We start from the raw sequence: 541,937 nt of genomic DNA on the forward strand, positions 1-541,937 counted from the left end.
GCAGAGCACTCTGCCACTAATGAATGACTGGATATGTATCTTTTTTAGATCTAGTCTAGACATAGCTTTATTTTTTTAGACAGCATTATATATTTTTTAACTTGGTAAGAATACGTATACACTTACAATGAAGGACTTTGATTCAGCCTTGGTTATCCAGTGCTTTGATATTGTTCACATTGGTTTAGCCACGTCAGCCAGCTCTTGCACTAACAGTGAAAGCATTTTTTTTCTGATTACATGTCACATCTGCTTAAAAAAGAACTGCACTTTAGTGTCAGGGCTGATTGACCACTACTTTACTTTATTAACGCTTCTCTCCATTCTTGTTTATTGTTTTACTCATCACTGTGTGTTTGAACTATGCCTACAGGTTACAATAATTCAAAACCAATAGTACATTTTGTGTGCGCCACTTAGTCATATTTAAGTACACCTACCTGATAGGTAACTTTATTATATTAACATTATTTATAATTGTAATATTTTTTAAATGTAATATCTTTTTTTTATTAAACAGCAGCATTTTTTTATTTTTGTAGCACATCCTTACAGTAAAAAAAAAAATATCCATCATGCCAGTCTGTCAGGTCCAGATCTATTGCCATTGCTACTGCTTGTTATTCAAGTAGCAATAAGGCATGATCTTTTAGGTAGAGCCTACCAGACAGCACAAGCTGTCTGGTGCAAAATACATATTGTCAGCTTACCAAAATCTTAGTGGCCTGAAAGCCAAGCTTTTGCTTAACATTGGTTGGCTTTATTGTCACTCTCTTGCTTGTTTCTTATTTGATGGCTTTACTTGTCCATCTTGTGTTTGTCCCTCCCCTGGAGCATAGCCTTTTTACTTGTGTCCTTTCACTGTCACTTTTAGGGAACTCCGTTTTTAGGTCTCGCCTGATCCAGCGCATGCGTTCCTCTGGCTGAGACATTTAGTCAGTGGCAATTTGGAAGTGCTACCAAAGGCTTTTCAAGGCCACCAGCTTGCGATTACGCGCACAAGCGCGCGCCTCGCTCCACCTCTCTAATGCAGAGCGCCTCGCTCCACCCCTCCCCGACCACAGAGCGCGTCCCCGCGATCGTGATTGCTTTGACAGACACGTCGCGTTGTTTAGCTGTCTTCCTTCCAACCCTGAGGCTTGCATGTTACTGGTAAGTTCTCTGGCAGAGCCTTAAAACACCCAGAAGCTGTAACTCAGAGGCAGCGTCAAGCGTCTTTGGTGTGACAGTCGCCTCCACCGCAAAGGTTCGAGTCCCACCACCGGCTCCAGAATGTCAGCTTGTTTTTCTTCTGTGCAGCGCTTTTCGCTGTAGATAATTAGTAATATAACCCAAATCAGTGTTAATTTTGTCGGCTGTGGAAAGACTGGGTTAACTTGACCCGGAGGGTCCGCGTCAACCAAACCGGAGGAGGCATCGCCATCCGCATCCCGACCAACTCCGACGACACCCTCACCGCCGCCGAGCACCTTCACTTCCAGATACACACCGACCCTAAGACCACTCTCAGAGGCACTCTCATCTACAGACCCCCGGGACCACGCACACAATTCAGCGAAGCCATCGCAGACTTCGTCAGCCACACGCCCTCACCTCCACAGACTACATCCTCCTAGGGGACCTCAACTTCCACCTAGAGAACAACAAGGACTGCAACACCGCCGCCCTGCTGGACAACCTCACCAACCTCGGCTCAAGCAACTGGTGAATACCCCCACCCACTACGCCGGCCACACGCTTGACCCCATCTTCTCCATCAGCAAGCACATCTCAGTCAGCCACTCCACCGGACTACACTGGACGGATCACAGCTGCGTCCACTTCAACTTCAGGAGAACCACGACCCACCACCACCCGCAACAGGTTCCCCGCAGAAACTGGAGCAAGATCACCGCCGTCCAGCTCACCACCGCCCTCAGCCAGAACCCGCCCACCAACACGACGGACCCCAACGAAGCAGCCCGCCACCTCACACAGTGGCTCACCAACTGCGCCGACGAACTCGCACCACTGAAGAAACCTCCCAGCAGACCAGGCAGCAGGAAAGCCTCGTGGTTTACCAACGACCTCAAAAACTCCAAAAAAACCTGCCGCACCCTTGAGAAAGCCTGGCGCCACGACCAGACAGCAGAACACATGACCGCCCTCAAGAAAGCCACCCGCAAACACCACCAGCTGATCCACACTGCCAAGATGACAACATTCAAAGAACGACTGGACAAAAACACCCACAACAGCAAGGAACTCTTCAGCATCCTTAAAGAGCTCTCCAACCCCAGCGCCTGCAACAACGACATCACACCCTCGCAAGACCTCTGGGACTCACTCGCCTCATTCTTCCACCGCAAGATCGCCGACATACACAACAGCTTCGGCGCGCTGACCACGCACCCAACCACGGAACCAGCGCCCCCCACCAACATCCTGTGCACCTGGACCCCTGTCAGCACCGAAGACACCACCCGCCTGATGAACACCATCCACTCCGGCTCACCAACCGACCCCTGCCCACACCACATCTTCAACAAAGGCGACTCCATCATCGCAGCCCAACTCCGGAACATCATCAACAGCTCCTTCGCATCTGCCACCATCCCGGAGAGCTGGAAACATGCCGAGCTGAGCGTCCTCCTGAAGAAACCCACCGCGGACCCCACAGAACTCAAGAACTTCCGCCCCATCTCGCTCCTCCCCTTTCCAGCCAAAGTCATCGAGAAATCCGTCAACAGACAACTCTCCGCCTTCCTCGAGACCAACGGATCCCTCGACCCCTCACAGTCCGGCTTCCGAGCAAACCACAACACTGAGACCGCCCTTATAGCAGCCACCAATGACATCAGGTACCTGCTCGACAATGGGGAAACTGCTGCCCTCATCCTCCTGGACCTCTCAGCAGCCTTTGACACCGTATGCCACCGCACCCTGATACAGCGCCTCAGCAACAACGGAACCCAAGGAGCGGCCCTGGATTGGATCATCTCGTTCCTCACTGGAAGAACCCAGAGAGTCCGCCTCCCCCGTTCCGATCCGCGGCCACCGAAGTCATCTGCGGCGTTCCGCAAGGATCCTCACTCAGCCCCACCCTCTTCAACGTCTACATGAGCCCTCTCGCAGCCATCGCACGCCAACACAACCTCAACATCATCTCCTACGCAGACGACACCCAGCTGATCCTCTCCCTCACCAACGACCCCGCCACCGCCAAAGCCAACCTCCAGGAAGGAATGAAACACGTCGCAGAATGGATGAAGATCAGCCGTCTGAAATTGAACTCAGACAAGACGGAAGTCCTCATCCTCGGACCATCTCCCTCCGCCTGGGACGACTCCTGGTGGCCCAGTGCCCTGGGCACCGCACCCAAGCCAACAGACCATGCACGCAACCTGGGCTTCATCCTGGACTCCTCCCTCAGGATGACCAAGCAAGTCAACGCCGTCTCGTCATCCTGCTTCAACACCCTGCGCATGCTCCGAAAGATCTTCCGATGGATACCCACCGAAACCAGAAAGACGGTCACCCAGGCCCTCGTCACCAGCCATCTGGATTACGGGAACACCCTCTACGCTGGAACCACAGCCAAACTCCAGAAAAGACTCCAGCGCATTCAGAACGCCTCAGCACGACTCATCCTGGACATCCCTCGCCATAGCCACATCTCTGCCAACCTGAAAGACCTGCACCTGCTCCCCGTCAACAAGAGGATCACGTTCAGACTCCTCACCCACGCACACAAGGCCCTCCACGACAAGGGTCCGAAGTACCTCAACAGCCGCCTCACATTCTACACACCCACCCGCCAGCTCCGATCCGCCAGCCTCGCCCTCGCCTCCGTCCCACGAATTCGCAAATCCACCGTCGGAGGAAGATCCTTCTCCTACCTGGCAGCCAAGACATGGAACTCCCTCCCCACTCACCTACGGCTGACCCTGGACCATCTCTCCTTCAGGAAACAACTCAAGACCTGGCTGTTCGAGCAGTAGCACCCCCCCTCCCCCCACCAGCGCCTTGAGACCCTACGGGTGAGTAGCGCGCTATACAAATTCTGTTGATTGATTGATTGACTTTACGAAGAATTGCATAATTTGTATCGCATATTAACGCAAACTTTTGGGGAAATTGCAAAATTATGAGGAATTCTACAAAACCGACACTTGGTGCTATATTGTTTGCTAAAAAAACAGCGCATTCAACAAGTGCCGCATTTTGGACATTCCTGTTGTTCACATGCACTCGTACTAAATAAATGTTTGCCACTCACTGCCAATAATTATGCAACACTGCTTAACTGCGTGATCATAATTAACAAGCGAAAAACGAAATTACCACCAACCAAATTAGAGCCAGCAGTAAGCAGGTTGCACATGGAGGACACAAAGGTGTGTTTAATAGGTTCCCTTTTTGGCTCCATATTCCACTCAATTATTGCGTATTATAACATGTTTTTAATGAGTATTTTCGATATGGAATTCTTCCGATTCTCAATAAAACCTGTAGTACATCTCGAATACACGTTTACTATTACACGGAATACAAAGCAACAGAAAATCCATTAAAATAGGTACTATAATGTTCTCAGACTTGGCGTTCCAACTGCAACCATCACATCTCCCAGGTATAAAATAAGCAGATAGAGAAAAACAAAACTGTTTTCGAATTTGGTGAGAAGGAGCAGCAGTATTAGTACGATAATTACTATCGTAACATGGTCTTTATGTGAGCCCTCGTAAAGGCACTCTAGCTTACTTTCACTCTATCTACAATACCCATTCCCATAGAAACATTGCACTCATTAATCCTTTAATTCATTAAATAATTCACGCATTAAAAATGCTCGTGTGCTCAATCCAACCCCCCTCCCACACGTCCCCTAAACATGCGCACACGCCTATCCAACGCTCTCCCCGTGCAGTCCAATTCTTAAATGCTAAAGCAAAATGATTGCAGGATGCCCGAGGTCCCTGCAGGGGACCCCGTAGGAGGGCAGCCCCCGTAGTACCTTTGAGGGAGCTGGGCAGCAAGACCCTGGGGGCGGCGCAGGCAAGCCACCGGTAAAGGTATAAGGGGCTCCCCCTCCTCCCCCGCGACCTCTTTGCTGCTGGTCCCCTACCAGACAGGACGCGACAAGGCAGGTAGCTCCCAGGCCACTACTTTTGCCTGGGCCCATAGGTAGCTCCCCCCCCTTCTCCCATCAGGACTAGGATCACCCCCCTTACAACGAATTCGTGGATATCAGTCGGCGGGCAAGGCGTGAAGTCGTGTGCGAGGTAAGGGTGACTATCTTCACCTCCCCCCGGGCCCCGTCCTTGGGTTAAGCCTAGGTTGCACAGGGGCCCCGTGGTCGGATACCACGGGGAGGTGCAGTGGTCCAGATGGGGGGCGATTTTAAAGGCGTTAGGGGAGCGGTAAAAATAGCAGTACAGAGGTCGCGGGCCCGCAGCGGCGTCAAGCCAGGAGCTGGGGAGAGGGGAGAAATGGCAGCGGAGCATGCGGTGGTCACGCTGGCGGGACGGATCGAGTCCGGAACAGGCCTTCAATGGACCGTGTGTTGTCAGCATTTGAGGTGGACTAGATTGCCTGATGTTGGTAGGGAAATTGGTGCAAATGATAGAGCGCTCGCTTAGCATGCTGGAGGTAGCGGGATCGATGCTCGCGGGATCGATGCTCGCATTCTCTTCGTTGTGTAGGCGGTCTGTCATGGCCGCCGCGTGGCTGGGAGGCCGGGGGGCGGGGGACCTGCCCTCGTTCTTTTATTGAAGCAGCTCTCGTTGTTACGAGCAGCTGCGGAGGGGGGTTGCAGGCAGTGATTTATCCTGAATGTGTAGCGACAATTACCCAGGTCCGAGGTGCAGCACCATAGCCGTTAGGCCACCTCCTGGCCCCTTGAAGCCCACGAGCAACCCTTGGCCTGCCCCCCCGGGTTGCTCCGGTTGAAGGGTGGGGGCGGGTCCCCTGCCCCTGGGCCGCCCGGCAGCGTGGCGGCCATTGCTGGAGACGCCGAAGTCCCGGGGGGGAGGTAGCAAAACCGCTTCATTCCCGCACGGTCTAGTGCCCAATAGATCTTCTATACAGTTCGACCCACCCTGGATTGGATTAACCCTGTTATTTGCAGAGCGCAACTTGACCCGAAAAAAAAACGGGTATCAGAGTGCTTTACATAGCACCAGTGACAGTACAGGAAGATACACATTCATTACGAATGGCTGCGCAGGGTGGCGGCAGACGCCGGGGGCGCCTTAGGCCGCAGTAGTCCTGGGCAGTATTATTCATGGCCTCCGCGTGGCCGGGCGGCCCAGGGGTGGCCCAATGTCATGCCCGCATTATTTATTAACAGCAGATCGGGGGCAGGCCTCCAAGGGTTTTACAGTAGGGGGTGCCATGCGAGTACTGATGAAGCCGGGGTACTGTAGGGCCCCACCTTGATGCGGCGGTACACGAGGAGATTAATTGATTTGCCCAGGGTCTCGGAATGTTCAGCTGTGCCCAGACTCGAACCTAGTTTTTCAGCTACGAAATCGGCAGCGCTAGCCGTACATCACAATACAGTGATAACCAGGGGAAAGTATACTGCTTTTAGACTCCAAGGGGCGGTGGTTAGCGGAAACGGCAGCTGCGCGCCCCTGCCAAGACTGCTGGGACTCGCGGAGGCTGCCTCGTGCGCCATGCGCATGCGCCCGGTTTAAAAATGGAAGCCGGTGAGCGCAGTGGGTTAGAGCGTGGTGCTAATAACGGCAAGGGCGCGGGTCGATCCTTGTATTAAACAATAGGTGCATTGGTTGGAGCTATTGTATTATTATCATCTGGATGTTGAATCAGACAAAATTACTTAGCGGTAGTCAAACTGTGCAAAATACATCAACTGGTAATTGAAAAGAGGCATACTCATGGGAGCTTTCGGTAGGAATTAATTCGTTCAGATACGCATTTCCTACTCGCAGCTTTTGCGCGCTTGAACAACCCTCCCCTACCAATCCGCAAAACACAAGGTGCTAGTAACAGTAGCAGCCTGGCATCATTAGCCTGGCCCCATAACCCATGGGCCCTATTGCCCACATGCTCATCCGATCGTGTCCGGCGCCAGTGAATAATTAAGTTACACTTGATAGATAAAAAACAGCTTTCAGCAGAGCGCTTGAGAGGAAGTATACAGGGGTAAATGTACGATACGATTGGAAGTATACATGCATATTAAAGTGTATTACGCAGTTTATGTCCCCGCTCAAGTAAGGAGTGAGCGCATGTGGTAATCAGTGTTCCTTATTACAGGCAGGGATGAACTAGCGACCAACAGGACCACGGGAACAAGGGTGACTCACACAGTTAAGAAGGTAAGTGTGAGAGGGGAACTACGGGGGTGCTTTGACACCCAATAAAGGGCGATGGAACGAACGACACAAGGGGGGATCGGCGAACAAGGTCACAGTCCTCTCGGCCAGCCCCATCGCCACTGGGGCAGGGAAGAGCGAATTTTAATTTTGCCTTTTTCACGGTAGAGGCAGAGTGAAGGACGACAGGCTGAAATACCGTTCGCTAATAGCAAAGGAAAGGCCGGCGGGGCACACTTTTGACGCTCAGGAACAAGAAGTAAGTATAACTAGGGCACGGGAACGGCGCACAGAAAAGAGGGGGTAGTCCCCCAACACAACTCGCCCCCCCCACAACCCCGCCACCACCACCATCCCCGTCGTCCAAGCTTTCCTTGAACCTGGAAAAAGCTCGAGGAAGGATAGTCAATTTACGTTTATCTTGCAGATAGAGGCGGAACGGGTCAGGATGTCTGAACAAAGATCTCCATCGCTTTTCTCCACGTACCAAGACGAGCGCCCAGATTCAGGAATGTCCGTAGAGGCGCAGGCAGCGACTTTTCTCCAGCTCGTAAAGACCAATAGTATGGCATGGGCAACATAGCTGCTCAATGCCAGCAACACTGGCTCGGGGTGTCACAGTGACATTATAGCTATAGAGGAGGATGATACGGAAGGGTCAGGACACCCCAGGGCGTCCAAGAGGGTGAAAATTGCCACAAACAAGGAATTCCCTCCACCGGCGAAAAGCAAAGGCGGGGCCAAGTCGACGGTCCCCCTGATACACGGCGTGCCCGAAAAGTCAGGCAATCGAAAAAATTCACAACCCACAGTGGAATACGCCACAAAAAGCGATCTGGGTAAGATCATGTCCACCTTGCAAACTTTAATGATTGAAATGAAAGAGAGTGTTTCTGGCTTGGGAGGGGGGGGAGGGACGGCTAAAGTCTGGGGTAAGGGGGGGTCAGACCCTAGACTACCCGCGCTGACCACTCCGGGCACAGTGCCCCCCCTCCGCCGGTCCCGCTGGCTCCCGTGATACCGGTTCCAGATAACAGTTCCACACTAGATTTTACAGGGCCGGTACCCCCGCTGGCTCCATCGGTACCTGATACTCCGGTACCCACGCCCTCACCTATACCAACCCCAGGGCAGGGTATGCTCAGACGTGAGTCCCTTGCTCACTTGGCCACTGGATTCAAGATAGCCTGGCTGATGAGGATTATGAATCCGAAACCGGTCCCAGGATGCTTGTTTCCGGTCCAGGGAAGACATGGCTTGGCAGTTCGGGCTGGACTGTTCCCATGAGGCACAGGGTCAGACTGATTTGCATATGGCCATGTCTGAACTGGGGTGGCTGAGTGAGCTAAAGAATGGTGATGGATTAAACCCAGATCATTTGACTGGGGGTGAGTGTTTGATTTGCTCAAACGCTCCGTCCATCATCCCCTTTTGTATCGCTTTGTTCGCCCTAAGTGTGGCAGGGTATGCTCAGACGTGAGTCCCTTGCTCACTTGGCCACTGGATTCAAGATAGCCTGGCTGATGAGGATTATGAATCCGAAACCGGTCCCAGGATGCTTGTTTTTGGTCCAGGGAAGACATGGTTTGGCAGTTCGGGCTGGACTGTTCCCATGAGGCACAGGGTCAAACTGATTTGCATATGGCCATGTCTGAACTGGGGTGGCTGAGTGAGCTAAAGAATGGTGATGGATTAAACCCAGATCAGTTGACTGGGGGTGAGTGTTTGATTTGCTCAAACGCTCCGTCCATCATCCCCTTTTGTATCGCTTTGTTCGCCCTAAGTGTGGCAGGGTATGCTCAGACGTGAGTCCCTTGCTCACTTGGCCACTGGATTCAAGATAGCCTGGCTGATGAGGATTATGAATCCGAAACCGGTCCCAAAATGCTTGTTTCCGGTCCAGGGAAGACATGGCTTGGCAGGTCGGGCTGGACTGTTGCCATGAGGCACAGGGTCAGACTGATTTGCATATGGCCATGTCTGAACTGGGGTGGCTGAGTGAGCTAAAGAATGGTGATGGATTAAACCCAGATCAGTTGACTGGGGGTGAATGTTTGATTTGCTCAAACGCTCCGTCCATCATCCCCTTTTGTATCGCTTTGTTCGCCCTAAGTGTGGCAGGGTATGCTCAGACGTGAGTCCCTTGCTCACTTGGCCACTGGATTCAAGATAGCCTGGCTGATGAGGATTATGAATCCGAAACCGGTCCCAGGATGCTTGTTTCCGGTCGAGGGAAGACATGGCTTGGCAGTTCGGGGTTGGACTGTTCCCATGAGGCACAAGGTCAGACTGATTTGCATATGGCCATGTCTGAACTGGGGTGGCTGAGTGAGCTAAAGAATGGTGATGGTTTAAACCCAGATCAGTTGACTGGGGGTGAGTGTTTGATTTGCTCAAACGCTCCGTCCATCATCCCCTTTTGTATCAACAGAGCTGCTCAATGCCAGCAACACTGGCTCGGGGTGTCACAGTGACATTTAGCTATAGAGGAGGATGATACGGAAGGGCCAGGACACCCCAGGGCGTCCAAGAGGGTGAAAATTGCCACAAACAAGGAATTCCCTCCACCGGCGAAAAGCAAAGGCGGGGCCAAGTCGACGGTCCCCCTGATACACGACGCGCCCGGAACGTCAGGCAATCGAAAAAATTCACAACCCACAGTGGAATACGCCACAAAAAGCGATCTGGGTAAGATCATGTCCACCTTGCAAACTTTTATGACTGAAATGAAAGAGAGTGTTTCAGGCTTGGGAGGGGGGGAAGGGCCGGCCAAAGTCTGGGGGAAGGGGGGTCAGCCCCTAGACTACCCGCGCTGACCACTCCGGGCACAGTGCCCCCCCCCTCCGCCGGTCCCGCTGGCTCCCGTGGTACCGGTTCCAGATAACAATCCCACACCAGATTTAACAGGGCCGGTACCCCCGCTGGCTCCATGGGTACCTGATACTCCGGTACCCACGCCCTCACCTATACCAACCCCACCAAGTCCTATTCCCCTCCTCGCCACACCCCCTCTAACACCCCTCCCGACAGCCCCTCCACCACCCACGACACCGATACCAGTGCCTACCCCGGCAACGCCAACAGTCGAGGAGGAGGTGGTGTTGGATGCCCCCTTGCTGTCAGGGCGCTCATGCTTGTCCTGGGAAGTCCCCCTGGCTGCAAAAGAACTGATCTGGAAGAGGGAGTTCATCGATATGTTTTCCCTACTCATGCTGGGACAACAGGGCACAGATCTGCGCAGGGCAGGGCTAAAGGAGGACGAGAAAAAGGTGAAGTTCCAACAATGGCCCGCGAAATCAATTGACACATTGTTAGAGGCTTTTGCGATTTTATCTTCTGTAATAATGGAAAATTTTTCGGATCAAGGCCCTGCTCTGGTGCAATATGGCAGACTAATTCACAATGAGGCCAAGAAGTGGGGGGGTGTGGGATGGTTACATTACGATAGAGAGTTCAGAAAGAAGATGTCCAAATGCCCCAAAATGCATTGGGATCACAAGGAGGTGCAACTTTGGATGGACCACATGGGGTCCAGGGCGCTGCAGGGAGCAGGGTCAAGTGGCAAGGGGCAGTACACGCAGGCAGCGACAACAGAAAAGAGTCACACGCAACAACAACAGCACAATGAGCAAGGGAACACAACATTTCGGGGTGGACACCGGGGGAGTGGGCAGAAAATGGGGGCGGGTGAACACAGTCCGGGACATGCAGGTTATTCAACAACGGACATTGCCACTGGGGGAGAACCTGCAAGTTCACACATGCATGCAGTAATTGCGGGGGGCAGCATCAGGCTGGAACATGCAGGACCAACAAGGGACAGAAACAGAGAGGGCAATTCGGGGAGAGGGGGGGCGCTGGGCAGGGCAATTAACACAGACGCGCGTCTCTGCCCTTAATTCCCTCACCCCCCCCCGGACCTGGCTCTCGGCGCCCCCCATCAAACACTGCGCGACCTGATCCAGGCACACACCACCCCACACTCCCCTCTGCCACCTGCTACACAGGCTAAAGCAGTGAAAGGGCCCTCACCAATTAGATTGGACAACTTCATCGCCCTGCTGAACAAATATCGCAACGGAGTTGATGGGAGGCTGCTCCTGGGGGGTTTTGCTGAAGGCTTTGTAATACCTTATATAGGGATCCCACAAGCACGAGATGCGGATAACCTGAAATCCGCTAAAGAAAAAACGGAAGTGGTAAGAGCAAAGGTTTACAAGGAGATTCAATTGGTGAGAGTAGCGGGCCCCTTCCCTCACCCCCCCTCGCGCATTTTGTAGTCTCTCCTCTGGGGATAGTTCCTAAAAAAGAAGCTGGGGCATTCAGACTGATACATCACCTGTCCTACCCCGAGGGCGATTCGGTCAACCACAACTTGGCAGAAGGAGTTTGTTCAGGGTCATACTGCTCATTTGATGTGGCCATGGACTTGGTAAGGCGGGCTGGCAAGGGGGCATGGTTAGCCAAAGCAGACATAGAATAGGCCTTCCGCCTACTGCCGGTGCACCCCAGCAGCCAGCACCTATTGGGCTTCAGGTTAGGACAGGAGTACTACTATGACAGGTGCATGCCAATGGGGTGCTCCATATCTTGTGCATTTTTTGAGGCATTTCGCACCTTCCTGTAGTGGGTACTGCAAGCCACAGAAGGGGTGGTAAGCATGACTCACTATTTAGACGATTTCTTGTTTGTAGGGAGCAAAGACTCGCAAGACTGCGCGAATGCATTAGCTAAATTCCAAAAGGTTACCAGGCATCTAGGTGTGCCACTGGCCCCGGAGAAGACGGTAGGGCCAGCGCAAGTCTTAACTTTCCTGGCAGTGGAGATAGACACCAGGGCAGGTGAAGCCAGGCTCCCATCGAACAAGGTCAGTGAGCTGGCGTCACTAATACGGACAATGCTGGGACAGGAAAAAGTGTCACTAGAGGACATACAGAGCTTGCATGGCAGACTAAGTTTTGCTACTAAAGTGATCCCCGCTGGCAGGGCGTTTGCACGCAGGTTAGCCAGGGCAGCTGCCAAGATAAAACGAAGACATCACAAGGTGAAGCTCAGAAATGGGGTGAAAGATGACCTACGAACAATTTAACGGCTCTGTAATATGGAGAGACCCCTGGACTAGCAGCCAGGAACTGACACTGTTTACAGATGCATCAGGCAGGGAGGGATTTGGCGTAATTTTGGACAGGGAGTGGTGCGCAGAGAAATGGCCGAACGCATGGAGGAAGAAAAGGATAACGGCCAACATAACAGTCTTAGAACTATTCCCCATTGTGGTGGCTTTCCACCTCTGGCCGGCAATGCTAACAGCTAAGAGGGTGGTCTTGTGGTCCGATAACCTGGCCGTAGTACAAGCAATCAACACACAGTCCACTAGCTGCGCGCTCGTATTATGCCTGCTCAGGGAGCTAGTGAGGGTATGCCTATACAACAATGTAGAGTGTAGAGCTAGACACATTCCAGGGTCACTAAACACAGCTGCTGACGCTCTCTCCCGTTTCCATTGGCAGCGTTTCCGGGAGGCATGGCCGAGAGCGAGGGAGGAGATGACCCCTTTCCCGGCGCGGCTCTGGCACCTGCTGCGGTGGCGCAGCGCATTAGAGAGCTAGGCGAGCTGTCACTGGCACCCCGGACAATGAGGAGGTACCAGTCTTGCGTGGAGAAATTCTGTGAAATCATGGGCCCTTGGGAGCAAGCGACGTACAATAGGGGCGACAGGGTGCAGGCGTTTATGATCTAGGCCAAAGATGGAGGGAGGAGCCATTCATGGATGGCGGGGCACCTGTCGGCCATCGGGCACCATGCCAGGTTATTAGGACAGGAAGACCCCACCGCTTCATTCACAACGAGGGCGGCACTCAAAGGTTGGGCCAGAATAGTGCCCAAGTCTCCGGACCCTCGGGCCCCCATTGACTATGAGACATTGCAAGGAATGCTAGAGGCCCTCCCATCGGTCGCCCAGTCCGGGTACGAAGCAACACTCTTTGCCGCCACTTTTAGTCTAGCGTTTTTTGGGGTTTTCAGGATAGGAGAAATTGTAGCAAGGTCCAAGACGTAGACCACTTCCAAGGCTCTGCAGATGCGGGACGTGCGCCAGTCCGCAGAATCTGTGGAGATACTCCTACAATGTTCAAAAACGGATCAGGGGGGCAGGGGTAGAGGGATCTCACTACACCGCTTGGGGAACGACAGGTATTGCCCGGTGGCACTGCTGGCCGCCTTCTTGGCCATACGCCCACCAACAGAAGGTCTATTGTTTTTACACCTGGATGGCTCCCCGTCACTAAATACCAGGTGGAACACATGATGCAGGGCTGCCTTTTCCTGGCGGGGTACACGAAAGAGGGGGCTAAGTACAGCTCTCACTCATTTAGGATTGGGGCAGCCACAACAGCATTCAAGGAAAGGTTGCCCGCAGAAGTGATCAAGTGTGATTCATCCCTCTACCAGGAGTACTTCAGGGATTAGTTTGGCAGGGCAAGAAGTTGATGTGAATATGCGCCGCCACGAAGGTGGCTTCTGAAAATTGTGTGAAGTGTGGAATAAACTAAAATTTGCCAATCACTGTGTTTTATTTCAGGAACAAATGTTTGGGTGATTGGGCACTCCTATGTCGCAAGAATTGCAAGATGGGTGAAAGCAGTTCCTTGGAAACATGGTTTCAGCAACACCATTATATCCTGGTTTGGAATTCCCGGAATGCACTGGGCAGATCTAATAGGAACACTGCACAGGACTTTGAAGGCCACAGCCGGACCTCATAGTGGTGCATCTGGGGGAAATGACCTGGCGGCTGAGGGAAAGAGGCGACTGTTGCAAGCAATGAGAAAGGACCTAAGTACCTTAAGCAGTGAGCTGGGATCCTGCAGCCTCTGGTGGTCAGAGATGACACCTAGACCCATATGGCATGGAGCTAGATCCCAAGAAGCGGTGGAAGTAGCCCGCAGGCAAGTAAATGCAGCCATGCAGAAATTCACGGAGATGCGGGGATTGGGATTCATTAGGCACGGCTTGCTGCAAGCGAAATCTATAGGCTGCTGGGAATCGGACGGGGTCCACTGGTCCAAAGTAGGCATGGCGATATTCTTGCTAGACCTAGGGGAATCGCTAGAAGCAGCAGGATGTAAGTAGATGAGTGGTGGGGGCTCTGGGTGCAGCGGCGGCCACACCCAGGGCTGTGGAGGAGTTACAGGGCAATCCCACAACAGGAAAGGCGCAGGAACAGGACCTGAAGCCTCCAGTATAAAGCTCACGTGTGCATAAGTCATACATGCTCTAAGGGGTCCTTCTTGGGAACTTGGAGTACGACGGCGCCCCGTTAGTCCTTAGGGCGGTTGTAAACCTGAGCAACCGGGGGCTTGCCACATGAAGCTCCGCCAGGCTGGAGAAGGTGTGAGTCACTCTCCCTTGTTCAATGGGCGTGAGTTATGGTGGACAATAGGTTCACCGGTGGGAGTGTAAGTGCTCCCAGGGTACAACACCGGGCTATGGCCGCTGGTGTATTTTCGCTAAACTTCAGGTGCCCAGCAACTAGGGGTTGTGGGGCGGCTAGGGATCGCCTGTAAGTTAACCCGCCTTTTTATTTGTGTAACAAATAAACCTGCAGCTCCTTTTCCAAACAACACTGTGTCTGTAGTCATTGGATGAAAGTTGTGGGGTGCTGTGGCTGGCGGCGTAACAATAAAAGTACTACGGGGGTCTGCGCCACGCGTCCTTCCACTTGTTCCAAACAAGAGAGCCTTCTCTGATCGAGCCACAAAGCCTTGATTACAGCAGCCACCTACAGTATGGCAATCAAGTCCAGGCCACCTTACACTAGATAAGTACCAAAGCGTGCAGGGAACACTACTCGAACTCCGACACCTCTGTGCTCCCAGAAGTCAGAAATGGGACGGCAGACACCTGAACTGGTGCCAACTCCTGAGGAAGAAGTATCAGTCAGGGAGCCGTAATACACGCCGCACCACCACCCCTGCTCTTTTTAACAGTCAGCCTAACTTCCCTTTTGCTTCTTTTGTTCTAACCTTTTTAGAGCACACTAGAAGCGTAACAAATGGTTTACAATTGCGAGTCTCTAAACTACAAATGTCACCAGCATGTTTAACACAGAAGCATTCAATTAGTAAACGCGCAATATAATTGAACACCTTTCTGCTATACAATAACCAGCTGCCTGGGTACACACAAGGGTACCCATTGCGCAACGCAACACTTTTCAATCGAACTTATAAGTATCCCATCTAAAAAAGAGGGCTAAAGTCAGACCAAGGCACCCTTGTCCACAACATAGCATTAACGCCCTATAGTTGGCAAAACCAAGCCATCTCAGCAAGCCTACCCTGTAGCGCACTGCCAACACAGATCTCCAAACCATTCAGACACCACTAACCATTGCTCAACCAGGCTATTAACAAATCCCTTAGAACAAGCATTGGCATAGCCAATAGGTCTCGCCTTTGGGACCTTGTAAGTATTTAGCCATGTAATAGTTGATGATGTTGTACCAAGGATATTGTGCTGCATAACTAAATACTTATAAGGTCCCAAAAGCGAGAATTATTGGCTATATCAATGCTTGTTCCTTTGGCTTAAGCCCTCCACAAGACTGCATGTCTTTTCTAGCCACCTCTTGCCACTCCTCGGCACAGTTATGTCATCCCCCTTCTTCCTCTTCCTTATAATGCAAAGGAATCAGAAGAAGCTCATTTTACTTTTGAAAAAAGAGCACACCAAACATGCTATTAACAATCTTTGGCAGTGTTCACAAATGCATAAAAGGAAATTAAAATTACAAACCAGTGCATGAATAAACATCATAGGTGGAGGAGGGCACAACACTATCGACTCTTGTTACAAGACTGTAAAGTTTCAGCAAAGGCATACAGAAATAGCCTTTTTCCAGAGTGTTTATCAGAAGCTCAAGCATTTCTATACAGTACATCTTTAAATGGATGTACGACATTACAACGCATGCTTTTACATCGCATGCTTTTACAACGCGAGTTTTACAACGCATACCTTTACAACGCATAATGCTTTTAGGCGCTGGATAGTGAATTGTTTAATTTACTATTCCAGCTCCAGTCCCCGTGGATAGTAGGGAAGGTGTTGGATAGTACATTAAACACATTCCCTATCCTAGAGCGCCCCCCAGCACATTTCGTTGTAATGGTTTGAGTTGTAAAAGTTGCGTCGTAAAGGCACTGCGTGGTAAAAGTTGCATTGTAAGTGATGTTCCCCTCTTTAAATGCATGTTTAGCTATATAATGGGCAGTTTCAGCTCATCACAGTGCTAAACAGATGCTTGGAGGCGGTTCTGGGTGACTACGGAGGTTGAGAGGGCAGAGAGGAGTGAGAAGCAAGGAACGAGGAGCATCTGGCATCGTAAGTAAGGGGTGTGCATCCATGAGGAAGTCAGCAGGTTGCTTAGAATCTCTGACCCGAGCTGCTGCCCCCCTCTCTCCGGCTGCAAAATAAGGGGTCCACACACGAGCCAGGGCTGAGATGGGGGTTACCGAGAGAGTGCACCTGGTTGCTGGTCCTGCTCTAAGATTCAAGTCTTCAAGCCCCTGGAGTGGTGGTGGTGTAGCGGTACAGGGGTCCTGTCAAGGCTTTCTGACACACAAGAATCCCTCGCTACAGCTTCAACAGGTCAATGTTTTTTTTTTAGTTTTATATAGCGGTAACTCAACCCGACGATATCAGGTATCAGAGCGCTTTACATGAGCACCAGTTACGTTATACATGGACACACTCATTTTTGTTAGGCAAGGTGAGATTAAGTGATTTGTCCAGAATCACAGGATGTTGAGCGTCGTTGCCGAGACGCGAACCCGGTTCCCCAGCTTCGAAGTCGACCACTCTAGCCGTAAGGCCACACCCTCTCCCGAGTTGCCAGCAGTTGCTCCACAGCGGGTCAACAAGGCACACCAGCCAGAAAGGGAACACCCTATGTACTTTACTGTATAGCCCCATCACAGCGTGGAAGTAGTTGGCTTAGTAGTCAGTGTTGCTTGTGTCCGGGTGGTCATAAGTCTTTCCCTTTCCTGGCTCAGTATAGGTGCATGATCCATGCATGGTCTGGAGCCCTACAGCCTCACTTCATTTGCTCCTCACCACTGCACACATTTCATCTGCCCTTACTTTTTCCTTCGGTCCTTAGCCAGCCTTCTGCTTACAGCAATAGCCTCATGGGAACGTATGCTCAGAGAGTACCCATTCCTTATCTGCCTCCCATCTGCATGTCAAGCCTGTTTATACCCCTCAGGCCAAGGCCAACCTAGCTGCAGCTAAAATCATCCACTGAACATAGGGGCACAGATACAGCTCAGCAGCTAAAACCTTCAATTACCACCCCTTGGCTAAACAATATCAAGAGGTACCCGGCAAATTGAATAAAACTACTCTGTGATACTGCTGACAGTGTGGCTATCATAGTTTGGACAAGTGAATAATGAGATCAGGGAAAGTTAGAGCATCCCCTAAGCAGTGCTCGTGCAGGTGCATGAAACATTATATCACCTCAATCCACAAAAACAAAAACTGCTCAGGAAGCCCAGTGCAATAGCCCCCCCCCCAAATCACCTTGCCAGGTTGTTCATAAAGAGTACCAAAAATTATTTAAAGTTCTCTTTCCCTAAAGACCCATGTACTGCAATTTTCTCAGCAAACGATGGGGTGGTAAGCCTCTTCACCCCAATCAATCCAAGTATAGGTAATTCGAAGAATCCATAGACTGCGTTGTTTGATTACAAACGTGCTGGTACTAAAATTCTCTCCATAGGGTTCCTAGCTTAATTTAAACTCCACCAATTCAGAGCAGTACTTACATCCACTACCAGTACACCTCCTGGGTTCAGTTCCAACAACATTTCCCACAAAAACAGGGGCAGGACGTGCATACAAATTACCAGCCATTTTTGTAGACATTTCACCTCCCCTCACACGGTAGAATATGTAGGCAGTGAAACTAGGCAAAGTAGCATATATCTCAGACTCCTTCTACCTCAATAACGGACGCCCACCCTGTCATAACCCACAGAAGATAGATAGCAAGTACCTTCTCAGACACTTGGGATGTCCTGCAAAAAACTTTCCAGTCTTCAATAGACGCCTTGAATTATGAATCCAAAAAAATGGACTTACAAATTGACCTCTTGAGTACATTAGCAGTATTTGCCTCTGGTATAGACACGAAGCTCTAAATAATCTAACTTGTGTTTAGTCTGTCAATGCTGTACACTAGATACCGTGTTCATTCTCATCATTAATTGATAAGCTAAGCATGTTACCGCTTGAACTAGACACCTTAACCAAAAAGATTAAAATGAACTTGAGCATCCCATGCCAGACCTTTAACACGAAGCATCTAGACCAACGTCTTTAAGGGGCCAGCTTTGTAAACACCGATCATAATCAGTTCCAAATAACTCCTGAAAGTGCTGCTCTTGCAAGGGATGGGAATAGACATCCCCATGTACCATCTAAGGAGCTGGCCATTGCGACACCCCCAAGGGTACACAGGACACAGTCAAAGTGGAAGCCATGCACAATAACATCCAATAATCATCCCCTACATATAAAGTGGACATCTGCCCATCTATGTCTATGCAGTTCATGTGGGGCCACTTGGGAGGACATGGTCCACTTAGTATGCATCTGTCTAGCACTGCTTCAGAATAGAAGAGAACTCTTATGTCTGATATTCAACTGAAGAGGCATCCGCTCCTGTCGCCAAAAACTCCCCACTTGTTTTAACCCAACTGACACAATCTTAAATTGTTGTTTTGTAAATTTTTTATCCAGGGTTGAACACCAACTGACGAGTTTGCAACACACAGTCTAGGGGTTAGGCCATTCTTTCACTCTCTAATTATTGTTTCTTAATCATGATCTATTTTATCTTTTGTATGCTATGATTTTAAATGATACATAAATAAACGTACTTACTAGTAATGGGCTCTTTGTGTGTTTCTGCCCCGCCCACAACATTCCACTTCTGCCCCATCCCTCCCATCCTATTTTTTTCTGCTTCATTTTTAAACCCCATTCCCCTACTCAACACTATTTTGCCACAATATGAATTTTGAAAAGAAAGACCTTGAGTCTCTGTTCAGATAAAAATAAACACATGCTCTCCCTTTGTTTAAAAGTTGCAACACTGTGTTATGTTATGTTATGTTAATATAGACTTATAGAGCGCATTATCACCCAGGGGTATCTAAGCGCTAAGTGATGTGGTGGTCTGTAAACACTGCATGATGATTAAGAGAGGCGGTTAGCCTAAACCATTTGCTCTAAGCTTTTGTAAAGTGAGATGGGCACCTTTAAGGCAGCTTATAGAAAACGTTACATTCATTCAAATTTTGAAAATGTGCAGAGGGTGTGATTCAGTGGTTAATTTGTGCTGGTGTTCGACACTAAGACTTCATTCATAACAACAGCACTTACCACAGTCTATCATGTGGTGGCACTGTCTGCCTATTTTCAGCAGAACGCATCAGTTTACCAATTTAATACATAGTAAAAAATAATAATTGCAGTGCCTCCAGGCCATTGGTAATGGTGTTTAAGCACTGTCAGGGGCAATGGGTGGTGAAAGGAGCAGCTGCATTTTAAGCAATACCTTGGGTCTGGCACTTATTTTTTTTCAAAATAAAACACTATGTGTGTGGAGAATTTGGAGCATTATCTGCTTACGATTATTGGTTTAAATGCAATATTTTTCAAGAAAAGAAACACAAATAAGGGAGATATATGGAACATCAGACAGAAAACAATATTTTTTATAAAGGGGCAGCAAGCTGTGATGCGGTGGCAGTGCACTTTTTTCCAGTGATACATGTGTTACAACAGAGGTTGGAGTGATATTAGATGCTGCTGGTATCTTGAAATTTGAGAAGTGGGGCGGATGACAATAATTTGAAACTGGCAATGAGCAACCAAGGGCTAGTGTTTGGCATTCTTCCTTGTCTGATTCCCAGGAGGCATTGCCTTCCCAACCTTTGTTCTTGCTTTTGATAGCTAACAGCAACCTCTAATTTGTTCAGCAAATTAATGCCTCTACTGCAGGGATCCTACTGCAGCCGGTATCACCAGCCAAATCTCAGTATAACTGCTTAATAAATTACTGCACCTTGCCCATATCCCGTCAACTGTAGTTTTTATTCCTAACAACATAATTTAGTGTATTAATGCACCTCCTGTGGTTCGTCCTAGGGTTCAACTCTATTGCGGTTAAATCGGCCTACAGTCTTTCAGAGATTGAAAACTTGAGGACCAGGGGCTAATGGTAGGAAGCAACTACGTTGATAGTGAGTGCTCCAGACAAAAATAAAAGTCACTGTGTCTTATGTTAACCTGCTGGTTGGCAAGAGTCAACAATGACTACAAATGAATGCTATCCCTCTTGACCTATATTACTTTACATAAGGCTTATATTAAGCTCATACCTGGGGCACAAAGAATTACTCTGCTACACATAGGAATCATGTTATTATTTTTCCCATTTTATTTTATTTATTACTATTCGGATCATTCAACTGTTATATTTCTTTTTTGCACAATATGTTACATTATTATCATTTGTACATCCATCTGCAATTTCGTCATATGTAGAACTGGAAAATATATGAACATTGATCAGTTCTTACACAAAGATATATATACATATGCAAATCTTTTTCAGAGACTCAATCTGTACAAAAATATATAATATCTTTAGAATACAAAACTAATTAGAAGGTCCAAATTCTCAGTCCCCATACTCATTCATACCTCTTCTCACTCTACATCCACATCACTTAATGAAACAAAACCAAAAAAATAACATGATAAGAAAAAGATCAAACAGTAACATAATCCTGCAGATACAAAGTAGGTCTGCAAACTCTAACTACAGGATCCACCTGGTTCCCTGAAGTGACATCATGACTATCTACTTGATCTCCATGGTTGACATCCTGATTGACATCATCATGAACCACCCTCACTCTCTGTGTAAGAGGAACAAGAGATGAATTGAGATCATGCGGGCAATGATTAGAAAGATCATCAGGCAAAAATATAGCACCAGAACATCCTTCATTATCACAAGCTTGCTTTACCTCTGGTAAAGAGCCACTCTTCGCAAGTTCCATTTTTGCCCACCTTCAACAACAAAGTATTTAGCAACACTGACGACGCAACAAGGTCCCTTAAATTTGCCCAAACCAGCTTTCACTCTACCACATTTCTATTTGACCCAATCGCCAACCAAAAATTTGGAGGAGACAAAATCGTGAACACGTTCACCTCCAGAAAACAACCCAATCCTTGAACCACGTAGGGACAAGACGAGAACCAGGAAGACGTCCTCTCATAACCTGAAAAGGTGAAAAATGGGTAACACTATGCACAGTTGCGCGATAAGCCCATAGCATTTCTTCAACAAGACGTCTGGGAGCTTGTCCATTAGCCAAAGCTAATTGAATGGTGCCTTTTACTAACCTGTTGGCCGTCTCCACCATTCCATTGCCCATGGGATTGTAAAGAGAGATGCAAGAATGTTTACATCCACACCTTTCAAAAAAACACCGCATTTCACCTGAAGTTAATTGCGTGCCATTGTCAGTCAACAACATATGCGGCGCACCCTCTTCCAAAAATAATTCTTCTAACACCTCAATAGTGGACTTTGTTGTGACGTCCCTCAAGAGCTTAACAACAAGCCATCTTGATTGAACATCTGTAATAACAGCTGCAAAGCGCATGTCTAAAGATAATTCAGAAAGAGGACCAATAAAATCTAAACAAATCGTGTACCATGCCTTCCCCGGATCAGAGATGTGACTCATGAGACTGATTGCTGACCTTGAGTCTTTTCTCACTCTCCTTGCACAAATTGCAAAATTCAACCCACCTACGAATCTGGTCATCCATTCCAGGCCACCAAAACTCCTGTTTAATCATCCTGATGGTCATGCCCTGACCCAGATGTCCTTCATAAGCTAATTTGAAAATGTGTAAACGAAGTCCACAAGGAGGCACAAACCTAGCGCCTCTCATGACGACATCAGAACCACTTACTGATAACTCATCTAACTCATCCTCGTCACCAAAATTGCTGAGATGAACTCCGGATAAACCACAGGACCACCAAGTGGGTTTAAATAGAAGATTTACTCCAGAGCACAACCTGGCATCCAACCACCTCAACGATTCAGCAGCAACTGACAACCATCGAGTGCTGTCAGCCTCACATTCTAAAGAACACAAGAACATGAACGCTCCATACTAAGGTAAGGCAAAATTATAAAGAGGACAAGCTGCAATAACAACAACAGGTAAGTTACATCAGAACAATGTCATTGTGCTACGGGCTATCGTTTACCTTAGAAATAGCAAAAATGTGACTACATTTTCAGACAAAAGCAGAATGTTATTTCAAAGTTCCTAAGACAACCATTTACCACTGCTCACTTTATGTGATACGATTCCTAGAGTCAAAAGGTCCTGGGCAAATGGAAATAGTGGCAGCAGTGCATATGATGTGACAAATGGAAAAGTGGGAAATTACATGCTCAGCATTATCCGGTATACAACGTTTACAACGCAATTTTTACAACGCACTACCATTACAACAAAACTTTTACAACGCAACATCCATTACAACGCATACATTTACAACGCAGTCATTACAACGCATGACACTACAACGCACACCACTACAACGCATACCATTATAACGCAGTCATTACAACGCATACTATTACAACGCAAAACTTACCATCCAACACTTACCCTACTGTTGCACCCCTGGAGTTATAATAGTAATTTTAACCCCTACACTATCCAAAACTTTCCCTACTGTTGCACCCCCTGGAGTTAGAATAGTAATTTTAACCCCTACACTATCCAACACTTACCTTATATGCAATGTAATGTAATGCGTTGTAATGGTATGCGTTGTAAATGTAGTATGCGTTGTAGTGGAATGCGTTGTAAAGGTATTTTTTAAGAATTCGTTGTAATAGTATGCGTTGTAATGGTGTGCGTTGTAATGGATGTTGCGGTGTAAAAAATGCGTTGTAAAGGTATGCGTTGTAAAAGTGTGCGTTGTAACGTCATACATCCGCATTATCCCTATCTTCTGCAGGGTGTTACTTGTACATTTTACTGTCACCGTTTAGCTGTTTGTCGTTAAAGACCTGTTCTGAACAATACTGATGTTTACAGTGGGCTTTGTGTTAGCCTACTACTTAACATTGATTTATTTTCCTGTCTAATCTCATTTGCTAGCTTCTTAATCAATGGTTTGTCTTCATCTTTTTATGTCTGTCCTCCTGGTAGATCATAGCCTCTTTACCAACCCTTTATGTTGCATTTTGTTTTTTGAAGGGCACGGCAGCTACAATTTTCTGCCAGTCCACTCCCTTCTTTAAGGGGAAAAAACGCTTATGTGCACATTATTTATTTATTTTTTACTTACCACTCCTGGATGAGCGTCTGACATCTTGGGAAAGTACATTTAAGACAAAATAACTGCAGTGTTATGGCATGTGCATGCTGTTGATGCATGCATGCACAAAAACGATGATTGAAGGCCTCTGCTGTAACATAACACATAGGTTCACGACTGAACATGATCAGAATTATTTTGCAGACGCTGTTCGGCACTGCACTAATCATTTTGCGCCTTTTTCTGATGCTGAACACCGTGACTAAACTCACTGGCAAAGCCAAGAGGTTGTCAATGACAAAGCCAAAAGGAGAGACCTGTTGGTCTTGCCATTGCTGGTTGCTAATGCTGGAAATTACCGTTCTCTTAGCTTTACTTTTTTGAAAGATGTACAAATAACAATGAATACTGATTTGTAAAAAGTGAGTACACACAGCAAAGAAATAGTAGAGTAGACGTTGGGGGAGAGTGTGTGGTGTTAAGGTTAGAACTGCGACTTTGGAAAGGGTAACATTCACAAGATGGCCGACTGCTAAGGAGCTCCTGTTGGTGTAAATCCCAGCAAAGCCCCTCAATTCTAGCCACTGCATATCTGGAATTGAAAGAAACGATAGCTTGATCTTTCATATCTGACAATAGAACCCAAAATCGTGAAACAGGGCGACACAACGAGGACCACACAACAACAAAGAAGGGAAATGCGGGAGACAACCATCTTGGCGGTGAAGCCCACTCCAGCAGTACCCTCTCCTTCCACAGACCCTAGTCATAAACTGCTCCCGAAGAAGGCAATATGCCCTTTCAGCGCACTTACCAAGCGACTGACCCGAATGGAGCAGAAAAAATAGTCCTTAGCGGCAGATATCCTACACCTACAACAAGACCTTCCCAACTGGATTAAGCCACCTTGTTCACACACTCCGGGTAGCTACACACCTTCCCCCCACACAGCTTCTTCCATGGCTTCTTCCATGGCCCCACTTGGCCCACCAATCCTATGAGGAATCAGGCACATTGGTCTAGCCAAACTCTCCGCCCCATTTCAGAACGAGAAGCAGATGATATCAACAACTCTTATCTCGCAATAAGCCAGAACACAGCCCCTTTTGCAATACCAGTTTTAGTGGTCAGTAGGGGAATCCCTAGACCTGACCTCTCGCCCAGACCCCCTGCTCAATACACTTCTATACATATAGTACACACCAACACTGAGGCTCCCGTCCTCTATTGTGAATGCTTCTCAACTGTAGATCAGCAGTACAACACACCACAGATATAGCTGAAGTTAAACTTGCCGAAGAAATAGACATCACATTCCTCACAGAATCCTGGCTCAATGACTATTCTATCCCAATCCTAAACCTTCTCACCCCTCTAGGCTACAACATCATCAGACACGACAGACTGATCAAAACAGGTGGCGACCTAGCTATCATTCACAAAGAAGGAATACAGCTTACCAGATTTAAATCCACAGAATACCTGACTCTTGAGTACGTAGGTGTTGCAATTACAGTCAAAGGCACCATGCCCATCAAATTTCACACCATCTACCATCCTCCTTGGTGAACGTACCCTCTTCGCTGAAGAACTAACCGACCTAATAACTTGTTTCTCCCTAACAGACACGGAAGACGTGTTCCTGGGGACTTCAATATCCGCTGGAACAAACCCAGAAGACAGTACAGCCCAGAACCTCTCCAACCTGCTTGAAATTACCAACCTCAATCAACTCTGCAATGAACCAACACACATCAAAGGAGCAACACTGGATACGATCATCATCAAAAATGAGCTGGTCTCTTTGAGATCGATTTCTCCCATTACTGTTTAATATTGACTCACTTGTCAGAAACCAACCGATACGACCTGACAAACCTAAGTACTGGGCCAGGAAAATCAAAGGAGTCCCTATAACCGAACTGGAATCCAGGATTCATGCCCATCTACAACCCCAGCCTTCCACTATGACAGCCTATGACCTCATAGCCCATTTTAGTTCCACAATGACAGAGGTGTTAGATCAAGTAGCACCACTCAAACTCAAACATTTGAGATTTTTCAAATCTAAATCTTGGTTCAATGTGGATCTTAATAACGAAAGATGACATCTCAAGCAATCGGAAAGGACTTGGAGACTAAACCCTTTGACTCTTCACCTAGGGCAACTTAGATCAACCCGGTTGGCATATAAAATACACATTTTTATAGAAAAGGCCTATTTCTTCCGCACCATTACACATCCAATGTCGTAGTTTTAACGGCGATTCTCAATTCTTGATCTGTAGGCAAAAACTGGGTACACTGCAAGTGTTTCCAGGAAAACTCTAACCTTTAGAGATTTATCAAAATTGTCTCAGTCTAACGCCTTTATAAAATATAGCCCCTCTCTGATCCATCTACATTGAAACAGCACATGACCCACACACATTTAACACACATAAAAAATGTGGGGAAGGCAAGATGGCACCTCACGGGCGCACCACCAATGGGACCCCTGGCTGGTACTCACCAGGATGGCCCTGTTCTCATCATTGGTGCCATCAAGCCTTAACGAAAACGTACCTAAACCCAGGGTGGGGTATTTCTTCCGCAGCCAACTAGACCAGGCGAAGAATAGACCTAGAGAACTCGTCAACATTGTTAAAAGTCAAACAAACGGCACACCCCCACAAGAAATAAAAGCCACCAAGGATCGATGCAAAGAAATCTCCAGCCTCTTCACAGATAGTCACAAAAATTGAGCAATCCTTCATCAAAACCTCAAATTCTCCCTCCCTCGCAACCTGCCCCCCTTTAACCACCGCTGACCAAACAGATCGAAATCATACCACAGACAACCAGGCCCGCTTCCAACTGAAAAATGACGCTAATTGGTCGAACTTTGAACTCATGTCGGAAATGGAAGTCTTCAATATAATTGCAAGCTTAAAGCCTACTTCCCACACTATGGACCCCCTCCCATCCAGAATAGTAAAAAAACGTAACCACATCATTGCCCCTTTCTGGACAAAAATCCTCAACTCCTCTCTCACATCAGGTTGGTTGTGTCCCAGACTCCCTTCAGCTTGGACAAATCACACCTATATACTCAAGAATCCAGGGGCCGACCCCAACAAGCTCAACAACCTCAGACCTATCTCCAACCTTCCGTTCCTAGCTAAAATTTTGGAGAAGTGCGTTCTCCAACAACTTAACAAACATATTGCTGACTTCAAACTCCTCTACACCTTTCAATCAGGTTTCAGGAAAGGTTGTAGCACCGAAACAGCGATGCTCAATATTGCAGATGATATCCACAGAGCCTTAGATGAAGGTGAAGCATGTTTTCTCATCCTTATTGACTTATAAGCGGCATTCGACAGAATAAACCATCTAGCTTTACTTGAGACTCTGAAGAGGTGCTCTGGCATTAATGGCACAGTACTAGAATGGTTCACTTCCTTCCTTCAGCACCGTTCGCAACAAATGAAAATCAACTCCTGCCTCTCTGTACCAACACGAGTCAAACTTGGAACCCGGCAAGGATCGATCCTCTCACCATCCCTCTTCAATCTCTTCATGGAACCCCTTGCAAATATTCTGAAACAAGCAGGGGTTCAATACCACCTATATGCAGGTGACACACAAATATACTACTGAATAAAATCACCCAGTGAGGTCCGACACCTCAATGTCAGGCTAACCAAGATCCAAACCTGGTTTAACGCAAACCACTTAAAACTGAACCCGCACAAAACGGTATTATTACTGTTCTCTCCGAAAAGTAACCACAGACCAATTCAAGACTGGCTCAAGGAGCTTGACACTCTAAACTGCTCCCTTATCCTATCCGACTCTGTAAAGTCACTAGGCATTACCCTGGATAAGAACTTGTTAATGAAGGACCATATCAAGAACGCTGCAAAAGGTGCGCCTTACTCTCAAAAAACACCTCAAGCAAATTAAACCTTTCATTACCCAAGATGATCTAAAGACAATAGTACAATCCCTAGTCCTTCCTAAACTGGACTATTGGGACGCCATCCTAACAGGGTCACCAAAAGCTCAACTAGCCCCACTAAGGTTATTCCTTAACATAGCAGCTTGACTTATGACTGGAGTAAAAAGATTTGAAGACATCACACCAACCTTCAACGCACTCAACTGGGTTCCCATGGAAGGTAGATGTATTTACACACAGGCCTAGATCACACACAAGGCCTTCACGCCCAATCCCCCAACTACCTCCCAAACTGGTAAAAACAGGAAAATCCAGATATCTGAAAAGTGGATCACTGACATAATATAGAATGACAAAATATAGACTTACCAAAATATAGTCACCAAAATATAGAATTCCAAAATATCGAATTCCTATCTACAAACAGGTAAGTACAAAAATATCGAATCCAAAATATAGTCTGTAAAAAATATAGTCAGTCAAAATATTGATTTCTTTTTAAATGTCTTAAAAGTAATTTAAAATTAATGAAATAATAAATATAATTAACTAAAACATACTTAAAAATACTCAAATAACCTTAAAATTAAGATATTATTAATTTAAGTTATTAATAAAAAAAATGTACAATATTTTACCGTAGGATAGCAGGAGGGTAACATTTAATATTACCATCCAGTGAGTGCAAGAGTAGGGAAAGCGTTGGATAGCGTAGGGGTAAAAAATACTATTCCCACTCCAGTGAGTGCAACAGTAGGGAAAGCGTTGGATAGCGTAGGGGTAAAAAATACTATTCCCACTCCAGAGAGTGCAACAGTAGGGAAAGCTTTGGATAGCATAGGAGTAAAAATTACTATTCCCACTCCAGAGAGTGCAACAGTAGGGAAAGCGTTGGATAGCGTAGGGGTAAAAATACTATTCCCACTCCAGTGAGTGCAACAGTAGGGAAAGCGTTGGATAGCGTAAGGGTAAAAATTACTATTCCCACTCCAGAGAGTGCAACAGTAGGGAAAGCGTTGGATAGCGGGAGGGTAAAAATATTATTCCCACTCCAGTGAGTGTAACAGTAGGGAAAGCGTTGGATAGCGTAGGGGTAAAAAATACTATTCCCACTCCAGAGAGTGCAACAGTAGGGAAAGCGTTGGATAGCGTAGGGGTAAAAATTACTATTCCCACTCCAGAGAGTGCAACAGTAGGGAAAGTGTTGGATAGCGTAGGGGTAAAAAATACTATTCCCACTCCAGTGAGTGCAACAGTAGGGAAAGCGTTGGATAGCATAAGGGTAAAAATTACTATTCCCACTCCAGAGAGTGCAACAGTAGGGAAAGCGTTGGATAGCGGTAGGGTACAAATTATTATTCCAACTCCAGAGCGTGCAACAGTAGGGAAAGCGTTGGATACCGTAGGGGTAAAAAATACTATTCCCACTCCAGAGAGTGCAACAGTAGGGAAAGCTTTGGATAGCGTAGGGGTAAAAATTACTATTCCCACTCCAGAGAGTGCAACAGTAGGGAAAGCGTTGGATAGCGTAGGGGTAAAAAATACTATTCCCACTCCAGTGAGTACAACAGTAGGGAAAGCGTTGGATAGCATAACGGTAAAAATTACTATTCCCACTCCAGAGAGTGCAACAGTAGGGAAAGCGTTGGATAGCGGGAGGGTAAAAAATACTATTCCAACTCCAGAGCGTGCAACAGTAGGGAAAGCGTTGGATAGCGTAGGGGTAAAAATTACTAATCCCACTCGAAAGAGTGCAACAGTAGGGAAAGTGTTGGATAGCGTAGGGGTAAAAAATACTATTCCCACTCCAGTGAGTGCAACAGTAGGGAAAGCGTTGGATAGCATAAGGGTAAAAATTACTATTCCCACTCCAGAGAGTGCAACAGTAGGGAAAGCGTTGGATATTGGAAGGGTAAAAATTACTATTTCCACTCCAGAGAGTACAACAGTAGGGAAAGCATTGGATAGCCTAGGGGTAAAAATTACTATTCCCACTCCAGAGAGTGCAACAGTAGGGAAAGCGTTGGAAAGCGTAGGGGTAAATAATACTATTCCCACTCCAGAGAGTGCAACAGTAGGGAAAGCGTTGGATAGCGGGAGTGTGAAAATTACTATTCCCACTCCAGATAGTGCAACAGTAGGGAAAGCTTTGGATAGCGTAGGGGTAAAAATTACTATTCCCACTCCAGAGAGTGCAACAGTAGGGAAAGCGTTGGATAGCGTAGGGGTAAAAAATACTATTCCCACTCCAGAGAGTGCAACAGTAGGGAAAGCGTTGGATAGCGGGAGGGTGAAAATTACTATTCACACTCCAGTGAGTTTAACAGTAGGGAAAGTAATGATTTAATATATTATTAAAAATAAATTAAATATGAATACCAATAAAACTTTAATTGAAATTAATAACCAATTTAATATTATGTAATAATTAATTAGAAATACAACTACATATTAGTTATTAAAAATTAATAACCTATTCATAATTATTTAACAACTAATTAATTTTCAATAACAAAAACTAATTAATAATAAAAATAAATACCATTTAAAATTTAACAATTTACAACAAGGGGTGGTGATGGACAGAGTCTCTGAATTAAGCAGAATACTCTCACCCAGTCAAGAGATCAGGGCTAGATCCAACACCGTTTTTTAGCTCATTGCACCATCCCAGTTTCAGAACCTGGCTGTATGCAAATTAGTCTGTCCCTGGCCCAGTGCATCATGGGAACAGGGCAGACCAGACTACAAAAGCCAATTCTTACACTGGGAAGGAAACAAGCTTCCGGGGACCGGTTTCTGGCATTTCAGCCGTCTTCGGCCCGGCTTGCTTGAATCCTGATGGTGCAATGAGCAAGGGACTCACATCTGAGTATACCCTTCCACGCTTAGGGTGGACAAAATAATTTACAACAAGGGGTGGTGATGGACAGAGTCTCTGAGTTAAGCAGAATACTCTCACCCAGTCAAGAGATCAGGGCTAGATCCAACATTTAACAGTAAATGAATTATCAATACACAAAAAGTATTTTTAATATGTAATTAATTACAATTACATTACTTCCCACCCTATTCCCCTATAAACCCACATCCCACTACAGAAAATACATTAAAACAATTATCATAATTATCAAATATTTAATTAATACAAAATAATTACCAATTAATAAAAATTAATTGCCAATTAATAGAAATTATTTACCAAATAAAAATTAATTAACAATAAATTTAAAATCAATACCAATAAATGAAAAAAATTATTTACTTAATTACAATTAAATTACTTCCCACCCTATTCCCCTATAAACTCACAACCCACTACAGAAAATAAATTTAGAAAATTAACATAATTAACAATTAATCAATTAATACAAATTAATTGGCAATTAATAAAAATTAATTACCAATTAAAAAATAACAATAAATTCAAAATGAATACCAATAAATAAATAAAAATATTTAATTAATTACAATTAAATTACTTCCCACCCTATTCCCCTATAAACCCACAACCCGCTACAGAACTAGAAAGCAAAATTCAATTAAAAATTAATAATAATTGCAAAAAATTAATATTTAATGTAATATAATTAAATTACTTCCCACCCTATTCCCCTATAAACCCACAACCCGCTACAGAATTAAATTACGCAAAAATTAAATAACATAAAATTCATTACTTAAAATACATTAAACATACATTAAAAAAATAATATACACTTTTCACACATATACTAACATACAAAACACTTTAAAAAAATTGATATTATTAAAAAATCGATATATTTAATGCCTATATTATATACTTCGATATTTTGACTTCTATATTTTGAAAATCGATATTACTTACCTTAAATTCGATATTTTTAACCAGTATATTGTGTCCATTCGATATTTTGTCCATTCTATATTTTTACTTCGATATTATGTCGATTCTATATTTTGGAATCGATATTATGACTGTTTACCCTGAAAAGCACCAACTCACTTCTTCTCATCCCTCCGAAACTGAAAAGGAAAACGACCCAGTGCCAATCCTTTTCTGGCAACGTACCCAGGATGTGGAACACACTCCCTATTGATCTCAGATGCAACACCTCCTTCTCTTGCTTCAAAAAGGACCTGAAACTCCTTCTCCTCAACCAATACTTTAACGACCAAGTAAACCAACCTATGCATCAATAACATAAAGGACTCCCACCTCTCTTTCACCTTCAAGGATGGTGATTATCTGACTGTTTCAACCACGTGCGTTTTTCTCCCCTCACTGTATACATAAGTATTATGTCTGTGCTTATATCTTTATGCCCCTTTCTATCCTGCGATGTTATGCAGCTTTTGTTTTCCTTTGTGTATGTAAAGCACTGTGATACCCACGGTTCTAGCTTGCGCTATATAAAACTTTATAAATAAAAAAATAAAAAAAGCAGGAGGGTGGTATGCTTTGTGGCCTGGCCCAGGCACGCCTGACGTGGGTTCCCGGGTCCGCCGATGTGCTCTGCATTGCCCAGTGACCGGTGGTCGGGAGACTATCATGCACCATCTGTCATGGGCTGTCCAGGTGGATAGCTGGGGTGTCAGGGGTTACAGGTTGATGCCGGAGAATACCACTTTGGCGACAAAGTGTGTTTTGGGGAGGGCTATGTGCACTCTGTGGCCCAACCCTGTCTTATCCAACGTGTTGGTCCTGGGTCCGTTGCGGGTACTACTCAGCTTTGTACAGACTACCACTAATCTTCTGTTGTGCCCGGCTGTGTCCAACCGACAGGGAGCTGGGAGACTACAGCGACTGACATGGAAGCACCGACTCTGCACCAAAGATAAGCCCTCCGTCCCCACCACTCCCATCTCGACCCCAGTCCGTGTGCTTGGTTGAGCAACACAAAAGCGAACTCCTGTACCCCCATTGACACTCTACCAGCTCCCGAGGATCTCTGATGCTGCCTTGGAGATGTTGAGGCAACCAGGACAACAAGCATGGAGGGCATATGGCTATCACCAGCTTGAGGATCCCTCCAGGTCCAAGATCATTGCCTGTGAGTGCAACAACCTCCTGAAGGCATGGCTGAGCGAGCACCGCAAGAACCCAGCAATGGCGAGATCATGCCCTGTAAATATGTAACATATATTTGTCAAACCATAATCGCTTAAACTTTTCTTAAAAGGTAATCTTGAGTGAACTTGCAACTTTTATATATGTAACTCTAACCGCTAGTATCTGTAGTAGACATATGTACTTACTACCATTCTTTGTAAGTTTAGAGTTTATCTGTTTCGAATCTTTTATGTAATTTATAATCCTTTATGGGTTCCAGAGTAGCGTGCTACTTTCAGAAAAAAAGCGCTTCAACAACTCATTAGGGGTAGCAAGCACTATAAAAAATGCAAACCTTTTTTCCTTCTTCTATCCCTCCGCTATCCTTCTCAATCCAAATAACTGACTAATATCCACCACTCAAATGACTTTCATATTTCACTATAATAATTCACCACTAATCCTTTATAGGTTTTGGTGTATCGTGCTATCGCCAAAAAAGCGCTTCAACACCCAGGGGTAACAAGCGCAATATATATATAAACGTGACATATACGGCTGATCCGGCAGGGGGCGCACCCCTGCTAATTTGGGCGGTTCCAGTGCTGGTTTGATCGGTGCTGAGGAACAGTATGGCGCTGCCTGGAGAGGGGGAGTAACATGATGGCGCACCCGTGATTGAACTTTATTTTCCTTATGTGATGCCACCAGCCTACTGAGGTTTTAATATTACGGACTACCAGTCCCATAATTCTTTGCCATGATGTCATGCACTTGTGAGTGATTGAGGCTACAATAAAATGGGACATACGACTGGTTAATGTGTTTGCTGGCATTTTTCATTCGGAGCAGAGAAGCCTTTGAAGAAGGGAGGATTCCCGAAACGTGTCAGGCTCTGCTAACGCCGGTGGCCCTTAGTTCTCCCCCAGAATTTGTATGCGCCTACTGTGAGTGAGCACCGCACCTTGGGTGAACTGTGAAACGTGACATATAAGGCTGATCCGGCCGGGGGCGCACCGCTGCTAATTTGGGCGGTTCCAGTGCTGGTTTGATCGGCGCTGAGGAACAGTATGGCGTTGCCTGGAGAGGGGGAGTAACATGATGGTGCACCCGTGATTGAACTTTATTTTCCTTATGTGATGCCACCAGCCTACTGAGGTTTTAATATTACGGACTACCAGTCCCATAATTCTTTGCCATGATGTCATGCACTTGTGAGTGATTGAGGCTACAATAAAAGGGGAGATACGACTGGTTAATGTCTGTTTGCTGGCATTTTTCATTCAGAGCAGAGAAGCCTTTGAAGAAGGGAGGATTCCCGAAACACGTCAGGCTCTGCTGACGCCGGTGGCGCTTGGTTCTCCCCCAGAATTTGTATGCGCCTACTGTGAGTGAGCCCCGCACCTTGGGTGAACTGTGAAACGTGATATATATATATATATATATATATATATATATATATATATATATATATATATATATATATATATATGCCAGAAGGGGTTCCCCGCACAGTGAAGCCACAGGAAAACACAAACGACTCGCACTCCAGGGTCCGTGTTCAACAATCGTTTATTGGCGACGCGTTTCGACCAGGCGGTCTTTTTCGTTAGCCAGCCACATAAACACACAGTCACCATTTTAAAGTGCACTAAAGGGGTAGTGGAAAGTGACATAGGAACATCACCCAGTTCGAACTACAGTAGTTACAAAAACTACAACTGATATAGAAGACAGACTCAGTGGTGCCTGAAGAAATGTGTAGTATAGTGTTTAGAAAACAATTTGCAAAAATCGTTCTATTGTTTAAACAAATAAATAATCAATATATAATGCATATTTGCATTATACCCGTGAAATCAGTTTAATTATGGCCAAGTGGCCTATAACTCTAAACACTGAGCAAATATTTACATTTGTGCACCACATTGAGTCTTAAATATAAAACAACATCAGGACATAAAGGCCAAGTGGCCATGTCTTGTCTCTCGGCATTTACTTCTTAATCACATAACTGACATCCGGTCAGTACATTCAATTCGGAGAAAGTTGGGGAAAGGAAAAGGAGATTAGGTTTAGACAACAGGCAGACTTTGCCGTACTGGCCCTGTGGCCAAGTTCGGAGTTGTAAATACAAAGCAACTATATAACTCTCCATGTGTGCGACAGCAATTGCCGAGAGAATATCCAAATTTGTGAGTCCTATTGGAAAGGGCAAGGTTCTGGGTAGTGGGGGGATTACCCGGGTTAGAAAGCCGATCCGAAGGATGGGCGAAACTAGAAAGAGGTGCTAAAATCAATCTTTTAGCCCTGTGAGTAGTGCATGAAGTGAACCCTATACTATCTGTGGAGAACCTAACAGGACCTACAACAGAGGTATAAATCTGGGTGTGATTGTGCAGTTAAAAAAGTGGGATAGGGTAGTGTGCTAGGGAGGGAATGAGGGAAATTATAACCAAAGTGATATGGTGAAGGGTTGTCCTCAAAGGAGAGACAGCCCATGTGCCCGACCAGGCGGAACTTGGCAAGGTCATCTAATCAAAGCTCTTAGGTGAAGCTCCTAATCCCACACTGCGACAGAGAGAGCCCTCTCTGAAGGAAGGTGGGAGTCGGATTCGTGCGAACACAACAGCAGGGAAAAGGGGGTGAGGGGGGAAAAAGATGAGGATCAGGTGCAAAGGTTCAGGTGGGTACAGTCACGGCCTTCACATAAGGATCTTAGCCAATATGCACATGTAACTCCTCATCCTCATTAAGGCCAAAGGGGCTTCTTGGATCCAGACGAATGATGTACTGGGATTCCAGGACACGTAGTTGTTTTAGTCTGTTGCCCCCTCTTGGGTTCGCTGGAATTCTGTCAATACCAAAGAAGGAAAATTGGTTAACATCGCTGTCATGAAAACGTAACCAGTGGCGCGCAGTTGCGTAGCTCATGTCAGCATTCTTTATTGCCCTCATGTGCTCCAAAACACGTTTCTTTATTGGGAAGATGGTGCTCCCAATATAGAACTTCGCACATGGGCAGACAATTACATATACACAATAGTCAGTATTGCAATTCATAAATTTGCTAATTCCTTCGCTTTTACCAGTGGGAAGAGGATAGGACTTGACATTCTTGCTACTGGCACAGGCCTTGCACTTGCCACATTTATAGAAGCCTTTCTGCTCTGTGAGCCAATTCTTCTTCTTCTTAGGTGTCTCAAAGTAGCTTCTCTCTAGCATATCCTTCAAAGAGCGTGCCTTTCTGTATGTCAGCTGAGGTTGTCTATTGATCATTTTACCAATGACCGGATCACTCTTTACAATATGCCAGTGTTTTCTCAGTATCTCACGTACCCTGCCTGCCTCTGTGCTGTATGTTGTTATCATCCTGACATTACTCGACCCCAGGATCTCTTTAGTTTTAATTTTCTTTTGGGTCAAGAGGGTCTCCCTATTCCTTGCTCTGGCTTTTTCTTTGGCCACCAGTAGTACCTGGTCCAAATATCCCCTGGCTTTGAATCTCTGTGTCATGTTAGTCTGCTCTTTCAAGAAAGCAGCTTCTGAGCTGCAATTACGCTTAGCCCTTAGGAACTCTCCATATGGGACACTGTCCTTAAGATTGTTGGGGTGGTGGCTTCTAGCATGCAGGATGCTATTGCCTGAGGTCGGTTTTCTGTATAGGCTGGTTTCGAAAGCTCCCTCCACAACTTTTACCTTAACATCCAGAAAGTCCATTTCTGTTTGGTCAACCTTGTTGGTGAATTTCAGATTAATCTTATTCCTATTTATACTCGCAAGGAATTTATTCAATTCAAGTTTGGGACCATCCCAGATCAAGAAAATATTGTCGATGTACCTGGTGTAAAAGGCAATGTGACGTGTGAGATTGGTGTTGTCCTCAGACCAAAAAACCTGTTCTTCCCACCACCCCATCAGCATGCAGGCAAAGCTAGGAGCAAAGCAACTTCCCATCGCTGTTCCCACCTCTTGCTTATACCACATGTTGTCGAACATAAAGAAATTATTTGTTAGACAAAATTCCAACATTTCAATCAGCATCTCAGTTTGTTGAAGGAAGAAAACAGACCTATCCCTCAAGAAATGTCTACATGCTTTTAAGCCATCACTGTGTTTGATACACGTGTAGAGTTAAACCACATCTACTGTTACCAACCAGAAACTCTCCTCCCATCTGATCCCCTCTACTTTGGTGATAAAATCCGTACTGTCCCTGCAGTAAGAGGGGAGGTCGAGGACATACGGGAAAAGGAAGGTATCAAGAAAGATAGAAGTGCTTTCAAGGAGACTGCCATTGGCAGATACGATGGGCCTACCAGGAGAATTTCTATCGTCCTTGTGAACCTTTGGAAGCATATCGCCGCTCCCCTAGCCCCGGTCCGGCACGGCTGAGTGCCGCTTGATCCGGAGGGCTGACGGGGCTGCGGCCGCCATCTTCAGGGGGCAGACCAGTTCCCAGGGCAGCGCTCTAGCTTCCGCGCTCCTAGGCTTCATAAGCGAAGCCCCATGCGCACGCGCAGCGGACGCGCCAAAGGCAAGCCCGTCTGCACCCGTCCGCGCGGGCCGGGGCAAGGGGCACCTTGCTATGCCCAATTTTTAACCTACTCTTCAGACAAGCTCCATGCCCATCAAAGCTACGGCGCTCTTAGTGCCACCTCAGTGTCCACCATTTTTAACCTTGGCCTTGCTCGACCCCAGGTGATTCCTTCCATGGCCCCCACCTGTTCTTCCACCATGCCCCCGTCCCACCGTTCTCTGGAACCTGCCCAGACTTCTAGCCCAGGAGCCACCATCTCGGCTTGTCTTTTAAACACCAGATCAGCGGTGAAGCACCAACTGGAACTTTATGACCTTTTAGACAGCCACAAACCTGATCTGCTATTCCTGACTGAAACCTGGTTCTGCCCCGATTCCCTCCCCAATATTCTTGCACTACTCCCCTCCACTTACTACGCATTACGGGCGGATCGACCGCCGGGCAGGGTAGGTGGAGGAGTTGCTTTGATCGTCCGGTCGGACTTTCATTTCCAAACCCTTTCCTGCCCGGCCATCAAGGGAACTGAGAGCCTGGTGATGCGCTCAGCGTCTTTTCAAACCCCCGTGACTTGCGTTCTTGTCTACCGCCCCCCCGGTTCTGCCCCTCATTTTTTAGTTGAGTTTGAAGAGCTACTGGCCACATTAATAGTCAATAATTCTTCTGTTTTAGTCCTCGGCTACTTCAATTTTTGGCCTTCTGACCCTGCAGAAGACACAGCATCTAGGAATTTCACAGATTCCCTTCTTAGCCTTAATTGTATTCCTCATGTATCCACTCCCACTCACTGTAAGGGCCATACCTTAGATCAAATCTGGTCTTTGAATACTCCAGTCTCTCCCCCCACTATCACTCCTTGTCTGTGGTCCGATCATTTTTTAATTTAGTTCACTCTAAACCTGCACCGATCCAAACGCCCAGCCCTCCCCAGGAACATCTGGGCCCGCAACTGGAACAAGGCAGATATTCCTGCCTTTTGCTCCACTCTTCAAAATTCCTACCCATCCCTGGAGGAACTTCCCCCATCATCGCAAGTTGCCACTATCAATGATTGGCTATCCAGGTCCTGTAACCAGGTTGCTCCCCTGAAACGCGTCGCTGTGAAACGCGCCCACAATGTAAATAAATGGTTTTCTGATGAACTCAAGGGTAAGAAGCTTGCTGCTCGCCAGGCCGAACGTGCATGGAGGCATTCGTATTGCCCTATCCTAAAAACCCAGTATTCACTTCTGCTCAATGCATATAAAAAGGCAATCCTCTCAGCCAAGACTGACTATTTCTCCGACAAAATACTTTCAGCAGAAAACCAGTCCAGGGAAATGTTTTCCACAGTACATGAGCTGGCTCTGTCAGACAGAGCCACCTTAAAACCTCTGCCCTCCCAAGCTCTCTGCGACTCCCTGAACAACTTTTTTGTGGAGAAAATCAAAGCCATCAAAGCCAACATAACCCCACCTCCCCCACTCCCCCCGGCCCCTGATCCCCCCCTAATAGGTTTTATCTTGACCACATCCCTCTGCTGACTGGAGAGACGCTGTCTTCTCTGGCGGTGAAAGTTAAATCTGGCTCTCCTTTAGACATCTGTCCAGCGCCCATCCTGAGAGAAATCTTTCGGGCATGCCCTGCTCCCCCTTTGACATTCTTGAATGACTCGTTAGAGATTGGTGTAGTCCCAAAGCTTCACAAATCAGCAATAATTATCCCTCTCCTAAAAAAACCTGGTGCTGACCCCGCTTCCCTTACGAACTACCGTCCTATATCCCTTCTCCCTTACCTGGGAAAAATCTTGGAGTGCCACGTCGCCACTGCCCTCAGTTCTTTTATGGAGGATAGCGGCTACCTGGCCTCCTGCCAGGCCGGATTCCGCCCCCGCCACTCCACCGAGAAGGTTGTGGTTTCGGTCCTGGACAGTCTGAGGGAGGGAATGGACAGGGGCCAACCTCAGGCCTTGGTCCTCCTTGATTTGTCCGCTGCTTTTGACACGGTTGACCACTCCATCCTTCTCACCCGTGTCAGAGCAGCGGGCATCAGGGGGCCCCCCCTGACTTGGCTAACCTCCTTCCTGAGGGATCACACCCAGGCCGTCCATCTAGATGGGTTTTCTTCTCCTCCACTCAAGGTGCACTGTGGTGTTCCCCAAGGTTCTTCCCTGTCTCCTCTTCTATTCAATCTTTATATTCTCCCTCTTATCTCTGCTCTCCAACAGCTGGAGGTCACCGTCTTTAATTATGCGGATGACCTTCAGTTGATCTTTAACCTTTCGCACTCGTCCAAATCCATTTCCAACTTCCAATCAATCATGATTCTCATCAGGGACTGGATGAACTTTAACCACCTCAAACTCAACCCAGACAAAACTGAGCTGGTTTTGACCGGTGGAGCATCCAGTCCCTGGTCCCCACGTTTTGGCCCCCTGCACTTGGTCCCCCTCCTTCACCTTCTTATTCTGTTAAGACACTCGGGATCACGTTAAATCAAAACTTAACTTTGCACTCCCAGATTAGTACAGTGGTGTCCTCTTGTTTTTTCACCCTCCGCACTATTAGGAAAATCTCAAGATTGTTTTCTGTTTCTGCTCTCAAACTCATCATGATGGCTATGGTTCTGTCCCGGCTGGACTACGGTAACATCCTGTACAATGGCGCCCCAGCCTATGCTCTCCGACGCCTACAGCTGGTACAGAACCAAGCGGCACGCCTTATTTTTGGCCTCCCTAAGTTCCACCATGCCACCGCTGTACTTAAGAACTTGCACTGGCTGCCCATCAGGGAGCGGGCTCTTTTCAAACTGGGTTGTACTGCGTTCCAGGCCCGAGCTGGCACCGCCCCAGCCTTCATAAACTCGGCAATTTCCAGCTACACACCCGCCAGAGAGCTTCGCTCCTCTTCTCAATCCCTCCTCTCTGTACCACGTTTCAGGAAGATGAGGATGGGGGGGGCGAAGTTTGCGGTTCTCGGCCCCATATTCTGGAGCTCTCTCCCCCCCAACGTTCGCTCCATCTCACTTTATCATGATTTCCGCAAGACCTTAAAAACGTATCTCTTCCTGCAAGCCTTCCCCGCCTAGTCTCCTCTTAGCTGCTATCTGGTGTTCAACAGTCCTAGCACCAAGAAACCGCCAGGTAAAAGTGCGCTTTATAAGTGTTTTTAAATTCAAATTCAAATATAAAAACACGGAGAGACTGGCTGTTTCACACACAAGAATCTAAATTCTGACTCTGCTAGTAGGTTCTTTTCTCACCAACCCTTGAGTTTCTCATGGTACATGGTAATGCTGGCTGTGTATTCCTCTCTATTCGATTTCCTGTAGTCGCCTGACAGTTCTAGCTGTCTGCTAGCCTCCTGTTTGTACAAATTTACATCCCACAAGACAACATTTCCACCTTTGTCTGATGGCTTAATTATACAGCAGGGGTCAGCATTAAGCGTGCCGAGGGCATTTCGCTGGTCAGTAGAGAGATTATGCGCATGTCTATTCTTACTGCTCTCCCATAAAGAGAGGAGATCTCTCGTGACCACATCATGAAATGTCTCTAGGTTATCATGTGGTGTTATTGGATTAAAGGTGGATTTGGGTCTATGGTTTGTTGCATTCCGTCCTCCTAAACACAAGCCCATCCTGTCCAGTATTTCAGAGTCACTCAAACCACTCACATCTTCACCACACAATTCCAGTGCGCTTGCCAAACTCTCAACATCCTGTATCTGCAAGACATTTGACACCTGTGTGCTCCCATCTGTATCATAGCTCCTTTGCTCTAAAGCACGTTTTTTCTTTAATGTAAACATTTTCATTAGCTTTAGTTTGCGGACAAAAAGAAATGCATCGATTCTAGTTTGGCTGTAGTCGAAATTGGCCATTGGGCAAAAACTCAGGCCCAACTCCAATATCGATCTTTCAGCCATAGTCAAGATGTGGGGGAAATGTTAATGATAGTCAAATTGGGCTCACCCATCATTGCTGCTTGGTCTGTCGTGTTGTTCTCCCATGCGACAATGTTGTTCCTTTTGTGCTTCTTTCCTCCGAGCCTTGTGACCTTCCTCTTATGTTTCCGCCTCTTCCTCTTCCGTATGTCCTCTCTGGTGGTCTTGCCCTGAGTGTCATTGCCGATTTTAAAAAATCATACTCCTCCAAAGGTTTGAAAGAAAGCAGACTCCTCCCGCCTGTGTCCAATACTTCATCCATGTATATATATATGCAAATATTTGTCCCTCTTCTAATCCCTCTTCTACCCTTCTCAATCCAAATAACTGACTAACATATCCACCACTCAAATTACTTTCATACGTCACTATACTACTTCACCACTAATCCTTTCAGGGTTCCAGAGTAGCGTGCTACTCGCCGAAAAAGCACTTCAACGACTCATCATGGGTAGTAAGCGCTATATAAATGCAATTACAATACAATACAACAATATACTCTGAAGTCCTTATGTAATGTAACTGGTTCTATTGTAAAGCGCTCTGACTCTTTTGAGTAAAGTTCGTGCTATATAAAAAAATATTACCGGGGTTCGAGTCTCGGCGCCGGCTCAGCTTCCGGTGATTCTAGGCAAATCACAATTTCCTCGTGTCTAAAAAAATGAATGTGAAACTCTGCAATACCTTCGGTTCGAGTTCGCGCTTAAACAACAAAAAAATCACAAACACTATCACCGAAAAAGTTTACTCCTAAATATAAATGAAAAGCACGATCAAATACACGCAATGATAGGTTTGTCAGAGATTGAACAAAACCCTCTGTTTCGGCCTGGGAGCCGGTGCACATCTTTTGTCTTACGCATTCTTTTTTCACTGTTTTGTATGGAGCAGTTTCCGCTCCTTTCAGAGCCATGTGCTTAGGGTCAGCTCTCAGCCCCCTCTGGCTCCAAGCACAACACAACCCCCTTTGTTCCCCAGGCTCGGAATGTGGCAAATGACTCACAGGCATGGCAAGCCTCCAATAGCAACCTTTCCAGGGAACCACGTGACCCCAGGGTCTGCCATGGCACCGTGTAAACTGTTTGGTTTCTAAGATGATGTCATCTTCTGGGAAAGTTGATGTTCACGGGAACTCGTCTCTACCAATAAGACATATTCATAAACAATGCATAAATTCACAAAACCCATAAGATCAAGGGGTTGCCTGACCTGGAAAGAAAGGGCTGTACTATATTAATTCAAGAACATCGGAAATTCTGTGAAAAAGCGTTATGTATAAGCGGTGTTAAGCTCGCAATGCAATACCGCAAAAATCCTCAAAATTAACTAATTGGTGAGTTTCCATACATGCCATCATTTTCAAACTGAAAGGGGAGAATTTGGAAAAAATGGGGAGAATGTATTTTCCCCATTGGCTTATATTTTAGGCAGGAGACAACTAATAAAGCAATTTATGAAGTCAAAATCGGGATTCTCTCGCCTTAATCGGGTCTATTGGCATGTATGATTTACTGATTATATAAATTACGACTTCCTCGTATAATATCAAGATTGCTAGGTCAAAGAGTCAGAGAAACTTATAAAGGTGGGTGTTAAAAAGTTTATGTTTCAACCCAAAAAATATAATCCCTACTTGTTAAGCTTCAAGTAGGTGGCCACAGAGCAAGGCTGAAACTGAGATTGTTCCATGGCTGTAGATAAAACAAGAGCTGTTGACCAGAGAGAACCTCAGCGGAAAAAAACATGGCCTCTACCACAGTGAATCATTTGGTGTTCTCAACTCTAGAAAAGTGTGTGTGTGTGGCAATGGGAGGAAAGGAGGGATACGAGAATGGAGAGCCACGACAATGTCTATAGACAGGATGCCGGCTACAGAAACAGTAATCAAATGTGCATTTCTTGGGAGCCAGTTCGGAGAGAGACTGCTGCCTGATCTGTATACAAATAGCTGAGCACGCCTCCCAAATATCTGTGACGCAACTTACCTGTTGTGTTGCATTCTTTCGCCTTCCCACTCCAATTACATTTTAGGCTTCCGTCCCCCTTCCTCCCGCGTCCCTGTCCTCGAGCTTGCACTGTTAGGTCATTTGCTGTAATTTGTTATCACAAGTTGTACGTTCTAAATGTGACGGTTTGCATTTGACAGTTATGCTTTGACAGTTGTCATTGAGGTCGTGCTGGTGTGTTGTTACTCTAACTTAAATAAATCCTCTCATAATTCTATGTCAGGACCGGAGGCTCCGATTATGCTTTCTCATTTCTTTATTAGAAATGCTCAGCAGCCAATTATAAAACAGAAGGAAAAAATAACACTACAATACCCATGAACACCCACGGTATCACATGATAAACCATAGAGTAACCAGTATAAAACGCCCCATAGAGAATACCATATCCTCTTTCTTTGCTGCTCCACAGTCAGTTAAGTGCTTCATACATTTTATGTCTTGCGCTTGTTATTTGCTGCATTGCTGTTTTGCTCCATTCGGATTGCCTGTTGCATTGCTTTGTCCACTGCCTGTCTCTGCGCTCTGTTTGTGCTGTTTATAGGCAGTTTCTCGTTGCCGGTTGTGCTTTGCATGCACGCGGCGGTGACTCGCGGGTGTCTTTTGTTCTGCGCGCTCTTCGTTCTGCGGGGAGCGCACGCTCGCCTCCCCGGTTCGGGCGCCTAGCGCCTGCGCCTGTTTTGGTGGAGAGGGAGTTTTGGGGACAGTGGAAGGCTACGCGATTACATCGCATAGTCCTTTCTTTGTGTTTCTTTCGGCAGGGGGCCGTTCCGCGCATGCGCTGCGGCCATTTTGAATGTTTACATCCATTTTTCTACACGTAGATTAGCGTTGGAGCACCGCAAATTTGTGCTCTTTGCCCACAAGCCTGCTTCTGCGTCCCCAGTTACACCCAAATATTGGAAATTACTCATTTGGGCTGTACAATTGGCATAGGCTCTGCCTAGAGTGGCAGTTTACGGCAAGCCCTCCCTCCACTTTTTAATTTGTTCATTTCAATCAGGTTCTCACTGTTCATTTGGCTTGCTGTAGGGGTTTTAGCCACTCCCCCAGATTTTGCCTTTGGCATTACATTGTTCCTTCCTCTTGTGGGCTTTATACTTTACACTTTGTGTAGTAATGGAGGAATATTATGAGGAAGATGACCATTACGACAAGGATGCTTCAGGTTCAATGGAGCATGGCTTAGTTGAAGCCTTGGACCAGGGCGTTTAGCATTCTGTCAATAAAGCGCTAGTTCGCGCTATTGCACCCTTGAAGCGCCATCTTTCTAATTACGCCTTGCAGCAGGGCTGGTTACCTTCCACTTCAGGGCGTGCTTCTTCTTCTTCTTCTAAGTCTGCCCACAATCCTCATAAGTCTGATTTTCTAAAGCTGGCTAAGGTTTGATCCAGTGAGCATTCTGGTAGTAAATCCTCCAATGAGGCGTTGGCCTCGCACGTTTCGCAGACAGACAATGATGACACCACCTCTACCTCCTCTTCAGATCGGGATGGTCCTCCACCTTCCAAGAAAGCTCGTAAGGAACATTTTGTAGATGCGCCAACGCATCCTCGCCTTCTTACCTTTGAGCCTACGGATATTGTACATCCCAACACTTCCCCTTGGCTTCCGTCTCCAGAAGTGACAGAATATGTTCAGGCGCATATTCGTCAACCATTAGAGAAAGATGTAAGGGCCCCCGTTAGGTCTGAATGTCCGCGTCCTGACTTGGCAGACAAATTAGCTGACACGCCCGAAGTAGACCCTACTATGGTCACATTTCTTAAAAAATATGCTAAGGACCCGAAAAAGGGTATTGACAGGGCATGGCGTTCCTGCCAAGATAAATTATTGGATTTATTGGGCCCTCTAACGAAGATTTTAGATTCGGGCTATCGGGCCAAAGAATCGTCAGCTGTGGTGGATCCTGACGAATTGATTGAGTGGTCCCAGAGGGCTATTTGTCAGCTAGGGAATGCCAATTGCGCAATGTCCTGTGAGCGTCTGCTCTCCATCTTACTTAAATTAGATCCCAAATTGGCTGAATTATCCTCATCCGAATCCGGCCCGTTGGCTCAGAGCCTGTTATTTGGTCAGCCATTCCTTAAGGAATTAACAACATTTGTGGCTACCTTTAGTGGGCTGGATAAAGCTCAGGCATCCCTTCGGAGGGCATTTCGCCCAGTTTTTGCAAGGGCCGGATGATACAGGGGACGATCGTTCGACCGCGGGTCCAACCAGAATACCCAACGTGGATTCCAGTCCCAGCGTGGTGGAGGACACGACTCCGGCTACAATAACAGAACCTCCTTCTATTCCTCTCGTAAAGGAGAGGTCAATACAAAAAAAGGACGCTACAGTGGTACCCAAGGAGGACATCATGATTCCAACACTTCAGGTGAGATTGATCCCAGCCTCGGAGTTTGTTTTTTGGGGGCAGGATTACATTTTTTGTACCACATTGGCGTCTGATCTCCAGTGATGCTTGGGTGTTGGAGACTGTCCAGGGTTACAGGATAGAGTTCTACGATTCCCACCTTCAGTCCAATCCGCCTACTCCCCTGGTTTTTTCCCTTCAAGAACAAGAGCTCATTTCAGCGGAAATCGATTCCCTTCTGGAAAAAGGGGCCATTCTTCGCACTTCCTGCCATCCTCAGGGTTTCGCAAGTACAGTTTTCCTGGTTCAGAAAAAAGGGGGTGGGACCCGGTTGGTACTCAATCTCAAAGATTTCAATGGAGGGGTGGTTTATCGCCACTTCAAGTTGGAAGGCATCCATCTTTTGAGGGATCTTCTTCGGGAAGGGGACTGGATGGTCCGTCTCGATCTGAAGGATGCTTACTTATCGATCCCCATTTACGGTCCTCATCGGCGGTTCCTGCAATTCCAATGGCAGGAGAGTTGGTTCGAGTACAAGGTTCTCCCGTTCGGCCTCTCTCGGCACCTTGGGGCTTCACGAAGCTTCTGAGGCCCATCGTGGAATCTCTGCGAGCCCGGGGTGTTCATCTAATTATCTATCTGGACGACATTCTAATCATTGCAGATTGCCCTTGAACGTTGATGACACACTTGAAATGGTCCATCACTCTTTTGCAATCTCTGGGTTTTCTGGTAAATCCTCAGAAATCGGTCTTCCTTCCCTCTCAATGGATAGAATTTCTGAGTTTCCAGGTCAATTCCCTCTCTTGCCACATCAGAAGATTTGTTCCATCAAGAGGGAGTTGAATTTAGTTTTATCCAAACAGAATGTGTCGTTGAGATCTATAGCTCGGATTGTCGGTCTGTTAGCTTCTTCGATTCAGGCAATTTTCCCGGGCCCTCTTCATTACCGGGCACTTCAGCGTCTAAACATCCGTCATCTCCAGAAAGGCCTTCGCTATTCAGATCTGGTCCCTCTTTCAGAGGAAGCGAGGTGGGAGATGCTATGGTGGTTGGAGCACATGGAATCCTGGAATGAGCGAGCCCTGTTCGGAGCATCACCGGAGGGGGTGATAGAATCCGATGCCAGTCTGTGGGGCTGGGGAGTCCGTTGCGGTCCGCTGTCGACGGGAGGTCGGTGGTCTCAGGAGGAGTTGTCTCTCCATATAAATTGCCTGGAACTACTAGCGGGGTCTTTTGCAATCCGTTGTCTATCTCCAAGCCAGACCAACTGTTGCATACTCCTCCGCATGGACAATGTTTCGGTGGTTCGGTATGTCAACAAGTTGGGGGGGACGAAGTCCAGGATTTTGGCAGAAATCGCCAATGATTTTTGGCACTTTTGTCTTCAGAGGAAGATCACGTTTTCCCCCGGTCACAACAATCTGATTGCGGACTGGAATTCGCGACATCTTCGGGATTTCAACGATTGGAGGCTTCACCCTTGAGTGTTCCGCTCTCTCTCCCGTGTTTGGGGTCGGTGCCAGATCGATCTGTTTGCATCCCGTCTCAACACTCAACTTCCCCTGTTTTCCAGCTGGCATCCGGATCCAGAAGCACTGGCCACAGATGCATTTCTGCAAACCTGGATGTCGCGCCTGTGTTACACCTTTACCCCGTTTATGATAATTCCCAGGGTCCTGGCTCGCACAAAGCATTATCAGTCGGAGCTGCTTCTGATCACTCCGCTGTGGAGAGCTCAAGCTTGGTTCCCAGTCCTCCTGGAAATGAGTTGTGCAGTGCCGATCCTTCTTCCCCAGCGGTTGAACCTCTTGCTGGACCCTCTCGGCAATCCGCATCCCCTGACCGGGTCGGGCCATCTTCTCCTAGTGGCATGGCGTGTTTCGGGGACCGCTGGCAAGTCCCAGGCCTTTGGCGAGACGCTACCAGATTTATCAGCCAGGCTTGGTCCCCCAACACACACAAACGTTATGCAGGGGCTTGGAAATAATGGTGTGGTTGGTGTGCTCAGCGGGAGGTGGATCCCGCTTCAGCGGATGTCTCTCTGATCGTTAATTTTCTGGCCTCTATCGCCTCGTCCGGTCTTGGTTATAGAACGTTTAATAATTTTCGTTCTGCCATTTCTGCAGGTCATATCACTATTGATGGCAAGCCTGCTGGAGAACATCCTTTGATTTCTAAATTGCTTAAGGGTATTCGGCTGGTGAAGCCACCTTGTCCAAAATATGTTGACTTATGGGATGTCTCTATTGTTTTGCGATTCTTGGAGGCCTGGCCGTCCAATTCTTCTTTATCCTGTAAGCAGCTTTTAGCGAAATTGACTATGTTATTGTGTCTTGTGTCGCAGGGTTACTGACACTCCCACTAGGGCCTACAACACTAGTATGCAAAAGCCTAACATGGCCCAGTACACTGATCGACTAAGCTCCAAACCCAGGCTGCAAAACCAATCAGATGTAATCGCCCTCACCCCTTCGGCTCCTTGTCCACATGATCATCCCTCTCATGGGGACGCTGAACGTCCACGTAAACCCACCTCTAGGCCACCAGCACATACTATCAGAACCGTCCCCCTGCTTGCCAGAACATACCTCTCTAAGAGATATTGATAATCTGCACAGCAGATCCTCCGAATTAACACGGAGCATCCACAAATCGATTCTGGACCAAAAGCACCTCCTTCACATAACCGAACTCTCCTTTTCGAATCTCAGGCTCTCACAGAATACGACCCACATTCTCTTCATGAAGCCCATCCTTCACCCTCTACCCCTATCCCTGAGACACCTGCGCCCACGCAAACACCCTTGTCACCTCTCGGAGAAGGAAAATCTTGCTCTCCTCCACGCCTACAAACCCACCCCTGGCACTACAAATCCCTCTGAACTCACGGAGGAAGAAGTGGCTGACCTCCTCACTAGTTACGACTCTGCCTTGACAACCCCACACCCCTTACACCTGAGGGAAGAACACCCTATTTGTACGGTTGCAACCAACCCTAACAGATCTGCTACCATCCGCACCAGAGGGGTGGTCAACAGCAACCCAGCTAAAATTCCCACCGCCGCTGCTACCCCTGACAATCACTCCTATCCCTCCCGAGCCGGCCTCCTAATAAACTGCCGATCAGCTGTAAAGCATGCATCTGATGTAGCCGACCTCATTCTGAGTCAAAAGTCGGACCTGGCGATCTTGACTGAATCCTGGCTCAAGGATTCCTCATCGTCCTACCTAGACCTCTTAGTCCCGCCCAACTATAACATCGTAAGTTTGGATAGGCACCCAAAGAAAAAAGGGGGTGGCATTGCCTGTATCCACTGCTCCAACCTCATTGTTACGGAACTGCCAGTGGACCCCACAAACTCCTGCGAATACCTCGCACTCTCCATCTCCAACAACAAGTTTCAGCTGTGCAAACTTCACATCTTTTACCACCCCCTAGGCAAGAACGACTCCTTTACGGACCTCGTCATGGAAATCATCACAGCCAAGGTTTCTCCAAACTCTTATGACATTTTCCTTGGCGACTTTAACCTACATTGGAACGATCCTAAGGACCCTCAGGTCAATGCCATCAGAGACTTCTTGGCCGATCAAGCCCTTTCCAAGCCTTCTCCCTCCCTACTAATTCAAATGGCGCCACTCTAGACTGGTTCATAGCTAAGGAATCAGCGGTCAAACTTCTCTCTATTGACCCCTGCGATTGGTCTGACCACCACACCATCACCTTCCTCCTGCCCAGCACCCACAAAACATGGAGCCCTCAACCCGTGATTCCCAAAAGATGGGTTAGAGACACTAAGAACCTTTATCATGAGAAACTGGCAGCGCGTTGTGTGTCTGACCTCTCCCCGCCCCCTCAGTGCATCTCGGTTGACAACCTAGCGACTCATTACTCCTCAACCATATCCGACATTCTCGATGAGCTGGCACCACTAAAACTAAAAAGAACCCAGGTCAAAGACCGAAACCCCTGGTTCAGCGGATCCCTCAACAAGAAGAGGAGATCCCTTCGACAGACTGAACGGAACTGGAAACAACACCCTTCAGCAGCACATCTAAAACTTCTCCGCCAGGCCAAAAATGCCTACAATAAGAAAATCCTCAACACTAAAAAAGAATTCTGCAGATCTGAACTAGGGAGTACCAAAAATCGACCTCGCAAGCTGTTCGACTTGGTCAAACACCAATCCAACAAACTAGGGAAAACCACCAAAGAAACACCCAAACCCCTAAATCAAGAAAGGAATTCTCTTCCTTCATCTGCGACAAAATCACTGCCCTTGGAAATGAACTTAAATCCGCGACTCACAACCAAAACCAAAATGCGCTTGCTCAACCTTCTCTCTCCGCGCTGTCCTCCCAAACCACACCCAAAAACCTAGCGCACTGGTCCAAATTTGAAACCTATGATGAACATTCTATCTCGAAAACTCTTGTCTCCTTAAAACCGAACAATCACTTCAATGATCCTCTCCCCTCTAACTGCCTAGCTGCCGCCTGTCAGGCCATCATCCCTTCCTGGACCTCAATAATCAAGGCCTCTCTCCTACAGGGCTCAATTCCTGACTCGCTCAAAACTGGCCAAGTTATCCCCATCCTAAAAAAACAACACTGGACCCTACCTCTGCCGAGAACTATAGGCCCATATCCAATATCCCTCTACTTGCCAAAGTTCTGGAAAAATGTGTACAACAACATCTAAGCCTGCACATCAACAACTTTCACCTGCTTGATGACTATCAATCAGGGTTCAGACCTGGTCACAGCACGGAAACCACCCTCCTCCACATAGTGGATGACGCCCTACAAGCCCTCGACCTAGGCAAAACTTGTCTCCTAATCCTCCTAGACCTGTCCTCTGCCTTTGATACGGTTGACCACGAAATTCTCTTAGAACGCCTCAACCTTAGGATGGGGTTGGATGGAACGGTCCTTGAATGGTTTAGATCCTTCCTCCAGAACCGCTCACAGAGAGTCCTCATCAACGGTAATCTATCCGCCCCCTCGCCGGTTACGGTTGGAGTCCCCCAAGGATCAACCCTCTCCCCTACCCTCTTCAACCTTTACCTTGAACCTCTCACGAGGTGCTACGTGCCGCCAACATCTCGTACCTGATGTACTCTGACGATACTCAGATCTACATAACAATCTCTTCCCCTGAGGACATTCTCTCCCTGAACGAGGCCCTGAAGCTGACAGTCCACTGGCTCACCGACAACCAGCTAAAACTCAATGCAAGTAAAACGGAATTTCTCCTGATCTCCCCACCCAAACCCAACCCAGACATCCAGGAATGGATAAAGACCATAACAGCGCTAAACTGCCATCCTACTATTGTTGACTCAGCGAAATCTCTTGGAAAAACCCTTGACGGCAGCCTAAACATGCGCAGCCATAACAACTCGATTACCAAAACAGCCAGATTCCATCTGAGTTACGTAAGAAACCTAAAACCCTTCCTCGATGTGGCCGACCTTAAAACAGCAACTCAGGAACTAGTAATTTCCAGACTAGAATATGGATGCTCTACTCTTGCAGGGCTATCCAAGAACTCCCCGGCCCCTTTGAAAGCATGCCTCAACACTGCAGCCAGACTCCTTACTGGCTGAAGGAAATTCGACCACATCTCCCCCCACCTCAAAGCCCTCTACTGGCTTCCCCTAGAGGCCAGAATCCAATTTAAACTGGCTTGCATTACTCACAAAGCCCTTTTCTCCAATTCCCCTTTATTTCTTGCACAAAAACTTGTGTTATCCGGAGGAGCTAGAAACTCTCGATCTGCCAAAGACCTGCTGCTGCAACCAGCACGCTTCCGGAAGAACAAAACCTACAATCGGGCCTTTTCTGGGGCCGCCCCAAGAATCTGGAACTCTCTCCCACCCACCATCAGAAGACTTCCGTCCTTGGCACACTTTAAGAAGGAAACCAAAACCTTCTTAATGGGAAAATACCTCGCCTAACAAATACTTTACAATTACCGCATTGACTTACCCAACTCTCCACCTCAGCAATATCCCGGGATTAGACGGAGGATACCTTTCTGGACATCCCACCTAGACTTAAGACTGCATGCCTTCTTGTATATTGTATCGACTTGTATTAATTTTTATATCATATGTATCCTGGACTTTAAACGTGCAGTGTGCTTTTCTTGTATAATGCACCACCTACCTTTCCCAATTTATCCCCCCGTCCCTACGCTTGTATAATACCCCTTAATCCTGTAAAGTGCTCTGATACTCTCACGGGTCTGGTTCGCGCTCTATAAAACTATAAAATAAATAAAAATGCAAACGCGTTTCTGATGTTTGTGCACTGGACCTAGCAGGTCGTAGTTTCTAACCTGAAAGTGTTACTTTTGCTATCTCCAGATGCACTAAGTGTAATACGTCTTCAGTTACCTATCCATCTTTTCCCAATATTCCAAAACTCTGTGTGGTTCAATGTGTTAAGGATTATGAGGTGAGTACTGCTCCTTTTCGTCAAGATATGCAGGGTCAATTGTTGATTGCTCTACAGAAACCTTTTCGCCTTGTGACCCCAGCTACGTTGGCCCGTTGGGTGAAATGGCTCATGAATGAGGCTGGTAATGATGTTTCCAAATTTGGTACGCATTCAGCCCATGGGGCTATGGCTTCTAAAGCTTTTTCTATGGGGATGACTTTACTTGACATCATGAAAGCCGCTGATTGGACATCTGATTCTATGTTCAAAACTTTTTATTATAAGCCTATTGCAAATATTGCTTCTGTTGTGGTGGATCAGCTTTAAACAAGCAGAATCGGAGCCTCCGGTCCTGACATAGAATTCAAAATTTGCGAACATACGTGACAAGAATTTTCAATTCTATTAAGGACACGGAGGTGAGCATTATCCCACCCATATTTCTGCATTTCGCAAATGTTGCCATTGTTATTGATTTTTGCAAATTGCATATTGTACTTTGTTTCTTACTGTTCCTTGTCCCCCCCCCCCTGTTTCTTGCTGTCTTTTCTACACAAAAGAATTTGTATTACGGTTCTCTGTCTCTTTTCAGGTTCTGATCCTAAATAAAGGCTTCTGTCCAGCTCGGTTTGGCCTACCTGCCAGTTATCTTCAGTTTCCAGTTTGTCTACGGCTGCAAGCATCCGGCCTTTTCCTCTCCAGTGGATTTCTGTTTGCTGTTGGTTTAATCCTTCTACGACCTTCATATTGGACTGACCATTTTTTAACTGTTTTTAGGCGCCAAAGAAAGAGGATATGGTATTCTCTATGGGGCGTTTTATACTGGTTACTCTATGGTTTATCATGTGATACCCTGGGTGTTCATAGGTATTGTAGTGTTATTTTTTCCTACTGTTTTCTAATTGGCTGCTGAGCATTTCTAATAAAGAAATGAGAAAGCATATTCCTCGCCTTCGTGTCCTTAATAGAATTGAAAATTCTTGTCACGTATGTTCGCAAATTTTGAATTCTATTCTGGTTCCTGCCTCTACTTAATATTTAAGGCGACGAGGTTAACACAATGACACACCTACGAACCCGTGTGCAAGAAAAAAAAATTAAGGACATTTTAAAGTCTATGGGGCTAGCAGTTTTCTGCTATCGGATTGCTCCTAATTTATGGACGGACACAGCAACGCACATCACAACGGCGAGCACAGAAATAGTTAAGGCAAGTCTAGAGGATGTGCTCATGAAAAGTTACAAGGAAAGGAGTGAATCATTGGTCTGTTTGTGTCTGCTTGAGAGGAGCTGAAGGTGTGGAAATGCTTGCCCCGCATTAAAATGAAAACGACAGGAGAACATTTAATAAGTAAGGAATACTAACTTCATCTGAATTCTGGGAATAATCTGGCTGAGAGTATTCTTAGGAGAGCGATGCTGACGTGTATTCGAACATTCTCCTCAGGAGTTGGTGGCGCACTTGCTTGCCATGCATCGTGCTGAGGTTGCATGCTCCCAGTGCCATCTTATAAAAGAACAATTTTGCCTTTCTTCTTTGTATATTTATTTACATATGCTTGATGTTAAACGCTACGAGAGAAACACAGGAGCAGCTTTCTTCTCGTCAGTTGTACGCATTAAAAGGAAGGCTGCGCAAGACTGATGTGTACAGATCTGTGCAACAAGTGAGAAGTGTTTACACATCTTATGTATTAATAAATCATTTTAGTGCTAATATTCCTTTTTGAAACTCTACGTTAAGCACTAAAAAGAAAGGGAACTGTGTTATGAATCTCTCTATCCCTATGACTGTTTGACTAAATACATACAAAAGCAGTTTTGGGCTTGTAATTTTAGCGGATTGTTACACCTCCTGTGCACCGGATATAAGTTTAGAACAATATGGCTTCAGGGAACAAGTACAATTTACAGCCTCCACAAGCGTTTTTAGCAGGTGCAGGAGTACCGCAAAAAAATGGGAAGAATGGCGAGAGTACTTTTGTAACTATATCTCTACCTTTGATAAGGCAAATGAACCACTTTCACCAGAGGAGAAGAAAAAAATACTACTACATTGCTTGGGGGCTGGAGGATTAAAAGTGTACAATAGCATTAGCAAGAAGGTGCATGAATCAGAACAGAGTGTGAGAAGTTAGCCTGGCATATGATGCCCATTAGTTCTAGTGGGCACCTTGTACCAGTCTAATTGACCCTTATTGATGGTGGTTGTAAAGTCAACCTTATAGAAAGCTATCCTATGGTAGCATGAACCAGCAGTCTTCAGGCTAAGACTTCAGTTGGCGAGTTAAGCAAGTTGTTTTACCATATATAATCCCTTGAATACCAAATGAAAGGACACCACACAAGGTATATATATCAAATATATATATATGTATTTAATCTAAACACAACCCCTCTGCACTCTTTATGAGGTCAGAGGTAAAAATACAATACAAGTCACACAGTTAATATACGATAAGTTGCACAGTATACGTTATGCCCTAGGGGCCTCACAAACTATATACTAAGAAAGTGGTATAAGTACCACGTAAGAGTTAGAAAGCAGGCCTAGGGCCTGTAGAATCGCTGGGGCTACACTAAGCAACCAAAGGTTAAGAAGTAGGAGACCCACGGGAGCCGCGTGCATTGTCTAAACACAGGCGCGGGTTGCCATTGACTTTCTATGGAGTTTGTAAAAGTTACAAAGTTACAGTTAAGGACACTTCCGGATGGACTAGGACGGAACCCTTTTAGACTTAGACACTAGGAGGGCCAATACCCTCGAGACTACCAGAGTACTCGTGTTACCTCACCCACGGAAGCCGGGTGCATAGGTGTCTTTTGATGTCGGGTTTCGTCGTCGTTTTCTATGGAGAGCTGCAAAGAAGTGCTGCAGGCAACCAGAGGAAAAGTGTCCGGGTGGTTCCAAGGGTGGATCGGAGATGTGAAGAACCTGAAAGCAGAGGGGACAGAGTCTGAGTCACTAGCCAGTGACCAGGAAGGAACCAGGCGATGTCAGGTGCTTTAAGGTGAAGAAGGTGAGTTTGTCTCTTCAGCCACGAGGTCCAGGAAGCATCGACGATGACCAGGAGCTGGATTCGAGCTGTCCCATGCCTTGGCAACCGCAACCCATGCAGGATGTCGAGATTGGGTCTGTTGCAGACCAGCAAGGTCTGTGGCGCTTCTCCTTTTTAGAGAAGCTGGAGCAAGCCTGGAGCAACCAGGATAGCAAGTTAGATTCAAGATGGCGTCTTCAGGGGGCTCACTAGCCAACGGGCAAGGAAGCGGGAAGACGCGTCAAGCACAAATGTAAAGGCGGGACCCACGGGACACTCGGGGAGTGTGCGGGCCTGAGCTTCAGTTCAAATTATGCTCAGGGCGGGGGCTTCTCGTACTCCAATGCACAACTTACTGAGGTCTTCAGAAAAGGAGTACAGGTAGCAAAATGCAGGATGTCCAATATGTCCGGTCCCACGTTTCTCCGCCACGGTTCTCAGCTTTGCTGTGAATGTGGGTCGGGGTCAGAGAAGTCTGGAAGTCCAGTTCTTGAGTCGCAGAGTCTTCGGGTTCCGGCAGGAGCCTTGAAACTGCAGACCGGCAAAGTTGCTGATGATGCCTGTTTGAACAGGGTGGTCACTCCTTGATCACAAGGGAGATGTCTTCTGTCTTCTAGTCAGAATAGAATGTCGAAGGTCCAAGAGTTCTGTATCAAAGTTTCTTTCCAGGATAATCTGAAGTCCTGGGGACACAGCTCCTATACTTATACTAAGGATGGGGGCTGGATTACCTGACTAGGTCCATCCTATGGGTGGACCTGAGAAGGGGGTGGTTACACCCCTTTCCCTTTGTCCAGTTTCGCGCCAGAGCTGGGGCTGGAGTGCCCCAGCAACTGGTTTGAACCGGGCTATGGATGGAGCACCTTGTGTGCCCCATGCAGTGTCTAGATGCATTCACTGTATGCAGCCTTCCCTGCCCCAATACACAAAACCCCTATCTGGGGAGGTGGACAGGAAACCTATTGTCCAGGCCGCCCTTGCTGGAGTTTCCTCCAGCAACAGGAGGTCAGACTCGTGTCTGTGGGAGCAGCATCCATTTTGTGATGCTGAGGCTCTGTTTAACTTTAACTGGGTAAAGCAGTAACACACATGTCTTTTCCCTCTAGAAGAGTGGAATGCTACCACCGCCGCCAGAAGTGGCGGGGGGGGGGGGAGGTAGTTTTCCAAAGTGTTTGACACCTTACACGACATGTTTTGATAAAGCCAAACCAAAGTTAGCATTAACCTCGAGGATTATAATGCACTTATGAGTATATGGTATGGCTTTATCATAGAACAGCTATAAGGAGATGGTTCCGAAAGCTGCAGAGGGGCTCAGCTCATGCTAGGGCACCCTCTCACATAAAAACAAGCACTCTGCCTCCAGGATTGTCGAGGCCTACCATAGGAGTAGCTTATAGGTGTATATGTGTCTATATATAAAGGTAGATATAGGTATACTATATCTATGTAAGGGGTGATTACACCACCTTACCCAGGCTGTGTGAACAGACCTGTGGTGTCAGTTTGGAAGGCAAACCAGGGGTGCCACAATACATGCTGCAGTCCCTGGTAGGCCTAGGGTGCACCTCTGCCCTGGGTACCTATGGTACACTATACAGGGGCTCACAAGGGTGACCCAGTAACCAATTTTGTATGTACCTAAAGTACATGGAGTACATTTTATAGAGAAAGCAGATAGTCTGGGGCCCATAATAGCAGGGTCCCAGGCCAACTAAGTCGAAAACCAGAAAAACACCAGGAAAAAAGTGGGGGTAACCATTTAGTCAGATTCAACCGTTCCTACACAGAGGAATGTTTTTACTGATGCAATGGAGGACTTGGATGGGTATTATAAACCCAATGTCTGTGTTGCAGTAAATAGATAGAATTATTACATAAGGAAACAGGGGAAAGAGGAGAGTATAGAGGACTACGTTTCTGCACTTAAGAATTTAGCACTAACATGCAAAGTTGAAAACATAATCAATGATTTCATTAGAGATCAGATAGTAATGTGTGCTGCAAATCCCAACATACAGGATGCACTGTGGGCCAAAGGTGAGAAACCCCTCCAAGAAGTAATAGAAATAGTAAAAAGAGCTGAAATGACAGGAAGATGTGTCAAAGCCGTACTCTGAGAATAAAACTAAAACTGATGAAAAAAGTGTAGTGGCTAAAATAAGCAGAAGCAAGAAGAAGCACATGGTTAATAAGAGCAGAGTTACAGAAGAGTCTGGATTTAAAGGAGGGGTAAAAACTTTTGCACAAGTTAAGTGTTATCGTTGTGGCAGCAACAGGCATTTGGCGAATGTCTGGAAATGTCCAGCTCGCAACAGTAAGTGTACACAATGCGGACTTGTGGGGTATTTTCAAAAAGCTTGTCAAAGAAAAATGAGAGCGAAAGTAAAATTGGTAGAGGATTATGATGAAAAAAAACACAGAAAAGAGGGCTAAAGGGATTAATTAAAGACTCCCGGGCTCAATCCCCTGCTTCAATTTGTCAAACACCAAGAAGTCCGAAGTCTATAAAAAGGAGTGTTCCTAAATGTGTTGCACTCTAAATCTCAAGAACTCGAAAACTAGAGTACAACAGATCAACAAAAAGGTTTAGATAGAAATCAGATTCGAAATGCAGAATGGACGGCCAACACTTGGATGACCTCAAAAAGAAAAAAAGAAAGAAAAAAACCAGGAAAAAACTCCGCTGGGGATCATTGGTGTCCCATCATTACACATTACGTGTCCAGTGTCATCATCTGGAATGCCAACCAACTATACTTCACCTTACCTCCAACCAGGAGGAGGATAGAAGAAAATAGTTGTATCCTCTTTGTAGAGTTCTATACAAGAGAATCGTGTAAGAGGACAAGACTCACTTAAGTGGATAGTGCAGTGCAAAAAAGAACAGAATGTGAGTTAAAACAGGATACACAACGGAGACACGGAGTGTCAATGACTCTAGCAAGTATAACCTCACAGATGTACTCCTATCTAAAAATAGTGAAAGGAATAAATCAAGAGCAGTTGAAATATGGCACTGCTCTTATGGTCGACATGTTTCAGCTTATGGGGCAAAAACTCCCTAGCTTTCTTCAGGACCTTGATGCTTCGGAGAAGCTTTGTCACTGCCACCAAATCATACTTTATACATACTGTTTGTTAAATTCACAAATTGAGTGACACATTTTCAAATCCTCCATGTGGACATGATGTATCTGACATCAATGCACCACGAGGACTAGGCCTCACCTCTCTTGGCACCAGCGTATGTCAAAGAGGCCCCGCTCTGTCTGTCGTTGCCTCCAGCATTGTCTCTGCTGTATTGAGGGACAAATTCCAATAAACTTTAGGTAGGGACATGGAAACACCTGATATTACCCTCAAAACATTCACGGGGGAACCTATTGAGCTTTTGGGTTGCAGGGAACTTACGTTCGCCTTTAAAGACAGAGAAACCATCAGCAAATTATACATCTCTGCCACAGGTCCTTCTGTGCTAGGATGGAAGGACCAGAGAAAATTGGGAATTACGCTAAATCCCAACAGTTCGGAACCCGTACTGGTCATGCACCAGGACATGTTATGGGAGTCCAACATTTCTGACAGGTTCCCAAAAGTCTTCAACGGCACCATAGGAAAATTGAAGGGATTTCAACACAGAATAAAGCTAAAGGACAATGCTGTCAGGTGCTTACACAAAGTAAGACACATTCTGTTCACACTCAGGGAGGAGGTAAAAAAGGAAATTAACAAATTACTTGAGGCGGGCATCATACAACCAATGGAATCTTCAGAGTGGGTCACACCCTTGGTTGTCGCACGGAAACCCAACGGCAAGTTGAGGTTATGCATGGACTTGCGCAACCTCAACAAAAATATCCTGATAGACCAATACCCCTTCCCAAAATTAACGCGATGCTCTCCCTTACAAAAGATATGAAAGTTTTCTCTACTATTGACCTAGCTGCAGCTTACCACCAGGTACCTCTGCACCCCGAAAGCAGGCACCTCACCACCTTCATTTTGCCATTCGGGTGTTACAGGTTCAAAAGTGTACCATTTGGGTTAGCTTCGGCAGCGGCATTATTACAGAGACTCATGCAAGAAAATTTTAAGGGAGTCAAAAAGGTGCTCATATTTCAGGATGACATTCTCGTAATGGGCAAAGACCAGGCGGACCACGACCAAAGGTTGGTACAGGTGCTACAAAATCTTGGAAAGGTGTGGTATGACATCGGAGTACAGGAAATGCAGGTTTGGTGAACAAACTGTCACCTACCTGGGACATGAAATAACACCTGAGGGCATAAAACCCAAGAAAGAGTTGCTCCGGTTCCAAAGAACAAAGAGGAACTAAGAGCATTTTTAGGACTGGTGGAGTACTATTCAAAATTTGCGAGAAACTTTTCAACTAAAACATATAACATAAGAACACTTTTGAAATCTAGGAACAAGTTTGAGTGGTCACAGTGTTGCAATGAAAGTTTCAAGGACCTAAAGCAGGAAATTTGTGAAGCACCGCCCCGGCAACTAATCTCAAATGTGTGGTCCCAACAAATGCGAGAGGAAGGGTAATAGGAGCAGTCCTCACACAAGTTGAAAGCACCGGAAAGGAGGTCACTATCGCATTTGTATCTCGCTCACTAACTCCCACTGAGGAAAGATACTCAGTCATCGAGCGCGAGGCATTAGCTTGTGTGTGGGGACTGGAACACTTCCGCCAGTACATTTGCGGAAAATGGTTCACATTGCGTTGTGACAACAAACCACTTACAAAACTACTCATTGTGAAAGGATTATAAAATGCGTCACCTAGACTGGCACGTTTGTCGGTAAGACTTTTGGACTACAATTACGATGTGCAATACTTGCCTGGTGCCAAAAATGTGGTTGCGGACTTCCTGAGTAAGCTACCCTTACCAAACTGTGAAGACATAGGGGGAAGGGAAGAAAAACTAGGCGTGTCAAGCATCAACGAGGAGTTCCCCAACATACACAGAGAGGTTTGGCTGAGTGAGTATCTAAAAGATGAAACCTTACAAGAAGTCCTTAAACTCATCGAAGACGGCTGGCCCAGCAAGAAAAGTATATAAAAAAGAGTTAAGACCATTCTGGGAACATAAAAATGAGTTGTCAGTAGAAGGTAACCTCATTTTGAGGCAGGGCAAGGTCATACCACCTGTTACACTTAGGAACAGAATCCTGAACATTTGCCATGAGGGACACCTAGGCATCAACAAAACAAAACAAAGGATTAAGTGCTGGTATTGGTGGCCAGGCTGTGATATAGAAATAGAAAGAACAATAAGAAGCTGTGTACAATGTGACAATTCTGACAAAACTCAGGTCACACTTAAACCCCCTCTGCAACCGATGAACTGTCCTGACATGCCCTGGGAGAGAGTGGGCATAGACATTATGGGACCTATATGGTACGATAATTTGATGCAGGGCGCGCAACGAAATTTGTTTTTTAAATGTAATTGTTTACTTACCTGCAATCATCCATATTCCGGTGTTTACCACCTCCCACCCTGCCCCTCCCCCGCCCGCCTGCCTGCGCCACGAACTCCCTCCACGGGCCGCGGCTGGCTACCCCCCTTACACACCCTCCAACGGATTCCGCTGGCCATGAGCTATCAATTATTGTTTGGCAAGTCCTTTATGGTGGTTTGGTACATAGTTAGTGCCTGTATCATAGCACCTCAAGAGATCAAGTCATTTGCCAGATTTTCGTCCCTGCAATACGCCTCTTGGCTAATATTAGATCGAATATCATGACCTTCCTGCTCAATTTCTTCTTTTGCTTGCCAGAGAATACCAGCAGGCATGGTTTGATCGTGAGCAGGACAGCCCAAACTGTAACCTCGTTGAGCTGGGTTACGACCTCGTTTAAGAATTTCGAAATAACACAGAATCTCTACACCATGTGAAAGAAATCATCCATCACACACAATGTACAAATCCTAGGTCCATTGATGGATATTTATTATGTAGTCGCTTGGGGAGAGGTAAACAATATGGATGAAATTATACTGCACCAACTTAAACTGTGCATTGGTCGACACCTCATGCACTCCACTATGCATTTTAAGCCATTCCTTAGTAGTAATTGGGTTGTCACTAACTGTCTACCAGGCATCCTCGACCTTCAGAGGTGTCGCCCATTTATCCACCGAAGGGCCAAAAATAGTTTGATTCTAACTCATATGGATCAAAAGTTACTAATAAAGCAGCAATATTTGCTGCCACACAGTGGACAGCCTTTTGCAAGGTTGACTCATCAATTTTTTGTAGCTTATTGCTATATTTGTGTGTTAAAGTGGTACTAATGCGGTGAAACCTTTGTTAAGACAGTGTTAACATGGGTAACTAGCATTGGCAAACCCAACAGGTCTTGTCTATGCAAGAACAAATTGGATTTGCCAACATGTTTTAATCGTGTTGTACACCAGTGTGGCTGCTGTTCAGCATGGTTAAAAGTAGAGAGGCATAAAGGAGAGTCGTGTAGAGTGGAGTGTTGTAAAGTGCAGTGTTGTGGAGTGTTATGGGGCTGGCGTATAGAGTTGTGGAGTGACATAGAGTGGGTTAGAGTAGAGGTGAGTGGAGTGGAGATTAATGGAGTAGCATGCAGTGGCGTATGGCATTGTGGAGTGTCCTGGAGGGAGTAGAGTGTTGTAGAGTTGAGTGGAGCAGAGTGGAGTGGAATAGAGTGTTTAGAGTAGAGTATAGTGTCGAGGAGTGGAGTGTTGTGTCATGGAGTGTCATAGAGTAGAGTGGCCTAGCTTGTTGTGGAGTGGTGTAGGGCAGAGTGGAGTGGCATAGCGGATGTTGCATAAAGTGGAGTAAATTGGTGTAGAGTAGAGTGGCATAGAGCGGAGTAGATTGACGTACAGTGGAGTGGCATAGAGTGGAGTAGTGTAGTAGAGTGGAACAGCACAAAGTGGATTAGAGTATTGTAGAGTGAAGGAGCTTAGAGTAAAGCATAGTATCATAGAGTGGAGTGGTGTGGACTGGCATAGAGTGGCATGGAGTAGACTGCTGTAGAGTGGAATAGTGGAGTGAAGTAGAGTGGAGTAGCTTGTTGTATAATAGAGTGGAGTAAAATGGCAAAGAGTGGCATAGAGGGAATTGCGTAGAATGTCGTAGAGTGGCACAAAGTGGAGTAGAGTGCTGTAGAGTGGAGTAGATTGTCAGAGTGGACTAGAGTTTAATGAAGTCTACTTTATTAAACTCTAGTCCATAGAGTGGAGAATCGTGGAGTGGAGTGTTGTAGATTGGAGTAGAGTGGCCAAGAGTGGAGTGGGGTTTAGTGCAGTGGCATAGAGGGCATTGGTTTTGAGTAAAGGGGTGTAGAGTGCAGTGACAGAGAGTAGAGTAGCATAGATTGCAGTGGTGTAGACAGTCACAGCTCGCGGTGGGAGGGTCACGCGGGGTAAGCGCGGTGGGGGAATTTTAATAAAAAAGAAAACTTACCTTACTGGGTCCTGCGCTGGCTCAGCTCCTGGCCGGGTCCCACGCCCACGTTTTCCTGCTGCTTTCCTGCTGTCCTGCCTCCGACAGGAACAGGAAGCAGCCATCCTCCCTCCCCTCCCGTAAGCCAATCACTATGCTGCAATGGCAGCGTTGTGATTGGTGCGGAAGGAGCCCAGCCGGGTGCCTGTAGGAAGGCCTGCAGGCAGCCTTCATAGAGAAGATGCAGAGTGCGCATGACTGGTTTGGTTGGCCCCCGAGAGCTGACCAAACAGTCAGGGCCCACAGCATTGGGAATCCACTCCTCCCCGACCCGCCCGCCCCCAACCAGGCATACCATTCTGCTTTCTCACAATGCGAGAAGCAGAAACATAAAATGGTATTTAAAATACCATTTTATGTTTCTGCTTCTCGCACTGCGAGAAAGCAGTGGGGCGACGCCCCTCTGCCCTAATGGATGAGCCGCCCATGGGTGTAGAGTGAAGCGGTGCAGAACAGATTGCAGCACCGTAGAGTGCAATGGTGTAGAGTAGAGTGGCGTAGGGTGTAGTGGAGTAGAATGCAATGGCGTAGAGTGCAGTGGCATAGAGTAGATTGTTTCAGAATAGATTGAAGTGGTGTAGAGTGGAGGGGTGCAGGGTAGAGTGGCATAGAGTAGAGTGGCGTAGAGTTATGTGGTGCAGGGTAGATTGCAGTAGCGTACAGTAGAGTGGAATGTCACAGAGTGGAATAGAGTAACATAGAGTGCACTGGCGTAGAGCAGATTGCTTAAGAGTAGAGTGCAGTGACATAGAGTAGAGTGTTGTTGAGTGCAGTGGAGCACCCTAGATTAGAGTGCTTGTAGTGGACTGGTATAGCGTGGAGCGATGCAGACTAGAGTGGTGTAGAATGTAGTGGCATACAGTGCATTGCCATAGAGAGCAGTAGAGTGATGTAGAGTAGAGCGCAGTGGCATAGATTGCAATGGTGCAGAGTACAGTGGCATAGAGTTCAATGGTGGAGAGTGCATTGTTATACAGTAGAAGTGGCGTAGAGTGGAATGGTACAGAGTGGAGTAGTGCAAGGTATAGTGCAGTGGCGTAGAGTGAAGTGATGCAGAATAGAGTGTCATAGAGTGTAGTAGCATAGAGTGCATTGGTGTAGAGTGGTGCAGTGACAGAGTGCATTGGCATGGAGTGCAGTGGGGTAGAGGTCAGTGGCAGTGATTGCAGCGTTGCAGAATAGACTCTCATAGAGTGCAGTGCAGTATAGTAGAGGGGCTAGAGTGCAGTGCCATAGAGTAGAGTGGCGTAAAGAGGAGTGGCATAGAGTACAATGGTGCAGAGTAGAACAGAGTTGCATAGAGTACAGTGACGCAGATTATAATGGTGTAGAGTGCAGTGGCGTAGTGTGTTGCAGAGTATGCAATAGTGGCATAGAGTGCAGTGCTGCAGATGTGGAATATAGTGGCGTAGAGTTCATTGGTTTTACGTACAGTGGGTGTTTAGTGCATTGGCAGAGTGCAGTGGTTAGAGTAGAGTTTAGTGATGCACAGTAGAGTAGCACAGATTGGAGTGGTGAAGCAGTAGCGTAGAGTGGAGTGAAGTGGAGCAGAGTGTAGTTTTCGTAGAGTAATTTTGTTTCAAAGTAGAGTGAAGTGGTGGAGAATGGAATGGTGCACGGTATAGTGAAGTGGTGCACGGTGGGGTGGAGTGGTGCAAGGTAGATTGCACTGATATGGAGTGGAGTGGCTTAGGCTATAGTGGTGTACAGTGCAGAGTAGGGAGTAGAGAGTAGCGAATAGTGGTTTGGCATAGAGTTCTCTGGCATAGAGTTGAGTGGTATAGAGTAGAGCGCATTGGTATAGAGTGCAGTGGGGTAGAGTGCAGTGGTTTAGAGTAAAGTAGAGGTGTAAAGTGGAGTTGTACAGAGCAGAGTGGAGTGGTGAGAGTAAAGGTTAGTAGGATAATGTAGAGTATGGATGGTGTGGTAGCGTACTGCTATTACAGACAACACATCTTCAATTGAAATGACCATTACATTTTCACAAACATACAGTTTTACTGATAAAATATGCAGCGCACAAACGATAATGTGTGGAAATGTCATCACTTAGTGTATTCATTTGTTTGTTTTGTTTTAAAATATTCGTTTCCACCGCACTCCACAGCCTTACTCCAGCACACCCTTAGAAGCCTGCATGATCAGGCGCGCAACACCCATTGGACTCACCGGGCTTCAGCCCCCTTTCCCGCTCCCCCCCCCCCCCCCGTCGTGTGTGGCAGCCCGGGATGAGACAGATCCCGGGCACACATACAGCCACACCCGAACGTTTCACAGGTCTTTAAAAGACCATTTGAATGTTAATTAGGCCTTGCTGTTGTTTAACCCCTTGTTGGAGGCCCTGCAGCTCCACTCTGCCTACTGATTAAAAGTTCAGCCCCCCCCGAAATTTTTTCTTAGCCCCCCCCGAAATTTGGTTCTAGTTGCGCCTCTGTGCATGATAGTCAAATAAATCCTCAAGTCAGAGGAAGAAAAGTGAATAACAAGCTCCGTGGAAGATAGCCTAACATTTGACCTATGTCTTTGAACGCACAACAAATGTATCAAGCTAAGACAAAGACTTAAAGGACTGTTTACAGAAATAAAACATTGATGGAAGGATACAGTAAATACATAGGGTTTGGGCAAGGGAAGGGATGAACTCAAGCAGGACAGCTTTAAACAAAAATTTTGTCAGAAAATAGAAAGTAAGCAAATGTGAGTTACAAACCCTAAAGTCAAAGGTAAGTAAAGGGTGGAATGCATTCCCAGGGGAGAGGATGTAGCCTTACGGCTAGAGCAGTCGACCTCGAAGCTAGGGAACCGGGTTCGGGTCTCGGCAACGATGCTCAACATCCTGTGATTGTGGGCAAATCACTTAATCTCCCCATACCTAAAATAACGAACATGTCCTCTTGTAACGAAACTGATGCTCATGTAAAGGGCTCTGATACCCGTTGTCTCGGGTCTAGTTCGCGCTATATAAAACTCTAAAAAACATTTTTTTTAAAAGCTTTCTTAACGTCCCCTAGATATTGTTAGCAAACTAGACAGCTGTGCTCTCTAGTAGGTTTCAACCTAAAAATGGCAAAATATTTAGGTAATACCATCAGAAAATGTTCTGCATCGTGACACTTAATTTGCCTTTTCTTGCTTTATAATTTAGTCGACCCAGCTGTATGATTTGGTCTTTTCACTGCTGCATAATTCCACTGGCCTTCTTATACCTGGGCAAAGTAGGCAATAGTGGTGTAAGAGAAAAAAAAAGGAAAATAAATATAGAATTGCAAATTTACCCTAACCCTGTTTTTGCATATTTTGCATTGGAGGGTGGTACACGTTGGGACTTTTACAGTGAAAAGTGCAGAAGAAGAGGGATAGGGTGGTTTTCGAGTTGACAGGAGTACTCCCAGGAAAGTATTAAAAAAACATAGGGCCAGATGTAGGTAATTCGTATTTACCGATTCATAAATACCGAATTTTACCGATTCGGTATTTATGAATCGGTAAATATGAAGGTGTGACATGTAGGTAAAATCGGTAATTGAATTACCGATTCTGCAAAAATCGGTATTTAGCATTGAAGCCCATAGGAATCAATGGCCATTACCGAATCGGTATTTACTGATTCGGTAAATACCGATTCCAGCAAGGGTGCAGGGGGTGTCACTTTGACACCCTCTAGCACCCCAAATACTGGCATGTGTGCCATGTGGCAGACAGACATGCCCTAAGGGCATGTCTGTCTGCCACATGGCATAGGTGTGCATGCACACATGTGCATGCACACCTGGATTCGGTATTTTAACACCCAATTGGATTGGGTGGTAAAATACCGAATCTGTAAGGCCTTAGGGACTCTGAAGAGTCCCACCTACATCCCAAAGTTACCGAATCGGTAAAATTACTGATTCGGTATTTTACCGATTCGGTAAATTTACCGATTCGGTAAATTTACCGAATTGGTAAATTTAGCCCCCTACATACCAAAAACCCATTTACCGGTCGGTAACGGCCGAAATCGGCCGTTACCGGTCGGTAAATGGCCTCCTACATCTGGCCCCATAGATTCCTCTTGAACAAGAAGGAAAGAGTTTCACTGTATTGTCTTAAACTGATTCTTTCCACATACACAAATAATTTTGCATTCTTTATTAAAGAAATTTGAAACACCTTTGGAATGTATCAGTCACTGAAGTATTCTAGAACAAGAAAAAAGCAAATTAACAGTGAAATAGATTATTAAACACACATTTATTACTCAAAGCATTCACACACATATTTCATTTACTATTACGAACAAACCAGTAATCTGAAATACTGCTCTTCCGTTCTATACTCCAACTGTCTGTCAGCAAACACACAGCTCAAGAACATAAAAGCGCCAGCAATCCTTGTTAAAAAGAGGGAAATAGACCATGGCGAAGATCAACACTCACTAAACCATATAAGTGTTAAAAATATATAGTAATTGTTAAATCACACAAATTCATATATAAAAACAACTGCACTTATATATATTCAGATGAGCAGGGTACAGATAAAAATACACACACCAAATATTCACAAACTGAAATATAAAAAGTCAAAACAAATACTTCAAGTTAAAACAATGCCATAGAGTGTAAACCACACATGCGATCTGTATTGAGACTACATTAGCATAAAAACACATCACGAAATGTAACACATACTGACATACTGATAACACCCTGAAAAAAGCATTTGCAATGCAATAGGTCTCGCACTTATGAGAGTTTGAGCTGTTGTCATTGACAATGCATTTTATTTATGTGTTGTTTTTAAAACTAATAAATAAAAAGCATTGTCATTTACAATGCCAATAGCTTAAACTCTCGAAAATGCAAGTACTATTGCATTGCAAAGGCGTTCGGCTCTCGTGCTATAAACATTTTTTTTAAACGTTAGGAGAGAGTGTGTCCTGTCTGCAACAGTAGGCAGGACTAATCTATTTGAGAAAATAGTACTCGGAGGCTGTAATTAAAGCGTACCGACATCTAACTGGGAGTGTCACCATGGGAGGTTAAAAAATGAGACAATGGGGTACTAAGGAGGGACTACTAAGCCTAAAGACCAATGAATAGCCACAGTTTACAGTTTACAGTGGACAGTGACACAAGCCAATGAAAAATATGAAGGAGAGTGAATGGAGCTTTAAGTCCCTACCTGAATACAGAATGCCTCGCAGAGCAGTGTATGCACTGCCCAGGCTCGACCTAAAAAGAAAGTCATGTAAGCAAGGCATGGTAAAATAGCAGCATGTCTGAAAGTTGGGGTCTCATTCAAAGTTTGGCAGATGATGTATATCCTGTCCGCCTAATTACAAGCGTACTATATCCTATGGCTGTTGTTATTATAAGTCATGAATTTAGGGTCTAATGGAAGGAAGATTCCCAGGATTGCATTCAGTTGTCTAGTTATCGCCTGCCAGTAAGCCCCTCTATGTGGGTAAGCCCAAACCATGTGAAGGAAGTTTCCGAGCGCGGCCTCCCAATCTATATCTTCCATTTCCCCCAGGTCTCCCTCCCATGTCTCCCTCAATTTGCCCAGGGTATCAGGTATGTTGTTTTTTTATTGTTTTATAAGTGGCAGAGACTGCCTTGGTTGTTAGCTATTCCTGGAGTATTCTCCCTTCAAGTGGTGCGTATTATGGGATAAGGTGTCCTCTATTCCTTCTGCACACCATGCGTGTTGCAGTTGGGCATATTTGAAAATTTTAGAAGTGTGGAGCTGAAATTCTGCTTGAAGGGCGGAAAAAGGTTTAAGTTTACCCCCAGCTGTGATATCTCCCACTGTAGAGATCCCGAACAGGTCCCATGTCTCAAATCCCAAGAGCCTGTTCAGTTCTTTGAACCGGGTTCCCTTCCACAGAGGGTTAGTCTCGGTTATTTTGTGGGCCCAGCCCAGCATCTTGGTAGTTCTATCCCATACCTCAATGGTGACTCTAGTTGCAGGAAGCAGCCTGTGGGTCTACCTCCCTCCATACAGATAATGCATAAATGTTTTTGATGTGAGTGTCTCCCTTTCCAGTCTGTAAGTGGGATGATCCCCAAGTGCATGTATCCAATTGTTTATGGGTGTAAGGTGGGCTGCCCAATAGTATGCCTCAATGTCCGGAAGTGCTAGTCACCCATTGTATGGATTATGTTGTAGTGACTTTAGTGCAATTCTTGGGTGTCATTTCAGCCAGAGTAGTGCACAGAGTTCAGATTCGATTTCCCTAAATATCATTCTGGGAGGGGGTGGTATGTGTTTTGTAGTGCATACATGATTTGGGGCAGGGAGATCATTTTAAACGTGGCTGCCTGCCCCATTATGGTAAGAGGTAGGTCTTTCCATCTGTCTGCATCTTGTTTAAAGTTTGATAGGAACTTCTGTATGTTGTGTGTGCAACAGATCATTGGGTTGGGGGTAAGAAAGATCCCAAGATATTGGAATCCCTTTGTAGCAATATGCAGATCCCTAGGTAGCGGTGGCCAGTCCGCGTCTTGCTATGGGCTGTATAGTATGGATTTATGATAGTTAACCTTGTATCCAGAGAACCAGCCGTATTCCTCCAGGATGTGGAACACTGTGGGGATTGTTGTATCTGGGCTTGTGATGAATAGAAGGATATCATCTGCGTGTAGTGAGATTATTTCCTCCCCATGGTCATCAGGTGTAATGCAAAAGTCCCCTTCCCCGAATGTTGTCTGATTATGCATGCTAGAGGTTCAATCACCAATGCGAACAGCAGTGGAGAGGGGGGACATCCCTGTCTGGTCCCACGAAGGATCGGAAATGTGGGAGAGAGCCTGCTGTTAACTCGTACCGCCGCTCTCGGTTCTGTATATAAAAGGGCAACTCACTTCTGGAATTTAGGGCTGAAGCCAAATTTAACTAGGACGGCATCCAGGAAAGGCCAGTGTACCGCACCCATGGCCTTCTCTGCATCTAATGCAATAAAGGCGTGCAGAGTGGTACGGTTCCTAAAGGCCTTCACTCAATTATGCGCTCTTCGGAGGTTCCATCTAGTCGCCCGCCTGGCATAAAGCCAGACTGGTCACAGTGGATGAGGATAGTTACAACTTTCAGGAGTCGCGTATCCAGGAAGGTCACAAGGATTTTGACATTTGTATTCAACAGGGAGATTGGGCGGTACGAGTCACAACTATCCCTAGGTTTACCCTTCTTATGAATGACCCCCAACGTGGCGGGTCAGAGATCTGTTGGGAGAATTCCTTCGGTGTAGGCGTCTCGGTAGAGATCCAGGAGGCGGGGACCAAGGAGATCGTTGCATGTTTTAAAGAATTCAGTGGGGAGTCCATTTGGGCCAGGAGTTCTACCTGGTCTTAACCTGTCCACGGCCTCCCCACCTCTTCCAATGTTAGATCCTCTTCAAATGTCTTCATGTCATCCTCATCTATTCTGGGGGTAGAGCTACCTGCAAGATATTAGTTGATTTCGTAAATGGTAATGTTGGTAATGTTTTTCTGTTGTAGAAGTCTGTGTAGTGTTGGGCAAATGCTGGTAGTATTTGTGTGTCGTGGTGTGCGTCTCCCCCCGACCATCCACAATAGAGACAATCCATCTGGCGTCAGCTTCCTTTTTGCTAAGCCAGGCCAATAGTTTCCAGGCCTTGTCTCCTACCTTGTATAGGCAATGCAGTGTCACCAGTCTCTGTTTCTTTGTGTTTTCCTGAGCCAATTCATAATATTCTGTCCTTAGGCCCTCTAGTTGTTGCAAGGTCAATGGGTCTGACCTATCAAGCACATTCCTCTCTACGGTAAGTAATTGGCACTCCATCTGGTCAATTTGTTCCCGCTCCTTCTCCTTTTCCCATGATATTCGGTTCTGTGCCCTGTCTCGCTGTACAGTTTTGTATGCCTCCTAGAATGTGACCCCAGAGTTCACAGAGCCCAGGTTTTCCTGAAAGAAGATTTCAGTGTCAGTCCAGAAACCTTTTATAATTACATCTTTGTGCAAATCCCACACGTTGCGTTTCCAGGTGGGTCGGGAGTCTCTGGTCCTAGGCACTAGTAAAACCAGTAGCGGTGAGTGGTCCGATATGCCTCTAGCGAGGTAGTCCGTCCGGCCGACCACCCCCAATTCTCTAGTGGGGACAAATACATAGTCCAGTCTGGAGTATACCCCGTGAGCCCCTGTCCCACCTTCCTGAGCAACCCAAAATTAATTATTAATCCATTTTTATTTATTTTATTTAAAAAAACACAAACCCAATCCCTAAATAAACTCAACATCCTGAAATTAAAAGGCACCAAATAATTAAATTAGTTATATATGAAACAAATAAATAACAATAAAATGTTAATGTGTTAATGAACATTAATTGGGGAGAGGATGTAGCCTTATGGCTAGAGTGGTCGACCTCGAAGATGGGGAACTGGGTTCGAGTTTTGGCAGGGATGCTCAACATCCCGTGATTCTGGGCAAATCACTTAACCTCCTTGCGCCTAACAAAAATGAATGTTTCCATCTGTAAAGAAACCGGTGCTCATGTAAGGCGCTCTGATACCTGATATCTTCGGATCGAGTTTGTGCTATATAAAACTCTACCAACAAAAAAAAAGAATTAATATATAATTAAACCAAGCATTGGCGTATCCGGTAGGTCTCGCCTATGCAAATTCTATTGGGTTTGTCAATTTTTGTAGACCTATTGCACAGCTGCACAAGCTGTTGTAAAAAATGGCTTAAAGTCAAGAAAATAAGCGCTATGGTGCAGCCAGCATTGACTGCGCCATAGCACATGTTGCACAGCAGCCTGTGCTTCTGTGCAATATGTTAAGAAAGCTTTAGGGGGACAAACCACTCGAGGGAGGTGCAGGGAGGAGGAAGAGAACAGCAACCATGGACAGGCACGGAGCGGAGTGTGGGAGCAGCAGCAACTGGAGGGGGAAAAGCAACACAAGAGACATGTGGGAGAGGCAGCAACAATAACGGGCAGCGAGAGGCTAGGGTATGGGGAAAGCAAAATGAGGGAGATGTGGGAGAGGGAGCACCAAACAGGCAGGCAGCAACATCGAGAAGGGGTGGGTGGAAAGGGAAAGAAGCACCACACCAGAGGGAGAGTGAGAAGGGCAGACAAATAGTACCTTAGATCTCAGTGTGAACAGCGGATGGGAACTAATTAAGGTGAATGACTCAGTGCTTGGTCCATGCTCCACAGCCAGGAAAGGAAGGGACGCTTGGCATGCGCTGGTGAATTAGGAGTCAATCAATCAATCAATCAATAGTTAGCTTTATTCGACCATGAAAATTACAGTCATAAATGCACAATACACATTCAATAAATATTAGAATGACAGTTAATAATTAAAAAAGAGAGGTAAAATACCAAAAACAGATAGCTTTAAAAATCTAGGTCATTAAAATCCAAGAACATTTCTAATCCCATTACATCACCTAAGAAACGGTCTCCCACGACTCGAAAGACATACTTTTCCTCTGCCACAGCACATTTTTCAACTATTTGGATACCCTCTAAACCACGTGTTCGTTCTCTAAAAGTTGTAAACGGACGAGCGCTGGACGGCATTGCCTAAGGCCCTGCTGTTTTAGGATGGAAAGTAGCCAAATGTTCCTTAATTCTGAAAACAACTTACAAAAGAAAACTAGGTGAATGGTAGACTGTTCTAAGTTGGAGTCACACAGAGGAGTCAGCAAAGAATAGGGACAATTAAGTCAATGTATGGTAAGCAATGGCAGGCTACAAATCCTTTATTGTAAACAACACGTCTCACAAGTGAGAGATCTTGCAGCACATAGGCTGACATAGGCGTGACCTAGAAACTACCCACCCAATCTCCCAATAAACCCCATAACACCTAAATAAAATATATTCAATAATTATACACTTTATAGGTGATGCAAATGAATTAATAACATATAAACACATAAAAATAATCAGTAAAAATTCATTATAATTTAAAGAGCTGTACCCACCAAATCCCCCAATAAATCCAACAGCCCAAAGGAAAATTATACATAACCATAATAGTATTTTAAAATAATTAATAGTTAATTTTACCACAGTGTAAATAATGAAATAAACCCATATTATACGAGAATGAAGCACTGTAAAAAGAAATATTAAAGTCAACTATATTTTAAATGTTGATGTATGAAATCCACCTTTTCTGCATAGTCACCCCAGATTTTTCACCTTTGCTGGATAATATTTGTGTTTGCTGGCTTTAGAACTCTGTTAATTGTATCACTGCTAACCAGTAGTAAAGTTCCTGTGCTCCCCCTTTAAATATGGCTGAATTGGCTTATCCCTACCTGGCATATTTAACTTGCCTGTAAGTCCCTAGTATATAGTGTACAAAGTGTACTCAGGCTTGGAAGTTAAGTATCACTAGTGAACTGCAGCACCTATTGTGCCAACCACTATAAGTGCAAGGACATCATGACTTCAGGCCTGCTCTGTGAAACCTGACTGCTGCAGTTCAACCTATTAAAAGAATCCTTTTTTTGATAGGTAAAACAATTCCTTTTAAATATTTGTAAGTTACTTCTATGTGAGCATTGTAGCACACAAAGTAGCATGCATGGCATTTACAAGTAGGACATGTAGACAATTAATATTACTATGTCACTACAGTGGCAAGTCCCTAAAATCTATTTTCACTGAGTAAGGCCTAGTTGTCCCATGTAGATATCCAGAGTACAGATTAAAATACTAATACTGTATCTTTGGAATGGGACCAGGTAGAAACATGATTAAATAACTATTTTAAAATGTTATTAAATCCAATTGAATGGTCAAGCCAGAGTTGTAATAAATATTAAAGAAAAGTAATTTTTAGAAAGTTAATTTTCCCCTGCCTAAAATTCCAGAAGGCTCATTTGCATTAAGTTTCCAGTACCTCCTAGTATGTGCTCAGCCCAAGAAGAGGTATAAACTTTCTCACACAATAAGCTGACCTAAATGGGCAGAGATTACATTTCTAAGCTGGATAGGATAGGCAGGGTGGGTGCAGTCGGGATTATGTTAGCACCACAGTGTGAAATCTTGCCTGACAGGTCTGTTGTGCCACACGTAACACTGTGGCAAACTTGAAAGGTAGGGAACTATATGCCAGGACATTTCTGGTGTATCCTGTCTGGTCGCTGAAGGATCCTTCTTTTGTCCTAACAGGCGTCTGACTCTGGGAATGTTGTGGTACAGTGCCTGCTAGGTTTTGGATTTCATGGAACAGTTAACAGATCTTTTAAGGGTGGAGGGCATGAAGTTAAGGTCCCTAAATGACTCCATTCCGTAAGTTTGTAGAGCAGTGTCAAAGTAAGCCCTATCTGGTATAATAGGGCTGTTGGCTATCATAGACCTTAAGGCAGTATTGATTGATTTGACGGATGTAAATTTAAACTTATAGCAACATTTAATGTAAGCACCCTGCCTTACAATGAATTGTTTCTTTATCACAAGTTTCAATCGTGCCTGTGCTGGTGATGCATTTGTCAGTAAATTAAAGATGTACCTGTACAATACGGGTATAGCTGTGTTCAGTAATGCTGCGTCACAACCTTGTAGAGCCTCACTACCATAGGTCAGGGAGCTGTACAGGGTGTGGAAGACCAGAATCAGAAGTTACCTTTTTGACCGATTTGTAATTTGCAAAGCTGTAATGTACCTTTCGCATCAAACAGGACTCTGAGATAATTGTACTCATCGACCACATCCAGAGGTTGGGCTGCAGGTACCAATTGTTGTTCCCCCTGATTCACTTGCTGACTATTATAACTTTAGATTACTTCTGATTGATGACCATCCCATTAGTAGTGGAGTAAAAATGTAATGCATCAAGTAGGCACAGGAGGTTCATTTTGGTTTGGCTTAAAAGGATTACCTCATCAGCATATAATGGGTTAAAAAGATGATGGTCACCAAGTGTAGGTGGATGACAGTTGACCAGGTCCAAGTCTGTGGTCATATCTGCCACAAATAGATTGAAAAGCCGAGGTGCCAAGACATATCCCAGTTTTAGCCCAGTTGTGTAGCTATCCTTCTTGTAAGATGATTGCTGATCTTAATATGGAGCTAAGTGTTTGCATATAGCAGTTGAGTTGCTCGTAGAAGGTATTGTGGAATCCTCAAGTTAGACAGAGTGTTACTTCCATTGACTTTTTGTCCTTGTGTGAATGATGTTTGCATTACCATCTGTCTGCTGCTGTTTGGGAGACTCCTGCTTCTTGGAGTCCTGAGGATGAGTATGGTATCTGAGTCAACATCTAGTCTCATTCCCATCTTCCCTGCCTTGGCTCAGGTAGGCCATTTGTCAGCATAATGGACACCTCACTGCACAAATTATTTCTTTATATTTCCTGTTTATTTACCTCTTAATATTTAACAAACTTATGTAGAACTTACTTCACATCCAGCTTAATAACCAGTCAGCACACCAGTCCACAAGCAGATACTAGTCAATTCAGTGTGTATTATCCAATGGCGCCCCACACAATTGCCTCTTTGTCTTCTTTTCCCCTCCACAGCACTTGCCTCTTTGTCTTCTTTTCCCCTCCATATGTAAAGAGATTGTAGTACATAGCAAAGCACAAACAGATAGGTTTATTCCAAAGTAAGGAGCCCACACACACACGAGAAACACAGGAGGAAGCTTGACACCAAGCATGAGAATCCATACGAATGCTCAGTTTACCACATAGTGCATGGGAAGAACTCCAGGCAGAACTTAAATACAAACACAAAGTAAAATGTGGAACAACAGAGTTCTGTGTAATTCGACTTAACAGAATCTTTTTTCCAATTCTGAGATATTTAAGTTCTCACTAGCCCCAGAGAGACTTGGTGACCACTTAGGTGAAACTTGACCACCTTTTGAAATAACCATTCACCCCTTCCCAACACAAAAGACCGTACAATAATAATACACCAACACTCACCCCCAACGCAACAAATCACAAGACACAAATAGGGGAGAGGATGTAGCCTTACGGCTAGAGCAGTCGACCTCGAAGCTAGGGAACCGGGTTCGGGTCTCGGCAACGATGCTCAACATCCTGTGATTGTGGGCAAATCACTTAATCTCCCCATACCTAAAATAACGAACATGTCCTCTTGTAACGAAACTGATGCTCATGTAAAGGGCTCTGATACCCGTTGTCTCGGGTCTAGTTCGCGCTATATAAAACTCTAAAAAACATTTTTTTTAAAAGCTTTCTTAACGTCCCCTAGATATTGTTAGCAAACTAGACAGCTGTGCTCTCTAGTAGGTTTCAACCTAAAAATGGCAAAATATTTAGGTAATACCATCAGAAAATGTTCTGCATCGTGACACTTAATTTGCCTTTTCTTGCTTTATAATTTAGTCGACCCAGCTGTATGATTTGGTCTTTTCACTGCTGCATAATTCCACTGGCCTTCTTATACCTGGGCAAAGTAGGCAATAGTGGTGTAAGAGAAAAAAAAAGGAAAATAAATATAGAATTGCAAATTTACCCTAACCCTGTTTTTGCATATTTTGCATTGGAGGGTGGTACACGTTGGGACTTTTACAGTGAAAAGTGCAGAAGAAGAGGGATAGGGTGGTTTTCGAGTTGACAGGAGTACTCCCAGGAAAGTATTAAAAAAACATAGGGCCAGATGTAGGTAATTCGTATTTACCGATTCATAAATACCGAATTTTACCGATTCGGTATTTATGAATCGGTAAATATGAAGGTGTGACATGTAGGTAAAATCGGTAATTGAATTACCGATTCTGTAAAAATCGGTATTTAGCATTGAAGCCCATAGGAATCAATGGCCATTACCGAATCGGTATTTACTGATTCGGTAAATACCGATTCCAGCAAGGGTGCAGGGGGTGTCACTTTGACACCCTCTAGCACCCCAAATACTGGCATGTGTGCCATGTGGCAGACAGACATGCCCTAAGGGCATGTCTGTCTGCCACATGGCATAGGTGTGCATGCACACATGTGCATGCACACCTGGATTCGGTATTTTAACACCCAATTGGATTGGGTGGTAAAATACCGAATCTGTAAGGCCTTAGGGACTCTGAAGAGTCCCACCTACATCCCAAAGTTACCGAATCGGTAAAATTACTGATTCGGTATTTTACCGATTCGGTAAATTTACCGATTCGGTAAATTTACCGAATTGGTAAATTTAGCCCCCTACATACCAAAAACCCATTTACCGGTCGGTAACGGCCGAAATCGGCCGTTACCGGTCGGTAAATGGCCTCCTACATCTGGCCCCATAGATTCCTCTTGAACAAGAAGGAAAGAGTTTCACTGTATTGTCTTAAACTGATTCTTTCCACATACACAAATAATTTTGCATTCTTTATTAAAGAAATTTGAAACACCTTTGGAATGTATCAGTCACTGAAGTATTCTAGAACAAGAAAAAAGCAAATTAACAGTGAAATAGATTATTAAACACACATTTATTACTCAAAGCATTCACACACATATTTCATTTACTATTACGAACAAACCAGTAATCTGAAATACTGCTCTTCCGTTCTATACTCCAACTGTCTGTCAGCAAACACACAGCTCAAGAACATAAAAGCGCCAGCAATCCTTGTTAAAAAGAGGGAAATAGACCATGGCGAAGATCAACACTCACTAAACCATATAAGTGTTAAAAATATATAGTAATTGTTAAATCACACAAATTCATATATAAAAACAACTGCACTTATATATATTCAGATGAGCAGGGTACAGATAAAAATACACACACCAAATATTCACAAACTGAAATATAAAAAGTCAAAACAAATACTTCAAGTTAAAACAATGCCATAGAGTGTAAACCACACATGCGATCTGTATTGAGACTACATTAGCATAAAAACACATCACGAAATGTAACACATACTGACATACTGATAACACCCTGAAAAAAGCATTTGCAATGCAATAGGTCTCGCACTTATGAGAGTTTGAGCTGTTGTCATTGACAATGCATTTTATTTATGTGTTGTTTTTAAAACTAATAAATAAAAAGCATTGTCATTTACAATGCCAATAGCTTAAACTCTCGAAAATGCAAGTACTATTGCATTGCAAAGGCGTTCGGCTCTCGTGCTATAAACATTTTTTTTAAACGTTAGGAGAGAGTGTGTCCTGTCTGCAACAGTAGGCAGGACTAATCTATTTGAGAAAATAGTACTCGGAGGCTGTAATTAAAGCGTACCGACATCTAACTGGGAGTGTCACCATGGGAGGTTAAAAAATGAGACAATGGGGTACTAAGGAGGGACTACTAAGCCTAAAGACCAATGAATAGCCACAGTTTACAGTTTACAGTGGACAGTGACACAAGCCAATGAAAAATATGAAGGAGAGTGAATGGAGCTTTAAGTCCCTACCTGAATACAGAATGCCTCGCAGAGCAGTGTATGCACTGCCCAGGCTCGACCTAAAAAGAAAGTCATGTAAGCAAGGCATGGTAAAATAGCAGCATGTCTGAAAGTTGGGGTCTCATTCAAAGTTTGGCAGATGATGTATATCCTGTCCGCCTAATTACAAGCGTACTATATCCTATGGCTGTTGTTATTATAAGTCATGAATTTAGGGTCTAATGGAAGGAAGATTCCCAGGATTGCATTCAGTTGTCTAGTTATCGCCTGCCAGTAAGCCCCTCTATGTGGGTAAGCCCAAACCATGTGAAGGAAGTTTCCGAGCGCGGCCTCCCAATCTATATCTTCCATTTCCCCCAGGTCTCCCTCCCATGTCTCCCTCAATTTGCCCAGGGTATCAGGTATGTTGTTTTTTTATTGTTTTATAAGTGGCAGAGACTGCCTTGGTTGTTAGCTATTCCTGGAGTATTCTCCCTTCAAGTGGTGCGTATTATGGGATAAGGTGTCCTCTATTCCTTCTGCACACCATGCGTGTTGCAGTTGGGCATATTTGAAAATTTGAGAAGTGTGGAGCTGAAATTCTGCTTGAAGGGCGGAAAAAGGTTTAAGTTTACCCCCAGCTGTGATATCTCCCACTGTAGAGATCCCGAACAGGTCCCATGTCTCAAATCCCAAGAGCCTGTTCAGTTCTTTGAACCGGGTTCCCTTCCACAGAGGGTTAGTCTCGGTTATTTTGTGGGCCCAGCCCAGCATCTTGGTAGTTCTATCCCATACCTCAATGGTGACTCTAGTTGCAGGAAGCAGCCTGTGGGTCTACCTCCCTCCATACAGATAATGCATAAATGTTTTTAATGTGAGTGTCTCCCTTTCCAGTCTGTAAGTGGGATGATCCCCAAGTGCATGTATCCAATTGTTTATGGGTGTAAGGTGGGCTGCCCAATAGTATGCCTCAATGTCCGGAAGTGCTAGTCACCCATTGTATGGATTATGTTGTAGTGACTTTAGTGCAATTCTTGGGTGTCATTTCAGCCAGAGTAGTGCACAGAGTTCAGATTCGATTTCCCTAAATATCATTCTGGGAGGGGGTGGTATGTGTTTTGTAGTGCATACATGATTTGGGGCAGGGAGATCATTTTAAACGTGGCTGCCTGCCCCATTATGGTAAGAGGTAGGTCTTTCCATCTGTCTGCATCTTGTTTAAAGTTTGATAGGAACTTCTGTATGTTGTGTGTGCAACAGATCATTGGGTTGGGGGTAAGAAAGATCCCAAGATATTGGAATCCCTTTGTAGCAATATGCAGATCCCTAGGTAGCGGTGGCCAGTCCGCGTCTTGCTATGGGCTGTATAGTATGGATTTATGATAGTTAACCTTGTATCCAGAGAACCAGCCGTATTCCTCCAGGATGTGGAACACTGTGGGGATTGTTGTATCTGGGCTTGTGATGAATAGAAGGATATCATCTGCGTGTAGTGAGATTATTTCCTCCCCATGGTCATCAGGTGTAATGCAAAAGTCCCCTTCCCCGAATGTTGTCTGATTATGCATGCTAGAGGTTCAATCACCAATGCGAACAGCAGTGGAGAGGGGGGACATCCCTGTCTGGTCCCACGAAGGATCGGAAATGTGGGAGAGAGCCTGCTGTTAACTCGTACCGCCGCTCTCGGTTCTGTATATAAAAGGGCAACTCACTTCTGGAATTTAGGGCTGAAGCCAAATTTAACTAGGACGGCATCCAGGAAAGGCCAGTGTACCGCACCCATGGCCTTCTCTGCATCTAATGCAATAAAGGCGTGCAGAGTGGTACGGTTCCTAAAGGCCTTCACTCAATTATGCGCTCTTCGGAGGTTCCATCTAGTCGCCCGCCTGGCATAAAGCCAGACTGGTCACAGTGGATGAGGATAGTTACAACTTTCAGGAGTCGCGTATCCAGGAAGGTCACAAGGATTTTGACATTTGTATTCAACAGGGAGATTGGGCGGTACGAGTCACAACTATCCCTAGGTTTACCCTTCTTATGAATGACCCCCAACGTGGCGGGTCAGAGATCTGTTGGGAGAATTCCTTCGGTGTAGGCGTCTCGGTAGAGATCCAGGAGGCGGGGACCAAGGAGATCGTTGCATGTTTTAAAGAATTCAGTGGGGAGTCCATTTGGGCCAGGAGTTCTACCTGGTCTTAACCTGTCCACGGCCTCCCCACCTCTTCCAATGTTAGATCCTCTTCAAATGTCTTCATGTCATCCTCATCTATTCTGGGGGTAGAGCTACCTGCAAGATATTAGTTGATTTCGTAAATGGTAATGTTGGTAATGTTTTTCTGTTGTAGAAGTCTGTGTAGTGTTGGGCAAATGCTGGTAGTATTTGTGTGTCGTGGTGTGCGTCTCCCCCCGACCATCCACAATAGAGACAATCCATCTGGCGTCAGCTTCCTTTTTGCTAAGCCAGGCCAATAGTTTCCAGGCCTTGTCTCCTACCTTGTATAGGCAATGCAGTGTCACCAGTCTCTGTTTCTTTGTGTTTTCCTGAGCCAATTCATAATATTCTGTCCTTAGGCCCTCTAGTTGTTGCAAGGTCAATGGGTCTGACCTATCAAGCACATTCCTCTCTACGGTAAGTAATTGGCACTCCATCTGGTCAATTTGTTCCCGCTCCTTCTCCTTTTCCCATGATATTCGGTTCTGTGCCCTGTCTCGCTGTACAGTTTTGTATGCCTCCTAGAATGTGACCCCAGAGTTCACAGAGCCCAGGTTTTCCTGAAAGAAGATTTCAGTGTCAGTCCAGAAACCTTTTATAATTACATCTTTGTGCAAATCCCACACGTTGCGTTTCCAGGTGGGTCGGGAGTCTCTGGTCCTAGGCACTAGTAAAACCAGTAGCGGTGAGTGGTCCGATATGCCTCTAGCGAGGTAGTCCGTCCGGCCGACCACCCCCAATTCTCTAGTGGGGACAAATACATAGTCCAGTCTGGAGTATACCCCGTGAGCCCCTGTCCCACCTTCCTGAGCAACCCAAAATTAATTATTAATCCATTTTTATTTATTTTATTTAAAAAAACACAAACCCAATCCCTAAATAAACTCAACATCCTGAAATTAAAAGGCACCAAATAATTAAATTAGTTATATATGAAACAAATAAATAACAATAAAATGTTAATGTGTTAATGAACATTAATTGGGGAGAGGATGTAGCCTTATGGCTAGAGTGGTCGACCTCGAAGATGGGGAACTGGGTTCGAGTTTTGGCAGGGATGCTCAACATCCCGTGATTCTGGGCAAATCACTTAACCTCCTTGCGCCTAACAAAAATGAATGTTTCCATCTGTAAAGAAACCGGTGCTCATGTAAGGCGCTCTGATACCTGATATCTTCGGATCGAGTTTGTGCTATATAAAACTCTACCAACAAAAAAAAAGAATTAATATATAATTAAACCAAGCATTGGCGTATCCGGTAGGTCTCGCCTATGCAAATTCTATTGGGTTTGTCAATTTTTGTAGACCTATTGCACAGCTGCACAAGCTGTTGTAAAAAATGGCTTAAAGTCAAGAAAATAAGCGCTATGGTGCAGCCAGCATTGACTGCGCCATAGCACATGTTGCACAGCAGCCTGTGCTTCTGTGCAATATGTTAAGAAAGCTTTAGGGGGACAAACCACTCGAGGGAGGTGCAGGGAGGAGGAAGAGAACAGCAACCATGGACAGGCACGGAGCGGAGTGTGGGAGCAGCAGCAACTGGAGGGGGAAAAGCAACACAAGAGACATGTGGGAGAGGCAGCAACAATAACGGGCAGCGAGAGGCTAGGGTATGGGGAAAGCAAAATGAGGGAGATGTGGGAGAGGGAGCACCAAACAGGCAGGCAGCAACATCGAGAAGGGGTGGGTGGAAAGGGAAAGAAGCACCACACCAGAGGGAGAGTGAGAAGGGCAGACAAATAGTACCTTAGATCTCAGTGTGAACAGCGGATGGGAACTAATTAAGGTGAATGACTCAGTGCTTGGTCCATGCTCCACAGCCAGGAAAGGAAGGGACGCTTGGCATGCGCTGGTGAATTAGGAGTCAATCAATCAATCAATCAATAGTTAGCTTTATTCGACCATGAAAATTACAGTCATAAATGCACAATACACATTCAATAAATATTAGAATGACAGTTAATAATTAAAAAAGAGAGGTAAAATACCAAAAACAGATAGCTTTAAAAATCTAGGTCATTAAAATCCAAGAACATTTCTAATCCCATTACATCACCTAAGAAACGGTCTCCCACGACTCGAAAGACATACTTTTCCTCTGCCACAGCACATTTTTCAACTATTTGGATACCCTCTAAACCACGTGTTCGTTCTCTAAAAGTTGTAAACGGACGAGCGCTGGACGGCATTGCCTAAGGCCCTGCTGTTTTAGGATGGAAAGTAGCCAAATGTTCCTTAATTCTGAAAACAACTTACAAAAGAAAACTAGGTGAATGGTAGACTGTTCTAAGTTGGAGTCACACAGAGGAGTCAGCAAAGAATAGGGACAATTAAGTCAATGTATGGTAAGCAATGGCAGGCTACAAATCCTTTATTGTAAACAACACGTCTCACAAGTGAGAGATCTTGCAGCACATAGGCTGACATAGGCGTGACCTAGAAACTACCCACCCAATCTCCCAATAAACCCCATAACACCTAAATAAAATATATTCAATAATTATACACTTTATAGGTGATGCAAATGAATTAATAACATATAAACACATAAAAATAATCAGTAAAAATTCATTATAATTTAAAGAGCTGTACCCACCAAATCCCCCAATAAATCCAACAGCCCAAAGGAAAATTATACATAACCATAATAGTATTTTAAAATAATTAATAGTTAATTTTACCACAGTGTAAATAATGAAATAAACCCATATTATACGAGAATGAAGCACTGTAAAAAGAAATATTAAAGTCAACTATATTTTAAATGTTGATGTATGAAATCCACCTTTTCTGCATAGTCACCCCAGATTTTTCACCTTTGCTGGATAATATTTGTGTTTGCTGGCTTTAGAACTCTGTTAATTGTATCACTGCTAACCAGTAGTAAAGTTCCTGTGCTCCCCCTTTAAATATGGCTGAATTGGCTTATCCCTACCTGGCATATTTAACTTGCCTGTAAGTCCCTAGTATATAGTGTACAAAGTGTACTCAGGCTTGGAAGTTAAGTATCACTAGTGAACTGCAGCACCTATTGTGCCAACCACTATAAGTGCAAGGACATCATGACTTCAGGCCTGCTCTGTGAAACCTGACTGCTGCAGTTCAACCTATTAAAAGAATCCTTTTTTTGATAGGTAAAACAATTCCTTTTAAATATTTGTAAGTTACTTCTATGTGAGCATTGTAGCACACAAAGTAGCATGCATGGCATTTACAAGTAGGACATGTAGACAATTAATATTACTATGTCACTACAGTGGCAAGTCCCTAAAATCTATTTTCACTGAGTAAGGCCTAGTTGTCCCATGTAGATATCCAGAGTACAGATTAAAATACTAATACTGTATCTTTGGAATGGGACCAGGTAGAAACATGATTAAATAACTATTTTAAAATGTTATTAAATCCAATTGAATGGTCAAGCCAGAGTTGTAATAAATATTAAAGAAAAGTAATTTTTAGAAAGTTAATTTTCCCCTGCCTAAAATTCCAGAAGGCTCATTTGCATTAAGTTTCCAGTACCTCCTAGTATGTGCTCAGCCCAAGAAGAGGTATAAACTTTCTCACACAATAAGCTGACCTAAATGGGCAGAGATTACATTTCTAAGCTGGATAGGATAGGCAGGGTGGGTGCAGTCGGGATTATGTTAGCACCACAGTGTGAAATCTTGCCTGACAGGTCTGTTGTGCCACACGTAACACTGTGGCAAACTTGAAAGGTAGGGAACTATATGCCAGGACATTTCTGGTGTATCCTGTCTGGTCGCTGAAGGATCCTTCTTTTGTCCTAACAGGCGTCTGACTCTGGGAATGTTGTGGTACAGTGCCTGCTAGGTTTTGGATTTCATGGAACAGTTAACAGATCTTTTAAGGGTGGAGGGCATGAAGTTAAGGTCCCTAAATGACTCCATTCCGTAAGTTTGTAGAGCAGTGTCAAAGTAAGCCCTATCTGGTATAATAGGGCTGTTGGCTATCATAGACCTTAAGGCAGTATTGATTGATTTGACGGATGTAAATTTAAACTTATAGCAACATTTAATGTAAGCACCCTGCCTTACAATGAATTGTTTCTTTATCACAAGTTTCAATCGTGCCTGTGCTGGTGATGCATTTGTCAGTAAATTAAAGATGTACCTGTACAATACGGGTATAGCTGTGTTCAGTAATGCTGCGTCACAACCTTGTAGAGCCTCACTACCATAGGTCAGGGAGCTGTACAGGGTGTGGAAGACCAGAATCAGAAGTTACCTTTTTGACCGATTTGTAATTTGCAAAGCTGTAATGTACCTTTCGCATCAAACAGGACTCTGAGATAATTGTACTCATCGACCACATCCAGAGGTTGGGCTGCAGGTACCAATTGTTGTTCCCCCTGATTCACTTGCTGACTATTATAACTTTAGATTACTTCTGATTGATGACCATCCCATTAGTAGTGGAGTAAAAATGTAATGCATCAAGTAGGCACAGGAGGTTCATTTTGGTTTGGCTTAAAAGGATTACCTCATCAGCATATAATGGGTTAAAAAGATGATGGTCACCAAGTGTAGGTGGATGACAGTTGACCAGGTCCAAGTCTGTGGTCATATCTGCCACAAATAGATTGAAAAGCCGAGGTGCCAAGACATATCCCAGTTTTAGCCCAGTTGTGTAGCTATCCTTCTTGTAAGATGATTGCTGATCTTAATATGGAGCTAAGTGTTTGCATATAGCAGTTGAGTTGCTCGTAGAAGGTATTGTGGAATCCTCAAGTTAGACAGAGTGTTACTTCCATTGACTTTTTGTCCTTGTGTGAATGATGTTTGCATTACCATCTGTCTGCTGCTGTTTGGGAGACTCCTGCTTCTTGGAGTCCTGAGGATGAGTATGGTATCTGAGTCAACATCTAGTCTCATTCCCATCTTCCCTGCCTTGGCTCAGGTAGGCCATTTGTCAGCATAATGGACACCTCACTGCACAAATTATTTCTTTATATTTCCTGTTTATTTACCTCTTAATATTTAACAAACTTATGTAGAACTTACTTCACATCCAGCTTAATAACCAGTCAGCACACCAGTCCACAAGCAGATACTAGTCAATTCAGTGTGTATTATCCAATGGCGCCCCACACAATTGCCTCTTTGTCTTCTTTTCCCCTCCACAGCACTTGCCTCTTTGTCTTCTTTTCCCCTCCATATGTAAAGAGATTGTAGTACATAGCAAAGCACAAACAGATAGGTTTATTCCAAAGTAAGGAGCCCACACACACACGAGAAACACAGGAGGAAGCTTGACACCAAGCATGAGAATCCATACGAATGCTCAGTTTACCACATAGTGCATGGGAAGAACTCCAGGCAGAACTTAAATACAAACACAAAGTAAAATGTGGAACAACAGAGTTCTGTGTAATTCGACTTAACAGAATCTTTTTTCCAATTCTGAGATATTTAAGTTCTCACTAGCCCCAGAGAGACTTGGTGACCACTTAGGTGAAACTTGACCACCTTTTGAAATAACCATTCACCCCTTCCCAACACAAAAGACCGTACAATAATAATACACCAACACTCACCCCCAACGCAACAAATCACAAGACACAAATAGGGGAGAGGATGTAGCCTTACGGCTAGAGCAGTCGACCTCGAAGCTAGGGAACCGGGTTCGGGTCTCGGCAACGATGCTCAACATCCTGTGATTGTGGGCAAATCACTTAATCTCCCCATACCTAAAATAACGAACATGTCCTCTTGTAACGAAACTGATGCTCATGTAAAGGGCTCTGATACCCGTTGTCTCGGGTCTAGTTCGCGCTATATAAAACTCTAAAAAACATTTTTTTTAAAAGCTTTCTTAACGTCCCCTAGATATTGTTAGCAAACTAGACAGCTGTGCTCTCTAGTAGGTTTCAACCTAAAAATGGCAAAATATTTAGGTAATACCATCAGAAAATGTTCTGCATCGTGACACTTAATTTGCCTTTTCTTGCTTTATAATTTAGTCGACCCAGCTGTATGATTTGGTCTTTTCACTGCTGCATAATTCCACTGGCCTTCTTATACCTGGGCAAAGTAGGCAATAGTGGTGTAAGAGAAAAAAAAAGGAAAATAAATATAGAATTGCAAATTTACCCTAACCCTGTTTTTGCATATTTTGCATTGGAGGGTGGTACACGTTGGGACTTTTACAGTGAAAAGTGCAGAAGAAGAGGGATAGGGTGGTTTTCGAGTTGACAGGAGTACTCCCAGGAAAGTATTAAAAAAACATAGGGCCAGATGTAGGTAATTCGTATTTACCGATTCATAAATACCGAATTTTACCGATTCGGTATTTATGAATCGGTAAATATGAAGGTGTGACATGTAGGTAAAATCGGTAATTGAATTACCGATTCTGTAAAAATCGGTATTTAGCATTGAAGCCCATAGGAATCAATGGCCATTACCGAATCGGTATTTACTGATTCGGTAAATACCGATTCCAGCAAGGGTGCAGGGGGTGTCACTTTGACACCCTCTAGCACCCCAAATACTGGCATGTGTGCCATGTGGCAGACAGACATGCCCTAAGGGCATGTCTGTCTGCCACATGGCATAGGTGTGCATGCACACATGTGCATGCACACCTGGATTCGGTATTTTAACACCCAATTGGATTGGGTGGTAAAATACCGAATCTGTAAGGCCTTAGGGACTCTGAAGAGTCCCACCTACATCCCAAAGTTACCGAATCGGTAAAATTACTGATTCGGTATTTTACCGATTCGGTAAATTTACCGATTCGGTAAATTTACCGAATTGGTAAATTTAGCCCCCTACATACCAAAAACCCATTTACCGGTCGGTAACGGCCGAAATCGGCCGTTACCGGTCGGTAAATGGCCTCCTACATCTGGCCCCATAGATTCCTCTTGAACAAGAAGGAAAGAGTTTCACTGTATTGTCTTAAACTGATTCTTTCCACATACACAAATAATTTTGCATTCTTTATTAAAGAAATTTGAAACACCTTTGGAATGTATCAGTCACTGAAGTATTCTAGAACAAGAAAAAAGCAAATTAACAGTGAAATAGATTATTAAACACACATTTATTACTCAAAGCATTCACACACATATTTCATTTACTATTACGAACAAACCAGTAATCTGAAATACTGCTCTTCCGTTCTATACTCCAACTGTCTGTCAGCAAACACACAGCTCAAGAACATAAAAGCGCCAGCAATCCTTGTTAAAAAGAGGGAAATAGACCATGGCGAAGATCAACACTCACTAAACCATATAAGTGTTAAAAATATATAGTAATTGTTAAATCACACAAATTCATATATAAAAACAACTGCACTTATATATATTCAGATGAGCAGGGTACAGATAAAAATACACACACCAAATATTCACAAACTGAAATATAAAAAGTCAAAACAAATACTTCAAGTTAAAACAATGCCATAGAGTGTAAACCACACATGCGATCTGTATTGAGACTACATTAGCATAAAAACACATCACGAAATGTAACACATACTGACATACTGATAACACCCTGAAAAAAGCATTTGCAATGCAATAGGTCTCGCACTTATGAGAGTTTGAGCTGTTGTCATTGACAATGCATTTTATTTATGTGTTGTTTTTAAAACTAATAAATAAAAAGCATTGTCATTTACAATGCCAATAGCTTAAACTCTCGAAAATGCAAGTACTATTGCATTGCAAAGGCGTTCGGCTCTCGTGCTATAAACATTTTTTTTAAACGTTAGGAGAGAGTGTGTCCTGTCTGCAACAGTAGGCAGGACTAATCTATTTGAGAAAATAGTACTCGGAGGCTGTAATTAAAGCGTACCGACATCTAACTGGGAGTGTCACCATGGGAGGTTAAAAAATGAGACAATGGGGTACTAAGGAGGGACTACTAAGCCTAAAGACCAATGAATAGCCACAGTTTACAGTTTACAGTGGACAGTGACACAAGCCAATGAAAAATATGAAGGAGAGTGAATGGAGCTTTAAGTCCCTACCTGAATACAGAATGCCTCGCAGAGCAGTGTATGCACTGCCCAGGCTCGACCTAAAAAGAAAGTCATGTAAGCAAGGCATGGTAAAATAGCAGCATGTCTGAAAGTTGGGGTCTCATTCAAAGTTTGGCAGATGATGTATATCCTGTCCGCCTAATTACAAGCGTACTATATCCTATGGCTGTTGTTATTATAAGTCATGAATTTAGGGTCTAATGGAAGGAAGATTCCCAGGATTGCATTCAGTTGTCTAGTTATCGCCTGCCAGTAAGCCCCTCTATGTGGGTAAGCCCAAACCATGTGAAGGAAGTTTCCGAGCGCGGCCTCCCAATCTATATCTTCCATTTCCCCCAGGTCTCCCTCCCATGTCTCCCTCAATTTGCCCAGGGTATCAGGTATGTTGTTTTTTTATTGTTTTATAAGTGGCAGAGACTGCCTTGGTTGTTAGCTATTCCTGGAGTATTCTCCCTTCAAGTGGTGCGTATTATGGGATAAGGTGTCCTCTATTCCTTCTGCACACCATGCGTGTTGCAGTTGGGCATATTTGAAAATTTGAGAAGTGTGGAGCTGAAATTCTGCTTGAAGGGCGGAAAAAGGTTTAAGTTTACCCCCAGCTGTGATATCTCCCACTGTAGAGATCCCGAACAGGTCCCATGTCTCAAATCCCAAGAGCCTGTTCAGTTCTTTGAACCGGGTTCCCTTCCACAGAGGGTTAGTCTCGGTTATTTTGTGGGCCCAGCCCAGCATCTTGGTAGTTCTATCCCATACCTCAATGGTGACTCTAGTTGCAGGAAGCAGCCTGTGGGTCTACCTCCCTCCATACAGATAATGCATAAATGTTTTTAATGTGAGTGTCTCCCTTTCCAGTCTGTAAGTGGGATGATCCCCAAGTGCATGTATCCAATTGTTTATGGGTGTAAGGTGGGCTGCCCAATAGTATGCCTCAATGTCCGGAAGTGCTAGTCACCCATTGTATGGATTATGTTGTAGTGACTTTAGTGCAATTCTTGGGTGTCATTTCAGCCAGAGTAGTGCACAGAGTTCAGATTCGATTTCCCTAAATATCATTCTGGGAGGGGGTGGTATGTGTTTTGTAGTGCATACATGATTTGGGGCAGGGAGATCATTTTAAACGTGGCTGCCTGCCCCATTATGGTAAGAGGTAGGTCTTTCCATCTGTCTGCATCTTGTTTAAAGTTTGATAGGAACTTCTGTATGTTGTGTGTGCAACAGATCATTGGGTTGGGGGTAAGAAAGATCCCAAGATATTGGAATCCCTTTGTAGCAATATGCAGATCCCTAGGTAGCGGTGGCCAGTCCGCGTCTTGCTATGGGCTGTATAGTATGGATTTATGATAGTTAACCTTGTATCCAGAGAACCAGCCGTATTCCTCCAGGATGTGGAACACTGTGGGGATTGTTGTATCTGGGCTTGTGATGAATAGAAGGATATCATCTGCGTGTAGTGAGATTATTTCCTCCCCATGGTCATCAGGTGTAATGCAAAAGTCCCCTTCCCCGAATGTTGTCTGATTATGCATGCTAGAGGTTCAATCACCAATGCGAACAGCAGTGGAGAGGGGGGACATCCCTGTCTGGTCCCACGAAGGATCGGAAATGTGGGAGAGAGCCTGCTGTTAACTCGTACCGCCGCTCTCGGTTCTGTATATAAAAGGGCAACTCACTTCTGGAATTTAGGGCTGAAGCCAAATTTAACTAGGACGGCATCCAGGAAAGGCCAGTGTACCGCACCCATGGCCTTCTCTGCATCTAATGCAATAAAGGCGTGCAGAGTGGTACGGTTCCTAAAGGCCTTCACTCAATTATGCGCTCTTCGGAGGTTCCATCTAGTCGCCCGCCTGGCATAAAGCCAGACTGGTCACAGTGGATGAGGATAGTTACAACTTTCAGGAGTCGCGTATCCAGGAAGGTCACAAGGATTTTGACATTTGTATTCAACAGGGAGATTGGGCGGTACGAGTCACAACTATCCCTAGGTTTACCCTTCTTATGAATGACCCCCAACGTGGCGGGTCAGAGATCTGTTGGGAGAATTCCTTCGGTGTAGGCGTCTCGGTAGAGATCCAGGAGGCGGGGACCAAGGAGATCGTTGCATGTTTTAAAGAATTCAGTGGGGAGTCCATTTGGGCCAGGAGTTCTACCTGGTCTTAACCTGTCCACGGCCTCCCCACCTCTTCCAATGTTAGATCCTCTTCAAATGTCTTCATGTCATCCTCATCTATTCTGGGGGTAGAGCTACCTGCAAGATATTAGTTGATTTCGTAAATGGTAATGTTGGTAATGTTTTTCTGTTGTAGAAGTCTGTGTAGTGTTGGGCAAATGCTGGTAGTATTTGTGTGTCGTGGTGTGCGTCTCCCCCCGACCATCCACAATAGAGACAATCCATCTGGCGTCAGCTTCCTTTTTGCTAAGCCAGGCCAATAGTTTCCAGGCCTTGTCTCCTACCTTGTATAGGCAATGCAGTGTCACCAGTCTCTGTTTCTTTGTGTTTTCCTGAGCCAATTCATAATATTCTGTCCTTAGGCCCTCTAGTTGTTGCAAGGTCAATGGGTCTGACCTATCAAGCACATTCCTCTCTACGGTAAGTAATTGGCACTCCATCTGGTCAATTTGTTCCCGCTCCTTCTCCTTTTCCCATGATATTCGGTTCTGTGCCCTGTCTCGCTGTACAGTTTTGTATGCCTCCTAGAATGTGACCCCAGAGTTCACAGAGCCCAGGTTTTCCTGAAAGAAGATTTCAGTGTCAGTCCAGAAACCTTTTATAATTACATCTTTGTGCAAATCCCACACGTTGCGTTTCCAGGTGGGTCGGGAGTCTCTGGTCCTAGGCACTAGTAAAACCAGTAGCGGTGAGTGGTCCGATATGCCTCTAGCGAGGTAGTCCGTCCGGCCGACCACCCCCAATTCTCTAGTGGGGACAAATACATAGTCCAGTCTGGAGTATACCCCGTGAGCCCCTGTCCCACCTTCCTGAGCAACCCAAAATTAATTATTAATCCATTTTTATTTATTTTATTTAAAAAAACACAAACCCAATCCCTAAATAAACTCAACATCCTGAAATTAAAAGGCACCAAATAATTAAATTAGTTATATATGAAACAAATAAATAACAATAAAATGTTAATGTGTTAATGAACATTAATTGGGGAGAGGATGTAGCCTTATGGCTAGAGTGGTCGACCTCGAAGATGGGGAACTGGGTTCGAGTTTTGGCAGGGATGCTCAACATCCCGTGATTCTGGGCAAATCACTTAACCTCCTTGCGCCTAACAAAAATGAATGTTTCCATCTGTAAAGAAACCGGTGCTCATGTAAGGCGCTCTGATACCTGATATCTTCGGATCGAGTTTGTGCTATATAAAACTCTACCAACAAAAAAAAAGAATTAATATATAATTAAACCAAGCATTGGCGTATCCGGTAGGTCTCGCCTATGCAAATTCTATTGGGTTTGTCAATTTTTGTAGACCTATTGCACAGCTGCACAAGCTGTTGTAAAAAATGGCTTAAAGTCAAGAAAATAAGCGCTATGGTGCAGCCAGCATTGACTGCGCCATAGCACATGTTGCACAGCAGCCTGTGCTTCTGTGCAATATGTTAAGAAAGCTTTAGGGGGACAAACCACTCGAGGGAGGTGCAGGGAGGAGGAAGAGAACAGCAACCATGGACAGGCACGGAGCGGAGTGTGGGAGCAGCAGCAACTGGAGGGGGAAAAGCAACACAAGAGACATGTGGGAGAGGCAGCAACAATAACGGGCAGCGAGAGGCTAGGGTATGGGGAAAGCAAAATGAGGGAGATGTGGGAGAGGGAGCACCAAACAGGCAGGCAGCAACATCGAGAAGGGGTGGGTGGAAAGGGAAAGAAGCACCACACCAGAGGGAGAGTGAGAAGGGCAGACAAATAGTACCTTAGATCTCAGTGTGAACAGCGGATGGGAACTAATTAAGGTGAACGACTCAGTGCTTGGTCCATGCTCCACAGCCAGGAAAGGAAGGGACGCTTGGCATGCGCTGGTGAATTAGGAGTCAATCAATCAATCAATCAATAGTTAGCTTTATTCGACCATGAAAATTACAGTCATAAATGCACAATACACATTCAATAAATATTAGAATGACAGTTAATAATTAAAAAAGAGAGGTAAAATACCAAAAACAGATAGCTTTAAAAATCTAGGTCATTAAAATCCAAGAACATTTCTAATCCCATTACATCACCTAAGAAACGGTCTCCCACGACTCGAAAGACATACTTTTCCTCTGCCACAGCACATTTTTCAACTATTTGGATACCCTCTAAACCACGTGTTCGTTCTCTAAAAGTTGTAAACGGACGAGCGCTGGACGGCATTGCCTAAGGCCCTGCTGTTTTAGGATGGAAAGTAGCCAAATGTTCCTTAATTCTGAAAACAACTTACAAAAGAAAACTAGGTGAATGGTAGACTGTTCTAAGTTGGAGTCACACAGAGGAGTCAGCAAAGAATAGGGACAATTAAGTCAATGTATGGTAAGCAATGGCAGGCTACAAATCCTTTATTGTAAACAACACGTCTCACAAGTGAGAGATCTTGCAGCACATAGGCTGACATAGGCGTGACCTAGAAACTACCCACCCAATCTCCCAATAAACCCCATAACACCTAAATAAAATATATTCAATAATTATACACTTTATAGGTGATGCAAATGAATTAATAACATATAAACACATAAAAATAATCAGTAAAAATTCATTATAATTTAAAGAGCTGTACCCACCAAATCCCCCAATAAATCCAACAGCCCAAAGGAAAATTATACATAACCATAATAGTATTTTAAAATAATTAATAGTTAATTTTACCACAGTGTAAATAATGAAATAAACCCATATTATACGAGAATGAAGCACTGTAAAAAGAAATATTAAAGTCAACTATATTTTAAATGTTGATGTATGAAATCCACCTTTTCTGCATAGTCACCCCAGATTTTTCACCTTTGCTGGATAATATTTGTGTTTGCTGGCTTTAGAACTCTGTTAATTGTATCACTGCTAACCAGTAGTAAAGTTCCTGTGCTCCCCCTTTAAATATGGCTGAATTGGCTTATCCCTACCTGGCATATTTAACTTGCCTGTAAGTCCCTAGTATATAGTGTACAAAGTGTACTCAGGCTTGGAAGTTAAGTATCACTAGTGAACTGCAGCACCTATTGTGCCAACCACTATAAGTGCAAGGACATCATGACTTCAGGCCTGCTCTGTGAAACCTGACTGCTGCAGTTCAACCTATTAAAAGAATCCTTTTTTTGATAGGTAAAACAATTCCTTTTAAATATTTGTAAGTTACTTCTATGTGAGCATTGTAGCACACAAAGTAGCATGCATGGCATTTACAAGTAGGACATGTAGACAATTAATATTACTATGTCACTACAGTGGCAAGTCCCTAAAATCTATTTTCACTGAGTAAGGCCTAGTTGTCCCATGTAGATATCCAGAGTACAGATTAAAATACTAATACTGTATCTTTGGAATGGGACCAGGTAGAAACATGATTAAATAACTATTTTAAAATGTTATTAAATCCAATTGAATGGTCAAGCCAGAGTTGTAATAAATATTAAAGAAAAGTAATTTTTAGAAAGTTAATTTTCCCCTGCCTAAAATTCCAGAAGGCTCATTTGCATTAAGTTTCCAGTACCTCCTAGTATGTGCTCAGCCCAAGAAGAGGTATAAACTTTCTCACACAATAAGCTGACCTAAATGGGCAGAGATTACATTTCTAAGCTGGATAGGATAGGCAGGGTGGGTGCAGTCGGGATTATGTTAGCACCACAGTGTGAAATCTTGCCTGACAGGTCTGTTGTGCCACACGTAACACTGTGGCAAACTTGAAAGGTAGGGAACTATATGCCAGGACATTTCTGGTGTATCCTGTCTGGTCGCTGAAGGATCCTTCTTTTGTCCTAACAGGCGTCTGACTCTGGGAATGTTGTGGTACAGTGCCTGCTAGGTTTTGGATTTCATGGAACAGTTAACAGATCTTTTAAGGGTGGAGGGCATGAAGTTAAGGTCCCTAAATGACTCCATTCCGTAAGTTTGTAGAGCAGTGTCAAAGTAAGCCCTATCTGGTATAATAGGGCTGTTGGCTATCATAGACCTTAAGGCAGTATTGATTGATTTGACGGATGTAAATTTAAACTTATAGCAACATTTAATGTAAGCACCCTGCCTTACAATGAATTGTTTCTTTATCACAAGTTTCAATCGTGCCTGTGCTGGTGATGCATTTGTCAGTAAATTAAAGATGTACCTGTACAATACGGGTATAGCTGTGTTCAGTAATGCTGCGTCACAACCTTGTAGAGCCTCACTACCATAGGTCAGGGAGCTGTACAGGGTGTGGAAGACCAGAATCAGAAGTTACCTTTTTGACCGATTTGTAATTTGCAAAGCTGTAATGTACCTTTCGCATCAAACAGGACTCTGAGATAATTGTACTCATCGACCACATCCAGAGGTTGGGCTGCAGGTACCAATTGTTGTTCCCCCTGATTCACTTGCTGACTATTATAACTTTAGATTACTTCTGATTGATGACCATCCCATTAGTAGTGGAGTAAAAATGTAATGCATCAAGTAGGCACAGGAGGTTCATTTTGGTTTGGCTTAAAAGGATTACCTCATCAGCATATAATGGGTTAAAAAGATGATGGTCACCAAGTGTAGGTGGATGACAGTTGACCAGGTCCAAGTCTGTGGTCATATCTGCCACAAATAGATTGAAAAGCCGAGGTGCCAAGACATATCCCAGTTTTAGCCCAGTTGTGTAGCTATCCTTCTTGTAAGATGATTGCTGATCTTAATATGGAGCTAAGTGTTTGCATATAGCAGTTGAGTTGCTCGTAGAAGGTATTGTGGAATCCTCAAGTTAGACAGAGTGTTACTTCCATTGACTTTTTGTCCTTGTGTGAATGATGTTTGCATTACCATCTGTCTGCTGCTGTTTGGGAGACTCCTGCTTCTTGGAGTCCTGAGGATGAGTATGGTATCTGAGTCAACATCTAGTCTCATTCCCATCTTCCCTGCCTTGGCTCAGGTAGGCCATTTGTCAGCATAATGGACACCTCACTGCACAAATTATTTCTTTATATTTCCTGTTTATTTACCTCTTAATATTTAACAAACTTATGTAGAACTTACTTCACATCCAGCTTAATAACCAGTCAGCACACCAGTCCACAAGCAGATACTAGTCAATTCAGTGTGTATTATCCAATGGCGCCCCACACAATTGCCTCTTTGTCTTCTTTTCCCCTCCACAGCACTTGCCTCTTTGTCTTCTTTTCCCCTCCATATGTAAAGAGATTGTAGTACATAGCAAAGCACAAACAGATAGGTTTATTCCAAAGTAAGGAGCCCACACACACACGAGAAACACAGGAGGAAGCTTGACACCAAGCATGAGAATCCATACGAATGCTCAGTTTACCACATAGTGCATGGGAAGAACTCCAGGCAGAACTTAAATACAAACACAAAGTAAAATGTGGAACAACAGAGTTCTGTGTAATTCGACTTAACAGAATCTTTTTTCCAATTCTGAGATATTTAAGTTCTCACTAGCCCCAGAGAGACTTGGTGACCACTTAGGTGAAACTTGACCACCTTTTGAAATAACCATTCACCCCTTCCCAACACAAAAGACCGTACAATAATAATACACCAACACTCACCCCCAACGCAACAAATCACAAGACACAAATAGCAAGCAAGAACCAGAATAAGACTCATGTGAGAAACTTAATAGGTTTAATGGCCTTGTGTGAACTCCTACGCAGAGGAGGTACAGCCTTCTCACCCTTATAGTCACTGGCAGTCCACAGAAAAGCACACCCAACACAACCAAAATAGCAAACGAGACCAGAATAAGATTCATGAGAAACCTGATAGGTTTAGTGGCCTTGTGTGAACTCCTACGTAGAGGAGGAACAGCCATCTCACCCATATTGTCACTGGCATCACCACCAGTAGAGCCCGGGGAATTGAATTCACCATCAGATTGGTCACATACCTTATTTCCAACTTTCACCACCCTATAGAGATTATCCACCAGTGAGCCCCAGCAACTCTGACAGCATTTACACAAATCTTCTCAATTTTTACAGGATCACCAAACCTGTTTCTTCCTTTTTGTACATGAACAGCTGATTTAACATGTACCAAATCCCCAACCTGTATTACCCCATCTTTCACTGCTTTTTTCTGATCATGCCAGCATTTCTGTTTGTTCTGAGCAAGACTAACATTCTTTCTGACCAACAGCATCAGATTCTCAAAAGTCAGACTCACTCTTCAACCATTTGGACATCCAAGCAGGACTAAAAGTGGTATTTGTTTTTCTATCCCTCAACTGGTGAAAACTTGGTTTAAGAATGAGGCGTAGCTCTATAAAACCACAACATTCTCCTCACAGATTTAACAGTGTCATGATTCCCACTTTTTGTCTATCTAATACATTCCTCAACAACATGGTTAATAGTATCAATGAGACCGTTGGTCTGGGGATGATATCAGGAGCTCTTGATATGTTTAACTCCACATGATTCAAAGAAACTCTGAAATTTCTCGCTAACAAATTGGGTACCATTGTCAGAAATGAGAATTTCTGGAAATCCCTACGTCAAAAAAATCTCTCTGAGGAGCTTCACCACAGAGCTTGCTCCATGCTCTTTTACTAATTTAAGCTCTGGCCACTTGGACAAGTAATCCAGCAGGACAAGAATGAACTCAGTACCCCCAGGTAAAAATTCATCAAGACCTGATAACATCAATCCCTAACATTATCTGAGGTTTTGACGGAACTTCAATAGATGCCAAAGGAGGGGTTGCAACCATCAAACTTTTGTCTGCTGAAGAACATACACCACAACTAACCACCACCTCTTCAATGTCCGCATCCATCCTGAGTAGCCAGAAAGAATCATGAATGCGCTGTATGGTGAGAGTTGAACCCAGGTCCCCCCTCATGGGCATCATTAATTATACCACATCTCAACTTATGTGGAGGAACCAATTTGTCAAACCGAATTAAACATCCCATCTTCCATAGAAAGTTCATCACAAACTTTATAGTATGGCTGAAGCATGGGAGATAAAAATGTTGTTTCCCTGCCAATCATTTTTGATGAAATCCAACACTTGCTATTACACCTGGTCCTCAGTTAGAGAAACTCTATGTTCATCCTCAGAACACACAACCAGTAAGGGTACTTCGAAGAAGCCACCAAACAATCCTCAAAATCTTCATCCATGAGTTCAGACAATACAGGTTCACCTTCATCATAGCTTTTACTTGTGAAACGGGAAAGAAAGTTGGCTGTGACATTCTTACCACAAGCAATGTGTACAACATCAAACTGGAACAGAGTAGTAGATAACCTCAGAATCTGCGGCGTTTACCTCCACCAAGATAGTTACAAGAGGTTTGTGGACAGTCTGTAAACAGAACCGCTAACCCAAGACATAGCAGCGGAATTCTCAATTGCCCACCAACACTCAAGCAACTCCTTCTCAATAACCGAGTATTGCAATTCAGCATCACGCAGACCCTCAAGGCAAACACAATGGTAAACTCCACTTCCCCCTTCTTTTGTGTGAGCACAGTCCCCAAACCCACCTTACTAGCATCAACTGTGATGTAACACGGTAAAGAAGGATCGAATGGTTTAAGAGCTTTTCTCTCACCCAACTGAGAATTAATCCAAGTAAAGGTTTCAGAACATGACCCATCCCTTTTAAATTTAGAACCTTTCCTGAGCAGACTACTGATGGGTCTTACCTTGGATGGGTACTCAGGAATGAACTGTGAGCAAACTTCACACAGACCTAAAAAAGCCTTAAACCCACACTTATCAACAAGAGGAGGTGCTTCCACAATAGACTTTATCAACATCACCCTGGGGTTCAGCCTTCTTTGGAAATCACATGTCCCAAATACTCAACCTCACTGCGTAAAAATGTACATTTCGCCCTCTTGAGAACAACCCATGATTCTTGAAAATGTTGAGAATGACGTGTGCAACTACATTTTTCTCAAAAATCAGCACATTGTCATGGAAAACCAAGACATTGTGCACCTCTTTCAACAAGTTGTACATAATTCTCAATCCAAATAATTTAATAATATCTACCATTCAAATTACTTTCACATTTCACTATACTAATTCAACACTAATCCTTTATGGGTTCCGGAGTAGAGCTTTGACGCCTCGTCAGGGGTAGTAAGTGCTATATAAATGCAATTACAATACAATACAATAATTCTTTGAAATAACAATGCAGCGGAGGTGAGCCCAAATTGCGTACAGTGATACTGGAATGTACCTGTTGGGGAGACAAAATCCGTAACAGTTCTTGACTCTGGATGCAAATCTATTTGGTGATATGCAGAGGCAAAATCGAGGTTAGAAAATGACCTTGCCCCTGTGGGCGTGTGAGCAAACATGTCATTAGTTTTAGGTAACGGGTGTGAGTCTACCCAAATTTCCTTGTTTACTGACCTTAGATCAAGACAAACATGCAACTGGCCACTACACTTGCATGCTACAACCACTCACGGACAGCCACAAGGATGACTCAGTAGGTTCAATGATCCATTGCTCACAAAATGTTTTGAGCTCTTTCTCAAGATCATCTCTAACACTGAATGGAACCCGATGTAGAATGTGCTTGACAGGGACTGCTCCCCCTTTGACCTTGATCTTGTGCTTAAAAGCCTTTGATTTTACCAAGGGTATCTATAAAGACTTCAGGAAACTTGCGGGTGTGGAGAAGCACGACATCATCATACTCCATCACCAGAACTTGTTCTTTATCACTTGGACTGAGAACCATACCGAATAAACACTGGTGAAACCACCCCAGGATTTTCAACTCATTTACTGCAACATAAATTGTTACTTCGCTTGAATTCAAGTACATCCTCTATGTATACTAAGAGCTCAATCTTTTGTCCGTCATAGGAAACAGGAGAACTGTCAGGTGGAATCAAACTTCTGTTGCCCCATTTGTCCTTGAATAATCTTTGGGTGACCATTGTAATTCTGGCTACAGAATCATCTAATTGTTAACATTTTTTATCACCCACACAAATGTCCACAATAAGATCAACATATGACGAAGGATCTCCCGAAATGTGACTGTCCTTTCTATGGCTACGAGTGTCATCAGAACAGGAATCTTCGTCCCCCACAATGAGTACAAGGTGATTCAACCCTTCAATATCAGACTCAGAATCATTCTCACAATCAGATTCTGGCACACATGCTACAGACTTAAAGGTATTATTTTTTTTCTTCTGGCAAGCCTGAGAAAAATTACCTAACTTTTTGCAGTAATTACAGGTGACATTTTTAGCCGGATAAGCTTTACCATTTGTGCCATGCGTAGAATTCCCACAATGGAAACATATATTAGATGAGGGCGATTATACTTTGGAACCAGAAGGTCTGTCAAAACAATTTTTTGTGTGAATCTCCAAAATATTTTGAGACAATTTGCCAGATTTAACTATATTTAATGACTAAAAGTTTCTCCTCTAGTTCTTTCACTGAAATTTGAAACATCTCTATAATCTTTGCAGTTTTTAGGGCTTCATCCAGGGATGGGTTTCCCATGGACAATAGTTTTTGACAGATCTGTGATCCTTACACAGGCAAATAGATTGGTCTCTTATCAACAAATCCATGAAATTTGCTAACTGACATTCAGAAATAAGTTCATGAAGTACTGTGATGTAGTTGTCCACATCTTCATCAATCTTCGGTTAACGTTTAAAAAGCGTATGCCTGAGAACTATCAAGCTGGGTTGTTTATCAAGTATCATTTGGAGTTTTATGACCGCTACTTGATACTCATCAAGCACTTCACCTTCATCCAACGCCAATTAAGGCAAATGCTTGAATGTGTATCTCCCCTCAAATCCTAGAACTTGTAAAAGCAGACACTTTTTTCTTCCTGCTCTGAACCTGGAGACACTCATTGCTCCAAAATATGTCTGAAATGCATCGGATCAAACAGACCACCTGACCGGTGGATCTGCAGGACAGTCTTGAAACAATAGATTCAGCGCAACTGACTGCATAGTTGATAGAAGAAACTAGAAGTGAATATGCTACTGGTTGCATACTACAGTGCTGTCAGATGAATAGTTACTACCAAGCAGTATTATTGTCCCTTTAGATGAACAAAATAGTATAAATAGACAAAATAAGAAAATATTACATATGAGTATGCTTAACACTGTAGAGCAGTGGTCTTCAAACTTTTTTATGCCGCACCGCCCCAGTGGAAAAAAACCCAAATCTGGCCCACTCACATTTTTTCACAATTGTTCTATTAAATTGGCAATGTTTAAATATGAGATTTTCTCAGAAACTACAAGAGGCCTGACCGTAGTGCTCACAAGCAGAGACCTCGACTTCATTTGGTCAAGGGAATACAGAAAAGTATGCTTGATTTGTCCACAAGGGAGTAATGTATCTCGTCTTCAAGGGGAGCTCGCCTCGTTGGTCACAGTCTGCTTAGTATTGACGCATAACCCTTGTATGTTATCCGTGCATGAGGATGACTGGTTGTTTCTAAAAAATGATATGAAGTCTCTGATAACTGAATCGTCCCTACCCACCTGTGAATCTTGTTGTTCTGACTTTAAGGTATGGTTGTGATTTCAGCTTCAGGGATATATATCCTGCGATATTATGGTTCTATGATAGAGGGACAACCTTCATAGTTCACCCTCTTTTCCTTGTTGCAAATATACACATTGTTCTTGCGGTGATAAATATTTTGGGCAGCAATGCACATTGAAAATAAATTAAATTATATTTTAAAGGTCAGCTATTGTCCAGAGAGTGTTCTGGCTCTAAATGACTCAAACTTTGTCACAGAAGATTATGATTTTTTTGAACAGTCAGCTTGTAAGGGTTTTCCTAAGCAGATTGAATCTGGTAGTGCTTTTAATATGCATCAGAAGATTGCTCATCGTTAAGCAAACTGAAAAGGAAAGAATCTGCCTCCCTGTATGCAGGGTCAGAGCCAAAGGCCAAGAATTTGAAGTTTGGAGGCAGAGTGAAAGGTGCTCGATTGAAGATATCAATATTTTTTTTTCTGAAGTAAGTAGATCCCCTGTTATTCAAAGCTTTGTGAGCAAAGCACATACATTAGATTAGGTTAAAGTTTATAAAGCGCCTGGTTACTCCAATGGAGTTTCCCGCACATCTCAGTCCATGACAACAGAACCCTCCCCCCTCCCCCCCCACCCCCAAGGGAACCACTGGCTCTAGAATAAGCGATAAATTGGCGAACCGGAGTGCTTAACACCAATCACCGGGGGATGACTGACAACACCAGCTATTAATATTGAGTGTTTCCATACTGGCAACCAGCCAAGTGCCTCCAAGTGTTTCCTGATGGAATCATGATGAGAGGTGTTAAGAAAAAGTCTAGCTACAGAGATATTGCTTGTTTCCAAGATTCAAGAGGTCCCATAGTCCAGGCGTGAAGAGATAAGAGCCTGCAATACAGTTTTCCCAGAGGACACTGGCAGAATTGTAAGGGGCTTACAGAGCATTCGCAGGATACGAAAACATACAGCACCCACCTGACAGATTTGGTCCGAGAAGGAAAGCATGCTGTACAAAATGATGACCAGATCTTTTGAAGCATTTACTGGCACAGGGCCAGACCCTAACTCTCTCTGGCTGGCTGGCCTTCCAAACCGACAAGTTTCCTCAAGAGAGCCCACAAGAAGCTTAGCACCCATCTTCTAACTTTCGAACTTGTTTCAGCCTAACACCTGACCCCCCCACCCCCATCGAACTGAATAAATACTGTATCGTGCCTTACATTCTTGTGAATAACAAGCTGCTACAAAGCTCTTCTCCTAGCCGCTGGCCTGAAATGCCTGCCTAACATTAGTGCTTTCCAGTGACCTAAAATTTTCCCCAGGAAGACATAGCCTCAAACTAGGACCAATCTGTCACATCTCCTGAGACCACAGAGTTGTCTTTAGACCAGAGCTGTACCACGACTAAACCGAAAAAGGACTTTGCAAGCATACTTCCCCTAAACCAATGACTCCTGAAAGCCACTGCCAGCAACAAATGCCTTGGCTCGTTCTGTTATGAAGCTAGGCCAGTGACCTGCCCCACCTCCCCGTTCTTCGAGTGCAGCATGAGCCTTTGAGATGCAGGTGAGTTTCTCCTTTGACTTCAACCGAGTGGGGTTGTGGCTCAGTCTGTAATAGACCTTATAGCAAATCCACATATGCAAAAATAGTGGGCGTGCTATATTGTGAATTGTGCATTTTGCCCACCCCACCTAGTCGCTGTCCCTCCTTGACCACGTTGTGAGGATGAAGAGATAGGGAAGATCTGCAGATGTAAGAAAAAACTGCTCATTAGTGACCAGAGTGAGCTATTGGCCCCCAACTCTGAACGCAAAGGATCAGTGTCAACATTAATTCGAATTTTGAGATATACGCCATATTTGGTGCAAAGTGCCCGGAAATCTGCTAGTGTGGTGTGAGGGTGAGGAGGCATCAGGGCTCCAAAAACTATAGCATGATCATTAGCAATGGCAACATGAGCCAGTTTCAGTTTAGAGGTACCCGTAGCCCTAACCACAGTGTACCAAAGCCGTTGATGCCACTGGTGCTCCAAAACGTCCTGAGTGGTTCGAATGGTGATAGGGGCCACCTTTAAGATGACTCTAGCCCTGACCACAAGTTATGAGAATATATGGTCATATAGCATCAACTCCAATTAATGCAACTTGATCAGACTTTTAAAGAAGCATTGTTTCCTCATTGGTTCTGCATGGGAACATTGTTGCAACCAGTGCTAAATGTCAAATAAGTCTTGTTTAATTACTTTGTATATTGTTAATGAGTTTGTGTGCCCCCTTTTCGATATTAAAAGTACTATATTTATTGCAACAAGCTGCACGTTTTGCAAAGTGTGCCAATAGTTTAACATTACCACCATTAATTTAATAGGTAGAAGTTGCCAGTCATCTTTGTTATATTACTTCTGTACTTTTTAAAATGACTATGTTGAAGACCTCTAGTTTTCACTAGAGGTCACTACTTTAATTACTCTCTTAATCTAAGAAGAACATAAATATGTGTGCTTCTAAAAGTAATGCTGTTAGCTGGACATTGACCTTTATAAGTTGTGACAAATTTGTGGTACACTTTTACTAATAGCAGCAGTCCTTGACTGCTCGACCACAGTTAATACTAGAGTGTTAAGGAATCTGCATATTCCTGTCCCCATTTGAAACCTGCACTTTGAACCCTGGGTCATTAAGAACATGTACTATCACATTTGAAACTGTAGGGTACTCCATACAACAAATAACAATGAGAGAAAGGCTGACACAATGCAATCAGTCGTGAGTTTTTTGGAAGATTTGAATGGTTCTCTCCAGCACCGAGCACAAAGTCAAAGGATCTGGAAAATCCAAACCTTCCCAGCTCCATGTTCCTGTCCCTCATCTTTAAAGTCAAGTAATTTTCCCAATTAAACATTAGATAGACTGTTAGAGTATGAACATTTTTGCACAGCTATCCCAACAATCTGGTATGGATGTGTCAGTCCTGGAACTACATTTTGCCAGCCCTATGATACATCATGTAGTCATTTGTAAGACACAGCCCTTATTTGTATTGTATTGTATTGTAATTGCATTTATATAGTGCTTACTGCCCATGAAAAGGCACTGAAGCATCTTGCGCTGGGCAGCACGCTGCCCCAGAACCCAAGATTAGTGGTTAATCCAGTGGTTATTGTTAGTTATTTGGATAAGTCTTGGGCTCTGAAGGAGACCATTCTATGCATTTACTCCAGTGTTTTTTGTGGATTAAATTAGTAGGAATTAGGTGTGATCATTAGTATGGGGGGGACGGTGGATTGAGATCATTGTATATGGATGCTGATAATTATTGTCGAAAGTACGATGTAAGCTCTAGACCCCCATGGTATTGCTATTGAATGCTTGGATGCTACTGAATAAAATGTGTTTACAAAAATATATATATATATTGTGGGGGGAGTGTGTGGGGATTGTGAAATCATACAGATGGGTTAGTGGGATTGGTAGGTGAGCTAGAGGAGATTAGGTATTGCTAGGTTGCAAGCATGACTTTCAAAGGAGGACAGGGTATGATCTTTGAGATGAGGTGTGGGCAATTTGCATAAATATAATAATAATAATAGAGATTAATGCAAACATGTACATGACAAAGTAAGCTGTACTGAGAGAGAGGAGCCATCCAGTGAATGGAAAGTAATCAGAGGGCCATCAAAAACACAGGACATACTTTACATGTGTATGGTGTGTACCTTGTAAGAATAGTGCTCTAAGTTTCACTTACAGATGCAAACACCTTGATGAATAGGGTCCAGAAACTGTTAGGGTGGTGCAGTGCCAGACTGCGTGTTGTATAGATATAACAGATGATTTCAATGTCAGCTTTGGTAATCATCTGCCAGGCACACCTAAATTATTGTAGCCGGTGCCAGGCTCCTCCAGCTGGACAGCCAGAAGCATCAGTCTAGCTTCTTTCATGTTCTCAGAGATCTCACTTGACATATCCTTGTAATGCCTATAACTGCCTGTGAGCGGCGAGACGCTGGTCACAAGGAGAGCAACAGCATGTATGTAATGGTCACAGCGAAGCATTGGGTGGCTGTCTGCGCTGGCTCTGACCTAGTGCACGGAAGTGCATGATAGTGCATGAAAGTGTGTGAAAGCTCCGATCGGAGGGGGTTAAATCGTCGAGAAGAAAGATCAACTGCATCGGAGCACGAGGACCAGCGGACCCTCTTAGGAAAAGAGAAAGTGACAGCGACTCCGCCATACTCGGCTGAAAACCGAAATAGCGTCTTTGGGTCCAGCCTGACTTGACTCCCATATAAACACAGAGTGCGGGTCCAGCCTGTGGCTCCCATAACATCACAGAGTGCGAGGCCCCGTATGGCTCCCACAAGGCGGCACATTCTTGTTGAAGGGTCCAGAGGGGCCCGTGTTGTCCCCAGCTTTGTTTTTAGAGCATAGGTGGCTCCAACGCTTGGGCATAATTATTTTAGAGGCCTGTGTGGCTCCAAAAGGGGCAATATTGTTTTAAAAGCCCCAGCAAGGTCCCAGAGGGCACAATTGTGCCAGGGCCCATTTGTTGTATTTCCAGCTGCCCTGCACCAGCGCGGGCAGCTGCAACGTTTCTACCTATCTATTCTAAGGGCACATTGAGTGCCCGGGCCTTTCCCTCATTTACAGCTGTGCAGCAAGTAGTGCCAACTGCACCGTTTAGGCCATTTAATCCTTTGGGGCAGTTCTGATTGAGTTAGGAGTGAGATGCACTCCTTTGCCCCATCCCTTCACAGCTGCGCACCACTTAGTGCCAGCTGCAACGATTAGGTTTGCGCAAGTGCGCACCCTGGACTTTCGCTGCATTGGCAGCAGCCCTGACATTCTGGATACAGGGCATTTGAGCCTGCTTTGAGATGGCCAGTTGGCCAGGGGGACTGGTAGGTTTGTTGGGCGCCAGGCCCTAATGTGATTATGTGGTGCTAGGAAATGTATTTCATGTAGTATGATTTACGCACCCTGTTCTGGTTACCTCTAAATGTGTTTTTCATGATTATGAGGTTGTCTTGCATATTATGGTTTATGCTAGTGAGATTTTGTTCCACCCTGTGCCTCATGCCCCTAATGTTAGTTAGTTAGGAGGTTAGGGTCCAATATTAGACTGTTGAGATTATGGGCGTACAATGCGTTTGGCGCCTAATGTGGTTTATGTTACAGGCTGATGCTAAGTACAGTGATTATCAGTGGTTACTGGTTGTACGTTTATGATCTGTTTTACTTTTACTAAGTTCGCTTTGTGATGGTTCTGACAGTGGTCCAGTTGACCCTGTCATGTGTAAACAATTCCCTTGTAAATATGATCTAGTGCCAGGTGGCACCATGTATATTATGTGATTACCTAGATGAAGGGATCATCAAATACCAGCGGAATCATAGAGACTCACAAGCAGTAAAGCTTTCTCAACTACTGGAATCTGTGCCCCCATCTTCTCATGCTCTGAAGTAACAACCTGTTCCTAATCGCCTCACTGCCCGGACTGCACATTAGTTCAGATATCTTCACCCGATGTCTGAAATATGTGCCCCCTTTTTGTCCTTATACTTCTCCTCACCACCGCTTTCCCAGTAACACCCTTCTCATATCCCCTCAACACTCCTCCTCCTCATTTTCCCAACATGGCCACCACTCGAGTTAAGTCTGGAATTTATTGCTACAAAATAATTTATCATCCCAACCTGACTAAAGCTGCAGCAAAACGATTCAAGCATAACACTATTGAATGTTTCCCTGATTCTCTTTTTGTTGATCAATTTTACAATGGTGGTTATGGGAGGCTCAAAAACGATTTCACGACGATTTCATAGCATCTCCTCTTGGTCCACCAGCTTATATAATTCCCTTAACGTCACCTCCTCCTCCTCTATCCCTCATGGGAAACAGCTAAAAATGTCCCCCTCTGTGTATTTCAACGGCTCCCTCACGATCTCACTCGATAAGAAATGGTACTGTCATGATCCAAGCCAAAGACACTTGTCTCTCTCTCTTTGATCACCTCTTCCCTTCCCTACTCCCTTCCTCTGCGACTGGGTTATCCCTTGACTCTTCATCTAGCTCCACCTATTACTCCCTTTCTCCTCCCCTGACCCCCCTACACTCCAATAGGCTGCACCCTCGGGAGGCACAGGTCGAACCTCTTCCCTCCCCTGTGCCCTCCTCTCCCATTCTTCCCCCTCACAGTATGCCCCCCCTTCATCACTTCTGCCTTACCTCTAGCTAATACGCTCCTCGTCCAATCTGCACTGTCCCGGTACTCCAATCTCATTTCCTCCCCCTATCCCTACCTGCCACCCCCCTTTTTAGTCCACCTCTCCTTCAATCTTCTCCCCTAGTTAACTTTACTTACATTCTCCTTATTCCCTCTTCTTCTCCTCTTCTCTACCCCCTCCTCCCCTCACTATATACCCCGGTTTTCCACAAACCCATTGCATCTCTCTCCTTCCCCCTACTCCTCCAGCAATGCTGTGCTACCCCCTTTCCCGCCTTGGTAACCCTTTCCCTTTCCCTCCCCCGGGCCTAGCAGAACCACTTCCTTTCTTCAACTTCCCTATCTCCCAACCCCCCTCACCCTGCCAGATGCCCGTTTCCTCATAGCCACTTCACCTAGCAGACAGGACCTCTCCAACCACCTCCCCTCTTTTCCTCCCAAACCTCCAACATTCCTATGACTCCACACATTTCTCCCCTCTCCTTCCGCCCCACCGCCTCGCTCCCCACCTATCTCCCCCTAATTATGTCCTTAATTCCTATCCTTCTTGCAACGACAACAAAGACAACTGTCCTTTCACCTCTGATGCACCAACGCTCGCTCTCAACCACCACCTTTCCCCACCTATGAACCCTATACCCCAACTCCCCTCCCGTCCCCCAACCTCTCCCTGCCTTCCACCGCCAATTGCACCCCCTCCTGTTTCCATCAAGCCACCCAACATTCCGTGCTCTGCCCTACTCTCTCTGGAAAATAAACTAGGCTCTCATATCACCTCCATCTCCCAACTTGAAGCTACCATTTAACTTTTAAGCTCCAAGATTTCCACTTTTCCATGCATCTCAATTCCTGTGGAAAACACTCACCTTCCCACATGATGCACCTCGCCCCCACACCCCATTATAGCCAAGCACAACCTGTTGTCTGCAAACCTCGCAAACTCACACAAGCCCTAGAACGCCACCCTTCTTCCACTTTCATCTCCAAGTAACCCTACTATCTACACCAGTGTTTCCCAAACTGTGGTCCGCGGACCCCCAGGGGTCCGTGACACATTCCCAGGGGGTCCGCAGGCAACAGTTTTAAAAGCACAGAAAAGTTTCTTGTATAATTAGCAGCTTTCCAGCAACAATAAAAGTGTCACGGTAAAGCCAGTGATTAATGTACCTGCTGGAGCATGAGGTGAGTTTTGTTTAGTGGCAGCTTTGACTTAACTAATATAGCACAGAGGGTTAATGTGCCTAATGCACAGAACGTGTAACATGCATTTTAAAAAGCAGCATTTTATGTGCATAGGTTTGTGGTTACTGCTTTTGTCACAGAGATTCTTTTGTTACTGTGCACTGCTTCATAAGTGACAATCGTAATGTAGCAGAGGGACCTATACACTGTCAAAGAGCTGCTTGCAAACTGCATGGTACCAGTTAGTAACTTTAGTTTTTTCCCAGTTATTCATTATCCTGATGCTGCTAAAAAGATTTATTTGGGTGGAAATACATTTTTAATGTTAAAGTCAGTGCTAGCCACTGTGTTATGTTCTGAATCCTGAGTTTGTGCTTTTCCAGACCAAGCACTCTTTAAACATTTTATATACACACTGATTTACATGTATGATTCAATGTCTCTATATGTGTGTGATGTGAAGTGCTCTGACATCCTACAATGGTATGAGAGATGCTATAAAACAAATGAAATACATGTGACAGAGGGGCTATTACTTCAATATAAAATACTACGGGCCAGATGTACGATCCGTTTTTATATGAGCGAACGGGTTAGTGAACCCGCTTTCACATGCAAAAACGTATTGGGTCATGTACATTGCCTATTTCGCGAAGTCGCAATTTGTTTGCGACTCGCTAAATAGGTTTTGCAACTTGCTATTTGGAAGGGGCATTCCCATCCAAATAGCGAGTCTTAAAACCATGTACAAATGTTTTGCGGTCGCAAAACACTCACAATTACCACCTACTTCAAGTAGATGGTAATGCATTCGCAAATGGGAAGGGGTCCCCTTTGCAAATGCATGCAACATTATTTTTTAAGAGCAGGCAGTGGTCCCAGGGACCTCCGCCTGCCCTTAGAAAATGAAACGAAAACGTTTCATTTTCTTTTCTTTTTTTAAATGCACGGTAAATGGGCTGCATTTTTTTTTAAACTGCTTTATTTAAAAGCAGTCCCAGACATGGTGGCCTGCAGAGCCCAGCAGGCCACCATACCTAGGAGGGCTGGCATTCCCAATAGGCTCGCAAATTGCGAGAGGCTCATTAATATAAATGAACCTCGCAATTTGCGACCCCATTGGGAATCCGAAACAGTGTTAAACACACTGTTGTACATTTCATTTTAGTGACTCGCAATGTGCCACTCGCAATGTGTCGCCAATTGTGAGGCGCTAAATGAAATGTTCGTACATCTGGCCCCAAAATCCTTAGGGGCAGATTTACAAGCCTCTTGCGCCTCTTTTAAGCCGCTGTTGCGTCACTTTCGTGATGCGGCGGCGCAAAAGACGCGCCATGTGGCAGGGTATTTACAACATGACGCATATGGGAGAAGTGCCACGTTGTAAAGCCCTGCGCCAGAAGGAGGCGTTCGGGTGCAGGAACGCCTCGCCTCCTAAGAGTGGCTGAGTGAAATCTACAAGATTTCACTCAGTCACTTTGGGGCCCATGCTGCGTCAAAACCCTGCGCCTGCTTGAAGCAGGCGTAAGGATTGACGCAGCATTAACAAGATAGGGCCCCCCAGAGCATTGCTGGTGCTGTGTCGCGCTTGCGGCGCAACTCCAGCAATGCGTCACCTTTACGGCACAGATGCGTCATGCATCTGTACTTTTTTGCCCCATGAGGCGCAGCATTGTAAATGCGGCGCATCAATGGTGGCGGAGGCATGGTGCACAATAAGTGGCGCATCCCTGCTGAAATGCATGGATGAGTCACTTATTGTAAATCTGCGCCTAAGTACTTTGAGTATTTGTTTTGTGTGCACACGTGTGTATTTTTTTCGAATTAATGTTTTAATATTTGCAATTTAACTCGTACAAATTGCTTGGGGGTCCCCGGCTTCCTGTGGTGACTCAATGGGGGTCCTCAGGAGTCAAAAGTTTGGGAACCACTGATCTACACTATTCCGACCATCTCCTCTGTCAGAACCCCTCATCCACCTAAACCCTCCCGAGCACCCTCGTATAAATACAATATCCCTATCACCCTTCACAGCTCAAGAGGCCCGTCACCGTAACAGTCTCGACAGAGCTGCGCTGTCTGCTCCACAACTGCAGATCTGCAATAAAACACAAACTTGAAATCTCCAATACCATCATCCTTCACAATATTGACATGCTCTTCCTCAGAGACCTAGTTCAACGATACCTCTCACTCTATGTTTGATCTCCTATTACCCACAGGCTATTCTATATTTAGAAATTACAGAATTGACAAAGTTGGGGGAGGTGTTGCAATCATCTTTAGAAACTCCCTTCAACTTAAGGCTTTTCCTAACAGCTCATTCCGCACTTTTGAATGCCTATCTCTTGAGCTTCAATTGCACCACCGCTCACCCCTCAGATTCCATGCCATTTACCGCCCGCCTTGTAGCGGCCCTTCGTTTATGGAGGAACTCACTGACTTCATCAGCGACCAATACTCGCAAAGTGACAATCAGATTTTCGTGGGTGACTTCAACCTCCACTGGGGCTCGCCTCAAGACTCTTCTGCGAATTTGCTGGTCACCGTCCTCTCTGCAAACGATCTTATCCAACACTGCACAGAAACAACACACTCTAAGGGCTCAATCCTGGACCTTGGTATTTCTAAAGCAGGCATGCTTACTATCGCTACCCCTATTCATGTAGACTGGTCTGACCACCTCCTCATCCCATTCTCTCTTCACCTATCACACTCCATAACTCTCGGCCAACCTAAGAGGGCTACCTCCTGGTTCCGTGACACTAAAAATATTGACGTCTGTACCCTCTGTGAATCAGCTTTGCTATACCTTCCAAGGCTAGACCCAAACCTAGATGTTAAAAAACTCACCTCTCAATGCCTCACAGTCCTTGCAGTCGAAATCAATAACGTCGCTCCTCTCCAAAGCAAAAAGAAAAGGCCTACTCCCTCAGAACCTTGGTTCAACAAATCTCTCTATGAAGAAAGGAAGTACCTAGATTCCTGGAGAAACAATGGAGACAAGCGCCCTCCACCGATAATTTGACCGCGCTTCGGTCAGCAAGATCCAAGTACCACAAGCACATCTTCCTTGGAAAAGCGTCGCACTTCAGAGCCCTCCTCGAATCAGCCAAAAATAGACCCAAAAAACTATTCGATCTCATCAAGAATCCAAACTGCTCTCCCCCAACCCTCAAGTTGGAGGATTCTACAAAGAAAGCAGTGGAATTCGCTATATTCTTTGATGAAAAAGTGAAATCACTTGTGGGTCAGATCATTCATCCTACCCCTCCAGAGGAGCGCAAATCCTTAGCCATTTGGCAGAACTTTGACCCCATCTCTGAAGATGCCCTCCTCAAATGCATCCTCGAAACAAAGCCCTCCAACCATTCTGTTGACCCCATCCCTAGTGGCATTGCCATTGACTTCTATACCCATTCTCTTTCCTATTGGACCACTCTGGTTAACTTCTCCCTCTGTCAAGGCTCCCTTCCTTTTTCCTTTAAAACTGGGCAGGCCACCCCTCTGCTTAAAAAACCCACTGCTGATGCGAACGACCTCAACAACTTCCGCCCCATCACTAACCTACCTTTTCTTGCGAAAATCACAGAAAGATGTGTAGCGAAACAACTCTCTTTTCATATCAAGGACAAATGATCAAAATAGCGAACAGTCTTTTATCTCCTTTGGCGGTAGGTCAAGGTGTTCCTCAAGGCCCTATACTTGCACCCACATTGTTCAATCTCTATTTAGAACCATTGGGAAATCCCCTAAGTAAATGCGGGATCCACTATCATCTCTATGCAGCCGACACTCAAATCTATCTTAAGGTGGGCTCCACTCACTATCTCTCCATCCTAAGCTCTACTCTCGACTCCATTCAAAACTGGATGTTAACTCATCAACTGATTCTGAATCCCTCAAAAACTGAATTCCTCCTCCTCTCCTCTTCACTTTCTCCTTCCCCGGTTTAATCACGGATGGATCAGATGAATCTACTTAACAATAAACCCATCATTGTCGACAGCGCAAAATCCCTTGGTGTCATACTCAACAAAAAACTCAATCTACTCTCCCACATCAATTCCACTGCAAAGTCTGCTCGATACCAACTGCACCTTCTTTGGGGGATTTGTCGCTTCTTCCCGGAGTAAATCCTTAAAACCATGGTCCAATCGCTGGTTCTCTCCAGGCTGGACTACTGCAATTCTCTTCTTACTGGCCTCCCCAAATCCCACCTGCCACTCCTTAATCCCATGACTATAGAAGTGCCTTCCCAGTGTGTTCTTGTGGTTTAAGTGTCTGCCATTTATTGCAGTATTATACTATTACCTGTATTTTGTGCTCTTTCTTAACATGCACACGCCACTTTTCCTCTTGTAACGTATTGTTTGCTACCTCTTGTATTTTGTTTGCTCTTGATACATGCACAATTGTCACTATTGCCTCATGTAACGTAATGTTTGCTTTTGTAACATGCTTTTGTAATTTTCTCCTCATGTATCATTACTGTTCCTATTGTGAAGCGCTCTGACACCTTCGGGAAAAGTCTGCGATGTATAAAAACGCATAAAATAAAATCTAAACGTAATCTTCATTTGCAGTTGTTTTCAACCCATGTCCTTCCCCTATCTCACCACAAGGAAGTAGGAGGCTGTTGAGTAGCCAAGGGTTGGACAATGAGCCAACCATGTAATGTTATTGAAGGTCAGCAGGGGTGTGATGTCAGTTTGCTACCAGTAGCACTTCAGTGTTTTGAATCTGTGCCGTAGCTCTTCACTTTAGGACGGGTGCATCAATATATGCCAACATTTTAGAAGTAAAGAGTGGGAGGTTTTTTGTTCTTTTTTTAAATAATCAGGAGCATGTTTTCCCCTATTGAAGCAGGGGAAGTTTCATGCGGGAGACAGCCAAAAAAAGCCATTTTGGCTTGACACATCGGGAGTTTCCCGCCGGACTCGGGTCCATTGGCATGTATGAGCAATGAGCATCATTTGAAGTTTGCCAGGCAGTCTGCCAACGACGCCATTGGAAACTGTCTAGTAGCGCCATGAACCAGAGCTCACCCTATCTATCCACGGAACTGGTCAACCCTGACCGTTTCCATTTAAAATGCACTAAACTAGGTTTTCGAGTCTTATTGCTGTAACTAACTTCAACGTAAATGAGGTATGAGCGGCGAAATGAGGAGAAATGAGACGAAATCACGTGACTTGCCAAGAAACGGACCTCTCTCCCGCCTTAAAGAGGCAGTTTAAGATGATGGGTGTACAGCGCGCGCTGGAACCGTCACTCAGCACCAGCTGCAGAAGGAAGTGTCTCCTACGAGTTCCAATCCGCCTGATGCGGCTTGCACACTTCCGCCTGCTGGGGACCTGTTTTATCAATGGCTGCTGGACTCGCTTCCCTACAGACGCGCCCCGCCAACCCGTTTCACAAGCTGTCATTGCTGCAGTTTACCAGACGTGCGTGGGCTGTGGAAAGAGGAGTATTTCAAGGCGAAGAAAAGGCGGGTATTTCCAGTCAGCCTGGTTCAGTCCCGTTTCCTCATTCTCTGTAAAGAGAAGTAACTGCGTAGCTCCTTCTTAGTTTCAGTATATTGGAGCTGTCAACATCCGTTGTAGTGGTTAGTGCTGCCACCTTTACCAGCGAAAAATACCGGCCGTTTGTTTACGATTCAAGATTCCGCAAAAACTCGGATATGAAACTTAAAAGAAACTTTATATAACAACTGTTTTCATTTTTCACATGACCTTTCTGTCTTTGTTTATGTCACTTTTCAATCAGGGATCGTTAAGCCAGCTCTGGAACACGTTTTAAAGTGCATTCTTATGTTTACTGTATTATGGATGTACTGATCAGGAGGCTTTGGCTGATTTTCCTAATTTGTGTTCCGGCTGGGACAGAAAAATAAATACTAGTCATGTCGATGAACAAAACAGGCAGGTGGCAGCTCTATTAAGTAGAAGTGGGCACGCCAGGGTATTCATAGAGTTGAGCCAGAGTTCCAGTTCCAAGTCCCAAAATAGGTGCCGAGCCAAAAACATGATCAAGCCTATTCCGATTAAAAATAAGTGAATGCATGAGAGTCTGATTCACTTTACTAGATCAGACGATCTCTGCTCTGGCATCTGTTAAAAAGTAATGGTTTTTAAACAAACTTGTCCCCACCTCCCATGCCTTGAGAACACTGCCATGAAGGAATCCAAAAGATGGCAATTTATTATGTGCAATAAATATATATATATATATATATATATATATATATATATATATATATATATATAAAATATTATTATACAATGAGCAGTATTATTGCCTATGAAAGTGTTTTTTGTGCAGCACACAACCTAAACAGAAAAAAGACAATGAAAATGTGACCCCAGCTTTTACACCAAGTAAAAATGTCAGAATATACATAGGAGTTTAAGAAGAAAACTGAAAATCTCCTTTGAACTCCGCCTTATTGAAAGAGGCCAGAGCTTTAAGAAATGAGTAAAACACAGCAGGCCTGTCAGGACCTAGGGCCCACATTGAGACCCAGTGTGTAAGAATAACGGACTTATGCAGATCTGGACGTCCTAAAAATGTTGTCAATCTATAAACAACCGTGGCTCCTTACACTAAAATGAGCTGGGTAACTCAATCCCCAAGGAAAGCTGGGTTACCCCCATTGAAGCGTTACAAGGAGACAATTCAGTTGGGTGGGCATCCCCTTTTGTTCCAACTTACGCTGAAATTGCATTTTTCTTCAGGTCACTTTTGAGCTTTATTAAATCATCTAAATCAGATGGAGCTCCAGGCCCTAACAGCCTTCCTAATATCCTTTTCAAATCCAACACTGACTTTTGGGCCTCTAGCCTTTTGTTCCTCTGTCGTAGTGTTTTTGATACCCACATTTTCTTCACATCTAGGCACGACTATATACTCAAGGCACTATTTAAAAGAGTGATCTGATGTAAATTACAAAGTACAGAATGATCACACTACTGATCATAGAGGCCAAGTATGCACAAATGTTACTAAGGGATCTTGAGACTTGGGCTGAATTACAAACAAAACCGAATACCTGTGATGCAAACAGGGTATAGAGGGAATAGTAACATGTCTGACAACACCTTTACATTATCTATGCTAACTCACACTACTGTGAAAGTCATAAATTGTAATCCTTTTGTCTGCTTTATTGATTACTATATGGCTTTTGACTAAGTAGTGCTGACTACTGGTCAAAATGAGCTAGATGGGCATTCCTCCACTGATACTTAGGGCAATCAAGTCTTTATAGTTGAACACAAAGGTAAAGGTCAAACTGATGCATTATGGCCACATTTCAAGAACAATTACAAACAGGGGACTAGCATCACTGCTATTTAGTCTGTATAGCCGATTTACCAGACACAAATGAAGTGCAGGGAAGCTACCCCACCAAGTTTAGACACTCTTACTATTCAGTCTCTGCAAAATGCGGATGAGACAATTATTTTAGATTACAAAGCATCAGGCCTGCCATCCACAAATTCAACAAAGAAAACAAACTAGCAGTTAAGGCAGGTAAATCTATTGTTTTGGTCTTTAGCAATAAACAGTGCAAAATGAAATGCTGGAAAATATGCGATACATTCATTCACAAGCTAAGGAAATATTGCTATCTAGTGGTTTGACTCGATGATCATGACTTCTCAAGTAAACACAGGGCTTATATGAAAAGTAAATCTGCTTCCATGCCTTAGGCCATATGTAGCCTCCAGAACAACATGGAAGCTTCATCGGTCAATACCCTACTTTCTGTAATAAATAGTGTTTCTTCCACCTATCGAGTAAGTCATGGCAGCCTTTCCTGGGATGTTAGACCTCTTGATAAATCAATCACAGTGTAACTTGCTCAGGCAAATCTTTCATCTACTTAACTCTCCTTGCCAATCACAAATCAGGTTGGAATTTAACCAACAGCAACCATCTCTGAAACGTACGTCTCATTTTCTGACCACCTGTTATCGAATATGACAAGCCAAAGATCATACCTTTGGCAACACTATCTAGAGTACACTTTCAACGGGCCCGTCAGATATTTGCCCTGGTATAATTATATATATAATGCACTCTGCACAATGCACCTTTAAGTAGTATGGAAGATACTTACTTCACAAACTTAAACAGTTGGCCCTATAACAGTTGAAAGTTTGAACACACAAAAAAAAGAAATCAGATTACATTATAGGTAGCTTCTCAGAAAAGAAATTATGAAATAATTTTTTTCTGCCCTTTAGCTAAAACAGTGAGACAACGTTTTGTTGACATTCAATTTTTTACTTCCCCCTCTAGTGGAGTTTAGACACGCAAGAGCGGCTTACAAAGACCATATTAAATTTGGTTGGCCTTGTAGTTACTGAACAATGAGAATGGTTTAGGCCACTCTTTATCAAAAGTGGGTGCCTTCGGGCAATGTGGCTTTGACATTTGCATTGTCTGGTGAAGTCTTCCAAATTTCATCACACAAAAAATGGGAGAGAGGTACTACTCCTTTTCCATTGTCCCAATCATGAACTTCAGTACCCACAAAAAAGGAAAATGAGGAAGACAGGTGTGATGAAAATATACCCCCTCAGGAAAATGCAAGGTTTGTTTAAAACTGCCCTCACCCACTCAATAGTGGTATGCTTCATCATAGGGCGGCTACATCATCCCCTTGCAGACTAACGCCAGGGATGGAGCAGAGGGAGGAGGAGGACAACACAAAGAAATATGTAGGGATACCCGCAGTAAACTACTTATAACAGACAACCAAGGTGAAGATATAAAACTACTTCAGGAATACCCTTCATAGTCTTTAATCATGGGTTTCCTGGATAGAATAAAAAAATTGTAAAATGTGGAGGCGGTCTATGGGGTAATTAGGACCCCTTTGTCTCTCCACTGCTTTTAGAATCAACATGTTTCAGCCATTTTTACCACCCACTCAGGGTCATCTGGTTTTCTTCAGGACTGGGGTGAGGCTGCTGGCCCCACCCCGATTTGCAACGAGGTGTCAGTGATTGACACTTGGCCCAGGGCACCAAAGAGCTTCGAACTAAAGCACCCAGGTACAAGGCAATCAATGACGTTCCCCCTCATCACGAGGAGGAAGGCCTCGAGGTGCTTTGCCAGGCTGAAGATATCACACCCACAGGAGCTGCTCAGGCAGCGAAGAGCCTCTGCATTTAGTGCATGTCTAGGTCCTGGCTGCCTGACCTAAAGATAAAGAGTGTCTGTCAGGGTTACCTTTGTTCAGCCTGACAGACATTCTTTATAGTGGCCAAAAGGTGAGGGGGTGTGGCCCCTCAGCCCATTAGGACGGGCTCAGCTTGTGAAAGAACAGCAAAAGAAAAAGAAGAATGTCATTTGGTGCTTCTAACATGGCCCCAGGTGTACAATTTGGAACCTTGATTGGAGCAAAATTACTTTACACTGAAAGTTGAGGCTTACTGGCACTATGTCAAGTTCAGTTGTTTGTGTGTGTGTGTGTGTATTTATCCACACACACACACATTACCCAGTGGTGGTTGCCACTGGGTAGTTATAGTTAGGATCGTTTTTCCATAAGAAATGCATCTCTTGTGTTACTATTTACTTTGGCGCTGTTGAAGTGCTCTGTTTTGCCTAGTTTGCTCATGGAAAATTTCAGGGTGATCTGTCAAGCGGAAGCCGAGGAAAAAAGGGTGAGTCCCAAAACGCATTTTCCCATTAATTTTCCTACAGGAACTTTAAACACAGCTACAGCCTAAAATGTTGAACGGATTTACACCAAATGTGGCAGAAAACTAGATCTAGGTCCAGAAAGAGTGCATTTTGTGTTGGAGATCTGATTGGTTGCCACCACCTCACCCAGTGGTGGCAGCCATCTTAGGACTCGTGATTCGGTCCTGAGTCCTAAAAAAAAGATATATGTGGGCAGGGTAAGAATACCATGGCCCCCTAGGCCTGGGGTCAAAAAAGTTTAAAATAAAATGTTTTGCCATGTATTCACGGAGGAACTGTGGTCTCCTGTGCTTGTTTTGTTTTACCCCACCCCTCTCCCAGGGTCGACCAAGTCACACATTTGGAGTTTGTTTTTGTAGATGAAAAAAATTGCTGAGCAGCTGAATGATATCTGGCAGTCACCCAGCAGCAAAATTTTGGCTGGTTGAGAGTAGCTATGGCCTAAAACTCCTCTGAAGGTACAGAGATCTCTACCAGGCATATAGCGCTCTCTAAACATGGAAGACTGTATGTCCACCACAGCAGGGGAGTACATCCCTCCGCTGCCCAGAAGGCAGTACAGATCGTCAGAGCCTGAACGACCTCCTGAGTTTAAATTAACTCTTGGCTAAGACCATTCCAGTGATTGAATGGGCCAGGAAACCAGCACTCAAATATCCCAATGGACACCAGTACTGAGTGCACCCAAGCTCTGCATATGAAGAGAATAGAATTTTCAATCTCATTGCTACAGTTTGCGCTTTACTTGTTATATGATATGGGTTATTGGACTATCCTGTGTGTGGAAAATGTATTTAAGTTTCAGTGAAGCATGCCCTTCAGCTTCCATAATGCATCTGTTCTCTGTCAGAAATAGAAGCTTGCACACTATAGACTGTGCTACACCTGTTCTTTGTGTGATGGAGAAAGTGTCTAACGTCCAGATTCATGAAACGAAAATCGGCTCGCAAAGGGCCAGATTGTCAGAATCTGGCCCTTTGCGAGCGCAATTTTTGCATTTGGGATTCATCATCCCAAATGCAAAATTTGCTATTACAGAATTCGCATTTTAGCGAGGAATTGCATTTAAGGAATCTCTATTTGAGATTCCTTAAATGCAATTCATTAACCAATTTTAAATTGCGAATTCCCAATATTTGGCCGCTATTTACCACGAAGTCAGACTTCGTGGTAAATAGCGAAAAAATTCGAAAAAAGCACTTTAGTGCATTATTCTCTGTTGCATGTTACACACACACATGTCCTTTGGACATGTGGGTGCGCAACACCTGTGTAATGTTGCATTTCAGGGGTGCTACAGGGTGTCCTTTGGACACCCCTGGCACCCTTGAAATCGCATCCTTATTTGCGATTAGCAATTTGCTAATTGCAAATAAGGAAGATGTAGGAATCGCAATATTTATTGCAATTCCTACATGAATCCCGTTTTGCAAGTCCTTAATAGCGATTCCTTATGAATCGCTATTAAAGACTCGCAAAACGGGTCGTTGATGAATCTAGCAGTAAGTGCCAAGTGATTGCTAATAGCATGATGCATATGGCGTATATAAAACTTTGGTTAATTCTCATTAGATAGTAACTTATCAAAATCAATTGCAACACCAATCCTAATTTAATAAGACAGGCTGTGATAGGTTGCCATTATAATAAGAACCCAAAGAACGTACATACTAAGGTGTTCTTCATTAAAGAAATACTCATAAAACTCTGTATATGAATTTGCTAAATGATAGAAAAAGTATTTACTTAGATTGTTAAAACTCTGAACGAAATCCTAATTCTATGGCCTACAATAAATACAATACAGTTTAAAATACTACTAATGATCCTTTATGTTCGTACGAAATGTTTAGCACCTATGAAAAACCCAATTTTGCACAGAATTAGTGAAAATGTAATTTATTTAAAAGCAACTGGCATTATAACATGACTGATTTCCAGAATCCGTAAGAATTGTATTAATGACAATACTCCTCTTCTAAGTCAAACATAAAGAAGACTGGGAACTCGACTTTACCTTAGCCATTGGTGGAAAAAGATTGGGCACCTTATTTCGATATAATTCAGAAATGCAGTGTAAATCTCCAAATTGTACTAATGCAACACAAACTTCTTCTCAGAACATATTTTGGACCATTTTAAGTTGTATACTGTGGGCTTGAATGAAAATGAAGACTGTTGGAGATGTCCAAACTCTGAAGTTGGATTTAGACATATGCCTTTAATGCTAGAGAGGTGGAATGAAGTGGCGGAGAAACTAATCACAGCCACAATGATAGGAATAAAGATCACAGATAAGAATATACTATTCAGTAGATTGCAGGGCCATAAGTCATTGCGAATGAGTAAACAATTCGGGATCTACATGGATTAATGACAATAATCGTTTTAAGATACTGGAATTCAGAATGTTAACTTGACATTGACGGATGGGCCTTCAAAATGGTAAACACAGCCCTAATTGGAAGTGACGTGTAGACAAATTGGAAATGTCATGATTCATTAAATTGTTATTAAAAACATCACAATAGTGCTAATCATGTTTTCCATATTTAAATGTAAAATTCCCTTTCTGCTTGTGATGAGTGCTTGCATGGCGGTGCATTTGGCGGTATTTGGCAGCCACTTGAAGATCGTTCGTAGCATAAATAGGACAAGGAAGCAGTCAGTGCTCACTACATTGATTTGTACTGTCATGTTGAGCTTGCCATCCAGGATGATACCCAGATTTCTGATGTGGTTGTTGGTCCTAGCTCCTACAGTCACCAGGAGTCGTCCTACGGGGGAGGTCCTGTTTCCGAAGGCGGGCGCTTCTGTCTTGACAGAGTTGAGCTTCAAGTACTTGGTCCTCCTCCATTCTGCTACCAGGGTAATGCAATTAGTGAAGTTGGCTTTGGTAGTGGTTGTCTTGTCACGGAAAGGATGAGCGGGGTATCATCGGCATAGGAGATGAGGGCGATACCATGGGATAGGATGATGTTGGCAAGCAAAGTCATTTAGACGTTGAACAGGATAGGGTAGAGATGATACCTGGAGGACTATGTAAATCAGGCTCTTGGTCTCCGATGTGAAGGGTATTGCATTTATGTTTTTATCGAAGTTGACATAGGCCATTATATCTCCTTAAATGTTTTTTTCTGGTTTTGATTGTTATCTTTAATGAGGATTTAGTTTATACTATATGCTTAGTTCATTTTAACTGGATGCTTTAACTCTCCAGTCATCTACCGTATTCCAAAATCGTATCATTCTATTGCAGGCATGCAGTCCCTAATAAATCTGCATGAAAGCGGCGTTAAAAAATTGTTGAATCTGGGATGGCGTTAACCTCAAAGTCTAAGAGGTAATGTGTCCCAGAGGCAAAATTCAAAACACCATTTCCAAATGTAGTTAACAAGAAAGGACTAACTCACAAACGGAATTTAAGATCAAAAATTTAGAAAAAAACATGAAAGTTTATTACAAAATTCACAATGCAATACAGAAGATGAGAACATTGCTTATGTTTGAGCAGGAAGAGCCTTGAAAGTAATGAAACACTATCTCCAGTGGTTTCTTCAAGAACAATATGTCATACAACATAAAAAGTGCACGTCTTCCTGCATTTACTGTCAAATGTGCAAATAAACAAAGAATGAACACCATGGTGTGATATCCATTTTAAACAAAGATGGTGTTAAGGCCTAACTCAGACCTAGATAAATCTAAGCCAGAAAAACATACTTAAGCACATCGTAATGATTGTGTTTCAATTGTAATGGCTCTTTGTCAATAGACAAGTTTACATCAAATGTAGAGGAACCATCATCAATGCACATTTTAGTTAAACACACAGAAGCTCCCTCACTAGATATATGTATGTAGTTTGTAATCTGTCAGTCAGTCATCATGCAACAGTTGTCATATATTTAACAATGTGCATTTTATAATATGTATTATTTTATACAGTGATACACTGTTGATTTATGTGTGGTGCTTATTGTGTGTTTAAGGTAGGACACTGCACTGCTGTTGTCTCTGTTTTGTCTATGTTGTGTCTTAAAACAACGTAAATTGGCTCTGTTTCTATCTTTCCTGTATAAGTGAGAGAAGCAAGCACTTGTACTTGTCTTGTGTTTTAGGAAATGTGACATTACTCCTGTCCAGGTCCTGCCTGGCATGAATGCATAAGAGGACATGCACTACTGCTGCCTGTCCTGCACCTGTACTGAATGTTTAAGGAGAATGTACTGTACCTGTTCCGAATGTCTGAGAAGAATGTACTGCTGCCTGTGCTGTGACTGTTGCGAATGCATGAGGGCAACAGCACAATTCCTGCCTGTGCTGTACCTGTTTAGAATGTATGAGGAGCATGTAATGAACTGTTGTGAGTATATGAGGAGCATGTACTGCTTCCTCTTGTGCTGCACATTCTAAATCTATGAGGGCAAAATGAACTGCTGCTTGCTCTGTACCTTTGCTGAATGTATGAGGAGGAAGTACTGCTGCTGCCTGTTTTGAACCTGTTGTAAATATATGATGGCATCATACACGGCTGCCTGTATTGTACCTGTTCTGACTGTGTGAGAGACATGTACTGCTGCTGCATTTGCCGTACCTGTTCTGAATGTACCAGGGCATGCATTTTTGCTGCCCTTCTTTCAGCTGTTTGTTGAAGGAAATTGTACACATTTGTGTCTGTGTTGTACCTGTTTTGAATGTATGAGGGCAACATGGACTGCTGCCTGTGCTGTACCTGTTCTTAATGTATGAGAAGGATGTGCTGCAGCTACCTGTGCAGTAACAGTAACATGCATTGCCGCTGGCCTTATTTCAACTGTTCTTTGTTTAAGGAAATCTTACACTGTTCCTGTTGTACCTGTGTCATATCTGTTCTGTGTGGGCGAGGAAAACCTCTAATGAATGGAGCGAGAGAGAGAGAGAAAGAGAGAGAGAGAAAGAGAAAGAGAGACTTCTGCTGTTGCTTCCATGTTATGCCTTTGCTGTATGCTTAAGTAATCACAACCCTTGGGTACTCTCAGTAGTCCAAGAAGGGCACAAGATTTCTTTCAGATAGATTCCTCTTATCCCAGTGCTCAGGTCTATGCCATTGTCAAGCAACAATAAAAACAGTGTAGCTATTCTGTGAGGCGTGGAAAAGTTGCTTCTCCAGAAGGCGATAATTCTTTTCCCACCTCATCAGCAAAGAAGCGGTTTAACTCAGTCCTTTTTTTGGTATTGAAAGCAGATGGGTCGTTACATCAAGTGCTCAACCTCAAGGCACTGAACAAATGGGTTTACCTGGAGAAGTTTCAGATGCTCACATTGCAAACTATAATCCCGTTGATTAAGGAAGGCCTTTTTCTGGCGACCCTGAATCTAGAGGACACTTACTTTCATGTGCTCATCAATTCCAATAGCCAACGTTTCCTGAGGTTTGTGGGGAAATAGACTTCTCCAGTATTACATCTTTCATAGATTCACATGCTTGTATCTTCCCCGTCGTCATGGTGGGAGTCTCATGGTAACAGAATGACCAAAGCAGTATCATAACGAAGAAAACTGCATAGAAAAGCCCCTAGGGACTGTAGTATTTGGTAACCAGACCTCCTCATTGTTTGGTCCAAAAGTCAGCCAATCAGCATTGCTGCCCTGCCCTCACACTCCCCAGCAGAAGCTTCCTGCCTCAGATTTCCAACCGCCTTCGTGTGAGAAAGGAGTCTCCCTGAGCTCTGCTCAGTTTGCTGTTCCTGAGTGAACTATTGACCTTTTATTTCTACTATCTTTTCATCTGGATTAAGGTATTGTGTGTACCTAATTTCTTTCATAATGGCTGAAAGCTCTAAAAAGAGGCTTTTCAGGCTTTGCAGATCCTGTGGAAAGGCTAGGCTTTTCTCTGAAGATCTTCACAAGGACTGCTTATATTGTCTTCATCCTAAGCATGTGGCCAAGGATTGTAAATATTGTAGAACCTTCTCTGCTAAAACTCTGAGGGACAGAGAGGCTCGTTTACTGTTGTGGCTTCAAAAGAAGAAGGCCGCATCAGACTCAGATTCTGGGGAGGAATCTTCTAACTTAACACCTAAAAAGAGAAAGGCCTCACATTCTGAGGAAAGGGTGGAGCCTAAAAAGGTTAAATCAAAGGAGAAAGTGTTGTCATCTCTCCCTCTTACTCCCCTCAAGAAGCCGTCAGGTCAGAAAGGGGCAGGGTCTGCTCCGTCGACCAGTTCCCTGGTTTCTACGGCAAAATCTGTGGTAAAGTCTTCAGCCCCGTCGACGACTTCACCGTCGACGACGACTGTTTCGACGAAGGCGGCTCCGTCGACGACAGGATTTAAGGCAGCGTCGACGGCGACCACGTCCACGAGTATGACCATCCCGTCGACGAAGAAACCGTCGACGACGAAGATGTCGTCGACGACGAAAGGCTCAGTGACGAAGACGTCGACGGAGACCCCGTCGACAGCGGTCTCGTCGACGATGGCTATGTCGTCGACGACACCGTCGACGACAACTGTAATTTCAACGGCAAAGGCATTTAAATCGCCACAGTCGAAGACTATGATCTCTATTCGCTCTTTTCAGTCGTCAAGGGGTTCGGCGACTATAAGAAAATCTGCAGAATTCACGTTGTGGACGCAGATTTCGCCTCTACCACCATCTTCTTTACTGGAACAGGATTCAGAAGGAGAGGAGTCGTCAGGAGCGGCCTACAGCCCCTCACAACTCAGAATAAAGAGCCAGGACACAGACGAGGAAGAGGTGTTTTCCTTCAAGGAGCGAGCTCAATCTACGAGATATGAATCTTTCCAGGAAACATGTAATTATAATGAGGAGGACGAGCAGCAAGAAGAGTCGCGAGAGGAGTCGCGAGAAGAGTCAGTCTCCATACCTACTTCTCTTGTCTCTGACCTGAGATTCATGATTAATGACTATTATCGTCGTTTTCCGATGGCAAATGCGCCTCCCTCATCTACGCCGGTGGCTACATCGCAACCTCCGAAGACCCAATCTACTCCTCAGGAGCAGGTGGTGAGGTCACCACCAGTGATAACAATCAGGGATGATCTAACGGATTCTGATGATGATGATCAGCCTGAGGAAGGTGAGCTTGTACAAGATTCTACGGGACAGGAGTGGAATGAGTACATTTTGCCGTCGGCCCCTTCACCTACTCCGCCGCCAACCACTTCCCCTCCTCAGGACATTGGAGGTTTCCATGACATTATGGAGAAAGCGGCTAAAAGTTTTGATTTGGATATGGAGGTTAAAGAAACGGAATGTTTCTTATATGATTTCAAAGATGACGCCAGGAAATCTGCTCGCTCAATTCCGATTATCCTTCACATTTGGGAAGAAGGCCTGAAAATTTTAAAGACACCGGCTTCCATCGCGGTTTCGGTTCCTAGAATCGAAAAGAAATATAGAGCACCAGAGTCGGCTGCGGCCTGTCTTATAGGACACCCGAGACCGGTGGTGACGCAGGCGGCGCAGAGGAACTCAAAGAATCCAGTTGCTACTTCATTGGTGCCGCCAGATAAAGAAGGACGATGGATGGAGCCGGGAAGAGGTTTGCGGTCATGGCAGCCTCTACGATTAAAGCAGCCAATGCGATGGCCCTTATTAGCCGTTTTAACAGGCAAATGTGGTGTGATTTGGCACCCATTCTGTCTGCACTACCGGAGGATAAGAAAGAAGAGGCAGCGGCTATCCTTCGAGACGGGGCAAAGTCAGCATCAGAATCTATTAACATTGCCATGGATGTATCCTCTATGGCATTCAGGCAGATGGCAGGAGCAGTTTAGCTTTGGAGACAGGGTTGGCTAAAGGCAACATCCTTTCGTCCGGAGGTGCAAGCGAAGATTGTAGACATGCCTTTCGATGGCGAAAATCTATTTGGAAAGCACGTAGACGAGGCGCTGCAGGGTATCAAATCAGACACGGATACAGCTAGAGCGCTGGGATCCCTTCAGCAAGGACAGTTCCAGTCCTTTCGTAAAAGAGGTGCAAGGGGTCAATTTAATCAGAGGTCTTCATTTCAGACAAACAGATATCAACCTTATAACCAACAAGGATATAGGCAATACAATACAGGCAATCAGTACAGGACCTCCAACTCCTCTTACCAGCAGCAATCTAGGGGAAGTCCTCCAATAGAGGGAGGAATCAACAGTCTAACAAACGACAATGATTTCAGGCCGGCGCTCCCCACACAGCAGATCCCGGAAAACGACCACTATCTGTCTCAATACTTCAACAATTGGATGTCCATAACATCGGACAAATGGGTTTTGGACGTAATAAGCAGAGGCCATACCCTAGAGTTTGTGGAAATGCCACCAGATCATCCCCCGGTGCTCAGGCATCACCAACATCGTCAGGAGCTGCAAAAGGAAGTCCTTTCACTATTGCAGAAGGGGGCTATAGAAGAAGTACCACGACAACACAGAGGGAAAGGCTTCTATTCGCATTTCTTCCTCATCAAAAAGAAACAAACTCTGAAGTGGAGACAGGTATTGGATTTGAGAGATCTGAATCAATACATAAAGAAAATTCCCTTCCGAATGCTTTCATTGCAAGAGATCCTTCTAATGTTAAAAGAGAAAGACTACATGGCGTCACTGGATCTCATGGATGCATACTTCCATATCCCAATTCATCGGAAGCACAGGAAGTTTTTAAGGTTCGCCGGGGAGAGTCGCCATTTCCAATTCAAGGTGTTGCCATTTGGCCTCAAATCGGCCCGAGGGTGTTTACCAAATGCATGGCCCCGGTGGCGGCCCACTTAAGGTTGAAGGGGCATTGCATTTACCCATATCTAGACGATTGCCTGGTGACAGGACCATCATTCACAAGAGCCAGAAGGTCCCTTCAGTGCTGCATCCGCCTTTTCCATCGGTTAGGATTAAGGACCAACTTGGAAAAGTCTTCACTGATTCCAGCTCAGGGCATTCAATTCCTAGGGGCATGGATATGCACCAAGGAAACGAAAGCATACCCATCCGAGGAAAGGATGAGAAAAATAATAAGCCTTGCAACATCCCTTCAAACAAAAAGGTTCACTTTTATGCGGATGTACAAATCTTTGTTGGGGATGATGTCCTCTTGCAACCCACTGATTCCAAACTGCCGTCTTCGAATGAGACCCTTGCAGGAACATCTAGACGAGCAGTGGGTTCAGTCCAAAGGAACCTTCGAAGATCGGATTACCATCACTCAGCGTATGAAGGTAGCCATGTCATGGTGGAAGGTTCAGAAGAACTTGAATCAGGGTCTCAACTTTGTACCTCAGACTCACAAATATGTGATGACGACGGACGCTTCGTTGCAAGGATGGGGCGCGCACCTCCAGGAGCTGGAGATCCAGGGCCATTGGTCAGAGTGGGAAGCACAGCTTCACATAAATATGTTGGAGCTCAAAGCGGTGTTTCTGGGGCTTCAAGCTTTCCTGCCCAGAATACAGAACTCGTCGGTGCTCATTCAGACGGACAGCACCACGACTATGTTTTAGCTTCTGAAGCAAGGAGGAACAAGATCCAAACCTCTTTCTGCGCTGGCGCAAAGAATTTGGAAATGGCTGATAAACCACAGCATTTCTATTCAGGTGCAGCATATACAGGGCATCCTCAACACAGGAGCAGACGTCCTGAGTCGTACGACAATAGTGTTGCACGAGTGGGAACTGAACGACACTCAGCTTCACAGAGTATTCCAAAGATGGGGCACAGCAACCTTTGACTTGTTCGCAACCCGGAACAATTCAAAATGCGATCAGTTTGCGTCCAGGTACCCGCAGCGGGATTCCAAAGGAGATGCGTTTCACATGGACTGGACGGGAATGTTCGCTTACGTGTTCCCACCAATTCCTTTAATACCACGAGTTATTCGCAAAATGAGATCAGAACCATGTCATGTCATTCTGATAGCACCAGCTTGGCCGAGGCAGGCATGGTTTTCAGACCTGCTGCAGATGTCGAAAGGCAACAAGGTGCAATTCCCGACATTCCAGAGCCTCATATCAATGAGCAACGGACAAATTCTGCATCCGGACCTACCATCGCTAAAATTATCCGCATGGAACCTCATGAGCGGGAATTTCAAGCCATGAGTAATCCTCAAGACTGCAGACAAATACTTTCGCAATCCAGAGCTATGTCAACCAACAAGACATACACAGCCAAATGGAAACGCTTCTGTCACTGGTGTACTAGTCAAAGTCTACATCCGTTGACGGTACCCCCAGAAGGTATTCTGCCTTACCTGTTGTCGTTATCAAAGGCAGGTCTGTCTCATGCCTCGCTGAAGGTGCATTTGGTGGCGATTTCAAGATTCAGGAGAACGCCGGACGAGCCGTCTCTCTGGTCCCACAGACTGATAAAGGAGTTTGTTAAAGGGCTCTTTAGAGCTTTTCCACCCATTCTATGACCGCCAGTACCCTGGCATCTCAATACAGTCTTGACGCAGCTTATGATGCCACCATTTGAGCCTATACACAAGACAGACTTACAATTCCTATCTTGGAAGACAGCCCTGCTGCTAGCTCTGACCTCGGCGAGGAGAGTTAGCGAAATTCAAGCCTTTTCAGTGGAAGAACCTTTTCTGCAATTTCGACAGGACAGGGTTATACTACGGACAAATCCTACTTTTATACCCAAGGTCCCTACTTCTTTTCACTTGAATGAGCCAATTATTTTGCCTACCTTCTTCAACAATCCCTCATCTGAAGCAGAAAGAGCGCTGCATTCTTTGGCCATCGCTAGATGTTTGAAATTCTACATCGAACGAACAAGTACATTCCGCAAATCTAAACAGTTATTTATTGCATTTGAATGTCAGAGGAAAGGGCTACCTCTGTCAAGACTGAGTATCGCCATATGGATATCATCGGCTATCATTAAGTGTCATGATAAAGCTGGAAAGCCGCTTCATTCCAGAGTGACTGCTCATTCCACAAGAAAGATGGCGACATCGATAGCCTTATTTGCAGGAGTGTCTCTACCTGACATCTGCAAAGCAGCGACTTGGAAGAGTGTGCATTCATTTACCAAGCACTACTGTCTTGACACTGCGTGGAAAGAGGACACAGCAGTGGGGCAAGCTGTTCTGAAACGTCTGTTTCAATAAGGTATTCTTTGTTTCTTTATTAATACTCTATGCAATGTGTATATATATATATATATATATATATTTATATATATCTATATATGGAATCTGATATTGTTATAGATGGTTTTCTATTCTTATCTGCCCTGTGTATTTTCAGATAATGTTCTAACGATATTTCAGCTGCAGAACTTCCTTCTGGGTTCTATCCTGGAAACGCTGCAGGCTTTGTGGGTACTACTTACTACTCTGATACAAGCATGTGAATCTATGAAAGATGTAATACTGGAGAAGGAATTAGTTACTTACCTGTACACTAGAGTTCTCCAGTATTATCTTTCATAGATTCACATGCTCCCGCCCACCTCCCCGTTTCTCAGGCAGAACTTATTGTCTCGTATTTATCCAGGTCTCTCCCTTGGGGCCAGAAATCTGAGGCAGGAAGCTTCTGCTGGGGAGTGTGAGGGCAGGACAGCAATGCTGATTGGCTGACTTTTGGACCAAACAATGAGGAGGTCTGGTTACCAAATACTACAGTCCCTAGGGGCTTTTCTATGCAGTTTTCTTCTCTATGATACTGCTTTGGTCATTCTGTTACCGTGAGACTCCCACCATGACGACGGGGAAGATACAAGCATGTGAATCTATGAAAGATAATACTGGAGAACTATAGTGTACAGGTAAGTAACTAATTCCATTTCCAAATTCAAGCTCTCCCTTTCACATTGTCAACATTGCAAAGAACCCTTACCAAGGTATTAGAGCCAGTTGTGGCATCCTTGCAACTTCAGGGTTTTTCTATCTTCCCATACTTGGATGACTGACTAATCTGTGCTTCTTTTTTCTCTAAGGCTCAATAAATAGAGGTCATTATGACAAACCTTCGTTGGCTGTGCTTCAAATTGAACATCCTGAATTCTCACCTGTTGCCAGCTCAAGTCAGACGATTTATAGGGGTCATATTCGATACACAGAAGGGTTCTGTGTTTTTCCTCCAGGACAGGATCGAACACTTCAAAAGACTCTTCAGGTGGTGTTTTCCCATCCCTCAGCATCGGTGAGGTGTTGGGTAAAGGACCAGGGCTAATGGCATTAAGGATGGGTGTTTTTCCATGGTCTTGGTTCCACTTGAAGCACTGTGTACATCACCTCTTAAGTTATTAGTCCAGCACAGGGACATTACGAGAGCCACATAATAGTGACTCAGGAGATAGTCCAGGGTCTCAGTTGGTGGTTTGACATTCCCAACTTGGAGAAGGGCACTCCCTTTCAGATATGGATTCCACTTTATTTGACAAAATATTATAGTCTGTGGGGGTTGTGTGTAAGCTTATCAGACCAGGAGAGCAAAGGCCAAATGTCCATGCAGGATAGACTTTGCTAATCCAACTGGAGGGAACTGGCTGCAGTTCTGAAAGCTGTCCATTTTTTCAGTGGTAGTTGGAAGGACAGAGTCTTGTAGTCCGTACTGACAGTCAGATGGATCGGTGCTACCTGAATCATCAGACAGGGAGGAAGTCATCTTAACAAAATTCATTTGCAGCCCAAATTTGTTCATGGACAGAAACCCATCTGCATTCCGCGCGTTGTAAACAAACAGTGGGCATTACATTTCAGGCAGACAGCCTGAGTGGCATATTGCCTTCTCTGGTATTTTTCCATCTGACAATTTCTCAATTTCAACAAACCTGTTAGTTGTTTGGGCTTTTTGATAGACATGTTTGCATCCCCCAGAAACTCACTACTGCTAAATTTTTGTTTAGAGACCAACTGTACAGATGCATGGTTGGTGGATGTGCTGTCGGGACTGTGGCCGCAGGGTCTCCTATATGCCTTTGCTCTGATTCCGCTCCTCCAGAGGGTGCTTCAGAAGATTCAGGGGGAGAGAGTATTAGTGATCCTGGTGGGACCATTTTTGCTGCGATGCCCATGGTTTTCCTGGCTGACGACCCTAGCCAAGAGGAGGTTTTTCCTCTTGCAGGGGACCCATTGCCGTTGCAGTTTCCAGAAATGTCTCCAAGCCAGTTGATGCATCTCAGCCTAGTGTCTTGGATCTTGAAAGATTACATTAGGTCACTTTGAGTGGATCCAATTAGGTAACAGAACAGATCCAAAGATCTAGGAAGGAGTTGACTTGGGCTTCTTATAAGAAACACTGGAACTCCTTTTCACGCTGGTGTGCTACGAAACACCTGTATCTGGCTTCAGCTGATCCTTACCAAATTTGAGAATTTTTGAGACAGGGCTTTGTTAAAGATTTGGCTACTTCAACTCTGGCGGCCCAATGGACCGCTATTAAAGCTTTTAGGGGAGTTGGGGTATGCTGGTTGCTATAACTCCTTATGTAAACAGATTATTTGGAAAGTATCCATTTGAGTAAGCTGCCTCCTTCCATCAAACTGCTGTTGATCACATTGGCCAAAAAGATTGAGGAACTAGGGTCCCTAGTTGTTTCATACCCCTACTTTAAAATATTACCAGACAGAGTTATACTGAGACCATACTTCAAATTAATTTTGCAGATGTCTTCCAGGTTTCACCTACAAGAGATAATTCTCATTTCGTTTGGAAATGTTAAAGGGAAAAAAAGGTGTCTTCATCTGCTTTAAGCGGATTGATTCAGCAGGCTATCTCACAGGCTTACAAATTGGTTAAGGAACTGCCTCCATTTCAGGTCGATCTACTACATTGGTCTCTGCTATTAGGGCAGAGGTAGGCGGAGTTTCCATACAGCAGCCCAGCCAAATCAGGCGTTTGACTAAGTCATTTCAGCATGGTGGTTTGCATCACCGCACTGAAATGCAAAGTCACACATTATAGCGCCTCCCGAGCTGTCTAGCTGGAGCGCTAGTAATCATGCCATAGTAACTAAAACGGCAACTCTGCATACGCGCTGTTCTCGGCAGGCTTGGGGGCTGACTCAGAGGCCGCAGCCCCAATTGCTGCTACTTTGGTACAATCGGGGCACAAGTCCTAAAAAAAGAAGTGGGGGGTCGCTGACGTCCCAACAGGAAGTGACGTCACGAAAGGTGGCTTGCACCATCACTCATTTCCTCCCCTCGTTCAGCTCTTACATGCAATTGCATCAGAGAAGGCAGCGCCTGAGCAGCATTCTGAATGAGCGTCGATCTCGCCCCTGAGAGGCCAAAGAGTGAATGTGAGGCTCCATGTGCCCCAATGATCGAGCTCCTGGTAAAATAAGTGGGGGGACGCCGTCCACCCGCATGGTACCCCGACTCTGGGTACAATGTAAAATTATTACTAATCACACGACATGACTGGGCCGTGCTTCATGTTTGGTACATTCATGAGACTGACGTGTCAGTGCCCAATGGCTACTACAGAGACATCAGCCTGTGTGAGGTGGTCTCAGTTTTTTGGGACACACACTATACTATGGATGTCTTACTGCCACCCGCAGCTACACAAGTGCGTGCACCTGCAGTTCAGTTTTGGCAGGCTGCAGTGCGAATGGCAAAGCGATACAAAAGGGGATGATGGACGGAGCGTTTGAACAAATCAAACACTCACCCCCAGTCGACTGATCTGGGTTTAATCCATCACCATTCTTTAGTTCACTCAGCCACCCCAGTTCAGACATGGCTATATGCAAATCAGTCTGACCCTGTGCCTCATGGGAACAGTCCAGCCGGAACTGCCAAGCCATGTCTTCCCTGGACCGGAAACAAGCATCCTGGGACCGGTTTTGGATTCATAATCCTCATCAGCCAGGCTATCTTGAATCCAGTGGCCAAGTGAACAAGGGACTCGCGTCTGAGCATACCCTGCCACACTTAGGGCGAACAAAGCGATACAAAAGGGGATGATGGACGGAGCGTTTGAACAAATCAAACACTCACCCCAGTCAACTGATCTGGGTTTAATCCATCACCATTCTTTAGTTCACTCAGCCACCCCAGTTCAGACATGGCTATATGCAAATCAGTCTGACCCTGTGCCTCATGGGAACAGTCCAGCCCGAACTGCCAAGCCATGTCTTCCCTGGACCGGAAACAAGCATCCTGGGACCGGTTTCGGATTCATAATCCTCATCAGCCAGGCTATCTTGAATCCAGTGGCCAAGTGAACAAGGGACTCACGTCTGAGCATACCCTGCCACACTTAGGGCGAACAAAGCGATACAAAAGGGGATGATGGACGGAGCGTTTGAACAAATCAAACACTCACCCCCAGTCAACTGATCTGGGTTTAATCCATCACCATTCTTTAGTTCACTCAGCCACCCCAGTTCAGACATGGCTATATGCAAATCAGTCTGACCCTGTGCCTCATGGGAACAGTCCAGCCCGAACTGCCAAGCCATGTCTTCCCTCGACCGGAAACAAGCATCATGGGACCGGTTTCGGATTCATAATCCTCATCAGCCAGGCTATCTTGAATCCAGTGGCCAAGTGAACAAGGGACTCACGTCTGAGCATACCCTGCCACACTTAGGGCGAACAAAGCGATACAATGGCAGCGCTGCTCGCACTGTGGTAAAGTAAATGAGCCCGCGACCGGAGCCAGCCTGGTGGCTGAATGAACCCCACGGCACATCAGGGCTTAAAATGGGCCGGTACTCACCGGTACGGAGTACCGACACTTTTTCCTTTTCTCCCCTTGAGTACTGGCACTTTTCCTAGAACGAAGAGAGTACTGGTACTCATGGGACCTGACTTCAGCCCAGGCAGCGCTTCCTTTATCACCTCCACTACCTCTGCAGCTCCTTTAACAAGCACTGCAGGGAATTAACCACGGGAGTGCTTGTCACCTTTGGAAGTTTGGAAGTCTTCAGAGCGGGGAGGGAGGGGGTCTGCAGAGTGCTTATCGGATCCATTGTTCTTTCACAGTGGGGCCGAGAGAGGGCTGTAAAATCTAATGGGTGGCGGCGGGACGCACTGAACAGAACAGATTTAAAAGTGGGTTTATGGCTGTGAGAGTGATGTCCACTGAGTGTTAACTAACGGGGGCCCATTAAGCGCACCTGGGGACAGGCGCCAGCTGGCCTGACCCTGTCGGCCTCGGACCCCTTCCGACTACAGGCTTTACTGGCCTGCCCTGGGTGTATGGTGGGGGGGGGGCACCGTTCTTCAGCACTTATTAAGCACTTTGGCTGCCAATACAACTTGGTATATATTTCGTAAAACTATCTTGTTTTGAAACGTGTTTCTTTATAATGGATAAGTGCCAAGTGTTTGTGTACGTGGTTGAGAAAACAAGCTGAAGGAAGGCACTGAACTCTGGCTGCTGTTTCAGAATGAGTCACAGGAATGAACGCAGCTCATTTGGAAGAACACACTCTTCGATACCCTTCAATTTTACTAACATTTTTTTTTTTTAAACAAATGTTCATGAAATGCTTGATTTCACTGTTGCCCAAATCTAACACACACTCCACAAATAGACAAGCACCGTAGGCAAACGCACATAACACATTAACGGATACATGCACACAAACCATAATGCACAGACCCGGATGAGTACATACTGCACAGATGTACAGGCACCAAAGATTCATGCCCAAGCACGCGCATGCAAACACTTGCGAAAACCAACAAGCACGGACACACAGCACACACATTCCATCGGTAGACACACACATACAACATGCACACATACAATTTAACACATAACAAACGCATCCGAACTCACAAAAGAAACTATGGAGCTTCTACTGGTCACCTTACAGTATCTTGCTGCGCCTTTCTTTTTCAGCATACGTCACATTTCCTTTATGGTTATCTTGACAAATAACTACCACCAATGGTGTGTGCTGTACAAACTGAGCAAAATACACCCAATTGATGGACGGAATGCAGAACAAATCAAAACATTACAGTTTTTGTTGCATAGAGCCTTCTGTTACCTGCAGGTCAAAAGTTAAGATCCTGGTAAAATAGCTTAGTGAGTTATGACCCTGCAGCAAGGACCTGCCTGCAAACAAGAAGGCATATATTTAGAATCTCGCTGTTATTTCCTCATTCTTTTCTTATTTTAAGGATGCTAAAAAAGCCTACTTTGGGTAGTAATAAACACTTATAAGTAAGTGCCATATATATAAATATTAGTAAGATAACTAATGGACAGATGGATCCGACATTCTAACAATGCATGCAGATTTTGAGCATACAACCTTGGTAAAGTCAAAAAGCTAGCTCCGCCCCTTGTCCCACCTTAGCACCGCCCTTAACTCCACCCACTGCTCCTTTTGGTGAGTACCTGCACTTATTTTTTTCAATTTAAAGCACTGCGGCACATGGTGCCTTAGCAGCACAAAGAGCACACCAGTCCACAATGTGGTTTGCAACTGCTGCTCCGAGCCTCAGAATCATCTGAAACCGCTGGCATTTGCGTTGCAGCCATAACGAGGAGCAGCTTGGAATCACCACTCACTTAATTTAAGCAAAGTGAGAGAGTTACAGGGCCGACTGGAGTGAGCTTCTAATAAAAAATGTGCTTTAATAGCGCTAGCACGCAGCCACACTGGTGCGGGTCGGTGCAACACATTACTTGAGGCCAGCAGCGTCAATTAAGTAAACAGAGCCTGGTGGTGCCCTTCCATTTCTGGTGCTTTGCAGCAGTTTTAAGATCTTAGAGTTTTTCGTTGCTCAAAAGGGTTTAATTTCTGATATTTATATGTTTCCTTCATCTTCATTGCTTGATTTTGATCACCAGAAAGTGTCACTCATAGTCACTGAATGTCACTCGTAATTGCATTGAAATTATGAAAATGTCACACATAAGCAATCTGAAACTTTGGCAGCTATGAACAGGATATTTGCAGAGCCGCCAAATGGCCATTAAACATTTGTCAGGCATTACAAATTGGTGTACTGAATGGCACTTCTGATAATTTTGGTTTGAGTGTTGTAAAAAAAAGGCAATTAAGTAATTGCTGTTCACACTAATTCTTAATAGCATCAAAGATGGTGCAGAATCTTTTATTTTGCAGACGAGCAGAACCTATGAGGGGCTAATGAAACCATTACTTGTCAGTAAACCTAATTTCACAAGTTAGATATTCCTGTTGGACAGGAGATAATAACCAGGTTCACCTTCTTCATGAATGTTTTCATACCCATTGCTCTTTCGGAAAGTGCCTGTTAGTGAGAAAACGATTTTCTTCCTGAACTTGACTAACCTTGCACCAGGCCTGCGTTTAGGGCCATTAAATGATCATTATTTGGGTTTGCTGCCCTCCGGTGGTTGTTCATTGAAATTGCTTCACCCTTTCCACTGTACCTAATCCCGTGTTTTGGTCACGCAACGTAGGCATGTGATTTGAAGTATTTTGAATAACGCAACTCTTTATGAGATCACTTGTTTTTCCAACGTGATACGGAGTCATTATAATTCCAGGCACAACGATCTTCTATCAAAAGGGTGTTACGCCATGGAATTTTCCAGACTAAATTTAGAACAAAAGGGCAGTGCAATCTCGGACTTTCTTGATGCAAGTCAATATCCAGTCAAGAAACCCACTTTAATAAGCGGTCATGATGACCCGGCTCGCATGGATCCCCCCACGAAAGCAGAAGCCTGCTCTCACTGCTCTGTCTGTTAACTCGCTGACCTCAGTGAAAGTTTACTCTTAATTTAGTTAACCCCGCCAACATTTTTCGAGTGATCGCAGTTATTTGTTTTTTCCCTGCCTCTCACTGGCCATTTATAGAAACTGCACTGACGTCTGCTGCATCCCTGTATTTGGGCGGCGCAGACAAGTGAGCTCATGTTATTTTTTGAACAATGCAGTGTTTTGAGATCACCGGGGCAACCAGCGTTGCACGACTCCTCTTCATACTGTGCGCTTTACGGCGCTCGCTGTGTTTAACCTGAAGGTCTGAGCTTTCAGAGGCAGCGGGGATCCGTAGGCTTTCAAACTTCATACCGGTACATCTTACGGGCTACACTACAAGGGCATTATGCGACGAATATAAAAGTGAACTTGACTTAGAAGATGATGATTCATATGAACTTATTTTAGTTGATGAAGGCATCCAAGATGAACTAATAAACATCTTTCAACACATGGAGTGTACATAAACAGAAGTTCATTGTTAAAAAAAGGATATATGATCCCACACTTCACGCTGTAAGTCTGCTGCTTTTTGCTTTCTTCATTCTGCTCCTTCCTTCCCTCCACGATCTGCAGCAACTACAAAGATCAACACCTATTAATGGGCATTCAGCGCCATCTGCTTGTTTATTTGGGTTACAACATTCAGTATCTAACACGCAAGAACTCTAACTATATATGACAGTTTAGACAGTGTTTCCAGCCGCGTTTTCAGACCTTCAGCTGATGTTCAAATTGTGCTACAACATGGTGACACACCTCTTTACACTGTTACAAGTGGCTTCCATTTACAGTTTTGCAATACGAGACCAGTCAGCAATCTCTGTATACCCTGTTGCATGGCTAGAGAAGGCAACTCCAAACCTGTAGGACATTGGAAGGGCGAGATTTTGATCGATACCTTATCACTATTGATCTAAACCCCGATCTGGTCGACTGAACCTTTGTTGCCTGTCATTGAAGGAAGAAAGTGCCTCTCTTACCAAGTTAGTTCACCCAATAAAGGACTCCGCTCCAAAAGATCACAAACAACTTCTAGCTTTCAAAAGTTTATTGTAAGGTTAGGATAAGCTGCAAATACAGGCATCTCAGAATGAGATTCACGAGATACACAGGTCCAACTACATACATGTGCTCTCTGAAAGCCCTCAGACGAGCAACGGAAATTACCAGCACAAGTTCTAAGAATAATAAAGCTATCAGCATTGACGCATATTGAGATCTCTCCTTCATTTAAGTTGGAGGAAAACACACAGGTTAGGCTGTCCCTACCCTGCTCTAGATGGTATCCCTACTTAACCAAGTCTCAACCTAACAAAAGGTGTCAGCAGTGAATGACCCCCAAGGGAAGTCACTCACTCTTAGTCTCTTGGTGAAAACCTATAGTTCTCCAGTCATGACCCCTCTCTGCCTACCCATCCGCTCTCTAAAGGGTCCTCAGGCATCTGCTCTAACTCCACCCAGGGGTGCTGTCCCTAATACAAAACAGTCAACAACATTTGAGACGCCCCTCGTGAGACGCCCCTCACGTGGTGTAGCTTCTGGCTTTTTCCATGCTGCTTTGTATTGGGCCTCATACGTTGGAGTTGACCTTGCTTCTCAGACTCTTCTCCGGCCCGCTGATACCCCTTAAAACATTCCGGAACCCTCCTCCATGTCTGGGCCGTCTACTGAACAGACCTCTATTCATTTTATTAATAATCGGATCCTCCCTTTTCTCTTGCAGACAGACATCTGCAGCCAAGATCCCAACTCTCATAGACTTCCAAAAAGGTTCGCAACATTTCTCGGCCCAGACATGTACGTGTAAATCAATGTTAAAACATTTCAGGCCTACAGCATTTCTCATAATAATTATAGCATTCAACTCCTTCATTAATTAAAGCATGTTAATACTCTTATTCTATTATTCAGTAAACACATCTATACATCATGGCCCATTAATGCAATGACCAAAACATTAGTTCAATCTATGTCGTGAAAAGAAACACCTTCTAGCTCTGGCCCTGAGGCCTACCACATTCTGCGTTTAACCACATGCCATCTTACATTTTAACAGCTACACGACATGGATTCAGGAATAATCACATCTAATAAAATCATATAGTGTCACACATTTCTGTATTAGTTCCACTTCTACTTAAATCTCTACATTAGCTATACATTCAGAATATAATTGCAGATACTACTAGCACTCATGGCATTTCTCCTCATGATTTGTGCTTACTACAGGTAAGTGTGATGCACTCATACATTTAGGTCTGTTTGCGCTCTCTCAGTTCCCCCCTTTGATGACCTCTCGGGGTCATCACTAACATTTAAACTGCAGTTATTGCTAGCATAACTTGTCTCTGCGTTTCCAGAGCCCTCAGACTCCTGTACTGATTATCTTGTATGGCAGCCAATCTCTGCAGCTGCTCTCTTTGGGCCCTTTCTGACCTTTTTGCTCTGTACCATTTGAATACCCTCACCAATCCCCACAGTATGATCCCACAGATCAATATTATGATGATAGGTTTTAGTATATACCACACAAAGCTTTTGCCTAAGGTGGAGATCCACCCTCCAACTTCACTCATTCCGTGGCCCACCTTTTCCCAGACATTTTCTCTACTCAAGTCTTCGATCTCCTTGTGAATATCAGTTATGTTCCTAATAACTTTCTCAAGGGGCTTCGAATTGTCTGGAATGTAAGTACAACATTCCTGGACCTTCAAAGCCTTACAGACTCCGCCCTCTTTTGCTAGTAGGACGTCTAACGCAAGACGGTTCTGAAGAACCATAGCCCTTATCGATTGCATCTCTCCTTCTACCAGCATTAAGGACTGAGCAGTGCTGGCAGACAACCTGTCGACGACTGTTGCCAGTCGTCTAATTTTAACATCATTAAGGATTAGTCCCAAAAGAGGGAACACAGCTCCAAAGACATCTCCAACCATTTCTGCATCTCCTATATCTCTCCTTCCCCTCGATGATGTCTTGCCCTTGATGATCTCTAAGTCTTGTGCATGATATATTTTGGGGAAGACAATTGCTAGGTAACATGATCCATACCAGTTGTCAGGTAGTCTCACGTAGGCATTTCTTCCACATACAAAATACACATTTGGAATCACTTGCATTCCCTTCAGGAAATCCTTAGTATAGTACTCTATATTGAAAGCATGTTCACAGCTGACTTCTCCCACGTATACATTTTCGTAATACGTTTTGGCTCGGTGAAGACATAGCTTTCCTTTCTGCGTCTTATCTAAAGCTATTGGACCACTACTACCCTTTCTCTTGTGTGCCTTCTCTTCCTCGGTCCAATCTGTTTTCCATTGTCCTGATTTTTTCAAAATCTTTTGTCTCCTGTAACGATCATCCACCTGCCCTATGAACTTCTTCTCGACTTCTGACACTTTGCATGTCAGGTTATTTCTACGGGCATGTGAAGTATCTAAGGTAATCCAAGGAATGAAGAACTTGGCCAGTCTGTCTTCACTCTTCCAGTAGTCCCATTTGTTCATCTGCTTATAATTTGGGACTTCTGGCAACACTGAATCATAGTTGGAGAAATAGTATTCAAAACTATCTCTCCCATAAAATATACTAAGCAGTAAGCTACATGTAATGCCATATGTCAGCGGGAGGTGATGATATCTAATGCCTTCATCTACAGACGCCGGCAACTGCATGCAGACGTAACAGTCCTTAACCTCCATGGCATCCACGTATTCATATAAGAGTTTAGCATAAGCATTTGACCTAAAGTCTCCTTGGGACTCATCTACGTGTAACCTGCGGGCTTCTGCAGCTAATAACGCTTTCTCTTGAGTGTTTTCCCTTTTCTCACCAGCAACAGTGGGTGTAAGCGTTTCTACAGATTTCACATCAGTTACCTTCGCCTCTTCCTCATGTCCCTTTACATAAGAAATTGTTACCACTAAAGCTATTAATATTATCACTCCTACTATTAGTGTACCTATTATACATTTAGCTCTGCGGTTCTGGGTGCCGGCTTCCATTTCGTCAGACAATATGGCTCTCTCTTATCTTGGCACAAAGTTCTTTTCTTCTCGTTCCTTTACAGTCTCTTTTTACTCTTTTTGTCTTTAAAATCCACACAACTGGAAGCTGACAACCTTCTTCGCAAAAGTCCTTTAACAGTTCAATAAAGACAACCCTAGCCCTTCTCCATCAACTCAAGGGAAGTTCCCTAATATTCTCTGCTTCCTGGGCGCTAGGTAATCTTCTTTTTCTGCTCGCTTTATTTACAAAGTCCTTTAAGCATCTACTATCAAGTTTGTGCCTGCAGCTTCGATAGCAAAGTTCAGTATTTCCAAACGAAGATTGTGCTCTTCATGGGCTGTTATCGTTGTACCAAAGTCGGGGAATTGCAATTCTGAGAGAAACATGTGTTTTAACTTGCTGAGGCGGGGAGGTCTGGGGAGCATGAATGTTAGTGACCCTTCTTGTTCGACTCCGGGTACCAACAGTCGTATTTCCACGGTGACGATGGGCTCAGAACTGGACACCACCACCGCTCGAATCCTCCCTGTCTCCTGTTTCAAAGACATTTGTCGCCAGATATGTCCACTCAGGTGTGGAGTATCTTCTGCTAGGCACACGCACTCTTCTTGACCTTCTTCGGTCCGGTGCTTCGGCGCCCTGAGCACCTTCTTCCGGGTCTGAGTCTTCTGATATCGGAGGAAGGGTTATCTCTGGAGTTGACCTCAGGCTAGAGCTCCTTCTTTGCGGCCAATTAGCTTCTCCACGTGCCCTTCTACTCCTTCTTCTTCTTGTCTGTTCTCGCTCTCTGTCAGACCTGTCAGTGTCTGACTCGTACTCCCAGCTACTTTCTCCTTCTGTAGCGTCGTCTGTTTCGCTGTTGTACTGACCGTCCTCAGCTTGGTCAGACTCGTTCCCTGCTTCCGCTGGCACCTCTACAGCTTGGCTAGCCCCCTCTATGGCTTCTCGGTCCTCTGCTGGACGTCTATCCGAGAGAGGAGCTGTTTCTTCCCGAGGTGCTGGAACCCTTCGCGTATGTGACGCGTGGATCCAATTGGGCAGGCCTCCCACCTTTACAGCCGTATTCGCGATCAGAATGATCTGGAAGGGCCCACGCCAACGAACATCCAGGCAGCTTCTTCTCACATGTTTTTTCACCAGGACCCAGTCCCCAGGGTACAGGTCATGGCACGGGCCCTGGCACGATGGAACCTCGGCAGCCTGCACCTGAAGGGACACAGAATGAATGGCGTCAGACAGCCCCTTACAATAGTCCAGGATCATATCATCTGTGATATTTAACAGTGCAGTAGTTGGGACAGATGGCAGCCTCATTGCTCTCCCCATTAACACCTCATGTGGTGACAACCCCGTTCTTCTGTCTGGGGTACTACGAAGGCTCATGAGGACCAATGGCAGGGCGTCAGGCCAATTCAGGGTCGTTGAGGAACACACTTTTGCAATTCTGGCTTTGATCGTGCCATTGATCTGCTCCACAATTCCTGAGGCTTCTGGTCGGTAACTGCAATGCAATTTCTGATCTATGTTCAGAGCCGCACAAATCATCTTCACAAGCTCGCTGTTGAAATGCGTTCCCCTATCTGATTCCAAAGAGGCCGGCACCCCGAAGCGCGGAATGAGTTCCCTAAGCAGTAACTTGGCCACTGTGAGGGTGTCGCACCTACGTGTAGGGTATGCCTCAACCCATCTGGAGAATACACAAACAACCACCAAGACATAGCGGAGGCGGTTGCACCTCGGCATTTCAATGAAATCTATCTGCATTCGATTGAATGGACCTCCAGACCTTCCTATGTGACTCAGTGCAACTGGTGTTCTTTTCCCTACGTTCAGCTGCTGACAGGTCACACAACGCTGGCACACTGCTTCTGCTGCTATTCTAAACTTAGGATTGTACCAGGTCTGTCTAAACACTCTCAGCATAGCGTCTCTCCCTAGGTGTACGGGACCATGTATGTGTCTGGCCATTGGGCTCACCATCTCATTGGGCAACACTGCTCTGCCGTCTGCTGAGACCCAAAAATGGGACTCACCCACTACACATCCTGCCTTTTCCCATGTTTCTTTTTCAAAATCAGGAGCATTTTCTTGCATGTTTGCCAGTTCGTCCCAAGTATCAACAGTTTCCAATATCATGGCTAATTCAGTCCTTACATTTATTCCACCCACTTCCACCTCTGTGAAAGAGTACCCTTGTTCCGCGCAATACCGCGCGACTTCGTCGGCATATCTATTGCCTTTCGAGACGAAGTCCTCATTTCTGGTATGTGCGGTGCACTTTACAACTGCGATACCTGTTGGACATTGCAACGCCTCTAACAACAGGCGCACAAACTCTCCATTGCGAATGGGAGAGCCTGAAGAGGTCATGAACCCTCTTTGAGACCATAACTGCCCGTAATCATGAACCACCCCATAACCATATTGGCTGTCGGTGTATATGGTGACTCGAATTTGATTGCTTGCCAAGCAAGCACGTGTCAAGGCAATAATCTCGGCTACCTGAGCGGAGTGTACTCCTTCCAGGCACCCAGCTTCTACAACTCCAGTAATTGTACAAACAGCGTAAGCTGCTCTCAATTGCCCAACTTCGTCTCTTACACATGAGCCATCGACAAAGAAAATTTCGTCTGGGTCGGTCAGTGGCTCATCTACGATGTCGGGTCTGGGTTTGGTGCATAGTTCAGTCACATCGAGGCAGTCATGGTCTGTACATTCATCATCATCCTCGATATCATTTGGGAGTGGCATCAAGGTGGCAGGGTTCAAAACAGAGCATCTCCTGAGGGTCACATTCTCTGCAGCAAGAATAACTTGCTCATAGCGCGTGAGCCTGCTGTTGGTCAGATGCTGTGTTTTGGTCCTGGTCATCAATAGTTCAACAGAATGGGGCACGCACACCTCTAACGGGTGCCCCATGACGATATTTTCACATCTCTCAATGCTGACACCCGTTGCAGCAACGGATTTGAGACATCCGGGCAACGCTGCGGCTACTGGGTCTAAAGTAGCCGAGAAATAAGCAACTGGTCTACGGGCATTCCCATGGATTTGGACTAACACAGACAACGCGCAACCTTCTCTCTCACAACAGTAAAGCAAAAATGGTTTATTGTAATCAGGCATTCCCAATGCCGGAGCACGACACAGGTCCTCTCGCAGCTGTAGGAATGCCATCAAACAGTCTTTGTCCCATGGTACCGGATCGCTCACCTCCTTATGCGTCAGTTTTTGCAAGGGCTTTGCTTTCAGTGAAAAGTTCGCGATCCACTGTCGGCAATAACCCACCATCCCTAGGAACATCCTGACCTCTCTCTGTGTCTTAGGCGCATTCATTTTCATGATCGCCTCTATCCTGTCTGGTGACACCTTTCGTTTGCCTTTCTCTATTCTGTGTCCCAAGTACTGCACTTCTGTCAGGCAGTACTGCAACTTTCCCGGGGACACCTTGTGCCCATTGGCAGCTAGGTGATTTAACAAAGCAATGGAGTCCTCCCTGCAAGCTTCTTCTGTTTCTGACGCCACGAGGAGGTCGTCTATGTACTGGACCAGAACTGACTTCTGGGGCAGCACTAGACTTTCAAGATTTTTCTTCAAAAGCTGGTTAAAGATCGATGGGCTCTCTGTATACCCCTGAGGAATACGACACCATGTTAGGACGCGACCTTCCAGCTTAAATGCGAAAAGAAAATGGCTTTCTTCGTCCAGAGGGATCGAAAAGAAAGCCTGACAAAGATCAATCACAGTGAACCACTCAGCTTGGAATGGAATCTGAAACAGTATCACTGATGGATTCGGTACCACTGGACAACACGAAACGACTATGTTATTAATCTTTCGAAGGTCCTGTACTATCCGGAATTTCCCATTTGGTTTCTGCAGACCCATAATCGGGGAGTTGCATGGACTACCCACGATTTCTTTCAGTATTCCCTGTTTAATCATGGACTCGATCACGGGTTTTATGCCTGCAATCGTTTCTGGAGTCAATTTATATTGGGGTGTTCTTGGGAACTCAGCATGCGGTTTCACTACAATTTTCACTGGGTCCACCCCTTTGACCAATCCAATCTCTTCCCCAGTGAAGTCCCATACTTCTGGTGCCACTGTCTCTCTCAAGTCCCAGGGGAGCTCCTCTACTGTCAAAGTAGGGTACAGCTCCACGCATATTCTTGAGTTTGCAACTTTGAAGTCTGCGTCATCATCATTGGTCAATACCTCCACTCCCTGAGGTGTACAGTATATTGTACAATTCAATTTACACAACAGGTCTCTGCCTAGCAGACACACAGGACTTGAATCGCAAACCACAAACTGGTGCTCATCGCTGTACTTCCCTATTTTCACCTGTACCGGTTCTGTCAATTGGCTGGTTATTCTCCTGTTTGCGACCCCCACCACTTGTATGGTCTCTCCAGACATGGGCAGGTCTGGAACTGCAGCTGATCTGATCGTGGACCTAGTGGCTCCTGTGTCCACCAGAAATGTTGTGGGGCACCCTGCTACTTCTGCTTCGACATAGGGTCCCCTCTGGTCCACCTCCAAGGCTGCCCCGAGGGTGCAGTCTTCTCTTTCCACTCTCTGTCCGGTTAATGGGTCCACATAATAGCACTCTTCTCCTTCTACAAACAGGGGCATCTGTCTATAGGTCTTACCCATATTCCCTACTCGGGGAGGTTGCGGGAACTGGGCTCGGGGAGGAGCCCCCCCCCCTTTGAGCACCTTTCCCTGGTATGGCGTCACCCCTCTCGTAGGCGCGCTCTGGACCTCTTCCTCCTGTTCCTCTGGTTCTCCTATCTCTACATTGTAGGGACACTCGCGTTTCCAATGCCCCACCTCGTTACACTGGTGGCACCTAGTCGTTTTCTTCAAGGCAGCTATGTCTATTCTGGGTCTAAAGGTGGAACTCTCCTCATTGCCCTTGTTCTGACTGTACTGCTTCTTTCCTCCTGTACCTGTTCCTTGCTGCTGTTGCTGCTGTCCCCCCTTCCCTGCTGCCTGCATCTGTACCACCATCAATTTTTCTTTTAGTTTCTTAGCCTTGGAGTCTATCTCATCACAGCAGTACCTAGCATATCTCAGTATTTCGTCTAGGGGTCTATTTTGCCAACAAATCAAGTGTTGCTGAATCATTAAACTAATATCCGGTCTCAGTCCCAGGACGAACTTGGACACAAATTGCCCTATGTCTTTTGGATCCATTACATCCAAGCCGCTATACTGTTTAAACGCCTTCAGCAATCTCTCATAATATTCGTGGACTGTCTCTTTGGGTTCCTGTCTGGTTCGGTCTATTTTGACCCAATCTATGTCTTGCATTGGCACTTTCTCTTTCAGCCAAGTCATCACTCTCTCGAATTTTGCCATCACAATCTCGGACGGCCCATTAGTCTTAGCATCTCTCTCCGGCTCCGTTGTGGGCCACTCAGCGCTAACCTTGCATGCTGTCCACAGATCTCCTGGTACTACAATGTCAAACAGCGTGTTCAGATCTATCCATAGGACCTTTGAGATTTTTACAAATCTCTCAACTTGCTTGTACCACTCCACTGGGCTTTCCCGCAATTTGGGGAAGGAGGTGGTAAAAGCAGCTAAATCTCCCCTACTCCAAGGGACATGTACATAATTCCCATTTGCGACTTCACGCAAAGGGTATGCTTCTATTCCCTGCAGCCTTCCTGGTGTCGTACCAAGCGTGCTTCTCCTGACGGTCCCTTTCTTGGACCACCTCTCTTCCCACTTATCTAGTGCCCTCCATGTCCTTATTCCAGTGATCAGTTCCCTTATGTGCGTTTTCAGCCCGATCGTTCTCCTCTCATCTAGGTCTCGATCTGTGTAATGTAGCCTGTGGTTACCCTGTAATGCTTTGGTTCTTGACAGGTCCACCATATATTTGCCTGCTAATTCGACTAACTTCTCATGGATTGCTCTCGCCTTTCGAGTGATGTCCTTTGCCATATACAGTATTTCATCCTGCTCATACATTTCCATTCTCTCTAAAGGCAGGGTACCATCTACCATGTCATCCAGGTCTGACCTTAAGCTGGCGACATCGAGTCTCTTGGCTTTTATCTCAGCTCGCAATATGTCTTTCAAAGGGGGCTCACTGGTCTCCCTACCATCCCAACTCCGAGCTCTACGTTTGGGCTCGGGAGAGTTAATGAGTGCTCTCCCTTGCTCCCATCTCTCCAGGTCCCATGCTCGGCCATCCGATCTTGGAAGGTGATGGAACACGGGCCTGTTACCCCCACTCTTGCTCTGCCCACTCTCTCCTTCTTCTCTCCTTTCACCGTACGCCTCTCTGTTATTTTCCCTCTGGTCGCTACTCTCCCTTTGCCTAGTATCGCTCAGTATCCGATACGATCCTTCCTGGTTCCCCATATTCCCTGGGCTGCGCTCGTGTCCGTCATCACAGGGACTATGGTGCGACCTCTCACAACTCCCATTCAGTTCTCTGGTGCCGGGCACACAGTGGGTACACTTAAAGCTGTTTCTGTACTCTTGCGTTCTCCTCTCCCCTTCACTGAGTATTGGGCGCGCCACCCCTCCACTCCCGGGGCCCCCGTTTTCCAGGTCCGTTCTATCTCCACTCCGGGCCCAATGGGTGACTCCCCTACTATCTCTCTCTCTCCAGTCCCACTCCGGGCTGCTCTCCCCAGCCCCGCAGTGAGTCCGAGCTCTGCTGTCCTGACTTTCCCTTTCAGCTTCTGCAGCTATGATGCTCTTGTGAGCCTCCACTGCCTCATCCCACTTCTTCATGTACTCATTTAGCTCTTGAAAGGATTTTCGTCCAGATCCCCTCAGATCCACTGGCCATCTAGGGCCCCCAGGATCCCCTCCTGGATCCCCTGCTGTGTGCATCGGGGTGCTCCACTCTCTGGGTATCGGCATCTGACTTGGGGAATTGATCGTATCGTTCCTCCTTGCCGTCTCTGCTCTTTCTCTGTCCTTCCGTACCCGTTCTTCCCCTCTAGCTCTCTCTGGGTCATATATCGATACTATAGGACCTATGGTAACAGGTACCTGTAGTGCAGCTGGTAATCCGTAGGATGTGGCGCACTCCGTTTCCGGCGCTCTTTGTACCACAAACCTCCCGACTACCTGTTGCACCTGACTAGGCTGGGACAGCTCTTTCTTTGCCTCAGGATCCCACTCTGAACTGGGAAGCGGTCCATGCTCTCCTGCATTGCCCCCCTTTTCTCTTTCACTATGCTCGACCTCTCCCCCTGCTCTATTATACGGGGGTGGCCTGTCTGTCAATAATCTGTTTATCAGGCTGTCCTCTGTTTCGCTCTCATCATCTTCTTCTAGGGGGCTTTTATTTCCGGGCACCTCTAACACTGGGTACAGTTTATTTACTTCCATGTTATGCACTCTCCATCTTTTAGCATCCGCATCCCACCTGGCATCCTGCACTGCCCTTACCGATCGTTTCACCCTTTCTTGTCGTCTGTTCATATTTTTTTCATGCGCTGCCCTAATCCATGCATCAAGGGCTTCAAACTGGGTCGGTCTAGGCAAGGGTCTCATTGAGGTCATGACTGATTTTAATCGATGTAACACCTCTAATCTGAACGTCCCGTACTTCGGGAACGTCAGTTCCTCATTTCCTTCCGTAATCTTACTCCACTCTGATATCCAAAGGATCGTATGCAGCCCAACATTCACTGCCATGTAACGAGCCGGCGTACCCTCCGGCGGGGCTTCTTCCCCTTCATCCGATCCCCGCTTCTCTTTTTTAAACGCCGCTCTCAGCCATTTAAAACACTTCATAATTATGCGCACAATATCCAGCCTCGCTACTCTGTTTACTTCCTGATGACAATCCACCAATCCTAACGCGGCTTTGCTAACTTGGCCTATCGCAGCGCGGTCTTTCTCCGGTCGGCCAATCCCAGCTCGACACTTTCTGACGTCTTTGCTAGCTGGCCTATCACAGCGCGGTCTTTCTCCGGTCAGCCAATCACTGCGCGACACTTCCTGACGTCACTTTTCTCCGCTTCGCAGCAGCACCCCTCCTTTCTCAACTCGTCTCCCGGTCATGCATGCGTCCCATTCATACACCGAAAAATGACTACTTCCGACCAAGCGGTCACTTCCCTCGACTGTACGTCCACAGTCTATATGTAATTGTCAACACAACTGACGAAATGTCTATCGTCTCTCTGATAGGTTGCTTACACACACAGTAACCTCCGACCAGCGTCCGTTACTCACGCACTCACTCTTACGTTCCCCCTATCTCGGTCTTTCGGGTGATCAATGGTACCTCATGACCCCCTTCACACTAGTTGACAATTACTCTGGGTGTCCGATACACCCGAACCACTTAAGCTCTCCTTGAACTTAAGATTTCCACCGGTTGCGCGCGCTCACAACCTGTTCCACAGTCACTCTACAGACATTCAACTCCGCCAGACATTACAACATAGATACAATACAAAAACACCGCAATCTAACACGCATGACCCTTTATACTCACTCTCGACCGATACTGCTGCTTTTTCTGTCTCACGTCATCCGGATCTTCTTCGGCGGGCGGTTCTTCCGATCATCGATCTCTAGGGGCCTTGGGGTAAGCTAACCTGGCCTAGGTCACCGTCCTCAAGAAGGCAACCATCCTCTATAGCTACCAACTGGAAGGGCGAGATTTTGATCGATACCTTATCACTATTGATCTAAACCCCGATCTGGTCGACTGAACCTTTGTTGCCTGTCATTGAAGGAAGAAAGTGCCTCTCTTACCAAGTTAGTTCACCCAATAAAGGACTCCGCTCCAAAAGATCACAAACAACTTCTAGCTTTCAAAAGTTTATTGTAAGGTTAGGATAAGCTGCAAATACAGGCATCTCAGAATGAGATTCACGAGATACACAGGTCCAACTACATACATGTGCTCTCTGAAAGCCCTCAGACGAGCAACGGAAATTACCAGCACAAGTTCTAAGAATAATAAAGCTATCAGCATTGACGCATATTGAGATCTCTCCTTCATTTAAGTTGGAGGAAAACACACAGGTTAGGCTGTCCCTACCCTGCTCTAGATGGTATCCCTACTTAACCAAGTCTCAACCTAACAAAAGGTGTCAGCAGTGAATGACCCCCAAGGGAAGTCACTCACTCTTAGTCTCTTGGTGAAAACCTATAGTTCTCCAGTCATGACCCCTCTCTGCCTACCCATCCGCTCTCTAAAGGGTCCTCAGGCATCTGCTCTAACTCCACCCAGGGGTGCTGTCCCTAATACAAAACAGTCAACAACATTTGAGACGCCCCTCGTGAGACGCCCCTCACGTGGTGTAGCTTCTGGCTTTTTCCATGCTGCTTTGTATTGGGCCTCATACGTTGGAGTTGACCTTGCTTCTCAGACTCTTCTCCGGCCCGCTGATACCCCTTAAAACATTCCGGAACCCTCCTCCATGTCTGGGCCGTCTACTGAACAGACCTCTATTCATTTTATTAATAATCGGATCCTCCCTTTTCTCTTGCAGACAGACATCTGCAGCCAAGATCCCAACTCTCATAGACTTCCAAAAAGGTTCGCAACATTTCTCGGCCCAGACATGTACGTGTAAATCAATGTTAAAACATTTCAGGCCTACAGCATTTCTCATAATAATTATAGCATTCAACTCCTTCATTAATTAAAGCATGTTAATACTCTTATTCTATTATTCAGTAAACACATCTATACATCATGGCCCATTAATGCAATGACCAAAACATTAGTTCAATCTATGTCGTGAAAAGAAACACCTTCTAGCTCTGGCCCTGAGGCCTACCACATTCTGCGTTTAACCACATGCCATCTTACATTTTAACAGCTACACGACATGGATTCAGGAATAATCACATCTAATAAAATCATATAGTGTCACACATTTCTGTATTAGTTCCACTTCTACTTAAATCTCTACATTAGCTATACATTCAGAATATAATTGCAGATACTACTAGCACTCATGGCATTTCTCCTCATGATTTGTGCTTACTACAGGTAAGTGTGATGCACTCATACATTTAGGTCTGTTTGCGCTCTCTCAACATTGATTGCTGAGGTTGTTAATTTTTCAATTCATTGGAGATCATATCACCTTTAAGTGGCAATGCATATTGTGCAGCAAATCACATTTGTTGTTTTAACTTATTTATATCATATATACAATTTAATTGCAGTTCACTCACATGTTCAGCCACCATGTCAAATCATATATCTTCTCCACCCATTTTTTTGCCTTTTCCTGTGGAACTAAAAACTCTGTGGGCGGAATGGGTTGATGAATTTAAAATATAAATGCTTGCCTCAGGAAGTGAAAGACATGCAGACCACAGGAAACAGGCTACTTTGTCTCACTCTTTGGGTAAAGAAAATGTAAGAATGTATCGCACTATACCTGATTTACAAATTATGGAAGAGGGGATACAACGTATACCAAAACACTGAAACTGTTAGAATTATATTTTTGAAAAAGGATCAATGTCATTTTGGAACAATACAAATATTTTTCTTGCATCGAAGCTGAAAGTGAAACTTTTGATGCATTTGTTACGAGGCTCAGGGCTCTATCAATGAATTGTAAATGTACTGGTAACCATGATGAGTACATTCATGACCAAATGATGATGCATACTTCCAACAAGTCTATTCTAAAGATATTATGGGGTACCCACAATCCTATGTTATTAGAGGCTTGTAAAAAAGTGATGGGAGCAGAATTAACAACTGTGTGTGTGAAAATAATGAATGAAAGCACACAGCTCAAATTAATGGTACGGACAATCAAAAAGAATGTGATGGTAAACATGAACAAGTTAAAATTATTAAATCTAACTCTAACACAGGAAAAGGAAGTGCAGGTGATAAGAGTAAGTCTAAAACACCAGCTAAAAGGTGTTATATAAGATGTGGTGGTACTAACCATTGGGCTAACGATAAGTCGTGCCCAGAAAAGTATGTTATGTGTATGAAGTGCAAATAAAAATAGGTCACAATTCGCTGATGTGTAAAAGTGTTAATGCGATTAATAAGTTGATAAGGGCATTATGCGACGAATATAAAAGTGAGCTTGATTTAGAAGATGATGATTCATATGTACTTATTTTAGTTGATGAAGGCATCCAAGATGAAGTAATAAACATCTTTCAACTGTTGATGATGAAGATAAAGAAAGACATTTGAAATAAAAGATCCTAAATGTAGGATAGGAATTGATGGTGAGGAATTTCAGATGTTGGTAGATACTGGGGCCCGATATACCATTATATCATTAAAGATTTTACCACGTTTTGAACATTAGAATCCAAGTGTTTACTCAAGTTTGTAATAAAATTGAAGGGGTAAGGAGGTGAGTATGTTGATTCACATGTATTTTTCATTGCTAATATCACATACAATTATGGAAAGATTAGAGGTAAAGTATATGTGGTCAAGAAGGGCACACCCCTCTTAGAGTTAATTCATCAGGCCACAATGGGTATGCAACTAGTACCGGATGCTGCAGAATAAATGGTATAGGTAAATTGGGTATTGGATTTGGAACATTTTGTTCAATGCTTTCCTGATGTTTTTTTCTGATACACTAGGAACATTTTGGGGTTTCAGGCATTCAACCTAAGGTTCACAAGGTGAGACGCTTACCTTTTGTTGTGAAGGATGCGGTTAAAGAAGACATTGAGAAGTTGATGGACAGTAATGTAATAGAAGAATAAAATCATTGGAATGGTTGGCGCCCATAGTAGTTGTACGTAAGCTAGATCATTCAATTAGAGACTTTTTTGAGTTAAGTAATGGAATATGGCTAGATAGACACCTACTACCCAATATAAGCAAAATGTTGGCCACCAGTGGGAAAAGTTAATGGTTCTCCATGATAGACTTGCCATCGGCTATATCATCGGATAGAGCTACATTCCTCATCACTATATCGGATGTCATTTATTACACCGTTTGGCACACTCTGGTACAAATGCATGCCATTTGGGTTGACATCTGTGCCACTTTGTAAATGTTATCAACTCAGGTCATACTTCAAAAGATTTGACATGGTGGGTCATTGAGCAGTTAGAAAACACAGAGGATAATACAGTGAAATGCCTTTTCGAAAAAGAACAACGCTGGATCTATTGAATGTCTACTCAAGAAACTGGACTAAACGACAGTATCCCATGGAATGCAGTGCTATGAACTTTCCAAATCATATGAATTACAGAATAAGAGTGTGTGGAAGACCAGGACAACCTTGAAGGGAGAAACATGCATTAATGAAGATGAGCACCAAGACACAATGGTCCTCTCAGCTCCTAAAAAAAACAGCTGTAGGAAGGAATCAAACTTAACATTCCAAATTGGAAAGCAGAATCCGCTGAACGCGATTCATGGACCATTAACCGGACACAAAAGGAATATTAGTCTTTAATTTTTTACCCATTTCTTTCATTTTTTCATAGCTTAGTCAAACTAAAATGCCCCGCAGGAGTCATGACATACGGAGAAAGTGACACAACCTGATAAAACAGGCACTTGAGCTATACAATTCTGCAGGTGAAATGACACAATCTGCGTGCGAACATCACATACGTCACACACACACGAGGGCAAAGTTAAATCCCCGCCCCACACAATATGTGCGTCGACACACGTAACCACCATGAAGCAGGAAATAAACAAACTCATATAAGCTTAGCCTCCGGATACAGAAAATAAGATGTGGGAGGACTGAGGCAAATCAGGTATCACAGAGAGAGAGATACCTTGAAGAAATAAGTGGGCAAGCCTGTTTAAGAACCATTGAAGACGATTTTGTTTAACCCCTTGCACGCTGATGACGGAACCGCTCCGTCATCAGCTGCGGGTGCGCTGTGCTGATGATGGAGCGGTTCCGTCATGGCCCGCTCGCCGCTCATGCGCGGCGCGAATTCCGCGCCTGCGCTGAGCGTTCTATTGAGCGGGGCGGGCCATGACGGAACCGCTCCGTCACAAGCACAGCCCAACCGCGGCTGGTGACGGAGCGGTTCCATCACCAGCATGCGGCCGCCGCGCGGCCGCCCCGCCCCCTTAGCACTGCGGCGGAATAGCCGCCGCAGTGAAGGGGTTAAAGGGGTCATCCCCTTTGTCTCTTACAGAGTGTGACTAGAGGGTCCACTTTCTTGGCCGTGAAAGTTAGTTACCATTTTTTCCTTTTCTTAAACTGTCTCACTCTAAATATCGGACATACCACGATGACGTCTAACCCGATATATGTATTTATATGTTTTTTGACACAATGGTGAGAAGCGCAGTCGGACGAATTTTGTAGACTAGCACAGGACCCCCAAAAGAAACCCTGATGCATGCCTACAAAATTAGGCACAATCAAAATGGCAAAAACATTTGTGATAAATACTGGATGTTTATATGCCTTTATCTTTTGGGGTACTTGTAGATAATACGGTGGGAGTACTAGGCTCTCAACAATTACTCTGTAAAACCATTTATTCCTGTGTATGTCTGTACATACAATTTCTGAATTTAAAATCTTACAAACAAACTATGTGAAACACACAATGGCACATTAGCTACAACAGAAAGGAACACTCCCATCTGATTCAGCCCTGATTTCTCCTTTACTGTCTATGTTTATGTTTGTTTACAATTAAAGTTTGTTTACAATCTCTTTCCAGGAAGAAAGATAAAACACTGAATTTCCGGTGGGTTGTAAGTACAATCCACTTACACAATCGCTGTATGCCTTAGCGTGCATGTTGGCTTTTCTCCTTTAAGTCCTGATGAAAGCCATTCTGACCTTGAGAGGCACCATAGTAATATGGCGGAAACATGTAGACTGTTTTGGAGATAAGTTGGATCAAGTTTATATCCTACACATATCCCCCAAGACCAATACTCCCATGATTAAAATGTATGTACAATTGACTGGAAGTATTTAGCCAATTTTAAACATTGCACTTAATCACTAATTAACTCACCATCACCGCTTCACCCTCCAAAACAAAACCAGCTCCGCTGTGATCAGGTGTCATAGCACACCCTGGAAACATTCAGTGACCAGGGTGGGAAACCTATGATGAAGCATGTCACCTACTAGGTAGGTGAGTGAGGGTTCTCTTAAATACCTTATGGGTTACTAGGCAGTAAACGTACCTATAACAACCACCTATATGGGGTTACAGGTATAATAATGATACTAAAAAGAAGATCCGTTCTCATTTTGTTATTGTACTGATTACTTGGTTAGAGGAACAGGCTTTCTCCTGATGTCTCACTCTCATATTGTTATTGAGGCAGATGGTATTAGTCCTAGGGAGAAGTGGTGAATTTGACTGTTAATACCCTGGTGCCAAATAAAAAGATGATCTCAAATCATTTTTAGGTGTGGTATAATTCTATCACAATTTGTTAAGAATTTTTCAAACAAAACCAAATCTATGGGAGAGTTATTAAAAAACACAAGAAATGTATTTGGAGTGAAGAGTGCCAGCAAGAAATTTCCAATATAAAACAGTAAATCATGACGAATCCCAGATGAGCTGTTTCAGTGGGTAAAGGAAATCAGGATGTACAGAGAGATGAGAGCAAGTTAAAGAAGAGGGTCTTGGTCAAACAAGAAGTGTACTAAATGAATTTTGAAAATGTGTTTGCAGCAAAAACAATTCTTCTTGCGTGAGGGCCACAAGGTTAAGATCAAATTGCCATGGAGCATATAGAGAGGTATATCTGTATTTTCTAGTATCAAGATAGTCAAGAGAATTGGAAAGAACTACGTTGAATTGCAGGATGGAACAAAATAGAGTACAAGTAGATAGGTGCGGTATGATAATGGTGCACAGACATAATATCGACTCCAAAATATCGTTTGGACAGAATATCGAGTTTTAAATATCGTTTGGACAAAATATCGACAGGACAGAATATCGACAGTCAAAATATCGTTTTTAAGGTAAGTGAAGTAATATCGACTGTAAATAATATAGAAAGTGAAAATATCCAAGTATATAATCTAGATAGTAAAAAATATCGTTTTTTAAATAATATTTAATTATTTATAGTGTTTTTATGTTATAATATGTGTGAAAAGTGTCATTTTATGTTATAATTATTTTTAATTAATGATTTTTTTATTATTGTGTAATTTTATTCTGTAGCGGGTTGTGGGTTTATAGGGGAATAGGGTGGGAAGTAATTTAATTATAATTAATTAAATATGTAAATTTATTAATTGGTAGTAATAATTAATTAATTGGTAATTAAATAATATTTGTTAATTATTTAAAATGTAATTGGTAATTAATTTAATTTAATTGATTAATTGCTAATTATGTAAATTAAAATAATGTATTTCCTGTAGCGGGTTGTGGGTTTATAGGGGAAGAGGGTGGGAAGTAATTTTATTATAATTAATTAAATATGTAAATGTATTAATTGGTAGTAATATTTAATTAATTGGTAATTAAATAATATTTGTTAATTATTTAAAATGTAATTGGTAATTAATTTAATTTAATTGATTAATTGCTAATTATGTTAAATTAAAGGGGTATTTTTAGGGTTCAGGGTCAGTTTTTGGTTTTTGGGTAAAGGGGTATTTTTAGGGTTCAGGGTCAGTTTTTAGTTTTTGGGTAAAGGGGTATTTTTTGGGTTCAGGGTCAGTTTTTATTTTTTGGGTAAAGGGGTATTTTTTGGGTTCAGTGTCAGTTTTTAGTTTTTGGGTAAAGGGGTATTTTTAGGGTTCAGGGTCAGTTTTTAGTTTTTGGGTAAAGGGGTATTTTTAGGGTTCAGGGTCAGTTTTTAGTTTTTGGGTAAAGGGGTATTTTTAGGGTTCAGGGTCAGTTTTGGGTTTTTGGGTAAAGGGGTATTTTTAGGGTTCAGGGTCAGTTTTTAGTTTTTGGGTAAAGGGGTATTTTTAGGGTTCTGGGTCAGTTTTTAGTTTTTGGGTAAAGGGGTATTTTTAGGGTTCAGGGTCAGTTTTGGGTTTTTGGGTAAAGGGGTATTTTTAGGGTTCAGGGTCAGTTTGGGGTTTTTGGGGTACAGGGGTACAGTGTAAAAATAAAGTAAAATTAAATTTACATTAATTTAATTTAATGAAATGAAATTAAATTAAATTATATTAAATTAATTTTAAATAATTTAAATTATAAAAATTATTATATACTTACCAATACTTACGTTGTAATGGTAGTGCGTTGTAAAAGTTGCGTTACTATATATATATATGTTTTAAGAAATATGATTAAAAAAATATTATTTTTTTACTTTCATCAATTATTTAATTATTAAAAGTTATTTTAAGTATTGTTAAGTATATTTGAGTAATTAATTTTTTATATTAATGTAATTAAACATTGTTTTTATTAAAGTCGATATTTTTTACAACTATCTTTTTGTAAACGATATTTTTAACTCGATATTTTTGTACTTACCTGTTTGTAGATAGAAACTCGATATTTTGTCTCTCGATATTTTGTCAACGATATTTTTGTTGGTCAATATTCTGTCCCTCGATATTATTTCAGTGATCCTATGATAATATGAATATAGAGGAAAAGGATAAAAATGAGTTTGTAGCAAGGGCGTGTGCAGAAAATTAGAAGGTAATTGTTGGAAAGGAAAAGGAATTAAGTCATAGAATGATATGGGATAGAAGAGAAACAAAATTGGCTTGTAGATTCAAAGATTATATGTTTGGTTGAACATCCAGTTTAACACGTTCAGGACACCCACCAATGTAACTTATTTTCATCACATCATGAATACAGTTTATAGCATAGCATTACTTGTTTTGAGTTTAATGTATACTGATGCTTTCTTTTCATGCGTATCTTGTATAGCATTCATGTTCTGCTTTAGTGTGCACATATAGATTCTGGCATTAAAAGGGGATAATCATGTGCATGTTATTTATAGTATAATACAATGGTTATGCATTCTATGTTGATGTCAAACATATCAATATAAGCAGCTCTATATAAACGTTTATGCTTTTCTGTAAGAAAGGGAGTGTTCTTACTGTATTGAATGCTGTCTAAATCAACATGGGAGTGTCATCATGTCTCATAGGAGGGTTGTTATGATTGGAAGAGCGAGGGTCAATTGATTGCTTGCTACTCCTGGAATGACTTCACTGAGCAGCTTATGAAGTAAACATAGCTCTACTGCATTTGTTCTGCATCATGATCTTGTCGGTTAGTAGTGGAAGAGAATATAATAATCGGCCCTTAGGATACAGCCAGGCACAGTAGTACATGTCTGCATGCATCACGCCGCATTCAACTGCGAAATGCCGGCAACACAAGCATCCCAGCAACGGCCGGCATGCTGTGACGTGTCCATGTCATGCCTTCCTTCAATGCTGAAACGACATATAACACGTGCAAGATCAAACGCATTATGACATGTCTGATGCCTAGGCCTTTAGTGACTGTCCTTCATCTGTGTCAAGCCCTGCATCATCTAGCAGCCATATTTTTCCGGTGCACCCCCCTGAATTTGTGACATGGGCTAATTCCAGAACATCATATGTTCAATTCTAGTGAATGATGAGACTGTGTGTTGCTTTTCTACAGTGTAAACAACTGTGAGGTGCCCCTTAAGGCATAAACTATGATGATTGAAATATTTTAAGGCTCACTTTAATGGGGAAACTGTACCGTTTAAATTGAACATTCTAAAAGGCCACCTCAAAGTGGTAACTGTACAGTATGACAGTTATTCCTTTCTCTTAGTAGCAACTCCAAACCCTATTGTGCATGCTCCAAGCCTAGAGCTATCATGGACGGTGGATCCCCACCGCCACCTCTATTCTCTGATTCTGGCACACTCTTAATTGCAACAAATGGCATGCAGCTTATCTAGATGCCATTAATTGGGATGGTTGTACTTTAAAAAAGATAAACTGGCACATGCATCAAGCATACATTTCCTCGCAAAAATTGTGATTCGGTAAAATAGACCGTTAGCGACCGCAAAACAGCACTTCCCAATGCAGCAACCAAAATACCGAAAATGCAAAAGATTTGCAAAAAAATCTCACGCGAAGTTAGCGAGAAGCAACATTGTGAATCCTTAACAGCGAAACATACAACAGCAACCGCAAATAGCGATTAGCAATTAGCGAATATCAGGAAAATCGCTATTTAGCAGGTGCAGAATAAAGGGAATCACAATCAGGTGGTAAAGTAAAAAAATGAAAATTCGCACAGTTGCCACTGATTTGAAACCCTTTAAAAATGCCTCAGGAGAACCCTGAAGCCTTTCATAATGGCAACCCTCTTTGTGCTGGCAAGGAGGATGAAGATCAATGCAGCAGCTCAGCACACAAGGAAGATACAGGAGAGGATTTTCCCAGTGCGCATTACATTATTTGTCCAAACTGAGGATGAAATCTGCGATAAGTACAGGCTGAGCCGCGCAATGATCATGCACCTAATCGCAGAATTGTAACCCCTATTGCAGCACCAGACCCATAGGACCCATGCTATCTCCGCACATGTACAGGTCCTATGTTGCAAAGGGGATAGGAGCACCCTGCTGACACGTCTCAGCATCATTACCTCTTTGCATCTTGGTCGATGTAGTACGATGTTTTGCGCTCAGGACAAAGTTCGAAAATTTCTTAGCTAATGCCAAATTTTTAAAGCGTATCCCTAGACACGTGTTTCTGGATTCCTCCGTCATCAGTAGGGAAAATTGTTGTAGGTTGCTGGACATGCTGCCACTCAATTTTTTCAAATGCAAAACAACAGTTTTGCATATGGGCATGTCTGAACTGGGGTGGTGTGGAGTGCAAAAAAACGATGGATTTAAGCCCAGATCTCAGTACTGGGGTGAATGTATGACATTGTTCTGCATTCTGTCCATCAACTGTTGTTTTTGCATTTGTCACCCCGAGTGGGCGGGTATACCCAGACGTGGGTCCCGTGCTCACTACGCCACTGGAGTCAAGCTATCCTGGCTGAAGACGGCTGATAGCCAGAAACCGGTCCTAGGATGCTTAATTCCGGGCCAGGGAAGATATGACTTGGCAGTTCGGGCTGGACTGTTCCCATGAGGCACAGGGTCAAGGCTGATTTGCATATGGCCATGTCTGAACTGGGGTGGCTTGATGAGCAAAATAACGACGGATTAAACCCAGATCTGTGACTGGGGGTGAATGTTTTGCCATTGTGCAACATTCCTTCCATTATCTTGTGTGTTTTGCTGTTCACCCTATGTGGGAAGGGTATGCCCAGACGTGGGTCCCGTGCTCTCTACGCCACTGGAGTCAAGCTACCCTGGCTGAAGACGGCTGATAGCCAGTAACCGGCACTAGGATGCTTGATTCCGGTCCAGGGAAGATATGACTTGGCAGCTCGGCCTGGACTGTTTCCATGAGGCACAGGGTCAAGGCTGATTTGCATATGGCCATGTCTGAACTGGGGAAGCTCGGTGAGCAAAATAACGATGGATTAAACCCAGATCTGTGACTGAGGGTGAATGTTTTGCCATTGTGCAACATTCCGTTCAGCAATTTGTGTGTTTTGCTGTTCACCCTATGTGGGGAGGGTATGCCCAGACGTGGGTCCCGTGCTCACTACGCCACTGGAGTCAAGCTATCCTGGCTGAAGACGGCTGACAGCCTGAAACCAGTCCTAGGATGCTTGATTCCGGTCCAGGGAAGATATGACTTGGCAGTTCGTCCTGGACTGTTCCCATGAGGCACAGGGTCAAGGCTGATTTGCATATGGCCATGTCTGAACTGGGGTGGCTTGGTGAGCAAAATAACGATGGATTAAACCCAGATCTGTGACTGGGGTGAATGTTTTGCCATTGTGCAACATTCCTCCATCATCTTGTGTGTTTTGCTGTTCACCCTATGTGGGAAGGGTATGCCCAGACGTGGGTCGCGTGCTCACTACGCCACTGGAGTCAAGCTATCCTGGCTGAAGACGGCTGATAGCCAGAAACCGGTCATAGGATGCTTGATTCCGGTCCAGGGAAGATATGACTTGGCAGCTCGGCCTGGACTGTTTCCATGAGGCACAGGGTCAAGGCTGATTTGCATATGGCCATGTCTGAACTGGGGAAGCTCGGTGAGCAAAATAACGATGGATTAAACCCAGATCTGTGACTGAGGGTGAATGTTTTGCCATTGTGCAACATTCCGTTCAGCAATTTGTGTGTTTTGCTGTTCACCCTATGTGGGGAGGGTATGCCCAGACGTGGGTCCCGTGCTCACTACGCCACTGGAGTCAAGCTATCCTGGCTGAAGACGGCTGACAGCCTGAAACCAGTCCTAGGATGCTTGATTCCGGTCCAGGGAAGATATGACTTGGCAGTTCGTCCTGGACTGTTCCCATGAGGCACAGGGTCAAGGCTGATTTGCATATGGCCATGTCTGAACTGGGGTGGCTTGGTGAGCAAAATAACGATGGATTAAACCCAGATCTGTGACTGGGGTGAATGTTTTGCCATTGTGCAACATTCCTCCATCATCTTGTGTGTTTTGCTGTTCACCCTATGTGGGAAGGGTATGCCCAGACGTGGGTCGCGTGCTCACTACGCCACTGGAGTCAAGCTATCCTGGCTGAAGACGGCTGATAGCCAGAAACCGGTCATAGGATGCTTGATTCCGGTCCAGGGAAGATATGACTTGGCAGTTCGGCCTGGACTGTTCCCATGAGGCGCAGGGTCAAGGCTGATTTGCATATGGCCATGTCTGAACTGGGGTGGCTTGGTGAGCAAAATAACGATGGATTAAACCCAGATCTGTGACTGGGAGTGAATGTTTTGCCATTGTGCAACATTCCGTCCATCATCTTGTGTGTTTTGCTGTTCACCCTATGTGGGAAGGGTATGCCCAGACGTGGGTCGCGTGCTCACTACGCCACTGGAGTCAAGCTATCCTGGCTGAAGACGGCTGATAGCCAGAAACCGGTCATAGGATGCTTGATTCCGGTCCAGGGAAGATATGACTTGGCAATTCGGCCTGGACTGTTCCCATGAGGCGCAGGGTCAAGGCTGATTTGCATATGGCCATGTCTGAACTGGGGTGGCTTGGTGAGCAAAATAACGATGGATTAAACCCAGATCTGTGACTGGGAGTGAATGTTTTGCCATTGTGCAACATTCCGTCCATCATCTTGTGTGTTTTGCTACTCAATTTTTTCAGGCACAATTCCACTCCGAGCACGCAGGCGCTCCCAAGCTCGTCAGCTCAAGTGGCTCAAGGGAGCCTTTTTATATAGTCAAAGGGGATAGGGGCACACTGCTGACACGTCTCAGCGTCATTACCTCTTTGCATCTTGGTCGATGTAGTACTATGTTTTGCGCTCAGTACAAAGTTTGAAAATTTCTTAGCTAATGCCAAATTTTTAAAGCGTATCCCTAGACATGTGTTTCTGGATTCCTCTGTCATCAGAAGGGAAAATTGTAGTAGGTTGCTGGACATGCTGCCACTCAATTTTTTCAAGCACAATTTCACTCCGGGCACGCAGGCGCTCCCAAGCTCGTCAGCTCAAGCGGGTCAAGGGAGCCTTTTTATATAGTCAAAGGGATAGGAGCACACTGCTGACACGTTTCAGCGTCATTACCTCTTTGCATCTTGGTCAATGTAGTACGATGTTTTGCGCTCAGTACAAAGTTCGAAAATTTCTTAGCTAATACCAAATTTTTAAAGCGTATCCCTAGACACATGTTTCTGGATTCCTCCATCATCAGTAGGGAAAATTGTAGTAGGTTTCTGGACATGCTGCCACTCAATTTTTTCAGGCACAATTCCACTCTGGGCACGCAGGCGCTCCCAAGCTGGTCAGCTCAAGCGGTCCTATATTGCCTGCATCTACTAGCGTCAGGCAGTTTCTATGGTGTGGTAGCCGTAGCCGGAGGGGTATCACAAAGCTCACTCTCACGCTTCTTCAAAAACTTCCTTGATACCATGATGACAACGATCCACACCCATGTCACCTTCCCCACAACCCCACAGGAGTTGAATAAGACAAAACTTGACTTCTACCAGGTAGCATAATTCCCTCAGGTGATCGGATGCATAGATTGTACACATGTCCCTATCTGTCCCCCAGCAGCCAACAAATACAGCTTCAGGAACAGGAAAACCTATCACTTAATTAATATGCAAGTTGTGTGCAATGCTAAGCATATCATAACGGACATTGTGGCACAATTTCCAGGAAGCACCCATGATTCCTATATTTTCTGCCACAGTGGCATCCACAGGCGTCTGCTCAGGGGTGAATTTTGCGAAGGACATCTTAAATGGTACACACATATACCTATTTGCTACATCAATCAAACAAATGTAATTGCATAATTGTGGCTAACCCTTATCTTTCCACCCTGTAGGTGACAGTGCATACGCCGTGCAGAACTACATCTTGACACCGTACCTCGACCCAGCCACACCACATGAGCAGAGGTACAATGCGGAATACATCATTACACGGAATGTGATAGAACGCACCTTCTGAATACTGAAAAGTCATTTTTGCATTCTTCACAAAACTGGTGGAGCGCTGCAGTACAGCCCAGAGACCTGCTGCAGGATCGTGGCTGCATGTGCCATATTGCATAACATTGCCACCAGAAGAGGCATACACATCGAGATGTCCAACAGTGAGTCTGATGGGGACGACCAACCACCCGCACAACACGGACATTATTTCTGAGGTAGGTAATGATGAGCCATAACAACAAAATGGTGAACGCAAAGGTATTTATTGACATGAGCCCATGTCTAGCCAAATTCATATGAGTGCAAAATAGAACTGTGATTGCATTAGGCCCAAAGTCAAATTAACTGCTTCATGCACTTGATAGCAATCACTACTTTGTAATTGACCATGGTTACCCCACCACGATCAAAAAAGGAGGACATGCCTGGCTACCACCTCCTGCCACGCACCCCTAGCCTCCTTTCGCCTGCCTCTGCTACATCACCTTGATTTGTGACTTATGATGCGATGCTGAATGAACAGGCACCGACAGGCTACTGAGGCTCGATGCCTCCTCACACCCCTGTCAAGTTGAGGCCACTCACAGTTCCGGCCTGGAGATGTTCCACAGCAGTTGTCACTTGTCCTAGGGCCCTTGCAACATCCCCACAGAAATGTCCAAGATCAATTTGCATTGCCACGGAGCACTGTGCTAGCAGCGCAGGGGTGTTGCTGAGCTTGTTGGTGGCCCTTGTGTTGGCTAATATGCGGATCATGCACTGGCGATGCCTCCTCCGCTTAGTGCTTTGTCCTGCAAGCACCGCCCGGATGAGCTCCTGTACGCTCATGTTTGTCTGCCTGTTACCCTCTGTAACCACTTTTGTCAGCTCACGCACACTGTCTGCCATTGTGCCGATGTTCTTTTCCAGCTTTGAGATCTGTAGATTAATTGATCCCATGTGTCTTCCTTGCAGGCGCTGTACGCGTAACATTTGGGACTCTATGCCTCCATACAAATTCGGAGCCTGCTCTTCACGTGCTGCGCCGTCGTCCCGGTTGGACCTGTGCTGGTGGTGGAGGTGGTGTTGCAACAAGAGGCGGGCTGGACCCTGTAGTGTGTGCAGGAGTCAGTTCGGCTTCCATTGGCTGCAGTGAGGGAACATGTGCCCTGTGTTTTGATGGTGGGGGTGGTGTGCATGCTGGGGCCACTGGAGTCTCAACATGTTCTCGGCAGGTATCTCTGAGATGTGGAGGCGGTCACTATAATCGGAGTCTGCCTCATCTGCATCTGTGACGTGAAACAGTGCAATGTTAATTCTGGTGAATCCTACAATTATTTTACATTTGGCATACTTTGCTCACATTAAATCACTGACTGAAAACACTGGCTGCCATGCAGTGTTGGTGTGTTTTGCTTGCCTTTGTTGGTTTTGAATGCCCACTTGGCTGACATGACTACAACTCCCATGATGCATCTGGTGTATGAGTGAAAACGTGGACTGGAGTTGGATCTGTACACTGTGATTTGGCTGGGTGTATGTGCATGATTATACATTATGCAAAGGATTATGCTTGCGTGCATCTTACCTTGTGGGGTACTTGCTGCACCGGATGTGTCCAGCTGTGTGACTCCAACCACTGCCTCAGGCTGGATTGTCGCCTCCATAAGATCCTCCAGGGAAGTGTTGTTGGGTGCAGTTGATGGTCCCCCTCCTGTGGCACCTGCTTCCTTCAGCCTTTCAGCTATGTGCTCTTTGGCACATATCCTCAGGTCGTACCACCTTTTTTTAAAGTCATCAATGCTGCGGTGTGTGACACCCACAGCATTCACTTTTGTCTTGAGGCTCAGCCATATCTTTCTTTTTATACCTCTGGCACTTTCAGAGAAATTTTGCCAAAGAGGTTGCCATGGCTTCTGCTGACCTCCTCAATGAGATATTCCAGTTCACGCTCACTGAACTTCATCTTCCTCTTCCTTGGCATGTCAATCTCCCCTGATGCTGTTTTCTCCATCCTGTGTTAGAAAAAGTTGCTGGATACAGATTAGGAAGTATTTCAGGTCAGCTTCAGTACTCTGCCTCCTCCTCTGAGCTCCTTTGGGCACTGAATGAAGCATGGGCTGGATGACTTCCTGGTTGTGATGGATTAGCCTGCTTCCAATGCGACACGTAATTTGCGATTTTCGCTATTAGCTTATCACAAATAGGGAAATCGCTAATAGCGATCTCGCATTTTGGGATTTGCTGGTTTTGCACCTCGCATTTGTGTCCTCCAAAATCGTTATTGCGATTATTTGCGAATCGCTATTTCTTAGCAAGTAGCTTCATGCATTCCAGAGAGCGATTTTTTTAATTGAGATTCCTTATTTTTCACAATTAGGAAATCGCTATTTGGGATTTTGATGTGCCTGTAAAGGCTTGATTGTGCACCACCTAGGTAATGAGGACAAACCTATTCTGAAGACTTTACCATCAAGTGAAGTGAGGGTATCTGCAGGAGAAGATGTCATTGAGGTTGCGGGTGGTTATGAAACAGTGTTAAAACTCTGGATACAAAAGTCAAGCTGATCAGGAAAGTTTTCTTGAAAAACCTTAATTTTCTTCAATGGGTGCAATAACCAGATGAACCAATTAATAATTTTGTGGCTGTGTTAAGAAGTTTAGATGCCATGTGCAATTCTGTGACCCAAGAGATGAAACCCTTCGAGACCAGCTCATAGTGTGAACTACTAAGAAAATCCAAAAGCGACTCTTCTCATAAAAAAATCCCAATTAAGAACCTGCTTTGAATGTAGCGGGGAATTGAACACTATGAGTCTTATACAAGGGAAATGGTGGTGGTGGGCACAATGTCTGAGGCTACTAGAAAAAGCATAAATGTAGTTAAGTTCCAAGTAAGGAATAATACCAATTCATCTCAGATGCATTTTGAGAACAAGAAGAATGTGTCTGGTAGTGGTGATATGTTGTGTTTCTATTGTGGAAGCAAGTTGGATGTGAGGAATTGCAAGCAATTTCCGGCATTGTTAAAAGTGTGACTCACTATAGTAAAAGGGGACACTTTTCCTGGGTGTGCAAAGTTAATAATATGAATGTTGCAAAAAGAAGGGTAAGCCAGATTGCTAGACGTGAATTTGTTAACAAAGATAATTGTGGTTATGGTATCTGATTGACTGATTGGTGGTGTGTATGAGGTTGTAAGGGTTCAAATGGATTTTGCATTGCTGTAACATTGTCGTAAATGGGAAATCGTTCAGTGTTATAGCAATTTGTGGTTCATTCATTTTGCTCTAGGACAAAGAGGTTAATGTTCTTGATGGAGTGACACTGGAAGATACCAACATAAGGATGTTTGCCTATGAGGGGTAAAAGGTGGGTGTAGTAGGAGTCTTATCTGAGTTTTGAAGAAAATGTATGGTGACAGTATATGTTGTGATGAATGTTTGAATCTTCTAGAGTGGGATGAACAAGGAGAACCCAAATAATCGAAAACAAGTCAATTTGAAGTCAAGAAGTTGGGAAAATTCAAGAGTTTAAAACATGAAGAAAAACGCGGTGCCTCTTGTACATAAACTGTGCAAGGTGCCATTTAGTTTAAGAAGTGAACTTGTGAATGAAGTACAGAAATTATGCGATCAGTGATTAATTGAGCCAATTAGGAGTTCTGAGTGGTTGCCTCCAGTTATTTTTGCCAGCCAGGCACAAGCAGGACACCACCAGCGGCAATAGGGTGGCCGGGTGCAGGGGTGCAAAACAGCTTTGGGTGCCCAATGTTACTCTATTGAGATCTGTCTTTGGGAAATGAGACTGCAGGCTCAGACTGGGAGGCCAATCAGGCTGAATCAACAGGCTGGCTAGGACCTCCCGATGCTCAGGGACATAGGATATCTTTTGTCCCCTTCTCCATGGCCCAGAGGCTACAAGTGCAGAGGTGTCTTAAAGCATCAGATTTTTCTTACCAGGAGCAGTTTTAGTACAGGGGGCCTGATTGCAGAGGCTGCAGGCGACATAAGAGAATTTACTGGGGGCAAAACACAGTGGACTCGGTCTCTGAAGGGCTGGGAAACCATGATGACACTGTTGGCCCGGTAAATGGTCAAAATATCGATTCCAAAATATAGACTAACCTAAATATCGACTCCAAAATATAGAATGGACAAAATATCGAATGGACAGAATATAGACATCAAAAATATCGTTTTGAAGATAAGTAATGTAATATTGATTTTAAAAATATAGACAGTCAAAATATCGAAGTACATAATATAGTTTATTACAAATATCGAATTTTTAATAATATCGATTTTTTAAAGTGTTTTGTATGTTAGTATATGTGTGAAAAGTGTATATATTTTTGTAATTTATTTTAAGTAATTAATTTTATGTTATTTAATTTTTGCGTAATTTAATTCTGTAGCGGGTTGTGGGTTTATAGGGGAATAGGGTGGGAAGTAATTTAATTATAATTAATTAAATATGTTAATTAATTAATTGGTATTTATTTAGAATACATTGTTAATTGGAAATTAATTAATTCTTAATTGATAATTAATTTTTATTAATTGATTAATTGATAATTATGTGAATTAAATTAATTTATTTTCTGTAGCGGGTTGTGGGTTTATAGGGAAATAGGATGGGAAGTAATTTAATTGTAATTAATGTAAATATGTTAATGTATTTATTGGTATTTATTTTGAATACATTGTTAATTAATTTTTAATTGATAATTAATTAATTCTGGGGGCAAGATGGCGGCCGCTTAGTGGCCGGTGCGGAGGCACGGTGAGGAAGCTGTTTGGTCTCAGCCCGATGGAGACCTAAGCAGGAAGCAAGGAGCAAGCGCAAAACAAACTGTGCTCTAACCTGGAGCCCGACTGCTGCAATGTTGTCGGCTCTTACCGGGTCCGCCCTGACAAAATTGCTCCTACGGGCAGCGGTGTCGATTTTGGAGAGACTCGCTACCGGTCGAGGACGCCTCTCAGCAGCAGGAGGGCGGAGCCTAATGCGGTGCCGGCGGAGCTCGCGGAGTAAAGGAAAAACGGGAGCGGAGACCGCGGGAGCCTTTAGCGGACACAGACAACTACTTGGAACCCAGCAGCGTCGGATTTCTGAGACTGAGGGCGCTGGTAGTGCTCATAGCCGATTCGGGAGGCTGCAGAGACGGTTGCTGGTCAGAGGTATGGCCCCAAAACAGAACCCGGGTTCAAAAGCTAACAGCCTGAAGAAAAAGGGGGCATTAAAGGGGGAAAATGAGCATAACGCCACTGAGGATATTTGTGAGGATAGCCAGCCCCAATCCCAGCCCCAGCTAAAGAAGAGGCAGCAAGATGCCCCTAAGACTCGGCATGCTGCTACGATTGTTGATTTATTCACAAAAGTGGGCAAGGAGAAAAGCTCTAAAGAGCTAGAAGTAGAAAATGTTTGCAACGTAGCTGGCAACCCGAATCTGGCTCCAGAAACCCTAACTGAGATCGCAAGCTTGGGTAGCAGCTTGGAGGCAGTAAATTTGGCTACCGCTAGTAAGGGGAGCCAGGAGCCCCTCACGAGCCCCCCTGGGATGGGGCAGCCAGCTGGAGACCCTCAATCCTCAGTGCAAAGCGAACTCCCTGGCTCAATAGTACCCCCGGAAGTTGTACTGGATGAAGCTGTTGAAGGGGCGACTGGAACCAGCATCAAGAAAGAAAGCGTCCCAAGCGAAGCCTTCTATTCTGTTTCAGATGGGGGGGCAGAGTGGTCTGAAGACGAGGATGAACGTAGCTCTTTTGTAGAGTCCGAAAGCGACCCCGAGAACGACCAGCCGGCTACAGCTTTGAAACTCCAAAATGCCGCGGTGGGTCAAGCTCACCTGCGACGGGAATTAACCTGGGACCACTCCTCGGCTCTACCGCTGCAAGGCAGCCCTCTGTTGGAACAGACACAACTGTCTCTGCTGGAGACTATACACCAAGAGATCCTAGCGCATAGAGAGGAAACGCGTCAAGATAGCCATAAATCCCAGGCCGCCATGAGGAAGATGCAGGGAGTGGTTCGGAAACTTTCTAGGGCTTGTGCAACGACGGGGGAAAGAGTGTCTAATTTGGAGGAGAGGGTGGTGGCTACAGAAGCCGAAGTGGCAGGAGCAGTCGCTACGGTGGACTCGCAGAACTCCCAGGTCTCGGACATACAATGGAAGCTGGAGGAGATGGAAAATAGGCTTCGAAGGAATAACCTAAGAGTCCTGGGAATCCCGGAGGGGGTCGAGGGGTCCGACATCAGGTCTTACGTCATCAAGCTCTTCCAGCAAGCCTTTCCCGAGCTGTCCGGTTGGGACTGGTCAAATGAACTACAAAGAGTCCATCGCACCCCTTTTAAAATACGACGGAACGCTAAAGAAGGAGATAAACCCAGGGCGGTGCTGATATTCCTTGGCAATTTTATTTTACGACAGGCAATTGCAGAGAAGGCAAGACCTGACGCCAGGAGAAGCTGTGATGGGGTGTCGTTTTTTGTCCGCCCTGACTTTTGCCACGTGACTGTGGAAAGGCGCTGGCGCCTTAGGGGGCTGATCAAACCCTTCCAGGACAGGAAACTCCAAGCATATTTAATCAACCCAGCGCAGTTAAAAGTCATTAATGAGGGGAAAACATTGTACTTCTCTTCAGAAATCAAGGCCAAGGAGTACCTGGACAGCTTGGGCAAATAGGTTTCATATGGGGCATGTCATAAGGGTAATAGTCGGTGCCTCTAGCTGAAGGATAGCTGCTCCTGGTGCCCTGCTTTAGTGTTTAGATTTCCACATGTTTAGTATTTTTGGGCTTAATGTAGGTTTAAGAGGTGTTTATCGCTGTCCTCATCGCAAACACTGCACTTTCATCGCTAGCACAGTTTAGTTCTGTGCGCCCCATTGAGGGGGATGATGAGGGGGTTGGGTCACAGAAGGGTTGGGTGGGGGGGTGGGGATGTGAGGGAAGTGGGTGGGTGTGTTAGGGGGAAAAAAGAAAATGGGAGGGAAAGGTGCATCATCGGTATTGTTTTTGTGGTCACATTATTTGGACTTAAAGGGTATCTAAGGAACCTTGGAAGGTATAAGATATATGGTCGATTGGAGGGCCGAACTGAAAGCAAGGATGGCAGACATTAGAATTTGTACCATGAATGTGGGTGGACTAAATGACTGGCGGAAGAGACAGAGATTGGCCTACTTTGTCAAATTTAATAAGATTGATGTGTTATGCCTCCAGGAGACCCACATTCCTTGGTCTAAGCGGAATTTGCTGGCTATCAATGGGTATGAGTTGGCCGCCTGTTCATCCCAATCCTCTACAATCAGGGGGGTCGCTATATTGATTAGGAAATCTTTGGGAGGTGTGAGAAGGACAAAGGTGGATAGCTGTGGTAGATGGGCTATAGCAGAAACAGAAATGGGCTATACTTTGTGTGTTGTGTATGGCTCAAATAGTGATGACCCTGAGATTTTTAATCACTTGGAAATTGAACTAGCTGGTTGGCCTGCACCGTTGTTAGTATGCGGGTATTTAAATATATCTGCAGACTGGGTCAATGGGGGGCATTATGCTGGGCGCAAACCCAGGGTTTTCAGGGCCATAAATGCTCTCATGGACTCGCTCGGATTAGTAGATATCTGGGGGACTAAGGAGCCCCAAAATCCCGGAGTTACCTATTTCTCAAACCCAGCTCAGAAATATTCCAAATTGGATTACTTTTTTATTTCCACCCCCGAAATTAATAGAGTGAATATATCCAGGCTACCAATGGTAATCTCCGATCACAATCCTCTAGTAATTACATACCAAAAAGAGAGGTGTGAAAGGGTAAGGTCCGCTTGGTCCTTCGAGAGGAAGCTATTGGAAGATACTAGATATGTGGCCCATATCAAGTGCTGGACGGATGACTTTTTCGCTGCCAACAGATATAGCTCCTCTCGTAATGTAGTGTGGGAGTCTTTTAAAGCGGCATTTAGAGGCGAAACAATCAGCACTGCATCCAGGTTGAGGAGAGAAGATAGGACTGAGGAAATGAACTTAGTAAAGAGGTTAGCGACAGTAGAAGAAGAGCACATTAATGATATCACTTCTGGGGGTGATGGTAGTAGCAGCCATAATGTTCTATCTGTAATTAAGGCAGAACTACAGAAATTGATTACTCAGAAGGCGATAGGGGAATATCAGGCCACCAGAACTAAGAGGTATGAAACGGGAGAACATGCAGGCAGAGCCCTGGCCCTTCGTTTACGGCAAGAGAAGTCAAAAAATGTTATCTCGGGGAGGAGCCTAGCGACGAACGAAGATGGCCGCATAAGCTCTCGGCTCCGTCGACCTCCTCCTGCTGCTTGAATATCCTGCTACAAATCCTGCTTTTTCGCCTAGCTCCCGTGTGGGTGACCTGTTGCTGATACTGGCGGTGTGGTCCTGGGAAACTTACGACCCGGATTGCCGGAGTACATCGAGTGGAAGTTCTTGGCCTAACGCGGACCGAAAACCGGGACCTCGAGTACTGACCCTGCCGGGTTTTAGTGCAACAACGGCGGCCGGGAGACCCAGACACGGTCCGGTCGATAGGAGTGGAGAGCAACCTGCCCCTGGATTGGTGAAGAGCCTGCGGTTCTACCTGCATTGAGGAGGTGTAATGATCCTGTGAGGGCTGAGTGGTCGGGGGTCCCCTTCTCGGCGTTCCCCTCCCGCCGGGGTGGGGCCCCCGTCCGAGAGGCCTTATCGCTGCTGTTCTGTGTGCCTCCTGCCCCCGCCTGCCCTCATCGCACTTCGGTCCCTGGGGGAATCGGGAGACCCGAAGGGCGCGCTGATGTCTGGAGTTGATCAGTTTGCGGGGGTGCGGGGTAAAGAAGAGCCATCATTGCGAACCGTGATGGCCGCCATTAAGGGTCTGTGCTCCTACATGGTTGCTCTTCCACATAAGTAGATCGCGGATGACACCGAAATTGCACGATCGCATAATGACTCTGATCTGTCTGGTCCCCCTAAGCGAGCCGTTTCTCCCACTTTGATCCCGGAATCTACGACTCGAGGCCCATCTAGTGTCGAAGCATGGATAGCAATATCTGTACCACAGTGTGCGGCTTAATCTGTCATGGTGTATCGCCCGTCCAAGTTGACGAGTCCGCCTGTGGTCGTGTTCACGTGCTTGTCCCCCAATGACTTTATTGAAACTGTGACCCGACGGAAACAGCGGGCATCTATCGATCGTGTGAGCTGTGCAGTGTGTTGGAGTATGGGACGGTCGGGATCTGGTCGCACCGTGGCGTGTGTCATGGCGGCTGAGGATTGTGGTGGACTGTGGACATCCGTTGGGCTCGCCGCACAGATTCGGGGACTGGCTGGACTTTTGATTTATCCTGTGAATAGGCGGGTGCGGTGTGTGGAACTCATGGTGAACACTCGTAGAGGTCAAGGGTGAGACTGAAGTTCGACTCGGATGCTAGGGGTTCGTGAGGGACCCGGGACCCGCCATTTTCTTGTATTGGGGGCGGGGCGGTGTAGGACGTCTTTCCTGGGTTCTACCGAATCTACTTTGCTTGGTTGCTGATTGTTTAATGACCAGGACTGTACGTCGCAGGAGGGGGGTAGTGTGACCGGGGATGTGTGATTCTCCTCCTCCCTTAACTTTTCTTTTCTTTCTTTTTCTGTGTTTCCTTCCTTCATAAATCTCTTTTCTACTATATTTCGGGTTTTTGGTTGCTGGGCGACAGGCACGCTGCTAGGGGGGTAGGCCGTAGCCATCTGCAGGGGTGCAGGGTGGGGGGTAGGGGGTGGGGTATTTTTGTTTTTCCGTTCTCTGTTTCTATGGCCTTTTTCTCTTTTTAGTTTGACTGGACTTTCCTTTTTTCTCTCTTTCCCTGGGTTGGGGGACAAGGTATTGGGTTACTGTTTGGGCTCTTTGGGCGGTGCTGGGACTGTGGCCGCTCAGCCTCTCCTGTCATTGGATTCATCGGGTGGGGTATTAGTCGGAAGTCTTCAGTAATGTATGCTTGCTTATATTGCTTGCTTCCAAATGTGGTCGTCTCTACAGTTGGACATGCTTCCCTGCCCACCCGGTGACTGTATCTATTTTAGATCCCGTAGCCGGCCCCCTCCTGTTTTCTTTTCTCTCTCTTCTTCTCATTGACATATGGAACTGTATTGCGTGTTTACCGTGTATATCCTATTTTATTTTTAAAAATTGACCTCTCTTATCCTGAGCTGCTCTCCTGGGTGTGCCGTAACACTTTGATGCTCTAATTTTGCTGCCATGCCTCCGGGATGTTTGGCTGAATAGCTGTGTGCACCCCTTTCTAAATAAAGGTCTTCAAAAAAAAAAAAAATGTTATCTCAAAAATAGTAGAGAGCGTTAGGGAATTCACAGAGGCTAAAGAAATCCTAGCGGTATTTAGAAAATATTACCAGAAATTGTATGGTGCAGAGGTTATGGTTGGGAGACAAGTGGATGATATTTTAGATATAGGACCCCGACTGGACAAGTCATGTCAGGAGGAACTGGATAGGGATATTACGGAAAAAGAAATTAAGGCTGCCCTACAGGAGCTAGCCTCTGGGAAGGCTGCCGGCCCAGATGGCATTCCATTAGAGGTGTACAAGCATATAGAACCAGAAATCATGCCGCTATTAATAGATCTTTTTAACGGGGTCATATGCACCGGGTTGATTCCGGATTCGTGGAAAGAAACTAATATTGTCATATTCCACAAAAAGGGGAAGCCTAGTGAGAACCCTGGGTCTTATCGACCCATCTCTCTAATCAATGCGGATACCAAGCTATATTCAAAGATCTGGGCTTTGAGGTTGGGCAGGATTATTGGTGGTCTCGTTTCCCCTTGGCAGCATGGGTTCGTCCCCGGTCGTGGCACTACGGATCATATCAGCAGGGCAATAGCCCTATTTGACGCCCATGCTGCCACGGGAGGTGAGATGGCCATGATCCTGCTCGACGCAGAGAAGGCTTTCGACCGTGTGGACTGGAGCTTTCTCTGGGGTATCTTGGTAGGTAGAGGGTTTGGGCCGAAATCCATCAGAGCACTAAGGGCAATGTACTTAGAGCCTAGGGCCAGAGTTATAGTTATGGGTGAGAAGTCTGACCTGTTTTCCATAGAGAGAGGAACGTGCCAAGGGTGCCCGTGCTCCCCGATCCTTTTCTCTCTCTATATTGACCCTCTCATACAGGCTATCTTGGGCTGCCCCAGGCTAAGACCAGTGGTTTTTAATGGTTTCGAAAATAAAATTCTAGCATATGCAGACGATCTTGCGGTTTTTTCATCAAACCCCCAGCAGGCAATGGTTGTTTTGTCCGAGCTCACCAAACAGTTTGGTGCCTCCTCAGGGTATTTATTGAACGAGGCCAAGACGCAGATTATCTGCACAAAAAATATAGTAGAGACTGACTCCAGATTTGTTGATGTAGCAATTTATTTAGGAGTGAAAATTAATGCCTCAGTAGCGAAAATAGTCGAAGAGAACTATATACCACTTAGTAAATCCATAGAGACTGATCTGAGAAGAATGGATGGGCTACATCTTTCATTGATAGGGAGGATTAACGCGGTTAAGATGACAATGTTCCCTAAGGTATTATATCTCTTCAGGGCTATACCGCTACTTCCGGAAGAGAAAATAATTAAAAATTTGGAGTCTGTCTTTATTAGATTTATTTGGCAATTCGGGAAAGTAAGGCGGTCAACAAATTTATTGTCACTTCCAAGAGAAAGGGGTGGGTTGTCCTTGCCGAATCTAAGGCTGTACCATTGGACTTGTCTTTTATCACAAATGTCGGTACTTTTTCAGACAGAGGTATGCTCTAACGATGTAAACTTTGAAGATCAGCAACCCCCCTCTATATATCAGCTGCTGTTAGGTAGGAAGGCAATGGGTTTAATGCTATGTGAAGTGGACCGTAGATTTTATAAGAAAGCCAGGTATAAGGTTATGGATAGTGTTTGGCGGGTGTGGAAGGCCTGTCGAAAGCATTGTAACATCCCAAAGGTTAACCCTTTCCTACAGATTTATAATTCAAGCCTCTTCTCAGGGATAGGGGCCGATAGGACCTTTAAAATTTGGAGGGGGTTGGGCATTAAGACCCTGGGAGAAGTAATGAATGGAGACGCAGTTGTAAGTTTTTCGGTCCTACAAAATAGGTTTGGAATTCCCTCCAATCATTGGTTTGTTTATGGTCAACTGCTGCGATCTCTGAAGGCACTTAGACCAAAACCGCCAAATCAGGATAACTGCCGCTTTTGGAGGCACTGACCAAAGGATGTAAAAAAATTAAGATCTTGTATAACATACTTCTCTCGGAGGTTCAAGACGATGTTGATAAGGTGGAAGCAGCCTGGTCTAGGCAACTTGGGAACCCTGAGGTAGATCTCGATCTGGCTTTATTACTGAATAGAAAGATCCTTAGAGCCTCGAATTTACGGGCCCAGCACTACAAAACTGTCTTTAATCTGTACTTCACTCCCTCTAAACTGTTTTCCTGGGGACAGAGGGATGACGATACATGTCCTAGGTGTGCGGCTGGACAAGCAGATTTACTGCATATGTTTTGTAATTGTAACCTCTTGACCCCTGTGAAGAATGAGATTGAGAAGTTCTGGGAGGGGCTGCTAGGTAAAAAGATCGACCTATCCCCTACCCTAGCAATCATGGGTATTGATTTTAATCAAAAGTTGGGGAAAGAGGAAGAAGCCCTTGTTTTTATCTCTGTGACTGTCCTTAGGATCTTAATCTCAGCAGGTTGGAAGGATGTGGTGGCTCCGTCCTTTCAATTGTGGCTCTCCAGGCTTCTGGGAATTCATAATATTGAATCGTGCTTGTACGAACAAAAAGGGGCGAAGGTAAGAGAGTTTGGAAGGAAGATATGGGCCCCAGTAACTAATTGGAGGCAGAATAAGCTGTAATCGCTGGAGCTATATTGGTTCTTAATCTCTATTATCTGCTTTTATCAGCCCGTTTTATATGATGAGTCAATCTGTATTGTTAGATAAGAAGTATTCTGTTATTTATTAACTATGGATTGTATTTATGAACTCTTGTTGATTATTTTTTTTTATGACTGGATCAATTTATTAATATCTGTATTTTTTTATGATGCACTGTAAATCCCCCCCCCCAAAAAAAAAAAGATAATTAATTAATTCTTAATTGATAATTAATTTTCATTAATTGATGAATTGATAATTATGTGAATTTCATAAATATATTTTAACTAGAGTGGGAATAGTTAAATTTACCCCTATACTATCCAACGCTTTCCCTACTGTTGCAATCTCTGGAGTGGGAATAGTAATTTTTACCCCTACGCTATCCAACGCTTCCCCTACTGTTGCACTCTCTGGAGTGGGAATAGTAATTTTTACCCCTACGCTATCCAACGCTTTCCCTACTGTTGCACTCACTGGAGTGGGAATAGTAATTTTTACCCCTACGCTATCCAACGTTTTCCCTACTGTTGCACTCTCTGGAGTGGGAATAGTAATTTTTACCCCTACGCTATCCAATGCTTTCCCTACTGTTGCACTCTCTGGAGTGGGAATAGTAATTTTTACCCCTACGCTATCCAACGCTTTCCCTACTGTTGCACTCTCTGGAGTGGGAATAGTAAATTTTACCCCTACGCTATCCAACGCTTTCCCTACTGTTGCCCCCTCTGGAGTGGGAATAGTAATTTTTACCCCTACGCTATCGAATGTTTTCCCTACTGTTGCACTCACTGGAGTGGGAATAGTAATTTTTACCCCTACGCTATCCAACGTTTTCCCTACTGTTGCACTCTCTGGAGTGGGAATAGTAATTTTGACCCCTACGCTATCCAACGCTTTCCCTACTGTTGCACTCTCTGGAGTGGGAATAGTAATTTTTACCCCTACGCTATCCAACGCTTTCCCTACTGTTGCACTCTCTGGAGTGGGAATAGTAATTTTTACCCCTACGCTATCCAACGCTTTCCCTACTGTTGCCCTCTCTGGAGTTGGAATAGTAATTTTTACCCCTACTCTATCCTACAGTAATAATATTGTGTATTTTTTATTAATATTATGTTAATATATATATATGTTTTAACAGATATGATTGTATATTTTTTTTATAAGTTAAATTAGTTATTTAATAATTTTAAGGTAATTTAAGTATTTTTAAGTACATTTTAGCTATTTATTTTTAATATTTTTTTAATTTTACATTTTTTTTAAGAAATTCGATATTTATACAAAGTATATATATATATATATATATATATATAAACGATATTTTGGGTTCGATATTTTGGTACTTACTTGTTTGTAGATAGGAATTCGATATTTTGTCTGTCGATATTTTGGAATCTATATTTTGGGTAGTCTATATTTTGTCCCTCGATATTTAGTCAGTGATCCGTTGGCCCATGATGACTTCAGGTGTCTTCAGGCTTTGGGTTTCAGCGGCCACAAAGTTCTCACAGGAGTCTTTGGTTGCCTGCAGAGTGCCGGGAAGCCGACCCACTACTTTTCAGGAGGTCTTGGTTCTTGGGTGAAGTGCTGGCAGGTCTCCATCCTTCTTCGTCTTTCAGTTCGGCAGGATCTGATTTCCTGGTACCAGGGGCTCCCCATAATACTACATTTAGGGGCTTTGGGGGATGGTAGGGTAGTAGCCAATGGGCCACTTACCCCTGGGGTCACTACGCCTCCTGTATGACCACTTCCGCTTGGAAGTGAGCATAACCCTGTGCTAGAGTTCCTAAGTGTGCCAACACAAAGATGGCATTTTCTGAAAAGTGGCACCCACATCAAATTAGGCCACCTTAGGGATGGTACTAACCTGGGGGTATAGACACCTCCCTGACTAGTTACTTTCTTGCCTATCCAGCTGCCAAATGGCCCTAGACAAAGGAGGGCTCAGCCCCCTCTCCTGTGAGGGGAGACAGATTTGCATTTCAAAAGCAGGAGCTCCTTTGTAGCTTGCCTGTAGCTTGCCTGCTAGGAGTGCTAATCAGTGGTTCATCTTGAAAGAGGGGGTATAAACACCCTCTTCCTGTGGAGGCTTGGTTTCTGACTTCCAAAGAGCAAAGGCCCTCACCCTGGGAGTCAGAAATCTGTCTTGTGGCAGGCTCGCAGAGACCAGTCATTCAACACACCAGAGGCTGGTAGGTTTTCAGGGGCACCTCTTAGTTGCCCTATGGGTGCATGTATTAATAAATACAACACTGAAGTCAGGTTGGGTTTTTTAAACCAATATGTTTGATCCCAAACATCCCTATCTTCAGTAAAGCCATCATGTAGCTGGGGAACTCGTTTTCACTAGTCTCCAGAACATATTCTAAAATGGCTTTCCTGTTCACTTGTACTGGCAGTCAAGGAACTGTCCAGCACAAGGGCATACCTTCTCATCTAGGTATGTCCTCACATGCAGTATTAAGCACCCTGCCTTAAGACTTTAAGGCCTGCTGCAGTGGTGACTTACAGATGCTATATGCAGGGTTAGGGCACATGGCACACAGGGATGTGTGACATGTTGTGTTTTCATTTTTGTCTGCACCAAAACATGCAGCCTACAGTGGCAGTCTTGCATGTGTTTGGTCAGGGGTCCTTTAAGGTGGTACAATTGGTGCTGCAGCCCTTGAGGAACCCTCTTCAGTACCCCAGGCCCTGGGTTCCTGGGGTATCATTTACTAGGGACGTAGAGAGGATGCTAAAGGTATTGCCGATTGGGGGAACAATTGTACGGTTTTGAGAAAGCGATCTGGCACTGGGGACCTGGTTAGCAGGAACCCAGTGCCCTTCCAGTCTAAATCACATCATGTACCAGGCAAAAGTGGGGGTTACCATGTCAAAAAGGGGCACTTTTCTATACTCTCACACTGGGAACATGCTAGGTTTCATCTCTTGGACAGCCTCTCCTTGTACAGGTTACAAAAGGACAAGGGAACCCAAAAGGTGTGCCATAGGGACCTTGGGCAATGACGTATTCTAGAGAACAGTGGTCCCTATTTTGAAGGAAGAAATACTGTGGAAGGATGAACATACGCTGAATAGGTAGTATGTTTTATGTCCAGCCGGACATGAATTTATTTATCAAATGTAAGAGCCTTCATAAAATTGTCTTGGCAGACAAACTGTGCTGCTAGGGCTAGTATTTGCCAAACAGCCAGCCTTCCACAGTTGAGGGGACATCATCTGAAGTCTGCACTTTTTGCTGGAGTAGTTGTGGGTCTACCTATAGTCAAAGGTGGGGAATTTGCATCGCCCGACGCCCTGGACATGAGGAATCTTGTTGTGGACAAGAAGTTTTATTGTCTACTTAGTCCTCCGGACAAGTAGACATTCTCTTTAACCCTTGTGCATCTAATATAATCACAAACCAGTTATTATCCGATTGGAATATGAAATCTTAGTGAATGCGCCTTTTTTTTAGGTAATTACGGTAACTAAACTAAGCCTGGCTGCAGCTGTGAGAAAGTTTGTGCTCACTGTCAATCTGAGAGGCGGAGATCTCACACTTCCGTCGCCTTCGCATCTGCCCACGCATATTTAACCCCGCATGTGGATTTGCAAAAATAAACTTTTGGCATGTCTTTCTGAGCTCCCCAGCCAGCCCTGCCAAAAAGCACAAAAATACTGTCATTGCTCACTGTATTTGTAAGGTCCATGTTAGAACACCGGCTCCCATATTAGTTATGCTTCCGATAAAGAGCACAAGAGGCCCCTCATTCTTCACCTGCCCCTGCTGGCACAACTATGAGCCGATAGTAAGCACCGCACAAGTAACTTTTAATTATTTGAAATCCTCACCTTGGCTTCGACCATACATGCTAACAATCTGAAATTATAAAGAGGGTGATTTAAATTAAATGAATAAAAAAAGATTGTGCGACTGTCTTTTATTCATAGACCTTCATTGAAGCAGATGCATTATTTTCAGGTGGCAGACTGCCAAAATAAAACGGTAAGAGTCTCCTGTCTGAATCGGTTCTGTTGGCATCTCCAACAGTTTTCACGCCCCGGGTATCCAGCTTGGCTCATACGGAGCAGCAGGTGATGTGTGGGAGGATGAGGGCCTCCAACTCAGGCAGCTAGAGATTAACAGTGTCAAGGTTGATAAATATAAAATGCAGGAGCTTCCAGGAGGCACTTACCGAAAGCGCAAAAAACTCAACTAGTGGGAACAAAATCCCAACCAAGAGGCAGGCAGCAAGCAACGGAGTGGGACATTGGGCGTGTTTCAAAATGCTCAATGCTTCTTTTACTACATTGTCTTAAAGGCATATGTTTTCCAATGGAGATGGTACTGACCTTTCTTCACTGGGAGCTCGCTGTTGGTGGTTAGTGCACCCTCTGTGTCCCCTAAGGTGCCCATTCCTCCTTCTCCCTGTCTTCCCCAGTTTTCTAACTTCACTGTTTTCTGTTCCCGTTCAAGTAACCTATCTCATCAGCTGCTACAATTGGGTTTTCACCATACGTGGCTCGCTTACCCTGAGCCCGAGCCTAGACTATTGTGGGGATTATCAGGCTCCCCGGTGAAACACTAGTAGTCTGACCTGCTCTGTGCGCTCTCCCCCACTTTTCTCAGGTATTTTGATCATTTTCTCTAAATACCTCCTTTGTTTAATGTCACACCATCATCATAAATGCCCACCTCAAGCTGATCTCCAGTGCCCACATATCTGCTTTGAATCCTTCAGTTGCTTGTGCCCAGCCTGTCTCTTCCTCCCACCACACTCACTGAACTTTTAGCTCCACATTCTACAGTGCTATATCCCAGTCGTCCACAAGTTCTCTCCTACTAGCCAGTACTTGTTGTTGATATTATAGTGCTTCACACTTCACTTGTGTTCTCTTCAAGCACTATAAAAACAGACTTTACCACTACTAAATCAGATGATAATCAGCGACCTTAGAAGGCTGAATGATGGAGACTGCCCTGCCAGGGTTTTAGTAATCTTCTCTTCCAGCTTGAGCCCAAAACTAAGAGAACATTTAAAGTGCCATCCATCATCCCTCCTTCTGTTCGAGTATAATCCTGGGTGGAAGCTATCTAGATCCTAACACCTAAATGCCACAGTAATGGGGAAACGAAGGCACACAGCTTGTTATCACTTAAGTAAAAAAAGCTAAGATTTGGAGGCTGGTTTTTGATTTTCTGTAGCTCGTATATGTAACATATATACATGCACTGTAAAAATTTCAGCTGTATAAGTACGTATGAGTATTTATAGAAATAACAAATTAAATAGCAATTCCTAACTTTTTTAATTTAATACTTTCATAGCGCTACTTATCCCACTGTAAGGTGTCAGAGCGCTTTACATCACACACACATTATACACTGACTATTAATCATACAAGTGTGTAGTGTCATAAACAGTCTTTACTGGTTGGGATTATATGCCACAATTGTATGGCTGGTAGAAATTGAAAGTTGGGGTTCAAAATATAACAGTGAATGGGATGGTCTATTAATAATGCTCAAAAAAACTTTTTAGCAGCCTTATAATAACAGATTGAGAGCAAACAAGGTTCTAAACCCATGTCTTGCAGTTTACAAGCAGGTGCTTGATGCCAGTTTATAGCTCACTGAATATTGCCTGGTAATTTTTTCAATAATTCACAGCTTGGGTGTCTGTTCTCTCCACCTTAATCCAGCCTGGTACCCTTGAGGTCTACCTCAGTGCCATCTGTGAGTCTCATAACATTCCCTTCATTGATTCGGGTATTATGCTATGAAATATCCACTCTCAGAGCTGTATTGTCCAGTCTTCTCAATTTTGACTCCTTCCTCTGTTTCTGTGGAGGCAGGTGGCAGGGCTGTTGGAAGGTAGGAAGCAAAGTGAGCTGGTTAAGGTAAAAGGGTTGCTCAGAGCGCTTAGTTGAGATCGCAGAGGGGGGTAAAGAAGGCTGAGCAGCCTGTGATAAGCGGAGGCAAGGTAGCAACAGTAGACAAGAGAGGCGTTTGGAAGGGATGAAGCCTATGGTGAAACTGGAGAGGGCATAAAACCTCTTATGAGAGGGGAGGAGAACTTGTAGTGAAATGTGCAAGGGGTACAGAGTCTGTGATGAGGGTGTGGAGAGAAGGTCATGGGATGGGTAGTGAGAGGGATATCCATTCCAACGTATATAGTGTGAAGGTATATTTGTAGTAAGGGAGTGGTGTAATTTAACAGTAAGTGTGTGAAGCCCTTGTTGTGAGAAAAGAGAGTAGGCGGTTTATGAACCCTATGATGAAGATGTGGAATTGGGATGGGCCCTACGGCAAGTTAGTGGAAAGGCAAATGATTACTGCTGATAGCAAGAAAACAGTGTGGAAGGTAATACTTTATAATAAGAGAGTTTGCAAGGGCAAAGAGGCAGAGATGGTCATGTATACTTTGGGTTTTATAGTTGACTAGTAATAAGTCCTTGCTAGTCTGTAAAGCTTTTAGTTGTATAGAGTGCGTGGGACTAGTGGATTTCTTTACAGGGCTAGAAGTTTATTGTATCCCTTTGTCCCTTGGACAAGTACAGTTTTTCAAAAATTCCACACCCCTGCTATAGTACCAATAAGCTTATAGGTACTTCAGGCAGACCGGCAACTACTCCAGCAAAAAGTGCAGACTTCAGATGATGTCCCCTCAACTGTGGAAGGCTGGCTGTTTGGCAAATACTAGCCCTAGTAGCACAGTAGCTCTTTGAGCACAATGTGGAGTACTGCCGCCCTGGTCAAGAAGAACTTGGGACTGGAACAAAATGGGCTGGTTTTGATCCCACTTTCATACACATTTTCCACAGTCGAAGGCCTGAGAAGTATTTTGGGTTAGTTCTCTTTCAAATGTAGTTTTCAGGCTCATTCTCTTACACAGTCATTGTGCAAACTGATGGTTGTTATAGATGGTAGCAATATAGTAGGAGTAACAAAAACATGGGCACAATGAAGTGTGAGAACTCTGCTCTTGGCTGTCATCAGCCTTCCTGAAGCAGTAATCAGAGCCATATAAAATGGCAGCCCTAACCAGAAACCTCCTCACCTTGAATAACAGAACCTGCAGTCTCACCACTACTGACTATAGTCTGCCAAATGGTAGTGCTCATGAAGAACTAATGCATAACTCTCTGCTAAATGGGTCCTCATTGAATTTCTCTGGGAAGTCCTGTCTCTATCCTACTTCACATCTGTGTTGGGGTCACTACCTTCCAACCACAGGACTGTGGGCAATGCACTTCCACTGCCTGTAGAAGCTGTCCTCATCCACAATTTGGACTAGGGTTATCCAAAATGGTTCCTTCTGGCCCCAATACGCAGACTCATACAACACAGAGTCTTACTACCTTACATGCTCTGCACACTCATTGTACATACAAGCACTCTACATGCACACAGGATGTCAGTACCCATTTCCGGGATTCACATAACAGCAGAACTTTACATGAGAGTGACCAGTAGACAACACTCTCACTGGCACAATAAAAGGTCTGGTCACACTACAGATTGAAGACACATAGGGGCTCATTAGGATGCGTCCGTCTGCCAGCCTAGAGGAGGAGGGACCGTCCGCAGGGGCAGCGGCGGTCCCTCCAGTGCAATTAGGATGTGACCACCAGCCTGGCGGTCACATCCTCAATATTTAACATTGCGGCGGGTGCAGCTTGAGGCAGCACCCGCCGCAAGGTTAAATATGCATGCTTAGCATTTGCATGCACAAAGCGGCAGGCACCGCGCGGTGCCTGCCGCTTCGTGCATGCAAATCCAGGGGGGTACCATAGGTACCCCCCATGTGCACCCCCCAACCCCCCAATCACCCTGGGGGCCCGCAACGGGCCCCCAAAGAAATCACCGTATGCCTTTCCACGGCGGAGAATCCGCAGCGGAAAGGCATCTGTTTTCCGCCATCCCAATATGGCTGGCGGTGTCTGATAGACACCGCCAGCCATGTTAGAGCTTTTCCGCCGTGGTTGGAAGGCGACCGCGGCGGAAAAGCTGCGGACCGATTTTGAGACCCACTGCCATCCTAATTTGGCGGTGGGTCTTTTGTGCCTCCCCAGCGGTTTTCCCGCATCCTCCGGGCCGGCGGTGGCTTCAGCCGGCCCGGAAGATGCTGGAAAACCGCGATCCTAATGAGCCCCATAGTATGCTCTCACCAGTGGTTTAGGATGATACACTCAGGGCGTGGACAGCAGTCGAAAGTTAAGTATAAGGTCATATTTTCTGTACCGCTTCAAGTCATAGCACATGTTCTGGACCTCCAAATGACCATGGACACGGGCCTCTGCATACGCTAAATTAACTTGCTAACAGGGCTACGATATAAGTAACACTACTAGTTTTGCATGCAGTCAGGCACTTAGGGCAGGTTTGCAGGCCTTTGTACTATGCAGGGAACATTCCCTCCCCAATACACTATAGAATGCCAGTTGCTGGCACACAGATCACCATAGAATCAAAGTAGTGACCCATGTAGTAGCATCATAGACACCAATTCTGATGAATACACTGTTGATGAATGAAGCCAGTGAACTACAAAAACGACACTGGCACGCCATGGTTGTCAATTTGTACACACTGTTTAGTAAACATTTTTCACCACCACTGTTACCTGTACCCAATTTTGTTTATCACAGGATGTATTGATTATTTTCAAAGTATTTGACTGCTATTATAGCCACACACATTAATGTGAAAAGGCACTAGACATGATGAGGCACAAAGTACTGCAACACAGAAATAAAATGCATTGGTATAACAGTTTCATGTAAAACAAAGCCTGTAAGTGTTTTCACCGCGATTGTAAAAGCAGAATAAAATGTGCTTGCCTCCACTCCAAGAAAGAGGACAACAGATGATGTCACTCTTTTGGCAGGGTGTCTATGTGCTTACGAGGGAAGAGCAGTTCTTTTTTTTGGCATGCACTGACTGTGTTGTAATACATGGCACATATGTGCTTGGAAGGAGGTTGTGGCAGCTTGTTTACCATCCTTTTCTCATCCAACATCACACTCATGTCCTTTGCACCAGTTGCATTTAAAATACAGCGCTCTATCTGCTGGAGTCCCAATAGCCAGACAATTAAGTTAGACAATGGGAATTTGATGTATCAGCAGAGGGGTCTCCTACATCCGCAGAGGGGTCTCCTAAATGCAGAGACTGGTCTCAGCGCAGTTTCTTGCATTGCAATGGCCCCTTTTCCCTGCCATTCGCAAGGATTCACAAAGTGTGCAGCGTGGTTCATAATGGAAAATTTGGGGGGGCTTGGGTTGAGCCGCCACAAGAGGGCCGCTATTCACTGAGGCTCTGCGCATCGACTGGGACATTTCCCGATGCGGAGCAGCGGCGTTCATTCTCCAACGCCATGACCAGGCGTATTTTAGAGCACTAGCGTGGGAGAGCAGGTAGCGTTTCTTTATTTTTATATCTGTGCAGTTTTTCGCTCCTGCTTCTCCTGCGTAGCATTTCCCTCAGGGAAGATACTTATGGCCTCCTTTTGTCTGCCGTGGGTCGCGATGGTGACTGGCTGCTGGTTTCCTTTTCCTTGTCCTGGCTTACAACGTATAAATTGTCACTTTAATGGCTTTTTATCATTTTTTGGAATTGCTCTACTTTATAATTTGTCCCTCATTCTTTTAATATTACGGCTGATTTCGCTTTGAGGGTTATCAGTGATTCGTGGCTGATTATTCCTATTCTTCTCACCTGCTTGTTTGCTGTCAATGAAAGAGAGTAAATACATGAATAAATTAAGATCTTCTAAGCTGCGTTCTTCTGCTGTACAATATCAGCTCTGCTCCTTTACCAACATTGGTGATATCTTTTGCTTCATATTCTTTTGCTTCATATTCTTATTCATATTCATATTCATATTCTTATTCATATTCTTTTGCTTCATATCCTTCATTTAGTCAAAAGATTGCCTCTGCCACCATGTCTACTATGCGTAACGATTCCACCACAGCTACATCGAAACGCCAAAAGAAGGAGCCTGGTTCTCCCTCCACAGCTCCACTTCCCATAATATTGGAAGATCTCATGGAGGGGAGAAAGTGTCTAAACCCCTTTGTAATTGAGACCAACGCTACCCTTCAGAGACTAAAAGACAAATGGACCAATTTAGAATCAAGGGTTACGGTGGTGGAGCAGAGGATTAGGGATACTCAGGATGGGATCCCCAAGGTTGAAGCTATGTCTAGAGAAATAGCTCTTCTCAAACAGCAAACTGAGGACTTGGAGAATTGCAATAGGTGCAACAATCTCCGACTTTATAGTATTCCTGAAGAAGAGGAGGGCGCCAACATGATTGCTTTTCTTAAACTTCAAATTCCCAAGTTGGTTGGCCTCAAGGAAGGTACTATCCTCAACCTGCAGCATGCGCATTGAATTGGTCCTAAACCTGGGGGCTCCCTCTCTGCCTCGTCAGCCAGCCGCCCTAGAGGGATAATTGTTCTCTTCCTGGAATATACTGAGCTATTGATGGTTCTGTCTGCATCGAAGCAAAGGAAGCAGATGTTATGGTCCGGCCATAGAGTTTTTCTCTCACAGGACGTGGCTCGTGCCACCGCTGCACGTCGGAAAGAATCATTTTCCTTTCGCCCTTCTCTCCGCTCCATCAACGCTTGATATGGCCTTGTCCATCCTTGTGTTTTTAAAGTCACCTACAAGGAACAGACCCATTCTTTCGACCACCCTGAACAATTACAACAATTAATTTCTCATCACAAATTAGAAGAGATGGACTTTGGGAAAACCTGAATTATTGCTGTTCTACTTCCCTTCCCACACCATTTGGAATGCTTTCAAGGCGACAGCCAGAGGTTTTACATTGATTATGTTGCCGTAAAAAAAAAAAACTTCTCAGTGAATCAGCTTCTCTACTATCCGCTATTAAACAGCTTGAACATACTTATTTCTCTTCTAAAAATGATGATACTCTTAAGAAGTTAGTCCAAGCCAAACTGAGTTTTAACAGGAAATCGACAGAATAGGCTTCTGGGATGTTGCTTAAAATTAACTCTAACTTTTACGGTGGCCGTAATAGGGCTGGTGAATTATTTGCAAATTACTTGAAGATCAAGTTGCAACACTCCAAAATAATGAATATAACTGATGATAAAGGTCTTAACCATTTCAAAGATGAGGAGATATTAAAATGTTTTACATCTTTCTATATGTCCTTATGCACTTCTGAATCTTCTCCATGGGACACTGCTTTGGAGTCATTTTTTGCATCGTTACCTCCTCACTCTCCCTCCTCTCCAGATTGCTCTTTATTAGAGAAGGATTTGTACCTTTAGGAGCTCAAGTCAGCCCCAGCTATGTTACCTAAAGATAAGGCTCCTAGCCTAGATGGGTATACCGCAGAATTTTATTCCTGCTTTTCACAAACTATTCTTCTTTATCTTTTATCTCTCTTTCAGTATTTTATTTCTAACAATGAGGCTCACAGTTCCTTTCTGGAAGCCATGATCTGCTTAATCCCAAAGAAGGATAAGGATCCCTCATCTAGTGCTAATTATCGGCCCATCTCTTTAATCAACTTAGATTGCAAAATTTTTGCTAATCTACTGGCCTTCTGTATTAATCAGGTTATCCCCGATTTGATTGGCCACGAGCAGACTGGGTTTGTCAATGGCAGAAAGCTGGAAGATAATTCTAGAACTTTTTTAAATATAATTAATCTTTCGTCTAAGAGATCCTCTCCTGTTGGAGCCATCTCCTTAGATGCGGGGAAGGCTTTTGATCGCATTCACTGGCTTTTTATGATGCGCACACTTAAGTGGCATGGTTTTGGTCCTGTTATTCTATCTTTTACAAATTTGTTATTTTCCTCTCCTACCACCTCAGTTTTTGTTAATGGACTTCAACCTTCCTATTTTACTCTCCAGCGAGGCACTCGTCAAGGCTGTCCTCTTTCTCCTTTGCTCTTTATTTTATCTCTTGAACCCTTTCTTCATTCTTTACGTCATTTTTCAGCATTTAGAGGTTTTACACATAAGTTAATTGAGATCGAGTTCACTGCATATGCGGATGATATTCTATTATATCTCTCTGATCCTTCTATCTCCTTGCCCGCTTTCTCAGATCTTTTATCTTCATATGCAGCCTTGTCCGGCTATAAATTAAATGTTTCCAAATCCAAAGTATTGCCATTAAATAAATATTGTTTGAAAAGTATGTTTGAAGGAACAGATTTCAAATGGAACACCAATTACATTAAATGTTTGGGAAATAAACACGCTTCTTTAATCGCTAGAATGGTACATCTTAACTCGGAGGCTGTTATCTTAAGCATATCCGGTATGGCAGAAAAATTGTCCCCTTATTTTTGTCTTGGTGGTGCAGGTTGGATACATTTAAAATGATGATGCTTCCTGTTGTTAATTTTATCCTGTCCATGCTACCAGTGAGGCTCCTCGTAATTTTTTTTTTAACTCTTAATGGTATTTTGAGTACATTTCTATGGAACGGCCGGAAAGCTGGTATCTCTATATCTTCCTGGTCTGCTCCTAAGGATAGGGGAGGTGTCAACTTTCCCAATTTTCGTCAATACTACTTCTCCTTTTTAATACGTCAGGTTTTACCTTATCTGTCTGCTTTGGATGAATCCTTCGCGCCGCTATGGTAAAAATTGGAGGAATCTGTGGTTCATCCTTTTCCCTTTTCTTCGTTAGCCAATTTCATGCATTCCTCTCCTTCATTTAAATCCCCAACTATTTCACAATTCATATTGACCTTCAACGCTCTCCTTAAATAATCACTTTTGCCTTTGCAACTATTTCTGGATTCTCCTATATGGCATAATAAATCCATTAAGCTTTCCAATCGTACCCTTTTTTGGAAAGCCTGGGCGGGTAAAGGGATCATCCAGGTTAAACACGTATTAAAGGATATGCAGTTTCTTTCCTTTCTGGAAGTGCAATATAAATTAAACGTGCCTGTGACTTCTCCCCTTAACACCTTGAGTGCTAGAGGTATTCCCCCCTGGTGCTGAATTCATTGAATTCCCATTGTTCATGACAAGGTCAGCTCGTCATGAGCACACGAGCAGTGTACTGCATGACGAGCTGAGCTCGTCATGAGCATGGGAGGGGTTAAATAGGACACTTTAAGATTGCTCCTAACCCAACAGCTTTCCCTTCTGTCTGGAGCATCCTCCTCTTCTTCTGACCCCCCATTTGACCCATTATTTACTTCCATCTCTACGTTCGGGCCTCCCATATATATATATATATATATATATATATTTAATATATATATATATATATATATATATATATATATATATATATATATATATGAGTAGCTTCATTTCTCTCTTCCCACTCGTCCGAAGAGTAAAACTGAAATTTTATGGGAATCTGATTTGCAGCGCACTCTCCCTATAGATACATGGAACTCAATTTGGTCACAAATTCATCATACTTCATGCAATGCTACCACCACTCAAACACTATATCGTTTCTATCAAAGGTTGTTTCTAATCCCAGTATCTATCTCTAAATTCAGTTCTGACCTATCCCCCAACACCCCTGGCACATATTTACACTCTTTTTTCCTTTTCCCTAACATTTCTCTTTTCTGGACCACGTTGTGAAAATTAATTTCCTCCATCTGCTCCTCTAACTTTCCTTTTGATATATATTCAATATTTCTGGGTAGTAATTCCATGCACTGGTTCGGTGCTCGTAGCATTGGCACTTTTGTAAATCTGTTACTTGCTATTATATTTCAAGTTATCACTTCCAACTGGAAGGATGCTTCTAAAGTCAATGTTTCCATGTGGTGGAATCTTCTATGTTCCCATCACAGGCTTGACAGGGCATCTGCACTCACCTCTCAGCAATTCCTTCAAAAAGAAGCCTTCTGGTCTCCCCTTACCAATTACTTACCCGTTTCTGCATTTCATAACAAAGACACAGCCTTTGTTTTTCAACCACCATGAGTATGGTGTTAAACTTCTTTCATAAAGTTCATTTTTGATTGCTAATATTTTGACATTGGTGATTGTACAATTTTCCCTATTGGATATTTGTATCTAATATAGTGGGTAAGAATGTCGACTTTATATTTTTTGCTATTCTCCTTTCTTTCTTTCTTTCTTTCTCCATGTATTTTTTCTTTCTTTCTCCCTCTCTTTTTTCCTAAAATGCTAATATGTATGGTACATAACTCTTTAATTGCTTATAACTTTGAATCTATTTTTCTTTATCAAAGTTTGTTATCTTACGTTTTATCCATTATTTTATCATACATGTTTTATAATACCTTTGGTACCTCCTTTGACCGGTGATACATTATTGTACCTTGTTCTTTATTTGATTCAATAAAGCTCTTTAAACTTAAAAAACAATAATGATACATTTGAATTACAAAGCACTTTTGTACACTGCAAATGCTGGCTTTGTATTCATTAAGTATGTTGCAGGGCATTGAAAAGCCTTTTGTTCAATAGCCCCCTGATTGGATTACATTCCAAGGCCACTTAAATGAAGTGACCAATCACCGGTGCTAATTGCATTCTTTTGAGGACAACCTGTGAACTTTGCAATAGGCGAAATTCGGCTTATTATTCAGTTTTCTGTACACAGGTGACCATTCCATGAATGCAGAAATGAACATGTAATTGATACAAAGCCAGTAACGGGATAAACAGGTTCAACGAGCCGTAGCAGACAGTTGTAGGCTGCGGGTGAAGCGCTTCACGAGAAGGCCAGACTTTAAGGAGCCGTCAGGAGAAGGAGGCCAGTGGTATTCCGGGTTGCTCCCGAGACAGAAGGAACTATTTCCAAACACCATTTACGCAGCGGGTCCATTTGTGTACAAGCTTGAATCAGGTGCTGAGTTATGTCGCGGATTTCTCAGTGCCACCGCTGCTAGTCCATCTCTTCCGGGGAATCATCATCATCTCCCGCCTCGAAAATGTTCCCTGTCACCACACGAGTGAGTACCTTTATCCAGCTCTGCTTCAGCTCCTCCGACTCAGCCAGGAAGGAGTAAAGCTGGCCGGACTGAGCCAGCTGGAAGAGGTGTCGCGAGTCCGCTGCCGGAACATCCTTCACCCTGTAGCCGAGCAGGGGCATCGATGTATGCGCTTTCACGTCCTGCGGGAGACAGAGAGGGCAGAGAGTCAACAAGGATGACGAGGAGCTGGTACCGGAAGGAGTCTCGAGACGTCAAAAGGGGAGCAAAGGATAGAGGAAAAAAACAGAGGAGAGCATGATACAAGGAGGCAAAGATGATGTCATGAAAAGAAGAAAAAGAGCGCAAAAACAGCAAGAGCAAGGGAGAAAGAGAAGAGAGAGAAACTGAAGACGGCTGTAGATAACACTCCTGGAATTTGGATTTTTGGGTGTTAATGATTGACAGCTAAAAGGCTGCAACACCATTTCCCAAAAACAAAATGTATTCGATAATAAAAGGTTTTGATTGAGAGCGGGGCAGAGATTTCCTAACAGGTCGTACCTGAATTTTCTAAAAAGATATTTCAATACTGATAAGTTAGGAATATGAAAGATAATGGTTCTTTAGTGTAATTATAAAAGTGTCATGAACATTGTGAAGAACAAAAGTACAAGATTTAAGTGCCTTCTTTATCATTAACTGGAAAAGCTGTGCACTTTGGGTACAGAATTTAAGATAGACCCTTTAAAAGTTCTGTATGGGTCACCTTTGAGCACAGCCAAGTACCAACAGGCTGGTTCCTGCTTGCACTGTCTACGCTAGAGCGGATGTGGACAAACTAGTAATTTTTTAGCCTACCCCTGAAATGTCACCCTTTCTTAAAGGAAGTGTTCGACCTTCATATCGCCGTTGTTCGAAATTAAGGTACTGGTGGAGGCGGGTGAAACTCTACTGAAGCAGCACCCACAATATCTGTCACTAGGGAAACGCAAGTAAATCCGAAATATACCTGTGCTCAACCCTCTGGAAGGTTGGCACAAAAACAATCAGGCTTAACTTAAAGGCAATGTGCAAAGTGTTTATGCAGCACTTCAAACAGTAATAAAGAGAAAACACAACACAAAAAAAATCTCACACCAATTTCGAAAAATAGAGTCATATGTAATACATTATTTGACACCAAAACAATAGAAATCCAATCAGTGGAACCAGACATATGCAATTTTAAAGATTTGAGGTAAGTTAGGCATTTAAGAGCACAAAACGCCACTCGTAGTAATCTGGTCGTGAGAGACCAGGTAAAAGTCACAAGTTCAGGCCGACCAAGATGGCGCGCTGGCCAGATACAGTGACCAGGTTAGTCTCGCTGGAAGAGGTACCTTCGAAGTCCAGCATGAAGAGTTCAGTTCGCGGTAAAAGGGGCTGCAGGGAGAGTCGCAGATGGTCGTGGACATAGTGCAAAGAGCAGGCCGCTTGTCGCAGTTGGTCATCGCTGTAGCGTGAAGATTTGCTGGAGCTTCGCAATGGCAGTCAACCTGAGCTGTCAATTCTGTAGCACAAAGTGCAGATCTCATGCTGCCTGGTATCGTTGGCAGTTGCTGTGGTGTAAAGAGTTGGGTACACCGGAGCTTTGCATTGGTAGGTGGCGCAGGCGGTTAGATCTTGCAGAGAAAGGGCATGTTCACGAAGGGCCCACAACTTCAAGATTTCTAATTTTCTTTGGCGAGCACCTCAACAGAAACCACACCAAGGGTCTAGTACCTGAGGGGCATCTCTTGAGGGTCAGGAACTCACTGAAGCAGAGGCCAGCAAGGCTCAGACAGGTCCAGTTGTAGGTCAAACGAGCAGATCAGCTGGGCAGAGGCAGGGTGCCTCAGGTGCTTATTATGTCCCTTTAGCTCAAAATAGGAGGTCAGTCTGCTGACCCTGGAGTCACTTCAGCCTGAGATGAAGGATGCAGGTCTAGTCTTCCTTCTCAGGAAGCAGGGGAGCAGGCCACAGAGCAATGGAGTAGCAGAGAAGCAGAGTCGCAGTTCTTCTCACAGCAAAGCAGCGCAATAGTCTTTCTTCTGTAGCATCCACTCTAATGGGACCGTACCTGTGCTAAGGGACGCATTTAAAATCCCATTTATCATGGGATTAACCACATCGATTAATTGGTGAAGTATGCAAAGGGGGCAAGAGTCGGAGGGAGCCCCTGATTTACACGACAGAATCACTTCACGAGTTTGGAGTAGGGAAACCGGTTTGAAGGTGCTAATACTGCCTATACTGGTCTCCACTTGATCTGGAAGGCCTGGTACCGGTGACACTCCGGGGGCAGGAAAGTCCTTTTGTAGTGAATAGATTTTTCCGTCAAAATAATCCGCAATTTGGTTGCAGAAGTCTAACGACAGAGGGATTTCAGGCTGTAAGGCTTTTGGGTGTGTAAAAGCCTTAACAATGGAGAACACTGTTTTTTGTTTTTGCTTGGCTTCTTTAATGGTGTTAATGTAGTATTCCTTTTTAGCTATTTTAATACTAGAAAGATAACGTTTTCTCTGCTGAATATAGAGGATTCTAGCTGTAGGATCGTATGTTTTGCGCCACTTACTTTCCCTTTTCTTGCAAAGTAAATGGGTTTTGGCTAACTCTAATGAAAACCAAGGAGCATTTCTCTTTGCTCTCTTCACCTTTTCGGTGGAGCGTTTGAATGGGACACGCTCTTTAATTACTTGCTGCATCCAAATATGAAAGCGTATAGAGTCCTGCACTACTTCTCCCGCCATACTAGGGATCTGGGACTGAGTGATTGGTTTAAGCTTAATACTGCCCTCCACCTATCTCCAGTTTACGTTGACTGCGAGATGTTTACTAATCCTTGATGCTTTTTGGGAGCTAGGTACTCGGATGTGGAAAGGGATTAAGCTATGGTCTGTCCAAATTTGTGGGACAGGAGTCTGAGTCTCTATAAAAGGGAAATTTGAACATACCCCATCCAGAGTATGTCCTGCTTGGTGTGTGGACTGAGTTACCTTTTGGTGTAGGTCGAAAATCTCTAGAGTCTGATAGAAATTAAGCGCCTGCACAACAGATTTAGATTCCAACTGGAGGTTAAAATCTCCCAGCAGTTTAAAATGAGGATAGCGGAGCAGGAGCTGCCCTAGAGAGTCACTCAGAGATTCTAGGAACATAGTTGCGTTCCCCGGGGGGCGGTATATTAAGCCTCCTGAGAAAGAAGAGGTCGCATTTAACTTGATAGAGAAGCCCAGTCCCTCTGCTCCTTTCAGGGGGCCTAAATTGAAGGTGTGGCACTTCATGTGGTTCCTCAGCACCACAGCCACACCTCCTCCTCTCCCCTTCAGTCTGTCCTGCCTGAAGATGGTGTAGCCATGGGGAAGGGCTATAGCTAGGTCTGGGTTACTGCTTTCGTTTAGCCAGGTCTCAGTTATGAGGAGGCAGTCCAAGGGCAAGGTCAAGGATTAGGTCATTAATATCTTGGCTATGACCGCACAAGGAACGCGCGTTAATCAGCCCACCTTTGAAGTCTAAATTACCGGCACAAATGTAGTCTGAATGGACCTTTGTCTCGACTGGGGACCAAGGCGAGGTCCAACTAAAGAACCTACATGAAAACGGCCCCATTACCTCTACCATTTCAGTGCCACAAGGACAGCCATTTGCAGTATTAAGATCAAGAAGGTCGCCTACCTGATAAGTTTGCATTAGGTGCGATTGTCCAGTCTTTCCTGGGCCTGTCGCGGACTTGGCGCGGACGGGCGCAGACGTGCTCGCCTTTGGCGCCCCTTCGGCGTGCCGCCGGCGCGACCGCTGCGTCCGCCCGCTGCGCGGACGGCAACCTATGTTCCTTATATGCTGGTGGATGAGGGTAGGAGGCATCTCAAAGCTGGAGCGCTACCCTTCTTACATTGAAGATGAACCATGGTCCCCTTGATGCGCATTCTAACCCAGGTCTTGTATTCTTTTTAAGGCCTTAACCTCCAGATTATTTACCATATGAACTGATAATTTTGCTTTCTTTCATGTGATATGCCGACGTTTGTTTATGTCATTAAAATCAATAAAAAGATATTTAAAAAAACATTTCTAAGTGTCCAATTTGTTGACTTTGCCGATGCTTGCTCACGGTTGAGTGAAATCATTTTGAGTTAATATTGCTTGTAAAATCTATTTCTACGATACCGTCCAGTGGATCTTTTTTGTTCCAGTGTTTAAATTCTTATACAAATACAGTCTATTTTAAAAATTGGTGTCAGATTTCTTGAGTGTTGCACCTATTTCTTCTTCAATTGTTTTAGTGCTGTTTAAATGTCTAAAACATGTCCCTCTATGTAAGCTTTACGGCTCAGTGCCACATCTACCCAGAGTTGAGCTGAGGGTTTTACAAATGAAACCTACTGTACCTAAATGGGTTGGTAAGTGTATTCCTTGGTGAGGTTGCACAACCACACCATATAATACACCCCATTTCCTCTCATGGAGTGTTTTGTTTTGTAATCATAAGCTCAAAGATGGAGGGCAGGAACAGGAAAATAGGTAGGTTATGTTCAGTGCTCGAGAATGAGGTTGTGATTATTTGTTTAGTGAATGATTGTGAAGAACACACTTTTGATTTAATAGATATCTGACCACAGGCTTGACCATTCTCAAAATGGTTTCTTCTGCTGTTCAGTGCCGGGACGCCTCTTAGCTGGGGCAGCTGTCTCGCTTTACAAAAGTTTTAACAAAATATAACTGAAAACATACAGAACCTGCCTGCTCTTTGAAATCCAAATAGTTTCAATGGAAAAAAGCATTCAGCTGTTGTGTGCACTAAGTTATTGAAATGGTGCTGTTATGGTCTGTTAGAACGTGCCCGTGGCTGAGGGAAGGTGCCAAACTCTCTTCTGGCAGAGCCACATGGAAGGCATGGGCTACTGGACCACAGCCGTGATAGTTGGGGTCATCTGTTCCTAGTGTCCTGGGGTCTGTCCTATTATGGCTCTAAAAACTGGATCAAGTAAAGCCTTTTCGCTCTTGACTTTTAAGGCTGCAAGGGCAAGCAGTCAAAAGCTGAAAGTAGTGTGTGGCGTAGAAACTCAGTCAAACAGCCAGAAATATTCATTGTCCAGTCCAATGCTTTTCTTTTAATAAAAAGAGAAGTACTTTAATGACACTAAAACAAGATACTAAGCGTAAGAAATGTTACCCACCCCAAGGTTGGGTACTGCAGGTTCTAAGGGGGTTATCTACACAGGAATCAGTAGACTAGATTCAAGTACGGGTATGGGCTCACTATGGGTGCAGATGAGCAGCATCCATGATTCCTGTGACCCGAAGGCCAGTCTGCATTTCCTTTGCTAGACAGTTTTATATACACTGGATTATTGTTAAACTATGTACCCAACATACATCTGAAGTAAAGTTCACAGTCATTGTTCAGTTCAGGTGATGATTTTACTTGAAATGTTGGACACTTGTTAAGCTTAAGCACAAGTGTGCATGCAATAGCTGCACAGATAAGCAGACGCACTAGCAGCTCAGCAGACAGCCGTGCCTCCTTCTCTTTGCACAGGGCCTAGTACAGGGTTAGTTGCTTTGGGTAAATCTGCTCATATTGGGCAGGTCTCAGTACTTCCAGAGGTTAGCGTCTGTTCTCTGATCAATGGTGTGGCTCCCGGTCTCAGTGTGCCTCAGGTAAAGTTAGTACAAATCTGTTGACCTCCTCTGTTATTGGTTTGCAGGTCCTAGCATGCGCGAGCTGATTTGGCTCACATTGCTTGACCATAGACACACTTGGGGAGGCTAAGAGATGTTCAGGCAAACTCGGGTAGCTCCGGTTACTCTCCTGCAAACAGAGCACCCTTTTGGACCACCTCTTTTCCAGGGTCAACAGCTGGGCTTTTCATTCCTCAAGCAGTGAGCTCCTGCAGAGTCAGACATGCTTTTCATCCTTTTCAGCAGGTCAGGCAGGCTTCCAGGTGGCAGGCAGACCCACAGTGCTTGCAGCAAGATGTGCATAATTCGGGTGATGACCTCACATGTCTGTGAGACTGGCTGTCAACCAGGCATCCGCCCTGAATCTCAGTAGTTCTTCAAGTACTCTTGGTCCTTGGTCTTGAAGAACTTTTGTAGGAGAATGCCTCTTTTGACATGGTTACCCCCAAATCTTTGCCTGGTATCTGGTGCAGCTTTGACTGATAGTGTGCTGGGCTCCTGCTAACCAGTTCCCAGCACCAGTGTTCTTTCCCTAAACTGGACGATTGTTCCACAATTGGCATCCCTTTTAGGCCCCTATAAGTCACAAGTAAGTGGTACACCTGGTGCCTAGGGCTTGGGACCTAAAGACGGTCCCTAAGGGCTGCAACACAAATTGTGCCACCCTAAGGGACCCCTTACCAAGCTTGTGAAAACTTAGATATTACTAGTGTGCAGGGGAGCCATGATGGATACATGGACTGGACACTTGTGATCACGAGTTCCTCAGCTACATGATCGCTTCCCTGTACCCCAAAGTGTTTGGTAACAAACACCTTGTCTTAATAAACCCACAATGATGCCAGTGCTGAATTTATTTATAAATGCACCCAGAGGGCTCCTTAAAGGTGCCCACTGAAAACCTACCGACTACTAGTGTGTTGACTGACTGGTCTTGACAAGCCAGCCACTGCAGATAGGTTTCTGACCTCCTGAGGTGAGAGCCTTCGCTCTTGGAGGTTAGGAACAAAGCCTTCTCTGGGCGGAGGTGTTCACACCTCCTCCAAGCAGGATGGGCATTACAGAGCGGGAAGCTTCAAAGGCCCTGCAGCCTTAGCTATGCGACCCTGGATCTCTCGAGATAGTGGAGTTGCCCACCCCCTGTCCTGACCCGTTTTGCTGGCAAGATAGGTGAGAAAATTAGTAAGATCAGGAAGTGTGCCCACAGTCCACGGGCCAGCGGATGTGGACCCTACTTTTCAGATTCATCCATGTTATTTAGGACGGAATTAGCATTATAGTGTCAGTGTTATGCCACTTTCCACAGGAAGTGGTCATATAGAGGGTGCAGACACCCTAAAGGTAGGTAGCCATTGACTATTACCTGTCACTCCCCGTTAACACACCAGAATTGAGTATTTCGATGGCCCTCCTGAACCCAGAAACTCAGATTTGACAGATCAACAGAAGAAGTATCTCACTGCCTGGTGAGAACTGCAGTGAAATTTGGACTTTGGCATGAAACCCTACTATCCTCAGACGTCTCTTGACAATCATGATACAGTGACTTGCCCTGCAAGCTGGAGAACTACCAATGCCTTGGGTAGCTTGCCAGCATTTCAAAAACCACCCACAGACTCCCTTGAAGTACATGAGCTACTCCCCTGCAGTCCACAGGCACCTATAAGCAGAGTCCGGTTCACCGCCTTGCAGCCCCCCGATCAAGGGAAGGGAGGCCACACTGTACACATGCGAGAAACATATCGACCATTTAGAGCACTCACTGACCTACACTCATTCAGCAAACATAGCATTCCAGTGAGTACAGGTTAGTCCTTCTTTTTAATTAAAGCAGGGGACCCCCAGAATAAACATGATCCTGGTAATCCTAGCTTTATTTTAACCCACATATACGTCTACACTCTTCTGGCCCCACACTCGCACTTCACCTGATGGCAGTTGGATAAAAGATCTCCGCCAAAGTGCCCCTCTTTGAGGTGTTGCCCGTTGGGTATTGCACCGCTGACCCAACGAGGAGCAGCCCAGATGATTAAGCATGACACCTGAAAGGGTGTGTGAGGGTATTACATCCAACAAAATGGATGCCCATCTGTAGGACTCATTGTGACCCTACAGTACCCATACACCAACGGTACACGTACATCCATTCACTTGAGGAACAGCCCAGCATTTTTTGTAACCATTACGTCTTTAGGGCACATGCTGGGGTTGGACCTACCACTCTTATCGAGTGGAAATCGTTCAATCAAACCCTCTCCCTCTTGTTGTAAATGGTCCTTAGGGGCCAACTAGCCCACCTGTTACCTCCAGTAAGCCCAACACAGTGGGATTGCTTGGTGGTGGTCGGAGGCCACGCACCTTTTTACATTCCTCTGCAAACGCACATCTTGGCATGCTGCTGGTGGGTGGGGTGATGAGATCCCCTTGTGTCCTGAATACCTCAGGACTAAATTGGACTTCATCCCCCAAGTACTAGTATCTGTATGAATAAGTGAGGTGGTGTGTGTATAACTGTATAGGTGAGTAAATGGCAGTGTGATTGACTCTTTGGGTGAGTGACGAGGTGTGTGAGTAACTCTATGGGCGAGTGGCAGTGTGTGAGTGCCTGTATGGGTGTATGAGTGCATATATCAGTGGCTGTATTGGTGAGCGACTGTGTTTATGGGTGAGTGAGTGGATGTGTGTCTAGACCTATGAATTACTAAGTGGGTATGTAGTAACTGGTAATGGTGTGTCTACGGTTTCGAGAATGGCAGTCTGTATTTTAGAGTGGGTGTATGAAAGTTTATATTAGGGTGAGTAGGTGCATCAGAGATTATGTGGATTATGTAATCAGTGATGTCACTGACCATGCCATGAGTGATGTAAAATGTGACATCATCAGCAGTGCATGCGGGGCGCAAGTTATAGTTAGCTCAGCTAAATATGACGGCTGAATTTCTCGGGTTTTCAATGAGTGAAATGTCAGTCTAACCATACCGCCCCTGTATCCTTTGTATTTTTCCGTGATTTTTTTTTAAATTATAAATAAATAAATAAATATATATATATATATATATATATATATATATATATATATATATATATATATATATATAGCTCCGGTCACGGGGTGGAGGGAGACCTGAGGAAATAAAGAAGCCCTATACTTAACAACCTTGAGTGAGTGCCTTCTTCCCTTGTGAAACAGGATTGCTTGTTGTTATATATATATATATATATATATATATATAAAATAATAACCAACAGCCCACCATCCTGGATGCACTCGACCGCTGTTGAAACCTTGCAGTTTATTATTCAAGGCAAACACCCAAAGCAGTATATACACATATATAGACAGAGAGCCACTTTCGTAGTCGTACAACTTGGAACTGGAACCAAGTGGGGTAATTTGGTTTCCATTTTTATACAAACATCCCAGAGAGAAGATGTTTATACCACAGTCAATGCCCAAGAACCAACATCGGTGGTTCCATTTTATAGTTCATCTTCTTTCAGCAGTGTGGCCAAAATCTTTGTAAATGGTGATGGCTCTCACAACGGGTACTGATGATGCTGTCTCCTGGTAGGAGTACTCCCAATATGAGCACAACAGGTATGAAACCTGCACCTAGCTGTCATCAGCCTTTCTGAAGTAGCACAGAGGGGAAAAACAAAAGGGGCAGGCCCTGTCTAGACTCTAACCCTCCCTTTAATAACAGAATCTCCAGACTCCCATGCCTCCGTCATTAATTCAAATGGCAAGGCTCAGGGAGAACTATTCAGAAATCCCTTGCTAATAGGTGACATGGATTTTCTAAAGGAAGCCTTGTCTCCACCCTCCCACACTTTCGTGTCTAGGGCTGCACCCTCCCGCTCAGGAAAGCAGGCAGTACACTTCAACTGTCTGGGGAGGCTGTACCACAAACTCCATCTTTTGCCATGTAAAAACAGGGGCAATCCAATTGGATCCCAGTGGTCTCAGCAATCTTATCATTCCCACAGTTCTGCTACCATGTACACTTTCCATTACACATACTCGACATGCACAGAGCATGTCTGAGAAAAAGGTCTGGGTGTCTCATACTAGCAGAACCTTACTCGAGTGGAGACAATTGCCACCACACTCCTTTTGAATCGAAGCAAATGGTCTGTTAACATCTAGAATTTAGGAGTCTGCCACTGTCGCTTAATGTCAGCAGCCCAGACATATCAGCCAAATGACACACTTGGAGCACCACTACAGCTCTCAGAACCAGGCTCTGGACCTCAGAGACCACAGACAGGCCTAGGCCCCAGCGTACATGGTAGATTAGTCTAAGAGCAGGGCCACAAAACTTTAGACCACTAGATGTCGCATGCAGTCACTTGCGTCCCCCACGGTAGGGGTGCACACCTGTTTACCGAGCAGGAGAGGCCTTGCAGGAAAGCTGGACACCATGCTTCATCCTAAGGTTACCTCCTGTCTCAGTTGCACAACAGCTCTGGTGTGAGGTGATTTATTCGAACCAACAATGCATTCAGGCTTAAAAAAAGCTTAATATAACCAGGAAGAAAAGATGGTCTTATCCGCCAGCAGCAAAAAACACCTTGCTTTACCTGGGGTGCAGCAAACATGTAGAGGACGAGGGGGTCGTCCTTTGGGATCACACACCAACTCCTCAGGCCAGCCTTTCCACTTTTATCCAGCACCTGTAGGAAGCTGCACACCAGGCTCCTCCCAGACACCTCGGCGGAGTCCTTCTGCAAAAGGGAACAGGAAGTTGCATCACTAGAAAACCAGAAAGAACTCCTCCAGCAAGCAATATAATATTGCAATGTAAATGGAAGAATTTGGGTTGACTGAGGTAGAAGTGGGGGGCGAGATTAATGGAGATATGCAGCTGAAGATAGAGAACGGGGGGAGGGGCAGGGAGAAAGAGCTAAATGCAAAGAGAGTAATCAAGAGAGAGAAGATGGGAGAGAGAAACGGGTTTACGGGTAAAGCTGCTGTGCTGGGCTCTTGCCAAACTTTTAAGTATTATTTTATTGTATGAAACTAAAACAAAGATTCATGTATGAAGTGACTGGACAGCAAAAACAATTGCATTCATAATCAGGATCAAGTAGTGTTTTTCTACACGTATAACCATTCTGAGTTGAAAATAAAAAACACATCTTCTTTGGTAGAGGCAGTTAGTTGCAAGCACACATCATATATTTCAGGCTCACATCTAGAGTTAGTCGTTGCAATTAGTCGGGATTACTTCTAAAAGCAGCTATGATTTGGGATTGATTGAGATGGAAACAAAGCTAACATTTCACCTCTTGGCTTCAAGAGATTTAACTACAAGGCCTACATAGAGATGACTTACAAATATTTAAAAGGGAGGCATTTGCCTGTCAAAAAGGGTTATGTTGGTAGACTGCACTGCAGGGTTTGCACTGCAGCAGTCAGGCTATACAGGGTAGACCCGTGGCCACGTTTGCACTGCTACTGTAGTGGGTAGCACAATATACGCTACAGTCCACAAGTAGCATTTAACTGCCAGACTCCAGGTACAAGTTCTACACTATATACCCGGGCCGCACGGGCAAGTTAAATATGCAAATCAGGACTAAGCCAGTTTAACCATTTGAAAGGGGCACTTTATTCCTGGTTAGCATGAGTACAATGCGCAGAGCTCTAACACCAGCAAAGATAGGGTGCAGTAAAAGGTGAGAAATCTGGGGCGATAATGCAGAAAAGTCAGATTTCCTACATGCATAGTGTATGGTCTGGCAAAAGCAAAAGGCAAAAACTTTAAAAGAAAAGGAAATGCTGGGTCGTGGCCAACCATTATGGGCACGAGGATGGGATGCCGATCGGCTCCGCTCCGAGCTCCATGAATCAGGTCCCCTTGCGGGGCAGACAACATGGGAAAACCGCCTGAAATGGCGGAATAAAGCACGCGAGGGCAAGAAGACACTAACTGCATCACTACGAAACCCTGGGAGACCCGCTGCGGGGCTGATGCTTACAGGCTGGCGCGAGGGGGATACTCACACGATGGCGGTGGAGTCAGTGGTATTCTGAGCCTCTCGCTCGGACTGCATCCCTTGACCTGTACGATGGCCGGCGGCTACATAGATGTGTGACCCGACACCCGTGGGGGTGATCGACTGGAGACTGAGGCAAAAAGGCAGCAGGGACTGGGCACCAGCGGCTGCAGAGTTGGCACCCTCGCTCCATGCGACAGTGTAGAAGGCCAGCCAGCCGCTGCTGACAAGGTGGGAGTGCGTCAGCAAGCGATAGCGGAGGGGAGTTGTTCTGGACCCAATCTCCGGGCTGCAACTTGAAAATCGGCAAGGGCCTGGGGCGCAGAGAAGCCATGTGGCAGGAGCAGACGACCAGGGCCGGACTGGGAACTGAAAGCAGCCCTGGCTAATTTTGGCAGACCATGCCCCGTCCGGCGCGTTGCGAGCGCAGCGACCAAGCCCGACTACTACTACATTTTTCATTACATATTTAATTGTATCAACTTTCAAAGCAGAGTAAATAGTAGATGATGACCTTAAAGAACACCAGGTTACCCAGTCATATGTACCCATAGACATTCTTACAGAGAGCACCAAAAATAGACAAGAGTAGTGAATCAGATAGAACAAAGTAAAAGTGAGACCAGACTCCATATGGTGTGTAGCGAGCAAGCGCAGTGAGCAACCATTACTAGGGGGAGTTTGAGGGGTTCACACCCCAAGAAAATGTTCGAGACAGAAAGACCAAAACAATGCATTTTTCTATACATTTCTCATGACATATTAAATTGTATTAACTTTTAAAGCACAGTAAATGATCAATCAATCAATCAATCAGTGACACTTATAAAGCGCGCTACATACCCGTAGGGTCTCAAGGCGCTGGGGGGGGGGGGTGCCGCTACTGCTCGAACAGCCAGGTCTTCAGCTTCTTCCTGAAGGAGAGGTGGTCTTGGGTCAGGCGCAGGTCGGTCGGGAGGGAGTTCCAGGTCTTGGCGGCCAGGTAGGAGAAGGACCTTCCTCCTGTAGTCGCTCTTCGGATGCGGGGGACGGCGGCGAGGGCGTGGTTGGCTGATCGGAGGTGGCGTTTGGGAGCGTAGAAGTTGACTCGGCTGTTGAGGTAGCTCGGGCCTCGATCGTGTAGAGCTTTGTGTGCGTGGGTGAGGAGGCGGAAGGTGATTCTTTTGTTGACGGGGAGCCAGTGAAGGTCTCTCAGATGTCCGGAGATGTGGCTGGTTCGTGGGATGTCGAGGATGAGTCTGGCTGAGGCGTTCTGGATCCGCTGGAGTCTCTTCTGGAGCTTGGCGGTGGTACCGGCGTATAGGGCGTTGCCGTAGTCCAGACGGCTGGTGACGAGGGCCTGGGTGACGGTCTTCCTGGTCTCGGTGGGGATCCACCAGAAGATCTTTCGTAGCATGCGCAGGATGTCGAAGCACGACGAGGAGACGGCGTTGACTTGTCTGGTCATGGAAAGGGAGGAGTCCAGGATGAATCCCAGGTTGCGTGCGTGGTCTGTCGGTTTGGGTGCGGTGCCCAGGGCGGGTGGCCACCAGGAGTCGTCCCAGGCGGAGGGTGAAGAGCCCAGGATGAGGACCTCCGTCTTGTCTGAGTTCAGTTTCAGGCGGCTGGTCGTCATCCACTCGGCTACCTCTTTCATCCCTTCGTGCAGGTTGGCTCTGGCGGCGGCGGGGTCGTTGGTCAGGGAGAGGATCAGCTGGGTGTCGTCGGCGTAGGAGATTATGCTGAGGTTGTGTTTGCGTACGATGGCCGCGAGGGGGCTCATGTAGACGTTGAAGAGGGTGGGGCTCAGAGATGATCCTTGGGGGACGCCGCAGATGACTTCGGAGGCCTCTGACTTGTACGGTGGCAGGCGGACTCTCTGTGTTCTTCCGTCGAGGAAGGAGATGATCCATTCCAGTGCCTTCTCCTGAATTCCGACGTCGCTGAGGCGCTGCACTAGGGTGCGGTGGCAGACAGTGTCGAATGCCGCGGAGAGGTCTAGGAGGATGAGGGCCGCTGTTTCTCCATTGTCCATCAGGGCTCGGATGTCATCGGTGGCGGCGATGAGGGCGGTCTCGGTGCTGTGGTTGGCTCGGAAGCCGGACTGTGAGGGGTCGAGGGATCCGTTCGTCTCGAGGAAGGCGGCCATCTGCTTGTTGACGGTCTTCTCGATGACTTTGGCTGGAAACGGGAGGAGCGAGATGGGGCGGTAATTCTTGAGGTCGGTGGGGTCCGCTGTTGGTTTCTTGAGTAGGGCGCTGAGTTCGGCGTGCTTCCAGCTCTCAGGGAAGGTGGCGGTGTCGAAGGATGTGTTGATGATGTCTCGCAGGTGGGGTGCGATGACAGCGTCGGCCTTGTTGAAGACGTGGTGAGGGCAGGGGTCGGCCGGTGATCCGGAGTGGATGGAGTTCATCGTGCGGATGGTGTCTTCGGTGCTGATCGGGGTCCAGGCGTGGAGGGTGGTGGTGGGGGGTGGTTGTTCGGTCATGGTGTGCGTTGGTTGGTTGTTGAAGCTGCTGTGTATGTCCGTGATCTTGTTGTGGAAGTATGAAGCGAGGGAGTTGCAGAGGTCTTGCGATGGGGTGATGTCGTTGTTTCCTGCGCTGGGGTTGGAAAGCTCTTTCACGATGTTGAAGAGTTCCTTGCAGTTGTGTGCGTTGTTGTCCAGCCGGTCCTTGAATGCTGTTTTCTTGGCGGCGCGGATCAGCTGGTGGTGTTTCCGGGTGGCAAGTTTGTAGGAGGTCCTGTTGTTCGGTGTCGGTTCCCTTTTCCAGACTTTCTCCAGGGCTCGGCAGATCTTCTTGGAGCTCTTGAGTTCGTCGGTGAACCATGGGGCCTTCTTGCTGCCGTGTCTGCTAGGCGGGGTCCTCAGTGGGGCGAGTTCGTCCGCGCAGTTGCTGATCCACTTCGTGAGGTTGTCAGCGGCCTGGCTGGGGTTCGCTGAGCTGGCAGGGGGGTGCTGGCTCAGGGAGGTGGCGAGCTGGTCTGCTGTGATCTTGTTCCAGCTTCTGCGGGCCGCCTGTTGCTGGTGTTGGTGGGTCGTCGTTCTCTTGAAGGTGAAGTGGACGCAGCTGTGGTCCGTCCATTGAAGCTCTGTGGCGTGGCTGAAGTCGATGTCTGTGCTGGATGAGAAGACGGCGTCGAGTGTGTGTCCGGCGCGGTGGGTGGGGGTGGACACCAGTTGCTTGAGTCCCAGGTTGGCGAGGTTGTCGAGCAGGGTGCTGGTGTTGCGGTCGTTGTTGTTCTCCAGATGGAAGTTGAGGTCTCCCAGGAGGATGTAGTCAGCGGAGGGGAGGGCATGCGGGCTGACGAAGTCGGCGATGTCCTCGCTGAATTGCGTGCGTGGTCCAGGGGGTCGGTAGATCAGGGTGCCTCTGAGGGTGGTGTTCGGGTTGGTATTGGGTACCGGCCTTTTCACGGGGTGAGCTGGCCCCCGTAAAGCACTTCATGGTGGCGCCCTGCTCCTCGGCTTGGGTACCAGCCTCTTCAGGGGGTGAGCTGGGCCCCCGTAAAGAGCTTCATGGTCGCCCCCCGCTTGTAGTCTTGGCCGCAGGCCTCTACCATGGAGAAGCCTGAGGAGGGGTGCCTCTCTGGTTCTGCCGGAGCCTCCGGTGCGCCCCTTTAGCTCCAGTCCATGGTGCAGTTCCTCCGGTGGCCTCTGCAGGCATCATAGGTAAACCCATGATATTCTCAGGAGTGGCTCTTGTAGAAGTGATACGTGCCATAAAAACCTACTCCCTGAGGTGCCACAGCCAGTGGGACACACAACTACAGGCCACAGGGGCAGGAGCCAGCCGTGTACCAATCAATCGAAGCATCACTGTGGAGCCGATGGACATGCAGTAAACAGCTCTCCCTTCCAACTGCAAGCAACACGCAGCACTACAACCCGAAGACCAGCAGCACACAGCACTACAACTCGAAGACCAGCAGCATGCAGCACTACAAACCGAAGACCAGCAGCATGCAGCACTAACACAGAAACACCAGTTTCACGCAGCACTAACATCAAACATTCAGCAGCGGCACACAGCACTAGCAGCAAATTCTCAGCAGCACACACAGCACTAATGTCAAACACTCAGCAGCAGCTGCATACATCACTAACAGCCAGAGGCACAACTAGAGGCAAATTTCGGGGGGATATGGGGTGGCTGATAAAAATTTCGGGGGCGGCCTAATTCTTCCAGCAATAGGCAGAGTGGAGATGCAGGAGCTCTAAGAAGAGGTGAAAAAACAACAAAGCCTTGTTAACAAGTAAGTGGTCTTTTAAAGACCTGTGAAGTACTCCGGTGCGGCTGGCAGCTCAGAAACTGTGTGTGTCTGCCCGGGAAGCTGTCTCAGCCTGGGCTGCTGAAGCCCTTTATGCCCAATGGGCGTTTTGCGCCTGCTACCAGCAAACATTCAGCAGTAACACACAGCACTGACATCAAACACTCAGAAGAATCACACAGCACTAACATTAAACGCTCAGCAGCAGCACACAGCACTAAGATGAAGCAGGCAGCAGCAGCACTCAGCACTAAGATGAAGCCAGCAGCAGCAGCACTCAGCACTAAGATGAAACACTCAACAGAACTAAGATGAAACACTCAGCGAGATGCATCCTTTGTCAGGACCTCGGTCTGGTGTCTGGGGGTGGGGGAGAATGAAATGAGAGTTTTGCAGACACGCGGGCTCGGGTTGCAGCGCTGCTCCGCCCATCCCCGCTGCCGAAGCCATGTTCCTGAGGGGGGACCTCAGGCCTCCCCTGGCTCCTCTGTGGCCAAACAGCCGGACTTTCCCTCCTCACAACAAAGGTTTATTTTTAGAACAACCTTTGGAAAGGAAGAAGGGGGCCGCGTCGGATCGAGGCGAGGGCTTCATGCTGGGCTACGAAATGGCACGAAAGGGGCCCAGAGAGACCCACGGACAGGCTCTGTTTTTTATCATGATCTAGTGGGGTTGAGGGGCAGACCTCCAACACCATTGACTGTATTAATTGCACCAAATGCTCAACAAGATCTCCTTCAACGCTGCTTTCTTCGCAATAGTTACATTTGCCTTTAATCCTCACGGTCCGACACGGCCGCCTGCGCCCAACTGACTGTGCCCATGATGAAGTGGACCATGACCAGGGGACGATACGACAGACACCAGGTCCAGGCCTGGTGACAGACACTCACCTGCAGTGGCAGATCGACAGAGGAGAGCAGAACGAACTAGCCGGGGCAAGCCAAAGGCCAAACACGAACTTTTAATTTTGCGAGCCTCCTCAATGCGCATGACACAATTGGTCAAATGAATATAAGTAGGGACCCCCTCCCAAATATACTTTAAGGTCAAGGAGTGGAGGGGAAAGACAACTAAAGGCAAAAAAAGAACTCCCTCTTGACCTAAACCACTTTACTACTGGGAAAAACCTCTAATGTGAAAGGCATACATAAAGCACATATCCGTCCTTTTTTGTTTGTTTTCTTCGTTTTTTATTTTAAAGTCTTTTTATCACACATTAGATCATTTTTTCTCTCTTTTTTTAAAACAGATATTATTCACTGTGTTTCATATCATTTTCTTTAGATACATATACAAAAATACATTTTACAGTTCCATTACATGAGAAAAAATGATGCACATCTCTTTAAAACACGAGACAGTTATTATACACCAGGTCGAGAGCCACAGACACATCCACTCACTCACACACCTGTAGTGAATGAGCCACTTTAGTGGTCTGATGATCTGTGATGACCCTCGATCACCACCATTGTGAACTGACTTTAGTGTGCTATGTTACTTTAGCCTTAATGTAGGATGGCCTTGCATTAGAATAATCTTGCCAAAGAATAGAAGGTATGGGATGTCAAGGTGCAGTGTTGTTGGTGATGGTGCACACATGTGCTCCATAGTGAATACTGAGGGATTAAGTGCATAGTGTTATTTGAGTTAGGGGAATTATGACTTTAGCCTATTGGCTTTGTCGTGGTCTAATATCATTCTGCTTTCCAAGTAGTGGAGGCCTATGCTTGAGCAACTCCATATTCTAAGCTGCAGCCATCTTCTGAGCCTCTGTAGGTGAGAAGTGATATTTGAGATTACATGTGTTGTTCACCGGCAGTGAACCAGAGCAGACCAGTTCTTATCAGGAGGAATGTGCCCTCTTCGCATTGGCGCCATAACAAAACGCTTGGCCAGCTGCTGTTGGGTGCCTGGTGTGGAAGGGTACAGGAATCTTGTGAGAAAGGTAGACGGGTTCTTCCAGAAGCTTCAATAGAGGATAGAGTTCTATATTAGAGAAAGGGGGTCCGAGAGAGTGAGAGATTCTGAGATTCTGAGATGCTGAGAGATGCTGAGCTGGGATGCTGAGCTGAGATGCTGGTCTGGTGTTTTGGCGGTCTGATGATACATCACGGTGCAGACGTGCAGACGTGTTTGTGCAACAGAGAGTCCGGACCCAACCAGAGAGGGAAAGAGAGACGGACCCTTCTTCAGATGACAAGACGCCTAAGATTATGGTGAGGTGTTCCAGGTGTACTTATGGTATCTAACTATGTCTATTATTTTCAGGTTCTATGTATATGTATGTGTTGATGATTGCTACTAATGTTTACTGTGATGTTTAGTTATTTCTTTCTTTTGTCATCCTATTATCATGTAATAAAGAAACCCTAGAGCATATCATTTGTTTGTATTCCTTGTGAGGGAAGGTCGGGACCCTTTTTTACCAAGTACTTACAGAGGGATGGGCGATTCCCCTCTAATGGGTAATTGTTGATATGTGAGGGAAATCGGCTCCCATCAGGGATGTCTAAATTCTATCCAATACATTGCTAGGAGGAGCATGCTTTGTGTACCCTCTCGGATAGGGGAGGTGTTGTGACTTGTTATTTGCGAGCTCCTCGGCAATGGTCTTATATGTTGTCAGTGTTTACTCCTTTCTTGGGTAAGTATTGTGAAATGTGGTGTCTTTCTGGAACCTGAGAAAGGATGTGGTAAGTAATGACCTGGTGACTGAGAGAAGCACCAAAACATACGGAGAAGTAGGTCATTACCACACCTAATCATACATAACTCCACTGCAACCAAAAGACATCCTGTTGTTTTGCACCAGTTGTCCACTATACAACCAAAAGGTTGGATCTAAATAGAGGAATGGCCGACGCGTTTCGGTGGAAGAACTGTAATGAAGACCACCTTCATCAGGACCTGCCGGGGGCAATTTCAACAGTGTGTCTCGCAATCTGGAATTAGTGTCTGTAAAAAGATATATATATGTGTGAGATAATTTCATATGTATGCCCATGTTTATTTTACAAAACTTATTGAGACAACAGTGATTTGGACCACACATACCACACCAACATTCTATACACGATGTACCACCTTATGACGCCAAGTATATACATATAAATGCACAAATATGCTCAAGATTTATTAAAACCAAACTTAGCAGAGATTAAAACAGAAAAGGAAGGTGAGCAGGGGGAAGGATTTTTAGGCCGCCAAGTCTTATAATGGGCCCAATTTACACCAGTTTGATTGGTATCTACCTCTTTATTAAAATGTCCTTTATGAACCTGCCAGTACAGGCCTCCTTCACACCTCGACTATCTGCCAAGGGTTTGAATTCGGTAACCTAGGATAAATTATTATCCACCATCCTGTAAGAAATATATAAAGATTCACTCCATTCAATTTGTCAAATAACTACAAAGATAGAATGAGCACTATACACTTTCCACTCTCGGTTACCTTCACAATCTCAGTGAAGCAGTCAATCAGAGAGGTGATCAACTTCTTTCACAGGTCGTCATAAGAAGATTTTGACAGAATGCACTGCAAAAAGTATAATTACATTAATATTATCTGTACCCTGAAGGTGTTCCATTTTAACAACATGCCAGACCCATAGTACGGCATGTAGACTAATCTTCAGTTACCTTGCTTATCCATCCAGAATCACCTTCATAAAGTAGCTCCCAATATCCTTCTTTATTTCTGTATGCTGTATCTGCAGTGGAGCATAAACATACTATTCTAGTCTTTCTCAGATATCATAAAAGTCGGAGATTTCCTTCCACAATAGTCATAAACCACTTACTTTATATTAGTCTGCATGGATCCTATATTTATTTAGTCCTCTTCTTTATACGCGATAGCTCTGGTAGACTTTTATATTGTATTCATCTAATGGGAAGATAAAGACATGCCCACTATTTTCTCTACCATAGAACCATATAGTCACACCAGCATTTCTCATTATGACCGCTAACGCCCACTGATAGTATTTTCACTTTATGATGTTGGCCATCCTTACAGCGAAATACAAGCACTGCTCGGATTAATATCAGTTTAGACAGGTCAAGGACACGCTGTGACTGATAGCGAGAAGAAGATTTCATCTTGCGCACTTATAATTGCGAGCTTGCGTACATTTGTTATTCGGTAACACTCACATCTGACACTTTTTACATAGTGCTAAGAGTGATTATACAAAAAAAGTGTCAACTACAATACGTCAGAAATGTTATTTTTAAACCAACATCATACTGCAGCTCTACACTGCGTAATGCCAAAGGGCATTCCTCCCCCAATAAAGACAGTCAGACAAATACTGTTGTACATATTGTGCTGGAGTACATATACACCACGTTTCCCAATGTTATAATGAGGCGTATAGCATGACCGCTTTATACAAACATGCAGAAGCAGACTGCTCTAACAAACTTCAAGGCACAAAGCCTATACCATATTGTCCAGGAACCTATTGTAAATGGCTATGAAAAGGCAAACTGCATTCCGGAGCTTACCGAGTACCGACGATCTGTGTATGTCCCAGAGGTCCGCCAGAATAACAGCTCAATCATGGACCGCAGTAAACATCTGTGATAAGGCGCTGTTTTTAAATATTGGCGACTTCCTACTTTTAATCACTAACACCTGAACGGCAGTTGACTCTCGAACTCTCGCGTGTCACCGGCACTGATACATCCGGGTACCGCCAACAACCTAAACGACGGACTCAATCGCCGCCATGTTAGGAGTAGACATTCTTCACATTTAATAGAGTATAAGTTCGCCAACCACACGACTGCCAAGGATGTAGAAAGCGGACTGACGTTATTATCGGCTAAATACACAGCTGTCAACCTGTCAGTTTGTCCAATCTTTGTTTAACACAATGTAAGTTGCTTAGCAAAATACAGATAGTTTTTCTTATCCAACTTAAAACAATTTAGTAGGACCTTTACTATGTTTTATCTGGATGTGTATTGAGATGTCCATCTTATTGTAGAAAAACTCACTAACAAACACTCGCAGTTCCCAGTATGTAAAACAAAAAGCAAAACTACGCATATTATGAATGCATATTGCTTCTCATTACTTAGAGGTAACTGCTGGAATCTCTCTTACTGATTGATCTATTTATCAAAGTAATACTTTACGGATTTATTGGCTGCACAATATTTACAGATCAGAGCAATTACCAAGGGTTTGTGATCATCCATTGGATTTCCTCATTTAATCCCTGTTTGACTGAATCCAGAAAAAAGATCCAGAAACACTCCCGCCTTTTACGGGCAATGTCCATAGTAGTACCATTCATGCTTTTCACGTTTTCTAAGATGCACCACCGGGCATCTTTCTCAGAGTGATTTTTGTCATGAAAATGGTTGACAAGCGGTGCTTCCATTCTACCATTACGGATTGCAGATTTGTGCTCGCTGTAACGAATGCTGAACTCTCGGGACGTTTCACCAACATACACCATGTTGCATGGGCAAGTAATACAATAAATGATATTCTTGCTACGGCAGTTGGTCAGATCTCTCAGTTTGATTTGCTTATTCTGATGAACAAAGAGGTCAGTAACTACAGCTGTTTCACATGCATGGCAGCAACCACATTTGTGATTGCCTAGCACTAGAGGTCCTGCTCTGTCTGCAAGTCTAGGCCGGGTATGCACTAGGATATCGCGTAAGTTGCGATTCCTCCGGAAGGCCACCAAAGGCTGTTCCAAGTTCAGATCCTCTTCGCCTGAATTAGGTATTTTTCCAATTTTTCTGGATGATATTCTTCAGCTTGAAATTGTACGGGGAGTGATTAACAACGCAAACAACCTGTTCTTTAACAGTGCGATTGTTACCCTCCAATAGGGCATCTCTGTTATAATATTTCACCCTCTTGTAGGCATTGCGGATTAGCTGTTTGGAATAGCCTCTAGCCAGAAGCCTTGATTTCAATGCATCACCATGTTGATGAAAATCTACAATATTAGTACAATTCCTTCGAATCCGAAGAAACTCACCAAATGGGATTGAATCCTTTGGATATTTGGATGATAGCTTTGGTATTGGAGGATTGTATTCTTTGCTGTTGGTTTGCAAACCAACAGCAAAGAATACAATCCTCCAGTCTGCTTCTGCATGTTTGTATAAAGCGGTCATGCTATACGCCTCATTATAACATTGGGAAAAGTGGTGTATACGTACTCCAGCACAATATGTACAACAGTATTTGTCTGACTGTCTTTATTGGGGGAGGAATGCCCTTTGGCATTACGCAGTGTAGAGCTGCAGTATGATGTTGGTTTAAAAATAACATTTCTGACGTATTGTAGTTGACACGTTTTTTTGTATAATCACTCTGGGCACTATGTAAAAAGTGTCAGATGTGAGTGTTACCGAATAACAAATGTACGCAAGCTCGCAATTATAAGTTTGCGAGATGAAATCTTCTTCTTGCTATCAGTCACAGCGTGTTCTTGACCTGTCTAAACTGATATTAATACGAGCAGTGTTTGTATTTCGCTGTAAGCATGGCCAACATCATAAAGTGAAAATACTATCAGTGGGCGTTAGCGGTCATAATGAGAAATGCTGGTGTGACTATATGGTTCTATGGTAGAGAAAATAGTGGGCATGTCTTTATCTTCCCATTAGATGAATACAATATAAAAGTCTACCAGAGCTATCGCGTATAAAGAAGAGGACTAAATAAATATAGGATCCATGCAGACTAACATAAAGTAAGTGGTTTATGACTATTGTGGAATGAGATCTCCGACTTTTATGATATCTGAGAAAGACTAGAATAGTATGTTTATGCTCCACTGCAGATACAGCATAGAGAAATAAAGAAGGATATTGGGAGCTACTTTATGAAGGTGATTCTGGATGAATAAGCAAGATAATTGAAGATTAGTCTACATGCCGTACTATGGGTCTGGCATGTTGTTAAAATGGAACACCTTCAGGGTACAGATAATATTAATGTCATTATACTTTTTGCAGTGCATTCTGTCAAAATCTTCTCATGACGACCTGTGAAAGAAGTTGATCACCTCTCTGATTGATTGCTTCACTGAGATTGTGAAGGTAACCGAGAGTGGAAAGTGTATAGTGCTCATTCTATCTTTGTAGTTATTTGACAAATTGAATGGAGTAAATCTTTATATATTTCTTGCAGGATGGTGGATAATAATTTATCCTAGGTTACCGAATTCAAACCCTTGGCAGATAGCTGGTTTCCAAGTGAATTTAACATCTATCATGTAAATCTGGTCAGACCGCGCTTAGAGACCCCTGTGGTTATAACGCGCCATACAAATTAAATAAATAAATACAAATAAAAATAAATAAATAGATAGTCAAGGTGTGAAGGAGGCCTGTACTGGCAGGTTGATACAGGACATTTTAATAAAGAGGTAGATACAAGTTCAAGTTTCAAGTTTGAGCATTTATATAGCGCACTACTCACCCAGAGGGTCTCAAGGCGCTTGGGGAAGGAGTTCGTTATATGTCGAATAGCCAGGTTTTGAGTTCTTTTCTGAAGGAGATGTGGTTTTGAGTAAGGCGGAGGTGAGTGGGGAGTGAGTTCCAGGTCTTGGCAGCAAGGAAGGAGAAGGATCTGCCACCCATGGTGGATTTTCGGATGCGCGGGACTGCGGCGAGGGCTTGATTGGACGATCTTAGTTGGCGGGTGGGTTTGTAGAAGGACAGTCGAGTGTTGAGGCATTCGGGTCCTAGATTGTAGAGGGCCTTGTGTGCGTGGGTGAGAAGGCGGAATGTAATTCTTTTGTTGACGGGAAGCCAGTGGAGGTCTTTTAGGTGTCTGGTGATGTGATCTTGGCGAGGGATGTCTAATATGAGTCTAGCTGATGCGTTTTGGATGCGTTGGAGTTTTTTCTGTAATTTTGCTGTGATTCCAGCGTAAAGTGTGTTACCATAATCCAGTCGACTCGTGACCAGTGCGTGGGTGACAGTCTTTCTTGTCTCGAGGGGGATCCAGCGGAAGATCTTTTTGAGAATACGAAGTACGTTGAAGCAGGAGGATGAGACTGCGTTGACTTGTCTTGTCATCGAGAGAGAGGAGTCTAGGATGAAGCCAAGGTTACGTGCATGGTCTGTGGGTGTGGGTGCTGTGCCCAGAGCGGAAGGCCACCAGGAGTCATCCCAGGCAGAGGGGGAAGGTCCTAGGATGAGCACCTCCGTTTTGTCTGAGTTGAGTTTTAGACGGCTATGTTTCATCCATTCGGCTACTTCTTTCATGCCTTCGTGAAGGTTGGTTTTGGCGGTGTTAGGGTCTTTGGTGAGGGAAAGGATTAACTGGGTGTCGTCGGCCTAAGAGATGATGTTAAGGTTGTGTTGACGCGCGATGGAGGCGAGTGGACTCATGTAAACATTGAAGAGGGTGGGACTGAGTGAAGATCCTTGTGGTACGCCACAGATGACTTCAGTGGCCTCTGAGTTGAATGGGGGAAGTCGGACTCTTTGAGTTCTCCCAGCGAGGAATGAGGTGATCCAGTCCAAGGCTTTTCCTTGAATGCCGATGTTGCTGAGGCGTTGTATGAGGGTGCTGTGGCAGACTGTGTCGAAAGCGGTCGAGTAGAATGAGGGACACTGTTTCTCCGTTGTCCAGTAGTGTTCGGATGTCGTCAGTCGCTGCAATAAGGGCGGTTTCGGTGCTGTGTTTGGCTCGAAACCCGGATTGAGATGGATCGAGGGAGTTGTTGAATTCAAGGAAGGCGGCGAGCTGGCTGTTGACGGCTTTCTCAATGACTTTGGCCGAAATGGGAGGAGGGATATGGGTCAGTAGTTTTTAAGATCAGAGGGGTCTGCTGTGGGTTTCTCCAGAAGGGCGCTGAGTTCGGCGTGTTTCCAGCTTTCTGGAAAGGTGGCAGAGTTGAACGAGCAGTTGATGACATCACGGAGATGAGGTGCGATGATGGAGTCCGCTTTGTTGAAGATGTGGTGGGGGCAGGGGTCGGTTGGCGAGCCAGAGTGGATTGAGTTCATTAGGCGGGTGGTGTCTTCAGTGGTGATTGGGTTCCAAGCGCTAAGGTTGTTAGTTGGCGGAGTAGGATCTGAGGGGGGTGGGGAGGGTTGATCGCTGGGAGTATTCTCGAAGCTGTTGTGGATGTCGGCAATTTTGTTGTAGAAGAAGGAGAATAACGCATCGCAGAGGTCTTGGGAGGGAGTGATGTCGTTAGATGCTGCGGTGGGGTTGGTGAATTCTTTGACGATGTTGAAAAGTTCCTTGCTGTTGTGAGTGTTGTTGTCGAGACGATCCTTGAGTGCTGATTTCTTGGCGGATCGAATCAGTTGGTGGTGTTTGCGGGTGGCTGCCTTGAGGGTGGCCATGTTGTCGGTGGTTGGGTTTTTTCTCCATGTTTTCTCCAGGGTGCGGCACAGCTTCTTGGATTTTTTAAGGTCATCATTGAACCAGGGAGCCTTTTTGCTGGCTGAGTTGATCTGGTGCTTTTTCAGGGGTGCTAATTCGTCAGCACTGTGGGTGATCCATTGTTTGAGGTTGGTGGCAGCTTGGTTTGGGTCCGATGAAAGAGCGGGTGGGTTTTGGTTGAGTGATGTGAGGAGTTGGTCGGTGGTGATCTTGTTCCAGTTTCTCCGAGGGATAGGTTGAGGGCGGCTTTGGGTCTGTGTGGTTTTGTAGCTGAAGTGAACACAGCTGTGGTCCGTCCAGTGGAGAGCTGTGGTGCGATCGAAGGAGATGTGCTTGCTGGAGGTGAAGATAGGGTCGAGCGTGTGTCCGGCTACATGGGTGGGGGTGTCGACAAGTTGTTTGAGTCCGAGATTGGACAGGTTGTCCAGAAGGGTGGTGGTGTTGCTGTCTTGTTTGTTTTCAAGGTGGTAGTTGAGGTCCCCTAGAAGAATGTAGTTCTCGGAGGCGAGGGCATGTGGGCTGACGAAGTCCGTGATGTCATCGCTGAATTGAGTGCGGGTACCTGGAGGCCTGTAGATGAGGGTGCCTCTAAGTGTGGTCCTAGGGTCGGTGTGGATCTGAAAGTGGAGGTGTTCGGCGGTTGCGAGATTATTGTCGGAGCTGGTCGTGATTTTGATGGTGTTCCTGTGGATGATGGCGATGCCTCCTCCTGTTTGATTGGTGCGGTCTTTTCGGATGATCTTGTAAGCGTCCGGTATGGCTATGGCGATGTCGGGTGCTGATGATGTGTTCATCCATGTTTCTGTAAGAAAGGCGATGTCCGGTGACGCAGTGTCGAGTAGGTCCCAGATTTCAGTTGCGTGTCTGTGGACCGATCGGGTGTTAATCAGGATGCACTTCAGGCGGTTAGAGTCAGAGCTGTGTATGGAGGAAGTGGATTTGGTGAGGGTCCTGAAGCAGTAGGCTGGCTGCAGGCACAACAAACAAAATGGCAATGATACCCCGAGTGAAACTGGCCGAGATTGGGGCAGAGAGGTGGAATACGCTATGGTCTTGGTACAATCAGGTAAAATTAATGAAATGAAGTTCCCACGTTCCCAAATGCGAAAGTAAACACACACAAAACACGCAAGTTGCACAATGCGAGCGCGGTGGGGCAGGGAACTAAAGACAAAGCGCTACGATTTCCAGGAACCAAGCAGGCAATGGGGAGAGCGCTACGATACCCAGATGGCAGTCTGAATGCAGGCAGGCTGTGTGAACAGCAGTGCAGGGCGAGCAGGGAGCGACCGCTTCTCACTGAGCAGCGAGAGAGGTCACCATACCATACCATACCAATCAAACTGTTGTAAATTGGGCCCATTATAAGACTTGGCGGCCTAAAAATCCCTACCCCTGCTCACCTTCCTTTTCTGTTGTAATCTCTTCTCAGTTTGGTTTTAATAAATCTTGAGCATATTTGTGCATTTATATGTATATACTTGGGGTCATAAGGTGGTACATCGTGTATAGAATGTTGGTGTGGTATGTGTGGTCCAAATCACTGTTGTCTCAATAAGTTTTGTAAAATAAACATGAATTTGAATTTAAAGGTATTTGTTAAGCGCTCGTTTACCTAGTGGTTTCATGGCGCTGTGGGGGTAAGATCCTAAGTCAGGCATACATATGAAATTATCTCACACATATATATATCTTTTTACAGACACTTATTCCAGGTTGCGAGACACACTGTTGAAATTGCCCCCGGCAGGTCCTGATGAAGGTGGTCTTCATTGCAGTTCTTCCACTGAAACGCGTCGGCCATTCCTCTATTTGGATCCAACCTTTTGGTTGTATAGTGGACAACTGGTGCAAAACAACAGGATGTCTTTTGGTTGCAGTGGAGTTATGTATGATTAGGGTGTGTGAGTGAGTGGATGTGTCTGGGCTCTCGACCTGGTGTATAATAACTGTCTCGTGTTTTAAAGAGATGTGCATAATTTTTTCTCATGTAATGGAACTGTAAAATGTATTTTTGTATATGTATCTAAAGAAAATGATATGAAACACAGTGAATAAGTATCTGTTTTAAAAAAAAAAAGAGAAAAAAATGATCTAATGTATGATAAAAAGACTTTAAAATAAAAAACAAAGAAAACAAACAAAAAAGGACGGATATGTGCTTTATGTATGCCTTTCACATTAGAGGTTTTTCCCAGTAGTAAAGTGGTTTAGGTCAAGAGGGAGTTCTTTTTTTGCCATGACACAATTGGTCACCAGGCAGCCACAGCCCCACCCTAAGGAAGACAGCGCGCGCAGACGCGGAGACATCTGCACGCTGGGCACCGGCATGGCAGTGGGCAGAGCACCTTATTAATATCACTGACTGCTGCCTGCCTGTACCCAGATCAATCAGGCCTGGCCAAAAAAATGCCGCCAGCCAATCATGCCAGTTGTGCTTTTTCCCCCCACACTGCCCGCAGTAACGTCATTCAGTTTACTCATGGAGTCACGGCCGGCCCGAAAATTGGCCCCAGCAAAACCAGCCCCCTCTGATAAAACCGGGGGATTGCCTGGTGCCCAGAATCACCAGTCCCGCCCTGCATACATGGTCTCACATACAAACATACATGCTCACACATGCACACGCTCTCTCACCCACATACGCACATACATAACATGCATTTAAAAACATTTTATTTTAAGTACCTAAGTACCTAAGATGCCAATTAAAGTTCTTGTACCAGATACTTCTCCTCCATTTTTTATTCCACTAACAGTAAATGTTAGAATCCTATTCACTATTAATGTAATACAAAATGATCAGAAAACAAAGAGGCTGGAGCCTGGTGCTGATCATGCGTGTCACCTTGTTGCATTCCACATGTACTTTCTTTCCTTCCCTCCTCCCTGTTCATTATCTTCTTATTGGCATGCACCCTGTTTACACTTGTTCTGGGTTCTATGTTCTTATGGAATGTTCCTGTCTTTGATTCCTCTGAGTGAATGTCAGTTGCATCTGGATTTCATCTGGAGTGGATGTTGTAGCCGTGCTGCAAATAAATCAGCTTTAAACTTACTTAAGGATTTTCATCTTATTTTAATACTGGTGACGAGGTAGCCAGCACCTCTACCTATTCAGCAGCACATGAGTAGAATGACTGGTTATCGAACCCAAAGGATTTTCCTCAAATTTTTTTTTGCTGTGGCTGTGGAACATTTTCATTTGATTCAACTTCATTCTGGCAATTCCGTATCAGATGTGAGTACTGTCTTAGTTAATATATTTTCGTTTTTATTTGTGTGGTTGCTCCGTGTGGTTTCTACATGGTACAGCTTTGGATGCATCATTTGAATATAAATGACCAACGTACCTGACGCGGCCATTCGCCATCGAATCTGGGCACCTTGGATACAGTCAGTGTTTGTTTCACGAAGTATTCTCGCACGTACTTACGAGGTGGCACCACTAGCATATTGACATCATCACGTGCGTGCGACGCAAGCGACCACCATTTTGGTTACCAAGGCAGCAAAGTACCACTTTTCACCAGACTTGCCGCTGCGATATTATTTCGTTTGCCGGCAACATTACAAGGAATTTTCTTTATGTGTCTCTACATTTCAGACCACACGCTGATCCACTAAAGCAGCTCAAGGTGAATTTTTGCTACATTATACATTTTTTTTACCTCGCTGCATATATAAATGTTCTTTTATTGTTCACAGTGTACTCTCTTCAAATCTTTATGAGTGGGAAATCTTCATATGTTATTTTGTTATATTTTTCTGACGATTTGCAGTATTTATTTACTTAAGGATTATTCTTCAAGGATTATTCTTTTGAGTTACAAGCTATATATGATAAAAATGCAATTTGATCCACCACCAAAGTTTCTTCACAACAAAGGAGATTCTCCTTTACCGTCAAACGTAGTGCGGATAAAACCAGTGTTGATAAAACTACTACAGAAGAGTAAAAATCATTTCCCAGATACAATAATTACTCTTACAAAAAAAATGACAATTCCACTATGCGTAACTGGTGCTATAAATGTGGAAGCAAATTTCATATTGCTTCTTTTCAAGGATGTCCTGCTATTGACAGGGAATGTAAAAGTTGTGGAAAAATTAGTCATTTCGAAAGTGTTTGCAAAAACAAACTGGTCATAATAAAGGCTATGTTGTATCCATCATGCATAATACACAAGTTGACGAAGTACACATGTATTCTACTGACTATTTTTCAGATTTGTGACAGAGATATTGAACTCATGATTGATTCTGGTTCACCTTGGACAATTATCACTTTACAATATTTTAATGAAGAAATGAGCACTGTGTACTGTTATGAGAATTTACAACCATCTGATATTATTGCTGAAAGTTTTGAAGGTTCTAAAATAGATATTGAAGGTTTTTTTCATGTTCCAATACAATTTGAAGGAAGATGTGCCGTTATAAAATTGTAAAAGGAATTGATGTCCTAGGTTGGCGTGACCAGTGGAGACTAGGGATAGTGTTAAATCCACGTTAAAAAACCCAGTTTCTTTATGTTCGGAACAAGATATGCAGAGTATTGCTGCTGTTAATAATAATCTTAACATGGAAAGAGAAACAAAACTAATCAGTACCTATGATAAGGTGTTTTGCGACAATTTAGGAAAACTTAAACATTTTTCACATAACATTGTTTTAAAAAGAAAATTCCACACCTGTCAAACAAAAGTTAAGAGGTGTACCCATTAACGTGAGAGATTAATTGAAACAAATGCTTAAAGATTTATCTGAGGAAGGCATAATTGAGGCTATAGAGTCTTCTCTGAAGGTGTTTCGCCCATTGTTTTGGTGCGCAAACCAGATCAAAAACTCTGTGTGTGTGTGTGTTGACCCAAAAGCACTTAATTCAAACATTATGATTGACTTTCACCCATTACCGAATATCAATGAATTAGTTTCCATGCTAGATGGAGCGCAGATATTTTCTACACTATATCTTAGATCTGCATACCATCAAATAGAGCTAACTGATGATATAAAAAAAAATACCGCTTTTATTACACCACAAGGCCTTTTTCAATATACCAGGATGCCTTTTGGTTTGGCGTCAGCGGCGTCAGTTTTTCAGAGGATAATGTTTCATATTTTTAGGGATGTGGATACATTTGTGAAATGTTTTCAGGACGACATTTTGGTGTTCTCGAAAAATATCACAGAACATGAAACTCATTTGAATGAGGTATCTAAAAGGTTGGAGGATTCTGGACTCACCCTCAAAGCACACAAGTGTAAACTATTTAAACATTCTGTTGAGTATTTAGGACACACTCTTTCGGGTGAAGGTGTTTTTCCTAAAAAATCTAATGTTGACGCCATCCAAAATGAACCATCACCTACTAACAAAGATCAATTATTATCGTTCTTAGGAATGTGTGAGTATTATAGTAAATTCGTGGAAAATGTTGCTACCAAAATGGAACCACTAAGGAAATTAATTAGACAAAATGTAGTATATGAATGGAATGAAGAACAGCAATAAGCTTTTGAATGTGTAAAAAAAGATATCATCAATGCTCCCACCTTGAAGCCTTTACGCATGGGGAAGGAATGCATAATAATGGTGGATGCCAGCATGTATCTTGGGAGTGTGTTGTCTCAGAAAGTGGTTATCAGTGAATGGAATGTAGCTTTTGCCTCAAGGACACTTAACGAAGCTGAACGGAAAAATTCTGTAATAGAGAGGGAGTTATTAGCATTTGTCTGGGCTGTGGAACACTACAGAATTTATATATGGGACAGCAATTTTACTCTCAGAAATGATCGCAAGCCATTAGTGCACATTCTTTTCACAGGGGGAGGATGGAATTCTACGGCCAGGATTGCCCGCTTAGCATCTAGACTTCAAGAGTATCATTTTAAGGTAGAATATGTACCCGGAAAAAGAAATGTGACTGCCGATTGTTTATCACGTTTACCATGCACCCATGAATTGATAAAAAACATCAAGGAGGTTGATTTCATTTTGAGTATTAATGATATTATTCCCACACAGTATCTAGATATCACAGAACAATTATGGGGAAAAGGTGAATTGGAAGATGACAGATCATGTGATCTCAAGAAGTTCATAAAAGAAGGTTGGCCAAGGAAGAATGATATAAGGTCAGATTTGTTACCCTTTTTAGGGCGAGCAAAAACGCTGCAATAGGAAAACGACCTCTTGCTGCTGACCAGGACTTTTCAAAAGCTCATGCTTGTGGCATTTTTTCCACCAATATTTCTTTTGGTGATTGCGTGTGTCTTCCTTAAAAGACAGCACACAATTGGGTAAAGGCAGGTTCATGTCCCTGCCTTTACCAGAAAATGTAACTGCCCACGGCCTAGGGCTTGCGGTTACGCACAGAGTGGCATCTGTTTCTAATTACCATGAACGTGAGACCTGTTTGCGTTAATTAGAAACAGATGCTGCCTTTACAGCACCTCCCAGGACTTGTGGACAAGGCGCACCTCCCATTGGTTGCAGCACAACTCGCTGGAAGTATGACCAGTATGGGTTGGTACACTTTACTGCCAGTTTTTTAGTTTGAGTATATAGCCCTTCGCTGCGCTGACTTTTTAACTGTACACGCATATAGTCATATCTGACTGGATTGCCTTTCATACAGAACACTTAAGGCATGCATGTTGATTGCCTCCTTTAAATGTGAACCGATAGCACAGTGAGCCGTCATTTTATTTCCTGCCATTGTCTATGATTCTTTAATGCGACATGAGAAGAAGACACTTTTTTTTAACCAGCAGTTGGTAGTTTATGACACGAAACTTGACGCCAGACTGGGCAAGTGGATTCGGGTCCTATATCGAAAAAAATCGATGTCGAGTTCTGGATAAATTACCCCAAGACAGCAAAACACAGCAATGTCTCCTAAAGCGTTCAGTGACTAAAGACTAATATGAACGTCGCTCCCCTTTCCTAACGGTGTATATGTTGGAAGGCATGGAACTTTCACCAACAGATTCTTTCTTTTAAGTGAGGGGAAATGAAGTATTCATCACAAAGCGTCGATTGGCAATGATGGTCTGTTTTGCAACAGAAAACACACTTGGCAAAATATCTTATTATTCCGTGGCTCTAAGGAGTGGCAGTAGTTGAGAGCCTCTTATCTCAGGCGCATAGACTGTATTTCTTAAAATTACAGTACCAAAGACCATCGAGTGGTATGCTGGACTGGTACACTAAACAAATACAAAGACTGCTGATTCTAAACATACAATAATCCTGTCAAGTTTACCAATACTGCAGCATTCCAATTTCCATCTATGGCCTCTCACCCCAGTCCCATCGTAAAAAACATAAGCCTAGAAAGAAAAAATATGTCAGTAATGAGAGCTTAGAAGCCCGCAGGCAGGTTGCACACAGAAGAGTTACATGCAGTGAAGGCGCCATTTTGGATTGTAGTGATGTAACCAATGAACTGTATCACAGACTGTTGAGTTGCTGTAGCTTCCTGTGCCAGAAATCAACGATACCTTATTAATGCCTCACTCGTAGACATCATTATCATTACAAATTGTTATTTTATGGTGTCATATGAACGTTCTTGACATGATTAATTTTAAAGAGTAGAGTGGGTTGCTGACTGACCGTCCTTATTCCCTTTATTTACTTTCTCACCTTCATTCCCCCCAGAGGTAAAATATTTAGGACTTGGGGTGCGGCACTTCTTTGATAGGTAATAAGGTAGAGTTAAGGTGTAATTGCCATCTGATTCCAGCAATTCGCTGCTGTACTCGTAGGTAGAGCTGGCAGTAATGCTGGCAATTTGCCTGTACTATCAGATCATTCTGCTGAAGAAACCGATTTGCATTTGCCTCTTTTTATTTTTCTTGAAAAACCATTTTCTGCCAGTCGTTCAGTGCAATTGTCGCTTTAGGAGTGGTCTGAAAGAGCCTGCACCACTTCCAAATCCACTCCTAAATTGCCAAGCATTGGTGTTTTTCGTGTGATCTGGTCATGCTCACCAGAGGAAAAATAATCATGCAAGATGGAAATGCAAATATTTGCACCTGATGGCATCACTGCCAAAGTAGTCAGCAAAAAGTTTGGCGAAGTTTTGGGAGCCTCTGAGCACCCCCGCGTGCTTGGAGATGGTGACTCCCCGAATACACGCCTTAAAGGTTTCCCATACCGTCAGGAACGAGTCGACAGAGCTCACATTGGTCGCAAAAAACTCCTCAATAGCTGTGGCCAGTTCCTCCTTGAAGGAGTCACCCAGCAAGGAATAAGGAGGAAAGCGCAAGGCAAACGGTGGAATGCGTTTCGCTGGCACGGTGAGTTTAATTAAAACAGGGGTATGGTCCGAGAAAGTGCACGGAGGTATTGTGCAGGCTCGTACCAGGGAAAGGAGACGGGGGTGTCTAGCCAATAGTCAATCCGAGTGTGTATGTTGTGTGGAGCAGAGTAGTGCGTGTATCCCCCCCGGGCCGGATGACGAACTCTCCATGCATTATGTTACCGCAGACGTGTCATCTCCAGCTCCAGCGATTTGGCAGAGGCCGAGGGGCGAAGGTCAGGACCATCCGATCTGTCCAGGAGAGGCTGTCTTGTCATATTAAAATCCCCCCCCCCAGAGGACCTGTCCGTCACAGATTTCCCGTACCCTTGCCTCCAGGTCAGTGTAAAAAGCAGGGTGATCGTAGTTAGGCCCATAAGTGTTCACTATATAGAATTCCATGTTCTTCCCAGTGCATTTTGTGATTGTGTACCGCCCCTCCCTATCCGTAGCTATTGGGATAAACTTCAGTGATGACTTTAGATTAATCCACGTGAGGACCCCCCTAGAGTTTGAGGTGAAACCCGCAGCGTGGACATTATTCAAGAAACCTCTATAGTGCAGTGTGGGACTGTCGGGGCGTAAGTGGGTCTCTTGTAGAATCGCAACATCAACTCTGTGCCTCAGAAGGTAGTGTAGGACTTTTCTAACTTTACGGTGGTCATTAAGACCTCTGATATTCCAGGTCAGCAGAGTAATAGTGTCTAAGGTGTCATTCGGTGATGTCATCCCGGGAGTATCCGTGGGGAATTGAGACTATACAGTTGAGCTCGCGCTATTGTCGTCAGTGGATGCTGTGCAATGTTCGTGCAAAACAAACAACTAAACTCACTTAAAGTCAGTGAGCTGTCCCCTCCCATCCCCAACAACGTCAGGAGGTGCCGTCCCTCCCCCCCCACTACCCACCCATGCCTGCCCACCCCCAACTAGGCCACGGTCGTCCCCCCAACCCACCAATCCTCGCCTAACGTTCAACCCCATATCTCAAAAATTAAAAAGGACTGAGAAACAAAACAAAACCCTTCTTAGGGGAGTGTGATTCATGCAGGGGCTCAGGTAGCCAACAAAACAGCAAATATCAACAACTCTTCAAGAAATAACATGCTGCCGCTCGGTACCCCCCCGTCCCGTAAAACAAAAATGGCAAGCCTGTGGGCCCAGACCCCGCCCATCCACTAGCATACCACAGCAGGGCTGCGTGTCCCTCCAGGTATCCTCATTGTCGGCCAGCGCAGACACAGCACAAAACACCAGGCTTTGAAGCGCATAAGAGCGCCCAAATACCAGACAATGTTACAGGATAGTGCACTGCACTGCAGAGCGTCCAGATTATGGCCACAATAACTCCAGGAGCACACCTCGGAAGGAGTCAAAAATCTATGCAATCCGGAATCCAGCACAACAAGTCACCTCCCCCCCTTAACCTGTAGAAGAGCAAGAACATGCATAGCAAGCAATGTTTCCCAAGAAGAAGACACCATCACATCATATTAGGCAACTCTTAAGGCTCCATCCCCTGACTCCCAACATTAATAGGCCACAGTACATTGCACTGTACGCAGTGCTACCTTTCAGTCCTGTTCGTCCAGGGAGACTTCCGTAGCTGCCACTTGCTGCTCCCTATCCGGGGATTGTCTCGCATCTTTGCGCCATTCTTTGAGGGCCTTCTGGAGAGCCCGGGGGTCCGTGAAGATCATGGACTTCCCCTGTCTGTTGACCCGCAGCTTTGCGGGGTATAATATCGCATAGTCCGTGCCCATTTCTCGGAGCTGGCGTTTCATTGGCGCAAACTGTTTAGGCGCCTCCTGCACCCTAGCAGTAAAATCCGGGAAAAGGGAAAGCACCGACCCCTCGTAGTGTAGCGGCTGCTTCTCTCTGGCAAGCCTCAGTGCCACGTCCCGATCCCTGTAATTAAGCAGTTTAGCGATTATTGGGCGCGGGGGCGCCCCTGGCTTTGGTCTAGGACCCAGGGATCGGTGCGCTCTCTCCACAACGAACATCCCCGAGAAGGCCTCATCACCCAGAAGCTTCTTTAGTAGATTCTCCACAAATAGCTCCATGTTCCCGGTCTGAGTTGTTTCCGGCAGACCCGTGATGTGGAGGTTGCATCTTCGGGAACGGGCCTCTAAGTCATCTGTCTTATCTTGCAGGGTCTGGAGCACTCTGCCCAGTTGTTTGTGCTCCGAATCTAGGGACGTTTGTGCTTCCTCCACTTCTGTGAGGCGGCGCTCAGACATGTCGTTCCGCTCCGCCTGTTTATCCAGCCTCTCCGCCATTCGGTCCATGTGGTAGTTGAGTGCATCCATCTTGGATCCCAGAGAGGCGATTCCTCCCTGCAAGCTCTTCTCCATGGCCTGAATGATGCTACGAATATCCTGCTGAGACAATTCGCCCGTCAGCTCCATCTCCGCGGGTTCCCTGCCCGGTGGGGGATCATTAGACTTGGGTCTTCTGTTATCAAAGGACAGTTTGGGTTGGCTCCTGTCTGTACGTCCCATCTCAACCCCAGTAAGTGTTCCTCAGCCGCAAGAAGAAAACACCCAGGGAGCAGGATCCGTGGGCCGCCCTCTCAAGGATCGCGCTCTCCTCCTCCTTCTGTAGAACAAGCAACGGTCGCCAGGCACACGCTCCACAGGGCGGGGCAGCCACAACAAGGCCCTACAATGGATAGTCTGCAGGACCCATACTTGAGCAAAGAGACCAAGCCTCGCTGGGCACTGCGCCACCCCAAACGTAGGGCACCGTCCAGCTCCCGTCGCACAGTACAGGACGCGGGCCACAGCAGTGTAGAGCCCAGAAGCCGCCCGTCCAGAGCCAGGCAGGGCGACCAGGCGCTCCACTCGGTGATATCTCCAGATCTCAACGTCCATCCAGCATTACATCTACATGAGCGAGGCCGCCAGTCACCAAGGAGGGGGGGGAGCTACTCAATGAGGGGAACCCAGCAATTGGGTCCAAACTCACACTGTCTGCACACGTACCTCCGATCCACCCCTCGCACCGCACCCTCTCACCGCTCGGCATCCACGTCGCTCCTCGGGATGGCTCACCAAGCACCCCAGTGGAGACCAAGATGTAGCGCAGGTCCACAGGGCCCAACCTCGTCTCGAGGAGAGAGCGCGTAGATCTTGGCCGCTGGCCCCCGTAATATTCCTCAGGAATGCGGCGAGATCGTCTCTCCCCCGCAGGGGTCAGATGTCACGGGCGGGGGCCGGGGGGGGTCAATCAACTCACTCCGCTATCCCTGCCGCGGCACTGCAGCCCGCCCGCAGTCACCTCTTGCGTAGATGTTCCCGGGGCCGCCAGCTCCAGCTGCGCCTCTGTTTGCCGCAGACGGCCCGCTCCTCGCCGCGGGGCTCCACGGAGGACCCGGGCGCAGCAGGAAGGGGCAGCCGGGCCGCAAGGACTCGTAGGCACCTCCAGGCAGCCGGCCCACCTTCAGGAGGCTGCCGCCTACAGGGGAAACCGGCGCGGTCCGCAGCCCCAGCTCCCCAGGCAGCGCACCCTCTGCCGCGGGTCCTCTCAAGGGAACAGGATACGGCGGAAGGCAGTGGTCAGGTCTCAAGTCTGCACAGGCACCCACGCGAGCCGAGCCCGCCCTCAGTTAGATGCCGCCGCCGAGGGAAGCAACCTGGACCGCGGCCTCCTCCACACCAGAAGGCTCCTCCCCTCTCCAATTGCCGGCCCAGCGAGGCCTCACAGCCCGCCACCGTCAAGTCCGGGGGGCCGGGGGCCAGAATCGCACCAGATGCAGGCTGTGTTCTCCGAGGGACACAGTTCTGTCGGGCAGGGCTGTCCAGGGCACAGGAACACTCAGGATCATTGACCAGATAGTGACAGGGGCGGGGGAGCTCTCAGCTCAGGCAGCCATCTTGGTTGCTGGCTAGCTCCGTCCCCCAGCTGCGCAAGATACTTGTAGGACAGGGCATAAGTGTAGGGGGTTTGGAGCATGTAGTGTCAATTTACACCGATGACGCACTAATATAACAGAACAAACCCACCCAGTCATTGCCGACGTTGATGACGCTGGCCCAATTTGCTGATGCCTTCGGGCTTTATATTAATAGAACAAAGTCATTGCTCTACGCGATTGGGACGGAGATTGAAAGGGGGAAGACTACCGCCCGGTGTTAGAGCTCCCGTTGGCGGAAGACACAGTCTGATACCTAAGGATTCAGATCTGTAGGACTGAGGTAGAGTTTCAACAGCATAACATGGGGAGGATAATATGGGGGCTGCAGGGTAGTATTACCTTCTGGAACACGCTTAACCTCTCCCTGATGGGAAAGATTGCACCAATAAAAATGGTGGTCCTGCCCAGATGTCTGTATACTATGCAAGGCTCCTTTTTTGAAATTCCGCACTGGGTATTCAGGGAACTCGATACACTGTTGGTCCAATTACTATTGAAAAGCAGTTGGGGTAAAGGGGGTTTGGAGATCCCAGACCTGGAACTTTATTATTTTGCATCGCAATTGCAGCATGCTATAGCCTGGTTGGACGCGGATCGGTCTTGGGAGAGGTCCTTGCTGGCAGGTACATACGGGGACCTACAGTTAGGGGCGTTGTTCTGGCGGACTGGGGGCTAAAGATGATCGGTCCTCCTTTGGTGCAGCTTGGGGCTGCAATTTGGCATCAAGTGGTCCGTAGAATAATCCAGGAACTACCTTTCGCCCCGGAGGCGGACTTCTGGCTGATGCTGCCCTTTGCCCAAATTGACCAGGTGATGTCGATAGAGGCCTGGAAGGCGGGAGGCTGCCTGATGTTCTCTGACCTTTACCCGGACGGTAAATTTGTTACCTGTCAGGAGGTGGTGACCACCTTCGAGTTGGGAGCTGGGCAGTTCTTGCAATATGCAAAAATAGCGGCAACGGCGCGACAATTATGGCCCACATTTCCGGAAGCCCCGGGGCACACCCACACCCTGGTCACCCTGATCGCTATGGCAGGAGGGTGAAAGTGTGTTACTCACCTCTATAGGATGTTGAGGGATGATAAAAAGCACAGCACCCTAAAGATAGAAGGAAAATGGCAGCGGGTGTGTCCACAGGAGGTCACGACGCGAGACTGGGAAAAGATACACAAGAGTGTACCGAAGGTGTCGGTGAGCAATCGCTTTAAGCAAATCCAGTATAATATAATACATATTACGTACCTCTCCCCCAGGAGGCTGCATGCCATTGTTAGCTCCAGAGATCCACACTGTCCCGATGTTGTTATGATCAGGCAGATTTTCTGCATATGGTATGGACGTGCCCAACGATCCAGATGTATTGGGGGGCGGTTCTCGGGGATTTGACCCGGATAACGGGGAGGACGATAGCCCTAGATCTGTACACTTGTCTGCTGGGCTTGATTCCTCGGGATCCAAAAAGTAAGATAGGCAGAAGATTCCTGGTCCTGGGTCTAGTTATTGCCAAGCGGCGTATTGCGATCCACTGGTTAACGCAGCAAGGACCGCTACTGACAAAATGGAGGGCGGACCTACGGGAGTGGGCCCTAGCCGAGGAGGGGAACATACGGAACACCAGAAGAGATGCTAAACTACCCGAGGTGCTACTGGCATGGGGAGCGATGATGCAGGAGATAGCGGGACAGGCCTCCCAAATCACCATAGACAGCGCAGATAAGGCATCCTCCGCTGAGGGGGGAGCCCCAGGACAGGGGAGGGAGACATAGGATGACCCCATTTGAACACTTCAACATGTGGACCTAAAGTTACATAGACCCGGTAGCGGGGGGGGAGAGCACTGAGGGGGGATGTTGGGGAGAGGGGGATGGGGGAAGAGGGGGGATAGGGGTAAGGAGGGATGGGGCGTGGGGGAGTTTAACACACTTGGGTTTGCGTATGCATTTACAGAGACGAACCAAAGATGATGTTGAAGATAGTAGACTCTCCACGGTTGCGGACTCAAGCACTATGGTCAACATGTATTTTCATTGTTATGTACACCACCTCGGCTGAGGTGGGCGCACTGTATACTTGTTGCTTTGGATGCGATCTGCAGATTTGGAGAAAACCTAATAAAGAAATGTATTTAAAAAAAAAAACAACTAAGTCAGTACTCACATCTGATATGGAATTGCCAGAATGAAGTTGAATTAAATGAAAATGTTCCACAACCACAGCAAAAAAAAATTGAGGTTAAAAAGAAAATCCTTTGGGTTCGATAACCAGTCGCTCTACTCCCGTGCTGCTGAATAGGTAGAGGTGCTGGCTACCTTGTCGCCAGTATTAAAATAAGATGAATATCCTTAAGTAAGTTACAAGATGATTTATTTGCAGCACGGCTACAACATTCACTCAGCGGAATCAAAGACAGGAACATTCCATATGAAACATAGAACCCAGAACAAGTGTAAACAGGGCGCATGCCAATGAGAAGATAGTGAACAGGGATGAACGAAGGAAAGAAAATACATGTGGAATGCAACACACCTCTGTGTTCTTGATACTGATTTTGCCACATCTAAGGCTAGGGTTCGCAAAGGCAGTACCAGGGGGCGCCCGAGGCAAGCCTAGGGTCACAGCTGCGACTCCTGGCAACCCCTCCATACGTCCATGAGGCCTCGGCTGATAGATCTGATTGCAGCCCTGTATAAAAAGGCTAGTAAACTGCATGGGAGTCTGTTGCAATGTTTTGCGCTCCTTTTTGCGTTCATGCCCATGCTATTTTATTTTTCTTGCCTTTGTTTTTGCTGTTCTGTTGTTGGTGTTCTGGTTGTTTTTTGTGAGGTTGTTGGAAAAAATTCTCTCTTTTCGGCTGCCTGAATTCCATCATGCTTTCCTGTGAAGTTCCACTGCAGCATTATCTTTCTGGCATTTTTTTCCAGCCTCACTTTGCAAACTTCTTTCAGGAAGTCTGCATTGTGGTGTCTGGGGAGGGTCGCCCTAATTCCTTCAGCCTTTTAGGAAAAGGTATGGTCTAGCTCAAAGCCACCACTTATCAGTTTTCATGCATACTACGCACCTTTCATGTGATTTTATGAAGACTGCCTATTTCCCCTGTGTAAATTGTAATTAGGGTCCATTTGGTGTTGTAGGAATAGGAGTTGTATGTGCAAAAGGACACTTATTCCTTTCCCCCATGCAAAAGCCCTTCCCATACATCCCAACCAAATCTGGAGGTGATCCTTTCCTCCTCCCATTCTAGATGGGGAGATACTCCAGCCCATGGCTGTCATAAGTCGCTGACCATTTCTAGGATGTGTGTAAAACTAGTGCTTAATTTGAGCCGGTGGGGTAGTACATTTTTACCTACACTCATTTTTTTGGGACCAGCAGTTATTTTCCCTCATTAGACACTGATTGAGAGAGCAAGAGAGGGATAAACAAAGATAGGGTAAAGACAGAGGACGAGAAAGAACAAGTCATCACAAATGATAAAGCAGGAACCTGCGAGAGAGATAAAGGAGCGGCTTGTGTCTGGTAGTGGATTAGAGGCATAGGGTAACTTCAAGACTAGGCCTTTAGCAGGCGGACATTTAATAGCTAAAGCAAAGGGGTAACCCTGTGTCCCTCAGAACCTGAGTATTAATGGTTTAAGTAAAAAACGGTTCTGTTGGGTCGGACCAATTTCTTTGAGAGAAACTCATTAAATGTAAACAAAAACAACAGCTCTCTGATACAAGTCAAACATTTGAGAAATGAATGCTCAAAGACTTAAGTTTGTATGATCAATCTACTGTATTAAAAGATTCAAACATTTAGTATCCGAATTGTACTCATTCATGGATAACCTTCAATGCATGTTGTGACTGTCAAAAATGAAGTGACTTTTTGGTGAAAGGTGCTCAGTGAATGACAGAATACACAGTGCAACAGATTTCCTATATACAAATATATACAAGTATTTTAATTGGCCAGATGACAATTCTAAACCAAGGATTCCTAGTGATTCTATCGGGATCCTGGTCTTTCTGGGCCTATGATGTTCGTCGACGTTTCGACCCTGGGACGCCCCGGTTGGTGGTCGCGGCGGGTCTTTATCAAGACAGATGGGGGACAGTTTGGATTCAGGCAGGTGAGTCTCAGCCTGAAACAATTGGCGGCACAATGGCCGATCAATTCTCGTCAGTAGAACGGTTAATGCCAGGCATACGGAGGCGCTTAGTTCCTCTCGTCTCTGCAACGGGATTAAAAAAGGGGGGTTGGGGGCTCCCTCCCCCAAAAAAGAACTAACCTGAAGTGCCGAAGATCAAGCAATCAGCGTCGTTAAAGAGGAAACGGAATTAAACTTCCGCTTCCTCTTTACGACGTACGGCCGACGTAACCAAGAAGAAGGAGAGGAGACGAGTTAAAAAGGTAAGGGGAAATGTAATTTAAAACAAAAAAATTAAGGGTTAAGGGCAGGGGTAATTATAAGGAGTAGAGGCTGGGGACGTGTAAAGGGAGAGGTGGAACCTTTAACAAGAATATGCCCTCACCATGCATAAATTAACAACGAAAAACGTTGTTAATCTATGCGTGGTAAAGGAATATTAGTGGTAAAGGTTATGCGTAGAAAACGAATTCCGTTGTAACGCATGCGTGGTAAAGGCATGCGTTGCAATGGAATTCGTTGTAATGACATATAACCGTTTCAGTACTGGAATAAAGCTTTCAAGAAATCACTCTTTCGTAGATTTATATTTTAGAGGTTTCTTTTAGACCTGTGTATTAGTTTCTGTATGACCCAGCCACCCCATTTCTGCTACTCCTGTCCAGAATTGTCTTTTATGATCCTACCTGGCCATGCAGAGATCTAGTTTTTTGGCTGCTGGAATGGTTTCTGCAATCATAATGCCTGATTTCTGGTGCCCGTCAAGCTGCTTTCCTTGTAGTCTTGTGGTTGTGGGTCCTTAACCCAGGAACCACACCCTTCATTTACGATCTCTATGATGCCATCAGTTCTTGTTTCTTGTAACTTTGCCAAAGCCTGGTTCTGTTCTGGCCCTTGACAGCCTTCTGACCCCTGCCTCTATTCAGGGTATGTTTACTGGGCCCTGTCAGTCTGTACCAGTAGATTCTGTGGTAACATCTCTTTGTGGAATTCTAAAGCAAGAGATAAAACCATCTTTTACACACACACTCACACGCATCGCACCACAACTGTATCTCAAAAGCAACCCTATGTATCTCCTCTAACGCGTCAATCAAACTTGCGCATCTCTAGATTTGCCAATTTGTTGGTCTCTCATCAAAAGTCAAAGTTATGTTAGATTACTGCTTCACCCTGGGCAGCATATTTCGATTCTCTGCACTGCACTATCGTTGGAGATCTTATGGGTCTTGCTCTATGGCACACCACAGATTGAGTAAAAGCACAGTTTTTGCAGGTTGTGAAGTTTCTGCTGTGATAGCGAGCAAGGGAGAGAGAAAATTGGAGGACACTAGAGAGACATGTGAAAACAAGAGGAAATAGGGGAGAAAGAAACTAGAAACAGAGAAACCAGAGTGAGCCAGAATAGCACATGAAGGCGATGTGTGTCAGCCAGTGGAGAGCGCGCGCTCACCTCCAGGATGCCTCGCTTCCGCTCGTCACGCGCACTGTTGACAACGCTTCCTGTCAGATGGGTGAAACACGCAAGGCACACTCGGTTCAGACGCTGTGGGTCGTACATCAGCACTGCTTTGTGTTCTGAACACTTAGCACAAACCACCTGTTCACAGAGCCAGAGGAAAAGAAGATGAGAAGAAACAGCAGTGACCCTGCAGCGCCAGGTGGCAGTGAGAGCCAAGTGCAGACAGATGATACAGTGACCCCTGCAGCGCGCGACCTAGAGCCTGTTGTGAGGATTTTGAAGCCAGAAGAAGGGATGGGGTGGCTGGTTTCGGCTATCTTTATAGTGAGTGTCAAACCAATGGTTTTGGCCCTGGACAGAGGGTGGGAGTACGAGCTAACAGAGCACATGACAGAAATGTGTGTTACTGTGGCACATAGCAACTCAATCTCTGTTTCAGTGGGGTACAATACATGGGCTCATTTTGGAAAGGGCCCATTTTATGGCATGGATGTCAATACTGGAGGTGGCCTTCATGTACAGACAGTGCTGGTTGTTATTAGCCTACTGGGGGTTCGCTCAGCCAGCAGGTCTCAGACGGTTCCATGTTAAAATGTAGAAGCATGGTTAATACACGCAGCCCTCAGGGAACCTAGCATGTAGCTCTAGCTTGTTTTGTTTGCATGTTTCTCCTTCTTTGCTTAAAGAATGCTGCACCATTTCTAACCCTGGCATTGCAATTATGACCCTGCTGGCGCCAACTGAAATTTGGGTGCACTGTGGCTGTCTTAAACTTCTATGGTTCTGGTTGTAACCCCTGCTGCTCTAGGTTGACCCTTGTGTTTTACCTCTTAGTGCTTCTTGACTGAGTATTGCTCCCTGGGAGCCTCAAAATGATAGTGGTAACCCCTGCATGCTGCAGCCTGCTATCTTTGGCATGTCACTCTAGTCCTACAAGCTGACCTTCAGGGTGTTGGCTTGTGCTACCATTACTCCATATGATGCTGGCTTCAGCCCCGGTCTTTGATTTCAGTACAAGACCGGAGGCTACATTATGCATTAATCTTTTAACGCAGTCACATTAATCTTTTAATGCAGTCACAAGCAGCCGCACTATATCACAAAGAAAACAGTTCTAGAATGCAGATGGTATAAAAGGCATAAGGAGCAAACAGACTGCCTCTTTTAAATGCGGCTCGCAAGCAGATAAGTTCCTTACTTTTTATTATCCGCTTTGTATGCCTTTGTGTGTTATTTGATTATTCATTTTGTATGCCTTGTGTTTTATTATAACAAGCTTTCTCGCCTTATAGGGTTGTAGATTTTACTGCCTTATAAGCTCTTAACTGTACTGCCTTATAACCGCTTTTACTCTTCTGCCACTGAACTTGATTCCTCAGAAGTTTCATGTAACCCTGGGTTTCCCGCCAACATCCCCCCCCTCGATTTCCAATATATGGTTATTGAGTTTAACCCGCCCTTCCCCACACCCTTCCTCAGCGAAGTTCTTCTGCCTCCGGCGGGCCCGCACTTGCACTCCAAGGACGCCGCGCGTTCGCCGAACATCCCTTCTCTTAAAATCACATTGCCTCTCCTTCGGTTCCCCTTATGCGCATTAATTCCTCTTAAAAACTAGTCGCGCTCGCTCATCTTCCCAAGCGTGTCTCCAGAGAGGAATGCACCTTGGCAACGGTGGCACCGCGTGCCCCGTTTGCCTACGGCCTTTCCTCCAATTGCATTCTCCGGCAGCGGCTGGGCTCGAGCATTCATGTCAGTTACATAGCTCTCGTCAGCTGCTGCCGGAGATCGTTTTGGACACTGTCTTCTATTAATAACCAATGCGCTTTGCAAATAATAGAGATATTCTTCATAATAAAAGGAAAATAGGGGGAAAAAGCAGAATATTAACAATTTTGACTATTTTCTTAATTATTTCAGACTAAAAAAAAATATTGCTCTATACTGTTGCTACACTAACCAATAATAAAATGTCTGACTTTGACTCTGATGATGCCACTGCTAGCTCCCCTAATCATGCGGGAGGTCCTAGCACCTCAGCTGTTTTGGGAGGTCTTAGCACCTCAGACTCTGTGGGAGGCCCTCGTGCCTCAAATGTTACTGGTGTCCCTCGCGGCACAACTTTGATGGGTGTCCGTGGCGGCCCAAATTTGATGGGTGTCCCTAGCGGCACAAAGTACAATAGTGCTCAGAACGACGCAGACACTGACTCTGAGGAGGAGAAAACTTTCCATAACCCCTATGATGAATTCGTCCTGGATTTGGATGACGAAGACCTTGATTATAACAACCAACTCGAAGTTGACTCCTCCTCCTCCTCCTCTAAAAATGCTATCCTCAACCCCTTGGGAGAGGAAATGTTCTCCCCACTCAACATCTCTCACCTAAATAGCTCTAAATGATTCCCTCAGGAACATGTTTGCCAATTTATTACAAGATGGCTCAGGAATTCACTCGAAAGAGAGATTCGTAACACCCTCAAATCCGAGTGCCCTAGACCTTCCATACAAGACAAGGTCTATCAGACCCAAAACCTGGACCCTGACTTGATTACATTTCTATTTAAACTGGGCAAAGACCCAAGGAAAGGTCTAGAGAGAGCCCTTAAGGGCTGCCAGGATCGCCTCCTCGACATCCTTGGCCCCCTCACTAGGATTTTAGACTTGGCCGAAGAATCTCATATCTCTCGCACCCCTCTTGACATCAACCTCATTGAAGGTTGGAGCCAAAGGGCCCTCGTACTCCTCGGCAATGCCGATTCCAGCCTGAACATTGAGAGGAGGAGAACCATCCTCACCAAGACCAACCCCAAGTTGGGTGACTTGGCTGAAAAAGAGCCATCCCAGAACCCCAGGGGCCTTCTCTTTGGCGAAGACATGATTAAATCAATCGGAAAATATGTCTCGACCTTTACTGCTCTTGACAAGGCTCAGGTCAATATGAAATGCATTTTTAATACCAACCTTTTTGGACAGGCTGGAAGAAGGGGCCTTTCTTCCGGCCGTGGCAACCAACGGCCCTTCTCAACGTTCAGAGTCACAGGTAAAGGCTTCTACCCATCTAACCATCAATTCTATCCTCAAAGAGGGAGAGGTTCACGGAACAGAGGTTACAGATCCCGTGGAACACCCAACAACACCAATCTTCCAAGTAAGTCCTCTTCTTCTTCCTTCTTCTTCTCCCCTCCCCAAAGGTAGGGGCAGACTTCAATACTTTTATCATATATGGAAATCTTTAACTCAAGACCCCTGGGTTCTGGAGACCGTTCGGGGTTTCAGAATAGATTTTATAGATCTCCCTTTTCAAAAACAGTCCCCCAAACCTATTGTCCAAGAGGGTATCACTTCCATGCTACAAAAGGGGACTATTATAGAAGTCCCATGGTCTCTAAAGAGGTTTGTCAGCACTCTTTTCCTCGTTCAAAAAAAGGAAAAGGGTTGGAGACCGGTCATAAACCTTCGCGAAGTAAACAAGTACTTAGTTTACAGACATTTCAAAAATGGAGGGTATTCACCTCCTGAGAGGCCTCCTCCTAGAAGGAGACTGGCTAGTCAAGCTGTATTTAAAGGATGCTTACTTTACCATCCCTATGGCCCAGGAACACCAACCCTTCCTTCAGTTCATCTGGAACAAGCGTCTCTTCCAATTTCAAGCTCTTCCCTTCGGTCTTTCCTCTGTCCCTTGGTGTTTCACCAAGATTATGAGAACTATTGTCTCTCTTTTGAGAGAAAGAGGTATTAGTCTAATCATTTATCTGGACAGCATCCTCATCATGTCCCCACTCTATTCACAACTCCTGAAGGACCTCAATACTGCCATGGATCTTATAGAAAGTCTCGGTTTCATTATAAACCCGGAAAAATCTATCCTTACCCCTTCCAAATCTTTAGAGTTCCTCGGCTTCACCGTAGATACCTCGAGATGCCTTCTCCTTCTTCCCTCGAAGAAAATTGCAAAAATTCGCAAAGAGATCAGGTCTGTTCTAAAACGAGAGTCTCTAACCCTTCGGGAATCAGCCAGACTTATGGGCCTCCTTTCTACTTCCGTTCAAGCTATCTTTACGGGACCTCTGAATTACTGTGCTCTTCAGAGAATAAAAGGGAAAGCCCTCAGGTCTGTTCTATGGTATGGAGATCTCGTAACCTTAGATTAGGAAGCCAAGTCGGAACTCTCTTGGTGGCTGGAGAATTGGGATGCCTGGAATGGCAAAGCAATCTTTGGCCCGTCCCCGGAATTTGTCCTTGAATCAGACGCGAGCCTTCCCGGTTCGGGTGCTCGCTTTCTCGACCAAAACACGGGCGGTGTATGGTCTCTTGCGGAGTCCTCCCATCATATAAACTTCTTAGAACTCACAACAGGCTTATACGCCCTAATGAGCTTCAAACGCTCACTTCAGGGCAGATCTGTTAACCTCAAGATGGACAACATCTCCGCAGTCTCCTATATCAACTGCCTTGGCGGGACCAGATCAGCAGACCTCTTTGATTTAGGCAAGAAGCTATGGATGTTTTGCTTATAACACAAGATTTCCCTGAAGGCAGAATACCTCCCGGGAAAGTCCAATTTTTCTGCAGATTGGAACTCGAGGTTCCTCTCAGACTTCAGCGATTGGAAACTCAATGTGAACGTTTTCCATTCTCTGATTCCCTTTTGGGGTCCTCTGGATGTGGACCTTTTTGCGACCTTCCAGTTGCTGAAGAACTTCAGCTGGATGCCCAACCTGGGCGCTCTTGCGGTAAACGCCTTTCTCCAGAACTGGTCTCACCTTCAAGGTTATGCCTTCCCTCCCTTTGCCATGATTCAAAGGGTTCTGCAGAAGGTGAGACAAGACCAGTGCTCCTTGGTCCTGATAACTCCCTTTTGGCCTTCTCAGGCATGGTTCCTGAGCACCCTGGAATTGTCCGGCGACATTCCCTTCCTAATTCCAGCGGCCAAGGGTCTGGTTTCAAATGCAGACGGAGAAGATCACTACCTAATTCTTTCAGAGAATTTGAACCTTCTTGCTTGGAAAGTGTCAAGCAATCCAACTAATTGTCTGGCCTTTCGCCATCAGCTCTCATTCTTCTCGGAGAATCCTGGGCATCAGGAACTCGCTATAGGTACAATAACATTTGGAGAAAATGGTTTTGTTGGTGCATGGAGAGGAACTTGGATCCCGTGGAGGCTCCTATCGTCAATATAGTTAATTTTCTCGTCGAACAATTTGACAAGGGCCTTTCCAATAGATCTATTATTTGTTATAGATCAGCAATCGCTGCTGGGCACTCCCTTGTTAATGGTAAGACGGTGGGTAAGAATGTTATCATTTGTAGAGTTCTGAAAAGTATTAGACTGAAAAGTCCTCCTAGACAATCCTTGTGGGATGTTAAAGCTATTTTAGTCCTTTTTCTTCATAATAGAAAGTGTCTTTCCTTTAAACTTGCAACTCTCTTATGTCTAATTTCTTGTCGTAGAGTTTCTGATGTGAAATGTCTTGATATTTCTAATAGATCATATGATATGTATGGTGTTAAGTTTGAAATCCTTAGAAGGACCAAATCTATGTCAGCCTCTATTTTTAATCCTCGTTTTGATCTGTGCAAGAGACTCTGTGTTGTAGACTGTATGAAAAAGTATGACTTTAGAATGAGAGATGTTCGCCCTCAGGATGCTAACCAACTCCTTATTTTGTTTGTTAAACCCTTTAAACCTGTTGCTTCTTTTTCCATAGCCAGATGGGTCAAGTCCATAATGAGCCTTGCTGGTATTGACCTATTTAAATTCCAAGCTCACTCTCTCAGAGGACCAATGGCCAGTAAATCTTTCTGGTCCGGTGGTAAGTTAGATGATATCCTGAAAGCGGTTGATTGGTCCAATGCATCCACTTTTGCTCATCACTATTGTAAACCTATCGAGCATGTCTGATGTTGTCCTTCAAGGCTACCAACATGCATAATGTAGCCTCCGGTCTTGTAATGAAATTGTGATTCTCTATTTGACATGACCAGAGAATCTGGATTTCATTAAAGACATGGAGGCTAACATTATCCCACCCTACCTTGCATGGAATATTTACTACTATGATTATTATTGTATGCATTTATTTATATTGCCTTTATCGCTCGACCTTGTGTTCTATCTAACACTTTCCTCATTCTTTCCAGATAACTCCACCTGATGGATTATTCTCATCATCCTTGATTCCTCCTCTCTTCGTTTCCTCCCTTCGAACTTCTGTTTTCTTCACTCTCAAGATCAAATTGGATCTCATCCTTTTGGAACTTTTGTTGTTTCGACTCATTTAAAAGAGGCAGTCTGTTTGCTCTTCATGCCTTTTATACCATCTGTTCACTGCATTCTAGAACTGTTTTCTTTGTGATGTAGTGCGGCTGCTTGTGACTGCATTAAAAGATTAATGTGACTGCATTAAAAGATTAATTCATAATGTTAGCCTCTGTGGCTTTAATGAAATCCAGATTCTCTGGTCATGTCAATAGGAGAATCGCAATTGTGCGTGGTCTCAGATGGGGGCCGCTGCCTTGGTACTCACATAGCCACAGGCCCTGCAGTGGTGTCTTCGTCGTGTGATGGAATGAAATGGCTCCTTGCATCGCATACACATGGTCACCAGGTTATCGCGGATCCACTGAGGGGCGCGCCTTCCCAACTCCTCCGGTTTACCCTGCAAGAAATGTAATTACAAGAGCTTGTAATTTAAATGAGGTAAATGAGTACTGTAATATACAGACTACACCTGGTTCTCCTCATGATGCATTGAAAGAGAATACTTCTGTTTTCTTAGCTTAGAGTGTGTGCTTTACCAGAGCTATCCAGACGGTTAGGATAGTGTTAAGGAGTAGTACATTTTTATAGTCCGGGGAAGGGTAACACTAAGAGGTTTTTCAGGTTTTTAGGGTTCAGTGATAGATAGCGTAAAAAGATGGTAAGAAGCTTGTATAGTTCAGGGACGAATTTTGTATAGGGGTAGGGAGAGGTTTAAGGTTCAGGGAAGGGTAGCATTAGGAGAGGCCAATTTAAATAAAGTATGTTCAGTAACATGGGGCCCGATTCACACAACTAACTTAGGACACAATCCTAAACTTACTACCATTTTGGTGTTAACAGAAGGCACTTACTCACTTTAGTATTCACAGAAGGCACTTACTAATTTCAGTATTCACACAAGTTAGGAGTCCTAACTTTAGGACTCCTAAATACCTTCTTTGAATACCGAAAGTCTTAAAGTTAGAATTTTTCTCAGTTTAGGAGTAGTAAAGTTAGGACTCGTAACTTTACTACTACTAAACTGAGAAAAATCCTAACTTTAAGACTTTCCGTATTCACAGAAGGCATTTAGGAGTCCTAAAGTTAGGAGTCCTAACTTTACTACTCCTAAACTGAGAAAAATCTTAACTTTAAGACTTTCCGTATTCACAGAAGGCATTTAGGAGTCCTAACTTTACTACTCCTAAACTGAGAAAAATCCTAACTTTAAGACTTTCCGTATTCACAGAAGGCATTTAGGAGTCCTAAAGTTAGGACTCCTAACTTCTCTGAATACTTAAATGAATAAGTGCCTTCTGTGAATACCAAAATGAGTATGTGCCTTCTATGAATACCAAAATGGTAGTAAGTTTAGGATTTTGTCTTAAGTTAGTTCTGTGAATCGGGCCCATGGATCTGTAACTTCGAGTATGTACCATAAAAAACAAACACGGTCAATTAAAAACTCGGAATGAGTAAACTAAGGATAAACAAATGGGGCTAGAGCCTTAGCATGAAGTTTTGTAAATAGTTTTTGATGACTGATGGTTCCTAAAGAAAAAATAGCAAACACATGTTTGCTTTTCTGTATTGTAACTGCTTTTATATAGTGCTTATGACCCATGATGAGGTTTTGAAGAACTTTGTGGTGAGTAGCACACTACTCCAGAACCCAAGGTTATTTGTTATTCCAGTGGTTATTGCTTATTGTTATTAGTTTTGTGTTCTCAGGGAAACTATCCCATGCATTTACTCTAGTTATTTGTGGTAGATTAAAATAACAGGAGTTAGGTAAGATCATTAGTATGCAAGTTCTTGCAGATAGTTGATGGGGTGAATAGGTAGGCTATAGGAGATTAAGTATAGTTGTGTTGCAGGGATATAGTTTCAAAGCAGGAAAAGTTGTTATCTTTGAAATGAGGTGTGGCCAATTTGCAGAAATACAATAATAGAGAATATGTCAGACAGGAATGCGTCTTAAAGTAGGCTCTCAGAAGGAAGTGGCAAGCAGAGATTGAAAAGTAAAGAGAGATTTATTAGGCAGAAACAAAGGAGAGTAAAGCAATTGATCAATTGAACCCAAGGGCAAATTTTCATGCAGGGGTTTAGGAATATAGTGGATTGAGGCTTTTCGAGATAGCAGGCAATCTGATGAAGTAAATTGTAGTAGGAAACAACATTAATTACATCTGAGATAGTGTAATTTTGTACTAGATGCTACTCCTTTGTGGGGTGCTGAATCACTAATCCCCATTGATAGCATGTGGGTGTGTGGTTAGAAGTGTATTGTCTTTGCTTTGAGCCAATGTAGGAACTTCTTCACTGTCATGTGTGATGACAACCAAGGTTTGGTTTTCGTGTTATTGGACGTGGTAATTGGCAGTGTAATGGATGATGAAGTATGAGAGACAGACGTGCATTTTTTTTAAGGTTTGTGAAATGCTGGTAGAACTCTGCAGGTCCTTCTACTATGTGGTATGTTTTTATGTGCTGAATCCCATTTCCTTAGCTACTTTTAGCAGGAGGTCGTCCAGTCTGATCTTATGGAACTGGAGGAAATTACAGGTCCAATGTTTGCAAGATGTTTCCAGGCCTGCCTTCTTAACCACAATAGTGATGCATTTGTCAATTGCCAATCTTTCTAGAGAAAATAAAAGGAGAAGGAAAGGCATGAACAAAAAAGGGAAAACAAAAGCATGATTGCCTGGCCTAACTGTACTAAAAAAACAGATACCAGGGCACTTTAACTAAACTACGTGATCCCCAAAAATGCTTATCTTCAAGGTTCCCAGGTCCTTCAACATAGCCAACATCTATGGTAGATTGCTCTCCGCACAATGCTCGATGATGCCGTCTGTGTTGTTTTCCATGCACTACCTGAGAACTTGTGTCTTGTAAATGTTCTGGTCTCACTCTTCAAATTCTTATCTTAGAATGGAGCCATGCAATACTTTTATTCCACAGTGCTTCTTTGGGTTCCCTTTATGTTGGCTTCTGGGCATTTGTGGTGATGATGTTACATTTGTCCATTAATTAGTTACAAAAGGCCCGAGACTCCTTGGGGTACACGGCACAGCCTTTTCTCGGTTTGAAGGTATCAGGCTTCATAATTTTCATATTTAGAAACACCCTCTACTGTCTCAAAGGCTTTTTCTACAGTTTATGTTTATGATACTCCTTCTATTGATTCAGAATTGGTTTGCATAGAGAGCCTGTGTTTCTTATTTCCTTCAATTGGCTCTGTCCTGAGATTAGGGTTTTCTGAGTGTGTTTTTCAGCATTAAAACCAATTGAAACCTATTTTAACCCGTTGAGCCAAGAGGAAAGAAACTGAGAAGTATCACATGGTGTGAAATATACCATAATTTTGCCTTTTGCAACCAATGTGCTCGACGATAACAAAACCGCTGTCATTGAAATAGTCCTTGTTACCGTGGCCAAAGTCACATGGTCTCTTCTTAGTTGTTCAGCTTGTGCTTGAACCTGGACCTGGAGAGAGGACTTGTATTGAACAAGGTTCTAAATGGCTTTCATAAGGCAGCCAGGAAGTGAATTATTGTTACTGGCTCTTCCTGATAGCTTTGCTTGTTACCAGTAAAAGCATGTTGGGCAGACTACTGTAAGGGTTTACCAACCCAGACCAGTTTTGTCCTTGTTAGGCCTCATCAGTGAGGTATATATGGTTCCTGTCTAAGGTGGTGTGGTGAGCAAAAACTGAATGGACTTAGAATTACTGGTGGCTGAGATTAAATCAAGCATTTCATAACTCAGCTTTTTTTCTCAGTGCGATGCCCTAAGCGTGAATGGTACGTTCAACGTGGGACCATTGCTCACTGTGCCACATAAACCAAGGGATACTGCACTGACTGGGCCTAACACATTTGAAACCGGTCTGGATGTGCTTGTGCTCACAATTCAGGTAGGACTGTTCCTGTTGGAGCAGGACCAAGGATGATTTGCATATGTCTGGTTCCTGTCAGGTGTGGAAGTATGTGCAAAAAAATGATGTACTGGGACGTGGATAGTGTAATCAGAGGATGAAGTTAATTAAAGCCTTCCACCCATCACTCTTTGTTTCCCTCAGTATGATGCGTCACTAGGTAGCATACACGCTCCCATTCACTGTTTCAGTTCACTATGACGATTTCTCACAGCTAAAGTGAGATGAAGAGCAGTTGTGAAGGAAGAGTTCCAAAGTGTCTCACAGGCTTAGATAGCACTGTAGCAGCGGAGGTCCTTTTCAGAAACAGTTTGGTTTACCCAGCTCATCCTATGCTACTTGCAGAATGTATTATGATATGATGGACTCTGATGAATTTCACAAGTGGCTCAGGAGAGGGAGAGATTAGATGCTCAGCTCAGAGACTCCCTTGTGTGGTAAAAAGCGGTGACAAAGCCAGAGGGGCTGCAGCAGCTCTCTATCTACTGACATTGCTTGACAACTCTCATTCGAGTACTCAGGACTGGAATGGGAGCTGTCCAGCAGAGGTGAAGGAGGGAGATTCACCCAGAAGAATCTGGAGTGTAATCATCTTCTATGGCTGGAAAGCCACAAATTCCACATCCTGTTGTTGGGCAGGCATAGTAAGAAGGAGGCTCCCCCTCCATCTTTGTTCACACCGTTCCAGCCGTCATGCCATCTGGGGGTTTGGCCTGAATGGTAGTCTCAGCCCAGGGCTGGTTAAGGACAATCTAATTACTCTATACGTAGAGAAGGTACGTAAGTACATTCTGTAAGGTAAACTCGGTAACTATCAGACTGTTCTTCACGATAATCATCCTGTATATCGAAGAGCAATACATGTGCTCTGTGCCATTGTCTAATGTACATCCATAAACTTTTAGGAATTCCAGCGCTAGAGGTTGGGCTCCTGCTGGGATATCCTTATTAGTCCAAGGTCTATCTACACTCGGTTTTAAGAGGTCTGAAAGATGCCGCAAGCTAGACAGGGCCATTTTGGCTTGCAGTGTGCTGCCAGCCACTGTGACCCCCTTTGTCCACATCCACTCCCAGCTGGCACTGCCATTGACCATCGCCTGCCTCATTTAGGGCCTGATTTAGATCCTGGGGGATGCGTTACTCTGTCACAACTGTGACGGATATCCCATCTATCAAAATATAAATCCCATAGGATATAATGGGATTTATATTTCGGCAGATGGGATATCCGTCACTGTTGTGATGGAGTAACCAGTTCACCATGATCTAAATCAGGCACTTAGCCTTTTTATCAATGCTGCCACAAAAAAACTGTAAGAACATTCCCTTCTGCCTATTTACCATACAGAAAGCCCACCAAGGTATACTGGCCATCATGTGAGTGTTCTTGCCCATGCACTGGAGGAGGACCAATCAAAGAAAGCAACACCAGATCTGAAAGAGGGCTCTAAACTGTGATTTGCACTGATACCTTTGAACAGTGAACATTGGAATGATGCTACATCCCAGCTTGTCTTCTACTGTGGTTACCTGTGTGTCGTTTGCTTTGGATCCAAGCTACTTTCTGAAGCTTTGTACACATTCCAGAGACCTGGTGTAGGGTGAAAGCATTGGCTCAATGTCAATGCAACAACCAGCTCCTCCTTTTTAGGTCGAGCCTAGGCAGTGTGCATGCGTTGTCTGCAAGGCCTGCTGTATTCACTAAAAATACTCCCACCTGCTGCTTAGCATAGGTTCACTGCAATGTCTCTGTTCTTGGCTGCCTCCTAACTGGTTCTCAGAGTTGATATGTCACTTCTGTTCTTTGCTGAGGAGCACCGGTCAAGTGCAGTTTCCGTATGCTTTTATTGTTTATCTTTTGTTTGGGAGGACTCTTTTCTTAACACTGTATCCTGCCTCGGCTCCTGTTCTGATGGACGCCATGCTTCATTCAAATGAAAGCCTCCTGTCCACATCGGGACTGTTGCTATGCCAACATTCCGAACAAAGAGCACTTCACACAGCGATCAGTGTGGCGTCCGCTTCAGGGCAATCGCTCTTCATCGCAGAGTGACATCGCTTCATCCTGAAGGTCTCTCCCGGTCCCGCAGCCCGGGCTTTGCATTCTCTGGGCATGTTTTCCCTTGGTGCACATTTTATCTGTTCAAACGCTGTCTCTACGGGTGTCGTTTTTATTTGACCGCACGGGATATGGTGTTACCCCATCATATTATGGGGAAGATTCCTCCACCGATGCACAGCACTTGATAAAGGCATTCCGCCAGCAAAGTGCGCTTTCGGGTGAGGATGTGCTGAAGAAAATAACTCCCTCTAGTCTTACAGTCGATCGTGCATCAAACTATGTGGTGACGTAGTGGCTGGTACAAGAGACATTGCTGCCCATTATATTGCAAAAAAGTTTCCTTGTACGATAATGTTATGCCTACTGGAGATCACAGGTACAAACACACACCATACATTTTATTAAAATAGAAAATGTATCTTGCATCTGTGATGGTTGTCAGTGTTCAACGCATGCATGTAAAACTGTTCGTAAGCGATAGATGATAGCATCAGCAGAATAAAACAGGCAGTGAAAAAGTCAATCAGCCTGCCCTTGCGTTGATGTGCGGAATTCATAGAGTTTTGTTGAGTATGAAGGTCATCTCTAGACTACAACTGCCCTGTGGGGTTGGGAGGGGACATGAAGGTAAATGAAACTGCTTTGTCCTCACTACGTGTTTGAGTCGGTTTGCGTGTGTATCTGTCTGCTTCTGTCCATCGGTTCACTGATCCCTTACTGCGCACAATTTGCAGATGCACCGGTTTCAAGAAAATGCCTAATAATCCCTCAGAAAAAGCCTGCTGTTGTGCCACAGTGTCTGATTGTCGTAGATATCTTTACTCCGTGCAATACTTGTTTATACAAGTGCTGCCTTGCTCAGTTCCGTGGCCCCTGCCCGACCCCCATACCAGCACTGGGGGAGTATGTAATGTTTCTCCACCAAGCAGCTTTCTCTCCTCTCTTACCTAACCCTACCACCTAACCCTACCTGACACCTTTCCTGGATCCGCCCTCATGCCATCAGTCACATTTACCTCCTGTTCAGACAGTACTGGTAAACGTGAACATTAATCCCCACTAAAAATGTAATATCATGCGGAATTCCCCTTGGTAGAACTGGATCTGCGTAGTTATTACCCATTCCTCGGGCATTCATGTGTAACTGTATTTACTGGTGAAGTCTTACTGCCTAATACCAGTGTTTATGGGTGCAGAGTTACCACCCTGCCAGCACCATCACTTTTTAGGGAGGGCCTAAGTTGGGAAGAAGGGGAGTGCTCGCCTTTGGCACTATTTATTGTACTGATAAGAGTAACAGGAGGGTGTTCTTGTTCAATCAGATTGAGATAAGAATAAGTATCTATATTGTAAATGCAGATGTAAGAGAAGAACACCGCGTGGAGCATCAGGGCAGTGCTTGCTGCAGGAGCTGTTTTATAGGAGCAGGGTGCAAGTGAATAAGATGATCCACTTAACCCAGAAGGTTCTGCATCTCTGATGGTTGTCAGTGTTCAATGCATGCATGTAAAACTGGTTCATATGTGATGAAAGGCACCTTCGAGAGGCCCATGCTACTGTAGCGGTCTGAAAAACCCACTACATATTTCATTTCCCTAATACCCAAGAGGGAGTGCTTACAAAATATTTCCTGGAGTATATGTATGGGTTATGGGTTAAGGGAAGGTAGGGAGAGCGGAACTTCCACTGCCTGGAGCAACATTCCTTGAACTCTTAAGTCCTGACTGAAACACTACAGAAACTGTCTCAGGCAGTAAGCGACTGCGAGATACGTTATAGATTTATTAGGCTAGCTGACAATATAATCACAAGTGAGAGTGCCAGATTATCAACATTATGATTACAGAACAGGAAGACAAGAAACCCTCTGATGTACTTAAATAATGCTGCATGCTCCCACAACCCTTCCCCTGGCACACATCCTCCCCTTCCCTTCTCCCCCTCCTCCATCTGGACTCAAGGATGACAGACAGAGCATGAAACGGGCCCTTTATTTGAGTTCTAATTGTATATGCAAAACTAGGATTGAGTTCTAACTGTAACTGTAAACACCCTTAAAGTACTCCAAGCCTGCAATGGAGTTGCTGTTTATATAACACATATTTTAGCTCATCTTGCATTCCGTGATATTATTTTCACTTTTCCAGATATTGTCTTTCTGTATTTTTAGGTCGGGTTTGGTGGGGGTGTGATCAGCTTCAGCAGCCTGTAGCTGCTTGCACTGTATTGCAGCATTCTGTGCAGCTCTCACCCCTATCTATTCACAATGCCACATCATTCCACCACACAAATATTTGTATTTTACAGAGTTTTATATAGTGCGAACTTGACCCAAAGGTATCGGGTATCAGTCAGAGCGCTTTACAAAGTACCAGTTGGGTTATATGAGGACACATAATTATTATGTTTTTGTTAGGCACAGTGAGATTAAGGGATTTGCCCAGAATCATGCCGAGACTCGTACCCAGTTCCCCAGATTCGAGGTTGACCGCCCTAGCCGTTAGGACAACTCCTCTCCACCAATATACTATAAATATACTCAGCACCACAAAATTCCACCCCACACAATTCCAATACAACTCACATAATTCCACTCCAATCCACATACACCCACTACACTTCAAACCAAAATACATAGGTAAAAGACATCGTAATTTACAACAGAAATAGCTCTAAATTTGGCAAATGCAAGACCTATTGCATAGCAAATGCTTGTTATGTTCTGCCAGACACAGGATGTTTTCTGGCACAAAAGAGTGGCACTCCTTTTAGCATGGGTGACTACCATCCCTATGCTCAGAGTATGACACTACTAATGGTGAGGTACATAACGTTTTTTACCTCAACTCCACCAGGGGGATTGCTTATTGGCTTTGTCTGGTAAATCCATGTAGTAGTCTCTACCTGACCCCTTCATTGCCCTTTAGTGTATGTGTTGTGTGTACGTAATTGCTTTGATATGTGTGCAGTGGGATACAAAGGGCGGGGAGCCCCCTGTTTTCCTCTTTATGTATACAGCTTCTAAAGCTATAGGATGCTTCTTAATGGAAGTGGTGCCCCCACTCTTTGGAATGCATTAGGTAGTTAAGTTGTGACCTGAGAGACAGCAACACTTAGACACAAAGTTTGGCCGGGACATATTTCACACACATCATACAAAGGACTAGATTGTTGCCCATCCACATCATGAGCTTTGTTGAGAAAAGAAATTGTCTACCTGGATTAGACAAATACCAACATGGCAGTTTCACCCTCAAATCGTTGGCATGTACATGTACCTACCTGAAAGAGAAACACGCTCTGCAAGGATTGGTTTCCACCTAAAAGTCTGGAAAATACTTTGAATTGGATTAGACACTTGGAAATCCCAAATGCCCTCAGGACTGGATGTAAGCAAGATTGCTTATCTAGTATTCTCTGTCTGACCTACTGCAGCTTTGAACACAGGTGTGGACAAAGAACTGGATCAGCAACGGAATCCATGGCTGTATTCCTTTATGGTGTTAGGACTCTGGAGAAGATCTATGCTGCTGAGTCCTGCTGAGAAGGAGGTAGGCTGCCTTACATGCTGAAAGTCTGTCTGCATCACCATGGCCTTTATTCTAGTGTGCTAGTGCTGCTGAGAGGTGCTTAGTGCTGTTAAGTCTTAGCAAGATGAGAAACAAAGATTAATGGTCCAGCCTGACCCAAGCTTAACACCAGAGCAAGCATGAGGCCGACATCTGTCGCAGCAAGAAGCATGCCATTAGGTGGTCGGCCAATCTTGGTTATGTGCCTCTGAAGGCTTCAGGCGTGATGCCGGCATGTTGTAATGCGGGTGGGACCCAGAGGCACCCAGAGTGGTGGCTCTGTACCCTTATGAGCCCCAGCAACCTGAGAGTTTGTATCTGTGAACTGACACCCACAAGCTGCACAGAAGACACTCTCCTCTCTGTATGCCCACAAACGTCATCAGGGTGAGCACAACTCTCCCGCACCTGCATCCTGCAACTGTGATCTGCCGGTGCCACCTAGTACGAGCCCGAACATTTGCACCACCCTAAGCCAAATCCACATCGCCCAGCCTGCCAGCACCACTGAATGACAGCACATCACCAACTGCGGTTTCCCAGACTCTATTCATCCAGTGGTCCAATTCCAAAATGTGTTCTCGAACATCCAAGAAGGACTACCATAATGCCTGAACAGGGTACACCCATGATTAGAAGCTAGATTAGCCGTGTTCGTGCCATCTGTCATGGCAGCAGCATACATGAACGCAGGTAAAGAATTTGGATGTCACTTTTTAATAATTGCTTCCATTTCCTTAACCTGTTAAAAATAAAGTGAAAATATAAGGGAATGCAAATATTGCAATTAGAAAAAGAACGGATGTTTTTTTCCCAACCATCATCGCAAGAGCAGACACTGACTCGTCACGTCAGAAACACCACAACCAATTATACCTTGGACTGAAATGCATTTTCTGTTAACTTCTTATCTGCCTTCTCGGTCCAGTACTTTCTTAATGAGGCCCATCCTCCCTCACTTGGCGCCCTGGATCCAAGTCTTTAACTTGTATCAGTACCCAGACTACCCCTGCCATTAACGCCATTCTCGCTCACTAGACATTTTTCTTTTAGGATATGTTGATGTTAGTTAAGACATTAAAATTATATATAATGTACTTTCAGTCAGTCCTCTTCATCCATTGGACTGTTGTTGCATCGGTCACATTTTCTTTCATCACTAGAGGATACAGCATGGTTAATCAGTACACTTCAGCGATTGGCGGACTTCAAAACTATGACAAAATAAAACTAGCATTAACAAAGCCAGAAGGCTTGCAGCAAACGCAAGGCCACTTAGCATTGTCAGTGTTTGTTTATATGTGCTGCCCTTGGTTGAAACCCGGGCTTCTGGCATGTTCGGAGTCATTGCTTGGTGAAGGGAATGCGTGGGAGCAGCATTAGCATATCTAGAGGTTGCCTTATACCCCCTCCTCTCCCCTTGTTCTTCAGATTCTAAACAAGCCTTTGTTTCCATGGGCCTTATCTTGTGGTTCTGGCCTTCACCTGTACTGCATGACGAATAGCCTCACAGTGTGTAATGAGATAGGTAGAACAAATGTGAATACTTCCGCAATTCACATGACCATAGTCCTTCATTCATGCACCACTCACCCTGCATAGAGAGCACTCAAACCATTCTCCCAGGACTCATACACTGCTCCCAGAACTCTTAACTTATTATTAATCCCAATGGCGAAACCTAATGCATTTACCAATGCTTGTTAGGAAATGCCTCTGTATACTGTAATTAGGGTGACCAGGCGTCCCGGATTTGCCTGGACGGTCCCCGTTTTTCACCTGCTGTCCCGGCAGATTTCAGGAAATGTAGCTTCTGTCCCGGTTTTTAGAGAGGGGCGCCTGAAAACTGTGGGAGGTGCTTTTTATACTTTACAAAGCAGGGATAGTTAGCAGTTGTTTCAAGAAAGCAATTTAATTAACAGGCAAGCTACTGGGTTTAAAAATTGCATTTTATGTATAAATGCCTGTTCTGTAATTCTCTGCTGAGGAGCGCGGTCATTCTGTGCGCTCGCTTGAAGTTAAACTGTAGTCCTTCTTCTATTTTTGTGAAATGTTCCGGTTTTTGGCTTTAAAATTCTGGTCACCCTACCTGTAATATAATTAGATGTATAATTAGAGGAGGAGAGGAGTTGGCCTAACGGTTAGGACGGTCGACCTCGAATCTGGGGAACTGGGTTCAAGTCTCGGCAATGACGCTGAACATCCTGTTATTCTAGGCAAATTACTTAATCTCCCCGTGCCTACCAAAAATGAATGTGTCCTCATGTAATACAACTGGTGCTATGTAAAGTGCTCTGATACATGATTCAGGTCAAGTTCACGCTATATAAAACTCAGGAAAATAAATAAAAATACCAATAAGCGCCAACGCATTATAAACTGAGACTTTCTGTTTGACTAAATGCAAGGTTACCACTGTGACCAATTGCAAGTCTGATTTCCCACACACGTTTTCCCCCAGCAGAGCAAGCATGCTGTTGGAACACATTTGCTGCATTACCCACAAGAGATATATGTCATATAACTACTGTGCAAGTTTGCTTTATGATTAAAGAAAGCTGTACTCTCTTTTATTTAAAAAAACACCACTGCTCAGCCATTTCAGTGAGCACCCAATACTGCCTGGCTCCTCCGTATCTAGGGACAATTGCAACACTTGTTGCAAGGATTGCCTCTCTGCTCTTGTCCTGTGAAGAACCTAAACAGGCCTGACACTAGGTGTGTTTGGCTGCCTTCCCAACACACAATACTTGGCCCCAACTCCTTGGAGCCAGTTCATTTGGGGTTAGGCATGGGCAACATCTACCAGCAACCGTACTGCGACCGTGATGCTCAACCAATCTACCTGATCACACTCAATCTCAGCCTAATATTCCTTTGTAGTGCCTCCTTTCTGAACCGAAGACCTTCGCCTCCCCTGGCACTATACAACCGCCTTTCTGCATCGCCTTTGTGTGTCGCGTGTCCAAGATTGTAAGAGGGGCCCTCTTGCCTTGCCTGTTTGTTCCAGATACAGGGAACAAACCTTGGTTCCTTGCAAATGATATTATTGACTGGGTCCTTGGTGCAATACTGTGGCAGTGAGGTGGTAGTCAGGAAAGATATGGCCGCTTAAATTTAGATGGGGCACATTTAGTTTTCTTAATCTGTGCTCGCAGGATTTGTTTTAATTTGAATGTGACCTTTTCCTCGTTGTTATTGATACTTTATATTATTTATTCAAATAGCAGAGTTGCCACTTTTGTGCACTTCAACGACAAGAAATGAAAGATGGAGTAATGATACAAAGAAATGAGAGGCGATCTAAGCAGACAATCAAACAGACGGGCGTCTCTGGACACAAAAATACGTGGTGGGAGATAGCTTTAAAGTCATTACATTTTCTTGCAAGTTCTTTTTTTTAGATTTTCTAGTTTTATTTCCTTTGGCAGGGATGTCCACCATGGTTCTTCGAAGTAGCAACGTCCTCGAATTAGTGACATCTACAACGTTGATATACCTCAAAGCTCTTGGCGGCTGGCAGGCACGGGCTTGAGTCAGTTTGAGCACGGTTTCGCAGTAAGGCCGATGAAAAATTCACAGAGCTTTGAAAAGTATCCTGGTTCTAGCCCAGTGTAAATTCTTCAAACGGGTGACACAAACTATTGTTTGAACAATGAACTGAGCTGGCTGGTTTCCGATGGGATGAACTTAATATCTGTGTTTCATGGGGAGGCCAAGACAGAGGACATTTAATTTCTGCTGTTCATAAAGCCTCCTTTTGGGTTATTTGAAATGGGTTGGACCAGTTTGCCCCCATTGTTGCCCTGGGAAACATGTTTCGTGTGAGGTTGTGGTGGCTAAGTCCAAGAACTCATCTTACATGGGTAGAACAGACAGGGATGCCGTGAAGCTGGGTTTGAAGGCCTCAAGATGAAAAATGAAATTTAGCTAAATCACTGACCAAGATGTGACTTGCTTTGCAAATGTTGCACTATAGCAGCTGGAGTGTGAGTCTTAGTTTGTTTCTGGTCTTCTTGAATTCTCATTTTTAGAAGGAAACGGAAGAACAATGTGAAGCATAAACTTAGATTTCACTTTCTATTAGTGCCCCTCTTCCATGTAAGTCCAGCAGGCGGATTTTGGAGCATTCATTCTGAAAAGCAACATTTCTCTGGCAACTCTGAGAAGCAAATGGAGGTCAGAGAAGGCGATGCCCCTCTGGAAGAGTAAAGAAATCAAAGCAACGATCTAACCGTTACTAGGGCTTTCACTGACGGTCAGCACAACGCAAACACAAGGAGACAGGAGAGCAGCAGGAAGGGGGGCGTGGATTTGCCACAGCTGGTGTATTTATCTCACAATAACTTGTGAATTTGTGAGGTAGGTGCAGCTGCTAAGTGCAGCAGATGTTGGCCCCACAACCAATCACTTGCGTCATCCATCAATCTTGATCGTCTCATTTCATTTTGACAGGGTCTGAGGTCACATAATATTATAATAGTACATATTGGCTCAAAGTAGGAAGTTAACATCAGAGGGTTGATAGAACTCCATTCATAACATGCTGCTCACAGAGGGGGGAAATCAGGCACTGCCTAAACCTGGTCCCAGAGCTGGGCCGGATGAATACACATGCCTTCGGTAACAAACATGTTCTTAATATGGGGTGGTGCCACAGTCTTTGTGCCAGGATCTCTCATAAACCAGTGCCAGAGGTCCCACACAGTGAAGACCAAGCACGACCTTTGAGCTCCAGGGTTGGGAATCTGACAGCTCCCCATGTCGGGTTCGGGAACAGGACCCTGGACATTCTGAAACATGGTAGCAAAAGCCGCCATAAAAGCACCCGTGGGAGGGAGCCCAGTGACTGCTCTGGAGTGGGGTTGGAGGCACCATTGCAAAAAGGAAAGCCTGACTAGAAAAGGAGGGCCCTGAGGAGCTGAGCAGCAAGAACTGAAGTTGGCTGCTGTACCCAGGGAATGGTTTGCACCAACAGGTTGTGTGGTGAGGCATTGTGACCCTGCTTCCTCCTGCTATGTGCCCCCGAGCCCCCTGCCTCTCTGCTATCTATAGGCATTTGGGATCTCCACCCTGACCGGTCCACTGAAAACTGAGGATGGCAGTAGGTGAGGTCTCCTGCGAATTATGAAAGACTGACCAGACAAAGCTCCTAGACCACCTGCCACTGAGAAGAATCACAACTACGGTCAGATGTTGTCCCACAAAACCAGTGAGCACCTGTGAAGGATTGCAGTCAGCTGTTACCTCTACCTGTGAGCTGGTCACCATTGTGGGAAGTAAGTTTGTGTTTGGGCCAGAGGAAGATCCATGAAAGACGTACTACCAGTCTCCGAGCCGAGCACGGTCTACCCTTCTCTTTGCCCATGAGCCACGCCTTCACCAAATCGAAGACAGTGGCGTAACGAAGCTTGAGGGTTCCCCCTGCAAGGTACATGGATGGGGCTCCCCTCTGGACGTAATCAGGAGCTCTCAGGTCAGGGTACTGTGCTGAAGTGGCCCCTGGAGCTTGGGGGCCCGCACTGCGGGGGCCTATGTTAAGCCACTGCTTGAAGACGTGTGCCTGCTCACAGCAGCTGAGGCTGGAGACAGCAGCAGACCCGCTGTATCAGAGCAGAGTCAGAGAAGCCTCTCCTCGTTGGCCTGGCAAGAACACAGGTTAATGCAGCGCAAAACACACCCCCAGTGGTGAGGAGTAGCCCCATCTGCAGGTGAACTACATAAAGGTACAGGGCAAGTTTGAAACATTGCAGGGGTTTAGCAAACTTTGGGACATGTATGCCCTACCAGTAAGTAGTCTTTGGTGGAAAGGGGTTGACAAGAAACCCACCTGGGTGTCCGGATATTCCAACTCACCAGTCCCCTGGGGAGAATTTCTCAATACCCTTACCAATGACAACAGCCTATATCAGTTCCAGCTGGTTCCACAATAAAGAAATGAATACCCAGGTACTATGTATATTAGTGTTACCCTCTAACATTTATCTGCAGTGTTGTGTTGTGTGTTGTAATTAAAGTATTTTTCTTCGAATGTACTGGCAGGAAGTTGGACAATGGCTTGTTGACTGCTGCTTACTGCTGATTGAGTTCTATTTTTCTAGCCCACGCCCCCTCCCTGAGTAAGCCTTGGACTCCTCAACCTTTCTACCCCTAGGTTCAAGCCCTGAAGGGCTTTTTTAAGGAACCCCCAGGACACCAGTGGGAAAAGCTCTCATTGTTACTATCTGCTTACAGTAAGCCCTGATTGCCCTGGTTTCCAGAAAAAGGTCCCACACTGGAGCTTTGGAAATAGACTTTAAGAATGAAGATAATTGTAGTTCAATAAAGTAACTATTTCAGTAATCCATATGGGGCCTTCAGAATTCGTCAGATTTTGGTGCAAAAGGAGGTTTGTGATGGGGTCAGCAAATGCAACACATGTCCTTTTGACTTACCTCCATGACTTGAATGCCTGGCTTAAAGCTTTCAATTTGTTTCTGGTTCCGGTTGATAGCACCTTGACAGGCCTAGAAAAGAAGGTTATAGACAGTTAAAACGTCCTTAAGTATATCACTGCAACAAAGCTTCGGTATACTGGAAATAATGGCACATGCCATTTTAAGCTGAATATGAAATAATGGTCCGCTTCATCAGCTACTGTGATGCTCCCTTCTATGACTTTGGAGCCCGATTCACAAAGGTGCTTATGTGTAGGAAAATTACGAGTGCGCGTCTCTGCACTCTGGGCGGAATCTCTCCACTGAGAACTGCAGTGCGGAAATTCCTCCACAAGTGTGGAAACTCTGCAATCGTAACTTCACTAACTCTGCACTCTATAACTTTACTACATCTAAGTGACTTTGGTGTTTCATTACACTAATATTACAATTAAATTATATTTATGTAAATTTAATATTCTTAACCAAATTGTCGTAACAAAAACCATTATTAAGAAAAAATGTAAACTGTGTACTCTTTATTTAGACAATACTACTAATACACACACACATATATATATATATATAATGGATTTTTTTGTTTGCTTATAACTTTTGCACCATTTGGTAAATCTTTACGAAACTTTCCCCAAAAAGATTTCTCCCTCCACAGGCCAGCCCTACTCAGCACCTGGATACCCTCACGAGTAGCTGCGCTCTACAAATTTACGTAACATAACATAAAACACAACACGACATAACACAGATACAGCCAAATTGGCTGAACAGAATTACACTAAATATATCTAACAATATATTATTATGTGAAAAACCCATGCTTTAAATCCATGAACAGGAATTAGCATCCTGGAAGACTGCCATGAGGCCCAGGGTTCACTGCCCAGTGCAAGCCCTGGAGGGGATGTGGTTGTCTGCAACTCTGTGTCGAATCCCAAGCAGTGGATACTAGATTGACATATGGAAAACGAACTTGAGGATGGCCACGACGTACACAATGGGGTAGTGCTAAATTATGTCTGCATTTTACTCAGGAGTTATGTAGAGTTAACAAGCTGCCTTACGGTCGCCTTGGAGCCCTTCAAGGCACTTTTAGCAGACAAGAGTGCAACACAAAGCCTTGTGCATCAAAGGATAAGCACTGGAAGGGGATAAACTCATCCTATCCTATTGTGTGCGCACGTTTCACGATGTTTTGTTACCCAAGGCACCCATCAGTTTTATCTATAGAACCTTTGAGTACCTCTCCGCACCCAAATCACTTATAAAGATGCCACTGATGTAGGACCTCATACCGTAGAGCCATTTAACTATTCAATGCTTCAAATGAAAAATATTCTGCTAAATACTTTACCCAGTTTTTAGGTCGAGCCTGTACAGCGCATGCGGTTGCCTCCGAAGCATACTGTATTCAAGTATAGACTTGAAGCCCCACCCACTCTCTGGCCAATTTCCTTCGTAAATGCTGGCTTCTGATTCGTTAATAGGCTTGTTAGTCCCTTCTTAGTACCGCCTTGTCTTCATTTGTAATCTCCCATGAGGACTAGCCCTTATACTTCTGTTGTTACACGGTATGTCTTATTTAGTCTGTAACACAATTTCTTCCCTGAGTTTCTCCTACTTCAGGCACGACATGCTTTCCTACAACATTCACTTTCCAAGCAGCCCGATACAGTGGCGGCAGCTTCTTTGAAATGAAATAGGTCTCGCATTTACAAGAGTTTGTGGTATTGGCATTGTAAATGACAATACCTTTTATTTGTGTGTTAATTATCAAAACAGATTAAAAAAAATACATTGTCGTTTACAATGCCAATAGCTTAAACTCTCGCAAATGCAAGACCTATTGCATTGCGAATGCTTGTTAATTCGGAGGCTGAGGTTTCTAATTTGGTCTTTGGTATGGTTACTACAGAGTGCAGATCGGTTTGCCATTTTGCCATTTAATGATGCAATGCTGCCACCCAGTGGCAAGTAAACTCAATTAAGGTATTAAATGTCGCAAAAGCTGTTTCTTTTATTGGCCTCTCGATGTTATGTGCTAAAGTAGACCTTCGGAAGCCCGAAGTTGCCTATATTTTAAAATTAAATTTGATATTTCCCCCCATGCCCCATCTGCCATAACCATCTTGACACCCGTGTGCCACTGCATGGTACTTCCCCTAATGTCAAATCATGACTAACTATTGTAGAGAACGGGTGGGGGTTAAATGCACTTAATTCATTGGTCCATTCTAATGTCATTCACATTTTGCTTCCGCCGATCACAGCATCAAGGATGGGACAATGGGTCAGTCACTTCAGCCATTGGTTCCCTTCTGTAATGTTTGCCCTGACTGGTCTCAGACCAGGCAGTAATTAAAAACTCACTTTGATACGGATCCATATCGGACTGATAGTCTTATCCTTAACACTGTAGGGAACACACTGATCGATTCCTCAACAATTACTTAAAACCTGTAAGGTAATCTATGTCATCTCTGCAGTCTCTGTTTATATTTCATGTTTTACTTTTCTTGCACTTCTTAAGATTATGTTCGTATTCCAGATGTTGTGTTTCTCCAGTTTTTTTCAAGCAGTATATGACTGACTGCTCTGTCGTGCATACTGTGAACTGAGTCGCCTCCCGGTGTCTGGGTGAGTTCAGGTTGTATGTGAGTGCTTATGACTGGGCGCAATCTGGAGCTGAGGCTGCAGACAGTGCGAGTTTCTCATAACCGACCCCCATACTCTCCATTGACGGAGGGCGCCCAGCGTGGCTGGATTCACACAAGTGAAGGGACCGCTGCATGGGACTGTGTCTGCACTCGTCGGGTCTTGTGGCACTTTGGAGATGGAGGTCAGCAGGTGGGCTTCAGTCACTGCAGTGGTTTGTTGTCTTCAATGACAGGGTGATCAGATGCTGGTATGCAGGCCCAGGGAGCTTCACTGGGATGTCAGCACTTTTGATGATCACAGACTTTATGAGTGGGTGCAGTTGGGAAAGTTCACATGGTCTTATGGTGTCTTGACAGCAACAGCTGAGCTCACTCCGGGTAGACTGCACTCTTCTAAACAGTAAAAAGGTATGAGAGCAGGGCTTTAAGTGTGCCGGATACCTTCTGGTCTCGGACTGGCAGTAATTAAAAAGAAAATTGAAACAGGTCCCCATTGGGCTGTATATTCATGTCCTTAACTTTGGTGACAAAAACACTGATCGATTTTTGAAATTTGAATGCAAAAAAGGGAAGATAATCCACAACAATGATTTACTTTTGTTTACATTTCACATGCTTTATTTAATCTTGCATTCCCTAAGAGTGTTAGGTATTTCCATGATATGGTGTTTCTGTATTTTTTTCGTGTAGCATATTACTTTTGTATACTGTGTACTTTGACTGAGTAGCATCCAGACCACGATTGAGAGCTTTGAAGCTGAGGCTGAAGGCAGTGTGAGTTTCTCTCACACTGCTTATCAGTGGGTCAGAAAGGTATTCAGAATACATGGCCATCCAACCCTAGGCCTCTCTAGAGCACACAGAGCAATGGTCACATATTTCAGTTGCAATTGTGATTCTGTACAAATTTGTGTGAAGGAGGTACACAGTTGTCAAATTATGGACAAGACAACACTAAAGGAAAATGTATTGCTTACAGGTAAGTGGATACATTGTGTGTTTGGGGTACTGATGTAACAGAGATGTGATGAGGTGCATTCAGGAGAGAGTTAAAAGAGGGCGCTGGAGAGGAAAGAGATGAAGTGTAAGACCTGGCTCTTCCCTGAATAACTCTTGTTTGCTTCCTACTCTCGGTCTGGTAACCTGTGGATCTAGCGCTGGGACGCCCCGTCGCTGGGGCAGCCATGTGTTTTACAAATCCAATAACATAACATAGCATGCAGATGGAGGGATGTGGAGTGAAAAGGCGCATACATGACCAACATTACAAGAATGACTGAGGCACTCTGAAGACCACTATCCCTTCACATGCCTTACTAATGTTTCATTCAGTCTCACAATTTCAGAATTGAAACATTTTTCAATATTAATTATTTAACAACAAAATAATGTATTTGTTGTTGTTGATCATTTATCTCAAACAGCTTACACCTATTGACAAAGCCAATAGTCCTGAGTGGTTTAAAGTGAATGTCAGTTGTGGCACATATCTGTATGCAATACTAGAAAGCTCAGAGAAGAACCAAAATACCAGTTAGGTAGCACACTATGAGAATCACAGAAATGTACTTTAGATGTTCAAGACACATTCTTAATTACGTAGGGGAGCCCCATTTAGAACCCCCCACTTATTTCATCCAACTTTAATTCCTGGACCTCGGCAAGTCCAGGCTTCATTCACAGACAGTCCTAAGGCGTTTCATTTCCATCCCAGGCCTGGTTGTTGCACTTGTAGGATGATTTTGGGTCTAGCTATGCAGCTGTCGTAGGTCTCCAGTTTTGGAAGTCTCTGATGCACACAGCTCCTCACTGCATTGAACGCGCCGGGATCTGCACAAGCAGGCTCTCTACATGCCACGCACACTACCGCCTTTCTAAATGCCTTTTCTATGGCATATTCTTTATTTCCCCGGTGGAAACTATACATTTTCCGTCTTGGGTATCAGCCAGTTTGTCTACTGCGTACCGAGCTCTTCAAATCAAAAGGCAATCTCTGAATAAGCTAAGGCCATTCACTCGTATTCAGAAGAAGTGGCAGTTACTCCTAGCCCGAATGACAACTCAGGTGTAAAGTTGTCCCAAAAGTCTGGAGGAAACCAATCTTTTAAAAGTCGATGTTCTTTGTGCTTACAGTTCGGTGGTCAGCAGGTACCAAGGCACACCGTCACTCTGGTTTCCTTGGAAGTAGACATTCTTCCGTACATCCTCCGTCTTTTGCAGACTGTATCCAAACAGCCCTCTGGTGAACCATGGACTTTTGATGGGCTCCTGCAGCTCAGTACACAGGATGAGTGGGATTGTCAGTCAGCCTATCCATTCACTGTAGCTGTGTAAATGCTGCACTCTGCTCCGTGTTGCACTGCTCAGGCCATGCGTGATCAGCTCGGTCCAGGGAAGGTGAACACTAGGAAACCTTTCAGCACCATCCAAAGTTATATGAATCAAACCCACACACATTCCCCTACACTTTACAGCGGTTTCTGCAGGGAACAGGGGAGAGGACAGCGCTGCAGGGGGCCATGGAGCAATTCTGACTACCACTAAACCCTATTAAGTACCCACAACCTAGGGGGCAACATACGTACAGGAGGGCAACAACGTGTGGGTACTCTGCCTTGTAAGCCAAAGCACTACTTACACACAACTCTTGCACTCAGGTGCAAAACAGGGGCCCATTCATGACAGACTACATACATCTGGACAAGGTGAAACAGTAGGCAGACTCCCCAGGGGCGTGCAGGTAAACCGGCCTGTACCCAACAAATATTGATCTGCTTCCATCAGACAATAGTTGTGTAATAGCATGGTCTTGTGGACTCTTTATAAAAGGAGTGCCACTTTGGGTCATTTCTATCAACCAACAAGTCTAGCACACTGTTTATGAGCAACATTCAGGACATGAGACAAGTTTCCAGTGAAACATACCAAGCTCATTAGAATGAGAAACCAAGAAGTAGGGTGGCATATTGCCACTGCATGCACTTTTGGTTACGTCTTCCTCTTCATCATTCATTCTATCAAGAGTGGGGGGATTCAGAAAAGATGTTGGCTTCTATCTTTATGTCTCACGTGACCACTTGCAGTCGGAGGACCAGAGTTTTCATCTTCAATACATGTGGCTCATCTCTCAGATTCTGTTGAGTGGGCACATCAGACCTCCTCTCAGATGACAGTTGACAAAAAGGTGGGGTCTATGCAGACTAAAGGTTTAGGGTTTGATGGGCTGAACTCCGTTCCACGTTGGCAATAGAGCAGGGGTGGATTCTTCATTAGGGCTCTGGGGCTGTGCCCCCCTGAAATGATTTCCTTCACATTCCTGTATAAATATTAAATAGATCGTTTTATTTAGAGATACAATGGTATCTCTAAACAAATCAATGTATTTAAGTCTGGGCTGTGTGTGCCAGGCTGCATGCCCCACCTCGCTCTAAATCAGGAAACGGAAGCCAGGCAGTAAATCAGCTTTCTGAACTGGGATGCACGACGTAGGGCTTACTGATCTAAAGCCCTTCATAATGAGTCATTTCCATTGTAGTCTATGGCACTATTTTCTATAGGCCAGTGACGCTGTCAGCATCATGGTTTGGGGCGTTGGAGTCTCCCTCCCTGTGTGAGACCAGCCGTCCGTCATTCACAGGCATAGATCCCACCCTTTCCCATTCATCAGACGTTGATTGGATGCAAACACCGGTGCATGTGTGTATTGGTGCCTTGTCCTCCGTGATGGTAAGCGTTTGAATGCTAATCTTCTATTATGTATTTTGTTCCGAGACCCCACGCCATGCTAACCTCCTCCACTGTGACAACCCAGGTCCTTGCTGCACGCTGTTTGCTCCGTTAGAAGTGGAGCTGCAGCATTTTTCCCCCCGTAAAATGGATGCAAAAGATGAGCGGGTCAGTGTTCTTGTTCCCTTGTGAAGTTGATACAAATATCCAAGGCAAGGGCAAAGACGAGATATGTGCTACAGTAGACAGTTATCTGCTGTATGGCATTAAAACTGGCCCGATATTCATGCCCTTAACAACATTAATGCCAAAAACATGGATTTATTTATTTATTTATTTGATTTATATAGCGCATTATAACCCAGGGGTCTCTAAGCGCTTTGTCAGGGTCCGCATGGCGATTCAGAAAGATACAGCTGGTCACAAATCAGAGGCAACCCCACGCTTGCTGAAAGAGCACAGTTTTTAATTTCTTTCGGAAGGGCAGCAGCTTGGTTTCTTTCCGCAGTTCCAGTGGCAATTTATTCCAGAGAGCTGGGAGTGTGTAAGAAAAAGCACGACCTCCCACAGTAGCCAGTCTACAGCGTGGTTGAACAAGGAGAGTAGCTTCTGCAGATCTTAACGCTCTGACCGGACTGTAGAGAGTCAGGAGTGATTTCATATAGCTTGGTGCCCTACCATAAAGAGCTTTATGGACTATGCACAGCCCCTTAAACATTAGCCTTTGCTTGACTGGCAGCCAGTGTAGTTCACGCAAGAGGGGGGATGCATGCGTGTTCCTCGGCTTTTTAAAAATGAGTCTAGCAGCGTCATTCATGACAACTTGCATTTTATTAAGGAGTCTTTGCGGTAATCCTATATACAACGAGTTGCCATAATCCAGCCTGGCTAGAATCATAGCCGAGACCGCACTCCTCAAGGTGGAAAAGGATAACAACGAGGAGACTTTCCTGATCTGTCGGAGGAGGCCGACACAGGTGCCGACTACAGCCGTAACTTGTTTTTTCATGGACATTGATCTATGAACAATGAGTGTTAAAACATTAAGGCAATGCATGTCGGCAATTTAGGGACTTATTTACAAGCCCCATGCGCTGCAAGAACATCACTGTTTTCCATATTGAAAGTGACGCACAGTTGGCACAAGGGGCTTGTAAATAAGCCCCTTAGTTCCTCTCTTATTTCAAGTTTTACTTAATCTTGCCTCGCTCGAGAGTTAGCTATTTCATCATGTTGTTTTCTTTCTGTATTTTTTTCTGTGCTTACTATGAGCTGTGCAGGTGTTCATGAGGGGCTCTGATTGAGAGCTCTGACTCGAACCCTGAAGCCAAAGCAATGTGCCTGTCAGGGCTGGCCTCTCTGCAGAACACACAGAACAATGGTCATGTATTCCAGTGCAATTTTGTGAAAATGTGTGTGAAGGAGCTGCACAGATGGCAAAATATTAAGAGGGCAATAGCAAAAGTAAAATGAATTGCTTAACCCCTTTACTGCAGCGGCAATTCTGCCGCGGTGCGGGACGTTCCATTAAGTGGGCGGGCTGCATCGGCCAACGGACGTGCGTAGCACTACTGAGTAGTGCTCATGACGGCCGTTGGCCGACGGGCGCAACGAACGGGTTAAATGTGAGGGAGTGAAGTGTATGTTTGGACATGGTGAAGTGAGGGAGATACAAGGAAGTGTATTCGGGGGAGAGTGAAAAGAGGGTGCTGAAGAGAAAAGAGAGATGGTTGAAGATGTGCAGATCTTTTTTTCAATTTTTTCTTCTGGAGGAGGATCCAGCCTGGACCCCACGTTTGTCCATTAAGCGTGCCAAAGTTCATTCACTACATAAAAGTCATACCAAACTTTTACGCCCCACCACTTTCAAATATCACCAGGCGCCACTGAAATGGAGCCATGTTCTTTGGTGCTCTGGTGGACTGCCGGCTGCCATATTTAGAGCTCTCTACCTGCCAAGTAGAGGCATCTATGCCTTCAGTGGACCCACGTTTGTCCATTAAGCGTGCCAAAGTTCATTCACTACATAAAAGTCATGCCAAACTTTTATGCCCCACCACTTTCAAATATCACCAGGCGCCACTGAAATGGAGCCATGTTCTTTGGTGCTCTGGTGGACTGCCGGCTGCCATATTTAGAGCTCTCTACCTGCCAAGTAGAGGCATCTATGCCTTCAGTGGAGCCACCACTATGGCAGTTCCTATGAAGGCACTGTAAGTTTGCTGAAACAAACTCCCCTTGCAGGAGTTCCTATTTTTGTAAAACAAAAAACTAATGTCCCTGACACTCTGCTGGTTTTCTCTAATGATTGTGGAAGTAATTTTTAGGTCTGTCCTACCATACAGCATTTAGCTGTCTGTAGGTGAAAGCCTCTTGTAGACCATACCAAAAACAAACAGTTGGCTTAAAGCTAGCACTTTCATTGCTATTGGTTGGAATTATTGTCCCTCTCATTTGCTTGCTTCTTATTCAATGGGTTGCCTTCTTTTCTTGTGTTTATTCTCCCCTGCAATATAGACTCTTTAACATCATTTTGACTGGATGACCTGTTGTCTTCCACTGCTCCAACTGAGGGAACTACTTTTTGCTTCTTATCAACATTACATCAGAGTGCATGTGTTGTGTAGCCTTCTCCCTTGAGTGTGGCATCACCACTACCAAAGCAATAACCCCGCGCTCTATGTTGTTCCCTCATTCCTCCACCAAGCATGTCCATCGCTTTTGTCAACTTTCCCTGTCTATCTTTTTATCATTTTCCATTGGTTCCCCACGTTCACACCCTTAAGTGGCTTTGTTGTTCCTTCACCACCTGCTGGAATGGGAATGTTCTCTGCATGGTGTACAATTGTATTTCCTTCCTTGAATGCCCAGCTGCGAGTATCTGGTATCCCGATTTTCGATTATGAAAGCAGCCTCACACTAATCTAGTGTGCGTTGGATAAATTAGGCCTGTCCCTTGACATGAGTGAGGACCTGGACCTGTCTGGGACTTGGAGAGGGGCACAGAGGAGCCCTCAAGTGTTTAGCATGTAAAGCAAAGGTCGCAGCGTACCATGTTGTGCAAATCACTAGTTGTGACCAGACATTTTTATTTGTCATAGGAATGAAGGCCTACTGGCACATTCATTGAAAGTTCCAATGCTACGTGCTAACCTGGTCCTAGTGCTAACATTCCAGTGAATGTTTGCGTGTATGGATGTGTTTGGCCTGCGTGGTGCATACTGCCAGAACCCCTTTTCAGAGGGCCTCAGGGCAAGCAGGACCTACTGGCTCAACCATGGTGGTTGTGACTTTTTAACTCCTAATGGCCCAGGGCCAGACCTACTCTGGGTCCTGAGTAACTGGGCCAAATACTACCCCATCAGCACTTGACTCTCTGCTCAGCGGGTTGAGAAGTTCAAGGCTCCTCAGGGGGTGGTAGGTGCAATACATGGAAGGGCTCATAATTCAAAATACCTCCCAGCAACTCCAATAAGATGACTGTCCAGTCAAATACTGATCTTTAGTGTAATAGCAGTACTTACTACACACGCTAAGCACCCCACATTAATCCACATAGTAGTCTCTCAAGGCTAGCAGTCTATCGCTAGTCCGGGCTGTGCTCTCGCCTGCGGGTCCCTGCTCTCGTCCCCCTCTTCCTCTTCTGCACTCTACTCTGGTTTCATGGCTGATTCTAGGAGGTTAAGCCAGGTGCTGCCTGCACTAGCGATGCATATCAAATCCTGGTTTAGGCCTTGAAAGTTTCCCAGCTCTTTGGGTGGTAACCTGTACAGCACAAACAAGTCTCACACAGGTCAATGGCCCTGCTTCAACTTTACCCAACCGCGGGCTTCAGAAGAGCCCAGGAGCCTAGGTGCTACTCTCTCCTATGCGCCACACTGAGCAGCTCATGCAGTGTGGGTGGGTTTGGTGTGCTGGGGCAGTCGCAGACAGCAACAGCTTCTTCAACTTCTTTCCTCTTAGGTCCCAGTGAAGCAGCTGCATCCCGGCAGGTGAACTCAGGACTTGCTCCCGGGTGTCACAGACACAGGCAATGGCCCCTACAAGATCAGTGTTACCAGGCAACAGCACATAACTTCACGGCAGTCACCTAGGGTTGCCAACTTCCACAAGAGAGTGGGCAGCTCTCTTGGAACACCGGTCTTGACTGGGTGCCTCACACTTCGCTCACCTGGATCCACTTGCCAGGATCCCCACTCGGCCTTGCATTCTCCAGTTCTCTCTTCCTCCTCACAGGGCACAGTGGTCCTGGTAGAGAGGCAGAAAGCTGGTGGTTCAGTCACAAGGCAAAGGTATTGGCTCCTGAGTGATGGCCCCTCACATAGATGGTAGACTGTGAGACCTATGTACCCAGTTAGTGTTCCAGTAGCAAGAAGTCTTTGCAGTTTTCCCTCTCCTGATGAGACGGTGCTGTTCAACCAAAAATGAGGCACAGGCTCCCACCTTTCTAGTCAAATCTAGACACATATGTGATTTAGTGTCTGGTCTTTGAAAATCATGTTGGGGGTGTCTGCTCCTTTGAAGTGGCCCCTCCTCTTAATTGCTCTTTGTCAAAGGGACAGTCTGCCACAGCAGGAGACGCTCTAATTCTGAGTACCAACATAGGCCAAGAGAATAGTCAGGGTCACACTTGACTGCAAGCCTCCATTGAAATATGCCCCATAAAGGTTCAAAGGAGTAAGGCTTCCTGTCTATCAGATTCTCTGGAAGTGCAAACCTTATCAGTTCCCCAAGTCCCTGACAATGAGCCACTACCCCACTGACCAGTAACTCTTCCTGCAGTCAACGAGCCCTTTGATGCTCTGCTCCTCTCCTTTCAGTCTCTGTGTCTCACCTCAGGCCTCAGGAAAGTTAGCAATACACATCTACTGTGTTGGGGATACAGTCCTCACCTCTGCCGCCTCTGTAGGCCATGTGCTTCCAAAATGGTTCAATCTTATCTATCATCCAAAGTCACACACATGCAGCCCAGCATGGAGACGTGAGTATCACGTGCTGTCCCAGCGTGCACACACAAGTATCACGTGCTGTCTGGCTCTGCACACAACCCATGCAGTCAAAGAAGGAGCTAAGTACACAGTCACAGAACTTTACACAAGTGGGCCAGTAAGCTTCACTCCAGCGACAAGGCATGTTCGCATTACTGACTCCACTCAACACAAAAACAGGTATGATGCCACCACAGTACTCATGTTAGTTATCTTCAGGTAAGAGCAGTTTCCCCCTGCCTTCATGAGGTAGCGCTTGCACCTCTCCTAGTGATAACAGACTTCATAACAGTAAAATAGGCCTACGTCATGGTGCGCACACATGATCCATGTTCACCAATGACCAAAAATCAGTACTAGGGAACCAGATGTTGTTTCTGTTGGGGCACTCAGGCCAGGGCTGCACATACATATGTCCCAACACATACACTGTGTGTATGAGTGAACCAGAGTAATAGAGGCCTAAAGGTTCCAGTAATGAAGCCCCAGGCCTGTTCTTGTCCACAAAATGGAGGTAAAGTTATTTTCAGAGAGTGTATTGCTAACATTCCTAAACAGAAGGGAGTAGAACTAGACACTGAAGTGGGGAAAGGCGACAGTCTTCCCTTTGGTCCTTTTGCTTCAAGGAGCTGCTGATTACTCTACACAATCACACAAAGGCTGTGTCTGGAAGACAGTCTGCAGAGGACACATGAAAGAAGAACCAACCCAGACTGGAGAATGCAGACTGAGAATCCGCTTCCCTGTCTCCTTTACCTCTAAACAAGTGGGAGCTGCTGACCTACTTGGTTTTTAACACAAATCTTTCTATTATTTTCTGAATAAACAAGTACTTGCAAAGAGCAGTGCCACAGGCATAAGCCAGCCTCAATCCATATTCATAACAATTCTTATATCTTGCTCTATAACATATATGAGCACATAGCCTTGTTGCTAATAATGCAAACCCTGTCTGGGGTGCTACCAAGAGATGCTCATTTCCGCAGGACTGCATTAGGATACCATATCTTGTAATACTTTCTGTGGCATCCCGAGCTTTGTAGACAGATTTCAACTGCCTTGGAGCAAGTGCCCATACCCCTGTACCATTCACCCACTGCACACGTGACCCTGAATATCTGTGTCCAGAGGATCCTGCCCCTGCAAGTTGGAAAATGAAACCAAAATGGATTGCACGGGCATGATGACTGACCGTAACTATGTGGACCAAGCTGTTGTCCTATTGCTGTGAGTGGTGCAGTGAAAGGTGCCTGCAGTGACTCTCTCACCTTTGACCTAGTCACCGTGTGCCCAGAAGAAGGTCCATCGCTACCACTGAAAGTCAAGTGCTGAAGAGTGTGTACTTGGTCCAGTTTGAAGAGTCATAGTAGGATGGATCCTGCAATATCAGAGGCAAATGACCTCAGCCCCACTGCTGAGGTCAAGTAGCCCCTGTTTGCCCTGTGCCCCCCCCTGAAAAGGGCCCGACACCCTTTCCCCATTGCTTCCCGTCCACCCACTCCCCCATTGCTCCCTGAAGCCCTTGCGACATTTAACCTATTTTTTGTTTGTTTTATTTTTTATGGCGGGCCCAGCAGCTGCAATTTGCCTCTGTGAAAAACGCACTTTCCCAGCACTCATTTTTTTATTGACCAATCGAAATAGTATACGGCATCTTGAATCAGTAAACAAATCAAAAAATATGTTGCCCGTGTCATTTCCTCGGCACAAGCTAGCCTGGTGGTGACGAATGTGTGCATACATCATCATGTATGCAATTTTCTAGCATTTTCCGGCCAATTCTATAGGGCATTTTGCTTTTTGATGATGCTGCACAGCATGAGCAGAAGGCACTGGCAAAAGCAACAGGCCAATAAAGCGAGATTTATTTCCTTTGTCAATGCTTGTTATCATTGTTTGTTTGTGACCAACAGGCTTTTCCTGGTGTCCCCTAGCAGGAAACAAAAATGTCAGAACATCCACCATAAATAGAATGAAAGGTGTGCGGTACATAGACCTATGGCCCGATGTCCATTGTGCGGTCAGTCTTAGGTTTCTTCTGGCGGAGTCACAGGGTCTTAATCAGCAGAAACATGATGACTTACTCCAAATGGAGCGGGCAAACCAACGGTTTGGCATACTAGGTACATTGTCACATACCTTGTCTGCCAAACTCTAAATCACCCCTTACTCTAGTTTAAACTGCTTCTGTGGTTTACATTTTTTTATGTTAAATATTTTAGAGTCTAGCAGCTGGAATGAAGATGTAAAGGAACTTCTCTTAATGTATTTCTAAGGTGCAGACTCCAGCAAAATTCCTATTTATGCCTCTTTTGAAAGGCTATGGTCAACACACAGCAGCCTCCTTGGTGATAGGGGATAATCATCTCTACAGCAAGGTGGATTGAGCCCACAAGTGTCTCCTCAGAATGTCTTCTTGGGTCAAAAATCTCCTTGGCTAGAAACATTTTCTCATATAGCAATCACCGATTGCAAGCATGCCCAATTCTTTTAGTGAAAGCTAAGGGCTTCTATTGGCAATATTCCTCATAGTCCCCATAAGGGAAGCATTCCTTTCCTTGCAACATGCATACTCTGGTCCAGGCCTACTTGCTGCATTCCACGTCGTCTGCCTCTTCTTGTTGCTTCTTCAAAGTCTCCTCGGCATTCTTGACTGGGCCACTGGGGAGTATTCGGTCCTGCCTGTGGAGGGAGATCAAGCTACCCCCTGCCCGCATTAGAGGAATCTCTTTTAGACAAGGGTCCTGAGGATTATAAGAAGGGTCAAGTTACAAGGTTCCTCAGCTTTCCTCTGGATTCGAACCTTGCGACCATACATGCTGGTGGTGAGAGGATATATTAGGCTTATTCTCCACTCATGGTCACTGGGAATCCTGGGAGTGAGAATGCAAATGCACTCTGAAGCATTTTTCTAGCTCTGAAATACTTTTGATTGGTTATCCAGGTTCAGGCACTGGTAGTTCAGATGGACAACATTGTCACCAGGGTCTTAGTAAACCAGCACTGTGGTACATGCCCAGGGGCTTCACCTACAGTGGCCTTCCAAACAAAGACTTTGGTGGAGGCTCACATTCTACCTATCTTGGCCACTTTAACCGCCGGCGATGCAGTGAGCGCAAGGTAAGTGGTTTTATTATTTTTAAAATTTAACTTTACCTATCCAGTTGTCTGTCGACTCCACCCCCACCCTGCCCCGCCCCCCTGTTCTTACCAGTGCCGGCCGTGCCTGTTTGAACCTCAGTCACCTCTTCTCCCCTTGGGTCCTTTCAGGAGTCGGCATACACCTCCTAGGCCTCCAGTTAGGCCTCAGCCGGATATCCTTGACCATCCCAATTTATTTTATTTTATTTTATTTTATTTTATTTTATTTTATTTTATTTAAAGAGTTTTATATAGCGCTGGCTAGACCCGGAGGTATCAGAGCGCTTTACATGAGAAACAACAATGTAACAGAAAAAGTTCAATAAAAACACAATAAATCCCAAAAATTAGGCAATACAATTAGGAGAGGAGAGAAAGGAGAGAGAAAAGTAGTGGAGGGGGCAGGGGAGGTGAGAGAGGGAGGATAAGGGAAGAGACAATATGGAGAGACGAAAAGAAGTCTGTCTAAAGACCGACTAGGTAGGTGAAGACCAAGGAGGGAATCCACGGCCTATCTCACCTATAGCTAAACCAGGTAGCTCCATCGGGCATCAGACAAAAAAGTTCAGTCTCAATACATTGAGAGAGGAGAGAAGGAGAGACATAAATAGAGGGAGGATGCTGTAAGAGACGACAGGAGGGACGAAAGGAAGTGCAACAATGTGGTTTAACAGTATAACAGAAAAAGATCAACAATTACACATTACTTTAAACCATCAGCAATACATGCCTCTTTCTGTCATAGGTAAACACCTGGCCAGAGAGTGCCCTACCATGAGACTTCACTTCAGCCTTCTAGTACTAGGCGAAGGGAGAGAACACTTGCTTTGATGCATATGCACGTGCATTATGTACTCCCTGATGTCCTTTAATAACTTTTACTTTTTACCAAGAAATCAATCTTTGAAAGGGAGTTGATGATCATTGAGTAATGTGTGAACTGTTTCTCTCTTAGGAATGTGTGCTGTCAGTTAGCTGCATGGCTGATTGCTCAAGTACTGAGTCAACTAATTTTGCGGACAATTGTCTTCTTGCCAGTACGTCACGAATAATTTCACTATGTACATTAAGAATACATTGTATGTGAAATTACTACAAGTCTTGGTAGGGTGTGCGTTTGTATGATTTTTGCTAGTTTTTGTACCTTGTGCTAATTGATTTTGAATTCCCCATAAAGCTAAATTACTAAGGGACTTATTATGAGTATGGTGGTTCTAGGACTGCAGTACTCGCTGTGGCAGTCCGACCACCGCCACCACTGCAGGTCTGCCTGCCTTATTTTGAGTGTGGCAGTCAGACTGCCACAGGACCGCCGCACCCACTGGGATTAAGGATCCCGCGGTGGTGGAGCAGCAGGAAGGGGCAGGAATATGTCGGTGGTGCTGCTGCGGCACTGCAAGCATATTGCAAGTTGTATTTCCACCACCCATTTCTTGACGGTGACCCTGCCATGAAAAGGATGGCATAGATGCAACTGCTGCTTCTGGGCCTGGGGGTGCATGCCGTGGGGCGGGGGGGGGGGGGCAATGTGCCTCCCTGGAATGGCACCCCGTTTCTGCATATTGGGGCATGCACGATATGGTGCATTCCACACTGTGCAGGAACGTGCAGCAAGCACTGTCACAGCGGTGGTCTGCTTTTAAGGCTCTCCTATGAGCCTAGCACAGCCGCTGCCGCGAGACCGCCGCACCACCGCCACCTGCCCTCCCTGGATTAAGCTCAAAATCCGGTGAGCGGGCACATTACTGTCTTGGCGGTCCTGCTGCCAGCGCAGCAGTGGTGGTGCTGCCGGAGGACTGCCAAACTCGCAATAAGGCCCTAAATGCCAATATTCTTGTATGTCTTCTCTGTTTTGTGTTATTTTGTTTCATTCTACTACTGACTCAGCCTGTGATTACTTGATAGAATAATAGCATATGCATTCTTCTTTAAACATACAAATGTAGTTATAAAATAATGTCCTTCTATTTTAGTGATTGATGCCCTTGACGGCCATTCACTTCAGTATATACTGGCACCCAAGCTCACAAGGGGTTATTGGGCTGCCCTACCTCCTTTTACCGTGCTCACAGAGTGGCTCGTCTTCTTTGGTTTTACAGAATCCGGATCCATACCTGATAACACCTGTGTTACCAGTTATGGTAATTTTGGATCATGTTTGCCCATAGTGGTAACTCCCTGCGAGATGCTGCTCTAGGCAGCACATAACGGGGGCCTCTGTGCTCTGGGCGTTTTGCCTGGGATGAGTGATTGAGACCAAGAGTTGAACATCGCTTATGCACTGGGAAGTCAGTGGAACCTTTTTATACCAATAGATGTTAGTTGTTCCTTTGTCAGAAGAACCATGCCATATTTACTTGCTTCAATGTTTTCTTAATGAAAATTATAGCCTGTTGCTTTTTTACCCCTATTCCTCAAGCGCCTTGAGACCCTCGGGGTATGTAGTGCGCTATATAAATTCTGACTTGACTTGACTTGACTTCTATGTTTCAAAGTCCCCAGGTTTTGGTGGGAGGATTGCGATGCTCGATTCTGCAACGTGAAGTATGCATCAGCAGCGATCAGGAGTATTACATGTGGATTTTGTGATCTCGTTTTCAGAAGAGTTCGGGTGGTAGTGGTCTTCTAATGATCGCAAACAGCATATTGTGTTGAATTCAATCGCCTCGATTTGCCACTCTGTTGTGACTGCAGATTCTTTTCTTTATTTTCTTGTTTACTCTTTTACTACTGAAGCCCCATTTTTACTATAAAATATTAACTTTGAGTTTTGCTTTATCGTACATTTGATTAAAACTCAAGACCTTTGCTGGACATTCTCCCCTTACTTGCATCGGTGATAGTTGTGTTGCACTGTAGCCTAGCTCAGCTCTTTCTGTGAACCAAGCCTTCACTGCACATCCAGTGTACCCGGAGATGGGAGTCGCACTTTCCAACACGGTCCGAGGGACCAGTCGTGGTTAGTGAAGCACAATTAGTTATTTCTTGCCAGCACTTCAGTTTAATGCCAGAAGAACTTATAGGTGTGCCTTTCTCACACACAAATGAATTTTATTTGCCGTGAGGGTGTGAGGCCCGACCTCTAGTCCAGGGTCTTTGAGGAACACACTCCACACTCAGAGATACAACACCCATCTTGAGACCTTGAATGACGACTGAGAAAAAAACAGACGAATCCTGTACTGAGAGGCCCCTGCCCTCCCCTGCATGAGGTTTTTGAATTTCTAACTCAGCCCAGCAGCTGCAGCTCACACCACCCACACCAGAGAGGGGTTACCACTCAGAGCTGCTGCTGAGCACACAATCTCAAGTTTCATTTCTCAGTCAAATGATACAACACTTTGCATTTAGAAGAGGCATTTAATCTGTTTGTCTAACTATTAAAATGTACTTGTCTAACACATAGGTCGAGTAGTTTACCTGTATCCAAGAATCCGCTTCCTCCGGAGACCTGCCAGGAGAAAAACAACAAATTCAGCCTTCAGTACGCGCATAACCCAGCACAAAGACATGGGTCCAAGCGATAACTGTGTGCGCTACCTGCGATCCACAGTCTGGCCGCTGCAGCTTCAAGGAGTACATGGTGGGAAGTGATCTGGTGGGAACTAGGCGTCGATAGGCCCTTTGAGCACGGGTGGATGGACCCTCAGGAGCCCCTCAACCTATCCTGCAGCGGCCACTGACATTCTGTGTCCTCTCACTCCACTAAAGGGGCCAAGAGTGGCGTTCTAAGACCTGAGAATAGTCTGAGAATGTGTCTCCTGTGAGCTCACAAGGGCTCAGTAAGAGAGCGACAAGAGCTGTGAGCTCACATTATTCTGTGACCCTACAGCTTCTTTCTACCAGCAGGAAGCTCGGTGGAATCACTGTGTGAGCAACATGTGAGCTTGCGTCGAGATCAGTGAAGAGATATCAGGAGAAGCACTATTCCACCAGCAGGGATATGACACTTAACCTCAGATACAGATTAGTGAGAAAGCCTAATGGGCTTCAGATGAGAAGATCCACTAGAAAACAGCGTCTGCTTTCTCCAAATTCCTTCTAGGTTCAGCCAGGAGACAGCATGAGCAGGGAGCTCTCATCAACACAAAACAGAAAGATTGATCTGTATGGATGCTTTAAAGCTCGCTTCAGGGCCAGTGGCAATATGATGACAGTGTGAGCTTTCCGTGAGCTTGCAGCGGTGTCGATGAGGACACAGACTTCTCTCATTGGGTTTAGTGAGCCAATAAAACTGATAGCTTCAGTGGGCTGAAAGCAGGTTCCAGATCTACATCCGCAAGAAGACGTCTCAGCCTCCCATGAGCTTATATGAGAAAACCAGGAGCTGCTGTGAGGAAAGATATCACACCAGGACATGCGGAGCTCTCGAGAGGCAATGCCTCAGGATTTGAGAAAAGACACAAATCCTAATCCTGCATCATCACCATCGACGGAGGGCAATCAGTGGTCTTGCGGTTTAACACCAGCATAATTGAGAGGGCATTTGATATTCACAGGAGCCATGTATTAGAACTAGGATTAGTAGACACTGGCAGTGTCATCCTGAGATCTGTAAGCCTCATCCAGCCTTAAAAGGTCTTCAGTTCTCACAGATTGTTCATAACTGGAGAACTGTCTGTTACAAGCTGAATTACAATCATCTGACAATCTTTACCACAGTCATAAAAGTCATCCAATTTTGCTAACACATGGCAAGCATGTTTATTTAATGGACACACTGACTTTTTCCAGAAATTTCACAGAATTCAGAAACATAAGTGTGCAGCATCTCACGGGAACACAAAGTATTTGATCAGTGTGCTCTCTCAGCCAGTGCATCCGGTGGACAGAGAGAAGCGTGCTCTCTGAACTAAGGCCAGCACCCTGATATGGACGAAGAGGCGGGGTGAGAGCAGTGTGCTACCTGAGCTGGAGAAGAGGCGGGGTGAGGCAGTGTGCTCACCGAGCTGGAGAAGAGGTGGGATGAGAGCAGTGTGCTCTCTGAACTGGAGAAGAGGTGGGATGAGAGCAGTATGCTCACTGAGCTGGAGAAGAGGTGGGATGAGAGCAGTGTGGTCTCTGATCTGGAGAAGAGCTGGGATTACAAAAGTGTGCTCTCTGAGCTGGAGAAGAGGTGGGATGAGAGCAGTGTGCTCACCGAGCTGGAGAAGTGATGGAATTAGAGCAGTGTGGTCACCGAGCTGGAGAAATGATGGAATTAGAGCAGTGTGCTCACCGAGCTGGAGAAGAGATGGAATTAGAGCAGTGTGCTCACCGAACTGGAGAAGAGATGGAATTAGAGCAGTGTGCTCACCGAGCTGGAGAAATGATGGAATTAGAGCAGTGTGCTCACCGAGCTGGAGAAGAGATGGAATTAGAGCAGTGTGCTCACCGAGCTGGAGAAGAGATGGAATTAGAGCAGTGTGCTCACCGAGCTGGAGAAATGATGGAATTAGAGCAGTGTGCTCACCGAGCTGGAGAAGAGATGGAATTAGAGCAGTGTGCTCACCGAGCTGGAGAAGAGATGGAATTAGAGCAGTGTGCTCAACGAGCTGGAGAAGTGATGGATTTAGAGCAGTGTGCTCGCCGAGCTGGAGAAGAGATGGAATTAGAGCAGTGTGCTCACCGAGCTGGGAAAGAGATGGAATTAGAGCAGTGTGCTCACCGAGCTGGAGAAGAGATGGAATTAGAGCAGTGTGCTCACCGAGCTGGAGAAGAGATGGAATTAGAGCAGTGTGCTCACCGAGCTGGAGAAGAGATGGAATTAGAGCAGTGTGCTCACCGTGTGCTCACCGAGCTGGAGAAGTGATGGAATTAGAGCAGTGTGCTCACCGAGCTGGAGAAGTGATGGAATTAGAGCAGTGTGCTCACCGAGCTGGAGAAGAGATGGAATTAGAGCAGTGTGCTCACCGAGCTTGAGAAGTGATGGATTTAGAGCAGTGTGCACACCGAGCTGGAGAAGAGATGGAATTAGAGCAGTGTGCTCACCGAGCTGGAGAAGAGATGGAATTAGAGCAGTGTGCTCACCGAGCTGGAGAAGTGATGGATTTAGAGCAGTGTGGTCACCGAGCTGGAGAAGAGATGGAATTAGAGCGGTGTGCTCACCGAGCTGGGAAAGAGATGGAATTAGAGCAGTGTGCTCACCGAGCTGGAGAAGAGATGGAATTAGAGCAGTGTGCTCACCGAGCTGGAGAAGTGATGGAATTAGAGCAGTGTGCTCACCGAGCTGGAGAAGTGATGGAATTAGAGCAGTGTGCTCACCGAGCTGGAGAAGAGATGGAATTAGAGCAGTGTGCTCACCGAGCTGGAGAAGAGATGGAATTAGAGCAGTGTGCTCACCGAGCTGGAGAAGAGATGGAATTAGAGCAGTGTGCTCACCGAGCTGGAGAAATGATGGAATTAGAGCAGTGTGCTCACGAGCTGGAGAAGAGATGGAATTAGAGCAGTGTGCTCACCGAGCTGGAGAAGTGATGGATTTAGAGCAGTGTGGTCACCGAGCTGGAGAAGAGATGGATTTAGAGCAGTGTGTTCACCGAGCTGGAGAAGTGATGGAATTAGAGCAGTGTGCTCACCGAGCTGGAGAAGAGATGGAATTAGAGCAGTGTGCTCACCAAGCTTGAGAAGTGATGGATTTAGAGCAGTGTGCACACCGAGCTGGAGAAGAGATGGAATTAGAGCAGTGTGCTCACCGAGCTGGGAAAGAGATGGAATTAGAGCAGTGTGCTCACCGAGCTGGAGAAGAGATGGAATTAGAGCAGTGTGCTCACCGAGCTGGAGAAGAGATGGAATTAGAGCAGTGTGCTCACCGAGCTGGAGAAGAGATGGAATTAGAGCAGTGTGCTCACCGTGTGCTCACCGAGCTGGAGAAGTGATGGAATTAGAGCAGTGTGTTCACCGAGCTGGAGAAGTGATGGAATTAGAGCAGTGTGCTCACCGAGCTGGAGAAGAGATGGAATTAGAGCAGTGTGCTCACCAAGCTTGAGAAGTGATGGATTTAGAGCAGTGTGCACACCGAGCTGGAGAAGAGATGGAATTAGAGCAGTGTGCTCACCGAGCTGGAGAAGAGATGGAATTAGAGCAGTGTGCTCACCGAGCTGGAGAAGTGATGGATTTAGAGCAGTGTGGTCACCGAGCTGGAAAAGAGATGGAATTAGAGCAGTGTGCTCACCGAGCTGGGAAAGAGATGGAATTAGAGCAGTGTGCTCACCGAGCTGGAGAAGAGATGGAATTAGAGCAGTGTGCTCACCGAGCTGGAGAAGAGATGGAATTAGAGCAGTGTGCTCACCGAGCTGGAGAAGAGATGGAATTAGAGCAGTGTGCTCACCGAGCTGGAGAAGAGATGGAATTAGAGCAGTGTGCTCACCGTGTGCTCACCGAGCTGGAGAAGTGATGGAATTAGAGCAGTGTGTTCACCGAGCTGGAGAAGTGATGGAATTAGAGCAGTGTGCTCACCGAGCTGGAGAAGAGATGGAATTAGAGCAGTGTGCTCACCAAGCTTGAGAAGTGATGGATTTAGAGCAGTGTGCACACCGAGCTGGAGAAGAGATGGAATTAGAGCAGTGTGCTCACCGAGCTGGAGAAGAGATGGAATTAGAGCAGTGTGCTCACCGAGCTGGAGAAGTGATGGATTTAGAGCAGTGTGGTCACCGAGCTGGAAAAGAGATGGAATTAGAGCAGTGTGCTCACCGAGCTGGGAAAGAGATGGAATTAGAGCAGTGTGCTCACCGAGCTGGAGAAGAGATGGAATTAGAGCAGTGTGCTCACCGAGCTGGAGAAGAGATGGAATTAGAGCAGTGTGCTCACCGAGCTGGAGAAGAGATGGAATTAGAGCAGTGTGCTCACCGAGCTGGAGAAGTGATGGAATTAGAGCAGTGTGCTCACCGAGCTGGAGAAGTGATGGAATTAGAGCAGTGTGCTCACCGAGCTGGAGAAGAGATGGAATTAGAGCAGTGTGCTCACCGTGTGCTCACCGAGCTGGAGAAGAGATGGAATTAGAGCATTGTGCTCACCAAGCTGGAGAAGAGATGGAATTAGAGCAGTGTGCTCACCGAGCTGGAGAAGTGATGGATTTAGAGCAGTGTGCACACCGAGCTGGAGAAGAGATGGAATTAGAGCAGTGTGCTCACCGAGCTGGAGAAGAGATGGAATTAGAGCAGTGTGCTCATCGAGCTGGAGAAGTGATGGATTTAGAGCAGTGTGGTCACCGAGCTGGAGAAGAGATGGAATTAGAGCAGTGTGCTCACCGAGCTGGGAAAGAGATGGAATTAGAGCAGTGTGCTCACCGAGCTGGAGAAGAGATGGAATTAGAGCAGTGTGCTCACTGTGTGCTCACTGAGCTGGAGAAGGGATGGATTTAGAGCAGTGTGCTTACCGAGCTGGAGAAGTGGTGGATTTAGAGCAGTGTGCACACCAAGCTGGAGAAGAGATGGAATTAGAGCAGTGTGCTCACTAAGCTGGAGAAGAGATGGAATTAGAGCAGTGTGTTCACCGAGCTGGAGAAGTGATGGATTTAGAGCAGTGTGCTCACCGAGCTGGAGAAGAGATGGAATTAGAGCTGTTTGCTCACCGAGCTGGAGAAGAGATGAAATTAGAGCAGTGTGCTCACCGTGTGCTCACCGAGCTGGAGAAAAGATGGAATTAGAGCAGTGTGCTCACCGAGCTGGAGAAGTGATGGAATTAGAGCAGTGTGCTCACCGAGCTGGAGAAGAGATGGAATTAGAGCAGTGTGCTCACTAGTCACAAAGCTGGAGAAGTGATGGAATTAGAGCAGTGTGCTCACCGAGCTGGAGAAGAGATGGAAATAGAGCAGTGTGCTCACCGAGCTGGAGAAGAGATGGAATTAGAGCAGTGTGCTCACAAAGCTGGAGAAATGATGGAATTAGAGCAGTGTGCTCACTGAGCTGGAGAAGAGATGGAATTAGAGCAGTGTGCTCACTGAGCTGGAGAAGAGATGGAATTAGAGCAGTGTGCTCACCGAGCTGGAGAAGTGATGGATTTAGAGCAGTGTGCACACCGAGCTGGAGAAGAGATGGAATTAGAGCAGTGTGCTCACCGAGCTGGAGAAGAGATGGAATTAGAGCAGTGTGCTCATCGAGCTGGAGAAGTGATGGATTTAGAGCAGTGTGGTCACCGAGCTGGAGAAGAGATGGAATTAGAGCAGTGTGCTCACCGAGCTGGGAAAGAGATGGAATTAGAGCAGTGTGCTCACCGAGCTGGAGAAGAGATGGAATTAGAGCAGTGTGCTCACTGTGTGCTCACTGAGCTGGAGAAGGGATGGATTTAGAGCAGTGTGCTTACCGAGCTGGAGAAGTGGTGGATTTAGAGCAGTGTGCACACCAAGCTGGAGAAGAGATGGAATTAGAGCAGTGTGCTCACTAAGCTGGAGAAGAGATGGAATTAGAGCAGTGTGTTCACCGAGCTGGAGAAGTGATGGATTTAGAGCAGTGTGCTCACCGAGCTGGAGAAGAGATGGAATTAGAGCTGTTTGCTCACCGAGCTGGAGAAGAGATGAAATTAGAGCAGTGTGCTCACCGTGTGCTCACCGAGCTGGAGAAAAGATGGAATTAGAGCAGTGTGCTCACCGAGCTGGAGAAGTGATGGAATTAGAGCAGTGTGCTCACCGAGCTGGAGAAGAGATGGAATTAGAGCAGTGTGCTCACTAGTCACAAAGCTGGAGAAGTGATGGAATTAGAGCAGTGTGCTCACCGAGCTGGAGAAGAGATGGAAATAGAGCAGTGTGCTCACCGAGCTGGAGAAGAGATGGAATTAGAGCAGTGTGCTCACAAAGCTGGAGAAATGATGGAATTAGAGCAGTGTGCTCACTGAGCTGGAGAAGAGATGGAATTAGAGCAGTGTGCTCACTGAGCTGGAGAAGAGATGGAATTAGAGCAGTGTGCTCACCGAGCTGGAGAAGAGATGGAATTAGAGCAGTGTGCTCACCGAGCTGGAGAGATGGAATTAGAGCAGTGTGCTCACCGAGCTGGAGAAGAGATGGAATTAGAGCAGTGTGCTCACCGGGCAGGAGAAGAGATGGAATTAGAGCAGTGTGCTCACCACGCTGGATAAGAGATGGAATTAGAGCAGTATGCTCACTGAGCTGGATAGGAGATGGAATTAGAGCAGTATGCTCACTGAGCTGGATAAGAGATGGAATTAGAGCAGTGTTCTCACCGAGCTGGAGAAGAGATGGAATTAGAGCAGTGTGCTCACCGAGCTGGAGAAGAGATGGAATTAGAGCAGTGTGCTCACCGAGCTGGAGAAGAGATGGAATTAGAGCAGTGTGCTCACCGAGCTGGAGACGAGATGGAATTAGAGCAGTGTGCTCGCTGAGCTGGAGAAGAGATGGAATTAGAGCAGTGTGCTCGCTGAGCTGGAGAAGAGATGGAATTAGAGCAGTGTGCTCGCTGAGCTGGAGAAGAGATGGAATTAGAGCAGTGTGCTCACCGAGCTGGATAAGAGATGGAATTAGAGCAGTGTGCTCACCGAGCTGGAGAAGAGATGGAATTAGAGCAGTGTGCTCACCGAGCTGGAGAAGAGATGGAATTAGAGCAGTGTGCTCACCGAGCTGGAGAAAAGATGGAATTAGAGCAGTGTGCTCACCGAGCTGGAGACGAGATGGAATTAGAGCAGTGTGCTCACCAAGCTGGAGAAGAGATGGAATTAGAGCAGTGTGCTCACCGAGCTGGAGAAGAGATGGAATTAGAGCAGTGTGCTCACCGTGTGCTCACCGAGCTGGAGAAGTGATGGAATTAGAGCAGTGTGTTCACCGAGCTGGAGAAGTGATGGAATTAGAGCAGTGTGCTCACCGAGCTGGAGAAGAGATGGAATTAGAGCAGTGTGCTCACCAAGCTTGAGAAGTGAGGGATTTAGAGCAGTGTGCACACCGAGCTGGAGAAGAGATGGAATTAGAGCAGTGTGCTCACCGAGCTGGAGAAGAGATGGAATTAGAGCAGTGTGCTCACCGAGCTGGAGAAGTGATGGATTTAGAGCAGTGTGGTCACCGAGCTGGAAAAGAGATGGAATTAGAGCAGTGTGCTTACCGAGCTGGGAAAGAGATGGAATTAGAGCAGTGTGCTCACCGAGCTGGAGAAGAGATGGAATTAGAGCAGTGTGCTCACCGAGCTCGAGAAGAGATGGAATTAGAGCAGTGTGCTCACCGAGCTGGAGAAGAGATGGAATTAGAGCAGTGTGCTCACCGAGCTGGAGAAGTGATGGAATTAGAGCAGTGTGCTCACCGAGCTGGAGAAGTGATGGAATTAGAGCAGTGTGCTCACCGAGCTGGAGAAGAGATGGAATTAGAGCAGTGTGCTCACCGTGTGCTCACCGAGCTGGAGAAGAGATGGAATTAGAGCATTGTGCTCACCAAGCTGGAGAAGAGATGGAATTAGAGCAGTGTGCTCACCGAGCTGGAGAAGTGATGGATTTAGAGCAGTGTGCACACCGAGCTGGAGAAGAGATGGAATTAGAGCAGTGTGCTCACCGAGCTGGAGAAGAGATGGAATTAGAGCAGTGTGCTCATCGAGCTGGAGAAGTGATGGATTTAGAGCAGTGTGGTCACCGAGCTGGAGAAGAGATGGAATTAGAGCAGTGTGCTCACCGAGCTGGGAAAGAGATGGAATTAGAGCAGTGTGCTCACCGAGCTGGAGAAGAGATGGAATTAGAGCAGTGTGCTCACTGTGTGCTCACTGAGCTGGAGAAGGGATGGATTTAGAGCAGTGTGCTTACCGAGCTGGAGAAGTGGTGGATTTAGAGCAGTGTGCACACCAAGCTGGAGAAGAGATGGAATTAGAGCAGTGTGCTCACTAAGCTGGAGAAGAGATGGAATTAGAGCAGTGTGCTCACCGAGCTGGAGAAGTGATGGATTTAGAGCAGTGTGCTCACCGAGCTGGAGAAGAGATGGAATTAGAGCTGTTTGCTCACCGAGCTGGAGAAGAGATGAAATTAGAGCAGTGTGCTCACCGTGTGCTCACCGAGCTGGAGAAAAGATAGAATTAGAGCAGTGTGCTCACCGAGCTGGAGAAGTGATGGAATTAGAGCAGTGTGCTCACCGAGCTGGAGAAGAGATGGAATTAGAGCAGTGTGCTCACTAGTCACAAAGCTGGAGAAGTGATGGAATTAGAGCAGTGTGCTCACCGAGCTGGAGAAGAGATGGAAATAGAGCAGTGTGCTCACCGAGCTGGAGAAGAGATGGAATTAGAGCAGTGTGCTCACAAAGCTGGTGAAGTGATGGAATTAGAGCAGTGTGCTCACTGAGCTGGAGAAGAGATGGAATTAGAGCAGTGTGCTCACTGAGCTGGAGAAGAGATGGAATTAGAGCAGTGTGCTCACCGAGCTGGAGAAGAGATGGAATTAGAGCAGTGTGCTCACCGAGCTGGAGAGATGGAATTAGAGCAGTGTGCTCACCGAGCTGGAGAAGAGATGGAATTAGAGCAGTGTGCTCACCGGGCAGGAGAAGAGATGGAATTAGAGCAGTGTGCTCACCACGCTGGATAAGAGATGGAATTAGAGCAGTATGCTCACTGAGCTGGATAGGAGATGGAATTAGAGCAGTATGCTCACTGAGCTGGATAAGAGATGGAATTAGAGCAGTGTTCTCACCGAGCTGGAGAAGAGATGGAATTAGAGCAGTGTGCTCACCGAGCTGGAGAAGAGATGGAATTAGAGCAGTGTGCTCACCGAGCTGGAGAAGAGATGGAATTAGAGCAGTGTGCTCACCGAGCTGGAGACGAGATGGAATTAGAGCAGTGTGCTCGCTGAGCTGGAGAAGAGATGGAATTAGAGCAGTGTGCTCGCTGAGCTGGAGAAGAGATGGAATTAGAGCAGTGTGCTCGCTGAGCTGGAGAAGAGATGGAATTAGAGCAGTGTGCTCACCGAGCTGGATAAGAGATGGAATTAGAGCAGTGTGCTCACCGAGCTGGAGAAGAGATGGAATTAGAGCAGTGTGCTCACCGAGCTGGAGAAGAGATGGAATTAGAGCAGTGTGCTCACCGAGCTGGAGAAAAGATGGAATTAGAGCAGTGTGCTCACCGAGCTGGAGACGAGATGGAATTAGAGCAGTGTGCTCACCAAGCTGGAGAAGAGATGGAATTAGAGCAGTGTGCTCACCGAGCTGGAGACGAGATGGAATTAGAGCAGTGTGCTCACTGAGCTGAAGAAGAGTTGGGATGAGAGCAGTGTGCTCCCTGAGCTGGAGAAGGGGTAGGATGAGAGCAGTGTGCTCACTGAGCTGGAGTAGAGGTCGGATGAGAGCAGTGTGCTCACTGAGCTGGAGTAGAGGTGGGATGAGAGCAGTCTGGCTTCTGACTGGTGCAAGCGATGGGCTCAGAGTAGTGCTCCCCAAACTGGTGCCTGTGCTGAACTCCGCGAATGGTGCTCTCTGGGTCACTGCCAGTGGTGGGATCAGAGCAGCACATTCTCTGAGATGGCTCCAGTGGAGGTGTGTGAGAAGCATGTTCTATGAGATGCAAAGGATGGGTGGGATGAAAAGGTTTGGTGCTAGCAGTGAGATGGGAGTCAGAGTGACATTTCATGCGGAGTTAGTTTGGGATTTGATCCTACCTGGTCTGTAACTCCAGAGTGCGCTGCTTCCCTGAGACGAGGAACGCATGGGGAAATTCTGCATCTTTCAACTCTTTCACCTACGAGAAGAAGAGAGAAACCTTTCTGAACGGAAGTGTGTCAACCAAGAAAGGGAACAAAAACTTGAAACACATAGTGGCCTGCACCAGGGCACAGAGCTGCAGGGCAGACACCGGCTACACAGTGGCCCAGAGCAGGAAGTATACAGTGAGTGCCGGAAAGGAGTCAGTAAGTACAATGTATTTCCTGTAGTTTCTGGGGCAGCCAATGGCTGCTGCTTGTTTCTCTGGTAAGTGGCAGCTGTTGCCACTGGTCTCGCTCATTGGGTGCCCACAGAGCCCATCTCGGTGTTGACTCTCCGGGGTGTGCAATGATCGAGCATTGGAGGAGTCCTCTACATGGTGGTGAGTGTTTGGGATACATTGTGATACGCAGCAATAGCACTCAATAAAAGTCATTGTTATATCTGGCAATAGCAAAATAAAGAACAATTAAAAGCAAGTTTTATGCAAAATAAACCAAGAGGCCCCAGAACCAGGGCGAGATATCACCAGGTAAGTATGTGTAGCGATTATATCTTGCTCTTTGATGTGTTTAACATGAGGGGTCTGCGTCAATCTTATTCTATCGGAGGGATCGAGAGGACTCACAAGACCTGCCTCGCGAGCGACTCTGGGGTCATCCGCTGTGGACAATCTCTGGTTCCCACCTCTAGACACTGGGGGTTTCACTTTCTCCACTGTCCTGTTTACTGGGTCACTAGACAGTGTTCAAAGAGGTGACGTCCAGTCCAAAGTGGTTAGGACAAAAGTTTCAGGGAGGCACTGAAGCTGGAAAGGGCTCCCTGTAAAAGCAAACTTTATGGGCCATTTCTCGTAAGCGGTTTAAAATAGCTGAAAGTTTCTGGAACCAGCATGATTCACAGAACTAGGGCTACACTTTAGAGGAACTAGCTTTGACCTAGAGTTGGGGAAAGCTGTGGCTTAGGGCTATCTGGAACTAGTAGCCATGATTTTAATGAAATCCTACATTGTTGGATGATGAACAGTTGTTTATGAGTGGTGACCAACCTCAGCCAATGGAAACACCACAAGACTAGAGGATGAAAAATAAAAATCCGCTGGGTGGAAAGTGAGGCTACACCAGCTCCGCAAAGTAAGGGGGGTCAAGGCGCAGTGCATGCTCTCTAACAGGTGCTCTCCTTTGAGGTTCCAGGCACACCCTTCACCCTCAGATGGTGTCATCCAGTTCATGGTTGGCCAGCTCGGTTTGAAATCATCCACACTCAAGACAGACTCTCTCCCATGAACAGCTCTCCACACAAGTCTTAGTCAGCTGGACTCTCTACGTGTTCCCCATGTCATTGCTACTCGTCTCCTCACTGGCTGTCCACCAACATGTCTTCCAGGTAGGGCACAGTATCAAGGCTTTTCCAATGTCCCATATTCAGATGGGGTTGATGTACACACAGCAAATTTCTATTTCTGATCAGTCACCCTTCCCAACTGGTGCTGCAGAGCTTCTTCAAACGCCAACCTGGAAACAACCTACTGGTTCCAGAGGGCCAACTTATAAAGCAAAGTGGGTGCACAGGCATGAAGCCACGGTTAACCACCCATGTTTCTAGAGAGCGAGGACTGCTGATGATGAAGCATGACACCTGGTGATGTGTGAGGACAGTCCTTCAATTGTTGTGAGATGCCAGCATCTTCATTTAGGATCTAGTTAGGTTTCAGTCAAAAACACGTGAGCAGCTTCTTTTGTGTATTCATAACTGCAGTCAGCCTAGGCGGCCTTTAAAAGTACATTATGTTTACAAACTAATAAAGCCAGTCTAACTTATTCTATTGGTCACAAATGGAATCCACGGTAAAAGAGGCCAGGATCTTGAAGCACATGCTGCTGAGATGTGTGTGTGCCCACCAAGTCTCATGGTTTAATACTGGGGACATAGCTTAGGTTGTTCTTGCACTTGCTGGAGAGATCCCTGTGTAGAATCATAAATAGGGCTCCCGGTGTTATGGTATTTATTATATTAACATGTCCATCTGTATTTATCCATATTTATTAGCCCATTTTATCTATATTTATCCATATTTATTTTGTGATTTGCGTATAAAAGAAGTTATAAAACTGTACATTTCCATATTTATTTAACTGATAAACGGGCACTCAGACATTGATGTCTGTCGTGTTTGAGCTATTAAATATTACTTAATACCTCCACTGGCATTATACCACACATGTATATTGACACAAGCCATTATTTAAAGAAATTGCATCCTGTTTTTTAATTTCCCATGCTGTCCATCTGCTCAGCTGTTGGGCTAAAATTCATGAAAGATAGCACAGAAAGTCACTTAAAAGCAACACAATGTTCTGTATTTATCCACTTTTAAAAATAAATGCAGACAGAAAACACACCGTTTTTTGTCTGTGTTGATCTGTTAGAATCCGTTAAAAATGGAAAACAGGAAGCCTTAATCATTAACTAGCATCATAAAATAGCTCAGAAGTTGTATGTGCCTGCCGCAGAGCCCTATGTACCTCATGTAGGTTACTCATGTCCTTTCTATTTAACATATCACCTTGGGTTGCCTGGTTTGCTGCAGAGATCCAGGTAACAAACTACAATCTGGGAAAACAGGTAGGGCACTATATGCAGCAGCATGGAGCCTGCAAAGCATAAGACTGAATGCCTGCAGGTCTGAACTCCCCTTTCACTATTCTAATAGTGATCATTCTGATGGGTAGCAATGGACACTTTATTGAATAGTACAAACCCATCCATTCAGTGCGATGCCACACACTGATCCCACTCCCACAGCAAAAAGCGAGAACTGGGAAATTAACGAGGTTGCTGATGTCCAAACACTTTCAAATTGGCATTTACCTGTTGTCATCTTGCGACCCGACATGCTGAGTGGATGTTTGTTTGCCCTGATGGAGCGCATAGGTAGGAGGAGAGTTTGAACTCCAACAACAGCTCCCAGTGAGGACACCATTCTAACAAAGGGAAGTACGGACTGTTCGTCAAGTGAGCTGTTTGCACCCAGGTGAGGTGCTTGTGAGGATAGTCGTCAGTACCCGCTGCCATGGAGGCTGCTGATCCAACATGAACGAGAGCCTCCGCAAGCACCTAGGTGCAGCCACGAGAGACGTATCTTCAGAGGGGGGGTGGGGTGTATGGGGTAGAAACATGCCACAAGTCCTAAAGAAGAAGTGGGGGTATAACCAAGTTAGCCAGTATAGAAGTGACATCATGGGATGTGATATCACATGACATCATGGCGCGTGACAGCACACATGGCATCACAGGTGGTGACCTCACAGGAAGTGACAACAAAAGAAGCTACTTGGGATATTAGCACCTAACACATTTGTGTAGCAGGTTTATCAGGAGTACATTTAAGTGCATTACGAGACTTAACAACTGAGATGTTGCATCAGGGTTAATCCAAAAAGTGGCGCAACCCCAATGCAAAATCTGGCCCTCAACTAATACATTCATTCTTTTGAAAACACTACCACAAAGAAATTGGAAATAAGGAGAAACATGACAGTAGATTTGTTCTACTTAATTTCTTTGCAAAGTCTGCATTTTAAAATATCTTAAGGTGTTAAGGCAAGTGGTTCCCAAACTGTGTGCCGGTGCTCCCTGGGGAGCCATCAAACCTAGTCAGGAGAGCCGCGCACCACACATTTTTTTAAGGGTATGTTGGCTTCAGTTAAACTAATTAGACTTAAACACATGATGTTGATGATTTGTAAGTGACGTGCCTAAAGCTATAAACGTAGTGGTTAATTGATGGCATGTTGAGGGAGATGACCTCCATATTTCACTGGATCCCCGCGTTCCAACATTCCCAGAGTAAGTGGAAGATGCCTAATTTATTATGTTAGATGAGCTAATAGTTTTTTTTTTCAAAATGCATTTTACACCAATACAAGTTATCAGGAAAGTGCAGTTGTTCTGTCTATTAAACACACTAAGTATTATTAAGTATTGACATTTGTACTTGAACCATAGGTACCTCCAGTACACATTTCTTTCAGTACACACACACATTTACAGACAGGCCTGCTCTCTCCTTGGGCACAGGGAAGTAAAGCACAATTTACAGCATAATGCCAACATTTTGAAGCAAGAAAGAGGAATGTTTAAAAAATATAAGAGGAATTGATTTGGCTTGCATTGATTTGGAGGCAATTTTAGGGAGGAGACATCAAGCTGTATGTGGTTTAAAAAAATCGTGAGTCACCCTGTTGAGACAGGTGTGTTGGCACATATGACATGGGTAAAAATGGAAGTGCATGCAAATATTCTTCAAGTGCAGAAACACTTTGGCAATGAGGCCTACATGCATAGGGGTGCTATCTAGAACGGTGAGTGGGATGAAAAAAGTTTGAGAGGGTACTCTAAAAAAGGCATGGGCAAAGAAGTGGAACTAGGAACATTTTATTTGAGGTGCCGCCTTAGTAATACAGAACACCCTGTGTACATAATTATAATACCTTCATCAGCTTCATCCCAAATATTTTCAGGGAGAAAAATGCATCCCCCCTCCAAAAAAATGTAACAATGGGGAGCCACAGGCAATGGCCAATGGGTCAAGGGAGCCGCAGGTTGAAAAAGTTTGGGAACCACTGTGTTAGGGCCCTTGCTACAGAGATCTTTGTGTGCCCAGTAACTCTCAAGGAATAATAATAATGGTAAAATAACTCTGGAGACTAAAGCATTTGATGGAGAGATCTGTGCTTTGTCTAGTCCCGGATTTGAATCAAAGTAGTATAGAAGAATAATATGTCTTCTGCGAAGCACATCATGTAACATGGAGGTGACAGATTTCTATTTTATGTAGATAGGTAAGTGGGTTATTGCTTTTAACATAAGAGTTCCTTTTGCTACTTGCGGTTCATAAATTGTAATCCTTCTAATATAGCACTGTGAAGGACTTGTGACTCCTACACTGAGTAACCCTCCCTTTCTTATGTAACATATCATGTACATTGATCTACACACTTACATAATTTATTGTCACTGGATAAATTGTATGTTACGAAAAGCACTCTGACACCCTGCATTCGGATGAGTAGCACTATAAAAGAAATACAATAGTGGTATTTAAAGTGTTATTTGTGTAAATACTGAGGCAGACCAACACATCTGATATTCCTACAGTGCATGCATATCTCTTATATACCGTCCCTGAACAAATTCAAAAGCATGCCTCTCTTAAGTACCTGTAAAGTGATAACAAGCTGTGTGACTTTGTTTCCCCCTCTGTTTCATTTGCATCTAAGTGTGAGGCTCCAGACCATGCCCAGCCAGGATCACATTGGAACAAAAGGAAGCCTGATGGCCCCTTAACTTCGGCCTTTACCTTTGGCCCAGCTGGAGGTGAAAATAAAACATCCCCACCTGCTGGCCCTTTGCTGCTGGGAATGGAAAGCTGACATTGTGCAGGTGATGCTGAACGTGTTCCAGAGTCGGATGCATATTTCAGTGGGGTGTAGCTAGATCTACGGTCGCCAATGGAAATACCTGCATTTGCCACCCCTCGGCATTGTGTAAGAGCGGGGGTACTGGCGATCTCCTCGGTGGTTGCGACAGCCGCAAGTAAAAGCGGGAGGAGGACACACCCCAAAAACATTCAGAGTCGGGTCATATGACTAGTCCGTTTATTGAGTTACTGCTTGCTGTTCAAAGAAAGATGTTGTCACCCTCCCACTAGTGAGCCTGTCATGCAGGGCTCAGCTATCCTGGCAGTCAGGCCCGAGCTGCAGCTGCCTGGCAGATTCTCAGGTGATGAGGAGGTGAGAGGAGCCATACATTGCAAATATTTGTTAAATAGATGTGTGATAATCAACTCAATGAAGGAGTAACCAGTTGACGTCAATCGACAGAGCATAACGACTGGTCATCCTGGATGTCCTGCTACAATAGCAGTAATCAACATCTGTGATTTTTTATCTATCCACCCCATATCTTGCCAAACTTTTTCCTGTAGACAGCTTTTCAGCGCCCATGCACTGATCCATGTTTTTAGTCCATACTTTCTGCATTGGTGGTGATGGATATCCACATCGATGTTAGATGCTAAGTCTCGTTTAGCAACTATTCATCACAAGTTCACAAACAGTTTTTGGTACTGTAATGGTTTAGACACTCCATATACCAAAAGGAACCATTGTTGCTTCTAGTGTCATTATGTCCTCCATTGCTTCATTTATCGATTTTAGGAGCTGTGCCCAATGTACATTTAATACGCAGCTGCTCCATAGTGTGTGTATAAATGTGTCAACCATTGCGGTTGAGGTGCTGAATTTGAAATCTAGTAATATATAGTCTTTGCAATATTTTTAATTGGACCAGAGGGAAACTTGATCTACCAATACCTCTCTATGGTGCATTAGGCCCCCATCAAAGCCTCCCTCTTCCATGTGATCCACAGCCTCCTCCCAGTGGTAGTTTAGGTTTTTCAGTTCACTTTTAGTGTTGTTCCTTAATGTGATGAATTGTGAGGTGATTGCTTTTTTTGGTCAAGCTAGACTACACAAGCCTGTTTTCCAGAAGCGGCTTGTCAGCGATGACCATCTCTTATGCAATGAACAATCTCAATGCACAATGAAGCTCTATGTATTTGAATGTTTGTGACATTTATAGTGAAAATTCAGTCTGTACTTGTACGTACAGTTTAATATTATCCATGCCACACCTCCCGAAAAGTGGAAATGCGAGCGTCATCCTTTTTTTCAAAGACGCAGGAATGTTTAGGCCTAGTAGTCTAGAGCCATTCCAGAATGGTCTCCTGGGCATCAGTTATTATTTCCATATCATGTGTCTCTGGTAATGCTGTGCCATGGTGTAAATACTAGGTGGTAGCTGCTGGTGTTCCATCCCTCAATGTCCCAAAGTATAATGTATAGGTATTTTCTTTTCCCCCAGTGTGTCGCCTGATTTGCGATGCTGGCTCCTTTATGTTTTTTTGCAGTTTTATATAACGTGATCTTGACCCGAGGTATTAGAGCACTGTACATGAGCACCAGTTACAAGGATTTTGGGCCATATGTATGAAGCAAATTCGCATTCCCAAAGGCTGAAATTCACAGAATTTCGGCCTTTGCGAATGCGAATTAGCAAAATGATATGTATGAAGTAAAATCTGGTGCAAAATAAGGAATCGCAAAATTTGCGATTCATTATTTTGCAATTGCATTTAAGGAATCGCAGATTTTGCGATTCCTTAAATGCAATGTATGAAGCCCAAAAAATTTGCAAAATGCCCTTAAGGAATCGCAAATTACCACCAACTTCTAGTTGGTGGTAAGTTGCGATTTACTTGAAAAATGCACATTTCAGCATTTTTCAAAGTGCCATGTGACGCACATACATGCCCTTAGGGCATGTATGTGCGCCAAATGTGCACCCATGCATATTTCAGGGGTGCAACAGGGTGTCCTTTGGAAACCCCTGCACCCTTGAAATTATTCTCAATTTGCGATTTTCAAATTGCGAATCGCAAAATTGAGAATACCTTCCCATTCATTCCAATGAATGGGAAAGTATTCCTTAATTGTGATTCGCAATTTGCTAATCACAATTAAGGAATACTAAGAATTCGCAAAAAAAAAGCAAATTTGTACATACATACCAATTTGCGATTCTGAAATAGCGATTTCTTAAAAATCGCTATTTTAGAATCGCAAATCAGTACCTTCATACATATGGCCCATATTCATTTTTTGTAGGCATGGGGAGATTAAGGGCCATATGTATGAAGGTACCCATTTGCGAATCTCAAATAGCGATTTTTTAGAAATCGCTATTTGAGATTTGCAAATTGGGATGTTCGTAGAAAATCAAATTTTTTTTGCGATTCCTTAAAATTCCTTAATTGCGATTTGCAAATTGCGAATCGCAATTAAGGAATTCTCAATTTGCGATTCGCAATTTGAGAATCGCAAATTGAGAATAATTTCAAGGGTGCAGGGGTGTCCAAAGGACGCCCTGTTGCACTCCTGAAATTAGCATGGGTGCACATGTGGTGCACATACATGCCCTAAGGGCATGTATGTGCTTCACAGTGCACTTTGAAAAATGCAAAAGAGTGCATTTTTCAAGGAATTCGCAAATTACCACCAACTTGAAGTTGGTGGTAATTTGCGATTCCTTAAGGCCAATTTGCATTTTTTAAATGCTTCTTACATTGCATTTAAGGAATCGCAAAATTTGCGATTCCTTAAATGCAATCGCAAAATAAGGAATCGCAAATTTTGCGATTCCTTATTTTGCACCCAGATTTGCTTAATACATACCATTTGGCCAAATTGCATTCGCAAACGCCGAAATTCGCAGAATTTCGGCGTTTGCGAATGCAATTTGGCTTGATACATATGGCCCTAGGAGATTTGTCTAGAATCACAGGATGTTAAAGCGAAGCTGCATTGCGAACCTGGTTGCCTACCTTCAAAATCACAACTCTGGCCAATACACCACATCCTCTCCTTATTCGTTGACTACCAGCAGCTGAGATGCGGCGTAGAACTTATCAGCTAGTGTGATGCCCCCTTCAAAAATGCTTTATTGTCAAATCTATTGGGCTATTCTAGGGGAGCGATCTTTCTAGAGCACTAACCTGATTAGCCCACATTTTTTTATACCCAGGGATGGTTAATGTTGAGTTTTGTATAATTTATACATATTTCGGGAGCGTGATCATTTTGTACAGAACGGCTCTTCCTAGTGGTAATAAAAGGAGATCTCTGAATTCAGTTTATGGAGAAGGAGCTCTAGGTTATACCGATGCAGCCTAGAGTGGTCAGACGATATCCATAGTACGAAGTATTTGAAATGTTACTTCTCTAGTCTTAGCGGGATCGTTAACTCAATCTGGAGTATTTTCCATAAATGTTAAATATATATTTTTATCTAGTATTAAGTTATATGGTCTGCCAGATATTGCAAGATGTCATCTGCATATAGCTATATACCCTCATCCCAGGTGTTGCACCAGTTCTATCTCCGAATGAGGGCATCTTCACTTATCCACTCCACCAGTAGCTCTAATGTGAGTGCAAACAGAAGCGAGGGTGAACGGCAATCCTGTCTCGTCCCCCTATTTATTTCTAGCACTGAGAACATAGAGGGGTACTTAATCGAATCAAAGCCTGTGCTTGATTCCAACAACAGCACACAGTTAGTTCAGTGATCCTTTAATTGTATGAGAGATTGTTACATCATTTATGTAGGGTGAGCTTGGTGGATTTGTTGGCCATAAAACTGGACTGCTCTGGGTGGATCAGTTCAGGCATTATTGGGAGTAATCTATTCGCTAGTTCTTCAGCAGGGGAATGGGACGGTATGATAAACAAACCTCCCCTGCCTTGCTGTCCTTGTGTACCAATAATGTCATTGCTGTCCTCAGGTCTGTGGGTAGTATGTTTTCTTCCTTTGCTCCAAGGGCCATATGCAGTTATGGGGTTGCAATCATGTTTCTCACTTCTTTATAGCACTCCTCTGGCAGGCTGTTAGAACCTGGAGTCTTGCCTGACTGGAGTTGTGTAGTGTCTAGTTCCACTTTGTCCACCATGATCTTTTTGTCTAATTCCTTCCATGTTCTGTTATTAGAAGCATCGCTGTGCAGTCTGATATGATTCTTGCATGGTCATTTATCGTATAGGTCAATGTGGAAGACTAGAAAGTGCAGAAGAGTCCGCAAACACTCCTGCACCTTTCAAGTCACCTAGACCCTGACATCAGACTTCTGTCATTTTGGTGTGGATATGTCTCCTGCCCTCCTCTTTCTTATTGACCATGCCAGCAGCTTCCCTGATCTGTTTCCTGTCTCATATGCTGTCTTTGAGTGCTGAGGTAGTGTGCTCATGCTTCAATCCTATGTAGCTCCTCTTGGGCCTTTCTCTTGGCCTTTAGTAGTGCCTCATCTCTCACCATGTGTTCACACCTAATGCCCTTCGAGGCTGCGGATCTCATTCTACATCATTTACTATATCTGTTTCCTACTCCAATCCATCTCTATTGACTTTGATATCACGTGTTACCCTGTATCTGGTTTGTTTGCCTCTCACTATATTGTGGGTCTAGACACATCCTCCATTCTCGTTAAAAAAAAATCAGAAGCTGCTTTGAGATTGTTCAATGCCTCTCAGGCAGACGAGTACCACCTGTGCAGACACCAATCCCTAATGACTATCTTTGTGGGATTTCAGGGTTACAAATAATGACAGTGGTTTGATGTGCTCCTGTCCAGGAGGGAGGCAATCAGAAATCTGTGTGCATATATGTTGGCCATGAATATCTATCATTGTCTATCCTTAAGTGAGATGTATGTGCTCCGGAGCGAGAGAAGTCTTGCTTTCCCATTGAGGCCGCTCCTTACCATGTGTGGTTCACAACTTGGACTAAAACCCTGAACTTTATAGTGATGGCGGTCCCTGTGTGTCAAGTCAAGGATCTATTTAATTCTTCCTCTACCACCATTTTGTTGTCCCCTCTATATAGAAGATTCAACAGTAGTGGGTCTTTGGTATTTAGCATGATGGATTGGAAGCATGGGGGAACATATACATTGAGCAACAGTATTATCACTCCTGTCCAAGCACCCAGTGCTACAACATTTATTCCACTATTGTCTATCCATGTATTCTCTAAGTGGAATGTGGTGGGTTTTTAAGCAGTATTGCCAACTCCCTGAAGTGTGACAGATCAGTTTGTGTTTCCTTAAATCAATAAAGGGACAATTGTTGCATAGTTTCTTGTAGGGATACTACATCGGATCACTGGTTGGTAGCCATTTTTGAACCGCCCTTCTCTGAATATTATCTCCTAGGGCATTAGCATTCCATGATATACAGCTAAATCATCTCACCATAGTGTTTTGTGTCTGACATGTGTCAACTTGGCTGATTTTGGTTATTCCTTGATCCTTAGCCCTTGATATAGCATTTGTCTCACATACCACGTACCAATGATTACTAATACTACACTCCTCCCCTCCCATATTCACAATGTGCCTGTTGCCTCAAAATACTGGACTACAACTATTCCAGCAGGATGCACAATTGGATATTGCGCTACTAGCTAACTGTATTTGCGCTGTCTAAAGACAATAGGAGACTGTATTATCCCTCCTTGCCTTTAGAAGCGCCCAAAGGAAGTATATATAGTCGTAGAGCATCCCATATCTATTCTCATCGTTGTAACGTACTTCCATCAGAGCTTTCTGCCGCAGTTCGTTGGTTGTCCATCAAAGGTGCAGTTACCCAACCTCAACTGAGGAAGAGGCAGAAAGAGATGCTCTGTTCCCCAAAATGGACACCACCCTGTGCAATCAGCAGCTATTCCTGCAACCGCCTGTTGAGCTTTGGCACCTTCCTTACCTCTAAGATCTGTTAGTTCAACGTCCTCCAGTACCTGGATTTCAAACTCATCTTGGGGTCACCCTTTGTCTGAGTCTTTTGAGGTTGACCATGTGGCCAGCTTTGCATATGACCTCTTGTCACACCCTGTCTGTTACCTACTCTTCTGCTTTCTTGCAGTCAGTCACAGGTTTCCTCTGGAGATATAAAGTGCCACTTCTGCTCTTGTGCAATGAGTTTACAATAAGTCAGGAACTGCATCATGTACCTTATTCCTTCATGTACCAAAGGTTTTTTTTTACTGTGTAGAAGCTTCTCCTTTGATTTTGCATAGCTGGGGTAAAGTCGGTGAACAAGAGTAGTGTCGCTTTCTCAGACGTTATCAGATCCTGTGTTCCTGCAGATTGTAAGATTTCATCTCTGTCCCGGAAGTCAAGGAGACGAGCTGTGATTGCTCTCAACGGGGCACCAAGTCACGGTGGAGGCACTGAGAAGAATGACAGCTTTTTAGGCTTGAGTAACTTTGTAATCCCCTCACCAAACAACTACACACAATGTCCTTCGGCCCTTTTCAGATTATCTACTATCTATACGTTGTTCCTCCTTGTTCTTCCCTCCACACCCTCCAGGCAGGCGGGTACCACTTTTGTCTCAGTTGTTTATAGATGACTGGATGGCCTTGACCTCAGTTGAGCCTTCAGCGAGGCCTTGTTTACTTACAAGTGACTCTGTCATTAATTTTCTGGACCTCCGTTCAACTTTGTGCATTTCAATATTCACTGCATTCTCAGCATGTCCCTTCCATTGGTGGTAGAGCATCCAGCCTGTTTATGTGTTCCGGCCTGCTATTCCCCCGTCTCTACAGAGTATTCCCTCCTTGGTGTCTTTGTGCATCAATGGTGTCGTCGGTAAAGGGCATTGCAGGTTTTTATTTGTGGCACTGCCACCATGCCTTGACTGTGCCTCCCTCACTGTTTAGTTGAACTCAAGACCCTACAACAACAGTCCGACAAGTCCATGGCCCCTTACCACAGCCTCACCACTCCAGGTCCCAAGCGGGAAGCGATGGTGTAGGACCAGGTAACAAACTCTCACTGTGGTGTAGGCCTAGATGTACGAACTCCACCCTGTGATGCACTGCCTGACCACCCCCCTCCAAATCACTGATCCCAGTCCAATATCTGCCCTGTCCCCCCTTTTCTCCCTGGCTGGCCGCATGGTCTTTCCTGGCCTGACTTCTTTACAAGGTCCTGTCGAGGCCAGATGTCACCATTTCGAAAGGCATTGTTTTCACTGACCTAAAAGTCTTCTATGGGGCGTCAACCTCCTTGTGTTACAGCTTTGTTTTTACTTTCCCCTGAGGCTCTGTCTTTGTAGTCCTATAAGGCCTTATTTTCCACATGGCTCATCTTAACTGTCTTATGAAGTATAGGCAGGGTCACTGGAATTATGCAACAGAGTAGGGCCAAATTATGTGGCAAGGTTGAAGAAATTATGTGGCACAAAAGAAAAAAGATGTGGTGCAATGTGGTCCGCTTTGTGATAGTATTACTTCATTATTTTATCATTTTACACTTGTTAAGACTGTCTGGGCTTAGGTTGTAACTTATTGGGAGCAGTTTAGCACTCAAATGTAGCAATTAACACAGTGGCGGCTAGCAATATTAACACATGGTGAGGCGCAATGGTGCCAAACTCACCATACATGCGGGTCCCCAGATACGGCTCCCCCAGTGCGCCCCCTCTTCCTAGGCATCCACAAGCAGAAACTGAAGGACTTCCTTCCTGCCCAGTGGAACACCAATCCAGCCAATCCTGGAGCTGCTCTCATCAGCATGAGTACAAAAGGGGATGGTGATGGACGGAGCATCTGAGCCAATCAAACACTCACACCCAGTCAAAAGATCTGGGTTTGATCCATCACCGTTCTTTAGCCCACTCTGCCACCCCAGTTCAGACATGGTCATATGCAAATCAGTCTGACCCTGTGCCTCATGGGAACAGTCCAGCCCGAACTGCCAAGCCATGCCTTCCCTGGACCGGAAACAAGCTTCCGAGGACCGGTTTCTGGCATTACAGCCGTCTTCAGCCCGGCTTGCTTGAATCCAGTGGCAAAGTGAGCAAGGGACTTATGTCTGAGCATACCCTGCCACACTTATGGCGGCCAAATCGGTACAAAAGGGGATGGTGATGGACGGAGCATCTGAGCCAATCAAACACTCACACCCAGTCAAAAGATCTGGGTTTGATCCATCACCGTTCTTTAGCCCACTCTGCCACCCCAGTTCAGACATGGCCATATGCAAATCAGTCTGACCCTATGCCTCATGGGAACAGTCCAGCCCGAACTGCCAAGCCATGCCTTCCCTGGACCGGAGACAAGCTTCCGAGGACCGGTTTCTGGCATTCCAGCCGTCTTCAGCCCGGCTTGCTTGAATCCAGTGGCAAAGTGAGCAAGGGACTCATGTCTGAGCATACCCTGCCACACTTATGGCGGCCAAATCGGTACAAAAGGGGATGTGATGGACGGAGCATCTGAGCCAATCAAACACTCACACCCAGTCAAAAGATCTGGGTTTGATCCATCACCGTTCTTTAGCCCACTCTGCCACCCCAGTTCAGACATGGCTATATGCAAATCAATCTGACCCTGTGCCTCATGGGAACAGTCCAGCCCGAACTGCCAAGTCATGCCTTCCCTGGACCGGAAACAAGCTTCCGAGGACCGGTTTCTGGCATTCCAGCTGTCTTCAGCCCGGCTTGCTTGAATCCAGTGGCAAAGTGAGCAAGGGACTCATGTCTGAGTATACCCTGCCACACTTATGGCGGCCAAAACGGTACAAAAGGGGATGGTGATGGACGGAGCATCTGAGCCAATCAAACACTCACACCCTGTCAAAAGATCTGGGTTTGATCCATCACCGTTCTTTAGCCCACTCTGCCACCCCAGTTCAGACATGGCCATATGCAAATCAGTCTGACCCTGTGCCTCATGGGAACAGTCCAGCCCGAACTGCCAAGCCATGCCTTCCCTGGACCGGAAACAAGCTTCCGAGGACCGGTTTCTGGCATTCCAGCCGTCTTCAGCCCGGCTTGTTTGAATCCAGTGGCAAAGTGAGCAAGGGACTCATGTCTGAGCATACCCTGCCACACTTATGGCGGCCAAATCGGTACAAAAGGGGATGGTGATGGACGGAGCATCTGAGCCAATCAAACACTCACACCCAGTCAAAAGATCTGGGTTTGATCCATCACCGTTCTTTAGCCCACTCTGCCACCCCAGTTCAGACATGGCCATATGCAAATCAGTCTGACCCTGTGCCTCATGGGAACATGGCTTGGCAGTTTGGGCTGGACTGTTCGCATGAGGCACAGGGTCAAGGCTGATTTGCATATGGCCATGTCTGACCTGGGGTGGTGTGGAGTGCAAAAAAACGATGGATTTAGGCCCAGATCTCTGTACTGGGGTGAATGTATGACATTGTTCTGCATTCTGTCCATCAATTGTAGTTTTTGCATTTGTCACCCCGAGTGGGATGGGTATGCTCAGATGTGAGTCCCATGCTCTCCACACCACTGGAGTCAAGCTATCCAGGCTGATGACGGCTGATAGCCAGAAACCGGTCCTTGGATGCTTGATTCCGGTCCAGGAAAGACATGGCTTGGCAGTTCGGGCTGGACTGTTCCCATGAGGCACAGGGTCAAGGCTGATTTGCATATGGCCATGTCTGACCTGGGGTGGTGTGGAGTGCAAAAAAACGATGGATTTAGGCCCAGATCTCTGTACTGGGGTGAATTTATGACATTGTTCTGCATTCTGTCCATCAATTGTTGTTTTTGCATTTGTCACCCCGAGTGGGATGGGTATGCTCAGATGTGAGTCCCATGCTCTCCACGACACTGGAGTCAAGCTATCCAGGCTGATGACGGCTGATAGCCATAAACCGGTCCTTGGATGCTTGATTCCGGTCCAGGAAAGACATGGCTTGGCAGTTCGGGCTGGACTGTTCCCATGAGGCACAGGGTCAAGGCTGATTTGCATATGGCCATGTCTGACCTGGGGTGGTGTGGAGTGCAAAAAACGATGGATTTAGGCCCAGATCTCTGTACTGGGGTGAATGTATGACATTGTTCTGCATTCTGTCCATCAATTGTTGTTTTTGCATTTTTCACCCAGAGTGGGATAGGTATGCTCAGATGTGAGTCCCATGCTCTCCACACCACTGGAGTCAAGCTATCCAGGCTGATGATGGCTGATAGCCAGAAACCGGTCCTTGGATGCTTGATTCCGGTCCAGGAAAGACATGGCTTGGCAGTTCGGGCTGGACTGTTCCCATGAGGCACAGGGTCAAGGCTGATTTGCATATGGCCATGTCTGACCTTGGGTGGTGTGGAGTGCAAAAAAACGATGGATTTAGGCCCAGATCTCGGTACTGGGGTGAATGTATGACATTGTTCTGCATTCTGTCCATCAATTGTTGTTTTTGCACTCATCAGCATGAGAGCAGCTCCAGGATTGGTGAGCGTAGCCTAACCCAGCACTCATTATAAGACTGGGGGCCTGTGCCAGCAATCCACTGGCAAGGGATTGCTAGGTCTGCGTTGCGCATGTCGGGCTGCCTGTAGCAAGCCAGACGGCCAACCCGACAAGCGTACTGTGGGTGCAGCTGTAATCCTGCAATCATAGGGTTCAGCTCCATCCCCTGCACTTACTCACACGAACCGGCGCAAAATAAAATGGCATGGCAATTTTATTTATTTGTGTGTGCCTACTGTGCTCGGAGCAGGCGGGGTGACCCTCCTCCGCTCCTGAGGAGGAGCCACCCCGAATGAACAACAGACAGAAATTTAGCAATAAGCAACAGAAAGGTGAGCAGTCAACCTGTGCAAAGAGCCTTCCACTGCTCAGAAACACGTGTTGCTGCGTCTTTAGTACTTTTTAAACCATCTGAGTTAGAAACCATTTTTTTTGAAAATCCACAGATTATGCAGCAGATGATGGATTTTGTGGGAAATGTGACAGTTATGCGATACAACGCTGCAGCCGCACTGTCACATAATTCCAGTGGCCCTTAGTATTGGTTTCACTACTCTATGTTGCCTTTATTTGCTGTTCAAAAAGACCTGGTTTCACTCTTATAATTCATGGGTTTCCCATTCCTGTTAATAGTTGGTTTCACTGCCTTGTGATGCTTTAGTTTCTAGATCATGTGATCACTCAGCTTCTCTTAGTGTACACTGTTCTGAGGATTTGTTTTCACACACACATAAGGCTTTGGTTTTCTAGTTTTACATGTCCCCTTTTCTATACAGAGAACCCAAAGCAAGGGTTTGTAGACCAGGGACAGAATAAGGAGTAGCAATAAGCCTGCAAAATAAATGTTTAACCTTTTAAATAGTCTTACACAACTAGTACTCTCAGTGGATTCCACTGAAGCCTCCAATGCTAACTGCAGAAGCTAGCAGAGTATTTTGTTAGAAAGATAGAAAATATTTACTTGAACTTTATCTCTGATGCTACCAACACGAGGCCAGATGGCCCTACTAGCACTGCCCCTTCCTTGCTCAATTCTCTATCTCCTCTGCATCTGCCTGAGCTACCTTCTCTATGTAGACAAGTTAAATTGGACTCACCTGTTGACCCATTCAAGCCAGATGTGTTCCACAAACTTCAGGACTCTCTCCTCCCACCCAGCCTAGAATTGATCAATCTTTCCTTGTCATCAGCATCTAGAAACATGCCATGGTCCTTCCCTTCCTCAAGAAACCTTCTTTGGATGCTTCCCAACCTGATGATTTCTGCCCCATCTCTCTCTTGCCTTTCCTTGCCAAGGTAGCAGTGAGACATATCGTTGCCATCCTAACTAAGGGGCATATTATCAAGAACGGCATTAAACTTATCGCCACTTTAGCCGCAGTAAACTGCCGCTAAAGCAGCGATAATGGGCTTGATAATATGCCCTTGAGAATTCCAATAGAAGCCCATGTTCACACCAGAACCTGGGCTTCTATGGGAATTCACAAGGGCATAATATCAAACCCATTATCGCCGCTTTAGCGGCAGTTTCCTGCCGCCAAAGCGGCGATAATTTTAACGCCGTTTCTTGATAATATGCCTCTAAGTTTCTAGAAGATAACCAGATTCTGAAAACCTCACAGAATGGCTTAAGGCTGGCACATAGCATAGAATCTGCATTTCTTGCTGCTACAGAGCAACTCCGTAGAGCTTTAGAGGAAGGCAAATCCTCTGCTTTGATTTTGCTCCACGTAAGCGCCGCATTTCAAATGGTGTCCCACAAAAATCCTGCTTCAGCTCCTACAGGAGATTTGCATAGGTGGGTCTGCATTGTCCTGGTTCGCCTCCTTTCTATCTAGGCCCATAGGAATGAATGGTGAGGTATTCCTTAATTGCGACTCGCAATTTGCCAGTCGCAATTAAGGAATATTTAGAAATCGCATGTTTTTTAGCGATTTCTTCATGCATAGCCTTTTGCTATTCCTTATTAGCGAATCCTTATTTTTCGCTAATAAGGAATCGCAAATGACATTGTTGATGCATGTGGGCCAAAGGGTGCTCTTGCATAAAGGCTCCAGCTCTCTTGAACACGCTTCCTCATTCTATCAGGAATGTCCAAAATCATTTGTCCTTCAGGAAAATTCTGAAGAACTGGCTTTTTTCTTCTTAGGATTTTCTTAGAGGCATTTTCTTCCTTAGGCCGTCTGTTGCAGTTCGTTTCTATTTTGGACTAGTACTGGGAAGCCCCGTTCTGGGGCAGCTACGCAGTCTATACATTTTATAACATAACAGGGGCTAAAACATCCACAACTGAGGTTTTTACATATTTAGTGACATTCTAAATATTTCTTCTAAATGCTTCTTAATAGCACCCCACTGTTACTTACACGCACCGACTTTTTTGAATTGATCAAAGAAAACACTTTCGCAAAGCCAATAGGTCGGTTCCTGATAGTCTGGTGTGATGGTTATTATTTTTTTTTTTTAATATTGCAAGCATATGCTACAAAATAAAAATAATGAAAATATATTTGTCAATTAATCCACGGCACATATATATGCTTACAATACAATTTCTCAATTTAAAAAAAACATCTAGCCATGTAGCTGTCCTACTAATGATGGGTTTTTTAATGACAAGCCTTCCATCTGCTCATGCTTTTTCAGTATTATTATTTCTGACGAAGAAAATAATAAATCACTGAACTAATCACTCAAAACACAAGCAGTTGCAATGTTACAATGTCTCTTAAACACTTCATATTTGCAACTTAACCAAGTATCAGCAAACCCAGTATGCCTGACCTTATCAGGCTGGTGGGCTGTTATTTTTCTTTTTAATTGTTATTAGAAAAATGGTGCCACAAAACAGAAAGAAAACATGTAACCACCTAAACGTGACTTACCATATGCTTGAATTAAAAATGTATACTTCAAAAACATTGACAAATGTGGCTGTATTTCTAGTGATTAGTTTACTATATAAAAGCTTTTCAGTTGTGCTACGGTGCCAGGCAAGTTATTATTATTTATGAAGAGATAATAATAAATCACCAGTTAACCAAGGACTCAAATTGCAGGCAGCTACTGAGTTACAATGTCATCTCAACACATTCTAACTTGAAAAGGAAGGCAAACATGAATCACCATATCACTGGGCACTTAAAGTAAAGGTAAGATAAATATCCACTTCTTAAAGATAACATGACAACTGCGATGAAAATGCTCCCTTGGAACCAGCTTTCCCACTGAAAAGAAAGGGACTGCTTTTAGGTTGATGTGAACAACGTGCATAGGATTTGTGATGTCACTGAAAGTGAAGGGAACCAATGGGTAAACTGGGCTGGCCCATTTCCCACTCTGTATGCTGTGGTGGGTGGAAGCAAAATGTGACTGACAATTTACCAGAGCAGTGGATGAAGCTGCTGACCAAAACCCCGCCTATCTATGTGTATTATGTGTGAATACTTTGGTAAAATATTTGTCTGGATAGCGAGCTAGAGCAGTCTCAAAAGCCAGACCCAAGAGATTGTCTTACATATTTATTAGAGTATTATACAAAAATAATTACAAATACAGTATTAAAGTCTCAAAACATAATATTCTTCAGAAAAACATGAAAAAAAGTGTTGCACGTCTAGGGCCATATTCTCAAGGAGCTATCGCCAAGTTAACAGCACTTTATCCCAACCAAAGTTACGATAAAGTTATCATCCCTTTCACCAGCTGGTGTAAACAGTTCATAACACCGGTTTATCCGCGATAGCAGCCGCAAAAAACATTGCCACAGATGACCCCGGCAAGTAACACTAATGAGATGCAGAGTAGGCGTTCCCGGGCAAAAAAGCAGCGACAGCACCACTCCACAACATTCTCAATGAGCAGCCAGATCGGCGATAAGATCCCAAAACAGGTGATAATGCGCGTTAGCAGCAGGAAATTAACACTTGCTCTGAACTGGTGTAAAGTCGGACAACAGTCAGCACCACAAAAGGGCGCCCAGCCCACAGCCACACCTTAAGAACAACAGATGCCATGGAGCTACTGATCATACAGCTCGGAGCCCCAACAGCCCACAACACCCACCGCCACCACCCCCAGGCCTCCAACACCTCCCAAATTCCTCCCCCGGACCACCACAAGGCATCGCAGACACAGAGCGCTGACCTTCAGAAAACGCACCAGCCTCACAGACTTAACCCCAGAGTATGTCATTGCCTACTACAGGCTCAAAAGGACAACCATCCTCCACATTCTGAACATCATTGCCCACAGGTTTATGGTACCAACACAGCGGACAGCCAACATCCCACCTCAGACAAAGCTGCTGGCTGTGCTGCACCGGTAGGCCTCAGGTACCTTCCAACCAACAACCGCCGGAGTCGGACGGGTTTCACAGCCAGCCCTATCAAAGTTCCTCAAACCTGTCCTGGATGCCATCATCAGCCTGGTACCCCAGTACCTATACTTCACCCAAACTGTTGTGATTAGTCTGAGTGTCATGGTTAAGCCCTCAGATGGGAACTGGGGGTCTGGGCATGTTCTCCACCCAGACTGCAATGTAGCCTGGAACAGCTGGAGACCAAGCAAGGCTTCTATGCCATAGCTGTATTCCCGCACGTGTTGGGTGCAATCGACTGCAAACATGTCCTACTTGTGCCCCCCTGCCGACACTGCACACAATGTGCAGGCAATAGTGGACCACCGGGGACTCTTCACCAATGTCGTCGCCAACTACCCAGGCAGTGTGCATGATTCCTTCATCTTCCGACAGTCCATCATCAACCGGTGCTTTCAGGATGGCACCTACGCAAATGCTCTGCTCGTTGGTAAGTACCAAATGAACACACCACAGACCTCAAATCCACAATCATGCAAACCACAACTCTGGGAATGCACACGTTACAAACTCACATACAACATGCCAAACAACATGCCCACCTACCAGATACAACAGCACAACTTACTGTGGGAACCTGGGCTAGCCATGGACACAAGCCATCAATGGCATGACACCTCAGCCACACAATAGCAGATTGTGGAGAGAGGTGGGAACCAGGCATGTGCCAAGGAGGCAAGTGACCCATGAATGAGAATGTACACAATGCCAAGTATGGCGTGTATGTGATGGCCAGACTGCAGCATGCAGACCACACACATATCCATGTTGACATACACCGCTGGTGTATGGAGTGTAGTGGACAGTGGATGCAACCATGTCACCCCAGCCAGTGGGAGAGAGTAGCTTGTTACGTCCCCCCTGTCAGGATGTGCGGATTGGGCTGGCCCGGCTTTTGCCAGCCAGCGTAGGGGTGTGAATAAAAAGCACCTAACTCTGGGCGTGGTTCTCTTCCGGAATGCCCAACGTCTCTGCCAGGGCGACACCTCTCACCACTCCACGAGGCCGTCGCCGTGAGCGGTGTTGCCTGCGAACCTGTGGGCCTGATGCACCCCAGGCCGCTAGTTCCCGAACCAGTCCTGCCAGCCTCTGCACAACCAGGCCTCAATGCCCAGCTGCCGACATTGGCGTGTCAAAGAGGGCCCACCACATGCCGGTGCAAGCCCCAAGCCTGAGGCCCGCGACCTTGGCAGCCTCCTCAGACCATCACGGCCTCCGTGACACAGACCTGCAGCACTCCTTTCAGGGTGACGTACCCCACCGGCATACACAGCGGACTAGTAGGTCACACATTTGAAACTGAGTCTTGATTACACCATACACCATGGCAGAGTAGATTATTTAAGGCTGACGTTATGTCACTATACTCCCTTCAATGTGGTGCCACCAAGGCTGTGCATAGGACTCGAACCAAACGTGTCTGTGGGCACTGGCTGACTACGGCCTACGGCCTACACTGTGGTCCTGCAGGCCTCACACCAATCCAATGCATTCTGTCACAGGCAGGACACGGCATCGTCGCTGGCCAAACACCCGCTCAGCTCTGGGGCCACTACCTATGTCACCCACAAATCTAATACACATTCCATCCCAACTTCGTGTGATTCAGGTGGAGATGGCTGGACAGTGGTTAACCCGTGCTGAACGCAGCCTCCGTCTGACACTGCAACCAACTAGGTCGCATTTTCGGAACCGAGTCTTGATATCTTCTTGGTAGTGTTCATGTTACAGTATGCAAGGAGAGGAGTAAGAGAAAGACACGCTTTATTCCGGAGGAGAAAAGGCTCACCTTTACGGAGGTGATGGGACACTACCAACAACTGCACTGGTGCCAGTGACTCTGTGCAGCGCATGCCTGCCACACGTGGCTGTGGGCTCCTGATGAACGCTGGCTCTGGAACACACTGCAGTGGAGTAGGTCACACATTTTGAACTGAGTCTTGCCCTCTACATGGCAGAGTCCATGGCAATGTACAGGCCTCATCGCATACTGCATCCCCTTCCAGCTCTGTTGCCCCTGAGTGTGTGCCCTGAAATTCATGTTCAATCTCTGTCTGTATGTGTGTGGCGTCTGGGCCCATGGGCTGGAGGTTGTCTTCCTCTACATGTAGCTGATACTGACAAGGTGGAAAAGTGAAGTCTGTAGCATTCAACTCCGCAATTTGCCTGTTCCTGCTTGCTTCTGCCCTCTGCATCATGCCCTGAAGGCACTCCCTCCCCTGTCCCCGGCAAACCTCTGCAACAATCACCTTGGACATCGACGAGTACATGCTCAGCTCGTGTGGCCCTACCTCAGTGTACCGCAGGTCACCGTCCCGTGGCGGTGTGCCTGTGCAGGTTGCTGTGCATCTGGTGCCACAAACTCTGTGCTGCTGAAGTCAGGGACCCATGATGTCCGTCCCTTATACTGCTGATTGTCTGCTCGCTGTTGTGTGTTTTTTGTGAGAAGTAGGCCTGGTATATGCTGTCCACTAGTTATAGTGGGCATCTTGCACCAGTCCAAACAACCCTTATTGATGAATAGGTTTAAGACAACCTTTATTGAAAGCTATCCTAGTGGTAGCTATGGAGAGCAGCCTTCAGGCTAAGTCTTGAAGGAGTGTAAAGCAGCTTGGTTTATCAGATTATAACCTCTTGAATGACCAAATAAAAAAAGAACCACACAAGGTATATATAAAATATATGTATGTATTACTAAACACTCTCTACTGACCTCTTTATGAGATTAGTGAGCAAGATACACAATATCAACACACTAGAACGTTAGTAAATAGCACAATATACAATGGGCCCCAGGGGGAGACCAAACCATATAATAAGAAAGTGGTATAAGGACCACGACTTGACTAGATACAGTGCCTAAAGCACGTAGAATCGCTGGGCCCCAAGGAACCACCCAAGGTAGTGACACAGGAAACCCACAGGGGACGTGTGCAGTGTGAGAAGAAACAACCACGAGCTCCGTATAATCCTATGGGAAAGTCGCGGTTAGAATTTTAAAGATTAGGGACACTTCGGAGTGGACTGGGAGAAAACCCTTTCAGACTTAAAAGGTTCTAAGGCCAGCACCCATGTGAGCACCAGAGTCCTCGTGTTACCTCATCCAGGAAAGCAGGGTGCATAGGTGTCAAATGGTGTCAGGAATCGTCGCTGTTTTCAATGGCGAGTTGCTGCAAAGTGCCACTACCATGGAGAGAAAAAGTGTCCGGTGTGATACAAGCCTGGATTGGCACTGTGAAGAACCTGAAAGCAGAGGTGACAGAGTCTGGGTCACTTCAGGGTGAGCAGGGGCACGGTAGATAAATGCCCACCATGGTCGGATGTGTCAGGTGTGATGAGGTGAAGCTTAACTCCACTGCCCCGGGGACCAGGAGATGTGGACGATGACCAGAGTCCGCAGGCGAGCTGTCCCATAAAGGATGTTGAGTGCTGGGGGTTCGGTGTCCAGATCGCAGACCAACAAGCCTTGGCAACAGCAACCCACGCGGTGAGAGTAAAAAGGCTTTGGTGTAGACCACCAAGGTCCTGGTGACTCCCCAAGTGATGGAAGGTCAGGGCACGCCTGAAACAACCAGGTAAGCCCATTCAAAGTTACAGTACCCTTCTCAGAAACCCACCAGTCGATGGACAAGGGATTGCAAAGGGACTTCTAGAGGAATCACTAAATACCAGACCACGGAAAACTCGTGGAGTGTAGGCCAGTAATCTTCGGTGGAATCACTGTTCGGGGTCTGGACTACAAGTAGCTCAAAGCACAGCCTTAGGGATTGACAAAAAGCATACGCTGCTGCAAATGGTCACGGTGTCCAGAGGTTTGGGTTGCACGGTCCCCACGAGGGCTTTGGATCTCAGGTTTGCTGAGAGCATGGATCAGCCTCGTGGAAGCTTGGAAACCCACCTCCTGTGTTGCAAAGCCTTCGGAAACCTTCAGGAGCTGCGTAGTTGCAAACTGGACAGATGCTTCTTTGGTGCCTGCCTTGCAGGGGAGTAACTCCTTTACTCCAAAGGAGTTTCTTCGGTCATCCAACGAAGTGTAGATAGTTGAAGTTCTGGGATTCTGTAGCAGAGTTTCGTCCAGGTAAATCTAAAGTCCTGTAGTCAGGGGTTCCTACTTTATACCCAAGTAAGGAGTGGGACAAACTCTGGGGACCCACCTATGGAAGGGTCAGGATAGAGAGGTGGTTCCACCCATGTCCTTTGTCCAGTTTCATGCCAGAGTAGGGGCTGAGTGCCCCTGCAACCGGTTTGAGCTGGACTATGCACAGGAACACCAAATGTGCCCCCAGTGCAGACATCAAAGCACTCTTGGAGTGCACCCACCCAGCCCCAATACACTAAAGCCTGTCTGGGAGATGGTTACACCTCCCTGTGACAGGAAACCTATTGTCCAGCCTCCCCTGCCGGAGTTTCGTCCAGCAGCAGGAGGGCAGAACTCGTTTCTGTGGCTGGCAGCATCCATTTTGTGATGCCAGGGTTCTGTGAAGTTGGTTCCGGGTGTAACGGTGACGTCATATTTCCCCCTCTAGGAGGGTGGAATCATACCACCCCCACCAGTTACTGGTGGGGAGGTATGATTCCAAGGTGTTTGACACCAAACACGACATGTTTCCTTGCAGCCGTTTTAAAGTTAGCATTTACCGCAAGGTTATAATGCACTTAAAAATATATGGTTGGCTGCATCACAGAACAACCCCGGAGAATAGGTTCCGAAGGCTGCAGAGGGGCTCTGCTCATGCATGGGCACCCTCTCACACAAAACCCAGCACCCTGCCTTCAGGATTGATAAGGTCTGCCATAGGGGTGACTGATAGGTTTATGTGTGCAGTGATATAAGGTAGATATAGGGAACCTATATCTAAGGTAAGGGGTGTATACACCACCTTACACAGGCTGCTGTAGCAGACCTGTTGTGTCATTTTGAATGTTCTCTCAAAGGTGGCATAATACATGCTGCAGCCCCTGAGAGGCCTCTGGGGTACCTATGTCCTGGGTATATAGGATACCATATACTAAGGACATATAAGGGTACCCCAGAATCCAATCTGTGATTTACTTACAGTACATGCAATCATTTTAGAGAGGAAGCAGCTAGGCTAGGGCCATGAATACCAGGGTCCCAGCCAGACTAAAGTAAAAAAACAGTGAAACATCAGAAAAAAGTGTGGGTAACTATAAGAAGCAGATCCTACTCTCCTACAGTTTTAGCCAGCACCAACCAACCCCTGAGTGGTGGGTTACACTACCCAACACCCATGCAGCACAGGCGTCACAGGAGATGTGACCCTGGCAATAAAAGGTGCCGGGCGCACGTGCCCGTAGCCAGTCCTAAAAACTCCCTCAGTGTGTCCATGTGCATGTGGGACCGGGGCCATTCCACATTACACTGTGCTGTGTACAGCATGTGCAACCATGTCACCGCAGGCAGTGGTGTAGACCTGGGACATGTTACCGTGTTGTATCTTCATGTGAGAGTAAGCGTGGTGGGCAGGCGTATGACAGTACTGACTAGGGGTGTGGCTCCTTCACACGTGGATCTGGGTGTGATTCAGTGTGGGCCTTGCCAAGGATTTGACTCATGCGTGCATCTCTGCTTTAGTGTCTGCACCACCCATCACGCAATAGACAATTTTGCTATGTGGCATGTCCCCGGTGTGCGTGGTTGGTCAAAGGGGTACATGGGGAGGGCATGCCCGCTCTGGGTTAGGGATCCCACATGCCAACTGTTGTGTGTGTCGCTATTAGCGCAGCATGAGCAAAAGATGTACCCTCAACTGCATGTCGAGTACAGCCAGGCAGGTGCTCTACATCTGTATCAGCCCTGTCCTTGCAATGGGCCTGCACACACGTGGCCGACCACATTCTGCGCAGCATCATCACTGTGTCGTACTCAGGCCTGTAGACATGCACAGACAGCCATGTCAATGGTGTGCCGTAGGGGTGCATGTGATGTAATCGCGCGGCGCACACTAGTGAATGTGCTCGGGGGAAGGTGCAGCATTGAGGCTACGTAGTACACAGTGATGCAGCTCATTTGCAATACGCAGTACATGTCATACAGGAATCACTAAGTCCCACATATCACACACCAGTGAACCAGTGAGCCTGCCAACACATCATGCAGTATGTAGTCGTGACTCATGTCTCTGCACTGTCACAGGTGACCAAGGATATGCACTCTGCCCTTGGATGATATCACCTCTCCGAGCCCCGAACACACATGCCCAGAGGCAGTACAATGTTGCCCACAAATGCACCAGGGGCATCATGGAACGCATATTTGGCGTGTTGAAGTCACATTTCAGGTGCCTGGATGTCACAGGTGGTAATCTCCTGTACAGCCCAGACCTCGTGTGCAAGATGATCGTTGCATGTTGTGGGTTGCACAACATATGTGTACGCAGCAAAGCCCCATAGATACGAGTGCCAGATGCACCGGACGATGATGATGAAGATGAGGCAGGTAGACCACACCCCACTGCAGCGACAGCAGGAATAGTCCGTGGGGACTACATCATTGACAATTTCTTCTCTGGTTGAGCTGACATTGTGTGGGTCCTTCGCAGTAATGGCACAGTACATTGACTGCCACAGGCACTACATGTGCTAATAAAAGCATTCTGATACACCTTCCCTGCTTGCATGTCACTCATCTGTACAGGCACTTCACTCAGACTAGTGTGGGTGCTACCTGTTGCGCTGTCAATTGAAGGATTTGTTGATGGGTAGTGGGTATGTCACCTCTGTGCAGTGAGGCTGTTTATGGTGTCACGTATTCGAACTGGCAGTTCTGTGTGTCACAGTTGTTACGGTATCCCACTATTCGGCGTTTCACATGTGTCCCAGATCATTCCATTTTGGCTGTCATTTGTGGCCTACAAGTGACAACAGGGATTCTTTTGTGCTCTGATATGCCCCGCCATGATGCAGGGATGCACCCTGTGACTCAAGTCCCACGACATGGGCAACATGTACATAAGGGGGAGTCACTGCCCCTACATTAGTTTGTGCTTTCATTCTTGTTTGATCATGGACATGGCATGTCGGTGTGCAGGGGGTGTTGTTTATCCCTCTGCAATGTGAGGGGGATATGCGGTTTCACAGTGTGTACCATGTTTGTTTCCACATTGGCATTGTGGCTGATTGTGGGGAAATGCCTATCTGATTTGGACAATGGTCATTTGTTCTGCGTCACAGCTATGGAGTTGTGCTCGCATGTTGTCATCTCACTGTTTATTTACTCTGTTTTCATGGTGCATTTTCCCACCAGACATGTGGGATTTGCAGGCCTGCTGCTGGTTTTCGATGCTTTTTGTATCGCGCTTGGCCTCATCGCAGCTTTTTTGCGTTCGTGTATCGCATATTTGCGGCATGGCGTTGATTTTAAAGTGCCCATTTGTCATGTTATCTGGTGACTATCGCATGGTACCACCGTGTTGTGAATACTTGGTTAACATGGCGTAAGTTTCCCGCGATAGACTGCGATGTTGGAGGTTGCATTAACTAACTTTTGCGATGGTTATCACACGTTCTTGAGAATATGCCCGTTAGTACGATAATACGCAGGCAGGCATTCCACAGCCCTTATCTATTTGGTAAGGCCTTGTTTTCTTGGTCCTGTAAAGTCCATCTTTTTTATAAAACCATGATTTGATTGTGCTGTGAGGCATTGATTTCACTGTTCTAGAAAGCCGTTATTCCTCTTCTATAAGGTCTTGGTTTCACTGTCCATTGAGGCATTGGTTTCACCTCCACTTGCTTTGTTTTCACTGTCCTGTGAAGTATTTTCTTACTGGCTTTGAAGCCTTAATATTTTCTCTAGGTTTCTAGGGGCGCACAGGTCGTTTTTTAAGTCGAGCTTTCAAGACCTCTTGTATATACTTTAGTATATACTTTTAGATATACTTATATATATACTGAGATATACTTCTTTGTGGGCTTACAGCCCGCCCACTGCTTTTGTTTTTTCGTTTCACTGTCCTTCAAAAATACTTGCTTGTTAGTGGTCAATCCTGCCTCTAGTCTCTCCTTTTTTTGTCTTTGTTTCCTCCAACAGAGCAGGGACCAACTACAGTGTCCTTACGCCTTGGTCGTTTATCTGTTCTTTAGCGGACTATTTGGCACCTTCTATTCCCTGGCTAAAAAAGACCTCCTGTCCATGAAAGCTTTTTAACTACTCTTTTTGCCTCAGCAGTGCTGCCCTATTACCTAAGGCCTTAGCCTCTGCTCAGACTGGGTGTGCCTGAGTCACTTTGATGCATTCCACCTTACCAACGGGGCAAATGCAGGGACCTCCTTGCAGGCTCCTGGTTGTTTGTGCACTCTTTGGTGCCCCCGGGGCATAAGCAGGTATCCACATCTGTGTGCCTTTGTGGTGTGGAGTGATTCCCTGAGACCGGCATGCATGTCTACGAGCGCATGCTATGTTTAAAAGAGCAGCATTCTTTAATGTTGCCCATGCGCTTGTTATCTAGTGTGGATGAAGTGACCGTGCGGACGCTTGAATATTTTCTTAGCTTCCTTGGTATATTTTGAACCTGATGCCTCCTACATGATACAAGTCTACCCGGGCCCGACACTCGCGCTACTGAACGAATCACTTTCTTCCAGCCAAGTTCCTACAGCCTACAAAAAAGCTATAGTGGTCCACCTACTGAAGAAACCTGGTGCTGACCCCGCACTTCTGCCTAACTACCGTCCCATCTCCCTGCTGCTGTTTCTGGCAAAAGTGCTAGAGGGCCACCCAGCCAAATGCCTGTCCACCTTCCTGGAGGAATCTAAATACCTCAACCCTTATCAGGCAGGTTTCCGGCCGGCCCATTCTACTGAAACTGTAATTTTGGCTGTTTTGGACACTCTTCGTGACAACGCGGATAAATGCTCCCCCCCAGGCTCCCACTTCCTGCAGCCACTTTTATCATCCAATTTAAAGCCCTCATTATAGTTAAGCATATATAAAAAAATGCAAATCATTTTCTATGTGTAGTCCTACTTTTATGTCTGTTCTCGCTGTGTATATGCTTTTCAAAATTTGGCACTTTAGCAGAGATGTAAACCATCGCAGAAAGAACAGGTCCCAGTGTGCATTGTTTGCAACTAACATCAACATTTGTGCAAGGACTGGAAGATAGTAATCTGTAGCAACGTCACCCATCACAGACTAGCCTTCCCAGCATTCCGAGCGTGACATGAAGAGAACGCTGCTCAAAAATTGGTGGAGCTGCCCTCCAGGAATAACTACTGCTACCATCAGGCTCCGGGAGTCTGGCTCCTGCTTATAGTAAAGGTGCCCCAGTGACTCCTCCCCCCCCAGTTTTAATCTAAGTAATGTATGATTCAAAATTTGCAAACATACGTGACAAGAATTTTCAATTCTATTAAGGACAAGGAGGCGAGGATTATGCTTTCTCATTTCTTTAATGAAATGCTCAGCAGCCAATAAAAGTAACTAAAAACTACATTTCCCATGAACATTAGGGAATGACCATAGAGACTACAGTATAAAGGGTCCCAACATTAGTCCTTCTTCCTCTTTCTTTGGGGAAACAGTTCAAGGTCAAAGTACAATCCAATATAGAATAACAAGAACAACTCCAAACACGCTGCAGAAATCCAAAGGATCTGGAAGCAGGCAGGAGAAGAACTCTGGGTCCGTGAACCAGGAGAAAGGTGAAACTCAGGACGAAGTCGGCAAACTCTACTTCGGGTCTGAACACGAGAGAGACACAGAGCCGTAACATCCAAAAATCCAAGCGAGTCAAAAAACAATCCAGGGGGGGAAAAAACAAGGATCAATAGATTTGCAGTAACATCAAACAGATTGCAGAAAATAACAATGCAAATCAAATACAATGGGTGGGATAATCCTCGCCTCCTTGTCCTTAATAGAATTGAAAATTCTTGTCACGTGTGTTGGCAAATTTTGAATTCTATGTCAGGACAGGAGGCTCCGATTATGCTTGTTCAAAGCTGTTCCACCACCACAGACGCAACTCTATCAATAGGTTTATAATAAAACGTTTTGAAAACTGAATCAGAAGACCAATCTGCGGCCTTCATAATGTCGAAAAGAGTAACACCCATGGAAAAAGCTTTAGAAGCCATAGCTCCACGCGCACAATGCGCACCAAACACAGAAACATCAATGCCCGCTTCGGACATAAGCCAACGCACCCAGCGCACCAGAGTAGCTGGAGTGACAGGGCGAAATGGCTTCTGTAAGGCAATTAACAATTGACCCTGCATATCCGAACGTAAAGAAGCAGTACTTACCTCATAATCCTTGAGGCATTGCACAACACAAAGATTGGGATGTGCGGGAAAAGACGGATAAGTAATGAAAGCAGTATTAGACTTCATCCGTCTGGAAAGGCGAAAAGAAACACCCTCAGGCGTGAAACTGCGACCCGCAAGATCTAAAGCGCGGACATCCGACACACGCTTACAAGAGAGGAGGCATAGCAACATGGTCAATTTAGCGGACAATTGTTTACGGGATAAAGACGGATTGGAAGGCCAGGCCTCCAAGAACCGCAGGACAATGGAAACATCCCATAGAGACACATACTTAGGAGTAGGAGGCTTCGAGAGACGAATACCTTTAAGCAATTTGGAAATGAAGGGGTGCTCACCAGCAGGCTTGCCATCAATCTGGATGTGGCCAGCTGAAATAGCGGAACGAAAATTATTGACTGCCCGATAAGCCATACCTGAAGAAGCCAAGGACGCCAAAAAGTTAATGATCAAACAGATATCCGCTGAAACGGGATCAACTTCCTGTTGAGCACACCAATCACACCACCGCTTCCAAGCACCTTTGTATCGTTTGTGAGTATTGGGAGACCATGCCTCACTAATGAATTTGGAAGCGTCGCTAGAAATGCCCGGGATCGTCCAGCGATCCCCGAGATTCGTCACGCCAGCAGCTGGAGAGAGCCTGACAGAATTAGGGGATGCGGACCTTCGAGAGGATCCAGCAAAAGATTCCACTTCTGGGGAAGAAGGAGAGGAGGAGGGCAACACATTTCCAGGAGAACCGGGAACCACGCTTGAGCCCTCCAGAGCGGAGCAATCAGAATCAGATCCGCTCGAAACCGTTTGGCGTAAGCCAGAACTCTGGGGAGCATCATGAATGGGGGAAACGCATAGCACAGAGTCGACGGCCAAACATGGAGAAAGGCATCCGTGGCCAAAGCCAACGGATCCGGTCTCCAACTGTAAAAACGCGGAAGTTGCGTGTTGAGGCGAGATGCAAACAGGTCTATGTGACACTGACCCCAACGCCGAACAATGAAACGGAATACTCGAGGATGAAGCCTCCAGTCGCTGAAATCCCAAAGATGTCTCGAGTGCCAATCCGCAATCTGATTGTGCCGACCCGGAAGGTACTCCGCAATAACAGTGATCCTCTGCTGCAGGCAAAAATGCCAAAAATCCTTGGCTATCTCCGCCAACACCTTGGACCGAGTCCCGTCCAGCTTGTTGATATAGCGGACTGCGGACACGTTGTCCATCCGGAGAAGAATGTAGCAACTGCTTTGAAGAGGAGAGAAACACTTGATCGCAAAGGAACCCGCTAGGAGTTCCAGACAGTTTATGTGGAGAGACAACTCCTGAGGGGACCAACGACCCCCCCGTCGAGACAGGCCCGCAACGGGCTCCCCAACCCCATCGACTGGCATCGGATTCTATCACGAGTTCCGGCGACGCACCGAACAGGGCTCGACCATTCCAGGCCTCCATGTGGTCCAGCCACCATTGCATCTCCCATCTCACTTCCTCTGTCAGAGGAATCTGGTCCGAACACCCGAGACCTTTCCGGAGATGTTGGATCTTTAGACGCTGCATCGCTCTGTAATGTAGAGGACCTGGAAAGATCGCTTGAATGGAAGACGCTAACAGACCGACCACACGTGCCAACGACCTCAATGACACAGTCTGTCTGGAAATAATAGATGTCAATTCCCTCTTGATGTAACGAACCTTGTGGCCGGGCAATAGGAGCTGGCAAGCAACGGAGTCTATCCTGAATCCCAGAAAATCTATAGACTGAGTGGGACTCAAAACCGACTTCGGAACGTTGATCAGAAACCCGAGAGACTGCAAAAGACCGATGGACCACTCCAGATGCTGCAGCAGTCGGATCGGACAATCCGCCATAAGGAGAATATCGTCTAAGTAAATAATCAGCCTGACACCCCGAGCTCGCAGATGTTCCACAACTGGTCTCAGCAGTTTCGTGAAGCACCAAGGTGCCGACGAAAGGCCGAACGGGAGAACTTGATACTCGTACCAAACTCCCTGCCACTGAAATTGAAGAAATCGCCGATGGGGCTTGAAGATCGGAATGGACAGATACGCGTCCTTGAGATCCAAGCGGACCATCCAGTCCCCGTCGCGCAGGAGATCCCGCAAGAGATGGATGCCCTCCATTTTGAAGTGCCGGTATACCACTCTGCCGTTGAAGTCTTTCAGGTTGAGAACTAGGCGAGATCCGCCTCCTTTCTTCTCGACCAGAAAGACTGAACTGGCAAACCCCGTCGGATGACGTTCGGTTGGAAGAATCGCCCCCTTTTGCAGAAGAACATTTATTTCCTCGGAAAGACAATCCCGATCGTGAAGGGAAAAACTTAAACAAGGGGGAGGACGGGTCTGATACATAGGGTGATAGAACTCTATTTTGAACCCTTGTACAGTTTCTAGCACCCATGCATCGTTGGAGATCATACGCCAATTGTCGAGGAAAAACTGTATTCTGCCCCCCAAAAGGACATCGCAAGAATGAATCAGGCTCACCTGCAGAGTTGGAGTCCTGGTAATGACTCTGCTGTCCTCCGGAACGGCCTTTACCATACTGTCCTTTTCCTTTACGGGGAGGATAGAAGTTTGCTCTGGTGGAGTAGCCGGAGTCGTGTCCACCACCACGCTGAGAGGGAGCACCCCGCTGGGACTGTTGTTGTGATCCACGGGCGAACGAGCGTCCACGATTTCGTCCGCCCCTGGCAAAAACCGGACGCATAGCCCAGCGTAAGGAAGCTTGCGCCTTGTCAATGCCACTAAAGGTTGAGACAAATTTTGTAAGTTCCTTCAGGAAAGGCTGGCCGAATAAAAGACCCTGGGCATCAGGGCCAGACTCAGAGCTGGAAAGTTCCGCAAGTTTCGGGTCTAACTTTAACAGAATGGAGCGACGCCGCTCAGCTGAAACCGCACAATTTGCGTTACCTAATTGGCAGATAGCCCTCTGCGCCCTTTCTATCAGTTCATCAGGATCAACAAGAGCTGAAGCCTCCTTTGCTTGAAAGCCTAGATCCAAAATTTTCGTCAGAGGACCAAGCATATCCAATAACTTGTCTTGGCAAGACCTCCAAGACCGGTCAAGCCCCTTTTTTGGATCTTTCGCATACTTTTTTAAGTAGGTGACCATCATGGGGTCAACTTCCGGTGTGTCTGCTAAATGATCCGCGAGGTCAGGCCTCGGGCACTCAGAGCGGAGTCTGGCTCTTACTGCGGCATCAAATGGTTGACGGACATGAGCCTGGACATAAGCTGCAACAGCAGGCGAGGGCAACCATGAAGATGAATTAGGGTGGACAATGTCAGCCGGCTCAAAATTCAAAACCGACGGACGTTCAGGGGCGTCAACAAAATGCTACTTGCGAGCACGCTTTTTGGGAGGAGGAGAACCCCGTTCTGAAACAGAAGTATGACCATCATCCGAAACATCGGTGTCCTGTGGCGCAGAAGACTTCGAAGCCTGAGCCGCCAAAGTTTTCGCCAATTTTTGGAAGTCAGATTTGTGGGGATTAGAAGGAGACTTTGATGATTTCTTGGTCGAAGGCAACCAACCTTGTTGTTGCGCATACTGATTTAAATGACGCTTTAGTGGGTTAATGGCACGAACCAAAGCCCTATTAACAGAATGTTGGACACCCTTGTCCAATTCCTCCACCAAATTCTGCTCCAAGGAATCTTCCTCCTCATCCCCATAGTAATAGTCATCATCTGCGTCATAGTAGTCAGCCATAATACACAAGTGTATACAATTAGTGCCCACAAGATGACTATTGAAAAATAATATGGAGTGCCAAAGACACAATGCAAGGGGAACGTGAAAACCCCACAGCAGGCCAAAAGCAGGTTGAAAAACCAGTCACTATAGATAATAAAGCGTGGAGGGAGATAAGCCTGCCAAGCCAAAACACGCTCTAGGCAGAGCCTATGCTTGAAATCACTACTGAAGCCCTTTCCCAGACTCCAGCGTCACACGGGGTTAATAATTTCAGCAGGCTGTGGGCATGGGCGTGAAGAACACGACCTAATCAACCTAACCGGCGCTGAAGAAACGAAGCGCCGGAAATGAAGCAGCGCGCATGCGCTACACTGCTGCCTGCGAAAGTCTGCCGGCTCGAGAGCGCTCGCGCTCTCCGTGTGAGCCAGGAACCCCTACTCCCACTCCACAACCGTTCCAGGGCAACACACCGGCGCCCGGACACCAAAGGAGGTGCACACACGCTCCAAAAAAGGAAAGGGAAAACGAACGGACAAGTGCGAAGCAAAAGCGCAAAACAGACCGGCCGGAGCCGGAGCGCTGCACAGAAGCGGCGAACACAGCGCGCAATACAATGCAGAGTATGCAAACACAAGTAAGCGCAATAACTGTTACTTAAAAATAGCAAGTACACAGAATAGTCAAGACAAACAGATAAAGTCACTTAACTGGCTGCGGAGCAGCAAAGAAAGAGGAAGAAGGACTAATGTTGGGACCCTTTATACTGTAGTCGCTATGGTCATTCCCTAATGTTCATGGGAAATGTAGTTTTTAGTTACTTTTATTGGCTGCTGAGCATTTCATTAAAGAAATGAGAAAGCATAATCGGAGCCTCCTGTCCTGACATAGAATTGCAAAGTCTGCCGAGCTCAGACTTCTTCTAAAGTCAGTGACGTTGTGTCTAGCGGTGACCACAAGGCAGTACTTTTGCACTCGGTGTGCTACTAAAGATGGTTTAGAATATGCATAGTTTGTTCATATTTACCGACTTCAAATATTAAAAGTGATGGTGATAAAATTAATAATAGGTAACAAATATCAGGTCCCGGAAACACGCTTTTAAAGTAAAATGTCGTCAGAATAAACATAAATGTAGTAACCCCGTTGTCCTTGATAGGTGTACTTTTTCATGAAGCGTGAACGAGAATTTTGACAAATGTGACGTGAGACTGTGAGATTTTGAAACGAGAAAGAATATGGCAATATTAAACGTATAAAAAGAGACAAGATAGCAGAAAACACATACAATTCTATTTAATGTAACTCAGGAAGTTACCATGTTTCAGTAAATAAATAAATATATAGAATAGAAATCATTAAAAACTCAGTAAAAAATGTTGTTTATTGGGTACAACTTTTTTTCAGGTTTCAAACTCGTACATAAAGAGATGTAAGTTTCTTTAGAGTAAAAGCATCTGGTCCCACCGATATTTGAACTCGGATCAAAGTCCTGAGTGCTGCTAACTAGTACACCATGAAACCTTACTTCTGGGGAGAAGAATGGTTGGGCTTTCGGAAGACATTTACTATTCATTCACTACCTTCTGCTGTGACTTTTTCATGTATATTTCACATGCCCTTTCAATAGTTTGAGATATTAAATGTTTAATTTTCTGTCTGAACTGCAGTGCAAGGTGCAGATGTAAGGAGTCCTGAGGGCCGAGAATCATGAAGGGAGAGGAAGGTCTGTCATACAGGAAATCGAATTCTAAATTACTGTCTATGCTAAAGGCAATAGTGCTGACTTTTAGATAGTGACGATTTGCTTTTCCAACCTCAGTGATAATCACAGAACAAATACACTCAGTAGCAGCTGAGTCACACAAGAAAACAAGCACTGGGAAAACCAATAGGTGTCGCCTTTGGAAGATCCATTGGCTTTGTCATTTTTTTTTTACATTTTGCACAGAAGCGCAGGCTGCGGTGTAACATGGCTTAAAGTTGTTTTTTTTAAAGCGGTATGACGCAGCCAGTCGTGACTGTGTCATATCAATTGTTTCCTTTAAGCACAATTGCACTGCATTCCGCACTGTTGTGCAACATGAAAACAAGCATTTGCAATGCAATAGGTCTTGCATTGGCGAGCGTTTAAGCTATTGGCATTATAAATACCAATGCCTTTTATTTATGTATTTTAAAAACCCGCAAGCGGTGCATAAACACACACTTTGTACATACAGTCGTTACTTATGAGAATGAACGCTGGCAGTAACTACGCCTCTTTTACTGCCAGCCTTGCTTCTCGTAAGCAAGGGCTATAAGTACAAAGTGTGTGTTTACGCACCACTTGATGCTTTTCTAAACACATAAATAAAAGGCATTGTCATTTACAATGCCAATAGCTCAAACTCTCTCAAATGCGAGACCTATTGCATTTCAAATGCTTGTTTAGACCTTCTGGCACTAAGGACTCAGCCAATGTACCAACCTGAATCAGAAAAACAGTTGTACTGCAACCATTACACAACCCACTGAGCCCTATGTGAGCAAGATGTGTGTCAGGTAACAATCAATCCCATGAGACGTTACTGGGACAATCGGTTGAAACCCCAAACCACCTCTTATTAAGGAATAGCACACTCTAGAACACTAGGATACATCTTAAAGATGTATTTTAAATCAGAATCCTAGACAGGTGCACATAATATGAATGGTATAGTCTTATAAAGCATCGTTTTGTGTAAAGCCTTGATTCACTATCCCACGAGGCAGTATTTTCACTGTCCTTTGATACCTAAGTTTCACTTTCCAGGGAGGCTTTCATTAAGCCATCCTATAAGGTGTAGTTTTCACTGCTCTTAAGGCCTTGGTTCGACTGCCCTATGGGATCCTTTTTCATAGTCTTACCAGGCCTTGGTTTCATTGTCCCATAATCCTTTGATTTCCCTATTCAGTAAGGCTTTTTCCACTCCCCAATGAGGCATTGTTTTCACTGTCCGATAAAGCCATACTTCCTATACAGTGTTGGTTTTACTGCCCACAAAGACTTGGTTAAACTGTCCTAAGCTGCATTCATTTTACTGTCTTGCCACCTTCCTTGTTTAGAACTGATCCTTTCAATGTTTGAATGCTGAACCATTTGAGAAAGGAACACAATAGTCCAAATGAAAAGCAAGATTTTAAAATTAGTCGACACCTGAGGGTGACATTTTTGTAGCTCTGGTAAGGGCCCTATAGCTGTTCATCCTCCTCAAGCAAATAAAGTGCTACATTGGGCAAAGAAGCAAATTCAAACGCTGTGAGCAAAATGTACACATAAGTTTCAGATTATTGACAATTGTATGTAAGATATTACAGAACCTGGTGGGAGGGTCTGGCGGGCAAGGCACTTATGTTTGGGCATTAGCACTTATTTGTCATCATCAGACTCACCCAGAGCAAGAGAGAGAAAAGGGAAGAGGAGGAGAAAGATAGGAAAACAGTGACAAAGGGGGAAAGCAGAGCTAGGAAAGAACCTGCAAGAGTGAGATTAAGCGGCAGGAATGTAGGGTGGTAGAAGAAAAAAGTTTATGAGGTGGATTCAGGACTAGGCAGCACCTACGGCAAACTCCTAAACCACAGTTTGGGCCATGCACTTATATACACATATTCTTTTGTAAATTAAGCACAAATAATTTGGATTTTTTACCACTTAGATCTTATGGTTTACAGCTCCTAAAGACGCTCCTAAAAGTGCTCAGGTTTGGAGTAGGTGTTACAAAGGCGTCTTCAGTGCTTACCTTCATTCCGTTCACATCCATTTTCAGCCGCACTTGGTATTCAGAGCCGACCTGGATGACCTTGGGCACGCAGTACAGCAGCATGTTGTTAAACTGTAGGGAAAGGAGGGTGTGTTAGTGAGGGTACTATGGCAAAGGCAAGGGACACCACAATTACTAACGCTCTACTGCTCTTCTTACCTCAGGACCAAGAGACCATCATAAATCCTTCTTAAGATGGCTTACAAGAGGTCTCAAAACTATAAAGCAATGAAATGCTAATGAGGCATTCTTATGTTATGTTATGTTATGGGGGTATTTATATAGCGCACGGCTATTCCGAACAGTGTCCCGGAGCTGATTCACTTCAGCCAGCGATATCCCACGAGACCCTTGCTAAATCCCACCACTGCAGGGCAGACTACACAGGCTCACTAGAACCTTCTGTAAGGCACTCTTACCAACCCACAGAGCCCAGCATCCCTGAGCTATGAGGAAATCTAACATCCACCACCACGCAGACTACACAGGCTCACTAGAACCTTCTGTAAGGCACTCTTACCAACCCGCAGAGCCCAGCATCCCTGAGCTATGAGGAAATCTAACATCCACCACCCCGCAGACTACACAGGCTCACTAGAACCTTCTGTAAGGCACTCTTACCAACCCACAGAGCCCAGCATCCCTGAGCTATGAGGAAATCTAACATCCACCACCACGCAGACTACACAGGCTCACTAGAACCTTCTGTAAGGCACTCTTACCAACCCACAGAGCCCAGCATCCCTGAGCTATGAGGAAATCTAACATCCACCACCACGCAGACTACACAGGCTCACTAGAACCTTCTGTAAGGCACTCTTACCAACCCGCAGAGCCCAGCATCCCTGAGCTATGAGGAAATCTAACATCCACCACCCCGCAGACTACACAGGCTCACTAGAACCTTCTGTAAGGCACTCTTACCAACCCACAGAGCCCAGCATCCCTGAGCTATGAGGAAATCTAACATCCACCACCACGCAGACTACACAGGCTCACTAGAACCTTCTGTAAGGCACTCTTACCAACCCGCAGAGCCCAGCATCCCTGAGCTATGAGGAAATCTAACATCCACCACCCCGCAGACTACACAGGCTCACTAGAACCTTCTGTAAGGCACTCTTACCAACCCACAGAGCCCAGCATCCCTGAGCTATGAGGAAATCTAACATCCACCACCACGCAGACTACACAGGCTCACTAGAACCTTCTGTAAGGCACTCTTACCAACCCGCAGAGCCCTGCATCCCTGAGCTATGAGGACATCTAACATCCACCACCCCGGAGACTACACAGGCTCACTAGAACCTTCTGTAAGGCACTCTTATCAACCCACGGAGCCCAGCTTTCCTGAGCTATGAGGAAATCTGACATCCACCACCCCGCAGACTACACAGGCTCACTAGAACCTTCTGTAAGGCACTCTCACCAACCCGCAGAGCTCAGCATCCCTGAGCTATGAGGAAATCTAACATCCACCACCACGCAGACTACACAGGCTCACTAGAACCTTCTGTAAGGCACTCTTACCAACCCGCAGAGCTCAGCATCCCTGAGCTACGAGGAAATCTGATATCCACCACCCTGCAGACTACACAGGCTCACTAGAAATCCTGCAAGGCACTCTTACCAACCCACAGAGCCCAGCATCCCTGAGCTATGAGGAAATCTAACATCCACCACCACGCAGACTACACAGGCTCACTAGAACCTTCTGTAAGGCACTCTTACCAACCCACAGAGCCCAGCATCCCTGAGCTATGAGGAAATCTAACATCCACCACCACGCAGACTACACAGGCTCACTAGAACCTTCTGTAAGGCACTCTTACCAACCCGCAGAGCCCTGCATCCCTGAGCTATGAGGACATCTAACATCCACCACCCCGGAGACTACACAGGCTCACTAGAACCTTCTGTAAGGCACTCTTATCAACCCACGGAGCCCAGCTTTCCTGAGCTATGAGGAAATCTGACATCCACCACCCTGCAGACTACACAGGCTCACTAGAACCTTCTGTAAGGCACTCTTACCAACCCGCAGAGCTCAGCATCCCTGAGCTATGAGGAAATCTAACATCCACCACCACGCAGACTACACAGGCTCACTAGAACCTTCTGTAAGGCACCAACCCGCAGAGCTCAGCATCCCTGAGCTACGAGGAAATCTGATATCCACCACCCTGCAGACTACACAGGCTCACTAGAAATCCTGCAAGGCACTCTTACCAACCCACAGAGCCCAGCATCCCTGAGCTATGAGGAAATCTGACATCCACCACCCCGCAGACTACACAGGCTCACTTGAACCTTCTGTAAGGCACTCTTACCAACCCGCAGAGCCCAGCATCCCTGAGCTATGAGGAAATCTGACATCCACCACCCCGCAGACTACACAGGCTCACTAGAAATCCTACAAGGCACACTTACCAACCCACAGAGCCCAGCATCCCTGAGCTATGAGGAAATCTAACATCCACCACCCCGCAGACTACACAGGCTCACTAGAACCTTCTGTAAGGCACTCTTACCAACCCGCAGACCCCAGCATCCATGCGCTATGAGGAAATCTAACATCCACCACCCCGCAGACTACACAGGCTCACTCGGACCTTCTGTAAGGCACTCTTACCAACCCGCAGAGCCCTGCATCCCTGAGCTATGAGGACATCTAACATCCACCACCCCGCAGACTACACAGGCTCACTAGAACCTTCTGTAAGGCACTCTTACCAACCCGCAGAGCCCTGCATCCCTGAGCTATGAGGACATCTAACATCCACCACCCTGCAGACTACACAGGCTCACTAGAACCTTCTGTAAGGCACTCTTACCAACCCGTGGAGCCCAGCATCTCTGAACTATGAGGAAATCTAACATCCACCACCCCGCAGACTACACAGGCTCACTAGAACCTTCTGTAAGGCACTCTTACCAACCCACAGAGCCCAGCATCCCTGAGCTATGAGGAAATCTAACATCCACCACCCCACAGACTACACAGGCTCACTAGGACATTCTGTAAGGCACTCTTACCAACCCGCAGAGCCCTGCATCCCTGAGCTATGAGGAAATCTAACATCCACCATCCAGCAGACTACACAGGCTCACTAGAACCTTCTGTAAGGCACTCTTACCAACCCGCAGAGCCCAGCATCCCTGAGCTATGAGGAAATCTAACATCCACCACCACGCAGACTACACAGGCTCACTAGAACCTTCTGTAAGGCACTCTTACCAACCCGCAGAGCCCTGCATCGCTGAGCTATGAGGAAATCTAACATCCACCACCCCGCAGACTACACAGGCTCACTAGAAATCCTGCAAGGCACTCTTACCAACCCACAGAGCTCAGCATCCCTGAGCTATGAGGAAATCTAACATCCACCATCCAGCAGACTACACAGGCTCTCTAGAACCTTCTGTAAGGCACTCTTACCAACCCGCAGAGCTCAGCATCCCTGAGCTATGAGGAAATCTGACATCCACCACCCTCTAGACTACACAGGCTCACTAGAACCTTCTGTAAGGCACTCTTACCAACCCGCAGAGCTCAGCATCCCTGAGCTACGAGGAAATCTGACATCCACCACCCCACAGACTACACAGGCTCACTAGGACCTTCTGTAAGGCACTCTTACCAACCCACAGAGCCCAGCATCCCTGAGCTATGAGGAAATCTGACATCCACCACCCTCTAGACTACACAGGCTCACTAGAACCTTCTGTAAGGCACTCTTACCAACCCGCAGAGTTCAGCATCCCTGAGCTACGAGGAAATCTGATATCCACCACCACGCAGACTACACAGGCTCACTAGGACCTTCTGTAAGGCACTCTTATCAACCCGCAGTGCCCTGCATCCCTGAGCCATGAGGAAATCTAACATCCACCACCCCGCAGACTACGCATGCCCACTAGAAATCCTGCAAGGCACTCTTACCAACCCGCAGAGCCCAGCATCCCTGAGCTATGAGGAAATCTGACATCCACCACCCAGTAGACTACACAGGTGTAATAATAAATCCTTAAAAGTTCTTAAAGTGTGATTGAGAAGTTTAATAAGCAGCACAGCATAAGTCTTGGCAATAAGGCATCCAGGTTACAACTGCCTTTCAAAGCAAGAATGCTACATTAGCAAACCTCTGTTTGGAATGTAAAGCCATGACAGAACCATAACAAGTCGTATGCCTTAAAGACATACTGACATAATATGTATTAATAATATAGACTGAACATAAGATGTTACAACAGGCTCACTAGAACCTCCTGCAAGGCACTCTTACCAACCCGCAGAGCCCAGCATCCCTGAGCTACGAGGAAATCTAACATCCACCACCCAGCAGACTACACAGGCTCACTAGAACCTTCTGTAAGGCACTCTTACCAACCCGCAGAGCCCTGCATCCATGAGCTATGAGGAAATCTGACATCCACCACCCCGCAGACTACACAGGCTCACTAGAAATCCTGCAAGGCACTCTTACCAACCCACAGAGCTCAGCATCCCTGAGCTATGAGGAAATCTAACATCCACCATCCAGCAGACTACACAGGCTCACTAGAACCTTCTGTAAGGCACTCTTACCAACCCGCAGAGCTCAGCATCCCTGAGCTATGCGGAAATCTGACATCCACCACCCTCTAGACTACACAGGCTCACTAGAACCTTCTGTAAGGCACTCTTACCAACCCGCAGAGCTCAGCATCCCTGAGCTACGAGGAAATCTGACATCCACCACCCCGCAGACTACACAGGCTCACTCGGACCTTCTGTAAGGCACTCTTACCAACCCGCAGAGCCCAGCATCCCTGAGCTATGAGGAAATCTAACATCCACCACCCCGAAGACTACACAGGCTCACTCGGACCTTCTGTAAGGCACTCTGACCAACCCGCAGAGCTCAGCATCCCTGAACTATGAGGAAATCTAACATCCACCACCCTGCAGACTACACAGGCTCACTAGAACCTTCTGTAAGGCACTCTTACCAACCCGCGGTGCCCAGCATCTCTGAACTATGAGGAAATCTGACATCTACCACCCAGCAGACTACACAGGCTCACTATAACCTTCTGTAAGGCACTCTTACCAACCCGCAGAACCCAGCGTCCCTGAGCTATGAGGAAATCTGACATCCACCATCCCGCAGACTACACAGGCTCACTAGGACCTTCTGTAAGGCACTCTTACCAACCCGTGGAGCCCAGCATCCCTGAGCTATGAGGACATCTAACATCCATCACCCTGCAGACTACACAGGCTCACTAGGCCTTCTGTAAGGCAAGCTTACCAACCCTCAGAGCCCTGCATCCCTGAGCTATGAGGTACTCCAATATCCACCACCCAGCAGACTACACAGGCTCACTAGAACCTTCTGCAAGGCACTTTTACCCACCCGCAGAACCCTGCATCCCTGAGCTAGGAGGTACTCCAATATCCAACACCCAGCAGACTACACAGGCTCACTAGAACCATCTGTAAGGCACTCTTACCAACCCACAGAGCCCAGCATCCCTGAACTATGAGGAAATCTAACATCCACCACCCTGCAGACTACACAGGCTCACTAGGACCTTCTGTAAGGCACTCTTACCACCCGCAGAGCCCTGCATCCCTGAGCTAGGAGGTACTCCAAAATCCACCACCCAGCAGACTACACAGTGCTGAGGAGCAGTTTGAGTTAGAAATGTCACAGGGACTTTCGTGGCCGGTGGCAACCCAGCACCAGTAAGAAGTGTGAAATGCAATTAGTTTGAATCAATTAGTTATAAAAAACCAACATTCTAAACGAGCATTGGCAAAGCCAATAGGGCTGCCTTGCATTTTCAGCTGGCAGTCAGACCAAATGGCTTTGGCCAGGGCCGCAGGGTTACACAGCCGAGTGTTACTCAGGTCAGTAGGGTAGAGGATGTACTGTGGAGTGGTAGAACTGAGCTGAGAGGAATGGTTTAACCTGAGGCAGGTCGGCTGAATTTTGTTTTCACTTGGTCACTGAAGGAAAAACAGAGATCAATGGAGGAGCCCATTGGCTACTAGAGGTAAACAACCTTTACCACAAAGTTTTTACCACGCGGTACCTTTACCACGCGGCCGTTACAATGCAAGTCGTTACCACGACTTGCGCTGGAGGGCGCTGTGGGATAAGGAATTTTATAAATTTATATTCCAACACCTTCCCTACTGTTACGGGGACTGGTGTTGGAATATAAAATTATAAAAATCCTAAATCCGCGCCCTCCAACGCAAGTCGTGGTAACGACTTGCGTTGTAGCGGCCGCGTGGTAAAGGTATGCGTTGTTACAACCTGCGTTGTAACAACGTACATCCGCTACTAGATGGAGGCCAGGGTGAGTGAGAAATCCAATAGCTGTATACTATTCTAAAACACTCTGATTGTGGGATGCTGGACCATGCGGTTGTTGATGAGGTTGAACTCTACCTTGATTGCATTGAGTTTCACGTTTACTGTCGATATTCAATATCTGATAATGATCAAGCAGTGCCCTAGGTGGTGTATGTCCGAAGTATATGGCAGTTTTTGCAGATTTTCCAGGGCAGTCTCATCATTGGAGTTCAGGTAAAAAGGCCTGTAGCCCGATACTGAATTCATGCTGTCACCAGCTCTGAATTGGGTAATGTCCTGATCATGAGGGCAATATTCACGAATGTCAAAAGGAGTACCCATTTGGGACGTACTCCTTTCACCGATCAGAGTCTAGAACTCTGTTGGTAATCAACAAACAAAATCATGCAGAGCACCTGCCCGGAGACTTGTGAAATGGGATTTCTTGCCCAGAAAATGTACAGGTCTGCCAGAAAGATTGAATCAGTAGCAGAATGGCACACAGACACAGTACCAAAGACATTTGACCATGCTCTGCTACGTTGAGGCATGTTATGACGCTAAATTATCAGCAGAGATGGGCCTGAAAAAGTACTATGCAGGGATGTGGAGTTGATGCTGATGATGAGCAGAGGAAATGGAATTGTGAATTGTGTTTTCTTTGCAACAAAGAAGTGATGTTGGCAGATTTTTGGATAGAGTGATAGATGGAGGGAGTAGGTTCACCAAATGCCTGAGGGCATTGAACTGGGCCTTGCTTTCTCTGTCTGGAGAAAAGATGTTCATGATTTAATAATCACTTTTAGCGTTACAGATTCAGAGACTGTGGGCTCTAAAAGTAATTTTGGGAGTGTTGAAATATCTAGAAAGTGAGTCTAGTGCAATAAATACATACGCAGGGCCAGACTGGCCATAGCGGGCACTGGGCAATCCCCCCGGTGCGCCGCACGGGTGGGGGCCGTTTTTGTTACAGGGTCATTTTTGCAAAGTCGGCCCTGTAACAAAATTGGCAAAGAGCTCGGCGGCACCCCCAACCCACCACGGGGGGGAGGGGGCGGCCAAGCACTTTGCCAGAGCCGGTTTTGGTTCCCAGTCCGGCCATGTACATAAGCATCCTTATTACATGCTTGTAGCAGTTGGTTGTCAGCGGGCATCAGGACAGTAGAGCCTCGCGGTCAAGTGCCTTGTTTGTTGGGAAGAATGGGCATCACCTGATGGAGAGGGTCTACCTTAAAGGGGATATTGATGGTTTGGGCTGCCAAATTTAAGCGAATGTAGGGAGCGATTCAGGTTGAGGAGAGATGTCTGGCCCATTCTAACGGAGGGTGGTTGTTGGAGGGGATGCGGTTTCATGGGGGTGAGAATACCTTCAGCAGGCATCTTTCTTAGCTTTGGTGCCAGGGAGAGTCAGGGAATTAAAATGTATCAAATGATGTATTGCCAGTTTTGGGGAGATCGGTAAAAATGTTATTACGCCGGTGTAATCCCGCATAATTTCGAGTTATGTGCAATTCCTGAGATGGCGCTATTACACCACATAGCACCACACCAACCCTTCTCCAAAACAACAATCCAAGAATACTCTAACCCATCCTCTCCGTTCCTTCCAACACATTTTACACAATTAATTTATGGACCTGGTCAAAGCAAGCAGGCCTGCCGGCAGCCCTTCTGACCCAAGTCCACGGCAAACCTTTAAGAGAATTCTTCTAACAACCTCTGCTGCCACACCAGTAATATGAATCATCAACAATTCCTTAACTACAGGAAAATTTCCAGAAGAACTGAAAAAATCATACATAAGCCCATTACTAAAGAAAACAAACCTGGACCCGCTGAACCCCTACAACTACTGACTGATTACAAATGGACCTTTCTTGGGCCAACTAATAGAAAGAGCAGCGTTTGTCCAGATGTCACAATTTATTGAAGATAATACCATACTTTCAGACTTCCAAATGGTAGTCCATCCAGGAAAAGACACAGATTCTGCCCTCAGGATGACCTAAAGAACACAGTTGACAGCAACGGGGTTGCTGCGCTAATAATTAGACTGTTGGACATGCTAGTGTGTTTTTTGGATTGAAAATGAATAGAGGAGGGATAAAAGAAGGAAGGAGGGATAGAAGTGGAAAGGGTCCAGAATCTTTTTTTTGGAGTGCATAGCAGTAGGAGGGGGGTTGGGAATGATTAAAGGGGGGTGGAGGGGGAAGAGTCAGAGGTAAGGGTGTAAAAAGGCTTCTTTGGGAGATCTAAATAGTAAAAGAGGTATAAGATGATACAAGGAGCGGTAGAGGAGGGAAGAGTCTAGAAAGGGTTATTTTGGGGTTTGGGATAAATGAGAGAGTGGAGGTAGAGGATATATTTAGAGAGGTATAGGGTGATAAATAGGGATATGCATTTGAAAGAGTAGTAGAAATAGGTTGAAATTAGTTTTAAAGTTGAGGTAGAGGAGATATTAGGAGCAGTATAGGGTGAGAAATAGGTTAGTGCATTGGATATGCTGAATTAGGAAAAAAAGTAATACCTATATAGATACATAGGTACATGGAAGGTATATATATGCATAAGGAAGGTAGTATAAGTAGATTAAAGATGAATTTAATAAAATCCATTAATCCATAACAATGCATAGTCTCTCTTAAAGTTCCTGTGCTTGCCACCTAGTCAGTGTGTTGTATTGTGTCCAACCTCTGTGGGTATGTCAACTGTCAACATAATGTATGGAAGTGCTTTGCAGCTCACATTTATTCTACACTGGTGATTGTTTTTCCCTGTTTCCCATTGATGTTCCGTATGTTCATAAATATTTCTCTTCTACAGCATCACATCTTCCATCAACGCATTCATGTTCATGGGTGTCTTATGTCTGGAGAACCTGTAAGTTCTCGTAGCACATTCACATTACCTAGACCTACACCAAGCGGGTTTTAGACCGGAACACTCTACTGAATCCATCATGCTGGCAGTTCACGATGAACTAAGAAAGTTAGCAGACCAAAACATCTCGCAGGCCCTAGTGCTCCTGGATTTGTCTGCGGCTTTTGACACCGTCCACCACAACCTACTGGTTGAACGGGTCGAGAGCGCCGGCATCCAGGGCGTCCCCCAAAAATGGATCTCCTCCTTCCTCAGCAACCGCCACCAAGCTGTTCGCCTCTCTGACTTCTTCTCCGAAAAAAAGAGACTCACTTGTGGGGTTCCCCAGGGGTCCTCTCTCACTCCACTCCTATTCAACCTGTACATCATACCGCTGATCTCTGATCTACAGAAGAGAGACGTAGCTATTTTTAACTATGCCGATGATATCCAGCTGGTCTTTACCATTGACTCTTCCTCACACGCAATGGAAACCTTCCAATCCACCATGACGTTCATCAGAAATTGGATGAATCTAAGCCAATTAAAATTAAATCCAGATAAGAACGAGCTGGTTCTCACCAGGTCCTCAGTTAACCCTTGGAACCTCAACTTCTGGCCACCCACTTTGGGCCCTCCTCCATTCCCAGTCAGCGCGGTCAAAAGCCTCGGTGTCACAATTAGCAGCGTTCTCACCTTAAAGACTCAGGTCAATACTGTAGTCTCCTCCTGCTTTTTCCATTTACGCAGGATTCGGAAAATAAGTAGATTTCTCTCCTTTGAGGCCCATGTTCAGGTCACTTTGGCCTTAGTCATGTCACGCATCGATTATGCCAACTCACTATACGCCGGAATCCCCGCCTACCAACTTCAAAGGCTTCAACTGGTGCAGAACCAAGCGGCCAGACTGATACACGGGAAACCTAGGTCGCATCACGTAAAACCCCTGCTTAAAAGCCTTCACTGGCTCCCAGTCGCCCAACGCTGTCTCTTCAAATTGGGCTGTCTGATTCACAGAGCCATGACATCTCATGGGCCTGTCTTCAGAGCCAACAGAATTCAGCGCTATGTCCCCCGCCGCGCCCTTCGCTCTGCCAGTTCCAATCTGTTGACCCCTCACTCCTTTAAACAGAAGAAACTGGGCGGACTTCGATTTACGTTTTTGGCACCTCAGTTCTGGAACACACTTCCTCCTGAACTACGTCAAATCGACTCATATCCCATGTTTAGAAAATCTCTTAAAATTTAGCTATTCTCTCAGGCCTACGATCAATAGCTCACCCACTGCACCTGTCCACGTATTTCCCAATCAGCGCCAAGAAACCGTTGGTGAACGAGCGCTCTAGAAATACCCGTTATCATATTATATCATTGCTGCCCACTTAGTCAAATCTTCAGTGAATTTTTAACCCTTCCTTACCATCTTAATGTGGCTCTCTTCCGCGTTGGCACACTCCATCATATCTCTAATCAAGGTATGTAGTTTTGGCGGCTACAGGCTTAACCAGTATATGGCCAGTGCAATCTGCAGAGCTGCTAACATGTCCCTCATCTTGCCTTCTTTCTGTGTGGGAATAGCCCCAGCAAGCATTGTAATTTTTGTCAATTTAGTATTCCTACTTGTGATTGTCTGCAGCTTCCTCACAACTTCTCCCAAGTAGCCCTGTACTTGCGGACAGCTCATGTTATGTGAATAAAGTCTACTATAGATTCACAACATGGTCAACAATGTGAACTGTCTTCTGGATAAATTTTACTCAGCTTGAGAGGAGTCAGGTAGGTCATGTGAAAGTCGTAAAACTGCACTCTCTTACATCATGCATTGATAGGCTTCATACTTTATCCCAGTTAGGCTTAGTAATCGGTTCCTCACAGTTTGTAACCCATCTCCCTCTGGTAGTAGATGAATTCATAGAAAAACGAAATCATAGAAACCACATTAGAGGAAACCAAATCATATATTTGAAGGAAAGACAATTTTGATGAGATACAAAAAATCGAAAATTAAAGGAAACATTTTGCATTTTAAAGGGAAAGCAATTTTAAAGAAAATCTAAAATGACAATCAACTTGGGTAGAGTCTAGGACTACTTTGGGGTTTTTGGGCTCAGGGGTGGATCGTGTATGGGGTGATACGGGGATTCTTAGTGGTCAGAAATAATTGCCGTTAAGGCTTAGAATGAGGGTTTTAGGGTTCAGAGATGGGTGTTTGCAGGGGTGGTGAGGGCATTTTAGGGTTGACGCATGAGTGGTGTTTAGGTGTGTGAGGTGTTTTTAGGTTTCAGGTATGGGTGGAGTGTATGGGTGTTGAGAGGTTTTAGGGTTCATGGATGGGTGGAGTTTAGGACTGGTGAGCATTTTTAAGGTTTCATTATGGGAAGCAGCTGGGGTGGTGAAGAGTTTTAAGGGTTAAGGATGGGGAGAAGTTTAGGGTGGTGATGGATTTTAAGGGGCCAGGGACGGGTGGAGTTTAGATATAGAAAGGGGTTTTTAGGGTTCAGGGATGAGTAGTTTAGGGTGATGAATTCTTATGGGTTAGGGGTGGCTGGTGTGTAAGGGCAGAGTGTATGGGTGTTGAGAGGTTTTAGGGTTCATGGATGGGTGGAGTTTAGGGATGGTGAGGGTTTTTAAGGTTTCATTATGGGAAGCAGCTGGGGTGGTGAAGAGTTTTTAGGGTTCAGGATGGGGTGGAGTTTAGGGTAGTGAGGGGTTTTAAGGAGTCAGGGATGGGTGGAGTTTAAATATAGAAAGGGGTTTTTAGGGTTCAGGGAGGAGCAGTTTAGGGTTAATGTTAATGTTAAAAATGATTTATAAAGCGCATGGATTCATGGCGCTGTAAAGGCTCAGAGATTGTTAACGGACATCTTAGTTATGCTCTAGTTATAGGCTTGTGCAAACAGCCACGTTTTAAGGGATTTCCTAAATTGCATTACCTCAGTACAGGAATGGATCTCCAACGGGAGAGTGTTCCACAGTCTGGGAGCAAGAGTGGCAAATCTACAGCCGCCCTGACTGACTCGTCTGAATACGGGGATGGTAAGAAGTGAGAGGTGGGCAGAGCGGAGGTTCCGGGACGGGGTGTGTCTGGATATTAAGGTGTCAATAAATTTGGGGTTGTTACCATGCAAAGATTTAAAGATGATGCAGCCCACCTTAAAGGCACAGCGTTGAGGGATTGGGAGCCAGTGAAGTGTCCTCAGCAATGTGGTGGCAGTCTGCCACCTGGGTTGATGCAGGATGAATCTGGCCACCTGCTTTTGGGCCATCTCTAACCGTTTAAACAGATAGATAGGCATGCCCAAGTATACAGAGTTTGCATAGTCCAGGAGAGACAAGACAGTGGCGACCACCACTTGGATTAGGGCTTCCTGTGTGAAGAACCAATGTATCTTTTTGATCTTCCTTATTTGAAAGAAACATTTGGAGATGACCGTGCCAACCTGGGTGTTTAGTGACAGATCATGGTTGAGAGTAACTCCTAATGTTTTGGCCGAGTGGGAGGGAGAAGGACCTAACTCTGAAGGCCAGTAATGAGGACCCCAAAATTTAAGGCTGACCCCAGTGAGAACAAGTTCCATCTTCCCAGGGTTTAACTTAAGGTGGTTCTGGTCCATCCACTGTTGGATATGTAACATAGTGGCCTGAAATTCGGCGATGGAACTGTGGGAGTTATCAATCGGGAAAACTAGTTGTAGATCATCTGGATAGTTAAAATTTGTCACATTCCTGTCTTTAAGGGACTGGATTAAGGGGAGGATGAAACGATTGAACAGATGGGGAGAAAGAGCGGAATCTTGTGGTACACCACAGTTGGTTTTGCGTGGTGGGGCCATAAAGTGGCCTAGGCAGACGGCCTGGAAGCGATCCTTCAGGAAGGAGGAGAGCCAACAAGCCGGGGTACCCAAGATTCTGGCTTGTTTGACACGGTCCGACCAAAGTAGCATGGTCGACCGTGTCAAAGGCAGCAGAGAGGTCCAAAAGGACCAGTGCTTGAGGAGAGCGTTTATCCGCACCATCACGGAGAGTGTCCAGGACAGCCAAGATGAAAGTTTCAGTAGAATGGGCTGGCCGGAAACCTGCCTGATAGGCATTGAGATATTTAGATTCTTCCAGGAAGGCTGACAGGCATTTGGCTACGTGAGCCTCTAGCACTTTTGCTAAGAACGGGAGTAGGGAGATGGGACGATAATTAGGTAGGAGTGTAGGATCAGCACCGGGTTTCTTCAGAAGAGGGACCAAAGTGGCTTTTTTAAATGCTTTAGGAACTTGACCGGTGGTGAGTGACTCATTCAGTAGTGTCAGTGCTGGACCTCGATAGATTGATAAGCAGTCCTTGAGTATGTGGGGTGGGCAGCAGTCAGAAGGAGCTCCAGATTTTACTTTTACGAGTAGCTCCTGAAGAGTCTCAGTGCTAATGGGGGGAAACAGCTGAGGGTGCATTGTTACTATGTGTAATGGTAGCGGGTGACATGGGGGGGGTGCAGAGGAATGCTGGCTTTGATGGTAATGATTTTTTCAATAAAGTAATCATTTACAGAATTACATAGAGCTTGAGAGGGCATGACTTTTGTAAGACCCTGTCTGGGTTGGAAATTTCGTTCATGATAACAAAGATTTCTTTTGAGTTTTTGTTGCAGTTAAGAATGCGTGAAGAAAAGTGAGCAGCTTTCGCTGTGATAATAGTCTTCATGTATTCTTTCCGAGCTGATATGTACGGCAGTTTCCTATCAGGGGAGTATTCCCGTTGCCACTGCCTCTCTAGTTGGCGTAGGGCCAGTTTCTGGGTTTTAAGTTCAGAAGAGAACCATCTCTGGGCGTCGGCACGTCGGGCTAATTTGATTTTCCTAAGAGGTGCGTGCTTGTTACTGGCCTCAAGAAATCATTGGGAGAGGTTTGCCTCAGTGTGGTCGATGTCATTTGCCAGGGACGGGGTGGTGTTGGTCAAGCTGTCAAGAAAGTCTTTTTTATTAATGGCATTCCATTTCCTGCCATATCCACCTTCAACTGTTCTGATTTTTTGAAGAGTCGACAGTGTGATCATGAATTTTAGAAGATGATGGTCACTCCAGACACAAGGGTCAATAGTAGGGGTTGAAGTGGTCATGCCATTAGTCCACACTTGATCTAGAATGTGCCCCTTCACATGGGTGGGAGAGGAGACTTGCTGTGTAAAATTTAGATTAGTAAGGAGATCAGACAGCCCCGCCGTTTGAGGTCCTTCAAGGGGGTCATTGTACCAGTAGTTAAGATCACCTAAGAGGAGAATCTTAGCGTAATCGGTGGCAAGTTTCGCCATCTGCTCGCTAAGTGAGAGGGGAAAGTGAGCCATCTGATAAGGAGGCCTATAAACTAAGACACAGACAAAGGTGTCCATGGTGGAATCTAGTTGGATTACTATGTTATCCGCCTCATTGAGAGTGAGAGAGGGCAGGGTACTGAACCTGAAGTTAGTGTTGATAATGGCTGCGACCGCCCCTCCCATTTTACCTGATGAGCGGTTGGCATATATGATGTAATAGTTAGAGGGTATACCGGCTAGCAAATCAGGGGTGGAGTCTTCAGTAAGACAGGTTTCTGTAAACAGCAACAAATCAGGTGTATCAGTGAGCAAGAGAAAAAGAATATCAAGCTGGTGTTTGACGAGGGAGCGTGTGTTGAGGTAGTAGACTGATAGAGGCCTGGGCTGGGGTTTAGCAGGTGAGGAGAACCCTGTTCAAAGGTGGTAGAGATCAGTATTTCGGGGAAATCACACCTTTCAGAAAGGATTCCTTGCTCCGCGAGTGAGACCTGTTTTTCGCGAGCAAGATATGAAAGGGGGAAATGTATCAATTTTAGGGTGTCTGAGGAGTAGGTAATAGCTCGGGCATACTGCCTGGGCCCTGGGTCTGGATGGTCCACAGCACCGCCCTCTCACCACCTGATTGGCTATTGTAGGGGGAGTCACTCCGGCAGCAGGGAGCCCGGAACAGCCGACTTACGCGCAAGGTAATAGCGTGTAATGATTTTAAAAACACAGTAAAAAGATTCTAGCAGTGCGATGTTGATCACCATCTTTTCTCCTAGCACCAGGACACCTTAATGAGTAGCCATGCATTCCACAAATAGATTTAGTAAATGAAATAAAATGTCTCCAATGGCTCCCTACATGCAATAAGGAAATATATCATACTATGTGTGCATGGATATCGGCAGAGTTTGGTGCGTGACGACTGAAAGCTTACATATTGCAATACTTGACCTGCTAGCCTTTATTGCAGCTTTCTTTTGAGTGGATGTTAACTCTTTGCTTAATTCTCCTAAAGGTCTCATGTCTTGTTAATGTTTCATGTTAATTCCTAATCCTCTGCTCCTGCAGTAACTGGGCCCCTTACATGCTCACTGGGACATCCCATTTTTTACAATTTGAGGTACGAAAATAGAGTCACCAACGGTCCACACAGGTATGTAAGACAAGGCTTAATGTTGCTTAGTTCAAATATGTTGAAATCTGCAGAACTTTTTACTAGAACATATTATGGTTTCTAAAGCTATGCATGCAACAAATCCCCAGTCTGCAGTGTAAAGCAGGTGAGGCTTTTTTAGAGGTCAAGAAACAATGGCTTTTGGGTGTATTGAGGTGTTTTAAGGGGTATGGGATGGGTGGGGTTTAGGCAAAAAAGGCGTTTTAGGGTTTAGAAATGGGTGGGTTAGGGTGTAGTGAGTGATTTTAGTGTTCAGGGATCATGGATATTTGGGGTAGAAAGGGCATTTAGGTTTTAGGGATGAGTGTTGGTTAGGTGTGGTGAGGGGTGTTAGGGGGCAGGGATTGATGGTGTTTAGGAGTTGTGAGGGGGTAGGCAACAGATGTTTATGGGTGGCGATGGGTCAGAGAATTAAAAGCATACAAAGTAATTGTCGGACAATGACTGGGGGGGGATTTTGAAGGACGATGACAAGGGAAAATTAATTATTTATTTAATTTTCCCTTGTCGTTGTCCATTGAAATCCCCCCACCAGGCCCCACCGCTCTTACCTGCACGGGTCGCAGCTGCATATGCTCCAACATGTCCTTAATGTCTGTTTCAGTGCTCAGCACGGGCAGTTTGCACTGTCTTTCTTTTCCTTTGGGCTGTGCATGACATGGTCAAGTAGCTGCACATTAAGTGATGCACTTCCTTATGGTATAAACCCACACTGATCACTGTACACCAGTTGTTCTGTCACCTTTAGTATTCTATTTGCTAAGATGTTACATAACATCTTTGTGCAGACATTGATCATAGACCGCAGTCCATAGGCTCCTTTATATGTTTTTGGGATTAGGGCAAGCAGTGCTTTCTCGTGGTTATTGGGTGCTGTTTTTTCTCTCAAAGGTTCTCAAGGCGACCTGTGACAATTTGCCTGCTGGTTCCCAGTACACAACAGTGATAGGTCTATGGGAACACCATCATTTCCAGGTCTTGCCTTTCTGCAGATCTTGCATAACGGCGGTTAACTCTGCTCTGCGATCAGGGTATCCAACAGGATCCTTGGCGCCACTGAAACCAAGGGAGGTTCCCCAAGATATTCATGTGTTTCTCTTCTGCCCAATCATGCCCAATCATGTTGCCCATGTGCACTTCACAGACTTGTGGTTGAATGAAGCCTTCGAAGCAAGGATACACTCTTGTGTGCAGGATCTCATTCTGTTCATGAGGCAGGGTGGAGACAGCGAGTGTGTAGAGAACATCTGCCATGTCTGTGACTGTGACTGAGACTGCAAGGCTGGTGTCAGCTTATCTGACGGGCATGGGAATGTTGTGATTTTGTGAAGACAGTGTAACGTGGAGATGGGGGTCTTACACTTGTTGACTGTGTCTGTTTATAGACTATGGAAGTGAGACGCCTTTGTCCTATTTATTAGAACCTGTCCTTTGCTTCTATTGCACAATTTTCATCCACATTTTTCCCACAGTGTCTCTCCATCAAACTCTCAGTCCCTCCCAAACGCTGGTCTTTGTGCATCTTCCATCCCTTCCACCCTCATCATCCAACGCCTGCTTCTCCATCTACTCCAGTGCCTTCCTTTCCCTTGTAGTCCCCTCTTACCAGGAAAAGGTATCTCTCAGCCGTGGAGCTGGAACGGCGGAAGGGGATCTTCTGCACAGAACCCTCTTTAATCAGCTCATTCGAAGGGTCAACAAAATCTTCTTCCATACCAAGCCGCTTGTACACCTCCCAAAGCCTGTGCAGGCGCTCCTGCAGAGAACACGACACAGAGAAGGAAGCAACACAGCCAGAGTTAGAACTAATAGTAGTCAAATAGAGCAAGCAAGTGTGCGGGGGGAAGGAAAGAGGTAGACAAGCGGAGAGGGAAAGGATGCCAATGGGAGGGCAAAAGAGATGAATGAGGGCGAGAGAGGTAACAGAGAGATAAACCCAACCAGTCTGATCATAATACGGCATAACATAACAAAGATGGCACCTACCGCCTTTTAAATGTCCCAGCCCTGACAGGCCTTGGAGGGTCGACAGTGTTTGAAAAACACTCAGCTCTCCTCCTTCGCAGAATGTAATGGGCCAGGGACTTTGAGCATTGCAATGTGAAAATACAAAATAACTGGCAAGTGATGAACAAATCATCAACATAGTAGCGTTATTTGCAATAACATTTCTTTAAATGCAACACGAAGGGAAATTTAAGTTTTCTGAAGAATTTAGTGGGTGTCACTGGACAAACCTAAACTGGTATGGGCAGAATCTGAGTCCATGGGATGGGTTAAATATGCTGCTCAGGATGGCACTAGCACTCACCTGCTGCGATGGTCGTCTTAACCAGTCCTCCACCGTAATGCGCCATTCTGGCCTCTGAAGGGTTTCCCTTGTAATGATGCTATTGTCCCCTTTTGCTGGAGAAAATCTAAGGGGAGCAAAGTAGCACTTCAGACCTGCAGGCGGTTTGGGACAAGGTCTAGACGAAGAACATTAATGTGATCCTGCTGGAGCGATCTGGGCAGCACCCAGTTCTGTGGCCAGGAAGGCGCTCATCTGGTCCACGTTGGTCGTCATGATACTACTCTTCAGAGCACTGGCTTTAAGAGCTTGAAGAGCTTGAAGAGCTCAGTTCTTATGTCATTCACGGGTGCTAAATACCAGCTCAACTCCCAAAGAAACGACTCATTGTTCAAATTTCAAATGTCCTGATGGTCCAGTGAATGGAACTGTTTTATGATCCTGGATGCAGTGAGGTAGGCAAGGTGGGTTTGGAGTCCTTTCCTCCCTCCCTTGAAGTTGCCTTCACACCACAGAGATGATGCAAGCTGGGTTCTACAGCCTGAAGGGTGTCGGTGAGTTACTCTTTTTCTCAGGCTGTAGCCAGACTTGCGGCACCCTCTACATGCCCCCTTGGCAGCACCCATGTTGGCAGCCTTTCTCCTGGGCAAACTGGGGCAACCGGATTTGAGGGGAGCAGACACAAATGCCAGGCCAAGACAGACATCTAAAAAGCAACTCATTTTAAAGGGCAGCTGCTTTGGCAGGATAAAGAGGCTCAGGTACAAAGGGCCCTTCTGGGAGCGCTGTACAAAATCACAGCTGGGCACCTATTGACCAGGGCACGGTATTACAGGTCGTTGCACGATAGCTATGTCAAGTGATTGTGTCATGAAGGATAGTACCATCAAATTATTCTCCAAACCAAGATCACACAAAGGAACACAAACTAACAGGCAACAATCAATACAAGACCCTGAGCATAAACTGTAAGAAATCGGGTTAATGGTTGATGAGGGCGGATACCCCACTCATGCAACAACCACAGTCCTTGACAGGATGAACCACCAAAGTCACTAGCCTAACCTTCGCTTAACCCGCTGGTAGCTTTGCACAAAGCACTCAGGCTTAACTTAGAGGCAGTGTGTAAAATATTTATGCAGCACACTAATAGTAATAAAGAGAAAACACAACACAAGAAAAGACCCAAACCAATTTAGATAAATAGAAAACATTTTAATAAATAATATAACACCAAATAAAAGTGAAATCCAATCAGCAGAATGTAAAGTGTCAGGGAACCACTGGAGGAGGTCGCTGTGCAATGCAATGCGATCAATAATCTGCTCCCACATTCTCATTGATGTTTCTCTCCCAGTTCCTCCTATTGCCCCACTACGCATACAGCTATGTTTTCATCCACTGTTTCTGGAACTTCCACCGTTTGCATCAGAGGTACGGTTGAGGGTATCTTGTCATTATTACCATACGCACCACAGCTTTTTGCCACTTCTTCCACCTCTTTATCTAAAACTAGCCACTCTCTCACTCCCCTCTTCATCAGACACCTTCCTAAATGACATCCTTGTGCTAGTACTGTGAACCTTTAATCTCAGTGTACTGGCAGTACCGACCTACACCCTCGCACCGATCCTAACAAAACCCTATGCAACTTCCATGTACTCCTTTCCAAACAACCTTTAATGGGGGAACCAACACAAAGCATATTCCATAACAATGCCCCCTTCCCCTCGGGTGAAACTCTTGTTTAAAAGCCCTGCAACCATTTCATCTTCAACATCCCTTTCATCCTTCACCTCAGTATCACTTGTCCACCAGGACAGGCGCTCTGTCGCGACACAGCTCTTGTGAGCAATGGACTCATCATCCAAGCAGATTCCTCAGCCCTCTGCTCCTCCTCACGGAGGCAATCCATCCATTGAGAACAGGATCATCAGTGGGTCATTATCAAATCCCTGTTTGTAGGGAGCACCCAGCTACCTTTTGATCTTCCCTGGAAGGTTATGATTGTGGACTGCGGAAGCACCAACAGCAATGGGGAATGATGATCAGCTGAAGGTCCCAGCAGATCTCATTCCACACACAGCAAAGCCAAAAAAACTCAGTCCTGCAAACCTGGGAGGTGCCTAGGGACTGCTTTAGCAGCTTGAGACAATATAACCACTCCTTCCAAAGATGCAATAACTGCAGAGATTAGGCTCAGGGCCAGCCTCCTTCAGCCACTGGCTTTCATGTGTGTTTCATGCATTGCCGTTGCTTGGATGAGCTGTCCATCAAGACAGTGGTGTTTTGCGGATGAATTCATTGTTCCATTTGTGGTTTTGGTGAAGGGGTATCAGGTAGGTCTTTAACAGACTGCAGATGCCCCATGACGTGCACCTTGTAATTTCAAGCCACTGTGCTTTCTTTGATGTATTTACTTTGCTGACAAGACATTTTAAATGTGGATATATGGCTGCATTGTTCAGTAAGTGTGTGTTGCTTTGATGCCTTACTCTGTTATATAGACACTGTACTATTCACTAATTACCATTGTGCATTCAGTTGCTTTAATCTCCTGTCATGATACAATGTGGTTGAATTTCCGGCGTTTTTGTTCACATAGATATGCAGAGGAATAGGCTGTCTTAAGGCTGCACCGAAAACACTAGGGATATGCTAAACCATCCATGATGTGTTATTTTTCTGTGTAAACCTTTTGAGATTACCAATTATGAAGCCTAGTTCATATTCACACTCCTTTTCATAACATTAAGCTTTGAGGGTACAGCGTAACTCAGCTACTACAGTCAATGGCGCAAAGGAGCACTGCTCCCCGCTTGTATATTGTTGCCCAACATACGGGTCATGAAGAGACTTTCTTTCTTGAACAACTGGTGGTAACACAAACAAAGTCATCGACTAGTACCAAGCACTTCCCTAAGACAGAGCCAGACCAACTGGATTTGCCAAAATATCGTTAAAATGTCCTGCACATCTAACCTGGGCTTCTATTGGAATTCTAGAATGCAGTTTCCTGCCGCTAAAACGGCGATAATTTTAACGAGGTTCTTGCTAATATGCCACTATGTTTTTTTTGCCATGACAAATATATCACCAGTTGTGTAATAGCAACATTTTAGATATAAACCCATTTTATGGTAAAGGTATGCTCTCTTTTTCTGTATTCAGGAGGCTCAAGCACCTTCAAGCTGGGAGTTACACCTAACATGTTAATGTTGGCACCTTGCATATTCTGGCAATGCCCAAGATAGACAGGTTCAAGAAAGAAGGAGCTACTAATATATTAGAAGGTTGAAAGTAAAAAAAGATTAAAACGTCTTAATATTTTGGTTGATGATTGCCAAATATGCCTCCCAAATATGAAGCGTTAGCGCGTGAAGCGCATTTCATGGAGGTCTAGCCCGCAGCTAGTACAGATCATAGAATTCTTCTGTTAAGGTAGCAGCAAAGACGCGCTATGGTTTATCTGTTAAGAGGGCGCTATGGTTTATCTGTTGAGAGAGGTGCTATGGTCTATCTCACTACGGCATGTAAGGACCATCAATATGGATTATAAATGTCTTTGGATGCGTCTAACTATATTCATAAAACGTGCTGATATCTGCTGCATTAACTCATATGATTGTCATATGTCTGATATTCATATCACATATCAAGGTTTTTGTTCCATAAAATGAACAGACTCAACCGAGGTCAGGAGGAGACAATGACTGAACTGAGAAAACGTTCATTGCTGAAGAACACGGAGCTGATTGTTTTCGCCATGGCTTTGCATCTAGAAAGTAAGATATAATTATTTGTGGTAGTTCTTGTTCGAAATCATTTTATTTCTCCATCAGATAGGACGTTGCAGTACTTGGGGTTCAGTTATGGTCTGGGGGGCCCTACTGTGTCGGACCCTGTAAGTGGAGACGTCCGTGACCACAAAGCGTCAGGAGACACGAGCCTGAGGAAGCAGACTGGCCCCGCCACCCCAGAGTGACGGCATTACCGCCGCTTATGCCAGTCCTGAAGATAGACCTTCCACCAAAGTGAGGGTCCATCTGCAGGACACCAATTACCAATGCTCCCAATCCACTGAGGATCCCTTTACTCACGGGGGAGACTGCAAAGCTTTTGTGACCAGGACATCCATCATTGCAGTCCCAGGCAGAAGGGCCACCAGCGAGAATGGACCCAGTTGGGGCAATGCTTGGTTTAGAGTTCCCCAGGAGCCATCCCCTTCAGCTCCAGAAGTGGCAAAAGCGTGTCCCTGATGGTGGAGCCGGTAGCAGCTCCACCGCTGTGAAGTGAACACCATAAACTGCCCCCTCTGAATGCGGTGGTGCTTCGGAGACGTAGGCAAAGGGGAGAGCCACTATTTTCAGAACGGTATTCTATCACCGCCACCAATTTTTGGATTTTCAGGTTTCTAAACGGACACAAGGTTAGACCAGGTGAATGTATATTAAAGAGAATCATTAGTTGTAAGAAGCAAAAGGATAAAGTAGTGAACGTATTGAAAGGTGGTGCTGCTGCCTGTCACCACAACCACTTAACTCCATGTGACTTTAGGACTTTTGAGATGGTCACCTTTTCTTTCCATTTAATTTTAAACGATTTTGGGGCATATTTACCAGAAACTGGCGGAGCGCGGTTTTAGACCAACATTTGTAATGCCGTACTCTGTCCGTTTCGAATTGCAGGGATGCACCATATTTACAACAATACTGCACACACCTGTGTTTCCCCTAGCGCTGGCGCTAAAGAAGCTGCCAAGCGCAATATGCAGGCACCCATATGCCATGTTGCAAGGGTGCTTGCGCTGCAGGGGTGTTTGCTTATGTGCAGGAAAGGACACCTTTCTACACATAAACAATCTTTACAGGCGATTTGCTATTTCCATGTGTGCTGCAGAATGCAGCAGACATGGAAACAGCAAAATACCAGGAGAAATGAAACATTTCTCCTAGTATCAACTACATAAGACCAGGTATTACGTGGCAATATTTTTGGCGCTGCTCCATACCTAGTAAATATGGGGCAGTGTCAAAAAGCAATGGGTCTTCCGGCTGAATGCCCACTGCAACACTCACTGCATGCCCCTTTCACGCTAAGTCTTGCGTGAATAGAGGCATTATTTACAAGGCGGCATTCAGCTACGTTAAGTGGCTTAACTCTGCCTTGTAAATAAGTCGAAGGACTTAACACAACATGAACATTGGAAAAAGTGACAATCTGGTGGCATTAACTCATTGTAAATGTGCCCCAACATATTGCTGTGTGGAGAGAACTTAGAAGAACACATACAAACGCACATGTATAGGGATGGAAATATTGTTCGAAAAGATGTACACTTACAGTAGTAAAATGTAATTTGTTAATCATTCCCATCTGTAGAGACCTCTTCTCTGTATCTGTCAGTGTACATGTTTGTAGTTCACTAGTGCGACTGTAAAAGCACACTTATCCTGTGAGCCACACCAGGAGTGCTGCCAGGAGTGTGCGTGGGATGAATCTGGCATGAGAGGCAACGCTTGCGGGTATCTGACTAGTTAGGCATCTGATGGGGAGCGGCCTTGTACGATGAAGTGTGGCTGTTCTAGATAATTAGTGAGTCAGGGTCCAAGCCTGACAAAGGTTGTTGAGCTTAGGACTGCACCTCTAAAGATAGGATGGACAGACAAGTGCCACTTCAGGAGCCCTAGGTATGGAAGGGGCTACTCAGGAGAAAGTCAGGATCCTCTGTACCGAATAGCTGGAGACCAGCACAAGGCTAGTTCAAGCAGACAAACTCTTTGAAGTGCCGCAGCCCTCCCACCATTTGTAGACCTGCAACGGGGGTTGACCGAAACCTGGATCTTTTGGACTCCTGCGGTGCATTGAGGGGTCGAAGTATGGTGGTTCTACCAACCAACTAAGTGAGTGAGCTAAAGTATAGACCGGACACAGACCAGTGTCCGGTTAATGGTTGCCAGCTCAAATATGAACAATAACTAAATATTCAGCAATTGGTTCCAAGCCAGTAATAAAGTATACGCCTAATTGTTCAGCACCCCCACATCAAAGGAATCTGACCACAATTTGTGACCTGTCTATATCAATGGCGGCGATGTCAATAGTTGTATGATAAATCAACTATCTTCCTATGGGTCAGTTAGACAGCTTAACCACATCGATGCTATGCATTTTCCCGCTGTGTGCTGGAATCAACAAAAACACATGTTACATGACGAGCTGGGCTCGTCATGAGCGTAGCAGGAGGCTACCTCATGACGAGCCCAGCTCGTCATGAGTGTGGAAGGGGTTAAGTACAGTCCCCGCTGCAGTAGGATGTTTGTTTGGTGAAGTATATAAAGACCCAAACTGTGCAAAACATTGTTAATTACTCAATTTAGGTTCTTTGACCTAATATTTAGGTGAATGCACTAGGGTAAAGATAATGAAATATAATATGGAAATGGCTCGTAGCTGATTCCCACAATTAGCAGGTCCATATAAGGAATCCAGGGAATGTGTACTCACTGAACATTAATTTGTAAATAAAAAAGAAGCGCAGAGACAAAGCCCTAGAATGACCCTGCGTGGCACACTCGCCTACAGAACTCCCAGACCATGAACCGCGTTCACCACAACCATCACCGACCTCATTTACCCCCTCACCATCGCCTCCATGGACTACACACTGCTCGGAGAACTCAACTTCCACCTTGACAACCTCAGCGACCCCTACTCCTCCACCCTCCCGGACAACCTCGCCAACATCAGACTGAAACAGCTCATCACCACCACACCCACAAGGCGGGACACACCCTCGACCCCATCTTTGCAGGAGGTAACAACATCCACTTCGGCAACACGATGCAACCCCCCTGGACAGACCACCATTGCGTAAACTTCTCCTTCGACAAAACCACCACTCACAAACCTACACCATGCCCTCTGCAAAGGAACTGGAGCAAGGTCACAGAGGAGCACCTCAACTCCACCCTCAACTATGATCCCCGTCTCACCTCGACCGATGCCAACTCTACAGCCAACGAACTACACAGATCAATCAATCAATCAGGGGTTTGTTAAAGCGTGACTACTCACCCGTAAGGGTCTCAAGGCGCTAGGGGTGGGGCGGTGCAGGTTCCATTCCATCAAGGAGGGGGTCTGTCGAAGAGCTAGGTTTTGAGGTTTCTTGCGAAGATGGGGAGCGATGTTGTCTGTCTGAGGTGGAGCGGAAGGGCGTTCCATGCTTTGGCAGCGAGGAAGGCGAAGGAGCGGCCTCCCGATCTGGTCTTTCCAGTGCGGGGGACCACGGCGTAGGAGAGCTGGGCTGATCGTAGGGTCCTTTGGGGTGCGTGGAATTTGAGTCGGCTGTTCAGGTATGCTGGTCCGGTGCCGTGGAGGGCCTTGTGTGCGTGGGTGAGCATCTTAAAGGTCATTCTCGCCTCGACGGGGAGCCAGTGGAGTGTGCGCAGGTGCTGGGAGATGTGGCAGTGTTTTGGCAGGTTGAGGACCAGTCTTGCGGCGGCGTTCTGGATGTTCTGTAGCTTGCGGATGAGGTTTTTGTTTATTCCGGCGTAGAGTGCGTTGCCGTAGTCGAGTCTGCTGGTCACCAGAGTGTGAGTGACTGTCTTTCGGTGTTCGAGGGGGATCCATTTGAAGGTCTTACGAAGGAGGCGGAGGGTGTGGAAGCAGGAAGATGAGACAGAGTTGATCTGGCAGTCCATTTTGAGCTCGGAGTCCAGGATGATTCCCAGGTTGCGTGCGTGGTCTGTGGGGGTTGGCGGGTTTCCGAGGGCGGTGGGCCACCAGGTGTCGCTCCAGGCGTCGGGGTTGGGCCCATGATGAGTACTTCTGTTTTGTTGGTGTTTAGTTGTAGGCAGCTGTTTTTCATCCATTTGGCAACGGCTTCCATGCCTTCTCGAAAGTTGCGTCTGGCGGTGTTGGGCTCGTTGGATAGGGAGAGGATGAGCTGGGTGTCGTCTGTGTATGACACGATGTTGAGTCCGTAGGTTCTGACGATGGGGGCAAGTGGAGCCATGTAGACGTTGAAGAGCGTCGGGCTGAGGGAGGAGCCCTGGGGGACTCCGCAGGTGGTAGGTGTGGGGTCCGAGAGGAAAGGGGGGAGTCTGACCCGCTGCGTCCTGCCGGAGAGGAAGGAGCAGATCCAGTCGAGGGCCTTGTCCTAGATTCCTGCATCATAGAGTCTGCGTATTAGGGTGCGGTGGGAGACTGTGTCGAACGCCGCTGATAGGTCGAGGAGGATGAGGGCTACTGTTTCTCCTTTGTCCAGTAGGGTGCGGATGTCGTCTGTTGCGGCGAGGAGGGCGGTTTCCGTACTGTGGTTTTTTCTGAAGCCGGATTGGGTGGAGTCGAAGATGTTGTGTTCTTCAATGAATGTGGCGAGTTGGCTGTTGATGGCTTTCTCTATGACTTTCGCTGGGAACGGGAGCAGGGAGATGGGTATGTAGTTTTTGAGGTCGGTGGGGTCCGCTGAGGGTTTCTTTAGGAGGGGGTTCACCTCGGCGTGTTTCCAGTCGTCGGGGAACGAGGCAGTCACCAGGGAGCGGTTGATGGTGTGGCGGAGCATGGGTGCGATGGTGTCGGCGGCTCTGTTGAAGATGTGGTGGGGGCAGGGGTCCGTGGGGGCCCCTGAGTGGATTGACTTCATTGTCTTCAGTGTGTCTTCGGTGGTGAGGGCTGTCCAGTCATCAATCGCTGGTTTCCGGGTGTCGGGGGTGGTTGGTGAGGGTTCAGTGTGTTGGTTGTCTTCGGCGAAGTTGTCGTAGATGCTCTTGATTTTGTGGTGGAAAAAGGTACTTAGTTTGTCGCAGAGGTCTTGTGAGGGAGGGATGTCGGTAGACTCGCTGGTGGGTTGGGCGAACTCCTTGATGATGCTGAAGAGTTCCTTACTGTTGTGTGCGAGGGTGGAGATTCTGTCTTCAATCGCTTTTTTCCTCGTTTCTCTGATGAGTTGATGGTGGGCGTTGGTGGCGGCTCTGAAGTTGTTGTGGGCTTCTGTGGATTTGGTGTTTCTCCAGGCCTTTTCGAGGCGGCGGCATGTGCGCCTGGATTCTCGAAGTTCGGTGGTAAACCATCTGGCTTTTTTGGCACGGGTATTGTTGTTTTTCTTGAGGGGGGCTATGGTGTTGGTGCTGTCCGAGATCCATCTATGCAGGGTTCGGGCTGCGGTGTTGGGGTCGTCGTTTTCCGCGATGGTTGGGGTGGAGTTGTGAGTGAGGAGGTGAGCTGGTCGTCGGTGATTTTGGTCCAGTTTCTTTGTGGAAGCAGGTGCTGGTGTCTGTGGATGGTGGGTGTTCTGAAGGTGAAGTGGACGCAACGATGGTTGGTCCATGGGAGTTCGGTGGTGTGGCTGAAGGTGATGGAGTTTCCTGTAGTGAAGAGGGGGTCGAGGGTGTGTCCTGCTGAGTGCGTGGGCTCGGTCATGATCTGGCGGAGTCCAATGTTGTGGAGGTTGTCCAGGAGGCATGTGGTGTTGGGGTCCAGTTGATTGTCGAGGTGGAAGTTGAGATCTCCCAGCAGGGTGTAGTTGGTGGATGCGATGGCCTGCGGGGAGATAATGTCCGTGATGGAGTTGGCGAAGGGTCCGCGGGGTCCAGGGGGTTGGTAGATGAGGGCTCCTCGGAGGGCGGCGGTGGGGCTGGCCAGTATCTTGAAGTGAAGGTGTTCCATAAGTTCTGTGGACTCGTCAGGGAGTGTGCTCAGGCGGAGGCTGGATTTGTGGACGATGGCGATTCCTCCTCCTGGCTGGGTGGGGCGGTCCTTCCTGGAGATCTTGTATCCTTGGGGGATGGCGATGGCGATGTCCGGTCCCGAGGTGGTGTTGGTCCAGGTTTCGGTGAAGAATGCTACGTCCGGGGTGGTGTTGTCAAGTAGGTCCCAGATTTCTGTGGCGTGTTTGTGGAGGGATCGGACGTTGAGGAGGATGCATTGCAGGGTCTTCGGTTCGGTTGTGTTCTTGTGGGCGGGTTGTGCTGGATCCGTGTTCTTGGCGGTGCTGCCGGTGTGCCGGCAGCGGTGACAGCTGAAGGGTCCATGGGTGTCGGCTGGTGATGCTAGCTTGCAGTTGTTGTTGCAGCCTGGGTTGAGTGCGTGGAGTGCTGCTGGGCCGTAGCGTTGGCGGGACGGAGGTCCAGGGTTCCTGGTGCTGGTTGCGGACGGGTCGCAGACGGGCGCAGACGTGCTTGCCTTTGACGAGCCTTCGGTGCACCAGCGGCGCGCCCGCAGCCCGTGGCCGCCATTAAGTAGGGGTCGGGGAGGGCTGGACAGCTGGGAGGCGGGAGCGGGGAGGGGAGCTGGATTGGGCCGGTCGCGCTGGGGGGGGAGGGGCCGCGGGGGCAGCAGCGGCGGGGAAAGGTAAAGGGAGGAAAGAAGGGATAAAGAAAAAGGGAAAATAAGCAGAAATAAGGCACAAAAGAGCAGAGATGCAGAAAAGAGCAGAAAGGTGAAAGATAGAAAGTGTAGAAAAACGAGTGAAGGAGCAGAGGGAGAGAAAGGGAAAATGGGCAGAAATAAGGCACAACAGAGCAGAGGTGCAGAATGGTGAAAGATAGAAAGGGTAGAAAAACGAGAGAAAACGAGTGAAGGAGCAGAGGGAGAGAAAGGGAAAATGGGCAGAAATAAGGCACAAAAGAGCAGAGATGCAGAAAGGTGCAGAAAGGTGAAAGATAGAAAGATTAGAAAACCGAGTGAAGGAGCAGAGTGAGAGAAAGGAGACAGAGGTCCACTGGACCACCAGGGATGAGGCTCAGGGAAACCTGCGGGTGGAGGAGGGCCTAGATCACCAACACTCAAGAGTGCAGGGGCAGGGGCACCTCACTTAATGGTGGAGCTGCGAGGGTGGGAGAGCAATTTCACTGACAATGAGTCAGTGGTCTTGCTCCAGCAATGACAGCCAGCCTACCGACCTCCACCTGGACCCCGCCTGGACCACGGTTGCCACCAAAGACACCGCCACGACCATGAAAAGCATTCACTCAGGAGCCCCCACGGACCCCCACCCACCGCACATCTTCCACAGAGCCGCCGCCACTATAGCACCCGAGCTACGACGCACCATCAACAGCACCTTTGAAACCGTCACATTCCCCGATGACTGGAAGCCCCTCCCCAAGAAGCACTCTGCAGACCCAACGGACCTCAAAAACTACCGACCCATCTCTCTACTTCCCTTCACAGCCAAAGTCACTGAGAAGATCATCAACGTCCAGCTAACGAACTTCATGAAAGACAACTCCATCCTCGACCCTTACCAATCCGGATTCAGCAGCAACCACAGCACCGAGACCGCCCTCCTCGCCGCCACAGACGACATCCGCACTCTCCTCGACCAGGGCCACACCGCAGCCCTCATCCTACTAGATCTCTCTGCAGCCTTCGACAACGTATCCCACCGCACTCTCACCGCCAGACTCCACAACGCCAGCATACATGGAATCATTGTCAATTGGATCTGCTCCTTCCTCACCGACAGAACCCAAAGAATCAGACTCCCGCACTTCCTCTCCGAACCCACAGAGATCAACTGCAGAGTACCCCAAGGATCATCGCTCAGCCCCACGCTCCTCAACATCTACATAGTCCCCCTCACCGCCATTGTCAGACAACATGGACTCAGCATAGTATCCTTCGCTGACGACCTCAGCTCACCCTCTCTCTCACTAAGGACCCCCACATCACCAGACTACTTCCAGGAAGGAATAAAAGACACTGCATCCTGAATGAGCAGCTGCTGCCTGAAGCTCAACTTGGAGAAGACAGAAATCCTCGTCCTCTGACCCACCCCCTCAGCATGGGACAACACCTGGTGGCCCACCGCCTTCAGCAACCCCCCGCTCCCTCTGCATCATACTCGACTCCTCCCTCATCATGACCCAACAGATCAACGCCATTGCCTTCAGCCGCTTAAACACCCTCCGCATCCTTCGCAAGACCTTCAAATGGATCCACCCGAATCCAGAAAGACTGTCACCCACGCACTCATAACAAGCAGACTGGACTACGGAAATGCCCTCTATGCCGTAATCAACAAATCCCTGCTCCGCAAACTCCAAGCCATCCAGAACACCGCAGCCAGACACGTCCTCTGCATCCCACATCATGAACACATCCCCCAACACCTGTGAAACCTCCACTGGCTCCCCATCGAGAAGAGAGTAACCTTCAAGCTACTCACTCACGCCTACTAATCCCTCCACAACACTGGACCCCAATACCTCAACGAAAGAGCCTCCTTCCACGTACCCAAGAGAAACCTCCGCTCCGCCACCCTCGCCGAAACCCCGCACATCCGTAGAGCCAGTGTGGGTAGAAGAGCTTCTCCTACATCACGGCAAAGACCTGGAACGAGCCCCCGATCAACATCAGATGCTCCCCTACCTTCAGGAAGAGCCTCAAGACCTGGCTCTTCGGGCTGACTCGAAGCTGCACCCCCAGCACCTTGAGACCCTCACGGGTGAGTAGCGTGCTTCACACTTCCCTGATTGATTGATTGAAAGTTGTACTTTGGAGCTTGCTGCTGATTCTGCTCATTGCTGGGGTTCTTTATTACCAAGGCTGCCTAGTCTCGATTCCACTTATGCCACCCTACACTTTTTGTCTTTTTATCTCACTTTTGCAGGTTCTTTTCCATTACTCCTTTTTCAATATTTCTCTCTCTTGTCGGAGGCACCTGGCCTGCTCCTCCGCATGTCAGCACCAGTTACTCTCACAGATAGTGCTGCATGCTGTGGGATTTTAGTGACGCAAGGTCTGCACATAACAAGGTCAGCTCCATTCCACATATATAGTTAGGATAAACATTACCGAAGCCGCAACAAGATGATGTAAGAATTCATTAAATTACTATGGAGAAGCCTTTTGAATATAAGTCATTGATTTCTACCAATCCATTTACACACGTGTCTACGAGATGTCCATACCAGGCTGTCTGCACTCACCATCTCTGCTATGGCAGCATTGGAGTGCTTGGCTGCTGAGGAAATGAGCCCCAAGGCTTCTGTAAAGAATAAAAAGAAAAAGAAATGGATGACTAGAACTGGAGTGTTAAAAAGGGGAGAAGAGCTACAAATAAATAACATAAATTAGCATCACCTCACCCTCCCCATAGCACTTACCTTCCCCTTCCCATAGTACTCACCCAAAAAAAACACTCCATAGTACTTACTTAACATAAGCCAATTGTACTCACCACACTCTGCCCCTAGGACTCACCCAGTCCTGCTTGCAGAGCTCAGTCACCCTGCCTGTAGTCTTCCCCTATCCCTCTCACGGTACTTTCCACTTCTGCTCACAGAATTCACTCAATTTTGCCCAAAGTACTCACCGTTTACTTCATTGATTGCATTACCAGTCACATGCCAGAATTTGTAAACACTACAACTTTTGAAATATAGATGCAGACAAGGTAATACTTACATGTTCCATGTATTATCTCTGAGTACACATCTAAATATTGAAATTGTTACTGCAGCTTTACAACTCGATTTGCTAGGAACCGTTTGTGTTGAGTCTAACTGCAGAAGCCAATTTTTGATTTTGCCTGCACAGCGTTTGTGCTGTGCTTGCGAAATCTCTTGTATTTAAAAAGAAAAAAAATCTTAAAAAGGACTTGAAGCCCACCCATTACTTACCTTTAATTACCATTGGCTGGCTCCTACGTGGCTCCCAGGTCACTATACTTACCATTGGCTGGCTCCCACGTCAATCTTGTTTCCTTTGTTACTATTGGTCAGCACCTCCTCCTCACTTCCATCTTCCTCCTGGGCTAAGAGGTGAGTCTTCATCTTGCCGTCCTGCCATAGAGCAGATTTTTATTGTCCACAATGAACGAAAGAGGGACGGCCGCCCTACGGTGTGCTGCTCCCTTGTGTTTGTAAAATGTTGGAGTGCACTGCGGTTTTCCTTAGAGTGATGGAGCTGGACTTGCGGTCATCTTAAAGTGTTACACTAGCTCACACCACATCGACCTTTTTACCACCCGAAGTGTGAATCGGGTGGCTAGGCATGCAACTTTGATAACCACTGCGGCAGCATCAGTTCCCTTCGTAGCCCATCAGCTCTTTCAGTGCCTCAGTGCAAAATGTATACACTTCATCACCGCGGTCTAGATTTCATTAATCAATGTATGAAATTGATTCAGTTCGATTTCTTCCCCTGTGATATACAAGTCTGAAAGAAGTGACGTATGTCCCAGTCCCTCATGGGCCCTCGTATCCTCGCGGAGAGTGTGTTTACAGCTCCTCCTTCGGTTTTATATACATTGGCGCTAACCTACTCCATGAATGTATGCTGGCTGAAATTATAGGACACCAGCTCGTCTCTGGTGGCGGGGGTGTTGTGCTCTTTGTTTGCTATGGAAGGATGGTCACATTTTCATCCCTGAACGTAAGTGCCAGAGCTAAAGGCACTTAGCCTGATACATGAGAGCGTAGGAGAGGTGAAAGGGGTGACTTTAGAGGCAAGCATTGGCAAAGCCATTAGGTTTCGCCTGTGTGAAATCTATTGGCGTTGTCAATGTCTTTTTACATGTTACATAGAAGTTGAGCTGCTATGCAACATGGCTTGAAGTTTAAAAAAAAAAAGCGCATTGACTCAGTCAGCATTGTTCACAGCATAGCGCTTTTTTACACTTTAGGCCATGTTGCACAGCAGCTCAAAATGCTGTACAACATTTAAAAAACATTGACAAAGCCAATAGAATTTGCACTTTTGCTTCGACAATGCTTGTTATCGGTGCCTTTACTGCAGGGCCATTTATGTGCGGATTGCTGTACAGCAGACTTACAGCAGCATTTGATGTGTTGATGAATATATATTGCTTGTACGCAACAATGCAGCAGCCTTTATTTCTAACATCAGTTTTACGTGGACATCCAGGTGTTGACGAGGGTGCAGCGGCCTTACAAGTGCATTTCATTCTTGCAAAGATTTCTATGAATTTCAAGAGTACTATGACTGTATGTTTTGCTAGGAGTCGTAACTGCATCTTAGGAGTCTTCTGTAGCCGCTTATCTACTATGAGGATTGCTAGACGTGGTGCTGCAGTCATAAGTCACACAACTACTTGTACTGCCTGCCAAGTTATCGATGAAGGTTTAGTGGAACTGCCACCGCCTTGTTTATCAATCTAAATAGAAATTATCTGCAAGAATATTTAGATGTTGACAGTGGTACCGCAGCCTTACAGCTACCTTTAACATCTGCCAGGATATTTATTGCTTATGAGTAGAATTGCAGCATTTCATCTTTGAGTAATGTAAAAGATGCGCATCACCAGTGGTGTTAAGTGTGAGCTCTTCAGAGTTGCATTCTTGTATTATGGCTAAAATATTATGGCTATACTTTGGGATTTTAAGTCGGTTTTTTAAGATTTCGGACCTTAACCCTAGCCTTATATCAAAAGACTTCTTTAAAATGATGTTTATTGTTTTTTTATAATATATGTCAGTTTATACCATTGCTCTGATAACTTTTCTCTATGATTTGCTGTATGATTTTATCAGCTTTTGTATATTGCCTTGAACCATTCGCATAGCACTGACGTGCTTTTTCAAGGTGCAGGTGCTTTTGTGGCAATCAGAGATTACTTGGGAGGATCCATCAGTTACCACTGAGTCACAGCACCGCATGTATTCTTCCACTCTTACTAAATAATAAAGCTACTTCTTTTGTAGCCCTGGCACTTGATGGGCAGTTCAGTATGAACAATCAGTGTTTCCCCAGGAGGTGAGAGCTGGTTTAGAGCTCAGGCACTGTGAGGCACTAGTTATTACACTAAATATCCTCAGTGTACATCCTCAGGTTTTAATTACAGGTAGGGACGTAGAACAGTGAAAATACAACACCAGAAGGGCCTCGTGCCTATTTCTGCTGAGACGGGGCCTCAAACAGAATGACACTATCTAACCCCCAGTGGCAATGGTACCCTACAAAGAGGGGTGTGAGTGTCCTCGGCAGTCTTTGTGAACTCTTGAGCTTTCTATGGCCTATGTTTACTATAGCCAGCCAATGGAACAGACGTGCCAGACTTAGTGCTACAAAGTATTGCATTTGTTTTGATACTATGCCCTCATCCCTCGTTTTCCGGCACCCCCAAGTGCAAGGCTTGCCATCTTTCAGGTTTGGGGGCCAAAATCCTGTAATTAGTCCAAAGATCTATTCTAAGCCAAACTAACACCAACCAAAATGAACAGAAGCCCCACTTAAGTTGGATAGCGAGTTACAAGAATCATAGTATTCTCTCAAACTGGCTGCTAGGGATTTAGTTGTCAGAGTCGAAACACAGGACACAGTTCAGGGGAGGCAAGTTGAGGCACAGCTTGGTGTCAGACTCGCAGTTCAACACAGGAGGACTACTGGTGTAGGTTTGGGGTAGGACAAAGTATGTCTTCCAGGGATACCAAACCTTCCTGGGCTTGCATCTCAAAACTGACTGGATGAGATCAAGATTTGTACTTGTCAAGCACAGCCACTGCCCTAGGAGTTCTTACTGGTCTCAAAGGCTCATCGATTAGGCAGAGGGAAACCTGGATGTAGGGTTGAAGCTGAGCAGTGACTTTAAATGATATCACCTTTGGGAGTGTCAATGCCTGACATACAATTCAAATGATTCCAGAATAATGGCATCTGCTTGCAGCTGAGGGGCCACAACCCAAAAGACTAAGGTAATGAGGAAGAACCTCTGTGTCCCACGTGGCTAGAGTTAGACAGATATGTGTTCCCACAATGTCAAGTGTGACAGAGGGGGAGTCAAGGACAATGCAGGCTCTTCACATTCCTAACCATTCATACCCACTGAGAGGACCTACACATTGGTGCCAGGGGTACATCCGGCAGTTTGTCATTTGCATTGGCGCTTCTGAGGGCATTATACATTTAGCATCCTAGTCTGTGTTGCCAGAATGCAGTGACTAGGTTGCATTTGGGAGCCCATACTTATGGTCCAAAGACTGTGAGATTGCCAGCTCAGAGAATGGCTTCCTCATATCTCCTTAGCCTTCTTGTAGACCAAGATCTGAAGAGACTGACTGCGATTCAGTGGAGTGGATTTTGCCACCACCAGAGCACAAATGCCATCATAGAGCTCCTCCAGTGCCGGCCGCTCCCCACTCAACTCCTGGGCAGCACCGGGGGCCCGCCATCATGGTCACGATCCCTGCGGCACTGGGACCTCGTAGTTCGCTGTGCTGTCTAAAATATGGAATACCTCCCTGTCTACAGGCATCTTTCCAGATCTATGGAAGCATGCAATGCTCCTCCCTCTTAAGAAGAAATCTAATGTAGATTCTGGCGAACTCAATAACTATAGACCGATTTCTTTATAACCGGCACCAGCTAAGATGATTGAAAAAATAGTGCAGAACCAACTGGCCAACTTTATCGAGAGCCACAATAGCTTGCACGATACACAATCTGGGTTCCGTGCGGGGTTCAGCACGGAAACCGCGCTAATTGAGGTGCGGACTCAGTCAGGCTGGGGCTGGATTCAGGAGCATCGGTCATGCTGGTGCTCCTGGATCTATCTGCAGCATTTGATACGGTTGACCACTCCATCCTGAGCCAGCACCTCCAGGACGTGGGGATCGAGGGCACAGTTTTGCAGTGGTTTAAATCTTTTCTTCATAAGCACATGCAGAGAGTGGTACTCCAACCACATCAATCCAATCGCAAGGTCCTTTGGTATGGGGTCCCTCAGGGTTCGGCCCTGAGTCCACTGCTTTTCAACATTTATTTGGCCCCTTTATTTTCACTGATTGCCAACTGGGGGGGTGAAGGCGATTTCCTACGTCGATGATACCCAGTTGGTATTTCCTTTTAAAGATTTGTCGAGTGCCTCTTTTAAGAATTTCAAAAGCTGCTTAAAAGATATAGCACAATGGATGAACAACAACAAATGCAAGCTGAATGCAGACAAAACTGAGGTGCTGCTCTTCGGTAACAGCCAACCCCCCGAAGCAGACCTTTGGTGGCCTAAGGAAATGGGCTGCCCCCCCCCCCCGCTCCCGCAGGCTGCGCAAAAAACCTGGGTGTAAAGTGGCAGACCGACCTATCATTCTTGGCCCAAATTCAACAAGTGACAGGTGCATGCTTTGGCAGTCTAAGAAACCTGCGTAAAATTTTACATCTTCTGCCAGAAAAATGACGCCGGTCTGTGATCCATGCCACAGTAACCTCCCGTCTGGATTACGCAAATGTCCTGTATTTTGACCTCCCTGCGTACCAGATAAAGAAAATGCAGATGGTCCAGAATGGGGCTGCAAGATTGATTAAACATGTCCCATTCATGCAGCATATCTCTCCGCATCTCAAGGAACTGCATTGGCTGCCTGTCACTTATAAAATAAAATTTAAGGCCCTAACCCTAGCCTTCCCGGCACTCCAGGGATTCTGCCCCTTCTAATTGAAGCAGAGGCTTGGCGCATATAAGCAGCCTCGCTCTCTCCATTCAGGGTCCCAGAACCTGCTATGCACTCCACGAGTTAGGAAAGCTTGGCTAGGGGGCAGATCCTTTTCGTTCAGGGCTGCTATGCTTTGGAACGCCTTGCCAAACGATTTGCAAAAAATCACCTCTGAAACCATTTTTAGGAGGGAAAGCAAAACCTGGCTTTTTAACCAGGAGTAATCCCCTGGACTCTGTTTAAAGCAGGCTGCCTTGCACACCACCAGTTGCTACAGCGCCGGGACACCTCTTACTTGGTAGCTGTTCGCGCTCTACAAATAACAGTATTATTATTATTATTATTCGCTGTCCCGGGAGTCACCAGCCCCGCCCAGCATTCACGGTCGAGGCTCCGGGCCCAGCCAGCCATCCAGCTCGGCTCCAGAAGTGACCAGGGGCCCCGCACCACAACCGGCACTGGCCCTCCAGCACCCAAGGCCAGCCCCACCATCACAAGTTGTCCGGGCTGGTCTGTGCCCCTCTAGCAAGTAGAGACCTGAAGGGTCGGTGCAGAGCTCATCGCTCATGAGTCCGTCATCTTCGGCTGGTAATCCACGCTCCCCTATAAATATGTATCTATGTGTATATATGTATGTATGTGTATATGTATGTATGTGTATATGTATGTATATGTATGTATGTGGATATATATATGTATCTATCCCTCCCCTATCCTTCTCAATCCAAATACTGACTAATATCCACCACTCAAATATACATATTTCACTATACTAATTCAACACTAATCCTTTACGGGTTACGGAGTAGCATGCTACTCGCCGAAAAAGTGCTTTGACACCCCATCAAGGGTAGTGAGTGCTATATAAATGCAATAACAACACAGTACAATACAATACAATACAATACAATAGTCTGATGGGGGTGGTGTTGGGGTAACCTCAATTCATAGGGCTTTGGTATATTCTGCTACAATATGTCTTAGTAGTTTATGGTGCCGTTCTCTGGGTCAGGATGACTTTCCTGATCCATGGCAGAATCACTCATCTCTGAGAGTCCAGCTGGAGTGATCATGAGTGAGTTTTGGATCAGCTTCTGTATTGGAGCCAGCACTGTAAGTACAGACATGGAGGATGTAATTTCTGTCTGGTCCTCGGGCCCTTGGATTGAAGCAGAGTTGGTAAGAGATACATAGGGAAGATGATGCTGAACCAAGTTGCTATGAGGTGCACCAGCATGTGGGGTGGTAGTGGAGTTTCAGAATTGGTACATTCAAAACAAAAAAAGACCAAGCTGTGAACAGAGGATCAAATGGATGCAAAGTAGTGGGCCTCAGAGGAGCAAATTATGATCCATTTGCTCACGGTCCTTTGGATCAAACACATCAGACCTGCCTTCTATGGAGTCCACCATCCCAGAGAGCATCCCTGGGAGGATGGGCGGTCAGGGGGAAATCCAAAGGATACTTACTGCCTTTACTGATCGAGATGCCTGATAGGCCTGAGTTTGTACCAAGAATACTCCTGCTCCTACAAGCTATAGATTGGCAGTTTAAGTGGAGGGGTAAGGACTGCTTGCCACTGCGTTCTGTGTGTCTACGGTGCCGTGGAAACTTCCTGACCAAACCGCTGCAGCTGGAGGCCTTGAAGTGGGTTTCAGAGGGACAGATTCCTCCTGGAACCTCTTCTTCTGCTAATGCCTTCTGCGCTCTAGTGGAGAGAGCAGATGGGACAAGTGGTATGCCAAAGAATGTGGGGGGCAGTGATGAGTTTGGGCTATACCTATCCCGTAGGAAACTGGTGCAGACTCATTCTGACCACACATAGTGTACAGACCAGCACAAGACTATTGCCTACAGTGTGAGTGTCGGTGTCTGAATTCTCTGTAAGTGAAAGAATTTCACTTACAGATAATTCAGACACCGTCTTTTTGTACGCGTCATAAAATTGGGTGTTGCATATGACATGTCGGTGGGTCATTGGATTTACCTATGCATAGTTTGGGATTGTGAACCCAGAGGGGCTTGCTGCATTAGCGGGAAAGAGCGGAGAACTGGTCTACTTCTCACTGTCATCCGTTGCCTGGTAGTAGTTTATTTCTTCTGCCCCATCTTCAGCTTCGGCTTGACCTTCCCTGCTGCATGGTCATGAGAAGAATGTAGAGGTGGACCCTGGCCAAGAAGACAAATATCTCCACAAGGCCTATTTGTCAGAAGTATTGAACTGTTGTTTTCAATTTGTGTCCTCCAGCATGAATGGACCACTGTTCTACCAACTACATCACTTTTCAGGACTTAAATATCTGCTAAATATTGCATGTAAGGGCTTGCTCCTGTGACAATGGAAAGAACCAGAGAAAGCTGCCAGGTCATGTTTCATTGTCAGACAGTACCCTTTGGCTAGACAACAGGGCGAGATATCCTAGGCCCTTCAGGTGCAACTGACGTTAGCCAATTTTTTGGTGCAATCCTTTGTGGTTTTAAAAGATATTTCAGTGGAAGTGAGTTGACAAGATGTTGAGTTCAGCCTGAAGAAGTTACATTCTGCTCTTAATTTGGTGATGTGAGCAGGAAACTGCCCTGCCTATTCATCTCAATCACTGTTAAAGGACTTCCAGGGACTATTAGAGGTTCTCTGAGGTGGAGAACGACTGTCCTGACCTAGAAAATATCTTTTTTTTTTTTTTTTCAAAAATCACTGGGGGTAGATTCTGTTTAGGTAATCAGAGGCAGGAATCTGGTTCAATATTATTAAATGTACAAAGCCTCTGACACCATAGATTACACAGGTTATTTTTTGTTCAAGTCCTATTTATTGACTATGAACGCTATTTGTCTTAGCACATTATTTTAGGGTTCAAACAGGTACACATGGGGTGTGAACAACTCAGCTTAGAGTATCTCCTTATGACATAAAGTGCATTCACTATTTACAACAACATGTAAAAAACACAATTGCAAAATTACAATGACAGAAACGGTCCACAAAAAAGAAAAGTGAGTTAATGTGACAGCAAAATCTTATTTACAAATGGTATTTCAAGGTCCTACCATACATCTAAGAGAGATTATGTTATTGTCCCTGGGGAATATTATCAATTTGTCCCTCCAAGGTAAAAGTAAGTTGTCCTGTAGCTTGCCAGGGACAGTCATGTATTCAAAGTTATAAGATGCCTGATTGTGAGATACGTCTCTCACTATATGTCCCAAGTATTTAATTGGATCATATGGCTTGTGTCTCTCCTGGCACTTAAGTTGAGCCTACGCGTTTCGACCTGGATAGAAATCTTGACAGGATAGGAAATTTAAGGCAGGTCTTCATCAGGGCTCACAGTAGGTGTTGGGGATCATCATGTCACACCTGGGGGAGATTTATAAGGGGCATGTTTTGGTGAAAATATCTCAGCCAACAAAGCATTCATTAGCCATGGCAACAAGATAAGAGAAACTCCAAGTTGAAGTGTTTTTGGAATTGGTCTCATAGCCAACAGTGGTCTCAGGCTGACTCTGGAACAGGGCCTAAACTTGCACCTCATTGATGGAAAATATAATGACATGTTTACATCAAACCGCAACCGGATCCGACAGACCTAGTCAAATGTCTCCTTATCTTATCCAAAGAACTAATGCTAACCGCATGGCCCATCATCTCCCCAGAAGGAACCTCTGCCACAATGGCATCCGGACACTGGGGGGTCCTATTGGACCCTTGCCCCACCGCGCCTACTCCAGAGGGCTGCAACTCATCATCGCCATGCTTACACCCATTATGAATGCCTCCACCTCTTCAGAGACCTTCAAAGAGGCTTGGAAACAAGCAACTATGCTCCCTTTACTGAAGAAACCCTCTGCGGACCCATCAATGCACACCAAGTACAGACAGATCTCCCTGCTACCATTTCCAGCCAAAGATCTTACAGAAAATCTTGAACAGACTCCTCACTGAATACCTCAATGACCACCAGCTCCTCTTTAACAGACTCAACCATAGTACAGAAACTGCCCTTATCGCCTCCACAGATGACATCCGCAACACTTTGGATGGAGGAGACACAGCGGTCCTCATCCACCTGGACCTCTCCTCAGCATTTGAAACAGTCTCCCACCCCATCCTCATCCAATGCCTACATGACACTGGAATCCAAGGACACGGACTCTGATGGAAAGACCCAGTCAGTCAACCTGGAACTGTACACCTGGGACACCCACAACCTCATCTGCGGAGTTACGCAATAGCCCTCCCTGAGCCTGACCCTCTTCAATGAATACATGATCCTTCTAGCCAACATCATCCGCTCTCCCAACATCAAAGTTCTCTCCTATGCTGACGACATACAGCTCATTTTCGCCCTCACAGACAAGTATTCCCGTACCCAGTTCAAGTTCGATGCCTACATGAATGAAATTGCCAATTGGATTAAGACCAACTGTATAAAGCTAAACATTGACAAGACCAAAATTATGATCTTCTGGAACAGCACATCACCGTAGAACTCCACCTGGTGGCCAGCAGAGCTATGACAGACACCCACCCCCACTAACCACACCAAGAACCTTGGGATCATAATCAATGGTAAATTCGACATGACCGCCTAAGTCAATGCCATCACCGCCTTATGCTTCCATACCCTGAGTAAGTCTTTCAAATGGCTCCCAATCAGCACCCGGAAAACTGTTGCTTACACCCTGGCCACAAGCAAGCCGAGCTATGGGAGCACCCTCTATGCCGGGATCAACAAAAATCTCTCCATAAGGCTGCAGACCATTCAGAACTTGCCGGCCAGAATCACCCTTACCCTCCCATGCTGCACTCACATTACACCACACCTGAAGGAGCTTCTCTGGCTTCCAGTTCACAAATGAGCACAATTCAAACCCCTCACCCACACTTTCAAGGCACTAGATAACACTGGCCTGGCATACTTCAACAATAGCATCTGGTTTCACAACCCTTCCAGCCACCTCCGGTCGTCTGGACTCCTTCTTGCAGACTTCTCTTGCATACGGAAAACCAAATCTGGCAGTCAAGCCTTCTCCTGCATTGCTCCTAAAGTGTGGAATGGCTTGCTGCTACATCTAAGAGCCTTCTCCTCACTTCTTGAATTCCGCAAGAAGCTGAAGACCTGGCTTTTTGAGTAGTGCCACTAGGCTCTAGTTATGGCTGGACTTAAACCTACTCAGTGCCAGGATACCCACCTGTTGTGCTCGAGCGCTCTACCAATCTCTATTACAGAATCAAGGATTTCAAACTGGACTGTTTCTTTTTGGGAAGGGCAATAATGATTTGCATTTACATAAGATTGGTCGCTGTAATAGCACAACGAGCAAATAAGAATAGAATGTACCAAGAGTATTTACCAGGTACTTAGATTAACTCAAGCATTCCATCTGTCTTAGTTTGTTTTTATTTCTCCAGATGGAGGGGAGAGCATCCCTTAATGAGCAAGTACTAGGACAAGAAAGGGAAATTTAGAGCCATCAAGATTTCTGGTAAGTAATCTGAGAATGAAATCTAGACATGTCATCATACCTTCAAAAACCAGCTCTGTTTATTCCCACTCACATTAACATAGAGGAACGTTCCACTCCCTGCCCAGATCAAGGTTTCATCAAGACTCTGGAAGCAAACAAAAAGCCTTTGTGGCAAGGGTTGCCCACAAATGTCCTAGCAGCTAACATGGCATGAATATCTGTATGTAGGTCACAAATCTTACTTTCGGTGTCTGCTCGATCCTGTGACTGTGGAGGTAGTTTATTCAGATATTCCTTCAGAAGAAGCTCGTATCGGGGTATTCGTTGCACTGGTTCCAACATGTGGTGGCCCAAGCTCAGACTGGCAGACACCTCCCTCTTCTGCATGGAGGAAAGAAGAACAGATCAGAAGTTTGTCATGGCAGATGTCTCCTGCAGTGCAGAGCAGATCATTCATGTGACATGACAGTACAACATAAGGAATATTCTGGTTTCACCTTCTGGCCACAGCGCCGGCTCCTCCTGGGATTCGTAAGCCACCAGCTAGATATAAGATCATGTCTCCAATATCTCCTACTTCCATATTTTTGTTCTCTCCCTCCATCTATGTCTCATTTTCCCTTTTTCTCATTCCATCTCATTTTCCCATCGTACTCTCGCCTCTCCAATTTAGTTCCTTGCTGCCCCGTATATCTTTCCTGTTTCCAACTAGGTCTCTCATGCCCCCGTATTCTTCCTCTTGCACCCTCGTCCCTCTCCCTGTCCTGTCCAACATTCCACCTCTTCTATTCCATCCATATCCTTGTCTTCGGTTCTCCTCTCCTCTTTCTTCCTCCTTTCTCCCCTCCTGTTTTATTGTCTTTCTCCTGTTCCCACATCCCTGCTCTCCGGTCCCCAATCCCTCTCTTGTTTCATCCTTACCTCTCACGCCCCCTCATTCCCTCTCTTCTAAGCCTCGTTCCTTCCTTCTTGTCCCCTCGTTCTTTTCCACTGTCCCATTTCTTTCCTTCTGTTCCCTCTGTCAGGTGGAAAGTCCACTTGGGACAGTCGCTGTGGCCCCCCGTGTCACTGTGTGCTTTCTGGGCTTCTCTGTGGTTCTGCTCTTGGATCTTGAGGCTCCTGGTACATCTGGTTTATGTTGCTCCACAGCAGAATCCTGAGGTCTGCTGAAGCTGGACTGTGCCCACCTGTACCCACGTCTGTAGTGGAGGGCGGCGGTGCCCACTCGCTCAGCTGTAGTGAGGCAATGTTTGGTGGCAGCTTGTTCGGTATTGAAACGCACAAGCATTACGCATGCACTGCTGGGGGTTAGGTAAAAGGGGTCCTTCTGTACCCCAGACTGGGCGCTGTGTTGCCATACAATACATGTTGTATGTACTAAGGGACCAAGAGCAGGTGAATGGAGTCCTAATCAAAGACAAATCACATGTAGCCCAAGGTTGCTTCCTGCATTAAGGCCGTCGCCCACCGTCTGATTTCTGGTCGATAATAAACACTGAGCCCTGAGATCTGCCTAGCAACAGCACATGTCGGAAGGCTGATTGGCTGCCTGCCCAGCACTTGTCCCTGGTCTTGTCCCCACTTCTGACCTCTGCCGTATGGTTCACACCCTCGTGACCATCTGCTGCCCCTCCACCCCACTGTGTAGGAGCGTGCACACATTCCTGTGGAAGTGATCCCTGTACAGACAGACCTTAAAGGGCGCTTACATTCTGATAAGGTTTAGATTCCCCATCAGTCCCCGAGTTAGGAGAAGCGCTGATGCTCTGATGGCAAAACTTCACATTGACTTGGAAGTGAAACTGGGCCGCACCAGCAATGAGAAGGATAATGTCCCTGGACCGGACGCCCAAGCACCCCGGTTACACCCTCGCTCTCTCCAATCCTAGGACAGCGCTTAGGAGCACAGAGGAGCTGTGCTGCTGTCCCCTGCTTTGAAGAAAAGATTACCTGCCGGAGCGTAGAGGCAGGGACCTGACCTTAGGACAAGTGCAAAGCCCAGCTGATGTAAGATGGAGGATAACCTTAGTAGAACCTGTGCAGGAGGCGTGTAGTCCTACCATCCTGCTGCCCTGGACCACATCAGGCGGTTAGTGTCATCACCTCCGTCACAACAATGTTTAAAGACATGCAAGAGACAGGAAAGGATAGTGTCTGATAGTGACCCTGCCCTAGGACCTGGGAACCTGGTCGTGAGCCTCTGACCGCACAGTGGGTGGAGAATGTAGTCTCAAACCTACTTCCAACACATAATGCTGGTCAGCCCCCTTTAGTCTATGAAGAAGCTAGAGCACACAGCACTGTGACTCCTGTCTACACCTTTCTTCCATTTATTCAAGCACGTGGGCTGAAACTTGAAGCATAGAGGATGTGTCTCATGGGACAGCAAGGTAGGTGGCAGGAGGCAGCGGGGTGCTCCATCAGATGTTGCAACAGAAGAGGTACATTATTTTCGAAGAAAGGTCCCTTTCATTTCCTAATTACCTCAATGTCCATGATTATATCCTGGAAAGGCTGACACTTCTCCTTCCACAAAGTGATGAGTTCCATGGCCTTGTCGAAGTTTTTGATATACTCTGTGTACATCTTGAGAAAAGGTGCCATCTTCTGTATGATGTCACCGATCCTTGGGTTGGAAACCCTGGAATCAGAGATGAAGGAAGAGTCCACCATGAAGGGAAAAATTAGTATGACATGTGGCACACAACATACTGCTTTTTTTTGGTTTTTTTGAAAGTATATTTTTATTGCAGAATTTAGGAACAAACATCGAGAGAAGCAACCATTAGTACCCCCGCTACACAAGGCACCACATGTTTTCTGGCATTTACACAGCCCATCAGCCCACATCCCGGAGGCCGGGCGGCGCAAGGTCAATGTCCAACAAGGTTCCTAGTATGTTGCATAGGGGTGATTGGTTACAAACATAATCCTGTTTCCGCATTTTAAATCCACACAGCTACAACTACCCCCCCCCCCCCAAATATCCCCTAGAGGGTCGTGCTTACCACACTGATCACACCGAAGCTTACTGAGTGCACCAAGCCTGGTGCCGCCTTTGTATCAGTGAGAGGACTCACCCGTGTCATACTCAGGACGTCTACCTCCTATCTCCGACATGGCAGTCTACGAACACCACTACTCCCTCCCTCCCCTGGCTACTGCTGATGTGGGTGGTGGTGATGTGTGTCGGACAGATGGGTGTGTCAGCATCAATGGTTAAATGTTCGTGTGTCTAGTCTCTAGGAACTCGGTTTCCGAGGATCCCTCTTCTGTATCGTCCGTCAAGTAATCACACATAGCCTGCACAATCGTCTCCCAGGCTCTAGCCGCCTCTATGCCCTTCTCATTCCCCAATCTGGTGGCCTGCCGCATCCTCAATACACTCTCGCACCTCGACCACTTCAACAGCTCAGTCGTCCACCTCCCCAGCACAGGCCCTTCCCTAGTTTTCCAGCACCACGTGATCTCCCTCTGTGCTAACATAAGCCCCAGATCAATGAACTTGCTCGTGACTTTCGTTTTCGCTGTGTGAGGGAACCACAGTAAAAGGCACGCCGCCATATCAAATTCCACCTCCCTATCCGTGACCGCATTCAGAAGGGCGCCCACCTCGGGCCAATACGTATTCAATTTCGGGCAACCCCACATCATGTGGTCCAGTTCAGCCTCCGGTGCCGAGCACCGCGGGCATGCCGCGTCCTGCACCTGGAAGTGCCGGCGGAGCTTCCCCGGGGTCAGGTATGCTCTATGTATAAGGAAGAAATGTACTTGTTGGAACCTAGCATTCCTGCTGCCCTTCCACGTTCGTTTCAAGATGTGGCCCCATTCAGTGTCCGGAATAGGCTTGCCTACACTGGTCTCCCAACTGGCTTTCAACAACGTAAGCGGCTCCAGCCCGTCGTGCAACATCCGTGATTGAAGGCATGTCACCGCCTTAATTGTACCCGCGGCCATCATCACGTACTGACAGGCCGTGGTCGTGTCCGGTTCCGCCAATCCCCTCTTCCAGTGCTTCTGCAATGCTGCAGATATCGCCGCATGCAGGAGGTAATCCCCATCGGGAAGGCCAAATTGCTCCCGAAGCACCGCAAACGGGGCCAGCACTCCTTCCATAAACAGGTCACCCACAACAATCAAACCCAGCTCCTCCCAGTCCGCCAGCGGAGACCAATCCCCCCCATGTGGCAGCGCCGTCAGCATCCCTATAGGGATCTCCGGGGCATATGGTCTCACTGCTCGCGCCCGCCTCAGGCTCCTGTTCCAGCATAGCCGGAGGGTTTTTTCTTCTAGGGTGAGCTCTCTCAACACCAACCTCTGCTGCATAACAATGTAGGAAAGGACATGTCTTTGGACACCCAGCCTTCGGAGCCGTTCAGGACCTCTAAACTCCCTAGCCACGTTCTGTGTCAGAATTTGAAGCTGGGCCGCCAGGTAGTATAACTCAAAGTCCGGCACAGCCATCCCTCCCTCAAGTTTGGGCCGAATCATGGCGTGCAACGCCACCCTACGCCTGCCATGCCCCCAGAGGAACTCAGTAATCATCGACCGCAGTTCCCGAAAGATCCGCTGCGGGATCCAAATAGGCAAGGTTCTGAAATAATATAACAGTCGAGGGAGTGCCACCATTTTCAGCAATGCCACTCGCCCTTGCACCGACAAAGGGAGAGATGCCCAAAAGGACATGCATCCGCGTAATCCCCTGATGCATCGCCCAATATTACCCTCCAGGAGGTTTGCCGCATCATGATAGATTCGGACCCCCAGATACGTAAAGCACCTATCCGCCCAGAGCACATTTACCGTAAGGGGGGGGCACTGGGTATCCGCTCGCAACGGGAAGACACATGTCTTATCCCAGTTCACCCTAAGTCCCGACAATTCGCCGAAGGACGAGAGCAGCCCACAGCACCGCTTAAGGCCTCATTTGTATCCTCCAAATACAGCAGCAGGTCATCGGCATACAATGAGATGTAGTGAGTATCCTCCCCGCAACGGACTCCCATAAAGGAGTTCCCCGTCCTGGCTAATGCCGCCAGTGGTTCCATCGCGAGGGCGAACAGAAGGGGAGAGAGCGAGCATCCCTGCCTAGTCCCTCTGCGTACCGGGTAGGCAGTCGATATGAGTGATCCCACTCGCACTCTAGCTGTGGCCAAGGAATATAGAACCTTCGTCCAGCGCCCAAACCCCTCACCGAGTCCGAACCTCTCCAGTACCCCATCCAGGTAACACCATTCAAGGCTGTCAAAAGCCTTTTCAATATCCACCGATAAAACAGCCGACGCACCGTCCGAACCCAGGGCATCCTGCAGTATACCGATCAACCTGCGTGTGTTAATGGCCGTGTTCCTTGTAGGGATGAACCCTGCCTGGTCATCGTGCACCAGCCTGGTCATATGAGGGAGCAATCTGGTGGCCAAAATGCGGCTCAAGATTTTGTAGTCTACCGTCAGCATGGAGAGGGGTCTGTACGACGTCACCTCCAGCGCATCCCTACCCGGTTTCAGAAGCGGGATCACCAGCGCCTCCCTCATGGATACGGGAAGGCTCCCCAGCGTCATCGCCTCCGAGTACACTGCTAGCAATCTGGGCGCCAGTACCTCCACATAGTTCGCATAAAACTCGACAGGCAGGCCATCCACCCCCGGCGTCTTGTTCCTAGCCATCTGCTTAATAGCCCCGCGGATCTCCATTAATGAAATCGGGCCGCCCAGATCTTTTGCTGGCTCCTCGTCTAGTACCGGGAGTCGCACCGCACGTAAGTAATCATCTATGGTCGCTGGACCCGCCTCTAGCTGAGTATCATACAGGCCCGCATAATACGATCGAAAACGCTCCAGAATGGCCTCTTGAGAATGGACCACCTCCCCCGTGTCGGTTCTAATGCCCATAATTGGGCCACTCTTCGGCACCGGGTTAGCAAGCCTCGCCAGCAGAGTGCCCACCTTATCCCTCTCTGCATGGACTTTCAAGAGGTACAATTTATAATCATAACATCTCAGTCTCTCCGTCTCTCTCGCCACCACTTCCTTCGCTTCCACTAGTCGTCCCTGCAAATCCGGGCATTCAGGCCTACTCCGCTCAATCGTTCTCAGCGCACCTTCCGCTTTCTCCAGATCCGCCAGGACAGTCGTCCGGACATTCGAGAAGTTTCCCATGCACACCCCACGCACCACCACCTTCATCGCATCCCACTCTATTGACCTAGTGGCAGTCGAGCCCTCATTCTCTCCAAAATAGAGCGATATACCCTGGCCAACCCTCTCCCCAAACACCAAGTCCTCAAGCGTGTCCGGCCGCAGCCTCCAGGTCGGAATCGCAGATCTCGCTCTCTGCCATCTGACCGCTATCAACAGGGGATTGTGGTCTGAAATGGTCCTAGTAAGATATTCAGTATGAGTTACCATGGCAGCTACGGGGGCGCTACATAGCATAGAATCAATTCTGACATGTAGGGCGTGCAGTGTCGAGTGAAAGGAGTAATCCCTATCGGTCGGGTGCTGTGTCCTCCACACATCTAGCAGACCCCACCTGTCCTGCCAGTCTCTCCTTCGTTCCGACAGCTTATGCACCGGGGAGTCAGCCAATGGTGGATGGGATCTATCCCAAACTACGTCTGCGATGGAATTAAAGTCTCCCCCTAGGATAATGGGGCCCGCCAAAAAGTGGGCCAAGGAGCCCGAGAGAACATCAAAATAACGGGCTTGATCCACATTGGGGGCATACACGCTACATAAGACCACCTCAGTGCCCTGCAGCCTCCCCCTCACCGCCACAAACCTGCCTCCAGGGTCCACCACCTGCTCTGCAACCTGGAAAGGAACCCCCGCCCTGACCCATATGAGTACCCCCCTCGCAAACGCCGAATAAGAGGTTCCAAATACTTGGCCGCGCCACCTTTTCTGCAATGCCTCACACTCTAGTTTAGTCAAATGAGTTTCCTGCAGCATGGCAATTTGAACCCCCCTCCTCACCAGGTAGGCATGCACTTTGTACCTCTTCGACATTGTTCTAAGACCCCGAACATTCCATGTGAGACACTTTACATCAGGTAATGATCCCATCGCTGCAGACTCTCCTCCACCCCTCCATTGTCAACCAGCCCACCACATCATAGCAGCCATACCCTCCCCCCCAAACACCCCAACAAACTTCCCCAACCCCACTCCCCAGGACAGGACCTAACAGCACTGCTCTAGCCCCCATCCAAACGCATAACATCACACTCATTACACTAATCTGTGGTAGTCTCCACAGGAAGCCTTAAGGGCAATAGAGGGATAGTCCAGCTCCAACCTGTGACGGGCCGCCCCGCACCCCAGGCCCATGACCCCATGAGAAAATCACAACAGAGTACCTGCTAAACGCCGACCCGCAGGATAACCATATAGCAGTGAAGAACCATCATCAGACCCCCATATCAGTCATTAAACAGGCCATCCGCCGTTTGAGGCGTGACCGTCGGTCCTGCAGTACTGTCGGCTTCCGAAAGTTCTCCACCTGATTTGCGCCCTCCGCCTTCCGATTCCGAATCCTCTCCCATCTCTCCTCGCTGCGAGCCCGTGATGGATGCCGTGGCAGCCAATGCTCCCCTCCGTTCTGCCGCCAACAAGTCCTCTCTCATCGCCTGCTTGAGCCTGTCGCGTTTACGGATCCGTTGCGACTTGCGAATCTGGACCGGTCTCGTCTTCACCTTCTCTCCTTTGTGCTGCCGGTCAGTCCCCGCCCTGTACGATTCCAGCCACGACCAGGCCTCGTCAGGAGATTGGAAAAAGTGGGTCGTGTCGTCCATGATCACTCTCAGCCGGGCTGGGAAGAGTAACGAGTATTGGATACCCTCCTCCCTGAGCTCCTTCTTGACCGCAAGGAACATTGCCCTGTTCCTCTGAACTTCTTGTGTATAGTCTGGGAAGAGTGTGACTTGACTGTTCTCCACCTGGAAGGGTCCTGCCGATCTTGCCCTCTGTATCAACAAGTCACGGTCCTTGAAATGCAAGAGCCTGGCCACCATCGGTCTAGGGGGACGCCCCTGCTGGGGCGGACGAGACGGAACCCTATGCGCCCTTTCTATTGAGAAGAACGGAGATAAGCCTTCAGGAGCGACGGTGGACCTGAACCAGTTCTCCAAATACGCCACTGCATCGCCCCCTTCAATTTTTTCCGGCAAGCCCACCACCCGCACGTTGTTCCGGCGGTTGCGACTTTCGGAATCCTCCGCTCGTCTCTCCAGTGCGGCCAATCGGGACAGGACATCGGACAGTTTATGTTCCGCGGTGACCACCGCAGGCTTTAGCTCCTGGAGCAGCAGTTCGTTGTCTTTCACTCTGTCAGAGAGTTTTGCGTGATCCGCCCGCAGGAGACCCAGCCCCGTAGCCACCTGCCCAATGTCCTGGTGCAATGACTCTTTGGTCGCCGCAATCGCCTCCAATATATCATCCAGACGCGCATTCAGTCTACGTTCCTGCGCTGACGCCGCCGGACTCTCCTGGAGGGCGCCAGCCATATCTGGCCCAGCCGTCAAAGTCTGAGTCCGTCCCGCCGCCACGTCGCCATCCACATCCGCCATCTGGAGCAACACACAGGCGTTCACCACAGCCCCCAGGGCGAGCTGTTCAATCTATACCAGTCCTCAGGCAGTGATACCCCTCCTTGTTAGTACTGGGCAAGCGCCAGGTGGGGGCGCCCCCTTCTCCGACTCGTGTGAGAGCGCAGTAATTAAGAAAGTGACCTGAGACCACGTGCTCTGCTAGGATTAATCCACCTCTGTATGGGCCCCACTATGTCCACTCTCACGCCGACGCTCCCTAGCTGCCCAGTTCTCTGTTGCAGGCCGATGCTGGAAGTCCAGCCGGGGGAAAGGAAATCGCCGCGCCTCCACTCCAGCAGGGTCCTCAGTTCAAGCCCCTTTTTCAGACCGTGCAGGGCCCCCCAGCCGCGCAGCGCCGCCTCCGCTGACGATCACCCAGGCAGAGTGCCTCTCTCCATCACCATCTCTTGTTGTAATTGAGCACCCAGGCAGAGCGCTCCCCTCAGTGGGGATAGTGTGTAGCCCGGTCAGCGCCGTACCAGCGTGTGAAGCCCTTTCCTCGGCCCTCTGCGCTCCACCTTCCCCTCAGGCTCCGCTAGCGTCGGGACGGCCTTCACTTCGGGGCCCGCTGCACAGCGCCGGCGCTCCCCGACTTCAGAGCCGCCCGTATCCCTCACATCTCAGTTCGGTGCCGTGACGGCAGCCGGCCTCCCGACTTCACCAGGGCAGCAGTGGGGGGAGGGGCCACCAGCTCGCCAGCCTCGGATCCTTGGAGCGCTCACCACAGCGCAGACATCCCCCGCTCCTCCAATGCCGGCAGGGCGCCTTCCTATAGTCCGCACTCAGCGGCCACCCGATTGCCCCGCGGCTGGGCTGCCCCGGCGAGCCCCGTCCTTTAAGCCCAGAACAACGTCGCCGCCGCCATCTTGAGTCCCAAGGCACAGCGTCTTTAGAGCTCCGCTCTGTCTCCCCGCACCGCAGCGGGGCAGAATCCAGTCCTGGAAGGCTCGTCCCCAGCAGTCCGCCGCGGAAGGCGAAAGCCCAGAACGTTTCGTCGGCCCTGTAACAGGTGTTAACAGGAGAAGTACGGGATCCGGGACGGAGCTCCGGGCTCACGCCGCCATCCCAGTCGGCGCTCAAACCACGCCCCCCACACAACCTACTGCTTTGTTGCAGTTTAAATAAATATTGTATGCACATGTGGTAAGTTATAACATTAAACATAATCCATACTTGTAAAGCGTGAACATATCACCCCTTATGGTTTCAAGGCGCTGGGGGCCATCGGGGAGATCTTGGGGCACATACATCAAGATAAAGAATTGCGATTCCTTAAAAGCGTTTTTTGAGGAATCACTAGTTAGGAGTCACAAATTGCGAATCGCTATTAGGGAATGCATTCCCATTCATTCCTATGGGCGTAGAGGCCCATAGAAATGAATGGCAAAGCATTCGCAATTTGCGATGACCAAATAGGTAATCGCAAATTGCGAATCCAATTTCAAGGGTGCTAGGGGGCCTAAGGCCCCCTGATGCACGCCTAAAACAGATAGGTGTGCACATGTGGCGTACACACATGCCCGGTGTGTGCGATTCCCTAAATGCATTCGCAAAATAGGAAATCGCAACAAAAATTGTGATTACCTATTTTGCAAATGCATTTTGGTTTGATGCATCGGAAATGCATTTTTACAGGTTGTAAACGTGCCACTTTGCAGAAAGCTTGATGCATGTGCCCCTCAGTGAGCTATTGCCCTGAGTCACATGATGCTGAGCTGAGCTGCCGCCAACGATCGGACCGTCATCCACGTGCTCTGGAGTCAGTCACTCTGGCTGCTGCACCACACCTCTCCCTGCAGCATTTTGTCTACCATGCATCCAGAACATACATCCACTATATGACTCCCAATGTACACAGTAGGCCAGGGAGAGCATGGCACCTTAATTCACCCTCCTGTAAAGTTGAATGTCCCTCCCAAGGTAGATTCAGTGGGTATAAACTCCTCATTTTCCTGTGGGCCCCAGCTGCACGCCCCACTCTCTTCATCTGAAATGGGGAGGCCCGTGGCACACCACTCCAAGGCCCCCATTAGGATGGTGGGGGGACTTTGCCCGCCTGCCATCCTCGCGGAAAACGGTACCGCCCGCGAGCTGAGCGGTGGTCCCGCCTAGCATCATGCATTTATAACATTGCGGCGGGCGTTTTTCACACCAGCACCCGCCGCAATGCTATAAATGTTTGTGATGCATTTGCATACACAAAGCGGCAGGCACCGCGCTTTGCCTGCCGCATTGTGTATGCAAATGCAGGGGGGTACCACAGGTACCCCCCATGTGCCCCCCCTCCCTCGCCTTCACCATGGGACCTACAGGGGGCCCCCAAAGTGAAGACCGCCTGCCTTTTCGTTGCCGCCCCGGAAAGGCATCCCCAAAAGCCCATGCTAATATGGCTGGCGGCGTCTGATAGACACCGCCACCATATAAACCCTTTTCCGCCCCAGCTGCAAGGCAACCAGGGCGGAAAAGCGGCGGACGGTGTTTCCGTCCGCCGCGGTCCCCCCACCATAGTAATATGGCGGGGGGGAAATGGGTGGCGGGCGGACAAGGATGTCGGGTGGCACGCCACCGCCCGCATGGCGGTGGCGATCCGCCCGACATCCTAATGGGTACCCAAGTGTCTGCTAGGGTGATTGTCACAGAGGAAGCACAACTGTTACTAGTCTTTCGTCCAAAGCCCATGCCTGCACTGGAACTAAGGTCTGAGTCCACCCTTGACCTGCCTTTGATGTCTCACCTTAGGAGGGCCGAATTTATTCCGGCTCCTTTACCATGTGCTTTGATTTTGTCAAATCTCCCATTGTAATTATCAAATGTACATGCTTTTCCTCCTAAAATAATAAATAGGCTTTTGACTGTTTTACGCTAATGTCATGAAATGTGGTATTCACTTATCTTCCCCACTTGTCAAGTGCACACGTGCAATGCTTGGGCCACACAAATGCTACGCATGGTCCAGTGGATGGAAAAGATGGTACACTCAGTATGTTGGCACCACTTGGCAAAAGGCTTTGAGTCTTGGAGGATACAATACGCACACGTGCTGGTGCACAATTCAAGAAACAACATTTCCCATGAAGCCACAGAACCCCACACAGTTTGTAAATTGCGGTGGTTCTGCATGCTCCAGAGCATGTTTGCTGGACAATTGAGATACTTTGTTGCTGTTGCCTGGCTCTTGTTACAAGACATTGTGAAAACTTTGAAAACTGCTGTCATTTAGAAAGTGTGTTAGAAGTAGAACTCCGAGTAATTCAATTGTATTTTGGAAATGATCTTCCACAGTTTAAAGTACACTCTTAGAAGATAATTCTGAAAGAGTCTAAACTCACTTAATTTTGCACATTTGGATACTAGGAAAGAGAACGATCCTCATCTCCTTAAAGACTTTTGACATTTTTCGTAATATTTATATATATATATATATATATATATATATATATATATATATATATATATATATATAAAAAAAAATATATATATATATATATTCACTGAAAAAACCATAGGTTTCACACCAGTTATAGTTAGCTGGAAATTTTACTAGCATAAAACCATTGAAATTCCCACGTTATAGTTAGTTGGACTCACTATAACTTGCACGTCTGCAATGCACTGCTGATGACGTCACATATTACATCACTCATGACAGTGTTTTAAAAAAAAAAATTGATTGGTTAACTGGCTTATTAAGTGTATCTTAGTGAACACATATATTAGCGAGTAATGTTTAAATATTTAAATATATGCATGAGTGATGTAATATGTGACGTCATCAGCAGTGCATTGCAGACGTGCAAGTTATAGTGAGTCCAACTAACTATAACGTGGGAATTTCAATGGTATTATGCGAGTAAAATTTCCAGCTAACTATAACTGGTGTGAAACCTATGTTTTTTTCAGTGAATTTCAAAGGTTTTTTAAATGCTAATTCCTAACTATAACTGGTGTGTAACCTATGGTTTTTTCAGTGAATATATATATATATATATATATATAAAATTTCTATGGCAAAATGAAACCCCTCATTTTGTTCCTTTTCAAATTAAATGTATTAAGTGTTACCACTTTATTCCAATCAAGATGACTTCAGGTGTGCCATACTTTTGTCATAAGTAAGACTGTTAGCGTTCTAGTTGTTCTTTAGAACACTCTGGGACATTCGGTCATTGGGCTATAGTTGGGCTACATCTGGCTGATATTTGGGCTACATTTGGGCTCTTTTGTCTCTGGTGGCCATCTTGGGAGACTGCATATCAGAATTTTTTTAATGAAATATAAGAGGATTTGAGAAGTCACTCAAAATGTGCCCTAATTTTTCTTTCTTCAGCACTAATCATAATTTCTATGGCAAAATGAACCCCTCATTTTGTTCCTTTGCAAATTAAATGTTTTAAGTGTTAACACTTTATTCCAATCAAGATGACTTCAGGTGTGCCATACTTTTGTCATAAGTAAGACTGTTAGCGCTCTAGTTGTTCTTTAGAACACTCTGGGACATTCTGTCATTGGGCTATAGTTGGGCTACATCTGGCTGATATTTGGGCTGCATTTGTTTTTTTTTGTCTCTGGTGGCCATCTTTAGGCTACATTGGGCTACATTGGGCTACATTGGGCTACATTTGGGCTCTAACATATATATAGCCCAATGTAGCCCAATATATATTTTTTCAAAGTTAATGTTCGTAAAAACCACTGGAGCATATATCTTGAGACATAGCAAGGGCACATCGGGGTACCAGTCCCTACAATTTTGCCAAGTTTGGTGGAAATCAATTCAGCCGTTCGGGCTAAAAGTGAGCCCAACCGCCCTATAGAAAATTAACATGGGGAAAACACGTTTTGGGACCCCCTTTTATCTCGGCCCCCGCTTGACGGATCCCCCCAAAACTTTCAGGGAAGGAGCGGAGCGCAGCGAGGCAAAGTTAAGAAAAATTACAGGCAGATCCCTCATTCGGCGCCAAAGTTATTCCCAATAGAATGTTGCGGATTTCCTATGGAAAACGATCCTAACTATAACTACCTACTGGCGACCGCCAGTAGGTAATATATATATATATATATATATATATATGAGGTATGTCAAGTTCCTTCGTCCACCAGCGCTGCAATCTGCCACACAAACGAACAGGAACCAACGAGACCCAGAGTACGGTGCAAAGTTATTTTATTGTTTTAAAACCCAGCACCAGTCCGCCACGACGCGTTTCGGCTAAACGTAACCTTGTTCACATGACAACGTCACGAGGGCTGGCCACCCTTTTTAAAGTGCATAATAGCCATCACATGATACAAACATAGAAGAGTTACTATGATGTTATAAGTTAACTCAAACGTATCTTTCAAAATTACAGCATAAATGCTGTTGATTTGCACACTATTGCACATAACAAAAAAATATGTCAATTGTTATCCGTCCCAGTAATTGTAAAATACAAAATACACAATACAAATTACCACCACACATTAGTTGCTACCTAAGTAGTCCCTATTACCAAAATTTCATATATACACATCAAATCACAATGGTTACTCAATAATTGATAAAAGCTCAAAAGGACAATATAAAAGTTAAAAACATAAATATTTACATTTGAAACCATGTCCTGATGGTGGAACTCACTCATAGTAGTAAACCATATTGGCAACTAAATCCATGTGTAGCGTATGCAGTACAGTTGATTCGATGTGCAAATAGCAAAGTATGTGCAAAATATTTCTAAATTGATATATGTACAGATGGCTAAAAAAAGTGCTACCATAAAGTGAAAAATAGTGCTAATACATACAATGTGATTAAAATCAGTTACATAATGATCTGGAGAGGCGTCCAGGGTATAAGGTGAAGTTTTAAGTCAAATACAGCTACAGAAAGGCAATGTAGTCATAAGTTACATATAACAGTGGACATAACTCATTAGAGATAGGTGTGGCAGTCCTCCCCAGTGTTAAGGCCCTGTGGTACCTTGGTATCTAAAAGAATAATATAGCGCGTTTCTAATTTGCGCAACAGGGACTCTCTATCACCTCCTCTCCTCTGGGGAGGAACACAGTCTATCACAAAATATGACAAGAGGGAAGCATCTTTGCCATGGCACTTATCAAAGTGCCTGGCAACTGGATAAGAGGTGTCAACGTTACAGATTGCTCGTAAATGTTGGAGGATGCGCTTATGGACCTGAGGCCTCGTACTGCCCACGTATCTTAGCCCACATGGGCACTCCAAAACATAAACTGCAAACTCTGTCTTGCAGTTGAGCTTGTGTTTAATCTTAATTGGAAATGGCGACAATGGTGTTTTCACTATGTATATATATATATATATATATATATATATATATATATATATATATATATATACTACTATTATAAAGGAAGAACTTTGAACCTTTGCGGCGGGTAAACTCAGGAACCACAGCGCCAATCCACACACCCGATACATCGTTGTAATTGTCAGGGTGTGCAGATGGACATAGGCTATATAAATTAAAAAAATTTAAGTTATTTAAAATATTTACGAGAAAAAAAAAGTAGTCCCATGGAAGTAGCGCAGGCTGCGACGTGCGTGCTGACATCAGGAGCGCGGGGAGGAGCGGCGTCCAGGAGCGTGAGGAGGAGCGGCGGACATGAGCGCGGGGAGGAGCGGCGGACAGGCGGGGAGGAGCGGTGAGGAGCTGCGGACAGGCTGGGAGGAGCGGAGAGGAGCGGCGGACAGGCGGGGAGGAGCGTCGAGGATAGTCGGACCGGTGAACTCAGGAGCGCGAGAAGGTGCGGCGGATGAGTTAAGGCTATGGGGGACCCACGGACAATGTCGGGGCGGGCGGGGGCCCTGAAGCCAAGGTCGGAACGGGCTGCTACTCCGGGGGACCCACAGACAATGTCGGGGCGGGCGGGGGCCCTGAAGCCTGATTGCTAGCAGTGGACCGGTGAACTCAGGAGCGCGGGGAGGTGCGGCAGATGAGGTAAGGCTCCGGGGGACCACGGACAATGTCCGGGCGGGCGGGGGCCCTGAAGCCAAGGTCGGGACGGGCTGCTACTCCGGGGAACCCACGGACAATGTCGGGACGGGCGAGGGCCCTGAAGCCTGATTGCTCCCGGACAAGGTCGGGACGGGCTGCTAGTATATATATATATATATATATATATATATATATATACACACACACACATATATATATTGTATTTAATTAAGGTAATGGTATGGTAAGTATTTATTTGTTTGTACATGGTTAATTAGTTGAATTAGATTACAAAATAAAAAGTTAATTGAGATGAGTTCGTGATTATCCTCAGAGCCATGTGATGATCATCAAACACTATTTAGTCTTTTCTTTGTCGATTCAAAGACCTCACGACCTGTCAGTTCAATTTGGTGTTATTAGTGTTAAAACACAGTTTGACTGCCTGCCTGCAGGACTGAACGGCATGTAGTTTAAAGAATGGTTTTAAGAAATTATGCCTCAGGTCCTTTAGTCTAGGACAGATGCAGATCACGAGGACGATGTCTTCCTTGGCGGTTTTACACAGGCGACACTGCTGTGATGAGTTGTTTCTTTCCCAGGGTGGGAGATGGGGGAGTATGGGGATTACGCCTAGGCGTTGTTTTAGCAGCTTTTCTTTAAGTTCCCTTTTCATGCCGATGTTAAGGTATGCTTGCGATTGTGTTTTTCCAAAGTCACCCAACGTTATCCAGCCGTGCACCCTGTTTGCTAGATCCTGCTTGTCTTCGATCACTGAGACATTGCGTGCCGATTTTTTGGCGATTTTTTTAAGGGACAGAAGGTCTATTGATGTATCCCAGATGTCAGTCAGGCCTAGAACTAGGAGTGATCCAAATAGGTAGTCTCTGTGCAAGGATTTGCGTTGCCGAAGTAGCTCTTCCCATACTTTGGAACTTAGGGAGCCCGTCTCTGCAGTGCGGATCTTGTGCCAGCTGGTTACGCACACGCTCCGCCTTTCTAGGGTTTGTTTGAGGATGCCGAATTCTAATCGGGCTGGAGAGACATATTTTGGGATGTTGAAAATAGCCCTATATGTGTTGGCTATGACTGTATCCAATAATGCAGCATCCTTCCCATGGAGCGATTCGCTGCCGTATGTGAGGGTAGGCTGTCGTTTTGCACGCAAAATTTCAAGGAGAGGTTTAAAGGATAGATCGGGGAGTTTGGTCTTTAGTGGTTTTAATGCCAGGTAGATCGTCGTCGCCTTACCTCGTAAGGAGTCCAGTTGTACCCTGGACATGTTTTTGGAGTCCAGGATTACTCCCAAGTACTTATAAGAGGTCACCCGATCAAGCTGTTCTCCATTCAGATGCCAGCAGAGATTCCTTTTTTTTCTATAATTCACGGCCATGACCTTTGATTTGCTGAAATTAATTTGAAGGGAGTTTGTTACTGAGAAAGTATGTGTTAAGTTCAAGAGATGCTGAAGGTCCGTTGGTGTCCGACTTATCAGCACCAGGTCGTCCGCAAATAGGAGGCTGGAAAGGGCGATTTTCCCCAGTTTTGGTGCGTGGTTGGGGCATTTGTCGAGGACCCCAGGTAGGTCGGCCAGAAAGAGATTAAATAGTAGTGGTGCTAATACGCACCCCTGTTTTAGCCCTTTTGTTGTCCTGATGGCACTCGAAAGGTGCGTACCTGCCCCAAGTTTAATTTTGATCCAGGTTTTTGAATGGAGCATTATTAGCATGTCTAGGAGGCGTTTCGGTATTCCCCAATAGTCCAGTTTCTGCCATAGTTTGTTGCGGTCCACAGAATCGAATGCTGCGGTATAATCGATGAACGAGAGGTACAAAGAAGACTTGATCTCTTTTGCTGCTCCCATCAGCAAGGACAATGCCATGATGTTAGTTGTGGTCCCTTGGCCTTTGGAGAAACCCGTTTGGTTTATTGGGATAATTGAGTTTTCGGATGCCCATGCTGTTAATTCCTCCAGGATGACCCCAGCAAAGTATTTAGCCTCCACATCTAGTAGGGCAATGAGCCGGTAGCTGCTGGGATGCTTCTTGCTACCGCGTTTGTAAATCGGGCTGATGACTGACCCGTGCCAAGACTCTGGAGGAGTCTGGATGTGTCTTATGTTATTAAATATTGGTGCCAACGATTCGCTCCAAAATTTCACGTCTGATTTATACAGTTTCGGTCGTATGCCATTCGGCCCCGGTGCCCCAGTGGGTCGCCCCCTCGATATTTTTCATTTGATGCCAACTGGCAAGATTTCGATCGATGGGCCTAGCTCGATAGCCTTTGCAGGGTCTTCAACCGTATTGGATTTATCAAGTTTTGATGAGCTAGTGGCTCCATACACACACTTTCCTTGGGTTCCTATGCCCGTGTGGTGGTTCGAATTTCCTTTTGTTTCCGACCTTATGGCTTTGGTACAAGGATTGTTTGTGACGTTATTGAAATGGGGCAATAGGTATTTTGTCCATACCTCCTCTGAGATGTATGAGTTTTGACCTAAATGATCAGGGTTCTGTAGTCTGTTGACCATTTGCCAAAACTTAAGGCTGTTTTTCTGTTTCCCTTCATAAAGAAGTTTTACCCACTGGTCTTCATTTCTTAGTTTCTGCAGTTCCAAATTCAACCGCTTGAGCTGGTTTTTTGCTGCCCGTAGATCACTTTGTAGGCTCTGATTTGTTTGATCCTTTCACAGTTGTCTCAGTTTTTGATTTATTAGTCGTTTTTGTGTTTTCATTTCTAGGGTTGGTTCGTTTGAATTCCGCTTCCCTCGACGTGATTTTTTAGGCATCATTTTTCCCATTTTCTCTCTGAGGCATGAATGAAGTTTTGCCAAACATCCGACATCTTGGTTGAAGAGCTGGCAATTTCATTAAAAAGGGCTTTCGCTTTGCAGCTTATGGAGTCAATATTGCCAGTGTTACACCGTAGCCGCTTTAAGTTTGACCTGACTTCTGTGTCGGGGCCTATAAATGGTGCTGTTTCCAGTTGACAAGTTGATCTTAATTTAGCCTCCAAAGGCAAGTGGTCACTTAGGTCGCTCGTCCCTATTCTGAAAGTTGTTACCCAGAAAAACATGTTTAGAGATATAAACATGTAATCAAGATGAGAAGAGTGTTTATTGGAGTGGAAGGTGGCTACTGGTGGATCATCATCGATGTAGCGACCATTTAAGGCCCTTAAGTTAAATTGCTCCAAAAGTCGTAGTAAGTTTTTTAAGTGCTTCGTTGATTTCTGATTTTTTGTTGGGCCTTGTGTTGGTACGCCCCATGCTGCATTCAGATCTTGGGTAAGGTCATTGTCTTGGTCTTTGTTTATGAGGTGCATATTAAAGTCGCCGGCCAAGATGAATGAGTCGGACTCCCTTGCTTCCATTATTTTTTCCAGTATTTTTGCCAGGTCTTCCACCGCTTTTTATTTCTGCTTGGGTGGATGTATGTATTAATTATAATTACTCCCTGGACCTGCTTTTTTGACCGGAGCAGGATCTTTACCACCTGTATAGCACTTGGGGGAGGGAAGTGGAAGTCCATTATCTCGAATTCGCCTATTGTTGGTATTGAGGTGAAGAACATTAAGCCTCCAGACCTTCGCCCAAAGATGGCGTTTTTATTTGCCGGAATGCAGCACGAAGTAAACCCTTGGAGCTCAAATGCTTTTTCTTCTCAAGTTTCTTGGAGCAGTAGAAGGTCGAATGCACTCAGGTATTGGAGAAATCTGGGATCATTGCTTTTACTGGCTAAGCCATTAATGTTCCAGGAGAAGATTCTGAGTTCCCTGGGCTTGCCTGAATGGGTAGTAGATTCTTCCCTTTTTTGTCAGTTATCGATAGTCGTTGTGGTGATTGTGCGTTGTATTGACTTCCAGTTATGGATGGTTTTTGGCGAAGAATGACTACCTTGAGTTTGATTTAGACCAGGTCGAGGACTTCTAGTTTCTGGAGGGGACATCTTAGGCGAACTGCTCCTGGCTCCCTTGAGTATGGAATTAGTGGTTTTTTGTACCATGGGTCTTGTCGATGGTAAAAGAGGTGTCGGATAGCGTGGTCGCTTTTCAAGTCTCAGTTCAATCCCCCATTGCTGGAATGTTGCTCCTTCTTACATAATTTTTTGTGCTATTTCTTGTGAGTGCCATGTTGCTTTTGTTATGTCTGGACGATGAGGCTCGGTATTTGGCTGGAACGCTATTTGCATAAGGTCAGTGAAGCTAATGGTTGCTAGATTGGTTACTGAGCGTAGGAGTCTTAGTATATTACTCCTATTCAGTGTATCATCCATACCTCGAGAAGTATATTCAGGGATGAATAAGATATTTGTTGGACTATTCACATGCTCTAATGCTGTTGAGTTGGTTGGAGCTCTCTCACAGCCCTGTTGAATTGGTTGAGGGGAGTGACTTGGTCGTACCATATCCAAGTAATTTGGTTGCTCATTTTGACCACGGTCTGTCCTTGGTTCCCAGGTTTTGCTGTTCAACTTACGTACAGATTGCTGATTTGGCTCCGCATTGATAGACATGGCGTTTTCATCACTACCTGTGATTGGAACACTTTCAGATGGAGTTGGTTCAGCGTTATAAGTGTTATTCCCTGTTTTGGTTGGTTTAAATTATAAGAGTTTCTGTTTGAGTTTTTTTGGGTACGGGTTTCTTAGTAACCCTGGCTGTCAGTTTTACGCAATGTGGTGGGGACTCTGATGAAGTATTTTCAGAGACCTTGCACGTGGCAGATGATTGTCCGTTATCATTTGGTGTCCTGCCGTAGGTGGCTGATTGAGGAGAAGAATTTGATTGTATTTCTATTGAGTTTAATCTTGCATCCATTAGTAGTCGATTTCTTCCTTTCCTTTTTTTCTTTCTACGGATCCTTCTAGAGGCCTGATTATTTGCTGACGATGATTCGGGTATAGTCGCAGTAGTAATCATTAACTCTGTTTCCATTAATCGGGATGATGGTGTTTGAGCTGAGGGCAGAGTGGTTACTGAGCACTGCTCAGCCCGCTTCTCTGTCGTTGGGCCTGTTGGTGCCACTGAGTGCTCTAGAAGTAGATCCGAGGTTAGCGGGATCCTGGTTTGTTGAACTGTTGATTTTAGGTTGGATATCAAGTCTCCTAACATAGATGGTAAGAATGATAGTTTATCTAAGATTGTATCACAGGGTAGTGATTGTGGTGGAACTGGTTGAGCAGCAGAAACGGCGTCTTGACCCCTCCTTATGAGACTGTTTAGTTCCGAAATTTTCCAGTCGATTCCTGAAATGGAATCGCCCATTGACTGCAGAACAGTAAGCTGCAGGTCCATTTTGTGAGACTGAAATTCCAAGGCCGTATCCGAGTGTTGCAGGGTGTTCAAGATTGTTAACCATATAGACTTGGGAGCTGACTTTCCTGAGTTACTACTCCCCTCTAATATCGGAGATGCGTCGATGGATGGTTTCCCTTCCGGTGGTTTGAGGCTGTAAGTAGCAACTAGTTCTTCCCACTCCAGTGCTGCTATGGAAGACATGTCATTATTTATGGAGTTGTTTATTGATTGAGAATTGTTGTATGGTAGTAAGGTATGACGTTGAGATGGATTTGGTGTTACTAACTTGTTATTTGGGGCTATTTGTTCAGGGGTGTTACACAAGTTTAGTTGAAGTGTCTTGATTTGGGTCAAGGAAGTGTTTAGGAATTGAAGTGCTTGGATGCCTCGACCTTGCTCTTCAATTACTGTAAATGGTTTTGGTCGTGGATCTCTAGTTTCTTTCGTTGAGTTGAATGAACTACTAAGTGGTTGAGGAGGAAAAATGGCTTCTCTTCGCTCCTCATTGTGGATCAGTACCTTGACTTCCCCTAACGCATCTTGATTTCCTATGGAGGGCAAGCTGAACTTCCCAGGATGAGTCTCACCCTGATCCATTGAATGTGCATCAGTTGCTGTCTCTAGAGGCTCAGCTTTCTTTGCAAAACTCCGTTCTTTGATGGAAGTTTTCCTAGTAGACCCATTTCCGAAGTATTGTAATTAGTGGGATCTAGGTCTACTAGGTGAGTGTCTGCTGCCGCACTTCCAGAAACAGGTGAGGCAGGTGAGGCTGGTATTGGTGCGACAGTCTCAACTCTGGGTGAGTAGAGGTCTTCAGCTAGTCGGGAATGGACTATTTGACTGCTATTGATCCAGCTACAGTCAGATTCGCTTTGTAAGAGTGGTGTGTGGAGTCCACGAATGTTTCCTGTCTTGGAATAAATAGCTGTCCCAGGATCTTTTAGGAACGAAAACTTAGTATAAATCTTTGGTTGGTGGGAACATATCCTTTTCTTTGCTGGCATTCCATCAATGATTACTAGGTTATCAGAAACCATTGGCGTTGACTTTGATGCTGAAGGTAATGAGATTTGTGTGGGTCGCCGCGATTGCTGGAGGGCTGTAACTAGACAAGGGGATGCGGCAGAGGACTTGGCTTGAACGTTTTCGTTTGTTAATTGAGTTAAGGTTGAATTTTGGTTCGCTATTGATTTTGGCATTTCAACTAGTGCAAGAGTTGTGTCCTCTTTTATTTTATTGCAGGCGGTTTGGCTGTCTTCCTGCGGGTTGTTTGAATGTAGTGGAGATGCTAGGTCCAGTTTCCCCAATTTCCTTTTCCGTGATTTGGGTTTAGATTTAGAGTTGGATTTTGGTTTTGGTAACTGCCTAATTCTTCCTGATCTCATCGTTCTGCTTTATCCTGCTTTCTCCCTTTCCTCCCTTTCCTCTTACCTTCTTTTTGGCTTGTTGTGTCCTTGTAGAATCCTTGTCGAGTCAGGTCACTGGTAGTTTTTTTTTTTTTAAAGTTAGACAAAGGTCAAGTAGGATCAGCTACAGGGTTCCTGCTTAGGCTTAGGCTTCCTGTTTTTTTTCTTCCAGTTGGAGCTCTGGTTGATGCTCTGGTTTTGACTACAGCAGACTGGTGGTGGATTAGTATCTGCTGGAGAGTAGTTGCCACAGGTTGCTAGCTGGTGGCCGATGTTGGGTTGGGTTTAGTTTGGGGGGCATGCGCGGAGAGAGTACAGTGGAGGCAAGCGGTGCTCACGGGGAGGACCGTGGATCAGCAGGACCTAGTCGAGCTGTCTTCTGTCACCCCCCGGGCTCTTACTTAGCAGCTGCCTCTATCGGCAGCCGCGCTCGGCTCTCACGCTCTCCCGCCCTGTGCAAACCCCCGACCCCTCCCTCCTGCTCCTTGCACCGGTCACGGTTACACAACTCCACGCCTCACCTCCAATGGCTGGGAGCTGGGACCACGAGTGAAGATTCCTCTTTCTCCCAGGTGGACTTAACAGATAATCTCCTTCTCCTTCTTTCTGGCAAGCAGGCGCTGGTAAGGCAGTGTACCAGCACCGAAACCGGCAGTAGTTCAAGTAACGCAAATCCAGATGCAGGAGGATGTGGGCGGGTAAGTGAACGAGCGGTGTGCCGGTGGATGTTTGAGCGGGTGGCCCCGGCTGCCAGCGAGTGCCAGCAGTTTGCCCGTTGTCCGTAGCTCAGCTCACCACCTTGCCCTCGCTCGCCCTCGCTCCTCACTCCTTCCCAGATTGGCATTCTGGGCTCTACACTCTGGACTGCGGCAACCACGACTCTTCACTGGGATAATGGTATGAGCTTAGGGAAGCGGGCAAAGCTCCCGGTCTAGATAAAATCCCGGGAGATCTATTTATGCACCAAACCAGGGTGTGGGCCCCCTACCTACTGGAAATGTTCAATGCAATCCTTAGGGGAATGGCGTTCCCCAGTACTTGGCTTGGGGCAGAGATTGTCCCCATATTCAAGAAGGGCTCTCCTCTGCTCCCAGCCAATTATAGGCCGATCAGCCTCATTGAAGTTTCACAAAAAGTCTTTGCGAGACTGATACTTGACCGCCTGCAGGAGTGGATGTTAGACCACTCAATTTTAAGTAAGTTCCAGGCTGGGTTTAGGAGTAAGGTCTCAACCACGGACCAAATCTTCCGTTTGGCCCTCCTCTTCTGGAAGACGGTGCGGGTGGCGGGTGGTACGCTATACACCGTCTTTGTCGACCTCCGCGCAGCCTTTGATTTGGTTCCGCGGAGTAAACTTTGGACGGTACTCCTCAACTTGGGTATCCCCCCGATCTCTTAGATATCATCGTTCGTTTGCACACACACAACTATGCACAGGTCAGGTGCGGGAGGATGGGCAGCCTCTCAAAAAGATTTCCCGTTGGCAGAGGGGTAAGGCAGGGATGTGTCTTGGCACCCACCTTGTTTTGCCTCTTTGTCAACGGGGTAATCGATTATCTCAATAAGACCCCAAATACAGATGCACCAAGGCTCGGCGGCAGCAGGGTGCCCGCAATTATGTTTGCAGATGACACCCTGCCGCTGTCGAAATCCCCAACGGGGATACAGCGTATCTTGGAGGGTTTTGAGGCATTTTGTGGAGAGCATGGACTTGAAATTAATGCTCTCAAAACCAAGTACATGATTTTTAACCCCCCCCAAAAAACTCGCCCCAATCCTTTTATAGGTGTGAATAGGTTAGAGAGAGTGTATACGTTTGAGTATCTGGGTGTGACCATGAATGATAAACTGGAATGGGGTGATCATCAAGCCAAGTCTCAGCTTAAACTAGCCCAAATAGCAGGGGGAATAATCAGGTTAGTCAACTCTAATAAGTCATCTGTTAGACCGATAGGTCCCCCGCTGGAGATTTATAGACTCCAGGCTAGAGACGCGATTCTTTATGGTAGCGAACTTTGGGGCCACGTCTGCAAAAAAGAACTAGTTATTGTTGAAAATAAGTTTATCAGACAACTCCTAAAGTTATCGGCTAGCACTCCCCTACTGCCCCTCCGATTGGATCTGGGCTTGAAACCACTGGATGAAGTATTGGGTCTAAAGCCTTTAACCTTTTGGCGAAGATTATGGACCACTCCTGAGTTAGCCAACTATAGGCAGGAATTGCAGAACATTCTTGCTCTTCCTACTATAGAGAATATCCAGTGGTTTAAATATCTAAAAACAGAGTTTACCCGGCTGGGTCTCCCGACCCTTTGGAGTGATCCTGAAGCGGGATGCCAGGGATTATCCCGCAAACATCTGGTGGCAACCTTCCATGCATGCAATCTTACATCCCACATACAGGGTAGATGCTCAGATTCCATAACTAACACTTTTCTTGGGGTCAAAGATTGCTATAAGTTTGAGACTGTTCTAGATGACATTTTCCCGAATCTTGCCAGGAAATTATACCTGCAATGGCGCCATGGCACCCTGCCGCTAAGAGCCTTCACCAGCAAATGGAAACAGCACTCCTTGGAAAACTGTCCTGGCTGCAATTGTATGATAGAAGATGAATTGCATCTAGTTTTCTTTTGTCCTGCCTACATTGCTGCTAGAAGGTTTTGGATAATTCCACTTTGTAAAAATCTAGGGTTTGCTAACTGCTCAGAGGCCTTTAGAATACTCAAGACTGACCTCTCAAGTGCAACTGTCTTTGCAGTGGCTAAATTCCTCAAAGCAGTGTGGCACAAGAGATTGTTTTTAATTTCTAGGGCACCCCAACCCTGATTCAGACTCTGCACTAATCAGATAACAAATTTTAATGTATTATGTTATGTTATGTTAGATTTTTAGTTGTTAGTGTTAATCGTTTTTAAATTTTATATTTCGTAAAACTATAGATTGTTTTTAATATTAACTAGTTCTGAATCATTTGATCGTTTAATATTAGGATTTTGGTGTACTGGAGCCTGTATCTGTGTGCTATCCTGTAATTGATGGGGCAATGATGTCTGTAATTTTCTATTGTATTGATTTTATGTTGTATCTTTTATGGCAAAAATGCCGAAATAAAGATTAACGAACGAACGATTGTGTGGTATCAGTGTGAACTTCATACAGTCTGATGAACGTGCCCTTCGATGTTAAACATATCGACAAAAAAATATAGACAACAAAAATATTGACTCCTATACTTAAACAGGTAAGTACAAAAATATCGACTCAATAATATCGATGTAAAAATACAGATGTATAAAATATCAACATTTATATCAATATAAAATAAAATAATATATTACATAAATTAAATATTAAATATAATATTAACAAAATTAATTTATACATTTTAATACCAAAGCAAATACACTTTAAAAAATAAACACACAAACATATAATTTATACACACATATTTACTTTAAAACAATTAGGAAACTATTATTTTTAATTTATGTTAAAAGATTAAATTAATATAAAAAATATATATTAATGATTTAAAATATAAAAAAACTCAAATCCATAATAAATTAAAACATTAAACTATTAGAAAAATATTTAAACTTACATTTCACAATACAATCAGTTCAAAAGTAGGGTCAGTGTAGGATAGCGGAGAAATTAAACTTACAGTTGCAACTCAAGTGAGTGCAACAGTAAGGAAACTGTTGGATAGCGGAGGGGTACAAATTACTATTCCCACTCCACTGAGTACAACATTATGACAAGTGTTGGATAGCGGATAGGTAAAAATTATTATTCTCACTCCAGTGAGTGCAACAGTAGGGAAAGTGCTGGATAGCGGAGGGGTAAAAATTACTATTCCCACTCCAGTGAGAGCAACAGTAGGGAAAGTGTTGGATAGCGGAGGGGTAAAAATTACTATTCCCGCTCCAGTGAGAGCAACAGTAGGGAAAGTGTTGGATAGCGGAGGGGTAAAAATTACTATTCGCATTCCAGTGAGAGCAACAGATCGAGAGGGAGCCTGTTGAAGCCTTACCTCCAATGGCCCACTTTGAACATTCAAGGCAAGGCATCCATCTGGATAGTTTATTAGCAAAAAATTATTTGTACTGTTTAGAGTCTGGGGAAGAAAAATAGTCTATACCATCTTTCTTTGGTAGAGGTTGTAGTGCTACTATAGACTATGTTGTAATTTCAGCCCCCATATACAAACATATTCGGGAGGTTAGAGTGGCTCAAACCAGTTTTAGCAACCACAATCATATTATTGTGGTAACTAAAGGCTATTTGGTCCTTAGAGGTGGGGAGCCAAAAGCTCTGGATAATGGGGTCTTTTGGCTGACAGCCCAGGACCGAAAGATAAGATGGGAGAATATTGTCCCAGAAGTCTTTATAGTTGAGCTATATGCTGAGGACAAAGAGGAAATTGAGTGTTGTATAAATACACATAGTGAGCCAATAAAAGTATTAGAGGCTTATGATCGACTAAGTAAGCTAATTGGTAATAAGCTAACAAGCAAAAAGTCTAAGGCAGGAGCACATGAGGCAAAGTGGTTTGACGCTGTCTGTTCCAAAACTCATAAATCCCTCTTGGTTGCCCTAAAAATCACAACCAAAGACCCCAAACTGATTAAATCTTGTAGAAAAGCTTATGACTTAGCTCTAAAATCTAGGAAGGCTTCACTTAGGGATCAGGCTTGGGACGATTTAACCCAGGCATGCTCACAAGCTGATAGTGCAACATTTTGGAAGATGGTAAACAGCTCTTTTTTTAAAGACAACAAAACAACAAAAGTAGAGTGCGTAATTCCAGCTGACAGGTGGGTTGGCCATTTCAAACAAATCTACTCAGAGGTTGTTGCAGAATCTATAGGTCCCTCCTGGGCACCCAGCCCTTTACCCCTAGACGTGACTGTGGACATAAAAGAAGTTCAGAAAGCTATTGAGGGTATGTCTGCCTGGAAAGCCCCTGGTCCTGATGGGATTCCGGTGGACCTTTTTAAGTCAGATATCGGTGTATGGATGAACATTTTAACTGGAGTGTTTAATGCAGCTGTAAGTGCTGGTCAACTTCATTCATGGTCAACATCGGTTATATTGCCAATTTTTGAAAAAGGAGCCAGGGAAGATCCGGGATGTTATTGCCCAATTTCTTTATTAGACTCCGCGGCAAAGATCATGGGAAAAGTAATTTTAGACCGCTTAGTGACCTGGCTGGAAGAAAGGGATGTGCTATCAGAACTACAATTTGGATTCCGTAAAGGAAGAGGCACAGTAGAGCAATGCATGAACCTACTCATGATCACCGGTAAATATACCCTAGCTAAAAAAGGACGTATGTCATTGGCTTTTATGGACTTAACGTCCGCCTTTGACAGGGTAAACAGGTCTAAGTTACGGCAATTATTAATAGATACTGGGATGGACATGAATCTAGTAAGTTTCCTTACATGGTCTCATCTTAATCTAACTGCCTCAGTGAGATATATCGAAGATGGCTCCCTATCTAACGCCTGGAAGGTCCAAAGAGTAGTACGTCAGGGTTGCATCCTTGCCCCAGTCTTATTTACTTTGTATATTAACAACCTGGGAGTAGTATTGTCGAACTCTTGCCTAGACATTCCTAGAGTAGGCTCTAAATCTATTCCATTTCTTTTATATGTGGATGACGCAGTTTTAATCGCCAGGACCCCGAACGCATTGAAACTTTTAGTTAATACTTTTATTGATTTTATGGTAGCCCTGGATCTCGCAGTTAATTTTAAAAAATCACACATCATGTCAATGGGTTACTCTAAAAGGGGGGATAAATCTCTTCCCTGTAAAGGTGGAGTGCTAACCAATATGCCCACTTATCCATACTTGGGTGTATTATTTGATGACAGGGTAGCACAGCGTGCTCTAAAGAAGAATACTTTGGCAAGAGCGACTGGAGCCGCACTGGATTTCGCTAAACCAATACAACCGCTACTAAAAATATATAATGAGAAATGTGTCACAATGACAGTGTATGGTAGTGTGGTGTGGGGTTTTAAGGATTGCAGTGAACTCCAGGGGGTAGAAAATAATTATTTACGTAAACTCTTAGCTGCTCCCCTTAGCATTCCACCTTTTATCATTCATGAGGAACTAAGACAGGGCTACTTGACAGACAAAATTGCTGAAGCACCCCTTATATGGTGGCTAAATATTTGGTCGAAAGATAAACCAAATCTAAATCAGACCATCTTAGATGATTGTATGATTTTGATGGAGCCATGGAAATCCTGTGGTTAAACTATATTTCACAGCAGCTTTCAATTCTTGGGCAACTGGAGCGGCTCAAGAATCCCAGGAAGCTGCAACCAGAAACAGTGAAAAATGTAAATACTAAATTTCTCTCTAGGAGGCAATTAGATAGAGAAACAAAATAACTTTTGAAACCTTTATGTAGATATTTTATGATTTTAAGCCCTGGTATTTTAAGTCAGCCATTTTGGTCCTATGTAAATAACTTGCATCACCGCTTTATTTTATCTAGGTTTAGATTTAGTTGTATCCATTGGCTCTTAACTGTACCTAAAGGCTTCTCAAAGTTAGGCTCTTTGCAACCATGCGCATGTGACAACTCCTCCGAACAGGATATATTGCACTTTATGTTTTTCTGTGGTTTTTATACTGAACTGAGAGTTATATATATTCTACCACTTTTTAAAGATCGCTATTTTGCACAAGTTAGGCCAGCACTGACCTACCTACAAATGCTTTCTTCCCCCTTCGTTTGTTATGGGGTTGCTTGTTTTCTGTCAAGGGCGATCCGTAAACGAAATAATATGGCGGGTTCATAATCATGATTTGGGTCATTAGACAATGTTTGCCCTTTGTGTTTTTATAACTTTTTCTATTTTAACTTACAGCATCAATGTCTTTTTCAAAATGTAAAATGTACTTTTATGGCCATCATGTGGCCGAATAAAGTTTTAATTGATTGATTTTTGAGAGCAACAGTAGGGCAAATGCTAGATAGCAGAGGAGTAAATTTTACTATTCCAACTCCAGTGAGTGCAACAGTAGGGAAAGTGTTGGATCGCGGAGGGGTAAAATGTACTATTCCCACTCCAGTGAGAGCAATAGTAGGGAAAGTGTTGGATAGCGGAGGGGAAAAAATTACTATTCCCACTCCAAAGAGTGCAACAGTAGGGAAAGTTTTGGATAGCATAGGGGCAAAAATTACTATTGCCACACCGGTGAGTGCAACAGTAGGGAAAGTGTTGGATAGCAGAGGGGTGAAAATTACTATTCAAAGTCCAGATGGTGCAACAATAGGGAAAGTGCTGGATAGTGGAGAGGTAAAACTTACTATTCCCACTCCAGTGAGTACAACAATAGGGAAAGTGCTGGATAGCAGAGGGGTAAAAATTACTATTCCCACTTCAGCGAGTGCAACATTAGGGAAAGTGTTGGATAGCGGAAAAACTAAAATTACAGTTAAAAAAATAGAATTTAAACAGAACACATAATATAATATTAATTACATATAACCAAAACCTACAAATATTACATAAAATAAAACATTTTAATAAAATAATTCTTTTAAACTAGAAAATATTTACAAACAAAAAAATTAATTAAAACATAAATGTATTTATTTTATTTCCTACCCTATAACACCACAGTAATAACAAAACAACATATTAATTACATTTATTTCCATAGTTAAAATAATTAATCAATTAAAAAATTATTAATAAAAAACAAATAAACGTTAATTGACTACACACACTTTAACACTATAATATCCACAACACAAACCTAAATTAAACAATAAAATATTAAAACACAATTAAAACTTATTTTTAAATTAAAAACTATTAAAATTAACAACTAATAATTAAATAATTAAACTGCATTTAATTCTCACCCTTTACCCCTTTGAAAGTAAAAAACAACACACACAAAAATAAATTACCCAAAATATATATAGAATGATTAACATTAATTAGCAACTATATATTAATTAATTAAACACAAATTAATTCCCACCCTTTACTCCTATAAACACCACAACACAAACCTAAAATTAATTACACAATTACCATAATTATTTAAAATTAACAACCAATTTTTAATACATCAATTAAAAATAAATTAACCACACCCTTCACACCTATAAATACCACAACACACACCTAAAATCAATTACACAATTACCATGACAAATTAATTAAAATTAACAACCAATTATTAATTCATAAATTAAAAATAAATTACTTCCAACCTTTTACACCAATAAATAACACAACACACCTAAAGTTAATTACACAAATACCATAATTAATTACCAATTAATTAATTAAAATTAACAACCAATTATTAATTTATGAATTAAAAATACATTACTTCCCACCCTTTACACTTATAAACACCACAACACATGCCTAGAATTAATTACACAACTAACATAATTAATTACCAATTAAAATTAATTAACTACCAATTATTAATTAATTAATAATAAATTACGTTACACATTTGACATTATGACATCTCAATTAAACAAATATTAATAAATAAAACATAATTAATACATTTAATATAATTAAATTACTTCCCACTTTATTCCCCTATAAACCCACAACCCGCTACAGAACTAAAAATGCAAAATTAAAATTAAAATAAATAACAACTAAAAATGTAACACATATATTAAAAATACAAACTATTCTTATACAAAATAATACATCACATACATATAAAATATATAGTAAAATACAAAACATTAATTTAAAAAAAAAAAAATTTTGACTATATTTTTACAAACGATATTAAACACTTCGATATTTTTAAAATCAATATTACATACCTTAAGTCAATATTCTTGACCACGATATTCTTGCTGTTATTTCTGACCCACGATATTAATGACTCAATATTTGAGCATCTCAATATTTTTTACTCAATATTCTGTCTCTGCACCCTCAAAATAAGATTCATTCGTTGTAAAGGCTGCATTATACGTATACTAACCTGGGCAGCTCACCTGTATTTTGGTGATGGGTTCTAAGTACAGTAAACAAAAATATACTGACAAATGGCTGTATACATTACAATTCATAAAAAAAACCTTAAATGTATATCAGAACCAAAGACACAAAAACAGAAGACTATTAGGTACTTTGTCAGAGAAAGTGGTAACATTAATCTGAAACCTGAATAGTGGTCATTCCATTGATATTTATGTTTTCAGTTCCAGCCATGTCAAAGTTCCACTACAGTCAGAGAGAGTCTAAGACAAAAGGTATAATATTTGTTGTAAGTAATATTAGAGATCGAATACAGAGCTAAGGCACTGGGATCTTCATCTTATCTTTAGATATCCACTACCAGCCACAGATGTCAATTAGCAGAAGAGTGGGGAGCCAGAGGGGCCATAGCCAGTCTCTCCGCTTTCTCTTTCCCTATTCTCTGTCCCCAGATATAGTGCTAGTTAACATAATCCCATCTTTGTGGTTGCTGGTGGATACAAAAAAGTGTGTAAACGTTCATCGCTCCCACTGGATTGGGATTTCAGGTTACTTTATTCTGGCGTCTATGTGGACGATTTCCTTTTACTGAACCATAAACTAAAGGACTGCAGTATCAACTGGATAAACTGCAGTAGTGCTGCAAGGATAATTGTTTGATAATTAACAGGAGTAAGTCTCAGATAATGATCTTTGAATGAAAAAGCATACTTAAAGCTGTATCTGAGGGATGTGAATTTAAAAGCTATCACTCGATATAAACACATACAAGAAGTCTGAACTGGAAATTACATCTTAAAGGGACAAGAATAACACACTGACTTTTCTTAAAGGGTTTGATCTTTTAATTCCCTCTTTGGAGATTATTTGGTGGTACCTATCTTTAATAAAAGTGCATAACCAAAATATGTTCCCGTAACATGATAAAGGTGCTTATCCTTATTGCTTTGAAGGTTAATGTTTAAAGAAATAACTTTAACACTCCAAGTGTGCTTTAAAGGTTGCAGTCCAGTTAGAAATAGGGCAGCAAAGTTTGAAATGTATTCTTTAATATTTGTAAGTAGAATAGCATTAGGGAACAGCTAAAGAGTGAGACATAACGACTACAGTAAAACAGCAAATGTTAAGATTCCTTCAGGGAAAACATTAACTGTCCTCTTTTATTTTTTATTTTATTTTAATTTCGTATCGCGCGCTGCATCGCATTTTGCGATGCAGGGCACGCTACGAACTTCGTTTAATTAATTAAATTGTTTACTTACCTCCAATTATCCATATGCCGGTTTTTAGCACCCCCCACCCTGCCCCTCCCCCGCCCCGTCTCTCTGCCCCACCGCAACTCCCTCCAAGGGCCGCGTCTGGTTAATATCTGTATGGATTTTAATCGATGAGCTGGTGTGCCACTTAAAAACTCCTGCATTTTAACTGAGGTCATTTGTTTTCTTAGATTCATGGACTCCTCTCTCTCATTAACATATTTCATGTAGCATCAAGGATGACAAGTGTCTAATGTGGGCTACATGTTATAGGAAAATGGGTGAATTCCAGATCGCATTTGGATTTGAAGGTGGAGGGCCGTGATCGGATACAGGCATGGAAAGGGATTCTGGAGAGATGACTCGCTTAGCCATCAGAAACAATATATGTTGACATGCATCATATTATGAGCTGTATCACGGCGTTTTCAATGTTTCAAGAGTAGGTTAATCATAAGTGAGGGGTGAAATTTTTGGTAGCCCATAGGTTACAGGAAAAGCTATGCCTTCCCTGCGAAACACTTTACTCCTGTCTCATGCTTCCCGGTGGCTCACCATCCACGAAGTCGCTGTTCAATCTCTGGCAGGAAGAAGAGCTCATGGAACTGGTGAATAGAAGAGATGTTGGAGAAAATAAGCTTAACCACATCTTCTGGAAATGTCTTCTTTCTCTGGGCTTCCATCAGTAGCTCTGAATAGTACACCTGCAAAAAATATTTGAATATAAAGGTGAAGGCATAGAAAAACAAAGAGATCATTAACACTGTTCAGTGAACAAATGGAGGTTGTTCACCAACCACAGATAATCAAACTTTCAGAGTTTAATCCATTATTGCGGTCAGTGATGCCAGCCTAGAACCGTCCACTGAGATCAGAAGCGCCATCAGTCAACCAGCCAAAGATACTAGGCGTTCAAGCCTTAATCATCAAATTATATCTAAGATATCAATCATTCAGTGATATTAAACTCCCCAATCTTTAATGATTCAGTAATATTTACATTGTCACCTTTGATCATCATTTCATGGTTCCAAAGCCATCATCTTTCATCCTTCAATGTTAACACAACCTAGAGCCTTCAAACATCTAACAGTATCGCAACTGTCAGCCTCCAAACACCCATTGGTATTTAAGACCGTGACCCTTCGCACTCCTAGTGATATCTAAGCTGTAGGAATTTGACTAGCCACTCATATTGGCTTTGTACCCATTTAATCACCCAATTATATTGAAGTCGCTAGCCTTGAGTTTTCCAATGATTTCTCAGCTTCAGACTTTACTCATCCAATGTCAATCATCCTTTGTAGCATGATGATGTGGTGAGACTTCAATAAATAATCATGCGGTGCTAATGAAACCATCGGTTTTTAATCTTTGAATCAGTTAATCCTATTATGAGTATTAGGGCCTGATTTAGAGATCGGCGGATGGGTTACTCCGACACAAACACATCAGATATCTCGTCCGATATTACAAGTGCTTAATATCCAATAACACTTGAAAAACAGCAGACAGGATATCCGCCAGTGTGTGAGGAGTAAGTCATCCCCAACTCTAAATCAGGCCCTTTGTCTCACATTGTTATCAGAGGTGCAAGTTGTGCTTATGAACTTTGAATCAGTTGAGATGTAAATTTGTTGTTTACACCCGTATAAAGCAAGTGAATGAAGCGAGCTACCCTGAAAATATTGCAGTGAAACACGGAAGAGAAACAGGACCACCATGGAAATTCATTTATGAGGACCAGCATAGAGTATAGGAGGCTGGGGGGACACGAGAAATAGGCTGGAGTCAGAATTCACAATGGAGGAGATACAAATAGCGATACAGGAGCTGGCCTCAGGTAAGGCTGCCGGCCCTGATAAGATCCCACTAGAATTTTATAAAATCTTTTTAGAAGAGCTAGCCTCTCTACTCCGGCATCTGTCTCTGAGGGTACAATATTCTGGAGACACACCAGATTCATGGAAAGGTACCAATATTGTTATCTTCTCCAAGAAGTATAAACCACAGGATATGCCTACTTCTTACTTGCCCATTTCCCTAATTAATGCGGATGCAAAAATCTATTCCAAAATCTTGGCGAATCGCCGCCCGGGGGTCATAGCCAGACTTGTTTCACCTTGGCAACACAGCTTTGTACCGGGTAGAGATACAACTGACCAGGTAAGGCGAGCTGTGGCCTTATTTGATATTGTACCGAAAACTAATAACAGTCTGGCTATGATCCTCCTGGATGCGGAAAAAGTATTCGACAGGGTGCCATGGGAGTACTTATGGGGAATTCTGGCAGCCAAAGGATTCGGCCCTCGGGTAATCAAAGCAATCAAAGCAATGTATAAGGCACCATACGTGAAGCTACAGTTGATGGGCAGAGTCTCAGACATTATAAGGGTGTCAAGGGGGACAAGGCAGGGGTGTCTCTGCTCCCCAATTGTATTTGCCCTATATATCGACCCATTCCTCCAAGCAATAATTGAGAAACAGGCAAATATACCAGTAACAAACCAGGGGTTCAATACTAAAGTATTAGCTTACGTAGATGATATCGCGGTAGTAACACCTGACCCCAAGGGAGGAATGAAGGAAATAGAAACCATGGCTACTATATTTGGTAAGAAGTTGGGGTATCTAGTGAATAAATCCAAGACCAAGAGAGTCTGTTCTGAAAAGGTTATCTATCAGGACAGCCGGCGAGCACCTACGGCCACCTATCTCGGGGTTAGGGTTAGTCCGGATATACATCAATTTTAGCCCCCTGATTAATAAAATGGCTATTGACCTCAGGCAGATGAGCTCATTGCATCTGACCATTTTAGGAAGAATTAATGTCCTTAAAATAGTGATGCTCCCCAAGATATTGTATCTGTTTAGGGAGCTCCCGTTAGAAATCGAGGGTTCTATAATTAAAACTCTAAACTCTATGGGCCATATGTATCATGCCCAAATGCGTTCGCAAATGCCAAAATTCGCAGAATTTCAGCGTTTGCAAACGCATTTTCGCAAAATGGTATGTATCACCCAAATCTGCATGCAAAATAAGGAATCGCAAAATTTGTGTTTCCTTTTTTTGCGATTGCATTTAAGGAATCGCAAATTTTGCGATTCCTTAAATGCAATGTAAGAAGCCAAAAAAATTAGCAAAATGTCCTTAAGGAATCGCAAATTACCACCAACTTCTAGTTGGTGGTAAGTTGCGAATTCCTTGAAAAATGCAAATTTTTTAAAGTGCCATGTGACGCACATACATACTCTTAGGGCATGTATCTGCACCACATGTGCACCCATGCATATTTCAGGGGTGCAACAGGGTGTCCTTTGGACACCCCTCTACCCTTGAAATTATTCTCAATTTGCGATTTGCAAATTGTGAATCGCAAATTGAGAATAACTTCTCATTCATTCCTATGGACCTCCTGGACTATAGAAATGAATGGGAAATTATTCCTTAATTGCGATTCGCAATTTGCTAATCGCAATTAAGGAATTTTAAGAAATAGCAAAAAAAATGCAATTTACTACATACATACCTAGTTGCTATTCTCAAATAGAGATTTCTTAAAAATCGCTATTTGAGAATCGCAAAACTGGATGATGATACATATGGCCCTACATTCAGTAAATTTATCTGGCATTATGGTAAGGTTAGGAGATCTCTAAAGTTTCTTGTCTTGACACAAGCACGGGGAGGATGGGCTGCTCCTAATCTTGCCTTTTATCTTTGGGCAGCATTATTACAACATAGGAACATCCTCTTCTTTGATAATGACGGCAAAGCTAGTGGGGCACAGGCCGAAGGTCTCCCAACAATCTACGAGTTGGCATTAGGGGGAAGGGCAAGAGCATTGCTGCTTCGCCAGGTGGAGCCGAGCTACTTTAAAAAGGTTTGTTTTAAGATCATTGTAAGTGCATGGAAAGTCTGGGGTAAAATCCAAAAACATATGAATATTACAAAATTTACAAAGTATACACCCATCTGGAGATTATCACTATGTCCCCCCAGGTTTTATGATACTATGGGGAAACAGTGGGAGCAACTCGGATTAAGGACAGTTGTGGGGATATTCAATCAAGAGGCCAACTATATTCATTTGCTGAGTTACAAAGAGAGTACGGAATATCGGATAGGCGCTATTTTAATTACCTTCAAATAAAGGTTTTTTTTGTAAATGGAAACAGGCAATTCCAAGCACCAAAATGTAATTGTTTGAGACTATGGAAAAACCAAGCTCTAAAATTAAACATCTATATGGTATAATGATGGAGCAAGTTCCAGATGATATCGAAAAAATAGAAACACAATGGCCAGTAGATTAGAAAATGATGATTTAGATATTGATATGTCCTTGCCACTGGCACAGAAAAGGCTCTTATCAGCCAATTTAAAGGTGCACCATTATAAAACAATCTACAACTTATACTTTACTCCTGCCAAACTATTTAAATGGGAGAAAAGGGAGGACGACAAATGTCCTAGATGTGGGGTTGGGCCAGCAGAGGAGATCCACATGTTTTATGGTTGTCCATAGCTTGATTTGTTAAAAATAGAACTAGTAAAGTTCTGGGAAAGGATTTTTGGTAACCCCTTCACTCAGGATGGTGGGATTTGATAGCAGTGCTGGGCTAGATCAAGTCCAAATTAGTATTACATTTATTTCAGTTACTATAATTAGGTTACTTATTGCAACTAGATGGAAGGATCCAATGCCTCCAAGCTTCCATGAGTATCTGGCCCGCTTTATAGCTGTATATACATTTGAATAGGCCCTGTATGCCTGTAAGGGGCTCCAGGCTAAAAAATGGGGCATGAAATTATGGGCTACAATTGTGAAGTGGTTAACGGGGGTAGGGTAATGTATATAGTATATGTAATGCACTGAGATCATATAGACTAAGCTGGTATTATTATTGTGATTTACCATTTTTTTCCTCCCTCTTTTGGTTTGGCTTTTATTTTTCTCCCCACTTTTCCGCAATGAACTATTTATATATTACATTTTTGGAAATCTCCATCTACCTTGGAATTTTTAAATATAAGACGTAGCAATTTGGATTATTTGATAATAATTGATACTGTACAAGGAAAAAAAGAAAATATCGCAGTGAAAGTGTGTAATATGTTCAAGAAAAATTGCTAAAATATGCTTTACAGGCAGGTGTAAAGGGGCACTTGTGAAATATCCCCATACTTGAGTTTGGCCAATAGGAGGGCTAATGGGAAATTTTACAGCACAGTTTCCCAAATAAATTGTTTAAAAAGGCATTTAGCCTGTTGAAATAAACATGACATATACACATATATAATCTAACTTAATTTCTACAACAATCTTCTTTTTGTATTCCTATCTTTCCAGCTCATGGGGAATATCAGTCATGTAATATGAAAGACTATAGACTCGGATTTGTGCAGGTTGATGACATTCATTTACACAGAATTTACAACCTTCGGTCTTCAATGGGAGAAATAGCTTAAATAGTCATACAGCAGACTTATCCAAGATCACTAACCTGGTCCAGCAGGTGAAGACGGTTCACGTAGGCCCGCTCTGTTTCTAGCAGCTCAGAGATAATTTTCTTTTCTTCTGGTTCCTGAAAATGGAGTAAAGTATTCACATGCATGAAAAATGTAATGCACCGTTGGCGTGCTTGGCATGTGGGGGTGTTTGTTAGCAATATACAGATGCTGTGAGGCATGTTGGATGCATGTGATGATGCTGCGAGGCAGAGTAGGTGCTTGTGATGAATCTGCGAGACAGTGTGGGTACTTGTGAGGAAGCTGTGAGGCAGTGTGGATGCTTGTGGGGGAGCTGCGAGGCAATGTGGATTCTTGTGAGGAATCTGCGAGGCAGAGTATGTGCTTGTGAGGAATCTGCGTGGAATCTGCGAGGCAGTGTGGGTGCTTGTGAGGATGATGTAAGGCGGTGTGGATGCTTGTGAGGATGCTGCGAGGCAGTGTGGATGCTTGTGAGGAAGCTTTGAGGCAGTGTGGATGCTTGTGAGGGTGCTGCGAGGCAGTGTGGATGCTTGTGAGGTGAGGAAGCTGTGAGCCAGTGTGGATGCTTGTGATGAGGCTGTGTGGCAGTGTGGTTGCTTGTGAGGATGCTGCGAGGCAGTGTGGATGCTTGTGAGGAAGCTTTGAGGCAGTGTGGATGCTTGTGAGGATGCTGCGAGGCAGTGTGGATGCCTGTGAGGTGAGGAAGCTGTGAGCCAGTGTGGATGCTTGTGAGGAGGCTGTGTGGCAGTGTGGATGCTTGTGAGGTGGCTGTGTGGCACGAATTTAGTGCCAAAAGACCGAGAATGACGAGTACGTCCTGTACAGGTATTTTCAGCATATTCAAGTGACGATTTCACTTTGAAATCGTCACTCTCGTTCAGAACCCTCGGCTTCCATTTTGTGTATGGCAGCCATTTTGTGAGTTGCCCTTTACATAGGCTTATAAACCAGCTGGATTCGACCCCAGAAGGACACGTACACCTTGATCGACTTTTCCTTGACCTATGCCAGTTGGAACCATTGCCCCAGGCCGGACCTGTTAGGTCAGTTCCTCTCCAGTGGCCAAGCAAGATAGCATCAGGCCTCAGCCGGCCATAAACCTCCTCATTGCGCACACACCTGCCGTATCTTGCTCACATCTGTCTTTACTCTTTTGCTTCACTTACTTTATGGTGGGGAGGTGCCTGTTTTATTGGGGGTCCACTGATATCTGATGAAATGTTGGGCCTTGCCGGGTGATTTGTTATGGGCAGCACGACGTGAAATATGTACATGTCATCATGACTCTGCTTTTCTTTTGTAAACCAATAACTGTAAATGACATACTACAAATTCGAAGAATGTTTGCCTGAAGCTGAATATTCTGTATAAAGAGAGAAGCCCGACTTTGTAAATTCGAGCAGTCTCCTGAGAATATACTTCCCCGTGTTGTACTTCTAGGACACTTGTTACCTTGGTTGCAGCCAATAAACTAATCTTTGACTTCACCTAGAAGACTCTGAGTTTCTGTGGTCTGAATCAGGAAAAGGACTCGAGGTCTTTGGGTGTGTATTCCCTGACACCGCTGGGTTACCGGTTAAGTACCGGTTCTGAAAAACCCAGTACCTCAGTTGGCGCCCAACGTTTGGGGCGATTCCAGCGGTACCGGTCCAGCCAGAGGTTCGTGAGGAGCTTCGTGTGAAAATTCTGGAGGAAGCCTGCCACTTCATCGACCCCTGCATGTCGACGTGGTCCGAAAGTCTTTGCTGCGAGGTTCCCCGCTTCCCGACGGCTACGAAGGTCTGCTGCCCTGGCTATCGCCCTGATTTGGACCCTTGAAGTTTGGTAGAGCGAAACACTGAGACGAGTCTTCTGGTGACGTCATCGATATCTCAGTTAAGTATAAGTGGAGCGTCTCCCAGTCCTTAGTTGATCTTAGTTTTGGTGTCCTTGGGATAAAAAGTTTTGTGTTGGTACTTGCAAGCACCAAAAACGAAGGACTCGTGTATTCACGAGAAATATCGTAATCGATAAACCTTTGAAGTTTGAAACTAGACTAGAGAGCGAAGATGCCTGGTCTTAGACTTGGAAATTTGTTTTGTCTTGGCAGTAATAATAGGGACTCCCGATTGGAGGACTCATGTCCGGTTCCTCCGGTTGGAACTCCAACCTACGAGTTGTATGTGAAACATGGGGTAGGCCCCATCACCTACAACGAAGTATGGATTAAATACACCAGGAAAGATGGTGTTCTAAAATGGCCCCAATATGGTAGTTTTGAGTCCGAAATCTTAGACAACCTTGAAGTTAAACTCTTTAAAAAGAAAGCCCGGCCGGCAATGTTTGACTCTTTCCGCTTATGGCGTAAAGAGGCCAGACAAAAAGAAATAAAATTAGAGAAGAAAAATAAGAGTGAAGGGAATATTTCAGTAATGAAAGCTGCTATGCAGTTTATAGACAATGAGGAAGAACAGATGAGTGAGCAGTTGCACAGGCAACGTAAAATGGCGATAGATAAATGCTATCCAGTTTTGCCGCGTCCCAAGAAGGATGCAGCAAAAGACCTTAAGGAAGACCCGTTAATGGGCCATTTGTTAAGTTCACCACACCCCTATGCACAAACAGCCACGGCGCCTCCGCAACCCTTAGTTGCGCCGCCCATGGTTGTTATGCCTGCTCCTCTACAGCACCCACCAGCTGCTCTTCAGCTGGCTTCCGCTCCTCCGGTGCAGCCTCCTCAAGGCACACCGACTACATCTACTTCGCTTATGCCTTCTACGACTTTGCCTAGTGCACCTTCGATTTCTCATAATGCTCCCTCTGCTATTGCCTCTACTTCAGCCTTATCTCACCCTGTTTTTGCACCCGTTCTCCCTTCAGTTTCTCCTTCCGTTCGACAGAGAATGGCCAGCACTGTAACTAATATTTTCTCACCTCTTTTCGGGTCGCCTACTACGACCCCTAACACGGAACGAAGACAGTTGCGAAGTCAACTGCCTGACTACCAAGAGAGAGATGTATTGAATCGTTTAGCTCATACATGGATTATGGATACTGTAAAATATGACGTTGAATCTGTCATGAAAGTTTTCCTTCAGTGGGAAGCACCGACACAGAGATATGTTTTTGAGCAAATGTGTGTTTTCCTCTGTGAGGATTTGGAAGACAATGATTTAGAATGCAACCCGCAGGAGTTGTGTCGTGTACGGTTCAAGTTTGGGGAAGGAATGATCGTAGGTCCCGATGTCCAAAAAGCGGTTGAGATATTGTTGTCTTATCGGAGTAAAGGGAACACTTCTGGTTCGCAATCTGAGCGCGATACACCTAGGAAAAAGGCGCGACAGTATCCCATGAGAGAAGTTCCCCCTCAATGGAGAGAGGGTGACGCAACGGCTAATCCACCTATTCTGCCACACTTTCAGCGTGTGTGGGTACATGTCCCATGGAAGTGAGCTGAAGTTTTAGCACTTAAACAGACATTACCTGATCCGCGTAAAAACCCTGCAGGATATTACAAAGAGTTGTCGCAGACTGCGGGGTCATGTGTAATGAATTTAGCCGATATCGATATGTTATTTGGGAACGTTGTTCCACAGCCTTTATGGGGAAAGATTCGTCACACGGATCATGATCAGGAATTAGGTGACTCATGGGCTAACATTACTGCGACAGATGCCCTACAAGTAGGTGGCGCTAAGCCTGAACCTTTGATAGCAGAACTGCCTGGTAAAATAATTGATTATATGAAAAAGATAATGCCTGAAATACGCGTGAATTGGGATAAACTATCTGCATGTAAACAGAAGAAAGATGAAACGGTGTCTGATTTCTTCACCAGATTTGAAGAAACTTTTGTCGACCACAGTGGTCAAGATATGAGCACAGAAGGTGGTCAGAGACTGTTCGTCGATAAATTCGTGCACAATTTGCTTCCTGAGTTGTGCAAAAAGTTAAAGGACTCGGAAAGTTCTTGGGCAGTCTCGTCTTCGGCACAGATATTAGCTACAGCACAGTATTATGAAAATCGAGACAAAGACGAGAAAGATAAAGTAGAAAAGAAAACGAAAGAGTTGAAAACAAAGGTCTTGTTACAGCAAGCATATCCACCACGTGGTGGTGGCGGTCAAAATAATAACGGTCAGAATAATTACCAGAGTAATTTGCAGCAGCCTCAACAATATCAGAGGAACTCGCAAAGGATCGAGTATTGTCAACCACGTGTTTCTGTAGGTCCAAACCAATGTTCGTATTGCAAGGAGGAAGGTCATTTTAAATATAGTTGCCCTATCCCACTACAGCGCGCGAATGGCGCTTCTGGTGTAAGAGGTCGAGGTGCTCAGCAAGCGCCTAGAGGAAGAGGACACGGGAATGCCCCCCGGAACGAACGTCCCCTTCCACCTCAAAATTCCATGAACAAGTTTGATCAGCAGAATAACACATCTGGTAGGACAGCTCAGTACTATACAAATGATTACTATACAGAAAGTGAGAATTGGGAGAGTAATGATTGCTAGGACAGCCATAGACAAAGAGAGGGAGTTGTTTCAGTTCCAGTAGATCAGAGCGGACCATACGTTGAGGTGATTACATCAGGTGTGTCAGAACCTTTTCTGTTGGATACTGGTGCTACAAAGAGTTCTATTATGCACTCCAAACTCCCTGGTGCACCTTTGTCTGGCGAAACGAATGTATCAGTAGGTTTTTCTGGCGCCCCGGTTAGAAATCCAATTTCTGAACCTTTGACTCTTTCTGTTGGTCCCCGTGAATTAGAAGCACCCCTTATTCTGACAACAGGTTGTGGTGAAAATTTGTTGGGATTGGATCTGTTAAAAAGATTGTATGCGACTTTGTACTGTTCTCCCTCGGGAGTACAACTCACTTTAGGTAAGAAAGTGGTTTCTGCCATGTATTTGTCGAGAGACAAACTTCCAACAGAGTTGTAGTTTCTTCCGGACATTCTTTGGGCTACTGGTCCTAACGATGTCGGTCTTTTAGAAATTCCACCATATGTTGTAACATTGAAAACCAATGTTCAAATGCCACGAATTCCCCAATATAGAATTTCTAGTGAAGGCAAGAAAGCTTTGCTAGCAATCGTTCACGAGTTAATTGAAAAAGATGTGATTGAAGAGACAAGAGGCAACGTTTGCAATAGTCCTATTCTACCTGTTTTAAAACGAACTGACCCATCTCAGCCACCGGTGTACAGATTTGTGATCGATCTCAGAGAGGTGAATAAGATCGTGGTGCCACAATTTCCAGTTGTCCCAGACATTACTACATTATTGACTATGATTCCAGCTTCTGCCACTTGGTTTTCGGTGATTGACCTGAAGAATGCTTTCTTCAGCATCCCGATCGCCGAGGAGAGCAGGGATATTTTTTCCTTCAGTTTAGGAGGTCGAAGCTTCCGTTTTAAACGCGCTCCTCAGGGCTACTGTGAAAGTCCGTCAATATACAGTCAAGCTCTAAAAACACAGCTTGATACGATTGTTTTGCCAAAAGGTGCTACTCTTGTACAGTATGTTGACGATTTGCTTATAGCTGCGGATACTGAGGAAATTTGCAAGAAGGCAACAATGTCATTGTTACGCCATCTGTGCGATTTCCATCACAAGGTGTCACTTGCCAAGCTTTAATACTGCCGACAAGAGGTGTCCTACTTAGGTCATCTCTTATCGAAGGAGGGAAGGAAACTGACCCCAGAGAGAATTCAGGCAATAACGAAATTGAGTGTGCCAAGAACACAGAGAGAAATACGTGCTTTCTTGGGCATTACATCATATTGTAGACAATGGATCCCTAATTTTTCATTATTGGCCAAACCTTTGGTGGCGTTAACGTGTAAAGATACACCCAATCCCGTCCCTTGGTCTGAAGAGTGTCAAACGAGTTTTTCCGAATTACGCACAGCATTATGTTTGGCTCCGGTGTTAGGTAACCCCAACTACAGTAAGCCTTTTACATTGTACGTCCATGAGAAGGAAGGTTGCGCATAATCAGTACTGACTCAGTCATTTGGGGACAAACAACGTCCATGCGCGTATTTTTCGTCGACTTTGGATCCGGTAGCTAGAGCATTGCCAAGTTGTCTAAGAGCCACAGCGGCAGCAGCTGTTTCTATTCGACAGTCTGCTGGCCTGGTCATGAATAATACACTAGTCGTGATGGTCCCACATGCAGTAGACACATTGTTAAATAGAACCAAGACACAGCACTTAACCAGTGCTCGATTGTCAGGGTACGAATTGACTGTGCACATTCAAAAGTGCAACACCCTTAACCCAGCCACGTTATTACCATTCATAGAAGAATCAGATGCTTCAGAACAGCATGATTGTCTTTATAGAACAGAAGAAGAGACGAAAGGAAGAGTAGACCTCTTCGACACTCCTCTTGCTGAATGTGATGGTACATTGTGGGTGGATGGTTCATGTTTCAAGCTTCCGAATGGCGATATGACTGCAGCATATGCTGTCACGACTTTGCACACGATTGTTGAAGCTACACGCATCCCACATAATTCAGCTCAGGCAGCGTAGCCTAATGCACTCACGAGAGCATGTGTGTTGTCGAAAGGAATGAAAGTGACTGTCTACACCGACAGCCAGTACGCGTTTGGTGTGGCTCACAGTTTTGGACGATTGTGGAGAGAACGTGGGTTCCTGACTTCGCATGGAGCTAAAATTAAGCATGGTCAGTTGGTAAATGAACTTCTAGAATCACTGACTTTGCCTTTACAAGTGGCGATTGTAAAATGTAGTGCTCACAAGAAGGTGACTGATGACGTTGGTCATGGAAACGCATTTGCTGATGAAACCGCGAAAGAAACCGCAAAGAATGTGATGAGCCGAATGTATGTTGCAGGCCCTGAAAGATGGACTGGTGATGTTGGAATATGTGAGGACACGATAGAAAGTGTGAAGTCCATCCAAGCTGAGGCCACAGAGAAAGAGTTGAGCACGTGGAGAGAGAGTACATGTAGAATGGATGCAAACGGTTGTTGGATTGAATCGACAGAACATCAGAGATGGTTGTTACCCGATGCATATGTGCTTGCAGTAGTTACAATGGCTCATGGAATGGCTCATATCAGCGTGAAAGGGATTTGCGAGTTGTTGGCCCCAGTGTGGAAAAATTCAGGAATTCCCAAGTGTGCAGAGAATGTTGTCAAGAATTGCATGGTGTGTCTGCAACACAATCCTGGTAGGGGAACCCCAACTCCAGCTGGTCATTTTGCACCTCCTATGTATCCGTTCGAGGTTTTGCAGCTAGATTTCATCCACATGGAAAGGTGCAACAACTTAAAATACGTGCTCGTTGTTGTTTGTGCTTTCTCAAGATGGATAGAAGCCTATCCCCTAAAGGACAATACTGCCTTGTCCACAGCGAAAGCCCTTGTGAAAGAGTACTTCCCTAGATTCGGAATGCCTAGAATGGTCTGGTCTGATAATGGGAGTGAATTTGTGGGTCGCGTGATGAAGAAAGTGTGTGAAGGGCTAGGTATTAGGCAGAGGTTTCACGCTGCAAATCACCCCCAATCAGCTGGATTAGTAGAATGTTACAATGGCACTTTAAAACTTAAATTGGCCAAAATCCAAGCGAGCACAGGTCTTAAATGGCCTGACGCTCTACCCTTAGCACTCCTATCCACCAGAATGACTGTGCATTCACGAGTGAAACTCAGCCCCTATGAGATTGTCTTTGGCCGGCCAGCCAACATATGGGGAGTGCCTAGGCCCACGAAGTTAAGCGAGCTAGAACACCCTGTTTTGCTTGACTATCTGTATGAATTGACGGCTAAATTGCGTGTTTTGCATCAACAGGTCAACGACACCCTGCCTCCGGTCTCTGAGACTCCGGGACACAGCATTGACCCTGGAACCTGGGAGCTGGTGCGGAACTTCCAAAGGACTAAAAACGACCAGCCCAGGTGGATGGGACCATACCTCGTCCTTCTCTCTACCAGATCGGCAGTTCGAGTGGAAGGGAAGAAGGCCTGGATCCACGGGGTCCACTGTAAAAGGGTACCCTTACCTCTGCCCTATGACCAGAGTAAAGAACCTGATGCCGTGCCAAATACCGTCCCTTTTAATGATTCACATGTAAAAGGAACTGACTCTGAACAAGAAAACGAAGACATTTTGCACAAGGCTGTGCCACCATCCAAGCGAGTAAACATTACAGAGCCTGACCTTTTGTTCCCAGATCAGACAATACCTGGGAAGCAACGGTATAATTTGAGACCGAGAAAAACGAACTAATAAAGTCATTCCTTTTGCAATTTGAGACTAAGATCCATGGACAAATAAAAAAAGATACTTCTTTTTGCCCCAAGTACTATTTTTGAAAGTGCAGATCTCCCACCTAGGTAACTTGCTTATTTTTGTTTTTCGAACCGCCATCCGGGTTCCGCTGCTAGGGCCGCGGTTGCCTAAAAAGTCTTTTGGGTGCAGCTAACGACGTTAGGTCGGTAGTTCTGGTTGGTCTAAGGGAGTTGCCCTGGACTGACAGAAGCATCCTTTAGCAGAATCAACCTACCACCGCGGGCAGCACTCTAGAGAGGATGGAGTTTCCTGATGTGGAGAAACCTGCCAAACGAGCGAACTGTAAAAACATGTTATGCAATGCGATGACAAAGAAAAGTTTTTTCATAATGTGCATTTGTATGTTATTCAGTATGATGATATTTTTGATAGGTTACGCTTTATTCTCCTTTCGTGTAACATTTGCACCCACTGCATCACCCATACCTCCTACTACTGTTTCCTCTCATTCTTTCCACCCCCTTCCTGGCCATGAATACAATAGAAGATTAGAGTTCATTAATAACTCCTTCATTCAGCTATTGCACCAGCACCAGCTAGTGATGAACACAACTGACTGTTGGGTTTGTGGCCTTATGCCTCACACTACGGATAAAGGTATCCCTTATCTAGTTTTGCCTTTCAGTCGTAATGGCTCTGTATGGGCGTACAGAACGATGTTCATATATGCACGTGAAATCCAACCCCTACGTTCTGTAAAAGACAACCCAAGACTAGCGCCCTAGTAAAAGGCATAGTTGACATGATTAAGGAAGTAATTTCTTATGAAGATACTCCTGATGATGAGATACTTGCATATGTAAATTGGAACGTGACCGGATATGAAGCCACTCTCAGTGAGAGACAGCAAGCTAAAGGATCATCCCAAATATGGATCGTACCCCATCAGGGTCACCTGTGTCTGCAAGGTATTGGCAGGAATTCCAGAGCTCAGTTAGGGAAGAGTGTCTGTACAGAAACATATGTCTTTGGATCTCAGACTTCCCCCGGCGTTTTTAGCAGCTAAGGGTACTTACTTTATCTGTAATGATAGAGCCTACACATGGTTGCCCCCTGACTTTTCGGGCTCATGTTTTGTTTCATTCCTGTTACCTCCCACCTACACAGCAGCGGCGGATTACCACAGGACAAGGGTAGTTAGAGGTGTCTTTAGTAAAGAGGACACTGCAGGTCAAGAATTTGGGGACTTCGCAAAGGGTTTTCTGCCGTTCTGGGGATCCATGGCTAACAGTAGGAACATAAGACAATTGACAAGGGTAGTTGAGTCCACCGTGACTGAAACTGCTGGTGCCCTTAGTAACTTGACTGCTGAGCTCCAGTCGGATCGTCTTATGACCCTTCAGAACAGGGTCGCCTTAGATGTCATCCTTGCAGACCGAGGTGAAGTATGCAGATTGATCCAATCAAGTTGTTGCATTTTTATGCCAGATAATGCTCCAACAGTGTACCAGGCCATCTCCAAACTACATAAGATTTCCGAATCTATTCATGTGGGAAAAGGAGATTGGTCATTGATGGGATGGGTCTGGGAACTGATATCCGCCTGGGGATGGAAAATTCTAATGGTCATTGGGATGGTCTTAGCCATTCTTTTCCTGTTCTGTCTATGCATACAGTGTGCTCCTGCAATATGTGGCCTCTGTGTTACATCATGTGTAAGGAAACCTGTGTCAAGAGATGAACTAAGTACTAGAATGATGTTACAGCAACATCTCAATGACTTTAGGGATATAGATCTGGACTCAGACTAACATGAGGATAGATTAATTGCCTATGTAAAGGCAAAAGGAGGGATTGTAGTACTGAAAATTCTGGACTCGTGTAATGTGTCTGCACTCGAGAATATAACTTCATCGTAAATGGACGAATTTAGTGCCAAAAGACCGAGAATGACGAGTACGTCCTGTACAGGTATTTTCAGCATATTCAAGTGACGATTTCACTTTGAAATCGTCACTCTCGTTCAGAACCCTCGACTTCCATTTTGTGTATGGCAGCCATTTTGTGAGTTGCCCTTTACATAGGCTTATAAACCAGCTGGATTCGACCCCAGAAGGACACGTACACCTTGATCGACTTTTCCTTGACCTATGCCAGTTGGAACCATTGCCCCAGGCCGGACCTGTTAGGTCAGTTCCTCTCCAGTGGCCAAGCAAGATAGCATCAGGGCTCAGCCGGCCATAAACCTCCTCATTGCGCACACACCTGCCGTATCTTGCTCACATCTGTCTTTACTCTTTTGCTTCACTTACTTTATGGTGGGGAGGTGCCTGTTTTATTGGGGGTCCACTGATATCTGATGAAATGTTGGGCCTTGCCGGGTGATTTGTTATGGGCAGCACGACGTGAAATATGTACATGTCATCATGACTCTGCTTTTCTTTTGTAAACCAATAACTGTAAATGACATACTACAAATTCGAAGAATGTTTGCCTGAAGCTGAATATTCTGTATAAAGAGAGAAGCCCGACTTTGTAAATTCGAGCAGTCTCCTGAGAATATACTTCCCCGTGTTGTACTTCTAGGACACTTGTTACCTTGGTTGCAGCCAATAAACTAATCTTTGACTTCACCTAGAAGACTCTGAGTTTCTGTGGTCTGAATCAGGAAAAGGACTCGAGGTCTTTGGGTGTGTATTCCCTGACACCGCTGGGTTACCGGTTAAGTACCGGTTCTGAAAAACCCAGTACCTCAGATAGCGGCATAATGCATTTCGGCCTTCCATCGGCCTAACTCAGATGCCTTCGAATAATCAGAAGTCATTGAAAATACCCATGTAAGTATCTCCTGCCTCTTCCCCATTGGTGGAAATCCGCTCTGCCCCCTTCTAATGTTTAACTCACCCCACCGCAGTTCATTGGAACTACTGGTTCCAGAATGCAATGTCCAGGTAGGTGCTACTGAGGGAAAATAGCGCTCCCAGTGGAACAGCGGAGTGCAGGGCTTACCATAATATTCGCAATGTCAAATTCCTGCAAAGATGATTCTTGTGGCGTCTCCTCGAGTCCCAGTATACCGCATCAGCCCCTCGCTCCCGGCGTCCGTGTTGGCAGAGGCAAGGGTGAAATGCAGCCTGCCTTACGTTTCGCAGCCAACTGACATCCTGGATTGCAGAGGCGGGCCACGGAACATCCGATCCCTCGGGAAAGAAAACCTGCCGAAGCAGCAGCAGCCAGCTGAGTCCGTGGCCAACTTGTAATGCGGGGGCCTCGGTATCACGCTACTGGCCAAGCGTGAACAATATCCACAAAAACCTCCTCCCAGAGAAAAGAGCGGAGGCCACACAGGGAGCAACCTGGAAACACATTTATTTCAAGATAGCGGCATAATGCATTTCGGCCTTCCATCAGCCTTCCTCAGATGCCTTCGAATAATCAGGAGTCATTGAAAACACCCATGTAAGTATGTCCTGCCGCTTCCCCATTGGTGGGGATCCGTTCCGCCCCTTTCTAATGTTTAGCTCACCCCACCGCAGTTCATTGGAACTACTGGTCCCAGAATGCAATGTCCAGGTAGGTGCTACTGAGGCAAAATAGCGCTCACAGTGGAACAGCGGAGTGCAGGGCTTACCATAATGTTCGCAATGTCAAATTCCTGCAAAGATGATTCTTGTGGCGCCTCCTTGAGTCCCCGTATACCGCATCAGCCCCTCGCTTCCGGCCTCCGTGTAGGCAGAGGCAGGGGTGAAATGCAACCTTCCTTACTTTTCGCAGCCCACTGACATCCAGGATTGCAGAGGCGGGCCATGGAACATCCGATCCCTCGGGAAAGAAAACCCGCCGAAGCAGCAGCAGCCAGCTGAGTCCGTGGCCAGCTTGTAATGCGGGGGCCTCCGTATCACGCTTCTGGCCAAGCGTGAACAATATCCACAAAAACCTCCTACCAGAGAAAAGAGCGAAGGCCACATGGTTAGCAACTTGGAAACACATTTATTTCAAAATAGCGGCATAATGCATTTCGGCCTTCCATCGGCCTTCCTCAGATGCCTTCGAATAATCAGGGGTCATCGAAAACACCCATGTAAGTATGTCCTGCCTCTTCCCCATTGGTGGAGATCTGCTCCGCCCCCTTCTAATGTTTAGCTCACCCCACCGCAGTGCATTGGAACTACTGGTCCCAGAATGCAATGTCCAGGTAGGTGCAACTGAGGGGAAATAGCGCTCACAGTGCAACAGCGGAGTGCAGGGCTTACCATAATGTTCGCAATGTCAAATTCCTGCAAAGATGATTCTTGTGGCGTCTCCTCGAGTCCCCGTATACCGCATCAGCCTATCGCTCCCGGCGTCCGTATAGGCAGAGGCAGGGGTGAAATGCAGCCTGCCTTACGTTTCGCAGCCCACTGACATCCAGGATTGCAGTGGCGGGCCATGGAACATACGATCCCTCGGGAAAGAAAACCCGCCGAAGCAGCAGCAGCCAGCTGAGTCCATGGCCAACTTGTAATGCGGGGGCCTCCGTATCACGCTACTGGCCAAGCGTGAACAATATCCACAAAAACCTCCTCCCAAAGAGAAGAGCGGAGGCCACACGGGGAGCAACTTGGAAACACATTTATTTCAAGATAGCGCATAATGCATTTCAGCCTTCCATCGGCCTTCCTCAGATACCTTCGAATAATCAGGAGTCATTGAAAACACCCTTGTAAGTATGTCCTGCCTCTTCCCCATTGGTGGAGATCCGCTCCGCCCCCTTCTAATGTTTAACTCACCCCACCGCAGTTCATTGGAACTACTGGTTCCAGAATGCAATGTCCAGGTAGGTGCTACTGAGGGAAAATAGCGCTCCCAGTGGAACAGCGGAGTGCAGGGCTTACCATAATGTTGGCAATGTCAAATTCCTGCAAAGATGATTCTTGTGGCGTCTCCTCGAGTCCCAGTATTCCGCATCAGCCCCTCGCTCCCGGCGTCCGTGTCGGCAGAGGCAAGGGTGAAATGCAGCCTGCCTTACGTTTCGCAGCCCACTGACATCCTGGATTGCAGAGGCGGGCCACGGAACATCCGATCCCTCTGGAAAGAAAACCTGCCGAAGCAGCAGCAGCCAGCTGAGTCCGTGGCCAACTTGTAATGCGGGGGCCTCGGTATCACGCTACTGGCCAAGCGTGAACAATATCCACAAAAACCTCCTCCCAGAGAAAAGAGCGGAGGCCACACAGGGAGCAACCTGGAAACACATTTATTTCAAGATAGCGGCATAATGCATTTCGGCCTTCCATCAGCCTTCCTCAGATGCCTTCGAATAATCAGGAGTCATTGAAAACACCCATGTAAGTATGTCCTGCCGCTTCCCCATTGGTGGGGATCCGTTCCGCCCCTTTCTAATGTTTAGCTCACCCCATCGCAGTTCATTGGAACTACTGGTCCCAGAATGCAATGCCCAGGTAGGTGATACTGAGGGAAAATAGCGCTCACAGTGGAACAGCGGAGTGCAGGGCTTACCATAATGTTCGCAATGTCAAATTCCTGCAAAGATGATTCTTGTGGCGTCTCCTCGAGTCCCCGTATACCGCATCAGCCCCTCGCTCCCGGCGTCCGTGTAGGCAGAGGCAGGGGTGAAATGCAGCCTGCCTTACGTTTCGCAGCCCACTGACATCCAGGATTGAAGAGGCGGGCCACGGAACATCCGATCCCTCGGGAAAGAAAACCCACCGAAGCAGCAGCAGCCAGCTGAGTACGTGGCCAACTTGTAATGCGGGGGCCTCCATATCACGCTACTGGCCAAGCGTGAACAATATCCACAAAAACCTCCTCCCAGAGAAAAGAGCGGAGGCCACACGGGGAGCAACTTGGAATCACATTTATTTCATGATAGATGCATTATGCATATTGGCCTTCCATCTGCCATCCTCAGATGCCTTCGAATAATCAGGAGTCATTGAAAACACCCATGTAAGTATGTCCTGCCTCAACCCCAATGGTGGGGATCCCCTCCGCCCCCTTCTAATGTTTAGCTCACCCCACCGCAGTTCATTGGAACTACTGGTCCCAGAATGCAATGTCCAGGTAGGTGCTACTGATGGAAAATAGCGCTGACAGTGGAACAGCGGAGTGCAGGGCTTACCATAATATATATATTTTTTTTCCAAACACAGAGCACCAGACTTCGTGAGGCACACACCTTGTGTAATTCTTTATTTCTGCAAGGCAGCTCTGCACGGGTCCAGCATACACACAGAATTCATCAGCCAATATATTACTCCTTACGCGTTTCGAGCATCACGAGCTCTTGATCACAGGTGTTTGGCCAAATGCAGAAGGGTACCCTATCTGGGTGCCCAATATAACTCCTCTAGGGATCCGTCACAGCAAGGAGATTTCCAACACTGGACAAATAGAAGAATACTTACTTTTTCAGGTACGTCTGAATCTGACAATGAAGGAGGACCTAGCAAATTTGAGAGATATGGGAACAGGAGAGTGCTATTTGAGGGCCCAGTGAGAAACAATCGTTTTTTAGGCAACCGCCATGGAACTACACAAGTCAGGTTGAGGACTCAGGAGGGAGGCCACTATCAACAAACAAGAACCCCCCCTCAGTATCTGCAAACGAGGCGGAATCAACACTGGAGGGAGTGACTTCACTGGTCCATATTGACCCTTTTCCCATTTTTAATTTGTCCAAAAACATCTTAGACTAATCCGCCATGAACCTACTAGCACGTGGACTATCCTTTGTGCCTGGCACTAATCTTAATCTGTTTGAACTGAATAAAGATATCCAATATTTCTTCCGGAAAATTAGATTGAAAAAGTTCTTTGCCATTCATGACACCACGACCTCTAGCAATAGGACAGGATTCCACTCTACTTCCATATTCACACCCACATTGGAACAAGTAGGCCCTGAAGTAGGCATTTTTGAGAAAATTTGTCTACTCTAAAATCCAAAATATGACTAAGTTTGTCCCTAAACCCTCATTCAATCTACACTACCGTGAATATCAAGCCCTTAAAAAGTTATCTACGGACCACTTCGTCACTAGCAAACCAAGTGACAAGGGGGGTGGTATTGTGGTTTTAGACAGCGTGGAATATAAAGAACTTACACAACTCATGTTGAATGTTCCTGAACATTACCGTCGTATTGCCACTTATCCTGCTCAAAGAATCAAGACCGAGTTACTAGACACCACCCAGAGAGCTTTAGAGCTTGGCTCCTTATGTAGACAGGAGTTTGAATATCTGAATAGACCTTTATCCAAGATCCACGTCCTTTATGGGGTTCCTAAAACACACAAAGGCATCTTCAAACCCCCATTTAGGCCCATTGTATCCACTATAGGCTCACTTATGGAGCCCCTGTCCAAATATGTGGACGTCTTTCTTTTACAGTTGGTTCTTGAATTACCTGCCTACATTCGAGACACAGGCCATCTTATCAGCAAAATAGAGGGCACTCGTTTGAACCCACTCACAGATATGTTAGTCTCAATGGACATTAAGGCTTTAAATACTAACATCCCCCAACGAGGGGCTCTGGAGGCGGTTAAGAGCACTCTAGAAAGATACACTGGCCATGATAATCACCTGTTCATTTTTTGAATGCCTGGCCATTGTTCTACAGGAGAATTACTTTGAGTTTGACAAAGTAATATACAAGCAAGTCCAAGGAATCAGCCTGGGCGCTGCCTGTGCACCCAATGTAGCCAATACCTACATGGGTTCGTTTGAGGACAGATTAATTTTTCATGAAATAGCTCAGTTGTTCGAGAAGATCTTTCACTGGTATCGATTTATCGATAACAATACAAAAGGACTGTCAATGGTCTGTACAACTAATACGGGAAAAGAAAAATGTGACGGACTCTGTGTCTACCTGTAAAGTGTGTACAACAAATAGGAAATTAATCCCATCAGCCCACCCATATGGCAGAGCTTCATCATCTGGGATAGAACCAAAGATGGTCCGGTTAAGGAGCCACACACCTGTTGCTTCTCCAAACCCAAGGAACCACCAGTGATGGATCATACCAAAAATCAAATCAGTTTGGAATGGTGTGGGATGTTAAATTGCAGTGAGAAAAAATGTGTGCAAAAAGAATCAAAAAGTGAGATGTAAAATTGGCTACCATGATTTAAGGAAAACTTTATTAGGGAAAATCATGGTGTCAAAATTAAAATGAGTGTGAGACAGTATAACATAATAACTGTCTATTAAGGATGGTATTTGGTCAACATGTTTCAGCCATTGTAGGAAAGTTAAGCCTACCGGGCTTTCGTCAGGACCTCTTGAACACTACTGCAATTAAGCTTAACCTAAGCTTAGTGAAAAAAGCAAAAATTAACACAAATTAATGATACAAAACATCCTACCGTACATTGGATTTTCCAGACGGGGATGTCTGTTTCATAAAGTATTTAGGATTCTTTCCTAAAAAGGAAGATACACAACAAGGGACAACAAATAGGTAGAACACAGACACACATTTCTATTGTTTTTGCGCCGTATGTTTCTTTATGCCAATAGGTCATTCTCCAAAACGATAGAGATATGTTTTTTTATTTATTTTTACTCACCCAAAAATGCTTGGGAGAAAGCCTCACCTCTTCCTGGCCACTGCTCAGGGTTGGAGGCCCCGCTCTAATTCGTGAAATAAAATAGTGGGTGTCTGGTTAGATCACATCCATACTAATGATTTACTGGCACAAAGTGCTAAAAACCTAGGCATTGTTTCTGAGTACATGACAGACAGCAACTCCAAGGGCTGCCGTGAGAGTGAGACACAGTTAGTAACAGATCTCTGATTTTAACAATATATCAATGTAAGAGCAGTGAAAAAAGGCTCTTCAAGGCTGGCTGATAGCGAACCTAGTTCATTTAGTAACAATAATACATAAGGAGCCGGTATGCTGATATCCAGAGCGCTGTCCTAAGAATGAAAATAGAGAAACGCTTCGCTGTGTAAAGCTGGAAAATGAGCGCTCTCCTAAGTATGAAGTAGGAAACCGCTTCGCTTTAGAGAGCTGCATGAGCTTGGCTGGTGGCGCTTCCTCACCTGTCCGTCGGTACCCCTGAACTAATCCTGAGCCGAGGGCGAGGTACCGACTGGATCAGGGAGGAAGTTAATATATGTTACATGGGCCAATGAGGATGCTCCATAGCTGTAGGACCAGCGTGGAAACTGCAGTATCAGCCAATGGAATCGTTTTTACTAAAACAGGAAATGGAAACTGCATTATCAGCCAATGGAATCGTTTTTACTTGCCTGGAACAGGGAGGAGGTTAATATGTGTTACATGGGCCAATGAGGATGCTCCATAGCTGTTTGACCAGAGTGGAAACTGCAGTATCAGACAATGGTATCGTTTATACTAGAACAGGAAGTGGCTGCTTTTCAAAGGAAGTGTGCCGCGGTACTTGGACCATCCCACACACAAGTTAATAAGTGTTACATGGGCCAATGAGGATGCTCCATAGCTGTAGGACCAGAGTAGAAACTGCAGTATCAGCCAATGGAATCGTTTTTACTAAAACAGGAAATGGAAACTGCATTATCAGCCAATGGAATCGTTTTTACTTGCCTGGAACAGGGAGGAAGTTAATATGTGTTACATGGGCCAATGAGGATGCTCCATAGCTGTAGGACCAGAGTGGAAAATGCAGTATCAGCCAATGGAATCGTTTTTACTAGAACAGAAAGTGGCTGCTTCTCAAAGGAAGTGTGCCACGGTACTTGGACCAGCCCACACACAGGGTAGCTGTAGGACCGTAGTAAAAACTGCAGTATTAGCCAATTATAAAATATTTAATATTTATGAGTAGTGTGCCACGGTACTTGAACCAGCCCACACACACAGTGGCATCACTAGGGGAGTGCGGGGGGTGCGGACCGCACCGGGTGACACCCTCACATGGGGTGACACCATCTGGTTATATTACGCTGTGTATGTAACACAGCTGATCTCCGCCAATCCATACCCTTCAGGTTTTTGCTCACCGCAACTTCGTTCACCTTGGACGCTGGCGCGAGGACATTCCTGTGCATAGTTTTCCCGATATACTTGTTTTTTCCCGGCATACTGACTTGCATGTTTGCCAATAGATAGCAGCTTGCAGGGATCACACATCAATGACAGTGGGCGCCTGGGGGAAGAATGGGCAGTCGTTTAATGTTTTGAGTTTGTCGCTGGCACAGGATGGTACGTCCGCCTGCCCACCGTTATTCGCCAGATTTGTGCTAAAGTCAGCTCGACGAGGGAACCCCGAGGGGGACACTGGAGGACACCAGCCATTTCGTCTGTACTGCAACTGCTTATTAGCATGTGTTTACTGGGTCATACTGGAGCAGGTAATTTTCGAATGAGTGACGGAGTTCGTTCATTCAGACTCCGTTACCTCGGACCTACAGGGGGTGCACAGACCGCAGATTTCAGGAGCCAGTTCCGTACTAGGTTTCACAGTACTGGCAGCATTTTACTCTGGTACATGGTATTTATGGAAACAGGCAATCGGCCACCAAAGTGCCGTGCACCACCATTAGACTCGCGGTCAGTCTGTAGGTAGATTCCCCCACGAGGATGAGGATGACTCATGAATTCAGGATGTTAGAGAGCCATGGAGAAGCATAGAGGAAGGGGTGAAATCAACAAGGGGGTTGTTTGGGACTATCTTCTGTTTTTCACGTCTGCAAGGTGTTGCTGGTGTTAACATATCTAAGATGAAAAAAGTTACATATCTTTAGCAATGTTGGCTCCATTGAACTGAGCCATGTGGCTGTGCCCAGGGGGGATGTGTGCAGATATTGGTATCAATCAGCATACTGAGCCCATGGCATGACTGCAGGGCATACTGCATGCCCAGTGACAACTAGGACCTGGCAAGCCAAGTGATTAACGTGGGTAGGGATATTTTGCCCTGAGCATGTCTGTGGTGCCCAGGCAATCAATTAAGGTACCAGGTCTGGTGAAATCAATGTGTATAGCTATTGGGTCATAATGATAACCCTCTTTCAGCAGTTGTTTCAAATTGTATATTGCACATCTATGGTGTCATACATTATTTTTTTTAATTTTCAATAATTCACTGAAATTATATAATTCTGTAAAATGTGACTTTCAGTCAGCGAGGGTGCTAGGAAGTAGAGCATTACACTTGTTAACATACAAAAGTGTTATGAAGTGTTATTTTCATTATGCGTTTTCCTATTTCAAAAACATGTACTATGAAAATGCGTAACAGATGTGTTAAGACGTTTAGGTGACATTTACAGCCTAGCCTCTGCTCTGTGTCTATTTAAAGTTATCCTCAGCAGCGTACGCACAAATTCAAAGCATATTTCATGTGTTTATTTCAGTCACTTTGAGAAAAGCTGAGAACTGTGAGGGAGAAACCATGGGGTGGGGGGTGTAGAAGGCGACGAGGAAAGGGTTAAAAGAGCAGCAGGAGGTGGAGGGGGCGCAGGGGGAGGGATGGTGCAGGCAGAGAGGGAGATGGTGCAGGCAGAGGGAGAGATGGTGCAGGCGGAGGGGAGATGCTGCAGGCAGAGGGGGAAATGGTGCAGGCAGAGGGGGAGATGGTGCAGGCAGAGAGGGAGATGGTGCAGGCAGAGAGGGAGATGGTGCAGGCAGAGAGGGAGATGGTGCAGGCAGAGAGGGAGATGGTGCAGGCAGAGGGGGAGATGGTGCAGGCTGAGGGAGAGATGGCGCAGGCAGAGGGAGAGATGGCGCAGGCAGAGAGAGAGATGGTGCAGGCGGAAGGGAGATGGTGAGGACAAAGGGAGAGATGGTATAGGCGGAGGGGAGATAGTGCAGACAGAGGGAGAGATGGTGCAGGCGGAGGGGAGATGGTGCAGGCAGAGGGAGAGATGGTGCAGGCAGAGGGAAAGATGGTGCAGGCAGAGGGAGAGATGGTGCAGGAAGAGGGGAGATAGTGTGGACAAAGGGAGAGATGGTGCAGGCAGAGGGGGATGGTGCAGGCAGAGGGTGAGATGGTGCAGGCAGAGGGAGAGATGGTGCAGGCAGGGGGTGAGATGGTGCAGGCGGAGGGGAGATGGTGCAGACAGAGGGAGAGATGTTGCAGGAGGAGGGGAGATGGTGCAGGCAGAGGGAGAGATGGTGCAGGCAGAGGGAGAGATGATGCAGGCGGAGGGGAGATGGTGTGGACACAGGGAGAGATGGTGCAACCAGAGGGGAGATAGTGCAGGCAGAGGGGAGATGGTGCAGGCAGAGGGTGAGATGGTGTAGGCTGAGGGAAAGATGGTGCAGGCAGGGGGTGAAATGGTGCAGGCGGAGGTGAGATGGTGCGGACAGAGGGAGAGATGGTGCAGGCAGAGGGGACATGGTGCAGGCAGAGGGTGAGTTGGTCCATCCGGTAAGTTGTGAAGGGGTGACACCATTAGTTACCCGCACCGGGTGACACCAACCCTAGTGACGCCACTGCACACACAGGGTAGCTGTAGGACCGTAGTAGAAACTGCAGTATTAGCCAATTATAAAATATTTATGAGTAGTTTCGTAGGAAGACCTGCACAGACTGAAAGGGACCACCCATGTTGGTGGGTACAAACCCAAGTCCTCTATTAAGAACTTGTTCCTCAAGGTCACTGAGGGTCCAGGAGCTAATATTCACTATTTTATAATTGGCTAATACTGCAGTTTCTACTACGGTCCTACATCTACCCTGTGTGTGGGCTGGTTCAAGTACCGTGGCACACTACTCATAAATATGAAATATTTTATAATTGGCTAATACTGCAGCTTTTACTACGGTCCTACAGCTACCCTGTGTGTGGGCCGGTCCAAGTACCGTGGCACACTTCCTTTGAGAAGCAGCCACTTTCTGTTCTAGTAAAAACGATTCCATTAGCTGATACTGCATTTTCCACTCTGGTCCTACAGCTATGGTCATCCTCATTGGCCCATGTAACACATATTAACTTCCTCCCTGTTCCAGGCAAGTAAAAACGATTCCATTGGCTGATAATGCAGTTTCCATTTCCTGTTTTAGTAAAAACGATTCCATTGGCTGATACTGCAGTTTCCACTCTGGTCCTACAGCTATGGAGCATCCTCATTGGCCCATGTAACACTTATTAACTTCCTCCCTGTTCCAGTCAAGTAAAAACGATTCCATTGGCTGATAATACAGTTTCCACTCTGGTCCTACAGCTATGGAGCATCCCCATTGGCCCATGTAACATATATTAACTTCCTCCCTGATCCAGTCGGTACCTCCCCCTCGGCTCAGGATTAGTCCAGGGATACCGACGGACAGGTGAGGAAGCGACGCCAGCCAAGCTCATGCAGCTCTCTAAAGCGAAGTGGTTTCCTACTTCATACTTAGGAGAGCGCTCATTTTCCAGCTTTACACAGCGAAGCGTTTCTCTATTTTCATTCTCAGGAGAGCGCTCTGGATATCAGCATACCGGCTCCTTATGTATTATTGTTACTAAATGAACTAGGTTCGCTATCAGCCAGCCTTGAAGAGCCTTTTTTCACTGCTCTTACATTGATATATTGTTAGAATCAGAGATCTGTTACTAACTGTGTCTCACTCTCACGGCAGCCCTTGGAGTTGCTCTCTGTCATGTACTCAGAAACAATGCCTAGGTTTTTAGCACTTTGTGCCAGTGAATCATTAGTATGGATGTGATCTAACCAGACACCCACTATTTTATTTCACGAATTAGAGCGGGGCCTCCAACCCTGAGCAGTGGCCAGGAAGAGGTGAGGCTTTCTCCCAAGCATTTTTGGTTGAGTAAAAATAAATAAAAAAACATATCTCTATCGTTTTGGAGAATGACCTATTGGCATAAAGAAACATATGGCGCAAAAACAATAGAAATGTGTGTCTGTGTTCTACCTATTTGTTGTCCCTTGTTGTGTATCTTCCTTTTTAGGAAAGAATCCTAAATACTTTATGAAACAGACATCCCCCGTCTGGAAAATCCAATGTACGGTAGGATGATTTGTATCATTAATTTGTGTTAATTTTTGCTTTTTTCACTAAGCTTAGGTTAAGCTTAATTGCAGTAGTGTTCAAGAGGTCCTGACGAAAGGCCGGTAGGCTTAACTTTCCTACAATGGCTGAAACATGTTGACCAAATACCATCCTAAATAGACAGTTATTATGTTAAACTGTCTCACACTCATTTTAATTTTGACACCATGATTTTCCCTAATAAAGTTTTCCTTAAATCATGGTAGCCAATTTTACATCTCACTTTTTGATTCTTTTTGCACATATTTTTTCTCACTGCAATTTAACATCCCACACCATTCCAAACTGATTTGACTTTTGGTATGATCCATCACTCGTGGTTCCTTGGGTTTGGAGAAGCACATAATTCCAACAGGTGTGTGGCTCCTTAACCGGACCATCTTTGGTTCTATCCCAGATGATGAAGCTCTGCCATATGGGTGGGCTGATGGGATTCATTTCCTTTTTGTTGTACACACTTTACAGGTAGACACAGAGTCCGTCACATTTTTCTTTGCCCGTATTAGTTTACAGACCATTGACAGTCCTTTTGTATTGCTATACTGTGAATAAGGGGTTTGTCTGTCCTTTGGTCTTTAAATAATTTTCCCCCTACACCCTCCACCAACCTTGTTTTTGATCGATTTATTTTTTCATCTTGAAAGGTCCTGAAGAGCAACTAGCAGAATTCCTGCTGTGGAATAATTTATGTGATCCCCATCTTAAATTTAGTCTGAATACCAGCAGAAACAAAATTGAATTTCTGGAAGTTTGGATTCTGGTGGTGGACCAGACCATTAAGGTTTCATTATACACCAAATCCACTGCTCGCAATACGCTTCTCTATTATGAAAGCTACCACCCACGGAGCCAAAAGAACGGCATACCTTTCAGCCAATTCTTGTGGCTTCGCAGAAATTGTACCAACATCAATAACTTCGAATTTCATGCCCAACAACTCAAAATGAAGTTTCTGAATAGAGAATATCCTCATAGATTGATTAAAGAACCCTACAAAAGGGCCCAATATTACAACAGAGATGCCCTTTTCTTACCTAACAAGAAGAAGCATGACACTAAGTTGGTAGTTGTCACTACTCATTCCAATTTCAATGATAAATTACATCAAATCTTAAATTCCCAATGGCATATCTTTAATTTGGACAAAACCACCCAGGCCCTACAAAAACTGCTTTTCGCTATGCGGCGGAACAAAAATCTTAGAAATTTGTTGGTCAAATCAGCCGTGTCACAAAGCAGCACTCTGGTACAAAAATCCATAGTAGGGTCTAACAAAATCTGTGGTACCCACAGATGTGGTAATTGTCATGCCTGTGACTCCGCCTTGGTTACTTCTGAATTGGAATGGGGCAAGAAACAATTTCTACTAAAAGAGATGACCAACTGCCGCACAACAAATGTGATAAATCTTATTTTTTATGTCCTTGCCATAAGGGCTATGTTGGCGAAACGAGCAGAGAGTTCAGAGTGAGGTACAGAGAACATGAATCCTCTATCCATAACAAACATACTGGTGCTCCTCTAGTTGCCCATTGGCTGGAGAAACAACACACTGTCCAGGAACTTAAATGGCTGATCCTGGAAAGTGTCCTCTGCCCTCAAGATGGCAACATGGATGCTCTCAGACGCAAGAGAGAAGTATTCTGGATTTTTACCTTACAGACTGCAACCACTGGACTCAATGAATCCCTTCCTTGGGAAAACGCTATAATTTGAATATGAATGGGGGGTCTTTAATGGGTGATTTATTTTCACTTATCCCCCTCCTTTCTCTCTTTTTCCGCATGCAATGACTTTGACTGTATGATCAAGTAATATTTTGCAATATATTTTATACTCTTTTTTTACCAGTTTCTGTTTGATCTTCTCATCTTATGCCCAATTTCTTGTATACATTTCTCTACCCCTGTCTTTGTTTTCGTTTATCTTGCTTATATCATTTTTGCGTTCTTTTACTTGTTCTATCTTTGTTTTGGCTGGTCAGCCTTTCTCCGCTTATCTGCACCCGCTTTGGAATGAGTATTGGTGATGTATTTATTCTCACATCACATATTGGCTCTTGTTCATTATGGCGCGGGCGGTTTTTATTGCCCTCGGCACCACTCCAATATATCCGACCAACTTTACCTGTAGTTTCCGGCTCCTGTCACTTTACCCGTGATCCATTTCATTGTCTCTGATTGTTTCCGGCTTGTATTTACACTTTATTTTTTCATTCTATTTTTTCAGACTCCTTGCCCACACTCATCGATGGGCCACCTCCTCTTTTGGCATTCTAATCCTCTCCTAATCCATAATATACAGTTTGGATAGAACAGTTTAGAGATTACCATCTTCATTACATTTGAGTGAGTCTCTTGTATATTATTTACTATACATTTTTAGCCTCATTAGTATCTATATTTCAATGTTTCACTCTTGTTTTTAGTAACGCCTATCCGGTTGGACCCCTATTCTTTTTCACTTCCCGTTTTACGTGTGGTCCTGGATTCGGGTCCTTGGCTCTCTACTCTACTCAATCGCCTGGGTATTTCCGTTCCAGATGTATGTATGCTCATATCGCAGTTTTATTTCTATACACCCGTGAATAGTACTTTGTCGTTATAGATGTCAATTGCTTTCTATTTTTACTTTAGGAACCTAACTTACCCTGCGTAGACATACTGGTACTACTTATGGACTCATGTTCTGTTTTCCTCCTACACTTCCTATTTATCTACAGTCTCCTGTCTTGCCCTGACTTAGTACCAGTCTGACTATTGTGTAAATATTGGCTTTTATTTTTTGCCTTTATGCTTTCTCTTTCTATTGGTGTTCTGTTTTAACTTTTTTCAGCATTTTTAATCTATGCATTACACACTATATTCGGGTGCATTCCGTACATTTGGTGGTTTTTGGTACTTATAACTCTTTCGACACCCCTATCGTATATGGCATACCTAACTCTGAAAGTCTGCTCCTATTGATTGGGAATTTTTATTCTAGAGTTTATTTGACTCATTGTTTGCTTGTCCCCACAGACTCATCTTTCACTAGAGCCCTGTTTCTTCATTATTGTGCATGTACCATGAATATTGATGGCCCTGTGTGACCACTATCTACATTAATGAACTCTGAGCCCTGATGAAGGAGTTAAAACAAAGTGCCACTTCCAAAACGGGCGTCGGCGCATTCACTTTGTTCTTCTGTTTGTGGTATTTGGTGTACATTTAATGTGTTTTTCCTTAAATTAATTTTTTGTTTTTTGTATTTGTTCATTGTAGATATTGTTGTTTTTTGTGTATTTTTGTATTGTCTTATTGCACATGTTAATAATGTTGTCATTTGTATATATATATATATTTTTTTTCCCACAGCAACGCAATCCTGCCAGCAAAAGAGGCGCACTCATGGGTCAATCACGGCCAAAATTTATTTTCAGCGGTCCCCCCCCCCCTCCCCCCCAAGTGCTGACAGACGCGTTTTGGCTAGGAACGCCTTTCTCAATGTCAGTTTCATAAAGTTAAAAGTAAACTTAAATACATATTATTGGTGCATGTGATTTTGACATTTACAACGAAATGCTAGAAATCGAAAAGGTGACTACCCATAGAAACCATGGCAGCCATCTTTCAGAGTGCAAATAATAAGTGCAGTGACAATAAACAACTAAACAATATACTCCACAAAATTGCAATTATCGGGTAATACGGTTTTCATGACTGTGAAGGGTTTAGAATTTCACTACCGTTTGAAACAATTCATTGAGATTATTTAAACAACCTTTCACAACGTAATTTTATACCCAATTTGCACTTTTCAAAATTGTGCGCGGAATGGGAATTGAACCTTTTTAGTTTTCAAAGTGTGGCTGATTTATATGTCGATTTCCTGATTATTAAACCTACATGGTGATAGGGTCTTTTTTTCTCTTAACGATGAATTGGAGAGCCCTCCAACGTTTACTCTATACACTATGATAATTCTAATCTTATCAGGGAGCTACCCTAAGGACAGGAAAACCTATATTTTTTAATATGTGTGAGGAGAGTTGCAGCTGGACAGTCAAGGGGAAATTCTCATAGTTGTTAACCCAGGTGTACCCACATCTCTTCGTCCCCATTATGTCCTCCCGGTGTCATGGTTTGGAGCTTCATAATGTATTTGGATACTAATATCCGCAATTGTCTCACTCTGTCCCTTCCCCTCTCACTCTTGGGGACTTGGTCCAGGCTGAAAAAACTCAATAGATCTTTCTTGATCTTGTGGCACTCCTCCAAGTGGCGAGCGATGGGATAGTTCACATCCTTGTTATTAATCGCTTGCATGTGTTTGAGGATGCGCTTCTTTACGAGATGAATGGTGCTACCAATATATCACTTATTGCACGGACAAACCAGGCAATAAACGGTATACTCTGAATTACAATTCAGTAGTAGCTTAATTTTCATTGACATCAGTTCTATATGCAGAAACTTTCTTACTAACCTTGCAGGCTTTGCAGCACATGCAAGGATAGAAACCAAGTGCAAGGTCCTTCCTAGGCGGGGTCAGCTGAAAGTGACTGTGCACTAAGTGATCACCCACGCCTGTAGGTGATCATTGGTCTAGCTGGTAAATTGCCCCGTAGGATTTGATCTGTCTGTAGAATGCTCCAATTTTTACAGAAAATTTGCATGATCTAAGTGGATTTGCAGTTAAACTGCGTAATCATTCTTACTGGTTCTCCTTCCTTGTTACTTGGTTCCTTCTCAGTGTCTGCCCTGACTCTTTTGTTTACTAGTAGATCTTTCCTCTGGATTTTGTCCACTTTGCTTTCCACTGTTAAGAGAAAAAAAGACCCTATCACCATGCAGGTTTAATAATCAGGAAATCCACATATAAATCAGCCACACTTTGAAAACTAAAATGGTTCATTGCCCATTCAGGGCACAATTTTGAAAAGTGCAAAGTGGGTACGCTTCACAATCATGAAAACCGTATTACCCGATAATTGAAATTTTGTGGAGTATATTGTTTAGTTGTTTATTGTCACTGCACTTATTATTTGCACTCTGAAAGATGGCTGCCATGGTTTCTATGGGTAGTCACCTTTTCGATTTCTAGCATTTCGTTGTAAATGTCAAAGTCACATGCACCAATAATATGTATTTAAGTTTACTTTTAACTTTATGAAACTGACATTGAGAAAGGCGTTCCATACCGAAACGCGTCTGTCAGCACTATGTTTTTAAGATCAAATCATCCTGTCATACCAACGTTCTTTCTACCAGTTGCCCAAGATTCATAAGGATGCAAAGATGCCACCGGGGCAACCTATAGTATCTTCCATGGGCAGCCTCACCGAAAACTTGTCAATCTTCATCGATCATGTTTTATTCCAAGCAGTAGTAACTCTAAGCTCTTATATTAGGGACACTAAGGACTTCATCATGAAATTGGAAAAATTGAAATGGGACAATTCTTACACTTTAATTGTTATGGACATTACAAGTCTCTATACCTGCATCGAACACACCCAGTGTTTGAGGGCAGTTGAGTACTTTATGAAGAAAAGACCATTAGAATTTGCGGGTCATAGCACCATGCTCCTTGAGATGACAGAGTTCTGCCTACTAAATAACATCTTTCTCTTTGACGGCAATATGTACAGACAGGTCTCCGGGACTGCGATGGGCACCTGCTTCGCCCCCAGCTACGCAAATTTATTCGTGGGCTGGTGGGAGGAGCATGTGGCCTGGTCCGACGGTAACCAATCTTGGTCCAATCACATAGTCACCTGGCATAGGTACATTGACGACCTTTTTATGGTCTGGGAAGGGTCAACTGAAAGTGCCAAGGACTATATTGAACACCTGAATGATAACAATTTGAACCTCCGCTTTACTGGCGAGGTTAGCTCAGTGGCAGTGAGCTATCTCGACCTGAAAGTAGAAATCAAGGAGAATAAAGTTACCACATCATTGTACAGAAAACCCAAAGCTGGTAACAGCATTTTGCATGCTGACAGCGGACATCCAATTGCTTTGAAGAAAAGTATTCCTTACGGGGAGCTTTTGCGCCTTAAGCGCAATTGCTCCCGAGATGAGGATTTCCTAAAATCTGCTGATGAGAGTATTGAGAGATTTAAATCCAGAGGATACGAAAGTGCCCTCCTAACGAAAACTCTCAACAAAGTGTCCAAAATCCCACGCCACCAACTGTTGACTGATGCTAGGGCGGAAACTAAACAAAATAAGGAGGAAGGTAAATTCCGCCGATTCACATCATTCTCTGAAGATGCCAGTTTTCTGAAAACCACTCTCAGAAAAAACTGGCACATTCTGAAAACTGATCCGATTATTGGACAAGATATCCCCCAAGGCCCGTTAGTTACCTTTAAGAAGACCAGATCCATCAAAGACCTATTGGTACATAGTCATCTAGACATCCCCAAAAAGAAAGACAACACCGTGAAAAATATGAGAGTCTTCTTCCCTTGTGGGAAGTGTAAAGCCTGCACATTTAGTAAAAGGGTGTTAGGGTATGATGTGCCAGGAATGCAAGAGCGTAAGAAAATATCTAAATTCATTACCTGTCAAACATCTTTTGTTGTTTATTGCTTGGTTTGTCCGTGCAATCTCAGATATATTGGAAGCACGGTGAATAGTGTCAAATTAAGAATTCTGGAGCATATGCGGGCCATATCAAACAAGGACATGAAATCCCCAGTGGCTTGGCATTATGCCATTAAACACAAGAGTGACAGAGATGCCTTGCAATATTTTGGTATTGATCATGTCCCTGATCATGAGAGAGGGGGTGATAGGACGACTAAACTCAGACGTCTGGAATCGAGATACATAATAGATCTCCAGACCAAGACCCCCAAAGGCCTTAACAGTGGGGAGGAACTTGCTGTACACATGGGAAAGTGAATTTTGCTCCCTTTCTTAAACAGTATATTTCATCAATATATCCCATAATTGCTGCTAACTATTCTATGATTAGGGGATTAGCCGGCTGACGGCTTAATTAGGAGGTACACTTGGCGGTTCTTGTTAGAGATCCACGGCAAGATTTATCATCTTCATACAGGTTGTGCAATATCAGTCAAGCAAAGGTCTACATGAATTTTGGACCCTCGCTGCAACAATTATGTTTATGAAATTCAATGTCATTCATGGTTTTTAAAGCTATGATATTTTAATGTGTATGCATTTAAAATTGTAAATGTATGACGTTTTTGCACTCTGTAAGATGGCGCTCACTGGGGTTATGCTGGTGAGCAGTCCTACCTCCATTTCCCCAATCTAATCACGTGCTGAGTCCCTTTAAAGTAAGCTTCCGTGTTTCACCGCGGTGAACACATTGATAAAGGGGTTTCCCGAAACGCGTCTGTGCGAAGCATTATAATAAATTGAATCTTTGGAAAAACCACCCAGCGAATGCCGTTTCCTTCCTTCCCGGCCGGGAGAGGGGGGCTCTGGAGCGAAAATATATACATATATAATATATCAAAACAGTACGCTTTTCAGGCTTAGATTGTGCTGCATAAATTATGCAAAAATGAAGCAGAGAACTCAGGGTAGTTTCTAAATTTAGGTGGGTAGCAGTTCCTCATTAGAGCATGCTACTGCATATATATATATATACACACGAACACATGTATGTATACAGTGCTGCTGCGTTGCTGCAAGGGGTACAGTATAGAATAGGGAACTTGTTGCAGAGACCTTGAGCAAAATTAGTTCACAAAGCCAAGGATGCTCTGAGACTATCAAGAGTGGCACTTTGTGGAAACAAACTAATTTAACTGCCACAACACAATAAATATCAAATGAACTGCTCTCATGTCAATTCCAAGTCGTGAGTGGATGAATTTCTATCTACAAAATATTATACAGAAGACTCCATTAAAGGTTGTGACTACTAACAGTGCTGACACCGACAGAAATATTTAACATCTCCAAGTAGGCAGAAGAAGGTCTCCAATAAGGCATTACATGAACAGCATGTGTTAACCCCATCACAGCAGTCTCCTAAAGCCACAGCATTTACATATACACGTGAACATATCTGTTCTTTGGTTTGGACCATGGTTGCCCTTCGACCGTGGATAGGCCCTCAGATGCAAAGCTGCTATTATAGAGAAGCGTGGCCCAATGGTTAGAGCGGCAGACCCTGATGCAGAGGTCTGGCCCGGGACCAGGGTTCAGTTCCCACCTCGGCGGCTCTTGGACTCAATTTCCCCGGACCTGATAATTCTCGCCTCGGTGCCTAGTCTAATCATGGGTCCCACTCTGTGACTCTGGGCAATAGCTTGCTTAATCTCCACAACGGCCCCAGCAGCGCTTGGGTGCCTGGCTTCACCTTGGGGGTGCCCAGGAGTGGACGTTTCACAGGAACGCCAGGATGGGTTCCACAGCGGTATGAATACAGCGCTACGAGACCTCCGGGTAGAAGTGCGCTATATAAATACAATACATTTACATTTACATAAAATCATCATCAGCATTTTGTGGCCCCTGTGGTGCTTCTCTTCTGTGGTATACAGGGACTCCCTCCACTCCTACCTGGATTGAGTTAGGATTTTGGGGGTCTTGTAGTCAGTTAGGGGCCCCTTTCTCGCCATGCTTTAGGTGCGAGAGCACGAGTCAGGATGACACTCCTCAGTGTCCTGGAGGACGGGGCTTCAGTGGGGTGCAGACCCCCTCTTTGGCTTCCCCTCCCCTGGCTTGGCTGGCATTGGTCTTACCTGGATCCCGTGTTCTCCAGTGATATGGTCTGCTCCCTGCAGTCTCCAGGTCAGACTGGCGATATTGGCCTGAAGGGCACTGAGGTAAGTCAAGCTGCGTCTGACAGGAGGGGTTTGCTGAGGCGATCCTTTTGCGCTCTGAACTTCATTTATTTCTGAGCCCGGCTGAGGACCCCCCTCTTTTTCTCCGCTGTAGGGGGCAGTGGCAGCTCTCTGGGCTGCCCCTTCCTCTGTCCTGCCCTTGTTCTTCCTGCTCAGGTCCTCTGAGTTTTGGGGCTGCAGGAGCTGTTTTACCGGGGGCAGATTCTTCAAAGGTTTTACAATGAACGGGTTACCAGACACAGGATCACTATCTGTACTTCTTCCAGCCTTCTCATTGGCTCTTTGATCAAAGCTGATGACGTCACTCTCCTCATCCCTTGGCCTGAGGAAATAAAACATCCGTGTTAAAAGCAGTGCTTTAAATGGGTAAAAATAAGTGCAGGCGCTCATTAAAATAGAGATGTGGCAAGTGGACGGGGCTAAGGGCAAAATATGATCATACATAATTACTTCTGTACCAGTTGCAGCACATATTAAAACACATGAGGAGTGGGTTTCTGTAAAAAAAAAAAACAGATAATCTCCTTACACAAGATAAAAGTCATGATGGCACTTCCACCTGAATGGTCGCTCGCACCTGATTCACAGTGCAGGGTCTGTCTAGAGACCCTGTCCTGTTAAAGTGTGACACAAGCCCTCACAACCCCCTGCAGTTTGGCCCATTCAGATGGGCGCTGCTGGAATCTTCGCCAGCAAATCTGCAAAAGGCTGCTTCAGCCGTGTTCATTACCAGCTCCTCAGAAGCAGAGTGGCCTCTGCCCTGGAGGAGAAACCTAACCTGCGCCTGCCCTGCTGTCGATCAGGGTACCGGTACTCTTCCTGGCTCCAGAGAAGTGCCGGTACTGACAGCAAAAAAATTCAGAAGTGCCGGTCCTGAGTACCGGCCCATTTAAAGCACTGGTTAAAAGACACTTTTTAAGTTTTGCTGCTTTAAGAGTAGAACAGCTGAAGGTTATAAGAACATGATATTTAATGAAAAAAACAACTCGATGGCTCCACCTTGAGACCAGCTAAGTATCTGTTAACTATAACACCCGACAATCATCTGAAACAGGAAGGCTGACTGCAGGCTCCCACGAATCCCGCCGCTACTCTACTGAGGGTCTTATATTAACCGCAGACCTCAATGTTCACATGCCTGCACAGCCCCTTCCCATTGACCGCTACCAGCGGCTTTTTCAGTCCGCATCTCGCGAGACCCAATCAGGCTGCCTTCTAAAAACCCAGGGGTTGAGCACTGTGTGTCTTCTTACCCTATGTAGTTTACTGTCACTCGAGAAGTGTGGCTCAATGGTTAGAGTGGCAGACCCTGATGCAGAGGTCTAGCCCAGGACCAGGGTTCAATTCCCGCCTCGGCAGGTCTTGGGCTCAAAATTCCACAGACCTGATAATTCTCGCCACGGTGCCTATTCCAATCATGGAGTCCCACTCTGCTACTCTGGGCAATAGCTTGCTTAATCTCCACAACGGCCCCCACAACGCTAAGGATGCCTGGCCTCCACCTTGGGGGTGCCCAGGAGTGGACACCTCACAGGGAAAGCCAGGATGGGTTCCACAGCGGTATTCGTACAAGCGCCTTGAGACCCTTGCGGGTGAGAAGTGCGCTATACAAGTATCAATTTACATTTTTTAGTCTTCATCATCAAAACAACTTTATTTCGGCCCAGTTGAACCATAAACGTGCACAGTGTAGAGCAATATATATATTTAAAATACTCATCCTAGTTCATAGCATTAAATAAATCACCATACAGCAGCAGTCGTCTAATGGAATATCACAAAGCTCAGATAAAACCAATGGAACAAAAACCTTGGAAAGAGTCCTAGAGGAAAAACTTGTTAGGGGTCCGCTGTATACCTCTGGGTTATCTTAAGCATAAAGTCAAACATACTGAGGACAGTCAATACTACAATCAGGAGGACAATGATCTATCATAAGAATGTATTCAAATCCATAAAAACCACATAAGATTTATAAAACATCATATAAGAAGTTTAGCCCTTTGCTTAATAGCATGATCAATATAAGTGGTAACGGAGAAGCAGATCTTGATCAAGGGTAAGGTTTGCAGATAAATAAAAGTGGCTCTACATTAAAAAATGTTGGCGGCCCTAAAGATGGGCAGCAGATTGCATTTCCTCAACAACGAATAAAATTTACACAAAAATTGAAATGTAAGTTCGTCTGTGGTGATAGGTCATCACATGGGCATAAAGGAAGTTGTGAAAATAAGTGCCTTGTGATGGAAAAGCAGCGAGAAAGTGCCCCGAACAAAGCCTAAGCCTCATTAATAAGAATTTGTGGTATAGGTCTCCCACCCATACTAAGTAAGGCACAGGACTTTCAACCGGACCAATCCACATAGAGGTCTGGACCGTTGGTTTGTCTACAGCACACAGCATTCTATCCTCCAGGCATCCCTTTAGAAACGTATACTTCAAAGTCCTAATGCAGGTGGCTGAAGTAGTGCTAGGAGAGGTAAACAGGTCCTCCCGTCCCATGCTGTGACTTACATTCTGTACATACTTCAACCAAGGAATACTCAAACAGTGGTCAAGTTTTAAACAGTCTGAAAGCACAGCCCTATTGAAGGATGTCTGACTTTTGGTCCAGATTCTAAGCCACAAAAGGAGGGGTTGAATTTTAATGAGGTCGTTGATATAACCAATCCCTACCTCAGTGTGGCAAACAAAGGGACTAGTGCTTTGGGGGACATCGAGCAATCTCTTGATAGAACTATTTTAGATTTTTTCCAGGGCCCCCTGATCTTCAGTGCCCCACACCCCTACCCCATACTAAGCAATAGCACAGCATTTGGCTTTGTATACTGTTGAGAGTTCCTTTATTGGTTTCTGACCAAGTTTGTGGGCAAAATTAAGGATGGCCTCCACTGATTTGGAGAAGGCAGCAGCTCTACTATTTTTCAGCGGTCCCCGTGAGAGTCGAGAGTCAAAGGGGATGCCAAGGTAGATAAAGGTGGGAACAGAGCCAACCCTCTTGTTGTTGACTACAAAGGAAACATTTGCCTTCTTTCTTCCCCCAAAAATGATTATTTGGGTCTTGTTTTGGTTGACCATGAGATCTAGACTGGCATAAACTCACAAAAACTGTCAAGCAGACGTCGCAGACCGTTTGCAGTCCTAGCAATTCGCTCGTCAGTCACTACTCTCTGCTCCTGCTGCTTGTTAAAAATGCACTTGCTATTCAATTACTGCAACCAAACTGCCTCCATGACGACACCTCAGGCGACCAGTTCATGTGAAAAAAACACACATTTTGTGAGATTTACCCCCTTTGTTAATACTTCCACCTTCTTTTTTAGAGGAGAGGTGGACACTTTTTACTCAGGTAAGATGACGAAGAAAATGAGGGCTATATTTATTATGCTCACGTGTGCACAATCATCTTGTTTGCTAGTTGTAGGAGCACTGTGTACACCCCCAACCCCCTAAAAATGACTTCTAGAGACGGCACTGATTCATATGATGTCTATGCTATTAACTTCTCAGATGCGGAGACTTAGAAGAGAAGAGACGTTAGAAAATATATTGCTAGAGAAGGGGGGTGAATGCTTTGAACAAACTCCAGCAGACGTGAAACAAACAGTAAATGAAAACATAGTGACGTTGTACAGCCTCTAAACAGAGAGTGAAGCTAAACATAACTGTTTTTGGTGCACCTCAATTAGTAAACCATCCTCTGTGAAGATTCCCCAATAAATACATTGGCAGATTAGAGAAACTGGAGAATCAGGTAACATGTCAATGCATCTCCGGACATAAGGCCACATGAAGCTTACGTTGTCATTGCTCCTCAGGCTCCCAGTGGAAGCACAAATTATATTCAAGATTCTGTGCATCACACGCAAGGCATACAGTTGGAACAACCCAAGCTACATACACAAAATGGCAGCTCACTGCCTCCCGGCCACAACCATGCAATAAGTCATATCTCATCTGATTCAACAATGAGGGTACAATTGGCTAAAACATGGAGGTGTGTGCCTAGGAGTAGTACAGAGACCCAGGCTTTAGAACGATCAAAATCGAAAATTGAGGTCGGATCCCAAACACTCTTGAGTCAGGAAACTCTTAAAAACCAAGTTCTACAGCTGTGAAGGGTTGATAATATTGGATAGTGCAAGGTCCTCGCATTCAAGGTTTCCTGAGTTAAACAGCAGTGAGCATAGGTGGCATTATAGCGTTTTACAATTTTTTTATTACGCCCTTTATAAACAGGCCTGAGTAACTAAGAGACTGATTTATATTCTGGTTGACAGAGTAGTCTCCATTGGCCGGGCGGACAACTGAAAATACTTCATCCCGACAGATTTATAAATGACTGCTTAGTAGACAGTCATTTATCAAGGCATTGGCAAGGAACCACCGTCACGGCAGTTCCTATCAATGCATTTTACTCTTTACTGCAGGGCTGCATCGGAAGAACACAACCCTTCACCAATCAGTAATCCTTTTTTCTTTTTAACAAGAAAATGCCGAAACGCTTTTTTGGGTTTGAAAAGAAAAAAAATAATGTTCCCCTCGCAGTGGGAGTCTTCTCCGATGGTGGTGGGAGCAATATAACATTTTTACTGTTACCTACCGCCAGGTTTTACCGCCATCTATAGTGGGTGGGCGGACATTTAAACATTTCTCTGACAGCCCTTATTCCCCAGGGCTGTCGGAGGTGACTAATCACGGTGGAGACAGAGTAGTCTCTGCCATAATTAACCCTAAACTTGCTGCATGGCAGGTGGACCACTATATTTGTGGGGAGGGAATTATGTCTCCTTTGCGACAGAGTACCCTGGCCGCCAATAAATAAACCAGGCCCTAAATCTAAGGAAGGAGCCCTAGTAACATCTGCAGAACGAGTGTCTAGGCACTATATTCCTTTCCATTAGAAAGGCCCTGCTCCCTAAAAGGGAGGGGGGGGCACTGCACCATGACGAGAGAGCTTAGAGCCTCTTCCAGATGATATCATGGTATGAAGAAAGTCTTCGTTTTTAAAGCTACATGTGAACATGGACAGTTTTTGTTATTTTGAAGATATATTTCCCATATGGATTTTTACAATAGTTTTTTTTTCGTTCTATGGAATTGATGTTTATTAAATGCACCCATATTTGATACTGAATGTTAAATTATTTTGTTATTCTTAGCATATTTTACTTTTTCCAATTAAAAAAATTCACATACTTGATCCTAGATCTCCTCCACTAGGTAGCCTGGCCCTATTAAGATTATACTTGTTTCCTCAACCAAGGCGTTCACACAGTACTTTTTAATTAAAGTGTATCACCTATTTGCAGCCTTTCATTGCCTTTTTAGGACTTGCCTACACAGCGCGCATGCGCTGCTTAGGAGGGGACCTCTTTGAATCGATCAGCTTTTTTGGCCAAAAATGTGCACGCTTTGCATTGCTTTCTATTGCAACGCGTGCACGTTTGGCGTTTCCCTTGCGGGCGCAAGCTTTGGCGACATCTGTTTGTAATTATCTTGCAAACAGATGGGACCACGCAAGGGAAACGCTGTGTGTAGTTTTTTTCTTTTTGCTTTTTGCTCGTGCCTTCGCTGTTCCTCTGTTCCGCCACTGTTCTCTCTTTCCGTTCTGTTCCCTCCTTGCCTGTCCTATTCCATCTTGCATCTTTTGTCCATTGCTCTATCTTCTGCTCCTCCCTAGTCTCTCTTGATCCCTCATGCCTTCTGTCCTCCCTCCTTGGCTCTAACAGTCCCTCCTTTCCTCTCTTCTGTGCCACCCATTCCCTTTATGCATGTCCTGGCCTCTCTTTTCGTCTCACAGTCTCCCATTTTCACTCTAACATACCCCTTTCCCCATCACCAGTTCCTTCCTTCTCTGTCTTCTCCCTCTTCTTTCTCCTGTTCCCTTCTTCCCTTTCCCGTTTTTTCTTCCCTCCGCTTCTAACCTCTACAGTCCATTCCTTGCTCCTCCATCTCCTCATTCCCTGTAATGTTCCCTCCTTCAACACCTGCTGTCTCTCGGTGCTTCGAAGTGTCATTTTGTCAGTATAAAAGCTATTCCTCCCATGAGGGGAGACGATGTGGCGTAACGGCCAGAGCTGCCGTGCCCTTCGTGTTGCTACTTGTATTCGGTACTGCGTCGGAAGGGCAAACTCCTGGAGCCGTTTCTGGATATCCGAACTGCAGTCATATTTCAGTTGAAGAGCCTGTGACTGCTTTACTAAGCAGCGTGCAGGATGCAGCTTTGGAAAGGGTCTCTTTCACTGCAGATTTGATGCCACTGGCTCTGCATGTAAGGCGTACCTTCCTTCATGTGTTAGGTGGCAATAAAAACACGACAGCATGAAAATGCGTTACCACATCTAAAGGATGGGCAATGCCTAGAAAAGTAATCATTCACCTGAACACCAGATTTGGATAATTTTGCCCTCCCTTGGTCACTTGTTCCCTCATTTATCTCCCTCCTTCTGTTTAATGTTCCCTCCTTCACGCATACTTCCATTATGTTTCCTATTCCCTCCCATCTGCCATGACCATACCAATCCTCTTCCCTCATACCCTCTTTCCTGATCCCTCCTCCTTCTCTCAGGTTCCCCAGCCCTCTCATCTGTTCCATCAATCCCTCTCCTGTTCCCTTCTATCCTCCCACCATCTTTCCCACTCCAGTTAATTTCTTCCCTGTCCTCAGTCCCTGACTATCCTATTTCCTCCTCCTTTGTTTCCTTTACTGGTCATTCCTTCTGTTCTCTCGTTCCTCTGTTCTGCCACTGTTCTCTCTTTCCGTTCTGTTCCCTCCTTGCCTGTCCTATTCCATCTTGCATCTTTTGTCCATTGCTCTATCTTCTGTTCCTCCCTAGTCTCTCTTGATCCCTCATGCCTTCTGTCCTCCCTCCTTGGCTCTAACATTCCCTCCTTTCCTCTCTTCTGTGCCACCAATTCCCTTTATGCATGTCCTGGCCTCTCTTTTCGTCTCACAGTCTCCCGTTTTCACTCTCACATACCCCTTTCCCCATCACCAGTTCCTTCCTTCTCTGTCTTCTCCCTCTTCTTTCTCCTGTTCCCTTCTTCCCTTTTCCTTTTTTTCTTCCCTCCGCTTCTGCCAAGCGCAGAGTATCGCGAGGCGCGCACTTAGGACCCGGCACCTCCGGGCCCCGCCCCCCCCCCCCCCCCCCCAGTTATGGTTGGGCGGCCGGGCGGCCAATCGGCGGCCGGCCGCCCCCCCCCTTTTGACTTCCGGGTCACAGGCGGCGACGCACGTCCGGAGTGGTGAGAGGCGGAGACCTTTGGCCTATGTAGGGTCAGGCACCAGTGACCGGGGTCTCTGTTCCCTCCACCACTCCGAGACTGCGGGCTGCCCCGTTGCTGCCCTCTCCGCGAGGCACGGCCTTTGAATTTAACTAATCTCGTGTTCTCCACGGCAGCGGATTCGGGGCAGTCGGCGCAGATGGGTCCAGCGATGGGATGCCAGGACTGAATTTAACGTGGTAGTTTGGAAACGAGCAGCCGGCTCGGGAGGTGAGGTGTCGGGTGTCCCTGGGGGCCTCGGGCAGCCGTGGGAAGCGGGGAGATGGGCAAGGGAGTAGATCTCAGCCATCTCCTACCGCCTGCGGCTGCCAGGGGTTTTTGTTCCAGAAAATAGTTGGGGCACACTCCGTCATTTCAGCTCCCGACCCAGGGCCCGGGGGAGGCGAGCGGAAACGCTGCGGGCCTCATTGTAAGGAGCATTGGGGCTTTGGGGGTGTTTGAACAGCTCGTGGTAGCTGGATTAGCGGCGCATTGCGTAGCAGGATGCCCTCAGGTTTTAAGCACGAGCTAGAACAACCATGGGATAGCGCTTTAGATAGGAACACGCTCGGGCAAAGTGTCCCAATAAGTCTGAATATTACGGTCTTCAACATGGTCGGTGGGTAGAAATTATGCGTTCCCGCTCATAATTCTGTGCCAATAAGTGAAAGATGTAGATTTATTTCAAAACTCGGGGCGTTATTACACAATGCCGAATGTTTTAACAAGCGCGTGAAATAGGTTGAAAGGCTGAGTCATTGGGAAGTCGCCAGCAAGTAGCAATAAAATGCCCCTCTTTGTTAAAAAAGGTATAGAGGATTCCGAAATTAATTTAAACAAATTACCGAAGCAGCCCGAATTTAAATATAGTAAACGCACAATTACGGCGGCCATTTGCTCTTTCCAAAGTACATTGACATATTTTCAGATGACTGCTAGATTACGATGGTAGCATTACCATGTTTAATTTATTTGGATAGAGACTGGAACACATTGTTATAGCTCTGTCTGGTCTGCCTCGTAACAAAGGTTAGGAACGCTTTTTTAGCACATCGCATGTCATTATAGATGGGTAAATAGAACTATATACAGCTGTAAATAGACTGTTGACTGACTAACAAAAATCAGCGCGGTAAGTAAGTTTAGCTGTGTCCGTGGCGCGGACTGGCTCACGCACCCACCCGGCAGCTTGATCCTCCTAACAATGTTGGAAAGTGTCCTCTATTGACTAGATGGGCGGCAATAAGGTTGTAGGCAGATGCGCGCATATTCGGGGGTTCGCACCGCTGGGTGGACAGCCGGGTCATGTGATCGGGAGCGGGTCGCACATTTCATAACCGAGCCTTTGCCTTGTGTGAGCCTAATTCTCCACGGTGTCCGACATAATCCGAGTTTCACCAGTCTTATCCCTGACAGGTCTCGCGAAGCCATCTTCATTACTAAGCGATCCTCAACTGGAGCGCGGCAATGGCGTGGAGTCTTGCCGCAGGTTATTGGCTGATCTGCTGTGGGTGTGAAGGAGTCCGAGTGGTGGCCTGGTTATGCCGTATGTATAGACAACAAATGTCACATGGGCTGAAGGTAATTGCCATTGTATGTGAAAGTGTGTGAAGGGGATGTACACGATTGCTAAAGAATGGAGGGGTAGCGATAACAATGCCGGTGAGTAATGGAAGCAGGCGCTCAGTCTACGTCGTGCAATCATTGGCTTTGTGGCAGGGGGCGCATAGCGAACGTCACTGGGGCCAAAGGTAATGGCCAGGTTGTATAAAAATGTGTGGAGGAGAGGTGCATGACCGCTAGAACACTGACGGCTCCTGAGGGGTAGAAATGCTGGGTGTACTGATAAAGAAATGGGGGGTGCAGTGTGGCTTCCCCTGGGATATTAGTAATGTGGAAGCAGACAGTCAAACAGGATGGGTGTCACCGCCGCACAGCTGCCAGAGGGTGTAATTCACCTGTGGGAGGCTAGCCATTCAAGATGGGGGGGTCCTCGGGATAGGAAAGCATTCTTTTGATAATGAGTCCGGGCCCCCTAGGGCAGTCATCCATCTCCTCCCCCCCCCCACCCCTCCCTCCCCCCACCATAAAGGGGGCATCGTGTCCGCATAGTCAAAGACCCACAGACAGCGTTACCTGACTTACGCTAAGTTCTTGGTACCAGTGACTGTTTCATAGTGAAACCCGCCTCCAGCAGCTCGGGTCTTCCCCCTGGCTGGATACTGAACTAGCCAGTAATCGGGACTTGACCGGGGGGGTGACTGGGGTGGGAGGCCTCGGGCCACGTTCACTGGGGAATCACACGTGGAACTCGTTCTCTACTTAGTCGGATTATGTGCAGATTTATCCAAATGAGAAGGACATTGAGTACATAGTTTATGCCAAAAAATCTGATTCTCTCGGAGGCTGTTCAGCTCCGTTCCTGGTTTAGAGTGTGTGAAGTCTTGTGGCTCTGTTTGGGCCAAGAATGCTGTCATGGTGGCTATCGAGCGTTTTAATTCTTTTTATTCTCCCCTGTGCAGAGGAAGGCCCGCAAATGCGGTGTGAGTGCGGGGGGCACTCGTTCGTGCGTTACGCTACGATACAACTATAGCGGCGGCGATGCCGGGAGGCTGGTCGGCCAGGTTGCGCTCAGTGCCGGGCCGCCTGTGTTCTATCCTGCACCAGATGGTCACCGGTGGGGTGAGGTATCACATGAATGGAGTGCGGTCACCGGACATGGTGAGGCGACCCAGGGAAGAATTCGTCAAGGAATGGGCCGCTAGTGTCGTGCTCTGCGCAAGATGGTCGTGGTAGACCGGGGGCACCTGGCGGTCAAGGAAGCTTTACTGGCAGAATTTGCATGGTTGGGGCATAATTTTCCACCAACTAGATTGGCCTGGTCAGGCACGTTGTCAGGCAGGTCATGGGGCCCGGAAGGCGGCCCAGTTCGTTGAACGTCCACTAAGCCGACTAAATGGAGAACTGGCAAGGTTGTGCTCAGTGAAGGGCCGCTTGCACTACATACAGCACCGGGTGATTTCTGAAGTAGCAACGTACCATCGTCAGGGGGTGCAGCTGTCGGACTCAGGCACAGATACTTCTAACAAAGAACTTTGGGTTGTTTATTCTGATCGCAGGTGGGGAGGGTGGCAGACCTGTGGGCCTTGGCCACCCTTGTGGCGGAAGTGGGACCTGCGAGCAGTAAACAGTGATTGAGGGGAGGCCGATTGGCGGACTCCATAGGCCAGCTCTGAGGGGGGATATGGTAAGCTCTCCGCTGGGAGGAAGTCACCACCGGCTGGGGAGGCTAGGGCGACAGAATTCGAGCCTCCTGGGCGTCCCAGGGCAGCCGGGTGGTAGAGGGGTGGGCCCTGGTAATACCGGACAAGGACCAGGGGTGCGGGCCCACCACTCTAAGGGGCAGGTGCACGGCACCTGGCGTAGGGTACCCAGTGCGAGATGCGAGCCAGATGGGGCTCCTCCCTTAGGGCTGGGAATGTAAGAGGATCATAAGGAATCTTGGAAAATGTGTTTATGAATATCAGATATGCATGTTATTTGCTTGTCATGTTTATTCAATGTACTGATTAAACATGGCCGTTTTTACCCCACAAGAATCTCTTGGTTATTGCAATGTGGGGAATTATGCATGTCTGTGTCCATGTCAAGGGGGAGGCGGGGGCAGTTCTGGAGGGTACGGGTCCTATAACCTCTACAGTCCATTCCTACCTCCTCCATCTCCTCATTCCCTTTAATGTTCCCTCCTTCAACACCTGCTGTCTCTCGGTGCTTCGAAGTGTAATTTTGTCGGTATAAGCGCTATTCCGCCCATGAGGGGAGAGGATGTGGTGTGTGGCAAGAGCTGCTGACTTTTTAGCTGGAGAAGCAGGTTCGAGTTTAGGCGCCCGCGCAACATACTGTGATTCTGGGCAAATCACTTCATGTCCCCGCGCCTACCAACAATGAATATGCCCGTGTGTAATATAATTGGTGCTAAGGCAAAGAGCTTCAATACATTAGGGTCGAGTTCACGCTATCTAAAATTACAGAAAATAAGCATTGGCAAAGTCAATAGGTCTAGCCTTTAGGACCTTATAAGTGTTTAGCCACGCAACAGTTGATGTTGTTGCACCAAGGATATTGTGCTGCATCACTAAATACTTATAAGGTCCCAAAGGCGAGACCTATTAGCTATGCCAATGCTTGTTTGAACAGGTTATTGTGGTGTCTCGCGTCTGCCACTGGAATGTGCTCCGGGTCTCGGCAGGGGCCGCGCATCCATCGCATCTCTTGCACTTCAGAACGCCTGTTTGTAAAATACAAGCAACAGCTTAGGAAACTGTGGCGCCGGGTCCTTTCTGCATTAAAGTACTCTATTTCTGCTTGACACCGACGCCGGCTCCGCAGGCACAGCACAGGCCCTGCTCTAGTTGCTGCGGTGCCCCGGGAGACGGGCAGCGCCCGCTGTGCCCGTCGCAGGCTGTGGTGGGTATGTAGGCTCGATTTAATTATTCACCGCCTCCATGCCAACACTTGGAAAGCATGGGGGTACATTAAAAACCATGAAAATAAAACACAACAGAGAGACTTTATTTGTGCCTTGCTTTTATTGACGTGGGAACAATTCCAGGCGGGAGAGTCATATGATATATGCCATATATGCATCCCACAGCCGTGCTGTGCTCTCGGCCTGAGAGCGCTATGCACTTGTAGGCGCCAGTGCTCTTTGCCACAGAAGCTCTCTTTTTATTTGCAGTTATGTATGTAGGCAACTTGACCCGAATGTACTGGAGCTCTTTACAATAGCACAAGCCACATTACACAAGGAAACATTCACGTGTTTTAGGCACGGGGACATTAAGTAATTTATTTGCCCAGAATCACAGGTTATTGAACCGACGCTGAGACTCATACCTAACTCCCTCGCACCAAGGGTGACAGCTCTCTGGCCGTTACCCCACATTCACCCTGCTCTCGTCGGCACGCGCTCCAGCCGTCTGGAGGAAGGTGAGGGGTCAGAGGCCTGGACAGCACGCTTCCTCCTCTACGGTCACCTTCTGAGTAGGATTTCTATTTCCTTCCCTAGTTTAGTTTTCATGCCTCGGCCTAAACTTCCACTTTCACAAAGGATACGTGTCTAAAACCGCGTGACAGTCGGTTGAAACAATCTTTAAGAAATCACAGCAGCGCACGTATGCGACGCCGGGGTGCAAGAGAGCGCCGCCAGCGTGATTCTTGAGGCAGGGGTGCAAGAGAGCGCCGCCAGCGTGAACCTTGAGGCAGGGGTGCAAGAGAGCGCCGCCAGCGTGAACCTTGAGGCAGGGGTGCAAGAGAGCGCCGCCAGCGTCAACCTTGAGGCAGGGGTGCAAGAGAGCGCAGCCAGCGTGAACCTTGAGGCAGGGGTGCAAGAGAGCGCAGCCAGCGTGAACCTTGAGGCAGGGGTGCAAGAGTGCGCAGCCAGCGTGAACCTTGAGGCAGGGGTGCAAGAGAGCGCCGCCAGCGTGAACCTTGAGGCAGGGGTGCAAGAGAGCGCCGCCAGCGTGAACCTTGAGGCAGGGGTGCAAGAGAGCGCCGCCAGCGTGAACCTTGAGGCAGGGGTGCAAGAGAGCGCCGCCAGCGTGAACCTTGAGGCAGGGGTACAAGAGAGCGCCGCCAGCGTGAACCTTGATTTTACAAAGACTATAGAAGGGCCCCCGCCCCGCGGTGCAAAAACACAAGCAGGGAACATAGGCCCCCATCAGCTGTCTTCTTAGTTCAAAAGCACCTTTAACTGAGGACAGTGGGCCTTGGTGCAAGGGTTGGATTGGGATTAAAAATCGGCCCGGGCCCACTCAAAAAAAGTAGCCCATATTTGCATATTGCCTTTCTGTAAAACACTGCTTTGGCGAAATGTCGTTAAAAAATGCACAGATTAGTTTACATTGGTGAAACGCACCTGAAAACAAGTGAGGCCACTTATTCTACTGACCCGTGCAATCTGCATATATTAATGGGCCAGCCTAGCCAGAGGAAGGGAGTGACACCTCTGCCCCCTTGGTAAAAAGGGAGGTAATGGGTGCCCATTTGTCTCCAGAAAGGCCACTCAGGCACCCACCGGGCCGCTGTCGGCATCCTAACAACGCAGAAAGCGCCCAAACCACCCTCAGGCTGCTCAAAAAAGCAGCCCACAGCTGCAGCTCGGACACTGGCCTCTGGGGCATGGCCCGACAGCCCGTGTTACCAATCAGACCCTGCTTGGTGCCACAGTACCTGCTGCTCTGATGATATTTGCGCCCCTGCTTCCGCGTGTAGTCAGTCCACTATGAACAATGGTAGTCCGTTTTGTAAGTTTCTGCACCCGGTGCGAAACGTTCTCTGCCATAACTGGTTAAAGGCTGGAGTGAAACGGGGCATGGGACATAACCAGAGAAGAGAAGCATTGGCAACGTCATTAGATCTTGGTAATGCAAGAGCTATTGGCTTTAGCAATGTGTTTAGTCATTTTGTACACCAGTGTGGCTGGTGTTGAGCATTGCCAAAAGTTAGTGGCGTAGAGGGGGGTAGAGTTGAGTGGAATGGGGTAGATTGGGGTAGAATTGAGTGGGGTGGACTGTCATAGAGTGGAGTGCAGGAGAATGGAGTGGGTGAATTGGAGTGAGGGATTTGGGCAAATTAGTGTGGTAGATTGGAGTGGGGTAGATTGAGCTAGGGTAGAGTGGGGGATACTGGGGTGAAATGGGGCAGATTGGAGTGGCGTGGATTGGGGCAGAGTAGAGTGGGGTAGATTGGAGTGGGGGCAGATTGGAGTAGGGTAGATCATGGAGATTGGGATAGCGTGGAGGAGGATATATTGGGGTAGATTGGAGTAGTGTAAAATAGATTGGGGAACAGTAAATTGGGATAGATTAGAGTGGAGTGGAGTAGACTGTAGTGGAGTAGGGTAGATTGGAGTGGAGTGGGGTAAATTGGAGTAGGGTAAACTGGGTGGTCTATAGTAAGGTGTACTGGAATGGAGTGGGGTAGATTGGAGTGGAGTGGGTTTGATTGGAGTGGTGTGGGGTAGATTGGAGTGGAGTGGGTTTGATTGGAGTGGTGTGGGGTAGATTGGGATGGGGTGGCGTAGATTGGTAGTGGTTGGAGTGGGGTAGACTGGAGTGGAGCAGATTGGAGTGGAGCAGATTGGTGTGGAGTAGATTGGAGTGGGGTAGATTGAATTGGGGTAGATTGGGAAGAGTGGAGTAGATTGGGGAAGAGTGGGGCAGATTGCAGAGGAGTGGGGTAGATTGGAGTGGGAAACATTGTGGTAGATTGTGGAAGAGTGAAGTGCAGTGGATTGCAGTAGTTTGGAGTGGAGTAGGGTAGATTGCTGTGGAAAGAGTAGATCAGGGTAGGGTAGAGTGGGGTAGATTAGGGTGGAGTGGGGTAGATTGGAGTAGGTTAGATTGTCTGGATTATGGTTAGTTAGATTGGAATGGAGTGTGGTAGATTGGAGTGGAATAGATAGGAGAGAGGTAATTTGGTGTAAATTGGAGTGCAGTGGAGTGGAGTAGGTTGTAGTGGAGTTGAATAGAGTGATGTGGGGTAGATTGGGATGGGGTGGGGTAGACTGGAGTGAAGTAGATTGGGGTAGATTGGAGTGGGACAGATTGGATGGGGTAGACCGGAGTAGAGTAGGTTGAGGTAGACCGGAGTAGGGTAGATTGGAGCGGGGTGGATTAGGGTGGAGTGGGTTAGAATGGACTGGAGTGGGATAGAGTTGAGTGGCATGTTGTAGTATGGAGTGACGTGGAGGGGGTAGATTGGGTATAACAGAATGGAGTGTGGTAGATTGGGGTAGAGTGGAGTGGGGTTCATTGGGTGGATTGCAGTGGGTAGATTGGAGTGGGGTGGAGTACAGTTGGAAAGATTAGAGTGACTCAAGATTGGAGTGGAGCTTGAACACTATTGAATAAGAGTAGGGGATGACACCCCCAAAGCGGGGAACAGTCCACTTCAAGCATTATTATATGCTGAAGACAGTGTCTTAATGGCAAGAACTGTAGTGGGCCTTCGGAATCTTTTGGATACATCTGCCTGTTTTATGGAACAACTAGATTTGTCTACAAATGTATCAGAATCATATACCATGGTCTGTGGTAGATTGAATAGCAAACTGAAAACGTATAATGCCCAGACCAGACTCTTGTATGTCCTGACCTTCACGTATCTGGGGGTATCTGGGGTATCATTTGATTATATAGGTACATGGTCATACATGGTCATACCTTAAAAAATAAGGAAGCCACAATCAGCATGTTCCATTTTTGCAATTTTTAAGTTTGCTGCAAAACTTGGCTTTAAAGTCCTGGATATTGTTAAAAGTTAGGCTGCAAACGTCAACATTATCGGCGCCATCTTGCTCTCCTTGAACCCATTCGTGCACGTAAGCGACAGCCATTTTGAGCACCATGGCCTCCCTGCCCCTCGCTGATAGCCAGCCCGTCTCTCTCTCTCCCTCAACCTCGCAGGCATCCCCCCGCGCGCTGACAACCCCCCCGCTCTCACATGCCTTGAGTCGTAAACCCCTCTTCAGCGCAGCTCTGCCTCAGAACCCCATCCTGTTCCCAGCGCGACACCTCCCTTCGTTCCTTTCATGGTCTCAGACCCTTTGATACAAACCCCTTTTCCTGTGTGCCCGTTTGTCTTCCTCGTTCCCAGGCCGCCACCTGGCTCTGCGGATACTGTTTATTGCCCCCCCCGTACAGTAGGAAGCTTCCCCCAATTAAAGGACCCTCGAGTTGATCAAAGCCCCCACCCTATGATATCCGATCAACCCCACACATTCCGTGAATCGGCGGAATGTCCAGCTGCGCGATAATCATCACCTATTATGACCGGGGTGGGGACTTCAACTGTAAATGTGTGTGGGAACGGGCCTGAAGGGGAGATTCCGAGGATGTCCTTCCATACTTCAAAGCATTACAAGAATGTGTTACCTGCAATAAAATTCATAAACTGTGTATAAGAGGCCAGGCCTCAGAGATGCGGTTAGAGCACCTCGTGACGATACTTGCTGTCCGAACTGATGTGTTCTCCTCCGGAGAGAATAAACCTTTGTTTCCTGCCTTTCAGTCTCCAGCGCCTGCCTCTTCATTGGTTAATATCTTGTGGGTTTAAGAGGCGACACCGCCGGGCAATACTTAAGGATCTTTTATTCTGGTTGGTAGCCTGACCTTTTTACAATTGGCGTCCCAAACGTGGGGCCCATCAGTGACTCGTGGATCCAGTGGGAGAGGTCCTGACGACAGAGTGAATGACTGCAACGATCGGGAGTGCACCTGTCCGATAGACCCTCGTCTGACAGCCGATCATCCGAACTTCACTGGTTCCGAACACACCTCTCTCGAGTGATCTACGGTCCTGACTGGGAACCATCAGGAGTGCCGCGAGGATTACGAAGAAAAGAGGACGATCGGGCGCTGGATTCGGAAGACAAGAAACTGTCCATGCGGTCCGGGTAAGGTCGTGTAAACACGACGAATTGCGAAATGATTATTTGAATTGTTTAGAAAATACTAGTATTACTCTTTGTTAATTTATTTGGAGATCCACTGTCTGCAAACGGAGAAACAACAGGCTCTCCCTTTGCAAGCAGTGGAGGATAGGTAATGCAACCGTCGCGCCTATCTTTCTCCCCCACTGATTAATTATTTGAAACTGAACTATTGTTCGCAGACTGTTTTCTGGAGATTCTCTGTCTGCAAACAGGAAAGAGCCCCCCCCCCTTTTTACAGATAGTGAAAGGGTAGGTAACGCAGACCTTTGCGGGCCTACTTATTCTCCCCACTGAATTGTTTTGACCGAACGTTGACTATTTGATATTGGTTCATGAGGTATTCACTGCCTGCAAACAACGTAGAATAGGAATATTCTGTCTAGTCTTTGCACGCAGTGATAAGATAGGCAGTGCTGACTTTTGTCCCCGTTGTGCTCCGTCATGTCTGTCTTCTCCCCACTGATTGGTAGCCTGTTTAGCCCGGACCGCTTATTAGAGATGAACCATCCGGCTCCACTGGAAGGCACCCCTAATAAGGACAGGTTCATGAAGCATGGATTGACCGCTATAGCCTATAACAAGCTGTGGCATAAATATACGAAAAAGGATCGAGAAAGTCAGTGGCCACTGATAGGATCCTTCGATGATGACAAAATAAATGCGCTAGAAACAGCCCTTGGTAAAAACAAGACAACGCCCACTATGCTTGATAGTTTCGGCATGTGGCGCAAAGAAACTGAACAACGTAAAAAGAAAACTGAGAGTAGGTTGGGAAAAGAGCTGCGAAAAGCAGCCCACCTAGCTGCTCAGAAACTAGAAGGAGAGATAAAGGAAAGAGAGAAAGCCAAACAGAAACTAGAAATGGAAACATCAAGCCAGTGTCCGGTTAGAACGTCCTCCATGCTCTACCCTGACTTGCCCTCGAGACAACGAGCCAACGATGATCTGCTGTTAGGTCCTCCGACCATCTACATGCCCCCTCCATATGCCCCTTCCCAACCCTTAGCACAGCACTCACCACCCCCAGGTACAAACGAGGGTAGCGCCACAGCTTCGGCCCCCATGGCCTCTGTGCCGGCCGAACCCCTTGTATTAAATACTACGCAAACGACAACGTTAGGCGACCCCGAGACCCGAAGGGCTGGTTCTGCAAGAACAAACAGACTAAGCAAAGATGAGCGAACAGGGATCGACAAGATAGCAAGGACACTGGTAGAAAGGAAGGAAGATGAAGGGTACATCACGAATATGTTTAACTCGTATACAGGGAGTCACAGACGACATTTCACCGTACGACTGTGTTACCATGTCTTGAACGCATACGAGGACCGATATCGAGACAAAGGTCCCGAGAGCCTAACGACTCTGTACCGGAAGGTCGATATCGGGGATGAGGGCGAGTGTGATGTGACGGACCTCCTTACGCGTACGCTTGAGGTTTTCCGCCACCTCACTGAACGAGAATCGGGAACTAAACCCACGACATCCGTAGCGACCGAACCACAAACTGAGCAATCTAACACCATGATGCCAATACGAGAGGCTGCCCCTTACTGGGTTCCTCCACGAGGTGCAGGGACTAACGATGATGCAAACCACCAAGATGCAAAAGGAAGGGTAGTGTACAACTGGGTTTACCAGCCATGGGACCGACAAGAGATTCTGACATTCCGGAAATCTCTGCCTGACCTATGTAAAAACCCCACTGCCTTCTATACTGAATTGGGTACAGCCCTAGGTTCAACGATTATGACCCTGGCTGACATCGACTTGTTTTTCAGGTTATGTCTACCAGCTGATGTGTGGAAGCAAATCCGGAAAGTCGACCACCTTGAGCTGTTCGGACATACCTGGTCACAACTCGATAACATTGACAAACAACGAGGACCTGGACAAAAGCCTTTGAAATCCATTCTAGACCTTCCAGATAAAATCGTACAGAAATTAAAAACCCTGATTCCAGAAAAGAAAGTGGACTGGTCGATAGTAACGGCCTGTCGCCAGAAACCCCAGGAGGATGTATCGGAATACTTCTCCCGGTTTGAAACGGTGTTCTCCGATTACAGCGGCCAGGACATGACCACTGCAACCGGACACCATCTGTTTGTCCAGAATTACGTTAAGGGTCTGTCATCAGAGGTCTCCCAGAAACTGCAGGCTAGCGAGAGTAGTTGGGCAGCCTCCAAACCTACGGCTATCCTCCAGATGGCCCAATATTATGAACATCAGAAAAATGAAAACGATAGGGCAACAGAGAAAAAGAAGAAGGACTTGAAAGAGAGGGTGATGATGGCCCAACTGCAAGGGGTGACTATAGGACGAGACCAATACCGGGGAAACTATCAGACGAACGCCCCTAAGGCTGCATTTCCCCAGGACCGCACTTTGACTCCCCACAGTGGACGTACAGACCTTAGAGAGGACCAGTGCGCTTTCTGCAAAGGAACTGGCCATTGGAAATCCCAGTGCCCAGTTCTTCTGGAAATAATCAGAAACAAAGACCCCAAGGACATAGCAAGTGGACCGAGAAATAAGGGACAACAGCGAGGGCCCCCTAATGACACAACTAACGATAGATCAGGCAGACCAAATACATTTGATCGACCCAGACAGAACCAATACCAGCAATCTGACTACGATGACGCCCACAACTTTGCATAGGACTGCCAAGGGCAAGGGAGGGATCCAGTCGAGCTCTATGTTGACCAGCAAGGCCCTTACGTCACTGCTAAGGTCCTGGGTACCAAGTCTCCATTTCTGGTAGACACTGGCGCAACACGTAGTGCGTTATCTAAACGACTGATTCCGGGGGCACCCTTGTCTGGCTCACTTATAACATCGACAGGTTTCGATGGAACGCCCTCCACTAACCCTTTGTCCGCCCCGATCCTCTTTGACGTAGAAAACAACACCACTGACACCACGTTTTTGCTTTCCTCCAATAGCCCTGACGCCATTATGGGACTTGACTTATTGAAACACTTCCGAGCGACGATCAGATGTTCTCAAGACGGAGTTCGAGTTTTCCTTTACGACAACCCCGTTCTGCTTAGACACTGCCCTCCCCGACGCATGTTTTCCATCTCCGACGCTGACACATCCCTGCTTGACACTCTGCCTCCGTATCTATGGGCCAAGGCGGATTCGGACGTAGGGCGCATGTTGATTGACCCAGTGCACATTACTGTCCGACCAGACGCAACACTCCCAAAACTTCCACAATATCGGATATCGCCCGAGGGCGAGAAGGCATTGGTAAAGATTATTCAGTCACTGATAGACGCAGGAGTGGTAGAGGAAGTGGTTAGCAACGTTTGCAACAGCCCTATCTTGCCCATCATCAAGAAACAGGGAGAGGGAGATGAGAAAGCATACCGTTTTATCATTGACCTTCGAGAGATCAACAAAGTGGTGGTACCCCAGTACCCTGTGGTCTCAGACATCACCACCATCCTGACGTTGATTCCTTCTACTGCCACCACCTTCACTGTCATTGACCTCAAAAACGCATTCTTTTCCATCCCCATCCACCCAGACAGCCGATATCTGTTCGGCTTCACCCTAAAGGCCCGCTCATATAGGTTCTGCCGAGCACCCCAGGGCTACACAGAAAGCCCTAGCATCTACAGCCAGGCCCTCAAGAGACAACTGGATCAAGTCCAGTTACCCGATGGAGTGGTGTTAGTGCAATATGTCGATGACATCCTTTTGGCAGGCGACACCGCTCCATTAGCAGTTACAGCCACCATTCAACTCCTGCACTTCCTTGCGGAAAATGGCCACAAGGTCTCCAAGAAGAAGTTGCAATTCTGCCAACCCCAGGTCACTTACCTAGGCCACCTTTTGTCCAAAGAAGGAAGGAAACTCACTCCTGATCGAATCCAAACCATTCTCGAAACTCCTGTCCCTAAGACCCAGAAACAGGTTCGCTCCCTACTAGGCCTCACCTCCTTCTGCCGACAGTGGTTACCAAACTTTAGCCTCGTTGTGAAACCGCTGCTTTCTCTGTTAGGTAAAGACGTCCCCTTCCCACTCCCTTGGACCCCTGAGTGTCAAACCTCCTTCACGGAACTACGAGATGCCCTTTGTTCGGCCCCTGTCCTAGGTACCCCTGATTACACAAAGCCCTTCTCCCTTTACACTCACGAAAGGGAGGGGTGCGCTTTATCTGTCCTGACCCAGGCCATTGGCCCAAAGCAACGACCGTGCGCTTACTTCTCTGCCACTCTTGACCCTGTAGCCAGAGCCTTGCCTGCCTGCCTTCGAGCTGTAGCTGCTGCTGCAATCTCTATCCGACAGAGTGAGGGGATCGTACTCTCGAATTCCCTCACGGTACTGGTACCCCATGCAGTTGACACCCTCCTGAACCAAACCAAGACGCAACACCTGACGAGTGCACGACTGACTGGATACGAACTGACTTTGCTTGCACCCCATATCGCCCTGAAAAGATGCACCACACTGAACCCGGCAACTCTGTTACCCTTGCCAGAGAACGATCCCAATGTGCACCCTGTACATGACTGCGTGACTCTTACGGACGAACAGACTAGAAGTAGGGTTGACCTCAGAGACACGGCTTTCCCTGACCCTGACGGGGAGCTGTGGGTGGACGGTTCTTGCATCAAACTCCCCGATGGCACCACTTCCGCTGCCTATGCAGTCACCACGGCTCGAACTGTAGTCGAGACAGCCCGCATCACGCAACGATCTGCCCAGGCAGCGGAACTGATTGCCCTGACACGAGCCTGCATTCTGGCAGCAGGAACCACAGCGAACATTTACACCGACAGCCAGTATGCCTTCGGGGTGGTTCACCATTTTGGGCTCCTTTGGAGGGAAAGGGGATTCTTGACCTCACACGGCACCCCCATTTTGCACGGGGATCTAGTCTCCGCCTTGATCGAAGCTGTCCTTCTCCCCAAAAAGCTTGCAGTCGTCAAATGCCAGGTACACAAAAAGGTGACAGACATCATTGGGCAGGGAAATGCGCTAGCCGACATCACGGCTCGAACGACAGCTGAAAATAGGACGACAACACATATGTACGTGACCAGGTCACAAGCAGAAAAATGGACTGATGCTAGGGACACTATTAGAGACATTCAAACGGCTAGCACACAACACGAGCTGACTGAATGGGCACGGGTGGGATTAAAAGATGACGAAGGCTGCTGGCGGACAAGAGACACAAACAAATGGTTGCTACCTGACTCGTACCTGATTCCCATACTGGCTATGGCACACTCCCCTGCCCACATAGGATCAGCCCCCATGATTGAGCTTGTCTCCAGAGTTTGGCACAATGATAAAATCACAGATTCCGCCAAACGTCTGGTCCAACAATGCTTGATATGCCTGCAACACAACCCCGGGAAAGGAACTGTAGTACCCCGGGGAGGATTTGGGGTCCCAAATCACCCATTTGAAGTCCTGCAGATGGACTACATCCAGCTAGACAGGTGCCAAGGCCTGAAATATGTACTTGTCATGGTGTGCGCTTTTAGCAAATGGGTGGAAGCATACCCAACCCGTGACAACACTGCTATGGCCACTGCTAAAGTACTGTTAAAGGAGTTTTTCCCCCGTTACGGCCTTTGTCGTATTTTATGGAGCGATAATGGCCCCCACTTCATAGCCGAAGTCATTCAGTTCATCTTAAAGGGGTTGGGCATCAAGCAGAAATTTCACGCAGTCTTCCACCCCCAGTCTGCTGGACTTGTTGAGCGACACAATGCCACACTAAAGCTTAAACTGGCCAAGATAGTGGCTACCACGGGTCTGAAATGGCCAGACGCCCTCCCACTGGCATTGCTATCGATGCGTTCCACCCCCACCAGACATCACTTAACACCTTATGAAGTTGTTTTCGGTCGACCCATGAGTGTCTGGTCTGCACCGAAACCAACTTCCATTCATGGCGTCCCGGACGTCCTAATGTCTGATTATCTGTATAAATTGACTGAAACTCTGTCTGTCATTCATCAGCAGGTGCAGCAGGCCATCCCCGATGCTTCCAGGGGTCCGGGTCACGCCATCCAACCTGGAGATTTCGTGCTGATCCGGAACTTTCAGCGGTCGAAGAGTTTGGAACCCCGGTGGACGGGCCCCTGGCAAGTGCTGATCACCACCCGGACGGCTCTTCGTGTGGAGGGGAAACGGCACTGGCTGCACGCACACCACTGTAAGAAGGTCTCCTCGACCCTGGCCACGACGGAAAACATCGACAACCAAGAAGAGCTCCTGAACAAAGACCGACCGTCGCTAACCTGCTATCCTGATACCGAAGCACTTGAACTTTCAAAATTCTCTGATCCCACTGTGCCATCCAGAGAAGGGTATTTCCTGCGTCGAAAGGAGGGAGCTTCGGCTAAGCAGACCACGAACTAAGTTAAATCTCAGAACGGTGACCCAAAGCAACCAAGGGTTACCTGGAGAGAAGCTAAACTAAGTCTGTGGTTCTGCCCACTACCGAGCACCTTGAAGATGAAGATGATGGAAGCGCCAGATAAGAAGATGATGGAAGCGCCAAATAAGAAGATGATGGAGGCAACAGGAAATACCCACTACAGAAACCCAAGAACAGACAGACTCCACAGCTCAAAGACAATTGCACTCTTCATCGCAACCCTTTTCTGCTTTCTCCTCATGACCACACTCTGGATTGTGGAAGAAAATGCACCTGCTCACGAAACATTCCTGACCACTGCTCAGCCTACCACCATGAAGGAACATTATCTGATTTCGCTCTCTCCTCAACTCAGAGAGAGGCGAAAGGAGTTTTGGAATAACTCTTTCGTACAGCTCCTTCACCAGCACAATCTCGCCACCAATGCCGCCAACTGTTGGATCTGTGGGTTGCTACCCCACGCCACTGGACACTCGATACCATTCATCCCCTCACCCTTCTCAGTTCATGGCTCCTGCCTTGCTTGGCTGATCCTCCTGCAAGAAAGCTATAAGGACAATGCTACCTCCAGCAAAACCGTAACGCATTTCTTCCACGGGGTCTGGCGAAACAAAACAAAGGCACACTTCTGCCCGCAGACCTCCAACGACTCGATCCACATGGACATCCCTGCTAAAGAACGAATTGAAATGCAGGTGTTCAACAATCCAACCAGACCCACCTTCTCCTACCTGCGGAAACGAACGGCTGCCACTCTGACTGTGGCCCTGTCAGTCATCAACGTCACAGGCCACATGTGCATAGAAGGACATGGGACACAGCTGGTGGGCCGCAGTGCTTGCCGTTTTACCAGAACTTTGGACTCCACGGATCCACCTTCCTTTGTGTCGTCCCCAAACATGTATTTCGTCTGCGGCACAAAGGCCTACACCTGGCTCCCCAAAGGCTGGGGGGGCACTTGTTTCATCTCCTTCATCCTTCCTCCGACTTATGTGGCCCCAGCGAATCATCATAGACAAAAACGAGCCAAGGACATTGAGCAAGCCGACTCAACAGGAGCGCAGTTCCTCGATGCTATGAAGGGACTTGTTCCTCTCTGGGGACCGATGGCAAACAGCCGTGCCATCCGACATCTGACTCAGGCAGTTGAGACAACAATGAACATCACAGCTGGTATCTTTGCTAACAACACCGCCGAACTTCAAGCGGTCCGCTTGGTGGCCCTCCAGAACCGCCTTGTCCTAGATGTGGTTCTTGCGGACCGTGGTGGAGCATGCCGCATTATTGGGTCCAGCTGCTGTACATACATACCGGACAACTCACCCTCAGTGTACAAAGCCATCGAACATCTTCACAGACTCTCTTCAGAAGTCCACCAGGATCAGGAAGAATGGTCGCTTGGTGGTTGGTTCTGGAACACTGTTAAGAACTGGGGCTGGAGACTGTTCACCATTATCCTGATTCCTGTAGTTGTAATATGCGGTCTATGCTTAGGAATTCAATGTCTGCCACCTCTGTGTTCATTATGTGCAAACTGTATTTGCCCTAAGACTGTGGACTTTGGAAACGAACGCATGGGAGCATTATATGATGTCGAGGTTAGGAATTTGATGAAGATTGACATTGAGTAGGCAAGTTGGCTAGATATGTTGAAAAGGGAGGACTGTTAAAAGTTAGGCTGCAAACGTCAACATTATCGGCGCCATCTTGCTCTCCTTGAACCCATTCGTGCACGTAAGCGACAGCCATTTTGAGCACCATGGCCTCCCTGCCCCTCGCTGATAGCCAGCGCGTCTCTCTCTCTCCCTCAACCTCGCAGGCATCCCCCCGCGCGCTGACAACCCCCCCGCTCTCACATGCCTTGAGTCGTAAACCCCTCTTCAGCGCAGCTCTGCCTCAGAACCCCATCCTGTTCCCAGCGCGACACCTCCCTTCGTTCCTTTCATGGTCTCAGACCCTTTGATACAAACCCCTTTTCCTGTGTGCCCGTTTGTCTTCCTCGTTCCCAGGCCGCCACCTGGCTCTGCGGATACTGTTTATTGCCCCCCCCCGTACAGTAGGAAGCTTCCCCCAATTAAAGGACCCTCGAGTTGATCAAAGCCCCCACCCTATGATATCCGATCAACCCCACACATTCCGTGAATCGGCGGAATGTCCAGCTGCGCGATAATCATCACCTATTGTGACCGGGGTGGGGACTTCAACTGTAAATGTGTGTGGGAACGGGCCTGAAGGGGAGATTCCGAGGATGTCCTTCCATACTTCAAAGCATTACAAGAATGTGTTACCTGCAATAAAATTCATAAACTGTGTATAAGAGGCCAGGCCTCAGAGATGCGGTTAGAGCACCTCGTGACGATACTTGCTGTCCGAACTGATGTGTTCTCCTCCGGAGAGAATAAACCTTTGTTTCCTGCCTTCCAGTCTCCAGCGCCTGCCTCTTCATTGGTTAATATCTTGTGGGTTTAAGAGGCGACACCGCCGGGCAATACTTAAGGATCTTTTATTCTGGTTGGTAGCCTGACCTTTTTACAATATGATGATTAACATTTATAAAGCAGGGTGTATATCTTTGGTCATTTATGGTGCAGGTATTTGGGGAAGCTGGTGAAGCAACTCCTATACAGGTCAATGAAAATTGCTTTTTGAAAACATTATTGTCTGTTCCAACTAGTTCACCAACGTAGGAATGCCATTCTGAACCAGGTGTACGATATCTCGAGGATTATGTTAAATCATCCCCTCTAATGTTATGGCTTTATGTATGGTTAAAAAGGGATCATGACCTTAATCAACTGTGATTATAGATTGCTTGAGGCATGATAATGTGTTGAAAATCCCCTGTTTGTTCTATATTAAGGAACAGTTCACATTACTGGTGAGGTCTGTTCTATTTTGTAACCCTGAATGTTTAATCGCTTCTTTGAAAGATGTTTTTAAATCGCAATTTTTAGCTATGTTAGCAAGAAAAGAGAATAACTTGAGTGCAGTAAGAGGATGTTGGCTAGTTTTTTTCTTCTTTTTTTCCTAGTCTCCTGTAGCCTTTCTGTGGCCTCGGCATTCTCGACCATCGACCACTGCCTTTTCCAGCAGTCCCGACCTGCACTCTAGTTGTGTGAGCTCCTGCAGGACCAGGACTTCTCCCCTGGCACCCACCACAGTAATAATGGATGTGCCTCTGACCACCAATGGAGATTGGAGGTGTGAAGAACAGAGAAATTGATCACGGCGGGAATGTAGTGACTGGGGAAGAGAATAAAATGAGTATTTCCTCATACATCAGAAAGAGTCCAACACTCCACCCATTGTCTCAATGCTTTTGCCTGTCACACCGAGTCAGTGCCGGGCAAGGGGGGGATGTGAGCGACCTAGAGCCGTATCCAGAACTGCATTAACCCCTTGGCTGCGGCGGTAATTCCGCCGCAGTGCTAGGGGGGGAGGGGGGCCGCGCGCCACGCCATGCTCATGACGGAACCACTCCGTCACGAGCCACGGGCGCGCTGTGCTTGTGACGGAGTGGTTCCGTCACGGCCCCGCCCGCTCAATAGAACCCGCCGCGCAGGCGCGGCGGCCGGGCCGTGACGGAACCACTCCGTCACCAGCACAGCACGTCCGTGGCTGGTGACGGAGTGGTTCCGTCACCAGCATCGATGGTGTTAAAATCCCTACCCACTACAGACGAATATACTGTGCAGTCCCCTAATACTGACGACAGATGGGCTAGGAACATGTCCTCTTCTGTGTTGGGCTAGTATATGCACAATTGGAGCCCCATCTAATTCGCCCTTCTGCAGTAGGTAGTGCTTCTGTGCATTCATCCTTGTATGTAATACTACAAATGGGAGCCATGTTGGAGTGGCGCTCGTAAACACAGAGCAGAATGTATGAAATAGTTTCCCTCTCCACATTTTACTATTTTGAGCCTCAGGAGCGGTAAAATGAGTCTCCTGCAAGAATGCAATATGTTCACGGCTCCTATGCAATTGGGCTAACACCCTATGCCTTTTGCACACAGAGCCCATGCCCAGCACATTCCAAGCTCGGATTATGAAAAGTGGCTCCCAAGGGGATGTCTTTTGTGAAACGGCCGATTAGAGCTACAAGATTAAGATGTTCTAAATCCTTTAAACTGTCTCTTGCCAGCCTGTTTTGTTTGCCCCATTTGCTTACCTCCTGTTGTGGTATGCCCCATGCCAAAAACTGCTCTTCCAGAAGTGAATCCCTTGTCTGGGGCCCTCCCAGATGCATGTTGAAGTCCCCTGTTACTATGAGGTTAGATGTTAACTCCTCTGACAGTGTTTTTGTCACTTCTGCAATCAGTAGTTTCATCCTAGCTTTTTTCTCACAAGGGTGTAAATATACATTAAGCAGTATTAGCTTTTGGTTTTATTATTTCCCCCCTAGATCCAGCTCTATTGTTTTTATGCTATTGTTACCTAACTGTTTAGCGTCTTTGTTCTTTATTTCATTAATACTCATTATTGAAGTGTATATTGTTTGGCATCCTTTTAAGTGGCCATATTTGGCATTTCTTATAGCTGGTAGATGATATGTTTTAAAGCCTTGTATATGATGCGGTTGATCTGACCAGGTCTCTTGAAGGGCAATTATGTCAAATTTTTGGAGGTAAAGTAGAAGCTGAGTATCGTCAGCTTTGTTCCTTAGACCATTTATGTTCCAAGAACATATTCTTAATTGATGTTTTGTTGCAGTATTTTGTCATGTCTTCAAGGCCCTTGTATTAATGGTCCATGCTATCCAATTCCAGTCATTTTGTCCAAGTGATCCTGGAGCTTGCCTTGAGCTCAATGAGTTGGTGTCCAGCTGTGAGATTGATGAACTTCGGACCCCCTTCAGGACACTTTTGGTTTTCCGTTTTTTGTTTGTTTGGGAAGCTGCAATCGTCTCTCTCTTTCTGTGCCTGACATAGTGGTTCTGGATACCCTGTTTTTTCCTGTCTTTTTAGGCGTATCCCCCATGCTTGTTTCCATATTCCATATTCATGATTCTTTCGGCAGTTTCCTGTGTGGCCCACAGGTCATTTGTACTTATATCCGTCAGGTTACTGATGGTGGATAATAAGTGTAAAATGTTGCCTCGGTTGAGGATATCCCCTCTGCCTCTTGACTTGTACTCTAGAATGAGTAAGATTATGCCACTTTTGGCTCCCTCTAGCCTGTGATCCCATTGTTTAGGTACTTCTGTGGCAGGTTTGACCTGTGTCCAGTCTGCTCTCTTTCCGAGTAGTGGCTCTTCTACCTGCGCATCTAATACCTCCGTGTCTTCTACCGACATTGGGCCCTATGTCGGGGGGTGTTCCTTGATGTCAACTAGCGACGTTCCCAGCCTTTGGGTTTTTGAGGGATCAGTACTGTCTGCCCTCTTTGTCCCGTTGTTGGGCTTAATTTTTCGGTGAATGGTTTCTGTTTGGCGCTTACTGTTTGTGTCTTTCCCTGTATGGTTGGAATTCTGACTTTGTGCAGTTTGTAGTCTCCTTGGCCGGTGATGTTGTTGTGGTCGCAGTTGGCCTATCTATTTCTGCTTCATCTTCTTCTTCTGGAGTCGAGTTTACCACTTTAAAGAATGTTTTTATGTTACTGGTCTTTTTTCTCCCTTTACTTTTTTGTTTTCGCCCTCTTTTATTTTGTTCCATGAGCTTTTCCTGGCTTTCTTTCCCTATGCTTTGGCCATGAGGGCTTTGATGATTGATGATTTCTGGAACCTTCCCCTGTTGCCCCTGCGTATAGCTGGGCTGTGTGTTCGATTGCTCAGAGCAATCCATTTGTTGTATTTCTGCAGGCATCTTTGAGGCTTTTCCTGCAACTGCGGCGTAGGTTTCGTCTTTGATTTTCTCCAAGATATTTGTGCTGTTTGGCTCACCCCCTCTGGGGGTTTGGGCAATATGCCCATTCTTGGTTTTAGAATTTGATGTATTGGGTAGGTTCCATGTCTCTTTCTTTTGCTGCCCGCTACCTACTGGCTGTTGGAGTGGACTTATGTCCTTTCCATCTGTGTCTCTTTTATTGCTGCTGAGGCTACTGGGGGGATCATGTGCAGGGTTCAGCAGATTTAAGCTCCCAAGCTGTTCCCTTTGCTGGCTGAAATGTGGCTTTGTTGATAGATTCGCAATGCCTGAGTTTACTTCATCCTTTGTGTTGCCAGTTGTCTTTTTTAAGTCAGACAGGATGTCCCCCCAGTAATAATGAGATTGTTGTGAGTTTGTCCACAATTCTGTAGCAGGCACAACTCGGCTGCGTTATTTTTGTTTCTGCTTGGACCCTCTTCATCATGCCGTTTATGTCTGCCAGCTTGTTATCGATATTGGCTACATGTATGGCTAGGAAGTTTAGGAGGGATAATTGCATATCCATTTTGTCCGAATGGTACTGCATGGCCTTTATTGATAGCTGTAACGTGTTTAGCAAGGATGACCATAGTATTTCCAGTCCTTTTGAAAGCTCTTCTGTGTTTGGAATTGTATCGGGTTCTCGTTTGCTGTCTTCCTCCTGAGGGATAACTGGGACGTATGATGCTACTAGCCTCTCCCACTCCTCTGTTGTAAGCTGAGGGGTATTTTCTAGTTTGGAAGTATCCATTTGATCATGCTCTATCTCTGTTTTTTCTATCTCTTCTGTTCCTTCTGTATACTCTCTTTTCAGCGTTTTTCCTAGCTCTCTCCCATCTCCCGCTGGATCATGGTCTAATTGAGTCGATTGGACTGGGGCCTGGTCTGTGGTGATAACTGTCACTAGATTACTGATATTGGGTCCTGGGTTTGCTCTTAATTGATCCAGAGTGTTATGGTCCTTGGTTGATGGCTGTCTTAGGGTTTGTGCCTCAGAATTTATGGATGGATCTGATTTTCTGTTGTTAGTGAGCTCTTGATTGTTTCGCTCAGCCCCTATTACTGTAATTGATGGCTGCAAAGTTGGCAGGATTGCTATCTTCGGCTCAAGCGGGTAGCCCCTTTCGTTAGTGGTGCTATTATTGACAGTGTAATTTTCCCTACAGCCGCCGTTGCCAGTGCCAGTCATTTCGGCTTGGATGGGGCTTACCTTGGGTGTGTGTGTTCTCAATTCACCCTCAGCCTCTCCCTCAATCCCACTTCCCATCCAGCCCTTGTGCCTCTCTCATATCTTGTTATATCTTGTGTTATATTTTCAGTGTTTCCACTTCTTTCGCCTCCAGGGGCAGTGTTTTGGGTGCTTCCCTCGGGTTCCATGGGGGAAGGGAGTCCCTTGACATTGCTAATTGAGGTGCTTAGAAACGAGCCAGGATCTTTCAAGAATGAGAAGATTGTATACATTTTTGGTTGATGACCCTTAGTTGCTGGTCTGCTTAGGGTTTCCGAGTCTACCTCCTCATAGATCAGGTTTTCTGATGGAGATAGCTCCTGCACCAACAAGTTATTTGTTTAGTTAGGTGCCTTGTACTTGCTATTGCCGCACCTTCTTGCCGGAACGTTGTTTGTTGTTTTCCTGACTTTCCCTCACCTCATAGCGTTCTCAAGGGGTTACAGTTGTAGTTAACCCCCCCAAGCGATTTGTTCAAGATTGTTTGCTTGCTTGCCTGCTCGAGTGGTTGATTACTTGTATTGATTAATTACTTGGTTTGATTTGATTAATTGATTGGGATGATGTTTGGCTGGTTTTCCTGGTCTTCCTGTATGGATTTTTTTGAGTAAACACTCTGCGGTTCTCCGCGGTTCTCTGTAATGTTCGCCCCCCTCTAGGCGCCTTATCCAGCTCCTTCTTGGTGCCCGAGTAGTGTTAGTAGGCGTGATGGTAGACGTGAGAGGAACCTAATTAGCCCCCCCAAGTTTGGCCTGTTTCCACCTGGCTGGGCTCTGGCTCCCGCTCCTGACACCCGCTCCTGCTGCACTACAACCACTCTGTCATTTTGTCTGGGAGTGAGCTCAGGGAGACAGGTGGATGGAGGACAAGCGGGGCACTCAGGGTACAGTAGCGGGCTTTCCTGAGTGTATTCGGGCCCCCCCAGGCTCTGCCGAGGGCACGCACTCGCTGCGGCCGCCAACTAAGGTGGCCACGCTTGCCTCAGAGAGTCCGGAACTCAGAAGCGCCAACACCAATGCCGGCAGTAACTCTTACGCTCTCGCGCTCACCATCCGCAATCACCGCCTTACTTTTCTCGCTGCCGAGATGTTGGTCCGCAGGAGGCAGGCGGGCAACTAGAGCCAAATTTCGGGGGAGGGGGAGGGGCGAAAAATATTTCGGGGGGGGGGGGGCGGGGGGGGGCTAATTCTTCCAACCACAGACAGAGTGGCTGTAAGAATGGGTGAACACAACAAAAGCCTCATTTACAATTAATGGTCTTTTAAAGACCTGTTAAGTACTCGGGTGCGGTTACGATTAGATGCTCGCCAGCCCGCGAAGACGTGTCAGCCGGGGCTGACACACATGACTGGGGGCTGAAGCCCTGTGAGCCCAATGGGTGTTGCGCGCCTGGCGGGAGGCACTGGTAGCGGTGGCGTGGTGATACTGCGATACTGTGATACTGCGATGGTGGTGAAGCGAGTGAAGCCGATTGACTCCGCTGCCGCTGCTGCTGCTGCTGCTGCTGCTGCTGCGCTCTGCTGCTCTGTGGCCACGCCTTTCCTCTTCCGACCACAATTCAATGCCAGAGTCAATCTGACGGGGGTAAGGTGGTATCTGTTAGAATGGTACGCATCAGAGTGCGGATAAATGCGAAAATTGGTCCACCAACAGTTTTAAAGACCGATATCCCTGTGTAACTGACAAATGCTCACCCTTCCTACTTCCTTTGGGATTGGAGTTTTGAGACGAAACAAAACCATCCGTGAACTTTTGATACTATTTCTCTCTTCTTGTGTCCAGATAATACTTTCAGTTTATTTTTTGTGCAAAGGGCTATTTAAATTATCCATCTCCATGGTTGCTTGTTATTCAGGATACAAAAAGCGCCTTATTTATAATGGTTCTCAGTTTATGCTTTCGCTTCCGGAGACTTTGCTGTTCTGAACGGGAATGCAGGCGCTCCCAACAGTGCAGCACAATCTGTTCGCTTCCCAGGAGCCTGATGCACCCACATGGAAGTGTAAAACATTAGCCATTTGGCTAACGTGGCGCCGAGGCTGCAAATCAGAAGATTTTCCACTATTTATCAGGGATGGGTTTAGAGCCACCATGGATCTGAGCTATGACTAATTTTTGCATTTAACCAATCATAATTTTGGCGTGAGATGCAGAAACCCCCCAGAGAATTCAAGTGTATCCCAATGCTTTAACCCCTGTGTGCCAGTCATTTTAGAACATGATTTTGTTAATCATACAAGAGAAAGGATGTTTAGGGTCTAAGGGCCTGATTCTTAAAGCTGTTGGGGACTGTAGCTGATCTTGGGCGAACATAAATCTCATTCGACTTACACCACATAACTGACTTGTGCATACCTGCAAACTCCTACATTTTGGAGACATAATGGCTTTATTTGACTTGTCTCCTGTTTGAAGTTGCCTCTGATTCAATGTATGACAATTAGGAAAATGCGCTCACCACACTGCTTTTTCAAAACCTCCACTTTCCACTCGTAAAATCTTGGCGTGTTTGTGTTGTGCATTGTGTCGACGACGACCTCAGTCAATAGATCTTGAAAATCCGACAGCTATGGGTGTTGGCAATGTTAATGCATTTGTGTATATCAATAAAAACAGCCCCATAGCCATACACAAATGCATTTACATTGCCCACGCCTATTGCTCTTGGATTGCCAAGGCCTATTGGCTTTGCCAATGCTTGTTTTAATTTGCAGTCTCTCTGTTACACTTATACTTTTTTTTTCTCTCCCCATCTTTCTGAAATCCTCCATCTACATATCACACACACTTTCCCTCAATGATAATACATATTCCATTGACCATCACTCTGTTAACTCGGCGGAGAGGTAAAAAACTGGATGTGCATGTCGTCTGCACACATTTATGATCCACTGATAGGTACTGTGATAAACTCGCTCTGCCTTGTCCCTCAACTTCAGAGCTCTCAACCGTGTGCAGTCATAGCCACAAACTTAAAACCGGAACTGATTCATACCTGGAAGTGACTCAGTTCAAAATATGCATTATAAAAAGAGTCATATATTGCATGAAAAAAATACAAGAACAGCATCTTGAAAAAGCCAATACAGTCAGGGAATACAGGATGAAATAAAAGATATCAAATGCAAACGGGGATTGCATCGCTGACATGGAATGCCTTAAGGGTTTTTACAATCACTGTTGAGAACTCGATCAGTGTTTTGTCAATATCGTTAAGGAGATGAATGTAGACCCCGACAGGGACCCATTTCAAAGTCGACCCGACCCACTTAAGGCCCTGTCTCCTGGGTACTGACGCTATGTGCAGAAGAATCAGGGAGACGGGCAGTAACAAACATGTTTTACTCTAACTATCCCTCTGCCAAAAGTTACGGTCCAGTTCATCTAAGCCTTTACTGGGTCTATTCACTGAAAACTGGATGCAGAAACAATGAAACTGAGCTGGATGTCCAAGGAACCGCTGTCACAGAAAATGACACACGGTTCGTCACCTTCGCCTTGGCATTCCTTTCTCCATTACCTAGCTTGATCTTGGGACACTGTGTTGTGGCTTTCTTTAAAGAGTGAGTCCTGTCTACAGTGTGAAACCCACTTTAACCTCTTTGCGGCTGTCCCAGCTGGTGTTCATCCACTGTGCTATCCGCCTACAAGGCCCCCTGTGAACTCCATGCGTTCTTGTGGTAAGTTGCTTGGCCTAGGCTTCTTTTCACCCTCCTCGCAAACACATCTTCTTCTGCTCTATGGCACAGACAGTGGTCTCTCTACTCTCACTACAGGGCACCTCTTGCAATCGCTGCTTTCCAAGTCTGGGAGTCCTTTGTTTTGCATTTCAACCTGCCTGAAGCTCTGAGGAGAAGCCCAGGTGCTTGAAGGAGGCCTTGCCTGCATCTCCTCACTCGAAGGAGGCCACTGCGCCACATCTGGTGACCTCCACTGCGGCATGTCTGGCTCTGAGGAAAGCCCCAGTCCAGATGGAGCGTTAGATGCCAGCAGCCACCGCCAGCCAGAAGGCCTTCTGTCCCCTCAAGTGAAGGTGCCTGTACCATACCAACTGCTGGTCCAGATGAAATACTTAGGCTGTTTCCACATAAATAGAATATGATTCAGCGCACATCCTTAGCTGGCGCCCGCCTCAAGGTTGTTTCCGCACTGATGTCGAATATCCAAAGAAACATTGAACATGAACCCCTTCCGACAGCCATTCACGCTTAGATCCATGTGCGAGGAAACAAACGCTCCTAAATGTGAACAAATGGCTCCAAATTCACTTCTACCCACACTCGGACTGTGTGTACGGGGAAACACCATTACAAATGATGAGGACTGGTCGAGCACTCCCGAAGACATCGCCCACTACACTCACCAGGACCCTAGGAAAGCTACTGTTACTTAAGAAAGCAGCCATCTTCCAGACGGATTATTCCTCTGAGAAAGCTCTGGACTTTCCAGAGCATGGACGGCCCATAGCCTAGCTACCACACGCTGCCCGCTGCTGCTAGTGCCAACTGCTCTGAAGGGGAGCCTGGCTCCCAGGAGGCACTTTACAGCTCACCATCTGTAGGGGCGGGACCTGGGACCCTCTTTTCAATACTCCTGTAGCCCCTCATGATAGTAACTCAAACATGCAGCAGGGAAACATCCTCCTGGTGGCTCAGTAGACACGCTGCACTAATACACCTGTGGAGTGAACAATGCTGGGAAATCAAACTTAATCTGAACTTTGTTGCCTAACCTGTCCTTTGTCGGTAGGAGACATAAACACGTCGCAGAAGTAAAGATATATCCGTTTTCATTAGGAAAATTAGCAGAAAACTGTGGAATTGCATTTATTATCAATTTTCACTGCAAAGTATATCGTTTTAAACAATACTACACTATAACACATATCAACATGACAGTATACACATGTCAGGATACCACAAACTGTTCCTTGGGTAGCTTTAATTATTACTAAGCGCGACACAGCCCAGAACTGGCGCACTCCACCCACACGGAGCATTACTGAATGGAAACAAGGCCCATGGGTCCTCCAAGCACCTACCTATGAGGCAAGAGAAGCCCTCAAAAACATGATGACGTGGGACGCATGGGCACACTATCGCGGATCTGTGGCTATGAGCTCCCCCTCATGGACATGAACTGAAGGTACACCATCAGTGCATTCATTCATATGTGTACTGTTTCAGCTGGGGACAAAAAGCAATGCAATGTGTAGACGGGGGAGATTTTGTTTTCTGTATTTCTGTTATTAATAACCTTCTTGAAAGTATTTTTTCCTGTCCTATTTGCTTTGGAGCTAACTGTAAATCAATTTCCTGTAACTTGGATACTGTACTTTTCCTGCTGCTTAATCTCGCATAAAATACATTTATAAAAGAAGAAGTTGGCAGTATGCGATGCACAGTGTAACATAATGAGAGCCATCTCAGCTCAGCCGTGGAATGCCACCTGCTATCTGCATACCTGCACAGGACTCTCTGGAAGCCACTAACCACTATGAGACACAACACTCCACAGACATCGAGCAGCGCTCATGGTGGGACAGACCCCTTGTACACACTCGATACAGCTATGGCACTCTGCTGTAATATCTAGTATGATTAAGAATAGTTGTGCTACTGTGGTACCAGCAAATTGTTCATCCATATTCCCAGAGCATTCTCATTATGTGTCAAACTTCTATGAGGTTTCTTAACTCTCACATCTCTAAACAGTAGTATTGACTGAGCTGTTCTTCACACCTTCTGGTTTGCTTGAAAATGCACCCTTTGCCCACACTTTCTTCAACATTTTCTCCGTGGGAGAACCCTCTGTAGGTCGTTCAGGCTCGCTTGCTACGCTAGCTCTCCGCAGTTAAGTGCGACAATTGTTTTACGCCTCACCACGTTCAAATGTTACCAGCTGCCACTGATCATGTATGTGACCCTGGAAGCCCCCCTGCAGTCCTCATTCTGAAACCAGCCCTCAGAATCATGTATGTGACCCTGGAAGCCCCCACTGCAGTACTCACCCTAGGACCAGCGCTCAGCATTGTGCATCTGTGACCCTGGAAGCCCCCCTGCAGTCCTCACTCTGAAACTAGCACTCACAATCATGTATGTGACCATGGAAGCCTCCACTACAGTCCTCGCTCTGAAACCGGTGCTCAGCATCATGTATGTGACCCTGAAAGGCCCCACTGCAGTCCTCACTCTGAAACCAGCGCTCACAATCATGTATGTGACCATGGAAGCCTCCACTGCAGTCCTCGCTCTGAAACCGGTGCTCAGCATCATGTATGTGACCCTGAAAGGCCCCACTGCAGTCCTCACTCTGAAACCAACGCTCACAATCATGTATGTGACCATGGAAGTCCCCACTGCAGTCCTCGCCCTGGGACCGGTGCTCAGCATCATGTATGTGACCCTGAAAGGCCCCACTGCAGTCCTCACTCTGAAACCAGCGCTCACAATCATGTATGTGACCATGGAAGCCCCCACTGCAGTCCTCGCCCTGGGACCGGCTCTCAGCATCATGTATGTGACCCTGGAAGCCCCCACTGCAGTATTCACCCTAGGACCAGCGCTCAGCATCGTGCATCTGTGACCCTGGAATCCCCCGCAGTCCTCACTCTGAAACCAGTGCTCACAATCATGTATGTGACCATGGAAGCCACCACTGCAGTCCTCGCTCTGAAACCGGTGCTCAGCATCATGTACGTGACCCTGAAAGGCCCCACTGCAGTCCTCGCTCTGAAACCGGCGCTCGGCATCATGTATGTGGCCCTGGAAGCCCCGGCTGCAGTCCTCGCCCTGGGACTGGCGCTCAGCATCATGTATGTGACCCTGGAAGCCCCGCTGCAGTCCTCGTCTAGGGACCAGCGCCCAGCATCATGTATCCAACCCTGGAAGCCCCCGCTGCAGTCCTCGCTCTGAAACCGGCGCTCAGCATCATGTATGTGACCCTTGAAGCGCCCGCTGCAGTCCTCGCTCTGAAACCGGCGCTCGGCATCATGTATCTGGCCCTGGAAGTCCCCGCTGCAGTCCTCGCTCTGAAACCGGCGCTCAGCATCATGTATGTGACCCTGGAAGCCCCTGCAGCAGTCCTTGCCCTAGGACCAGCGCTCAGCATCATGTATGTGACCCTGGAAGCCCCGCTGCAGTCCTCGTCTAGGGACCAGCGCCCAGCATCATATATCCGACCCTGGAAGCCCCCGCTGCAGTCCTCACTCTGAATCCAGTGCTCGGCATCATGTATGTGACCCTGGAAGCGCCCGCTGCAGTCCTCGCTCTGAAACCGGCGCTCGGCATCATGTATCTGACCCTGGAAGCCCCCGCTGCAGTCCTCGCTCTGAAACCGGCGCTCAGCATCATGTATCTGACCCTGGAAGCCCCCGCTGCAGTCCTCGCTCTGAAACCGGCGCTCAGCATCATGTATGTGACCCTGGAAGCCCCTGCAGCAGTCCTCGCCCTAGGACCAGCGCTCAGCATCATGTATGTGACCCTGGAAGCCCCGGCTGCAGTCCTAGCCCTGGGACTGGCACTCAGCATCATGTATGTGACCCTGGAAGCCCCGCTGCAGTCCTCGTCTAGGGACCAGCGCCCAGCATCATGTATCTGACCCTGGAAGCCCCCGCTGCAGTCCTCGCTCTGAAACCGGCGCTCAGCATCATGAATGTGACCCTGGAAGCCACCACTGCAGTCCTCGCCCTGGGACCGGCACTCAGCATCATGTTTGTGACCATGGAAGCCCCTGCAGCAGTCCTCGTCTAGGGACCAGCGCCCAGCATCATGTATCTGACCCTGGAAGCCCCCGCTGCAGTCCTCGCTCTGAAACCGGCGCTCAGCATCATGTATGTGACCCTGGAAGCCCCTGCAGCAGTCCTTGCCCTAGGACCGGCGCTCAGCATCATGTATGTGACCCTGGAAGCCACCACTGCAGTCCTCGCCCTGGGACCGGCACTCAGCATCATGTTTGTGACCATGGAAGCCCCTGCAGCAGTCCTCGTCTAGGGACCAGCGCCCAGCATCATGTATCTGACCCTGGAAGCCCCCTCTGCAGTCCTCGCTCTGAAACCGGCGCTCAGCATCATGTATGTGACCCTGGAAGCCACCACTGCAGTCCTCGCCCTGGGACCGGCACTCAGCATCATGTATGTGACCCTGAAAGGCCCCACTGCAGTCCTCACCCTGGGACCAGCAATCAGCATCATGTTTGTGACCCTGGAAGATCCCGCTGCAGTCCTCGACTAGGGACCAGCGCCCAGCATCATGTATCTGACCCTGGAAGCCCCCGCTGCAGTCCTCTCTCTGAAACCGGCGCTCAGCATCACGTATGTGATCCTGGAAGCCCCCGCTGCAGTCCTCGCTCTGAAACTGGCGCTCAGCATCACGTATGTGACCCTGGAAGCCCCCGCTGCAGTCCTCGCTCTGAGACCGGCGCTCAGCATCATGTATGTGACCGTGGAAGCCCCCACTGCAGTCCTCACCCTGAAACCAGTGCTCAGCATCATGTATGTGACCCTGGAAGCCCCTTCAGATGAAGGAAACATTCAGCCATTCCCTGGGAGTACAAACATCCACAGACGGCATGGCTTGCCCCATCACAGAAACGAAGCGTACTACCTACAGTTCAGGAAACCTCTCAAAACCAGTGCTCTGCTACCCCAGCGCGTGAGCCTCCCACAACAGTGGTATCAGTGCTCTGCAACCCCAGCAGTATGAGCCTCCCACAACAGTGGTATCAGTGGCCTGTAACCCCAGCAGTGTGAGCCTCCCACAACAGTGCATCAGTGATCTACAACCCCAGCAGTGTGAGCCTCCCCCAACTGGGCCATCACTGCTCAACAACCCCAGCAGTGTGAGCCTCCCCCAAAAATGCATCAGTGCTCTGCAACCCCAGCAGTGTGAGCCTCCCAGAACAGTGGCATCAGTGCTCTACAACCCCAGCAGTGTGAGCCTCCCCAACAGTGGCATCAGTGCTCTACAACTCCAGCAGTGTGAGCCTCCCCCAACTGGGCCATCAGTGTTCAACAACCCCAGCAGTGTGAGCCTCTCCCAACAGTGGCATCAGTGCTCTGCAACCCCAGCAGTGTGAGCCTGTCCCATCTAAGGTCTACAACCCCAGCAGTGTGAGCCTGTCCCATCTAAGGTCTGCAACCCCAGCAGCATGAGCCTCCCACAACAGTGGTATCAGTGGTCTACAACCCCAGCAGTGAGAGCCTCCCCAACAGTGCATCAGTGCTCTGCAACCCGAGCAGTGTGAGCCTCCCACAACAGTGGCATCAGTGCTCTACAACCCAGCAGTGTGAGCCTCCCCCAACAGTGGCATCAGTGCTCTACAACCCCAGCAGTGTTAGCCTCTCCCAACTGGGCCATCAGTGCTCAACAACCCCAGCAGTGTGAGCCTCCCCCAAAAATGCATCAGTGCTCTGCAATCCCAGCAGTGTGAGCTTCTCAGAACAGTGGCATCAGTGCTCTACAACCCCAGCAGTGCGAGCCTCCCCCAACAATGCATCAGAACTCTGCAGCCCCAGCAGTGCGAACCTCCCCCAACAGTGGCATCAGTGCTCTGCAACCCCAGCAGATTGATATTCCCCCAACAGTGGCATCGGTACTCTGCAACCCCAGCAGTGGGAGCCTCTCCCAACAGTGACATCAGTGCTCTACAACCCCAGCAGTGTGGGCCTCCCACAACAGTGGCATCAGTGCTCTGCAACCCCAGCAGTGTAAGTCTCCCACAACAGTGGCATCAGTGCTCTACAACCCCAGCAGTCTGAGCCTCTCCGAACAATGCATCAGTGCTCTGCAACCCCAGCAGTGTGAGCTTCTCCCAACAATGCATCAGTGCTCTGCAATCCCAGCAGTGTGAGCCTCTCACATCAGTGGCATCAGGGCTCTGCAACCCCAGCAGTGTGAGTCTCTCCCAACAGTGGCATCAGGGCTCTGCAACCCCAGCAGTGTGAGTCTCTCCCAACAGTGGCATCAGGGCTCTGCAACCCCAGCAGTGTGAGTCTCTCCCAACAGTGGTATCAGGGCTCTACAACCCCAGCAGTGTGAGCCACCCCCAAAAATGCATCAGTGCTCTGCAACCCCAGCAGTGTGAGCCTCCCACAACAGTGGTATCAGGGCTCTACAACCCCAGCAGTGTGAGCCTCTCACATCAGTGGCATCAGTGCTCTGCAACCCCAGCAGTGCGAGCCTCCCCAACAATGCATCAGTGCTCTGCAACCCCAGCAGTGTGAGCTCTCCCAACAGTGGCATCAGGGCTCTACAACCCCAGCAGTGCAAGCCTCCCCAACAGTGCATCAGTGGTCTACAACCCCAGCAGTGTGAACCTCCCCAACAGTGCATCAGTGCTCTACAACCCGACCAGTGTAAGCCTGCCCAACAGTGGCATCTGTGCTCTGAAACCCCAGCAGTGTGAGCCTCTCCCAACAATGCATCAGTGCTCTGCAATCCCAGCAGTGTGAGCCTCCCCAACAGTGACATCAGTGCTCGGCAACCCCAGCAGTGTGAGCCTCCCCCAACAGTGGCATCAGTGCTCTGCAGCACCGGAAATGTGAGCCTCCCCAACAGTGCATCAGTGCTCTGCAACCCCAGCAGTGTGAGCCTCCCATAACAGTGGCATCAGTGCTCTGCAACCCCAGCAGTGTGAGCCATCCACAACAGTGGCATCAGTGCTCTGCAACCCCAGCAGTGTGAGCTTCTCCCAACAATGTATCAGTGCGCTGCAACCCCAGCAGTGTGAGCTTCTCCCAACAATGCATCAGTGCTCTGCAATCCCAGCAGTGTGAGCCTTCCCCAACAGTGGGATCACTGCTCTACAACCCGACCAGTGTAAGCCTCCCCAGCAGTGGCATCAGTGCTCTGCAACCCCAGCAGTGCGAGCCTCCCCAACAGTGCATCAGTGCTCTGCAACACCGGCAGTGTGAGCCTCCCCCAACAGTGGCATCACTGCTCTACAACCCCAGCAGTGTGAGCCTCCCAGAACAGTGGCATCAGTGCTCTGCAACCCCAGCAGTGTGAGCCTCCCAGAACAGTGGCATCAGTGCTCTGCAACACCAGCAGTGTGAGCCTGTTTTAAAAATATATATATATTTTTTATTAAGCTTGAAATAGACATCGCCATATACACAAACAAACACCATTTTTCTTAACAAAGTTGGTAGGAGCAAAAGAAATGGCAAAACATAAGATACAGTTGTACCCTAATGTCGAAGCCAGTCCACCAATGGAGCTCAGATCTTCTGGCCCAACTCCCCTCCTCTGAAAGACGGCAGATTCTAAATTATAATGTGCCAAAATCCTCGCTCTCCAATTTATAAATGTAGGGGCATCCTGACTAATCTACTCTGATGTTATGCAAAGCTGCACTAATGACATAGCAATAAACAGAAGAGCAGATGCATATCTTGTTCTATGGCAAAAATCATCACTGTCACAACCAAATATAACTAACTCTGGAGATAATATGACTGAAATGCTAAAACTAGAATTGATAAATAGTTCTATATCATGGTAGAATGAAGCAAGTTTGGGGCAAGAAAAGAAAATATGTATGTCATTGGCAGCCGCCAGGCCACATCTCGGACAACAATTGCCCCCTCTGCTTCCCCATTTAGACATTTTGGCCAGAGTGTAGTAAAGACCCAATAATGCCATGTAGCATTGGGATCGTAAGCTCCCTGATATTAACACATTGCTTGATAATTCTAGGGCCTGAGAGATATCCAACCCGGTCTTACCCAACTTTATCTCCCACTTAGCATTCTGGGAGGAGAGGTTGTCAGGAAGGCCAGAAAGCAAATGCTGATAAATTGCCCCTATTTTTGACCGCTTCAAAATCAATTCTATTAATGTATTCCTATTGAACAAGGTTGCAGCATGGACCTTTGATTTTTCTATATAGCTTCGAATCTGCAAGTATTTAAAAAAACTCATGTGAATTAAGAGAAAACGTATCCTTTAAAAATAAAAAAGAAGCCATTGTTCCTTCGGACCCTAGGTCACCCAAAGTCTTTACTCCCTGCACCATCCACCTAGATGTAATCTGATCTTGAAAGACAGAGGGGAGAAGTCTGGCAGCCGTGAAGGGCGTATAGCAGTTAATTTTGGAAATAGACCATTTACGCCGGATCTTGCGCCAAACTGAGAACATTGCTAAGGTGACCTTGAACTTGGTCTTCTTGTAATAACTAGGTTCAAGAACCTGCAGCAATATCCTCTTAGCATCCCCCCCAAGTCCTATCTCAAAAATAGATGGCCTGTAACATATTGGTAGCACCGCTCTGTCCCCAAACAAAGGTAAGGCAAAATGATGAAGAAGAGCTGACCAGTAGTAGAGCACCAGATTCGGCACAGACCAGCCCCCCCCCCCCGCTCATACGGGAGGTACATCCACTTGTCCGCTCTTCGTGGTTGAAGATATCCCCAGAGAAACCTATTGCAGCACCTTTCCACCCTAGCAAGACAATATTGAGAAAATTCTAGCGAGATAGTTCTAAACAGATATAGGAACTTTGGTAATACGAGCATTTTAAGGACATTCTCCCTGCCGTACAAAGACAGATGCAGATTATCTAGTCTTAACAAAGTAGAGTTGACAGAATCAATGATGGGCAGGATGTTCAGATCTACAATGTTATCGACTGCAGCAGTAATTTCAACCCCAAGGTATACTGCACTCGACACAACCAGCACTTCAGAGGGACCCATAGCTGTTAATTGGATAACCTTAGTCTTAGTAACGTTGAGGTTATAGCTAGAAAGCTGGCCATATTGTTTTGCTAAATATTCAATAGCTGGGAAAGCTAAAGCTACATTGCTAGTCAAGACTATGATGTCCGCAGCATACGCCAACAACTTATACTCTGATGTATTGACCCTAACTGGAAGCATATCCCCAGAGCTCCTGATTTTGCTTAAAAAAGGGTCAGTATATAGAGCAAACAGCAGGGGAAGCAGGGACAACTCTGCCTTGTGCCCCTACCAATGCTGAAAGGTCTAGATAGTAATCCTGAAACCGAAAGGGTTGCCTCTGGGGCAATATAGAGTGATTGAACTGCTTTGGAAAACTCAGAACTAACACCCTCCACTGAAGGACTGCCCATCAAAACCCCAATGTGACCCTGTCAAGCGCCTTTTCGGCGTCCAACAGGTTCGCTCTGAGGGGATATCTTGTGACTTGGGCCAAGTCCAAAAGTGCGATTACATGGCGAATGGGATCAGCCGTGTCCCGCCCTGGGATGAAGCCATGCTGTTGCAATGAGACTAAGGGAGAAATCACCAAGGCCAGTCTGGTTGCTAAAATTTTGGAGTAAATCTTACTGTCTGTGTTAATTAAAGATATCGGACGGAATAAGGAAGGGTCCAGCAGTGTGAGCCTGTCCCATCAGTAGTCTACAACCCCAGCAGTGTGAGCCTCCCCCAACAATGCATCAGTGCTCTGTAACCCCAGCAGTGTGAGCTCTCCCAACAGTGGCATCAGGGCTCTACAACCCCAGCAGTGTGAGCCTCTCACATCAGTACAATCAAAAAACAATGTCCCAATAGGTTAGAATAACAGTCAATTAAACATACATGCGCATCGCATTGTTGGCAAGGAAAAAGGAGAACACTCTTTGATTTAAAGCAAGATATTCAATCATCTTATTTTATTATGCAAATTCATTGTCAGTAGTATACAGTTATAAGCAGCACTGCATAAACTCAATTTGGTGACAACCCTATAAAACTTGGTGCTCTACAAAAGTGACTGTAGTGGTGGTGGCGACGCAAGTGAGAGAGTGAGAACAGCATAGACGGCGCACTGTGAACAAAGTGCAGGTAATCTACAGTGGGTGGCTCAGATCATGTGAAAAAGTGGTATCACAGATTTAAAGATTTCTTTGCATCATTTGAACCACATTAGAAAAGTACGCCTATTAATGAGCTGTGAAGTCGACGGCGTTTCGATCCACGTTAGTAAGGATCGTCATCAGGACTTGGTTGTCTGAATTGGGGCGTGCTGGAGTGGCGCTTGATTGGGCGCGATCTAGGGCGATCGTCGAATTTGAGCCTGCATGGGGGCACGGCTGGGAACGGTGGGTGGCCGTGTGGAGTCCGCCGGGGGCCAGCACGAGTCCTTATGGATCTGCGTGCCGGCACAGGACAGAGTCCTGAAGTCTGCTGAGTGCTGGCATTCGTCAGGAAGGTTCACTTGCTTCCGTTTAGGGGAGGAGAGTGGGTCGGGTCCGGGCGGCCGTGTGGAGTCCGCCGAGGGCAGCACGAGTCCTAAGGGATCTTCGTGCCGGAACAGGACTGGATCCTGGAGTCTGCTCTCACATCAGTGGCATCAGGGCTCTACAACCCCAGCAGTGTGAGCAATTCCAAACAATGCATCAGTGCTCTGCAACCCCAGCAGTGTGAGCGTCCCTCAACAGTGGCATCAGTGCTCTGCAACCCCAGCAATGTAAGCCTCTCCCAACAGTGGCATCAGGGCTCTACAACCCCAGCAGTGTGAGCCTCTCCGAACAATGCATCAGTGCTCTGCAATCCCAGCAGTGTGAGCCTCTCTGAAAAATGCATCAGTGCTCTACAACCAGCAGTTTGAGCCTTCCCCAACAGTGGCATCAGTGCTCTGCAACCCCAGCAGTGTGAGCCTCTTTGAACAATGCATCAGTGCTCTGCAACCCCAACAGTGTGAGCCTTCCCCAACAGTGGCATCAGTGCTCTGCAAACCCAGCAGTGTGAGCCTCTCCCAACAGTGGCATCAGTGCTCTGCAACCCCAGCAGTGTGAGCCTCTCCCAACAGTGGCATCAGGGCTCTGCAACCCCAGCAGCGTGAGCGTCTCTGAACAATGCATCAGTGCTCTGCAATCCCAGCAGTGTGAGCTTCTCTGAAAAATGCATCAGTGCTCTACAACCAGCAGTTTGAGCCTATCCCAACAGTGGCATTAGGGCTCTACAACCCCAGCAGTCTGAGCCTCTCCCAACAATGCAATAGTGCTCTGCAACCCCAGCAGTGTGAGCCTCCCCCAACTGGGCCATCAGTGCTCTGCAACACCGGCAGTGTGAGCCTCACCCAACAGTGGCATCAGTGCTCTACAACCCCAGCAGTGAGAGCCTCCCGCAACAATGGCATCAGTGCTCTGAAACCCCAGCAGTGTGACCCTTCCCTAAAAGCACCGTCAGGGCTCTACATCCCCAGCAGTGTGAGCCTCTCACAAAAGTGCATCAGTGCTATGGAACCCCAACAGTGTGAACCTCCCCCAACAGTGCCATTACTGTTCTACAATCCAAGAACTGCAAATTCCTTATATTACATTAATGTGCATTTGCATTGTATGCAGTGCCACCAAATGTATGCTTCATAGTAAACACTGAGTAAATTGTAGGCAAGCTGACCATGCTTATCTGCCCCTACCAAAGGGCTAGTAAACAGTGGAAAAGCCTGGGCTCTTCCTCGCCGCAGCATCTCTTCAGTACTCCAATGATGAGCATGTACCCGTTCCCCTATTCAGGAAACTTTTATTGTACCCAATCCCTTCAGTACTACGTCACTTACCTCACTGATTGGATAACCTTAGTCTTAGTAACGTTGAGTTTATAGCCAGAAAGCTGGCCATATTGTTTTGCTAAATATTCAATAGCTGGGAAAGCTAAAGCTACATTGCTAGTCAAGACTATGATGTGGTCAGCATACGCCAACAACTTATACTCTGATGTATTGACCCTAAGTGGAAGCATATCCCCAGAGCTCCTGATTTTGCTTAAAAAAGGGTCAGTATATAGAGCAAACAGCAGGGGGAGCAGGGACAACTCTGCCTTGTGCCCCTACCAATGCTGAAAGGTCTAGATAGTAATCCTGAAACCGAAAGGGTTGCCTCTGGGGCAATATAGAGTGATTGAACTGCTTTGGAAAATTCAGAACTAACACCCTGCCACTGAAGGACTGCCCATAAAAACCCCAATGTGACCCTGTCGAGCGCCTTTGCGGCGTCCAACAGGTTCGCTCCGAGGGGATATCTTGTGACTTGGGCCCAGTCCAAAAGTGCGATTACATGGCGAATGGGATCAGCCGTGTCCCGCCCTGGGATGAAGCCATGCTGTTGCAATGAGACTAAGGGAGAAATCACCAAGGCCAGTCTGGTTGCTAAAATTTTGGAGTAAATCTTACTGTCTGTGTTAATTAAAGATATCGGACGGAACAAGGAAGGGTCCAGCAGTGTGAGCCTGTCCCATCAGTAATCTACAACCCCAGCAGTGTGAGCCTCCCCCAACAATGCATCAGTGCTCTGCAACCCCAGCAGTGTGAGCTCTCCCAACAGTGGCATCAGTGCTCTGCAACCCCAGCAGTGTGAGCCTCTCTCAACAGTGGCATAAGGGCTCTGCAACCCCAGCAGTGTGAGTCTCTCCCAACAGTGGCATCAGGGCTCTGCAACCCCAGCAGTGTGAGCCTCTCACATCAGTGGCATCAGGGCTCTACAACCCCAGCAGCGTGAGCCTCTCCAAACAATGCATCAGTGCTCAGTGCTCTGCAAACCCAGCAGTGCTCTGCAAACCCAGCAGTGTTAGCCTCCCTCAACAGTGCCATCAGTGCTCTGCAACCCCAGCAATGTAAGCCTCTCCCAACAGTGGCATCAGTGGTCTACAACCCCAGCAGTGTGAGCCTCCCAGAACAGTGGCATCAGTGCCCTGCAACACCAGCAGTGTGATCCTCTCCCGATAATGCATCAGTGCTCTGCAACCCCAGCAGTGTGAGCCTCCCCCAACAGTGGTATCAGGGATCTACAACCCCAGCCGTGAGAGCCTCTCCCAACAGTGGTATCAGGGATCTACAACCCCAGCCGTGAGAGCCTCTCCGAACAATGCATCAGTGCTCTGCAAGCCCAGCCGTGTGATCCTATCCCGATAATACATCAGTGCTCTGCAACCCCAGCAGTGTGAGCCTTCCCCAACAGTGGCATCAGTGCTCTGCAACCCCAGCAGTGTGAGCCTCTCCCAACAGTGGTATCAGGGATCTACAACCCCAGCCGTGAGAGCCTCTCCGAACAATGCATCAGTGCTCTGCAAGCCCAGCCGTGTGATCCTATCCCGATAATACATCAGTGCTCTGCAACCCCAGCAGTGTGAGCCTCTTTGAACAATGCATCAGTGCTCTGCAACCCCAACAGTGTGAGCCTTCCCCAACAGTGGCATCAGGGCTCTGCAACCCCAGCAGTGTGAGCCTCTCCCAACAGTAGCATCAGGGCTCTGCAACCCCAGCAGTGTGAGCGTCTCCCAACAGTGGCATCAGGGCTCTGCAACCCCAGCAGTGTGAGCCTCTCTGAACAATGCATCAGTGCTCTACAACCCAGCAGTTTGAGCCTATCCCAATAGTGGCATTAGGGCTCTACAACCCCAGCAGTGTGAGCCTCTCCCAACAATGCAATAGTGCTCTGCAACCCCAGCAGTGTGAGCCTCCCCCAACTGGGCCATCAGTGCTCTGCAACACCGGCAGTGTGAGCCTCACCCAACAGTGGCATCAGTGCTCTAAAACCCCAGCAGTGAGAGCCTCCCCCAACAATGGCATCAGTGCTCTGAAACTCCAGCAGTGTGACCCTTCCCTAAAAGCACCGTCAGGGCTCTACATCCCCAGCAGTGTGAGCCTCTCACAAAAGTGCATCAGTGCTATGGAACCCCAACAGTGTGAACCTCACCCAACAGTGCCATTACTGTTCTACAATCCAAGAACTGCAAATTCCTTATATTACATTAATGTGCATTTGCATTGTATGCAGTGCCACGAAATGTATGCTTCATAGTACACCCTGAGTAAATTGTAGGCAAGCTGACCATGCTTATCTGCCCCTACCAAAGGGCTAGTAAACAGTGGAAAAGCCTGGGCTCTTCCTCGCCGCAGCATCTCTTCAGTACTCCAATGATGAGCATGTACCCGTTCCCCTATTCAGGAAACTTTTATTGTACCCAATCCCTTCAGTACTACGTCACTTACCTCACTGATTGGTCTTCAAATTGGGCAATAATTTGGAAAACTGGCTTTTTGCTCACAGTCCCACCTTCCATCACTGCAGGAGACAAGTCGAAAACATACACCTTCAAGTCCACACTAAAGGCAGGAGACCCCTCCTTACGAGCAGTAAAAGATGTCCGTCATCCTTAGCATGTGCACTATAAGGTAGTCTTAGCAGAGATACCAGGAGACCGAGATCCTCAAAAAATACAAGAAGGTAACCTGAACACCTCCTCAAGAAGAGGTATTATCCCAAACTGGACCAGAGCTATCCTACTGCACCAACGACCAGAGGCGTTTAAGCACACCAGCTGCTAAGAGTCCCTATTGACCCTCTAGGAGGCAGCTCCTAGAATGCAACTACCAGTCAGCAGTGTTGTGGAGGATCCCGACTGCTGATGTGCGTCTGGAGCCAAAGTGGTTCTGATGGTGCTCCTCTGCCGCTGAGGGATGTTCGCAGCCCAGGCAGTTTTGGTGGTGCTCCCCTGTCTGAGGTTAGTGAATGTGGACCTCCAATGGATGTCTGCAGCCCGGGTGTGTCTTGCGGTGCTCCACTATCTGAGGTTAGTGAATCTGGTCGCTGAGGGATGTCTGCAGTCCAGGTGGTTCTGGTGGTGCTCCTCTGTCTTAGGTTATTGATGCTGGGCTGCTGAGGGGTCTGCAGTCCAGACAGGTCTGGCTGTGCTCCTCTGTCGGAGGTTAATGATGCTGGACTGCTGAGGGATGTCTGCAGTCTAGGCTGGTGTGGTGGTGCTCCTCTGTCAGAGGTTAGTGAATCTGGTCGCTGAGGGATGTCTGCAGTCCAGGTGGTTCTGGTGGTGCTCCTCTGTCTTAGGTTATTGATGCTGGACTGCTGAGGGATGTCTATAGTCCAGGTGGGTCTGGAGGTGCCCCTCTGTCTTAGGCTATTGATGCTGGACTGCTAAGTGATGACTGCAGTCCATGCAGGTGTGGTGGTGCTCCTCTGTCTGCTGAGGGTTGTCTGCAGCCCAGGTGGTTCTAGGGATGTCTGCAGCCCAGGCGGTTCTGGTGGTGCTCCTCTGTCAGAGGTTAGTGAATCTGGTCGCTGAGGGATGTCTGCAGCCCAGGCAGTTTTGGTGGTGTTCCCCTATCTGAGGTTAGTGAATGTGGACCTCCAATGGATGTCGCGCAGCCCGGGTGGGTCTGGTGGTGCTCCGCTGTCTAAGGTTAGTGAATCTGGTCACTGAGAGATGTCTGCAGCCCAGGCGGTTCTGGTGATGCTCCTCTGTCTGAGGTTAGTGAATCTGGTCACTGAGGGATGTCTGCAGTCCAGGTAGTTCTGGTGGGGCTCCTCTGCCTGAGGTTAGTGAATCTGGTCGCTGAGGGATGTCTGCAGTCCAGGCGGGTCTGGCGGTGCTCCTCTGTCTGAGGTTATTGATGCTGGACTGCTGAGAGATGTCTGCTGTCCAGGCGGGTCTGATGGTGCTCCTCTGTCAGAGTAGTGAATCTGGTCGGTGAGGGATTTCTGCAGTCCAGACGGTTCTAGTGGTGCTCCTCTGTCTAAGGTTATTGATGCTGGACTGCTGATGGATTTCTGCAGCCCAGGCGGTTCTGATGGTGCTCCTCTGTCAGAGGTTAGTGAATGTGGACCTCCAATGGATGTCTGAAGCCCGGGCGGGTCTGGTGGTGCTCTGCTGTCTGAGGTTAGTGAATCTGGTCGCTGAGGGATGTCTGCAGCCCAGGCAGTTCTGGAGGTGCTCCTCTGTCTGAGGTTAGTTAATGTGGTCGCTGAGGGATGTCTGCAGTCCAGGCGGGTCTGGCGGTGCTCCTCTGTCTGAGTTTATTGATGCTGGACTGCTGAGGGATGTCTGCAGTCCAGGCGGGTCTGGTGGTGCTCCTCTGTCTGAGTTTATTGATGCTGGACTGCTGAGGGATGTCTGTAGTCCAGGCGGGTCTGGTAGTGCACCTCTGTCAGAGGTTAGTGAATCTGGTTGCTGAGGGAAGTCTGCAGCCCAGGCGGGTCTGGTGGTGCTCCTCTGTCTTAGGTTATTGATTCTAGACTGCTGAGGGATGTCTGTAGTCTAGGCGGGTCTGGTGGTGCTCCTCTGTTAGAGGTTAGTGAATCTGGTTGCTGAGGGATGTCTGCAGCCCAGGCGGTTCTGGTGGTGTTCCCCTGTCTGAGGTTAGTGAATGTGGACATCCAAAGGATGTCTGCAGCCCAGGCGAGTCTGGTGGTGCTCCTCTGTCTGCAGTTAGTAAATGTGGGCAGCTGAGGGAAGTCTGCAGCCCAGGCGGTTCTGGTCGTGCTCCCTCATCTACTGTGCAGGGGAGCAGGGCTGCTGATGGGTGTATGCAGTCTGGAGTCACCTTTTTCTTCGAGTTCGAGAAACGCTATGTTGTCTCATAACTAAAAAAAAAAAGAGGAAGCAGTCTCGAGTGTCATGAAAGGCAAAAAAAGGGATCTGCTCCAAGACGGTCATGTGTGTTTCAAGAAACCAAACATCTACAGTAATAGCAACGTCTGTGCGTGCTCAGGGGATCTGTGATGGTTTTCAAAGTTTCCAAGTCGAGAAATGCATTGGCTTCAGCAGAAGCACCATGCTGAGCCTCTTCCACATACTTGCAACACAAGCGCCAGGAGGAGGCCTCAGAGAAACAAGTGGGCAGTAGCAGGTACAATAGATAACAAGGACTTGGTAACTCCTCCTGTAAAGCAGCAAATATGTTTCCTAATGGTTAATACCTGTACTAAATAAAAAACAATAAAATGTTTCAAAAAACAATGCAGATTCACAGATCCATCTCTTTAGCCAGTTTCAGGCAGTTCTTGACATTTTGTTAATTAGACCCAAACTGGTCAGGCTCTCAAGATTCAGCAGGAAGGTGGAGTGGATCTGGGAGTTCCCTGACAAGGAAATCCAAACCAATGACATAAAAGAAAGAGAGGTCTTCCTCTACATGACTGTACAACTCTGTCTGCTGTAACACCTTCGTGGGAAGAATGAACCAGGAAGGTGGCAGGGACTGTCTATGCACAACAAAGGGGCTTGCCTTCCTTCTCCGGGATCCTATTCCACTTCAAAGAACCCCAGGAATGGTTTACACTCTACATCCCTGCCAGTCAGGATCTCTCCATCTTGTTTACCATCCACATGCGGGTTCCAAAGTGGATTCCTGTCCCCACACAGTAAAGCACCACAGATGCACTATAAGCTTATAATAGTCCACACACAACACGTACAGTGTACAAACACTCTCTGTGAATGCCCCCTTCAACCTATTCAAAATCCTTTATGCTAACTATCCATAGGTAGTTGGCATTACAATTAAAAAATAGGCACTACAAGTTGCAGTGCAAAATCACATTTAAACACAGCTTATGGTGTGTGAGATTCCATTATGAAATCTTGCCAAATAGCAGCAGTTCAATTATGTACGAAGTGAAAAACTGTGAGTTTTCACAGCTTCAAACCTATTTTCATAACATGTACCTTTGGCGCTTTACTTAGAAGAAGAGTAGGACTTCACTGTGGATGGGGCTGCTGGTAATGCAGAGTCCATGAGGGTCAAATGAAGCATTTGGAGCTTTGGTGTGGTATTTGTAACCTTCAGAGTGAGGAGGATGCAGGTCATAGGTAAGGCTATTTCTGAAATTTAGTTGAGATATGACAAGGATGATAACGGCCTGCAGCTTCTGAGGGAAACTTAAATGAGGAAAGATGCTTTGCATAGTTGTGTAGAAGCGGCCATGCCATTAGCTGGCCTGCTGGAATTGGTATCATCAAAATAAAGTGAATACAGACACTTGCATGTGTAGTGTTGTGTGATTATGTGCAATAGGACCCTTGTGGTCCTAGGTGGACTCCTTACAAAGTTAATCAGTTGGGAAGTATTTAGGTTTGTCAGTGTGTGGTCAATAAAGTCTGTGACACAGTGCATTCAGTTACCTGTTGCATGCCATACATTACAAGGTTCAGTGTATGGAGTAGTCGTTTGCGTGCCCCAGAGATGAGATGGATGCTACAAATGGCAACTAGTAGGGGATCTGTGCCCCAAAGAAACAAGAATGCTCTCCTTGAGAGCTTGACATGGTCCAGAAAACTGTTTGTGCATGCAACATGCGCCCCAAGAAGCAGGCTACAGTTGGCAAATGTGGAGTCAAAATGCCACACAACCTTTTATAAGGCCCTTACAGAAGGCGAAGGTACTATAAAGGAGCACCATCAGAATGACCACCAGAAACCTACCGGTAAGGCCAAAAGAAGAGATATTGCACCACAGTATAACACAGATCTATTGTCCAGACAAACTGGAAATGCTAAAGGCATTGACAACCAGGAACAAAGTATTGCCAAAGGCAGTGACAGTCAGGTGCAAGAAAGCACTAGAGGCAGAGATGACTAGGCACAAAGAAACGCTAAAGGCAGCGGCAACCAGGTACGATGCACAAATTTGAGAGTGGTGGCAAGCATATGCTAGAGATAAAAACGTTACTCATTCACAAGAAAGAAGATAGCGCCAAATGACATCAGCCTGTGCACGACGACCCAGATGTAAGCACATGGTTGATGCTTACAGAAGACGCAGGTCCGAGTGAGCAGCTACCTTCGTTGGGACAGCATATACTCTCAACGTCAGTAAGTCCCAACATAGGATATGAGGTTGCTCTGTTGTTAAAACCACCACCGCCATTTGACACTGCCAAAAAGGAGAATATTGGTGCCAGATGGACTGCATCGATCAAAACATTTGATGACTTCATGGGTGCTCTAGAAAAAGTAAATGACAAAAAGATCAGCAAGTACTTAAAGAACCTTGCAGGTGATGGAGTGAAAGGAGTGATACAGAGATTATCACAAGATGATGAGATATCGTAACGTCAAATCAAGGACTGTTGGAAGCAAAGTTCAATTCAATGCAGAATGTTGACTATGAAAGGTACATTTTCAAACAGGAAAGACAGCAAGCTGGCGAAACGATGGTTGAGTTTGTTGAAAGACTTGATACCCTAATCAAGCACTGTAAGGTCACTGAATTTAATGACGAAGAAGCCATGCTTTCAGAGTCATTGATGGTTTCCTTTCTGATTTGTTCAGACGATGCATGCTGAGAGAGACACTTAGTCTAGAAAAGATACTCATGGCTGTAAGAGCTGAGGCACATGCAGATCGAGAGACTGCTGGTATAGAAGCTGGAACAACCCAGAAGAATCAGCGTTGATCATGAAAAGTAAGCAAAACCACAAAGTGGAGGCCCAAAAGATGATGTTTCCGGAGAAAAATAAAATTGTGTTTCTGAAGTGGATTCTTGTTTCCATACAAAGGTAAATGTCCCGCCATTGGACAAATATGCAAAAGACAGTGGCGGCTGCCTCAGAACGGGGGTGGTGAGGTGGGTAGAAATGGATTAAAAATAAATAAATAAACGTACCTTTTCCATCGCCGCCTCACCTCCGTCCTCTTCAGATCGGCCACAGCACTGGAAGCACTCAGGCTTCCAGACTCTCCAAGCCAATCAGGAGGCTGCAGAAGCAGCGTCCTGATTTATCGGGGCATCCTATTTGGATGCTCAGGCAGTGTCTGGGGAGGCTGGACATGTTCTCCACGAGGCTGTGCAAAACAGCCCAATGGAGAACATGCCAAGTGCGCATGACGGTTTGGCCGACCCCAGAGGGCACCTAAATCAAAATATGCACTTGTAGGAGTACAAATCACTCCTCACTCTGCTTGGAATCACAGAACCCAGGCCCACCCCCACCTGGCTCTGAGTGCCGCAAAGAAAAATAAAATGATAATGTCCTATTATTATCATTTTCTTTTGTGCACTGGTTAAATAGCAGTGGGGCGATGCTCCTCTGGTTTAGCGGGGGCCGTCATTGGCAAAAGCTGTGGGAGAGAAAACCATTTCATAATAATCTGCAAAGCGAAAGAGAAACTAAGTGCATCAGGATGGGAAGAGAAAATGGGCACCAGAAAGTTCCAGAAGCATTTTAGCCACGCCCCCAACACCAAACAGCAACATTAATTGTAATGTAATGTAATGTAATGTAATGTAATGTAAGGTGCCCTTATATAGCACGACTGTCACCCCAAGGGTATCCTGGCGCTTAGATTACCGAGCTGCAAGTGTCAGAGCAGAGAAAGGCACGGTCTACTCTCTAGGAAACAATCTGGTTTTCAATTCCTTCCTAAAGCATGACAAGGTGTTCAGTTGTCTAAGCTCCAGAGGAAGTGCATTCCAAAGTCTAGCTGCTGTGTAGCTAAAAGATCTACCTCCCCTTCGAGCTTTCTTAACATGGAGAACACAGACCAGATTTGTGGAAGAGGAACGCAGAGATCTAACCGGCGAGTACCATACAAATTTCCTTTCTAGTACTTTAGGTCCGATTCTATGCACTGCCCTATAGACAATACAAAGTGCCTGAAATTGTACTCTTTGCCCAACATGCAGCCAATGTAGGTCCCTGAGGGCCAGAGAGGCAGAGGCTCCACGTGGCCGATTTAGTGCCAGCTTAGCCGCCAGAGTCTGTACTCTTTGTAGTTTCTTGGTCAGGGAAACTGGGGCACCTAGAAGAAGTGCATTACAGTAGTCTATTCTGCTTATCATTGAGGCAAGTAGAGACTAAACAGAGTCGATCGTCGTCAAATGAATCTTCCGAAGGCTTTTCAGCATCATAATCATCAGCATCAATCAACAGTGAAGAAGATGGATGTGCAATGGTGATGTCAACTGCAGAAAGACATGCACATTTAGGATTGGCTGCTTGCAAAGAAGAACACAAGTCAAAGAGAGATCGCCATGTGAAGCGAGTAAACAAATTTAACTGATACCCCAAGATCATGCTAAAGGTTAATGGCTGCTCTACAACTTTCATTATAGACAGTGGTGCATCGATAAATATCACGCCGGCAGAGAAATATAACAAACTGTCTCCGGTACCACCGCTAACACCATTGAAAACAAAGGTTCAAACATGAGCCGCTTCTAAGCCATTGCAAAGCCAAGGATCATTTATAGCAACCCTGAGTGCACAGGGGTTTGGTTCCTGCAATCCGACGAGGGATACTGGCCTCAAGCTTGGTGAGAGGACAGGGCAGGTCTTGAGGGATCAGAAGAACCACCACCTCTAATGCTGAGCCTTTTGGAGTCTGTGGCAGCCCAGGATCAGCAGACGGGTCAGCTGAGTTGCGGGGCCTGCAGATGCAGGGAAGTGACTCCTTCTCTTAAAGGGAGATTCCTTCAGGTGTCTTGGATGCCCACAGACTATGGAAGGTTCCAGCACAGGCACGGACGCTGCAGCAGACGAGCTGGACGACGAGATCAGGAGCAGCAGGAGTCTTCCTAGTGCAGCCGTGATACCCGGAGCGAAGTCCAGAGCACCCAGACGGTTGAAGAAGAAGTGGCATCTGAAATGTATCTTGTCCCACGATGAATCTAGGGACCTTCCTAAGGAGGGGCTGGACGAGGATACTCCTCTGTTCTTTGTCCAGTTTTGCGCCAACGGCTCCCTGAACTAGTTTGAACTGGACTATGCGTGGAGGGCACCAAGTGTGCCCTGCACACAGACTTTGTGGCGCTGGCAAGCGGCCCCACCCTGCCCCAATACACTAAACCCTGTCTGGGAGGTGGTCACACCTCACTGTGACAGGACACCTATTGCTCTGCCTTCCCCTGCCCGAGCTTGGCTCAGCAGCAGGAGGGCAGAAACGTGTCTCTGGCCGACAGCAGCCCTAGCTTGCTGTCCGGGTCTGGAAGACTGGTCCCGGGAGCACCGAGGGCCTACCAAAGGAGTTTTACGGTGCATGGAATCATACCTCCCATACCGTTTAAGGTGTGGGGTATGATTCCAACATGTTTGATACCAAACATTATAGGGTTCATTACAGCCAGTTTAGAGATGCTCATCGTGTAATGACGCGGTGCCCCTCTATATGTCATATGGCTGTCTCACTTACAACCAAGGACAATAGACTCCATGGGCTATAGGGGTGTCCTGCTCATGCAGGGGAACCCTCACACTCAGAACCAAACACCCTGCCTTCAGGATTGTCTTAAGGGTGACTTATAGGTTTTAAGTGCAGTGACCTTAGTTATAGGGAAACCTTATATCTTTTGTAAGTGGTGCTAGCACCAGCTTACGCAGGCTGCAATGGCAGGCCTGAAGTTGCAAACTGAGTGGTCTCCCATGGGTGGCATAATACATGCTTTAGTCCATGGGGGGGCCCTGGTGTACCTAAGACCTTGGTAACTTAGTACCATGTACTAGGGACTGATAAGATTACATCAGTGTCCAATCTGGAAGGTACCTAAGTACTTACCAAAACAATTTAGGGGAGAAAGCACAGAGACTGGGGTCCTGATTAGCAGGATCCCAGTCAGACTATTCAGAAACAGCATTACATCAAGCAAAAATTATGGGTAACCCTAAAATCAGATCCTACTTTCCTACACCAACAAAGCAATTGAGAGAGAAAGACGTCCAGGTCCACACATAGTGGACATGATTACACAGCTTAATAGTGCCGAAGTCTTCTCCCGTCTTGATTTGAATAAAGGATACTTTATTACTACTACTTTTTCAACTAATGTTGGTTTGCTCAAATACAAAAGACTTAGCTATGTTGTGTAGTCAGCTGCAGAAATCTTTCAGGATGTCATTCGCCAAATAATTCAACCAGTGACACATGGTTTTAACTACAGTGATGATATACTAGTGTTTGGGGCCACACAAAAGGAGCATGACAAAGCTCTTACACAAGTATGATGTCAGCTTGCTGATGCAGGTTTCACTTTAAATGGAGAAAAGTGTGAGTTTCACAAAACCAAACTGAAATTCTTTGGGCAGAATTTCTCTGAAGGAGAAATGACTTCTGACCCTGAAAAGGTGTAAGCATTGTCCTCCACCCATCCCCTGCAAGATGGAACCATGCTGTGATCCTTCTTAGGCATGGCCAGCTATTGCTCCAGATACATTTGTGACTTTGCCATGGTGAGTGCCCCATTAAGAGACTTGACAAAGAAGACTATTCCCTTCCAGTGGTCCTCTGAATGTGACTGAAGTTTCAAGAAAATCAAATACCCCGTTGAAAATTCAAATGAAATGGCTTACTTTGATATAAAGTTACATACTGAGATTGTAGTAGACGCAAGTCTAGTGGGGTTGGGCGCGATCGTTGCTCAACACAATGGACATCCAAATGATGAGAGACACATTGTGGCCTATGCCAACAGATGTCTATCTCAGACTGAACATCCTTATTCTCAGCCAGAAAAAGATAGCCTGGCTGCGGTGTGGGCTTGTGAACATTTTCATGTGTTTCTGTATGGAAATCATATCACCCTGGTCACTGACCACCAGACGTTGATCACCATTTTTGGAAATCCGAAAGCGAAGATGCCCCCTTGATCAAGAGGTGGAGGTTGTGATTGCAAGAGTATGATTACACTATTGTGCATAAGAGATAGAAGAATCACAACCTCATAGATTACTTATCACAAGTGACGTTACAGCATTACAGTGCAATGTCTAAGACGGCTGAAGCATAAATCAATTTTACAGGAAAGTCTAGCACCCCTGCAGCTCTATCCACTGAGCAGATTCTTGCTGCTACCAATACAGACAGAGACATGCTCACACGTAACGATATAATTGCAACACAATCATGGAGAAGACATAGTCGACCTCACACAGATGACAATGAATATCAAAAGTTAAAACATGTGCAGGAAGAACATTCTGTTACTCACAAATGTATCATACTAAGAGGTTTGAGAATTGTAATATCTGAGAACTTGAGACAACAAGTCATTGAACTGGCACACAAAGGACATTGTGGCGTTGTAGCCACCAAGAGAGCCCTCAGAGACCGAGTGTGGTTTCCTTGCCTTGACAGATGAGTCAAGAAGGAATTGAAAGCTTGTCACCTGTGTAATGGCTTTTCTACCAAGACAATTCAGCATCAGCTAAATAAGAAGGAATTGAAAGCTTGTCACCTGTGTAACGGCTTTTCTACCAAGACAATTCAGCATCAGCTAAATATGTCTTACTCTCCTAACAAGCATGGGTGAAAATTGCAGTTGATTTCTTTGGACCTTTAAGCAAAGGCCATCATCTCATGGTTGTTATTGGTGAGTATCCACGTTTTCCCTTAGTGGAACATCTATTATTGACCACACATGACAAAGTCATTGAGATGCTGGATGATATTTTTGCAGCGTGGGGTGTTCCCTTCATTCTCAAATCTGACAATGGTCCACTCTTCCATAGCAGAGTTTAAAGACTTTCTTTATTGCTTGAATGTCAAGCATCAGAAAAGTACACCTCTCTGGCCACAGGCAAACAGTGTTGTTTAACGATTCATGGGCACCCTGAAGAAAGTGGTTCAGCGCGCTGCACTAGAAAGAAATCGATCTCAAGTCAGCTTTATGTCCAGCACTTCATGCCTATGGTTCAACTCTCCATCCTACAACAGGTGAAAGTCCTGCCACCCTGCTGGGAGAACCATTGAGACAAAGCTACCAAAATGGACCACGAGCCGTGTACTAAACACTGAGATTAATATCACCAACACTTCTTGGAAGAGAAAGCTAAAGGCCTATGCAGATAAGTGCACTTGCACCCCGGACACGTTTTACAAGGAAAGAGATTGGGTCATAGTCAAACAAAAACAGAAATGCAAGTCTGATGCTCCATTTGATGTTGAAGCATTGAGAATCGTGACAAGTAAAGAATATATGGTGACTGCTCAACGTACCAGAAAGTCAATTACGAGAAACTCATCATATTTCAAGCATATACCTCGATGTTCATCAGTTCCAGACCTTCGAGTGATACAAGTTTACCAAGTCAAGCAGGTGAGTCTAAATCTATGCTGCCAGGTGACAATGCAACTCCTTCACCTTATATGACTTGATCTGGAAGGCTGGTGTGAGCACCTCAACAACTCATCAAGAAACTGTAATGTATATATGTTGTCCGTATTTATAATTTAACAAAGGGGGAAATGTAATGTTTTATTTTTTATTTATTTCTTTCGATTTATATAGCGCTATATAACCCCGGGGTCTCTAAGCGCTTGTCCAGTAAAACACCACAGGAACCAAAAGAAACACTGCAGGAAATTTATATCCCTCCCCAGGCTTTCTGGAAAAGAACAGTCTTCAGCCTCTTCCGAAAGGTCAACAAATTGGGTTCTTTGCGCAAGTCCACCGGTAGACTGTTCCAGGCCCCTGGAAGGGTGTTAGAAATGGCACGACCGCCCACTGTCGCCAATCTAAACCGAGGTTGCATGAGCAGGGTTGCTTCAGCAGATCTTAACACCCTGGCCGGTGTGTATGGGGTCAGGCGGGACTTGATGTAACTTGGTGCCTTACCGTAAAGGGATTTATGTGTAATGCATAACCCTTTAAAGAGCACCCTCTGCCTTATTGGGAGCCAATGTAGCTCACGCATGAGTGGGGACACATGCGTGCTCCTGGGTTTTTTGTGAATGAGCCTGGCGGCATCGTTCATCACCAACTGAAGTTTGTCCAGGAGTTTTTGAGGTAAGCCCAAATAGAGCGAGTTACCATAATCCAGTCTTGCAAGGATCATAGCAGAGACCGCCCTTCGCAGGGTAGAATGGGACAATAATGGCGCGATCTTCCTAAGTTGACGCAACATGCCAACACAAGTTCCTACCACCGTGGTGACCTGTTTCCGCATGGAAAGCTTGTCATCCACATAAATGCCAAGGCTTTTTACCGCCACTGCCGGCTCCGGGGGCGGTCCAAGTTCCCTCGGCCAGAATCCATCATGCCATGGATTGCCGGCGATGGTAACAGGTAGAACTTCCGTCTTCTCCGGATTGATTTTTAAAGAATTCAGTGACATCCAGTTAGCTGTCTGCTTCAAGATGGTTTGCAGATTTGCTGGTGCCCCATCACCCATTTGGATAATGATTTGGGTGTCATCAGCGTAGTTATAAACCTGACAATCCATCTGATTCAGAAGTCCAATCAGTGGTTGAAGGTATATGTTGAATAGCAGGGGCGACAAAGCCGACCCCTGTGGCACTCCACAAGAGATTGGTGATGCAGTGGAGAGCAATTCTCCCAACTGAACTCTTTGTGTCCTCCCTAGTAAGAAAGAAGCAAACCAGGCGTGGGCTGTGCCCCGGATGCCCAAGTCTCTCATCCGCGTCAACAGTTGTTTGTGACTGACGGTGTCAAACGCCGCGGAGAGGTCTAACAGCACCAGGGCGCCGGGTATCCTCTTGTCTGCCCTATTTCGGAGCTCGTCTATGATGGACAGCATGACCAGTTCCGTGCTGTGGTTTGCACGGAACCCTGATTGGTTTGGTTCCAGCAGGCCATTCTCTTCTAGATGGTCCGAGAGGGCGGCCAGAACGTGCTGTTCCAACACCTTGGCCAGGAAAGGGATCTGGGAAATAGGCCTAAAGTTTTTTAGGCATTTCACATCTGCCCCAGGCTTTTTCAGCAAAGGGATCAACCTTGCTTCCTTAAAGGCATTAGGAACCTTTCCTGATGCAAGAGAGGAGTTCAAAAGATTCAACACCTCCTCTTCTATTCCTGGCATGGCCAGTTTAAAAACGTCAGGGGGACAAGGGTCCGCCTGGGAACCCGACTTCACTCTCCCGGTGAGCCGGGGCAGGTCCTCTTTCGTGATGGGGGGAAGGAGCTCCAGAGGTCTAACCACCGGCTTTTTGGCCGACGTGGTCAGTGGGGGGCAAGCATGTATGGGAGTACAGGCGATTTCCGAATTAAGATCCGCAATTTTGCTGGTGAAAAAATTCTGAAATCTCTGGCAGTCCTCTAGAGTAAACTCCGGCCTCTGTTCTTTCACCTTTTTAAGTTCATTTAGGACTCGGAAAACTTCTTTTTGAGGGTTTGTCGCTGTGATGATCCTTTCCTCGTAGAATTCTGCCTTCCTAGCTGTAATTGCCTGCTTATAATTCGCTAATTCAAGCAGATAGACGCTTCTCGCCTTCGTATCATAGGCTTTGCGCCAGGCTCTCTCCATCTTGCGCACGACCCTCTTTTTCTCCCTTAGGGAGTCGTTGTACCAAGGGGACCTCCGTCCTCTATTCACTAAATTGACCCTGCGTGCTGGCGCCACATGGTCGACCGCACTACGAAGCCTCTCCTCTAGGTTACCACAGAGGGCATCAGGATTATCAGCTAAACAGGTCTGAGGATAATTCGCTGAAAGATGTGCCACCATCTTTCCACCATTGATGTTTTTCCATTTCCTCACCAGCCTCTGACCTACTGCCGGTTTCGGTTTGAGCAGGTTCATCAAGAGAGCTCCCTTCAGTAAGTAATGGTCCGACCAGACACACGGTTGTGAGGTTGTCGATCCCTGTACCGGTATTGACGACCAGACTAGGTCGAGCGTGTGACCCTTCACATGTGTCGGTCCCCTTACCTGCTGAGTTAAACCTAGCAAGGATAATGCCTCGTCAATATGGCCAGCCTGCCCTTCTCTTGGGGTGAGCTCCCAGTGATAATTAAAGTCTCCCAAGATGACCAAATTATCGAACCTCGAGCGCATGTCCTGCACCAGTTTCAGAAATAGATCCGGGAACTCCGGCAAGGCCCAGGGAGGGCGGTAGACTACCAGGACAGTTAAACAATCTGTCCCCAGCCTAAGTTTAACACCTAGAACCTCCGCCCCGCCTATATCCTCGGCCAAAATTGTTTCTCCGCGCATACGGTCAGTGAAGAAAAGTGCCACCCCTCCCCCTCTTTTCTCTCCCGCTCTGTTGCGATGAAGGACCGAGAAGCTTGCCGGTAGGGCCGCCACCAGATCCGGTAGCGAGGAATCCTCCAACCATGTCTCCGTGATCCCCAGCATGTCGAATTCCCCATCCTCCAGTAGTGTGAATACCTCTCCACAATGTTTCTGGAGAGAACGTGTATTTAGCAGTCCGAAATGCACCACCCCCGATTTATGAGCGAGAGCCCTATCACGATTTTTATCATAAGCCTTCCATAGTCCTGACTGTCGGAGCGTCGCCTCGCTTCCCTCCTCAAGTGGTGAGCATCGCAAGCTAAATTTCAGAAGCTCACCTCTGCCATATATGATACGCGGACCAGGGGTTCTGGCCCCGGGTCCCGTCTGGTCCTGGATGGGCATAGATGGGCTTGCCTCTGTTGTGTGATCATTTGGAGTAGGACCCTTGTGGGCCTAGACAGACTCCTTGCAAAGTTAGGTAATCAGTTCGGAGGTATTTGGGTGTGTCTGGGTGTGATCAATAAAATCTATGACGCAGTGCTTTCAGTTAACGGTTGCATGCCAAAGAATAAAGACATGCATTACAGAGCTCTGTGTAGTCATTTGCGTGCTCCAGAGGCGGGTGGATGCTAACACCTGCTCCATTCAAAGCAACAAAGATGGAGTATGTGGCGGAACACAGATGGATATTCAGGCACTTGGAGACAGAAGCTGTGGCCCAGATAAAACACAATACACAGATGTACTCAGTGGCCCAGATAAAACACAATACACAGATGTACTCAGGGAGAGCCACTAAGCAGTCTCCACAGCAGAGTGAATCTAAAAAGGTCTTTACTCCATTACTTTAGGTCAGCTTCCACCAGCTGTTAATCTTGCTTCGGCTAGGTCATGGGAAAGGTAGTAATCCTAAACAAGCATTTGCAATGCAATAGGTCTCGCATTAGGAAAGTTTGAGTTATTTGTCCTGTACATGACAAATTTGTTATGTATGTGTTATTTTTGAAAATTGTGAAATGAATAGCTTTGTCATCTACAATGGTAATACTTTTATTTTTGGACAATGTGACACCTATAGCATTTTTAATGCAACATGTTTTGTATTTACGTGACTTAGAAGTATTGATTTTACAAATAACAATGTTTTTTTAATAAAATAATTAATACTTAAAAAAAAGTTATTGTAATTTATAATGGCAAGATCTTAAACTTTTGTAAATAACTTTTGTGAAGATTATGTTCAGTGTATTTTATCGTGACTAAAATATAAGAACAGAAGTGAAATATCAACATTTTTTGTGACATTTGTAATAAAGCTTGAAACATTGAGAGAACATATTTGAACCAGTTGTTGAATGTTTGCACAGATTGATACTGTGGTGGTGCTGAGTTATGTTGTGGTGGCGACAAGTGATGTTGTGGCATTCAGTGATGCTGTGGTAGCGCATAGTGACGCACAGTGGGCAAAAAGACGAGACCTGATGGCTTTCACAATGCTTGTTCTGTGAATGGGCACAAAGACGAGACCTATGGGCTTTGACAATGCTTGTTCTATTCATGGGCACAAAGACGAGACCTATGGGCTTTAACAATGCTTCTTCTATTCATGGGCATAAATACGAGACCTATTGGCTTTGTCAATGCTTGTTCCATGCATGGGCACAAAGACGAGACCTGTGGCTTTTGACAATGCTTGTTGCATGCATGGACACAAAGACGAGACCTATGGGCTTTGACAATGCTTGTTACATGCATGGGCACAAAGACGAGACCTATGAGCTTTGACAATACTTGTTCTACGCATGGGCACAAAGACAAGACCTTTTGGCTTTGACAATACTTGTTCTACACATGGGCACAAAGACGAGACCTGTGAGCTTTGACAATGCTTGTTGCATGCATGGGCACAAAGACGAGACCTATGGGCTTTGACAATGCTTGTTCCATGCATGGGCACAAAGACGAGACCTGTGGGCTTTGGCAATGCTTGTTGCATGCATGGACACAAAGACGAGACCTATGGGCTTTGACAATGCTTGTTCCATACATGGGCACAAAGACGAGACCTGTTGGCTTTGACAATGCTTGTTGCATGCATGGACACAAAGACGAGACCTGTGGGCTTTGACAATGCTTGTTCCATGCATGGGCACAAAGACGAAACCTATGGGCTTTGACAATGCTTGTTCCATGCATGGACACAAAAACGAGACCTGTTGGCTTTGACAATGCTTGTTGCATGCATGGGCACAAAGACGAGACCTATGGGCTTTGACAATGCTTGTTCCACGCATGGGCACAAAGACGAGATCTATGGGCCTTGACAATGCTTGTTCCATGCACGGGCACAAAGACGGGACCTGTTGACTTTGACAATGCTTGTTCTGTGCATGCGTACAAAGACGAGACCTATGGGCTTTGACAATGCTTGTTCTATTCATGGGCACAAAGACGAGTCCTATGGGCTTTGACAATGCTTGTTCTATTCATGGGCACAAATACGAGACCTATTGGCTTTGTCAATGCTTGTTTCATGCATGGGCACAAAGACGAGACCTATGGGCTTTGATAATGCTTGTTCTATGCATGGGCACAAAGACGAGACCTGTGGCTTTTGACAATGCTTGTTGCATGCATGGACACAAAGACGAGACCTATGGGCTTTGACAATGCTTGTTACATGCATGGGCACAAAGACGAGACCTATGAGCTTTGACAATACTTGTTCTACGCATGGGCACAAAGACAAGACCTTTTGGCTTTGACAATACTTGTTCTACACATGGGCACAAAGACGAGACCTGTGAGCTTTGACAATGCTTGTTGCATGCATGGGCACAAAGACGAGACCTATGGGCTTTGACAATGCTTGTTCCATGCATGGGCACAAAGACGAGACCTGTGGGCTTTGGCAATGCTTGTTGCATGCATGGACACAAAGACGAGACCTATGGGCTTTGACAATGCTTGTTCCATACATGGGCACAAAGACGAGACCTGTTGGCTTTGACAATGCTTGTTGCATGCATGGACACAAAGACGAGACCTGTGGGCTTTGACAATGCTTGTTCCATGCATGGGCACAAAGACGAAACCTATGGCTTTGACAATGCTTGTTCCATGCATGGACACAAAAACGAGACCTGTTGGCTTTGACAATACTTGTTGCATGCATGGGCACAAAGACGAGACCTATGGGCTTTGACAATGCTTGTTCCACGCATGGGCACAAAGACGAGATCTATGGGCCTTGACAATGCTTGTTCCATGCACGGGCACAAAGACGGGACCTGTTGACTTTGACAATGCTTGTTCTGTGCATGGGTACAAAGACGAGACCTATGGGCTTTGACAATGCTTGTTCTATTCATGGGCACAAAGACGAGTCCTATGGGCTTTGACAATGCTTGTTCTATTCATGGGCACAAATACGAGACCTATTGGCTTTGTCAATGCTTGTTTCATGCATGGGCACAAAGACGAGACCTATGGGCTTTGACAATGCTTGTTCTATGCATGGGCACAAAGACGAGACCTTTGGGCTTTGACAATGCTTGTTGCATGCATGGGCAGAAAGACGAGACCTATGGGTTTTGACAATGCTTGTTCCATGCATGGGCACAAAGAAGAGACCTTTTGGCTTTGACAATACTTGTTCTAGGCATGGGCACAAAGACGAGACCTGTGACCTTTGACAATGCTTGTTCCATGCATGAGCACAAAGACGAGACCTGTGGCCTTTGACAATGCTTGTTCCATGCATGAGCACAAAGATGAGACCTATGGGCTTTGACAATGCTTGTTCCATGCATGGACACAAAGACGAGACCTATTGGCTTTTACAATGCTTGTTCCATGCATGGGCACAAGGACGAGACCTATGGGCTTTGACAATGCTTGTTCCATGCATGGGCACAAAGATGAGACCTGTTGGCTTTGACAATACTTGTTCCGTGCATGGGCACCAAGACGAGACCTGTTGGCTTTGACCATGCTTGTTCCATGCATGGGTACAAAGACGAGACCTGTTGGCTTTGACAATGTTTGTGGCATGCATGGGCACAAAGACGAGACCTATGGGCTTTGACAACGCTTGTTCCATGCATGGGCACAAAGACGAGACCTGTTGGCTTTGACAACGCTTGTTGCATGCATGGACACAAAGACGAGACCTGTGGGCTTTGACAATGCTTTTTCCATGCATGGGCACAAAGACGAGACCTATGGGCTTTGACAATGCTTGTTCCATGCTTGGGCACAAAGACAAGACCTGTTGGCTTTGACAATGCTTGTTGCATGCATGGGCACAAAGACAAGACCTATGGGCTTTAACAATGCTTGTTCTATTCATGGGCACAAAGACGAGACCTATGGGCTTTGACAATGCTTGTTCTATTCATGGGCACAAATATGAAACCTATTGGCTTTGTCAATGCTTGTTCCATGCTTGGGCACAAAGACAAGACCTGTTGGCTTTGACAATGCTTGTTGCTTGCATGGGCACAAAGACGAGACCTATGGGCTTTAACAATGCTTGTTCTATTCATGGGCACAAAGACGAGACCTATGGGCTTTGACAATGCTTGTTCTATTCATGGGCACAAATATGAGACCTATTGGCTTTGTCAATGCTTGTTCCATGCATGGGCACAAAGACGAGACCTATGGGCTTTGACAATGCTTGTTCCATGCATGGGCACAAAGACGAGACCTGTGGGCTTTGACAATGCTTGTTCCATGCATGGGCACAAAGACGAAACCTATGGCTTTGACAATGCTTGTTCCATGCATGGACACAAAAACGAGACCTGTTGGCTTTGACAATACTTGTTGCATGCATGGGCACAAAGACGAGACCTATGGGCTTTGACAATGCTTGTTCCACGCATGGGCACAAAGACGAGATCTATGGGCCTTGACAATGCTTGTTCCATGCACGGGCACAAAGACGGGACCTGTTGACTTTGACAATGCTTGTTCTGTGCATGGGTACAAAGACGAGACCTATGGGCTTTGACAATGCTTGTTCTATTCATGGGCACAAAGACGAGTCCTATGGGCTTTGACAATGCTTGTTCTATTCATGGGCACAAATACGAGACCTATTGGCTTTGTCAATGCTTGTTTCATGCATGGGCACAAAGACGAGACCTATGGGCTTTGACAATGCTTGTTCTATGCATGGGCACAAAGACGAGACCTTTGGGCTTTGACAATGCTTGTTGCATGCATGGGCAGAAAGACGAGACCTATGGGTTTTGACAATGCTTGTTCCATGCATGGGCACAAAGAAGAGACCTTTTGGCTTTGACAATACTTGTTCTAGGCATGGGCACAAAGACGAGACCTGTGACCTTTGACAATGCTTGTTCCATGCATGAGCACAAAGACGAGACCTGTGGCCTTTGACAATGCTTGTTCCATGCATGAGCACAAAGATGAGACCTATGGGCTTTGACAATGCTTGTTCCATGCATGGACACAAAGACGAGACCTATTGGCTTTTACAATGCTTGTTCCATGCATGGGCACAAGGACGAGACCTATGGGCTTTGACAATGCTTGTTCCATGCATGGGCACAAAGATGAGACCTGTTGGCTTTGACAATACTTGTTCCGTGCATGGGCACCAAGACGAGACCTGTTGGCTTTGACCATGCTTGTTCCATGCATGGGTACAAAGACGAGACCTGTTGGCTTTGACAATGTTTGTGGCATGCATGGGCACAAAGACGAGACCTATGGGCTTTGACAACGCTTGTTCCATGCATGGGCACAAAGACGAGACCTGTTGGCTTTGACAACGCTTGTTGCATGCATGGACACAAAGACGAGACCTGTGGGCTTTGACAATGCTTTTTCCATGCATGGGCACAAAGACGAGACCTATGGGCTTTGACAATGCTTGTTCCATGCTTGGGCACAAAGACAAGACCTGTTGGCTTTGACAATGCTTGTTGCATGCATGGGCACAAAGACAAGACCTATGGGCTTTAACAATGCTTGTTCTATTCATGGGCACAAAGACGAGACCTATGGGCTTTGACAATGCTTGTTCTATTCATGGGCACAAATATGAAACCTATTGGCTTTGTCAATGCTTGTTCCATGCTTGGGCACAAAGACAAGACCTGTTGGCTTTGACAATGCTTGTTGCTTGCATGGGCACAAAGACGAGACCTATGGGCTTTAACAATGCTTGTTCTATTCATGGGCACAAAGACGAGACCTATGGGCTTTGACAATGCTTGTTCTATTCATGGGCACAAATATGAGACCTATTGGCTTTGTCAATGCTTGTTCCATGCATGGGCACAAAGACGAGACCTATGGGCTTTGACAATGCTTGTTCCATGCATGGGCACAAAGACGAGACCTGTGGGCTTTGACAATGCTTGTTCTATGCATGGGCACAAAGACGAGACCTTTTGGCTTTGACAATACTTGTTCTACGCATGGGCACAAAGACGAGACCTGTGGCCTTTGACAATGCTTGTTCCATGCATGGGCACAAAGACGAGACCTATGGGCTTTGACAACGCTTGTTGCATGCATGGACACAAAGACGAGACCTATGGGCTTTGACAATGCTTGTTCCATGCATGGGCACAAAGACGAGACCTTTTGGCTTTGACAATACTTGTTCTACGCATGGGTACAAAGACGGGACCTATTGGCTTTGTCAATGCTTGTTCCATGCATGGGCACAAAGACGAGACCTGTTGGCTTTGACAACACTTGTTCTATTCATGGGCACAAAGACGAGACCTATGGGTTTTGACAATGCTTGTTCCATGCATGGGCACAAAGACGAGACCTATGGGCTTTGTCAATGCTTGTTCCATGCATGGGCACAAAGACGAGACCTGTGGGCTTTGACAATGCTTGTTGCATGCATGGACACAAAGACGAGACCTTTTGGCTTTGACAATAATTGTTCTACGCATGGGTACAAAGACGAGACCTGTGGGCTTTGACAATGCTTGTTCCATGCATGGGCACAAAGACGAGACCTTTTGGCTTTGACAATACTTGTTCTACGCATGGGCACAAAGACGAGACCTTTTGGCTTTGACATTACTTGTTCTACGCATGGGTACAAAGACGAGACCTGTGGGCTTTGACAATGCTTGTTCCATGCATGGGCACAAAGACGAGACCTATGAAATCTGAAGCTCTCGGCATTGCTGTGGCGGGTCTGATGCGATGATGCGAGGCGGCTCGGGGAGCAAATGGCAAGCGCATGCACAGGCACATGCACTGTGCGTAATCCGCCTGCCAAAGCCCCTTGATCAGCTTTCCTGATCCACCTCTATATGTCTCGAGCTGCAATGCACTTGCGCATTGGCAGGTTGAGACCTAAAAATGTAGTGCCACTTGGGGTGTATGTGTATCACCTAACAAAAATCTAGATCTCTCTTGATGAGCAACATCTCTATAATGTACGACATCTGTCGAGGGAGTCTTGACATGAATATCCTGCTTAGAAAAGCACTCTTGGTCAGTTTGAATGAGAAAATGCAGGAGACCATCTGGCATGTACGTCAATGACTTATGGGCCTCCATTATTTGGGCATCAACCTTGTCCTGTGAAAGGAGGAGAAAAAATAAAACCAGGGGCCAGGAGCCTTTTGGGACTACTAAGCCCTTTTGCAACGAAGGCTGAATAAATAGCTTGCACTGCCAGTAGCTGAAGAGAAAGAAGTTTGCACACTCATGGCAGGAAAAGGTCAGGTTATACGGAAGATTGGCTGTGTGGCTAATGGAATCTATGTAGGGGTAAGCATGCTCCAGTTCCTGCTTTACACTGCCCCTCCTGCAAGACTCTGTTCCTTCCACCTCAACTGTCAGTTAGCGCTGCTGGGATGACAAAGTGTGCTGTACCAGCTCTTAACAGGACCATCACAGTCTTTACCTGATGTTGGCCTAATATCCTGTATAAGGAACTGTCTCTTTTTGCATGTTCACCCCCACATATTTGGACTGATGCTGCTGGTGTTTCGACTCTGAAAGTGCAGTGAGGCCTGCTAACCAGACCTCAGTGCCAGTGTTCTAATCCTATACCAAATTATGTTGAATTGGATACACTCAATTGGCAAATACGGACTTACTTAAAAGTCCCTAGTATATGGTACACCACGTACCTAGGGCATGCAGGACAGAGTGTTCTCCAGGGCTGCAGCACTGGTTGTGCCACCCTGAATGTGACGGAGTCAAAATGAACCCTAGCCTTCTACCGCAGACTAACAGGACAGTGTGTGGCACTCTGACTACAACTACATCTGATAGAGCACCCTACAAGGGTGGGGCTCCATAAATATCGGGGGACCCCGAATGGGTGTCTCCAATCATTCATGTATCAAATCACTATTCGCACAACCCTTAGTAGCTGGGAGAATTGTGTGGCCCAGATATAACACAATACACAGATGTACTCAGGGAGAGCCATTAGGCAGTCTCCACAGCAGAGTGAATCTAAAAAGGTCTTTACTCCATTACTTTAGGTCAGCTTTCACCAACTGTTAATCTTACTCCGGCTAGGTCATGGGTAAGGTAGTAATCCTAAAAAGTGGAGTGCCACTTGGGGTGCATGTGTATCAGCTAACAAAAATCTAGAACTCTCTGATGAGCAACATCTCTATAATGTACGACATCTGTCAAGGGAGTTGTGACATGAATATCCTGCTTAGAAAAGCATACTTGGTCAGTTGGAATGAGAAAATGCAATAGGGCACATGGCAGGTACGTCAATTACTTATGGGCCTCCATTATTTGGGCATCAACCTTGTCCTGTGAAAGGAGGAGAAAAAATAAAACCAGGTTCCAGGAGTCTTGTGGGTCTATTAAGCCCTTTCTCAACGAAGGCTGAATAAATAGCTTGCACTGCCAATAGCTGAAGAGAGAGAAGTGTGCACACTCATGGCAGGAAAAGGTCAGGTTATACGGAAGTATGGCTAATGGAATCTATGTAGGGGTAAGCATGCTCCAGTTCCTGCTTGTCACTGCCCCTCCTGCAAGACTCTGTTCTTTTCACCTCAACTGTCAGTTAGCGCTGCTGGGATGACAAAGAGTGCTGTACCAGCTCTCAACAGGACCGTCACAGTCTTTACCTGATGTCGGCCTAATATCCTGTTGTAAGGAACTGTCTCTTTTTGCATGTTCACCCCCACATATTTGGACTGATGCTGCTGGTGTTTCGACTCTGAAAGTGCAGTGAGGCCTGCTAACCAGACCTCAGTGCCAGTGTTCTAACCCTATACCAAATTATGTTGAATTGGATACACTCAATTGGCAAGTACTGACTTACTTAAAAGTCCCTAGTATATGGTACAGCAGGTACCTAGGGCATGCAGGTCAGAGTGTTCCTCCAGGGCTGCAGCACTGGTTGTGTCACCCTGCATGTGACGGAGCCAAAATGAACCCTAACCTTCCACCGCAGACTGACAGGACAGTGTGTGACACTGCCAGTTGGACTTTGTCATTACACCTAATGGCAAAGTCACCACTTCTCTTAAGTAATATATATAGGACTCCCCTAAGGAAGGCCTATAGAGTGCTATAGAAAGGAACTATATATTATTAAGACATATGACTGAGGAAGAGTCACGCCATCTTGAAAGGTGCAAGAATGGGGCACTCTGGGATAGCCAGATGCCACATATCACAGGAACTTTGTCACTAGAGAGAAGAGGACCCAATAGCCCATTGGTTAGTGACTGCGTGGTCCTCTTGAGGCACTTTTCTGGGAAAAGAAGGGCACCCATGGCACTCTGCCCCTCAGTTCACATTGGAGAAGAAGAGGACCGAAGAAGAACTGCCCCACTGCCTTTGAACCATGCAAAAAAAAAAGGCTGCACCATTGGGAGGACTGCACCTGCTGCAGATTTGGGCTGGTGGGACTGGATCTGTGTCTGTGGCTCGTGACCCCAGGAAAAGTTGATTTTCAAGCTTCACCAAGACCAGTGACTCAGAGGATCAGTTTGCTGATCTCCTGGAACCAGCTCCAGGACAACAAGAGCTGAAAGAGCCCAAACGGACAAAGTAGTAGCCACATCAGATGTTTTCCCGCTACCAGTTGTCGGGCACAACAAAGGACAAATCCGAAATAGCGAAAACCTGCATGCGAGTCTTGCGTACTTGGAAGTGCTATCCATGTTCGGATTCATCGCTCACAACGAACACCATCACCCACCAAAGAGTTACATCCAACCGCGATGCAACGTGATCAGTAGTGCAGCATCAGCTATCCGACTACTTCAACGTAGAGGACTTCGAGGGATGTCAATCTTCATGGCCAAAGTCGCACCACATCATCCGTGGACCGAGAAAACACCACAGAGACACCCCTGTCAACCACACCACAACTGGAGTATCCTTTTGAGCATCTTTGCCTGCATCTCTCACCATCAGGACCACTCCATCGACTTCTATGGTGGTTGCCCTGTACAGTTAGGAATTTGCTGAAAAAAACACTCTGGTGACCAGGTCTAAAGTGTCCTGCCTGGCCCCCTAGACCTTATCTCTGCTAGATTTGTTCATCCAAGCAGAGCCAAAGTACTTGCAGTAACTTTTCCAAACTTTTCAAAAGTTTTCATACTTGAGGTTTGGCACTCCTTGTCTGCGATAGCATTTAAAAGTGATAAAAAGTTCTGAAATCGGTATCTCCGGAACTCTCAAATGGATTTTAATGATCAAGGTCTATAAATTCATGAAAAATACACGTTTTCTTAAAATACATTTTTGTTGCGTCTTTTTATTGGTGTGTGATTTTTTTATTCTGTTGTTTGGTGCTGTTAAATGGTTCCTTTGCCAAGCCTTAGTGCTCGCAGCCACAGCTACCCAGGGTTGAGCTCAGGTTAAGTAAATGATACTGACTGGACCCAAGATGGTATATGTGAATGTACTCCACAATAAGGCCCCACAGTTACATCATATAGTACACCCACATCTTCACACCCGTGTTTGTCTTTTAGGAGAAATAGAGGGTGGTTGCTTTGTCTTTTAGGAGAAATAGAGGGTGGTTGCATTTGTCAATTAAAGTTTATTATACGAGGACACACTACTCATGGTGATTCACCTTACTCTCAGCCCAGAAACAGTCGCTCCTAATTCTGTCTCGACTGCCCCTTACCATAGTCTGTGTGCACGTTCATTTAAATAAATAATCAATCAAGTATAGTTAATTTGCATGTTGCATGTAAGCATTGCCTTCCAATTTGATGCGTCATCTTTAAATTTATGAGGAGTTGATTGGAGCCGAAGTGGCCTTTTAATTATTAGCTTTCAAATCGGGTTATGGTCAGGGTACACAATGCAGACCATTAGACCCTTGCCAACTAGTCGAATTACAGCGCCACACAGAAAGTGCAAACAACCATAAGGAAAATACAGGCCTGCCATGTGGAACGCATCACGCGTGAGAGTAACACAAACCGTTAATCATTCCCGCACTGGATCATTTTGTAACGCACTTTAGAGAGCTCCTCTGAGCTCAGCAGCTGCTACAAATGTGCAAGAAGAAGTTGGGGAAAGGTTGGCTGTTGTCAAAGTTACACCTCCAGTGTGCAGGTATGACCGAGGCTGATGGTGGGAGGTTGCCTGCTCTCTGCAGACGTAGGTAAGTATTCAAAGCCAGTCTGCTGCCAGGGAGCAGCGCTGCCTGGGTACAAGCAAGAACATCTGAACAAAAAAGTGGCAGCTACTTTTAGAGCTTTTTCTTGCGTCAATGGCAATACTTTCTGATATGAATACTAATACAGGGATTTTTATGTTCGGTTTTTATTAAGTTTCACTCTAAGTGTTACACAAAAGGCATGGAATGTCACACATAAGCACACTTAAACTATGGTAATAGCGCACACACGCAATGTGAAAACGTGGCATGCTTATGTGTAAGGAGCAGTAACGAGCTAAGTGCACAATGATCTTACAACAATTATGAAAGGAAAATTGCTCTGTGGTCTGGCTGACACAAGCCTTTTCGAAATATAATACCATAAATACATGATTCTCCAGAGGCTGCCACCAGGCAGTGCCCGCCTTCAGATTCCCAGTAAATTCTCTACAGGATACTGCTGCGAGGGACTGGCCTTCCTACAATGGATTCTTTCCTCTCTTTCATTGTGATCTTTGCATTCTTTGCCAGGACCACATCCTCGTTTATTCTATCATCCATGTTGTGCTCCAATCTCATTTGTATTCAGTTTCTCTTCCCTGATTTATTTCTGATCCTTTCCTTAATCTCTCCTGTTGCAGTTCACTTCTAAATAATATTGAATCTTTTCTGCTTGCCTGCAATTTATTTCTAATTTCTTAAAACATACCTGGCCGTTACCATTCATAGGCTTACCTCTGCTCATTTAAAAGGATATCTTACAGATATGTCATATCCTGCAGTCACACTTATACACCCTAAAAGAGAGCGGAGTAAGGGAGAGGTCAGTGTGCTGACCATGCTTGCTCAGCACCACTTCTGAGCGGACGAGACATGGATATGAAGATGGCATTCCATCTGCAAACAGGGACCTCAGTGGATGACTAGAAACAACTGCTAGCAACAAAATGGAACCTTGTATTAGGAAATAGGGATTAAAGAATGTAGATCTTGAGTCATTCTGTGTGGTACTGAATTTAACTTCCTCAACAATTTCTTGTACAGTCTTAACATCTTCTGCACGCTCTTGCTATCTTTAGGGAATAGTAAATTGGCAAAATGCCATGCACTTGGGTGCACTTCAAACATATCTGCAGGTCACTTGAAAGATTTCATTGCAAGTCGGAATAGCAATTTATCGCCATGCAATGAATAAAAAATTTTTTAGTCGAAGCCTCTCAGACACAGCCACCTAGTTTTCTAATGACATCTTGGGAACATTCGTAAAGCTTCCCTAGGAATGCATTCCACCTGCTGCTTGCTATTGGTCAGTGGTTTGTAACTCACATTTGCTTGCTCTCTATTTGCTGGCTCTATTTGTTTTAGGCAGTCGAGCTTGCGTTCGTACCTTCAGCTGCCCAAACCCTGTATTCTTGCATCAGTGCTCAATTTCTGTAAACAGGTCTTTGAATTTTGTCCCATTTGTTGTGCATTCAAAGACAGAGGTCAAATGTCAGGCTCTGTCTTCCATGAAGCTTGGTGTTTACTTTTCTTTTACAAAAAAGGCAATCTTGAGCACTCCAATAAGGAAATAAACATTTAGGGTCAGATGTAGGTAAATATATTTTACAGATTCTAAAATACCGAATTTTACCGATTCGGTATTTTAGAATCAGTAAATATGTAGCTAATGATTTTCGGTAAATACCGATTCTGTATTCCCCATTCATTCCTATGGGCCTGGAGGCCCTTAGGAATGAATAAGAATTACCGGTTTGGTAAATACCGAATCGGTAAAAGGGGATAGACTTACAAGGGTGGCAGGGTGTCACATTGACACCCTGTTGCACCCCTGTATAGTGCATGGGTGCACATGTGGCACACATGTGTGTCTGCCACATGGCACAGTTGAAAAAAGCACAAAATTGCTTTTTTCAGGGTTTTCGATATTTACCACCAACTTGTAGTTGGTGGTAAATAACGAATCCTTACAAGTGAAAAGCACTCACTTGAGTGCTTCCTACATTAAGGATTCGGTAATTTACTGAGTCAGCATTTAAGAATTCAGTAATTTACCGATTCCTTAAATTACAGATTCAGTAAATTACCGAATCCTTAAATTAGGCCCCTACGTCTGAAAAGCCTAATACCGGTCGGTAACGACCGAAAGTCTGTAACAGCCGAAATTCGGTAATTTCGGCCGTTACCGACCGGTATTAGGCTTCCTACATCTGGCCCTTAGGGTTTATTTCCTTATGTATTCACTTTATTCTTTTATGACTCATTTTGTGGGTGCCAATTACGTATGGTGTGCCATGTCATATAATTATTTTATCACACTAAATAAGACAGTTCACTTTAATTTACAATTGGTTAATTTGGTCACTTATTTGGAATGCTCATTTACACATATACCTTTATGGGAATTTCCAGTTCTTACATTGTTTTTACAGATTGTACTTCACTTTGTACTATTATTTCAGCCTCAGGGCCTATATTGGAGGAATCGTATCTATCATTTTACAATAAGACTGAATTGTATATTAATTACTGTTCAATCCCTGAGAAGTGTAATGGAAAACACATGCCCAGAGACGAAACGCCTGTTTGCTAGTGTTTGGTGGAAATAAAAAGATACACTGACCATTTGGCTTACCAATAAAGAACATAAGACTGATCGCAAGGGAATCGATTATTAACTGGTGTTCGAGTGCACAAGATTACCCTTTTTAGGTTTCGTAACCTGGCGAGGGGCGAAGCCCCTCCCAGATCGAAATCTGTTGTTTTTAATAGTGGGGTTAGAACCGCCTCTGCCTCTCATTGGCTAGCTCCATAAATGGAGGCTAGCCATTGGGAGGCAGAGGCTGTCAATCGCGTTTTCTCTCGAAAACGCGATTCGGGGGCGTTTCTGGTGCTTTTTTTAAGCCCCGCCCCTTTGTCCCGGGCCGCGCTGCCATTGGCTGCCGGCCCGGGACACCCCCGTGACGTCATTCCAGGGCCGCGCTGTGATTGGCTGCCGGCCCGGGACACCCCGTGACGTCAGCCAATCACAGCGCGGCCCGGGACCTGACTTGTCTTTACTCTCTCAACGTTCCCGCAGCAAACGAGATAGGAGGGTGTGGCCGGGCTTCGCTCTCAGGCAGCCATCTTACAAAATCTTGTTTCAGTTGAGCATAAGGTCGGTTTTGTGCATTATTGTAAATATTTTGCTCTGCGACATTTGTGTCATTTCTCCCGTTTACGTGAACAGAAAATACACAATTTACGTTTCGCTATTAATTAAGTAACACATAAAACATCGCCCTGTATCATCTGCATTCCAATCAAGTGCCTCAAAAACCTGTCACTAGATGCGCATACATTTCAACCTGGTATATAGTATTTTATTTAGTACGTCACCGGATACAGGAAGTCAGGCGCGTACGCCCGCACGCTCCTGACGTGTGGATGTCGGGAGCGTGCGCGCGCCTTAAGATGCCTGTCATGGCGGGTGGCGGGAAAAGGAAATCGTCAGGGTCCACAGAGCAGGTATAAATGCTTTGGGTACGTCACTGTACGTACAGGATCGTGACTGTCCGAGAATGGTGATTAAGGGGCGAATGTTATGACTTATGACATATGCGCCGAGCGGGTGGGCGGGAGAAGCTTAAAGATCCCCAGCGGGTGTTTGTGACTGGAGTTGTTTGTACTGAAAAGTAAAGAATGTGCTGCTTTATTCCAGTGAACCCCTCTTCTAAGCAGTCCCGACTATGTTTTTGCTTACGGGAGTGGCATCGTTCGTGAAGAATGGAAAATGTCTTTAATTTGTAGCGTTCCTTAAAAAGCGAATTTGTCTTTAATTGCACATTGTCCCCGGTTTGCTTTTGCTACGACTTTTCTGCCGTGCGCTCTCTATCAACATGTAACTAGGGTGTGTGGCAGAGTGTTTTTTCTTTCAGACATGGGAATACATTGTGGGTGTTTATTCCATTGTTGTAAAGACAGAGGCTTCATTTGTTACAATAACCTAAACTATTCAGCTAAATTGTGCCAATGTAGCATCGTTTTTAGCCTGATTCAATCAATTCAGTAAACGGGTTCTCTTGGTTAATTTCTAATGGTAATCATATTGGTAATGTATAATTTTCTTTGTCTGGTGTTAGCCAAGACCATTTGATTTTTAATATTTTTTGTATTTATGTGTGTGTGTGTGAATATATATGTGTATGTGTGTATATATATATATATTGCGGTTATATGGCTCTTACTACCCCTGCCGAGGCGGCAAAGTGCTTTTTCGGTGAGTAGCATGCTACTCCGGAACCCCTACAGTATTAGTAGTGGATTAGTATAGTGAAAGTAATTTGAACGGTGGATATGTTAGTCCGTTATTTGGGTTGAGGAGGTTAGTAGAGGGATAGAAGAGGGAAAACTGTTTGCATTATATAGTGCAGAGGTGGTAGTGGCTTGCAGAGTATCACAGGAGCGCGCGCGCATTTTACAATGCTGGACACTTCGGGATTAAACCGTTTTTTTTTTTACATAAACAATTCCACATTGTTCAGGTCTACAGGGGGCTTGGTTACTCAGAACTATCCACATTAAGAGAAAAGGCGGTAGAAAACATACACAAGCACACGATGACTCACACATCGCTCATACACACTTCCTAGCGCTCCTACACACACCCACTCTCACACAGACAGTAGCCGTATATAAATCTCCCACACAGTTACAAATAACGTTCTGTCCCACAAGAACACTCGTCCAAGCGCACACGTACAAACACACACGCACAAACCGACTCTGTTACACAGACATGTATAACGTAAACAAGCACTTCGCACACGCCCATTTCAGTGTACAAGGGTGGAGCGTGTAGGTTTAGGGCACTTGAGCTTCTGCTTGCAGTTTGTTGGCTGAAGGGGTGCAATGTGTCATCTATCGACAGCAGTGCTGCAGTGTATAGTGAGTCTGCACAGTTGAGCTGCCCTGCAGCATCTCATCTCTGGGCAGCAGTGCTGCAGTTTGTAATAAGACATGTTCACTAGACATAGGGCAGTAGGAGTGCGCTGGTGCAGCATGGTCTTTTTTTACCTGTCGCCTGCCCAAGATCAGGAAGCAGGCACACCGAACAGGCAGCTCCTCACCACTTCTTGTCAGCAATAGCAACCCCCATGCCCAGCATACACAGAGAACTACACTGCTATGGCACAGCACTACCAACTGCCTGCCTTCCTGCCCCTACACTGTTACCACAGGACAGTGGCGACATTGCCCGTGTCTGCCCCGCAACACGTTGTTCCTGCCATGGAGGTTTCCCACAGCTGGGTGCAGTTAATAAGTACAGGGACCCAAAGATATGTGGCATCGCAGAATAAGAACGGACGTGGTACAGGTAGGCTTTTTAAAATGTATTTATTACTTTTCACTTTTATATAGCGCAAACTTTACCCGCAGGTATCAGAGCGCTTTAAATCAGCATGCTTATAACAAGCAAGACTAGCACTCTATATTACTGCCAACTTTGCTTAGCATAAGCAACAGCTAACCATTCACAAACAATGTTTATATACCACTTGCAAATAAAAAAAAATAATAATAATTATGCAAAGCATTGTCATTCACAATGCCAGTAACTCAAACTTTAATGCTGCGAAACCTATTGCATTGTAAATGCTTGTTTTATTTGGTCTGTCCACTTTGAAGGGAAAAAATGGTGGCTTTTCTTCATCTATGAGAGTGTGAGTGTGTTTGTGTGTCAGTGTCAAACTTACCCAGCCGCCGCCATTCTCTCTCTTGGGTCACTTTTCTTTCTCTAACTTCAAAGTGAAAAGATTTATGTGACAATCAAATTGGCTACTGCAGATGGGCTGTACAGTGTTATTATTTTTTTCAAGCACACAACAAACTTTAAATGTCTGTAAATTAACTGTGCAGATATTTCAGAATATATCAGAAATAGAAAAGCACAAATGAAGCACAGTTTTAGGAAATTCTGAAGTGTGTAGAAACAAATATTTTATTACAATCAAAGTAAATCAATACACTAGGTGGTATTTCCATACATTATCGTTTGTATGCTTTGTACTTTTATTATTAAAACTGTACGTCCATGCAAATGTAATGGTCATTTCAATTGACGATGTGTTGTCTGTAATGTCAGTGCGCTGCCACACCATGAATACTTCAATTTACCACACTCAGTTCTACACTGCACCACTCAGTCTACTCTGCACCACTCCACACTGCATCACTGTACTCTACTCGGTATCATTTCACTCTACTCTGAAATAATCTACTCTACGCCACTGCACTATGTGCAACTACTGTATGCCACTGATCTCTACTTTGCACCACTCCACTCTATGCCACTTCACTCTACTCTGAAACAATCTACTTTATGACACTGCACTCTACTCCACTCTATGCCACTGCACTTTATGAAATTGCACCCAATGCAGCACCACTGCACTCTACCCCAATTAACTTAACACCTCTTCACTCAAAGCCAATGAACTTTACAGCAACTACTCCGGACCACTGCAGTCTACGCCACTATACTCTACTCAGCAACACTCTATACCACTGCACTCTACACCATTGCGCTCTATGTCACTGCACTGTACATCACTCTATTCTACTCTGTACCACTGTACTCTAGAATACTGCTTTCCGCAACTCTCTACTCTACACCCCTGCACTCTACTCTACACCACTCTACTGCACTCTATGCCAATGCACTGTATGTCATTCTGATCTGCACCTCTCCACTCTAGCCTGCACCACTCCACTCTCGTCCACTTCACTCAACTCTGAAACAATCTACTCTACTCCACTGCAATCTACTCTCCACCACTCTACTATACGCCGCTGCTGTCTACGCGAATGCACTCTACACTGCTTTACTCAGAACCCATGCATTCTATGCCACTGCATTCTACGCCAATCTATTCTTACGCTACTTTACTCTAGGCCACTCTTCAACACTCCATTCTACAGCACTTCAAACTACGATACTCCACTCTATAAAGTTCTACTCTATTAAACTCTACTCCCCTCCATGACACTCTATTCCAATCTATGCCACTCCACTTTACAACACTCTACTCCACTCTACAACACAACTCTACGATGCTTTATGAATCTCCCTCTATGCCACTCCATCATACTTTACTCCATCCTATTCTATAACACACAACCCCACTCTACTCCCCTTTACACCACTCCACCACACTCTATGCCACTCCACTCTATGCCACTCATCTCTACAACACTCTACTCCACACCACTCTACTTTATAACAACCTACTAAGCTCTACTCCACTCTACTCAGCAACACTCAACGCAACAACCTCTACGCCACTCTACTCTGCTCTACACCACTCCATGACACTCTATGCCACTGCACTCTACTCCACACTAGGCCTCTTAACTCTACACCCCTCTTTGCCCTTCTACTCTATGACACTCTACTCCGTCCATGCCACCCTACTCCCTCCACAACACTCTACACCACTCCAAGCTACTCCAAGACATTCCACTCCACTCAACTTTTCTAGATCAATAAAAAGTTAAAGGGCTTTATTATAAAATTCAAAAGTAAAGCGGTACAGAATAAATGCAATGAGGGCTCTCAATGAAAAAGGCAATTCATAGAAATGCAAAATGAGATATTATTCTTAATCCCAAGTGTGCACCAAAATCTGGAGGGTAACGTACAGCATCCCTACTTGACCAGGAAAGTCTTCTGGCTCACCCTCAAAATCGATGGTTTTATACATTATTTTTGCATATGAAGTTACAAAAACTGCAGAATCACTGTGGTGATCAGATGTATCATTTCCTCGCCAAATCAGAGCACACACAAAATAGTCAAGTCAAGTCAAGTCAAGTCAATAAATTTGTATAGCGCGCTACATACCCAGAGGGTCTCAAGGCGCTTGAGGGAGGGTGGGGAATTTTTTATCAAATATCCACGTTTTAAGTTGCTTCCTGAATGCTAGGTGGTTCTGAGTAAGGCGAAGATGAGTGGGAAGTGAGTTCCATGTTTTAGCTGCCAGGTAGGAGAAGGATCTACCTCCCATGGTCGTTTTGTTGATGCGAGGTACAGTGGCAAGGGCTTGGTTGGAGGATCGTAGCTGGCGGGGGGGGTGTAGAAGGACAGTCGTGTGTTGAGGCATTCGGGTCCGATTTCGTAGAGTGCTTTGTGTGCGTGGGTTAGGAGCCGGAAAGTAATCCTCTTATTGACGGGGAGCCAGTGGAGGTTTTTCAGGTGGCCAGAGATGTGTTCCTTACGTGGTATGTCTAATATGAGCCTGGCAGAAGCGTTCTGGATGCGTTGGAGTTTTTTCTGGGTTTTTGCTGTAGTACCGGCGTAGAGGGTGTTTCCGTAGTCCAGTCGGCTCGTGACCAGAGCGTGAGTGACTGTTTTTCTAGTTTCAGTGGGGATCCAGCGAAATGTTTTTTTGAGCATGCGAAGAATGTTGAAGCAAGATGAAGAGACGGCGTTGACTTGTCTGTTCATCGAGAGTGAGGAATCCAGGATGACGCCCAGGTTGCGTGCGTGGTCCGTCGGGATAGGTGCTTTTCCAAGGGCCTCTGGCCACCAAGAGTCATCCCAAGCGGAGGGGGAGGTGCCTAGGATGAGGACTTCTGTTTTGTCTGAGTTCAGTTTCAGACGGCTGTGCTTCATCCATTCGGCTACTTCTTTCATTCCTTCATGCAGGTTGGTTTTGGCCGTGTTCGGGTCTTTGGTGAGTGATAGGATCAGTTGAGTGTCGTCGGCGTAGGAGATGATGTTGAGGTTGTGTTGGCGTGCGATGGCCGCGAGGGGGCTCATGTATACGTTGAAGAGGGTGGGGCTGAGTGAGGACCCTTGGGGTACGCCGCAGATGACTTCAGTGGCCTCTGACTTGAAAGGTGGGAGGCGGACTCTCTGTGTTCTTCCGGTGAGGAACGAGGTGATCCAATCTAGTGCTTTTCCGTGGATTCCGACGTTTCTGAGGCGTTGTAAAAGGGTGCTATGACAGACCGTGTCGAAGGCTGCGGAGAGGTCGAGGAGGATGAGGGCGACTGTGTCTCCATTGTCCAGTAGAGTTCGAATGTCGTCTGTAGCTGCGATGAGGGCGGTTTCCGTGCTGTGCTTGGCTCGGAAGCCGGATTGTGAGGAGTCGAGTGATTTGTTGGTTTCGAGGAATGCGGCGAGCTGGTTGTTGACCGCTTTCTCGATGACTTTGGCCGGGAATGGTAGGAGTGAGATAGGGCGGTAGTTTTTGAGTTCGGTGGGGTCAGCTGTGGGTTTCTTCAGGAGGGCGCTGAGTTCGGCATGTTTCCAGCTTTCCGGGAAGGTTGCGGAGTTGAGGGAGCAGTTGATGACGTCTCGGAGGTGCGGTGCTATAATGGAGTTTGCTTTGTTAAAGATGTGGTGAGGGCATGGGTCTGTGGGGGATCCTGAGTGGATAGAGTTCATCAGACGGATGGTGTCCTCAGTGGAGATTGGCTTCCAGTCATTGAGGGTGTCCAGGGGGGGTGGGGGTCCTGCAGGAGGTTGGGTGGGTTGGTCTTCGGGTCTGTTGTCGAAGCTGTTGTGGATGTCTGCGATTTTGTTGTGGAAGAATGAGGCTAGGGAGTCGCAGAGGGCTTGAGAGGGGGTGATGTCGTTGGAGTTGGCCGAGGGGTTGGTAAATTCCTTGACGATGTTGAATAATTCCTTGCTGTTGTGGGCGTTGTTATCTAGTCGGTCCTTGAAGGCGGCTTTCTTGGCATTCCGGATCAGTTGGTGATGTATACGGGTGGCGTTTTTGAAGGCGTCCTTGGTGCTGGTGGTTGGGTCTTTTTTCCAGGCCCTCTCAAGGGAGCGGCAGAGTTTCTTGGATTTCTTAAGATCATCGTTGAACCAGGAGGCCTTTTTGCTGCCTAGTTTGATTTGTCGTTTTTTCAGTGGTGCTAAGATGTCGGCGCTGTTGGATAACCATTGGGTGAGGTTGGTGGCTGCTTGGTCTGGGTTAGAGGAGTGGGCTGGGGGGATTTGAAGAAGGGATGTGGAGATCTGGTCGATTGTGATTTTGTTCCAGTTTCTTTGCAGAGTGGGTTGGGGGTGGTTGTTGGGTGTAGGCTTGTTGTAGGTGAAGTGAACGCAGTTGTGGTCAGTCCAAAGGAGAGCTGTGGTGTGGCTGAAGGAGACATGTTTGCTGGAGGTGAAGATAGGGTCGAGTGTGTGACCTGCGATGTGGGTGGAGGTGGTGACAAGTTGTTTGAGTCCGAGGTTGGCGAGGTTGTCCAAAAGGGTGGTGGTGTTGCGGTCGTTGTTCTTTTCAAGGTGAAAGTTGAGGTCTCCCAAAAGGATGTAATCCTTGGAGGGGAGCGCGTGTGGAGTGATGAAGTCCGTGATGTCTTCACTAAACTGTGCGCGGGGTCCTGGTGGCCTGTAAAGGAGGGTGCCTCTGAGTGTGGTTTTGGGGTCAATGTGGATCTGGAAGTGAAGGTGTTCAGAGTTGGTGAGATTGACGTCAGAGCTGGTTGAGATGCGGATGGATTTCTTATGGACGATGGCGATGCCTCCTCCTGTGTGGCCGGTACGGTCCTTGCGAATGATCTTATAGTCTTCCGGGATGGCAATGGTGATGTCTATGGCTGATGTGGCGTTCATCCATGTTTCTGTTAGGAAGGCAACGTCCGGAGAGATGGTGTCTAGTAGATTCCAGAGGTCAATGGCGTGCCTGTGGACCGAGCGGGTGTTGAGCAGGATGCATTGTAGGTGGTTGGGGTCGGGTATCTGTTGTGTGATCGTAGCTGAGGAGTTGTTCTTGGTGGCGTCGAACTTGCAGGAGTTGCAGGAAAAGGGTCCATGTGTGTGTCCAGGAGCGGCTTGGACGCAGTTGAGGGTACGGCCGGAGTTGAGGGCTAGGAGGGTGGTGGCATCGTAAGTAATGCGGGAGGGGTGGGCATTACGAGGACCAGGGGCTATGGCGCTGGGCGCGGGCCAGGCGCGGACGGGCGTAGACGGGCTTACCTTTGGCGCACCTTCGGCGTGGATTGTGCGCGTTCGCTGCGCGTGGACGCTGCGCGTTAGGTCATTGGTCATAAATGGATGGTGGAGGGGGCGGAGCGTGGGAGGGGCAGCAGCTGGGAGGCGGTGGCGGGAGGAGGGGCGGCAACAACAACAACAGCACAAAATGGAGGGTCAAAGGCGAGCACAGCCAGGGGCATCAAATGCACAGCGTGTTAAAGGGAAGAGCCTTACACGCACTATCAGCTGTATTGTATTTAAATACAGAGTAACTGCCTCAGCGACGTCGCGTTAATAATTAAATAAAAGCGACAGTGCGGCGCAGATTAAATAAGTGATTTAGACAGTGCAGCACAATTAAATAAATAAATCCGACAGTGCAGCGCAGGTCATTTTGCCTGAACATCTAACCACTAACCCATTACATGAATAAATATTCATCACCCTTTATGCTAATATTGCACGGATATGCTAGAACAAAACTATATACGTGAACAACAGAGTGTTATATAAATGAATAGGGCACAGTGAATCAGCAGAAGGACCTCGAGGTAACTGTTGCAGTTTGTGACTGGGCCAGGGAAAGTTAATCAAGAGTAGCATAACAGTAACAGTGGAAACAAACAGTACATCTCAGGCTGACTGTGTGCTGCAGATTTTGTGAGGAGGGATGTGGATGGCGGGCGAGGGATGGGGGTGGAGACATGAGTGACAGGACTGACTTCCATCTCGGAAAAGATGGTGTTTTAACCTAAACTGAGGCCTAGTTAACACATTTAAAAAACAGCATTTCTACACATCATAGAAAATTAGTTTCACAAAAATATGAATGCATAAAAATCTTGAACAACCTTTAATTACCTAGCATATCCTAATTTGGAGAGAACCTAACCAAACACTGCCTATAATCTACTTGTTTCTATACTGTGTTCAACCTTTCTCTGCTATCTCAAATTCTGTGTTCTTCCTCGCCCTCTGTGCTCTATTATTTTGTTCCATCATGCTCTCTCCTATTCTGTGCTCTACCAAACCTTACATTGTTCCATCCAGTGCTCCGTGTTTTCCCCATCCCATGTTCTCCCCCAATCTGCTTCTTCGCATAAAGTGCTCTTCCATCCTGTATCCTCTGCAGCCAAAGCAATCCAATATGACATTGCTCCTACTCTGTGCTCTCCCTCATTCTGGCATAAAAAAGTTGCTCTAAGTTTGTAGCCTTTCAGCCTTCACATCATGTGCTCTCTCCCATGCCAATACTGTTGCATGCGTCTCTCATGTGGACTGCTCTCAAGGGGATGTAGCGTAACAGTAAGAACTGACAACTTTGGAACTAATGAACCAGGTTTGTGTTTTGGCATCACATAATCTTCCCATGCCTAAAAAGAAAAAAAAATAATGTGCTCTTGTGTAATATAACGGAGCTCATGTAAAGCGATCTAATACCTTTGTGTCGAATTTGCACTATATAAAATTGCACACAAAAAAAACCTGTGCTCTCTGTCCTTTATGCCCAATCAGGTGCTATCCAACTATGCACTATTCCATCTAGTGATCTCTGCCATCACATACCCTCCCCATCATGTGTTCACACCTATATTGTTATCCTCACTCTTTGTGCCGTTCTTCCTGTCCTTCAGGTCAGCCAGGAATATGATCATCTTTTTACCAGAACAGGGTCCTTTTTTAAAAATGTTATTGAGCAATTTTCATAAACAAATAAACAGAGATAAAAGGACAATCAGAGAATACAATGGCCCAGTTTAAGATATACACTTCAAATGCATGGAGTCCTGGAGGGTTGATCGAGACCTAAGGGTCTAGATAACAGAGCAAAATCCAGGTAACAGATAATAAATAAGAGGAAAACAACATATGAAGATTTCATAAGCCCAAAGTGGTGTAAAAATAAGTGCTAGAAGTAAAGTAAAATGAGTAAGATGAAAAGGGGAAAGGAGGTGCACTAGTAGGTATAGAGACAAAACACATGTATCACTGCGTAAAGTCCAAGGAGATCTTAGTGTGAATAAGTGGAGGTGCATTCCAGATCGTATGCTCCATTCAGTCCAAGCGTTTTGAAAGGTGGTAGTATCAGTTTTAAATATCTCTCATATTTGTACCCATGCGATAGGGGAAAGGTGTATAAGAGTATAGAGGGCGGACAATAGAGAATCACTGTGGATTTGGCTTTCTAACACCAACCCTCCCCTCATCAGGATCTTCCTATCCTTTAAGAAATCTGTCCACCAGGCCTCCAAACTCTACCATCTTACACAACCGAAGTCTTCCACTGCATCCTCTAGACTCCAAACTAAATGGGATCCTAACGAAACAATTATGTCACAATCTTGGCATCAGATTTGGAGGTCGGTGGTCTCATATAAAATATACCCTCCCTTGCACAGACTAAATTCTGGTTATTACACAGGACCTTCTGGATTCCGGCCCACTTCCAGAAACGCTCCCTAAGAGAGACTCCAAGTTACTGGAAGTATAATGACCCAATGGGAGATCTCTCTAACCTTCTCTTTTACTGTAGAACAGTCAGCCCATTTTGAGATTCAGTGTTTAGCTTTATTCACTCTATCTGCGGGGTCCTTCTGGAGCGATCTTTTTGTCCATTGCACCCAGAATTACAAGACACACCCCCAGAGGTATTGTCGAAACCAACCTCAAAAGAGTTCCCATCTCCCACGACCAGAACACCACCCCAACCAAGACCCAGATAAAATGTATCCTTCGAAACTGTAGATCGGCAGCACGTCATGCCGCTGATATAGCAGACCTCATTATAACCAATGATCCCGACCTTATAATCCTAACGGAAACTTGGCTAAGTGAATCATCCACACCCATCTTTGACATACTAGTTCCTCCAAACTATCACATCACCAGACTGGATAGACCAGATAGAATTGGTGGTGGTATTGCCTGCATGCATAGGAACAACCTCTCTGTAAACCCCTCCAACACCACGGTGTACTCCTCCTGTGAACACCTTTGCCTACACATCACCAGCAATAATAAGCCAATATGCTCACTACACTCTTTCTACCATCCTCCCGGTAACAACCTTACCTTCATCGAACACATGATGGATATCCTAGCCACAAACGCAGGACAACAGAATACACAGATCTTCCTGGGGGATTTCAACCTCCATTGGAACGATCCTGATGACCCAGAAGTCAATAGCATCAAAACGTTCTTTGCCAACCTTAACTTGTCACAAATCTGTAATAGCCCTACACACGAAAAAGGCTCAATCCTTGATCTAGTAATTTCTAAAGCAGACTCTAACCAGCTGGAATCGATCCTTCCTTGCAATTAGTCTGATCCCTACATAATCACTTTCCATATCAGGGAAGTAGTTAAACTACGATCTTACATCTGCTAGTCACATCTTCACACCCCCACCCGATGGAGCCAAGAATGTACAGGACATACTTTAAATCTATGAACAAGATACTTGACACTTTAGCTCCAATGCAACTAAAAAGAGTCACCACTAAAATCTCAAATCCCTGGTATGATGGTAGACTAAATGAGGACAGAAGATCACTGAGAGCCATTGAAAGGCAATGGAGAGCCGCCCCATCCGCTACCCACCTCAAAATACTAAGAAGCACCAGAAATGCCTACTACAGAAGGATTAGACGCGCAAAAGCTGATTTCATATGCAGACAATTAGACCAAGTAAAAAACTAAGTATGGGCTGAAAATCCGTTCCACTCGCGGAATTTGCCACTTTTTAGGTAATTTCTAGGTCCATGAATCGCGCGCAATTGTCAAAGAATTTGCAATTCGCAAGCTGGCGGATTTTTTTGCTTGGTCTCGCTTCAAAAATACAATCTCGTCCGCGCGGCGTTGACTTACCGTGATTCTGAGTTGTTTTCTTCCCTGTTTGCGTGCGCTGCGCCATTTTTGGATTTAGCTGCGTGATCGCGCAAGACTTTTCGACCGCAAGTACGTCATCGCGGCCCGCCATCTTGCACTGCGAGAGTTTGAGAACGCGACCACGTCATAAGGGCCCGCGATCACGCATCGCGAGAGTAAACAATTGCGAACACGTAGATGCAACGCGCAGCTGACTTCCGGCGGGAACAGCTCGCTTTCCCGAACTTGCAAAAATTGCAATTCTGCACAAGAAATCCACTACAGGTAGCATAAACCTTCTGAAAATAATGATTTGGATCAGAATAACTCCTCGGATTGACATTTGGCTGCACTTTTTTGTGCAAGGAGTCCATTTTTGGGGGGGTGGGAGGAAGGAAGTGCCCCAGAGTTTCCAACTTCCTGTTCCTGTCCAGCAGGCTCCTCCCAGTGCTTTGTCCATGTCCTGGTCACTTTTTATTTGGATCTGGAGCTGGAAGGATTACTTTTTGTGGCTGCTGCTGGATATTTGTATTTGAGGACTTTTTGTTTGGATCACTTTTGGATTTGAGATTTTACAAGTAAGTTGGTGTTGTTGTTTGGGGCATTGCAGTTGCTGCAACTATAATTTTTAAACTTTTTAACAACTTTAACCTTTTCAGCGCGACCGCGATTCCCCCTCCGGTGCTGGGCCCTAATAAAAACGGGCGTGGTCATGACGGAACGGTTCCGTCATGAGCACAGCTCAACCGTAGCTCATGACGGAACCGTTCCGTCATGAGCATCGAAGGGGTTAAAAAAAATATATTGTTGGTAGGCACAGTATCCAGTAGGCCCAGGGTTAGTCATGGGTGCATGATACAACTGTTTCTGTGAGTTTTTTCTTGAACTTAAATCTCATTTATGTCATGGAATTGACTAGCTCACTGTTATATATTGAATTTTTTTTAAATTTTGGGGTGCGTGTAAATCCACACTAGCCAGTATGCCCAGGCCAGGGGTATTGAGTGGTGCATGGACCAAGGCTTTCTTTGGGGTCTCTTGAATTTAAACATCATTTAGGACATGGATGGCATTGGATTGTGGTGATTTTATGTGTGTTTTTCGATTTTTTGGGGTGTTGTTGGGGCCTGGCAATGTGGGTGGGGGGCATTTAGAGGCCTGGTCCAGGCAGGGCCTGTCCATGTGGGTGGGGGGTCAAGGGACCATTTTGAAGCCAGGCAGTGTGCTTTGTGCCATAGGCCTGCACCCAGTCTGCCTTGCTTTCATCCATTATGCCCAGGGGTACTCATTGGTGCATGGACCAAGGCTTTCTGTGGGGTCTCTTGAATTTAAACATCATTTAGGGCATGGATGCCATTGGATTGGGGTGATTTTTTGTGTGTTTTTCGATTTTTTGGGGTGTTGTTGGGGCCTGGCCATGTGGGTGGGGGCCATTTGGAGGCCTGGTCCAGGCAGGGCCTGGCCATGTGGGTGGGGGTCAAGGGGCCATTTTGAAGCCAGGCACTGTGCTTTGTGCCATAGGCCTGCACCCAGTCTGCCTTGCTTCCATTCATTATGCCCAGGGGTACTCAGTGATGCATGGGCCAAGTCTTTCTGTGGGGTCTCTTAAATTTAAACATCATTTAGGGCATGGATGCCATTGGATTGGGGTGATTTTTGTGTGTATTTTGATTTTTTGGGTGTTGTTGCTGGGGCCTGGTCCAGGGCCTGGCCATGTGTGTGGGGGCCATTTTGAGGCCTGGTCCAGGGCCTGTCCATGTGGGTGGGGGTTTAGGGGCCATTTTGAAGCCAGGCAGTGTGCTTTGCGCCATAGGCCTGCACCCAGTCTGCCTTGCTTTCATCCATTATGCCCAGCTGTACTCAGTGGTGCATGGGCCATGTCTTTCTGTGTGGTCTCTTGAATTTAAACATCATTTAAGGCATGGATGGCATTGGATTGGGGTGATTTTTGTGTGTATTTCGATTTTTTGGGTGTTGTTGAGGCCTGGTCCAGGGCCTGGCCATGTGGGTGGGGGGCATTTTGAGGCCTGGTCCAGGGCCTGTCCATGTGGGTGGAGGTCTAGGGGCCCTTTTGAAGCCAGGCATTGTGCTTTGTGCCATAGGCCTGCTCCTAGTCTGCCTTGCTTTCATCCATTATGCCCAGGGGTAGTCAGTGGTGCATGAAACAACGATCTCTGTGTGGTCTCTCTCTCTTCTATTAATTGAAACATCCATTTTGGATTAGAATTGCAATTTTTATTTTGGGTCTTTCCGTTTTTGGGTGTGTTGTGTTAATAATAATAAATGCCTAGTTGAAAATATTAATTGAAGCACGACATATGCAACATTTATTTAACTGATGTTCCTCTGGCTTCTTTTGCTTTAGGTGCACAAAGACTCATCATCATCACTTGCTGTAGTGCCAGGAAGAAGTCCTGCTGCGGTGTGTGCACGTCACGTGACGTCACGTGTGGTGGCCACAGACAACTCTGCAACTCGTGCAACAGCGTCCTGCTGTACTGACATCTGAAGAAGATGGGCCCAAAGAAAGGTGGCCGTAGCTCCTCTACCAAGAAAGTTGCCAGTGCCACTGCCAGTAAGAAGGAGCAGAAGAAGCAAGTGGCGCCACTTACCAAGGAGACTGGTGTGCCGACAGACACTTTTTTGGGGGGGAAAAACTACGCCTGCAGCAGCGGTGTCCGCCGGGGACCAAGCGGGGAGCAGCACCTCCGCTTCATTGGTCTCAGTGCCACCACGCCAAGTTAGGCCCAAGTCCATGAGTGCCGCAGAGGCAGCCTCTTAAATTGCTCTCTCAAGTAGAGGCGCAAGTAGAGGCGCAAGTAGAGGCGCAAGGAGTGGCGCAAGTAGAGGCGCAAGTAGAGGCGCATGGAGAGGCGAAAGTAGAGGTGCATGGAGAGGCACAACTTTCCACAATGCTTGTTCCTCCAGAAGTAGGGGCACATCAGGAAATCGAGATTCAAGCAAGCAAGCCACTCCTCCTGATGATTCATTGTCTTCCAGATCCCCAGCAAGAAAAAGGTCAAGGAGGGCTAGTACAAGTTCTTCTTCAAGCCCCCTTCCTTCTGATGATCTAGATGTTGATTGGAACCCACCAATGCAGTCTGAGAGGGAGGCACGCCATGAGCGGACAAAGGTAGTTAAAAGGAAGGTTCCCGCAAGGCTTTCACTTATGGATGATGACGACGAACAAGAAGTAGAAGTGGTGTATTCTGCTGCTGATGAACAGTCTGACGATGACGACTTAGTCTTCACAGTCGTCACTCCAGCCCCAAAGGGCATGCAGCAGATAGACATTTTTACCCTATCCTGAAATGCTGCTGTGCAGGATGTGGGCAGCGTGGCACTGGTACCACCACCAACACAGGTAACTACTACACCAACACGACCTACAGCTTCCATATTTTCTGGTCAGAAGGGCCAGCAGGGACCTCCATCCAGCTTGACCTCCATTACCTCAAGTAGTGGTGCTGTAAGTGCACAACTGAATCAAATTCAGCCACGCCCATCCTCCACTTCATCTGGCATTGAAAGTAGCACCTCCACCACCACCAGAAATCTCCAGTCCCCAGTTTGGGACTTCTTTAGTATTAGCAAAAAGGCAGAAAACCTAGTCATTTGTTTGATTTGTAAACAAGTAGTTAGTCGGGGTAAGCTTGGTACCAACTATGGTACCGGAGGCCAGAGAGGTCATCTAAAAAAACACCACATTATCCAGTGGGAGGCGCACCTAAGTAACATCCGGAAAAAAGCCAAAAGTACAAATCCAAATGTAGACATTGATATTGCATCTGATGACGAAGAGGAGCTGATCGTGGAAGGGGGAGGTGAACAACCGAGAGACATTTTTTCTGGCACACACAGTACCCCTGGCAACAGCATTGCAGTGGTAGCGCCCACACCCTCCTCTACCCCAACAACATCAAGGGGCACAGTAGTCTGGTAGAGACACCAATGCGAAAAAGTGCATCAATGAGCCTAACTGGGTTGAAGAGGTGTGGATCCTCCTCATCACATATGAAAACGGTCCAGACCACCATTAAAAGCATGTTTTAGTCGGAGGCGCCATTTGAACGCAACCACCCAACGGCACGTCTTTATAATGCAATGCTGGCTAAAATGTTAGCGCTGGACCTTCTCCCTTTTTTTTCGTGGAAAGGGTGGGTTTTCGAGAATTTGTGGCAACAGTCTGCCCTAAATGGAAGGATCCTAGCCGGCCCTATTTTGCCAGAGTTGCGGTTCCAACACTACATCAAGATGTGCTGGAGGTTAGACTACGACTAAATGGTATGATCTCTGAGTCTTTTCCGATCTCCAGGGGAACCAGGCAAGGATGTCCACTATCCCCCCTCCTATTTGCCATCGCTATGGAGCCGCTTGCGGCTCGGATTCGCCAACACCACACGGCGAGGGGAATTGCCTTTAGTTCGCGCAGCCTCCTAATCTCGTTGTACGCGGATGATGTCACCCTGTATATAAACAAACCGACTGAAAACCTGAACCCACTACTCCGTGAATTTGTTAAATTTGGCGACTTCTCCGGAGTCACCATAAACTGGTCTAAATCAGTCATATTCCCGCTCACTGATAACACCGCAGAGGTACACTCAGATTACCCACTCCGGTGGGAAGCGGATGAAGTAAAATACCTGGGGGTCTGGGTGAGCAGGAACATGCAGGAGATCTGGAACCTAAACTTTGGTAGGGCGGTTGCGTGGCTGGAGGGCAGGGTGGCGATCTGGTCCAAACTTCCTCTCTCCCTGGCGGGCAGAATCGTACTGGCGAAAATGATCGTCTTGCCCAAATTCCTTTATCTTTTTGCTAACGTACCAATTCCCCTGACACAACACTTTTTCACGCGCTTGCGTTCCAACCTACTTGCGCTTGCTTGGGCGGGAGGCCAAGCCAGGATCTCCTGGGCGCTGTTGACGCTGCCGCTGCGACAGGGTGGGCTAGGCGCACCAGACATGCATTTATACGCGCTTTGCGCACAGGCCCAATACTTGCACTTCTGGATCTACCCCACACCTTACCAGCCGCATGTAGCGGTGGAGACGGACATGGTCTCTCCAATCCCACTCGCTGTAGCACTCTATTACAAAGCACCGAGGCCTACACTAGATGTGAACACGGCAGACATGCTCCGCTGGTCTTGGAGGGAACTACTGAGGCGCTCCTCTTTTCCCCTGCTGTATGCACCTGCGATGCCCCTAAGACACAACCCCATGATTCCCTGCTTGGAATCCAATAGTGGTGATGTCTCCCTTGCTGGTGCCGTCCTGCGCACGTTCTCAGACTTATACCCAGACAGCAGATTTCTGGAGCTACCCCCGGAAACACCAGAGAGCCCTATGACATTTACTGATAAATTCACGTACCACAAACTGAAGGCTGCATGTAGGGCGCTGGGAGACTGTTTTCCAGAGGAACCGCCGCAGCTGGCTGCTCTACAGACTATACTTGCCAGGGCGTCCCGCAAAAAGCTTGTGACCAGGCTCTATAACTCAATGCAAGAACAATCCCCCTTGCTGGTACCCAGATCGCAACAATTGTGGGGAGAGGACCTTGGGGAGCCGCTGACAGATGAGCAATGGGCATTCTGTTGTGGGCAGCTGTTGGCATTATCCCCTAACTATAAGCTTCGGCTGGTGCACTTTAAATTCCTACCGCACTCCTACTTCCCTCCACCGTATGGGCCTCAGGGAAGACGACAGGTGCTGGAAGTGTGGGGCGGAGGGGGCTTCCTTCTTACATGTAGCTTGGCACTGCCCGGCGCTTTCCGAATACTGGATCGAAGTGTTCGGAGCAATAAACCAGATTCTAGGGAGGGATGACGCCCCGTCACCACTGCTGGGCATCCTGGGTTGGGTGGTGGACACGGCGCCCACGAACCGTAAACTTCATGCGCTCCTGCTGCTATACGCAAAGAGGCGGGTGGCAGTCACATGGGGCCGTAAGTCCAAACCAAGACTGAAAGACTGGCTGTCTGATGTGACATATGGCCATGCTAAGTCGGGGTCATACTGGGAGCTAATGCCTGCCGCTGCGCGCCCAAGGGACATCTGGGAACCCTTTTTGCGATGGTCACAGCCTCCGTCTGGGACACCCCCGGACAGCCCGGCGGGGCACAGTTGACCCGCTGTATAGTCCTCCGGCCTGTTTTACTGATACTGTCTGTCCCACTCGCGGACACGGTGGTGGAGATGGCTACCGTATTAGTTGGCGCCGGCTGCCTGACCGCTAACACTAGATTTGCACACTGTAACTAGGCCCCCGCCCACATGGTTATCACTGCTGGGGCGCTGCTTGCCCGTTACCTCGACCATGCCTTGGAATAATGATTTGCCTCTTTGTTTTTCTACATGCATTCTGATGTACTTGTTTTCTAATCAGCTGCCCTAATGTACACCTATGTTAAAGTTTGAACTGTTACCAAAAATGAAAATGTCAGCTCCTATTATGGTTTATCAACGGAAAGCATTGTAAGATCTGTTTGTGCTTGACTGCACATTGTGCATGTTTCTTCATGATGTAACTGCAGCTTTCTTGCTCTGAATGTTCTCAATAAAAACATTTAAAAAAAAAAGATGTGCTGGAGGTGATTGGGGCTTTTCAGAGGAGTGCTGTTCACACTATCCACCTGACAACAGACATGGGGACCAGTTGCCAAGCCCTTGATTACATGTGCATCACTGCACACTGGGTCTCTTTTGCAGGGGTTAGATACAAGATATCTGCAGGTGTTGACACTGCCACAATTTTTCAAGCTAGTCGGAAACATGCAACAGTAGCCATGTTTGCCATGGAGATATCTCATACTGCAGTAAACATTTTGGAGGAGTTTAACAGTAAGGTCTTTAAATGGCTGCATCCAAGAAAGCGCATGATTGGTTATGTTTCCACGGATAATGGCAGTAATATAGTTAGGGCCATGAATGATGGTGGCTATTTCAGAGTGACGTGTTTGGCGCACAGTATTAACATTGTTCTTCAAGATTTCTTGAATAAAGAAAACAAAGTCAGCAAGTTACTGACCACCTGCCGAAGAATCTGCACACATTTCAACCATTCTTTTAAGGCCCGGAAGCAGCTGAGGATCATTCAACGTGACCGTAGAGTGCCAGTCAGAGGACTCATCCAGGAGGTGGCAACAAGTTGGAACTCAACCTTCTACATGCTTGAGCATCTGTTTGAGCAGTGCTTGGTAATCAATGAGTATGTCTTTTTACTGGGTTCTTCTATGGAAGACATGAGGCTAGAGGTGGAGGAATGGGACCTAGTTAAAAGCCTGACAGACATGCTTAGTCCTTTTGAGGTCTTCACGCGTGAAGTCAGCAGGGAGGACTGTACTTTGGGCAAAGCTATCCCATTGTTGCGCTTGCTAGAGCACAAACTGAAGGCAGTGCCTTCAACGTTCAAAGATGATACTGACAAGCAAGACGCATATCAGTTGGCGGAGAGCTTATTAACCCGCCTACTTGACAATGCAAGGCTTAATGGAATACATTGTGATCAACATTACATTTGTGCCACTATTCTGGATCCACGGTACAAAAAGGCACTGGCCAGCAATACATTCATTCCTTTTAAAGAAGCAGATGTTTCAAAGTACAAACATTGGCTAGCTCTGTCAGCCAGTCGGTTAAAAAAAGAGCTGCAAGAAATTGAAGGAACCGGCAGAAGTACTACTGAATCAGCAGGCCATCCGGCGTCAAGGTCCACTTCTGTGGCTGAAGGCTGTAACTTTCCCTCAGAGCCATTACCGACAGCAGCAACCGTATCATAATCATCCCCACCTGCACCAGGCCCAGCCATAATATTGTCAGAAGTGGATTGGATAACTCATCAAGGGTTTGCTCGTTCCAGTGCTGATGCAAAGGCCACAGATGATACGCAAAGTGGAGCAGCCCTGGATGACCTTGAGTGGATGGTGCAGGCCTATCTGGATGACCCAACAGAGGTCTACATTGATGTATTGGTATGGGAAAAGGGGTCAATGGCCACTGATCACCAAGCTGGCTCTAAATTATTTGTCTTGCCCACTCGCAAGCGTGTTTTCTGAACGTGTTTTCAGTGCTGTTGGTGCCATTGTAACTTCAAAAAGGACCCGCCTCTCACCCAAAAATGTGGAGAGGTTAACAATGATCAAGATGAATCAGCACTTCATACCACCAGATTACAAAATACGTGAAACCACTCAGGAAGAAGAGGAGGACACCGACTTAGGTGACGGAAGTTCTTCTCTGTTAGCTGACCCACTCCCGTTGCAAGTCACAGAGTTTGAGGACGAGCTCTATTTCCCCGACACCTAGGTCTGAAATACTGACTTCTTTTTTTTTTCGTCCTTATTCACTTTTATTCCTGTGGGTCTTTCTTTGTTTTGCAACTTTTACCACAAGAAAACTCTAATCACAACAAATCCATCACCAGCACTGTCTTCATCTTATTTCCTTATTGAAGGTGCCGCTGTCTGCATTCCTGAAGTTCACAATTTCACAACCCAGTCATGCTCCTCTATCCTCCTCCTCCAGACTTCCCCTATCCATTTCCCTCAAGGCAGATGGCTGGATTACGCAGAATCAAGAAACTGTCGCTTCGTAGATGAGTCCCCTCAAAAGAAGTGGGACTGGAATTACTGACTATATGCTGATTGCTGATGCTGACTGTTACTTTGGAAATTGACACGAGAGGCTGCCCTGTGGGCCTTAACTTTAAGAACAAGATGCGGACAAAAAGTGGAACAGGTAATGAATAATGAGATGGCATGCAGTGGACAACACTGGCTGTCTGGCTCTGTTGAAAGCAATTGCTGTTTGTTTGTTGTGCATGAAATGAATCATATGTGTTCTGTTATTATTTAATCTTTTACACACTAAATCTAACTCAAGTCTACTCTGTTTTTACCTTGTTTAATTCAAATTGTACTTCTACTGCAGGGGCCACTATGTTGCATTCTTTAATATGGAAAATGTCCTTGGACTCACTGTGTGTAGACTGTGACTGCATGAACAACATTGAGTTTGCCAATATACCATGATGATGATGAGTCTTGATGATCAAAGTTACATAATATCTTTATTCTTATCAGTCACTCACTGGGGTGGATGCTGGATCATCATCGTCGGTTTACGGAAGAACTATGGCCATTTCGTGAGTGGCAAACAGGTAAACAAGTCAACAACAACCACAGCAGAACTACATGTCTGTCTAGTCGTGGTATGGAGTGGTCGAGCCAGTGTAGTGTTGTTATGCCAGAGTCCAGACAGTAGTTCATGTAAAATTGCGGCTATGTGGGCTGCTGCAGTGCATACAATTAGATATACTTTGTCTGTCAGTGTCAAAGAGGTATGCTACATCAGGTTGGTTCACTCAGTGGTGCCTGCCTTGACCGTCTGCATGGCCCTGGCCTGCTGTATGCTGATTACTATCCTTGAAAAGGAGACTCAGAGTATGCACTTTAGAAATGATGCTTGTTGTATGTAAATATAATACTGTTGCCTCTGAAACTGAAAGTGTTAATTTTGTACTACACACCGTACCGTATATTTTTTCTCTGTGGTGTTTTATTATCACTTCCTATTTTTCTCTCAACAATTACAGGCCGGCTTTTACCCTGTTGCGATGGGAAAAACATTAACTCCGGCTTACCATTAGCAATCCGCAATTCCGCATCCGCCAGGCAGGCAGTGGACAGTGTGTCTGGTCACCCAGATTGATCAACGGAGCGTCAGATGGAATGGAGGAGTACCGCGAATAAGAGGAATGGCTGGATGCCTGCAATTTCCCACATTGAACAGGACAACTACAACATACAGTTACAGTATCCTCTTCACTTCTTCTTATCTTTTAAATAATGTTATTGTTGTGAACTTCTATGAGTGTGACTCTGTGCGTTTGCTCTCTGCTTCAAATTCATCCCCAAAGCTATTTGATAAGTTTCTTTGCTATTTTTAAAAAACTAATTAAATGTACTAATAAGTGTTTATTCTCTCTGAGGGCATGTAGGCAAGAGAAATTGCGTAATTACTGCAACCCTGTACTGTCAAATTGTTTATTCATAGTTAGTAAGTTGTAGTAAGTACTACTTTTCAGTAACCTAACTATCCATTTAGCAAACAACTTCATGCATGCAGTGCACTTCCTTTATCTCCCTTAAAATATTTATGGATATCTTCGTACCCAAACATTTGTTTTTCCTCATTTGTTGTTTGTCCATGCTGTGTTTTTTTTCCTCTCTCCACAAAACTTTCCCAAAAACCCCCATCCAATTTTCAAACCCTAACCCTCTTCCCCCGGGCTGTGTGGTTCTCATTGTCGTGTGACTAAATGACATGACAACAATAATTCCACACACTTGCTGGGGAGGATAAGGTCAAAGCAACAGAAAATCAATTTCAAGGCTGGTGAAGGAATCTGAGGATATATTCTTATTCTTATTCCGCTTGACACACACCCATGAGTATTTGCAAATCAAATCAGAATTTCATGTGCGCCATCAAGTGGATTGATCATCAACAACATCCTCCTCATACACGTCACGAATGCTTACGCTGCTGTGTCCTTCACCTTCAGTACTATCTCTTATAGTAGCCATATCCCACGCAACTAGTAGTTATATTTTGAATACTTTACCATTGCTTAGGCTACAATTTATGGCACTGTTCTTGTGTACTGTACTATCTATCATACTGTTCTAATGCTCCGCTCAGGCCACTCAATGTTTAATTTCCTTTTTTTTCATATGCTGCTACTGCCAGTGTGTACCACTACTACGACCACCACAACGATGACATTTCATCTATCCAGGATTCCATAGCCAACCTTAATCGCCATTTGCCATGCAGCCAGCCCTGTGCCTAGCCCTATTCTCTCAAACACGAATAACAGGTAAGATACGCATTTGGGGGGAGGAAGAATAATGCAGTAGGAGAGGAGAGACTGACGGTAGTACTAGTAAAGTAGTAGGACAATTAAATTCACTAAGTCTGTCAGTGGCACTTTTGTACAAATTAGGGCGATTAGACAATTTGAATCAACCTCCAGTAAAGTTTCAGGAAAACAAATGTACAGTTAACCACCCCCCGCCTCCCCCACAAAACAGTAAAAAAACGCGTATGCTATGTTTAAGTTGAAATAAATAATTATTTGAACCCTAACAAAAATAAACTATCCCACAAGAAGACCCGACCCACCCCCCTCCCTAACCCCAATGAATATCCATGAAATCTAAGTCCCCAAAGTCCAAAAACCCCAACGCCCAATTCCCACCCCCCCAAAAGTCTTTAAAAAAGGGGCAAGGGACAGTCTCTCCTCTACTTCTGCCGGGGGTGTCCTGTGGCCAGGTGGTCACGCAGCTCTCTCCGGAGGTCCTTGAGCAGGGCTTTCTGCCTCGCCACGTCCTGCTCAAGGTTGGACACTCTGAGGGTCAAGCGGTGCACACGAGCCTTGCACCTTCAGTTACTGTGGGGGGCAGCTGATTTTTTTGCTGCTTGGTGGCGGCGGGTGGCTGCCGGACCACGGCTCCATACCGCTGAAGGCTTGCGCTGAACGTATGACCCAGGGGCAGCGGAGGAGGATGCAGCTGTCGTGGATGTTGTTGACTGCGACTGCGTGTCCTCCTCCTCCTGGGCCACCAGCCGCAGATATTCGGCGACAATTGCCTCCAGCTTCCGTTGCCGGGCCCGTCTAGCCAACTCTTTCCTTGTTAGTTTGGAAGGAGCATCTATATGAAGAAAGAAAAACATACTGTAACCAATGCTCTTTAAGATGAACACAAAATAATTCAGCAGAAAGTTGTGTCACAGTAGCACTAGCAACTTGCAGGCACAGTACATAACATTTGTGGCATGTATCTATCTAACCTCCCTTCGTCGGCCTCTGCTCTAACATTAGTGGGAGTTTCAGGAATTCTACGAGCACTATATGGACTCACTACATTAGACTCAGACAGTACACCAGTCTTATTCTTCTCTCTTGTTTAGCGAAATAGTACGTAAAGTTGTGGAAGCCGGCATAATGCCAGCGCAGTCAACTTGCACCCGAGAAAAACAGACGCAAGCCATGATGACACAGACTTGTGTTACTGTTACCAGTCCAGTACATGTAGGTGGTGAAACTCTTACTTTTCTATTACGGGTGGCACTGGCCATACTCTGTTACAAGGGCTACTAATCAATTAATTTAACTTTCACCCTGGCCTGGCCCTGACTACTACAAAAGGAAAATGAAGAAGATAATATGATCACCTATCCCTTCACAGGATATTTGCTTACATATGGGATGACTTTAGGTGCTTTGTTTTTGATTGACTGAACACCGATAGGCCACACATCAATGTCAATGACAGAGTTATAACAAAATTATTAACAGAGGTAGTGAGTGGTCCCTGACTCCCCGTAATCGCCGGATATATGCTGTGCTTGCAAACTACTGTTACTAGTCATGGTAGTATTCTGAAAAATTACAACTTCTTTCCTCGGCTTTGCTACTCTGGCACGGAGGTGCGGTGTTACATGCTCTTTAAAGTAACACTCTTCATCTAGTGACCGTCTACTCTGTTTACATACACCTATGCTATCTATGAGGAAGATACCACCCCGGCATCCATCCATTCAAAGTAAATGTCAATCACTCTTCATAATGTCTCAACTGGACAAACCTTCCTTTTTCTCACCAAAAACCTTTTTATTTAATTTTGTAAACCGTCAGCCATGTATCCGTGCTTGACTTGCATTTGAATTTGAACGAAAGGATATATTGCGCACACATACAGTTTCTGTTTCAACCACCCTGGCAGTCCTCTTTTCTTTCTCCTTCCACCCATCCTTGCTTCAGCCTTCAACCGTCCATGCATCAGATTTCATTACAAGACCGGAGGCTACCATTATGCATATAACTTTTAATGCAACTCCAAACAGCCGCATATGTCACAAAGCAATAGTTCCAATGGAACATTCTTAACAAAACAATTAACCGTCCATGCATCAGATTCCCAGCCACCTCGGGCAGCATTCAAAAACACGTATCATTCTTTGCCAGTCATTAATTTTAACTTGCTCGTCCTTCCTTATACCCTTTCTTTCCCTTTTCGTTCATCCCATCTATCAAGTTCATCTCTGATCTGACTTGGCTTCTCGATAAAACTTTCACAGCTGAGTTGAAGTCAAATTTAGAGGAGGCCATTGGTTACTGGTCAACTCCCGCCGCTAATGCTATTGCTAATGAGAAGTCAAGGGTGACTGTCTTCTACCTGGTTGACAAAAACTTAATTATAAATGTGTAAGTCTTCTTAACAGTAAAGTGTACTTGTACTGTACAACATATACACCCCTGCAGAGAGCCCACTCTGCACTCTCAATAAGTAAGGAATATAATAGCTTACCACTGCCCGCCACTACCGTGGCATCCCGCACAGCAGTTCCTGCTGGCTGTGGCAACGCATCCGCCCCTGGAGTGCCCACCTCCGTGCTGGCCCCGGCACTGGTGGATGGCTGTGCCGATGGTGTTACGCCTAGAAAATACATTTAATATTTTTAGATGCCATAGACACCACTCCCTATTTTGTCTAGGAATAAAAAAATGTTACTAGTACCACACAAACAAATTTAATAACTTGTGACTCTCTAGTCTAAACTAAAAATTTCCCATTTCTTCAGGGAAGGGTGTTTTTTATTTATGCTTAGCCATAACATGTGATGCTACACTTTTTGGCACAACTTATTTATTTATTTATTTGCGGTACTTATAAAGCGCAACACTCATCCCAGGGGATATCACGGCGCTATGAACCAGGAGAGACTACTGAAGGCATTGCTGAAGGGTTATGTTTTAGGGAAGAGGTGTGTTTTCAGTTTTTGTCGAAACTGAAGATAGTTTGTGGTGTGTCTTAGGTCGGTAGGTAGGTCATTCCACCTTTTAGCTGCCAGGTAGGAAAAGGCGCGACCACCTGTTCTGACTTTGTAGATTCGCTTAGGTTTGGCCAGAGCTGATGACTCGACCGTAGATTCCTGTTGGGAACATAGAAATCGATCTTCCCTTGGAGAATTGTGGGGCCAGTTTTATGTAGAGCTCTGTGCGCATGGCTGAGCAGTTTAAAGGCAGCCCTCTGACGCATCGGTAGCCAGTGGAGTTTCTTTAGGCATTCCGATGCCGAGTCTCGTTTGCCTTTATTGCAGACCAGTTTGGCCGCCTGATTTTGCAAGACCTGTAGGCGGGAGAAAAGTTGTTCATTCATCCCTTCGAATAATGCGTTGCCATAATCCAGGCGGCTAACCAGTAGGGCCTGTGTGACTGAGCGTCTGCAGTCCAGGGGTATCCAGGGGAATATCCTTGCGAGAAGTTTTAGTATAGCAAAACCCTTGCCCCAGAGGGAGGGGACAAGATCCTTCATGGACAGGGCGTCGTCCATGATGATTCCCAAGTTTCTCGCGTGTTGTTTTGGAGTGGGGACCAATCCCAGTGAGGGTGGCCACCATGTGGCGTCCCACACACGTTTGGCTCCCCCAAACAGGAGAATCTCCGATTTGCCAGCGTTTAGTTTTAGACAGTGGTTGTGCATCCATTGGGCCATCTCGGAGAGACAATCATGTAGCTTTTTTTTGTTATCTCAGGCCCTTCGTCCATGGCCACCATCAGCTGTGTGTCATCTGCATAAGAGCAGATGCCAATCCCCACTTCCTTCCAATGCCGGCAAGAGATGAAATATAGACATTGAAAAGAGTGGGGCTCAGTGAGGCCCCCTGAGGGACCCCACAGCCGATGGGGTTGGGTTTTGAGTGGAACTGGCCCATATGCACTGCCTGAGTACGATTGCTCAAGAAGGATTGAATCCAGTTCAATGCTGTTGACTGAACTCCTTTACTCAGGAGTGTGTTCAGCAGGCAGTCGTGGGATACCGTGTCAAACGCCGCTGACAGGTCAAGCAGTATCAGTGCCACCGATCCCCCTTGATCTGTGGAGGATCTGATACTGTCCGACACTGCCAGCAACGTTGCCTCATTGCTATTGTTAGCTCTAAAACCGATCTGGGAGGGATCCAGAAGAGAGTTGTTTTCCAGATACCTGATCAGTTGTATGTTGACAACTGATGAATGCTTGCTTTTTAACAGGCACCAGTTTTCTCAAAACAGACAGAAGCTTCCCTTCTACGAACAAGAGCAAGATCATCATCATATCTTAGGCGGAGTCGTCAATGATTCATCCCCACCAAGACTTTAAGCTCTAACCAGGTCCCACAATTAATGTGTGAAATCAGCCACTTTTCAGTCGTTCACCGTTTGTTATATGACATTGATTTTAATAAATGTTTTTATATAATGCACAATTTTAATTTTTGCAGAGTACACCCAGAGCTAGTTGTTTTACTTTTAATAATGCTTTAAAACTTACATAGACTCTGTAGTTTTTGGTCATGAGTGAGTGAGCGAAAGGGTTTGCAATTTGCAAGCATGACTCTGAGAGGTCGGGACTCTGACTCCATAGTCTTATGTTCTGGGTTGTATAATTATTGGGGATCATCGCTGCATTCGGGAGCTAAATAATGACTCTCTGACACACTAGCTAGTCAGTAAGGAGATTGGGGGTTCAACTTCTGTTATGACTGAGGTATGTGGAAAGTCTAACTGCGCCTATTATAATTTATAACCAATGCCCTATTTCTTGTCCATAATTCTGTATGTGCAGAATAGTCCCTGCAACAGTAGTAGTAGGTCCATCTATCCAATCAAAAAGTAAACTAGTATCTTATTCTTGGTGGCCATTGACATTTTATTGTTGGGAATTGTCAAAGCATAAACAGTTAGAAGACTTCAATAGACATTATGGACAACTCAAAGGACTGCACTCAGTGCCTAGAGCTATTGATGATAGGAGTTTTGTTTAACACCTTTTGCCAACTGTGCAAGCTTAGCTAGCTACACAGACAGACTAATAATAATCTAGTAGTAGCACAGACAGTCATAGTAGAGGCAGGATAAAAATTTAGAAACAGTCTACAAGAAGATCAAAGACGATTTAGGAAAAAATAGAATTATGAGGAACGTTTGGAATAAATAGGTGCTGTAAAAGATAGGAAAGTATAATTAATAATATTAACAGGAAAACTTACTAGGGCCAGCAGAGGAGCCCTCGGCGGACCTATCCTGTCCTTCCTGTTGTTCCTGCTCCGCCGGCGCTGCTACCTCCTCCTCTGTCCTCTTGCCCCTGGGTGGAGCTGATGTACAACATGAAAGAAAGACACAAACATGTATGGTTGTAGTCAACCAAATCAAACATTTAAAAAAAACAATAAATTATTTCGGGGAAATAGACAACAATTGCACTAAATTTATTGACCTATCTGATGTGGTCTACTAGGATATTAGTATTGCTGGATTTGCGGACCGTCTACTTGGAAAGTTATGTAACTCACTAAACCAACTACAAAAAGGTTCTACTAGGACTGGCAGGCAGCACGCGAAGTGACAGACACAGTCCGTCATGATTGCAGACCACTAAAAAGTTTCCTACTAAATAACCAGTCATACTATACTCAAACTAGCAATCCACCACCACTATCTCTTCTTAGTGGCAAGAGTACAAAGGAAGGACTGGACTTGAGTCTCTAGTGTCTAGCATTACACAGTTCTGTAAAGTACACTCATACATAATCACCCAGGCCAAATGAGCACAAAATTGAAAACAAGTAAGTATAGTAGCACCGCCAGTGAGCAGGCGAGCACCTGCAATCACAGAAGCTTTTGAAACATAATTTACCTGCAATGTAATCGGCAGCATTCTTGCTCTTCGGAAAAAACAAATATTTGCAATATCATAATAACACAGAGCAGGAGAAAACAAAGTAGTGATTAAATAGCTACTACTACTCACCAAGCCCAGGGATCTCCACGTCGAGCAGGTCGTGTTCCCGGTCCAGGATGTCAGACCACCGGTGCGTCGCCTGGTTGTAGGTGCGCCGGACCCCAGACTCCCGATACATGGCCCGGCACACCTTCCCCCATAGCTGGCGACGCTCCCCGAGCCCGTACCCGGTACCGGGCTTGCCGTGACGGTCTTGGGGAGGTGGTACTGGATGAAAAAAACCAGTGCGGCCACCTCCACCGCGCTAAAGATCTCCCGGGCAGTTACTTCCTCCCTCCTTAAGCGCCCACAAGGGGGCCGGGACCCTTCCACTTAGACTTGCCAGCTCCCTTTGCCATGGTCCTTGGTGAAAGAAGAAAAGAATAGGGGATTAAAGTAACAAAAAGTTGAAAAAAACACAAAATATAGATGTAGAAAAATAGAAGGATAGATAATGAGTAAAAAAGATCAGAATAAAGTTCAAACAAACAAAGGATTGCAAAGATTGAAGCAGGATAGAAAAAGCATTCCCAGAACCATAGCAATGAATGAAAAACAAGATGGACGCACCCATTGTGACCACGTGGGTAAGTTTGCGTGATATTTTCCCCGCGAGCACGCAAAAACGGACGCCCTCACGTAATTGCGCCCCGCACGTAGATAATGCCCAATGCGAGCATGCAACTAGCGCCCGGAAATGGAAATACGCAACGCGAACACTGAAAACAAGATGGCCGCGCCCATGTACGACCGCATGGGTAACTTCGCGGTAGCTGCGCTGAAAAAATAAGCCGCGAACACGCAAAAATAAAAAATCAGCAAATTCTCACAGATCCGCGAATTTTGCGGACCGGGAGTACGTATTCGCACGAATTCGCGGTCAAATTTCGCCCATACTTACAAACCCCCCCCAAAAAAACTGTTTGAAATAATCAAAGCTCAATCTAAGGATGTCTCACACTCCCCCCAAGCCAATCTGGATACACTCCCCAATTGTGAAGAACTTGCCTCCTTTTTTACAACAAAAACTGAAAACCTAAAGACTGACCTTCTCAATGACCTATTATCCCTGAATGACCCACACTCAATCTCCCCGCTGTCCACACCAGGGACACCGCTTAACTGCTCTACAAAGCTCGACCTCAAGATCAACGTCTCCTGGACCACCTTCAACTACTATAGCGAAGAAACTATCCCAAACACGCTCACTACCTTGAATCCCTCCAATCATTTCACTGACCCTCTCCCAGCATCCCACTTAAGGACCTTCATTCCACTGCTAGTGCCCCTATGGACTAAGATTATAAATACCTCTCTTCTGCAAGGAACCAACAGAAGACCCCTCAGACTTGAACAACTATCGCCCAATATCTAACATCTCAACCCTGGCTAAATTGTTCGAAAAATGTGTGCACATGCAGCTTAACAAACACATAGACCAATTCAACCTTCTCGATCAATCCCAATCAGACTTTTGTGCTGGGCACAGTACCGAATCAGCCATGACCCACATAATAGATGACGAACTACAAATGCTGGATCGAAATAAAGCCTGCTTGCTAATGATACTGGACTTATCCTCAGCCTTCGATTCAGTCAAACACGACAACCTACCGGATCTCTTGAAGCAAAGAATGGGATTATCTGGACCGGTGTTAAACTGGTTCACCTCCTTCCTCTAAAATAGAACACAAAGATTCAAGATTAACCAATCCCTATCGAACCCCACCCCAGTCACTTTGGGAGTACCACAGGGATCTTCCCTCTCCCCAACACTCTTCAATTTATTAATGGAACCACTCACTGAGGTTCTCAACTCCGCAAATATCAGTTACCACATGTACCGACGACACACAGCTCTACATTAAGGTCCATTCTCTCGAAGACATCAAGTCCCTCAACTCTACGCTCCAAAAGACACAAACCTGGCTAGCTAGGAACCATTTAAAACTAAACAAACTAAAGAAAGAATTCCTCTTAATCGCTCCCCCAACCAAACAACCATCATCCGCGATTGGATGAAGCACCTAACTGCACTTGACGGTCAACCTCTCATCATCGATTCCGCCAAATCCCTAGGAATAACCCTGGACAATAAACTAAATATGCAGAAGCATATCAGGGCTGCAACTAAAGGAGCACATTTTCAGATAAATACCCAGAGAAAACTGAAACCTTTCATACCCGCTAATGACTTTAAACAGGCAATCCAAAGTAATTCCCAGAATTGATTATGGGAGTGTCGCTCTCTGCGTTCTTCCTAAATCAACGACCGCTCTGCTAAGAGACGCAGTCAATACAGCTGCTAGATTGGTCACTGGCAAAAAACGAAGTTGCCACATCTCACCTGACCTGCAAGCCCTCAATTGGTTATCTTTCGAGGCCAGAATCCACCTAAAATCACCTGTATGTCTCATAAGGCATTGTATCATAGAACTCCGAGGTACCTAGCGAAGAAATAGTACTATCGGGTGGTAACAGATCATCCTATATTTGCCCTGTAAAGTGCTCTGATACCCGCAAGGGTCTTGATCGCGCTATACAAAACCGTCAAAATAAATAAATAAATAAATAAACTCAAGAGATTTTTAGATCCGAACATTAGATCCCGCAACAACAGTCTACTAATTGATATCCTTTTTACGGTTGCCTGCAAATCTATTCTAAGTAACTGGAAAAATACAGCTGCCACCTCCTTGCGTCCTTGACTAAACTGGAACTCCTTTCTCAGAGGGGCAAATAACATCTCATTACAAAACTCCCCTTGGATTAAACGCAATACATTGAATCTGGAACTCCCTTGATAACTATTTCGCCACCCAAAAACCATTGTGATTCTCTATTGTCCAGGGTTCTTTTTTCTTAATGGTGAGTGCCCTCTGCCCCACAGAGAGAGATTCTAATATTGCTCCTTGCTCCCTTCTCCTATTTTTTTTGTACATCTTTTTATTTTTATTGACGTATGATAGAGAACAAAATCATACAATTATAAAACCAAAAACTTAAGTTGCGTAAAATACAGTCATTAAGGACAGCTTCTGATCAGTATCAATATATCTCAGTAGAATCAATAAGTATTGATGACATTCCATGGGACCTATCACTATGTCCCGGCCCAAGGGTAAAGGCAACACCATGCGTGTGCTCCCTTCTCCTATTTAAGCAATACCGATTTGCTTTTCTAACCAACAGTTGAAGAACATAGGTTGATTTCAAACTTAGAAGCATTCAAATTTGTGCGATACAAATGCTTAAATGGGTACATAACCCACTGAGATTGTGATGTATTCCTATAGGTTCTGTATAGATCCCCCTATTCCTGACCCTATTCTGGTTAACAAATTAACTAGCAGCCATCCCATGATGCAGAAACCCTTATCTGATTAAGCCAGACCACGGCACAGGAGCGCGTTATCTGATTAGGTCATAACGCTTGCCATCTAATTAGGCAAGCAATATTCCTCCAGCCCCTGAT

The 541,937-nt window shown here is 45.9% G+C and overlaps 1 protein-coding gene across 1 annotated transcript; it reads right to left on the minus strand.

Moving 5' to 3' along the window:
* Nucleotides 1-190,222: 190,222 nt before the first annotated feature.
* Nucleotides 190,223-483,763, minus strand: FGD2 (FYVE, RhoGEF and PH domain containing 2). The gene is made up of 16 exons (XM_078644352.1): nucleotides 481,463-483,763; nucleotides 433,162-433,585; nucleotides 402,218-402,298; nucleotides 397,265-397,413; nucleotides 366,686-366,842; nucleotides 364,444-364,582; nucleotides 353,273-353,331; nucleotides 339,654-339,803; nucleotides 322,360-322,452; nucleotides 284,282-284,361; nucleotides 274,163-274,193; nucleotides 256,231-256,302; nucleotides 240,512-240,643; nucleotides 233,977-234,123; nucleotides 201,110-201,253; nucleotides 190,223-191,031 (listed from the first exon to the last, which is right to left on the minus strand). Exons 1-16 carry the CDS (start codon nucleotides 481,531-481,533, stop codon nucleotides 190,804-190,806), a joined length of 2,157 nt encoding a protein of 718 aa, XP_078500478.1. The 5' UTR covers nucleotides 481,534-483,763; the 3' UTR covers nucleotides 190,223-190,803.
* Between the last annotated feature and the right edge of the window lie 58,174 nt (nucleotides 483,764-541,937).

Source organism: Lissotriton helveticus, chromosome 5_1 (genome assembly GCF_964261635.1).
Source record: "Lissotriton helveticus chromosome 5_1, aLisHel1.1, whole genome shotgun sequence".
Lineage (NCBI taxonomy): Eukaryota > Metazoa > Chordata > Amphibia > Caudata > Salamandridae > Lissotriton > Lissotriton helveticus.

Bases quoted from the DNA above. Each gene is read 5' to 3' on its own strand.
- FGD2 (XM_078644352.1), bottom strand. From the start codon at position 481,533: ATGGAAGGTGGGACTGTGAGCAAAAAGCCAGTTTTCCAAATTATTGCC. The intron at 397,414-402,217 runs GTTAGTGATCTT...TATTTTTTGCAG, and splicing joins GTCTTCACCTGCTGGACCAG to GTGTACTATTCAGAGCTACT. The intron at 240,644-256,230 runs GTAAGTCAAAAG...CATTTCTTGCAG, and splicing joins CAGGCATTCAAGTCATGGAG to GGTAAACCGGAGGAGTTGGG.